The 456,788-nt window shown below is 44.9% G+C and overlaps 8 protein-coding genes and 1 long non-coding RNA gene across 24 annotated transcripts; 2 read left to right on the top strand and 7 right to left on the bottom strand.

The window, feature by feature from the left end:
* Positions 1-3,629: 3,629 nt before the first annotated feature.
* LOC120742188 (myosin light chain kinase, smooth muscle-like) lies at positions 3,630-34,513 on the bottom strand. Its single transcript, XM_040045336.1, has 21 exons — positions 33,694-34,513; positions 28,280-28,439; positions 25,685-25,892; positions 25,428-25,473; positions 24,448-24,613; positions 24,142-24,307; positions 23,872-23,893; positions 23,191-23,362; positions 23,011-23,084; positions 22,825-22,925; positions 22,443-22,655; positions 16,474-16,605; positions 14,845-15,042; positions 13,557-13,764; positions 13,437-13,481; positions 11,631-11,717; positions 10,847-10,961; positions 10,591-10,707; positions 10,093-10,528; positions 6,083-6,199; positions 3,630-3,980 (listed from the first exon to the last, which is right to left on the bottom strand). Exons 1-21 carry the CDS (start codon positions 34,008-34,010, stop codon positions 3,871-3,873), a joined length of 3,210 nt encoding a protein of 1,069 aa, XP_039901270.1. The 5' UTR covers positions 34,011-34,513; the 3' UTR covers positions 3,630-3,870.
* Positions 34,514-57,582: 23,069 nt separating this feature from the next.
* On the top strand, positions 57,583-58,981 carry LOC120742177. Its single transcript, XR_005697808.1, has 2 exons — positions 57,583-58,154; positions 58,647-58,981. It is a non-coding gene; the product is annotated as an uncharacterized LOC120742177 (long non-coding RNA).
* Positions 58,982-64,261: 5,280 nt separating this feature from the next.
* On the bottom strand, positions 64,262-92,930 carry LOC120742175. The gene is made up of 19 exons (XM_040045318.1): positions 92,523-92,930; positions 91,327-92,401; positions 89,140-89,202; positions 88,617-88,664; positions 88,473-88,520; positions 87,907-88,023; positions 87,314-87,361; positions 87,170-87,217; positions 86,604-86,720; positions 86,011-86,058; positions 85,867-85,914; positions 85,301-85,423; positions 84,709-84,756; positions 84,565-84,612; positions 83,999-84,115; positions 71,898-72,192; positions 69,092-69,316; positions 68,838-69,009; positions 64,262-66,097 (listed from the first exon to the last, which is right to left on the bottom strand). The coding sequence occupies exons 2-19, from the start codon at positions 92,397-92,399 to the stop codon at positions 65,079-65,081; spliced, it is 3,705 nt and encodes a 1,234-aa protein (XP_039901252.1). The 5' UTR covers positions 92,400-92,401; positions 92,523-92,930; the 3' UTR covers positions 64,262-65,078.
* A 1,965-nt stretch (positions 92,931-94,895) lies between these two features.
* LOC120742176 (heat shock 70 kDa protein 12A-like) lies at positions 94,896-98,565 on the bottom strand. Of its 2 annotated transcripts, XR_005697807.1 has the most exons (5): positions 98,217-98,565; positions 97,499-97,723; positions 97,258-97,429; positions 95,190-97,148; positions 94,897-95,099 (listed from the first exon to the last, which is right to left on the bottom strand). XR_005697807.1 is itself a non-coding variant. In XM_040045320.1 (4 exons), exons 1-4 carry the CDS (start codon positions 98,493-98,495, stop codon positions 96,121-96,123), a joined length of 1,704 nt encoding a protein of 567 aa, XP_039901254.1. In that variant the 5' UTR covers positions 98,496-98,565; the 3' UTR covers positions 94,896-96,120. The 2 variants fall into 2 exon arrangements, 1 of the variants encoding a protein (XP_039901254.1); XM_040045320.1 differs by having other exon boundaries at positions 94,896-97,148.
* Positions 98,566-101,593: 3,028 nt separating this feature from the next.
* On the top strand, positions 101,594-125,762 carry LOC120742186 (bone morphogenetic protein receptor type-2-like). Its single transcript, XM_040045330.1, has 19 exons — positions 101,594-101,818; positions 103,337-103,457; positions 109,215-109,406; positions 109,503-109,703; positions 111,261-111,365; positions 112,096-112,187; positions 114,148-114,381; positions 116,502-116,616; positions 117,286-117,446; positions 117,536-117,683; positions 117,778-117,914; positions 118,053-118,189; positions 118,324-118,516; positions 118,603-118,693; positions 118,800-118,879; positions 118,960-119,061; positions 119,146-119,349; positions 119,490-120,525; positions 120,860-125,762. Exons 2-19 carry the CDS (start codon positions 103,400-103,402, stop codon positions 121,171-121,173), a joined length of 3,600 nt encoding a protein of 1,199 aa, XP_039901264.1. The 5' UTR covers positions 101,594-101,818; positions 103,337-103,399; the 3' UTR covers positions 121,174-125,762.
* A 2,943-nt stretch (positions 125,763-128,705) lies between these two features.
* On the bottom strand, positions 128,706-301,511 carry ttn.1 (titin, tandem duplicate 1). 6 transcript variants are annotated; one of them, XM_040045351.1, is made up of 249 exons: positions 301,265-301,511; positions 296,658-296,761; positions 295,138-295,341; positions 294,456-294,743; positions 294,287-294,372; positions 293,994-294,202; positions 293,690-293,828; positions 292,141-292,401; positions 291,578-291,691; positions 290,933-291,193; positions 290,252-290,314; positions 289,906-290,164; positions 289,562-289,625; positions 289,231-289,431; positions 288,544-288,686; positions 288,202-288,347; positions 287,352-287,579; positions 286,999-287,240; positions 286,673-286,905; positions 286,423-286,587; positions 286,158-286,326; positions 284,263-285,956; positions 283,897-284,178; positions 283,471-283,737; positions 282,565-282,837; positions 282,215-282,478; positions 281,299-281,559; positions 280,950-281,210; positions 280,210-280,473; positions 279,807-280,067; positions 279,449-279,709; positions 278,769-279,029; positions 277,996-278,137; positions 277,730-277,898; positions 277,235-277,466; positions 276,723-277,007; positions 276,518-276,637; positions 276,191-276,379; positions 274,455-274,958; positions 273,659-274,162; positions 273,280-273,324; positions 269,259-272,924; positions 266,679-266,957; positions 265,905-266,471; positions 265,411-265,692; positions 265,056-265,334; positions 264,689-264,970; positions 264,330-264,608; positions 263,950-264,237; positions 263,562-263,840; positions 263,173-263,454; positions 262,155-262,433; positions 261,759-262,037; positions 261,355-261,633; positions 260,980-261,267; positions 260,613-260,891; positions 260,249-260,530; positions 259,852-260,127; positions 259,497-259,775; positions 259,126-259,404; positions 258,712-258,999; positions 258,352-258,630; positions 257,817-258,098; positions 257,190-257,468; positions 256,821-257,102; positions 256,454-256,732; positions 256,062-256,349; positions 255,676-255,954; positions 255,314-255,595; positions 254,874-255,152; positions 252,474-252,764; positions 251,888-252,175; positions 251,566-251,682; positions 251,189-251,471; positions 250,856-251,039; positions 249,995-250,075; positions 249,598-249,865; positions 249,494-249,511; positions 249,074-249,283; positions 247,890-247,967; positions 247,768-247,794; positions 247,333-247,389; positions 247,209-247,253; positions 246,389-246,448; positions 246,101-246,169; positions 245,682-245,753; positions 245,429-245,500; positions 244,723-244,950; positions 243,753-243,839; positions 243,514-243,603; positions 242,691-243,323; positions 242,445-242,522; positions 242,287-242,352; positions 240,889-242,109; positions 240,464-240,553; positions 240,185-240,280; positions 239,893-239,988; positions 239,623-239,700; positions 239,342-239,416; positions 239,067-239,156; positions 238,537-238,572; positions 236,339-238,348; positions 235,829-235,879; positions 234,992-235,390; positions 234,627-234,905; positions 233,797-234,066; positions 233,569-233,708; positions 232,952-233,078; positions 232,535-232,801; positions 232,167-232,433; positions 231,729-231,992; positions 230,785-230,924; positions 230,570-230,696; positions 229,938-230,204; positions 228,014-228,280; positions 227,483-227,749; positions 226,844-226,983; positions 226,624-226,750; positions 226,166-226,308; positions 222,430-222,553; positions 222,059-222,325; positions 221,860-221,957; positions 221,593-221,761; positions 220,799-221,068; positions 220,344-220,610; positions 219,981-220,259; positions 219,093-219,501; positions 218,690-218,814; positions 218,339-218,605; positions 217,801-218,070; positions 217,417-217,716; positions 217,018-217,320; positions 216,747-216,934; positions 216,534-216,648; positions 216,146-216,433; positions 215,831-215,982; positions 214,806-214,953; positions 214,524-214,701; positions 214,292-214,413; positions 213,339-213,626; positions 212,709-213,005; positions 212,432-212,618; positions 212,202-212,317; positions 211,775-212,074; positions 211,319-211,618; positions 211,108-211,213; positions 210,731-210,927; positions 210,269-210,577; positions 209,891-210,169; positions 209,362-209,661; positions 208,751-209,053; positions 208,458-208,654; positions 208,199-208,382; positions 207,485-207,787; positions 204,769-205,068; positions 204,300-204,418; positions 203,996-204,173; positions 203,581-203,865; positions 203,070-203,363; positions 202,637-202,936; positions 201,927-202,108; positions 201,468-201,597; positions 201,127-201,317; positions 200,438-200,867; positions 199,805-200,110; positions 199,393-199,574; positions 199,052-199,181; positions 198,720-198,871; positions 198,493-198,640; positions 197,468-197,633; positions 197,102-197,253; positions 196,334-196,630; positions 195,852-196,151; positions 195,129-195,443; positions 194,899-195,047; positions 194,527-194,677; positions 194,145-194,426; positions 193,745-194,047; positions 193,281-193,583; positions 192,258-192,539; positions 191,904-192,091; positions 191,701-191,812; positions 191,177-191,479; positions 190,708-191,016; positions 190,190-190,471; positions 189,803-190,102; positions 189,236-189,529; positions 186,180-189,149; positions 185,767-186,087; positions 185,342-185,626; positions 184,936-185,241; positions 184,639-184,802; positions 184,230-184,470; positions 182,866-183,141; positions 182,446-182,745; positions 182,021-182,323; positions 181,642-181,941; positions 181,226-181,513; positions 180,787-181,089; positions 180,222-180,524; positions 179,800-180,105; positions 178,277-178,564; positions 177,813-178,103; positions 177,448-177,735; positions 177,061-177,343; positions 176,639-176,946; positions 176,433-176,537; positions 175,901-176,098; positions 175,513-175,809; positions 174,835-175,422; positions 174,438-174,740; positions 157,002-174,287; positions 156,602-156,898; positions 155,774-156,361; positions 155,373-155,675; positions 154,959-155,255; positions 154,586-154,873; positions 154,156-154,461; positions 153,707-154,009; positions 153,316-153,621; positions 151,424-153,187; positions 150,974-151,267; positions 150,479-150,763; positions 150,078-150,377; positions 147,905-149,971; positions 147,479-147,781; positions 147,084-147,389; positions 146,335-146,625; positions 145,921-146,220; positions 144,648-144,953; positions 144,232-144,534; positions 143,786-144,067; positions 143,110-143,703; positions 142,683-142,970; positions 142,226-142,525; positions 141,835-142,137; positions 141,410-141,712; positions 140,735-141,319; positions 140,341-140,643; positions 139,574-139,873; positions 138,711-139,286; positions 138,148-138,453; positions 137,447-138,052; positions 132,210-137,314; positions 131,941-132,097; positions 131,105-131,595; positions 130,866-131,019; positions 130,334-130,654; positions 129,770-130,062 (listed from the first exon to the last, which is right to left on the bottom strand). In XM_040045351.1, the coding sequence occupies exons 2-249, from the start codon at positions 296,746-296,748 to the stop codon at positions 129,770-129,772; spliced, it is 95,856 nt and encodes a 31,951-aa protein (XP_039901285.1). In that variant the 5' UTR covers positions 296,749-296,761; positions 301,265-301,511. The 6 variants fall into 6 exon arrangements, with proteins under 6 accessions (XP_039901289.1, XP_039901291.1, XP_039901290.1 ...); XM_040045355.1 differs by lacking the exon at positions 249,494-249,511 and having other exon boundaries at positions 128,706-130,062; XM_040045353.1 differs by lacking the exon at positions 236,339-238,348.
* Positions 301,512-312,326: 10,815 nt separating this feature from the next.
* Positions 312,327-320,494, bottom strand: LOC120742199 (structural maintenance of chromosomes protein 1-like). 3 transcript variants are annotated; one of them, XM_040045360.1, is made up of 11 exons: positions 319,907-320,494; positions 319,770-319,805; positions 319,557-319,604; positions 317,552-317,587; positions 317,411-317,455; positions 317,211-317,246; positions 313,595-313,642; positions 313,352-313,525; positions 313,154-313,252; positions 313,004-313,081; positions 312,327-312,903 (listed from the first exon to the last, which is right to left on the bottom strand). In XM_040045360.1, the coding sequence occupies exons 1-8, from the start codon at positions 319,978-319,980 to the stop codon at positions 313,471-313,473; spliced, it is 378 nt and encodes a 125-aa protein (XP_039901294.1). In that variant the 5' UTR covers positions 319,981-320,494; the 3' UTR covers positions 312,327-312,903; positions 313,004-313,081; positions 313,154-313,252; positions 313,352-313,470. The 3 variants fall into 3 exon arrangements, with proteins under 3 accessions (XP_039901294.1, XP_039901292.1, XP_039901293.1); XM_040045358.1 differs by lacking the exons at positions 317,552-317,587; positions 319,557-319,604 and having other exon boundaries at positions 319,907-320,485; XM_040045359.1 differs by lacking the exons at positions 319,557-319,604; positions 319,770-319,805; positions 319,907-320,494 and having other exon boundaries at positions 317,552-318,919.
* A 27,543-nt stretch (positions 320,495-348,037) lies between these two features.
* Positions 348,038-371,451, bottom strand: gtdc1 (glycosyltransferase-like domain containing 1). Of its 4 annotated transcripts, XR_005697812.1 has the most exons (12): positions 371,334-371,451; positions 365,150-365,361; positions 360,064-360,231; positions 358,773-358,946; positions 354,264-354,374; positions 354,121-354,192; positions 351,158-351,267; positions 350,571-350,715; positions 350,061-350,121; positions 348,718-348,788; positions 348,542-348,633; positions 348,038-348,466 (listed from the first exon to the last, which is right to left on the bottom strand). XR_005697812.1 is itself a non-coding variant. In XM_040045340.1 (11 exons), the coding sequence occupies exons 1-11, from the start codon at positions 371,382-371,384 to the stop codon at positions 348,392-348,394; spliced, it is 1,281 nt and encodes a 426-aa protein (XP_039901274.1). In that variant the 5' UTR covers positions 371,385-371,450; the 3' UTR covers positions 348,038-348,391. The 4 variants fall into 4 exon arrangements, 3 of the variants coding, with proteins under 3 accessions (XP_039901274.1, XP_039901277.1, XP_039901276.1); XM_040045340.1 differs by lacking the exon at positions 350,061-350,121 and having other exon boundaries at positions 371,334-371,450; XM_040045343.1 differs by lacking the exons at positions 350,061-350,121; positions 371,334-371,451 and adding an exon at positions 370,879-371,297.
* A 6,239-nt stretch (positions 371,452-377,690) lies between these two features.
* On the bottom strand, positions 377,691-414,449 carry zeb2a (zinc finger E-box binding homeobox 2a). 5 transcript variants are annotated; one of them, XM_040045332.1, is made up of 10 exons: positions 414,300-414,449; positions 413,539-413,653; positions 389,453-389,674; positions 389,074-389,142; positions 388,324-388,518; positions 387,763-387,977; positions 385,495-385,603; positions 382,772-384,663; positions 381,438-381,618; positions 377,691-378,807 (listed from the first exon to the last, which is right to left on the bottom strand). In XM_040045332.1, the coding sequence occupies exons 2-10, from the start codon at positions 413,609-413,611 to the stop codon at positions 378,209-378,211; spliced, it is 3,555 nt and encodes a 1,184-aa protein (XP_039901266.1). In that variant the 5' UTR covers positions 413,612-413,653; positions 414,300-414,449; the 3' UTR covers positions 377,691-378,208. The 5 variants fall into 5 exon arrangements, with proteins under 5 accessions (XP_039901266.1, XP_039901267.1, XP_039901268.1 ...); XM_040045333.1 differs by having other exon boundaries at positions 413,539-413,650; XM_040045334.1 differs by lacking the exon at positions 414,300-414,449 and adding an exon at positions 413,743-414,184.
* Between the last annotated feature and the right edge of the window lie 42,339 nt (positions 414,450-456,788).

Below are 456,788 nucleotides of genomic sequence, written 5' to 3'. Positions count from 1 at the left end.
TTAATGAACTTTAAAATCTCCACTGGACCCTCTCCACGGTCCTCTGGAGCGTCTTTAAGACCTTGGCCAGCTCCAACTTTAAACCCTCCATAAACCAATTCAGGAGCTCTGAAACAAGTGGACAATCTCCTCAGTGATCCTGCAGACTTCCTCTGGAACCTTTAAAAACTCCAGAGAGGCCTCATCAAGTTTCTACCATGAGACCTCTGAAAACAACTGAGCAGACAGAAACACCTCCCTGCACACAAGCTTCATTAACACTACGTTTCCCATCAGACACTGCACACAGACCTGGTGACACTGTAAGCATCACACTCACAACAAAGATGAAATGATGACACTGAAGTGAGGACATTTACAGAAATGTTCCTCGTTTAGAAAAATCGCACAGACTGAATAAAATATGCACGAAATAAAAACGTGAATGTGCAACAAGCACATCTGAAACTAAGTGAAGAGTGTCATGTAAGTACAGACACGGTTTTCCTGACTGCTTTCACACGTGTCTCACATCGTCCTGCTTTGTTGTGTTTTTATGGAAGCAGAAGACTCTGTGCGACAGGAAACACACAGCTTATACGAGCCTCTCTGAGTTTGTGTTCGTGAGGCTGTTTGTCTTCTTCTCTTTTAAATGTTTCTGTCATCAGCTGCTTTTCTTTTTTAGTTTAAGGAACTTTGTCCTCACAGAACATCTAGTAGAGGCAGGAGGAGGAGGAGAAGAATGTGAGACAGACGAAGAGCATCTCTGATGACCGTACATGGACAATCTAAAAATAGTTCCACTGGATGCAGGAAATAGTTCCTGGAGTTTGTTTTTCTTGAGATGGCTGCAATGAAGAGGATAGAAGAATCTGTTCACGCTGTCTTCTTTTTTGTTTCCTCCTTCAGATGTTTAAGACTTTCCACCTGACCACACCACAAAGTCTGCTGTTACCATCGGTCTGGAGCTCAGGCTCCGTCCTTCCAGCCTCGCTGCTTTGGCTCTTTTCCTTTGGAAACACAAACACGAGGATTTTCCAGCACAAAGTTATTTTTGCTCTCACAGAAACTCGCAAAACAAGCTTGAAGCTGCTACAGTCAAAAAAAGCAGCTGCTCGCTTCACGCCCCAAATAAAAATGGTGGATGTCATCAAGTCGCTCATGGCGCTGTGACGTCCTTAACACCGGCCACTCAGGTCCCAGTGACGTGGTGACATCATCAGGTCAGCACAAGTTGCACGCTTGGCTGGTTTTTGTTACTTGTCTGCAGAGAAAACACACACGCACGCACACACACACACGCACGCACACACACGCACGCACACACATGCACGCACGCACGCACACACACGCACGCACTCACTCACCACACACACGCACACGCACGCACACACACGCACGCACGCACTCACTCACTCACACGCACGCACACGCACACACACACACACGCACGCACGCACTCACTCACACACACACACCGCACACACACACGCACGCACACACACACGCACGCACACACACACATGCACGCACGCACTCACTCACACACACACGTGCACACAAGCATACGTTCACACCTGCTTTGGAAGCAGGACGGTTTGTGTCTCCTGTCAGTAAAGCTTTAAAACGAACCGCCTGGTGAGCCGAGCCTCTCTCTGACCGACACTCCGACTTTCACTTTCATGTGTGAAGCTCTGACCTTTGAACCGCGGTGACTGTCTGAGCTGCAGAATCAGACACTGAACCTTAGTAAGAAGCTGATGAATGTGTGCAGGAAACACTTTCAGTCTGAGCACTTGACATCAGTGTGTAACCACCGTGTGCAGACATCAGTGTGTGACCACGCGACGCTTCAGTATGTACAGCGGCCCCTCCCCCGTCTGTCAGCAGGTTAGTATGAGAAAGCTCATGAATGAGGAAACACAAACAGAAGCTGAGCTCTGAATGTCAAACTGTCCTCACAAAGACAGGCGAGCACAGGTCTGCAGCTTTGATATTAATCAGCTGACGGTCAGAGCTGCACTCTGATTGGCTCCTTGCTCTGTCAGTCACAGGAAGCACTTCTGTTTTTACTTCTGCACTGAAAGTGAAGAACTCAGTGTTCCTGTACACGCCATCCCAAAATATCAGCTGCATACCTGCTGACACGCCGCTGCAATAAGAGCCCCTGAAAACATCCCCCCAACCCCCGACCACATGGGGTTTTAAAAAGTTTTAACAATGTTTAGCCCCGCCCACTCGTAGCTGCAGACTAAACTGACAGGTGAGAGTGAGCAGCACCTGCAGCAGATGGTTAGGACAGGGAGCAGCCTCTCCGTTTGTCTTGTGCTCAGTCTTTACTGTAACTGTGTTTCAGGGTGGAGGCTGACACATGCACACACGCTGCACCACACAGCCTCCAACCTGCTGCGTGTCTCTAAGCTAACGTGGGCCCAGCAGGCGGACGAACGGCTTCACTCGACACTTCCACGCTTTTAATCAGCACGCAAAGTAAAACAAAGTCTGTCAGAGCGCGAGAGTCAGAAACCAGGCCTTAAATGGAAGGGGAGAGGAGCAGCGCCCCTCCCCGACATCATCGCCCCGTCCTTCCTCCCTCTGTCTGCTGCTAAAACTCTGCGGTCTCCGAGAAGTGACTGAAACCAAAGCAGGAGCCGAGCTCCGGTCTGAGAAACTCTCAGCTCATGTTCAGGTAGATTCAACTCTGAGTCTGTTCGCATACATGTGAACAAACAGTTAAAGGTCAGGGGTCAGCGCCGTGGAGAGGGTTTCAGCTTTGAACGCAAGAAAAGTGTCTGTGGGCTGTGATATGAACCTGATCAGAGCAGAACAGGACATCCATCCACAGCAGTGAGCCCACTGAGGCATGCACACACAGACACACACACACACACACTCTGAGCAGGAAGGATTTAGAGTTGGATCATAAAGATAAGAGCAGATTTTCCACTGAGGGCTGCAGACAGAAACATGAAGCTGCTGCATGTCAGAGTGTTTTTGTATGAAGTTACTGTTCAAGCACTCACACATTCAGCGCTGTGCAGATACGGAGAGCAAGAAAACAACAAGTCCAGAAACGTCTCATCCAATAGGAAATGTTTAACTCTTTCATTTTTTGTATCTCTATTGTGATTGTTTCATGAAAGAAACATTTTGGTCACACAACACAATTTACTCAGAGTGAATAATTATTAATCGTAGCTTTGACTTAAACTGTTACAGCCAGGAACTTTTCTACAATATGTTCCTGTTTAAAACCCAAAACCTTTCATTAAGATGAAACTTTTAAAAGAGCAACAACACTTTCTTTTATTCTGAAGAGTGATCTTAGGATTTCTACCAAAGTAAGACTTTATTCTCCTTGCATACAGAAACATTACGACCAATCAGGACACAGCTACAAACCAAACAAAGTTACTACTTGTAACCAAAAAGTTGTTGTTTGTAGCAGACTGTGTGTTTTAACCCACAGTGTCTGCACAGTTTGTTTCCAGGTGAGACTCATTCATGATGCACAGGTGTGACCCCTGCAAGGAAAGGTGTGCGTGTGTGTGTGTGTGTGTGTGTGTGTGTGTGTGTGTGTGTGTGTGTGTGTGCGTGCATGTGTGCGTGTGTGTGCATGTGTGCATGTGTGTGTGTGTGCGTGCATGTGCGTGTGCGTGCATGTACGTGCATGTGTGTGTGTGTGCATGTGTGTGTGTATGTGGGAAGCAGCAGGGCTGATGGGAAACGTAGTGTTAATGGAGGTTTACTGCTCTGGAGGTAGGAATAATAATGTGACAGTGATGAAGGAACTGATGTTTCCAGTGATACACAGAGACTCTTTAAAATAGAAACACCCGCCTGAGTGTGTGTGTGTGTGTGTGGGAACCAGTGATCCCAGCCTGCAGCTCCTTATTGGGACAAAAGGAAAGAGGCTGCTGCTGCATATTTTGGAAACTCACTCTCTGAGGTTGGAGTCGCCTTCTTGGACTTCTTGTCGGCCGGAGAGTTTTCAGCCGGGTCTGCAGGACACAGAGAGACAGAGAGGGAGGAGTTAACACGTGCACACACTCAGGTGCTCTCTGAGAGCTCCACAGCCGTGAACCCCAACACAAACATCAGAAACCCTCCGGCAAACACTGAGCGTTCACCTGCAGAAAATTCATATTTTATTCAAACTGAAAAACAAAATGTGTGTTTACAGAGCTCAGACATTTCACATTCTGCTCTCCGACATGACACACATCACTGAGCACATTCACTGAATGCTGCGTGGACCCAGAGGGTGTTTGGTAACACGCCGCTCAGTGAGACTCAGCGAGACGACAGAAGTTCAAGTCAAGTCGTGTGAGTGCAGAAAAATGCCACCGGCTTTTTGTGAGGGAAACCAGCGCGGTGCTGCATTCAGGGACGAACTATCAAAAAAGTCACTGCTCAGACTCAGAGAACCCAGGTACGTAAATAACAACCAGGAGGCATACAAGTGTAAGCGTGCACGGGACTCAGTCCAGCCTGAGTTAAGGTCCTTTCACATCGGACGCAGCACAGCGCTGCGCTCTGAAACCCATTCATGTCTGTTGTTTGCCTCGTGCAGCAATGGTTTTCCAGCTGTGCCAAGTAAAGCGCAGCACAAGCACAGGTGCAGCAGAGTGCAGTACTCGCATGAGTCGCACCTTCGTGCTACCAATAGAAACTAAGCCTACAGTGGTAAGTTCAACTGCACAATGAAGGAAAGCGTTCTGTGCGTGTCTGAGTTCGGTGAACTGTTTGTCACAGGTTTACGTGCACGTACGGGGAACTGCACAGCTCTGCAGAGGGAAAGCAGCGTTCTGGAAACGACGCATTCTTCACTAGTCAGGACAAAGGTTTCTTCTTTAAGGATTTATTAAAGGTTTAGACATAATACAACACAAACTGTCGTAGAGGACACAAAGTCAAAGACGTTTAGAAGCGACAAGGTGCAGGCACTTCTCGTATACGTAGAGCAGTCGCAAAAATGACGTACAAGCAGAGCGCAGCAGCACAACACAAATTTTGGATCTTTCGCTCTAGTTTGCAGTGAGACATGCTGCGTCTGATGGGCCGTCAGGCTGCAGTCTCTGGGTGCTGTCTGGACGGACCCGGTGCACAGGCGTGAGACGATCCTGGAGGTCTCAGAACTGAACCACAGTGTTCACACAGCCGGACACTTTCTGTGTTCTCTGGAAGTCACTGCTGTCACTTCCTTGACTTCCTGTCCAAACACAACATCACAGATTCACAGCACATGGTGGAGCACAGTTCATCGTGTTTCCATCGCGAACTCTGCCTCTGTCCTCGCCACGTTAGCTCACAGCAAAGAAAGAGCCGAGTGTCCTCGTGCTGCTTCAGTCTCAGGTGTCCATGAGCACCACAGGACTGAGACACACCTGAAACAGCGGCTGCGTCCGTGCTGCAGGCTGGACCACGGCGTCCGTGCTGTTCTGGACACAGCACACCGAGTCTGTGGTGTTCGTGTTTAAAACCAGCTGACTAAACCCTTTACAAACAGCTGATGTCCTGACGACCAGCGCTAACCCGTCTGCAAACAGGAGCCGATCTTTGATAAAGTCAAACTGTGTTTGTGTTCGTTGGTTCTAATGACAGGAAACCCAGCTGACCAGCGCTGCAGCTTCTGCTGCATCACTCTTCCAGTCCAAACCACTGCAGCGACCATCAAAGAGAGTGGGCGGGGCTAACATGACCCATGAATGCTGATGTTTGTGTGATCTTTCCAAAGAAGCAGAGCTGCACTGCTGAACAGAGTCGTGTGTTCAGGAGGCTTGACTCATCGGTTGGTGTCTGAGAGTCAGTGCTGATGACGGAGTCAACAAATGTTCGTGGACACGGCAGGAAGTAAACAAGCTCTTTGGTTTAGGACAGATTACGACAAACATATCAGATACATTTCAGATCTTCATTCAGACAACAAAAGTACACTTTAAAGTTTCTCTCACAGTTTGAATGCTTTAAACCTGCGTCTACATCAGGATGCAGGAGGAAGAATAACTGTAGAGGAAAGACCAGAAGAACAAAAACAGCAGAAGAAGAAGAACATGCGGCACTGAAGGAAAGATCTGAGACAGGAACAAAGCTTTGTTCTCACCGTCTACCAGAACCGTGCAGGAACACTCGGCTTTGCCTGCCGAGTTCTCGGCTCTGCATTTATACTGGCCTTCATCCTCTGGCAGGGCTTTGTCTATGGTCAGGGAGCAGAGGCCGCCTGCAACACACAACACAGCACAATATAACGCAACCCACACAGGACACAGTCAGATCAGCACCAGGTCAAGTCTCATTTCTTACATTCCACAAAGTTAATCAATAAAAATGAAGGTATGACTCCTTACACATTTCATTTACTATGAACGAGCTATCAGAGCGTCACGTTCTCCACCCTTTTAGACGCCATGTGAGACTAAAGGCCATCCTCCGCTGCCGGTGCGGCATCCTTCAGAAAGGCTTTCTTCTTCCTTCAACACGTGTTAGGACATTTCTTTGCTTCAGACAGAAGGACAAGCATCACACTCCTCTGCCTCTCACTTTGATCAGTGAAAATAAAAGCTTTCCCTGTTAATCAGACTCTGTGACCTGAAAGATGGTTTTAAAAAAATCTTTTAAAAGATTGTTGTTTTGGTCGCCTCCGTCCTGTTTGTTCCAATCAGAACCGAGATGTTTAAAACTCGATCGGCCAGCCGAGAGTTTAGGGAACCTGAAGTTCACAGGACGGGACAAAACTGAAGCGTGAAGTCAAAGAAACCCTCGTAGAGGTCGGCGGGTGATGGACAGTTTCACCAACAACAACACGAGTCTCTAACACTGCCCCCTGGTGACAAAGCACAGCTATCACAGAAATTCACGGATCTGAGGTGACCTTCATACGACCTGCACACGACCAACACTCAACCTCACCCTAACCCTTTTTATTTGTGCTTCGTGATGCTATCGTGGCGCTGAGTTACCATCCATCCATCTTCTTGTCCTTTTCTGGTTCAGGGGAGCAGCCTAGCCAGAGAAGCCCGGACCTCCCTCTGTGAGCCACCTCCTCCAGCTCACCCGGGGGAACAGCGAGGCGTTCCCAGGTCAGCCAAGAGATGCAATCTCTCCAGAGTGCCCTGCGTCTGCCGCAGGGCTTCCTCCCACTAGGACACGAACACCCCGCAGAGGAGGCGTCCAAATTGGATGAACTGCCTCAGCCGGCTGCTCCACTCTGATTCCCTCCTCACCACATCAGTAATGGCCAAACACCATCTGGAGAAAACTCATTTCCACTGCTTGTTTCTACGATCTCATAATCTCATCTGCAAATTTCATAAAAGAGGAGGATGACAACTAAAGTCAGAGAGGTCCTTACAGCTGACAGGCTCGGACCTGACCGAGGCAACGTCTTAAACATCTGTGGAGAAAACATCTGTCGTCCCTCCACCCTGCTGGAGCTGAGGGGATCTGCACCAAATCCAACAAAGCGTGAAGAGAAGGCAGGAAGCTGCTGCGACTCGTTGAATCAACACTCTGAACACTTTCTGTAAAAGGATCGCTTTGATCTGACGTTTTATCGTCATGACGACCCTTCAGCCAACGATCACGTCGTTTTATAACGACGCCTACAAAACCACAAGAGCAGAAAGTGAAGATCTGAGTTCATCATAAACATGCTGCTGCCTTTAAATCTGCACCGACACATGTATGTGACCTCTGACCTTTAACATGTGACACACAGACTCCTCACTCTGCAGGATAAACACACACAAACCAGGGGCTGTCCTCCAGACTGAAATAACACACTGAGGGATTATTATTACACACACACACACACACACACACACACACCACACACACACACCACACACACAGGTCTTTACAGGACATCACAGTGTGTGTTTTCTATGCTTGTGAGGACCTTCAGGCTCTTTCTTAAAGGGTGAGTCTGCCTATTTTTATAAATGTGAGCCATCAGTCTGATTCTGACGGCTGCTGTATTTATTTCACCATCCATGCTGAAAGCTTCCTGTTAATGAAAGTTTCCTGCTGGAGCCGCTGATAACGGCACAGAGAAGAAAAGATTGTGACAGCTGGTCCAGCTGCTGAAAGTGAAAGTGAACTCAAAGTGTCCTCGACCATCAGGAGGAGGAGAAGCAGTGAGGGTGACTTCAGCAGAGCGGCGAGCCCGACAAAATCCAAGCACGGCGTGGATCTACACGACATGCTGCATGCTTCATTGGCTAATGACTCAATCATCTCCTGCTTCCTGTTTCTTTGTCGCTATCCGGTTGTTCAGTCTGACGTCACTAGCCGTGTCTGGACCTAAACTCCGCTGCAGGTCCATATATCAAACGATCACTATGGCATTACTGAGAGTTGAAAACTGTCTAAAGTCTTCATGTTTAATAAAATGATCAGCGTTCTGCTCTACCAGGTGTAACAATTGAGTTTAACATCCAGGCATCCATGAAAACGGAATTTATGACATTTAACGGAGTTAGAAGTTAGCAGGGAGTAGCTCGCTAGCTTCTATCTAAATACAATATAGCATGTCCTGACTGCGGGGTTTTGGAAACAAATTAAAACGTACAGCTCTGCTATCACTTCCAGCATAATGAAGACAGAAAACTAAACAGCAGTGACGTTTGTAGGGTTACTGAAGTTGGGGCTAGCTGGTATATAATATGATGTGCTACGTGACCTGCTAGCGACACAGCTATGTTAGCATAATATAAACAAGCTAACTTTTTTTCCACTCGATAAAAGTTAACGTGAGTGTTCTTGGTGGTCAGGAACAAATGTAATCGCATGGCAGGATGCTGTAAAAGGACCAAACTTCAGCCAGGAGAACAACTGAGATAATCCATCCACAATACGAGGTTAGTCATTCATATACTGCTGCATGGGCTGGGCTGTAGTTACATCCTAAGGTTTTAAAAACTGAGCTTAAATAAATGATTAGCGGTAATAAAAGCCGAGGGAGGTCAACAGGGATCACTGACTGTTTTAGGAGCTTTTTGAGATTAAATAGAAGGAAATACAAAACATTAAACATGTTAACAACACAAAAGCCATATTAAACGCAGACTACTTTAGGCCCGGAAGTAGGATTCGTCACGTCATCACTTAACGACCGGATAATAAGGTCCTCATTTGCAAGTAAACATGAGGCGGGCAGCAGGCTCACACACTCCGACTTTTACACAACTGCCAGAGGAGTTTCCCCCTACTGGAGATTAGAAGAATACAGGTTTAAAGTAGCTGAGCACCGGCTGTGTCCATCTTCTCGTTTTTACTTGATCAGCTGATGTTACATTCCTGCAGTGCGGCTAACTGTCACTGCCTTCTTAATGTTATTGCTAGAACAATCACGCTAACTCAATTTTAGCAAAGTTGTGTCTAAAGTAAGTAAAACTATCACCATCACTGCTAAACACAAAAAAGTCCAGACTGAATTTAAAGTAAACTTTGTTTTTTACATTTTTGTCTTCACAATCAAATCCATGAACGACAGTTCTGCTCAGCATGTTCAAAGTTACTGAACAAGTTTTAAAGATTAGCTTCGGGGAGACGTAACTAAACATCATGAAGACAGTTTAAGACAGACAGAGTGTCCCTTCAACTGATGAATGAATCCCTGCCGGACCTCACAAGTACAGTAATACGTGTGTGTGTGTGTGTGTGTGTGTAGTGATCTGCTTCCATATGAAATTCCAGTGACGGTCACACATCACATCCTGCTTCTATTGTTTCACATCTGCGTTCTATTATTAGAGTCTCAATCCTCAGACCTCCATCAGCAGCTGCTTCAGCTCCTCCACCGACTCCACCAACGCTGCTCCACAGCTTCACCTCCTGATCTCCGCCTCCCTGTCGCGCTGCTCATTCTGTCGTCTTTAATCTGAGGGGTTTTTCTGTTTTCTCAGCCTGAATAAATTCAGTGGCTCTAATCGATTCTGATCACTTCCATTGATGATCGCAAACAAACAGTACTGCTAAATAAAGTTTTTTTTGAATTCAAGAGAGCCTTCGGGGTTGCTGTGAAATGTAAACAAAGCCCTCCTCCCTCCTTTTTAACCAAATCATGTCAGAAAACCTTTCACTTCCTGTTGTGCTGTGTGTGTGACCTCTGACCTTCGTTTGCGAGGATGATGAATTTGGACGCCTTGATGACCTTCCCGTCCAGCGTCCAGGTGACAGTGACATCAGAAGCGGTGGCGAGGCGGCACTGCAGCCGGAGCCGCTGACCGTCCAGCACCGTCATGTCGCTCAGCTTCTCTACAAACTCCGGCGCCGCACCTCCTCCTCCTCCGGTGCTCTTCTTCTCATTAATCCCTCCATCCATGCAGTTGTTCACCTCCGCCTTCTCCCCGTTCTTCTCGGGGCCCGTCGGGTTCTTCTTGTTGGCGAGGACAGAGCGGAAGTCGCCGACGTTCTTCGTGGGCGTCTCTGCGGCCTTGCTGCTGTTGCTGCTTGCGGCGCCCTTCTTCCCCAGCACGCTGCGGAAGTCGACCTGCGATGGGGAGTTCACCTTCTCCTCGCTCTTGGGTTTGACACCCTTGAGGTTGGCCTTAAATCCATGTGGTGGCGCTGGTTATGCTCGGTGGTGGCGGTGGCGGTGGCGGGGCCGGCCTCCCTCTGCTCGTCTCCCTCTTGGATGTTTTTGCCTTGAACGGCTCGGCGTCCAAGCAGCGAGCGGAAGTCCAGCTGCTGCGCCTCCCTCTGCCGCAGCTCCTCTTCACCCCGCTCCTGGTTTCCACACAGCGTTTGAGGAGGCCTCTGGGAGCAGTGGTCTGGTCCTCCTCTTTCTTCTTCTTCTCTTCTCTGTGCAGGTGCGGGAGCTGCCGGTTCTCCTTCTGCTCCTCGTTGGCCTCCTGCCACTGCCGACTGACACCACTGCTGCTGCTTCTCTGCTCCACGCCTCCTCCTCCTTGCCACCTCCTCTCAGCACCACGCTCCCACCAGCTGCTCCTCCTCCTGCTCCTCCTGCTGCTGCTGCCAGGCTGGATGAACAAGCACAGAGACAGATAGAGGGACAGAGAGAGAGAGCAAGAGGACAAGCTCCGCCCCCCAGGTCTTAGCTGGTGGGGTGGGAGGTGGGGGGGGGGGGGGGCCCCCGACTCAAATTGTTCATGTTACATCACAAGTGACTCAACTGCCCGAATATGGGCATGAGCAGAGGGAACACACACACACACACAGATGTAAACAAAGAAAAAGCAGACTGAGGACACACTCCTCCTCCTCCTCCTCCTCCTCCTCCTCCTCTGAAGCTGCTGACTCTTTTTCACAGTTTCATCAAACTAGAGCAAACGGGGTTTCTTCCAGCAAACACTCGCAGCAGAGTAAACACACAGAGGAAATACTGGCTCTGATTGGTCGGGGTGATATGGACGGATTAGAGAAGCTTTAGGGAATTTCTGGATAAATAACAGAAGGATGGAGGGAATGGTGGGTGGGTGTGAGGAGGGGGTGGAAACAGGAACAGAGAGCTGGGAATAGTGGGGGGGGGCTGACAGGAGTCAGACTCTATGCTGATGATGCAGAGGTCTGTTTAGGGAACGAGACGTTTTAAAAACTCGTCAGGTTCAACCAATCACGCTCATACGGCACAGAAATCTGACTCCGCCCTGTTCAGCCAGCTGCAGGTGTCCAGGTGAGTGAGGTCTCACCTGCTGCCGTCCCGTCCTCTCCTGTCCTTTTCTCGTCTTTCGGTGACCGACAGCGTGGCCACAGCGCTGCACTCGCCCACGCTGTTCCTGAAACACAAAGTTTATCTTTTACATGCAGCACACTCTCATCTTCTCACAGGCACTAAGACCATCTCCCACTTCCACGCCACTGATTCATCACAGCGGTGTTTTCATTCAGGCACTGCTGCACTGTGCTATTTGCAACGTCAGACTTCATATGAGAAACTGATCCTTTTATCTCTCATTAATGGCACATAACATTTTCCCTTTAAGAGAGGAAAAGACACCAGGTAGGCTCCACTGGTCCTGATCAACAATGTTCAGAAACATTTGACTGAAATTACCCTGGAAGTTGTTGTCTTTGTTGTCTTTGTTAGCACTAATCACATTATGTCTTGATGCTCAATCATCACTTCACTCTCTGAAGAAGTCACATTATGATGTGGAAAACCTGATATTTACTTTTATAGATCAACTGTTTGTCTTTTTCAGTCCGAAGCTCTCCTGTATTCACATCTGTGGAAAAAACGGCCTCTGTGCCATCAGAGACGTCTTCAGGTCATCTGTTGATTGTAAAAGTCGTTTTTATATAGAATGACCTCTGCACTTGATTTGCTCTGCATCAACCTTTGAACGGCTAAGACTTCACAGACAGCAACCCTACACTCGCCCCACGATCTGAAGAAAACACAGGACACCTTCTCGTGACAAATGGAATCAGGTTTGATGTTTGTTAGAACGATTATGTCATGTTAGCTGTTCCAGCTGAGGACAGGTTTTCCTTCTTTTGCACTGTCAAAGCTGTTACTGCTCACAGTGTGATGTTTTGAAACCATCCAAATACTGACTTGGTTTGTAAATGACTTTCGGGACATTCAGAATTTGTTTTTACTTGAGATCCAACAGTTTCCTGTTTTAGTAAGTTGGAAAATATCCATTATTATGAAGTGTGTATTTCAATAATAATGTTTGATTGACAGTAAATCTTCAGGCTCACAATGTTGTCACTCATGGCTCAATGACTCTGAGGTTTAAAGCTGCATTTCCATCGTAGGAACTTTCTACAGGTTCGGGACCATTTGGATAAAATTAGGTCTGAACTAAGTTCTGGGGATGTTCTCTTTACCTCCAAAGGTGTAGTACTTCAGAAAGGACAGGAACTTGGTCCAAAATATCTGAACTTTGGAGTTCGTGAAATATCAAAAGATCCTGAACTTTTCAGAGATCTGGAGCTCTGAAATTTCAGGACCTTGGATGGTCCAGATCAACCATCCAAGGTCCCCAATACACCTGAACCAGAACTGTTCAGGAACTTTACCAACATGACCAAGTGTTTGATTGGTTAAGCACTTGTTCTCAGTATTACTGTCACTTAAGAACACCCAGAGGACCTCGTCTGTGCGGCATTAGGCACCTTTAAATTCCTTGATGTTGGTTTGTGTTTCGGGTAAAGTGCAGCTTTACCGTCTCTCACAGTTTCTTCATGTTCACTGGCACCAGCACATCACATATGATTTTCATGAGCAGAAGGAGATTTCTCTTCTATTCTCGAGTTACATAGTCATGCTTTGAATATGATGCAGACTGCTGTATGTGCTGGGGTGGATGATGAGGTTATGGATGAATAGATTATGGAGGGGGAGGGCTGGTGGTTCCTCTGTGAGTGTAATCCTCACTGCAGCTCTGTACTGACGATCATCTGGGATTATTTCAGCATGTCTGCAGAATCTGTGTCTTTTTATGACATGTGAGTGTTTACAGTATCGGCGGCTGTCGATCTGTTACCTCAGGCTGATCAGGTACTCTCCGCCATGTTCCTTCTTCACCCGTCTGAAGAAGAAAACAGAGTTAGCTGTATCAGGTGTGGTTAGCTGCAGAGCGTGTGGTTTGCGTTTAACTGTAAACCTTATGAGCAGGGAGACGACGTCCTCTTTCTGCAGAAGTTCATAGTCGCCTCCGGAGGTCAGAGATCGGCTCGGGTCGGTTCTGGTCCAGGTGTACTGGGGAAACGGATCTCCGGCGATGGCACAGGACAGAAGAACATGCTGACCAACAGCAGCGCTCACCTCTTTGGGCTTGGTGATGAACCAGGGCTGGACGCCGTCCTGAGGCTCTGCAGAAAACCACAATAATAAATCGGGGTTTATATGGAGGTCGTGTGGTTGAGCCTCACATAGGAAACCCAACATATACACTGTAGATAGTGTGTGAACACAATGACACCAAAGTTGATCGGTCAGTGGTTGAGCTGCAGCACAGACATCCTCAGTTACAGCTGGAGGGTTGATGTCTTCTCCCTCGCAATCCTCATGGACACTAATCAGATCATCCCGGGAGTTTGGATGTATAAACATCGCATCCACACAAACTCAGGATCCACAGACCAGTTCAACCTCTGCATGAACTATAAGTTACCATTCAGACTCTGACAATAAAGAAGCATGTAATGCATGAACAAAGCAACAATCGCACTGAACACCCGACAGACACCGGCTGACAGGACTGGAGTTTTCTTTGGCTTTTTTTGTCATGTAGAGGCTGTGTGCAGGCAGGAGCGGTGATATGGACCCAAAGTGCAGACACTCTGAGGCAGTAAGTAAACTCAGATTTATTGCTATATGGAAAACAGAGACCTAGCAAAACTGAGAGTACAAATACTAAACTGAAAATATCAATAACCTGAACACACAGCAAGATGAGGGTAGATCGCGACACGGACACAGAGAAACACAGAGAAACACAGAGGGGGCAATCAGGGCTGACGAGACAAAGGATGCAAAACCTGACGCTTTAACATGAGACACGGACTTTCAAAGTAAAACAGGAAACACAGACTGAACGTATAGACACAGACTCATAAGCAGGCACTGCAACAGAGACGTGGGAACAGGGCAGACACAGACACTGACTGGACACAGAATAGAGTATGGAAACCAAAACCTGAGACCTACATAATCAAACACCAAGAATAACGGGAGGAAAATAGAAATGCAAAACAGAAACCAAAAGCTTCACAAAAATAAACTAAGAAGAGAACACAAATAAAGGGTACAAGACAGAAACCACATTTTTGGGCCAAGGTGGATTTGGTATCAGGATCAGAAAGGCTGTGGGTTTGTAATTGTTGTGTTTGTGAACATTGCAAAAATCCCCACATTGGTGTCACTCAGGTCTCAGTGCAACTGCAGCATACCCTCCACCGTGAGCCGGGCCTGGGTCTGGTCCTCTCCATACTGGTTCCAGGCCTGGCAGCTGTAGGTCCCGGTGTCCTCGGGGAAAACCTCGTGGATCAGCAGAGTGCAGCGGGTTCCCTCTCTGAGGAGCTGGAAGTCCTCTGACTCGGTCACCTCCTGCCCATCGTGGAGCCACACCAGCTCTGGAGGAGGGTGACCTGAGGACCACACACAGCTTCATTCAAACATCAGGACACATCAGTGAAGACCAGTACGCACCAAAGATCCTTTTACTTAATATTATAATTATTATATGCAGTATTTTTGAGAATTAAAGGAGTGGCAATATTTTGTTTATTTAATTTACATTTTAGTGTTGTTGAATCAAAAGTACTTTAAAAAAAAGGCAAACTGGAAGTGCAGTTCCTCTGAAATCCAGCAGAGGCAGCAGTGAGTCAGTCCTCATAGACGTTAGCCTCATACACGAACTGATTGGTCTTCATGGATAATTATCCACCTTCATAACCCCTGTACAGGGGTAGGTGGTCTTTATAACTCACCTGTTTATTTGTTATTAGGGGCGTGGCCTCTTTGACTGACAGGTGGATGGTGACACAGGTGGCTGTAGCTGCTAACTGTTTGCTAGTTTCACCTGAACTGGACCTCTGGGCTGTGTTTGTGCAGTTGGAGCATTATTAATGACATCATCTGACCAATAACATGGCTGCTGTGAGGTCACTACTAACAGACCATCCAAGAAGGCGGAGCTTCAGTTTTTATGCACAGTGAAATTCAAGGATTGTGATTGGACGTTGAGCACTGATCAGCAGGTATCTGTGTCTGCACTCCATCACCTCATCCAGATACGTCTGGCTGCAGGACTCATTATGTCAAGTACCGTCACAGCCGCCATTATTCAGATACAGTCAGTGATTTAAAGCTAAATTCACTGTTATTTGATTCATTTCATGGATGCTTCAGTAAAGCTGCTTTAACTCTAGCTGTGGATGTAAAATTAGTTTAAATACTTTTCACATTTAGTAAGTACAATTATTTATTAATACGTCAGTATGACCTTCAGGGGAGTTCAGTGTAATGATTGGGTAAGAAAAACATCCAGAGGTCAGAGGTCAGAGGTGTGCGTGTGTGTCTGTGCGTGTGTGTGTGTGGCAAGGTGTTTCTGCACAGTGTACCAGGGGCACGGAGAAAAGTTGTCGTACCATAGGCACGAGGAGTGTGTGTGTGTGTGTGTGTGTGTGTGTGTGTGTGTGTGTGTGTGTGTGTGTGTGTGTGTGTGCGTGTGTGTGGCTCCATAAATTTCAGTTTTGTGTGGAAATGAAGCTCGTGCAGAGAAGCAACAGCACCTCTGATCCTCACACAGCTTATATGGAGAAGAAAACCCAGTGTGGAAAATCATTATGTAACACACACACACACACACGCACACACACACACTGCGGGGTTAATAATGTGGGGACTCATAATGAACTCATAATTCAGAAACAATGCGTGCTATCATATCAGAGCAACAACAACACTCAGAGGAAACGAAGAAGTAAATCTGCCCTCATCGCATCTCCTCCATCTCCCCAGAGATCAGACAGGAAATACCACAGCTCGCACACACACACACACACACACACACTTACCGCTCAGCTCCACCGTCATGGCGACTCTGCTGCCGTCCATCACCTTCAGATCGCTCAGGCGACCAATGAAGCGAGGAGCTTCACACGCAGCTCTGACCTCTGTGACCTCTGACCTCCCGCCTCTCTGTCTGCCTGCAGGACGGAAACACATAAAGAAGAAAAAGGAGCAGTTACTAATGTAATCAAGTACATTTACTCCAGTACACGAGAGTACTCCAGTCTGCTGATACTTCAAATGTCAAAGGGAAATAATGCACGTTTGACTTCCTGTTTTTATTTACAGTGTAACAGCCAATCACATTAAACTATCATAATCCAAACCCAGAGCTCAGTGTGTTAGCCCGAGGCAGAGAGAGAGCACAGAGCACCAGCCTGAGCCTCACTCGTCCTCTTCCTTATAAGGAGCGAGGGTTTCCTTTTCTCTCTCAGACACACACACACACACACACACACACACACACACACACACACTAAAGTCCATTAAACATGCCTGTGTATGTGTGTGCGCTCATGTGAGGAGGAACAAATGTGTGTGTGCGTGTTTTGTTCTGTGTACATATCAGAAATACCAGAGAGGACACACACTGCTCACCGGCTGTGTGTGCGTCACATTAACTGATGAACACACACACACACACACACACACACACTGTAACAACAGTTAGTATAATCATATTTCCATGCTGGGGTGTTTCCAGGGTTGATGAGACGAGCGGGGGCAGAGGAGGTGAAGAAACAGAAATCTGAATATCTGAAACGCCGGCTTTGGTTTCATCTTTCCTTCTTACACCAGTGACAAAAAAATCCATCTACCCATCCATCAGCCCTCCACCCATCCATCCATCATCACTCCATCTATCATTCCATCCAACCATCCAACCATCCATCCATGCATTTATCCATCCATTCCTTCATCAATCCCTCCATTAATCTTTCATCACTCTATCATGCATCCATTTCTCCATCATCCATCCATCCATCTATCCATGCATCCATTCCATTGTAACCAGAAGGTTGCTGGTTCGAGCCCCGGCTTGGACAGTCTCGTCGTTGTGTCCTTGGGCAAGACACTTCACCTACCGCCTACTGGTGATGGTCAGAGGGGCCGATGGTGCGTTATGGCAGCCTGGCTTCTGTCAGTCTGCCCCAGGGCAGCTGTGGCTACACCTGTAGCTGCCTCCACCAGTGTGTGAATGTGAGAGTGAATGAATAGTGGAATTGTAAAGCGCTTTGAGGTTCTCAAAAAGCGCTATATAAATGCAATCATTATTATTATATTATTATTATTCCTTCATCCCTCGTCCATCCATCCATCATCCATCCATCCTTCATCACTATCCATTTCTCCATCCATCACTTCACCCATCCATCCATCCATTGCTGGTAAAGTAATTTGGTAAAGTTCTGCACAACAGCTGCAGCAGACCCAGCCTGTCTAGTTTGGGAGTTTCAGAATTCTCTACTTTTACAAAGAAAATGAAAGTTTGTGAATATTGCTCTCCTTCAGCTGAGGTTATGAACCATGACGCTGTGACCTTCACGTTAAACAGAAAACCATAAAACTGCTGTTTCCAGCGCAGGAATTCAAACTCTGATGGATCGATGCACGCTGTAGTTTGGCAGTTCTTTATTTTGAAAGGATATGAGCACTTCCTCCTACACTGTGAGGAGTCATGTGACCTGCAGATACAAACTCACTGAGTGAAACGACTTCAGCAGCCGAGACAGATTCTTCTCAGACTGCAGATGAGACTTTATTGTCCTCACATGGAAATCTGCTGTCTGTGGGAACCCGCTGGTATTTCACTGTGTGTGTGTGTGTGTGTGTGTGTGTGTGTGTGTGTGTGTGTGTACTGAGTGGGGGATTTCCTGCTGCATGCCTGATTGTCCTTATAAAGCTGCGATGAAGGTTCCTCTCCAACACGCTGATCAGTGATTGGCTGACTGATGCTGCTCTCACTCATCCCTCTAATAAAATGAAATTCTGCACTATTCAGCAAATTACATTCAAAATAAAGTCCAGAAACCATCAGGGCAGTAACTCTTCCTGCAGCAGCTTCTTTGATTTCTGCTTTGAGCTCAGTAACGTCACAGAGCTGGTGTTACGACAGCGGTGGTTATATTTTATCACGCGGGTCTTAGATTAATGATAAAATTTACGTGAGTAGTCCAGGTGGGAGGAAGATATAAAATATTGTGAGTGATGAAAAATAAACATTACCACAAATAATTTTCACATTCACAGAGCTGCATCTGCAGGACCCAGACTGAGGTCTGTGAGCTACATTCATCCACAGGAGCTGTGATACCAGCAGCGTTCTGGTTTCTATTATTTCATCACATCTGATCAGCTAAACAGTCTGAAATCAGAAAGTTAGACTTCCTGATAATAATGAATTACAGTCGTCCAGCCTGGAAGTAATAAATGCATGAACTAGTTTTTCAGCATCACTCTGAGACAGGATATTTCTAACTTTAGAGATGTTGCACAAATGGAAGAAAGCAGTCTTACATATTTGTTTAATATGTGCGTTGAAGGACATGTCCTGGTCAAAAATGACTCCAAGGTTCCTCACAGCGTTACTGGAGGCCAAGGTAATGCCATCCAGAGTAAGAATCTGCTTAGATACCATATTTCTAAGCTTTCATTTGTAACCTTCACTAAAGCTGTTTCTGTGCTGTGATGAGCTCTGAAACCTGACTGAAACTCTTCAAATAAGCCATTCCTCTGCAGATGATCTGTTAGCTGTTTGACAAACTACTCTTTCAAGGATGTTTGATATAAAGGAAGGTTGGAGATTGGCCTATAATTAGCTAAGACTGCTGGGTCTAGAGATGCTTTTTGAGTAAAGGTTTAACTACAGCCAGCTTGAAGGCCTGTGGTACATAGCCGATCATTAGAGATAGGTTGATCATATTTAAGATCGAAGAATTAATTAATGGCAGGACTTCTTTGAGCAGTTTTGTAGGAATGGGGTCTAAAAGACACGTTGATGGTTTGGAGGAAGTAATTATTGAAGTTAACTCAGAAAGATCAGTTGGAGAAAAAGAGTGTCATGGTCTCCGTGCCTGCCCGGTCGGCCCCACAAGGCTACATTTGCTGTTTCTGTTCTCTCCCTCTCTGCCTGGGCGGAGCTCACTGTGGGCTCCCGCCCTTGGCCCACACACACCTGACAACAATCACCTGTCATCACCGGGAGCACTATTTGAGGCTGGAACACAGATCCTCTCGTCGCTGGATGATTGTACTATTGACGTTAGTGTTCTCACAGCGCCTGTGGACTTGTGCTTCATAATTTGTGATTTGTTGGTGACTTCCCTTCTCTTCTGCCTCAGATCTTCCCCCCCCCCCCCGGACCTGCGACCTCCCTGCCGTGTGAACGTGTGTGAGTGTGAGCAAAGAAGACGTGAGCGAGTGTGAGAGAGCTACCTTGTGATTCCCTGGAGTTTTGGATTCCTTCACTGTACATATATTGCACTGGCACTGTAAATAAACTACACCTTGGAGACACCTAACCGCTCTGCGTTTGAGTCCCTGTAACCAGATCGTGACAAAGAGTCTAACTTAACATCAATGGTACTAAGAGTAGCTGTAGATAATATTACATCTGTGGGATGATTATTGGTCATTTTTTCTCTAATGATAAAAATTTTATTTGTGAAGAAGTTCATGAAGTCATTACTGGTTAACGTTAAAGGGATGGTTGGCTCAACAGAGCTCTGACTGTTCATGTTTCTACAGTGGAATCACTGGTGACCACTTTAAAGACACACTGTGCTGGAAACTGTGAGCCTCGCCTGCTCCGGACCAGGTGAGATGTTCAGTATCAGTTACCATGGTGACTGAACAAGGTAAGACACTGAAAACTGTGACTAAGCTCAGCAGATCTCCTTCTGGTCTGCAACATTTATCAGAGGCAGGAGTTTTATAAGATTTGCTCCACGTTCCCGTTATTTGCAATAATATCAGTGAAATAAATCAGTTACCGTCACGTGGAACAAAATGTATAAAGAAAAGGAAACGATATGATGAATGAAACAAAAACAGTCTCATCATGAACAAACTTGTGTGAGCATTGAATGAGATGAACTGAGGCTCCTGAGCTGAGAGGCTCAGGCTGCAAACATCAGCACACACGAGTCACTTCCTCACAGGTGGTAATCTGTTTTTAATCATTTTAAATCTGCTGATAGCGGCCGACCTTTCATTTCATCCATCTTCATGTCCACAGAGCAGTTTAAAGAGGGCCGAGTGTGAACGCGAGAGCAGAAGATCAGGAAAAACAGACGACAGGAAGAGGAGGAAGTGACAGTCGGGATGGGAGAGTGACAGAAGCACGCCATTTACCAAAGTGTTTCATATTTCACTGCAGTGTTTACTCAGCACTTATTTATGAAACCATGTTCTTACAAACCTGGGCCGCAAACTAAAGAGCAGCAAATATAACCAGACCAAAGAGTTTCTGAGTCAGCATCACTCTGTAGCTGCTGTCCAGCCGAGGCAGACCTGGGATCAGCTGCAGAGCTGAGAGGAGTCCCCACCGCCTGATGAAGCTGTGGACTCCCTCTGCATGCCCTTCTTGGGTCGGCTTCAGTCTTACTCTGTGTGTGTGTGTGTGTGTGTGCTGCTGCTGCGTGTTTTGTCTTTATATGGCTCTCGGCTCTCTGCTGCCTCTGCTCAGCGGTTCAACGACACGGCGCTGAAAAACCTGAGCTGTGACTCCAGCTGATCCACGTGGTTACATCAGCTTCATGATTCTGACCAATCGAAACGACTGGAACAGAGCAGGTAACGAGACGGTGTGAGTAACCTCACCACACACACACACACACTCTGGTAATCAGTTAATCTGCTTCATGCTGATGAAGGAGTCACGGTGACTGTAGGTGATCTGTATGAGTGGATGGAGGAGGTGGAGGTGTTTGCAGGTCTGCAGAGATAATAACACTAAAGCCGCTCGTGGGTTTAACAGCTGAACGCTTTCCCCAGCAGCAGCTCTGCAGGTGGTTTCATCCCTCTTGAAGATGACCTCTGACCTCTGTGGAGGTGCTGTGTGTTTGCAGGATTCCAGTAAGGATGGAGGAGCCCACTACACTGTGGTGTGAATGCTGCGGGTGTGGGTGCTCTGTGACGACGACTCTTCTGTTTTAAAGTAAAGACAGATTTGAAACCCAGACTCTATTTTCAGACTTTATGTCATTGCTACAGTTATGATGGACCATAAACTGGTGTTTGCTCACTGCAGCCTGTTCCTGTCATGAAGGTGAGCAGGTGTCAACGTTCACGGTGTCCACATGTTTCAGGTGAGCTGATGAAACACTTCCTGTGAGTTCAGAGTGCACTCGTCTTCTTCCTGCTTCACTCCAAACGTCTCAGATTCTCCCACACAAACATTTCTGTCCTGTGTGTGTTTGTTTTTCTCTCTCTGATCAGAAGGTCAGGTCAAAGGTCAGGATGGAGTATGTCCTCAGTTTCCTGTTGGACCATGATTGTGTTTCTGTGTGAGAGTCAGTGCTGCCCTCTGCTGGAGGACTCGGTCATCACACTCTGAGCCTCAGAGTGAAGCTGTTCCTCTGCCCTGCGTTACAACATCTATGCATCCACACAGGGTCATGGACCGACTCTTACACAGCACCTTTCTGCTCTCCCACAGTACTCAAAGCGGTCTATACAACACGCCACATTCACCCAGTCACACTCACCCATACACGCATGTCTTCTAAGATTGTTGTGCTTCCTTACTAACATTCATGCATTCATTCTCTGATGGATGCATCTGAGAGCAATTTGGGGTTAGTATCTTGCCCAAGGAAGGAGCCAGGGATCGAACCACTAACCTTCCGAACAGTAGATGGCCACCCCCCATCCATTCATCCACCCCCCCCATCCATCATGAAGCAGCTCTGAGGAGATGGTTTAAATAAAGGTTTCATTTCAGGTCCTTTAGTCTATGTGAGGAGGAACTCACTGTGCACGAGGAGCGTCCACGCTGCAGAGTCCACCGTCAGCCCGTCAGCGTTCGTCAGCTGACACCTGTACGTGCCCCGGTCCACCCGTCTCACCCTCTCCACGGTGAGAGTGAGACGGGTGCCGTCTCGTCTCTGCCGCAGACCTGATCCCGTCCTCACGGGCCCCCCGTCCTTCAGCCAGGTGACCACGGCCCCGGCAGCAGAGGAGGACACTGTGAGGAAGAGGAGAGGCGGCTCATACTCACAGGATCTTAAAGTCACAGTAAAGCTGTGGAGGAGCTGAGACCTGAAATGAAACCTTTATTTAAATCATCATTAACCATCTGCTCAGAGCTGCCTCGTGTCAGTGATTCCAGCTTCACAGTCTGAGGCGTTTCTCACCTTGGCAGGTGAACGTGACCTGAGCTCCCTCTGTGGCCTCCTGGTCCAGGGGGACGGCCTCGAACCGCAGGTTGGAACCCGCCTTGGACGTCCTCACCGGCCTGAAGCACACAGGTGATCCTGAACACACCTGAAAGTGGATGTGACTTCACATTTAAATAAAAGTGAATTGATCCAAGTTCTGACCTGCTATCTGAGCCGGGTCCTGACTGCTGGACCGAGCAGGTCTGATCTGGATCAGGAGCGTCGATGGACCGGACCTGCAGGGGAGCAGGAGCTCTTTCACTTCATGTCATTCTCTTTCATTTATTCTGCCTTAGATGGCATGAGTTTCAGAAACATTATTATTAGTAGTAGTAAAATAACCTGATCAGGTGCAGTTCTCCTCTCAGCCAGCAGAGGGAGCTGTGCAGGTGGTTCGCTCCTCCAGGAGGCGGCCTGTCTGGGCTCTTGCTCCTCGGGCTGGGAGCTGGGAGCAGCTCTGCCCTCCTTCTGGCTCCTGGTTCTGGTCTGTGGGTCGTCAGTGGGCCGGCCGGTCCTGCAGGAGGAACCAGAGTGGATGATTCTGAACATGCCGTCCTCATTACCGCGGTGACTGTCCCCGTGTGACAGCATGTTTTTAATTCTCTGCAGTCTGGAAATATTTGATTTACTGGTGGATTTATTTTTATGACGTCTCTTTTCGGTCAGACAGTAAGAAACCTCAGACGGATTATTTGCAGCAGGTTCTGAAAGGTGAAACCTGCCGGTTAGCGTCCCCACAGGAGTTCAGATTGATGAGGAATCTCCTCTGCTTCCTTCAGCTGCCTCTAACCTGCTGCTGTGAACACTCAAGCAGTTTTCCAGGACAAGTTTCCAGCTCGTGAAGCCAAAAGATCTCAAACTCAGCTGGAAAACTTTAGCAGCAGCAAAGGAAAGAGGAGCCACGTTTTCCAGGAGCTGACGAAGCTCTGAGAGGGACGCTGCTGTCCGTCCACCAGAGCTTCAGACAGGAAACAGCTCTGAGGGATTCTTACTGTTAACACATCCAGACATGACAGCACTCACCTGGACGAGTCGTCAGGAGCACCTGGAGAAGAGAGGGGAGGACACGTGAGAGAGAGAACGTCCACATCATCAGCATCCACACAGTCACACGCTCAGAGCGCCTCACCGCCACCAGCTGCTCAACATCAGGCTGTAAACATGTTTTAACGTGGGGCTGACTCACTGCTGCCTCTGCTGGACAGCAGAGGAACTGCAGCGTTTGGTTTGCAGTTTTAAATAATGACAAATGAGCGCGTGCAGCAGCTGAACGACTCTGATTGGCTGCCTCACCTTGGACGGTAAGCTCGGCGCAGGCAGTCGCTGTTCCGGAACCGTTGCTGATCAAACACTTGTAACTTCCTGCATCCTGGACAATCACATCCTTTATCTCCAGGAAGTGAAGGCCTGAGCGCTCGTACATGCTGACCCGCCCACCAGACTGAAGCTCCGCCTCCCCCTGAGAGACAAACAGTAAATACTGAGTTAATCAGTAAAAGCGGACAAAGAATCTGTCCTCCAGCCGCCGCTGCGAGTGAGACTGAGATCCCACAGCTTCTCAGCTGTTCCTCTGCAGCTCTGATCTGAAGCTCCTCGTACCTTGTGCCACGTGACCCTGGGCTGTGGGCGTCCTGTGGTTTTGGCGGAGAACTTGGCGCTCTGTCCCGGCTCGGCAAACACTCGGCTCGGTTTGTTGATGAACTTTGGGGGACTCTCACTCCAAATGCTCGGCCTGTTCTCCACAGCAGGAGCTGCAGAGCGACACCTGGAATCGTGAGAGATGGAGTTCTGGGATCAGCACTTAGCAGTTACTTCTTTATAAGCATGGAGTGCAACCCTGTGCAGCAGCGCCCCCTGCTGTTTGGATGCTGGTGTTTACACACTGCTGAAAAAATGAAAGGAGCACTTTTTAATCTGAGTTTGACATCAAGTCAGTGAACTTTGGGATACTGATCTGATTGGTTCAGTATCAGAGGAGGTGTTAATCAGGTTCAGCTGCTTTGGTGTTAATGAAACTAACAACAAGGACACAGCCCCCAGAGCAGGAATGCTTTCACGGGTGGAGGACACTCACATGTTTCCTTCCTCTTCTCTTCTGACTGTTTTTCACTAGTTTTGCATTGGCTGGTCTCCATGCTGGTAGCATGAGGTGAGGACTGGACCCTGCAGAGGCTGCTTAGGTAGCTCAACTCCTCCAGGATGATGCCTGAATGTGTGGGAGGCTTATTCATGGAGGGACACACAGCCCCCCACAGGCAGACATGGATAAGTGAGCACCGTTTTCACTGATTCCAATGAAATTTTAATTTTAACTCTTTGGGATGTTTGAATTCAGCCTCTGCACGTTGATCATTTTTAATTAAATGAATCGATGTGACTCCTGACACACGACCCGGTCCATATCAGTGCTGAAGTCCAGCACCAGGTTTTCCCATCGAGCCTGATGAGTTTTCAAAGTGTTCCTTTCATTTTTGTGAGCAGTGTTTTTTGTTTGGGAGGAAAACGTTCAGCCAAACTCAGAGCTGTGTGAAAGGAGTGTCCTCTGAGACGTCGCGCTCACAGCTGTTTGCACGGCTCACCCTGCTTTCATGGACGGCGGCACGACGTATTTCTTCCCAGAATTCTCTGCAGGTGGAAAAACATCAGAGCATCAGATCGAGCTTTCGTTAAACCTTTAAAAAACGTTATGAGTGTTTTTATTTGAACCAACAAGGCAGCAAGCAGAAATAAAATGAGGGCATAACGAGTGTGGGTGTCACATGTCCACAGAGGAAAACCATACGAACACGTTTTCCACACAGTGACTGTTTCCTGTCAGAGCTGCTCACGCTCTTACCTTCCAGAAGGATCTCCACGGTAACCTGACGGCTCCCCGCCTGATTGGTTGCCTGACAGGTGTAACTGCCCAGGTCCTCCTCCGTGACCCCTCTCACCAAAAGGCTGAAGTTGCCCCGCCCACCCCGTTCCACGATGTAGTGCTCTCCACCAATCATGGCCCTTCCCTCTCTGTACCATGTGACCTGTGGCTCAGGATGGCCGCGCACCTGAACGATTCAGACAATGGAGAAAAGCAATCAGCTGATTTTACACAGACTCATCCAGCTGACTCATCCGGCATAATGGAGGCTGTGTCCATCTTTTATATACAGTGTGTGTTTGGTTTGAGGTCAGCGTGACAGAAGCAGACAAGCAGACCGAATCTGCAGGACTCGAAGAGGACTAAAGACCTCACAGAACTAGGAAAGCAAGCGTGTGTGTGTGTGTGTGTGTGTGCAGCATGTGGTGGACAGATGTGTTTGAGGACTTTCAGCTGCCATCAGGCTTTGCAGATCCATCCATCATGTTTGGGGATTTGTGGTGCATTCAGGTGTCCTGGGATTCTTCACATGCAGTCAGCAGACAGCCAGAGGAGCTGAGGCAGAAATGAAGAGCGCTGCCTTCAGGTGAAACTTGTCCAGTTTGGCTGCGATTGGGTCTTTAAGTGGTTAAACTGGTGTAAAACCACGGGGGAAACCAGAGCAGCGTAAGAGCCGCTGATTAAAGTCGGGCCAAACACAGAAAATGACTTCAGAGAGCAAATAAAGCAGAAACAGAGCGTTTGGTGTGCTGGGATTGTTGGGAGGCTTCACATCAGGATGCAGCCGGTCACAAGACTGAAGAAATGTTAATCCGTCCGCTCTCACATCCTTCCAGCCTTTCAGACTCTCAGATACAAACACAGTCTCCTGACCTGTGATGAAGGTTCAGCCTGATCCTCCTCACTCTTATTTCTGTGGCTGGCAGCGAACCGCCTTAAACGTGTCCTTTAAAGTTGGGATGTTTGTTCTGTCTCAGTCCTGCTTTTATGATCTGCTGCTGTGAGCTCTGTTTTTATGGTCTCTCAGATCGGTGAAGCACTTTATTCTGGAAAAAGATCCAGACACAAATCGTGTCATTCCTCCCACACCGAGTGTCTGTCCTCAAGTCCTGCTTCAGTGTTATGTTGAAGAGAAGAATAGAATAGAATAGAATAGCCCTTTATTGTTATTGTACATGTGCAACAGAATTGTAGGTGCTCCACACCAACTGTGCAGGAACAAGTCTGTGAAGGTTCTCAGTCATCCAGGTCATCATAGTCTAAGGAGCTTGCAAAGAAAAGCGTCTGGACTTCTTTAAGTTGCTTGAAGACGTTTCACCTCTCATCCGAGAAGCTTCTTCAGTTCTACCACACCAACTCTCTGCCACCTATAATCCAGTTTTGAGATCCCTCCCCAGACGCCTTAACGCCCACTCACATCCTCGGACCATCTGACCTCAGGAATTCGCATGATAAGGTGGGGCCAGGTTTCACAATGAACTCACCCGAAACTCTGGCTGATTGGGACCCACACCCAGTTTCACACCTTGGCTCATGTGATTAGAGGATCATCAGGGGCCTTTTGTCCCTCTGTGGGGGGAAACTCCCACTGGGTTTAAATCTGGGACTCTCCACCATTTGACCTTAGAACTGAAGAAGCTTCTCGGATGAGAGGTGAAACGTCTTCAAGCAACTTAAAGAAGTCCAGACGCTTTTCTTTCCAAGCTCCTTTGACTGTGCAGGAATAAATAATGTATATACTATATATATATATATATATATATATATATATATATATATATATATATATATATATATATATATATAATGTTCTTCCTCCACCCCCCCAATTTTTTTTGCACATGTCGAGGAGCGTGTCAGGCTACATTTCACTGTGTGTTATACTTGTATAACTATGCATGTGACAAATAAAGAACCTTGAACCTTGAACCTTGAATAATAATGAAGAGGAATATATATACAAAAATAAGAGGAAGGCATACAGGTTGCAAAGTGCTCAGAAAAGAGGAAATGATATATTAACACGTATAAATCATCATGAAGTTTTAACAATTAATTTTCTGCATTAAAGTGAGTCGTTTAAAATGAGCCAGTCTGACTTTGATCTTCAGTCTGTTGTGAGTCTGTGAGGGCGTCAGCGTCTCCTGAGGCTTTCCTCATACACAGAGCCTCATTTCTAGCCTCCATGTTTATATTTGGTCAAACTGTGGTGATTACAGCTTCCTGATGCACGCTGGCACCGCTCGCTCAGGTCACAGGAAAACAACTATTTATACAAAGCCAGAGTTTAAAGTGGGCTGAAACCTCCGTCTGATAAGAAAGGCTGCATGTCTGAACAGCTCAGCTGCTGCTGACATCGGCTCTGATGAACCTCCAGAGACTGAAGGTCGGCTTCATCCAGAGTTCAGAGTGCCGGGACGTCTCATTCTCAGCTCGTCCGAACTCAGAGCAGGTGGAAATATCTCACATCTTAGTTATCTTCACGGTGTCGAGTCCACCTTAAACCACCTCAGAGGTGTAAACGCTGTTCACTGTTTCAGGTTTAGAGGTAAAAAGAACCAATCAGAGTCTCACCTTGCCCTCCAGTCGAGCTTCTGCCCCCAGCGTGACCCGGGCATTACGGGGAGGAAGGACGAAAGCTGGAGGCTCGTTGCCGTGGGAACCGCATCCTTGTGACAGGCTTGTAACCTTGGAGACGGTGGAAACTGAAGCCAACCGCACGTCAGTCATTCTCCTATCAGAGGAAACAACCATCAGAGAGTGACATCACAAACATGCTCTGAGCATGTGCACACCTCAGAGGCATCATGTGATCAGCTGATCATGTGACTCTGAGGAAACCGTATTTTCATCTGCAGCTCAGTCCTTGTTCTGATGACCTGTAACACCCGACACGGCTGTGAGTATCAGTAGCATCTGTAGTTGTTCAGCATCAGATGAGTGCGGTGGTTCCTGACACACCTACCTGTGAATCACCTCATCATGGTGGTGGTTACCACACCAGCATGAACCCAGGAGCTACTGGCCTCCCAAGGCAAACTGGTCCTGGGTGAGGACAGAGCAGTATACATGCCTGCCCTCCAGTGGGCTCCGGTGGGCCTTCACTTGCAAGAGGGGCTGTCGGATGGTTACTGCTGTGATGTCAGCTCAGAGCGTGCTCACTGTTGGCTTCACAGTCGTTGTATGTTGGTGATATTTTCGGCTTTTGGCTGGACATTAGCTCAGTGTTTGCCGGCTGGTCGCTGTGTGTCTGCTGGATGTTTTGTGTGTTTTCAGAGCAAACAGCGGCAGTCTGCAGCTCTGACCCTCTCTCTGCTGCTGCCTTATAAGGTCTAATAGTTACGAAACACACCCAACTCTGTTTGAAATAACAGTTTTATCAACATGTCAGCTTTTGTTTCCTGTCTCGTCCTGATCGTGTGTTTTTCTCTCCAGCTCAGAGCTCAGACACAAACCTCCATCTGACCGAACACGAGCTGCAGCTCAGCCTGAATGAAAAACACTGAGAACAGGTTCAAAGTTCATGCTAAGCTTCTGACAGCACGTCGGTGCTCATTCTCTCAAGGAGTGAACACAGGTTAGATGCTGCAGTTTCTGGATACATCGATCAGGAACAAGAACGTGAAGATGAAAGATCAGCGAGACTGCTGTGTGAAGATATTTGGGTTTTAGTTGGTGTGAAGGTTAAAGATGTCCAATGAGCCGCCACAGTCCCATGAACAGGATTAAATGTACCGAAACCTGCAGAGGAGAACGTGCTGGAAATGCTGCAGAGCACCAACAACCAGAGATGGGCAGTAAAGTACTCAGAGCAGGTGGATTAAATTTTAAAGTTTAAAGTCTGATTACTTTTTTCAAGTAACGAGTAAAGTAAGGGATTACTATTGCAAAAATGGTAATTAGATTACCATTACTTTCCCGTAGGAACGCTGCGTTACTGCGTTACTAAAACCGTGATTTTTTGCGAGAATGTCTCATGACAGTGACGTAAGCGAGTGCGACGTTCGTGACAACAGCTGTGTGCAGATCAACAATGGATCATATATCGATTGTGGGAGAGAGTATGAGCGTGCAGCGTTTAAAGCGTGGAAGTACTGACCTTACTTTGAGTTTGATTCCATAAAAAGTGACAAAAACATTAGTGTCCGCTGTGCGTGGGAAGAAAACTTCTTTTTACAGCGAAAAAAACCCTAAACTTCCAAACAAGCACCGAGTAGCTACGACGTAATGGGAAACTCACAGAGAAACTCGCGGAGTCTTCCACTGACCGCGGCACACCTGCACCAGGGTAAACCTCCGCCTACCCCACTCCTGCTTTACAGGTGAAAATAGAGCAACAGGACCGCTAGTCTTTGACTTTATTTATTTTCTGCTGTGTTTTACTTGCATCTATTTGAAAGAGTGAGTGTAAACACAAAAAATATTTTTATTTTATGTGCTGGAATGTGCAGAAAATAGGTTTAAATGTTAAACAAATTTCTTCCAGTCAGAGAATGTTGCAGATAATTAAATTTTTACATTTTAAAGATTAAAACTAATAAAACAAGTTTTAAAAAGAGACTTTTCCATTTGATTACATTTTGTATGATGGATTATGCAGAAAAAGTAGAATTGGGCTGAAAGATCTATCGCTTTATCACCTGTTCAGGTTGTAAATCGTGTTTTTAAAAAGTAACTAAGTAACTAAGTAATTAATTACTTTTGAAAATAAGTAATCAGTAGAGTAACAGGATTACTTTTTGGGGGAAGTAATCAGTAATTAGTTACTGATTACTTTTTTCAAGTAACTTGACCAACACTGCCAACAAAGATACAGAAGAAGAAGACAGCATTCAAACAGGAAGGCCTGCGAGAGCTCTGAAGGTCACAGAGAGCCTGAGCGAAGCTTTTCTCACAGATGGTGTCACGTCGGTGGAGCGACACAAACAGCAGGAAAACAAAGAGAAGCTGACAGAAGATCAATAACACAGAGATAACAGAGATAACAGAGATAACATAGAGCAGCGACACATGAATGTTTGCAGTCAGCAGCTCAGCTCCACCCTGAGTGGCAGAGAGAGAGAACGACTGAGCGGAGCTCACTCGCCCATCTGCGCTTGTCATTAGCAGAGTTCATTATCAGGAGGAAAAACTGTTTCCTGTTTGTCATGCTGAACCAACGCAGCCAAATAACACAGAAGCCTCCCCTCGGTCGGAGCTGCTAACTCACTTTCTAAAGTTCAAAGTTCAAACTCTGACTTTCAACAGCTGCACTCGGCTGCTGGATCACATGACCTGATGCAACATCAGCTCTACCAACAGAGCAGAGCTGTGAGGAAGTCCTGAGACCTCGCAGCTCAATACCAGCTCTGTGATTCTGTCAGCAGGTCAGCCCTCACTACCTGTGAGCAGCTTGTTTTACACAAAGCCTGCAAATATTTCACTAAATATGGAGAACATGATCCAAATAGCAGATATTTTCACCGAGTAGAAATGTTTTCACAGTCTGACCCTGCCCACCCCACCATGACCTCATCAATTCAAATCCAAACATTTCCCGGAGTGGTCTGTAAATAAGCTTCAAGTCTTTTCTCACTGTACGTGTGTGTGTTCATGTGAAACTTTGATTTTGCTGTTTCTGTGTAGCCTGAAAGCATTTGTGGTGATGAACGTGTGTTTGAACAGACAGGTGTGCTGCAGCGTTTACAGCCAGCCTGCACTCAGAGACAGGAATCAGCTGCTCACTGCGATCACGCAGACTTCTTCTCTCAGTGAAAACCTTTATGAACAGTCAGAGAGTTAGCACTCATCCCAGACCTGCTGCAGGAAGACAGCTGCTACCATCGGTCATATTTAAAGTCAGTTTGCATTTAATGTGAGGAACGAGATGAGTGAGGCTCAGACACGATGAGACGCCAGCCTGAGACAGGAAGCAGCAGAAGATAAGAAGAGATCAGATCAGGCATCAGGCTGTGAAATCAGAGCTGCAGGTGAGTTCACAGTGCTCTGAAACTTCCCAGCAAACTCCGGTCGGTCTGAGGTCGGCTGTTTAATCAGAGGAGATTCCTTCACGTCAGTCGACCGTTTCACAAACATCCTCTACAACTAAGCAGCAGCAGGCCGAGCTTCTGTTTCCCACATTCACACTGTAATATCACACACTGTGCAGCAGCATCAGCACTGCATCTCCACTGAGACACAGAGGCGTGAAACATCAAGCAAACACCAGACATACATCAACATCCCAACAACGTCCCAACAACATCCCAAACACGTCCCAACAACATCCAAACAACTTCGCAACAACATCCCAACAACATCCCAACAACATCCCAACAACGTTCCAACATTATCCCAATAACATCCAAATAATGTCCCGACAACGTCCCAACAACGTTCAAACAACATCCCGACAACATCCCAACAACAAACTAACGACATCCTAACAACATCCCAAACACGTCCCAACAACATCCAAACAACTTCGCAACAACATCCCAACAATGTTCCAACATTATCCCAATAACATCCAAATAATGTCCCGACAACGTTCAAACAACATCCCGACAACAACCCAATGACATCCTAACAACATCCAACAACATCTAAACAACGGCCCAATAACATCCAAACAACTTTCCAACAACGTCCCAACAACATGCAGACATGGATCTGTGCCTGGGATTTAGATACTCTGCCCTGAAATGCAGGAAGTCTCACAGTGACTGAGTCTGAAATCCTTCATGGAGCTTTAAAAAGACGTCCGAGTTTGATGGTGAGGATTAACTGATGATTTTAGATGTCGTGTTCAGTTTTGATTGTGTGAAGGAAACCTCCACCAGTGCTGAGGAACATCTACAGGTGGAGGAGCAACACCTGCTGACCCGAGCTGCTGGCAGCTCCCTGCCTGAAGAGGCTTCAGCGTCTTTACTGGATTTTCTCTCAGATTTGATTTTGTTCTTGTTTAAACTCTGCTCGAGGTTCAGACAGACGCAGGCTCCACTCTGATCTGATAACCTTTTGTTATTGACACTCTGATATTCATTAACATTAAAAACCTGCTGCATGAGGTCTGAAAGGTTTGAGCGGTCCTTACAGTCGCATCAAGCTGGCTTCATTCTGTAGGACTCAGTGCTGTAGTGACACCACAGCAGTAACACAGCACTGTAAAGTATAAAAGTCTGTGACTATGATGAAGTATTTCTTACATCAGAGGGTAAAATGATTATTACTGCAGGATTAATGTGGAGCTGCTTGGTTTCATCATCAGTCTGTGGCTGAGGGGTCGTTCACCTGCTCATCGTCTTCATAACCGACCGCTTTGTATAAATTCAGAGATCATAGCCCACCACACTAACTGCACTTTGATTCATCTTAAAACACTGTACAGAGATATCACAGAGGTCAGAGGTCACCACACTGATGATACAGACAGAAGAAAGCAGAGACTCAACAACACAAGGAGCGAAAATAAGATGAGATAATAACTGAGGTCAACTTTAGTGCCAAACATGAAGAAAAGCTAAAGATGAAAGTGAATGAGGGACGAGGTGATCGTTCAGAGGATGCTTTCAAACTCTGACGCAGCTCCTCTGAACTGATTTAGTTTACAAAGTAAAAACATTAAAATTATCAAAGAGAAAAACATCAAAGCGCCACATCTGCACAGAGTTAAACATCTGGCCTGAAACATGTTTGCAAACCTCAAACTAATCGCTCTGATTAATCGACTGATCATTAAACTGTTGTTTGATTCTGTGACGCGTGCAGCAGGAGAGAGAGCAGAGAAGAAGAAGCAGCTCTTCAGCTGCTCGTTATCTCTGATGGACGTCTCAGTATTAAACACTAATAAACTGATCTGGGCTCAGTGTTTGTTTAACCAGCAGGAGCCTGGTGCAGCGCTGACCCCGCCCACCCCAGAGTCTGGGTGCGTTTGATTAAAACACAGGAAAAAGTCACACTTGAGTCTGAAGAACCACAGAGAGAAGAAGGACAAGCAGTGAACTCACAGCTCTGATGTTCCTCTGATGGTTCTCCTCCTCTGATGGTTCTCCTCCTTTGATGGTTCTCCTCCTCTGATGGTTCTCCTCCTCTGCGACTCCTGGAAAACGAACCAGACTGAGGAGCTTGTGTTCCTCTGCAGCAGCTTCACCTGAATAATCCGCTCATTCAGCACCGGGACTCCTCCTCTTCCTCCGGGGCGGTCACTGCTCTGTGCTGCTGTGGGTGGGGGTCTCTGTGGGTTCAGGCTGTGGAGCTCAGGCTTCTGATTTGTGTCAGTGTGGCGCCATCTGCAGGTCAGTCTCAGTGCTGCACTCTGTAGCATGTGTGGGAGGAGTCCTGCTCCTCAGCCGCCACCCCCTCTGACATCATCCTGGAGTTCGTCATACAGACTGTCTGAACATGAGAACTCTTCTCAGGTTCTTTACAAACCTCCAAAGAACCGAAGCAACAGGTTAAACAGAGTGTTTGTATCAGCTGTCTGTGCTTCATCAGAGGAACTTCATCATCCTCAGATCACATAATGATGTGATGAGAGCACAGTTTGATTGGTTATCCACAGATTTAGGAATCATCCATCCATCTTCTTCCGCTGGGTGATAATGAATGTTTACCCACCAGAGCATCCCTCTGATTTTCTCATTCACATGTAAAATCAACTTCTTGTTCCTTTTTCTTTCATCTAAAGAGTGCAGCAGTGTTTTTAACCCAGTGCAGTTTATTATCGTTGTGTACTCCGAGGTATTTATAGTCCTCCACATCGACCCCCTCGATTGAAACAGGGGTCACAGGTTTCCTGGTCCTCCTAAAATCCACAATCAGTTCTTTGGTCCTTGCCACGTTGAGCTGCAAATAATTCTCTCGCACCACGTGACAAAGGAGTTAACCACAGCCCGCTACTCTGACTCATCACCCTCACCCGATCCACCCAACCACCGCAGAGTCATCAGAAAACTTCTGAAGATGGCAGGTCTGTAATCCTGGGGCCAATGGGACGTGGCGTCTTTGGTACAGGAACGAGGCATGATGTCTTCCACAGCAATGGGACCCTCTGTGACCTGATACGCTCCTCGACTGTGGAAAATAGAGAGAGAAAAACATTATATACAGTAAGTAGATACATACAAAGAGGACAATATGTGCAGCAAGTGAGTGAATCATATATGTTACACCGCTGAAATGATGAGGCAACTCATCTCCCGTGCAACATATTTATTTTTTGACAGAAAACTGTAAAAACAGAAAAATGTGACATTAATCTCTTCTCTTTAGCGTGGGGGCCGTACACTGTCTCTTTACTTTACTTATCCTTCTGCCCATGCTCTCCAATCTGCCCACAGATTTTAAACTCCCTCCTCAATGTTACCTCTTGAAGAGTTCGCATTGCCTGTGGTCGGGCTCTGGGTGAGTAATCTGCAATATGTACTGGAGTAGCACATGTGGTGTCCTCAAGATCTTTCTTCTGCCCAGAATCTGTGCCTTGGGTTCCCCTTTCTGACTGACGCTTATTAGGAGCTGGTGGGCGTGTGTATTGTTGTTCCTGGGTTTTGTTTCCCTTTTCCCACAGGTAGGCGGGGTGGTGCTTGATGGCATTCCGGCACACCTGCGGCGCATCGGATGTCATCAGTGGGAGCATTTATGGAGCTGTGTGACGGACGTCCGGTGTTGGAGTATTGTCACTTCCACAAGCGGTAACGTGTTTTTGCTAGACAAGTCTGTTGATTCCACGCTACTGTGCTGTATGTTTAAAGATCCGTCTTCCTGCCTGTTTTCCTTCTGCACCAGCCTCCTGTATTTCTTTGTTTCAAGTAAGCTCTCCAACTTGCTCCGGTGCGCCACCTATCCTCCCGCATACCTCGGCTCCGTCTCCTCGCACATTTTCCCTGTCACTGTACATAGCCCCATCCCATATTCTCCTATCACTGTAAATAAATCAGCATCCACCGCTATCCCGAGCCCGTGTGTTTCTGCTACTATATCCACCCATTTAAGTTAGCTAACACCGCTCTGCTTTGCTTAGTCTCTGGATGTATACAGCATAGGACTGGACAATATGACCCAAAATTCATATCTTGATATTCTTTAGCTGGATGGCGATATACGATATATATCTTGATATTTTTTTAAAGCCATAAAGTAAGAACAAAAAGAGAGTTCTTAGTCATGCTGTGTCCCAGATGTCATCATTTAGTACCAAAGTCGTATTAAAACATTTTTGACAAATTGCAGAGCACAGTGTAACACAAAATCAACGCGTTAGCGCGGTTAGCTCGTTAAAACATTGGCACACCAACCTCTGGTTAAAGGCATAAAAGAAGCCACGCTCCCATCCAGCTGGAGCAGCCACACTAGAGCCACACTATGCAGAGTCAACGCGAGGAAGGCAGCTGTTCATGATGATGTAGCTGGTAGAGTGCTGCCTTAAGTCAGCCACCATCGTTCCAGTGCCCAAGAAGAACGCAGTGAGCTGTTCGAATGACTATCGTCCAGTTGCTTTAACACCCATAATTACCAAATGTTTTGAGCAACTCATCATGTCGCACATTAAAGCTGCCATCCCTGCAGACCTCGATCCACACCAGTTTACATTCAGGGCAAACAGGTCGACAGAGGACGCCATAATAACAGCTCTTCACAAAGCCCTCACACGCCTGGACAGTAGCAACACCTGTGTTAGAATGATGGTTGTGGACCAGCTCTGCCTTCAATACAGGTCAACTCCACAAACTGGTTAATAAACTAAGCAACTCATGACTCAGCAGCTCACTGTGCAGCTGGATTCTGGACTTCCTGAGCAACAGACCCCAGAACGTCAGAATGGGAGAGCACACCTCCTCCACCCTCATTCTGAACGTAGGCGTCCCACAGGGGTGTGTCCTCAGTCCCCTCTTATACACACTTTTCACCCATGACTGTTCACCAATCCACACCAGTAACACCATTATAAAATTTGCTGATGACACCACCGTCATAGGACTGATCGACAACAGCGATGATTCAGTCTACAGAGAGGAGGTTCAGCATTTGAAGCGATGGTGTGATGACAACAACCTGCATCTGAACACAGCCAAGACCAAGGAGATGGTAATCGACTTCAGAAGAACAAAGTGATCTGAGCACTCTACCCTCTACATCACAGGTGTCGAACTCCAGGTCTAGAGGGCCGGTGTCCTGCGGGTTTTAGATGTATTCTTGATCCATCACAGGGGATTCAAATGGCTAAATTACCTCCTCAACATTTCTTGAAGTTCTCCAGAGGCCTGGTAATGAACTAATCATTTGATTCAGGTGTGTTGGACCAGGATGATATCTAAAACCTGCAGGACACCGGCCCTCGAGGCCTGGAGTTCGACACCCCTGCTCTACATTGATGGGGAGGAGGTAGAAAGGGTAGAAAGCTTTAAGTTCCTCTGAGTCCACATCTCGGCCGACCTTACCTGGTCCACAAACATCTCCCACCAGGTAGGGAAAGCACAACAAAGGCTGTAATTCCTCATAAAACTACGTCAGGCCCAATTACCCCAAAGACTGCTTGTAAACTTCTACCACTGCACCATCGAGAGCCTTCTGACTTACTGCTGCACACTCTGGTTCAACTGCTGCACCGCGGAGGACAAGAGGAAACTGCAGCGGGTGGTGAGGGCAGCAGAGCGGGCAATCGGCACTTCACTAACCCCCTCAGAGACATCTATAGACTTCAGCAGAAAGCCAGCATCATCGTTAAAGACCCCTCACACCCTGGACACTCACTTTCCTCCCCTTCCCTCTGGTAAATGTTACAGGTCCATCAGGTCAAAGACAAACAGACTCAACAGAAGTTTTTACCCACAGGCATGCCCTACCTCCACCCTGATTGGAGAATAACTGCACTGCCAACACTCATGGACATGACACCTTATTTATAAATCGTACTTCTGTTTATACTTCAATGCAACCAACATCCCTACCTCTTTAAACTGTATTTATTATAACCTTATTTATTTCAACAGCATCCCCCCCCCACACACACACACACACACTCAATGTGCAATATCACTGATCATACTGCACCTCTCAATGCACCTGCTAGTTAGATGGCATGTATGTGTATGTATATAGTAGGGGTGCAACAATACACAAAATTCACGGTCCGGTTCGGTTCGATACTTTGGTGTCATGGTTCGACATACTGTTTTACTTTAGTCCATGATGCGCTTACCTTCAGGGTCATACGTCACATGAAGACCAAAATAGTTCCAAAGGCCAGATCTGAATGAGGGTGGGGGAGGTTCAGTTTGCCATGTTGCAAGGAGCTTAGCTTCTGTCTCGCTAGCTTGCGCTGCGCTCAGTGGATCTGTGCTTGACAGTGCAGCCTAGGCGGAGTAGTCGAGCGCAGATCCACTGAGCGCTCAACACAGGCAGCATCGTCAGAAGGAAAGTTGATAAAATAAATTAAAAAATTTGTATTGTTCGATACATATGCGTACCGAACCGAAAGCTCTGTATCGAACGGTTCAATATCGATACGAGTATCGTTGCACCCCTAGTATATAGATGTAAGCGTGTATGTGGAAACGTGTGTGTATGTATGTACGGATGCATATATACAGTATACATATATATATATATATGTATGTGCGTGTATGTTTGCAGGTGTATGTATAACTTGTACATATCTTTCTTGTGTAAATGTAAATTTGTCTGTTATTGTGTAAATACTTGTGTACATTGTTCTTGTAACAGTGACAATAAAAAGCTATTCTATTCTTGTTGTTGCCTGCAGGTGAAGCAATGGGGGAGGGGGAGTTGTATTCAGTGAAGGAGAGAGACGAGGCATAGTAATGTTGCTTAGAGACAAAAGTGGACGAAAGAGAGGCAAACTTGCGGCTCCACAAGTATAATTATAATGTAACATAGACTATATCGATATAAACAATATTGTCACATCTCATATCTCGTATAAAAATATATCGATATATTTAAAAACTCGATATATCACCCAGTCCTAATACAGCAATGTCTTTATAAAACTGTTTCACTTGATCCTCTTCCTCACTTTTCTCCACATCATTAAACATGCCCTCTGCCAACCTGATGAGTGTCCCCTTGGTCTTGCTTTGAGACTCTGCGCTGTCCAGGCCTGAATATTTCAATCGCCTGCAGACGTCCACGAGAGGCTCTCTCTCCAACTGCCACAAGGCTGCTTTTACTTCATCACACAGAGGTTGCAGAGCTTCCATTTCTTTTGATTGGAGGTTCTTCTCTTGGGGAAGAAGATGGTTGGTGATGGTGTTGACTCACTAGTGCCATCTCCTGGCTGGCTTACCAAAATATGTTACACCGCTGAAATGATGGGCCAACTGGGCAACATATTTATTTTTTGACAGAAAACTGTAAAAACAGAAACATGTGACATTAATCAGTTCTCTTCGGCACGCGGGCCATACACTGTCTCTTTACTACTGACACTACTTCTTCTAGTGTAGCTAACATTACTTTTTCCAAACTTATACAGTTTCATAGTCACATGAACCACTTTTATAAACTGCTTACAAAAAATATATTTTACTATACGCATGAATAACATAGTGGACTAGTTTTATCTTGTTTTTTTTTTTACTACTGTTTTAATCTGTTTAATATCCTGTCTCATTAACTGTATTTATTCCACTAGATCCCTTTCAAATAAATGTGGGTTTTTTTTTTAAACATACTTCTATAGCATTCACTCTTCATGAACTAAACATTCAGCAATTTATAATTTTTCCTTATTGTGCAAACCATTTATATTGTAGCTTTAACCCAAAAAATACCTGCACCAAGCTCACAGACTTTCGGTACCGTCTAACACTTGAATCAGCACTGGGTAACAATTGGACCAACTTGGAAATTAGCTCTCTAGCTTAACTTAACCGGAGTGATCGTGGCTCAAGAGTTGGGAGTTCGCCTTGTAATCGGAAGGTTGCCGGTTCGAGCCCCGGCTCGGACAGTCTCGGTCGTTGTGTCCTTGGGCAAGACACTTCACCCGTTGCCTACTGGTGGTGGTCAGAGGGCCCGGTGGCGCCAGTGTCCGGCAGCCTCGCCTCTGTCAGTGCGCCCCAGGACAGCTGTGGCTACAATGTAGCTGCCATCACCAGTGTGTGAATGTGTGCATGACTGGATATGTGAAGCGCTTTGGGGTCCTTAGGGACTAGAAAAGCGCTATATAAATACAGACCATTTAACTTCGCCACAAACAAGACATTTATCAGCAATCGCCACTGCTGTCTGTCACTTTTATAACATCTGTTTTATATTATCAACCACCCAACTTACCTGTAAAAACAGAAACATGTGACATTAATCAGTTCTCTTCAGCGCACGGGCCGCACACTGTCTCTTTACTACTGACACTACTTCTTCTAGTGTAGCGTGTGCTGGTGGAACTTATACAACAGTAAAAATGACATTACAGTGGACTTACTAAGTGAAAGTGGGTCTGTCTCAATATGCGTACTTTTAAAAAAAAAATTTATTGAAAGAAATTTTCATATACAAAACAAGCCAAGGAAACCAGAATTGTAACAATTTACATTATAAAGATGGTGAAGCAAGTCATTATAACTTTACAGGGAGAAAATAAAAGTTTCTAGGGTAAAGTAATAAGGAACATAGACCTTTTGACACAGGCAGGAAAATTAGAATAGCAAGTATTTTCTGATTTTACAGAATAGTACAGCAGTTTTTTTTATTGATATTTGAAATAAGCTTAAGTGACTTAAAATATTAAAAAAAATAATTCAAGAAGACGGTAAACATAGGAGAGGCATCTTCCACTTACATGAATGAATAAAATACTTACACAGCTCTATTACAAAACTGACAACATCTGAGATTTCAGAATCCAGATTGTCCATAAAGTAGATCCTTAGATCCTTAGATGCGAAGGAAAGTATATTGGAAATTCTGAGTGAAACCCAACAGTGTATTTCAAACCAAAAAGCATCAACATACTGACAAGTGAAAAATGCTCCAATGTTTCTGGATCGGAAGAACAGAAAACACAAGAGTCGGCCTCAAAATTAAACCTTTTATACAGGAGTTCTCCAACTGGATAAATGTCAGATATGATTCTGAAGTGTGTTTCTTTCATTTTAGGCACAGAAAATGACTTTTCTTTCAACATGCTATCAAGGTCATGTTGGCATTGACATTGTAGTTGCAGAATACTATTTGCTTAAAGGTATTAGAGATTAACTTATTATTAAATTGTTTGTCCTTTATTGAGGTATTACCTATCATCAGTGAAGGTGAGCATATTCTTATTAGTGAATACTTTAAAGTATTTACGATAAGATTTAACAACAGTGTGGGTATCGCTTTACAAACCTTATAATTATTAAATGAAACGTCTATTTTATACTTATCAATAAATTCTTCATAAGATAGCAAGTTTCCGTTTTTATCAAGCAGATCAAAAATAAAACACACACCGTTACCATACCAGTCTGATTTAAATAAGGACTCTTATTGATGAGCAGGAAGAGAGAGCGCTTGTTTTCATGCAGATTATGTCCCGGATCAAAATGCGGTACAATCGTCGTCTTTTTTTAAATTTTTTTAATCGTTGTCATTTGGAAATGAGATCGCACATTAGTATGAATCGAGATCGCGAATTTCTAACGAAATATTGTGCATAAGGACTCTTATTGATGACTATGACCCTGTTATTCCACAACACAGAATTGTGGGTGAAAATTAGTTTCCCGAAATTCAAAGCTTGCTTATAGAAACTAGACAACTTAAGAGGAATCTTAGATATTTCATAATCACATCTGAGCAAAAAACCTAACCCCCCGATCTTATTAAAGAGTTTGTTTGGAATATGGCACCACATAGATTGAGGATAGGAAATGCAGTCTTTTATCCATCTGAGCCTGAATGCAGCAATAATGGATTCAAAGTCTAAAGCTTTCAAGCCCCCGTTTTCATAGTCTTTAACTGTGATTTGCGTATATAATGTGTTTTATTCTTCCAGATAAAGCTGAATATAATAGAATTGGACAGTTTAATCATTTTAGGAGATGTGAAAATTGAATAACAGGGGTATATGAGTCTTGAAAGTCCTTCTGCTTTAGACAGTAAGATACGACCTAATATGGATAAATCACATTTTAACCAGTGATTAAATATTTTTTAACTAGATTTAATCTAGAAGTTATGTTATTATTCTCTCGATCATTAGTATTTTTACTGATTATTAAACCAAGGTATTTTACCTCCCCTCAACTTCAAACTCAAATGTATTCTATTAAACATTCACACCATTCTGTCACTCATACAAACAGCAAGCTGTTCTTCATTGCGTATGTTTGTGTTCTTAGCCAGGTTTAATCAATGTCTATGCATTAATCTTTATGAGCTTGTCCTTGTAAGGTTAATGCATTTTCTGCTTGTGTATGTAAATTTGCATATGTTGCTTTTGCAGTGTTTCAGACTCCTGCACAATTCTCTGCTTAAGCCGTCAGTTTTCTTTCCCAAATTTGCTAACCCAAATTCTAAGTTCCCACCTTATTAACAGCATTCCTGGTCCTCAGCCAGAAGTTAGGGCCCACTTGTCAGGTTTATGGAGACATGGCGCTGTGAACAATTCAACCAGAAACTTGCCTTGACATGTCCAGTCAAGTTAACCTATAGGTTTCTTCTGACCGCTGCACGTGGAGAATTGATCCAGGTCTGTTTCGCCCCTGAAGAAACACAACTGAGACATTTTATTATTATCATGAGTACTTAAACTACCTGTTTCCCTCTCTCTGGTCAGAAATACCAGCTTATGTCATGTGTATAAGTGTAAGCAGATCTTCATTGCTTTTCCTATGTATGTTAATGTTCAGTGAGTGTAAGCTGCTTCCTTCATTGCCTCTGTATGTTATTATCAGGTTTAATTCATGCATCTTTTCACTGATTTCTTAATTCAAACCATCTCACTTCTGATTCTTTCCAAAAATAATTTCCAGAGCAAACATTGTTGAATGTGTGTTTAAGACGCCATTTATGTTTATTAGAGGGCTATAAATAAAGTTTTGAGTTGCCGTAGTGGATGTATAGTAATTGACTGAGTTTTGATATATATATATAAATATAGTGAGTGCACTGTATATATATTTAAGACTAACATATTACTTTTAGTAATAACCTCTCTCCAGCAATAATTGCTGGTGTGTTTTATTTTTTCAATTTCTTGTGTGTGAATGGATAGAGGTTTCAATTGTTTTTTGTTTTTCTTTGACTTGCTCTTTCTGATTATGACAAGCATGTCTAAAATACTCTTGGGAGAGCGTGTTGTGAGTATATTCCTCAACTCTGGTCACAGTTTAAGTGTGAAAATGCAAATTAGTAAGCTGTGAACTGTTTAAGCCATAGCTGGTTTTACAAATACTGCTGCAAATATTGAGGAAGGAGAGTACAAACAACCAGGTCCAGAAGATCTTGGTCAAACAATTGATTTTAATGAATACACGCGTGGGAAGACCAGTCTGTACGCAGACAGGGATTGATCTTCGACTTAATCAAAGCATAAACAGATTTTTATAGCATCAGGGTTTGAATTAATGACGCCCCTTCAACGTCACAGATACATTTCATACATAGGTCACATCAAAACCACAATGACTTTTAACACAGTTTAAAAAGAACATTGTCTTCTATCTTCATGGCAGGTATTTCCTGTCAACCTTTCTGATTAGCGCTTCTTCAAAACCGCAGACAATGATTTTGAAGTGAGCGAGCGCTTCTGCAAGCCCACAATTACAAGCAAACATGATATCTCACGACCTTACGTGGCACTCTGTGTCACCTCTCGCCTACTAACGCTCACTATCTGTATGTGTGTCTCGTCCTTAAATGCTCTCTCATCTCACCCGTTGCACTTCTGACCTTTTACCAGACCAGAGCCTCATCCTTATGTGTAACAACCTAACTGAAACTATATGTACTATGTTGAATAAATGTTTTAATCAAGAACCTCTACTAAAAACTTAATAAAAGAATATAAAAGTATAAAAGACAATTTGAATAACCTAGTAATTCAAATAGCCTCGTCTAACCAGCTCCTCGGAATGCTTTTGGTTTCATTTCTGCAAAGCCTGCAACTTCCTGTCAGCCTGCAACTTAGTCTTTCTGAAAGACACACACACTGTTTAAACATCTGAATGCAATATCAATGCTGCAGATTATATTATTAATGCAATAGTAATGATGATGATTATTTAACAATAGCAGTAAAATAATTTCCCTGATCCACACTCCCTCTCTTGACCCTCTTTTGCTAAAAAGAGGGTCACTACACTTTAGTTGTTTCATTTCTCTGACATCCATGCATAAGATTAGGTTTTTCTGCATCCCTCTCTTGTGGTCCACCATGCCTCGGGCCTCCAGCATCCTCACCCTCTGTGGTCGCCGAGATCTTCTGCAAAGGAAACAAAACACCTTTTCCTGCACCTCCCTAACTTATCATATTTGGGACTCTGTAATCAAAAGCATGATCCTAATTATGTTCTTGACTTATTGACTTGTATTTATATATTCTTCAGCGTTACTCATCATTTTAAAACTCTTCAAGCGCTGCTTTCACGTCCAGTTGCTTGCTCTATTTTCCCTTATCTGATCATCACATCCTGTACACGAACTGTCGCTGCTGCACGGGCCTCTACTCTAATCTAAAGTCACCTTTTTAACAAGAAAATCATTATAAGCGCCTATTCTACTAAAAGCTCCAAAAGAAAACAACCACTCTAATCAATTAAGTTTAAGCATATAAGCAATTACTCATGCATAAATTTCATCATAGCTACACGCTGCCTAAAAACAACTCCTGTGTGTTAACACTAACTTCATTTTAACCTCACATTTCCTATGTTATAACCTGTTTTTGGTATAGCCTTTTTATTTAATTTTGCTCATTTTAATGTAAAAATACCTTCTAATTCTAGTTTATCAGACTTAACCAAAATATATGCTTTCCTTCCTCTTTGGTCCTTCTTTAAGTTCAGTTAAAAGCTAAATGAATTTGAGGCCTTTTGCCTGGAATCAATACTGTCACGTGTGTTTCTGGATTCTGTGTCTGTAAGCGTGTGCAATCCTTTAATAACTCATATCATCCTCACAGTAGATTGGCTAATCATAGCGCTAGCCAAAGGCTCGTGACCCTCAAGAGACGAATTGGGCCACAACTCCTTTAAAGGCACAAAATGCAATATGTATAAAAAATCATTTCTACTTATAAGCTCTCCCCTTTATCCTAAAAATAAATCTATGTAATATCTGTATGTGTAAGCCTACATTATAACCACTACTTCTAGAAATCAAAAAAGAAATCAAACCTGTTCTACTCCTACAACCCTCACTAGTTTTCCCCAAAGCATATCTTTTTGTCAACGTGTCCCACAATTTCCCTCTAAGATTTGTACACAGCTTTAAAACACCGGCATTGTATCTACTAAACAGGATTCAGTTCACTTTAATCCTTTAACCTTAACATAAAAATAACAGTTTCAGTTTTACCATATCTAAATGATCAAAAAACCCAAAAGTCATAACATGATCCTAAAACCCATTTCAAATTATTAAACAATTAAATTATTAAATTATTTTATTTCTTTCTACAGTGATCACTGGTTTTGCTCACTCAGTACCAGGGCACTCCTAAGTCACTTTTTTAAAACTACTTTAATCACTTCTTTGTTTTTCATAACTCACTCCTGTTTTCCTCCCAATTATGTTTTATGGTTTTGCTGCTGTACTCAAGGTTCTAGGTTGAAAAAATCCACCTGTATTGACACACTAAAGCCTAAAATTAATATCCTTTTCATTTCTTTTCTTAAAACCTCCATTCGCTTCATTTGGCTAGAGTCTAACTCATCTCTCGCTCTGGGTGCTCACTCGTCACAGTCACTCTCCTTCTGTGGGCATGCAAACTTCCTGTCACACACACACACAGCACTCAGAGCAATATTTTCGGTTTCTCTTTCCTATTTTACAACCTCAAACTGTTTAGTTTTACTAAATCTTGATCTAAAAACAATGCACCCTTATTTCACGCACACACACTTTTAAATATACTAAATTCTTTGCATTTGTCAGCATTCACATCACAGTCTTCAGCGTGCTCAGCAGAGCTCTTTCAGACTTCAGGAATCGTCTCACACCAAACTCTCTTATTTTATATTACAAAGACGTCTTATATTTACAACTGCACAGATTTTAGGCCTTTTAACACCTACCGAATTTCGACAAATTTAACATAACGGTCCAACCGATAAACTCCCTGAGTTTTTTGCGACCAATTAACCAGTCTCGGTCCCGGACCGTGGCCCGATTTCTATTTCCTAAATAAATTTATAAGCGTTAACCAACCCAAACTTTGCCTGAAGCTCTATTTTTGGCATTCCACAGCCAAGGCGTTCCCCAAAGTTTTAAGTTAAGGTTTCACGCCCGAAACCCGGTTTCTACTGTCCAAACACTGCACCCCGTCGTCCCGGACGACATCCTCTTTTACTGGAATATTGTTAATAGTACTTTGATTACAGCTGTGCACAGCTAAGATTTCACATTTTTCAAGGTTTAGTGTTAAGCCGGATGCTTTTGAGAATGAAAGGATTTTATTAATTGCAATAGAGACCATATTTACATATTTCCTTAGAAATAATGCAGTGTCATCAGCAAATTGACTAATTTTAAATTCTTTATCAAGAATGTTTTTTCCTTCCAGATCTGAAGAGAGTTTGATATAAATGGCATTTCTGCTGCAACAATAAACAATAACGGGCTAACAGGGCATCCCTGCCGAATGCCACGATTAATTTTAAAACTATTAGAAAACCCTTGATTGAGAGCAATACTACTTGTTATATCTCTGTACAACATTTTCACTACACTAACCAATCTGCCCCCCCCCCACAGCCTCCAGAGCTTTAAATAACAAATTATGCTCCAAAGAATCAAAAGCTTTAAAGAAATCAAGAAATAAAAGAATAAATAAAAAAATAAAATAAAATTATAAAATTGTATTTTATTTTAAATTATAAAAATTAAAATATAAAAATATAAATATAAAATAAAAAGGCAATCATGAAGAATTAAATGATTCTAATCCAACTAAACGGGTATGATGATGGATATGACGTCCTTTTATAAAAGGCTGACTGTGTCTCATCTATTATTTGAGTTATTCCTGTTTTTAATCTGTTGGCATAGACATGAGCTAATAATTTATAATCACAGCAACGAAGTATGATTGGTCTCCAGTTATCTAAAGGAATAGAGTCCTTGTTTGGTTTAGTAAAGAAATTATTCCTCGTTTCATACTTGGAGACAGCATCTGATCATTTATACATTCATTAAATACCTCTAGTAATAGATCTTTAATGTCACTCCAGAAATATCTGTAAAATTCAATCGTGATTCCGTCGGGACCTGGAGATTTACCACTCGCCATTTGGGAAACAGCAGTATCCAATTCAGCTAAAGTGATTTCAGACTCATTGAGATTTTTAAAGTGTGTGTCAATTTGAGGAACTTTTTCATGGATAGAGCTAAAAAAAGAATTATAGTCTCCGAACTGGAATAATTTGTAGTGTAGAGGGCTGAATAGAACTGTAATATAGTTGTTTATAGTCTGTTGGTCTTCAGTCAGGGTATTATTAATTTGTAACTTCATTATAGTTTTTTTTTGTTTGTCTAGTTTTCTCCAGGTTAAAGAAATAAGAAGAATTCTTTTCCCCCTCCTCAATCCATTTAGCCCTTGAACGAATGAAGGCACCTTTTGCTTTGTCTATATAAAGTTCATCTAGTTTGTACTGCAACTGGTTTAGTTCTATAGAGTTTTCCTCTGTCAGATGTGATCAGTTGCACAATGAACTTATTTGTGCAGTAATTTCAGCCTGTTTCTGTCTCCTTTTATTAGCCATTAATTTTCCTTCTTCACTGGCAATTTTTCTGACATTAAACTTCAACCATTCCCATTTACTAGTAGAAGAAAAATCCTCCATTGCTTTTACCTCTCCAATTAATGATTTAATTTTTATACAAAAAGATGAGCTTCTTAAGAGGTTACTGTTAAACTTCCAGTGAGCATTCTTCGGTTCTGATAATCTATTATCCGGGGAGATTGAAAGTGTTATGGCACAATGGTCAGTAACAGGGGAGTGAAGAATCTTACAGTTGGATGATAGGGGGAAGAGACTACCAGTTATTAAGCAATAATCCAGTCTTGAGCATTGAGAGCGCTCAGAATTACTCCAGGTGTATTGCAGTTTTTCTGGGTTTAAGTTACGCCAGATATCGATTAGGTTGAGGGTGCAGGAGAAATCCATTAATATTTGGTTAAAATGAGAAGAGTTATATTTAGTTGGAAATCTATCCAGTTTTTCATCTGGTACCATATTAAAGTCACCTGCAACAACAACTTTTTCAATTGAATAAATGATCTTCCATTCTTCTATCATTTTTTTCAAATCAGAAATTAATTTCCGGTTTTTAGCTCTATTGTTGAACCCATAAACATTTACTAAAATGTACTTAGTATCATCCAACTCTATGTTAACCATTAACCAATGACCTTCCTCATCACCTTTATGATCAATAACTCTTCCATTAAAACGATGTAGAAAAATAGCCACTCCTGCTGAATGAGAGGTACCATGAGATAAATAAATATCACCGCTTCCCCACTGCTTTCTCCAAAATATATGATCATCTTTACTACTGTGTGTCTCTTGAAATAAAAAACAGGGCTGTTCCTTACAAAAAAGAAAAACCGCTTTACGCTTTATGTTACTTCTTAAACCTCGAACATTCAAAGAAAATATTGAAAGAACCATTGAATATAGCTCGAGAGTGCTTTAATGACTAGAGTAGGGCAATGGAACATTTTACCTCCTATTAACTAATAAACCCAGTCAAAGTTAAGGACCATTGAGCAAGTTACCGGCTTAAACTTAGTTGAACAGTTATACCTTCTTATCTAGGTCTTTCATTCTTTGATTTGACGACCATCGATGACAGCATATCCGTCCTTCAGGAAAGCTTTGAGCCCTCTGCTCCTTGCCTCCTCCACCCTCGGCCACAGACATTTGCGGGCTTCTCTGTCTTCCTTACAAAAGTCCTCTCTAAACCGAATCTTCATCTCCTTGCAGAACTTTGCCTCCTTGGACATCTTCCACACTAGGTCTCGAACGGTTCTCATGGCAAACTGTATGACGATCAGCCTGGTTTGTCACCAACTCGTCCCTTCTGACCCAGCCGGTGCACTGTATCCACTGTGTTGTACAGCTGCTCGGCGGTCGCAGGAATTATCTTGGTCAGAATCCTGATTATTTCTTCTCTCGTGTTCTCCCCCTCCTTCTCAGGAACGCCAGTTAGCAGCAAAGACCATCTCCGTTTGTATCTAGCATGCTCCAGACACATTTCACGAAGAGCCTCGTTCTCTTTTTTCAGCGTCGCCATCTGCGTTTTAATACGTTTCACATCTTCCACCACAGATTTAACAGCTTCCGTATTAGCATCCACAGACTCCTTTACTTTTCTTACAGCGTCGGTGTTTTCTTGCAGCTGGAATTCATAATTCGTTAAATGTTCACTTTGGGTGTCGAATTTACATACCAGTTTTTGGATAGCGTTGAGGAGAACTGTGTTTGAAACTTCGTCTTTTCGTTAGCCTTCATTTTCTTAGGATTTGGACTTTTAACCGGTGTGTGGTGACGATCAGCGTGCGGTCTGTCTTGTGATAAGTCGTGCTGCTGTTCCATCCATTCAATATCTTCTTCATCGCATGCCTGTCGAAGAGCCGCTAGGTGGTAGCCATGATCTTTGTTAATGTTAGCCATTTCGCTGCTTTGGAGAAGGTGGCCGAGAATGACGGAGAGAAACACAGGGAGGAAGTTTTTGAGTTTTAGAGATGAAGTATAACTAGTCTGCTTCTAATTCCGGTTCACTTGATTGCGTTCATTACATAAAGGTGGTTCTTTTCAGGAAAAGCCTCAGAGCCCACTCAAGTTGAACCGCTCACTCCGCCATCTTCCCAGAATCCCCCTCAGTATGCGTACTTGTGCGTGTCACTACCCGATCTGTACCGGAAACCTGATCGGCACCACGCATGTGCGAAAGGTGTCTACTTCCAGCTGAAGCATTTTACGATAGTTACGGGTCAGAGTATCTGTTAAGATATTAAGAATAATAAGTATCGCTTAAATTGTTTGCAGTAATGAAACATTTCAATATAATGTAGACAGAAATGAAAAATGAAACAATAGTTACGGATCAGGACTCCCCGATCCTTACTGCGCATGTGCAAAGTCGGACCGTACAAATCGGGTCTACCCGATCCGTACTGTGCATGTTCAGATGTTCTCTTCCTCTTCTTTTTCGTTTAATGGCAGTTTACACCCCAGTGTACGAGGATACCGCCACCTGCTGACCGAGCAAATGAGCCCTATTGTAAAATGAACTAGCGTCATTACAAATGTATGTTAAATTTGATTTAGTGGTAGTCGAGTGTGTTTATGCTCGTCTGTTTGGAGAAGATTGATTGGAATAGTAAATGGTAAATTATCGGGCCCTGTATTTTATCATTAATTATCCTGTCATTGTTATCGGGTTGTGTTCTGGCTGCTTTTAAACACGCTGTAGTGCAACCTATACTCAAAAAGAGCTCCCTTGATCAGAATGACCTCGCTAACTTCACACCCATTTCCAAACTCCTGTTTCTGTCTAAAATCCTAGAGAAGATTGTTCATTCCCAACTTCAAACTTATTTGGATGCAAACAACATCGAGGAAAATTTCAGTCGGGGTTTAAGCCAGAGGCGGAGCCAGACATTTGAAACACCCGGGGCTTAGCCCTAAAGTGTAGTATGCATGTGAGATTTTTTTTTTTTTTTTGGGGGGGGGGGGGGGGTTAGAAATGTCTGCAAGATTAATTGGCTCCGTTTTGAGTTTTGTTCAAAAGAGAATGACTTCATATAGGAAAAATATATATCACATGTGCAGGACACCTTAAACTAGTTTTTTAATTAAGCAGCGAGGCAGAACAAAGTCGGGCTGTATCAAGACACAGGGACTAAACCCCAATTCAACCAGACCCAGAACTGATCCGGAATTAAAACAGGACTACAACAGTTCAAAATCAGGACTACTGAGGACTTAACCAAGACAGAACCAGAATCAGAACTAGATGATAGCAGCACTAAAAATCATCATAGACCTGCACTACACTTATTTTTTAATTCTACCAAAGTCCACTATTTGACATGACGGGGGACATGGACCCGTACAAAGCCGCGTCATATAACGTGCGGAGGGCGGTGAAAGAGGCGAAGCAGCGCTACGGGAGGAAACTAGAGTCACAACTCCAACAGAGTGACTCTAGGAGCCTGTGGCGGGGACTAAGGACAATAACGGACTATAAAGCACCAACAACCGGTATGACGAACGCGGCCGTGACTCTGGCAGACGAGCTGAACACTTTCTATGCTCGCTTCGAGGCTGCAGCTAAGGACTCCAACGATGCTAGTGTTAGCGGCGCTAACGGCTGCAGACAGGAAGATACTGCCAGCACCGGAAACGTGCTCGTCATCTCCGAGCATGAAGTAAGGAGAGCCTTCAAGAGAGTGAACACCAGGAAAGCAGCAGGACCAGACGGCATCCCAGGTCGTATCCTAAGAGACTGCGCATACCAGCTAGCTCCTGTGTTCACTGAGATATTCAACATCTCTCTATCTCAGTCGGTGATCCCCACATGCTTCAAAGAGTCCATCATTGTTCCTGTCCCGAAGAAACCCCACCCTGCTTCTCTCAATGACTATCGCCCTGTAGCCCTCACCTCAGTAGTGATGAAGTGCTTTGAACGCCTGGTCAGAGACTTCATCATTTCTTCACTACCAGACACACTGGACCCACTACAGTTCGCTTACCGTCCAAATCGTTCCACAGACGATGCCATCTCTCATCTCCTCCACACATCACTCACTCACTTGGACACTAGAAGGGGGAATTATGTTAAAATGCTCTTCATAGACTACAGCTCTGCATTTAACACCATAATTCCCTCCACACTCACCACCAAGCTGGAGCATCTGGGACTCAGCTCATCTATGTGTCAGTGGATCTCCAACTTCCTAACTGGCAGACCACAGGCAGTAAGGATGGGCGGACATGTCTCAGCCTCCACCACTCTCAGCACTGGAGCCCCCCAGGGGTGTGTTCTGAGCCCCCTGCTGTACTCTTTGTACACATATGACTGTGTGGCCACTACCAGCTCCACCACCATCATCAAGTTTGCTGACGACACCGTCGTGGTGGGCCTGATCTCTGATAACAACGAGACGGCCTACCTGAAGGAGATTAGGAATCTGGAGAACTGGTGCCAGAGGAACAACCTCCTTCTAAACGTCAGTAAGACAAAGGAGCTGATAGTGGACTTCAGCACTAAGCAGGAGAGGAACTACCAGACCCCCGTCATCAACGAGTGCCCAGTGGAGAGAGTGGACAGCTTCAAATACCTCGGAGTTCACATCACGCAGGACCTGTCATGGTCCTGTCACATCAACACCGTGGTGAAAAAGGCCCGACAGCGTCTCTACCACCTCAGACGCTTGAGAGACTTCCGACTGCCCTCCAAGGTGCTCAGGACCTCAGCCATCCCAACAACAGACTGTTCTCTCTGTTGAGGTCAGGAAAGCGATTCCGCTCCCTGAAGACCAACACAGAGAGACTGAGGAGGAGCTTCTTCCCGCAGGCGATACGGTCTCTCAATCACACCACCACACAGTACTGACCCACACATACAGTTCTTACACACACTGGACATTCTGGACATTGTTTTCACTTCATTACTTAAATCACGCTGCTGTTATTGTGTATATATTTATTTATATTTCTTCATACATTCTTATATAGTTCTATATTGTGTATTTTGTTGTACAGTTATTTTATTTTCAACTTTAATTTATATATTTTTATCTTATTCTTCCCAGTTAAATTTACCCTTCATTCTAATTTGTGTTGTACAGTTATTTCATTTTTAACCTTAATTTATATTTTATTCCTTCCTAGTTAAATTTACCCTTTTTAATTTTTCATATTTATTTCCTATCTTATTCATAGCCTTTTCCTTTTTTGTTTTCTTTAGGTCACGAGCAGTTGTCCAAGCATTTCACTACATATCGTACTGTGTATGACTGTGTACGTGACAAATAAAATTTGAATTTGAATTTGAATTTATTTAGATTGAGAAAAGTTTATATAATTATTCAGCCTTGTTGTGCAAACAAGCCTGCATAACTTAATAAATATAGAATGTGAAAAATAGCAAACCTAAAAAGAAACACTAGGTACGAGATACATGAGGACCTATGATACGGTGATACTTTTGGTAAACAACCATTTGACTAACATGTGTGTCTCACCTGCTCTTGTTCATCTCTGTTCTGTCCTCATTCTCCCTCTCTGCTCCTCTCTCTCCCTCTTTGTGCTGACAATCATCAAATATACAGTTGAAACCAGATATTTACAAACTCTTCAGATCAAAACACAAACACTTTTTTAATTGTAACATCAAATCAGACTAAATGTTTATTTTTTTAGATTGATAAATATAAAAAACATATTTGTTAACTTTAAGAGTAAAGAGAGAAACTGTCTGTATTTCTTAATTGTAAATGGCACCAAATTGTATTCAAACTGAGCCACACTTATGGAGCTCCACAGTTCTGTTCCTGGTGTTTTGTTGACATCTCCTGATGTTCCCATGTCAGAGAAACAGGCTCTGTGTTTTGCCTTATATGCATCCACAGCTGTGCCACCAATTTACTCACATGGACTCTACTAACCTATCAGAAGCTTCTTCAGCTCAGAATGGAATCGTCTGGAGTTTCTTATTAATTAACAATAAACTTAGTGTATATGTACTCCTAAATTTGATGAAAGTGATAAAAAAATAGATAGATCTGTCTCTCTTTATTCTGACATTTAACTAATTCAAAATATATTTCAATATTTATCTAAAACAAAAGTTTACTCTAAATTGATGTTGTACAGTAAAAATGTTTTATGTTTTCTCCCTAAAGTGTAAATATCTGGTTACAAATGTGAATATCCTGCTGTGTACTGAAATCCCTCTTGTTTTGCATAGAAATATACTGAACAACATACAAAGCATAATATATAAAATAACATTTACCTGAGTTTTTTCTTTGAAAGAAGCCTCTAATGTCCATTCTTATATTTCAGTACATAACTGAGACCAATTTAGTCGGGGAGGGTAAGAACTGAAAATATGAAATAAACACACGTAAGCTAAGACTCTCTAAAAAAGCGAGTGAGCCCTCATCTGGGACTCTCCTCAGCTCTTACTGGGACAGTGGCGCGGCTGCCCCTCTGTTGGTCTTCCTTGGTCTCTTGTGTTCTGGGGGCCTCTGGATGTCTGGAGTCTTGATCTCCTCCATACCTGCTTCATGCCCTGGAGGACGGGGCTGTGGCTCCCCACACTCCCTAGCAGATCGTTACATGGAGAAACCTTTGGAATGCAAGCATGCTGATCCACACAGGTATGCACACAGGTGTACACACGGGTATTCACAGACGCGGACTACAGCTTTCTTGGCTGCTGCCTCAAAGCACATTGTGCGCTGTCTATCTTGCGTGCTGCACAATATCGTTTATTATTTAGTATCTACTGATATCTACTGTTAGCTAGTTTATTGTGATGGTGCCGTTTTTTTTATTATGTTGCTCTTTGTTGTTTGCTTTCTCTTCTGTTTTTTTTCTCCATACAGGTGACCCAGGTGTTTTTTTTTTTTTTTTTTTTTCTTTCTTCCCCCCTTCTCACCGTCTCTTCTCCCCTTTGGTTTTCTTTCTCTCCCTCTCTTTCTTTCATTCTTTCTCCCTGTCCTATCCCCCAGTCATGTCTGTCCCGTTTGTAGCAACTGAAAATAAAATAAATTCATAATTATAATAAAGGTCAATCAAATGGACCAATATGGCAAGGCCATGATGATCCACTTGGTAAAATAAATCCGCTTGGCATCTTTCTTGGCCTTAAGACAACAATTCTGATGCTAAAGATCCAAACGGGACACACAAAAAAGAAAAAAGACTCTCTAAAAAAAAAATAGCATTTGTTCGGCTTTTCATTTCGCCATTTGTTGATTCACTTGAAGAGCAAGTAATGTAATATTGGTCAAGTGATCAGTTTGATATCAATCTTTCGTGATGCACCGTCATATTTACATTATTTGTACGGTACGAATGATTTGCTTTGGTACCTGGTCAAACTTAAGCTCTCCTTAGTATGGCTGCCTCCGTTTCTCCAACAGCGCACTCGCAGGCAGCAGTTGCCCCGCCCTCTCGCTCAGTCGCTTAGTGCCTGAGCTTGGATCATACCAATATCAGGGGGGATTCACGCACAGTCGTAAATTCCCACAGTGTGCACTATGTGCTTCGAATATTGTGTTTACTTTTTCTTTTATACAGTTGTCAGCCAGGCATCTAACTATGAAAAAATTACACTCCAAAATACCCCGGGCTTCTGACAAAACAACCCGGGCTTAAGCCCAGTAAGCCACCCCCACGCTCCGCCCCTGGTTTAAGCCACGCCATAGCACGGAAACTGTATTACTGAGAGTCTTTAATGATCTTCTCTCAATTGCTGACTGAGGGCACCCTGTGGTGTTAATTTTGCTTGATTTGTCCTCTGCTTTTGATTTGGTGGACCATAATGTCCTTTTAATGAGGCTTGAGCATCTGGTGGGCATCACGGGCAGTGCCCTTAGCTGGTTTAAATCCTATCTCTCAGAAAGGTCCTTTTCTGTCACCATGGGTACCTGCTCCTCCTCCATTGCCCCTGTTACCTCTGGTGTCCCCCAGGGGTCTGTGCTGGGTCCCATGCTGTTCTCTTTATACTTGTTACCCTTGGGCCGAATCTTTGATAAATACAATATTTCTTTCCACTTCTATGCGGATGACATTCAAATCTATTTTGAACTAGCTGAGGATGTCACGTCGTCGTTGCAACACTTCTCCGATTGTATGAATGAAGTTAAAATCTGGCTACTGAGCAATTCCCTCATTCTCAATGATAAGAAGACTGAAATTGTAGTCTTTGATACTCCCTCCTCTCGGGCTGAACTAATTGGTATTTTTGGGCCCTTTGCTGACTCCCTTTCTGACACTGTGAGGACCCTGGGTGCTGTCTTGGACAGTTCCTTCAAGAAGGACAAACATGTGTCCTCTGTAGTTAAATCGAGTTTCAATCAATTACGTCTAATCTCTAAGGCCAAGCCCTATTTACCACGTAAGGACCTGGAGAAACTTATTCATGCCTTTGTTACATCAAGGTTAGATTACTGTAATTCCCTTTATACTGATCTCCATTCTTCCCTTGTTCACAAACTGCAGCTTGTTCAAGATACGGCTGTGCATCTCTTAACTGGAACTGCCAGGTTTGAGTCATTTTTGCCCAGGACAATGGTATTTCTAACCACTGTGGTTAGAAACACCATTATTACTTTAGGATTGGTTTAACACAAAGTCAGGGCTGACCCGGGACCATTGCTCTGAGTCAACAGTGTGCAGCATAAAGGTCCTTTCACATCGGACGCAGCATGTGCTGCTAATGCTAACTGCTAACTAAAAGCAAAGGATCCAGAATTTATCGCTAATTCATAACGAAGAAAGCTTTGTAACTATCCCCACTAGTGAAGACCAGGCACGTGCAGGGGGGGGGGACTAGAGGGGCTTGAGCACCCGCCTCTTTCCTGATGGGTGCCCAAGGTGCCCTTTTGTTGAGGCAACTTTTTAAAAAAAATATATATATTTTTTAATTTTTTTAATTTTTTTTTTTTTTTAATGTGTGCGTGCGTGTGGAGTCTTGTCTGTATGTCTGTGCCCCTCAACAATAATATTTAACTATTAATCACAGTTTTGCTAAATCAATGGATCTGGCTTGCATCAGTCACATGATCACATTTAACCAATGATCGCCCTTGACGGCAGAACGCGCTGGTTACGAGCCGGGAACGAGCTCACAAAGAGCACGCGCATTTTTAGCGGTCCGGAGTTGTAGGAGAAACACAAGTTAACTCAGAGACACAGACTGATGCGACACAACCAGTAAGTAGGTGTACAGCGCACACTGTAGTGTGTAGCACCCAGGAGTATTAGCTTATTACGTACACGTTGGTAAGTTGTCTTGTTGCAACTGACGAACTGAAACAAACGAGCGTGCTGTGTGTGCAACAGCGCGACAAACATACCTGTCCTTTTATTAACTGCACAGGTAGTGCTGGTCACAGCTGCTGGCTACCTGTGTAAGGCTGTCATGGGTCTGTAGCTCTGTCACCGTTTTAGGGAACATATTTAGTTTTAAAGTATTTAGAAACATATTTAGTTTTAAAGTAAGTTTCCGGGCTTTTCCTGCCTTTCTGGAGGGATTATATTTCACTAAAAAACGGTCTAATATGCATGTTCACATAATAATAATTATAATTATAATATATTAAAAAACACACGCTGTATTTTAAAGAACATACATTAAGAAGCAGATTATATTAGATTTATATTTTAAATAAGACAAAATGTGGATTTTACAGCAGTAAAATGATTGTATCTCTACAGTTTAAACATGTAATAAACTTTGCCCCTGCACAGAGTGGATAGTGAAACAAATGGAATCATCATAATGACATTATTTCATATTTATTACTTCCCCCTCCTCATTGCTTTATTATTGTAGCTCTAGTAATAAATAATAATGTAAGGATTCTGGATCAGCACCATGATGCCCATAGTATATACAGTATTCTGAAGAAGGTCTAAAATGTCATTGTGTGTGTTTTATTTAGATGGATTTTAAAAAAAACTAGAAAAATTTGCATTTCCTGCGAAAATGCTGTGTGGATGCCTTTACGCTGAGGATGTCTGCTGAAAAAAGCTGAAAAAGTGGGGAAAAAAAACAAAAAAATATTGCCCTGAGCGGGATTCGAACCTGGCACTTCTGGTACTCAAGGGAGGTTCTCATCTCACTGCGCCACAGTCATTCTCACAAAGAAGAGGTGGAGAGACTGACAATTCTGGTGAAATTAGCAGAAGCTGCTTAGAATTGTGCTGATAAGTGGTGAAAAGGCTAAACATTTGGCAGAAAAGAGGTGAATCAGAAGAATTTCTGCTGAAAAGAGGTAAAGAAGCAAAAAGATGAGCTGAAAAGAAGTGTAGAAGCAGAAGTGCTTGCTGAAGATGGCTGTATGTGTAATGACACACTGGAGAGTGTCAAGAAAGCAGAGCGCATGCAAGCAGGGAACATGTGTAGCAACTGTCACAGGTAGGATTCGAACCTCTGCCACCAGGTCTCACGGCAGCTGCCCTACCCTCTGAGCCAAATGAGTTCTGGTCACAAGCAAAGATATGATGAGAGGGAAAATGTGCACTGTGGAGCAGAAGCTCAAATTAGCAGAAAAGAGGTGAAGAGGAAGAACTTTGTTGTGAAATGAGGTAAAGAAACTTAAATTTGTGCTTAAAACAAGTGAAAAAGCTGAACTCTGAAATCCTGCTACAACAGCAGAAGAGGCTGATATTTTTCAGCTACTCATTGAGCCAAACTGGTTCTCACGTAACTGAAAAAAGGTGGAAAAGCTTAAAATTCTAATGAAAACAGCAGAAGAGGCTGAGTGCACTGTGGAGCAGAAGCTAAAAATAGCAGAAAAGAGATGAAGAGGAAGGACCTTGTTGTGAAATGAGGTAAAGAAACTTAAATTTGTGCTTAAAACAAGTGAAAAAGCTGAACTCTGAAATCCTGCTAAAACAGCAGAAGAGGCTGATATTTTTCAGCTACTCATTGAGCCAAACTGGTTCTCACGTAACTGAAAAAAGGTGGAAAAGCTTAAAATTCTAATGAAAACAGCAGAAGAGGCTGAGTGCACTGTGGAACAGAAGCTCAAATTAGCAGAAAAGAGGTGAAAACAGCAGAAGAGGGTGAGATTTGTGCTGATAAGAGGTGAAAATGCTGAACCAATCAGAGGTACTGCTTCTGTCTGCTTCATCAGGCTGTGTACTTGTATGTATTTCTGCCACAGACTGTTAACAAGAATCTGAGGTCCATATTAGAAAAGCTGGTAAAATCATAAAACTTTGCAGAAATGTAATAAATTATCAATATGAATTACCGGTCTGTGATAGTGTATAAATTTGTAGTTAAAAAAAACATGTTGACCAAGGTGGAATCGAACCCAGGACCTTTGGTCTGAAGAGCCGTGTCATTATCAATCGCGCCACCTGAAAAGGGGGCGGGGCGCCTTAAAAACCAGGGTGATCAGCAGTCAGAATTTGATCGCGGTGAGCGGTGAAAAACGCCGTTTTTTGGAGTTACAAAACGTCGTGTAACTCAAAAACTAGGTGGGATAGAAGCATAAGTCTTGCACTGGGTGAATCAGCGGACTTTGGTGTACTTTGACTGCGATTTACATAGCTCTTTGTATCTCTGTCGCGGAGATATGACGAGAGAAGAAACGGCTTCATTTTTGGAGTTTACAAAGGCACTACCCAAAAGGCGCCACAAGAGGGCACTCCAACACAAGAGATGACCTATTTACACTGTAAACAGCCCCTACTAAGCCACTACATAACACAGTGATATTACAGCTATACAAATTCACACAAATACTATGATTTGGCAGAAATACTATGACTGAGTAGTAATACTATAACATAACAGATTTCCTAAAAAAAACTATGAAATTGCAGTAATTCTATGACTTGGCAGAGATACTACGTTTTAGCACAAATAGTATAACAACGCAGAAATACTATGACTTAGTAGTAATACTATAACTTAACAATTCAATGTTCTTCCACAAATACCACAATATGGCAGAAATACTATGTTTTAGCAGAAATACTGTGATTTGGTATAAATACTACGATTTGGCACACATACTATATTCCGCAGATACTCTATAACATAACAGATATTCTATGACTTAGTAGTAATACTATAACATAACAGAATTATTAATTGGGCAAAAATATCACGATTTGGCAAAAATACTATGATTGTGTACAAATACTATGATTTGGCAATAATACTGCGTTTTAACAACAACTACTGAGATTTGATTGAAATACCATGATTTAGAAGAAATACTATGACTCCATACAAATACGATGCTTTGGCACAAATACTATGATTTGGCACAAGTACTATCATTTAGTACAAATACTATGATTGGGCAGGAATACTCTGATTTAGCAGAAATACTACGTTTTAACATAAATACTGTCTTTTGGCAGAAAATCCTGCTAAAAAGGACTATTTCTGCTTTTTAGCAGAAATACTGTAATTTGGCATAAATACTATAATTTGGGATAAATACTATGATTTGGCACATTTAATATATTCAGCACATATACTATAAAATAACAGAAATATTATGATTTGGCCTCAAAACCATGATTTCTGTAATATACTCACATATCTATATTATTGCTAATATATATTGTAATATATCTATATCACTAAAGCACTTCTGGATGGATGCAAACTGCATTTCGTTGCCCTGTACCTGTGCATGTGCAATGACAATAAAGTTAAATTCTATTCTATTCTATTCTATTCTATTTTGCACAAATACCATGATTTTGCAAAAATACTATGAATTGGCAGAAATACTATGATTTAGCAGAAGTACTAAGATGTAGTAGAAGTACTTTGCTTTAGCAGAAATACTATGATTTAACAGAAATAGTATGATCGGGTACAAATACTATGATTTGGCAATAATACTGCATTTTAACACAACTACTGAGATTTGATTGAAATACTATGATTTAGAGGAAATACTATTACTCCATACAAATACGATACTTTGGGACAAATACTATGTTTTGGTTCCAATACTATGATGTGCAACAAATACTATGATTTGGCACAAGTACTATGATTTAGTACAAATACTATGATTTGGCAGAAATACTATGCCTTAGTAGTAATACTATAACATAAGAGATATACTATGGTTTTGCAGACATACTATGTTTTTGCACAAATACCATGATTTTGCAAAAATACTATGATTTAACAGAAATAGTATGATCGGGTACAAATACTATGATTTGGCAATAATACTGCATTTTAACAACAACTACTGAGATTTGATTGAAATACCATGATTTAGAAGAAATACTATGACTCCATACAAATACGATGCTTTGGCACAAATACTATGATTTGGCACAAGTACTATCATTTAGTACAAATACTATGATTGGGCAGAAGTACTATGTTTCAGTACAAATACTATGATTTGGCAGAAATACTATGACTTAGTAGTAATACTATAACATAACAGATTTCCTAAAAAAAACTATGAAATTGCAGTAATTCTATGACTTGGCAGAGATACTATGTTTTAGCACAAATACTATAACAACGCAGAAATACTATGACTTAGTAGTAATACTATAACATAACAGTTCAATGTTCTTGCACAAATACCACAATATGGCAGAAATACTATGTTTTAGCAAAAATACTGTGATTTGGTATAAAATACTACGATTTGGCACACATACTATATTGCGCAGATACTCTATAACATAACAGATATTCTACGACTTAGTAGTAATACTACAACATAACAGAATTATTAATTGGGCACAAATACCACGATTTGGCAAAAATACTATGATTGGGTACAAATACTATGATTTGGCAATAATACTGCATTTTAACACAACTACTGAGATTTGATTGAAATACTATGATTTAGAAGAAATACTATTACTCCATAAAAATACGATAGTTTGGGACAAATACTATGTTTTGGTTCCAATACTATGATGTGCAACAAATACTATGATTTGGCACAATTACTATGATTTAGTACAATTACTATGATTTGGCAGAAATACTATGCCTTCGTAGTAATAATATAACATAAGAGATATACTATGGTTTTGCAGAGATACTATGTTTTTGCACAAATACCATAATTTGGCACAAATGCTATGATTTAGCAGAAATACTATGATTGGGTACAAATACTATGATTTGGCAATAATACTGCGTTTTAACAACAACTACTAAGATTTGATTGAAATACCATTATTTAGCAGAAATACTACGACTCCATACAAATACGATGCTTTGGCACAAGTACTATCATTTAGTACAAATACTATGATTGGGCAGAAGTACTATGTTTCAGTACAAATACTATGATTTGGCAGGAATACTCTGATTTAGCAGAAATACTATGTTTTAACATAAATACTGTCTTTTGGCAGAAGTTCCTGCTAAAAAGGACTATTTCTGCTTTTTAGCAGAAATACTGTAATTTGGCATAAATACTATAATTTGTGATAAATACTATGATTTGGCACATATAATATATTCAGCACATATATTATAAAATAACAGAAATATTAGGATTTGGCCTCAAAACCATGATTTTGCACAAATACCATGATTTTGCAAAAATACTATGATTTAGCAGAAGTACTATGATTGAGGAGTAATACCTAAACATAGGAGAAATATTGATACACAGACACACATACACAGACAGTAAAGGGAACAGGAGCTGTTGAGAGTCTGGGCTTGGTATATGTAGGTCAGTTAAATTAGCTGCACCTGCTGTAGTCAGCCCTTACACACACAGACACAGAGAGAGGTGTGAGTTTTCTTCAGTGTATTTCTGACATTCAGGACTCCCCTCGAACAAATGGCCATAATTTCCTAACCGTAGAGGCTAGAACGGTCATTCAGACATTGTTTTGTTCAGAAGAGATGGGGGAATCTTCAGGTCTTCATAATTCAGAGATAAAATATAAATTATTAAAGATATATGACTTGTAATACACTGTAACTGAGTAGAGGCGAAGCAAAAACTGCCTTGACTTGCTCTCAAACAACCTTTGGTAACTCTAAATCTATATGGAGCATCAAAATAATTCTTTCACCATAAGAAACAGAAAGCTTTGGTGAACAGTCATGGAAATTTTCAGAGCTCTGTGGAAATCCATCAAATAGTTATGATGAGAGAAAAAAGTGGCTCATTTCCAGAATTTGAAATCTGATGAAATCTGAGCGAGGGACAAATTTCCTACCCTCAAACAAGTCTAACTCATCTCAGAACGGTAATAGGTGAGAAAAAAATTCTTGAATTGTGAGCATCAGGAGTGTCTGAAGATATACGGGGACAAGCCTCATGTCTTAACTTTGCTTCGTTAAGGAGATATGACGATTTGAAAATGCCTTCAGTTTCAGTATTTCAGATCTGAGTTTCACAACCTCCCCATAGACTTTGAATGGGGAGTTTTTAGACCATGTGTCACTTCGAGGCAAATTGTGAAAAAACCGTAACTCTCACAATAATTATAGTGACACTGTCTTAAAGCCAGCAAAAATACCTATGTTTTGATGTATAATTTGTGGAAGTTGAGTGAAAATTGAGCGAGTAGCAAGAAGTTGTTAAGACATGAAGAGAAAATTCAGAACGGACGAGTGTGCACTCTTGAGTTAATTGCATAGCAACCATAGCAACGCATGTATTTTCTGAAAAATCACAATTTTGCAACTGAAAACTCAAAGAGGGATAAGATAAAAACGGTAGAAGATGTGAAAAAGCTGAATCATACAGGAATAGCCCAATCATTTGAGAACGTTTTAAAGTTTGAATGGAGTTTCTAGGTGAAAGTATGAGGCAGTAGTTAAGTTTCAAAGACAAGAAAGTTTTAGCAGAATTTCTGAAGTTTTCCATTCATTTCAATGGGACAAATTAAAGGAAAAAAGTGTAATATTTTAAAAAGTATAATAGTAATAAACACCAAAAGATATAGCCGGCATTAGCAGAAAGAGCAGAACAGTTTAGAGTTTGAACTGAGAAAATCGGCTGAAAACTGAGGAAGTAGTTCGAACTCAAAAAACGTACGGAAGCGACAGGAATAATAAAGAATAAAGAGAAACAGGAACTCAATAGTGTGGATGCCTTGAGGGCATCCACACAATTATTACTCATGATATAACATTGTCCAGACATGCCTGGTAAGGACATGAGGAGGAAACAGCAGGAGCTGTGTGAGGCTACTAAAGGCAGTGCTATAACATTTTTCTCTCATCATTTTATTATAGATTAAGTGCAAGAGTTGTTAGGTGTGGATAATTAAATTATAGTTTATTGCAATAGCAAGTTGTGCCTTGTTCTCAGATAGACAGCAAGTGGAGAGTGATATATGAAATGATGGGATGGAAGGAAGAAGAGAAGCAAAGAGTGATTCACAGGCAGAGCCTAAGCGCTGTCACCAATCTTTGCATTTTGTTATTATCTCATGATACTTGTTTAATCAGCTACCATCTCTCCTATGGACTTTTTAATGTCTACAGTCTCAGATCAACACAGCCCTGCCCTCCAGCACTATCCACAGCAACCCCTCAACAGCAACATTGCACCCATCAGGTAAAACATCGGCTACGTTTGCTTTGCCTTGTTGCCTATATTAGATTCTTGATGAATGTGTGTTGTTGTTATTCAGCCTGGTTCAATGTGCCCCTTTTTAACTTTGAGCACCCGCCCCTTTAAACCTCTCTGCACAGCCCTGGTGAAGACTGTCATTTCCACAACACTGTCCCGACCCCCCCCCCCCCCCATTGAAAAGGCTCTGGAGGTCCCTGTATTAAGCACATAAACCTGTGACACAAAAAACATAAAACTCGGACCACCACAGACTGTTTTCTCTGTTCCCTCAAGGACCTGAAGCTCCATAAATCACCCCTCCAATAGCCAAACCAATCTGTTCTCTGATTGGATAGTTAAATTTGTGACTGATAATGACATTAACCAATCAGATGAAAGGAAGAAAAATAGGGTCAAAATTCGTTCTTGTAACTTGAGTGCAGAGGTTCACACGTATTTTTTGGCTAAGTCCACACACAAATCTTTTTTACGCACACACAAATTCTTTTTACACATAGTACACAAGTACAAAATATTTATGACCACAATTTGAGCCCATAAAGCTCACACAGGAAACAACAGGTAACTGACCTACAAAGTAAAACAGGGAAAAAACAGACCTACATTAAACCAATGAAGAAGTCAGTCAGGGACAGAAGAACACAGAAACAGGACTGACAGTAGCAATGTACAAGAACCAAACTCAGAGTCATCGCTGGAACACAGAACACACAGGAACCAAACACCTAATGTTACAAGAACCACTGCAAACAAATCAACTCTGTAATACTACACAGGTCCTCAAAACAACTAAATTCTCATATTTATGACATGCGGTTGTAAAAAGTTTCTAATCCCAAAGAAATCAAATATCCTGATAAACATGGAAATAGCAGAGGAAGCTGCTGCATTCTGGATGTTTCTAAAACATTTTCATTATCTGGTCATGAAGTCGATCATTACTGATGCTCTAGTCCCAGAAACAGAATCAGTGGCTGTGAATGCCATCTCTGTGAAGCCAAACCCGAGCTGTAGTTTGACTTTCCGACTGATTCCTCCTGAAATATCAGGCATCTCAACAATGAGCGAACCGATTTTTTCCACTCCCACCTCATCCACATACTTTGGATTTTTCCTCTCTGTACGATAAAGACTGATTTTCATGCTTGTTTGATTTGCTTCGGATGGATTTAACATGACCTCTCTGGTTTCATCCCAGCCCACATCTTCACCTTCTTCCACCAGTTTCCTGAAAATATTACAAGAAACCTGTTCCCCATAAACTCTGAATTCCTCATCTGCTCTGTGTTGGAAACTGTCAGCTACAGCAAACCCGTACGTAAAGGCAGATTTTCGAGATGCCACCACTGCTGGGTTTCTTCCAAGCATCACAGCTCCCCTCAGGATCACATTCTGAGGCATACAAGGACACAGGACTTTACACTGATCACCAAACTGATCAATAACATGTTGCTGTAGAATCTGGCTTCCAGCGTAGCCCCCCACTAACAGAATGTACTCGATGTGTAGATGTTTCTTCAGGATTTCTCTGAGACTGTCAGTGATGCCCTTCAGACTCTCAGCAAAGAAAGACCTCAGTCTCTCTTTGGAGATTTTGATGTCTCCTTCATGCCAGGAAGCACCTCGGACTGATTCAAAGAACTTTTCTATTTCCTGTCTTTTATAAGCCAGTGTTCCCAGATTATATGGGCAGCTGATTTCCACATCACCATCTTTTCTTTTATAAAGTGTGAACTCATACATTATCCTTTGAACCTCACTGGGATAATTTCTCTCATATTCATCCCAGACACCATCACTGAAGATTTGTCTGAGGAACTTTTTGAATTTCCTGTCCACACTTTGTCCCCCCAAATCATTTCCTGAGGCCTTGTGCAGCTCCTTCAGGGCTCCTCCATCCAGGACTTCATGAACTGTGATGTCGATGGTTCCACCTGCACAGTGGTGATTAACAATGTCAACACAATATTAACCAAATGTCCTGATGCATGCTCAATCATCCAGGTAAGTAAATCCCAAAAGGTTGATTCTGTTCATCTGGATGTAGTATTTTCAGTGGGAGAAATGTTCCATCACTCATCCAAGTGACTTCTTCAGAGTTAGCTGACTGCAGGTTTTCCCAACCTTATAAACACTAAAAATATGCAAATGAGCTCTTCAGTTAAGAGCTTCTGGGCAACAAAAACCATCCAGAAGGCACAGCATTGGCTGCTCAACGAGTGAGTGAGACAAACAAATTTTACCATCTATGTACTAAAATATCAAGATGAGCGGATCCGACAGAGACTGACAATGCTTTTAGATGAGAATACTCTTAAAAAGGAAGTTTGACTTACTTGTTGTACATTAGAAACCACAGTAAAATACGGAGAGTGTCCTCAGTGGCCAGAAGAGACAAGAATGCGACACCGAGGATGTGGACAAGTAAGTGAAGAATCCGTCTGACAGACAGCTCACCCAAACAGAGAAAAACATCCTTTGCTGCCACACTGAGACAAATCCCGCTAGTGGAGCTGATCACAGCCACAGAAAGAGCAATTCGTAACAACAATATTGCAGAAGTGGAAGCAGAGCAACTACGGACAAAGGTTTCGGCCTGTCTCAGCAATGCAAAGCCCCCAGCATCCAACATCACCATGGAGGAGAGGAAGGCACTCACATCACTTAGTGATGACAACAATATTATCCAGAAAGAACCAGAAAGACTATCATGAGAAAATTTTTTCACTGCTCAGTGATGAAAATGGAAACAGGACCACTCTCAGCATCGACCAAGTGTGTTTGAACTGTGTCTTCATTCCACCTACTTCACATACAAGGGTCAGTGCTACAGGCAGAAACATGGGTGTGCCATGGGCTCCCCAGTTTCACCCATCGTGGCCAATTTGTACATGGAAGAAGTGGAAAAGAGGGCTTTGCTATCCTACCCTGGAACACTACCAAGCCATTAGTTCAGGTATGTGGATGACACCTGGGTGACAATCAAATCTCAGGACGTTCCACATTTCACGGATCACATTAACTCGGTGGACCGACACATCAAATTCACCAGGGAGGATATGAACAGTGGCAGGTTAGCCTTCTTAGACTGTGAGATTTCCATCAGTAATGGGGGACATCTAAAAGCTGACGTGTACCGTAAACCTACACATACGGATCAGTATCTAAGGTTTGACTCTCATCATCCACTGGAGCACAAACTGGGTGTCACAGCAGCCAGGGAGGCAGAAGAACATCAAGAAGGCCCTGAGTAAATGTGGCTATCCCAGCTGGACTTTTGTCAGAGCTGGGGAGGCTCCTAAAGAAAGCTCCAGCTGATCCAGGAGAGAAGGACAACCGTTTAGGAGGAGGCCATTTACTTAAAAGGGAAAGACCATCTCTGAATCGAGGAGGGGCCTAAGTGTCCATCTGTCTCCATCTTACAATGCTGTGATTGCAGCCATTCCTCAACTCTCTGTGAATGGGACTCATGGTCTTTGATCAGTGGTCATGAGAATTTGGATATTAATGATCAATAAACTGACCTCTCAGCCCACTGTTCATTGAATGGTGCTAGCTTCCTACGCATCAACTTCCCCTTTTCTCGTAAATGGCCTCCTTGACTCCGCCCTGAAACCAGCGTTCCTCCCTGTCCAGGATGTTACATCCTCATCATTGAAAGAGTGTCCACTGGCCTGTAGGTGTGAATAGACTGCAGAGTCCTGGCCTGACGAGGTGGCTCTGCTGTGTTGTGCCGTCCGCTTAGCCAGAGGTTGTTTGGTTCCCCCGATGTATAAATCCTGCCAATCCTCCTGGCACTTAGCAGCGTACACTATGTTACTCTGTTTGTGTCGGGGACCCGATCCTTGGGGTGGACCAGTTTTTGGCGCAGCGTGTTTTGGGGTTTAAAAGCCACAGAGACGCGGTGTTTAGAAAAAATGCGTCTCAGCTGCTCCGATACTCCTGACATGTACGGGATCACTACAGGTTTTTGTTTGGGCAGCGGTTGTCCTTCTCTCCTGGATCAGCTGGAGCTTTCTTTAGGAGCCTCCCCAGCTCTGACAAAAGTCCAGCTGGGATAACCACATTTACTCAGGGCCTTCTTGATGTTCTTCTGCCTCCCTGGCTGCTGTGACACCCAGTTTGTGCTCCAGTGGATGATGAGAGTCAAACCTTAGATACTGATCCGTATGTGTAGGTTTACGGTACACGTCAACTTTTAGATGTCCCCCATTACTGATGGAAATCTCACAGAAGGCTAACCTGCCACTTTTCATATCCTCCCTGGTGAATTTGATGTGTCGGTCCACCGAGTTAATGTGATCCGTGAACTGTGGTACATCCTGAGATTTGATTTTCACCCAGGTGTCATCCACATAGCTGAACCAATGGCTTTGACCTCCCAGCCCATTGTTCCTTCAGTGGGCTGGTTTCAGTCATTATGCAAATGTCCTGTTTATAAGATTGAGACCTGCAGTCAGCTGAGACTGAAGACGTCACCTGATGATGGCGAAACGTTTCTCCCACTGAAACGTCCAGATGAACAGAATCAACTTTTGGAGATTTACTTACCTGGATGACTGCATGCATCAAGACATTCAGTGTTGTAGTGTGACTAAAACATGAAGTGTGTGGATCATGATTTTAAATTATGTGTAAAGCTTTATAGAGGTTGAACAGTGCCACATAAATTACCTTTACAATTCACAACCATGTGTTTTTTTCCTGGAGTCTGCTCTAGTGTGACTGCACCATGACTTTCTGCTATGAATCCATCAGCTGGGAGCTTCATGCACCACACTGAGGCTGCCTGAGCCTCTGATGATATCAACAGTCTGTTGTCCTCTCCTTTGGTCACAATACCAGCCTGACAGTAAAAGAAACATCAGTCCTCCCACATGAGGAAACCTGTAATTAACTTTCAGACCTCTTTATAGTATCAGGGTTACCCGAGTTGCAGCTTCTTTCATGAACTGCTTTGCTGAAGGATCCCAGATGACAGGTACAGTCAGCACCCAGGTGAAGTCAGAGGCTGTGAACATCCTCCCTGATGTGCTCTCTGTGATGGTTCTCAGAGCGTCGTCCTTCAGGTATCTCAGAGCTTCTGTGAACACCTTCAGTGCCTGCATGGACTTCCCGTTTGCAGCTTTAATGGTTTTACTCCTGTTCAGCTTCTGGAGATCAGCATCAGACATTCAGACAAGTTTTAAGGTGGAAATGTGTTTCTAACAGACTTCCTTAAATCAAACTAAACCAACATTTAACATGGCAGTTCTCATGTTTATCTCATGTTAAGCTCTGTGTCAGTGAAACCACCTAGCCTTCTTTAAATCTACAGCTGATCAAACCAGTGTGATGGGAACAGGTGATCCTAACACACATTTACAGCTTTTAAATAAAATAATTTAACATACGTGTAAGAAACTTGTTTTAAAAACAATTTGTCTACATAAGTACCCTACCTCCTCCTTAATATAGGAGGTAGGGTATTAGGGTGATTAGCTTTTTCTGGTAAAAGGTCCTACATCACTTTTGTCAATCTTTGGAAACAGTCTCTATTGGTTAGCCCGTTTCCTCTTTTAAAAATGTACTCCTGGGTTCTTCGCCCCCTGTAACGGGGTTTGAGCAATTTACATAGAAATCCTACAAACTATTACTAAAGCTAATCCTCCCATTACTCTCCATTACTTTGTGCTCACCCTATAACCTCTGTGTAACAAGCTTTTAAACAACAAATTTTCAGAGAGGTTTCTCTGTGCTCTGTGCTTCTTTTGAATTCCCCGTTCTCGTGGTTTTTCCTGGATTCTCGCCAACCCCTCCGTGGTTTTGCTCTGGTTCTGGAATCTTCTCCTGTAAAGGGCAGAAAACAAAACGCCTCTCCCTGCTACGGCTCAATAATCTAATATGTTCATCAATTGTTCTCTTAATTATTCAAACTTGGTTCAAAATATCATGTTCTGGGCTCTATCTTTCATATGTACTTAATCTCAATGTTCTTTATGTGTGTAAGCAACACTTTTGACAACCTTTAACACACTTTAAGAGACACTTTCAACGTCTCCGCTCCAAGTGTTTCCTGTCATTGCTCTCTTCCCCCTTATCTCTGGAACATCTCAAGCACGTCTTGTACAAAACTGTTACTTTTGCAGGCACAAATGCAGTTACAAGCTCAACAACATTTTCCTTTCATTCTCCTATACATTATGTTCATTTTATAATCCCACCGTGATGCAATGTTACACTATTCTGCTGAGTTTGTTTCACACGTTTGTTCAGCATGCGTCACCTGGACGTAACTTTTCTTTGAGTTCCCACTAAATATGAAATACGAAAACGCTGCAGGTCTACGTGACACAAAATTCCTCATCGTTTGTCAGGAGACTGATTATCCAGCAGTGGAGCTTATACACACACACACACACACACACACACACACACACACACACACACACACACACACACACACACACAATATGCAAACAGTTATCAATATTAGTTTCATTCATATTACACTATTACAGTTTTAAAGCTGCTCCAAGCAGAAACTGTTTTACTAAAGTTTTCCCAATATGAACAACAGAACGGAGGAAACACTCTGTTCCATCAGTTCACACTCTGAGTGTCATGGTCTCCCACTACGCCCTTAACAACGGTAAAAACAGTAATAATAATAATATTTATATTTATAACAAGGTGCAATAATAATTAATGTGCAATAATAACAGTGTGCAATACACATACACTTATTCTTTTTTATTACTAAGTTATTATACTGTGTTGTTTGTGTTGCGTTGTGATGTGTCGTATCGTGTTGTGTTAGTGCCGACGTAGGACAGTTTTCCAATTTCATTGTACTACTGTACTATGTATGACTGTGCAATGACAATAAAGTTATCTTCTCTTAAGGTTTGTTCTCTACCCCACCATCCCCACCCCTCTCTCACCCTCTACTCTCTCCCAATTCTGCCTTTCTCTGTGCTGAGCTGGTATTCATTATGCATTCCTGGCTTTGGCTCCACACCTGCGTACCACCAACTCACCTGTGAGCTCTTCAAGTTACCACCACTTAGTGCATTGACTGGCCTGCAGTCTTTGCTTCACTCTGTAGTTTGTGCGCCAGGCTTTGTGACTACTTTTGCTCTTGTTATTCATGTCTATGTTCCCCCTCTCCCTTGTGCAGACCTCCCTGGTTTCTCCTCCCTTGGACTGCTGTGAGCCTGATTACCTGTGAGCGACTGTTCAGTGAAGACTTAGTGAAAAATGGATGCAAGTAAACGCACACCTACTGTAACTGTGATAACCTTGAGTCCTGCGTTTGAGGCCTCTCCAGCGTTCATGACACTGAGACAGCTGTTAGAGCCTCCTCATGAGTATGTTTTATTTTCTGGTCCAGTTAAATTTAATCTCCACAAACAGATGTTTAAATATTAATGAACTATTAACAGGATCTTTAATCAGTGATCACTGTACAGTTCGGGTTCACGTCATCTGATTTCTAATGTATAGAAATGTATAATTTTGAAAACATTACTTTTATTCTTTGCCAGGACTTTGCAACTTTCAGCTGCCTGTCTGTCATTTCAGCTCCACTCACTAACAGACTCTGTCTGGATTAAACGACTTCAGCAGAACTTTTTTAAGACATAGTGAAGCAGATTCTTTACCTGCACATTAATTCATGTTCTTCACATTACAAGCTGTGTAATTTAAAAATCAGTATGTATGGAACATTTAAGTTTAAACATTTTTACGTACTTTGCTGTCGAGGGTCAGTGTGAAATTTTCAAAGAAGTAGTTTCTCTTTGCTTCTTGTCCTTGCATTCTGAGATATGCTCTTTTGGCTCCATATCCAAAATCCAAAAATTCTTCATGTTCGTTGAAGAGAATGCATGTTGGAGTCTTTGAAGTCTCCAGTCCATCTTCTTCACCCCAATACTTCAAGTAGGGATCAATTTCTGCTTCTCTGGTCGTTAAACTAAAGGCATATCCACTGTGTGCAATGCCAAACTGTATGGCTATGATGAACGAATCATTGTAGAATCTGCTCCATCTAGTTAAGGAGAGGAAAACAAATGTGGGTGCCAAATGAAAAACAGCCACAGTGGATTACAATTTATTGATGCATGCTCAGTCATCCAGGTAAGTAAATCCCAAAAGGTTGATTCTATTCCTCTGGATGTAGTGACAGGACCACTCTCAGCATCGACCAAGTGTGTTTGCTTTTGGAACGGTTTCTTAACTCCACCTACTTCACATACAAGGGTCAGTTCTACAGGCAGAAACATGGGTGCCATGGGTTCCCCAGTTTCACCCATCGTGGCCAATTTGTACATGGAAGAAGTGGAAAAGAGGGCTTTGCTATCCTACCCTGGAACACTACCAACCCATTGGTTCAGGTATGTGGATGACACCTGGGTGAAAATTAATATCTAAAAGGTGACATGTACCGAGTGAAGGAGGCCATTTACTTGAAAAGGGAAAGACCATCTCTGAATGGAGGAGGGGCCTAAGGGTACATCTGTCACCATCTTACAATGCTGTGATTGCAGCTGTTCCCCAACTCTCTGTGACTGGGACTCATGACCATAGATCAGTGGGCTTTGATCAGTGGTCATGAGAATTTGCATATTAATGATCCTAGCGTTGGGAGTAACGGAATACATGTACTGGCGTTATGTACTTAAAATACAAAATATGAGTAACTGTATTCCGTTACAGTTACTGTTTAAAAAGGTGGCATTCAGAATACAGTTACTTTGTTGAAATAAATTCTTTTCCTGTTTCATATGTTAGGTTATGCCCTCTTTATTTTTGGTAATTCCAAACAAAACACACATTAAGAGGCTGTAATGTCTGTGTCTCAATCTCACGGCCCATGTCACCTCTACTTCCGGCCCACGTTATGACGCGAAGAAATATTTTAAAAATTATTGTTCAAAAAAATTATTATTAACAGGCAGTGTTACAGGCATCGCCCTAAAGCATGCAGCCTGATGGGCAGTGTAGTCCGTGCTGCAGGGAGAATGGACTGTCATACCCGTTATGTGTCTGTGAGCGAGGAGGGAGAAAAAGGAAAAGTACGAGCTGTCACTGATTAGAAACGGGAGCTGGAAGCATGTAGCAAAGTCGACCCAGACAACAAAGTAAAGCTAGTTTTCAGCTACAAGTCCGACACGAACCCGACGTATCAGCCAGAGGTCCCTTTACCACGGTTCAGAGCCGCGGACCTGTTTTATATACGTGCGAATAGTTTTGTTTACGAGATCGCTGCAGCCTTACCTAATGTCCACCTACTGTTACTCATTTATATTAAGATTTAAACATGTGGCTGGTGTTGGTGTGGAGAGTAACCTTCAGTAACAGTAATAAATCACACAGTAATAGGACGTTTGTGTAGTTGTAAAAAGCACAATAATATATGAAGTAATCCAAAGTATTCAGAATACGTTACTCTCATTGAGTAACGTAATGGAATACGTTACAAAATACATTTCGGGGCATGTATTCTGTAATCTGTAGTGGAATACGTTTTAAAAGTAACCTTCCAACACTGTGAAACTGACCTCCCAGCCCATTGTTCCTTCAGTGGGCTGGTTTCAGTCACTGTGCAAATGTCCTGTTTATAAGATTGAAACCTGCAGTCAGCTGAGACTGAAGGAGTCACCTGATGATGACGAAACGTTTCTCCCACTGAAAATGTCCAGATGACCAGAATCAACTACTTCAACTGGGGATTTACTTACCTGGATGATTGAGCACGCATCAAGATGATGGATTTATTACTTTTAAACACCAGTGAACATCTTTTCACCTCATGATGTAAAACTAAAATAACACATATTAACTCGAGAAAACACAAACATTAAATACATGCAAAGAGACTGATGTCCATAACTGATGTGTAATAATGATGAAGTAAAAAATATTAAACATATTTACTGTGGTGGATAGGCGTAGCGTTTGGTCACGTCATGTTGGTAGGAGTAGTGATTGTTATATCACCTGTTTGCTTACCGAGGGAATTTTTGAGCGAGTGGGTGACGGGGGAAGTCGACTTTTGCTGAACGCTCAAGCCTTAAATGTTTTGATGACTGTTGTTTTGGATGGATTTTAAAGATTTTGATAACAAATAAAGGAGTCTTAAATTGAAACTTTGACTCAGGTTTGAATAGCAAGCGCGTCAACATTATTCTTCTACTGAGCTGCTCGGGGTATCAAAGGTTTGACAGTCACCAATATTTAGTGAAATTTAAAAGCTTAAATAAAATTCTTTGTTGGTGATGACAGCTTTAAGACACTGCCTGCCTCAGGCATTGTTCAGGTGTTATTTTGTCCCGTTCTTCCACATAAACAGTCCTGAAGGTTTTGTGGGCTCCTATGAACTCTGACCTTTGTTTCTTTGCAGTTGTTTTCAGTTCTTCATTTGGATTCAGGTCAGCTGAATGGCTGGGCCTCGTTGTTACCGTCTTGCAGACCGAGTAATGTTCCAAGTCAAAGTACGGATTTGTGTTAGAGTGGTTAAAAAGTTCGAACATCTCCCAGTGTGGGCATTCAAAACAGTCCTATCCATCGCTAGCTCCAACCAAACTGAAAGGATTCCTTATGTTTGCATAGGCCAAGTCCAGCATATTGAAAAGTCTACATTGTTGGCAATTTGGAAGAACTATCAGTATGAAGTGCCGTAAGGGACATTATTACTGAAACGTTCTCATACACAATAATGAAACACTCTCACATGCACGCATTTACGTATATTTATGTATATAGAGAGCTAATATTTCAAAACTCAAAGTGGATTGAGAAGAAAAATGGTGAACAATGCCAGTATTCAGAAGACACTTGTGTTCTAAGCCAGTCGGCACCTTTACTGTAGTATGGGTAAGTAAAGTGCAACAAGAATGTCCCCAACCCCCGGGCCCTGGACCAGTACTGCTCCGTGAGTCATTTGGTACCGGATCGCAAGAGTTGAGGCTTGGGTGTGAAACTTACAGTTTTCAGGGTTTTCATCGTTTTTTATCTTTTTTTTTTTACCATACCAACTTTATTTCTAAAGCACTCTAACACAAAACCAGTTCACAGTGTTGTACATTAGGGGTGGGTTTAAAAAATAGATTCATCGATTAAAATCGATTCTAACTGGAATAAAACGATATTGATTCATTAAATCCTGAAATCGATTTTTTTTATACATATGTAGTTTGCCGCGTATGAAACTTGCAAGCGGTTAACATGAGGAAGTCACGCGAGAGTTAAGTGACCTGGACGCATGAACCATCATGGCTACTCCCGGGAATGTGCCACAGAGACTAAAGGCAGATGTCTGGCAACACTTTGGATTTAAGAACTGTGAAGACAGTGAAGAGCCGGACAAAAGCAAAGCCGTATGTAAGATGTGCAAAATGGAGGTAAAGCACTGTGGAAATACCACAAATGTTGGGCTCATTATCATATAACTGTTGAGCTCACAGTGTTTAAAACAAGCGAGTGACATTACCTAAGAAAAGTTACCGTAGTTTTGATTAAACACATGGGATGATTCATGATTTGGGAAAATTACGGCAACAGTAGTGTTTCTAATGATTTGGGGAAATAAACTGCACACTGAAGCATATAAATAAAGACCGGGGCAGTTTCTCAGTGCGAGTCTCAGTTCTGGAGGCTGCCCTTGCTAGCAAGAAGTTCTGTGTGTTTCTCTTCTCTGAGTCTCTACTGAAGAAGTGTTTTAGGCTACGTTCACACTGCAGGCGAAAGCGCATCAAATCCGATTTTTCTGACCCCATGCGACCCATATTCAATCATGCTATGACAGTGTGAACGGCACAAATCCGATATTTTCAAATCCGATCTGGGTCACTTTCGTATGTGGTACTGAATCCGATACATATCCGATGTTTTAGAAAGCGACTGCTGTTTGATGGTCATGTCGCATTAAATCCGTCTTTTACGTCACCAACACAAGACAGACGCCAATTATCAGCGCCTCTGGCGCCGGAGAAGCGCCCGATGAGACATCGCGAACGCTTCCTGGCCATCCCGTGTAGATGTCAGTGAAACTGTTGGGAAGACAACGTTGGAGAAACGTGAACATTTTATTTGTACTGCATAACCTGCAGGTTCTGACAGAAATCTGCAACTATCCTTTGAAGCAGCGCTCCTCTAAAACAGCAATAAGGATCATTATTAGGTTATTTACATTATTATGTAAATAACAAAATAACTTAAAGCAAAAAATTGGGAAACGTAAAGTCCGAAGTCTTTATATTAAGGGCCATCAGTCAAACAATACTGTTTGCTCTGGGTCTAAACAGAGCGCGTTGTGTGTGACGTCTTCTTTTGCGCATGCGGCCGCTTTGAGCGTTCACACTTGAGCGCGTTTGCTGTCGCATTTTATTTGTAGTGTGAACGAGCATACAAAAAATCGGATTTGATCAAAGAATCGGAATTGAGCTTTAAGACCTGCAGAGTGAACGTAGCCTTAGAGTATACCTCTTAACAACATGGCACACTCGTGTCTGTGCTGTTGGATGCCTTATTTACTGCTATGACCCTACACAGCAAAATCTCCAGTGTTAAATTAACACTTTTGACAGTGTTATATGTTTAAAAGTAACCTAGTCAACACTGGAAAATAACTCAAAATGTTAGAAATATTCCAGTGTTAGAAAATCAGCACTGCTCAGTGTTAGTCTTTGTTAATCTTCAAAACTGACTAAGTTACTTTTACACATATAACACTGTCAAAAGTGTTAATTTAACACTCAACAGTGTTGTATTTAACACTCAGAGGAGTGGACCCATATAGACACTCTCCAGTGTTAATTTAACACTGGAGATTTTGCTGTGTACAGTTGTTTGCAAGTGTGAAGTTTGTATTAACTCACCGATTTTGGTTTCTAGTGGTGTGGATGCAGGCTCCAGGCACAGCCAAGAGTTAGAAACACTTAACATGACATTAATGCTGATTTTAGTCTCTAACACAGGGTTACCGGGCTGGAGCGAAGTTACTCCGGAGGAGAAGCCCTGATGTTCTCTGAGAAAGTGTCTAACTAACCTTTTCCTTTTTGTTATTCTCCTAGTTCTGATGAGTTGACTCATGGGAGAGACCATGTGTCAAAAGGAGGGATTCCAGGTTTAACATGAAACAATGTTTTCTATGTTTTACATGATGATTTTGTCCATGGCCTTTTACTGTGATTTGTGGGATTAACGGTTCATGTACAGGTATTAAACCTCTACAGGGGGTAAGTCCATGTTCAGATAAGGTTTTGATGATGGTTCTATACGTAAACTTCACTGAACTGAAAGGAAAATGTGGTTTGATGTTGGTTGACATGTTTTCCAAATGGTTAGAAGCTTTTCCTTCTAGTAAGGAGATACAGGTGCAGCAGCCAGAGTACTGCTGGAAGAAATCATCACAAGGGTGGAATCTCCAGACTGAGACTGGGTGCTAATCAGAAGTCTTCAGAGACCCAGTGAGAAGCAGGGACCATTCATAGCAGAGCTGACAGCCCAGGCAGTGGTTGAGGTCAAAGGTCGTGTGGTTTGGGGGCCCTACTAGTCATCATGAGAAGATTCCAGAACCACTGCAATAACCATAAAGCTCTGTTGGAACGAGAGGGTGAGGGGTGAAAAGAGCGCCCTCCTCCAACAAGGGCGTGCCAAGCTCCAACTCAGCGACTGCAGAGCAGACTCTGTGCCACCCAAGAGGGATCAGCGAATGAATGCAGACAACACCTGCTTAAAACAGCCAATCACTTTCCCTGGAAAGCTTAGTATGTTTTTAAGTTAAGGAGGTTGTTGGTGTGACGTTATCATTTTATAAATGCATTTACATGACTCTCCGATCATCACAAACTCTGTTAGAGTCCTGAGCCTGAGTAAAAGTGACTGGAGTAATTATAGCATGCAGGTTTTACAGCAACTTGTGCACATTTTGTAGTGTAGCTAGACTGATTATCTAGCATGTGAGTTCCTGATGCGTAAGTGCATTAGGCCCTCATTGTCTGAGTAAACATAGTAACAATAGTTGTGAGTTCTTTTGACATGTGTACTCAGCTTTGACATGTTGTTTGACACCCTAAAGTAGGATTTTGTGTTCATCACATTTTATTGAGGGATTTTGATCGGCCTCAAACATGCTGGAAGCACCTAAAGAGGGAGGTTGTTCTTCCAGAGTTACATGTGGTTGTTTTGGTTTCACCATTCACTGATGTGGGGACAGTAAAGATAATTGTAAATGCCCTTGAGAGGGTTTACACCTTTTAAGCAGGCTGATGGCCCCACAGTAGTAAAGAGTGCAGTACACTGCATAGTTGGAAAGGAAAGATCTATAATTCTGTTGTAAAATGTAGCTCAGACGTGTTTGATATATGTTGGCTGTGTGGAAACTCATGGCTACTTTTGGGTTTTACTTTAAAACTCAAGAAGCACTAACATCAGTGTTAGTATATGTTTGTGGTAATAATTTACCTACAGGTTCAGACATACTCACTGTCCTTGATGGCAAACATCTGGACAGGGCAAAGCAAATGGCACAAAGGAGTGTGTGTGATGTTTGGTGAGCCATGTGTGCCTCAATCCCTAATAACACTGGGGAGGAGGGTTTTGTTTTACAGAAACAGTTAATAAAAATTGGGAAACATGGGTTGATGGATGTAATGATAAAGTGGGTAAATATATCACACACCTAAAAACTTCCTTATCTTAACAACAGGTTCTTATGAAAGAGCAGCTTGATGTAACCAAGGTTGAAGTTTTCTTTGCAGATGAAAAACGAAGGCTGTTTCATTCTGTGTATGGTCTCACAGTGTGTTTTCTTTTATGATATAACTGCCATCCTTTGAACAAAGGGTGGAGACTCAGATGGAGAGAAGTTGACCATAAAATGTGAATTTGTTGTTTCCTTCTGACTATAGGGAGGATGCACGTTGTGAATTCTTTGAGTACACAATGGTGCTGATGTACAGTAGTTAGAAAAGAAATCTCCATGTGTTTTTATGTGATTCTTGATTAATTATTTTTAATTCTTAATTGTGGTATCACAAAGGGTGGAAATGTGGTGGCAGATTTCTTTTCTCACGTATTAATCACATATTTAATCATAGTTAGTTATAGTAATATCACTTTCTCACTTTACTATAGTAAGAGCACTCCTGTCACTACTTTACATGCATGTGTCAGTGCGCCCCAGGGTGGCTGTGGCTACAATGTAGCTGCCATCACCAGCGTGTGATTGGGTGGATGACTGGATGTGTAAAGCGCTTCGGGGTCCTTAGGGACGGTTCTGGGTCAGTTTGACCCAGTATTTTGAGTTGGATGATGGATTGTTCTTTGTTTCTCTGGTGCTTTGTTGGGTTTTATGAATCTATGTTTCAGTTATTCTTGTTTAGGGATTAGTTCGTAGGTTTTGTGTTCTCATGTTTATTGCAGGTTTAGTTCTAGTTCCATGTGTCATTTTCTGTCTGTCTCTCAGTGTCGTGTTTGCGTCCTTGTGTAGTGTTTTCTTGTTTCCTGTTTTATTGTGAAGGTCTGCGTCTCATGTGAGTGTGTTCAGTTTTACCGCCCTTGTCTCGTCTCGTTAATCACTCCCACCTGTGTGTAATCTCCCTGTGTTTCTCTGTGTGTATTTAAGTCGTGTCTTCTGTCATTCTAGTTGCTGCTCCGTCTGTGTGTTCTCCCTGCTGTCACCTGTCGTCATTCTCCGCTGCTCATCCTCCTTCATGTCCTGGTTTGTGTTCACTAGTTTAGTTGTTCTCAGTTTAGATAGCCTTCTGTTCCTTTTGCCGTTTGCCTATTTTCATTTTGTGTTTATTAAACCACCCTCACACCTTTACAAGTGCCTGCGTTTGGATCCTCCTTTTTTTCTTCCACACGGCTCATCTCACTCGCCGTGACAGGACTAGAAAAGCGCTATACAAATACAGGCCATATACTACTTTACATGCATGTGGAAAGTTAACACAGTGAGGCCATTGTAATGGGAGACGTTAAACAGATAGTGGGACGACTCCTGCTTATCAGGGATGTAAATCCTTAGGTGACGGCCGAGCAGAAAACAAGGTCATAATTCTCTCTGTGAGGGGGGAGGCATAGCCCCCCCATGAGAGGGGCCAACATGTAAGAGTTTGAGGAATGTTCTTTGTCTGTGTGTCAGTATATATCTAAAAGTATTCAAAGTACGGGCAAAGAAACTCTCATCAACTATTTTTGATTGACACATTTTTATTGTTTTTTTCCTTTAAATATACCTGATCTTCGGATTTTGGTCCTCTCCTTGCTCAACACATGAACACTACACATCGAGATGGGACACTGGTTATTCGGCTCAGTATGTCTAAGGGGTAAATAAATATGTGCTCCCATGTGTGGCCACTTCCCCTGATCATCCCTCATGTGTATTTAGTCTCGGTGTTTCATGCAGTCTGTGTCGCGTCGTCTGTGTTCCCACCCTCCGTGGTTCCATGCCCAGTCTTTTGTATTCCAAGCCATAGCCTTACCATAGTTTGTTCCCAGTTTAGGTTTCTGTTTAGTTACTGCTCTTGTGCTGCCCTCATTCTTGTTTGTTTCTTTTGTGTTCATCAGCCACAATTAAAGGCTCGCTTTTGTTTAAGTTCACTTCCGTATCCTCACTTCTGTCTGCACCTGAGTCCTCCACACACTCTCCACACGGTCTGCCACTGCGGACCGTGACAGTACGACGCGACCATGTCGGACTCAGCGGACATTTCAGAGGAGGTAGGAGAGGAGCTGAACAGGCTCTGCCGCATTATGGATCGTATCATCGGACGCGCTGATCCAAGAGTGGTTTCCACGGGATTGGTGGCCGTGGACGCCATTTTGTTGCGGGAGCCACAGTTGCGACAGCTCCCCCACCTCATCGAGGCGTTTGACTCCCTGGGCCCCCTTAAGGAGGAGCTTTGTGCCCATGCACTGGCCCAGAGGGTCCTGGAATGCCGCCTCAGCACCCACACCTCCGCCCCGTAAACGGGTGTCATCGCCGCTGCCTCATGAGCCAGAGGCTGTGAGAGGTGGAACGCTGAGGCCCACTTCCACTCAGCCATCGCCTCACCGTGGATCGGCTTCCTCGTTTCCGCCACAGTCAAGCTACACTGACCAGCACACGGAGGCGATGGAGGCCATAGATTTTGGTGACGATGAGCGTCAGCAGGTGTTACGGGCTTATTGGGAGGAGGAGCTCCGTTGGAAGCCTTGGCTCATTCCCGAGGAGGAGCTCCCACCTGTCGCCCTGCTTCAGACCGGCCGCTCACCGTCACCCCCTCGCGAGGACTTCTCGTCTCCGGCCACTTGTCTGGCGAGGATGTGGGCAGAGGAAGAAGACCCGATCCCAACAGTTAACGCTGCCGCGCTCGCGGCCGCTCCCAGGAGGAAGCGGCGTCGGCGTCGCTCTACACGGCACTCAGAGGTTAGTGATAACGTTCTGTTGCCACTGAAACGCCCTGGATGTAATGAGGGCGAGGGGCTTGGAAAGACAATTAAGGTCTCGGAGATGGAGACTCAATTTACCTGTACTGTTAACTCTGTCACCCCCCCATGCACCTTATCGCGGTCTGTTTTCTCTGGGGCCAGTGAAGAAGCTGCCTTTTCCGTGCCTCTGACTGCTAACGTTGAAGGTGTTAATCTTGTGCCCACGTTGTGTTTTGACAACAAAGCTAAAATTTCTGATGTTGGGCACGCTATTCTTGGGGAAGACACACTGCCATCACCGAACTGTGAAACCGACACTGCCAAACCGGCCATAGACTCTTCAGTCCTGAGAATTAAACCAAGTGATGTACTGTTAAACCCTGGTATTATGAATGAGCAGGCTGAGGGGGACATTAGCGAAACAGAATGTGCTACTGATTCTGCACACCCAGAACCTCCATCTTCCACTGAGAGGGCTTCTTTTAAGACCGCTAGGGCATCTGGGGCCTTATTTAAGACCGTGTCTCAGCCCCTGCTGTCCGTTAACTACAAATTAAATGTGAAAGCTTCTGATCTGACCAGTAGCAAGACTGTATTGCCCTTGGCTAGCACCCCCCTTTCCGAGTCTGTTTTCCTTGTTCCCGAGTCAAATAACAAATGTTCTGTTTATATAACTAGACCAGCGAAAGAAGAAATGTCCAGCGTTGATCATGAAAATGTCTGTTATGATCCTGTGCTGATCGGTCCCCATGTTCCTCACTCTGCTGATGGTTTGACCAGAGTGAGTGCTTTGGAGCCCGACATCAGCGACTGCTTTTCTACACCAGTCCATCGGGCCGGGACGATTATTATGGGTCTGCCAGGGTTCCCTATGTCTGTGAATGACATTGCAATTTCCGTTAATACAAAACTGAAGGACTGTTTAAGTTATGCTCCCGCATTATCCAATGACAAGGCTGAATTTTGTGTTTCCAAGACTGTCGGGGGGGAGCGCCATGCTAGCCATTACAAACCAGCTAGCCCTTTAACTGCACCCCTGGGCCAGGACCTTTTGACTGCAGTTAATGAACTGGCCAATCTAAAGATCAGCCGGATTGCTCAGAGCCAGTCCACTATGTTTTCTGTGCAAAGCCAAGTCCATGTGCATTCCACTCACTAGCGTTCTACAGCCGATTAGCGTGTGTGGCTGAACCCCTCCTTAACTCAGTCTCGCCTACGGGGGGCTTAGACTCCAATAAGCGTAGTTATTTCCTATGTGACTGCCAAATTATTATGTTAAAATCATCTGCACATAGTCCTGGTTGTTTTATGTGGGTTCATGAATCATGTCTTGGCCTTAAGAATCATGCTTCCTGGGACAGTATAACTATCACTTGTGTCACTGAGCCAACTTATTTCAGGTCTGAAATGTTGTTTGAATCGTGCTCCAAGACAGAAGGTGTGTTTAGCTCCCCAGGAAGGGCAACTAAGGACAATTTGGACTATGTTAAGGACTTAGAGACTTTAAGGTCTTTGTCTGTCGTTGCTCCTCTGCTTACACCTGACAAAGTCAATGTCCGGAACTTTGTGCTCACTCCCAGGGTGGCTGTGGCGTTGCCTGACCTCTCACCTGCGTCTGATCTCCAGGTAGAGGCAGTGGTCACCCAGCCAGCACCTGAGCTAGTTCCCACCACTAGGGTCAGGGCAGCCGTAGGTCAGCCATATCCTGCACCTGCATCTACACCTCAGGTGGGAATGGCTGCCGTCCGGTTTGTTCCTAAGGTTATGCCAGTCAGTACACAGCTGAGCTCCACACCCAGCCTAGGCACTCGGGTGGGAGCGGTTGTCGCTCTGCAGGCGCCTGTACCAGCTCGTGTTTCCATTGGAGGCTCAAGAGAATCATCGCCGCCACGACAGCCTCCTACTCAGCTCCCTGTCCAGGTGGCAGCCCTGCTCCCGGTCCAGCCAGGGGCCTCCATAACTGTTCATCCTGCGCCTGCTGCTGGATGCGTGTGTGCCTATCCGGCACCCTGCAGCATCCACACCACTTCACGTCATGCCAGCTGGAGGGCCCGAGGAGCCCGTCCAGCCCCATGCCACGTCAGCTGGAGGGCCCGAGGAGCCCGTAATACGTGTTCTAGCCATGTATTCCAGCCCTAACCTAACCCTATCCCCAATCTTATCCATTACTTTAATGATGTTAAATAGTGATTTAAAAAAAGCGATTTAAGTAAAATGAACGAACATGTGTAGACTGATTCCAAACGGTTCTCATGTTTCCTCATTTTACTGATCTTGTCATTTAGGGACGTGTTGGGTACCGGGAAGCGTAATATGTTGACGATTTGTCACCTAGTGTAAAATATTACGCTTTGGGAGTGAGAACCTGTTGAGTTTCAAGACCATCCATATGTTAAATAATAATATGTTATAGATCTCTACATATGCATTACCTGTGTTTCAATGACTTCACTTCTTCATCTTTCTGGTTCAGAGCAGACCTGTGGGCAAACCTTTGTTGATGTTCGCGTTCTTTTTGTGCACATCTCACATCTGCTTCTTTCTCAAGTCTGCTTATGCACATGAGAAACATTTTTTTCATTAGATTTTGGGACATAGAAGTCATCAAGTACAGAAACAATCTTTTACAGACAGTCTTTCAGCTCAACAAGTTTAGGGAACAAACCTTTGTTGATGTTTGCGTTCTTATGCTATGAGCCGGTTTATGGGTGAAATCCGGTGGAATGACAGTCCTGCCGTAATACGTGTTCTAGCCATGTATTCCAGCCCTACCTAACCCTATCCCCAATCTTATCCATTACTTTAATGATGTTAAATAGCGATTTGAAAAAAAAAGGCGATTTAAGTAAAATGGCATGTTGGGTACCGGGAAGCGTAATATGTTGACGATTTGTCACCTAGTGTAAAATATTATGCTTTGGGAGTGAGAACCTGTTGAGTTTCAAGACCATCCATATGTTAAATAAGAATATGTTATAGATCTCTACATATGCATTACCTGTGAATCAATGACTTCAGTTCTTCATCTTTCTGGTTCAGAGCAGACCTGTGGGGGGGAGCAATATGTGAAAAAGTTCTTTATTTTCTGAGAATCTATTAAATGTCTTGTACGATTTAGTAAAACTTTCAGAGAAGCAATTACCTTGTTTCATCAAGTTTTTGGTTGTAAAGCGTCTCCATCTCTGTCAATCTGTGTTCAAACAACATGATTAGTTTGGTAAACGCCTTTAGCATACTGTATCAATATTACAATCTCCAGCTCTGTGAACATTTGTGAGTCATTGGACCATTGATCTTTAAACAGTCTTTCAGCTCACCAAGTTCAGTGAACAAACCTTTGTTGATGTTTGCGTTCTTATGCTATGAGCCGGTTTATGGGTGAAATCCGGTGGAATGACAGTCCTGCCGTAATACGTGTTCTAGCCATGTATTCCAGCCCTAACCTAACCCTGTCCCCAATCTTATCCATTACTTTAGTGATGTTAAATAGTGATTTAAAAAAGCGATTTAAGTAAAATGAACGAACATGTGTAGACTGATTCCAAACGGTTCTCATGTTTCCTCATTTTACTGATCTTGTCATTTAGGGACGTGTTGGGTACCGGGAAGCGTAATATGTTGACGATTTGTCACCTAGTGTAAAATATTACGCTTTGGGAGTGAGAACGTGTTGAGTTTCAAGACCATCCATATGTTAAATAATAATATGTTATAGATCTCTACATATGCATTACCTGTGTTTCAATGACTTCACTTCTTCATCTTTCTGGTTCAGAGCAGACCTGTGGGCAAACCTTTGTTGATGTTCGCGTTCTTTTTGTGCACATCTCACATCTGCTTCTTTCTCAAGTCTGCTTATGCACATGAGAAACATTTTTTTCATTAGATTTTGGGACATAGAAGTCATCAAGTACAGAAACAATCTTTTACAGACAGTCTTTCAGCTCAACAAGTTTAGGGAACAAACCTTTGTTGATGTTTGCGTTCTTATGCTATGAGCCGGTTTATGGGTGAAATCCGGTGGAATGACAGTCCTGCCGTAATACGTGTTCTAGCCATGTATTCCAGCCCTACCTAACCCTATCCCCAATCTTATCCATTACTTTAATGATGTTAAATAGCGATTTGAAAAAAAAAGGCGATTTAAGTAAAATGGCATGTTGGGTACCGGGAAGCGTAATATGTTGACGATTTGTCACCTAGTGTAAAATATTATGCTTTGGGAGTGAGAACCTGTTGAGTTTCAAGACCATCCATATGTTAAATAAGAATATGTTATAGATCTCTACATATGCATTACCTGTGAATCAATGACTTCAGTTCTTCATCTTTCTGGTTCAGAGCAGACCTGTGGGGGGGAGCAATATGTGAAAAAGTTCTTTATTTTCTGAGAATCTATTAAATGTCTTGTACGATTTAGTAAAACTTTCAGAGAAGCAATTACCTTGTTTCATCAAGTTTTTGGTTGTAAAGCGTCTCCATCTCTGTCAATCTGTGTTCAAACAACATGATTAGTTTGGTAAACGCCTTTAGCATACTGTATCAATATTACAATCTCCAGCTCTGTGAACATTTGTGAGTCATTGGACCATTGATCTTTAAACAGTCTTTCAGCTCACCAAGTTCAGTGAACAAACCTTTGTTGATGTTTGCGTTCTTATGCTATGAGCCGGTTTATGGGTGAAATCCGGTGGAATGACAGTCCTGCCGTAATACGTGTTCTAGCCATGTATTCCAGCCCTAACCTAACCCTGTCCCCAATCTTATCCATTACTTTAGTGATGTTAAATAGTGATTTAAAAAAAGCGATTTAAGTAAAATGAACGAACATGTGTAGACTGATTCCAAACGGTTCTCATGTTTCCTCATTTTACTGATCTTGTCATTTAGGGACGTGTTGGGTACCGGGAAGCGTAATATGTTGACGATTTGTCACCTAGTGTAAAATATTACGCTTTGGGAGTGAGAACGTGTTGAGTTTCAAGACCATCCATATGTTAAATAATAATATGTTATAGATCTCTACATATGCATTACCTGTGTTTCAATGACTTCACTTCTTCATCTTTCTGGTTCAGAGCAGACCTGTGGGCAAACCTTTGTTGATGTTCGCGTTCTTTTTGTGCACATCTCACATCTGCTTCTTTCTCAAGTCTGCTTATGCACATGAGAAACATTTTTTTCATTAGATTTTGGGACATAGAAGTCATCAAGTACAGAAACAATCTTTTACAGACAGTCTTTCAGCTCAACAAGTTTAGGGAACAAACCTTTGTTGATGTTTGCGTTCTTATGCTATGAGCCGGTTTATGGGTGAAATCCGGTGGAATGACAGTCCTGCCGTAATACGTGTTCTAGCCATGTATTCCAGCCCTACCTAACCCTATCCCCAATCTTATCCATTACTTTAATGATGTTAAATAGCGATTTGAAAAAAAAAGGCGATTTAAGTAAAATGGCATGTTGGGTACCGGGAAGCGTAATATGTTGACGATTTGTCACCTAGTGTAAAATATTATGCTTTGGGAGTGAGAACCTGTTGAGTTTCAAGACCATCCATATGTTAAATAAGAATATGTTATAGATCTCTACATATGCATTACCTGTGAATCAATGACTTCAGTTCTTCATCTTTCTGGTTCAGAGCAGACCTGTGGGGGGGAGCAATATGTGAAAAAGTTCTTTATTTTCTGAGAATCTATTAAATGTCTTGTACGATTTAGTAAAACTTTCAGAGAAGCAATTACCTTGTTTCATCAAGTTTTTGGTTGTAAAGCGTCTCCATCTCTGTCAATCTGTGTTCAAACAACATGATTAGTTTGGTAAACGCCTTTAGCATACTGTATCAATATTACAATCTCCAGCTCTGTGAACATTTGTGAGTCATTGGACCATTGATCTTTAAACAGTCTTTCAGCTCACCAAGTTCAGTGAACAAACCTTTGTTGATGTTTGCGTTCTTATGCTATGAGCCGGTTTATGGGTGAAATCCGGTGGAATGACAGTCCTGCCGTAATACGTGTTCTAGCCATGTATTCCAGCCCTAACCTAACCCTGTCCCCAATCTTATCCATTACTTTAGTGATGTTAAATAGTGATTTAAAAAAAGCGATTTAAGTAAAATGAACGAACATGTGTAGACTGATTCCAAACGGTTCTCATGTTTCCTCATTTTACTGATCTTGTCATTTAGGGACGTGTTGGGTACCGGGAAGCGTAATATGTTGACGATTTGTCACCTAGTGTAAAATATTACGCTTTGGGAGTGAGAACGTGTTGAGTTTCAAGACCATCCATATGTTAAATAATAATATGTTATAGATCTCTACATATGCATTACCTGTGTTTCAATGACTTCACTTCTTCATCTTTCTGGTTCAGAGCAGACCTGTGGGCAAACCTTTGTTGATGTTCGCGTTCTTTTTGTGCACATCTCACATCTGCTTCTTTCTCAAGTCTGCTTATGCACATGAGAAACATTTTTTTCATTAGATTTTGGGACATAGAAGTCATCAAGTACAGAAACAATCTTTTACAGACAGTCTTTCAGCTCAACAAGTTTAGGGAACAAACCTTTGTTGATGTTTGCGTTCTTATGCTATGAGCCGGTTTATGGGTGAAATCCGGTGGAATGACAGTCCTGCCGTAATACGTGTTCTAGCCATGTATTCCAGCCCTACCTAACCCTATCCCCAATCTTATCCATTACTTTAATGATGTTAAATAGCGATTTGAAAAAAAAAGGCGATTTAAGTAAAATGGCATGTTGGGTACCGGGAAGCGTAATATGTTGACGATTTGTCACCTAGTGTAAAATATTACGCTTTGGGAGTGAGAACCTGTTGAGTTTCAAGACCATCCATATGTTAAATAAGAATATGTTATAGATCTCTACATATGCATTACCTGTGAATCAATGACTTCAGTTCTTCATCTTTCAGGTTCAGAGCAGACCTGTGGGGGGGAGCAATATGTGAAAAAGTTCTTTATTTTCTGAGAATCTATTAAATGTCTTGTACGATTTAGTAAAACTTTCAGAGAAGCAATTACCTTGTTTCATCAAGTTTTTGGTTGTAAAGCGTCTCCATCTCTGTCAATCTGTGTTCAAACAACATGATTAGTTTGGTAAACTCCTTTAGCATACTGTATCAATATTACAATCTCCAGCTCTGTGAACATTTGTGAGTCATTGGACCATTGATCTTTAATAATAATAATAATAATAATAATAATGGATTGGATTTATATAGCGCTTTTCAAGGCACCCAAAGCGCTTTACAATACCACTATTCATTCACTCTCACATTCACACACTGGTGGAGGCAGCTACAGTTGTAGCCACAGCTGCCCTGGGGCAGACTGACAGAAGCGAGGCTGCCATATCGCGCCATCGGCCCCTCTGGCCAACACCAGTAGGCAAGTAGGGTAAAGTGTCTTGCCCAGGGACACAACGACCAGGACAGAGAGCCCAGGAATCGAACCGGCGACCTTCCGTTTACAGATGCGATTCCCAACCCCTAAAGGGTCGCCCCCTTTAAACAGTCTTTCAGGTCAACAATTTCAGTGAACAAACCTTTGTTGATGTTCGCGTTCTTTTTGTGCACATCTCGCATCTGCTTCTTTCTCAAGTCTGCTTCTGCACATGAGAAACATTTTTTTCATTAGATTTTGGGATATAGAAGTCATCAAGTACAGAAACAATCTTTTAGCATGTCATTTAGGGAAAAAAAACATGCTTTCATTGTAGAGGGAATCTCATTACTTCATAAAAAATAATATAAAGACACTGAAAGGTTAAATGTAGACAACAAAATAGATTTGGAAATTATTTTCAAAATCACTAATATATTAAACAAAAACATATTGTTTATATTCTCTGCAGATTCATTAACTTTTTTTGTTTGATTTCAGCTCATCGTCATTTTTTTCACAGCTGAGCTGTGGGTGAAAGTCATTGTGTAAAAGAGTTTGATGGTTGCACTAAAGAAATATTGTATCTTTTTTATAGTGTAGTTAAAGTTTGAGAAAAATGCCTCATTTCAGAAAGTTTTTTCTTGTAAAATGTTTCCATCTGATTAAATCTGCGTAAAAACATTTGTAGTTTACTAAAATTCTTCTGAACATGCTATTTAAAGATTATCAATGTTCAGATAACTAAAGGTTTTAGTATTGACTGTCTTTCAGGTCAACAAATACAAACATTTTATGAACAAACTCTGATTGGTGGATCTGAATGTGACCATGTGGCCATGAAGTTGAAGAGCTAGTCCCTTCACGCAGACAATGTACCCTTAAGGAGACGATGCAGCCAAGAAGTAATATAACAAACCATTTGCAAGTGTATATATTAGCATGTCAACCAGGGCTAGGCCCTGCCAGATCCAAACACCCTTCTTTAAGACAGAACTGTTGTTCACTGCGTACGACTCTGGATACTGTAGCTCCTGTGAAAACTAAGGTCTCTAATCAGAAGTACCTGACTCCGTGGTATAATTCTCAAACACGTACCCTAAAGCAGATGACTCGTAATCTGGAGAGGAAATGGCGTGTCACAAATTTAGAGGATCATCATTTAGCCTGGAGAAATAGTTTGCTGCTTTATAAGAAAGCCCTCCGCAAAGCCAGAACATCGTACTATTCATCACTGATTGAAGAAAATAAGAACAACCCCAGGTTTCTCTTCAGCTCTGTAGCCAGGCTGACAAACAGTCAGAGCTCTGTTGAGCCAACAATCCCTTTAATGTTAACTAGTAATGACTTCATGAACTTCTTCACAAATAAAATCTTTATCATTAGAGAAAAAATTACCAACAATCATCCCACAGATGTAATATTATCTACAGCTACTCTTAGTATCATTGATGTTAAGTTAGACTCTTTTTCTCCAATTGATCTTTCTGAGTTAACTTCAATAATTACTTCCTCCAAACCATCAACGTGTCTTTTAGACCCCATTCCTACAAAACTGCTCAAAGAAGTCCTGCCATTAATTAATGCTTCGATCTTAAATATAATCAACCTATCTCTAATGATCGGCTATGTACCACAGGCCTTCAAGCTGGCTGTAGTTAAACCTTTACTCAAAAAGCATCTCTAGACCCAGCAGTCTTAGCTAATTATAGGCCAATCTCCAACCTTCCTTTATATCAAACATCCTTGAAAGAGTAGTTGTCAAACAGCTAACAGATCATCTGCAGAGGTTTATTTGAAGAGTTTCAGTCAGGTTTCAGAGCTCATCACAGCACAGAAACAGCTTTAGTGAAGGTTACAAATGATCTTCTTATGGCCTCTGACAGTGGACTCATCTCTGTGAGAAACATTTGAACTTAATTGGAAAAATATCCTTGGTCAAGATGCTGAACCTCAGGTTGCTCTCCGATGTGTTAATCAGAGCAAGCACGTAGGTAGTAAAAACAAATGTGTATAAATAAGTGCAACATGCATAAAGCTCAAGTAGAAAAAGAAAACTACATAAGAACCAGTCCATAAACCTGACCACCTTCTGCGCTATTTCTAACAGACACACACAGGATTCTCTACAGTCTCTTTGTTATAGAATACCTCTTCATGGTACTTGGAAAGTTTACGATTGATTTTTAAGATATGAAATAAACTTCGTTATTTTTAGTGAATAAACAAAAGTTCATATACAAAAAATGAGACAGAGAAAATCAGCTGAGCGTGTGGCGATGGAGTGACCTCATTGTGATTCAAGGAGAATCCGTATCTGGACCAAGTCATCAAAACATTCAGATCATACCTGTGTTGTTGTTTCCCATCTCTGAAGTTGATCTCACGCAGCGTGATGACTTCTTCTCTGACTGCTGTTTCCAGCTCGGCCAGGATCTCCTGAATCATAAAGTGGTCACTGGTTACAGTCACAGCAGACCAGTCCTTCAGCTGGGGTTTGTTGTAGGTAAGAGGGAGGACGTTCTCCAGGAAGCTGAAGGGGTCTGTGATGAGCGAAGCTTCATGAAGCTGCAGCTTCTTCTTCTTCATGTGTGTAATCTCTCCCTGCAGCTCATTAATAAACCTTTCTGCCTCCGTCTCATTTATTTTCTGCTTCGTCTCGATCGCCTCAGACAGTCTGGTGAACTCTGTCTTTATGTGCTGCACCAAAGCGGTCGTCACCTTCCTGCTGCACGATAACGCCTCCTCAGCTTTACTTCTGCTGGTCTTCACTGACTGTTGAGCCTTCTGGATTTTCTGCTCATGCTCCTGGATCATCTGATCCATGCTGTTATTTTCTAATCTCAGCTGGGTTTTCCTCATTTCAGCCTCTTCCTCCAGAGTCACTGTTTCATGTGTTTTATGGTCACCACATTTACAGGACCGACACAGGAACATTTGATCCAGTCTGCAGATCAGCTCCAAAGGTTCACCGTGATGCTGACACACTCTGCTCTCCAGGTCCTGAACTGGATCAATCAGCTTGTGTTTCTTCAAAGCTGAAATCCTCTGATGAGGCTCCAGATGTGTTTGACAATAGGACACTAAGCATATTAAACAGGACTTCAGGGCTCTGACCTTTGACCCTGGACACATGCTGCAGAGCACGCCTTCATTTCTTGTTTCTTCACCTGAACTCATTTCATGAGATTTTTTAAACTTTTCAGCCATTTCAGCAATGACAGGGTTAACCCGAAGCAATGGCCTGGTGTAAAACCTCTCTTTGCACAGCGGACATTGGAGTACAGACAGAGTGCTCCAGTAGGCTGTGATACAGTCCAAACAGAAGTTGTGTCCACAGGGAATCGACACAGGTTTAGTGAACACACTCAGACAGACGGAACAACAAAGGCTGTCCTCAGACACCAACGCAGCAGCAGCCATGTCTGCAACATACAAGGAGAGCTAATATTAGCACAGTATTAAGTCAATATAATCCTCATTTATCATTGTCAGAGTTCAATATATCAAAAAGCAACAATGATACTGAAAAAAATGTAACTGTACCTTTTGTATGAAGGCTTCACCAACACGAGCTGATAAATGAAAGTCAGAAACAGGCTCTTCTTCTTTTTAGTTCTTACTGAAACACTGAGTACATTGTCTCCTCCCACTTCCTCATTTGAGTCAAACGAGTGAACTTTTTAGAAACAGACCATAAACCCTCACAGGTAAAACAGGTTCAGTGGGGATCTCCTGGAGTCACACCTCTGCCTTTTAGGTTCAAGAAAAACAAAGTGGATAAAAGGTTGAACATTCTCGGAGGAACAAGTTTAGAGAAATGAACAAAGGTGAGTTCTGACTCCGCCCACTAGGACTGAGAATGAAGATCTTCCAGTTTGTTCCCGAATCTGTTTATGTTTATCTCCGACATCAAGCTCTGACCCCAGGAACAGACGTGAGTGCACTCCTGTAATGATATCAGCTACATTTCAAATACTTAGCATAGCATAATATAGCATAGCATCTTTATTTATAACACACTTTAATAATAATAATAATCATAATGGATTGCATTTATATAGCGCTTTTCGAGACCGTCAAAGCGCTTTACAATTCCACTATTCATTCACTCTCACATTCACACACTGGTGGAGGCAGCTACAGTTGTAGCCACAGCTGCCCTGGGGCAGACTGACAGAAGCGAGGCTGCCATATCGCACCATCGGGCCTCTGGCGCACACCAGTAGGCGGCAGGTGAAGCGTCTTGCCCAAGGACACAATTACCGAGACAATGTTGGCCAAAGTGCTACAAATATAAAAGAGAAAACAGTTTAAATTACATACAGAATATCTTAAATGAAAAGTAATATAATTAATAACAAACATATTAAGAGACATCAACAAGTCCTGTAAATAAATATGTTTTAAGACGTGATATAAAAACAGATGAAGGTGTCTGTCTAACATGTAAAGGCAACTCATTCATTGGTGCTGCCACAGGAAACGCCCGATCCCCTCTGAGCTTATGATTAGTCCTGGGCATGCTATTAAATCCGGTTCTTTTGGATTCTTTACGGCCAAAACAGACACGGCTCATAGTGGTCTTTTACTTTAAAAATTATCTTTAATTTTACATATTCTGGAATATGGAGACCTGAGCAGGCACACAGACACGCCAGCCAAAGTCTGAAGCACAAACAGGAAGCCTAGTTATATTTATATTAGTGATGGCCAAATGAAGCTTTCTGAAGCTTGAATTGAAAAACGGTTCATTACTCGAAGCTTTTCAACACAGTCCTCTGGTGACATCTGGTGGCCAAAAATATGAAGTGCAGCTTGAATCCACAAAATAAAACCAACTGCTTTATTATGATTGCCCACTACTGAGTGGAATTCTGTCTGATATTGGGCCTCCGTTGTGTTGCTTTGAACATGTATTTTTTGGTGGTTAAAAAAAAAGAAAAAAAAAAAAGTGTTTTATTCGTTTAATAAATAGTTTTGACCAGTAAACTCTCCTTGTTTAAACATGCACCATTGTGTGGTCTTTCTTTGCTTGTGACTTCTTGATGTTGGTGAATACAATAATTGAAAATAATACCACATTACATATAATATACATATAATAATGTACAGCACATTATGGAGTATGCTGTGAGGTCCCGCCTCCATGCACGTATGCAATTAATCGCTAGACGGATACATTTATAAATAATATTACATTAGCGAAATTTTCCCAGACATATTTTTGACCTGGGGGTAGAATTGATTGTGAACTGGAAAAGGAAAATGCTTCTGAACTTGCAAATTAAAAACACAATGCATTTAAAGTAGCCTTTTTTCATTTTTATTTAAAAAGAGAATTTGTTCTAGTGTGCGATGGCTGAACCTGTTCCTTTTCGTGGAGATCATTTCTCCTGCCTTAAGGAAAATCCCCTCACATGGCACAGAGGAGGCTGGAGTGCACAGAAACTGGTAGAGATGCAGTTATACAGTCTACCTGGGCCCCACAAACTATCAGCTAAAGAGAAAAAATTGATTAAATTGCTACACATTTGGCAGACTAACATTTTCAGATTAATTTAAAAAAATAAGATATTTTTACAACATTACATGTAAAAAGTCAAGTGGAAGTTTTTCTAAAGTTATTCAATGATATTTATACTATGGAAGCAGATTTTTGACATTTTACCTTTTTCCCGTTTTCAGATATAATAAACACGCACAAAACAAAAGCAAACAGCCGGAACACAGAGCTGGAAAACCCACCCGACTGACAAAAACCAACTCAAAATTCTCCCACACAACAGAACCTCCTCTATTCCTCACTGGAAAAAAATGAAACTTCTATGGTTCAAGCATCATTCATTGATTTTGTTGGTTTGTGTAATGAAGCAAAAACAGTTCATGGTTGATTGATGTGTTTGTTACCAGATGATGAAAAAGAAAAGCATGAAACATGGTTTAAAGCAAAAACAATGCATTATGATGAGTTCACTTATGAAGTGAAAGAATGGTTATCGGGTTGCGAACATTTACATTTAAAGGGTGATCATGGTGTAGATGATGGTGTTGATGATGGTGTTAAGCCAGAGGATGGTGTTTCAAATGTTGTTGGTAAATCTTCAGTCGCTAAAAGCTCATCTAGTCGTAAAGTACAATCAAAATTAATCAAAACAAGTCAATACTAAAAAAATTAGTACAATCCCACAGTCACGGCAGACTCACACTTACTATAGCTGGGAAACTGACGGGTAGTCACGCATACGATCAAGCGACATGGAGCTCTCTGCTACGCTCCTATGTAGCTCCCCCGACGAGCCAGATGAACTGCAGGTGTGTGTAATTTTCCTCCGCAGGTGTGCCCAGGCTCTTGGCTGACACACCCGCACACAGACATCTAGATACAAGAACAAGGAAACAGGGCACAGCAGCAACCAAAACACACGTCTAACCTCTTACCGGACCTGGGTCACCCAGACCCAGGTCCTGTGACAACTGAAGAAGACAGCCAGAGAACAGGAGAACACAGAAACAGGAGATTATGACTGACAGTAGCAATATACAAGAGCCAAACTCAGAGTCATCGCTGGAACAGAGAACACACAGGAACCAAAGGCCTAATGTTACAAGAACCATAGCAAACGCATCAACTCTGCAATATTACACAGGTCCTTAAAACATCCTCAAAACTACAAAACACACATATTCATGATGTGTTGTGGTAAAAAGTGTTGGGTCTTAAAGCGATAGACCCTGCTGACTCATGGCCCAGTCACTGAGAACAAAGCAAGATGACCACAGGGCTTTTGTCTTTTACTTGCTGCAAGGGGAGTCGTCAGGGTCTTAGAGTTGTGAACTCTTCACCTGATCTCAGCCAACTCCAAACTCCAGCCTCCCCTCACAGCCCTTTTATTAACAACAGTAGTTACACAAACATCTCATTAATCATGTGACAGATAAGACACTCACATGTGAGCATGTGAAATGTGAGTGTCTGTGTCATTTTCTGTTACACTACATATCACTGTGACCTTTCATTCTGGATGTTTCCCATCATTCAGCATGTATTATTGTAGAGTCTATCTTACAATATAAAGCCACTTGGCGACTGTTCTTGTGATTTGGTGCTATATAAATAAAATTGAACTCTGAAACATTTTCATTATCTGGTCATGAAGTCAAGCTTTACTGATCGCTTTAACCCAGAAACCAAATCAACGGCTGTGGATGTCATCTCTGTGGAGCCAAACCTGAGCTGTAGTTTGACTTTCTGACTGATTCCACTTGAAGTATAAGGCATGTCAACCTCGAACAAACCAATTTTTTCCACTCCCTCTTCATCCACATACTTTGGATTTTTCCTCTCTGTACGATAAAGACTGATTTTCATCCTTGTCTGATTTGCTTCTGAGGGAATTAAGATGTGCTCTCTGGTTTCATTCCAGCCCACATCTTCACCTTCCTCCACAAATTTCCTGAAAATATCACAACAAACCTCCCCCCAACATCTTGTGAACTTCTTCTCTACCCTATGTTTGGACGGGTCAAACTCCTCAGCTACAGCAAACCCGTACGTAAAGGCAGATTTTCGAGACGCCACCACTGCTGGGTGTCTTCCAAGCATCACAGCTCCCTTCATGATCGCTTCCTGGGGCCTATAAGGACACAGGACTTTACACTGATCACCAAACTGATCAATAACATGTTGCCGTAGAATCTGGCTTTTAGCGTAGCCCCCCACTAACAGAATGTACTTGATGTGTAGATCTTTATTCAGGATTTCTCTGAGACTGTCAGTGATGCCCTTCAGACTCTCAGCAAAGAAAGACCTCAGTCTCTCTTTGGAGATTTTGATGCATCCTTCATCCCAGGAAGCACCTCGCACTGATTCAAAGAACTTTTCTATTTCCTGTCTTTTCTGAGCCAGTGTTCCCAGAGTAAATGGACACACTATCAGAACATCATCATCTATCTGTTTGAAATACATAAAATCATACATTATCCTCTGAACCTCACTGGGAAAGTTTTCTTCAAATTCATCCCAGACACCATCATAGAAGATTTCTCTGAGGAACTCTTTGAATTTCCTGTCCACACTTTGTCCCCCCAAATCATTTCTTGAGGCCTTGTGCAGCTCCTTCAGGGCTCCTCCGTCCACGACTTCATGAACTGTGATGTCGATGGTTCCACCTGAAACACACAGGAAGTGATGAAAGCTGACTTCCTGCAGCAGCAGACAGATGTTTCCAGCGTGTCTGTGGATGAATGTTTGTGAGTGTAACAGAGTCACATAGAGTACCTCCACAGTCCATCAGTATGAACTGTGTTCCTGGACACTGATCCAGTGATCGTCCATCATGGTTCTGAGTGATGAAGCCATCAGCTGGCAGCTTCTTACACCAGGCTGAGGCTGCCTCTGGTTCCAGTGCGATGATCAGGTGGTGTTGAGTTCCTTCTGTAACGAGTCCTGCCTGCAAATGAAAGAAAACTGACTCCTCTGAACATTTCAGGATCTCAGAGCTCTTAATAAATGATGTTACCTGAGTCGCAGCTTCTCTCATGAACTGCTTTGCTGAAGGATCCCAGATGGCAGGTACAGTCAGCACCCAGGTGAAGTCAGAGGCTGTGAACTTCCTCCCTTCTGTGCTCTCTGTGATGGTTCTCAGAGCGTCGTCCTTCAGGTATCTCAGAGCTTCAGTGAACACCTTCAAGGCCTTCATTGACCTCCAGTTTGCAGCTTTAATCTCCACATCTCTGCTGACTCTCTGTAGATGATGGTAGTGTGGACACACACAGTTATCAGTTTAGTGTTATTAACCTTAAACCTTTGTGGACTAATGTCAGGTCGCAAACACATAGATGTTTATCTGATGTCCCACAGAGCAGACAGGCTTCATTAGTTCAAAGTGTGAGACGCTCGTTAGAGATCTTCATGAGTCTGTTTGTTCCTGTGGTTCTTTAAGTTTCGTCTCCACTGACGTTTGTATGACTAACACAACCTATAATAACCTTTATGGTGTTGCTGCAGGCTGAATTCAAACGTTAACACATCTGTGAGTCTTTTTCTTGCTGCACTAACAAAACTTTTAATGCAGCTTTCTAACATTTATCTGCTGAATCGGTGTTTCCAGCTCAGACGGTCTCTGTGTGGACTGAATGGACTCTTCAGTGGAGTTTGTATAACAGACATGTTCAACCGTCTCATTCACATGAGTGTAATCTTTAGCAGAATATTAAGGTTCAGTGATTTTTACTTACTTTTCCATAGAGCGCCATCTTGAAGTTTTCAAAGAAGTAGCTTTTCCTTGCTTCTTCTCCTCGCATCCTGATATAATCTGTTTTAGCTTCATAACCAAACTTGATAAATTCTTTGTCTTCATTGAACAGAAGGCAGGTTGGAGCCTTTGGAGTGTCCAGTCCAAACTCTCTACCCCACCTCCTCATGTGGGGATCTATTTCTGCCCCTTTGGGTGTCAAATTGAAGACATATCCAGTGTATGCAGTGCCAAAGTCTATGGCTATGATATAGTTATGCATTGTAGAAACTGGTCCAACAAGTCAAGAAGAGGAGAGCAGTCAGAATGAGCAACAGCGACTGTGGATTTATTGTTTTTCTTCCTGTAAGCCCCGCCCCCTGTTCTTGTTTCACTTTGTTTTTCTTCACTCATTTCTTTCAAGTTTGTCTTTGTATAAAACGTCAAACGATCGAATGTGTAAAACTGACATTTCTTATTATTTGTTTTGAAAATTCATACGAGAGCATCGGAGATGTTTGGAAGTGAAATCTCTTCATCCTTCAGTGTCTTTAATGGTGCATTTGTGGTTTCACTGTGCTGTCCATGATTCACAACAAACAATATTTAGTGCCAAAGCAGGACCAAAATACACAGGTGGAGGGCTCATAGTGGCTCATAGAGACTCAGCTGATATTGTGCACTGTTATTATAAAATGTGTAAAGTAATGAAGAACAAAGCTACTGCACTCTGATCGTGTTTGTCTGAACTGAAACTTGGCAAAGAGAACAACGTTTAACGAGAAAGTGCTCAGAGAATCTAACCTCAATCTAAAGGCTCTGACTTTTACATCAAGATATCAGATTCAGTCGTGTAGAAAGTTTTATATGTAATGTCTGCTCCTCTCTGGTTACTCTGCTGTGAATGACTCTGAATTAGTTTATGATAAATAACACACTATTGGCAAAAAACAGTGAAAGAATTCAGATCAGAAGTTTTAGTTCAACATAAAGGTGACGACCTTTGACCTTCAGGTTTTATTTACTTGCGTCAGAGAAAACATCATGTGCTCTTCATGCAGCTGAAGCTGTGCAGGTCTTAGATCAGCAGCTTTCTGAAACCCCAAACCGAGGTCCTGTTTCTGCCCCTGAGTGTAACGAGCAGCAGGTGGATGAGGATCTATATACCTGGGCTAGCTGAGCTTTTGACTTTGACCTTCATTGATAGCATCGTTAGAACTTTCTTTCCTTGAGCTCTTTAGACAGAATTTCTTTAATACAACATTATTGCCTGGGTACCTGGGTCGTTGACCCGGTGTTTCCAGTTTTGTTACTGTTTAGTTTACCATGTATATTTCCTGCTTTATCCGGTCTTTAAGTCTGACGTCATTAGCCGTGCCTGGGTCCTAAACTCCGCTTCAGGTCCCAAAGTCAAACGAACACTGCAGCATCACTGAGAGTTACAAACTGTCTAAATTCTTTCATCTGTAATAAAATGATCAGCGTTGCTGCTTTACCAGGTGTAACAGTTAAGTTTAACATCCATAAAAACAGAATTTATTTATTAAATTTAACAGAGTTAGAAATTAGCAGGAGGTTAGCTCACTAGCTTCCATCTAAACATGATATAGCATGTTCTGACTGAGAACATGGCATATCATGTGTTCTGTTCTTGTGTTTGGGAGTGCTTCAGGTCTGGAGCCAGTCTCCTTCTTTCTTCTACTTTGTATTACTGTCTGAATTACCACTGAAGTAAAGTCCTACAATTTACTTGTGTGCTATTCTGTGTCAGTGAGAATCTGGATAAACTTGATGGTCCAGACCAGCTCGGCCTCTCAGTGCAGTTGGACTCTCCTTACTACCTTGGTGGCCTTTTCTATTACAGCTCAGTAATAATGTGGTAATAGTGCAGTGATAAAGTGGAAACAAGGAGGTAATAATTTGGACAACAGCATGGTATTATCGTTACATAAATAATGTCCTAGTAAAACGACAGCTGGGTAATATTACATTCATATAACCAAGTAATAATAGACCAGAAACTGTAGTAATAATGTAGGATCAAGTGTGTCCATATGAGGAAAAACCAATGATCAACAGTATAGAAATGTATTAATAACAATATAAAACCTAGTGGCAATAAAATGTTGACATCTGTGCATTAGAAGTGCTACACACTAACTTTTAGTGTGTGACTGACGCCTGTTATGACATTAAACCTTATGTTCCTCCATCCTTCTTTATGTCCTACAGTTTAAACCTGGGGGCAGAAGAACACCTTTGTATTTGCTAATGTTCATAAATCAAAAACAGGTGTGTTTGATTTATGAACCTTTGCTAAGGGTCTGCTCTGTGACGTCGCTCTTTCTCACTTTGTTTCCTTTTTTACATTATTTGTATATTTTTTTATTTATTGATGTTTATTTTGTCAACAACATGTCCATAAAATATTTCTGATGTCTACAGAAACAAAACAGATGTTAAACCAGGACAAACAAGCAGAGCAGGGACGAGCAGAGGGAACTGGATCAGGAGCAGAAGTTCAGGAAACACCTGCAGGTCTCACCTTCATCCTCGGTCTGTAATAACCTGAGCAGCCGGCAGGGGGCAGCAGTAGCTCAGAAGCTGCCGGTGTTGGTGGATGCGCATCTGCAGACTGAAGTTACAGCAGCGGACCAGCAGTGGGCGCACTAACATCAGATCAGATGGTGGGGGAAACAGGAAGTGCAGAACTGGTTTATTTTGAAGGGTACGAACGGTTCTCTTGAGGCTGGGTTCAGTTTTTCCTCAGGGTGTGAAACCTCCCTGAGAACCAGACAGGTCTTATTTTCAGAGCACATCAATGCCTCATCAACGGGTTCAAAGAAGTGGATTAAGAGTCAGTCAGACATTTGTTGAACAATTTCAGTAACTTCCTGTTGTGTTTTTGTAACAGTTTCACTGTATTAGAGACACACATGGGTAGAAAATAAAAAAAATAAATACATGACAAAGAAAAGACAATTTAAAACATATTCCACAGCGTCACACATTTACATAGAGGCTAGAACACCAGCGGCTCCATAACTGTGCAGGGTCAGTCAGAGATGCAGTTATACTGTTTCTGGAGTGCTTTACCCTACACACATACAACGGTGCATGTTAGCTCCTTTCATTTTATTTATTTATTTTAAATAAAAAAAAAATTCTGCTGATTTTCAGTCAAATTTTAAAGGTTTTCTGATTTAGTGGAGGTTAGACTGAAAATAGAGGTCGTATTTATTTCATATAAGTATAAGCATGAAGCAGAGTTTGAATCTGATGATTATATCTGTTAAATTTAGTTAGTGTTAATGTCAGACCACCTGGTTTGCACTGGGAGGTGTCGTCGCTTTTATTTTGAAGGCTGTGACCGGATGTTTCGGGTGTGTGTTTTAGTTTGACAGTCTGGTTGAGGCCGCAGGAAAACTGAGCGCAGCTTCGTCTCTGCGGATTTTCGCCTTCTGCGGCACAAACCTGCGGCTGCACCCGGACAGACACCCGAGAGCACAGTCCGAACCGGACCGAGCCGAACAGAGCCGAGCCGGGACCGAACACAGACAGACGGCCTCGTCTCCTCCCGCAGAGCCGAGCCAGCCTCCGTCACCGGTAAGAACCGTTTTATCTGACCGACCGCTGTGTATGTGCGTGTGTGTGTGTGTGTGTATGTGTGTGTGCGTGCGCGTAAGAGAGAGAGCGTGTGTGTGCGCGCGCCACTCCCCTCCAGTCTCAGCTGTAAAAGCGCCGTTAAACGTACCTGCGGACAAACATACAGGTGATGTACAGCGGCGGCCACGTGACCTCTGTATGACGTGATGGTATATATGCCGTGTGTGTGACCTTCATGACGCGTGTATAACGCACCTGTCATGACCTGCCACACACACACGCACACACACAGCTCAGTGTGTGTGTGCGTGTGTGTGGTTGACTGTGAGCTGATGCAGATGTTACAGATGTGTGTGTGTGTGTGTGTGTGTGTGTGCGCACTGTGGAACATCTCCTGCAGGTTTTTGTATGAATGATAAAGCTGCTACACACACTCATGTGCCACTTCATTAGGTACACCTGGCTCGCTGTAGGGCGGAGCCTTTCTCCTTCAGAGCTGCTCTAATTCTGTGGCTCAGATTCAGGAAGCTGTTGGAAATGTTGTGACATCATCACACAGCTGTTGCTCCCAGATGACATCTCCCACTCCACCACCTGAGATCTGTGACCGTGGAATGAACCAGTTTAACCCCACAGTGTCACAGCAGCAGCCTGGTGGAGCCGTGCTGCCATGTTTACTCCAAACTGTCAGTCTGAAAGCGTTTGACCTCTGACCTCAGCAGGACATGTCTGCTGCTCTGTGATTGGCTGATTAGATATTTGTGTTAATGAGCAGGTGTACCTAATGAAGAGGCAGATGAGTGTACATGTGAAATTATGAATAAAGTTTTTTACAGAACAATAAAAAGATATTAAAGGACTGTTTAAGTGAACACAGACACCAGAGGCTGTGATGATGTCCTGGAGGTGTGTGTCTGTGTGTGTGTGTGTGTGTCTGTGTGTGCGTGTGTGTGTCTGTGTGTGTGCGTGTATGTATGTGTGTGTGTCTGTGTGTGTGTGTGTGTGTCTGTGTGTGATATCATGACAGAAACAGTGCACAGAGACGTTACACACGTGTTATTTAGTTGATGGAAATCATTGTCACTGTGTAACAGCAGCAGTGATGATATTACAGTATTTAGTTGCAGTACTGCCATAAATACACTGAGGTACAATGTAGGACTAACAACACAAACTACCGATGCAGGAACAGGAAACCAGTAACCGTGTTCAGCGTGTATGAGCGGTGCCACAGTAGCAGCTCCACCCTGGGTGGATAACACTGACGGAGCTGTTTAAAGGATGTTTCTGTGTGCTCCTCTGGCAGCTCCTCCTTAATCTTCAACTGTAAAAGGACGAGCTGCACACTGGCTCGGGGGGGGTCAGCATGTCTCTGTGTAACTCTCACAACCAATCAGCTGTCAGAGCTGCAGGATGGTGCTGCTGTCGGAGCGAGCTGGAGGAGAGAGGTGGAGTGTGTGATGGATGAGTGTGCGTCTCATCTGCTGAGAACAAACCAAGCTCCTGTCTGTGTTTCAGCGGGGGAGGGGTGCAGCGAGCCCAGGATCAGTGATGCCCGTCGCCCTGTGAGGTGGATCCAACATGGCGTCCCCGGCGCTGAAGGTGTGCCTGTGTGTGCTGCTGCTGCCTGCTGTCACCGGTCAGTATCAAACACATCATCGTTTAGGCTGGGGGGGGGAGGGGGGGGCAGCTGTGGGTCTCCTGTTTCTGAACTTCTCTGTCAGCATTACATCATTCTGACGTTTCAGCCAATCAGGACAGCAGAGGAAGTGAGATTTTAAACGCTGTGACATCATCACCTCACTTCCTGTAGCTGCCTGATGATGGTGGACGACCTCAGCTGTGCTTGATGATGTCAGCAGGGAGAGGTCAGCAGATATGGCGTTATTTTTGTGCCGCTATTCTGAGCGCACGTAAAAAAATTGCAGGTGCAAGTGTTGCATTTTAGGAGAAATTAATTTTGAGCGAAGAAAAGCTGAATTTGAGTGAACAAAATTCATTCCTGCGTGCAAAAACTGTGTTTCAGTGTTTGCTGTTATCCACACACACAGACACACACACACAACAGCCCCTCTCGCTCAGTTTGTGTATTTGCGCTCGCTCGCAATGTGTCGCTCGCACTCTCAACATTTCTGCCCGTGCGCGCTCAACTCTTTCTCTACACCGTTATATTTGTGCCACAAAACCAGCCAATCACAGACTTGGATGCAGAAAAAATCTGATTGTCTGTTTTGGTCTCCAATCAGCTCGAAATGACGAAATGCAATATCCCAGAATGCATTTGGTCCAAAACTCAAACGAGGCAGTGGCGGAGTTTGAAATGTTACTCTTTCTGGGTCACAAAATAAACTTTAAAGATATCTTCATGCGAGAATGTTTCTGTGTAAACTTCAAATATCTGCTCGATTCATCAAGACATCACATATTTGCATAAATGCTCTGACGTTCTCGGAGATGCCTGTTACCCACCAGCTGACCGGGTCACTCGGGTTAAACAAAAGGCTGAACTGACAAAAAATCACCGACTACACCACCAGGTGTTACAGGAAAAACCATAAAGCCTTTGAACTAAAACAAAGCTGTTGTGACAGTGACGTGCACTGTCTTGTTGGTAACTACCGTATTTCCCGGACTACAAAGCGCACCTGAATATTAGCCGCACAAGCTAAACTCAGGGGAAAATCCTGTTTTGTTACCTGTTTTGGAGACACACCCCTTTTATTAATATTTTGAAAAACAAGTTACGGGTACATATTTGCATAACTTTTTAGGTATATGTACAAGTAGCGGTAATTACAAGTACGAAACATGTACTGTGCTTCATAAATGAGTAACAAATGTAGTGCATAACAATAACCTACAGCACACCAGAAAAATAGATTCAGACTACCTTTCAGGCTCAGGTGCAGCGACACGGCTTTAACAAGAAGAAAAGTCAGTCATTCACCACCTTTCTCTTCTTCCTGCGCACTAAAACCACCAAAGTCCTCTTCTCCAGTGTCGGATACGAACAGGCTCAGGATGGCTTCGTCATCCACTCTCCACTTCTTTCCTTCGTTGTCACTTTCAAAACCAAACAAATCCTCGTTGTCAGTGTCAGAGTTGAACACCCTCAGAAGGGCCGTGGCGGTGTCCTCCTCTCCATCATGCAGCAGTCCAGCCCTTCGAAATCCGTTGGTGATCGTGGATGTTTTCACACTTTTCCACGCTGTCAGATTCCACTGACAGACTTGAGCATAACTTGCTTTTCGCAAGTTTATCGTCTATCATCATCCACGCCTCCTGCTGAACGCGTAGCGCTACTTTGAAGTTTGTTTTTCGCGCTACTTGTACGGCACTACGTTGCCTGGCGGACGGACATGTGACCAACATACCACTCTTGAACCCCGATACTGTGTGTCTGATCACATGCCCTTCCACCAGGCACCGTAGTGCCGTACAACAGCGGAACAAATCATCACAAAATCAGGGACAATCCATAGAAAAGCCGCACCTGACTAAAAGCCGCAGGGTTCAAAGCTTGTGCAAAAAGTAGCGGCTTATAGCCCGACAATTACGGTATGTATGATTTGTATCACCTTCATGTTTCCAAACCGACATCATGACCAGCAGCTTCACAGCTGTGGCTCCAGCAAACATCAGCTGATACTAGAAATTAATATTAAATAAATTCTAACAACAGCTGATCAAGCTTAAACGTGCTGCTGTTGTTTACCGCGACATCCGCTGATTTCCTCTTTCTGGCGCAAAGTGGGCGATAAACAAACAAGAGAGATGATCAGCTGATCATTGATCAGTTTCATGATTGAAGTAGAAACAGGAGAGGGAGGGGGAGAGAGGAGAAGAGGAAGCAAAGACAGAATAACTTCAGCTTTGTGTCTTTTTCATTGTAGCTGAAGTCCGGGACGAATCGCTTTCCTTTTCCCCTCAACATGGATGTGTTGTAATTGATCCAGCCCAGAGTTGATCATGATTGGCTAATCCACCACCTTTCATTGTTTATACCGTTACAAAGACAAACAAACAAACATAAAAATGAAAAATCATCAGTCCAGTCCAGCTATGCGGTCAGCTGGTGGGTAACAGGCATCTCCCAAATGGACCAAATGCATTCTGGGATATTGCATTTCGTCATTTCGAGCTGGTTGGAGACCAAAATAGACAATCAGATTCTTTCTGCATCCAAGTCTGTGATTGGCTGGTTTTGTGGCACAAATATAACGGTGTAGAGAAAGAGTTGAGCGCGCACGGGCAGAAATGTTGAGAGCGCGAGCAGCAAATTGCGAGCGAGCGCAAATGCAAAACCTGAGCGAGAGGGGCTGGTGTGTGTGTGTGTGTGTGTGTGTGTGTGTGTGTGTGTGTGTGTGTGTGTGTGGATAATAGCAAACACTGAAATACAGTTTGAATTTTGTTCACTCAAATTCAGCTTTTCTTCGCTCAAAATAAATTTCTCCTCAGAATGCAACACGTGCGCTCAGAATAGCGGCACAAACATAACGCCATGAGCAGCTGGATATGATAATAATGACAATAACAATAATAATGGTTATTGTCAGTGAGACAAAAACATTTGATAAAAGTCAGTGAGAGTAAATAAGGATTCGTGATGAACATTTAGGGCGGGACTGAGCTGAAGCTGATGATGCTACAAACACACAGTGATGATGTCACACATCTGCTGTCCAGATGTCCTCCGAGAGGGTGGAGGCTGCTGAGCAGGCTGCCCGTGTGCCGTTGAGCAGCGAGCGTGCCCGACTGTGTGGGTGTGATTCCTGTGCAGCTCTCGGGGGGTGTGGCCTCTGATGGCTCTTTAACCAGAGGTGGTGTGTTTGAAGACAATCTTGATGGAGACTCCGCCCCTCCTGTAGTCAGTAACCATCTCCTTGGTTTTACTGCAGTGTCAGGTTGGAGCAGAGCCCCTCCCTGACAGGTCAGGTCTATAAGCTTAGTCCAACCACAGGTGGAGAGGACTGAGTGTGAGGGTGGAGGAGCAGCGGGTGGAGCCTGGGTACGTTGTTCTCAGTAACACACACATGAACGGTGTGTCTGACCTACTCAGTGATCTGTGATAGCACAGGGTTCCTCACTGATCTCAGATCAGGTACAATTATTAACTGACCTCATTTTATAACCAAAGGGTCAAAGTTCAGCTGAACTGTGAAAGCGTGCATGTTTCTCAGTTTGTGGACCGAGACCGAAGACGTGAGTGAAGGACGCGTGAGTGACAGACGAGTGACTGTGATGCTCCACACAGAGTTCACTGTCGGCCTTCAACAGCTGATGGCGAGCTGTTGTTGCCCCGCCGGGCAGGAAGCATCCACACAGGCTCAGTGATGCAGGAAAGCAGTGTGTGTGGCCTTGAAGCCGCCCTGTTGTGTGTTCACATTCCTGCATTCTCACTTCATGACTGTTCATCCACAGACACACACACAGACACACACACAGACACACACACATATACACACACACGCTGTCGTCAGGCAGTCTGAGCGTGCTCTGTGTTTGTGCTGCGATGTGGTTGATAAGGCTACACACACACACACAGACTCACACACACACACACCTTCCTCCGGCTGTGAGTATGTTCGGTGCAGACTAAACACAGCGCTGTGCTGGCTCCACTCCGCCCGGGTGGAGACGGCAGACTCCGCTCAGGAATGCAGCTCCTCATTCACATGTAAACCAAAAAACACACACACGCACACACACACGCGCACACACACACACGCGCACACACACACACGCGCGCGCACGCACACACACACACACGCACACACACACACACACACACACACACACTCAGATCCTGCTCTCGCTGTGTGCAAACGTTTGACTTTCTTCTTGAACACAGAAACATCCAGATGTGCATCCAGGCGATTCTGTGTTGTCGTTGTTCAAAAGACGCGTGGGCTGAGCAGCCGCTGCTGTTGCCACGGCAACCCGAGACACAAGCTGTCTTATGAAGCATGACATAAGAAACAGTTAAAAGTTTTATTTCTGGGCTTAAGTTTGATGTAAAAATACAGACACACAACATCTGGAAATGACAACAGTCCAGCTGTGTGAGCGCGTTAATCCATCACTCTGGAAACACCTGCGTCCAATCAGAAAGAGCCAGAAGCTCAGGTTTCAGGTACACAGGTGTGTTTGTGTGACCAGGCTTTGCTCAGCGGCCCGGCGAGCGTTGTGACATCAGCAGGAACTCTGCTGTACCTCCAGCAGTTCTCTGATGTCACGGCGAGCGGCACAGGACGGCGTCCCGGATGCTGCTGTCACACCTCCTGTAGCAAACAGTGATGATACCTGTAGCAGAGACATCAGTGTGAGTGCTGCTGTCCTCTGATGTCCTCTGATGTCGTCTGTCTCTGGACTTCATATGAGGGCTTTGTGGTCTGTCACGTTTGTTGCTATGACGACTCAGTTTCCCTCTGGGGTTAGTAAAGTGTCCGTGATTCAGAGTCCAGCCCAGATGATGATGATGATGATGATGATGCCTGCGGCTGCTGCACTCTCACATTACATCAGGTCCTAATCATTAATCAGACTGATATTAAAAACAAAGCGACGTGCTTCGTGTCTCAGTGATGACTGAGTCGGGGGTCACCCTGCGCGACCCCCGACTGATGACCTGACGACGATCAGGCGGACGGCGGGAGCTGACCTCGGTGTTTATGGACGAGATTTTTCTCGCCCGTGTTCTTGTTGAGCCTCGGGCTTCTTCAGCTGTAGCTTTGACAGCACGAGCGAGCAAACATCACCGTTTAAATATCAAACTTTGCTGGTTTTCAGATTCTCGCTTCCTTCCAGCGTTCCTCGGTCGCTGCGGCGTCTGAAGCTGCGCGTGGGCTGATGGGATGCGTGTAGACGAGCTGCTGGGACATCACATTAATGGTTTTTGTTGTAAAGGCGGCTGAGCGGCCCGAGGCGAGAACGCCGCTCCGACGTTCCCGCTGCGCTCTCGGAGCGCCACACTGCATGTTAATTTGTTGCTGTCAGAGTTTTCCTTCAGGCTGACGTGGACGCCAATCACAGAGATCCGTGTAATGATGTCACCGAGCCCAACCTCCAACCACAAACAACCCGAGACAAACAAGAACAAAGATAGTTTCTGACCTCCGTCACTGCTCGCCGCTCGCTCTGAGGCGACGATGATGGAGGACAGTAACTGTCAGAAGTGTTTATGTGAGGCTTGGCTGCAGTTTCACGGCCTCACAGCTCGATCTCTGTGAAGGCTGAGGTCAGAGGTCAGTCTAGCTGTGGACGCGTCACTAAACTTCCTGTTTTGTTCAGTCAGACCTGAAACGGGTCAAAGGTCACTGAGCTCAGACAGAGAGCAGGGTTTGACCCTCTTTAATATACAGTCTGTTCGCTGACAGGTGAGTCTCTGTGTTTTCAGGTCTGCAGTCCAGTGATGCTGAGGACAGACTGTGTGCTTTCACCAGTAACCCCCAGGGGGTGGAGCCTGTTCCTGCCAATGAGCAGCCAGGAGTGGTGCTGGAGAACGGCACGATCCGCTGCAGCCACGGCTCCCGCTGCTATGGATTGTGGGAAAAAAAAGCAGATGGAGAAATGCACCTGCTGACCCAAGGTGAGCTCATCGGGTTTGTTACTTCCTGACCTTTGACCTCTGTTGCGTTCTTCTTCTACTGTGTCTGGTTACAGTTTGGCCTCGGTTTGCTTTCAGGCTGTTGGACTCACCTGCACGAGTGTCAAGCCGACCGCTGTATCCTGGTAACAGAGAAGCCGTCCTCCACGCAGAAAGGCAGCTATCGCTTCTGCTGCTGCAGCCACGACCTCTGCAATGCCAACTACACAGAGGCCCCGCCCACCGCCGACACTCCCGCTCTGAAACCAATGAGGACGGACGGCCGGGCGGAACAGACAGGTGAGAAGCACTGACACCAATCAGTGGTCCCCGCTCCATAATAACTCATCATGTGACCCAGCAGTGTAACCGTTAGCAACGCCTCCACTGAGCAGCTGCAAGAAGAGACAAAAGATAAAGCTTCTATTTATTCTATTTCACTATGACGCTGCTGTTTGTTGGAGGCTAACTTCCTGTTAGCCATCATTAGCATCATCATTAGCACCAAACGCCCTGTGAGAACAGGTTGGACAGAGCACACGCCGTTCTGTTTTAGAAAACACTTTCCTCGCTCTGCTTCGTTCACCAGGACGTGTCGAGGAACAGCAGCTGTATGTAAAACTTAGAGATGGACCGATCCCATATACAGTATCGGTCCCGACCTAAATTACTGGATATCAGGAGAAATTAAAAATGTAACCCGATCCATCCATCCACCGATTTACTCAGGAACAAATTCAACACTGAAAAAAGACAAACAGTTATCTGAGTGACTTCGATAACTAGCCAAAGACCGCGGGGGGGTTGAAAGCGATGTGCCGGGAGTTCGCTGTTCTCGCCGGCTCAGATATTTTACACATTCTCGCCTGAAAATATGTTAAAAGTTTGATTTTTCAACCCAGAAAGATTAATAACTGTAATATTAAAACTAAGTAGCTGCCGCCATTGTTGGAAACTGGAATTGGCTGGGCCGCGCTATGAATTCTGGGATATGGTTTTTCAATTTTGTTTTCCGGGTGGAAAATTGGGAGAAATTCAGGAGAATGGCTCCGGGAGATTTTCGGGAGGTGCACTGAAATTCTGGATTCTTCCTGGAAAAATCAAGAGGGTTCCTGTATGCATACAGCTGCTGGTCATGATGGTTTGGATATGTGGTGAGAGGAAACATGCAGATGAAACCAGGAGATGTCCTTACTGAATCATCAGAGCTGAACAGGTGATGGAAAAACAGGTTTACCTTTTAGGTGACAGGAATGAGTTGAAGTTATGAACAGTTTCTGAGAAATAACACCAGGATCCTTTCTGTGTAGCTGACAGCTGGTAACTGTGCAGGGGCGGGTCTCGATTTTCTGTCCCAGCTTTGATCCTGATGAAGACGAGTCTCATGAAGACGTTTTTGCATTTATTTGCACTGCTTTAAACTCTGGATGTCTATGCCAAATATCCAAATGTATGATATCGGTATCGGACATAAAAAGTGGTCTGGTGCCATCTCTGGTGAAAATGTCTGCAGTTCCCAAACACTGGATACAAGTTTAGACGGTCTGAGTGAAAGTTGAACTTGAGTGACGCCTCAAGGTGTGTTTTATGGTAAGGTAGACCCTACAGTAACACACTTAATGATTTAATGAGCCACAGCTTTCTGTCCTCTTGGTTGCTGGTGCGGTGGACGAGCGTCACTGACAGCTGGTCTGAGGTCTGATCTGTATGAGCCCCTCAGTCTGACCTGCAGACCGGTCCCTCTTTGTCAAACTGACCTCAGAGCGCAGGTTACACAGAGCAGCGCAGGTCCTCACAAAGACAGAAGTACAAACATGTGTGTCGCACTGATGTGATGATGACATCATAACCCCTCAGATCACCGGCTGAAGCCAGAGGTGACGGTGCTCATCGCCCTGGTAACCATCGCCATAGCAGCCATCCTCATTGTGGCGCTGTTCCTGGGATACCGCATAATAAAACGTACGTACGCACACACACACATGTATATACACACCTACACACACACACGTATATACACACCTACACACACACATGCACACGGTTTAGTCTTTTGTGAAGAAACAAATGAGGAAGTCATGTGATGAGTTTTTCAGATTAAAGCAGGATCGATGGATCTGCATGAAAACGTTAGCGGAGCTGCTCACAGGCTCACAGCTGGATCTGACCTGAAACACACTGAAGGAAGAGACCATGTGACACGACTTTTCTCAGCAAACCTCACGCAGTGAGGGTCAGACACTCTGAGAGGTCCGAACTTAAGTTCTTATGACGTGTGGAGGGAATTTTCCAGCTGGGCGGAGGTTTGTCGTCTCAGAGTAATCTTTAGAGCACAATAGCCTGAACATCCTGTGCTCTTTTTAAACAGTCGCTGTAAACAGGAAGTGCCTTCTGAGCGATCAGCTGATTTGTTTTAGTGTGTGGAGGTCTGAAGTCCTCGGGAGGTGGCGCTGGCTCACAACTGTGGTTTTTGTAATCAAAGGAAACTCGCCCATCTGACGACCTCCGACATTACACGTGAAATTAGTCGCGTGATATGAGCTGCAGTGACATCTGTGCTTTGATTTTGACACTAATTATAACAAATACATAAAAATCAATGTTAACTCACTTCTGACCTGGCTGCTGTCCGGCAGCCATGTTGGTCCTCGCCAGACTGAGGTCATGTGATCAGCTGTGTGTGTTTGTGCAGGGAAGCAGAAACACAGTCTGTCTGCTGTGGATGTGATGGAGGCGGCGAACGCAGAGTCCTCCATCGACCTCGACAACCTGAAACTGCTGGAGGTACACACACACACACACACACACACAGACACACACACAGACACACACACGCACACACACAGACACACACACGCACACACACACACACACAGAGACACGCACACACACACACACAGACACACACACAGACACACACACAGACACACACACGCACACACACACACACACACACACACACACAGACACACACACACCCTGCAGCAGCTGCACAGGTTTATTTGGATAATACTGGTCAGTCGGTGAACAACAGCAGCACGACAACGCCGTCACAAACTGACCATCCTGTAACTAGGGCTGCTCAATTAATCAAATTTTAATCACGATTACGATCTGGGCTTTCAACGATCATTAAAAATGACTGAGCCGATTATTAGCCCCTCCCTCGTGCTTTACTCTCGCGCTGCTCCGTGTGGCAAATCGAGCGCACCTCTCAGCATTTCGAACACCCGTCACAACAATAAGAGGACCCGAGGAAAGCTCGGAAAGCTAAACAGAAGTTATTTGGAGAGGAGAGTGACTGCCGTTGGTTGAAAAGAGAGGTAAAAAAACTTCAGTGGTGTGGAAACATTATCGGTTCGCGGAGTCAGACGTGGATCAAGTAGACACAGTGTGTAAACTTTGCTACGGTGTCGTAGCTGCACCACAGAGCAACACTGCAAAGTTCACTAAACATAGATGTTTACATTTTTCATTTGTTTCTTATATTGCAAACATTTGCACTGTTATCAGTATTTGCACACTATTTTATATTATTTTTTAAAGTCATTATTCAATACATTGTTATTGTTAACCCTTTAAAGCCGGTCAGAGCAGCACGCTCCGTTTTGTGTAACTATTTTTAAATCCCTGTAGAACCTGAACCGCGTAAGCTAGCGCAATAATTTGTTTTGCATATGAATCCGGAGGAGTTGTACTTACATCTTGTGCCATCAGCTTGTCCTCGGTCACGGTTTCCTTCCACACAAAGCTTTGCAAAAATTGCATAAAAAGCGCTTGCAGGAACAAAAACATAATATTCCAGAAACACGCTTCGCCGATCTGATCAGCTGTTCGTAACACTTCCCACATTGAACAAGACGTCAACGCGAACCATCGCATGTACGTCATTTCCTGCCCGAAACAGGAAGTGACGTCATTTTTGCAGAAAATGCAGAGTTTTACTTGTAGGCCTTAAAAGCCTATACTGGTGTTTTTATAAGTCAAGTTTGACTCTATACTTTTCTGAATAGTTTCTGGGATGCTTAGAACTCGAATTGCACTGCTGGAAATAGTTTATTTTGATGCACCTGCTGTTTTCTTTGCAAATTTGCATCATAGGATTGTTTTTTGTTTTTCCTGCAGTATATAAAAATTGCTGTATCTCCAAAATAAAACTATGAAGACACTCAAAATAAATTTCCTGTGGTGGGAAACTATTTCTTGCAACTTTTTTGCATTTAAAGTTTTGAGGGATAAACCTCTTAAATTTCTCCAAGTAGAAATATATGTAAAAAAAAAACAAAAACGATTTTCAATTTTTTTGTAGTTTATTGCACTTTTTTGCAATTAATGTAGTTACTATGGACTTAATGCATACATATTATTAAAATATGGGCTATAACAGTTGTATTGATGTATAGCAACTTGAAATGCTCCCAAAAATGACACTACAGCATGTAAAAAAATAATTTAAGCTCTGGCGGCCTTGGTTCTATGGTAGGTCTTAAAGGGTTAAATAAATATCGTCAAATAATCGAGATCTCAATTTCAGTGAAAATAATTGTGATTATCATTTTTGCCATAATCGAGCAGCCCTACCTGTAACCTCTGACCCCTTTGTTGCACTGTTCCTTTAAGGGAAGAGGCGGGGCCATTAAAAACAGACCAATCAGAATGATACAAAGGTTAGAGGTTCAACCTCAGATTGATCCGTGAGGAACGCCACAGCTCACTTTCCTGTTTCTATCCTCTGTCCTGGCAGCTGATTGGTCGAGGCCGTTACGGCGCAGTGTTTCGCGGTTCTCTTAACGAGCGCTGCGTGGCTGCCAAACTCTTCGGCTCAGCTAACCGACAGAACTACGTCAACGAGCGCTCCATCTACTGCGTGCCGCTGCTGCAGCAGCACGACAACATCGCCCGCTTCCTGACCGCAAACGAGAGGACGACGGCAGACGGACGCCCTGAGTTTCTGATCATCATGGAGTACTACCCACACGTGAGTTCATCACAGCAGGTCTGAAGCTCGATCACGGCGGGTCCCCGTGGACCCACCGGAGGACTGAGAGAGCCCAGTCCTCCGGTGGTGGTCAGGGGAGCAGATCTGGCCCAAAGCAGGCATGACAGGCCGAGCCCACTCAGAGTGAGTCTGACTGCTGAGGCTCAGCCATTGGTCAGATGACCTGGCTGAGCCTCAGGTGTGTTTGGACCACGTCTGACTGCGCCTGCTGTCTGAGCTCTCCTGACCCTCCACGTTCATGCCTCTAGCGCCCCCTCGGGGCAAACCTCACACATTCAGCTTGTCTGCTGTCGCCCTGTGGTGTAATGGGGTCTGCAGCCTGTGGGGGCGCCAGCAGTGCCTTCACACAGTCACACAGTGCAGCTGTCAGCCTTCACCTCTGCTCTCCATTAGTCTGTTATTGTGCTGGAAGACGGCGCCTTCACACCCTCTTCCTGTCTGGAGCCTCTGATCTCACACACACACACACACACACACGCGCGCACACACACACACACGCACGCACGCACGCACACACACACACACACACACAGATCAGCTTCCAAACCTCCGTCAGTCTTCAGATTGATTTCTTTCCTTCCAGGCAGCCACGAGCAGACTTTACTGTTTCGCCTCTTGAACCTGAAACACGCTTAAGATGACCTCACATCATTTTTACAATCTGCACCTTTCTGACATCATCAGGGCTCAGAAAGTTTCCCAACATGTGAAAACATGTTCAGACTCTTGTTATCAGTCTGTATCTCACACACAAACAGACACACACAGATGCAGTGATGTCTGGTCTGGTGGGTTTCTGCATTCCTCTGCAGCCCTCAGACAGTAATTACTTGTTTAAGTGTCTGCGCTTACAGACACACACACACACACACACACACACACACACACACACACACACACGGTTCATCTTAAGGCTGAACATCAACCATGAAGTCGCCACTTTAACTTTCATCGTATCCAGTTACAGAGTGAATATATGGAGCTGCCAAGATCAACAAATAAATAAGAAATGGATATTAAAAATAAACGGTACCAACACAGAGCAGCTATCTGAACGCTGCTCCAACAGAGGTCGATTATCGTGTTAATAACTTTACCTCCTCACTACGTACGACTCTGGATACTGTAGCTCCGGTGAAAACTAAGGCCTCAAATCAGCCAACGAGCCAGCGTTTAACGTTAACTAGCAATGACTTCATGAACTTCTTCATTAATAAAAATTTAATCATTAGAGAAAAAATTACCAATAATCATCCCACAGATGTAATATTATCTACAGCTACTCTTAGTACCATTGATGTTAAGTTAGACTCTTTTTCTCCAATTGATCTTTCTGAGTTAACTTCAATAATTACTTCCTCCAAACCATCAACGTGTCTTTTAGACCCCATTCCTACAAAACTGCTCAAAGAAGTCCTGCCATTAATTAATGCTTCGATCTTAAATATGATCAACCTATCTCTAATGATCAGCTATGTACCACAGGCCTTCAAGCTGGCTGTAGTTAAACCTTTACTCAAAAAGCATCTCTAGACCAGCATTTAAGTGGCCCCAGATCCTCCTGTCTCAGGTAAACCAGGCCCAACACAGGTGACCCCGCCCCCCATCTGATTGACCCGCTGCCCTCAGGTCAGCCACACCTCCAGACTCCCCCCACACCCCCACCCTGCCCACCCACCGCACTAGTCATGGCCATGGTCTGAGTGACCCCCATCACTCACACAGACACCAAAGTCTTTTCTTTGAACTCCTTCCAAACATCTTGCATCTAATGTGCGCCTCAGTTTTGTTCATATTTCTCCTGTTTGCTGCTGTCTGTTACACAAACAGTGAAAATAAAGGCCTGTTCTGTTCTGTCTTAGCTAATTATAGACCAACCTACCTGCACAGGCCAGGCAACATAATATTAAACCCTGTGATGTCACTCTGGGTCATGTGTGCGAAGGCAGCAAATGCTTTTGGCAGTGCAGCGTACAACACGCACCATCCATGCTGCAGGAACTTCCTGTAGTGTCAAAAAGATCAGACAAAGCTGCATTTAAGGGTCAAACTGTGTGTGTGTGTGTGTGTGTGTGTGTGTGTGTGTGTGTGTGTTGCAGGGCTGCCTGTCTCACTACCTGTCTCTCCACACTGTGGACTGGCTGACCTGCTGCAGGATGACTCACGGCGTGACCAGAGGCCTCGCCTTCCTGCACACTGAGCTGCACCGAGGAGGTAAGACGACCTCGTGTCGCTCGTGCAGAGTCATCCTCGTTTCTTCATCGCAGGCTTTGATCACACAGACAGGAAGAAACGGTGCCGCTCTCAGGGTCTATTTTCAACAGCGGATTGGTCCGTGTGAGGAGCATCTGGAAACAGGTGCTGTGTCTCCCCCTGCTGGCTGGAACAGACCCAGTCTGCTGCTGTAGTTTGTTTGTTTAGAGAACAAATGACATAAATGGAATACTGGAATAATAAATATCTAAATATTGGGATGAATGGTGCTGATTTTGAGGTTGGAGGATTATTTCTCTGACAGCAGAGGCTCGGGTGGATAACGGCCAGTTGTTTATGAACGTAATATGTGTCGTTGTCACATGAAAAGAAAGGATGATGTTTCTGATGAAATTATTTTTCTCTTTAACAGTAAAAACATTAAAAGGCTCAGTTTGTCATTCTTTCATGTTTCCATCGCTGAACATGTGTCGGAGGAAACGGAACGCCTTCTTGGCTTCATCGGCAGCTTCACGACGTGAATGCCGTCATCGTCCGGCTGCGTTGCTGTGAAACGTCTGCACGTTGCTCTCTTGGTTTCTTCCTGTTTGTGCTTTTCTTTCCTGCTGATATGTTTGTTTACCTGGTCGATTGTAAACAACAACAAACACGTGTACCCGACTGTCTCAGACCAGCACAAACCGGCCGTCGCCCACAGAGACCTGACCAGCAGGAACGTCCTGGTCCGGGCCGATCTGTCCTGCGTCCTCGCCGACTTCGGCCTGTCCATGAGACTGACGGGACCCCGGCCCTGTCGCCCCGGAGACGACGACACCATGGCCATATCTGAGGTCAAAGTTCATAAACGTTCGCTCTGATCTGATGTGCAGGTGAGGAATGAGCAGAGGGCGGAGCTGATGGATGGTGTGTTTGTGTGCAGGTGGGGACAGTGCGCTACATGTCTCCGGAGGTTCTGGGTGGAGCTCTAAACCTCAGAGACTGCGAGTCGGCGCTGAAGCAGGTGGACGTCTACGCTCTGGGTCTGCTGTACTGGGAGAGCTTCAGGAGGTGCTCCGACCTGTTCCCAGGTACGCAGCGCGCTCACCTGCACACCGTCTGCTTACACACAGTAAAGTAGCACCACCTCAGCTGACAGCGTGTTTGTGTTCACTGCTCGCTCAGGTGAAGCGGTGCCAGAGTACCAGCTGGCGTTCCAGGCCGAGCTCGGGAATCATCCGAGCTTCGAGGACATGCAGAGCCTGGTGGTCAGAGAGAAACACAGACCCAGGTTCCCCGAGGCCTGGAAGGAGAACAGCCTGGTCCGTCTTTCAGTTTGATGTGGTCAGATTGCTCCACAGCCTGAACCTTTGAAGTTAGACAAAGGTTCAAAGGGTAATTCCCAAAAGTATTTTGGATGTAGAGTAATCCCAGCGTGTCTCTCACTCTGTGTACTTTAGTTACTGCGCTCGCTGAAGGACACGATGGAGGACTGCTGGGATCAGGACGCTGAGGCTCGGCTCACCGCTCAGTGTGCAGAGGAGAGGCTCTATGAACTCACACTGCTGAGTACACACACTGCAGTACACAACCACAGGTACACACAGTACCACGAGTACACACAGTACCACGAGTACACACGATACCTGTGGTACTGTGTCACAGTAAATGCACAGTGTAAAACTGAGAGACAGGAAGTCTTGATTTCATGCCTTCCTGTCTGTCACTCAGGAATCTGTCTCATGGCCGGTGGCCTCCTCACGGTGGCTCCGCCTCCCCCTTCATTGAGGATCTTCATGTGGGCGTGGTCAGAAATCTCCAGGGAGATGACCACCAGGCATCATTCATCAAGACGACTGTAAATGGGGCAGAAGGCGGCGAGAAGAACAGGAACTCCATCAACTACGAACGGCAGCAGGCGCAGGTAGGAGCTCGGCCGCCATTAGAGCACACCTGAACAAACCGTTACCATGGACGCGTCTCATCGCTCTGTGTCCGTCTGTCCGTCAGGCTCGGCTGTCCACAGACAGCAGCGTGTCCACCACCACCATCCTGACCCCGCCCACCTTACTCTGCACCATCTCTGAAACTCAGCACACAGGTAACAAACAGCCACGCCCCCGACATGAACCCAAACACCTCATTAAAGCAGCGAGCACAGCTCTGCTGCTGTGACCTCACATGTTTCTGCTCCCGCCGTCCTCCAGGTGGCGCCGTGCCCAGTGTCCCAGTCTGCCTGCATCTCACAGAAGAAGACCTGGAGGCCACAAAGCTCGACCCCAGAGAGGTTTTAACCTTGAAGTCTTTCTTCAGTTTCAGTGGCCTCCATCCCGACACACTAACATCTGCCAACATCTGTGTCTGCAGGTCGATAAGAACCTGAGGGAGAGTTCTGATGAAAACCTGATGGAGCACTCACAGAAGCAGTTTGGCTCCGAATCACAACCCACCAACATGCTGCACCATCAGGTACACACAGCTGAGGGCCTGTACAGCGCGTGGCTGCTGATGAATGAACGTATCAGACGCTCATGCTTGTTGCTTTTGTTCCAGGTGAACAGCTCACCATCCACCTCTCATAGTGGCCTGCGGGCTGTTAGAGGTGTAGATAGCCCTCCTTCCTCCATCCACCCACTCCCCAAACAGCAGAATCTGCCTCAGAGGCCCACCAGTCTCCATCTGCTGCCCAAAGTCAAGGAGAGCGGCTTCACCTCGTCACGGCTGAAGCTGGGGAAGTTCAAGTCCAACCACCGACAGGTAGGGCTTAGATGTGACCGGGTTCTCCAGCTGATCCTCAGACAGCTTCGCCGTGACTCGACTCGGTGTTTCACCAGCTGAGCTGAAGCTGTATCAGGCGGGCCAACTGTGTCACTAATCCAAAATGTTTCATGTTCCAGGTGGAAACAGGTGTTGCCAAGATGAACACAGTGATGGTTGCTATGGCTGCAGAACCACACCTGGTAACCACGGTTACTAACAGCACAAACGTGAGAAGCAGTGCTGCAGCTGGAAGAGAGGTCCAGCCTATCACAGCGGCCGGCAGCAGTCACAGCGCAGGCGTCCCCACCCTGGTGACGAACGGTGTGATAGGCGGAGGTCGAACCAATCCGGCGGGGCCGCAGACGGAGGAGGAGGAGGGGACCATGGATGGAGGGGTGAGGGGAGGAGAAGACAGCCGTTTGAATCTCCTCAACTTCAGTCCTGATGAACATGAACCTCTGCTGAGCAGAGAGCAGCTTCCTGCTGAGAGCGAAGCCCCTCCTCCTGCTCATCATCGTCACAGCCGCGCTGGAAGCATCTTATCGGGCCGAGGCTCGAACTCCAACAACAACAACAACCGGCTAGCCCTGGCTTCATCAGCTGACCCTCCCCCAACTTCTGACCTGGAGCAGAAGGTTCAACTTTCTGCTCCTTCTGGTCTCCTTTCATCCAGCAAAGCCCTCTCACTGCAGGCCCCTCCCACTACCCACAGTCAAAGCGAAGGTGTGGATACAGGTCTGTGTTTCCAGGAAGACTCTGAAACCACGTCGACCCCCAGATGTGCCCAAAACTCAAAAGGTCACCCAGTGCGTTGTGTCACCGCTGCTTTGCCCCGAGGCTGCAAAGATTCTGACTTAACAAAAGCTTCAGTAAGCCAGGCCTCACCAGGACCCGACGCCCCAACAGAAGCATTAATCCTCCTTCAGAAACCTTCATCACCAGGAATTCCAGGAGCTTCGTCTCCAGAGGAGCAAACCCTCGAAGCTTTGGGATCTGAAGATTCAGACACCACAGCTCCTGCAGAAGCTTCAGGTCCACAACTTGCAGGTCTCCAAAGTTCAGCTTTAGAGCCACAGACAGCAGGTCTGATGCGATCCCAGGTGGGACAGACCAAAGCCAGGAGACCTGAGCGGCCCTGTTCCCTGGACCTGTCCTCTCCCTGCACCTCCTCAGGTGAGTCATGTTTGTTCTTGAACTTTTAAACAAACTTATAAGCTGCAGGTTCCAGTTTTTCAAAACTGGCTCGAGCTGGACAGTCTGTAGCTGATTACACCGTGTACCACGACGTAACCAGGTCATCAGAGACAAACTGATTACAGTGATCTGTCTCTAAAACTCAGTACAGTACAGCCGTCATTATCAGCGTGTCAGGGCTCAGTCAGATCAGTCGAAGGCTTGAACTCCAGGTTTTCTGTGAGGGATCTGCAGCATGGGTGACCTCTGCAGCTCCACAAAGATGCAAAAACAGTGCAAACTCCTCACATCTGTAACACTTTCTTCTCCTCAGATGATGCTTTGGTGGTGGATAACGGCAGTCTGAGCGCCTCAGGGGAGAAAATCAAGCGTCGGGTCAAGACTCCATACACCCTGAAAAAATGGCGCCCGGCCTCCTGGGTGGTTTCCACAGATACGGCTCTTGACCCGGACTTCGAGTTTGACGCCAGTAGCAGCCAGAACCAGTTCTCATCCGGTGTTTGTAGAGCAGGAAGTGTTGGCATGCCTAAATTAAACCAGTCCAAATCCAGCATTGCTGTCTTTTTGGTTGGAGGCGGCGCCACGGCGACCACCACCTCTAAGCCCGACGGGATGACCTGCTTCTAAAGTGATCCGAAGTTTGCTTTTCTTTAAGATCTCATTAATTTTCTTGCTCTTTGTCTTCCTCTTCTTTTGTTGTGGATAAACGAGTCGGTAGCTGATACCTGTGTGGCCCCCGCAGCTCCAAACCCCGCAGAGCCGACTCGGAGCTGGATGCAAAATCCGTCCCTCAGCAGGAACTTTTCATCAAATGACAGAATTTAAATTTCTAGTATGTGTTTGTTCATGGACAGGACCTGTCCTGTGATCAGCTGACCTCTGACACGTTACCTAGATCAGGTTACCTGTGACGACCAAACAGTGGTGGTGTTGGTGATGAGGCCAAATGCTTCTTCTGTGGCTGGTGGGTGTAGTCAGCTGTTTGTAGGGGGTGGGCTTGATCTACAGGAATCTCCGTTGGATATTGAAGGAATTCCTTTCCGGAATACTTTCAGGCTTCGAAGGACTAGTTGTAGCTGCGAGCCTAGAGATCTCATTTGGTGTCCAAATGAAAGAAGCTTCCAGCTCCACAGACTCACTCCCGGCTCAAAAATCTGAGTGTACCTACAGTCTGTCACCTCTTTATCTCTGCAGGTGTGTCACTGACCCTGTCGTAGGACTGAAGTGTCTCCAGCTGTGACTGCCAGTGTGGGTGGAGGTCTTCCCTCATGTTTCCTGTTGTGAGTAGGATGTGGCCGGCTGCTGAAGGGCATGGCCGAGAGCTCGTCGTAGGTCTGAGTGAGACATTCCCTTTGAGTTCTTTAGGCTTGTTTTCCTGCTGTGTCCTGTCCCACAGAGGGATCTGAATGCACTCAGCATCATCTTCTTTCACTTATAAGCGTTTGTGCTGCTGCTGCAGGACGTTGAACAGGACTACCAGTGACTGTTTGGGTCTGACGTGGATCAGGGGTCGTCCCCTCTGAGAGCTCGATGCTGGCTGAGGCCTGAACCCAGCACAGACTTAAGAACTTCCCTGTTTTGGTAGAAAGGTTCATGCACCTCTGGGCTGGTAGTGCAGGTAGTCTGAATGACCAGAGGTGATGTTTTCAAAACAGCAGTCATATCTTTATGCACTTTAATGAAATTTATTTAGGGACAGACCTTATAAAGGATACCTGGTGCAATTTTAGCAGTAACATTGACGTATGTAGGACGTCGTGTCGGTGTTGGCGTGTCTTTGTGCAGTAGTGGTGTGATCTGAAGAGGCGTTTCTGCTTGAAACAGTCAATCTTGCTATGCAGCTGCTCACGATGCCTCCTGTTGACGGTCTGTTTGGTTCAATGTGCAACAGATCGACAACCTTACTGTTGGACAACCTTTATTCTTTTTTATCCGCACTTTGTTTTACCGAACAGTCTCGACTGCCTTCAGAGGTCTGCTGCAGTCAACGCTGGAGAAAAGACGAGCCAGCGTCCCGTGGACTTTATTAAACCACGTGACCCGCGAACGTGACCTGCGAAACCTCGGCCATGTACGACCTTCTCAGGTAACAACACTGACGTCAGCAGGAACACCTGTTTGCTTTGTAAAATGATGAGCAGGAGATGAAACGAGGAGAAGAAGAGGACAGCAGCCATCAGACTGTACAGCTCAGACTTTGTTCCTGCTCATCACAACACGTTAGGTCTCATTTCCTGTTCCACCTCCAAGTAAACGCTTCCATCCTTTCAGTTTCAGACCAAAGGTGTAGCTGCTTCGAGCTGGGTGGAGGTCCGTGTGTAGGCTGTTTACACGTCACTTTTTCCTTTTGACTGTTCCAGAAAAACCAAATGTGCTCACATGTTTTACACACTAAAACATCTCTGTGCTTCTCAAAGAACATATATGCTAACAAACACTACTGCTACATCGTTACAGCAAGTAAATAAGCTCCGCCCATCAAAGACGTGGGTTTGTCACACCTATCGGTCCTTGGGCGCAGCTCATCATTGAGCACTGAGCACGTATGTTCTGCTGATTTCCATTTGATGTGTGCTCCTCGCAGAGTTCATGTAAACGTGGGCTCTGGAGTTTTACAGAAACAGGAAGGAAACAGAACTCTGCTTTCTTTGTCTTTATTTTTATTTGACTTTGCTTTGTGTTTCAGTTTTTTATACCAAACTGACTCTTTGCTCCTGTTTCTCCGAATGTTTCGATTTTTTATAAATGCACGTGTAACCTTTTACATTTATGTGTTTATGTGACACTTCTCCTTTAAATGTGCACTTACTACAGGAAGTTATTCACATTTAGCACATTTCAAACTAAACAATATTACAGCATCAGTGCAGTCAGCTGAAATATGATCATACTGTTAACTTTTATTGATGCCTTTCAAAATGATCTGTTTTGTTATGTCTGTGTTTTATACCGTTTGTACTGTTTTTAGATGCTGATGTGTGTATATTGTGTGGGTCATATCATGCAGCCTGACCGAGTGGAGGACTAGATGTAGATCTCTCACACTTACTGACTGAACCTGATTAACAAATATGAAAGCAGCTTTCTGGAGCCGGTTTTAACCAACAGATAAATAATTAGTGATCATTTCCAGAGAACAAAGGCCATTAACTCGCTCAGACTTACTCTCTCCAGCCTCGATTAAAGAGCAAACCTTCAGAAAACACGCTCTATCAGCTTGAAGAAGAAGGTTTTTTTTCGGTCCAGAAAACCACGTCGGTCTCTGTGGTGTTACCGCCACCTCTGTGTGACGTAGCATTGGCTGAACAGCGCCCCCTGTGCCCACACGTGGTAATTACAGGTTTCCAGACAACATGAACCAGCAACAAGCACCTCAGATGTGTTTCAGTAGAATAAAACTGGTTCGTGTATACAGACTTTGGCTTAAAGCTAGCCAACAAGAAAAAGGCTGCCTGCGATTTTAATTTACAGTTATGAAGCTCCCGCTGCATTTCTGTGCGGCGCACAAACGTCTCGATCGAGCGTTTCCTCTCGTGATGTTTGCCAGCTGAGCGATAGCCTCACGGGTAAAATGATTTTTGATGCTGTGACTTCTGTTTGTAACTCTGACTCGCAGCGTCTGAGTGGTGATGTCATGGTTTCTGAGAACGGAGATGTTAGCATAGCGCTGAGCTCCATCGTTACCACAGACAGTATAACAGACGGAAGTGATGTCGCCCGCTGATGTCTGAAGCCTCTAGATCAGCGTGTGACATTTTGAAACCAATGTCCCACGCTGTATCAGTCCCGCCCTAAGAAAAGGGGCGGGACTGATACTGCTCACTCATTGGCTAACAATTTCTGAGCAAAAGTTTAAAAAAATGAATAAATTATAATATGAACATAAATTTTTATTCGGTTTGACATGAAACAATTGATGGAGCTCAAACTCATTAGGGAAGTATTTACCGAGGTGACAGACGTCTACAGGACAGGAAGTCTTGTTGCACCCACAGCTGTTGCCCCCTGGTGGCCTTTAAAATGAGTGCAGGTTTAAGGCATTTCTGCTTTGGGAGCAGTTTTCAGTTGCGTCCATCTGTTATACTGCCTGTGAGAGTTAGTATGAGATGTAAACCTTACATTTAGATCTGGTCTTGTTACTGAAGCACCTGCAGAAACAACTGAAGCTGTGGACTGCTGGACGTTCTCCGTTCTCGTGGCGTTTAGCTCGTGGCTAGTGCTGATGCTGAGAATGTGGCGCTGTGCCGCCGCTGAGGTTCCCTTTAAAGTCTTTTACTGTAGCTCATGTAGTCCTCATAATGCTCCGAGATTAAGCTCTCCACCTGTACAAACACATTTAGATGAACATATTCAGCACATTTAGCCTGCTGCATGAAGGATCACATGACTGAAGTTCTGTCATTGGTTAGTTTGAACGTTCTGTGCTCCCGTGGTGGAGGAGTGGATGATTTAACCTGATAACCATCTGTGTGTATGATAGCTTCCAGTACTGTAAATACTCTGTGTACGTTCATATGGGACCAACTACCACAGTGTATACTGTATACATGCTCACAGCACCTCCCACACAGCATGCTGTACAAAGCTGCAGATTAAAGCTGCTGCTTCATGCTTCCATCCCCACATGTTGTATCTCCATGTAGACATAAAGTATCGCACGCTTCACTTCATCATGAAATAAAGAGCAGAGGATCCATGTTTGCACAAGTTTCATTTATTATGTGTACTTCCTGTGAGCAGGTGTTCATTAGCAGGTGACTGAAGTGTGAGAAACTGCATGATTGTGACTTACAAACATTTGTTTCTGTGCGTCTGCATTTCTCTAAGCGGGTTTTATGGAGTGACACCTGCAGACCAGAAGAGTTATCATTTGATATTTATAACATTTAATATCTGAGCGTTATGTAAACCTGAGAAAAATAAGAAAATACTGATGGCTTTTATTTGGTGGAGCTGGACATTTTATACAGACTGAAGTGGAGAGTGTGTCCTCAGTTATAAGGTACGGATTTTAAAAGATCTTCAAACAGAGTTTGGAGTAAAATAAAGTAAACATAAAGGAATAGAAAGAAACTTCCACACAAACTTTACTGTATAAACAGCTTTTATGTGTCATGTTTTATAGTTTCATTGCATGTTTAGGGTGAACAGAACACACATTACTTGATTTGGATTGTATTCTTTACTGGAAACCAATAAAAGCCTTTTTAATTGTTCCTATTTTTAAGTTGCTCTCAACACCGTGTTTAGATTTTGAGCGTGGGAGGGGAATCTTAAATATGGCATTTTCTACTGGAGTTTGGCGGGAGTTACGTGACAATAGCGCAACGCAGTGGTGTAATGTCAGTATTGCAGAAGACCGGCTGTTGGCACCAGAAGGAAAGCGAAGCATGTTTTTGTTGTGGGCGGAGGGAGCCAGCTCGTATCAGTGGGCGGAGCTTGTCAGTCTGCAGACTAGTGATGTGCGATACCACTGATTCCCTTTCTGATCTGATACCAAGTAATATTGGTGGTATCGGCGATACTGATCCGATACTTTGTACAAAAACTTATTTTTTTTACTGTATCTTTTATTGCATCTCAAATTATAGCATCATAATGATTACAGGACACCAGATTACTTGTTCTTATCGCTTAATAATGCAGAGTTCATCATATAGTAATAAAAAAACAGAAGTTGTGCCTATTTGAACACCTTGCCTGCCCGCAGCACTAAAGGACTCCGCGAGAGACGTCTGGTTCACCCTAGCAGCATCTGTCCCGCTCCTCCTCTTCAGTTCGCCTCAACATACCACACAAAGATCACTACTCTCCTCAGTGACAACAATACCTATGAAGCCTTAAAACGAGACCCCACAAGCAACTACAAAAAGAAAGTTATAGCTTGCCTTCAGGACCTTGAAAGGGACAAAAATCATTGACCGCCTCACATATCATATCACTTTATCCAGGGGATGCCATACCCTGCATTTATGGACTTCCTAAGATCCACAAGGAAGGGGTCCCACTCAGACCCATTGTCAGGAGCATAAACTCAGCCACTTACAACATCTCGAAACACCTTGCTACCATCCTGCACCTCTTGTGGGGAACATCCCACATCACATCGAGAACTCCACCGACAACGTCCAGAAACTTACCCTGGATCCAGATGAAACCATGGTGTCCTTTGATGTAGTCTCCCTCTTCACTTGCATACCCACCACGGAGGGAATGGAGACCGTCAGCAAACAACTACAAGAAGACAGCTCGCATTAGCATAGCACTGTTAGCATGTTAGCTGTCCAACAGGAGTGAGACAAACATTAAATCACAAACATGACGATATTTAATACAAGAAATCATGATTAGATCTAAACGGCAGATATATATATTTAAATCAAACAGATAGCTTATTAAATGCTTCTTTTTACCTTTTAATCAAAGGTCCACACCTGAACCTGTGCTCAGGTGTTCCTCTAAAGCAGGGCTCTCAAGCTGTGGGCCACTGCTGGCACTACAGTGGCCCTGAGAGGCCAAACAGACTGCAACTTAAAAAAAACATCAGCAATAAGAAAAACACTGCAAAAGTACACAAAACACAACGGAAATAGGAAAAAACACAAGTGTTTCTGGGGAGACAATAACCCGACGGACCCGTTGCAGGAACCCAAAACACGGTAGGCGTGTTTTATCATGATTCATATCATACTGATGACGGATCTTTAGGCTAATAGTCAGGCTAACACTATTACCTCTCATCTTTTCTTTCCTCACAAAACCGATAGATCCTCCACTTCTATCAATTCTTACTATATTTTGGTTCCTGTAACTGGTCCGTCGGGTTATTGTCTCCCCAGAAACACTTGTGTTTTTTCCTATTTCCGTTGTGTTTTGTGTGCTTTTGCAGCGTTTTTCCTACTGCTGGTGTTTTCTTAAGTTGGCGCCGTATGCCACTGTCGTCTCATTGGACGGCCACTTTAGTGTTCAAGTAGTACAAACAAAACAAAACAAGTAAACACCCACAAAGATTTCCTAAAATGTTTGGTTTTTTAAATTTCAAATAGTGTATAAAAACACACACTTTTTTACCCCCCTCTTAACAAACTGAAGCCTTTCATTGAGTCACCAAATGAACACCTGGCAGCACTTCTGTTATCATTGTGTTCGCATTTAACAAAATAAAAGCGCAGACATAAGTGTACACATTAGTTGTGACTCTCACTGAGCTAACACACCCAATCCCTCAGCATGTTTGTGCTCTCTGCTCATGTTGCCTTCATATTCAATCATTTTTGGGGTTTTTAAATAACTTATTTTAACATTGCACTCAACAACAAACAAATCCCCCCTAACAAAAAAAAGTCAAACATCAAACTGCGTTATATTTTTTCATGTCAATGTACGGGCCACAAGTAGGGGTGATACGGGCCGCGAGTTTGAGACCCTCTAGACTCACACCAAGCTGGCCCAATCACATCTTTGAGAAAACTCCCCTTACAGGTGGGATTGGTCCTTCAGAAAAAGAGTGACAAATGAAATGGATGGAACTGTGGCAGATGATGAAGATGGGCCCACTGAGGAAGACCTGTAGAGGCTGTGAGCAGCTGAAGCTAACGGTGGACTGTTAGCCCATTAAATGAGAGGTGATGGTCCACGTCTCTACACTGGAACATCAGACCTGTATGGCTCCTCCTGCAGGTGTATCTGAGCAGTCCCTCCAGAGCCTGGCTCCGGGGCATGGGGTCCTGGGCGAGATCATTAGGTTATTTGTTTAATTGGACTTAGTCTAATCCCACATTCACATTCATATTTCCCACGGAGACTCATCAGTCTGGTCCTGGTCGTGTAAACCGCTCGTAACTCGCCCTGATATCCAGGAGTTACTTTATTCTGACAGTTAAATATTACAAAACAACACTGACATGAAGGTTTGTTTTCTGTATGTGACAAACAACAAGCAACGGGCCACTGAGTAACAAACTATATAAAAGTCATTAAATAGAGCACAGTCCCATTAACTTCACTGAATTATCATGTTTCAATCCACCTGAATGTAATAATTATCTGAATGGGAAAATCGGGAGGAAATCCTCAGATCACTGTGAAAATGCTCCATCATGGCACAGCAGCAATTGAAGCGTTATCATCTCCACACAATAAATCCAGACGAGCGTGTGTGTAGTGCTGAAATCATGCTTTATTAAATCAGTAATGCACAAATCTCAAGGAGGAGGAAACAATTCTACATCAACAGATCAATGAACTCAAAGTGCAGGGCGAGACTTAACTGCTTTCTCTTCACGGGACATGAAGTCCCTGTGGCGAACGAAGGAGACCCTGACTACTGACACGGTGAAACGACTAAAAGCTACAAACACTCAAACACACAAAGCATGTTGCTAACTGTCCTCCGAGAGACGGCGCTGCTTCTGCACAGAAGAGCCGGCTCTGACTTTCTCTTCACTTATTTGGCCAGGAGATGTTCTGTTTTCCAAAGCCAGGCCGGCCGTCCTGCGCCAGAAGCAGCGCTCTTCATTAAAATGATCTTAACGCTCCGAGTGCAGGCCGCTCACACTCAGAGCCGGTCATCAAATTGTGGTGGTACGACACAGTCGGTCTGAGCGCAAGGCCGTTTTGCGCTGCTTACACGAGGGTAATGAAAACAGCACTCGGGGTCTTACGCTCATGGTACAATTCATATGAAACTGTAATATCCCACGCTCAGGAGCGCGTCCAAAAAACAATAAAATAAAATAAAAAACGTTGTCCTTCTGTTTCTGATTTATAACGTCAGCAGGGAACCTCTCTACCTGCCGAGGCAATCTTAAAGACTTCAACTTACCGTTGAGGCACAGATTTTAGTTTCTTGGTTTCACAGGGTATTCGTTCCAGCGGAAACTTTCTCCTGTTCAAACATTTGTTCTTTTGTTTCAGTTAATATTATATTGTCATAAATAACAATGCATACATTTCCCATAACCGTTAAATTCGGCTATATACATTATGTACATGTCACAGAAACGTCTGTCAAAAATCCTAAGTCATAACTGTCCAATATGGCACATTTTATAACAACTTTAGACTTTAGTCTAGTTTGGCATAAATTAATGTCAAAAATAGTTCATATTTACAAGAACAGAAATCCAGATCTTTATCAAGTAGGATTATTGGTGCTGCGTCACTAAATAAAGAGGTTCTGGATGAGGGAAACGGGGGACGTGAATTGACTTTGTCTTCCTTTTTACATGGACCGAATGCGAATGTTGACGGTTGCAGAGTCGGAGCCGAGCTCGTTGGACAGTCTGAGGGTGTACGCTCCGGCATCAGCCTCCTTCACTGCAGAGATCACGAGGGTGGAGAGGTCAGTGGTATTCTCCACGTGGTATCGCTCATCCCCATTGGGGAGCGTCCGACCTGAGCGGACCCACTGGACAGAGGGTGTGGGGTCTCCGGAGAACATCCCCACTACGGTTAGAGACTTCCCCGGCTCTGCGCACACATCCTCTGGAAGAGCTTCGACCTTTGGTGGAGTGCCTGTTAGAGAAGAGAACGTTGGATGAAGACTCTGTTACGGTCAAAGGCTGTGTGAGAACAGCAGGCTGCTGGTGACGACCATGTGTTTGTCTTCCCTCGTATGTTGTTGCAAACATATCAGTGCAGATATTTGAATCATAAGCTGATGATAACAGTGAGAGGAGGAAAGGAGAAATGCCACAATGCTTTCACCATTACAGTTGCTGTCACACAGAAACTCATTCGGGTCTTGCTGTCTGAGTTTACATGCACATTTTGAAAGTCGTCTCACCTCTTTTAATCCCCGTGGTGAGGGCCTTCAGTGAGGACGAGGACTCGGCATGCGTATGAGCAGACATTTCCATCATCGTGCTCCTGGAGCTCATGGAAACCACCGACTCGGCCATCGTGGCTGACATGCTAGTCGCAGACATGCTCTCAAATGAAAACCCGGCAGCAGCAGAGCGGGAGCTGCTGCTGACACTGCTGGCCTGCATGGAAGCTGCTTCCATGTGAACTGAGGAGGCCATGAATCTTTTCTGCATGCTCGCTGCAGTGTCAGTAGAAGCTCTTTGTTCTGCGATTATAATTTTTGTCGGTTCTTCAACAAGAGCTGTAAGGATGCAGATGACAAGCACATGGCTCATATCACAATGTGCACAGTTACTGCAAACCATTTGCGTACACTGAGTGTAAGCTGAGGATGCTCAAGTGCCTTGGATTTCCACTAAATAGTGGCTTTGGTGCAGTCCAAGACTCATTAGCATACAAGCTAATTAAACACACTGTGACATGGTGGCTGAAACGCAGCGGCGGTAACTTACTGAGGACGTTGAGGGACGCAGTTGCAGAGCACTGTCCAAACTGATTTTTGGCCTTTACTGTGTATTTCCCACTGTCTGCAACTGTGGCTTCACGTATCTCCAGAGTATACACATTCTTAGAGCGGCTCAGTTTCAAGTTTGATGTGACAGATATCTGCAAACAGTTAAGTAATTTAGAATTGGCTTAAAGACTAATTCAACTGACTGATTTCCATAAATCTTCTGAAGAAAACACTCACAATCATGTTGTCTTTCAACCACTCCACTTCAGGAGAAGGCTCTCCTGCAATTTCACACATGAATTTCACATTTTGTCCTTCATTAACATTCTGGGACCTGGGCTGCACCAGAAAATGAGGCGCGTCTGATCGCTTGGTGGTGACCGTGGTGTTAAACTGACACCGGACCAGTCCTCGCTGTGTTTGCGCCTCAAACGTGAGGATCCCCTGCTCATGCTCAGTCACCGTCCTGATGGTTAGGGTGTGGTCACTTCCAGATACTCCATATCTGTACTGCTCCGAGTTGGTCAGTTCAACCCCGTTTAGGATCCATCTGACGTCAGAGGCACCAGGGACGCTCGCCCTCAGTGTTAGAGACTGGCCCTCTGTGATCGACATCTGGCTGTGGGAGGTCTTCACCTCCTTTACAGAAGACGAGATTTCTTCATGGATCATTTCTCTTTTTACAACTTCCTCAGAGATTTCAGCTTTTGTTTTGGAGCTCTTCGAGCCTAGAAACGACGTAAGAAAGACATTATGTCAGGAAAGAGTTTAAACTAGGCGTGTCAAACTCATTTTACACACAGCTCCACATGATAATGAAAAAGCTGCTGTGATAAAGAAAGAAATCTGTCAGCACGACTCTTTGGAGTTAAATGGGAGAACACGCATGAGGTTTAAGGCCTGGACCTTTTGTCCAACACAGTGGAAAATGGCTGAGAATAAAAATGGGTATCACTTTACCCAGCTCCTAATTTCTAAAAATTCTGCAGTCTCCAATTTCACTGAAATGCAGACGTAATTTTGACACCTCTGGTTTAAACATTTGTAGGTGTACAAATCAGGTGTAGACTTACCTTGTACACTGACAGTACACATAGTTGAAACTGCTCCAGCGCTGTTTGTAGCAGTGCACTTGTACACCCCACTATCAGAGGCCTCCAATTCATAGATCTCGAGATGAGCTGAGCCAGAATCCTCAAATAATTCATACTTTCCACCTTGAGACAAAACCTGCCCATACAGAAAATATGACTGGATTTCTAAATAAGGTAAATATGATGCATTTCCCTCAAATATTACTAAAAACAAATTCTGGAATAGTTCAAGTGTTTGATTAGGTTACCTTTCCATCCTTCATCCACGAGATTGTAGGTGTGGGCTCTCCTGTCAACTTTACTGACAGCTTCACAGCAGAATCAGAGTACGCTGTGATGTCACTCAGCCCAACAGAGAAGGACGGCTTCTTTCCAAGAGGCGGTGACATCACTCTCTTTGGCTTGATTGGAGAAATCGCTTGTTCCTTCTGAGATGTGACTGGGGATTTGGGAGTAGGAGATTTTGGGGTTGGAGATTTGGGTGTTGGAGATTTTGGTGTTGGGGATTTTGGTGAGACTGGAGACTTCACTCTCTGTGGTGACTTGACTGGCTCAGGGGATTTCACCCTCTGGGGAGATTTGACCGGTTCAGGGGACTTTGCAAGAGGGGATTTAGCTTCTGGAGAAGTTATTCTGGGAGGGGCAACCACTTTCTCCTTTGACTCAGACTTCCGGATGGTCAGGGTGAAATGGGCTTCTTGTTTGCCTCCAGCGTTTTCGACTAAGAGAGTGTAGCTGCCTTCATCTGACATCTCAACAGAGGAGATCTCAAAGGAGGAGTTGTACTGAGTAGACACAATGTGGTGTCGGGCAGAGGGAGCAACAACTGCTCCTTCACGCAACCAGCTTATAGAAGGTGCTGGTTCGCCATCCACATCACATTCAAATCTGGCAGTGTGTCCCTCCTCTAAAGTGAGGGACTGTGGCTTAGTCAGAATTTTGGCAGGGACACTGGGCTTCTCCTTTGGCTTCTCAACAACAGTAGTGGTCTCCTTCACAGTCTCAGTTACAGCTTCCGTTACTGATGTTTTAGAGGATGAGACGTGATATACCTCTGTTTTGGTCATCTCTGGCAGATGGGCAGATGGAGGCTCCTCATCTTTGCGAAGTGAAGAGAAGGCAGCGTATTCATCTGCTACATCTAGTGTGGCATAGTCAGAAGTCTCTCCTTTGGCATTCTTGCAAACCACACGGTAGGTGCCAGAATCTTCAGTCATACAGTTGATGATCTGGAGAGTCAGGACTCCACTGATGTTGGTCATGGTATATTTGCTGCTCCCATGGATTTCTTTTCCATTGTGGAACCACTTGACCTCAGGTTCAGGTTTGGCCTGGATATTCAGGGTAAATCTTGTGTTGGACCAATAAGGTACACGATGAGATCGCATCCTGACAGTAATCCGTGGGGGATGGTCAAGGCTGAAGGGTGCTTGTGTCACCACCTCAACCTTTCTCTCTACAGATCTTCTCTCTGATCTCAGAGCCTGCTTTCTCTCCTCATACCTGGACATGAAGTCAACCTTAGGGAGTGTCACATCTGTCTTGACAGCCTTTTCTGGGGTAGGGGATCTTTTCCCCACGGGCTCTGGGAGCTTTTTGATTGGTTTAGGGATATATTCTGAGGTAAAAGCTGTCAGGTGCTCAGATTCTGTGACTTCAGAGATTCTTGAAACAGCAACAGTGCTTTCCTTTTGTGAGATTCGTGTCTTCTCCTCAAACTCCATTCGTTTGAGTTCACTCTTGTAAGAGGTGATTCTCTGAGCAGTCGTGTGTGGCCGCAGCAGCTCCTGGTCCTCTCGTTCTTCATACACCCTCTGCTTTTGTCTTGGAGGTTTATAAGTTGTTTTGTCATGGCGCTGGCGGAGATCAACAAAACTTGGGCCAGCCTCATATTTGGATGGAATTCTGTAGGAATCATATCTGTGAACTTCTTCTTCCTCTTCATCGTCACCGTAGGTCCTTCTAGGAGATGAGGGACGCAGGGCAGACAACTCAAAGCGAACTGGACTAAGGCTAGGTGGAGAAGCGGAGTAGCCAAGCTCCAGTTCTTCCTCCAGACGAAGCCTCTCCTCCTCAGTTCTCTTCATGGACAGATACTCATTCACAGGAAGCAGCAGCTCCTCATCTGACAGGTCACCTAGAGACCTCCTCCTGATTCTGTGGTAGGTCTCCATCTCAGGAGAAGGAGTGCGATGCCTTGCTGGCCTCACAGTCTCCAAGTCATCCTGAGTCATAGATGAAATGCGCCACTTTGGCTTATATTGGTCCTTAATCCTGATTGGTACCTCGTAGAACTGCTCCCACCGAGACAGACGGATACGCTTCATCCTTTTCTGTGGGATTTTCTCCATTGGCTCAGGGAATTCATACTGATCCCGCAATTTCTTATACCATTTCATGTCAGAAAGAGGTTTGAAGTGTTTTATTTCTACATCTTCTTCAAGAACAGCTGGGTTAACGATACGAGGTGTGGGGACAACATAGGGCATACGCAGTCTCTTCTCATCTGCTCTCTTCTTCCTCTCCTCTTGCTCTTTCTGTATCTCAGCTTCAGTCTTCTCACCCTTCTTAGTTGTAACAGCAGGTTTAAACATGGTGGCGGCTTCCCTGACAGCTTCTACTGCTGCAGGTGGTAGGGGGGTGACAACAGTGCCAGCCAAAATCTGAGAGAGCCTAACCTTTTTGTCTAATTCTTCCTTTCTGGCAATCTTTTGCTTCTCCTTTTCACTGGGCTCATATTCCTTCTTTACATGAGCGGTGCGCTCCACTTTCAGTGTGGCCTGGCAACTGGCGGATCCAGCAGAGTTGGTAGCAGTAACTCTGTACACACCAGAATCCTCAGGAAGAGTGTCCTTCACATGAAGAATGTAGTAATCCAGGCCCTCATGGACAACCTCGATGGATGGTCCAAAGGCTAAAGGCGTGCCATCCTTCTCCCATTTCAGTGATGGACGACCAGATACTCTGATCTCAAAACGTATGTCCTGGCCCTCCTTACAATCGATATTTGCAAGCACACGTTTAAACATGGGCCTCAGGGTGAGATCTGCTGGTTTAGGTCGAGGAACAACAGTGAGACGAGCCTTGCAGCTGTCATCCCCATACCTGTTACGGGCCACAACGCTGTACTCTGCATCATCTTCGGTCTCCACATTGTGGATAATCAGCTGGTACAAGCCCTTGTCACTGATGAAAGTGTATTTCCTTTCATCATGTCCAGGGATAAGCTTTTGTCCAGATTTGTGCCAGATGACACGAGGTTCAGGGTGCACAGTAATGGTAACACCAAAGCGCACATCCTCACCCATATAAGCTGTATGGTTGACCAGAGGAAGTGTAAACTCTGGTGGCTTCTGAAGCATTCTGGCAGTATCTACTCTGCGCTTTGTTCTCTTAACCACACGGGCAGTGAAGAAATCGCGGTAAGACCTAACACTGCTGATAAACAGCTCAGCATAGGCACTGTCCTCACCATACTCATTTACAACCTTGCATCTGTACGTGCCATCATCTGCTCTTGTGACCTTATTGATGGTGATTACTGCCAGACCATCTTCATATTCAATTTCATACTTGTCACTAGCTTCAAGTTGCTTGACACCACAGTACCATGTTACTTCAGTAGTGCTATCATAGTTGTCAATGTTGCAAATGAACTTCACGTTGTCACCCTCATTCACCACTGCGTGGCCAATCTGCCCTGCAAGAGGACCATGTTCAAATGGTGCAATTTTCACCTTAGCAACAAAGACGCCACGCTGAGACCTAATGGAACCCCCACTAGCCACACGGGCACCAGAGACAACAGTGTTCCACTCTTTCCTCACCATTGTCTGGCAGTATCTCTTGTGCCTGCCAGTTGGGATTGCTCTGGCACTGATCTCCTCTGCAGGTTTGGTGAGCCAAGGATGTGCCAGTGCCTCAGCTGCAGTCATCCGATGCTTACGCTCCTTTGTCATTAAGCGGTCTGTGAAGTCTAGTGCTTCGACACTGACTTGCTTGAAGGATTCATCATCATAGCTGTAGGCTGCACTGGAAATGTTGTCGATCGTCTGTTGGTTGGTTTCAGCTGTGAACGGATTAAGGCCACTGAGAAGCACATAGGCGAGAACACCAACCGACCACATGTCAGTGACTGTGCTAACCATGTCACACTGGTGGATCTCAGGGGCAGCATACTCTGCTGTGGTATATTGAATCTTGATTTGGTCTCCAGGAGTCAGGTGTCTGGACTGTCCCAGCTCAATAATCTTCACATTCGAGCTGGTTCTAGTAGTGTATATAATATTCTCAGGTCTGATATCAAAGTGTCCATAACTCTGAGTGTGAAGGAACTCAAGAGCTGAGCAGACTTGCCTGATGTAGTTAACAATTTCACGCTCATTAAGTTCAAACTCTGCTATACTGAGGCGCTCAAATATGTCAACACCTGAGATGAAATCATAGATCATCACCAGCTCCTCCGGGCTGTCGAAGGACTCGTGGAGGAGAAGGTAATTGGCATGTCTGGCCAAATTCAGTGTTGCAATTTCTTTCTTTACTAATGTCTGATCAGCACCTCTCACTTTGACAAATTTAGCCATGTAAGTCTTTTCAGAGCTAATTTCAACACAGCGGTGGACAATGCCGAACTGCCCTCTGCCCAATTCCTCTGCAATGGCAAATTTGTTGTGCAGATTCTTGGCATCAGAGTGTGGAGCCTTGCTCCTGGGGACATATCCTGTATCATCAACCTCCCTGTCATAGAGCAGAACTCGGGATTTGTCCTCTTTTGTCATGACAGGTCCGCTTGACTCAGATGGGGCACTCTGTCCAAACTTGTTTTCAGCAATAATTCTGAACTGATAGCTCGTTCCGCCAAACAGATTGGTAACTGTGTAATGGGTGTCACGGGACTGGGCAACACGCTGCCACCTCTCAGCTGTGGTGGGGCACTTCTCAATGATATAGCTGATGACCTTACTGCCACCATCATTTGCTGGTGCCACCCAGTTCAGTGTCACAGAGTCTCTCGCGACATCACTGGCTTTGACACCACGTGGAGGATCAGGCACATCAGCTACATCCAGCTCAACTGTTTGCTGGTCAATGCCAAATCTGTTCTTGGCACAGACGATGTAAAAACCAGCGTCCTTCTTCTCCACTCCATTGGGAAACACCAAAGAAGTGAATGATCTGGTGACAATGACCTGGTAGTGTCCATTGCTGTCAATTAGATCTTGTCCTTTTTGCCATGTGATGACAGGATCTGGTTTTCCACTGAAAGGAATCTTGATATTAACCACCTCTCCACGCAGGGCAGGGATGGCTTCCTTGTCCTTCAGATTCTTTGGCAGGTTGATCTTGGCAGGAACTAGAAATCAGGAAAAAGTTGTTTGAGATTTCATGATATATATGAATCTAAATAGCTCTTATAATTACATTGTTTTTTGTTTTTTACATTCCATAGTTATTTTTTTGTGTAAGACAGCATTTCGGAGCTTACTTTCAACATCCAGAGAGACAGTGGCACAGATGGAGCCTCCCTGGTTGGTGGCCCTAATCTGGTAAACAGTGGAGTCTTCCTCGTCAGCCTCTGTGATGACCAGCTGGTGGTAACCTCCCTTAAACTCCTGGATCTTGATCTTCTTTCCATCAGAATGGACCTCTTTTCCTCGTCTGAACCATTTAATTACAGGCTTGGGCTGTCCTGTAATCTTACAGACAAGGGTAGCATTGCTCTTGTACTTGACACTCATGTTCCTCAGCTCCTCCTTAAAGGCAGGAGCACGGATCTCGACAGCTGCGGCTGGAATGATGGGAGTGGTCTCCTCGCTATAGTCACTTTGCCCTCCAAGATTCTCGCATTTGACACGGAAGATGTGCTCAACACCCTCGGTCAGGCGCTTCACAGAAAAGACTGTTTGTTTGATTTCATCTGTGGTCACTGGAGTCCATTCGGTCCATTCCCGCCTGTCCTTTTTGTTCTTCTTCTCCAGGTAGTAGCTCTTGATCTTGGATCCACCATCACTGAGAGGAGGTTTCCAGGAAACCACGCAGGAATCCTTAGTAATTCCAGAAACAACTGGTGATAGAGGTGGCGATGGTCTCTCTGTGAAAGGAATATATATTTATGAAACCACTGTCAGTATTTCGCATCTCTGTATATGTGACCCATTGTGAAATATTGCCTTTTATTAAACATACCCAGCTGACTCTTGATGAGGATCGGGCAAGTGAGCTCCAGTGGCTCGCTGTTGCCATAGCGATTCTGGGCATAGACCCGGAAGAAGTATCCAGCACTCTCGATGAGGTTGGGCACACGGCAGGATGTGCCATTGATGGATGACGACACCAGTTCCCACTCTGAGCCCTCCCTGTCCTCACGCTTCTCCACAATATAGTTCGTAATCATGCAGCCACCGTCATCTTTGGGAGGCTTCCAGCTGATGATCACTGAGTTCTTCAGCAGGGCATCCAGAACAATGGGACCCTGAGGTATATCAGGTTTGTCTAGGAATAGAGGTATGATATATTTACAAATTGGATAATTTCACGCTTACAAATGTATGCATTGCTGCACTTTCCTTCCCACTGTCGCCAAAGTGCTTGCTTGTAGGGGGTCATACAATTGTTGGGTTTTTCTATGTATGTATTATTGTAGGGTCTACCCTACAATATAAAGCACCTTGAGGCGACTGTTGTTGTGATTTGGTGCTGTGTGAATAAAACTGAATTGAATTTCTGGAGGTAATTAACATAGAACATACCGTAGATTTCAACACTGAATGCGGTGTCAGCTCGGCCAAAGTGGTTGTGCAGTCTTATTCTGTATTTGCCTCCATGGACTCTGCGCTGCACGTTCTTGATGACCAGATGTGTGTAGTGCTCAGTGGTCTCAATGCTTATGTCTTCTGTGTTTTCCAGAGTCTTTGCCCCATGCAGCCACATGATCTTTGGCTCAGGACGGCCAATGTAAACAGCATGGATACGCAGAGTAGTTCCGAGGCCAGCAAAATGGATTTCCTTCAGTGGGTAGTCAGGGTGGAATGATGGCGCCGCCTCCAAAACCAACATGCCTGTGGTCTCTGCTTCTCCAGCGTCATTGATGGCCTTGCAGGTGTATTCGCCTTCATCTTCCTGCTGGTCAGTCATAACTGACAGGGAGTGGTTGCGGCCGTCAGAGCTCATCTCGTACTTGCGAGACTCGATAATTTCCTTGCCTGCATGATACCACTTTATTTCAGGAACGGGTCTTCCAATAATCTGGCACTTCATAACTGCAGGCTGGCCAAGTTTGGCAGTTACTTCATCCATTTCTTTTCTCAGGCTTGGTTTAGTTTCAGCTGGAAAAACAAAACAAAGAAGCATATTTATAAAAAAATAAACAGCATACTCTATATATGGTAAGTCTGTCTAAATATGTCTTTTTCATACTGGTTATTTTTTTTGTAATAGTATTGTATTGAATTATAACATTATAACTTATAACCATACCCATGGATATGGTCTGTACCAGTGTGCATACATTGTATATAGTGGTATATCACTAGTTGCCAAATAGGAATGTTTCTAGGTATTATCCCTGTAAATAAATATAAATTTAATAATAAATATATTCTTAGGTACTCACAAGTCAGCTTGGTTTTGATACATGTGGCAGTCCTACGAGGCCTGCTCATTCCCGTCTCATTCTCAGCAAACACCCTGAATTCATATTCTGTGGCCTCAGCTAGTCCACGTGCCGTGAACTCCTTTTCCTTAAGTCTCTCCTTGTTACACTTTTTCCAGGTGCTCTCTGTGGACTTCCTGTATTCCACCCAATAGCCCAGGACCTCCTTTCCACCATCACACTCTGGAGCTTGCCAGCGGATTGTTATGTTGTTGTTACTCACGTTCACTGTGTCAATTTCACCTGGTTGACTGGGCTTGTCTGAAAAGAGAGAAAAGGGTGAGCCTATTCAATGTTTTTTTCTCTTTTTAAAACACAGCGAGAGAGCCTACCTACCTACTTCAATATACTGACAAGATCAAGTAATCGATTGTACAACTGCAACTCATTACACTGATTACATAAGTTTACATAAGATTGTAATGTAATGTAATTTAAACACATCTGTTTAAAATCCCTCAGCGACCTAATGCATTTCACTTCTAACATTGGTTGCCAAAGACCAATCACGGGTTAGTGGTAGGGTTTATGCTAGCTCAAGGCCCCCTCATGTTTCTAAAATGTGTGCTTATTGGGAATACCTAAATACAAAAGGTTTCACAAACAAATGTAATGCCAAAATGTGGGAAATTCCAGACGAAAGTTACCCACTTCTAGTTTCTGAAAATTTTCATGTGGCAGAAACAAACCCCAAACCTAACAAAAACTTTTAAGGACATGAGACTCACCGAATGGATCTTTGCATGTGACTGGGTCCGACACAGGACCTGCCTCACTCTCGCCTATGTCATTGACAGCAACAATGCGGAACTGGTAGTCCGTATCTGGGGTGAGTCCAGGTAGAGTAAACATGGTGGAGGTTATCTTGGCCTCATGACGGGACCATGTTTCAGCAGACACCACCTTGTACTCAACAAAGTAACCAGTGATAGCAGATCCTCCATCATCCTTTGGTCTGGACCATGCAAGTGCCACTGAGCTCTTGGTGACATCCATAATCTCTGGTGGGGTAGTTGAAGGCTCAGGGGAACCTGATTTGAAAGATGGGGAATTTTTTAATTGTTTCTGAATACAAGCCTGAAGGGTTTGAAAAAAACAAAAAACAAAACAAGGAATACTTACAGAGAGGAGTCATGGGTACCACTGGCTGTTCAGACTTCAGGGATGCACTGATACCAAATGAGTTTTCAGCTGTGACCTTGAAGTGATACTCTGTTCCCTCCTTCAGGCCCTTAACAAGCAACTGAGTTTCAGTCACTCTACAGTCTACAGTATACCAGGCATTTCTGGTTGCCTCACGTCTTTCCACAATATAACCAAGGATTTCTGAGCCACCGTCATCAATAGGTGCCTTCCAGGACAGCCTGACAGAGTTGGCCTGAATCTCCTCAAAGACTATTGGTCCCTCTGGAGCACTTGGTCTGCCAATGACCTTCACCTTGATTTGGACTTTCTTCTTGCCAACCTTATTCTCCAGCAGGAGATCATAGACACCAGAGTCACTCCTCTCAGCTCCCTTGATTACAAGCTCACTGGCATCTTCAGTGGAGGCAATCATAGCCCTGGCAGACACTAAACCGCCATCCTTTGACCACTTGCAGGTTGGCTGAGGTTTACCTTTAATGGGTACAGATAATCTAAGCACTCCTCCGTAGCGGACCACGTACAGATCTTTGTATTTCAGCTCCAGGTCATATTCAGGAGATTCTGGAAAATATTGATACCAAAAGTTAGGTCCATTCTGTACTAGTTTTAGTTGTACACACATCATCTTGGAGAAAGTCTGTTTGTTCTTACCAAGCATCTCAGTCACAGTAACTGTTCCAGGCACTTCAGCAGGCTCTCCAGAGCCACCAGCATTGCAGGCCATCACACGGAATTTGAACTGCTCTCCTTGTGGCATGTTGGTCAGAGTGTACTCACAAATTAGAGATGGTGTGGTGTTGCATTTGATCCAGGCCATAGTGCCCACCTTCTGCATCTCAATCAGGTAACCATCTACCCTAGCATCTCCCTCATCATCAGGAGGACTCCAAGCCAGTGACACAGAGGACTTTGTGGTATCAGTGATCCTTGGATTCTGAGGACAGCCAGGTGGATCTGGTTGGGGAACAGAACAATATCAGTATGTAGTCTGTTGCTCTTTTGTGACTTTCAATGTCAAGAGTCATGTCACACACATATGTCTAAAATTCTAGATTTATATCAAAATGTTGTCTTACCAATGGGATCTGTTGCCACTGCTGGTTTAGATGGCAGACTTGGCTTGCTAAGTCCTCTGGCATTGATGGCAGTGATTCTGTGTTCGTACTCAAGACCCTCGATCAGCTCAGTAGACCGGTATCTAGTCATGGTTATGGGGTTCTTGTTGGCACGCACCCATCTATCAGCCCTGACTTCTTTCCGTTCAATGATGTAACCAGAAACTTCAAGGCCACCATCCTCATCTGGCGGCTCCCAAGCCACAGTCATACCATCACGAGAAACATCGAAAACAACTGGACGTCCAGGTGGTCCAGGAACATCTGACGAGGGAAGGGAAAACATGTTACCACTGTTACCATCATATGTATCAACCAAATATAATATTTAAAGGAATGATAGCGGTCTTACTCTTCATGCTTCTGCAGGTGACAATCTCAGACTGCAGGAATTCTCCAGTGCCATAATGATTCACAGCAGCTGCACGGAAGACATACTCATCTCCCTCGATCAGGTTATCAAATTTAAACATTGGTCGGCTGACAGAGTCAGAGACAGGCACCCAACCAGGTCTGTGGGCATCACGCTGCTCCACCACATAGCCACTGATGGGAGCTCCACCATCTCTGATTGGAGGATCCCAACTGCAAGTGACGGTGGTGGCATCAATCTCGTCAAACCTGATGGGTCCCTTTGGCTCATCAGGTTTAGCTAGTAAATAAAGTTTCATAAAATTAAACGTTACACTCACCTGAATGTACGTAAAGCTAAATGTTAATATTACCTATACCACTGCCAATACAGAAATAGCTAGACTTGACTTGGTAGCAAAAATATAAGCAATACTAAATCAGGGTTGGTTTCTTACAGAGAATGACGACTTTGATGAACTCAGTGATGACACCAACAGCATTCTTCACCTCCAGGGTGTAGTCACCAGTGTCATCGATGGTGGTGTCAGACATCGTCAGTTTGGTGAACTTGCCAGTACTCTTGATCTTGACACGGTCTGTGATTTTTATCTTGTTGTCACCAAAGTACCAGGAGCAAACAGGAGGAGGTCTGCCGATGATAGGCAGGTCCAGATCCAGGGTCTTGCCAGCCAGCACATTGACAACCTTCTGAGGAATGCCAGAGAAGTCCACTACTGGCATTACTGGAAGGGAGAGATTAAAATATAGTTAGGAAAAAGTGTGAACTGAACAACAACTTTGTGAGTTTTTGTCAATTTTGCTTTGCCTTAAGCTGTAAAAACATTTTAACTGCAAGTAGTACAAGTTGGCTTTGTTTGTTACCTCTCTGTTCCTGTACAGTGACAGCTGCAACAAGTTCTTTGGGTTCACTGGCTCCTCGGCTGTTGATGGCTCTGATTCTGAACAAGTACTGCTCCTTCTCATTCAGCTTCTCAATGGTGTGCTCAAAGTCTGTGAGCTTCAATGTAGCCACCTTCATCCATTTGTCGGTACCAAACTTGCAGGCTTCAATGACATAACCTATCAGTCTGCTGCCACCATCATGTTCCGGTTTCTCCCAGCCCAGGGTGACAGTGCTCTTGGTGACATCGATCACTTCCAATTTTTGTGGTGGCAGAGGCACCTCGCAAACCAGGATGACATCTGGTGTCTCACAGGGCTCTCCAATACCATAGATGTTCTCAGGGAGAACACGGAAATAATACAGCATGCCCTCCATCAGGCCATCGATCTTGTAAGATGTTTTACTGCACTTGGCTGTGACTGTTTTGTAGGCTCTCATGGACGCTTCACGCCTCTCAATGATGTAATTGTTGACAGGAGCACCACCATCCACAGTTGGAGCATCCCAAGAGATGGTTGCAGACTCCTTGGTCAGTTCCTTCATTTTGATTGGCCCAGTTGGTCCAGGAGTATCTAAAGAAAAGCACATACTTTAGTCAAAAGGCCAGTTCATAAAAGTTTCTGTAACACATTAAAAAAAATCCATTCAACCTACCATAAACCTTGACCAAAATGCTGACTTCCTGTTTCCCGGCAGAGTTCTCCGCCACCAGAGTGTACCTGCCAGCATCGTAGCGGTTGACTTTGTCAATAATGAGAGTGGTGGAAGTGTTGGTGACCTCAATGAAGCCTCTGTTGTGGAGGTCAACACCAGGCTTGCTCCACGTTATTGTAGGAGCAGGACGACCAGTGACACGAACAAATAAGCGAAGGGAGCCACTGGCCCGCAAGCAGATAGTTTTCTTAAGGTCATCGTGGAGCTCGAAGTCAGGAGTTTCTGTGTGAGGTGACAATGACAGGTTTGTAATCTTGGTGATAAAGTAATGTCAAAGTTACCATATCTGGAAAGACTTGCAAATAAACTGTAGTGGAAGAAGAAATGGCACAACAAAATCAAATGCAAATGCATTTAAGTTTATGCTTTTCTAAAGTTTTACTTACCAATTCTCTCCACTGGCTCGGTCTCAGCACATGGGTCACTGAAGTCTCCTGTACCATTAATGTTAATGCCAGCCACTCTGAAGCAGTACTTCTTGCCTGCTGAAAGTCCGGTTACTACATACTCTGTGGTACGCAGGGTCTTTTCATGGGCCTTCTTCCATTCTTCTGCTCCCACTTCCTTCATCTCTAGAACATAGCCAATCACATCAGCTCCTCCATCCTCTACGGGTCGGGACCAGGCCAGGCTGATGCTGTCAGCGTGTGTGTCAGTGATACGAGGAATAGAAGGAGGAGCAGGGGTACCTGAAGGAACATCGTAAAAAGATATAGTAGAGATATCATGATGCATTCACTGATAATTCAATATAAATGGATAAAAATGTGGAAGTTTTTGTTACTGAACAAACTCGACTTACATGTTGGCACTCTGCAGACAACATATAGAGAAACCTCGCTGGGCTCACTTTCTCCAGCCTTGTTGATGGCCGTCACTCTGAACTGGTAGATGTTGCCTTCAGTCAAACCGGACACTTTCAGCGTGGTGTCTAAGTGAGCACCATCCCTGTTCACCTTCACCCAGCGAGCACTCTTTCTCTCACGTCTCTCGACTAAGTAATGGATCAATGGGCTACCTCCATCGCTCTCTGGTTTCAGCCACTCAATGGTGGCAAAGTCCTTTCCTGATGCCAGGATCTCTGGAGCACCAGGAGGAGATGGCACAGCTGCAGGAGAGATGACAGGTGATGCAGAGTTAATTTACAAAGAATCTAGAGTAACTATTGTTGCAAATCAAAATACATCAAAAACCTTTTGATTATATGGAGGCACAAACCTGACAGCTTCTGTATCTCCATTTACTTTTGTTTACCGTAAGAAAAAAGAAATACTTCTGGGACAGGAAAATGAAACAGACTTCCCTCTTTCAGTGGTGGGATGCATTAATACCATAAAAATGATTGCACTATCTAGTATCTCAACATTTTTCAGTTATCAGTTCAGCATTCCTCAGTGCTTTCCAACAACTACAGTGGACATTTAAGCCTGCACCCTGTTACAACATAGGCATAGTTGTTTAGGACTCCACTGCACAGCAAAAACATCACACAGCTCCTGAAACTCTCGGGACATTTACTGTCCTTCTTTAAGAAGCTGGGTTTTTAACTTCACACCATCCAGCAAAACTTGAATGGTGCATTTTCAGATGTATTCTGGGTAGACTGGGAGGTGAAGTGTGAATAAAAGTTTGAAAAATACCAAAACTATCACCTTGAATGGTCAGCATACTCTAATGTAATTCAGTGTTCACAGACTGTATTTTTCCCACTATATGAGATTAAATTACTTCTCGCCTCGTTTGCCAAATGTTTAACAGCATCTGTATCTCACACTTTATGATGCCAGGGCATTTTCTGACCCACACTGTTCAATCCTGGAAATCTGAAACAGACCTAATGTGGGTGAAGGAATTAGGAAATGTATTACAGATAGTCTTTGTCAAACAAAGAAAATCTGGTTACCGATCACCAGTCTGATTGAAAACTTGAAATGAATGTGTATTGGTACTACCAGTACTTGTGGGTTTCTCTTGTAGTTTTTTGTGTAACATTTAAAAAAGCAGCGCTCGGATTGTACGATGATGTCAGTAACTAACTAGGTATTGTTTCATAAGGATGTGGCTGTTATACTTACTAAAGGTGTTTCTGGCGAGCATGGGCTCTGACTGGAGATAGACTCCAGGCCCGTACTTGTTGACTCCCCGTACCCTGAACAGGTACTCTGTGTTTTTCATCAGCCCGGTGATGTTGCAGGTCAGTTCCTTGCATTCGGCATGCATTATTACCCAGTTAAGTCTGTTTGTGTCACGCCTCTCCACAATGTAGTGAGAGACGTCATCACCACCATCTTCAAGAGGAGGCTTCCAGCTCAGAGTGCAGGATTCCTCTGTTATCTTACTGATCTCAATGCTGCCCTCACAAACTCCAGGTGTGTCTGAAAGAAAGCCAGATGTACGAATGCTTAGATGCTAGGATGTTCAAAATTAACACGTCCAGTGTAATTTGTGAATGCATTAAAATAAATGGTTAAAAATAAAAAGCCACTCACCAAGCACTTTGACATTGACCTCTGCAGTTTTGGTTCCACTTACGTTCCTGACTGTGAGGATGTATTTTCCAGTGTCATCTCTGTCACAGAATTTGATGATGGCCATGGCTCTAGTCGGGGTATACTGCAAGTGGTACTTTTCACACAAGTCCAGCTCTCTGTTACCCTTGGACCAAGAAGCCTTAGGATCAGGTCTTCCACCCACTGCAGCATCCAGAACCAGGTCTGAACCAGCCCGGACCATCACAGTTTCAGAGAGCAGCTTGCTGTCAAGCTGGGCCTTTGGAGGCTCTGTCAAGTGGTTATGAAGTACAGGGTTTTGAAACTTTGTTTAAACTGAATTGACATGTCTTGAAAATATTTTGGTCTTGGTTTGGTTGTCTTGATGCATGCTCAATCATCCAGGTAAGTAAATCCCCAAAAGTTGATTCTGTTCATCTGGACGTTTTCAGTAGGAGAAACGTTTTGTCTTATAAACAGTACATTTGCATAACGGCTGAAACTAGCACCACTGAGTCAAATGTACTGGTTATAAGATTGGGGAAACCTGCAGTCAGCTGAGACTGAAGGAGTCACCTGGATGAGTGACAAAATGTTTCTCCCACTGAAAACGTCCAGATGAACAGAATCAACTTTTGGGGACTCGGTTTGATTGCTTACACCGATTTAGCAGAAAACACAAGTTTCATTTTACTGTGAATTTATTTTGTGGCATGTTGATGAAACTGTGTCATGGTCTCAAATCTTACCAAAGTCAGTTTTGCACTGCACAGAGCCGGTGGACTCAGAGGGTCTGCTGAAGACCTGGTTGGCATTCTTGGCAATAACCCTGAACTCGTAGGGCTCTCCCTCTCCCAGCGCAGTAACAGTATAGAAGTTGTCAGTCACGTTGGTGTAGTTACACTTCAGCCAGCGGCCCTCGCCAGTCAACGTGTATGGCTTGCGTTCAATGATGTAGCCCACAATTGGACTGCCACCGTCATACAGTGGAGACGACCACTTCAGGGATACTGTGGTCCTTGTTACGTTGGTGACTTCAGGCTTACCCGGTGGATCTAAACAACAAATCAACAATGTTTGTCAGACATTTTTGTCTAAAAACATATTAATTTAGTAACTCTTCATGGTGTGATACTAAACTCACCAACAGGGTTTTGAGCAACTGCTCCCTTTGAGGCCTCACTAGCTTTGCTCAGTCCAGCACTGTTCATGGCATAAACCCTGAACTGATATTCCAGGCCTTCCACCAGACCTTCCACCTTGTAAGAGCACTCAAAGCAAGGGATCTTGTTCTCCCTCACCCACAGGATATTGTTCCTTTCCTTCTTCTCAATCCAGTAACCAGTCACCTTGCTTCCACCATCATGGTAGGGCTCCTCCCATTGCAGTGTCATTGTATTAGCAGTGACATTAAAGATTATAGGCTTTGTCGGTGGACCTGCAGGTGCTGTGATCAGAAATTAGGTATTGCTGTTTTATTCAAGTTCAACATAAGAATCTTATGGAATAGGATGGAAATGAATATTATAAATTCATAAGCTCAAAAGTAACATTATAGAGTAACACTTACTGTAAGGATGCTCAGCGACAATAGTCTCAGACTCAGTGGACTTGCTGACACCAAATCTGTTTTCTGCAGAGACCCTGAATGTGTACTGCATGTATTTGGTCAGGTTACTGACGTGGAGAGAGGTGCGCTTCACGCTGGAGTTGATGAGCTGCCAGGCTGTTGAGCCAGATTCACGCTTCTCTACGATGTAGTTGGTGATGTCAGTGCCACCATCATCTTCTGGTGGATGCCAGTTAACAACACAGGACTCAGAAGTAATTGATGAGATTTCTATTGGTCCACTTGGAGGACTGGGTCTGCCTGTGACATTAACTTCAATAGTAAACGTTCTGGTTCCTGCCACATTCTCCAGAGTCAGATGGTATTTCCCACCATCTCCTCTCATGGCCTCCTTAACTGAGATACTGGTTCTGTCCTTAGTAACTTTGATTGAGACTCTGTCTGTGTTTTTCAGTCTCATTTCCTCCAACTTCCAGGTGGTCTTAGGAGCAGGTCTGCCACTGATTGGAACATCGATGGTGAAAGTGCTTCCAGACCTGCATGTGATGAGCTGGTTGGTGATTTCACTGAGGTCAGCAGCAGGTTCAATGTGAGGCTCTTTGACCAGCACAGGAGCCAGAGTTTCCTTGGGCTTGCTATAACCAGCTTCATTCTTAGCCTTCACACAGAAGTCATATTCATCACCCTTGTTGAGCTTTTCAACAACATAGGTCAGATTTTTGGTGTTGCCAACAACTACCCATTTCTCTGTACCTTTTGGCCTAGCTTCAATGACGTAACACTGAATGCGACTACCGCCATCATGCTCTGGTTTCAGCCAGCCTAGTGACACAGAGTTGTCTGTGGTGTCAAGGATATCCAGTCTCTTTGGAGCTGATGGTGCTGCAGTGGCAATGACAGGCTCAGTCAGCTCAAATGCCTCACCCACACCGTGCTGGTTCTCGGCTGAGACTCTGAAGAAGTATGGCACTCCTTCCAGCAGGTCCTGTATCTTTAGGTAGTGCTGTGTGCATTTGCTACCGGACTGCTGCCAAGTGCGGCGGCTAGCCTCACGCCTCTCAACAATATAGTGATGGATTCTGGCTCCGCCATCATTAAGAGGAGATTTCCACATAAGTGTGACTGAGCCTCTGGTCACCTCCATGAAGGCAACAGCCTCTGGAGGTCCAGGAGTGTCCATGACTTTTACAACAAATGTAGTAGCCTTGCTACCACTGGAATTTTCTAGGTTTACAGTATATTTGCCAGTATCATTTCTAGAGCAGTTTTCAATGCTCAGAGAACTGTAACCATCAGTAGTTGTTACCTCTGACATGACACCGAGCTCTCCTTCCTCCTTCACCCAAGTGGCAGTAGGAATAGGCTTTCCTCTGAAGTGGATGCCCAAGCACACTGAACCTCCCGCTTTGACAATGTGTGTCTGCTTAAAGGCAGCATCAATATCTACCTGTGGCACTGTTAGCCTATCTACTGCCTGAGCAGGCTCTGGAATTTCCTTGTCTTCACCTCTACCCACATGATTGACAGCTGCAACACGGAATTTGTACTCAGCCCCTGTCTGCAGACCTGTCACCACATAATTTGTTTCAGTTACAAGCTCCTCATTTACTCTCTTCCATTCCACCTCTTCTCCCTTCACCATTTCAATTATGTAGCCAAGAATCTCCATGCCTCCATCGTCAGCAGGCTTGGTCCATTCCAAACTGATGGAGGTACTGGTGGAGTCCGAAACACAGACCACTGATGGAGCGCAAGGTATATCTTTTGGCTCAGCGGCTTTGATGGGTAAAGAGATGTTGCTAGGAGTTCCAACACCAGCATCATTTACAGCCATAACACGGAACTCGTATTCCATATCCTCTGTCAGGTTGATAACCCTATGTGCACAGTCAGTAATAGGCTTCTTGGTGATCACCTTGTAGAACCGGACAGTCTTCTTTTCACGTTTTTCCAGGATGTAATAATGAATCGGGCTTCCTCCATCAGATTTTGGAGGAGTCCAGGACAAGGTGATGCTCTCTCCTGTAACTTCAGTTGCATCAGGAGTGCCTGGAGCATCAGGAGTGGCTGGGGAAACAATTTTAATAGTGAGTGGAAATGACTAAATAAATGTAATATAGATTTGAAAACTTCCATATGTTGATTTTTAAAACCTTCCAAAATGACAACTTACTGTATTGCATCTGTGCAATGATGGGACTGGATTCCAGAGGTCTGCCAACTCCAAACTTGTTAACAGCAGAGACCCTGAATTGATACTCATTAGTCTTAATGAGCTTGGTTGCGTGGAAGGTGCACTCCTTACATTCATCAGACACCAATGCCCACGAAATCTTGGCTGTCTCACGCTTCTCAATGATGTAATGTGAAATCTCAGAACAACCATCTTTCTCTGGTGGGTTCCAAGACAGACTGCACTTGCCCTCTGAGATGTTACTGAAAGTGATCGGTCCAACAGGCTCGCCAGGTGTATCTGTGTCAAATAGTTGTGAGAAAGTTAAGTTAGAATACAAATGAATAGAATGGTAAATATTGATACTGAAGTATAGGGAGAAAACTTTCAAAAATGCAAACCTTGGACTTGAACAAGGATGTTTTCCTTTTTGGTTCCAGACCCATTGGTAGCTTCCACAGTGTAGCGCCCACAGTGTGAACGATCAGCATCCCTGACAAAGAGGGTGCTGGATCCAGGAACTGTAATAATGTCCATCATCTTTTTTGTAATCTCCACACCTTCTCGGAACCAGACAACTTTGGGAACTGGGCGTCCAGTGATGGTCACCTTTAGCCTGATGCTGTCTCCTGCCTTGACTGTCAAACCTTCAAAGTACTCTGGGCCAAACTCAATGTTTGGAAGAGCTGGTTTGGGAAAAAAGGCATTAGTTTACAGCGGGCAGCTTTAGTAAGCTATGTAGAGGTAATTCTTGGAAAAATGAGCTGAGGAAAACATGGGTAGCAACCAAGGGAAACAAAAGCATTGGACTTCAACTATACTATTTACCCTTTAAACTCTGATTTAATGCTTCCCCAATATCTACACTGTCCAAGCTCTTTCCTGCTATTACTCACCATTTTCACTTCTGACGGCAATCATGCCAGAAGAGTTGGATGGAGGACTGACAACACCCATGGCATTTCTGGCAATGACCCTAAACTCATAGCGTTCATTTGTTGCCAATCCAGTGACGGTATACTGACAGTCGTGCACATCAGTCAAGTTGGCCTTGAACCAGCGTCCATGTCCTTGGCGTTTCTCGATATTGTATCCAACAATCTTGCTACCGCCATCACGTTTGGGTGCATCCCATTTCAGTGACACTGAGTCACTAGTCACATCAGTGTAATCAGGCTGGCCAGGAGGATCTGAAATGCATAATGCACCTTTTAACTCTTTGCCACAGTGTTTTTATTCCAACAACATTTTTCTCAGATTTTATACATAACATGCAAAATTTCCAGCATGTTGTATTTTTCAAGTGTAACAAAGGGATTTATGTCATGGTCTGAATTAATACTCACCAACTGGACTGACGGCCATGATTGGTTTGCTCTCATCACTCATTCGGCTGAACCCAGCATCATTCTGTGCATAGACTCTAAAGGAGTATTCAAGGCCTTCAATGAGCTCCAAAATCCTGTGATCTGTTTCTTTGATCAACATAGTGTTCACCTTTTGCCACATAATGCTATTCTTCTCCTTCTTCTCCACATGATAGCCCTGAATAGGTGTGCCACCATCATAGATAGGTTTCTCCCATTGAATGGTCATACCATCGTTGGTAACATTGTATACAATCGGCTTGCCTGGTGGGCCTGGTGGTCTGAATTGGTGCTTGGCAATAACCATTTGCGAAAGCAGAGGCTCGCTGACACCATACCTGTTTTCAGCACACACTCTAAACTGGTATTGGACACCTTTGATAAGGTTGGAGACTTTGAATTGAGTATCCTGTACACTGGAGGAGGCCATCTTCCAGTCATTTTGGGAGGTATCACGTTTCTCCACGGTGTAGCAAGTTATGTCTCCACCACCATAGTCATTTGGTTCATCCCATGAGATCATAATGCTTTCTGCTCTCACTTCATCCAGTCGGATAGGTCCAACAGGCTTTGATGGTGGTCCCAGTGTGATGACATGGATGTGGAAGGATTTCCTGTTCACTTTGTTGTCAAGGGTTAAGGTGTATTTGCCCTCATTCTCCTTCTTCACATTCTTAATCATTAGGGTGGCTTTGTTTTCTGTTGTCTTAAAGCGTACTTGATCACTCTCTTTAAGCGGCAGGCTGTCCTTCATCCAAAGAACAGAAGGTCTGGGTTTGCCTTTGTATGGCAGTTCAATGTGCACATTGTGACCCAGGCGAATGCTGATGCTACCATGTGGATATTCTGTAAGGTCTGCCTCTGGTGTAATAATGTAGTCAATGACCTTGATAGGTCCAATTTCAACAAAATCTCCATGTCCTTTCTCATTCCTGGCAGCAACTCTAAAGAACATGTTCGAGTGCTCCTTCAGTTTCTTTACCTCAAACTCACACTGTCTGCTTGTTCCTCCTAATGACCAATCTTCATTCTTGACCTTCTTCTCAATAATGTAGTCAGAGATTATACTACCACCATCATAATCTGGTTTAAGCCACTGGAGAGTGATGGAGGTCTTTGATGAATCTTTCATTGAAACCTCCTTGACTGGGCCTGGAGTTTCTGTAGCCTTAACAGGTTCATGTGTTTCACATGGATCACCGATACCATTCTCATTCTCTGCTAAGACACGGAAGAAGAAGGATGTCTTTTCAGAAAGATCTTCAATGGTGTATGTTGTGTCTGTGCATTTGTTTGTCACCATAGAGTATGATCTCTTGGATGAGTCTCTCTTCTCCACAACATAGTTAGTAATCTCTGCACCGCCATCAAGAAGTGGGGCCTCCCAGCAGAGAGTCACCTTTCCACGGGTCACCTCCTTCAGGACCAGGTTCCTGCACTGAGCTGGGGTGTCTTGGACTTTGACAGACAGAGTCACTGTCTTGGGCTCACCCACACCATTCTCTATCTTTACTGTATATTTTCCAGTATCAAGCTTGGTCACCTCACGCATAACAAGGACTGTGCTTGTGTCTGAATGGTGGAATTCATATTTGGGATCGTGGTCAATGCATTCTTCTCCCATGCTCCAAGAGGCAGTGGGCGCAGGTCTGCCCTTCAATGGAACAGACAGCTCAACATCCTTGCCGGCCTTCACAATGTAGTGAGTTCTCATGGCAACATCAGAGTCAATCTGGGCCTCCTCTGGGAAGGGAGTATATAGAAGGTCATACAGGGGAAACTATATGTGGGCAACATGAATACAAAACAAGAAACACATGCTGTACACTGAACACACGATTTATTTTATTTTCAATAAGTAATGAATTTACCCAGGATGTCCTTAGCCTGCACTGGTTCAGTCATCTCCAGAGGCTCTCCGCGACCAGCACAATTGACAGCAGAGACTCTGAAGAAGTAGTTGACATTTGGTTTTAAATCGTGGACAACATATTCTGTTGTTTTGACCTCTCCTTTGGAGGTAATCATAGCCCATTCTTTTTCTCCCTCCACAAGCTTTTCCACCATGTAACTTGTGACCTCACTTCCTCCATCCCATTCTGGCTTGGACCAGCCCAAAGTGATGGAAGTCTTGGTAGAGTCCACCACCTTTAACTTGCAAGGCTCATCTGGTGGATCTGTAAGTACCATGTATTTGTTAAGTGGAGTGTAGATTAGTAATCATTACTTTTGTGGTAAATCTGTGAATCTAAGTGTACTTACCAACTGGGTCAGCAGCCTTATAATAGTCTGATGCATCAGAAAACGGTCCCTCTCCGGCCTTGTTAATGGCACACACACGATACTGGTATTCATTTCCTTCTGTCAAGTGATAAACTGTCTGTTTGGTGTCAGTGACAGGCTCTTTATAAACTCTGATCCAGCGCAAGCTCTTCTTGTCTCGTCTCTCCAGGTAGTAGCCTGTCACTGCACTGCCTCCATCCACACCTGGTTTGCCCCATTCCACCACCATAGTGGACTTTGTAATGGTGGTCACCTCAGGGGTATGAGGCTGCCCAGGAGTTACTTTAAGAACAGACAATAGGTATGTTAAGATCACATAACAGTGAAGTTAATGACAAAAAAGCCTGATAAAAATAAAATGTGTTAAAAAGAAGAAGAAACACACAGGATAGCTGCTGTGGATTCCATGCCACTCTAGTGAAACCTACCAAAGGCATTCTTAGCGATGACAGACTCTGACTCCAGTGGTTCTCCAACTCCATACTTGTTAACACCCATTACACGGAATACATACTCATTTCCACGGACCAGCTTGCCAACGGCAATGTACGTCTGTTCACACCTTTCAGAAACTGTTGACCACACCACTCTACTGGTTTCACGTCTTTCAACAATGTAGTGGGTGACTTTGGAGCCTCCCTGGTCACACTCAGGCACAGGTTCCCAGCTGAACATAATTCTTTCTGCTGTGATGGAGTTGAAGTTAATAATGCCAGCTGGGGGTCCAGGTTTGTCTAAGGAAAGATAAAAAATTAAAATAACATGGATGGATGAGATGATGGAGGCTTTATAGTCTGGATTTAAACTGGTTAGGAATTCAGATGTAAGGAAATGTGAGAATCAATAACTTATAAATACCTAGGATTTCAGTTCTGATGGTTGCAGATGCTGACCCCAGAACATTCTTAATCTTGATCTCATATGAACCTGTGTCATTGCGAGTTGCATCCTTGATCAGAACAGCAGAAGAGTCCGTTGTGCTTTCAGCAGACACAGTGGAGGTTGTTACTAGCTCCTTTCCATTCTTGAGCCACTCAATCATTGGTAGAGGCTTGGCAATAATTCCTACTCTGAGCTTAACTGTAGCTCCAGCTTTGTACTGAACTACATCCAGATACTCTGGAGGAAGGTCTATAGCTGGGGCACCTGTGACGAGAAACATTTATACAAGTGTATAAATAAAATTATTACAAGTAATAAATGTCCATATAATTTTGGATTATATGCTCACCACATGCATCAACACAAGTCACTGGTCCAGCAATGAGAGATGGATTGCTGACAGACCCAACTGCATTCTTAGCATAAACTCTGAACTCATAAGACTCATCCTGGGTCAGTCCAGATACAGTGAAACCCATCTCAATGATGTTTGTAAAGTTGGCCTTCACCCATCTGCCGCTGGGTGCCTCCCTCCTTTCTACACTGTAACCAGTAATCTTACTGCCACCATCATATGGAGGCCTCTGCCAGGCCAGACTGACCGAGTTCTTCGTGACTTCGGTGACATGAACATTTGCCGGGGGTTCTGTGTTATTAAAATGAGAAAGATCAAAGTTTAATAAAGTAACTGCAAAGATTTTCAGTTGTAAGCTCATATAATTAAGGCATAAAACTGCAAAAATTAAATACTTAAAATACTCACCACAGGCATCAATAGCAAGCACTTCTTCTGATGTTTTGCTCATTTTTCCAATACCAGCAGAATTTTCAGCTGCCACCTTGAATTCATAGATAAGACCAGGGCAGATGTTTGTGACACGCCACTGGTCTCCTGGGATTGGGGTCTTATTGATTTTCTGCCAAAGGATGCTGGTCCTCTCTTTCATCTGGAGATGGTATCCAACTACAGGGTTTCCACCATCATTGACTGGCTCATTCCAGCAGACTGTGAGACTCTCTCTAGATACATAGCTAACCCAAGGTGTGGATGGAGGTCCAGGCACAGCTGTTACAGAACACACTCTTGTTAGAATACATTAACAAAGATGCCTTGTTCATAAAACAGAAGAATTGGAATTGAAGATACAGGATAAAGTGACTTACTGTATGGAAGCTTTATCATGACCGGCTTGCTGTCAATATGATCACTGATACCATAACGATTCTCAGCCTTAATTCTGAACTGGTACTCCTCTCCTTTAGTCAGCTTAGTCACCTTGATCTCACTTCTGGCAATGGTAGTCGACACCTCTACCCAGGCAGGAGTGCTGGTTTCACGTTTAAGAACAACATAATTCGTAACAGGACTGCCACCATCGTACTCTGGAGGAGTCCATTTCAGACACACTGTGGTCTCTCCAACTTCTCCAATCTGAACTGGACCAACAGGAGGTCCAGGTCTGTCCAGCACAACGAAGATAATGAAAATCTTGGTAGTACCTCCTGCATTTGAGGCTGTGATTTCATATTTGCCAGCATCCACTGAAACACTTTCATTTAGGGTGATGATTAAACTATCTGGAGTTACTTCTGTCAGCAGCCTCTTGGATCCCTTAATGACAATATTGTTCTTGGAAACAGTGACCTTTGGCATGGGCCTGCCAGTTAATGGAATCTCAAAGGTCAGATTGGATCCTGCTCTTACATAAACTGTATTCTTGGGGTAGTTCTTTAGGTCAAACTCTGGAGCCTCTGTTGGAAAAGAAAAATAATAACACAGGACTGTGGTAAGACATGGCAGCTTAGTAAAACAATAATAATGTTTATTATTTCGGAAATACCATATCTTTTAAAAACTTGCCCATTTATATAAATTAGGATTATTATAATTATTATAATTAGGATTAATTATACATAGACATAGCATGTCAGAAATGTACATTATGTAATATGTGTAATCTGAAAAGTTTAAAGTAAAGACAGCAACAATACCGTGTATTTCCTTGACAATAACTGGAACGATCATCTCCTTGGGTTCACTAAGTCCAGCATGGTTCTCAGCACGGACTCTGAAAAAGTACTCAGCACCTTCCCTAAGGCTCTTGATTGTGTGAGTCAAGGTCCTCACAGTGGCACATTTCACCCATTTGGTCTGTCCTTTCTCCAGGGCATCAATAAGATAACCAGTGACTCTGCTTCCGCCATCATATTCTGGTCTGGTCCAGGCAATAGTAACACTGTCCTTGGTAACATTTGCAACTCCAAGTTTCATAGGTGGACTTGGTACCTCTATAACAGACAGCAGGACAATTTTATTAAGTCCATAATATTGATTTATGATGTTTTTAAAGAAAAAACCTTTACAAATATAAGCACTCAGTGCATATGTTACCTGTGATCTTTGTCCCAGCCTTAGCGTCCTGAGGGACACCCACTCCATACTCATTTTCTCCAATAACTCTGAAATAATAGATAGCTCCCTCCTGTAGGTCTTCCACCTTGTAAGTCAGAGTGTGGCAGTTGCCAGTCACAGACACCCAGGCTTTCTTACTGGCCTCACGTTTTTCAACATGGTAGGCCTTTACTGCATCACCACCATCATTCTCTGGAGGATCCCAAGTGAGGGTTGCAGAATCCCTGGTCACTGAAGATACTTTAACGTTCACTGGGGGTCCTGGAGAGTCAAGTACTTTGACAACCACAGGCAATGTTGCTTTTCCTAGTGGTGATTCAATTGTGACAGTGTATTCTCCAGAGTCATTTCTAGTTGACTTCTCAATAGTCAATGAAGTGCTGGATTCTGTTGATTCAATGGTTCCTCTGACTTTCAGATCAACACCCTCCTTAGCCCATGTCACTGATGGCAAAGGGTTTCCCTTGAATGGCACATTAAGAGTAAATGCTGTACCATGCTTAACAGAGAGCACTTTACGCATCTCAATGTCAACATCAAATGATGGTTCTGCAGTTCTGTCCTTTGCGGCAGATGGATTTGAATATGGACTACGCACACTGCTGCCAACTTTATTGATTGCTTTAACACAGAATTCATATTCTGCATCTGTCTTCAATCCAGTGATGGTGAATTCTAAGCTCTTTGTAAGAGGGATGGCCTCAACCCATCTTGCTAGTTCTTCAGGTGACTCAAGTACCTCCTCTTCCTCCTCATATTCTTCTTCTTCCTCTTCCTCTGGTTTCTGGATGTAGTCTCTGTATTCTACACTGTATCCAAGGATAGGAGCACCACCATCATCTGTTGGTGGTTTCCAGACAATAGACACGCTGTCTTTGGTTGAATTCACAATCTTTGGCTTGGTTGGACGAGAAGGAACGACCAGAGGATCTACTGCTCTGAATGTTGCAGATGGTTCACTCGGTGGACTCAAACCAGCTGCATTTTCAGCATAAACTCGGAAGTCATATTCACAACCCTTGCGGAGTTTAGTTACTACTGTGGTAAATTCAGGAACTGGATCTCTGTTCACACGGACCCAACGCATGCTTGTTTTCTCACGCCGCTCAATCACATATCCAGTAATGGGACTGCCTCCATCATTGGCTGGCTTGCACCAGGTGAGGGTCATTGAGTCTCCAGTTATAGTAGTGACATCAACACTAGCTGGAGCAGTGGCAAAGGTGTATGGATTTGTAACCTTTATAACATCACTCTCCAGAGCTTCACCAACACCATGCTTGTTAATAGCAAGAACCCTAAAGATATAGTCATTGTCCTTGAGCAGACCTGTGACTTTAAAGAATGTTTTTGTGACATCTGCCTTCACCAGTGTCCATGACAGCCGACTGGTCTCACGTTTTTCAACAACATAATGAGTGATGTCTGCACCACCAGATTCCTGAGGTGGACCCCAAGACAGAGTGCACTCTGCTGCTGTGATACCTGTAATCTGAAGTGGTCCTGCTGAGGGTCCTGGCCTATCTAGAATCACACAGTTTATTGGCATGGTAACTGTTCCACCAATATTTTGTAAAGTCAGGGCATACTGTCCAGAATCTCTTCTGATACAATCCTTCATAGTGAGACACGTGCTGGTGTCTGTTGAAACAATTTGAATTCTAGCTCTTAGCTCGATTTCTTTGCCATTCTTGGTCCATGAAATGACAGGAGCAGGACGTCCCGCAAGATCCGCATTAATCTTTAGAGTTTCCCCGGCTTTCACAAACACGGTCTCTCTGAATTTCACATCAATCATGATGCGTGGTGGCTCCACATCATCTTTAATAGTGATGGGACCAGTATTGTCTGATGGTATACTAAACAGTCCAGCTGCATTCTTTGCAATGACACGGAAATCATACTGGCTGTTCTCTGTAAGGCCTGTCACATCATAATGGGTCTCAGGTACATTGGTGAAGTTGCACCTTGTCCATCGTCCTTCTGGAAGGTCTCTGCGTTCAATTGTGTAACCAGAAACCTTTGCTCCACCATCATATTCTGGTTTTTCCCAAGATAAGGAGACTGATGTTCTGGTGATTGCAATGATAATGGGTGTACCTGGAGGGTCACATGGATCTCTTGCTGCTACGGCTTCACAAGCCTTGCTACATTTACCAATACCGGCAATATTTTCAGCATATACACGGTATTCATACATCATGCCCTCTTCAATTCCAGTGACTTTGTACTCTGTATCTTTGATCATTCCTCTGTTCATCTTTGTCCAAAGAATGCTAGAACGCTCCTTCCTCTCCAGGTGGTAGCCCAGAACAGGACTACCACCATCACTAACTGGCTCATTCCAAGTCACCAGCATATAAGACTTGGTGGCCAGTTTCACTATGGGTGTAGAAGGAGGTCCGGGCTGTTTAAAATTGTACTGAGCAGTGATTCCAGGTGAATCCAGATAGCTACTCTTTCCATAGCGGTTAACAGCATAAATACGAAACTGATACTCTGCTCCATGTGTAAGGCGGCCAGCTTTGAAAGCTGTTCTAGCAACATTACTTGCTATCATCTGCCATTCCTGTGTGTTTGTGTCTCTCTTCTCCACAATGTAGTTGCTGATGGAGCAGCCACCATCATATTCTGGTGGGGACCAGGAAAGGGAGATGCTGTCTGAAGTCACTGCATCCACCTTAATTCCTTTAGGTGGACCTGGCTTATCAAGGACAATGACTCCAATATCTGCTGTAACAGTTCCTGCTGTGTTTGCCAAAGTCATTTCATACTTCCCAACATGTTCCTTCTTAGCCTCTTTGATAATGATTTTGGATGAGGCTGCAGTGTTTAAGATAGAAACTGATGTGGTTTGCTTCAAAGGAAGGCCATCCTTCTTCCAGGACACAGCGGGCTTTGGTCTGCCTCTTATTGGAACCTCAAAAGTGAGGTCACCTCCAGCCTTCACAGTGTATGTGGTAAACAGCAAGTTGATAGATGGTTCAATAGCAACATCCTTTGCAACCACAGGTAAGCCAAGATCCTTTGGCTCACTCTTCCCCTTCTCATTGATTGCAAAAACTCTGAATAAATAAGCTTCATTTGGAGTTAAATTAGGAATAGTTGCTTCCGGTACCTTAACTGTACACGCTGTGCCCCATTTATCCCCACTCTTAGGTTTAAATTCTACATTGTAGCACATTACTTTGCATCCACCATCATGAGCAGGTTTCTCCCAAGCCAGTGACACACTAGTCTTGGTCAAATCTACAAGGGTAACCTTGCTTGGTGGCAAAGGTACCTCAGCTACCTTTACTTCTTTGGTTTCGACCATCTGGCCTTGGCCATATTCATTAACAGCACAGATTCTGAAGTAGAAAATTCCACCTTCTGGCAGGTCTTCTACCTTAAATGAGTTTGCTGTACAGTTGCTGGTGACAGCAGCATAGGCCTTCCTAACAGACTCTCTCTTCTCTATGATGTAGTTTGTGATTTTAGAGCCACCATCAGTAAGTGGAGTATCCCAGGCAAGAGTCACTGAATCCTTCTTTAGCTCCTTCACGGTAAAGTTTTGTGGTGCACTTGGTGTATCCAAAATTCTCACTGCAACAATTGCAGATTTTTTGCCACTACTATTTTCTAGTGTTAGTGAGTATTTGCCACTGTCAAAGCGATTAACATTGTCAATGACAAGCATGGTGAATGAACTAGTAGTATCAATTACAGCACGCTCTGTAAGGGTACTGTCAACTTTCTCCCATTTTACAGCAGGCTCAGGTCTTCCTCTGATGGTGACAAAGAGGCGTAGAGTCCCACCAGCACGGACAGATAGAACCTTTCTGAGTTCAGCATCAAGTTCTATCTCTGGTGCTTCTGCCCTGTCAGAAGTAACCACTGTGCCATGGACATTAGCAGCCTCCCCCACTCCTTCTGAATTTATTGCATAGACACGGAACTGGTACTCTCCACCCTCCTTCAAGTCTGTTATAGTTAATTTGGTGGCTTGAATGCCACTGGGTGGAGTGAACATTGTCCATTCTTTTTCAACTGGTGCTTCTACTGCTGGTGCTATCTCTGCCTCCTCTGTTGACTCAGGTACCGGTGTATACTCCCTCATTTCAACAATATATCCCTTGATATAAGCACCGCCATCAAAGTCAGGTTTGCCCCAAGACAGAGAGACAGAGGACTTTGTGTAGTCTGTTACTTTAGGATGGTGCGGAGGCCCAGGTGGTCTTATGGCATCACATGCCCTGTAGAACAGAGACAGCTCACTGAAATCTCCCATTCCAACCTCATTCTCAGCAGCAACACGGAACTCATAGAAGTGATCTGTGATCAGACCTGTGACTTTAAACTGAGCGTCTGTAAGCTTTTGTCTGTTGCATTTTGTCCACCGTACACTGTCTTTGTCACGTTTTTCAAGATGGTAGCCTTCAATTTCAGCTCCACCAGTCTGTTCAGGAGCTGTCCACGACAAAACTATAGAGTCCTTTGTGATCAGACTGGCTTCTGGAGTTCCAGGAGCGCTAGGAGGCTTGTAAGGATTGCGTGCAATGATGGGTTCACTTTCCAGATAGTCACCAATGCCATATTTGTTCACTGCTCTGACTCTGAAAATGTATTCATCTCCAGGAAGCAAATTTGTTACTTTATGGTACAGACCCTTGATGTCTGATGCAGCCACGGTCCAGGACAACCTGCTAGTCTCTCTCTTCTCCAGCACATAGTGAGTGATACTGGCGCCGCCATCTAGAGCTGGCTCAGACCAGGCAAGAATGCACCTGTCGGCCATGACTCCAGTAATCTTCATGGGTCCAGTGGGTGGACCTGGTTTATCAAGGACTTTAACTGTGATAGGGAATACTTTTGTACCACCCAGATTTTTGAGGATGAGGTCATAGTGGCCACTATCAAGCTTGGTTACATCCTTAATCGTCATTGCTGCACGTTTCTGTGTAGTTTTCACTTCGATGCGCAAGGCTTTGTCCATTTCCTTGCCCTCTTTCAGCCAGAGCACCTCAGGAATTGGTTTTCCATAGATGTCTGCATCCAGAAGCAGATTTTCTCCAGCATTTACAACAATAACATCTTTGTATTTAGGATCCATTGAGGCCCTTGGTGGTTCAATTTCATCAGTAGCAGTAATAGGTCCAGAGCTGTCAGATGGCTCGCTAAAGATGCCAGCTGCATTTCTTGCAATAACTCTAAATTCATATTGCTCATTTTCTGTTAGACCAGTGACAGTGTACTCAGTCTCAACTATATTGGTAAAGTTAGCTCTTACCCAGCGTCCATCAGGAGAGGCGAGGTCTTTCCTTTCCACAATATATCCATTCACTTTGCTACCACCATCATACTGAGGCTTAGTCCACTGAATCCTGATCTGGTTCTTAGAAATAGATACAGCTTCTGGGGTACCAGGAGGATCACATGGGTCGCGAGCAACAAAGGACTCGGATACTTTACTGCATCGGCCAATGCCAACAATATTTTCAGCATAAACTCTAAATTCATATCCAATACCCTCCTCAAGGTTAACGATCTTGAATTGTGTGTCTGTAATGAGAGTCTTGTTCAGTTTGCTCCATAGAATGCTGCTTCTTTCCTTGCTTTCCAAATGGTAGCCAATAACTGCACTTCCACCATCATTGACTGGCTCATTCCATTCAATGATCATCATTTCTTTAGTTGCATATTTCACATGTGGTGTTCCTGGAGGACCCGGTGGTTTGAATGGATATTGCACCACAATGGCCTTGGAATCCAGAGGCGCACCCTTTCCATATCTATTTTCAGCTATGATTCTGAACTGATATTCTGAACCTGTCTTCAGCTTGCTGACCTTAAAAGCTGTTCTAGCTAGCTGAGTGGTGACTGTTTGCCATGTTGTACTGGTTGTGTCTCTCTTTTCTACTATGTAATTCTTTACTTGGCATCCACCGGTGTACTCTGGGGGGTCCCAGGAGAGGTGGACAAAGGTGTTGCTCACTTCAACAATCTTGACTGGCCCTTTTGGTGGACCAGGCTTGTCGAGGATAATGACAGATACATCCTCTGCGGTTGTTCCAGTGGTGTTGGCTGCTGTAATTGTGTATTTGCCAAAGTCCTCCTTGCATGCCTCAGTAATTTCTATTCCCGTTGTTGTTTTAGTGGATATTATATTCATTCTTGATGTCACCTTCAAAGGCTGACCATCCTTGGCCCAGGTGACTTTAGGTTTTGGCTTGCCAAGAACAGGAAAATCTAACTTTAGATCCTTTCCAGCTAATACACTGTAAGTGTTGAATGGAATTTTGATGCTGGGCTCCATGGTCATGTCAGTGGCAATCACAGGTGCAGCAAGTGCTTTTGGCTCACTCTTTCCCTTTTCATTGTAAGCAATGATGCGGAATAGGTATTCTGTTCCAGCTGTAAGGCCTGTGACAGTACCTTCACATGTTTTTGTATTTGTTGCAACTCCCCACTTATCTGTACCCTTAGGTTGCATCTCAATTAGATAGCCAGCAATTCTGCTCCCTCCATCCTGCTCAGGTTTCTCCCAGGCCAGTGAGACACTGGATTTAGTGACATCATTGAGGAAGATCTTTCCAACAGGCAGTGGTACTTCAGAGGCCTTGGAGGCAGTCTTTGTTTCCACAGCCGGCCCAATTCCATATTCATTCTCAGCCATGACTCTAAAGTAGTACATAGCACCTTCAATCAAGTTCTCAACTTTGAATGTTGTTTTGGTGCATTTTGTGGACACATTTGCATATGCCTTTCTTGTTGATTCACGTTTGTCAATGACATAGTTCTTGATTTTGGCACCTCCATCAATCAATGGAGCATCCCAAGCAAGAGTGACAGAGTCCTTTCTGATTTCTTTAACAACAAGGTTCTGTGGGGCCCCAGGGGCATCCAGAATTTTAACTGAAACAACCTCAGACACGGTGCCACTGCTGTTAGTCAGTGTGAGGGTGTATTTTCCTGAGTCACTTCTGTCACATGAGTCAATAGACAACTGTGTGAAATTATGAGCTTTCTCGACCACTGGTTTTTCAGTCAGGTTTCCGTCATCCTTAGTCCACTTTATCTCAGGTGTTGGTCTGCCCTTAAATGGAATATTGATTCTAACAGAGCCGCCTGCTTTCAGTACAATGCCCTTCCTCAGCTCAGAGTCAAGGTGGATCTCAGGTGGTTCGACCCTTTCTTCAGGCTTAGCTGTTCCAGACAGAACTGCCGGCTCGCCAACTCCCAATTTGTTCAGAGCACACACTTGAATCTTGTACTCCTGACCCTCAGTAAGCTTTGTAATTTCATATTTGTTGACACGCAGGCCAGTTGGAGGAGTGACCATGGTCCATTCTTCCTCTTCAGCCTTGCAGACTTCAACAATATATCCTTGAATGACACTGCCACCATCAGACAGAGGTTTACCCCATGACACAGTAATAGAAGTCTTTGTTGAGTCAATCACATGCACATATCCTGGGGCTCCAGGTTTGTACTTGGGATCACAGGCCTTGTAGTATGAACTTGCAAGGCTTGGCTCTCCCACTCCAACTATGTTCTCAGCAGCCACTCTGAATTCATACTCATGGCCTGTGGTCAGGCCTGTAACTCTAAATGAGAGATCAGTGACCTTCTGTCTGTTGCATCTGGTCCATTTGATCCCGGTTCTATCCTTTTTCTCAATTATGTAATTTGTAATTTCACTGCCACCATCAGTCTCAGGGGCAGACCAAGAGATGGTCATACCATCATGGGCAATGTTAGATACATCCTCAATGTGAGGTGGACCAGGGAGAACAAATGGAGTTTTCATTATTACTGCACCAGACTCCAGTGGCTCACTTACACCATGACTATTAATTGCCATTACACGGAACATATACTCGTCACCTTCCAGTAATTTGGTAACTTTGTAGCATGTGGTGCCACAGTTGCTAGAAACAACAGTCCAAGCTAGACGACTTGTCTCCCTTCTTTCAATGATGTAATGTGTAATAGGACTACCTCCATCATGTAGAGGGGGGTGCCATACCAGTGTGCATCTATCTTCAGCGACTCCAGTGACATGGAGTGGTCCTTCACATGGGCTAGGTTTATCCAGTACCAAAACCTTAAATGGAACAGTCTCACTACCGGCTTCATTTTTCAGCTGGAGTGTATAAGTTCCACCATCAACTCTAATGGAGTCTTTAATGACAATCATTGCATGGTTTTCTGTGTTTCTGATCTCTAGTCGAAGTGTGTTTTCAACTGGTTTGTCATCTTTGAACCACTGGATTGTTGGCAGCGGCTTGCCACGTACATCAGCATCTAGCTTGAATGTCTCTCCAGCATTGACAATAATGGTCTTGGTGAATGCAGGATCAATGGAGAATTTGGGTGCCTCCACAGCATCACTTGCAGTTATAGGTCCACTGTTATATGATGGTTTGCTGACAGTGCCAACAGCATTTTTAGCAATGACTCTAAAGTCATACTGTGCATTTTCAGTCAGACCAGTCACTGTAAACTGGGTCTCAATCACATTAGTAAAATTTGCCTTTACCCACCTGCCCTCGGGCAGATCACGCTTTTCCACAATATAGCCAGTGATATTGCTTCCACCATCATATTCTGGTTTAGTCCACTGAATGACAATGGTGTCTTTGGTCACATGGATGGCCTCTGGTATTCCAGGAGGATCACATGGATCACGGGCAACACATCCCTCTGAGACTTTGCTGCTCCTTCCAATTCCAACAATATTTTCAGCATAAACCCTGTATTCATATTCAACACCCTCCTCCAAGGGGTAACTCTTGAAACTTGTCTCGTGGATGAGAGTCTTGTTGATCTTGACCCAGAGAATACTATTCCTCTCTTTCCTTTCAAGATGGTAGCCAAGAACAGGACTGCCTCCATCTGTGACAGGTTCATGCCACTCAACAATTTGGTGGTCCCTAGAGAGAGAAGAGATGAAAGGAGTGCCTGGAGGGCCTGGCTCTCTGTATGGGTACTGAGCAACTACAGCAGATGAATCCAGACCATGGCTTTTACCATAACGGTTCTGGGCAATGATCCTGAACTGGTACTCAGCTCCAGTCTTTAGTCTAGGTACTTTTATGGTGGTTCTGGCCCAGTTGATACTAACATTCTCCCATGTTGTAGTAGTCGTATCTCTTTTCTGTACAACGTAGTTTGAAATTTGGCATCCACCATTGTGTTTTGGTGGGTCCCATGATATAGTGACACTCTGTGTTGTGATTTCATCGAATCTCACAGGGCCACATGGAGGGCCAGGTTTGTCAAGTACAATGACTTCAATTGTTGTGTCCTTCTTTCCAGCTGAGTTGGCAACATTTATGCTGTACATACCACCATCATCGCCTGCTGCCTCTTTTATGCTTAGTGTTGTATGTGTTGGTGTATTGACAATATGGACTCTTGTAGTAAACTTCAACGGAGCGCCATCTTTAGTCCATGTGATGGTAGGTTTAGGACGTCCAAAGATAGGAATGTCAATGTTAATGTCTTTGCCCACATGAACACTGTAGCTGCTGAATTCTGGACGGACATCTGGCTCAAAGACCAAGTTTTTGGTCATCACTGGCCCGGAAAGGACTTTGGGATCACTCTTCCCTTTATCATTGACAGCTGTAATTCTGAAAAGATACTCCTCTCCTGGGTTCAAATTGGAGACTGTTGCTTCCATTGTCTTAAAAGTGTTTACAGCAGACCATTTCTCTTGACCCTTCAGCTGCACCTCAAGCAAGTACTGCATGATCCTGCTACCACCATCATACTCTGGCCTCTCCCAGGCCAGAGAGATGCTTGTTTTTGTCTGATCTGTAACAATTAAACTCTTTGGAGCCTGGGGCACTTCTGAGACCTTAAGAGGATCAACAGTTGCTGCAGGCAGACCAACACCATAAGCATTCTCTGCAAGTACACGGAAGTAGTAACTGCAGCCCTCCTGGAGTGGTTCGATCTGCCATGAAAGAGCATGACAATTTGTGACAACAGCTGCAAATGTTTTGCGTGTGCTTTCTCTTTTTTCAACAATGTAGTTTTTGATCTTGGATCCACCATCCAACAGAGGTGGTTCCCATTCCAATGTTACTGACTGGTTTGTAATTTCTTTCACTTTAAGATTAACAGGAGCACTAGGTGTGTCAAGGACACGGACAACAACCAATGCAGATTTGGTTCCACTGGAATTCTCTGCAGAGACTGTGTATTTTCCACTGTCATTTCTGCTCATTTTATCAATCACAAGCAACGTATAACTGCTGGTTATCTCAACCTGAGCACTCTCTTTAAGGGGAGCTTCATCTTTGTCCCACTTTATAGTAGGTGTGGGCCTGCCTTTGATAGGAATGAAGAGTCTTAGGGACGCACCAGCTTTAATGGTAACAATTTTTCTTAGTTCTGGGTCAATGTCAAGGTCTGGCTCATCTGCTCTGTCCGTAGCAACAACAATTCCAGCAACATCAGCATGCTCACCAACTCCTACTTTGTTGATTGCACATACTCTAAACTTGTATGCCTGGTTTTCTTTCAGATTTGCAACTTCAAACTTAGTCTTCTTAACACCTGTAGCTGGTGTGCACATTATCCATTCTTCAACAACTGTGTCTGTGGCAGCTCCTTCAGCAGCAGGTGCTTCAGCAGTAGTAGCGCAGCACTCAACAATGTATCCCTGAATCTCACAGCCTCCATCAGAAATGGGTTTTCCCCATGACAGGAATACTGATGTTCTTGTAGTGTCTGTAACTCTTGGGTTATGTGGTTGGCCAGGCCTAAAGATAGGATCAAGAGCTTTGTAGAAAACAGTTGGGGAGCTTGGCTCACCAACACCAACAGAATTCTCAGCTGCAACTCTGAATTCATAATTGTGGCTTTCCAAAAGTCCTTTGACCTTAAAACTCAAATCAGTGACTGTTTGCCTATTGCACCTAGTCCATCTTACGCCTTCTTTGTCATGCTTCTCAATTATGTATCCAGTTACAGGACTGCCACCATCTTCAGAAGGAGCCTCCCAGGTAAGCACCATTGAATCCTTTTTAATATTTGAAACTTCTAAGTTCTTGGGCGATCCAGGTAGCATGTATGGATCCTTGATTATGACAGCAGGAGATTCAAGTGGTGCGCCTACTCCAAATTGGTTGACAGCACGGACTCTGAAGATGTACTCATTTCCCTCCAGGAGCTTAGTAACTTTTAGACAAATGTTCTCCACTTTTTGTTCAACTACAGTCCAGATTAGTCTGCTTGTCTCTCTTCTCTCCACAATGTAGTGACAGATCTTGCTGCCACCATCCTGCAATGGTGGTTTCCAAGCAAGGCAGCATCTGTCTTTGGTTATTCCTGTGACAACAAGCGGCCCTTGTGGTTCTCCAGGTTTATCTAGAACAACAACATTGACCTGTACAGTCTTTTCTCCTCCAGGATTTTTCAGTAGCAAAATGTATTGCCCTCCATCAGACAGTTTAGCTTCTTTGACAGATATAAAAGCTTTGGTGGGTGTGTTCTTGATTTCCCTGTGAATTGTGTTGCCTAGTTCCTGCTCTCCCTTCATCCAGTGGATAGAGGGCAGTGGTTTTCCATGAACATCTGCATCAATTTTGAAGTTGTCGCCAGCACTGACCACAATATTCTGTGTATACTCTGGGTCAATGCTTATGCGCGGTGGCTCAATCTCGTCTCTGGCAGTAATTGGACCAGTGCTGTAAGAAGGAATACTGAAAACACCAGCAGCATTTCTGGCAATGACACGAAACTCATACTGATTGCCCTCCACAAGTCCACTTGCTAAATATTCCGTCTCAATTACATTAGTAAAATTAGCCTTCAACCAACGACCCTCTGGAAGCTCCTTCTTTTCCACAATGTAGCCTGTAACCTTTGCACCACCATCATACTCAGGTTTGGTCCAAACAATAGTCACTGAGTCCTTAGTAATCTTTATTGCCTCTGGGGTGCCAGGTGGATCACAAGGATCTCTAGCAATATAGCCCTCCGACACTTTACTTGCTTTGCCTATTCCAACTATGTTTTCAGCATACACTCTGTATTCATACTCCATTCCTGGTTCTAGGCCAGTGGTCTTAAAGCTTTGGTCTGTAATAAGAGATTTGTTTAGTTTGACCCAAAGGATGCTGTTCCTCTCTTTACGTTCAAGGTGGTAGCCCAAGATAGAACTTCCACCATCAATGACAGGTTCATTCCAGGTGACCACCATGCTATCTTTGGTGCAGACTGCAATGGATGGTGTACCTGGAGGGCCTGGGAGTTTATATGGGTATTGAGCCAAAATGCATGGTGATAGAAGAGCTGGACCTTTTCCATATCTGTTTTCTGCAGTAATTCTAAACTGATACTCAGAACCTGTTTTCAGCCTGCCTGCCTTAATTTTGGTCCTTGCTAGGTTGGAAGATACAACCATCCAGGCAGTTGTAGATGTGTCTCTCTTTTCTACAATATAGCTTTTGATGGTGCAACCACCATCATACTCTGGTGGATTCCAGGAGATGGTTACACTGTCAGAAGTGACTTCCTCTACCTTAACTGGACCACCTGGTTGGCCAGGTTTGTCAAGAACAACAATGCCAATATCTGCTTTAGTCTCTCCTGCTGTGTTGGTAAGAGTAATAATGTAGTGTCCAATATCATCTTTAGTAGCTTCTTTTATAGTGAGGTTCAGCATTGTGTCTGTAGCACCAAAGTTTACTCTGCTAGTTCTCTTAAGAGGGAGACCATCCTTTACCCATGAAACTGTTGCTTTGGGGCGTGCAATATAAGGAACCTCCACTTTCAAGTCTTCTCCTGCCAACACAGTAAATGTGTTGAACAACATTTTGACAGCAGGTGCGATAACAAGGTCTTTTACAATCACAGGGACTCCAATCTGACGTGGATCACTTGTTCCTTTTTCATTTCTTGCAGCAACACGGAACATATATTCTTCACCTGCATTTAGTCCACTAATAGTAGCTTCTGTTTCTTTTACGATCAGTGCTTGGGTCCACTTGTCAGCACCCTTAGGCAGGATCTCAACAACATAACAGCCCACTCTACTGCCACCATCATGCTCTGGCTTCTCCCAGGAGAGAGTGACACTGTTTTTGGTAACATCCTTAAGAGTGATTTTTCCAGGAGGCTGTGGTTTCTCTGACACCTTAACTGATTCACCAGTCTCAATGGGCAAGCCGATGCCATACTCATTCTCCGCTAAAACTCTAAAGTAATAGTTGCATCCTTCCAGGAGCTGGTCAACAGTGAAGGTGGTTTGATAGCAGAGAGCATTGACTGTGGCATATGCTTTTCTTGTAGACTCACGTTTTTCAACAACATAATTCTTAATTTTAACTCCACCATCATTCACTGGTGGATCCCAAGTCAGAGTCACAGCATCCTTTGTCACAGCAGTAATTTTCAGATTCTGTGGGGCACTTGGTGTATCAAGCACTCTGACTTGTACTGTAACTGTCTTGGAGCCAGAGCTGTTCTCAACAGTAAGATTATACTTTCCACTGTCAAATCGGTTGACATTTTCAATTATCAGTGATGTGTATGATGTTGTGCTGTCAATGATTGCCCTCTCAACTGGCTCCCCATCTCCTTTGGTCCATTTTACCTGAGGGGGTGGTCTGCCTCTGATAGGCACAAACAGTCTAAGTGAACAGCAAGCTCTAAGCCTGACAACTGACCGAAGTTCCGCATCCAAATCAATCTCAGGAGGGAGAAGCCTGTCCTCTGCCTTTGGATTACCAGGTACAGATGCTGCCTCTCCAATTCCTTCACTATTGACAGCAGAGATGTGAATCTTGTACTCTTGATTCTCCTTCAGGTTAACAATGGTGAATGAGGTAGCAGGAAGACCTTCCTTGGGTGTCACAATGGTCCATTCCTCTTCTTCCTTCTTTTCAGATGGGATGCATGTTTCTACAATGTAGCCCATTATTTCACAGCCACCATCAAATGCAGGTTTGTTCCAAGCCACAGTAATTGAAGACTTGGTTGTATCCAAGATTCTGGCGTTGCATGGAGCTTCAGGCTTGTATAGTCCATCAGTGGCCTTGTAGAATGGACTAGACACACTTGGTATACTCAATCCGGCAGCATTCTCAGCAATAATTCTGAATTCATATTCATGTCCAACAACAAGACCTGTTGCCTTGAACTGCAGATCTTTGACTTTCCTCTTGTTACATTTGACCCAACGGAGGCCCATTCTATCTTTTCTTTCAATATGGTAGGTGGTGATGGGAGTTCCACCATCACTCTTAGGTGCTTGCCACATGACAACCATTGAATCTTTAGTGATAGCTGTCACCTCAGCATTCTCAGGAGGATCTGGAATCACATATGGGTTGTCTGCAATAGTGGGTTGTGATTCAAGCGATTCGCCAATTCCATATTTGTTCACTGCCATTACTCTAAAAATGTATTCGTTTCCTTTGAGAAGCTTAGTAACCTTGTATTGTGTATCTTGGAGGTCTGAAACAACACTGGTCCAAACCAGTCTGCTTGATTCACGCTTCTCAATCACATATCCTTCAATCTTGGAACCACCATCATCTGCAGGTGGAGCCCAGGAGAGTGCACAGTTCTCAGCTGTGACATCAGTTACCTTAAGAGGTCCAACTGGTGGTCCTGGTCTGTCAAGCACTTTAACATTAAAAATGTGCTTTGCAAATCCACCAACATTAGTGGCAGTCAAAATGAATTCACCTCCATCTGGCCTTATAGAGTCCTTGTTGGTTAGAGTAGTTGTCAGTTCAGTGAACCTAACTTCCAGTTTCATTGTATTCTCAACCTCCTTTCCATTTTTGGTCCAAACCATAGATGGTGTTGGTTGACCAGCAATATCAGCTTCAAGCTTGAATGACTCTCCTGCCTTTAGTAGAACAACATCCCTAAAGATGGCATCTACCATAATGCGTGGTTCGATAATGTCATCTTTGCAGATAATAGGATCTGAAGGCTCAGAAGGTATGCTCACTGCACCTGCTGAGTTTCTGGCTATGATACGGAACTCATATGAGGCATCTTGAGTTAGTCCACTAACAGTGAACGTTGTTTCAATTATGTTGGTAAAGTTGGCTCTCATCCAGCGACCAGCAGGCAGTTCTCTCTTCTCCACAATGTAGCCGGTGATTTTGAACCCACCATCATACTCAGGCTTTGTCCACTGAATAGTAATGGCATTCTTGTTGACAGATATTGGCACAGGCTGACCTGGTGGGTCAACAGGGTCCAAGGCCAATATCGGTTCTGAGGCCTTGCTGGGTTTACCAATTCCAGCCATGTTTTCAGCCATGACACGAAACTCATAAGCAACTCCATCTTCAAGTCCAGAGGATTTAAAGATATTTCCTTTTACAAGACCCTTGCTAATCCTATACCACATTATGCTGGTTCTTTCTTTCCTCTCAACATGGTAGCCAATGACTTCATTTCCACCATCATTCACAGGCTCATTCCAGCCAATTGTTATTGAGTTTTTGGTAAATGCAACAACGTTAGGAGTACCTGGAGGACCAGGGACTTTGAATGGATAGGCAGCCACCACTGTCTCTGAAGTAATAGGAGGTCCAACACCATATCTGTTCTTAGCCTTTATTCTGAACTGATACTCTGATCCAGTAGTTAACCGGATGGCTTTAAACATTGTGCGGATGACGGTAGACGACAACTCAGTCCATGTTTGAGAAGTGGTGTCTCGTATTTCAATGACATAGTTGTTGATGGGAACCCCTCCATCATTCTCAGGAGCGTCCCATGAAAAGATACAATAAGTACGAGATATTTCCACAATCTTAACGGGTCCTTTGGGTGGACCAGGTACATCATGAACTTTCAGAGTGATGCTGTCTGTCACAGATCCAACAATGTTCTTTCCTGTCATGGTGTATACACCACTGTCAGCTCTGGTGCACTCACTGATGCTGATAATGACCGTAGCAGCAGTAGTTTCTACATTGGTCCTCTGTGTGAGTTTCAGGGCTGCGCCATCCTTCTGCCAAGAGACAGTTGGTCTAGGACGTCCCATAACTGGAATTTCAACCTTGATATCATCTCCTGCCTTGGCAATAACAGTCTTGTGACAAACTCCACGCAGGTCAAACTCTGGCAAAGAAGTAGAGTCCTTGACAACAATGGGTTTGCTCTCCTTTGGAATACTCCTACCTGAGTGATTGACAGCCATTACATGGAAAATGTACTCCTCATTCTCATTGAGATTCTTCACAGTGAAATCCATGTTCTTGACCGTCGTAATATGAGACCACTGATCAGTTCCCTTCTTCTGGGCTTCCAGGACATATCCTGTAATTCTGCTTCCACCGTCATGCTTAGGTTTGGTCCAAGCCAGGCTGATAGAGTTCTTGGTGATATCAGTAGGAATAATGCTCTCTGGAGAGCTTGGTGTCTGGGATGCACGAATTGGATCAGAAGTTTCAACCGCCTCACCGATACCATACTCATTCTCAGCAGACACTCTGAAATAGTACTCACAACCTTCACCCAGGTCACAAATTCTGACTGAAGTAGTTGGGCACTTTGTAACAACAGTAGCAAAAGCCTTGCGTGTTGATTCTCTTTTCTCAATGATATAGTTTGTGATCTTTGCACCACCATCAATGAGAGGCATTTCCCACTGAAGCGTAATGCTTTCTTTGTCAATCTTGATTGGTTTTAGGTTAAGCGGAGGCCCAGGTGAATCCAGAACTCTCACGTGTATGTCAGCACTCTTCTTTCCAGCTGAGTTTTCGAGGGTAAGCTCATATTTGCCTGCATCAATTCTTGAACTCTCAGGAATGATCAGCATCGTAAATGATTCAGTGCTGTCAATGACTGCACGTGGAACAGGTCCGCCTTCCTTGGTCCAGGTGACAGTAGGTGTAGGACGTCCCTTGATTGGCACAAAAAGGCGAATGGAGCAGCCAGCTCTGACAACAAGAGTTCTTCTGAGCTCAACATCAAGCTCCATTCCAGGTTCAGCTGCATGCTCCACAATCTCAGTGAATTCCTTAGTTTCGGCAGGTTCTCCCACTCCTTTAGCATTCACAGCACTAATTCTGAAGCAGTATTTTGCACCAGTGTCTAGTTCAGGAACAACAAATTCTGTGATCCTAAGTGGAGATGATGGGGTATCCTTAACCCATTCTTCTGTTCCTTCTTTTTTGTGCTCAATGACATATCCAGTAACTTCCAGTCCACCATTATGAAGAGGTTTTCCCCAGTTCAGAGTGGCAGTGGTTTTGGTTGTGTCTGTAACTCTTGGATTGACTGGAGGTCCAGGTGGATCTATAAGATATAAAAGAAGAAATTATTATTATTATAATTAATAAAATAAATCTAGAATTTTACACAAAAAAATCCCAAAACTGTTGTTATATTGTTGAAATATTATGTCAGAGTCTGGTAGCCTTTTGCTTTTCACATCTATTTACTTACAGGCAACAACTATTGTCCTGACAACCATCGATGGTTCACTTGGCTCACCAAACCCAGCTCTGTTCTCAGCAAGAACACGAAACTCGTACTCCACATCCTCAGTGAGACCTGTGACTTCAAAGCTGAGTTCAGTGATGGATTTCTTGGATGCTCTGACCCATCTCATGCCTTTTTTCTCTTTCTTTTCAACACAATAACCTATGATGTCGCTTCCTCCATCTTCAGTTGGTCTTCTCCAGGTCACAGTGGCTGAATGTCCATCGACTTTTTCAACCTCTGGTTTGGAAGGTGGACCAGGTGGACCTATGTTGATCCATAAAAGAAATATATTGATGAATCCAAATATTTAGCATTCTTCTTCCAGATATACTGTAGAACAAAAATAAATGATACATACCAAATCTATCTACCATTTTAACTGCCTCAGAGTGTGATGGCTCACTGGCACCATACTGGTTAACAGCAGAGACTCTGAAGAAGTATTCATTGCCCTGGATGAGTTTGTTGGCCACATAGTGACAATCAATAATGTTATCTTCCAGGATAGTCCAGAGCAAACGGCTGGTCTCCCTCTTCTCCAGGGTGTAATACTTGATAGGAGAGCCTCCGTCCTCAGTAGGAGCTGTCCATGTAAGAGTCACTTTTTCTGAGGATACACCACTGCACTCAATGGGTCCAGGAGCACCAGGAACATCCAGAACTTTGACCTTCACAGTTTCCTCCTTTACACCAAAGGGATTACTGGCAGTGATTATGTAGTCTCCAGAGTCCTTCCTGCTAGCATATTTGACCGACAAAGTGGAGGATGTGGCAGTGGTCTCAATTTGAACAAGATCTGAGGGTTTAAAGTACTTTCCTCCCTTTGACCAGCAGGAGGTTGGTGCAGGTTTCCCTAAAATGCTTGTGGCAGTGATGACGATAGTATCGCCAGCTCGGACAGTCAAGCCTTCCATCACCTGAGCATCAATTATAATGGTTGGCGCAGCTGATGGAGGACAAATGGAAACATTTATTTTTATCATGCTGCCTGAAAACATTCAGAATGGTTTTAATATAGATTTATATCTCATCTTACCATATTCATCTGTGCAGATAATGGTATCTGTCTGCTCAGAGGGTGGACTGAGAGCGCCCGCAGCATTCTTTGCCCGAATTCTGAACTCGTATTTGCAGCCCTCTTGCAATTTAGTGACAGTGAATGCAGGTTCCACAACATTCACATTGTTTGCCTTTACCCAGATTTTAGAAGGCAGGTCTCTTTTCTCAATAATGTAGCCCGTCAGTCGGTGGCCACCGTCAAACTGAGGTTCAGTCCACTGGAGGGTCACAGTGCTCCTTGTAATGCTGATTACATCTGGTTTACCAGGTGCATCTAGCGGTATAGATATGACAATAATGAATGTATTGGTTTATATTTGAAAATCATTTTTGTAAAGATGTTTGTAATTTTTTCTTTTACTTACCAACGGGGTTCAGGGCCACCTGTGGATCAGTGGGGGCACTTGGTCTACCAATTCCAGCCAAATTAATTGCCATCACTCTGAACTCATACTCCAGACCTTCAGTCAGCCCAGTGACTTTATGTTCTCTCATCTTCAAGGCAGCTGGGCTTGCCCTCTTCCACAACATACTGTTTCTCTCCTTGAACTCAACATGATAGCCTGCACATATTACCAAAGCAAAATAAACCAAAGTTGACATATAAAATGTATCAAGAATATCGGGACAGAATAACATAGTTGTTGATAGTTCAATTAAATTCAGTTTTATTTATGTAACCCAAAATAACAACAACAGTCATCTGAAGGCACATAAAGACCCTACAGTTATACAGAGAAACCTCGACAATCAGACGATCCCCTTTCAGGGGAATCATGCTCAGGGAGGAGTGGCCATCTGCAACCGGTTTTGTGTTAGGAAAAGAAGACAGGGCAAAAGACATGCTGTGGAATTGAGCCAGAGAGGAGGTTGGTGAAATGTTAAAGCAGACCATACCTGTGATAGGAGATCCTCCAGTCTTCCTTGGATCAGTCCAGGCAAGATAAGCTGAATCATGGCGCATGCTCATAATCTGAGGAGGAGCAGGAGCATCAGGAACATCTGTACAAAAATAGTGATGAAGAGTGATTAGCAGTCCAAAAAGACAAATAAATATTGAATAACAACACAATTCAGCCTTTGAAATAGTATACAGTACTTACTGAATGGATGTTTGGCTACAATCGGCTCAGATTTGAGTCCTTCGCCGACCCCATACTTGTTCTCGGCACATACTCTGAAGATGTATTCTGTGCCCTCATGAAGACCAGTTACTCTCATGGTGTTGGTCTCCACAACAGAGGACACAGTCACCCACATGTTTGTGATGGAGTCCCTCTTTTCCAGGATATAGTTGGTAATTTCAGAGCCACCATCATCCTTGGGAGGACCCCACTTTAGTGTGGCACCATCAGCAGCAACATCTTTGAACTTTACTGGTCCTCCAGGAATGCCAGGTTTACCCACCACCCTAATAAAGAAAAAGGATCATTTTGACATTTTTTATGTGTAGACACTGTTGTATGGATATGGTGAAATTCATTTTGAGGAAAATACCCTTTAAATTCCATTACATGATCCTTACCTGACAAAGATGGTGGACTCTTTGCTTCCAGCACTGTTTCTCAGGGTGATGGTGTATTTGGAAGCATCAGTCCTTTGGCAGTCCCTGATGAGGAGGGTGGTGTTAACTGCTGAGGACTCGGCACACACTCGGCCAGTGTCTGTCAGGTCTTCATCATCTCCCTTCTTCCAGGTTACCTTGGGTGTAGGCTTGCCAATAATTGGGATCTTCAGGCGGACGGTACTGCCTTCCTTGGCAATGTAGCACATGTTGGGCAACTCCCTCAAGTCACAACTGGGAAGAACTTTATAGGAAAGGAACAACTACTTAATATATCCACATTTAAAGACTTTATGTGCTTACTTATTAAGTTATTTGTCTGAACGTTTCATAAAAGGGGATACTTACTGATCTGGTCCTTGGCAACCACTTTCAGCTCCTTGGGAGCACTCTCTCCTGTGTCATTCACAGCTTTGACTCTGTAGGTATACTCTCTATCCTCCACCAGGTCCTTGGCACTGTACTGCATATTCTTAGACCTCATTAGCTCCTTGTATTTATCCTCACCATTGAGAACCTCAAGTACATAACAGATGATGCGACTACCACCATCAGTGAGGGGTTTCTTCCAGCTTAAAGTGCAAGAATCCTTGGTAACCAGCAGGGTCTTGAAGTCCATGACAGGCCCAGGCTCCTCTGTAAAATTAAATGTAATTAGTATGACAGTTGGAGAAACAAAATCCAAGTACATAACCTGTTATGATCCAACCCACCTGTTGCTCTGACTGAATCATCAGTCTCACAGAACTCTCCAGTACCCAGCTGGTTAACTGCTGCCACTCTGAAGCAGTAGGACCGCCCAGCATCTAGGTCTGGAACCTTGAATGATGTCTTATTGCAGTTGGTGGAAACAGTAGACCAAGCCTTCCTCTCAGTGTCACGCTTCTGTACTATGTAGTGGGTAATTTCAAAGCCACCGTCAATCAGAGGAGCATCCCAGTAGATGGAGGCACTATCCTTACATGTGTCCTTCACCATTAGATTAACTGGTGGTCCAGGAGTGTCTGGAAAGATAAAACAACACTTCATACTAATGTTTTTGTTTTTTGTTTTTTTGTAAAATTGAACTAATCAAGAAACTAAGACTAACCATTAGTGACTAATATCAATCTGACTTGACTATAGTCACTGCAAAATATTAATGCATTTGTTTAGTGAAATAACTTCCTGTACTGACCAAAAACTTTGACAACGATGGTATACATCTTCATGCCAGCTAAGCTGTCCAAGCTCAGAATGTATTTGCCAGCATCATATCTGTTCACTTTCTCCACCATCACCATGGTGTCAACATGGGTGGATTTGATGATGATGCCCTGACGGTCTTTAATGTTAGTGTTCATCTTTGCCCAAGTTATCTTGGGAGTGGGACGACCCTTGATGGTGGCATGCAGTCTCATGGTGGCACCAGCACGTAGCTCCAGGCCATCCTTCAGCTCTGCACTCAGTTCTGCCTCAGGAGCAACTGTACAAACACACAGAGAGAATGATTTCATGAGTATGTTTAAGGAAAATGTCTGCTTTATACAGGGAGTGCAGAATTATTAGGCAAATGAGTATTTTGTCCACATCATCCTCTTCATGCATGTTGTCTTACTCCAAGCTGTATAGGCTCGAAAGCCTACTACCAATTAAGCATATTAGGTGATGTGCATCTCTGTAATGAGAAGGGGTGTGGTCTAACGACATCAACACCCTATATCAGGTGTGCATAATTATTAGGCAAAGTCCTTTCCTTTGACAAAATGGGTCAAAAGAAGGACTTGACAGGCTCAGAAAAGTCAAAAATAGTGAGATATCTTGCAGAGGGATGCAGCAGTCTCAAAATTGCAGAGCTTCTGAAGCGTGATCATCGAACAATCAAGCGTTTCATTCAAAATAGTCAACAGGGTCGCAAGAAGCGTGTGGAAAAACCAAGGCGCAAAATAACTGCCCATGAACTGAGAAAAGTCAAGCGTGCAGCTGCCAAGATGCCACTTGCCACCAGTTTGGCCATATTTCAGAGCCGCAACATCACTGCAACAACACAAGGTGTGCAATACTCAGAGACATGGCCAAGGTAAGAAAGGCTGAAAGACGACCACCACTGAACAAGACACACAAGCTGAAACGTCAAGACTGGGCCAAGAAATATCTCAAGACTGGTTTTTCTAAGGTTTTATGGACTGATGAAATGAGAGTGAGTCTTGATGGGCCAGATGGATGGGCCCGTGGCTGGATTGGTAAAGGGCAGAGAGCTCCAGTCCGACTCAGACACCAGCAAGGTGGAGGTGGAGTACTGGTTTGGGCTGGTATCATCAAAGATGAGCTTGTGGGGCCTTTTCGGGTTGAGGATGGAGTCAAGCTCAACTCCCAGTCCTACTGCCAGTTTCTGGAAGACACCTTCTTCAAGCAGTGGTACAGGAAGAAGTCTGCATCCTTCAAGAAAAACATGATTTTCATGCAGGACAATGCTCCATCACAAGTACATCACAAGTCTGGCAGCCTCGCCTCTGTCAGTGCGACAGTCAGTCAGTGCGACCCAGGGTGGCTGTGGCTACAATGTAGCTGCCATCACCAGTGTGTGAATGGGTGAATAACTGGTTGTGTAAAGCACTTTGGGGTCCTTAGGGACTAGAAAAGCGCTATACAAATACAGGCCATTTACCATTTAATCACTGTTTGTCAGAATTAAAATATATGCAGCCTGAAAATACATACCAACGATGTCCTTGGCAACATGTTTCCCAGGGACTTCAACTGGTTCACTAAAGCCAATCTTGTTGACAGCAGTGATGCGGCACTGGTATTCTGACTTATGAATGAGGTTTTGAATGACGTAGTGGGTCTCCTGCAGGTTCCTTGGGACATTACAGCGGATCCAGTCTTTGGTGTCTGTCCTCTTGCACTCCACCAAGTATCCAATAATGGGGCTTCCACCATTGTTGGTGGGGGCAGTCCAGGCAAGACTGATGGTGCTGTGGGTGGTGTCAGTCACACTGGGATTCACAACAGGTCCAGGAGGAGCTAAAAAAGAGCAGATTGACCCAGTTTAGGTTATATATACATTTAAGTACATATAAGTTCAAGTAACACAGAAAGATCTATGCAGGGTTATCAGAGCTAATGAAGTTACGACTCACTAATAGGATTCTGTGCAACATTGCCAGAAGAAGGCTCGCTGGGTTTGCTGGGCCCAGCCACGTTGACAGCAATAACTCTAAACTCATACTCGACTCCCTCTGTGAGGCCTGTAACCTCCAGACTTCTTTCTGTCAGTGGCTTCCTATTTAACTTGGTCCAATTCATTTCCTTGGTCTCTTTCTTTTCCAACATGTAACCCAGGATAGTGGACTTTCCATCATCTGCAGGCTCCTTCCAGCTAACGGTCATACGGTCCTTGGTGACATTGGTGATCACTGGGGCTTCACAGGGGCCAGGGACAGCTGGAAGTGACACCAAAGGTACGACTTTAGATGGTATTTTTTTTAAATGAAATTTTATATATGCCATTCAACATGGAAATGTTATGAAAAGAAGCTCTATATGATAACAGAATATTGTAATGATGTTAAGCTGGTTTGATGTAGCTACTTGTCTCCTTATCTCACAGGTTTAGACCTAGTTTAAATTATTGTTACAATTCTCCAATACCATAAATCCTTTCTGTGATATATGAACTCAGACAAAATTCTAGTAATGACTCACTGAATGGGTTCTTGGCGATGACAGGGCCGGTGATAAGAGGGTCTCCAACGCCCCACGTGTTCTCAGCGCGGATTCTGAACTGGTATTCACGACCTTCAATTAACTTTGCCACAGTGAACTCAAGGATGTCACCCTTGATTTTACCTGCAACCTGAGCCCATTCAGGTCTACTGGTTTCACGCTTGTCCAATATATAGTTGGTGACTGTGGCACCACCATCCTTAAGAGGAGGTTCCCAAGACAACTTGATGCTAGTGGCAAACACCTCAACACATTTGTAATTTGCAGGAGGACCAGGTACATCTGAAAAAAACAATCAGCTATTTGTGAAAATCATGTTGAAGTTAATGTAAAATGTAATATTAAACATTCTAACTCCAACTTGGATCTTTAGTTTCAACATATATTTTTTTTCCTCATAGAAAGTTAAAGATCTTACCTAGCACAATGACCTGGATCTCAGCACTCTTGGAGCCACTGGCATTCTCAGCCAAGATGGTGTATGTTCCTGTATGCTCCTTGGTGACACCTGTCATTTCCAGCTGAAAGTGATTTCTTTGGTGGGTAATAACCTGGCCTTCACCTGACTTCAGATTGTCGTCACCTCTCTTCCAGGTCACTCTGGGCATGGGCTTACCGAACACATCAGCCTCCAGGAGGATTGTAGTTCCAGCCTTCACCTTCAAACCCTTCTGCATCCTGGCATTGAGCTCCACCCTTGGAGGAACTATATTTAATGAAAAGGAGGTAAATGAACACTTAGCTCAAAACTGTCGTAGAAAGATGGTGTTATCCTGACTATTATAGTAGGCTGACTAGTTTATCAGGCTATATGGTATTGTCAAAACTTCTAACCATTTTCAGCACACACGAGGACAGGGTCTGTGGGTTCTGAGGGACTGCTCATGTTGACAGCAGTTTTAGCAATAACTCTGAACTGGTACTGCAAGTCTCTCTCCAGGCCAGTAACTGTGTACTCCTCCTTAGGCACATTCTGGCTACTTGTGTTGCAGCGTATCCAAGTGTCTCCTGGTACCCGCAGGGCCTCAACATAGTAACCAATGATCTTGCTACCTCCATCATTCTTAGGACGGGTCCAAACCAGAGTGACTGAGTTCTTGGTTACATCCAGGACTTCAGGTTTACCTGGAGTGTCTGTAGTGCATAACAGATAAATTAGTTTAAATAGAATGAATGACCTATTCTAATCTAATATGAAGCCAGTCAAACTTACCAACGGGTGTTCTTGCAGTGAAAAAGTCAGTCTTCTTGCTTGGTTTGCCCTGGCCAGCGCGATTAATAGCTGATACTCTGAAGGTGTATTCCAGGCCCTCGATGAGGCCAGCACATGGGTACTCAGTGCTTCGAACAACAGTGTCATTGGCCTTCACCCACAGCAGACTGTTCCTCTCTTTGCGCTCAATGTAGTAACCCGTGATGGGACTGCCTCCGTCACTCTCTGGCTTATCCCAGGCCACAAACATACAGTCTTTGTTGGTCTTGTTGATGCGGCAGTTAAAGGGTTCACTTGGAACATCTAGTGACAGTAAACAAAGTTAATCTATATTCTGTACTGCAAACCAGTTTTCAATTATATAATTGACCAACTCTAGGCATAAACCTTAATCTCTACCAAGCGGCATATTTAGGTAGACCTACCAAAGGGGAACTTTGCAACCATCCTGTCGGATTGAACGGGGTCTGATACGCCAAAGCGGTTCTCAGCACGGATGCGGAACACATACTCCTTCCCAGGGATAAGCTTTCCCAGCCTGCAATTAGTCTTTGGGCATGTAGAGAGAGCAGTCACCCAGTCGCCTCTACTCACATCACATTTCTCCACCACGTAGTTAGTGATGTTGCTCCCTCCATCCTCCAGAGGTTTATTCCAGGATAAGGAACAAGCATCAGAGTCAATATCGCTGATCTCTACAGGGCCCTCAGGAGGCCCGGGTATATCTGAAATACACACGGTTACAGTTACACCAATCATGTTCTTCGTCACATTCATGCTTTCTGTTGCTGAGGTCAAATATGCAAATTCTTTTTTAAAATTTATTATTATTTAGGGGCACTGACCTCTGATGACAATCTTCATGGTCTGGGTCACCTTTGCAGTGCTGTTCTCAGCCACAAGGCTGTACTCTCCAGTGTCAGTCCTTGATACGTCTTTGATGATCAAGACACACAAGTTGCCTGACTGATGCACAGCCAGGCAGCTGGATGGAACCACGGCTTTTTCGCCACGCAGCCACTTGCAGGTTGGGGTTGGTTTTCCTGAAACCACTGCCTCCACTCTAAGCTTGGCTCCAGCTCTAGCACTTGCTGCCTCTGGCATGACAATCTTTGGTTCCACTGGAGGACAGGATGTGAAAAGACATTACTCTGGGATGCAGAAAGATGTATGTATGTATGTATGTATGTATGTATGTATGTATGTATGTATGTATGTATGTATGTATGTATGTATGTATGTATGGACGAACGACAGGGCTGGACCAGGTGACCCTGGTCACCTGTCGACATTACATACATGTCAACAACAGTCACCTCAAGGTGCTTTATAATGTAAAAATACAATATTAGAAAGAATCCCCAAAATCAGATTGACTAAGCACTTATTGACAGAACCAGGCTCACAGAGGGGCAGCCATCAGCCAGGACTGTTTGGGATGACGGAAGGAAGAAGACAGCAGAGTGAAGCAAGACAGCAGACAGAGCCAGAGTTTAAAAATGACTAATGATTAAATGAAATGAAATGATTAAATATAAGAGGGTAAAAATATAAGAAACACACAGTGAGTGAAGAACACCCAGTGCATCATGGGAATCCCCAGCAGCCTACATCTATTGCAGCATAACTAAGGGAGGATCCAGGGTCACCTGGTCCAGCCCTAACTATATGCTTTAGCAAAAAGGGAAGTTTGAAGCCTAATCTTGAAAGTAGAGATAGTGTCTGTCTCCTGAATCCAAACTGGAAGCTGGTTCCACAGAAGAGGGGCCTGAAAACTGAAGGCTCTGCCTCCCATTCTACTTTTAAATACTCTAGGAACAACAAGTAGGCCTGCAGTGCGAGAGCGAAGTGCTCTAATAGGGTGATATGGTGAGGAGCAGAATTTTAAGTTTGATTCTGAACTTAACAGGATGAGAATGAGAAGAAGCCAGAATGAAAAAAATGTGGTCTCTCTAGTCCTAGTTACTACTCTCCCTGCGGCACTGTGGATCATCTGAAGCCTTTCAGGAACCTTTTAGAGAAACATGAAGTAATAAATGTATGAAAGAAACCAGTCCTAGGGTGAGCCTCACCCCTCAGCCTGAATTTAACAAGCAGTTAAAAAAGTGAAAGGATGGTTGAGTGTTTCTAAATATTGCAAATTACAACACAAATGGCCACAGTGTGACAAATTATCAGTAAAACTAGTGTTTAATTAGACACAACTTACACATCTGTTCCTTGATCTCAACAGGGTCTCTGGTTTCAGTGAACAAGCTGAGACCCATGATGTTTTTGGCAGCCACTCTGAACTTGTACCTCTTGCCCTCCTTCAGTCCACTGATGCTGACTGTCAAACCTTTAACTGTAGTATAAGCGTTCCACACTTCCTTTTCAGGCTCTGGCTTCTCTTCCTCCTCTATAACTGGAGGTGGTGGAGGTGGTGGAGGAGCTTCCTCTCCTTCAGGAACCTGCAGTAAATTATATAATTAATGAGTTGCAAAACTATATGAGAGAATATGCTCGTGTAAAAAAACCCAGCAAAAGTAAATACTATATATGAAACAATTTCACATTTAGAAGAAATCAAAGTTTATTGAAGCTTTTTTGAACAGAATTAGTTTTGTGACATAACAAACCTCCACAGCTGCTGGTGGCTCTGGAGGAGGTTTGACCTCAATGTATTCAATTACATAACCATCAATCTTGGCACCACCGTCCCCTGCAGGCTTCACCCACCCGACCAAAGCACTGTTCTTTGTGATTTCTAGGACTTCAATTTTCTGACAAGGATCTGGCTTGCCTATAAAAACAAAGTAAAACACTTGTGTTCAATTGTTTGCTGTGACTGATGAAACATCATATCTGTGTTTAACGGGTAGCTATCAGTTGTGGCTGGGCTGTTTGTGTTGATGTAATTAAGACATGATACGTACTGACAGGATCAGAAGCCAGGTAAGAAGTGGGTGTCACTTTGGGAACCCCAGAACCATACTCATTGACAGCTGTGACCCTGAAGTAGTATTCTGTTCCTGGCATCAGATTGGTGACTTTGAATGGAATCTTATCGAGTGCTACTTCGGCCTTGACAGTTGCCCAGGTTTTGCGGTCAATCTCACGCTTCTCAACAATATAATGTGTGACGTCACTGCCACCATTGTTCTCTGGAGGGCTCCAAGACAGCATTGCTGATGTCTGTTTGATGTCTGTAGCTTCCAGATTCATCACGGGTCCAGGAGTGTCTGTTATGATATTTGGATTATTTTATAACTTCACCAAAATAAAAGCATTTTTAATAAACTGTATGGCAGCTGCATGAATTTCTTAATGACCAGGACTTACCCAGAACCTTCACATTGACAAACACAGCTTTCTCTCCAGCAGGATTCTGCAGAGTCAGGCAGTATTTTCCAGATTCATCACGAGTGCTGTTGGGAATGACCAGGAAGGTCATGGTGTCAATGATGTCAACTTTACCCTTCCTGACCACGTTGTCAATACCCATCCTCCTCCAAATCACCTTTGGAGGTGGTCTGCCTCTGATGGTGGCACATAATCTGATGGGACAACCGGCTCTTACGGTTAATCCCTGTTTTAAGTTGGCATCCAAGTCTATCTCAGGTGTCTCTGTTGGAAGAGTAACAGTGGAGTTATCTTTTAATAGCAAGCATAGATCACATTTTAGTGTAAATTCACTGTTCTCGAGTCTAAATGCATTTTCTGTTACACTTTACGTGAATTATAATTAAATTCAATTACGTCCTCACCTAGAATCTCCCTGGGAATCACGGCGCCTTCCAGATTGCATGGCAGGCTCATGCCCACCTGGTTCTGAGCTGACACTCTGAATTCATACACAAGGTTCTCATCCAGACTTGTGACTGTGAACTCGCATATGATCAGCTGAGCTGCCACGTTGCACCTCTTCCAGCCATCTTCACCTTTCTTAACAGATCCCTTTGCCCTCATCTCCACAACATAACCAATGATGGGAGCTCCGCCATCTGACACCGGCTTGGTCCATCCCAAGGTGACTGTGGATTTGGTGCTGTCCACAACCTTCAAGTTAGTAGGAGGTGCAGGTGGCTCTGTAATAAGAGAAGAACGGTTTGTGTAGCCATTGAGACTTTCTAGACTATCAACATTAAGCAGAATGTAAACATTATTACTAGCAACATACCAACTGCATCCTTAGCAGTGATTGCACGTGAAGCCTTGCTTGGGTTGCTGATGCCAATTTCATTCACCGCCTTCACTCTGTATTGGTATTCATGAAGTGGAAGGAGTCCAGTAACTGTGAAACGAGTTCCAGGAATTGGATCCTTGTTGACAGGAGACCACTTAACAGCATGCTCCTCTTTCTTCTCCAACAGATATCCTGTGATTGGCTTTCCACCATCTTTCTCTGGCTCTGACCACTGAACAGTCATCTCCTCCTTGGCAATCTTGATGACCTCTGGTGCTTCTGGAGCACCAGGTACACTGAACTGCGTTCCAGCAACAATAGCTTCACTCTGTACTGCTGGTCCAGAGCCCATCTTATTCTCGGCTCTAACTCTGAACATATACTCATTACCCTCAATAAGACGAGTTACCTTCGCTTTGTTGGTGATGACGGCATTGGAGTGAACAGACCAGACTCCCCTCTTGGTCTCACATTTCTCAATTATGTAGTTGTAGATATCACAGCCACCATCATCCTCTGGGATTTCCCAGGCCAGATGACACCTGTCATTAGTGATACCGGATATCTTGAGATCCCTGATGGGGCCAGGTCTATCCAGTACAATGACCTTGGCATGAGCAGAGCATGTTCCTGCATTGTTGGAGGCAGTAACAGCATATTTGCCACTGTCAGTGCGCCTTGCTCCAGTAATCAGAAGTTTAGAGAAGTCTGCACCACTTTCGATTTGAAGCCTGGGGCCCTTCTTAATCTCCTCTGTGCTTTCATCCCTGGTCCATTTGATATCAGGCTGGGGTTTGCCCGTCACTGTTGCCTCTATAGGAATGGAGCCTCCTGCTTTCACTATAAGGGTTCCATCCAATTTAATCTTGATCTCAGGGATCACTAACTGTTCCTTAACCATGACTTCAGCTGTGGTAACCCAGTTGCTTTCACCGCCCTCATTCTTAGTCTGAACTCTGAACTGGTAGATCTGGTTTTCGATACATCTGTCGGCCATGAAGTAAGTCTCCTTGATGGCACCCTTGTGAAGCCTCTCCCACTCATCAGCCTCCTTTGGTTTCTTTTCAATATGATAACCCAGATTACGGCTACCACCATCATAATCTGGCTTCTTCCACTTGAGGAAGCAGAAGGTCTTGCCTATCTCAGATATATGGAAGTCAATGGGTTCACCAGGTTTCTCAATGGGATCAACTGCCAATACAGGTGTCTTGGTCTCAGTGGGTGGACCAGTGCCAATCTTGTTCTCTGCGCTGACCCGGAAGAAATATTCACAACTTTCTGTAAGAGGAGCCTTTATCAGACGCTTAGTGCAGTCATTGGAAACCACTGTCCATCCTCGCTGGCTGGGCTGACGACATTCAATAATGTACTGCGTGATCTCAGTTCCTCCATTGTCTTCAGGGTTCTCCCAGGAAACCATGCAGGATTTCTTGGTCACATAAGCCACTTTTATATTCTGGCAAGCTCCCGGTGTGTCTAGGACATTGACAACAATGGCAGCCTGTGCCTGCCCGCTGCTGTTCTTAGCCACAATAGCATATTTACCATAGTCTGATCTGACTGCATCGTTTATGATGAGTTCACACAGTGGGTAGTTGTTGTTAATCTGTGTACGCTTATCCCTGGCCAAAGCTCTGGCATCCTTGGTCCAAGTGATCTCTGGATCGGGTCTGCCTTTGACTCTAGTGATCAAACTGATAATCTGACCTGCTCTGACTGTCAGAGAGTCACGGCATGACACATCAACAACAACTTCAGGTGGTACCAGGATGTCCTTTGCCAAGATAGTCTGAGGTAGCTCCTTGGGTTCACTGTCTCCAACCTTATTGGTGGCTCTGATGCGGAGTCTGTACTCTAGTCCTTCGATGAGGCCTGGAACTCTATAGGCACACATCTTGACAAGGTCTTTGTTGATTCTGTCCCACTGGGCAGTTCCTGACTTCTGAGCCTCAATTACATACCCCAGAATGGGACTACCTCCATCTCTTGTAGGCTTGGTCCAACAGATGTCAGCATGGGACTTACTCCAGTCTTTCAGTTTAAGATTACCAGGCGGGCCAGGTTTGGTGATGGCTCGGGTGGCCTTGATGGGATCAGAGGTAAGCGAGGGCTCACTGATACCAGCAATGTTTTCTGCAAATACTCTGAACTCATAAGTGTTCCCTTCAAATAAGCCAGAGACTCTATATCTGAGGTCGAGAACAGGTGTTTTATTGACACGGATCCACTTTCCTGTCATTTCTCTGCGTTCAACCACATAACCACTGATAGGACTTCCTCCATCATAGTCAGGCAGGCTCCATGACACTGTTACAGCATTCTCTGTTATATCAGAACATTCTGGTAGGCCTGGTGGGCCGGGGGGGTTAAACATGTGTTTGGCAATAGTTGGAGGACTCTCAAGTGGAGCACCGATACCAATCTTGTTCTCCGCACGCACACGGACAATGTACTCACGGCCTTTCTCTAGTCTGGACACCTTGGCTCTGGTCACTGTGCCACTGGAGCTAACCACAGACCAAGGCTCCCATGGTTTTTTCACATCCTTCTTTTCCACCACATAGTTAGTGATAGGTGTTCCACCATCATCCTTTGGGGCTCTCCATTGGATCATCATGTAATCAGGGGTGACTTCCAAAATATTAATGGGTCCAATGGGTGGACCTGGAAGATCCAGGACGGTCACATGAAGGGCAACAGTTTTGCTGCCTGCAGGATTTGACACAGTGAGTATATACTCTCCAGTGTCTGCTCTCTGGCACTCAGGGATACTTAGGGTGGTTGTGGATTCAGCTGACTGAATGTGATAGCGGCCCTCAGATGTGATCTCTTTGCCATCAGTCATCCATTTGGCAGTGGGAAGAGGGATGCCCACCATCTTGGCTGGAAGAGCAATAGTGGTGCCAGCTTTGACAATGAGACCCTCAATAAGCTTTACATCAACTTCAATAGTAGGTGGCACTGAAAGAGAGTAACAGAGCAGAAATATTATAATTATTTCAGGAGAATGTTGAGCATTTACAATACAGCAAAGTTATGTTTCTTACATGTTTTCTCCTGACATGTGACAGGGACACTGGTGTCGGGACGGCTCACGCCAATGGCATTCTGAGCTTTGACCCTGAAGCGGTAAGTCTTGCCCTCCTCCAGACCTGTGACATGGGTGTGATTGTTGCTTACGGTCTTGAAGGTGACCCAGTCAGTCTGACCCTCTTCTTGGTGCTCCACAATGAAGCCAGTAATTTCACTTCCGCCGGTGCGGTCAGGCCACTCCCATGCCAACCAAACCTCTGTCTTATCTGCATCAGTATGGTGCAGGTTCTTGGGTGGGCCAGGAGGATCTAAAGTATCCAGGAAATAAGAAATTAATTGCTTTTTATTGATGGGATTCAAATGTATACATTTACAGTTACACTTTTAAAGCTTCACTTTATTCCAGTTTTATTTATTTAGCGCCAAAAACAACATTTGCCTCAAGACACTTTTTATTGTAAGATAAAGACCCTACAATAATGACATGGCATACAACTATCAATTTACCAAAGCAGCTGAAGAATCACTATTTAAAAGTGTGTCAAATTAGACCACGTCACGCAGTAATGACTTTCACTTACAGAGAGGATCGACAGCCTTGATGGGTGTTTTGGTCACTACGTAATCACTCCTGCCAAACTGGTTCTCTGCAGCTACCCTGAACAAATACTGGATTCCTTCCATCAGGTACATGGCCATCAGACTCAGTTTCTTATTGGCCGCAGCAACAGGTACCCACTGCTCAGCAGCCACGTTCTTCTTCTGCACGATGTAATGAGAGATGACGGCACCGCCATTGTCCTCTGGAGCCTTCCACGTGAGGTAGGCGGACTCACTGGTCACATCAGAGATTGCCAAGTCCCTGGGAGGAGAAGGCTTGTCTAGCGGAAACAAAAGTTTGTGGTCAAGTAAAACTCAAATATGATCTGAACTCAATAATTCATCGTATTAACAGAAAGTGAATTTACTCAGCACAAGCACAGCAACGGTTGCTGTCTTCTTTCCAGCAGCATTCTCAACAGTGATGGTGTAGTTGCCAGAGTCTGCACGGACGCACTTCGGGATGAAGACTTTGCTGCCAGTGGCAGTAACAGCGACGGTGATGTGAGCAGGAACGTCTGCATCGTTCTTCTTCCAGCTGACTGTGGGCGTCGGCACACCTTTGATGGTGGCACTCAGGGTGATGTCAGTGCCCAGCATGGCCAGGTGGTCACGTGCCATGTTGGCATCCAGCAGCAACTCTGGTTCCTCTGTGGAGGCAAATGGAAAAAAGTTTACAGAATTTAGTAAATGTAGGGGGAAAAAGGCAGAAAGCCCTGGCAGCTAAGCAAAAATGCATTCAAATGATAAATCTTTAATACAAATGAAAATATTGTAACATAATTTGTTTATTTTGCACATTTCTATATGTTTCTGTATTTAAAGAATATGTTGTTCAAAAAACTTAAAATACAGAAAAAAAAACAAGTGCAACTGATTCTATTACCAAGCCTGTCATGGACTTTAATGGTGTCCTTGACATAAGCAGGATCTGATTTGCCAGCAGCATTGACAGTGAAGATCCTGAATTTGTACTCGTGTCCTTCAGCCAGCCCTGTCACCACATAGTGGAGGTCAGGGCACTGCTCTGGAGTTTCGTTGGCTTGCATCCACTCTACGGCACCAGGCGTCTGGTACTCCACAAGGTATCCAAAGATTCGTCCCCTCCCGTCGTGGCGTGGCATCTTCCACTTCAGGCTGACGGAGTCCTTGGTCTTATCATAGGCCTCGGGGGTCACAGGAGGACTGGGGCGCACTGTGATCAAAGAAACAAAAAATCTGAAACGCTTTCTTAATCCTAGTAGCAAAGATGGGCACCTAAAATATTTGTAACTTTATGGCAGGGACCTTTTATGCACAAGGAACACCTGAGTAGTACTGTTTTTACAAATATTTAATGTCCTTGACAAACTAACCAATAGGGTCTTTGGCAAGTATGGGCTTGGAGGGGACACTGGGATCTCCAGGTCCGAGTTCATTCTCAGCCATCACCCTGAATTCATACTCGCAACCCTCCACTAGATCCTGGACTCGATACTGAGTGGCTGGGTACAGTGGGTCTCTGGTGACCCTGGACCACCTCTTGGCTGTGGTCTCTTTTTTCTCCAGGATGTAGTTGGTGATGGGCTTTCCACCATCACGAGGCCGGTTCCACAGCACTAGAGCATTGGTGCCATACACCTCCCTGACTGTTGGCATTTCAGGGGCTTCGGGGACTCCTGCAGGAAGGCAGCAAGAGCAAACAGACACATAGGGAACGACATTTGGTAACTTTGAGCATACCAGTTATTTGCAGATCATTTATCATTTTTCTTTAACTGAGAGTGTTTTTTTGGTAAATTCTTCATACGTCTTCCAGTTAAAAAGAACATTTTTTTCTCACTGGTAATTTGACACCTCAAACTGGAACAGCAAAAAAAATAGCACTCCATGAACGTACTAAAGAGATCTTTGGCTTTCATCTCCTCAGATTCCAGAGGGTCGCTGATACCGTACATGTTCTCAGCACAGATTCTCATTATATACTCCCTGCCCTCTGTCAGCTTGGGGATCTGAGAAGAAACAACAACATGTAAGCATCTCTCAACTGCAGCAAACCTTTAACAGGACCTCTGAACATCTTGTAGAGCCACATCAGCCTACTTTGCATGTGGTCTTGGTGGTGGCAGATGTTACTGTGGTCCAGGTTTCTCTGTTGATGTCTCTTTTCTCAATTATGTAATTAGAGACATCAACACCACCACTGTCCAAAGGAGGCTTCCAGGAGATCACCATGTATTCCCTGTGAACCTCCTCAAACACCACTGGGCCAACAGGAGGAGTCGGGCGGTCTGGAGGGCAGAAAGAAAAGACAAACAGAAATGAGTTCTCTGTTGTGTGATCACGCACTCCCTGCATTATTTAGAAAGCTTGTATTTCAGTCTGCTTGAAAGCAGTAAATGTAAAATAAATCAGTCATTTAGCTGCTACGTCTCTTTGAGATCTGTGTTGACGTACCAACAACCGTGAGGTTGCAGACTCCCTTCCTGGATCCGGTACTGTTCTCTACAACGACCACGTATCTGCCGCTGTGTTCACGCTCTGCCTTCATCAGGCCCAGCGACATGGTGGTTAGCGTGTTCTTGAACATGATGTGTTTGTCAGCTTTCAGCTCCTTGTCGTCACGATACCACGTGATGGATGGAGGTGGTTTACCAGTATAGCGGCCCTGCAGCAGGCAGCTCTCCCCCACGCGGATGATGATCTTATCGCGGAAATCCAGCTCAATGGTGGGCGGCTCTGTGAAAACGGAAAGCATCATTTTGAATATTTCATACATTTAGGATGATCTCGGCATTTCTGTTTTCTATTTTTGCCTTACTGGGAGTAAGAAACCACACTGGCATGTGGAGTCTGATAAAAAAAAAGTAATTTTATTCAAAGTACTTTTTTTTCATTTGCTGTTCCTTCTTGTTGTCATTTTTTCTAATGGATATTTTCTAATACGAGTGATGCTGACCATTGAATTGTCACTGCTTTCAGTAATAATGGTTATACTTAGACTATACTGTTTTTTTTTTTCCACTGCTTCTCCATTTTGGTTTAGTGTTAACATGGTGCAATATGTTGTGTTGCTGTTCATCTCAGGTTGTGTTTACCTAATTTAAAGACCCACTAAGAACATTTTATTATGTAACGTGAAACTGTACAACTTTTATTCTGACTGTATTTTTGGAGCAAACTGTGTAACCTGATGAAGACTATCTGTGAATCCAGAAATGAAATTTCAATTCAATATTATTTTTATATTTATATATTTATTTATAACAGTTTGCTCAGGTTGCTTTATATTGTATATGACAAAGAAAACAGAGAAAACCGCAGTGGCCTCTCACAGAGATCTTCTGACATGATGTTCCTCATGGAAATCAATCATTTCACTGTTTTTCATTTTTATTTTTTGTTGATGACACTGGCATGTTTTACTGAACCCTGTTCGCTGCCAATAATAATGCAGTTCTAATATGGACAACCGCTTACCCAGCTCGTCCTTGCAGGTGACTGGTTTGGTGCAGAAAGATGGTTTGCTGGGGCCAACCTCATTGACAGCAATGACCCTAAACTCATAGGTGTCACCCTCCCTGAGGCCATCGTAGGTGTATTTCCTGTCCATCAGGTGCTCCTTTGTCAGTCTAGTGAATTTGTCTTTGCCAATCATGCGTGCTTCCAGGATATACATAGTGATCTCTGAGCCACCGTCATACTTGGGCGCCTTCCAAGCGATGCTGATCAAATCTTTGGTGACCTTGGTGACTTCCACCTCCTCTGGACGGTCTGGAACACCTACAAAACAAACATACAAACATTCTTCACATCTGAAGACAGGAACTCGCTTAGTGATTTAGATTTGTACTCTTGGTTGGATCAGATAACCTTCTTCATTTCTTTACTGCAGTAAGACCTCTAATGTCCAATGGCCACTATGTTTGTTTAATTAAACTCACTGATGGGTTCCTTGACGACAATCTCAGCTGCAGTCTCCAGAAAGGGTCCAATACCGATGGCATTCTCTGCAGCTACTCTGAAGAAGTAGGCCTTTCCAGGTGTGAGGTCATGAGCCACAGCGTTCTGTCTGCTGGCGGTGTAGGACAGCGACGTCCAGGCTTTGCGCTCAGCCTCACGTTTCTCAATAATGAAGTTGCTTATAGGTGAGCCGCCATCATTCTCAGGGAAGAACCAGTTGATTTTGCAGGAGTCATTGCTCAGGTTCTCTGCAACTAAGGGGATGCCTACTGGCCCGGGAACATCTGAGAAGGACACAATCAAACGTAATAAATACATATTTACAATTTCTGTGGGTTTTAAATGTCCAACAATTCCATTTTAATGAAAACAGTGTGTTACCCAGAACTTCCACTGTGATCTTCTTTGTCTTCTCTCCTCCAGCATTTTTGGCGGTCAGTGTGTACACACCAAGGTGTTTCCTAGTGCAAGGTTTGATGACAAGAGATGAGCTGATGGCTGTGGTCTCCACTTTAGCCTCAGGAGGCAGTGCAGCTCCATCTCTACTCCAGGTGACATCGGGGGATGGCTGGCCTGACACGTAGGCAATGATTCGGATCACGCCGCCAGCGTGGACCACTATTCTTTCTTTCACTGAGGCATCCAAGTCGACCTCAGGCGCAACTGGAAGGAAGAAACTCAGTAGTCTATTCCAAAAGGACTCCATATAGGTCTTTTAAGTCATTGCTGGGAGAACTTTGACTAAATTAGCGGACCGACTTACCAATTCTATCATTCACTTCGAGAACCTCTGGGACTTCTCCTGGCTCACCTTTGCCAGCAGCATTGAAGGCAATCACTCTGAACCTGTATTTACCACCAGTCTTCAGACCAGTGATCACAAACCGGGTGCCACGGATTTCCGTGTCCTTGGCCTAAAAGACATGAAAATGGAGTGGATCTAACAGACGAATGTTTAAATGGTTTATTCTAATATGACACTAAGGCTTTGTGCTTCATGAGAAGTTGCGGTTTATTCATGTTGGGTTGGGACTTCATGAAATGATTTGGCTTCTTTTGTTTGCTAAGTTTGGCCTCATGATAGATGTGCCAGTCAATGAAGTTATCAGATGTTTGCTTTGTAGAACTGTATTACCTTGACCCAGGCTTCAGTGCCCTCCTCTTTGTGCTCCACCCAATAACCAATGATCTTGGAGCCTCCATCCTTCAGAGGAGGAATCCACTCCAGGTCCACTGTAGACTTTGTCCAGTCAGAAACCTTTGGGGTTGGAGGAGATGGCGGCGCTACAGGAGGAGACAGAGGTGGTTAATATTGTGTCCTTAAAACCTGTATGAATTCTAGTGATTTCAGAGTGTAATTCTTACTGATAGGGTCTCTGGCAAAGATGGGGTCAGTGGGAGGGCTGGCAAGTCCGGGCCCTGCGGCATTGATGGCAGAGACTCGGAATAGATACTGGGATCCCTCAATGAGTCCGCTCACCACAAACGACTCGCCCAGGCCCATGGGACGAATCGGGTCGCGGGTGACACGGGTCCAGCGTTTGCCAGTTGTCTCCTTGCGTTCCAGCCAGTAGCCAGTGATCGGGGACCCCCCATCGTCCTCAGGTTCTTCCCAGTTAACAGTCATGGAGTCCATGGTTACGCTGGTAACTGTCGGCTTTTCAACCTGACCAGGTGCAGCTGCAGGTGCACAGACACATAGCATCAAAGGTTAGAGGATTAGAAGACCTGATGCAGGTCGTACCCCTTCATCTTTTACATTTTGATCCTCACTTTCACTTTTAAATAAGAACATTTGATTTGATAGTTGTTGTTTCGCATGACTTGTTAAAATCTCACAGCTATTATTGTGCTGATGGTTAAGAATGACTAAAAGATGGATTACTGCTTGGTATGTTTTCTGAGTGTCATCCTCTATTACAAAGCCCTCCTGCTGTCGTTTAGCATAACAATGCAACAGAAGATGTGAGAAGAATTATATTATTGCATGCTGTATATGAAGCTTCCTTAAACGTGACTGACTTTAAATCGACCCATTAATGGTTTCATAGCTTTGTTTGCTGCTGAGAGTCAGATGGTTAAACTCACTGTAGAGATTTCGGGCCACCTCGGGCTCACTGTCCAATGGCTCTCCGACTCCATACTTGTTCTGTGCCATAATGCGGAACACGTACTCATGTCCCTTCATCAAGTTCTCCACTGTCCAGATCCGCTCTTTCGGCTCACTGGTGACAGGCACCCAAGTCTTTCTGTTGGCCACCCGCCTCCAGATGACGTAGTTCGTGACTTTGGAGCCACCATCGTCTTTCGGCGGCAGCCAGGAAAGCGTGATCTTCTCAGCTCCAATCTCCTCAAACTTAATGGGAGCAGAGGGAGGACCGGGACGGCCTGCAGGCACACAAAATCAAGACTCAAATAATGCTGTGGAAATTATTCTGGTGAACGATGACTGTAATTCCAGCAATTTACTCCACCACACCGACTATCATGAAAATAAATAATTAATATGAAAGTTAAAATAAAACATGAGATATTTTAGATATATTTGCGGTGTGTTTTTGTGATTGTACCGAGCACGTTGAGCCTCATCTCCTTGGAGGCCTTGCCAAGGCTGTTGGAAGCCACCAGCGTGTACAGGCCTGTGTCGGGACGTTTGCCCTGCTGGATGAGCAGTGTGCAGCTGTCGTCCGAAACAATCTTATTTATATGCTCGTCGTACTGAACCTCCACCTTCGCGTCGGACTTGTGGGGCGGAGCCTTGTACCAGGTGAGTGTAGGGAATGGACAGCCACGAATTTGGGCCACAATGCTAATGTCGGAGCCCTGCTCCACCTCCATGAACTCATTCAGGTCGATGGATGGAGCACCTGGAGGACGAAATAAAGGATTTGACAGTTATTTGCTTTTTAATTGCATTTTTGGCAGCTTGTCTTTCTAGGTGGAAATCTAACACTGACGAAAGTAAATATGGGCAATACTCAAGGTAATGTCCATAAAATATTGTGCTTTGTTTATTTTATGAAAGGTACTGATAGTCATTACATACTGCTGTTGGGACACTGTAACTTGAGGTTAAAAAGGACATAATTTACAAACAGAACATCCAGCTCTGCATCCATCACATTTCACAGGTTAGCACCCATAAAATGACAAATATGACTAAAGTACTGAAGTGTACTGTTACTACACAGTGTAACTGCATATGTGCAGAGGTGCACATTATGTAGGGTTTTAAGTGACAATATAAGGAGCGCTGAGATTACTGTTGAACGGACTCAATACTGAACTGAAAGTCAAACTCTGCAGCTCCACTGCCCATTTTATTAAATTTCTCTTACAGCTCTGGTCCTGGATGATGATTGGTCCAGCAGTAGATGAAGGTCGGCTGGGTCCGACTTCATTGTAAGCCATCACCCTGAACTCATACTCATCTCCCTCTGTCAGGTCCTCCACTTTAAAGCTGGTGGTGTCCACATCTCTCCTGTTGCACCTGGATGTAGCACAACATGGAGTTACAGCCAAAGCCAACACAACAGCAGCTCGAAAAGGTAAAGATGAGTCTCTATTGGCTTACAAAGAAAAAAGAATCTTCCAGATTTTTAACAGATTTAGGTCTGTAGTCAGAAAGTCAGAGTAAGTCCATACCACATGTTCTCAAATCGAGTCTCAGCAGAAACCAAGAGAGCAGATGTGTGAAGTTTTACCTCCTCCAGGACTCCTTCTGGGTGCCACTGCTGTCCCAGCAGAGGAGATCCACGCTGTAGTGGGTTACAGGTGAACCACCATCGTTCTTTGGAGCCTTCCAGGTCAGAGTTACTGTGCCCTTCCTGACGCTCTGGATCTTCAACCTTGTTGGAGGATCGGGGGGATCTGGAGACATTACAGACTGGTGTCAGATCACAAGCAGCCACGACGTACATAACACTTGTTTCATCAGGAGTAATGCTGCTGCTGATGAATGTCATTTCTGTCATGATTTGATCAAATTCAGGATATACCCTTTTCTTCTATGATATAGTGCTCAAGATTTATTTTATTGATTTCAGTTGTGTCTGAAAAGTTAGTCTTGTTATCACATAACTAGTGTGTGGGTTAAAATTGAGTTTAGAGTCAGTCTAAACCAGGGGTGCCAAACTCAAATACACAGTAGGCCAAAATTCAAAACTGGAACAAAGTCGCGGGCTGACGTTAATATTTATTGAAATATATTTATTCCTCCAGATATAAGAATGAATCTTTTCTTATGGACTCAAACACGCTTTGCTGAAAAACTGAATATGGAACAAGCAAAGCTTAATACTAAACAATATATATGTTAGCTGTATGATACCAGCAGGCCAGCTCTGATAGTAATTTGGTGTGGCTTCGTGGGCCAAATGTAATTAGGCTGCCAGAGTTTGACACCTATGGTCTACACTATAAAATCAAATTACAGTGTACAGAAGCAATTTTAATTTGTTCAGCAACACTTTGTTAGATGTTTGTTAAGGTCACATTGCTGTGAATAGTGCGCTTTTTCTGTGTATGTCTGACAGTATCATCTGCACATGCTCTGAACATCACGATACAAAAGTAGAAAACAGATAAGATAGTTTGGTTTATATTGGATTTGCACACTGTGTAAAAACGCTAAGGTATTATGCTATACTAAAGGTTTCTGTGTATAAAACCCATCTGTTTAGATGAGCCAGAGCAGGAAACAATAGATGATAATAAAAATCGAACGTACGGATTGGATCTCTGGCCTTGGTCCTTTGAATGCTTGCGATGTAGGGGCCAAACCCAAAGCGGTTCTCAGCACGTACACGGAAAAAGTACTCCTGGCCTTCATTCAGATCTGGCACCACCAGAGACTGAGCAGCGCAGGCCGGGTTTACCTGGAAGAACAAGATCAGCGTCAAATACATGGGAGCAAAACAGTGTATAGCTTAATGTCTGTTATTCTGCAGGCTGTACCTTGGTCCATGCTTTTCCCTCTGCTGTTTTCTTTTCAATAAAGTAGCTCTTAACCCTCTCTCCTCCATCACACTCTGGGGGTTTCCAGGTGAGTCTGCATGTTCCCCTGGTCACGTCACTAATCTTCAGGTCTCTGGGAGGTCCGGGCAGGTCTGCAGGTAACAATCAGTCAAAGACAGAGAGACTCAATGTTTTTTGGCATATTTTAAACTGCTAATTGGACATAATTAACTTAATTAACATATCCTTCTTTAATTTGTATATTTACTTCTATTGTAGTCATTACACACTTTGTAGCACCCTGCCAGGTGTGCCAGTGTGAAAAGCCTTACCGAGGACGCTGACTCTGACTTTGACCACTCTGTGTCCAGCAGGGCTCTCTGCGTTGATAATGTATCTGCCACTGTGGTTTAGTTTGCAGGCTGGGATCACAATCACTGAGGTTGTGTCGGTGGAATGGATCTGCGACAAGAATTTCACCCTCTCCTTAACACATTCAGCACTAACTTGGCTGAGCCATAATTCAGATTGCAAACCATAAAAACAGTAAAGTTTTTGTCTTCTAAGATTATCAGGGCTGAATAATCTTTCAAACCCTTCTTTAGAGGAATGAGCTGAATATATTTTAAAATATTAAAATATGTCATTTGGACAGAATATATGGACGTCTGACCTCTGAGTCAATCGGCAGAGTGTGTAGATCGTTCTTTTTCTCAGTCTCAGCCGTTCCATCGAACGTCCAGGTGACTTTGGGGACGGGTCGGCCCGTGATGGTGGCAGGAATCTTAATGGTCGTTCCTGCTCTACAGTTTAGCAGGTCGTGAGCAGTCACATCGAGAGTCACTGTTGGCTCAACTGGAGAGAAAAAACATCGGAGGAAAACATGCCTTCCTTGAGTTCATGACACACATGGCACACTGTCCTGTTTGATCCTGTCCTTAATGTAAGCTTTGCTTTTAAATCGGTATTGAATTATGCTGCACAAATCAGAATGAGAACATTAAAACTCTGGTGAAAATGAAAACATGTCTGTTATGTCCAGGTCTGTATTAAACAGAGGTTCTTATCTGTTTTGTATCTCTTACTCAGGATGTCCTGAACCAGGATGTCACCAGTCCTAGCAGGCTCTGAGTTTCCAGCAGAGTTCACCGCGTAAATCTTGAACTTGCACTTCTTGCCTTCCTTCAGGTCAGGTACAGTGATTTCAGTGGAGGGGTGGAGCTTATCAGCAGGATTCACTCTCCTCCAATCAGGAGAGCCCTCCTCATGAACCTCTATAATGTAACCTTTGATTGGGCTCCCGCCATCTTTGTCCGGTGGGGTCCAGGTTAGAGTGACGCTGTTCTTGGTCTTGTCTTTAATTTCAGGATTTCCAGGTATGCTTGGGGGGTCTAAGGAAGAAGAACGGAGGGGTCAGGCTGTCTAACTTGACTTTTTTATTTTACCTAATAATCCAATGTGCACATTTTGAACCTATCTATCACCTAGAATGGTTTTGTGTGAGTTACCTAGTTTTGGAGATTTTAGCTATTGGTGTGTCTGCGTCCTTTCATTATTACAGAATGAAAAGGGAACTTTGGTTTTACTCATATGAAATCATCTAAATTAGAGCGCAAAAAAATAACCCAAAAATATAAAGCAGTGTTTTTATCCAAATCTCTGTCTTCCAGTCTAAATCTGAATCATGGATTAACAAAGCTGGTCTGGGGGTCACTCACTGCATGGATCCACAGCAAAGCGGCACTCTGTGGCCTCGCTGGGCGGTCCAACACCAGCAGCATTGCAGGCTGAAATCCTGAACTGGTACTCTGTTCCTTCTATGAGCTTCAGCACGGTGTACTGCAGGCCTTTCACTGCCGGTTTGGTGACTGGAGCTCGGTTGACACGACCCCAGTACACAGCACCACGTTCCCTCTTCTCCAGCCAATATCCCTGGATGGTGGAACCACCGTTGTCCAGAGGGGGATCCCAAGTCACGGTCATTGTGGTCGCTGTAGCAGCAATAATCTTTGCATTACGTGGAGGTCCAGGAAGACCAAATGGATCCCGCAGCTGGACTTTCTCTGAGTCGCAGCCATCACTGACGCCATATTTGTTTTCAGCTTTGATCCTGAACTGGTAGCTACCATTCAAGTCCAGTTTGTACACCTGAAGAAGCAGGACACATTTTGTTCTTGATCAGGCATTAAGGATGAATAGCTGTTTGTGTAGGACTATTTTGATAATAATAACATTTCTAATAAAAACAGAAACGTTTCTTATTTGATTACTGGAATAGTTTTTAATGTTCTGACTTGTGTATTTGTCTGTAGACAAACTGCTTTTATCGTTAATACAACAAAATGATTCATTATTATTCATTTTGAATAAGTCTGTGTAGCATCCATGCTCTGCAGCCAAGTCTTACCCCATATCTCCTGTCAATGAGGTTGATGGTCAGAACATCAAAGTCAGACTTTTTCTTGCTTGCATCTCTGCGCTCAACAATGTAGTTAGTAATCTCGCTTCCTCCATTGTCTTCTGGAGCGTCCCAGGTCAGGTAGCACGAGTCTGCTTTGATGTCTGAGACCACGATGTTCCGTGGAGGAAGAGGACGGTCTGAAAATGCAGTGTTAAATTCATGTACAGCTCAGCAATTCGGGATGAAAAATAATGTTTAAATACTGCATATTTAACGTGAAACATTGGAAAAGATGCCGTGTTAAACACAAGCCATTAAAATTATACAAACAGAATTTTAGGTTTTACCGAGGATCTCGACTTTGATGATCTGCTGAGCTTTCCCGTGGCAGTTTTCAGCAACCAGCTTGTAGCTGCCTTTGTCCTGCCTTATGGTTTCTGGGATGGCGATCTTCGTCCTTATGGTTGTCCGGTCCACCTGAAGATAAAACAACTTAATTTGTTGAGGATCTAACTATTTCTAAAATCCAGAGTGCGAAGGGTCAGAGATCCGTTCATCCTCTGTAAAGCAGGATTTTGCTTTTATATTAACTGTGCCAATGATGAAACAGTAAAAAATGTTCTCCATTGCTCCAACATTCAACATGACAAATAGATATAAATGAACAACAGTGTGGCTTAAATTCATTCGTCACACAAAAACATAGGCAAACGTACATGCACAAGTAAATAAATGTGGGAACTTCTTCCTGTGAAACCAGTAGCTCCACTGAATAATAATACCATAAAACTAAAACTAGTTCTGACCTCCTCAGTCTCCATCGTCATCTTCTCCTCATCGGTCTTCTCGATCACGACGTCATCCTTCATCCACTGCAGTGTCGGCAGAGGAAGTCCCCTCACTTCTGCTGGGATGTCGATGGCGGCACCTTTCCTCACATTGATGGCGTTGCTCTTGATGAATTTCAAGATTGTAATGCTGGGAGCAACTTTGGCCAACAAAATTGGGAAATTGTGTCAAATCTTTATCAGCCTGACAAAAGTAAAGTATCATCATAACCTTTAGGCCCTTTCACATCAGATATGGCATGTGTTGCACTGACTGCTAACTAAAGCCAAGGGCCCAAAATTTGTGGGGCCTCTGCTTGGAAGTCTGTTTTTTGCAGCCACTCTACGTGTACTATAAACGTGCCTGCTTATCATTTCAAAACATCTCGTTGATTTGATATCCTCTACGAGAGTTCGTGTTGTATTATGCTCAAATATTTCATAAAACATGCATCACTTATTCATAAAGAAGAAAGCTTTGTAACTATCCCGACTAGTGAAGAGCGTGTCCTTTCCACAACACTGCCTTCCTCCTGAGGTCCGCAGAGCTGTTGAAGGCTTAAAGGCTCGAACTCAAGCGCACAGAATCTTTTCCTTCATATTGTGCTTGAACTTTGCGCAGCTATACGCTTTATTTCTATTGGTTTTGCACATGTGAATGTGATAGGGCCTTAAGACTTTGAACATACTCTCATCATCCTGGATCTTGACGGTGATTCTTTTGGATGGATCTCCTTCTCCAACCTCGTTCACGGCTTTGACACGGAAGTCATACTCCTGGTTCTCCGACAGGTTCTCAATGGTTCCACAGCACTCAGTGAAGATCTTGCGGTTGGCCACTTCAAACTCGGTGCTGTCAGACCTCATCTTCTCCACATAGTATCCTCTGATGGGGCTGCCACCATCAGTGCGAGGAGGCTGCCAGGCCAGAGTGATGGTGTTCTTGCTTCTGTTGGTGTAGTGCAGTTTCTCTGGGGCAGATGGTGTACCTGCAACATTTTGAAAGAATTTAGCCATCACTGAAAAAATTGGATCATCAGGCCACTGAATTTTTCATCAGGCTTAATTAATGCCCTAAAGTGTGAGCTAACAGCAGCATCAAGACATATTTGGTAAGCTCACCTTTTGGATCCTCAGCTAAGATGGGACCCAGGTCTGCTGGAAGTCCATCACCATACTTGTTCCTGGCAATGACTCTGAAATCATACTGCTCGCCAGCCAGCAGGCCTTGGACATCACACTTGCAGGATGCAGTCTCAATGGGCTGGCGGAAGAGCTTCATATTGGCATCCTTCTTTAGCACCTCATAACCAATGATATCGCTGCCACCATTATCCACGGGGTCAGACCAGGTGAGGACGATGTTCTTCTTGGTAACTGTAACAGCCTTCAAGTCAACCACCGGCCCAGGAACATCTGCAGGAACCAGGAAAAATATTTCATGTGAACATAACAGTTTTTATCACATAATTTAGATTTCAACAGTAAAGTCTGATCTGAAGTCAGTTCTATCGTTCCCTTCAAAGACCACAACGTGCTTCTGGATTGCAAAAGAAAAAAATGCACATTTGTGTTCTGAGTTCAAAAAGCAAGTTTATTAGTCCTAAAATAACTGAATTTATGTAACACTAACCCATAACATCCACTCTTGTCTCGGCGGTCTTGCTCCCGCTGCTGTTGGTGCCGGTGATCTGGTACTTTCCGTGATCTGCCCTCACAGCCTTCTTGATGAACAATGTACTGTTCTTCCCCACGGTCTCCACAATCATCCTCTCTTTGTCGATTTCAGCCTCATCTTTGGCCCATTTTACCTCCGGCTGGGGTCGACCACGGACCACAGCAGGAAGCCTCAGAGACTCGCCGGCCCTAATCATGACGCCGTTCTTCACAGAGTCATCGAAATCCACAACAGGAGATTCTGCAGGACACAAGCCGTTAATCAGAACTGGAAAGCCATCTGTTTTGTGAGGCACAGTTATAAACACTGTCCCACATTAAAAATGCATATGTAAAAGTGCGTCTTGCCCCTGTAATAGAACTTCTGGTACCTTGGGGCTCTTTGACGGTAACGGGTTCAGTAACACCAGGAGCTCCTGGGCCTGCGTCATTGACTGCAAGAACCCGGATATAATAATCTGCTCCCTCAGTGAGGCCGGTCACAGTGTACGTCAGCTCTTTACACCTGAACTCGGTGCTGCGGCTCCAGTCTTTCTCTCCGGCCAGAACCTGTGACAAGAGCACAAGAGTTTGACCACGTCCACATCCATGATTCTTAAGAAAGACCCACAGTTGGAGATTTACTGATTATTAAATGTGTAATTCAAGGAGGTTACTTCACAGAGTTTTTCAGACCTTCTCAACGTGGTATCCCAGGATGTCTCCACCACCATTGTACAGCGGGGGCTTCCACGCCACAACAACAGAGTCCTTCCCGGTGTCCACGATCCATGGAATTGGTGGACCAGGAGGCACTGAGTGGAAGAGTGGAACAATGATAGGCTGCACTTGGTCTTTACTGTTACACAATCAAGTTCTTCCTTCAGCAGCATATATGCAGTTTTCTCTATTTATGAGAAATGTGTCATTCATAATTTTGATAATTAAAAAGACTAAAATAATTTCTTGTCGATGAAGATTTTGAAGATTTAATAAAGTTTGCAGGACAACTTTTGAAACATCTTTATCAGTCATAAGAATGTGTTAACTTTACTCATCTCAGGTGTGATGACTAGAAAGAAGTAGATCAAACCAAAAAATCTGATGCTACACTTAAGAAAATGTGAGCTTTCTCTTTGAAGTTCTCTTTTGGTATTGCACTCACGGATTTCATCCATGGCGACAATGCGATCGGTCGGATCACTGAAGGGCCCGGGGCCAGCCAGATTCTCAGCACAGACCCTGAAGATGTAGGTCAAGCCCTCCATCAGGCCAGTCACCTTCACCTCGAGAGAGTTGAGGAGGGCTCGGTTGACTCTGGTCCAGTGTTTGCTGTTCACCTCCTTCCTCTCGATCCAGTAACCCAGGATGGGGCTTCCATTGTCCTTTGGCTCATGCCAGGAGATGTGCGCGGTGCTTGCCGTCACCTCGTGGACTCTGGGAGTGTTGGGAGCATCAGGAGGACCTGAGCACAAAGGAGAATATAGGTGACTTTATATTTAACGGTCTTTGCACATTTGACGAACACAGGGAAGAGATGTCTTCATTGTTACCTTCACAATATGGCCATAAGGTTGTGCCATATTGTGCCAGAGTAAAACAATGTTGCTGGTTGTATAAAGAAAAACAACTGCTTTAACAAATCATTTGTTTTAACAGAAACTAAAAGTCAGTTTATGTCAATCATGTTAAATTGTTTCCATATTTTTTAACTTCACTATAACCTGTAACTGATCATTAAAAATTGAATTAATGAGTATTTTAAGGATGTATTTAACTTTTAGTATTTAAAAATGGATAATGTGAAATATTGTCTGGATGCACACTCAGTCATCCCAAATCCCAAAAGGTTGATTCTGTTCACCTGGATGTTTTCAGTGCGAGAAACGTTTCATCATCATCAGGTGACCTGAGGTCTCCAACCTTATAAACAGCACATTTGTACAATGACTGAAACCAGCACCACTGAATGAACAATGGACTGTGATCAGTTTATGATCATTAATATGCATTGACAATCGATCAACAACCACCGATCAACAGCCACTGATCCATGTCCATGAGTCCCATTCACAGAGAGCTGGGGAATGGCTGCAATCACAGCATTGTAAGATGGTGACAGATGGACACTTACACCCTGGATTTTGTTGAGAAGGTGAGAGATGCCATCATGGAGGCAGATCAAACCATGGTCTCGTATGATGTTACATCTCTCTTCACTTGTGTGCCAGTCACTGAAGCACCGGAGGTAGTTCATAAGAGATTACAGGATGACCCCAACCTCAGCAACAGGACCAATCTCAGCATCGACCAAGTGTGTTTGTGATAGGTTTGTCTAGCACAGACCTATTGCTGGTACGAGACAATTCTACTACAACAGCAAAAACAAGTCACCAGAGCTCTTTGTATGATGACGTGCACGAGGGAGATGCCCGAGACGAGCGCTTATATATTTCTAAGCATAAATGACAATCCAACAATATAAACCTAAGAGTTTGCTTTTGGAACTGTGTCTTCATTCCACCTACTTCACATACAAGGCAGGTGCTACAGGCAGAAACATGGGTGCCATGGGCTCCCCAGTTTCACCCATCGTGGCCAATTTGTACATGGAAGAAGTGGAAAAGAGGGCTTTGCTATCCTACCCTGGAACACCACCAAGCCATTGGTTCAGGTATGTGGATGACACCTGGGTGAAAATCAAATCTCAGGACGTTCCACATTTCACGGATCACATTAACTCGGTGGACCGACACATCAAATTCACCAGGGAGGATATGAAAAGTGGCAGGTTAGCCTTCTTAGACTGTGAGATTTCCATCAGTAATGGGGGACATCTAAAAGCTGACGTGTACCGTAAACCTACACATACGGATCAGTATCTAAGGTTTGACTCTCATCATCCACTGGAGCACAAACTGGGCATCATCAGGACGCTACAACACAGAGTGAACACCATCCCCACTGACACAGCAGCCAGGGAGGCAGAAGAACATCAAGAAGGCCCTGAGTAAATGTGGTTATCCCAGCTGGACTTTTGTCAAAGCTGGGAAGGCTCCTAAAGAAAGCTCCAGCTGATCCAGGAGAGAAGGACAACCGTTTAGGAGGAGGCCATTTACTTAAAAGGGAAAGACCATCTCTGAATCGAGGAGGGGCCTAAGGGTACATCTGTCTCCATCTTACAATGCTGTGATTGCAGCCATTCCTCAACTCTCTGTGAATGGGACTCATGGCCATTGATCAGTGGTTGTTCAATGATCATGTCAAATTGTATATTAATGATCAGTGAACTGACCTCCCGCCCATCGTTCCTTCAGTGGGCTGGTTTCAGTCATTATGCAAATGTCCTGTTTATAAGATTGAGACCTGCAGTCAGCTGAGACTGAAGACGTCACCTGATGATGAGTGACAAAATGTTTCTCCCGCTGAAAACGTCCAGATGAACAGAATCAACCTTTGCGGAACGGAAAAAATTACTTATAATTGAAAGCACAAAATGTTGAATACATGAAATAATTAAAAATAAAAGCTAAACAGATTTATAAATAACACACTGATTTTATTTACATACTGCATAGATGCTTATTTTCATATGTGACATAGAACATGTTTTAAAGAAATACCAGTAACTGCAGTAATTCAGACATTTTTGCATCTGTTAATAAATGCAAATTATTCTTACAAAATATAAAGAATCAATTTTAAGAAATTTGTGTATTTTTTATATTTTTAAAGTCCAAAATACGTTATTGTGACACCGTTAAATTACCACTAAATTACATAAAAAAAGGAGGTATAATTACTTTTGAAGTTTGTTTGTTTTTTTACAGCTGATTGTTATCAGTCATCACAGTCTTTATTATTTTTATGCTTTTACTCACTGAACTGGTTCTTGGCGACGAGTGGTTCGGAGATGCACGGTGGACCACAGCCATACTTGTTTTCAGCAGTGACTCTGAAGATGTACTCCTTCCCTTCGATGAGCTTGGTGACGGGGCAGCTGGTGCCCTTCAGGGTAGAAGTGACGGTGATCCAGCCAGTCTCGTCCTTCTTGTTGTCTTTCTTCTCCAGAATGTAGTTCAGGATCTCGCTGCCACCATCATCCTCAGGAGGCTCCCAGTTACAGATGACCGACGTGTTCCTGATCTCATCAAAGGTGAAGTTAATCGGAGCACCAGGTTTGTCTGCAATACAAGACAGTCAAGCCAATGTTTAATCTCAACGGCATTTTGGAAATGAATAATTGTTTAACTCTGCTAGCGGCTCTGTAGTAAACATGTTTGCCTAATCAAGATTGTTGAGGTTTTCTCTTTGATATTGCACTCCCTACCTGAAAATTGGTTTGAGCCGACTGTTGTTAAGAATTGGTTCTATAAGAAAAAAATCTGAACTGAAGTCAATTTCTGAATCAAACTTGGGAGAAGAAAGAATCCCAGGTAGGCTTATGTCAGAAACACTGTGCCAAAGTTAAATATGTGGATCTGTTGTGATTCCTTGCATATAATGGAGAAGCTCACAGACGCTTTTAACTGTGTGAATATACCAGTTATGAAATCTAATCATGTGGCCTCCAGTTAATCGGTAAACTTTATTACCTAGGACGTTGACGACGCAGGAAGCGGTGGCAACACCATGTGTGTTTTCCACCTTGATAGTGAAGCTGCCGTGATCGGTTCTGACGGCATCACGGATCATCAGTGCAGATTGTCCCTTCTTGGTCTGGTCTATACCCAGACGCTCACGCAGGGGAGTCACAAACTCCTCCTCTGGTTCTGGAACCTGCAGCAAGAAATCAGAAAGGTTGAAACACTTGAAACATTCAGGACTTTCAGATGTCTCAGTGAAGACACAAACCTTGGCTTTGGTCTTCTTCTTCTTGATAACAGGAATGAACTTCTTGGTGGGCTCTTTGGCGACATCCTCATCATTTCTCAGCCAGGTGACTTTGGGATATGGGGAGCCAGAGATGTAGGCGTCAATACAGATTTCCTCACCTTTCTTGATGCAGAGCCCAGATTGAACACGGGCGTGCAGGGTGACCTTGGGTTTTTCTGCAAGGAATGAACGATTTTGACATGTTAGCTCTAACATAAATACACATTTACTTGTGACAGTCACTGATGTTAGCGCATTTGACTTTCACACACCAACAGGGTCTGCAGCCTTGATGGGCTGTGAGCTGCGTGACGGCTCGCTGACTCCGGCAGCATTCTCAGCTCTGACCCTGAACTGGTACTCCATGTCCTCCTTTAGGCCCATCACCACGTAGGAGAAACCAGGGACCAGGCTTGGTGTGACCCTCTCGTAGCGGTCGCCGTCCTTCTCGATCTTCTCTATGATGTAGCCCTGGATGGGACAGCCGCCATCGTAGTCTGGAGCCTTCCAGGTGACTGTGATGGACTTGGACGTTGGGTCATGAGCCTCCACTTGGATGGGTGGGTCTGGTTTCTCTGTGCAATCAATATTAACAACAGAGTCAATGTCTGATGTTTTGATGTTCCAGTTGTTTATGCCTCATATTTTAGGAGTTACACTTGATCTGCTTGGACCCCCTGTCAGTTGTCCTGTATCAGAATCACCTGACTAAATCGGTCCTCATTTTTGTATTGACGGGACAGTTTATGAAGATCATTTCACTTGCAGCATAGTTTGGAAAGTATTCATGTGCTTTTTCAGACTAAACTTTATCTGAAATGGTAATGTTAATGCTCAAAGCAATAAAACAGATTTTAGTTGTTGAACATAAAATGAAACTTACGTTTTATTTCCTCAATAATGACCGGGTTTTGTAACTCCAGATATTGTCCCGCTCCGACCTTGTTGACAGCTTTCACCCTGAAGTAGTACTCACAGTTGACAAAGAGATCTTTGACGGTACTTGTTAGGACATTTTCTCCTGACATAACAGGCATGTAAGTCTTTTTGGACGCTTCACGGCGCTCCAGGGTATAGCTGACAATGGGGGTGCCGCCATCATCCTCTGGAGCTTCCCAGCTGACCTTGCAGCTGTTCTTGGTGACGTCACTGGAGGTGATAGTTTTACACTGACCAGGGAGTCCTACACGGTTTGGGAAAGAAGCAAAACTGTTTAAGAAGATTACTGCAGAGTGTCTGTGTCTGATTAAAAAAGAAATAGTGAGTCTGCTTGAGGACTTTTAGACTAAGAATGGATCTAAATCCAAACTTGAAAATTGTTGGTGGTAAACTTTAAATTTGGTTTGCAGAGGACACCATCGCTGAACGGCATATTAACAGCGTTATATGTCCTAAGCATCGAATCGCCTTACCGATGACTTTGACATTGACGGTTCCAGTGGCAGTTCCCAGACTGTTTTCCAGAGTGATGGCATAGGCGCCAGCATCACCGCGGGTGCACTTGAGCAGCTCCAGGTGGGCGCTGTTCATCTCCACTGTCAGGGAGAGCCGGTCACCGGCCTTACACTCCACAGTGTCCTTCTGCCAAACCATCTTGGGTGTCGGGATTGCCCTGTAGGGAATATTCAGGTGCAGCTTCTCACCTTCAACCACTATCACGTCCTTTGCTTCCAAATCCATGGTTGGAGCACCTTGTGAGAAGAACACAGGATTATTACTTAGATTTGTATTATCGGTGCTTTAAGTTCACTTCTTCTGAAGTTCTAAAGTTGAATTCCGTCCTTGCTTACAGTCAGGATCTTTGGTGGCGACCTTATCAGAGACATCAGAGGGATCACTGACTCCGACAGAGTTGATGGCCCGAACCCTAATGACATACTTTTTCTCAGGTTTGATTCCATCATCTATCCTGAACTTTAGCTCCTTGATGGGTCTGCTGTTGACCCTGAGCCACTTTAGTTCTGGACGGGCTTCTGCCACCTCCACATGGTACCCAGTGACAGGACAACCCCCGTCCTTGACCGGAGGCTTCCAGGTGACATTGATGTGCTCCCTGCTGGCATCAGGGATGACCACTTCAAGTGGAGGTGATGGTGCACCTGGAGAGGAAGGAGGTTTCATGCATTTATCTGCAGAAAGTCAACAACTTTTTGTCCTTATTTTATTATTGTTGGGGTTATTTTGGGGGGATATCCCTGCTTAAATACACTGAGCACCAAAAGAATAAAGAAATACAGTTAAAAGTATCTTACTGGTTGGATCTTCAATGGTGAGAATCACGGTGGGTTCACTTGGATCTCCAACTCCAGCCTCGTTCTCAGCTCTGACCTGGAACTGCACTTCTGAACCTTCATCAACATCCGTTACCTTGAACTGAGTCTTTCTGTCCGGAGTTTTGCAGCACTTCAGCCAGCGAGTTCCCACCTTTTCTTTCTTCTCAATCACATACCTGTTAGGCAGATGGTGTTTGTCAAGTACAGCTCTTGAACAGTATGAGATAAACCACGTCTTTTGTCTCACTTTAGAGTTCTCTTACTGAAAGCCTGAATGTGCTGCTTTATGGAAAAACCCACCAAAAAGTGTCCTATAATTGTTCTCGTCTGAATGGCTTTACAGCAGTTTGTCTTACTTTGTTATTGGTCTTCCACCATCGCTATTGGGAGGTTCCCACTTCAGCTCCACGTGTCTCTTGGTGACTTCCACCACTGTCAGTGCATAAGGAGGTCCAGGAGTTGCTGGAGAAAAAGTGAAAAGCATTAACACGTAGAGATAGTGGTTCCTTGGGTTTCACAAAGAAGTAAATTAAAAGGGGAAGACCAATGCTGACTTAAAAAACTCACTAAAAGTGTCCTTGGCAAGAACGGCATCCTCCAGCTCGCAAAATTCACCCATCCCAACGGCATTCTCTGCAGCAACCCGGAACACATACAGCGATCCTTCGTTGAGAGGGGTAACCGTATACTTCTGTTCCTTGACGGTGGTATCGACAGTCTGCCACGCCTTCCGCCTCACGTCCCTCTTTTCAACCACGTAGTTGGTGATGGGTGAGCCGCCATCACTGCTGGGAGGCTGCCACTTTAGGTCTGCGTTAATTTTGGTGATGTTCGCCACCTCCAGCCACTGAGGAGCTGATGGAGGATCTATTGAAGCAAACACAAAGACTTTTACTTTAAAAAATTAAATTCAAGGTCGTATGGTTTTCCAAATGAAAACAACTCTTGATAGCTTATATTTTATAGTCTATAACCTCTACAGACGTCATTTGCTGCCCACTGCTCACACTGGTATCAACTTACAGAGTCTCTCCTTGCAGACCACGGGGTCGCTGGGCTCACTGGGCTCGCTCTCACCAGCCTTATTGACGGCCCTGACTCTGAAAGAGTATTCTTGCTTTTCTATTAGGCCCTTCAGCTGATGCTCAGTCTGAGGAACATCCTCTGCAATCTTGATCCATTCCTCGCTTCCAGCCTTCTGGAACTCAATGATGTAGCCTTCAATCTTAGCCCCACCATCGTGCTCTGGACGAGTCCATCCTAACAGGGCTGAGGTCTTGGCAATGTCCCTGATGACAGGTTTACCAGGAGCCCATGGAGGATCTGAAGAAGAGTTATATGAATACTTTTATTTCCTGATCTTTGTGCTGTGCTTTGCAATAAGGAAATTATAATCTTGATACCACAACATCTGACTCAGCCTAAGTAGATTGACTGACATGTGACATACCAATAGGATCTTTGATGAGGATGGGATCAGTCTCTGCACTTGGGTTTCCAGGTCCAGCTAGATTTTCAGCCAGAACACGGAAGCGGTACTTCTTCTTGGCGGTGAGACCCTTTACCCTGCAGCCCAAAATTCAAAGTTAGAAACATACTTGACAAAAAAATGGTCCACACTGTTAGCTGAAGGACTTTCACCATCACTCCTGCCACTTGTACCTTCAGGTACTTAGTTACCTGAATGTTGTGTCCGTGATGGGTAGTTTGTTACATCTGATCCACTTGTCACTCTCCGGATCTAACTTCTCAATCCAGTATCCAGTGATGGGGCTACCGCCATCCTCGTCAGGCTCTAACCAGGTCAGAGTGACAGCGTCCTTGGCGATGTCAGAGGGAGTGATTCTGGTTGGAGGACCCGGAGGATCTGAAACAGATGAAAAATAAAAGGATTTATCTACGGTTCATCTGCACAGGCTGGAAATAAATCACCGGAGAGTAGTATAAAACAACGTACCGAAGGAATACTTGGCAGTGATTGGCACATGCTCTGCAGGTTCACCAATGCCATACTGGTTCTCAGCACTGACCCTGAAAATGTACTCTTTCAATGCTGTGAGCTTGGTGGCCTTGAAGGTGGTGTGCTTCACCGTGGCTGACAGCTTGACCCACTCCTCCTTGTCAGTCTGACGACTTTCCACAATGTAGTTGGTGATGGGAGACCCACCATCATCTCTGGGAGGGTTCCAGGCCAGGACGCAGGATTCGTTGGTGATTTCAGAGATATCTAAAGCAGCTGGAGGGCCCGGTTTATCTAAAGAGGAGGGGCCAAAATTAAAATCATAACCAAGATAATGGTAATGCAAGACATCTGGAGGTGCCACAACTGCTTAGCAGGCTTGGCGATATAGGATAACCCTATAAAATGGTCTGTCCAGTATGTTATGCTAAGATCATTTTCATATCTTTAATCAAAAAAGGAGATGCTTTTCCCATTTTCTGACTAACCTAAAATCACCTGGTAGCATGAAAATCCTGTAGCTGTAAGGAACTCTAGGATTTCTACAGTAAAGGAAGTTTACTCTCATGTTTTCATTGCCATCACAGCTATCATTTGTCTTCTACGATAAGAAATCAGCTTTTGTACCCAGGATGTTGACATCAATAGTGGCAGTGGCTCGTCCACAGGCATTGACTGCCTCAATGATGTAGGTGGCGGTGTCTCCTCTGGTGGTGTTGTCAATGGAAACCTTCGAGTGTCCTGGCTGGGTGTCGATGGCAATGCGGTTATCAGCCCGCAGGACCACGTCTGCTTTGGTCCACTTCACCCGGGGATCGGGCTTCCCTTTCACATCTGCAGGAAGCTCAATCTTGCTGCCAGCTCTGGTGGTTAAACCAGCCAGCAACTTCACATCGAGCTGGATCTCAGGAGGTTCTGTAGGAATTTTTAAACATAGTCACAGTAGTCCCAACTTCATTACTGTGTTTCATTTCAATTTGTGCTTCTATAAATATATGTTCATTTCAGTTTCCCCTCAATAACTCACAACTGTCCAATATTTAATTTTACATGCAATAACCCAAACTGTAAATACATAACACCATTTAATTATGTATTTAATTCCTCTTTCCCCCAGATTTGTATATTTGTACATTAAATATACATATTTTTTCCTTTTTTCTAAATACTGTTCATGTGTATATAGAGCTGCAAAACTGTGTATTCTCGGCAGATATATGCCATACTGCATTTTATTTGGCTGAACTATATATAATTCTGCTTATTTAAGCCAATTAGTTATAAAATTGTTCTGCTTTAACAAATGAATTTCCACCTTTTGGAGAAATGAAATGTGTCTTATATTATATTATCACAACTATGCCTGAAACCTTGATGGTAATATCCTTGAAATCCACACATTCTCACTTATTCTTTTATTTGTCATAAGAAAGATTTGCTCCTGTATCACTGAGAGATGCTGCACATTTCTGAGTGAGTCTGCAGAATCCATTACAAAAATAAATTATACTGCTGCACTTTTTGTGCAGCATGTGGCTGCAGCGTCATGTGACTGTCTGGAAGAGCACAACCCGTCCTACCCTTAGCATCCACAGCTTGGATCTCATCGGTAGCCCTGCAAGGTCGGCTGGCTCCCAGCTTGTTAAAAGCTCTGACTCTGTAGGCGTACCACTGGCCCTCGACCAGGCCGGTAACCTGGAACCTGTGAGTTCAAATCATATAATATATCCAGCTGTACCAAAATAAAGACAGGACACTAATAACGTGTGGCCCAAAAAACTTAACCGGCAGTTACAAGTTCTTAAGTCTTACTTGAGTTCAGGGAGGGGATCACCGCAGGGTTCCCACTTGTCTGTACCACGCTGGCACTTGTCCACCACGTAGCCTTTAATATGGGCACCACCATCGTATTTTGGAGGCTCCCAGGACAGGAAAATGGACTTGCCACTCTTATCGCGCCACTTAAGGTTCTCAGGTGGATCAGGTACAGCTGCAGGAGAAAATACGTGAACGTCAAACAGGTGAGATTCTAGTTATCTGTCAGTTTCTCCACTCAAAGACAATTAATTTCACATGAAGTGTAAAAACACTCACTTGCAGGAGAAGAGACATTGATGGGCTCATCGATGTAGGCTGGCTCTCCAGGTCCGCACTTGTTGCATGCAGAGACGCTGAACAGATACTCCTTTCCTTCAATCACGTCTGTTACCGTGTGCTCCAGGTCAAGGACGCCAGCAGCCACCTGGAAAAATGTCACTGTCACTGCTGAGCAAATAAACTCAGACCTGGGTAGACTTCTGGGTCTGTGAACATTATTTCACACTGTGGAAGTAATGTTTTCTGTTTTTAAAAATAAAAAAGCCAACATGTCACGTGCCATGTTTGAGCCAGGCCCTGAAACCTAACAACACTGCTGCTAACAATAACAATAACTTTATTTATAAAGCGCTTTCAAACAAAGTGCTGTACAGCGATTTGAAAATAAAGAGATAAATAAATAAAAGTGATACATAGCAACACAAGTTAAAAACATAATCAGAGTTAAAAACGATAAACATTTAAAAAACTAATAGGCAAAGAATTAAGACCTGTAGGATAGGCTGAACAAGTGTGTCTTCAACTTAGCTTTAAAACCCTCCACAGAGCAGCCTGCCTAATATCTTGAGGGAGGTTGTTCCACAAAAACGGGGCACGAAAAGAAAAAGCACGCTCCCCAACTGTCTTTTTTCTGGCTTTAGGAACCTTTGGAAGGCCAGAGTCCTGAGATCGGAGCGCACGAGATGGAACATAAAGGTGCAAAAGATCAGAGAGGTATGAAGGTGCCAAACCAGTGAAAGCCTCGTAGGTGAGCAGCAGGACCTTAGAATCTGCTCGAATGTGCTCAAATTTTCCAGTTTTAGTTAAAAAGCAAGCAGCTGCATTTTGCACCATCTGTAAACCTCTAAAACCTTTCTTTGGTAGCTCAGAAAGGAGCTGCACATTCATGTATTATTTTTAGAAGGCGGTTACTTTTTCACACAAAACCAGGTAATTCACTCAGTTTACATTTTGTGATGAGCTGAAATATTTTTATTACGTACAGCGCCAAAGATGACATTACTGAAATGAGCTGAAAGTACCTTGGCCCATGTCTTGCGAGAAACTTCTCTCTTCTCAATCTGATAGTGTGTCACTGGACTTCCTCCATCGTGTTCAGGTGCCTCCCACATCAAGTGGACATGTTGACGGGTCACTTCAGCCACTTTGAAGTCCTTCGGAGCACTGGGGCATGCTGGGAAAATAAGATGAAAAAGACTTCCATCAGTTTTCTTCTTTTGGGTTTGTTTCTAGATGATTTGGGGGTAACAGACGTCTCTGTACCACAATAAAATGAGCTGTCTATTAAAATAAGCACCATCATTGCTAAACTTGATCACATGGTCATGGGTTCTTACCGATGACGTTGACATCAATATCTCCAGAGACAGAGGATACGTCATTCTCCAGCTGCAGGGTGTAGATGCCTTTGTCTGGACGAACACTAGGAGATATCGTCAGTTCCGTGTGCGTAGGCTTCGTCACCATGGAGACACGCTCATCCGCTGGGGTCAGCTCCTTCTCGCCAAAGGTCCACTTGGCCACAGGGGTTGGGTATCCAGTAATGGGAACTCTAATTGTTAGAGGCTGAGGAACAATCACCTCCAGGCCTTTCCTGAAGCCACTCAGATCAAAGGTTGGACCAACTGCCAAGAGAGAAACATTTGGTTGTGAAAGCACATCCAGTGAACTACTTGGATTTATAAAGAAGAAGTGGTTGGTTGAGTTTATGCTTGTTGCACGCACCATGAGGATCATCGGCAAGCAGTGGTCCCAGCTGCTCGGCTGGATCGGAGACACCAGCGGCATTCTCAGCGCAAACTCTGTAGAGGTACTTCTGACCAGGTTTTAGTCCAGACACCTGAAGAAAACAACAAAACAATCCAGACCAGGAAGAAAAATGTAACTGCGCTGAGGTTGAATCAGAATAAAGGTAGACTCTTCAGGTTGGCTGCATACCCGGTAGGAGAGGTCGGGACACAGTCTGGCGTTGCAGCGGAGCCACTTGTCAGAGCCGTCCTCACATTTCTCAATGATGTATCCTGTAATCATGCTGCCACCGTTGTTTATGGGCGTCTCCCAGGTCAACGTGACTGCTGTCTTGATTTGGTCACTAAAGTTCAGGTTCAGAGGTGGGCTCGGCCTCTCTGTGGGCACAAGACATGAGCAAAATCAGACTGTTTGATATTTCTACACAGGACTTAGATAGAAACATTGAGAGTGAGCTCACCGATGGGATCCATGATCTTGACGGGGTTGGTGGCAGCACTGGGCCTGCCGATGCCAGCCTTGTTCTCTGCTCGGACTCTAAAGATGTACTCCTTGTACTCCACCACGTCGTTCAGCATAGCCAAGCGGTCATCGGCAGCACAGACTAAGGCTGCCTCCCACTTAACAGATGTTCTGTCACGGAGCTCAATCACATAAGCAGTGATCTCAGAGCCACCGTCAAACTTGGGGGGCTCCCAAGTGATGGTGGCACCAAACTTGTTCACTGACTCTACTGCAACATTTTCAGGAGCATCTGGAACATCTAAAGTTAGGAAACAAAAATGTGACGGACATGATTAGGACGAGTGTGGAGATGGGGTTAGGATTAGTGGAGCGGGGATCTCGGGGTGTTGCTTACCAAACTTGTTTTTGGCCTGGACGGCATCTTCGGTTGCAACAGCGGGTCCGCTGCCAACTCTGTTTCGAGCACAGACTCTGAAGAGGTAAAAGGATTCCTTCTGCAGGCCACTGACGCAGTACTCTGGAGTGTCAGCACGGTCTGTAGCCACAGTCCAGGTCTTGCGCTTCACATCCCGTCTTTCTACAACATAGGCGATAATCTTGCTGCCACCGTCATTCTCAGGTTCCTCCCAGGCCAAACTGACCTCGCCATCAACAGTGTCAACCACTCTCAGGTTCTTGATGGGTCCCGGTACATCTGGAAAACCACCAGGACAACACTCAGAAACTCTGGTGATATCCTCAGACAGAGGACTGAGCAGTTATCTGATCACAGACTCACCAATCACATCCAGGTTGATAAAGGCTTCACCCTCACCATGCTTGTTCTTAATTATCACCTTGTACCGGCCCTGGTCCTCCTTGGCAGGGCTCTTCAGGCGGTACTCGGTCTTGTCCAAAGAGGTGTCAATATTCTGGACAGGAAGACTGGTGCCTTCAAAAAACCACTCGGCATCAGCACGAGGGTACGCATCATAAGGCACAGTCATGACAAAGGGTTTACCGGCATCTGTCACCAGGTTCTGGTCGGTGGTTTTAATCTTTGGAACAGCTGCAGGAGAGACAGAGGAGAAATTTGTACTGTTTAATTCGCCCTGCATAACACAGAGCAGTCCAAACTGGTGAATATCATCTTAAAATAAAACTGCTTGTTATGCTTTGCGTCTACAACTATATTCCCAAAACAACTTGGATGCTTCATAAAGTGTCAAGAAAAGATTCGTTTGTTTACAACTTTCTAAAAGTCTGTTAAATCAGTGATTTCTTTAACATTTCTTGAAATGCGTTTCACTACCTGTTTGCATGTGAAGTTGACTCACCTGCCAGCTCCAGCTTGGCCCGGGCATCCTTGTCTTTGGCCACGATCCTATACTCTCCCTGATCTCTGGGTCTAATTTCACAGACCTGCAGTCTGTGGACTTTACCCTCGCTGATCATCTGGTATTTGTCTCCCTGGACGATGATCATGTTGTTCCTCATCCACTTCACCTCCACCCTGTCCTTGTTGAGCTCCACCTCAAACACGATGTCTGAACCTGGAGGTTCGAACACGTCCTGCGGTGGTCTGATGATTTCCACTGGGGTCTCTGCGCAACATAAAAACACATCTCACAAGAAGATTCGTCGAATAAATCTTTGCTTTTGAAGACAAAAAGAAACAAACATCTCACCTTCAACAAAGAGCCTCGCTCTCGTCCTCCTCTCATCCACACCACAGGCGTATTCACACTCGTCATCAGGCCTGCACACCTTAATGATCAGTCTGCACGTCTTTCCTTCTTTTTCCATTTGATATCTGCAAAAACACAACAAACATCAGGAACTTGGTACAGTCATGTATATGATACTATAAGACTTAGATAATAGCATCAGCTGTGTAATTTTGCCTCTGTACACCACTGCACTTTATTTTAAATCAAAGGTAACACAAGGTCCCAGAAGCTTCAGGCTTTTGTAATCCTCTGTCATGACCACGTATCCCAAATTTTAACTTTCTGAATATTTTCTTGGTTGATTAGCATTTGATTTGTGTTCCTTTGGATCGAAACAACAGCAGACGCAGATCTGTCATACCTGGGGCCCGCTCGAATCTCTCGTCCTTCCCTGTACCACTTGACGGCAGCCTTCTCCTTGCTTAGCTTGCAAGTGAACTCTGCATCCTCGAACTCTGTAATGGTCTGGTCTTTGAGCTGTGCCGTGAAGTCTGTGGGTGCCTCGCTAATGATCAGCTCAGCTGCACATTTGTCATCTCCGACCACGGCCGTGTATTCGCCCTCGTCTTCCATGATGCAGTCCTTAACGGTCAGGCTGTGCTTCAGGCCATCGACTCTGTAGACGATGCGTTTGCTGAGTGTCACCTCCTGACCAGCCTTCAGCCACCTCACCGTCGCCCCGGGCCTGTTCACCTTACAGACGAAGCTGACGGTCTTCTTCTCCTGAGTGTCATTGTCCTCGATGGGCTCCAAGAACCTCAGTTTCTCCTCTGTGGAGGACCGAATGATTTCAGGGTGAACGTAAAGAAACAAAGGAGGACGTGCAACAAAGTCACTGAGCAAGAAACGGCTGCTTTAGATTAAACGTCCTGATACTCTTGGAAGAAACAGAACTTCAGTTATTCTGAATTCTTCAGATGATTTTCAGCTTTCTTTGCTTTATAACAAAGCTGACACATCCATCTGTCTTTCAGAGTCACGTCTGCGATTACTGAGAACAGGTTTAGGACACTGACCTGCCAAAAGGTGCTATAATATTAAACATAATGGAGACAGCCGTTGTATAAACTCCTAAATATGTTTCAACATTACTGTGAGCCATATACAGATAATAAAATAAGGCTGTGTGTACAGTAGAGTCACAAGAACAACTAAAAAAGCACTCAGCACTCAGGAAGCTGGCCCTGGTTTCATTAAAGAGTCAAATCCAGCCTGTAACTTCACTCAGATACTGTTACTGCCCACTCACCTGCCACTTTAGCGCTGGCAGTGCACTTGGCGAGCTCTCCTCTGTGATTGGTCAGGCTGACGGTATAGACGGCCTCATCAGCCTTCTGGGCGTCTCTGATCCTCAGAGAGAAGACGTTGTCCCTTTGAGCCATCATATACTTGCTGCTCTCAAAAATGGTCTCCTCATTCTTCAGCCACTTGGCCTTCGCTCCTTCCGTGTTGGTCTCGCAGTTAAACACGATCTCGCCTCCCTCCTTCACCTCGGTGTCTTTGATCGGAGTTATGATCCTCAGTTTTTCTAAAACAGAATTCAAACTTAATAAAACCAAACCTGCATTCTGAAATCTGTAATAAGATATGACAAAGACAATAAGTGTCTTACCGATCACTAGCAGATCTGCCACGGCTTTAACAGTGCCAATGTGTGCAGTGTAGCCTCCCTCATCCTTCAGCTCACAGCTTTTCACAATAAGAGCTCTTCGTTTTCCTTCACTGATGATGCCGTACTTGTCTCCAGCTTCTATCTCTTTGTCTCCTCTGAACCATTTTACTTCGTAGGTGTCTTTGGAGACAGAGCAGGAGAACTCTGCCTTCTCGCCCTCCACCACTTCCTGGTTCTGAGGCCGAGCGAGGAACTCGGCTGCCAGTTCTGCAAAGGAGAAGAAGACGGAGTTAAGGTTTGGTGGATTAGTGGATTTCTCCACGTTCTTTGTTTTGCTCTTCAGATTGCTTTTGAAATCATTACAAAGAAAATACTTTAGAAAGATAATGACTCGGGTAGGTAATTGGTGACTTCAGTTTCTTCTATAAAATCAAAAAGTAAGCGACGTGTTTTACCGTTGAGTTTGAGCGTGGCGGATGTCCTGATGGTGGGACTCAGCCTGCAGTTGTAATCACCAGCGTCCTCCATCCTCAGGTCCCGGATGATCAGGATCCTCTTGCGTCCGTCCGTCTGTTGGTCGTAGCGACCTCCCTCTGGGAGCTCCTCGTCCCCTCGATACCAGGTGACCTCAGCGCCAGCCTTCGACACTTCGCAGATCATCTTCACGGTGTTCGTCTCTGTTCCCTCCACGTTGGACAGGTTCTTTGTAAACCTGGCTGCCTCCTCTGAAGGAAACACGAGCACCAGGAGTTCATTTACAGAGAAATATCCATCTATTAAGTCGAGCCTAAAATCGTATGTTTATAGTTTTTACAAGAATATTTCTTCAGCAGAGAAATTTCCTGCAGTGGTTAGAAAGCTGACCGTCATCAGTGAATGATGTTTTATTTTCCAGCAGAACAAACATCTGTGGCTGACATGAATAAAAACGTCACTTTTTTTCTCATTGGAAGGTTGGTGAAACTGGAAATTCAACATGAATCAAACACATGAAATAGATCAGGGGTAGGCAACTCCAGGCCTCGAGTGCCGGTGTCCTGCAGGTTTTAGATTGCACCCTGGGTCAACACACCTGAATCAAATGGTTAGTTCGTTACCAGGCCTCTGGAGAACTTCAAGAAATGCTGAGGAGTCATTTAGCCCTTTAAATCAGCTGTGATGGATCATGGACACATCTAAAACCTGCAGGACACCGGCACTCGAGGCCTAGAGTTGCCTACCCCTGAAATAGATGAATAATGTTCCTCACCAATGACGGTGAGTATGCCAGAGGTCTTGGAGGTTCTCGCGTCACATTCGTACTCGGCTTCATCATCAAACACAGACTTGTGGATGATAAGGATTCTCTGGACTCCCTTGGCGATGATCTCGTACTTCTTTCCTTTCCTGATCTCGCCACCGTCCTTGAACCAGCGAACCTTGAAAAATGACGACACAAGGGTTAGTCGAGAGCGTGAGAGCGGTTTCAGTCTGATCGACAGGAGAGCAGCGACTGTTTTCATCCTGCTGAGCTCACCTTGGCAGACTCACGAGAAACTTCACATTCAAACTTGGCAGACTCCTTCTCTCTGACCTCAACATCCTGCAGAGGCTTTGTAAACTCAACATACGGAGCTGTGAATGGAAAAGGCCACAGCATGAGCACAGTTATGCTTTACCTCAGCTGGAGGTGTGACAGCAGATTTGAAAGATTAAAGCCTGGTTAAGGTCCTTACGTGTAACTTCCAGGAAACAAGAAGTCTTGAAGTCTTTGGCATCACACGTGTACAACTTGGCATCTTCAGGAGAGCAGTCGTGAATGATCAGAGCTCTCTTGCGTCCGTCCACAATGGTGTCGTACTTCTTGGTCTTTCTGAGCTCCTGTCCCTCCCTGAACCATCGTACCTCAGCATTCTCACGGGAAACCTCACACCCCAGAGTGGCCGTGGCTTCCTCCTCCACCGTCTGATCCTCCAGAGGCTTTGTGAACTCAACCGGTGGCTCTAAAGGTACAGAGACAGACGTGGTTAACAGGTGATAACCACAGCCTCCTGTTAGAAATGCTTTGTCCTCGATCCTCGGAGCCCGGTCTGAGCGAGTGCCGTACCTCTGACGATAAGCTGAGCCTGAGTCTGGAAGTCCTTGGCAGTAAGTTTGACCTCGCCGGCCTCCGACAGGTTCACGTCTCGGACGGTCAAAGTGTGAACTCGGCCCGCCACCCGAGTCTTCACCTGCAGGAACCGAAAACAAAGCGAGCGTTACACTTACACACGAACACGAGCTGAACGCGTCACCATGGACACAGATACAGGGCCGTCACTTAAATAATCATTATAAATAATAATTACACTTATTCTGGTTCGTTTGCTAACAGGCGGCGAGTCTGAGCGATGACTGAATAACTCCGAGTGTCAAACTGATGAAATCAGGGAAAAATACCATTTTTATTTTTTATTGTCCACAAACTTCCAGCCTTGATTCACTTTGAGAAGCTACATCATAATAAAATATTTAAGAATTTTCTGCAGATGTGTTTTTATAAATGAGTGAAAACCTTTGGTCATATCAACAGAATAAATTTCACTTTACTAATTTATTATTCAGCTGATCGAGCTGCTCTCTTTCACACACGGGCAGGTTTCTATCACTGTGCTGCTTTTTCCACTTTAACCTCATTTTCTCCAGCAATGAATTAAACTCCTTTGTGTTTTTAAATAAAACTCATTCGTGATTTTTAATTCATAATTAAGCTTTATTAATTCATTATTTGGGTTCAGACACTCACCTGCTAAAAAAACACTGTTCAAAAATATCCAAAAATTTAAAATTCTGAAAAAACGTCATAAATAATAATAATAATAATAATAATAATAATAGTTTGTGGGGATAGGTTAATTGATGAATCCAAATTGCCCATAGGTGTGAATGTGGGAGTGAATGGTTGTCTGTCCCTGTGTGTCAGCCCTGCGACAGACTAGCGACCTGTCTAGGGTGGACCCCGCCTCTCGCCCTATGACCGCTGGGATAGGCTCCAGCGCCCCCGTGACAAGCAGAAGCGAATGGATGGATGGAATAATAATCATAATCATAATTGTTTTATTTAACAAAGCGCCTTTCGAAGCACTCAAGGACACTGTACACAAGCAATAACATCAACAAACATAACAATTTACAAGATAATAAGGATAAAACATTGAACAAATAAATAAAATAAATGAAAGTAGCAGGATGGAAACATTTATGTAGAAGTTTGAGTCTGGACTTAAAAAGAGGGAGGGAAGTGATGTTTCTTATCTCAGGAGGAAGGGATGATGGGGGGCAGAGCAGCAGAAAGCCCTGCGCCTCACGGTGGCTAGCCGGGGGGAAGGGACGGTGATCTGAACCAGAGCGGTATGAAGGCGAGAGATGATGGGTAGCCTTGAATGTGCACAAAAGTATCTTGAAATTGATGCGGTATTTAACCAGAAGCCAGTGAAGCTGCTGCAGAGCAGGGCTGACGTGGTGCATAGAAGGAGTCCTGGTGATGATACGAGCAGCAGACTTCTGGACACGTTGAAGCTGATGGATAGATTTTTGACTACGACCAAAAAGAAGAGAGTTGCTGTAATCGATCCGGGAAGTGACCGGGCTATGAACAAGGATGGCAGCGGCATGTGGGGCGAGAAAAGGACGGAGACGATTAAGGTTACGGAGTTGGAAATATGCAGACCGAGAGACGTTACTGATGTGGAAGCTAAAAGATCGAGTACCATCGCCGATGACACGCAGACTTTTCACACATGGAGAAACGGAGACCGGCGAGTTATTGATTGTAATAGAAAAGCTGTTAGTTGTGGACAGTGTTTGTTTAGTGCCGACCAGGAGGATTTGTTACTGTTGAGTTTGAGAAAATTGGAAGAGAACCATGAATTTAGTTCAGCTAAGCAGAAGTAAGGAAGAATGGAGGAGAGCAGAATCAGGTTTAGTGGACAGATACAGCTGGGTGTCATCGGCATAGCAGTGAAATGTGTCCAAGCGGAAGAAGCTAGATAATGAAACGAAGGGGCCCCAGGACAGATCCCTGCACGCCTGCAACCAGAGGAAAGGGCTGAGAAATGAAGGATTTAAGTCGAATAAACTGAGTGCGATTTAAAGCTAGTGGGATATGGGAGAGACCGATGGAGGCTAGCCTACTGAGGAGTATCAAAGGCAGCAGTGAGATCGAGGAGAATAAGAATGGAGAGTAAACCAGAGTCAGCTGCCACGAGAAGATCAGTGAGTATTTTTATTCGTTTCAGTGCTGTGGGAGGGACGAACACCAGACTGGAACTGTTCATACAGATTATTATTAGTGAAGTATGAGTGGAGTTGTGCAGCGACTGTCTTTTCAAGGAGTTTTGATAGAAATGGCCAATTGGAGACGGAAATGATCAAAATTACTGGGATCTTGTTTTTTTTTCAGTATTGGGGTGATCACCGCAGCTTTGAAGGGCGCAGGAACAGCTCCAGTGGTAGTGAGGAGCAGATGAGAGCAGATATGAGGGGAAGCAGAGAGGGTAGACAGGCTTTGACCCAAACTGTAGGAACGGGGTCCAGGTAGAAGCTTTTGACTTACAGATGAGATCTGAGATATCAGTGACAGAGGGAAGCTGGAAAACAGAAAAACAGTGTGATGGGAGAGGAAGTACAAAGGAAGAGCTACAGGCAACTTCAGACGGCAGGACTTGGTGTGTTTTGAGGATTTTCTCAGAGAAAAATAACATTAGAGAGTCGCAAAAGGACGATGAGTAAAGGTGAGCAGGGAGAGGATCTGGTGCTCTAACAGTTAAACAGTGAAAACAGCATCTGAGGGGAATCTTCGTTCGAACAAATGATGGTCGAGTAGTGCAGATTTAGTTTGGCTGATGCATTCCTTACAATGCAAAACATGATTATTAATTCAAGCACATGTAATATGTTTAGAAACTACCAGGAACACAAAATGACCTCGACCTGCTGAGAAACATTTGTTTATTTAATGGAGATGAAAGAATCTGAGGTCTTTGTGCAGATAAGGCGACACTCGAGGGTCAGAGTCACAGATAAGAGCCGCATGTTTATCTCCCAGATATTTTTAGCTGCAGCCTCTGCAGAACCAGAGAAACATCAAACATCACAAAGACAACTTGTCCTCATCTGCAAAACAAAACTCGTGTCTTTTCTTCATAATCCAAACTGGGATTCAGATTTTGAAATTCTTTTAAAACTCAGCATTGTTGCTCAGAGACAGGAACAAATTAGAGCCCGGCGACCGTAAACGTGTCCTGATGGCGATTGTTTAAAATCAGACGTGTGACAGACTCAGTGCAGGTCTGTTTGTGCCTGAAGAAAACCTGTTTCCACTAAAAGGTCCCATCTCACATTTTAAATCACATTAAAGAAGGTTTGTATGCTCGGATTTTCTAACCAAAGAGAAAAGTTTCCAAATCTGGAGTGAAAATGTTACAAATGTGAGAACAGAAATACAAAACATATAAGCAAAGCTTTCTTATCACAAAGATAGTATTTCATCAATGCTGTCTGTGTGATCACAACAGAAACTATGAAATCATTTCTTTTTGCACCGACTCGGTTTTTTGCAGGAAATCGCTAAAATTCTCAAGGCTTAACAAAAGTAACGCTCTGTTATTTTTTAGTGTTTTACTGGATCCACACTAACTTTCTTTATTTCTGTCGTCCCATTTCTTTTCCTTCTTCTTTTGTGGTGAAGTAGAAGTTTTATGAGTGAGAAACATTTTGTTAAAAAGGAGGAAAAGCTCTGTGAGCGGTTTCTCCGGTGTGGAGCGAGTTACAGGAGAGGCGGGCGCTGCTGTGGTCAGACTCACCCGGTCGCTGGCCTCCATCCTCTGCCCTCCCAGGAACCACTCCACCGCGATGCCCTCGTACGACAGCTCGCACTCAAAGATGGCCGTCTCTCCAGCCGTCACCGTCACGTCCTTCAGAGGATGGACCAGCGTGATGGACCGAGCTGAGGGTAAAGACATGGTTAGCTCCTTCAACAAATGAACCGGCGTGCACTTGCTGGAGATCCTGTGGTCTGGTTCGTGTTTCAGGTTACTGCTCCTCCAATCAGAGAGCAGCCTGCCTTCAGATAAAGACTGAAGTGGTGAAAATAACCACAGCCCCTGATTGGCTGAACACTTACAGAGACATGCGACACCCGTGTGTGACAGAAACCAGGGCTGCTGTTTGTGTGTGCTTCAGCCAAACGGCACGGAGCTTCCTCCGTGTCAGAGACGTTTTGTCCATCGTTTAAAAAATAAGGGCTAAAATGACCTCTGACCTTTGACTCTGAGCTGGGCGCTGGATCTGGCGTTGGCTGCAGAGAAGTCAACGGGTCCTGCCATGCCCATGCAGACGTTGTAGAGGATCAGCAGGTGTCTGGTTCCTTCCTCCTTAATCTCAACATCCTGAGGTAAACACGAGCACATGAAAGTCAGCTGAAAGCATCTCTGTGGCGATGAATATGAAACCGACTGCCAGGCGTGTCACTGCAGACTCACAGCTGACTGATGAAGAGCTTCTCCCTTCAGCTTCCAGTTTCCATGGACATCCTCCTCAGAAATCTCCGTCTCAAACTTGGCTGTTTCTGTCTCCGTGACCTCCACACTGTACAGCGGACGGACAACTTTGATATCCCGCTCTGCAAAAGGACAGAAATCACTATAAAAACCAGCAACATCTTCACCCGTGGAGCACCTGTTTGTTAAAGCAGTCAAATTTAACTTCGCCAATGATGAGGCTCTAATCTACAAAGCTGAGGATCCACCAAGAAACCCAACCGGTGCTCCTCTCCAACGTTTCTACAGAGAGAGATAAATGCTGACAAAGCTCTGACAGCCTGGTGACGTCTGTGCTTATCAGAACAAAACATCATTTATGTTCACGTCAAAGGTCTTCAAACAGATGAACTGTAACTAACAAAGCACATATCCAGATACGATGGCTACAGATGCCAAATGATCCGTTTATTACCGTCTCAGCTCGTTACCAAACACTTTGGTTTCTGTTTGTCAGGTCAAAGGTCAGACTGATTGTATTTACATGGACTTTTACCAACAGCTAAAAACTGAACGTGTTCAGAGATTTTCAGAGAAGCAGCATGCATAAAGCATGAGAGCTGGGACAGATCCATGGTTTACCTTCAATGTTGAGCTTAGCTGTGGTTTTGTCCGAGCCGCAGTCGCAGGTGTACTCTCCGATGTTGGCCTTCTCTGCCTTCCTCACCATCAGGATGCGCTTCTTGCCATCGGTGACAATGGCGATGTTCTTGGAGGGGGTGATCTCCTTCCCATCCTTAAACCATTTCACATCAGCTACAGCCTTGCTCAGCTCGCAGACCAGCTTCACCTCGTCCCTCTCCACTGCCGTGTAGTTCTGCAGCTTAGTGGTGAAGTAGGCGTCACCCTCTGTGAGGGGAAATGTACTTTTATTATGAAAATCAGGCGTCAGAGAAGCGTGTCTGAATCAGTCTGACAGGATGAACTCTTGGATGTTGGTGGGTGTGGCTTGCTGTCACCTGTTCTGTTTGCTTTGTTTACACCTGTTTTCTTTTTCTTTTAAATCAGAATGAGTTGTGATTGCTTTAATGTTTGTTCTTTCTAAAGTCCTGTCATCTGGTCCTATGTTTTTATGTCATTTGTTTCAATGTGCTTTAGAAAGGAGGCACTGACCGATGACAGTGAGCATGGCGGTCATGCTCTTGTCCATGGCCTCTACTTTGATCATGGACGTGTCGTCGATGATGACTTCCTTGAAGGCCAGCGTGTGAACCTTCGCCTGTGCCGACATGTGAACAACTTTGCTGGGATGAAGTCGGACGTCGTTCTTGTACCAGACCACCGGGATCTTGTCATGTGACAGCTCCACGCTGAATTCAGCTGTTTCACGCTCCTTTACTGTCACATCCTTTATTGCTTTGACAAACTCTAGGCGAATACCTGCCACAGGAAGACATCAGACATTGGTACATTTAACTTTGTGTAGAAGCAGAACACAGCAGATTTGTATTTGTGACTCACAAACAAACAAAAATGAGCACCAGCGCTGTGTTCAAAGTACAGATGGACCGATCCGATGTTACGTAGCGGTATCGGTCCGATACTGACCTAAATTACTGGATCGGATATCGGAGAGAAATAAAAAATGTAATCCGATCCATTAAATACCAAAAAAGCACCTCACAAAACGTGTGACACTGGGCTCATAACCGTAGCACGTTGGAGCAGCTGTGTGTATTTGTAGCCTCACCACCAACCCGGCATTTCATCTCCGAGGAAGTGATCCCAGAGAAGTAAAGCAAGTGTGTAAGTTCATCTCTGAGTGTTTGTAAAGCATTCCTGCGTTAAGCTTAACAACCGATATATGGAGCGACTGCCTCTCTCCCTCTCTCTCTCTCCTGCTGCTACTTCAATCACGAAACTGATCAATGATCAGCTGATCGTCTCTCTTCTTTGTTTTTGGCCCACTTCGCACCAGAAAGAGGAAACCAGCGGCTGAACAACAGCAGCACGTTTAAGCTTGATCAGCTGTTGTTAGAATGTATTTAATATTACTTTCTACTCGAGGATCTTTTTCTACAGCTGACGGCTGTAACTGTGCAGGGGCGGATCTAGCAAAGTTTAGCCAGGGGGGCCGATAGGGCATGAACAGGGAAAAGGGGGCACAAAGACATCCTTTTCTTTCTTATTCTCATTTAAAATATCTAGCTTTTAATAAATAATTATCTGAATCTTACACCCAAAGTTTTAATCTGATGTAAGATGTATAGAAGTCCATTACTGTATATAGTAACTATTAAGTCTAATATACCCTAGTAAGCTATAGTACTTTTTCCTTTGGGAAGGTACCATCTGTGCAGTCTGCAGTTCTGTTGAAGAAAGATGATGAATCTATTTAATATTTCTTGAAAAATAATTTATTTCTGTGCATTTTTTTTTCACACTGCATCAAATTAAAGTTGATTACGTCGATTAAGCATCATGAGGTGGAGGGTGGGGGGGTTCCCTATTTTTTTTTGCTGGGAGTTTGCAGCCCTATTAGTTAGGTTGTTTAATATTTCTGCTAAGTTCTCTTTAAAACACCAGAATAGGGAGGATGGAGCAGGTTTAAGTTTATTAGATTGATCAGTTTTGCTGAACTATGAAATATTTTGGGTGCAGTGCATTTTTTGAATACAGGTATAACAGAATAGCTTTAGTATTTTTTTTAACTTGAGTATGAACTTATAAAAAAAGCAGCAAGATATTAAAAAAAACAGTTTTATTGATTAAAAAACACTATATCAGATTCATATCGGTACCGGCAGATATCCAAATTTATGATATCGGTATCGGACATGAAAAAGTGGTATCGTGCCATCTCTAGTTCAAAGTGAACCGAACCAGAAGACAAAGCAGAGGTAAAAATCTGCCAAACTGGATTCATCTGGAGAAGATTCATCAAAAAGGTTTGGACAGAAGTGTTTATTTGGAAAATTTAAAACTATAATAATTTGATCTAAATGTGAACATATGATTATAATGTGCCCTGACTCTCTGAAGGTTTCACTGGTGCCAAAGGAGTTTAAAAAAAAAATGAATACAACCACGACGTTACCTTGTATAACCAGTTTGCCCGTCGTCCTCTTGTCCTCGGCCTCAAACATGTACTTTGCCTCGTCATCGTAGGCGGCCGATCGGATCACCAGGACGTACAAATTTCCCTCCTGGATCACCTCGTACTTTTCATCGCTCTGCAGCTCCTGTGAGCCTTTGAGCCAACGGAAAGTCTTTGGAGTTCTCGACACCTCGACCTCGAACCTCACATCATCCTTCTCATAGACCTGAACATCAGTCATGGGTGTGAGGAAGTTCAGCGGGAGTTCTGAAGAAAAACAGTGAGAAAAACAGAAAAACTTAGCCTCCTAGTTGAATTTAGATAATCATAATTATCAGTATAGTTCATTTTAGAGGATTCCTGTCGTCATAACGAGCCCCAAACTGTGACAGTAACCAACACAGAGTAAAAGTATTGACGTTTTTATATATGGTGTCTTTGTTCAGTGGAGATGAAGTCTGATGAGAAGTCAGACCTGAGAAGGTGAAGCTCAGACGGAGGTTTGATTGAACTGCTACGATCCCCCGCTGGCTTATTCTATGAGACGCTCTCATTTTTAGTTTCACATTTTTAGGTTACAATGATTTAAAATGTTTTTTATGAAATATGATGAGGTCAGTGGGCTGGCTTACCTTTGACCTTGAGGTTAGCGGAGCACTTGGCGTTAGCAGCAGAGTACGCCACCTCGCCGGTCATGGACACTTTGCAGTTGTAGAGGATCAGCGTGTGCTTGCCTCCTTCCTCGATGATGTCCACATCCTGTTAAACAAAGACGTAAACAGTCTGATAAACTGGCTTCATGTTATGGAGAGCGCTGCCAATGAGGCGCTTGTGATGAAGCACTCACAGAGGACGGACTGAGCACCGCTCCGTTCAGCTTCCACTGTCCGTGGACGTCGTCCTCAGAGATCTCCACTTCGAAACGAGCCGTTTCTCCATCAAACAACTCCACGCCATAAATCGGCCGGACGACTTTGATGTCGCGTGCTTTTGGGGAAAAAGGGTCATGATATGAAAATGCAGTTTGTTTTGCTTCTGGAAGAAAGGACTGATTTTACAGCTAAACAACAAAAAATGGAAGGACTGGAAACTATCAGTTTCAGTTTGTTCCCTCGGATTTCTCATTTTAATCCAAAGTTCTTTTTTATTTTGATTTAAAGAAAGTAAATCCATCATCTGTCCTCATACACAGCCTTGGCGGCCTCGGTCAGTCGCTAGGGGAAAATGTGGATTCTGGTTGCCGAGTGATTTTTGGGTCATGTTGCCATGGTTTCCTGCAGTTCCCATGGAAGACGCTGACTCGGCTGCAAACTCGCCCACAGCTCACCATGAAAAGTAAAAAAAAAACTGGAAACTGTGAACGCTCGCCTTCAAAGTTTTTATTTTTCATTCATTTTTAAAGTTGTGGTGATTTCAGCAGTGAGGCACAACTTTTAAATGCTCTTTGCATCTCTTTCTGAGGTTTTACTGATGCTCAGTGAGCGTTTGCAGAGAAGCTGTTGTCTTTGATGTGAACTGCAGGCATCGATGTGTCATTCCCAGACCGGTGTGGAGATGTGCATTTTTTCCTAGAGACGTGAGGTTGCTACGGGGTCGCTCACTAGGCTGACGAGGCCTGGACCTCCCTTCGGAGTCATGTTTCCTTGTGCAGTGAAAGGCTTGAACATTTAACGTTTTACGGGTTTATTTTGACCTAGCAACCTGTAAATCTTAGACAGCTTTACGATTAATTTATGATTCAACTGATTTTTATGTTTAAAAGAATTTAGGCAATCATGTCACCGTGCTTACCTTCAATATTGATGTTGGCTGACGTCTTGTCTGTTCCACAGTCACATACATATTTGCCTTTGTCGCTCAGTTCCACTTTCTTCAGGACCAGAGACCTGCGTGTGCCCTCTGACCTCATGATGACCATCTTGGAGGCGATGATTTCCTTCTCTTCGTGGTACCAAAGCACCGGGACGTCTTTGCTCAGTTCACAGTCCAGGGTCACCTCTTCTTTCTCGGTGGCTGAGTAATCCTGTAGCTTCACCACAAAGATGGGGTCGCCCTCTGGAGCAGACAGGAAGTTTTGGTTTATTACAAATAATTTGTAGATTTTCATAATTTTTCTCTGTGAAGAGCAGTCTTGTAATGCAGTATACAATATGAAAATGCAAAAAGTGAGTCATGTAAGTCACGCTACTGTGAAACAGAAGTGAAAAGGAAACGAGGGAGCGCAGTTACCTACGACCGTCAGCTTGGCCATGGAGTAAATGCCTTTAGCCTCTGCCTTAATTTGGCAGGTATCATCTAGACTCAGCGTCCTCATTTCTAGAGTGTGTCTCTTTCCTTCCACGTGAATGAGAACCGTTCGGCTCACGTGGAGTTTGACTTCGTTTCGGTACCAGACCACTGGCACGTCCTCATGAGACAGCTCGAGATCAAAGCGTGCCGTGTTACCTTCTTTGACCGTTTGGTCCTGAAGCGGCTGGACAAAACTCAGCCTCATGCCTGGAATACATCGAGTCAGCGCAGACAGACATTGGCCACTGAACGAGCTCACAGAGGAAACATGAACAACATGAAGCGTGGCGCTTCTCTTTGCCACTTACCCTCCACCATCAGCTGAGCCGTTGATTTCTGACCCAACGCTTCGATCGTGTACTGAGCCTCGTCATCAAACTCACAGCTGTTTATGATCAGCATGTGCTTCTTTCCGTCATCAATTATTTCATATTTAGGGCTTGGAGTGACAATCTCTGTCCCCCTGAACCATATGACCTTTGACACGTCCTTAGTGATGGTGCACTCAAACTTAGCCTGCTTCTTTTCAGGCACAGAAAGGTCCTTGAGCGGGTCAACAAAGCCCATTTCGATTTCTGAGAGGTGCGAACGATTTGGCAATTAATAACAGAAACAAAGACACAACCACAGCTTCTCTTACCGTGTTTGCTCTGCAACAGTTTTCCATGACCAACAAAATGCAGCAGGTTGCAACAGAGGAAGTTTTGTCTTTGGTAAATCCGTACCTTTGACGGTGAGCATAGCGCTGGTGACGGCGTTCAGAGCCTGGTATGTCACTTCACCAGCCTGATCCAGCTGCACGTTTTTCAGTGTGAGGAAACGTTTTTTGCCCTCAGCTTTAATGTCACAGGTCTGCAAAACAAAGAGGCATGAGTGCTACTTCCCTATTCACATTTCTATAAACTCAAATCATGCAGGCTACTAAATTTACTACAGCACAGAAGTATATAATCTTCTCATTTGTGGTTTCGAGTGGCCTGAGTCCTGCGACGAGCCCACGTTTAGCTGCTATCTCACTAGCTGGGCCCACGTCCTCATTTTAGGTTTGACAGCACATTAGTAGGTAAAGGTGACGCTTGGACATGAACTGAGCTGCGGTTTGGGGAAGGCCTCAAAGGGCCGACAGCTCCTGGCAGATCCCCGTGCACTAAATAGAAGTGAAGACTTGAAAAGCGGAGGGAGGGTGGGGCACGGAAACGAGAAGGAACAGCTTGGTGAACTGGGGGAACCTATATAGATGAGAAGTGGACGGAGCATGTTTGGAGGCGTGGTGCCGCTCCTGAAATTCAGATATTTATCTCCAATAATTTACTCTGAGACAAAGCATTGTTAAATATCTTACCGGAGATCTAGTCAACACCTGGCCTTTCAGCTTCCATTCACCGGCCACATCGTCCTCTGATATCTCAGAGTCAAAGTTGGCCTCTTCCTTCTCAACCACCTCCACACTGGAGAGTGGCTTCAGGATCTCAGCCTCACGCTCTGAAAGCACCCAAAGAAAGTTAGAGTTAGAAATCTTTGCGATTGGAAAAGCGTGGTCCTCATGCTTTCCCAACGTGGATACACCAACCTCCAAGTGTCAGCTTGGCTGTATATCTGCGATCCTCCACCTGGATGGTGTAGTCTGATACATCATCAGGCTGGCAGTTATTGATGCTGAGCGTCATGTCCTTTCCATCTTTATTGATCTCGACCTTGTCAGAGGGAGTAAGCTCGTTTTCTCCTTTGAACCACTTCCAGTTGGGCGTGTCCTTGAACAGCTCACACTTGAAGGTGGCCTTTGCCTTTGGTTTCACATGCTGGTCTCTCAGAGGCTTCACCAGCCAGTCTTTGATGGTTTCTGAGGAGGAAGGGTTCACGTTATATTTGTTCCTACAGTGGAAAACTGCTCAACAAGACACACTCTTATGCCTCAGTCACACTAAAGAAATATGACAACGACTTCTGTGTAACTAGGGAAAATCTTTGGTTCACTGGATTGGTAGATTGGCTGCAAGAGAGCTTGAGTGTGCAGACTGACGCCGTCCTAGTGCAGCTTTATTGCCATCTTGATGCATCAAGGTCCGATTAAAGATGGCGACGGGTTCCCGTCTTTGAGCAGCCATCTTTGCCAGAACAATGAGACTGCACACCGTCACAGTAATTTTGGTTGTGCCATGGTCTGTTTTCTCTGGTGCAGCATAAGGCAACTCAAACAGGGATCAACTTAGGCCTTAAATGGTGCATAAATACAAGCTCTACTGTTCATGGTAGCTGCCCTTCATATTGGTTTTTAACTGTTGGGGGACAGTTTCAGCCTGGGACCAATCCAGCTTGTAGGTTGACTCACCCTGAATGATGGACGGTACAATGGCTGTATTTATCTTGTTTCATTGCTACCATGCTCTGCAGACTTCTTACCAATAACTTTGACGTTAGTTGTAGTCTTGACGTCCTCCTGTCCATCAACCTCACAGGTGTAGGCGCCGCCATCTTCATCGGTGGAGTTCTGGATGGTCACAGCATGCTGCATGCCAATTACATTAACGGCCACTTTTCCAGCCTTTGTTTTCAGAACCTGACCGTTACGTTTCCAAATGACGTCCCGTTCTTTGTTCAGCTCACAGGTGAGGTACATTGGCTGACCCTTAATGCATGTTGTCTCTGGTTCCAGTTCCTTCAACCATTTCACAGGCAGCTCTGTGGGGAAAAAGGTGATTAAAAGTGTTTTCATGAATGTCAAATAAGTTTTTAAAAATTGATGTTGGATTAAAACAATCGTTTACCTTCAACAATTAACTTGGCTGTGCATGTTATTTCCTTGCCCGCATTCTTAGCCACACACGTGTATTCTCCAGTGTCAGATAGTTGCACATCAATAATGTGCAACTTGCGATCTTTGCCATCAGATGTAAACTTGTGCTTGGGGCTCTCACGCAAGTTGCTGTCATCTTTCATCCACGAAGTGATGGCCGTGGAAGGCGAGACCTCGCACTCAAACACCGCGGAGGAGCCGATGGACTCAGCTTCCTGCAGCACAATGTCCTTAAGCTTCTTAATGAACTTCAGCTGGACAGGTTTGAGCTTGAATCCTCCAAATGGGTCCTCGGGAGGTGATGGGCCTTTTCCACCTGGCTTTAGACCCCGGCCCCTGCCTCCATCACCAGGAGATGGAGTTTGTCTCGCTGCAACATCAGACACAAAAACTCCTCTTGTTGATTCAGATGTTGGGGCAAGTGACAATTAGACAGCAGCTTACTTTGAAACTGTGAGCTACCTACTGTGACTTAAACGTCTTTAAAAAGTAAAAAGATTTTAATGTTAAATAAGCACAAAAAATAAGATTCTGCCTAAAACCGATGAAGAATAAACATATTAGACACAAACAACGAATCCCACAGGACAAAAAAGCTTTAGATTTATGCTCACGACGATACACAGACACAGCTGTCAGTCAGAAATGAGCTTTGAACTCAAAATTAAAATTGTAACATAAAATATATTTTTGGTTTCGTTCTAAAGACACACACAAAAAAACAACTTTGTCTTTACAAGTGTGTATGAAGCAAATGAAAGTGCCGAATGGTTTGTGCTGATGAGATCTAATGTTAGTGAGCTCTCACCCCCAAATCCTCGACCTCGGCCTTTCGCGGGCTCTTCTGTTGGTTTTCCATCTGAACAAGAAAGAGTAGGACAAGTTTTAAGCTTCACTGCAAGAGCTCATCCTAGTCTCCAACACAAACCAAGATAAAGATGTTAACAAAACTAACAGCCAAGATTCAAGATCGTATCCAGATCACAGCTGAACATCAAATTACACACATGTAAAAAAAAATGTTCAGTGACGAGGATGAAGGTGAGATGGAAACGGAAAAACTGTTGCAGTGAATAATAAAAACAGTGATGAAGATGAGCATCGAATGACTGATGACACAACTGAGGACAGATTTAAGATGATGACCACTTAAAAACATCACAAAGGATGGATGGACAATGAGCAGACAGACAAACAGATGAACAAATATATAATGTAATGTAAAATTGGATGTGATGAAGATTAGATGAATCGTCTGAAATGGGATGAGGCGATTCCAGAGTCATCAGCTGGACGAGTTTACCGGCCTTCACCTCACCTCTCTTGGCGCCGGGCATGCCTGGAGTCTCCAGCGCCCCATCCACCCCTTCACCTTCCCAGTCTTCCGGTGGAACCAGCTCCCAGTCCCAGACCTCCTCATCTTCGTCGGCTACCATTTTTTCACCCTCCTCTTCACATACCTCCTCCTCTGGCTGGGTTGTCACCCGCTTCATCTCCACAGCTCCAGGAGAGATCTCCTTCACCAGAGGGATCCGCCCTGTATCAGGCCTTTCTGAGGGCCCCTCTGGTGAGGGCTTCTTGGGCACCTTTTTGAGGGTCACGGATTCAGTGGAGTCTTTTGGCGAAACAGTCTTGGGAATCCTTTTGACTTTTTCACCACTTGGCTTCTTCTCGATGGGAATTTGCTCCACTTCACTTGGCTTTATTTTCTCTATCTTGGGTGATGGGGTCTTTTTTAGTTCAACCTTCTTCAGCTGCTCAATAGGTTTGAGGGGCTTTTCCTCTTCAGGCTTATCTTTACTTATCTTGGCTTTGGGTGAAGGAGTCTTTTTGATTTCTGGACTTTTCTTCAGGATATCGGTTTGCTTTGGAGGACTCGGTCTCTCTTCTTTCTGACCTGGAGGACTGGGCTTCTCAGCTGGTTTCTCCTTCTCCTGAGGTGTTTCGTTGTCTTTTTTAGGCGTTACAGTCTTTTCAGTTTTCTTAAGTTGTTCCTTCGGCTCTTTAGTTGCTTGACTGGGTACCTTTGTGTCCAAAGGCTTCTTCTTCTCTTCTGATGCTTTTTCTGGCTTTTCTTCAGGCTTGGTGATTTTAGTGAATGGTTTCAACACAACCTGCTCTTTCTCTTTATCAGGTGTAGAAATAATTTTAGGTTTTCTGCGGAGCTTTTCGGCCGCTGTAGTTTCTACATCTTTGGGTACTTGATCAACCTTTTTCTTATGTGGGATTTCCTTTTGGTCTTCGTTGATATGTGGAGATGCATTGTCATTCATCAGTGGAGCATCGTCATCATCTTTCTGGTGTTTTACAGCAGCGGCAGGTTGATCTCTTCGTGGCAGCTCACCTCTCATGTAAGGACTCCGCTCAGTATCTGTTTTTGCCTCAGCTTCTGTCTCAGCCTTCGGAGGTTCAGCTGCTTCTTGTTTTTGGGGTTTTTGAAATGGCTTTAGTGTAACTACTTCCTGGTCCTCGTCCTTCTTTGGTAATTTTTTTATTTTCTTTTTATTTAAATCTGACTCTGGTTCCTCTTCTTTTGGTGCTTTTGGGGCTCTTACCCATCTTGATTTCTCATCTTCTGCCTCCAGTTTTTCAGGTTCCTCTGCAAAGCTGAGTTCAGATGTCTCTTCAGCTGCTGTGAAAATTCGTTCCTTTCTCTCAACTGTTACTAACTCTCGATCCTCTCTATCACGAAGTTTCTGGACTGTTAATTCTGCATCATAATGCCTTGTCACTTCAACTTTATGAGTTATGACTTCCTTTTCAGGCTCTTTTGGTTTAGGTGGCACCTTTTTTAGTTTGATTGCTTGTAATTCAGCATCTTGTTTCCCAAATGTTTCAAATGGCTTTAGTTTCACTGATTCTTTTTGCTCATCTGCTTTTGGCAATTTAGTTATTTTCTTCTTTGCGACGTGCGGCTCCTCCGGTGCCTCGTCTTTCTGAGGTTTTAAGGTTCTTGTCCATTTGCCAGGTTCTGGTTTTTGCACAACTGTAAGGCTTTCCATTTCCTCAAAATGGCTTAACTCAATAGTTTCCTCATCTGCAGTGAATACTCGTTCAGTTCTACCAAGTGTGATTATCTCTCGATCGTCTCTGTCATGAAGCCCATGAACTGCTAGCTCTGGATCGTGATGCCTCGTCACTTCTGCCTTATGAGTTACGACTTGTTTCTCTGGCTCTGGAGGTTTCACTGGAACCTTCTTCAGCTTAATGACCTCTGGTTCTGGTTCTTTCTCTTTCGGTATTCTGGTGAACTTACTCTTCAGCTTAGGTGATTCGGGTGTTTTTGCCTCCTGAACAGGAATCTTACCCTTTTGCTTAAGAGACGGCACTGTGGTTTGGGCAGCAAATGCACCTTTTATAATATCACCATAATAACACAGAAAATAATAAAATATTTTCTACAGTATAACACAGAATCACACTTACACATGTAGATGAAACTAAAATATCCTAAAAGGCTACAAAAATTGAAGCAGGTTGTGCTTTGTTTCTTTGAAATAAAAAGGTTTTGCATACCTTTTGTTGGTCCAGGTGCTGACACTGGTTCCTTGTCTGCAAAAAATTATATAAAATCATTATAAGTACAAACAATGCAAACAGAGTTAGACAAAAGGCTCAGTCAAAGCCAAAGATGGTTCATTTGTTTGAGGCATGCAGCTGTGTTTGAGGTTGTTTTACTGTTTTGAGCTTTCAGCAGAATACTTTGCAGAAACAGAGACAGTGAGCTTTAAGAAGAAGCAGGAAGTTCATCAGCTGTTTAACACGTTTTATTACTGCAAACATGATGCAACCAGATGTTTAAACATCCTTTATAAGGTCATTTGGCTTCATTCAGCAAATTGTGTTAATATTAAAGAAGTGAATTGGATCAAAGTGTGGAAGTGGACTGTTGTGTATAGAAACAGACCAACAGATGTAAACAGGAAACACATTTTAAAATAAAAGGTAAATATGTTTGGTATGAAGATTGAAGCTGTGCCATTAAAAATGCTTCAAAGTAGAAGACAAACATAAGAGAGGAGCATACATGAAAGAACAGATGTTACCTTCAGGCGGCGAGATTTCCTTTGATACAGGAGCTGGTTCAGCCTTTACGGCTGGTGCAGGAGCTTCCTTCTCCAACGATGCAACTTTAGCTACAAGAACGCCAACATGATTAAATCACTGGCAAAGATCTGGTCAACAAGCAACAACCAACTGACAAACAGATGAACGAAACGTATAAAACTACAGAATTCACTGTTGTTAAGACCCAACAGATTTCTCAAAGGCAGGACAAACAGAACAGTCAGTAAGATTAATGATAAGCAGTAGAAACTACCTGCGGGGGGAACCACTCTCTCTGCTGTTGGCTTGGTTGTTGGTGGAGGCACCTTCTTTTCCTCAGGAGGAGACACTTAGAAGTACAAAATATCAACAGTTACGACCAAGAGAGAAGACACGAAAGTAGCAACAAATTGGAACAGACAGAGAACAATATAAAGATGTTAAGATGGAAGAAAATTTTACATGGGCAACAAAGATAACAGTAACTCAAACAGAAACAGAATAAGACAACATGGAGAATTTTTATAATAACAAACAGAGGTGTAACAGAAGTACCTGCAGGAGGAGCAACTTTGGCTGCAGGAGCAGCAGGAGCCGAAGGCTTCGGCGCTGGAGAAGATGGTTTCTTTTCCTCTGAAGGAAATAATAATAGAAGATGCCAAGATCATGACCAAGATTGCCATATGGTCAGTAGAGACACCAGAGAGGACTAACAACAGTCAGCCAGTGAAGTTAAAGCAAACATGAGGCGATTGTCACCCACCAAATGAAACCAAATAGAAAGACAACATTTACAACAATAACAAAAGTGAGCGAAGAAACTACCTGCAGGAGGAGCAACTTTCTGTACAGGAGCAGGGGGAGCAGGAGGTGAAGGCTTTGGTGCTGGTGCAGATGGTTTCTTCTCCTCTGGGGGAGATACTTTAAGAATACAAGATGCCAAGGTCACGACCAAGAAGCCATAAGCTTGGTCAGTGCAAACTTACGCATAATACACACATTAATTAAAAAAAAAATCCAACAACTTAGAGAGGAAGAATACAAAAAATCAAAGACAAAAAAGGTCAACTCATGAAGAGTCAGCAAAGATGAGGAACATGCAAACTAAACAGGCTACCTGCAGGGGGAGCCACCTTCTGCTCAGGAGCAGGGGGAGCAGGAGGTGAAGGCTTTGGTGCTGGTGCAGATGGTTTCTTCTCCTCTCGGGGAGATTCTTTAAGAATACAAGATGCCAAGGTCACGACAAACTGACTCACAGTAAGTACATAAAACAAAAAATAAACATGGAAATCTGAAGATGACTTAGACAGAAAGGACAAACAAATAAAGGTGAAGATTAGAAAAAGTTTGGCCCATTAAGATTCAGCAAAGATGAGGAACAAACTGAACAGGCTACCTGCAGGGGGAGCCCCCTTCTGCTCACGAGGAGGAGTAGGTGAAGGCTTTGGTGCTGGTAGAGATGGTTTCTTCTCCTCAGGAGGAGGCACTTTAGGAATACAAGATGTCAAGGTCACAACCGAGACAGCAGCACAGTCAGCCAAGACTAGACACAGATATTTCAGGCACATTTCTGCAAACATCATAAACAGGCTGAAACAGCGACAGAGATAAAGATGTGGATGAAAGCTGAAGAATGAAGATGATGAATGAAAACAAAATCCCAGCAGTAAAAGAGGTTAACAGACCAAGACTGCCTCAAATCGTCATTAAAAAGATCAGCTTAATATGGACTAAGGTTTTCTTGTTAACCACGATGAGTACAAGATATTAGTGAAAGTAAAGTTTAAGAGAGGCGATCGTGAGCCTGTGTGGCTCAGATACCTGTATCAAGAGCCTGTCGGTCAGTCTTCTGTGTTGGCTTCTTTGCTTTCTTGTCATCTGCTCTTGTTGGTGTAGCTTCAGTTGCAGAGTTGTTTGCTTCCTCAGAAACTCTCAAAGATGGAGAGATTTGCTGAACTTGAGATGTTTTTACTGGAGCAGGCACAGAAGGAATAGGTTTCTTGACAGGAGTGTCTTCTTCAAGGGACAGATCTTCTATTAGGCCAAAAACTGCCTCAGAGAGTGTAGGGGAGCTGTGTTTGGTTGGCAGAACAGACTTCTTTGCTGGAGAAATGTCTTCCTCCGAACAGCGTCTCTCCTCGGGTGAAGGAATCTGATCTGTAACAAAACGTGATCCATCCCTACTTTGTTTAATCGATGCATCTTCTGATAGAAGACTTGGCTTGTCCAGAGGTAGAATATCTTCATCACATACATTTATGGAAGTTTTAGGAGTTTTCACCATGTCTTGACTTGAAGATACCATTGTAGGAGAATCTGCTGCAGGGTGAGAAAGAGTGGTTTGGGGAACATCTGCTTTACCTTCAACAGACCCATCTTGCTTCAAACAAATTACTTCTGTAAGAGCTCTCGGCTTCTTTGATGTGGTGACCTTTTTAGACTTAAGTTCCTCTATTGCAGAGTCTTGAATTTCTTCATGATATAATGATTCAGTAACTCTTGTCTGTAAATACGCAGTAGGAAGGCCAGCCTCTTCGGCCTGCTCTTTCTTCTTGTAAGCCTCTTTTTCTGATGTAACACCAACATCAGGAGAAGAAACCTTTTTCTGCAAAAGATGAGACATTTCAGGTGGAGGTGCGACATCTTGTTCTGCAGGAGAATGGGCAGACCCCTTTAAAGTTGGAGAAGCAGACCACTGAGACATTTCTTTCTCTATTTTCTCAGGTTTGTAACGTCCAGTCCACTCCAGTTGTTCAGCCTCATAATCTGTTTTCGGTTGCTCTATAATCTCTACCTGACGATCTTCTCTGTATGATACAGAAACCACCTCCTTTGTCTTTTCAATTTGTTCCATTATCTCAGTTTTCAAAATGGTTTCTTCTCTTGCAGTTGACTCGTTGACTCCTTCTTCATATGTGTCGACTTCCTGTTTCCTGTAGCCAGCTTCTGTAAGGGAAATCCTTTCTTCAACACCTTTTTCTGCAGGACACTCCTTTCTGCCTTCAACCTCAGCTGTTGGCTTCAGATGAGTCTTCGGAGGAACTGGGATAAATTTTAAGATATTACCCAAGATTGAAGAAATGCACCATGGAGCGGTGGCCAAGAAGAAAACACGACACATACACACCACCAAGACACAAAAATACAAACTTTAGTGTGGTACATATTCAACTACGACCCTTATTTTACAACTATTTTATAAGTATTATGAATTTCTACCTCTCTGCTGAGGGATTTCTATGGCCTTTGGCTCGTCTTCTACTTTTCCAGAAGCAACGATCTCATCTGATTATAGAAGCAAACGTATCTAGTCATGTTTTAAGGAATTCATAAAAATGCTGAATATCCACGGGGAACCTTTCAAAGTCAAAGCATACCTTTGACTGGTGTACTCGCCTCCAGCTGTGGTTTAGCTAGAGCTGTTGGTATCCCCCTTTGTTTGACTGTTTGGATGACTGATATGAAGTAACAAACAGTGAACAGTCAACACACAAATCATAACAAAATCTTTGAAGAAAGCTTACTGCATTTCAACAAGGCCAACTTATTGTGTTAATAGGTCAAGATGAGTTACTAGTAAGTGGTTATAAGACCAACCAAATGGTATTGACAGACATATCTACCTTCAGACTTTTTGGCCTGCGGTTGTTGTATTGGTGTTTCCAAATGTTGTGGTTCTGCTGACACTTCTAGATCTTTCACTGGCTCTGCTGATCGTTCTATAACCTGTGCTGTTGGAACTTTCTGTGGTTCTACCACAGCTGTTTTTGCTACTTCTGGAACTTTCTTCAGTGTTTCTGGAACTGGTTCTTCAGGAAGCTTCTTTGGTTCCTTGGGAGGCTTTTTAGGTGCTTCAGGAACCTTCTTTGGTTCTTCAGGAACCTTTTTTGGTTCTTCAGGAACCTTTTTTGGTTCTTCAGGAACCTTCTTTGGTTCTTCAGGAAGCTTCCTTGGTTCCTCTGTAGCCTTCTTTGGTGCTTCAGGAACCTTCTTTGTTGCTTCAGGAACCTTCTTTGGTGCTTCAGGAACCTTTTTTGGTTCTTCAGGAACCTTCTTTGGTTCTTCAGGAAGCTTCCTTGGTTCCTCTGTAGCCGTCTTTGCCGCTTCAGGAACCTTCTTTGGTGCTTCAGGAACCTCAGGAGCCTTGATTTTTTCTGGAGCTTCCAGGTCCCTTGGTTCAGTTACTTCCTGCTGATGTTTATCAGCCAGCAAATATGGTTTTCTTGGAGGTTCGTGTATCTTTGATTCTAAAGCAACTTAAAAGAAGATTTATTTAATATTTAATATTTTTTTTCTAATACCAAAAATTTGTAGTCACACTCTAACGAGTGCTTAGCATGCTGAAAGATATTCATGTAAGATATTTCAGAAAAGCAAAAGTTATACTAACAAGTATAAAAGAAACCGGCACAACACAGCAGCCTATCGACAAACTCTTTGTAGTACCTTTAACTGGGACATCTTCAACTTTTTGTGGAGTAACTTTGGGTGCAGATGGTTGAGGTACAGGTTGTTCTGGTCTTGGTGTTTCTTGCACTTAAGAGAAGATTGTGTATTTTTTTATCCAACAGCTAACAATTAAGATTAATATGGAATCAAAGATACATTCTTAATGAGTGAAGTCAAAGTAGGAAAGATGATATTAGAGAAAAAGAAGCAACACGACTTTGGTTAACAATCTATACCTTCAGTTGGAAGATGTTCCAATGATGGAGAAGCAAGGACTGCACTTGGGTGAAGTACAGGTTCTTCTGACTTTGGTGGTTTTGGTACTTTAAAGGAAAAAATGCATACAGTGTATATGTTCAGTAACCTTCTGGTAACCACGGTGGCGTCAACACTCTATCGAGTGCTTAGAGAAAGACACAATCACAGTACATTAAATACACAGCCGAGCCGTGTTTGTTGTAAAGAGAGTTAGTGTCACACATGAAAAACATGTCCCTTCATTACCTTTTAATAATGGATTGCATTTATATAGCGCACAATTCCACTATTCATTCACTCTCACACACTGGTGGAGGCATGCTACGGTTGTAGCCACAGTTGCCCTGGGGCAGACTGACAGAAGCGAGGCTGCCATATCGCACCATTGGCCCCTCTGGCCAACACCGTAGGCGGTAGGTGAAGTGTCTTGCCGAAGGACACAACGACCAGGACAGAGAGAGCTGGGGGATCGAACCGGCAACTTTCCGGTTACAGATGAGCTTCCCAACCTCCTGAACCACGGTTTTGTTCTGTTAGCATCAGTCTTTGTTGAAGTAATCATTGTAGAGACTGGCTGAATTGTGGCTTCTGCTAGTTTGTCTACAGCTGGCATTTTGCACAGCATTTATATGTTTGAAGGTTTACTCTTTTACTTACCATAGAATTATTTTCATGATCAAAATTTGTTAGATTTGTTATTTATACACCAAAGCAATGTCTTTTTTAAAGGCTATATTCAAACACTCCAAACACCACGTGTGGTCCACACTATAGACGGTGTTAATGCTTAAAGATCAAGAGGTTAGCAGCAAAGGACATCCATGACATATATGAACATGTTAAGAAGTGCACACTTAGGTCACAGCAACATGAAACAAAACTAGAAGAACTTGGGATGTAATGACTTTCCATTTGAACATCAGAAAAACAAAGTGTTCATTACATTACCTATTGGTTTTAAGGCCTCTGGCGTTTTCTTAGTGGGGACAGCTTTTGGTTCTTGGAGCTCAGGCTTAATTTGAGCCACTTCAGGCTTGGGCACCACTGGTTTCACGGGTTCCACTTCAGGCTTGGGCACCACTGGTTTCACGGGTTTCACTTCAGGTTCTGAATGAACCAGTTTTGGTGTTGCTGGTTTGGGTGGGTAAGGTTCAGGTTGGGTGAAGGCTACTGGTTCTTCAAGGTTAACAGAGAAATATTACCATCATTTAACACAGGAACCACAGACTTGTAAGAGCTTGGGGCAAAGAGGAGACACATAAAACCTGACAGCAAGAACTCAATGCTATTTACGCATCGTAAGAACAGCAAGAAAATACTTCAGACAACAATTAAAGAGACAAAAGAAGCCTAAAAAATAGTCATTAAATCTGAAAGATCTTGAGAGCATAATCGTGAATAGTTTGAATTTCATATTCATGCTAAAGTTGGTGAGTTTGTGTTACAAATATCTGACTAAAGTTTTAAATATAGTGTAAATATTCAATATAATATATCATGAGATTTCCTGAAGTTTGTGTAAAAGTATGATGCTTTCTGGTAAAGATTTGTAATTCGCATCATTTACATAAACAGTTGAGAACGTGAGCCAATAAAGACCCACAAGCACATAAAATAAGACATTTTTAGTGACTCACTGCATCATGAACATTACCTTCTGGAGCTGGACGTTCCTCTCTCTGAGGTGGAGCAGGGGCTTCAGGCTGTAGCTTCTTTGCTTCAGGTACTTTAAAACATCATCATTCATTTCAGTTTCTCACCACATTAAACTGAACATCAAGGTTTTTTTTTATTATTATTTATTTAGGAAAAAAATAAAGAATGGAAATAAAAAAGAAAAGATGTGACATACCAACAAGACAAACACCACACGAAGAAGAATATAAAGAACAGACATTTGTAGATACCTTTGACCAGAGGTGGAGGCGGAGCTTCAGGCTCAGAGGGTTTCTCCTCTGGCATCCTGTGAATCTCAGGAACTTGAAAGATCAAGAAAGGTCACATTAAAACTACTTCAGCCAAGCTCTACCGTCTACTCTGCCAAATCTACTGCATGGAAAGCTCCAGTGAAGGTTAATAAGAGCATGAAGGCAAGAACAGAATAACTGCAGAGAGATGAGACCAAAACATGACAAAAACAGGTAACATGCAGGATCATAGAAGTAACACCTGAGGAGAAGAACAGCTTCTGTAAGCAGCAGTTGGTGTTTGAAGCATTTAAGTGGAATTTAAGTGGGCAGACAAACATAACAGTCAGCTGATTGGCAGCGCCTCATTATATTTCAGCTCCAAGCTTTATGAACAGCCAGAACATTTGCAGTTATACCTTCAGGGAGTTCTCCTCTGCCCTCGACCTCAGTCCACTCAACAGTTTCTTCTACAGGTTTTTTCTCTTCTGGTGAGGAAAAAAAATGTAAACTCAGAAAAAGAACGACTGACACGTGAAAGCTGCTGCAGGTCGTCGAGTATCCAAAGCTGCTAAAAACACAACGAAACACGATAACAGGGGAAACAGGAAGACGGGTGTGGGCCGCACCGATGAGCAGTTCAGACAATAACACGTCCACAGCACATTAACAGTCATTACACTTCATAAAGTGATTAAAGCTGATACCTGAGATGGACGAGTACTGAACCGAAAGCATCTCTTCTTCACGTGTCAGACTTTGAAACACTACAGCAGACCACGGAAAGATATTCACCGTTAGACGTCAGATCAGTGAACAGTTTATGTTTGAGCAGACGACGATCAGGTCGTGAAACCTTTAAATATTTCAGATGAAACTCCACAATCCTGAAAATACTGTTAATTTATCAAAGTTCTGAATTTGAGGTGAGATAGTCCAATTTTAAGTTTAGCTTTACAAAAATCTGACTTACTGTTTATTTATTGAAAACCTCATTTTTATTTTAAATCTGAGCAGCGAAGTCTGAGAGGCAACAAAAACCATAATGAGAATATAATAAATCAGATTTTACAACAGGAATGTTGACATTTTTGTAATTCAGAAAACAACGTGATAAAAATCATAATTATAGTCAGAAACTTGTAATTCTTTACTACAATAAAATAAAAGAACTGTACATCTTTAAACTGGCTGGATTTTAAATCTCGTCATATCAGGATTAATTTGAAAAGTGATTCTTAGACACTGACGTGACCGTCGTCTGCACAGCTCAGATAATGAAGCTGAATTATATTTGGGATATTATAACGGGTCGTGTACAGATGACGCTTAAAACAAGCACACAGTTACTCAGGATGAAGGTTAAAGGAGGAGGAAGAAGGTGATGAAGACGATGATGGTTATGATGATGATGGACTTGAGGGTGATGACGGTTAAAGAAAACGGTTTAATGCAGAAAATTTCGTCACGCAAACTGTAGCGATTACGGCGGTTAGAGCTGATCTTAGGGAGTGGCGACTGCTGTACCTCTCACTTCTGTTCTCTCCTCAAAGTGATCAAACTCGGAGGAATCTTGTGGCAGAAAACAATCGTGTAAATGACAGAAACGAGCAGAGTCACTGAAATCCTGATCAGTTTGAACCAGACTCACCTCTGCACACGAGCATAGACGCTGCCTCTGACACATGAACGGCTGTGTCGGGGACATCTGAAGGTTCAGCCACAAACACTTTGATTATTATTATTATTACTATTATTATTGTTGTTTTTATGTTCTGACAGTAAAACTTAACACTTGTTCGGTATGACTGAAATCACAGTGACGTGTAAGATGATGCAGTGAAACCCCACAGTCACAGTCACAGTGAAAGCCTTGTTGGCAGTGGTCGGCTGTACTGCACAAACCAATGAGACGTCAAGGAGCCTCGCAAATAGATGAGCCGTGATTCTTGTGAAAATGGTGTCGGTGAAATGACCAGTGCGACCTCGACAGTGTTGTAAAATCGTAAACCTGCGTCTGAGTTTGCAGGTGAAGACGTGTTCAGGTTTACTGTCGTTTATTTGCTGCACTTTTTAAGATACTCACCCTGAGGAACCCTCCCTAACTCAATTTCTGTGAAAGGACAAAGTACAGAAGCGTTATTGTAGCTGCTGACATCACGCTGCTGACATCACGCTGATGTCAGTAATGTGTAAAAACGTACACACCTTTGCCTGACAGGTAAAGCTCGGCTGTGCTTCGAGCTTCTCCCAGTGGCTCCAGGCGAGCAATCACCGAGTACACGCCTGATGGGGAAACATCACGGAGTTCAGGCCAAACTGTCCCTCAGACACTTACAGAAGAGATCGCGGTAAAGGCCGGTCACACCAGAGAGCCCAGCTAATCCTCTCTAAACGTCAGCACTGCAGTAATGTCCAGGTGAAGTTAAATTTGTTTCACAGAGCTAATCAAGGACAAGTCATATATGCTACACCGCTGCTGGTACACAAATATGGTCGCTGGCTAGTTTTGCTATTCGACGGTATCCTGTTCGGTTCATTCAAAAAATAAAAATAAAAACTGATTACTGAGTAAAGCTCAAGGTTTAAGAAGCTAAATAAAAGCGCACGTGCTGCTCTGAACTCTGGCAGCGACTCGGCTGTAACACGACGGCGGGTCGATGAGCAGCAGGGTTCATTAGAGAGGATCCACTAAACGATGCTGGCGTGACCGCACCTTTACTCGGATTTCACATCTTTGCATTGAGTCTGTGCAGCTGAGGCAGAACGCTGCCAGGTTAGCAGACATGTCTTCTTTTGGTCCGATTAGTTTTTCATGTACCAAAAATCATTTTACAGGGGATCTAGCCCCCTCCTAAAAATTCTCAATTATTTCTTACTTTATCATCAGTTTATCTTCTGTCCGCTTAAAAGTAATTTCAGATCTTTTACGTTTTTACTGCCCCTCTCCCTAACAGCATTCATATGATTGTTGGGTTTTTCTGTCTACTTTACAATATAAAGCGCCTTCAGGTCACTGTTGTTGTGTTTTGGTGCTGTATAAATAAAACTGATAAAATACCAAAAGGTGCTGGAAACAGTAAGAACTTTGTGTTTACTATGAATCTCTGGAACAGCAGAAAACGCCCCCTTCAAGCGCCCAGTAACATCTTTTTAGCTTAAAGATATTCAGCTGCTGTTTGTCGTGTGAGTTAGTAAAAGTCTCAGCTAAACCGGCTAAATGCATTCAATGACATGAATAGAATACTTTTATTTTTTAATACTTTTATTGTGCACCATTAAAACCAGATGTTAATCTATAAGATGATGCATACTACTCAAACAGCTAAACTTTGGTCTAGTTATTAGAAAAGTGTCTCCGGAGGAAACAGTAACTTGGCCGTGTAACAAACCTTCGTCCTCTGCAGTTACGTTGTGGATTGTCATAAAGTGCCGTCGGCTTTCAGTCCTGAAGTTATATTTTGGGCTTTCTTTAAGCTCCCACGAGTCTTTGTACCACGTGACGGTAGCGTTGTCGAAGGACAACTCGCACTCGAAGGTGGCAGAGTGGCGTTCGTTGACCTCGATGCTTCGGATGCTTTTAGTGAACTGAATTTGATCGACTAGAACCAGACAATAACAGTGAGCCTCCGAAATATGCATTTTAAATGTGAAGATCTGATGTCACAGTTAAGTGTTAAGACTCCTCTTTGGACTAAAATCAGATTCAGTATAAAAGACACAGAAACAAACACACAATCAAAGGTAGAGGAGAACCTTCAGGTTCAAAGAGGTCAGTCTGAGTCGTGTTAGTTTGGACTCATCCTTCTTACCTGTCTTACGAGCAGCTCCTGATAATAAAATGGAAGAGCTGGACGTGAGGACGTGTTACAGACACACAGAGACAGACATCGGGATCAAACACTCTGACTCTTACCCGTGACCGTCAGTTTGGCGTTGGAGATGTGAGGACCGCACACCACGCGGTAGTTGCCCTGATCTTTGACCTGGCAGTTCTTGATTTTCAGATAATGGCGGTCCCCCACGCTGCTGATGTCGTACTTTTCGCTGTTGTCCAGTTTCTGGGTGCCTTTGTACCAGGTGAGCGTGATCTCTGGGTAGTTGATCTTAATCTGGCACTCAAAGGTGGCGCTCTGGTTCTCCGTGATGGTTTGGTCAGTGATGTCCTCCATCACAGAGACGGGCTGAGCAAGAAAAACCCGTTTCATCAACGTCTGAAGTTGTGTATTGTCAAATCATTGATTATCAGTATTATATACTGAAACACGATGTGTTTATTTTTTAATGGCCTCATAATCAGATGGTGCTTTTACCTCCATGCTGACGCGTCCCTCTAGCTGCTCGATGAGTCGGGCCATGTCCTCTTCTTCGACTCGTGCCCCACGCTCGACCTCCTGCAGCAGGACAGAGGCGAGTCTGTGAGAGTCGCTTCAGTGAACGTTTTCCATGTTTCCATGGTATTCATTCGTGCTTTTTTTTATTATTATTAATTTGTTTAACTTTGCATTATTCTGTTCTCGGCTCTTTGGTCAGCACTTGCTGTTTTAAAGCGCTTTACAGATAAAGTTGGCTTGGTAGCAAAAATATGGAGAGATCATGTTCGCCATGTCCAAATTTCTCTCTGGAAAGGAGAAGTGTATGTAAAATGCCTGTTTTTCTGCCTTATTTGTCTGCATCAACTATGTTCAGCTGCTCTCAACTCAGACTAAGAAGCCCCAAAGTATAAGCCCCTGTTTATAAGATTGAAAGCTGCAGTCAGCTGAGACTGAAGAAGTCACCTGGACGAGTGACGAAACGTTTCTCCCACAAAATGCTACGTCCAGATGAACACAATCAACTTTTGGAGAAGCCCCAAAGTAGTTTTTAGTTTAAATATGGGACCAAATACTCACACTTAGAAGCTGCTGGTAGTGAGTCTTTGCAGACTAAAGTTGGTAAAATGTTATCTGCTCCACAGCTAAGCCAAAATGTTGGAGACCCCAGAAGTGTGTTACCAGTCCAGAGACTTGAGGGCCATTTGGCCCTTTATTTGGTGGAATTTAGAGGTAAAGTTTTTGTCTCCATCCTTCCTGCTCACAGATTGTAAAGCTGAACCGTGATATTAATTCTGCTGCTTTCTCGCACAGCTATGTGGGACGATGTCCGGTCATCTGTGCTGACACTTTCTGTCTTACCGCTCTTCCAGTCTCCATCTCCTTCTCCTTCTTCAGGAACTCCACGGCCTGCAGGATGGCACGGTAGTCATGGATTCCATGTTCCCGCAGGATCCTCTCATAGTCTTTGGGGTCGTGACCTCTAAGCAGCTCTACAATGTTGACCTCTTCTTCTTTCTTGGGACTCTTCTGCTTGGAAGGAGTCCTGAAAATAGAAAATACGCGATCAGATTTTTCTCTGCAGCAGATATCTCCCAGATGTTTGCTCTTCTGTTTCCTTTAGGCTTTGATAAAAGAGTCATTGCACAGAAAAGAATTTCACAATGCCACTGCCACCATATCTTAATGCCTTACTTCTTGAGCCTCGTTCTTAAGTCTCCCACTTCTCCCACGTCCTCCTTTTTGGTCACCTCCATATCAGCGCCACTCTCAATTTCTCCATGTTTGTTGGTGGCAACACATCTGTAATGACCAGAATCAGACTTGGTCACTTCTTTGATCTGCAGTTTGGCATCCTGGCCCTTGTGCTCAATGGAGATTCGACCACCGGGGGTGATCTGTCTCCATTTGCCCTTCATCCACTTCACACTGGGGATTGGGTCACCTCCAATCTTGGCGATAAAGGTTGCAGTACCCTCTGCCAAAATCAGAAATACACAAAGTTAGTTCAAAATGGAAACCTCTAGAGATAATGAATGAAAGCAAAAAAAGCCTTGGCTCCTCGTGCTTACTCTCTGTGACAGAAACATTTTGGGGTTCCTCGATGAAGAACAGATTGTCGAGCCTTTTGACCGGGGCGGCTGCAGCCGGGGCAGCAGCCTCAGTGGGTGTGGCCTTGGCACCTTTATCTGAAAGGATTTGAAAGCGAGTTAAATGTTGTGAAACACATAACCAGCAGAAAGAAATAAACACACTGCATTTCTCATAAAACTACTTTAAAAACAAAGTTTTGTAGTAATGTTGGTTTAGCGTCACTGCAGTAAACTTTTTCCACCGTGCAGTGGAGAGACAAGATGTGTTCATTACACAAAACTGGAACCACAGATTGATTACCTTTTACAGTGACTTTAGACTTGCAGAAGTCAGTGCCATTTGCATTGCTGGCCTTGCACAGATAATCTCCAGCATCCGTCTTTGACACCTGGCTGATCTCCAGATTGGCCGTTCCACCAACAAATGAGATTTTGGTGTTTCCGCTGGACACGAGCTCTCTCCTGTCCTTCATCCACTGGATGGTTATTGGAGTAGAGCCGGTGACGTGGCACTGGAGGCTCAGCTTCTCCCCTTCACCCACAGTCACTGGTTCCAGAGGAACATCAAATTTGGGAGCCTGGCCAGTCTCTGGAGAAGTGGTGCAAAAACCGACAGGATGACTACAAATACTCACCTTTCAAACAGTGAACTGTTCAACTGAAGCTCATCCAAAATCTGGATGGATGCTAGCAAAACAAGTCACTGTATTTCATCCTGAAAACAGTCATAATTTTACCCAAATATAGTAAAATATTACCCAAACATTACTTTAATACAATGAAAGTGTCAGGTTTTAATCTTTAGTGCCATAAGAACATCCTGTAGAGTCACATCAGCTTTAGCTGCATGGATGAAAAGGATCAAACCCTAAATGACAGAGTCCTACCTGTTACTGTGAGAGAAACGTTACAAGAAGCTTTGCCAGCTTCATTGGAGGCCTCGCAGGTGTAAACACCACCGTCAGAGCCCGTGGAGTCTCTGACACACAGCACGGCCATGTTGTTTTTGAAGCTGATATCATATTTGTCCGAGGCGCGGATCTCACTGTTGTCCTTGTACCAGGAGACGGTCAGAGGTTGAGAGCCGGACACTCGGCCCTCGATCTTTACGGTCTTACCCACTGAATCCACCATGGACTCCGAAGGCTTCCTGGTGAAGTTTGGAGGAACTTTGCGCTCTGTTAGTGGGGAAGAAAATAAGAAAGAAAATCATGCCATGCAGTGGCATTGGACGTTTGAGATTCCAATTTAAGAATTCAGGCCACTGGGCCTTTACCACAGCTTCAGGAAAACAGTCTGGCACAGCACACGAGACAACATACAAACAACACAAAAGCAAAGAAATACTAAACATCAGAGATTCTGACCAAAAATCTCCTGTCTATGAAAAAGACCATTATCTGACCATTACAGCGTTCTCAGCCTGAGAACGCTCTTGGTTTCAGGCATCTCTCAAAGCTTAGTAAATCCTTATTTCAAGACCTACAAAATGCAGAGCCAGCCACTGAAAACACACCCTAAAATATCATCCTGGTTATTCCTGGCAAGCACAAGATCACAGGAAGTCAAATTTATTTCCATAGCACTTTTAAAACAACAGCTGGTCACCAAAGTGCTGAACATCTAAAAGAAAAGTCAAATGGCATAAAAAGATGACGAAAGACAACAGAATTTAAGAAAGTAAATATAAATCGAGAAGATCTGAGTAAGAAATAGCACAAAAGTAATCAGAACTTATTCTGGTTTAAAGGAGAATAAGAGGGTTTTCAGGTGGGTTTTGAGAGTGTCTAATGTCCCACAGTTTAGGTGAAGCCACAGCCAAGGGCCAATCTCTGTGCTGCAATCTGAACCTCGGGAAATGCAGGTGCATTTGGTCCGCAGACCACAGGAAACAGCTACGTTCAACAGCATCAGTAATTAGAACGATATCTGGGAATCAGACAAAGGAAACGTGTCGGTTCGTGCACCACCTTTTCTGACATGACTGGCATCTATGAATTATTCACTTACTCATGTTACATAAACATGGGAATTGTCCTCTGAGTGTTTCAAGTATATCTTCAGTCTCAACATCATGCCAGGCAAGCTGGTTCTGAGAAACAATGGTTTGGTTCACGCTTCCCCTGTTATGCTGCCATCTAATAATAATAGGTGATGGAGGTTATGAAATATTGGAGATAAACTAAGATCAGTTTTTAGACCTCGATGACTAAATACTGTGTTCCTAAACAACAGCGGGTCTCGGCTGCTCTTTTGCAGTACTTGTCTGAAAGGTGTATGTCTGTGAAGGTTCTCAGTCATCCAGGTCATCGTAGTCAAAGGAGCTTGCAAAGAAAAGCGTCTGGACTTCTTTAAGTTGCTTGAAGACGTTTCACCTCTCATCCGAGAAGCTTCTTCAGTTCTAAGGTCAAATGGTGGAGAGTCCCAGATATAAACCTAGTGGGAGTTTCCCCCCACAGAGGGACAAAAGGACCCCCTGATGATCCTCTAATCCTCTAAGAGTGTCCTTTATCCTTAAGATGCAGATGGACTGCTGACTGCTGAGTCTTGTCCTGTCCTGTCCTGTGCTGAGTCACAGGACAAGACTCAGCAGTCCATCTACATCTAAAGGTCAAAGGTCACTCTTTCGAGGATGCCAATGTTCACATTTTGGACAGAGAGGACAGATGGTTTGAAAGAGGAGTGAAAGAAGCATCTATGTCCACTGTGAGCGACCATCTTTGAACAGAGGCGGGGTTTACGACACCAACTGTCTGCCATCTATAATCCAGTTTTGAGATCCCTCCCCAGACGCCTTAACGCCCACTCACATCCTGGGCCATCCGACCTCAGGAAATCACATGATAAGGTGGGGCCAGGTTTCACAGTGAACTCACCCGAAACTCTGGCTGATTGGGACCCACACCCAGTTTCACACCTCGGCTCAGGTGATTAGAGGATCATCAGGGGCCTTTTTGTCCCTCTGTGGGGGGAAACTCCCACTAGGTTTAAATCTGGGACTCTCCACCATTTGACCTTAGAACTGAAGAAGCTTCTCGGATGAGAGCTGAAACGTCTTCAAGCAACTTAAAGAAGTCCAGACGCTTTTCTTTGCAAGCTCCTTTGACTGTCTGAAAGGTGGGAAACCTCTAAATATGAACCTGGATTAAAGCTCGTTGTTGACTTTTAAGATTCCTTGTAACTCAACAAAACAGCTCAAAAAATGTCTTTAAAATATTGACAGTCACACCAGGCTTCATTCATTCTTCATTAATGTAGAAAAATGAAGTAGTGAACGTGAGCATCACCTTTCACAGTCACGCTACAGCTGGTGGAGGCTGAACCAACCCGGTTCTCGGCCTTGCAGATATATTCACCGTGATCAGACTTGGTAGATTTGAACAGTTGCAAAGTGGCAACGCCATCTGCAAAGTCCATTGAGCAACTGTTGGACTTGCGCAACTTTCCATCCTCTTTAAACCAGGCGACAGAGATCACAGGAGTTCCTGCAATCCTGCACTCTAAGGTCACTGCCTCACCCATAGTTACCTCCACTGGCTCCAGCTTGTCAACAAAGTATGGTGGTTCTAAAGTGAGACATCAGGGTGGTTTAGTTTAAGTACAGATGTGTAAACATATAAATGAAAAATGTGTTTAAAAACATGGCCAAATTAATGAATGTATGGTCATAAGTCACCATAAGAAAAACAGAGGGATCCACATTTACATGCACAACCAATCATTTTACCTAGGATTGTAACTTGTGCTTCACATTTGTCACTTCCAGCTCCATTGTCTACCTCACAATAGTATCTACCAGCTGCCTCCATCCTTTCAGAGTTCAGAACCTCCAGGATGCAAGAGGTGTCTGTGGTGATCATATTGTGCAGATAAGAGGCTTGGATGAGTTTACCATCCTTTTCCCAGGTTACATTTACAGTTGGGGTTCCAGCATATGCGACCTCGAGCCTCAGAGGCTTGTTCTTTTCAATGGAAATGTCCCTCAGCCTCTTCACAAAGTGGACTGGCTCTGAGAGGGGTAAGTCCACCGTCAGTTAAATAAAAATCAGTGCATGAATTGTAAGACGGGCATATATAATGCTAACAAACCTTTCACAAACAGAAAAACTGAGCAGCTGTCCTTTCCTGCAGCATTAACGATCTGGCAGGTGTACTCTCCTGCATGAGACTTTTCAACTTTATGAAGCACCAGCGTGGCGACGTCGTCCATCAGGGAGATCTCGCAGCCTCTCCCGTGCTGCATTTCCTTGGCTCCCCTGAACCATTTGACCTTTATGGGAATGCTGCCTTTCACTTTAGCCAAGAAAGACACACTTTGGCCAGGCAAAGTTTCTCGAGCCTCGGGCGTTTCAGAAAAAGATGGAGGTTCTGGTTTCCAATAAAAAGATTCAAATAAAAAAGATTTGTTGTAACCAAACCTCTGATCCTGGCTGAGGAAACCATGTTTAAAATATTCTGGTCTCTGGATTACTGACCTGTCACATTCATTGAAGCACTTGTCTCACTGGCTCCTGCAGCGTTCACAGCTTTACATGTGTATTTGCCAGAATCTGACGTCTTAATCATTGGAATTCTCAGCGTGCGCACATTATCCACGCTGCTAATGTCATAGTTTGGCCCACTGTTTATCTCTTGGCCATTATGGAACCAGGAAGTTGTTAAAGGAGCAGAACCGGTAATCTTACACTCCATCTCACCAGGCTTACCCACAACAAGGTGGGTATCTCTCAGCTTCTTTATGAAACTTGGTGGAATCAACTTATCTATTGTAAAGAAACAATAACATGGAGAGCTGATTGCTTATAAAAAGAAGAAGACAAGAAGAAGACAAGCTCACAAATCGGCAGCGAACACAAAAAACACAAACCTGAGACTGTGAGCTTAATTTTGCAAGAGGATGTTCCAACGTGGTTCGTAACCTGTAGTGTGTATTCTCCGGCATCTGCTTTGTCAGCAGACAGAATCTTCAGGGTGGCAAGCTGCTTTTTGAAGCTCAGATGATACTTTGCATTAGCAGAGAGCTCTTTGTTGCCCTTGAACCATGTAGTTTTCAGTTCTGGTGAGCCAGATACTGTTACCTCAAGAGATACAGTTTCTCCTGACTTCACATTCAACAGCTCCGGGCTTTCCACGATAGCAGCAGGTTCTAAAGATTATGCAAGAACGCATTAGGCTAAAGAAATCCTGGTAATTAATTGCAATGGTAATGCAATTAACTTTGGAGTTCTACAAACCTAGAACCGTCACTTGAGAGACCGACTCGACCGCTCCACAGTCGTTCCTCAGCTGGCAGGTGTATTTACCAGCTGTGGTTGAGTCAGCCTGGGGCACTACGAGAGCAACCACATTGTTTTCAAAGGTGATCCTCCTGTTGTCATCTTCTCTGAGAATATGATCTTTGTCCTGAACCCAAGACACAGTCAGTGGCTCCGAGCCGTGCACGGTAGCTGTCAGCGTCAGCTGCTGACCGAGTCTCACTGACCGATCGACCAGTTTCTCCACAAACACTGGTGGTTCTGAACAGTGATGGAAAGATCACAGATGAGGAGAGGTGATCGCACGTGGCCAAGCTTTGAGGAAATGACCACTAATATTACACTAACCTTTCAGAGTAATGGCAGTTTGGCACGATTTACTTCCTACATTGTTCGACGCCCTGCACTCATAAAGCCCGGCGTCATCTTGCTCCAGCTTTATAATATGAAGTGTAGCAAAACTGCCCACATTGACCATCTTGCATTTTCTATCCTCCTTTAGTGGCCTGTTGTCTTTGTACCAGTTAACCTGGAAGGGTGGGGTGCCAGACATCTCACAATGCAGACTAGCATCTTTGCCTTTTATGCCCTCCACAGGGCTTGGAGTTTTAACAAAGGATGGGGACTCTAGAAAATACAATGAGATATATTAACAGATGAAGCATTCATGAAGACGTGACACGAAGCAAGCAGTTCATCCGGACAGTTTCAACCAATAGAAATACTGTGGAGGGTTAAACAGAAAAAGAAAAGCTCATCATGAGAGACAAAGTCCTAATATTCATGATAGGAGAGTAGGTTACATCGTGTTCCCCAACATACTGGAAGACAAATTTGATTTTGAAGAAAAAAGACACGATTGCAGAAAGAAACAGCGAATCCAAGCTTCCAACACAGGGAATTATCCTTTTCCTCATGCAACATATGTTTAGAGGAGGCAAAATCCACAAGCCAAGTCTCTACTCAAAAGCTGACCTTGAACTGTGAGAACGCTGCTGCAGCTTGCACTGCCAGCATCATTATGAGCCTCACAAGAGTAAACTCCGTTATCGTCAAATGTTGCATTGGAGATCTGGAGGTATGCAGTTGAGTCAACACACATTGTTTTATAGTTGCCTCCATCAGTTATCTGTTGGTCATTTTTGTACCAGCATATTCTCAGAGACTGTACACTGGTGACCTTGCATTCAAAGCAGTGTCCCTCGTACTGTTTCACAGACGTAGTGGGAGGCAGTTTCAGGACAAACTGAGGTGGTTCTGCAAAGTAAGAAAAATATCAAGTTACTATCCTCAGCATAAAGTAGCACTTGAGCAGTAATGGGACGGATGGAGGATGCAGACACATGACTGGCTGCTGTGGCAGGGGACTCTGAAAATAACACAGATATTTCTGGAAGGCAATAAAGCAAAGAAAAGACACATGAAGACAGGGAAGAGCTGTGAAAAATGGAGAAAAAAGATGGAGTTAAATGCACGGCGATGATGGTGGACAAAAAAAGAATAGTCCAACCTTTCACCAGTAACTGTGCCGCACTTTTCGCCGTGCCTGCTTCGTTGCTAACTTGGCAGGAATAAATCCCAGACTGCAGAGTGCCCACTGAGCAGAGCTCTACAGAGGAGGAATATTTCTCCAGTCTAACTCTGCACGATGGCCCAGTGATGAGTTCGATGTCATCCTTGAACCATTTCACCATAAACGGAGACGTCCCTTCAAAGACACTTTTGAAGAACACGTCAGACTTGGGAATAACAGCCTGAGACTCAAGCTCATCTATGAATCTTGGCGGAACTAAAACCAACAGAGAAGAATGATGATGATATGTGACTAAGAGCCCGTGAGCTGATAAACCCATAAACTTTGAATGCTAACCTTTAGCTGTGAGGACTCCACTGCACACACAGCTGCCTGCTTTGTTGGTAACTTTGCAGGAGTACTCTCCCGTGTCAACACTCCCAGTAAGTTTTAACTCCAGCAACACTCTATTTTCAGTGTGTACAAGTTTGTACTTGGAACTCTCTGTAATCTTTTGTTTCCCTTTGCTCCATTCAACAGTCAGAGGAAGCGAACCGGTTACTCTGCACTCCATGGTCACCACTGAACCCATGATTCCTTGAATGTTTGTTAATTTCTTAATGAATGTGGGAGGAATCAACTCTTCTGTTTAAAATGATAGCAGAAGATAATTAATGTCAGAGAAAACCTTCAAATATCCGTGTCTTCTATTTGTACTGTGGTAAATACACATGTAAAGCTGTAAACCAAGAGTGAAAGGTGTCTACCAACCCAAAACAACCAGCTTCACTTTACATCTGCAAGTCCCAACTGCATTTTGGGCTTCAAACATGTACTCTCCACCGTCTTCCAGCTGAGAGGACATTATGTTAAGTCTACTGAGGTTGCCCCCATAGCAGAGATTATGCTTTCTGCTCGAATGGAGCTCGTTGCCATCTTTGATCCATTTCACACTTATATGAGGAGTTCCAGCTACCCTGCATTCAAAGCTAACTGGATCTCCACAAGTCACTTTAACAACCTCCGGTTTCTCTTCAATCGTTGGTGGTTCTAAGATGCCAAAAAAAAGAAGAAGTAAATGTACTTCTTGGTGTAGTTGGAAATCAGCCTAATATTAGATAAACTGCTTGAAGTAAATGTACCTTGCACAGTCAGTGTTGCTGAACACACATCTTGCCCAGCCTCATTTACAACATGGCAGGTATATTTCCCCCTGTGAATAGCCTCACAAGCAAGAACCCTGAGAGTGGCCTCTTTGTTCTGGAAAATTTGCTTGATCTTCGGATCATCTTGGATCCAGTTTTCATCTTTTTTCCATAGCACAGAGAGTGGCAGGGGCCCTTCCACAGAGCAACAAAACACTGCAGCATCTCCCACAACAGTGGAGACACTCTTTATCTTCTCAATAAACTTTGGAGGCACTAACAGGGAGAAGACACTGTTGTAATACCAGAGCATATATAACACATTGAGTGTGGAGTCATCGATAAAACCAACCTTTCAGAGACAACACCACCGAGCCAGAGCAGCTCCCAACCTCATTGGCTACCACGCACTGGTAGGTGCCCACATCATCCACGTCGCAGTCCTGGATTTTTAAGCCCACATTTTCACTATCAACAATAATGTACTTTTGGCTGGATAAAATTGCCTTTTTATCTTTAGACCACGTGACACTGAACGGAGCACTTCCTGCAACTTTGCTAGCAAACGCTGCCGTGGAACCTTTAACGACTTCCAGAGATGATAGCTCTTCAACAAATGACGGAGGCTCTGAAAATAACAAAGCAAAGCGCTCTAAAGAAACCTTTGGATCAATTAAAGATAACAACATACAGAACTTAGCATTTAACTTGATCTTAATTTTCACATAAACAGAGAAAAGAAAACCAACCTTTCACTACAAGCTCAAAAATGCAAGTCTCTGTGCCCGCTTCGTTGGAGGCCTCACAGAAGTATTTCCCGCTGTCTTGTTGACTAACTACACAAACCTCTAAAACGGCAACAGAGGTAAAAAATGATATCTTGTATTTGAGGCTTTGGCGAATCTGAACTCCATCTTTGAACCATTTCATGGAGATCTCTGGGGTACCAGCAACCTTACACTCAAACACCTTGCTGCCTCCGACACTCACTAATGACACCGCTTCAGGTTTTTCAGTGAAAAACGGGGGCTCTGAAATAAATACATGAAGAAGCGACTTAAAGACGGTCATCATTTTCAAAGTGAAGAAAAAGGATGAAGCTCCAATATTAACCTTTTACAAAGAGCGCTGCCTTGCATGAAGCGGAGCCCACAGCGTTCTGAACTTCACAGACATACTCTCCAGAGTCAGAGGTTTTGGCAGAGAAGAGCTCTAGGGAGCTTGAAGTGTTGTCTTTGATTACAGAGCACTCGGCACTCGGAAGGATTTCTTTTTTGTTTTTAAACCATTTGATGGCGAGCGGAGGTGTGCCAGAGACACGAAGAGTAAACCTAACCTTTGATCCAGGCAACGCATTCTTGGAGTCCGGTTTTTCAAGAATGCGTGGTGCTTCTGTTGGTGGAAAAACCCCAAAATGCTGTCATACAACACAAGTCTGTAAAAAACTATGAAAAAATACTGATGATGCATGAGATCAAACCTTTAACAGACAAAATCCCGGAGCACTGGGCAGATCCTGCCTCGTTTTCAGCCACACAAGTGTAGCTCCCACTGTCTCTACTGTCGAGACAGCCGATTTCCAGGAAAGCAACATTTTCGAAAAACGTGCATTTATATTTTTGACAAGTCTGGATCTCTGTTTCATCTTTGTACCACTGTATCGTCATCGGCAGAGAACCAGACACGAGGCACTCTAGATGAGCACACGATCCTTTTATACCTTCAGTCTCTGTCAGCTTCCTTGTGAAGGACGGTTTAATAATCTGATCTATTACATACAAGTTGAAAAAAACATTGTCAGGGTGACTGTAGAAAGAACTGCAAACAGATTCAACAAAGCTTTGGGCAAACCGACCTAAGACTGTGACTGATGCGTCACACGAACTGTGCCCAGCAACATTTGAAACCTCGACAGTGTAGTCACCGCCGTCGCTCTTCTCTGTTTTTATCATCTTGAGCACAGAGCTCGTGTCTGTGCTCTGTATTCTGTATCTCTGTCCTGACGGCAGCTCCTTTCCCGCCTTAAGCCATCTGACCTTCAGCGGTTTAGTGCCTGAAAACCTGCATTCAAGTCTGGCTGGGTCGCCATGGGTTACACTGATGGACTTTGGGTGCTCTGAAATACTTGCTGGCTCTGCGATAACAAAATGATTCAAAGGTAACTTAGTTTTGATCACTGCGCTGCATGCGACAGATGAAGCGGCAAGCTCGACACAAAGGCAAAAGCGGACGATTGAGACCCACGAACATCGTACAAACCTGTCACTATGAGCACCGCGGCACATCTCTGGGTCCCGGCTTTATTCTGCGCCTGACAGACATATTTCCCGCCATGTGACAACTGAGCATTTTTCAAATTCAACATGGCACTTTTGGTTTCACAGGACATCTTAAAATGCTCGTCTTCCGTAAGCTCACGATCGTCCTTGATCCAGGACAAAGTCATGGGAAGTGACCCAGACAACATACACTTCATGGAGATTTCAGAGCCCACAATACAGGACATATCCTTTAGTCTTTGAACAAATGATGGTGGTTCTAGTGAGAAAACACATATGTTGTCATCATTCACAGGCAGTCTAAATGAAACTGAAATCCTAAACCTTTGCAATGAAAGTGGACGCATGCAGCGAGGCAAACTCTCCCGCCACAAACCTTTTAGAGAAATCTGGCAAGAGCAAGATGTCTCCCCAACATCGTTTGAAACAGTGCACTTGTACGTTCCTTCGTCTCCGGCCTCACAGTGTGAGATCTGAAGAGTGATTGTATCATTTTCCACACTGATTTTATGTCTTTTGTCATTTCTGATCAGCTTATCGTTGAGGAAGCAGCTTATTTCAAATGGAGGGGAACCTGAAACGATTGCTTCCAAGATAATCTCAGACTCCGTAACAAGCTCAGCTGATTCAAAAGGCCTCACAAACAATGGAGGCTCTACAAAACAGAGAATAAAATTACATTTACAGGCATGAAGAAATAATTCTAGTCTGATGTGGGAAGTCTGGTCCACAGAGTTCATTTAGCCTTTAAACTCTAGTTTCTAGGTTTTCTGAGTAACAGTGAACCTGTAGCAGACAGTGGTTTTTAAATGACTGGTAATCCTTGGGTTACAGGTAATGTGTCATGGGTTTATTTCTTTAGACCATCTGCTGAGGCAAAGGGCCAACGCACGCTCATAAAACATGAACATTTCAGAGCATTTGAATAACCTGCTTGGCTCTTTATTTTTAATTTATAGGGTTAGCATGGCACGGCATATTCAAAACACAAGTTCACACTGTCAGTTAATGCAGTCTGTCCATTAAACATCTGTACGAAAAGGTCAGCTGTTAATAACATGGCTGACAACCATTTACACCAACAGTCAGGCCAGAAACCCCCAGTAAACCCCTCCTAGCTTCTTACAAATATACTGTTACTGGGAGTCTCTGCTTTGATGGAGAGTAACTAAACCCTGCACTGACGTCCATTTAATGCATGCAGCACCGAACATGTGAGAAAACCATGTGGACCAGACTTTAGATGGAAACAAATGTAAAGTTTGAGGACAGCAACAAGAGTAAAATCAATTAGCAAGTTTCACAAACTAAACCTAGATGAAGACCTGCGTCTTGAACCAGGTTTAATCTTGGTGTTGGAAACGGAGTCTTTGACCGGTGAAGAGTGAACCAACCTTTCACTGTTACTGAGCTGCTGCACTGCTCCCTGCCGGCCTCGCTGGATGCCACACAGACGTAATCTGCACTATCCTCTACAGAGCAACTCTCAACCTCCAGAGTGGCCAACGAGCCGTCGAAGGTCATGTTGTGTCTGCGGTCTGAAACCATTTCTGAGCCATTTTTAAACCATGTGACAGTAATAACAGGAGTGCCCTGCACTTTGCAGGACAACTCCAGAGGTTGTCCTGTTTTCAGCAGCTTTGAAGGTTCAAGCTTCATCGTAAATGTTGGGGCTTCTGTAAATCAAGAGTAACAATTATAGATGCGATAAAGAGGTTAATTAAAGGAAAACAGCTTTTTAACACTTTTTAAAGAAAGAACGAAAGCAGCAGCTTTTCTGCACCTTTTATGAAGAGCGCTGCAGTGCAGTCAACCTTCCCAGCGTCGTTGGATACTTGGCATGTGTATTTGGCAGAGTCACTGGGTTTCACAGAATGAAGTTCCAGGGAGCTGGAAGAAGAGTCTTTCTTTATGAAATACTTTCCCCCAGTGAAAATCTCTTTCTCCTCTCTGAACCATTTAACGGTAAGTGGAGCCGATCCCGTAAAGTCAGACTTTAAGACAACGTTTGATCCCGGGGATGCATCAAGAGATTCAGGTTTCGAGGTAAAAGCTGGAGGTTCTGGAGGCATTTGGGAAGAAATACAGCAGATCAGTTCACACCCTGTCACTAAGCCTGTGCTGATCTCTAATGGCTACCGCTTAACTTGAGGTAATGCAGCTTCTCTGACCTTTGATGGAAAGAGTACCACTGGTTTCTTTTTCTCCAGCATCATTAGAAGCTTTGCATGTATAAACTCCACCATCGCTCTGATCCAGGCCAGTTATTGTCACAGAGGCTGTACTCTCACTGAAATCAAGCTTATATTTTGCATCGCTGTGGATTTCTTTATTGTCTTTGTACCAAGACAGAGCCATCGGCTGAGATCCAGCAAGCCTGCAATCCAACGTGATATTACTGCCAATGCTCCCATTCACTTTCTTTAGAGTTTTGGTGAAGGACGGGGGAACTGCACGATCTGTGTAGGGAAGTATATCAAACATATTACAAGCTCCACTTGTGCTGATCGGACAAATTGATATTAATGATGTTTTATTGACTAAAACCGACCTATAACTGTAACCGAGCACGTGCACTCGTCTTTTCCAACTTTATTGGACACTTCCATCTTGTACTCGGAAGTGTCGCCTTTATCTGCTGCGAGAATCTTTAAAATGGCAGTGTTCTCCTTAACTGCTATTTTATATTTACGACCACCGATCATCTCCTTGCCGTCTTTGAACCATTTCACTTTGAGTTCAGGGCTTCCAGAGATGGTGCACTCCAGCGTGGCAGAGTCGCCTGCAGTCACGCTGATGGAGGCTGCTTTCTCTAAAATCCGAGCAGGTTCTAAAACACATTGAATTTTACACTTAACAAACAGTTAGATCTGAACTCTGAAGACATTTGTAATGGGAATGTTTTCTAACCTTGAATAGTTAAGATAGCTTCACATTTTTGCTGTCCTGCCTCATTTTCAGCGAGACAAGTATACTTCCCACCATGCTTCAGCTCAACAGATGAGAAGGAAACACTAGTGATGTTGTTCACAAAGGACATTTTGATGTTGGGATCATCATCTCTGAGGAGCTCAGAGTCTTTCATCCATTTAATGGTGATGGGAACTGAACCTTTCAGGGTTCCCTGTAATTTCACTGTATTTCCCAGAACTGCTGTAGCGCTCTCAATCCTCTTTGAGAACACAGGTGGCTCTGAAATAACACGATTGGTATCATAATGTCAACACCTGCCAGACTGTGGGACGCTGTAATGAAAGTCCTTTTTTACACCACTAACCTTTTTGTTTAAGTACTGACTTTGAGGTTGCTGACCCAACCTCGTTGGATACGACACATTCGTATTCACCAGTATCAGCGCTCTCAAAGGACTGGATCTCCAGAGAGGCCAGCGATCCCTGTGACACTATGCTGTACTTCTTATCTGAGGACAGGCGTTTCTTATTCTTTTTCCAAGACACTTCGAGCGGTGCAGAGCCTGCAATCTCACACTCCAGCACAGCTACCGATCCTCTGACTGCCTCGGTGGACAGTAACTCCTTTCTGAATGACGGAGGTTCTAAAGGGAACACACAGTTCGGTTATATGTGTTTTTGCACAGACTTGGGCCTTTTGTTGCCAAAAACTCGACACACCTTTCACTGTTACTTTAATGCTGCAGCTTTCACACCCGCACTCGTTGAGAACCTCACAGGTGTAGTTTCCACTGTCAGTCAACAGGACATCGTGTATCTCGAGAGTGGCGACACCGTCCTTCAGACCGACAGCGTGTCTGCCACCAGTGGACAGCTCACTGTTATTCAAGAACCAGGTGCTGTGGAGTTCGGGAGATCCTTTGACAGTGCACTGCAGGCGAGCGGTGCTGCCCTGCTTCCAAATCGTTGTGGCTTCCAGCCGCTTTACAAAGACCGGTGGCTCTGCAGAGGTGTGTGGTTAACAAAGAGCTATTGTGAAGTCAAAGACTGCATTTAAAAACAGCAACCACGCAATGAAAGAGGAGAGATTTAAGTCGCTGTCTATCATCTAAAATGGACACCAGAGAATTGAACTGTGTTAACTTCCAGGACTGCAGATTTGCAAAAGTTACAAATGCTGCAGTTTCCCTGAAACTTAACTAGATAGCTCTTACCTTGTACCTTCACCGTGGTGGAGCAAGACGCACTGCCGGCTTCGTTTGCCACTGTACACACATAATTTCCGCAATCTTTCAGTGTGGTCTTTAGGATATCAAGAGTAACTGTCTTATCCTCAAACAACAGTTTACAGTCGGGAGACTGGTGGACTTTTCTGCCATCTCTGGTCCAGCTGACAGTTACTCCAGTGTCCTCATCCACCTGACACTCAAGGTGCAGAGCAGCTCCGACCACAGCGGCGACTGAACCCAGGGGCCTTACAAAGTTGGGTTTATCGATAACACACAGCTCCGTGTGGCACTCAGCTGTCCCAGCTTTGTTAGATACCTTGCACACATAAAGCCCGCTGTCAGCTGCCTCAACACTGGGTATCTCAAGAGTGTGCTTATTCTTTTCACAAGAGCTCTGGTAGTGTGCGGGCACTTTGGGTAAGGCCTGGTTGTCTTTAAGCCAGACAACATTCAGAGGAGCAGTTCCTGCTATTACACACTGCATTACAGCCCTCTTTCCAACATACACAGTCTGAGGGTCAGGCTTACTTATAAAGACAGGAGGAAATTGTTCTACAGGGATTAAGAAGAAGAGAAACAAATCAGTGTTAATAAGTTTTACCTTAACCGAAATCAAACCAACAGGGCAAGAAACAATTGCACAAACAAAACGCCAGCACAAAGACGAAAACGCGCCATTCATCCCCTCGGAGGGGAATGAAAACAACATGAGTTCCAAACTCAACCAGCCAAGAAGAAGGAAAAATGCACTGCTCTTACCTGTGACACTGAGGGAGGCGGAGCATTCATCACTGCCGTGCTGATTGGACGCCTTGCAGGTGTATTCACCACTGTCATCCTTGGTTGTCCTCAGAAGCTCCAGGGAGGAAGAGCTGAAGCGACTGATAATCCTGCACTTTTCACCCTCTTTGATGGGGTGTCCTTCTTTGAACCACTTGAAGCTCACGTTTGGAGCGTCCTCAGTTTCACATTCAAACTTGGCAGAGCTGCCGATGTTTATCTCCACTGGGACGATTCTGTTCCTGAACACAGGCTTCACTGTGTTTGCAAAAGAGAGAAAAAGGCAACAAGAACATGTGAATACGCAGAAGGTGCTGAAATGAAACAAAAATTAGTGTTTGTACTGGAGACGGTGATGAAGTGAACCTGGGACGGAAAGCGACACACAAAGTTATGGTGGGATGAAAGTGGAGGAGAAAAAATGAACAGGCTGAAGTGATGAACAGGAAGTCTGTGACGACAAAAGGAGAGAAGGCATGCAAACATGAATGATTAAAGGCATGTGGTCAAAGGAGACTGCTTGGCTGTGAAGGCTGTAGAGGAGTAGATGGAGTGGGATGTGATCATGTCACTGCTGTCTGCTGAAAGCCTCAAAGTCCAAATGCTTTTCTTTTGAAAAAAACTGCACGCCAGGTGTCTCGAAGGTAAATGAGCTGTGGGCTGGCAGCGTCCTCTCATTGGACGGCCACCTTAGTGTTGAAGTGGAACAAGAAAAGCAAACAAGCAAACTCCCACAAATACTTCTGAAAATGTTTGTTTTTCAAAATTTCAAGTATTTTATAACGAGGCGTTTTTTCCTCACTAATTTTGTTTATTTCGTAGTTCAATGAGGCGTCACTGGTCTGTCTGCCCACACATGTGGCAGCACTTCTGCTATCATTGTGTTCGTATTTAACAAAATAAAAATGCAGACATAAGTGCACACGTTCGTCAGTTTTACAGGCCGTGACTTTGGGACCCCTGCTGTAAGCCATTTTCAGTTCTGCCTTTGTGCTCATTTCCTAAACTTTGAGTTTTGGTTGAGGTTTGCAGACAGCAGACGTTCACCACAGCGTGAAGTAGGGCTGCTCGATTATGGCAAAAATGATAATCACGATTATTTTCACTGAAATTGAGATCTCGATTATTTGACGATATTTATTTAACCCTTTAAGACCTACCATAGAACCAAGTCCACCAGAGCTTATATTATTTTTTTACATGCTGTAGTGCCATAGTAGTTGCTATACATCAATACAACTGTTATAGCCCATATTTTAATAATATGTATGCATTAAGTCCATAGTAACGACATAAATTGCAAAAAAGTGCAATAAACTACAAAAAAATTGAAAATTTAAGAGGTTTATCCTTCAAAACTTTAAATACAAAAAAGTTGCAAAAAATAGTTTCCCACCACAGGAAATTTATTTTGAGTGTCTTCATAGTTTTTTTTTGGAGATACAGCAATTTTTATATACTGCAGGAAAAACAAAAAACAATCCTATGATGCAAATTTGCAAAGAAAACAGCAGGTGCATCAAAATAAACTATTTCCAGCAGTGCAATTCGAGTTCCAAGCATCCCAGAAACTATTCAGAAAAGTATAGAGTCAAACTTGACTTATAAAAACACCAGTATAGGCTTTTAAGGCCTACAAGTAAAAGAAATACATTTTCCGCGAAAATGACGTCACTTCCTGTTTCGGGCAGGAAATGACGTACATGCGATAGTTTGCGTTGACGTCTTGTTCAATGTGGGAAGTGTTATGAACAGCTGATCGGATCGGCAAAGCGTGTTTCTGGAATATTATGTTTTTGTTCCTGCAAGCGCTTTTTATGCAATTTTTGCAAAACTTTATGTGGAAGGAAACCGTGACCGAGGACAAGCTGATGGCATAAGATGTAAGTACAACTCCTCCGGATTCATATGCAAAACAAATTATTGCGCTAGCTTACACGGTTCAGGTTCTACAGGGATTTAAAAATAGTTACGCAAAACGGAGCGTGCTGCTCTGACCGGCTTTAAAGGGTTAACAATAACAATGTATTGAATAATGACTTTAAAAAATAATATAAAACAGTGTGCAAATACTGATAACAGTGCAAATGTTTGCAATATAAGAAACAAATGAAAAATGTAAACATCTATGTTTAGTGAACTTTGCAGTGTTGCTCTGTGGTGCAGCTACGACACCGTAGCAAAGTTTACACACTGTGTCTACTTGATCCACGTCTGACTGAACCCATAATGTTTCCACACCACTGAAGTTTTTATACCTCTCTTTTCCACCAACGGCAGTCACTCTCCTCTCCAAATAACTTCTGCTTAGCTTTCCGAGCTTCCCTCGGGTCCTCTTATTGTTGTGATGGGTGTTCGAAATGCTGAGAGGTGCGCTCGATTTGCCACACGGAGCAGCGCGAGAGTAAAGCACGAGGGAGGGGCTAATAATCGGCTCAGTCATTTTTAATGATCGTTGAAAGCCCAGATCGTAATCGAGATTAAAATTCGATTAATTGAGCAGCCCTAGCGTGAAGTTAGTGGATGATGATGATATCAAAGAATTTCCCATCATCAAACCTCGTGGCACCACAGTCAGCCTCGAAGATGTCGTCGTCTTGCCGACTTCATTCTCAGCCTCACAGACATACTCTCCTTGATGGCGGTCTTTGACAACGTTGTCAATAACTAGTGTGTATGTGTCACGGTCTTTAAAACACTTGAACTCTTTGCCAGATTTCACCAGCTTCCCATTGAAAAACCAGCTAACTTTGGTGACATATTTAACACTGGCAGTAAGCACAGCCTTGCCATTTTCCTCAGCACAGACATCCTCCAGAACATCTACGATGACGGGATAATCAGTGATACTGTCCGAAGACTCACTGATCATGATTGCCTCTGAAAGATATTCCTCTCTAGTTTCTCTGTGGACAAAAATGTCCACATGCTGTTCAGCCTGGCATACTGTGCCGTCCTTCTCTGATCTAACCGTCCTGCTGCTCTTGGACTCGTGGACCTCGGTTTGGCTCTGAAGTGTCGCACTTTGAAAGGAAGCCCTGGCTTCTGTCGTCAGAGCTGCAGACTGAGATACAGCAGGAAGTAAACTGCCTGCGCTCTCTGCCACCACCACAGAGTCCACCACAGAAGACAACACCTCCTTGGAGGACACTGAGCTGACCTGCACTTTTTGAGGCGTATCAGTGTGCATGGTGCCCGGCTGCTCTGATGTAAGACTCGGCTGTTCTTGGGAAACCATAGCATGCAAAGCTACCTGGAGTTCATGCCTAAGGTCAGCTGTCTGAGGGTAATCACCTTCAAAAGTCAGCGTGATCTCCAGGGGGGAACCTGGAGATGTGATAAGATAGGAACATGCAGCCTGCCTGGGCTCTCTCTGAACCTTGACCTCATGGACCTCCGCTGCCTCTAGTCTTCCAACAACATCAGCCAGTAAAACTGGTGGATTACTGGCCACAGCTGAGTGAAGAGCATCTCTGAGCTGATGTCGTACATTCAAACTAGATGGTTTGGGGGCATAAATGATGAAATTCAGTTCCTTAGGTAGAGTCAGAGCATCCTGAGCCTCTGGGACAAAAAGAAACCCTTTAGGCTGTGTCTTAACACTGACCGCGGAGCCCTCCAATTTACCAATCTCACTCGACCGCTCTCCTACGATGACTTGTTTTTCTTCTAGAAACACTGACTGTCGGACCGACTGACCTTCCTGGATCTGGACTGCAAAGTCCCCCTCAGCCGCCTCTAAGATAGTGCAGCTTTCGGTGGCCATAGCTTTTTCTTCTATGAAAACTGGCTTTTTTGGTATCTTGGCCTCAACTTTAATCTCAGGCTTAAATTTTTCATCAGTTTCGAAGCTAGTAGTGTGACCCTCTTCCAGACTTTGATTGTTTGTGATGATCAAAGACTGCATGATATTCCAGTAATCCTCTTTCTGGACTAATGCTCGCTGTTGCGTGACGCTCGTAACAAAAGGAGTCTCTTTTGGGAGCTGCATGGGCTGGGAGGACACAGCAAGGCTGCGCAGAGGCCTGGACTCAGTACGCGGCTGTGGTCGAGCGCTGATCGCAGACATGTCAAGATCTTTGTGGTAATCCGCAGTGACCTCCATTCTCTCTTCTGAGGTAGCTGCATGCCATCTAGCCTTTTCCAGCTTCTGTGCTGCCACCTGCTGGTCAGGTTTGGTGACAGCGAGTATGCCTTCTTTTGGTAAAACTGTTAGAGAATGGACCGACTGAAGGCGTTTTGGTTGCACCAACTCTTGCTTTGGCTGGACAGAGGTGGCGTTCATCTTTGTTTCGAATTCTGAAGCTGCCTCACAAACTACAGTCCTCTGTTCTTCTTGAGTCACTGAATGCAGCAAAGTCGGACTTTTGCTCGCTTCTGCTTGTTCTGTTGGAGGTTTTTCACTGCTCAACCTTCCCTCACACAGTAAAACATCCTGATCACTGATAACCTGCAGATTCAGAAGCTGTTCTCCCTCCTGCTGTGGCTGCACACTTACAGAAAATGCCCCATGTGGCACTTGTCCTGTTTGATCAGCACAGAGCTCATATTTCTCTTCGGTCTGTACAGCTGAATTATAAACCATGTCTTTGCACGGGGTAATGCTCTCCTGCTCTGGTCTTTGTGTTTCAAGCTTTTGCTCTTTGGATAAAGCCACTCTGGCTTCACTCACTGGTGCTACCACTGGTTTCGGCTGCTCTTTGCCAGCTGAACCTTTAATGTCTGCATCTAAAGCTGGAAGATGCTCAGTGTGTCCTTCTGTAAGTTGAAGCTGTCCTGCATACTGAGCCGAGTATAAAATCTTTACCCCCTCTGTGACTCTGAAGCTCCTCTCCTCCTCTTGTCTGTGCATGTCTTCTGAGATTTCATCAGCGATAGGTACAGCGAGCTCGACCTGGTGACTAGTAACAAGTTGCCTCGGCTCGCTGGAGGTCTTTACGTGTTCTGGACTCTGACCTATCAGTGCCTCAGCTCTCACCGTGCTGAGGGGAAGGACCTCCTCAGACGTAGCTGACACGAGCTTGGGCGGTTGCTCTTTGGCTGACTCCAGCTCAACCACCTCGGGGCTGAGAATCCGTTCAGAGTGCTGCGCTGTGATCTTTTGTCTCTCCTGGACTGAGGATAAGAAAGCAGCCACGTGATGCTGTTTAACAGGGACAGCTGAGACCTGAGGTGGATGGCTGGGGGCTAATGAAACCCTCTCCTCTATTTCATGGGACTGCAGCACCGCTGCCTGGTGGGTAAGCTGCTCACGATGAAGGGTGGCAGAAGAGATGCTGAGCTCTCTGAGCGTTTCCACCTCTTCACTGGGAATAATCTGTCGGTCTCCAGTACTAATGGTATAGATCATGTGTTCAGACCGGGATCTTTCCTGGTGAAATCTGAGTTCTGCGGTTTGTTCTGCCATCGATATCGTCAAACCTTGTGTTTTCTGTACTAACGTGTCCTCTTCCTGAGCTTTCTCCCTGAACACCAGCAGCTCTGCAGTACAGGAGGCTTCCCCGTACTGGTTTGAGGCCTTACAGGTGTAAATGCCGCTGTGCTCCTGTTTGACACCCTTAATGTTAATAAACCCGGATCCATCCGGGTTGTTCACAATGATACAGAACCCACTAGGCTGGATGTGGGAAGTGCCTTTAAGCCACTGGACCTCAGGGAGAGGATCTCCAGTCACAGTGTAACTGAAGACACCCTGAGCCCCCTCCTGCCGCTGAAGAGATTCTATAGTTTTAGTGAATTCTGGGCGCTTACCAGTCACTGCAAATGTTCTCTCCGCGGCTCTTTCCTGCTTTTCTGGCTCCTTCACCTGAACGTGCAGGTAGGAAGTGCAGGTTGACTGGCCAAATCTGTTGCTGACCGTGCAGGAGTACTCTCCTTCACATTCCCTGTGAACTGTGTTAATCACCAAGCTGTACTCATCGTGTTCGTGAATAAATGTATACACGGATGAACTGGTTATAGTGTGCCCGTTGTGAAACCACTGGACGGTGGGCTTAGGGAAGCCGGACACTCTGACGGTAAACGTAGCCGTTTCTCCGACAGTCACAGCTGCCGGAGAAAGTTCACTGAGGAAAACTGGTTTTTCCTTTTTCTTTTCCAAAGTGCTGGAGAAGCGTTTAGACTCTGGTTCGAGTTCAAGTGTTTTGGTTTTGTCTGCTAACTTTATGCCAGTGAAGTATGACTCCTGGGTTTCCTCTTCCACTGTGACGGCTGAGCTAGAGAAGACTGAGTGGAATAATCACAGGTTAAATCAGCCTCACACTCCAACCACAGTACAGTCTGCTGAAAACAGGAAAACTGCAGTTCAATTCATCTTCAGTACAGGAGCAGTGTTTTACATGTTTGACTAAAAACTTCTATAACGCTGCATCCAGGATTCAAAGACTTGTTCCTCAATCAAAACTAATTCTACATGATCAGAGTCAGATAATAAAAGTCCCGAGTCCACTCTGAACTTGGTTCAGTTATCAAAGTAAACTCGTAAAAGTGCCCTTGAACTTCTTACCAACACAACCTGTAGACAAAGAACAAAAACAACTAAGACCAAGGATGGAGACATCACGATAAAAGCCATATTTACCTTTTATCTCCTCCTGGACCTGAGTCACCTTCTCCTCTGTAGTTACTGTAAAGACACAGATGTTCACAAATTAAAAACATTCCTAAAGATTCCCGGGAGACTGTTAGAACCAGTGGTGGCTCGTGCATCCATCCCTTTTTTGTTTCGTTTAACTGACGTTTGTGCATGCTCCCGTTTGGTCTCTTAGTGTGCAGCACCGCTGGGCTTTTTTTCAAACACTAAGTGGTGTGAGCACACAGTGGTTATGACCTCGTTGAAGAAGTGTTGTCACCCTGTGAAGAAGTGTGCCTCTGCTGGCTGTGTGGGTGAAGAGCAGTGTGAATGAGTGGTGTAAAGAAGCCTTAGCGAGCAGAAGGACCAAAAGCATGCAGATGCCAACCTTTCGTCACTGTGCTGCGCTCAGCATCTCCGGCTGAGCTGATATTTTTGCAAACGTAAGAGCCCCCTTTTCCAGGTCCCACATTGTTAACTTTTATACAGCTTGAGGGGTCTTGATTTTTCACAGAGTAACACACAGTTTCCTCAGCATTCAACTGGTTGTAAAGCCAAATGACAAACGCAGTGGGAAGCCCCTTCACGACGCAATTCAGGGAGCCACTGCCTTTGTTTCTGATCAGCAGCTCAGGGGGGAGTTTGATCAGGAAGTCGGGGCAGCTGGAAGGGCGATGACCTTGGTATTCATTAGGCACGACGTCAGGGAAATACAACAGGCTGATGAGGCTGTGAGGTCTCTGGGAAGATGGAGGTGATGGTCCTGGCTTCTCCACCACCTCCTGCTTGTCTTGGTCAGAGGGATCTCTAGGGCTCTCCCTGTGTGCCTGTAACACTTTGCGCACTGAATCGGTAGGGATGGGGGTTTCTGCTTTGAGATTTGCTTCTTTAGCTGGGTAAGAATAGAGTTAGGAAAAGTAATTAGGGGTCACAGAGTACATGGCCATGACTCTAAATGCTAAAGGGTTAATAGGATGAATGATGAGGTTAGCGTAGCGAAGCTGACAGGAGGGGAGGATAAACTGGACTAGGGTTTGTTATTTTATTACACTACAAGAGGTTACAGGATAACATATTAAATATTAAGTCATGGGGGTGGGGGAGCACTAAGCGGGAGGAGCAGCTGGAAAGGTGGGATGGACCAGATGGAGAGACAAGCTGATAAAAAAAGAAAGATTAACCACCTTCAACAGTGAGCTGAGCAGAGGAGCTGTTGTGGCCATGTTCGTTGGTAGCGGTGCAGCGGTACGTGCCCTGGTCCGCCACACCGACGCCCTGGATGACCAGGGACAAAAAGCCACCGCTCTGAGAGCTTCTCACCCGCTCGGTGTCCACCAGGCTCTCGCCGTTATGTTCCCATACCACCCCGGAGAAGGGCTGGCCGTCGAATGAGCAGCTGAACTCTGCCATTTCACCACTTTTCACTCGGACATCGCTCATTTCCATCAGCAGCTTCGGGCTGGCTGAGAGTTTGAAGTCAAAGCTGCTCTCAGAGCTCCTCTCCATCGAGCTTATCTCAATCGTGCTCCAAGACACAGAGGAGCTCTCGGTGATCGTCTCAGTAAACTCAACACTGTGGGCTGTTTGTCCCACTGACAGAGAGCTGAAACTCTCACTCTGAGCCTCCAGTCTCTGAAATAGCTTAGCCTCAGCCCCAGTGCTTGACACGCTAGCTAAGGCTTTTTTATCTGGGCAATAAGAAAGAGTAGAAGAATTAGGTCAACACATCATCACTCTACGGATTTCTCCAGGTTACTGTCACAGCCTGTTGCCAACAGTGCAGTGGGAGTGGCGCGTTGAGGATCAATAATGATGAGTGAGGGAGTGGACAGTGGTGGGTGTCCGCTGTCAATCATGCAAGCTTGACTGGAACAGAACAACAACAAACAGAAAAACACAGCCAGCGATCACGTCCGTGCTTGAGTGTGAGGAACATTTCCAAAGTCCAGCAGTGGCTGAACCATGCGGCATTCCTCTGACATGAAAACTCCAGTCTCGCAATAAAGACCATTAATACTGTTTGTGTTGGAGAGAAGACGTCATGCATTGCAAAGAGACCTTTAAGATGATGCTTCCAGTGAGGATAAGAGCAGATTCAGTGTGGAGCAGCTGCATGCTCACAGAAACGAGTCAGTTTCTCACATCATCGCACTGAAAGTATGAAATCTGAGTTTGATGGAGTGGCTGGAAAATCGTTCCAGTCCAAGGGCTGGTTGCACAAAGATCCAGGAGACGTCATGCACACAGTGACTGTAACATGAGCAGGGCTCATGGTTTTCCCCACGACGGTATAAGAGCTGACGTGGCGTCAGTGCTAGCCGCTGACAGCTGCAGGAGAGTTGATCTGTCCTGAATCGACATTTTAAATGTTTTTACACATTGAACAGTTTTATTTGTGAATGCTAAGCTAGGCTCTATCCTCCACGAGGATATTAAAAGAAAAGGAAAATCTTTGTGCAGCCAGCAGCGTTGATCTCCAGTACAGCTGACATGCTTGCCACTTCCCCCGGCTGAACCATGCATCTTTCTATTGGCTCAGTTAAGGTTGCTTTGCTTGCTAATAGATGCTTCCTTTTATGTTTTGCCAGTAAGTAAACTTCTTGTGTAACACGCTCCCATGGCTCCGGAGGGATGAAAGGAGACTTAAAGCACACCTGGCCAATCAGAACGTGCTTACATGCTGCCATCATTATATCACCGTAGTCAGTGAGTGCTGTTAAACTTTGACTATCGGTTCTCGATACGTTGGACGTTATACATATCAGCCCTTGTCTTACAGGAAATCCACATGATATTCTAAAATTAAAATCAATCCTGTGAGGAACATGCACCGACTTAGGGCCTTCTTGGCAGCTGATGAACGTGCAGTAAGAGCCTGTCAGTTTTATCCAATTAGTATGCGAACGTCTGCTGAACTCACCATCAATATTCAGAGTGGCGGCACATGTGACCATTCCTGCCAAATTTGTAGCAACACACGAGTACTCTCCTTCAAGGCTGGGGAGAACTCGGGAAATCTCCAGCAGGCAGGTGTCATCATAATGAGACATCCTGAAGATGTCCGACTGTTTGATCTCTCTGTCATTGCAGAACCAAGAAATCTGCAGATCTGGAGAGAAAGTGTTTTCTCATAGTCAGGAAAAACCGTTTACGGCACACCATACTGATGACAGCTGCGAGAGGATTTATGGTCAATGAGTATTTAAAATGCCGTATGACAGTAAAGGAGGCGAGTAACGGTCAATACCTTCCCCAGAGACACTGCACTGGAACTGGGCAGGATGTCCTTCTGAGATCAGCAGGTCCCTCATGGGAGCGATGAGGACTGGAGGGGAAACCTGAGCCACGGCTTCAACCACCTCCGGAACTGCAGAAAAGACAAAGACACCGTAAGTCATCACTCGATTTGGTGGCTAATAATTCATAATTCCAATAAAACACTCCATATGTACCTTCCACAGTGAGAGATGCAGAGCTCGTCACCTCTCCGTAGTTGTTTTTGGCCTCGCAGCTATAGATGCCTGCATCTTCAGGGAAGACTTCAAGCAGCAGCAGCGTATGCTCATCTCCATCATGGAGAAACTTGCACTTGTAGCTCGTGGACAGAACCTCAGAATCTTTGTACCAGAACACCTGAGGCTGAGGAAGGCCGCTCACCTGTGTCGAGAAGCGAACTGACCTGCCCGAGATCGCGGTTTGGGGCTGCATCTCCCGGATGATCTGAGGTGGCTCTGGCACTGAAGGAAAGTAGAAGAAAGAAAGGTTAATACTCTGCTTGGTCCTCTGGTCAAAGAATACTTTGATGATAATAGAAGAAAGTAAAGATTAGATTTAAAAACAGATACATTTAAACAGTACAAGTATCATTTTTAAGCTTTTCACTTTTATTTTCAGAAACTGTCCAGTGGTTTTTCACGCAAAGAAGGAAAGCAGTGCTGGACTGATGCAGGACTGGAGCTCTTACATCTGACGTGGAGGTTCACAGAGCTCCTGTTTTTGCCGGCTAAAAAGGTGTACTCTCCAGCATCGCTCCTGAAGGTCTCAGAGATGGTGAGACGGTGGAGCTTCCTGATGGTGGCATAATTGAACCTCTCCTCCACAGTGAACTGGAGCTCCACTCCATTTCTCAGCCAGTGACCTTCTACATCATCCTCATTCACCTCAAACTCAAAAGTGGCTCTCTGCTTCTCAACAACCTGAAAAACACCACATGATTAGCTCAACACCAGAAACGTCCTTCTAGTATTTCTAAAAAAATAATCATTGTCACAATTATTAAGAAATCTCTTCCTGTGGGACAAAATATCTGAAAAAGAATATATTAAATGATCGGCAGTGTGTGCTCTCAAAGATCATAAAGTCTGAAAAATATTTCTGTCATCGTCACACATAAACTGACAGACAGTATGAAAATCCCAGGATTTGGTGCATTTTTATGGAGTCTACCACCTAATCTTACCGTGATGTCCCTGGTGGCTGGCTCTGAGATTCTGACATCCCTTCCCTCGACTGCCAGGTGGCCCTTGGACATGCTTGAACCGGCCACAGCGGTGTATTCACCGGCGTCCGACAGACGCACAGAGGGCAGAACCAGACGGTGCACAAACTGGTCCGATGTCATTTTGTACCTGTAGCAAACAAAGAAGGTGTAGAAGGTTTAAGAGTTGATCCCTATGTTGGTAAAACTCAGTAACTGTTCCCACAACTGACTATCAAGGACTCTACCTGTCGGACAGCTCCAGCTCCTGACCATCTTTCATCCACATCACCTGGATGTTCGGTTCAGAAACTTCACATTCAAATGTTGCCCTCTTCTTCTCTGTGATCTTCAGGTCCCGCAGGTGTTTGGTGAATTCAACCACACGGGCTAAAACAGGGACATAGATACAGTTACTTTACCTACATCTATCAGTGTGTCTGACCTTATGGAAACAAATCACTCATCAGCCCAGAGGCTCTAGTCGTCCTCTGCAAGGTTTTCTTCCTCATTGAGGAGGTACTACTAAGAACAAGATTCAAGGAGTCCTTGGGGAAGTTTGGACGTTCACAGTTTTAAATGTCTATTAGTAATATTAATGGCCGTAAGAAAAGGTCTGAAGGGTACCTTTTAGAGGTTCTAGTAGTGACAGAAAGAATCGTGTATGCGTTCCTATGGCATTAACGAGGATCAACTTATTTGGGGAGTTTCCAGAAGTCCTTTGAAAAGTTCAAAGTGTCCTGTGAGTGAGTCTACATGTCAAATGTGTTAGATTCTGCTGGTTATTTCAGAGTTACTCGTGATAGTCCATTAGAGTAGCTTTAAGAGTCTTTCAGTAAGTTCTAAATGTCTTTCAGGGGTAACGGAGATGGTTGTACAGGCAAACGACAGACACACACATTTAAAAACCAGCTAAAACACGGTGAGGTGTTGAAATAATTTTATTTGAAGTTGATGGAGTCCAAAAACATCTAATGTGAAAAGTCAATTGAAAAGTTAAATTAGAATCAAAGCATTTTACCCTCAACGTGAAGTTTAGCTGAAGTGACTGCAGAGCCAGCCATGAAGGTGTACTCGGCACTGTCTCCAAAGTGAACATTCCTGATGCTCAGAGAGTGAGTGAGCTGTTTGCAGCGAGCCTGGCAGCGGTCCGTAGAGCGGATCTCCACGCCGTTCTTCAGCCACTTGTACGTTATTCCCTCGTAGTTCACATTCACCTCAAATGTGACCGTGTCCTTCTCCTGAGCGTTCAGGTCTTCAAGCATCGTTGTGATCAGAATAGCTGGAAAACAGCAAAGTGATAATAAGTTTGAAGAGATGTTTAAGTACAGTGAAGAATACAAAGTTGTGTTTTTTAATCTGTAACTTCATCCTTAGTGCAAACATCTGATCGGTTATTTAGTTGTTAGAGTTTTCACCTTAAACTACAAAGTAATTGAAAGTGGCTTATACTTATAATTTGTCATAAATATCCAATTAGAAAATCTGAATGTGCTAATTATTTCTTTTTTTTAGTAACAAAAATGTTTAGATTTCCAACTCAGAGGAGAAATGAAAGAATCCAATTAAAGTTACTTAAAGACATTTCATGGTTTGATACATTGTAATGATTTGGCAACATGTGAAACGTCTCTGAAGAACGAATTGATGAATTGATACATTGTAAATCTAAAGGTTTAAGTTTCACTGATGGTAACTTACGGTTAACGGTTAGCGTTGCAGAGACGCGGTCGTTCCCACAGACAAAGGTGTACTCTGCAGAGTCTTCATTGCTGGTGTTCATGATCTTCAGCTGATGGAGTTTCCCTTGAACCACAATCCTGAACTTCTCACTCATCTCAATCTCCACACCATCCCTCAGCCAGGTGGACGGGACATTGAAGTGAGAAACTTCACATTCAAATGTGGCCACCTGAGTCTCTGTGACCTCCACGTTTTTCATGGGCCTTGTGACACGTAGAGCTAAGAGTAAAATACAGACATGTTTAGTCCTAACGTGACCTTGGCCTGTGTTTTAGCATCTTTTACGTCCAAAAACTACTGATATGATAATGCTTACACTCAACAATGAGGTGAGCGCTGCACTGCAGGTGTCCTATGACAGCAATGTAGTTGCCCTGCACGCTGTCGTCCACGTCGTGGACAATCAGCTTGTGGTTCTTCTTCTCAGAGACGATGCTGTAGCGCTCGTCAGACACCAGGTCTTTGTCATTGAACATCCATTTCACTGGGATGTCATCCTCTGAGATGCCAACTTCAAATACAATTGTTGCTCCTGACAGTGCTGTCACATCCTTTGGCTTCTTCAGGATCTTAATGGCTGTGGGAAAAGAGGTCTTCTGTTGGTAAAAAGCTTTAGGAATCTAGAGGTCCCATGTGGTTTAGGTAAATTTCCCAACCTTGTAGGCACCGAGCCAAAAAGCTTTTTGTGTTTTATTCCAAAATCAATAGTTAATACTTACTTTCCACATTGAGTCTGGCACTTGCAGACAGTTTTCCCAGTTTGAAGGAGTAAACAGACTCATCCTGTGTGCTGCAGTTCTTGACCTTCAATGTGTGAAGTGTGCCTTCAATACCGATTTCATATTTATCACTGGGCTGGATCTCAACGCCATTCTTGATCCACTGTGCTCCCCTTACATCCTCATGGGTCAGTTCAAGGCTGAACGTGGCTTCTTGAGTCTGGACTACATTCAGGTTCTTCAGGGTCTTCTTGACTTTGACAGCTGTGGAGAAAAACACCAAGAGGCAAGGTAACAGTTAAACAAGTGAAGTGGCTGAGTCCAGAATTAAACTCTCACAGGGTGGGTCTTTGTGGTTGCTGCTGTGGGCAGGTACGAGTCAGCAGACTAGATCTAAATGATTTAAATTTAAAGTATCATTCGATCATTTGGAAGAAATGTCTGCACTCATAGAGTCAACAAATGGTGTGTTTTTATGGCAGGTCGCTGGTAACAACTGCAAACTGGTTCTTTGCTCAGTTGTCTGTTATGTGTTGACACAATATTTCTTCATATCAGTGAAGAGACATAAGAAAGAAAAATATAATTGCTCTGAAAACTGGACTGGACATGAATAAAGAGGCAGCCCATGTTCAAAGAAACACTTTAAGCACCTTCACAAACAAATTCAGCTTCCTAACCTCCTGATCCGCATTGGCTGTATGATCTACGTGTGTGTTTCCATGGAAAGCTGGACCTACCCTCGACTTTCAGGTTGGCTGAGGTCTTGGAGGTGGCGACCTGGTAAGTGTACTCTCCAACGTCAGTGGCCTTAGTGATGATGATAACGAGGCGTCTGACAGCACCGTCCACCTCGCTCAGCACGTTCTCGTTGAAGTCAACAGGCTGACCGTCTTTTAGCCACTTGCCCTCTGCGGATGGGTTAGCAACTTCACACTGCAGCACAGCGGTCTGGGAGTCAGCTACCACCAAATCATGTAGGGGCTTCTTAATGGCACCACCTGGGGACAGGAGATAGCCAGTTACTGCCTGGTGACAGAAATCTTCTCTGAACTTTTTAAGCGTGCAATAAAAGTGTGTTTTGCGTACCTGTTACGGTGAGTGAAGCACTGCACATCTTCTCACCAGCAGCAAACATGTACTCGCCCTCTTCATCCTTCATTGCATTCATGACCGTGAGCCTATGCCTCTTGTCCTTGGACTCCATCTTGTACTGGGGACCAGCTTTAATCGGCTGCCTCTTAAAGGTCCAGAAAGCGTCAATGCCTGGGTGAGAGACCTCGACCTCGAAGGTGACATTTTCAGACTCGGAGCACTGTTTGTCTTTCATTGGTGTCACAATCTGGACAGCTGTTGAGACAGAACGATAGTTAAGCCTCGAACTGATGTACAGTAGAATAGAATAGAATAGCCATTTTTATTGTACATGTACAATAAAATTGTAGGAAATGTAGACGACTTGCTTTCACTTTTTCACAATTATCCATCTGACTCATTCAATAATAAAGATGTACCACATGGGCTTGGTTCTAGTTTTGTAAATGCCACGAGGTCATGATGTTCATGTCAGAGTATATATGTAAGAAGCAGGTGCAAGTTTTCATATGATTTTAAAGAAAGTTGCATTCAGCAGAATCTATTGTGTTTAGCAGAAAAATGATTTCTTATGTTGCCAAGCAAATATTAGTGACCCTTTTCAGGTAATCAGCTTGAATAAGATTTCTGGAAGCTGAAAGCAAAGACTCTCATGTCATGACTCTCATGTAGTTTCTTAATAGTTTTCTACAGGTAAACTTCATGTGACTAGTGGTGGTCATGGTTTATTAATTCAATTCAATTTGATTTTATTTATATAGCGCCAAATCACAACAAAAGTCGCCTCAAGGCTTCATATTAGACCTAAAGATTCATAAACTTAGCTTCCAGGTCATTCCAGAATATAGATGATGCAACTACAGTAGTAAAACTCCAAAACATGCTTGGACCTCATAATGGCGTAACTTACGCTCAACAGTAAATCTGCAGCTGGTGTCAGCTCGGCCAACCACCAGTTTGTAGTGTCCTTCATCTGAGGCGTATGTTCTGGTGAAAACCAGGCGCTGCTTGGCTCCCTTTGCCACCATCTGGATTCGCTCACTGGCTGTCAGCAGGTTGTCATTGTGGTACCATTTGACTGAGCTGATGTCCTGAGCAGAGATCTTTGCCTCTAGGACGACCTTTGTACCCTCAATTGCATGACTGTCCTTCAGTGGGATCAGGATGCCAATAGCTGCAAGATGAGATATTTTGATTAGAGGATTTTATTTTGAAACAGAAAGTCATTAAAGAAAAACATGTGCATCTGAGGTGACCCACTCTGAATGACCAGCTTTGCAGAGGTTGAAATTCCATGATCAGGAACCTCGAAGGAATACATTCCAAAGTCGTCCTTGGTTGTATCTTCTATAAGGAGTTTGTGAATTTGTTTGTCAATAACTATATGCACACGGCTGGAGGCTGTGATGGGCTGCCCCTTCTTCATCCAGGTTCCTTCAACATTCTCCTGGGAGAACTTGACCTCAAGCTGAGCGATGTCACCCTCGCAGACGGTCATGTCAGACAAAGGCTGCATCAAGGTCACTGGACGCACTAAAAAATAAAGATGTCACTGTTAGCACTCTACATGCGGTGTGTGTGTGTGTCTGGAAAGGCCCCATTGGGGCTGAAAGGTATGAACGGGCTTTAGAGAAACATCTGCTCCATGCAGACGTGTGTTTCAGGAAGGCCTTCGTGTTTGAGCAGCACGCTGCTAAACTGCAACCAAACACCCAGCGATGCTACACCATGGGACACGTGGGCCTGTTTTTGAGACATGTCGCTGCCTCAAATACAAAATAAACTTGTATTAAAATGGTTAATTTTCTCACCTTTCTCACCCCTTGATATGTTTTCTATGTTTGATTATGAATAAAATATGGCTTTATAAGATTTGCAAATCAAAGTATTCTGTTTTTAATTTTTATTTTACACAGCACCGCATCGTTTTTGGAATTGGGTTTGTGGCACTTTTATAAAAACCTATCATTTAGATTTAAATGTATTTTGAGGGAAAGTAGAAATGGTTTGTCCACAAACAGGAGAAGATGGTTAGCCCGAATTCCAGTAACACATTTTGTTGTAGTCTGAACAGTAGACTTAACTTTACTTCTTAAATACAATAACTTCCGTCCATAGAGTTTCATCATCCATATCCAATTCAGTGCCATGGGAACAGCAACTCACATTTCATCTTCAGAGAGGCACTTGTCTTAAACTCGCCCACTTTGAAGGTATATTCTCCCTGGTCTTCCTTCTTGACGTCTTTCACAGAGAGAGTGTGTCTTCCACGGCGGGAGGAGATGACGTATTTACTGCCAAGAGTCAGCAGATTATCTCCAAAGTACCAGCTGCCTTCGGCATCTTCACGAGAGACAATACATTCAAACTCTCCGGAGTAAGTCTCGGGCACCTCGGTGCTCTCCAGCTGCTTTAACAGCTCCAGAGGAGCTCCTGTTGGTCACATAATACAACAAGAGTTCAAGTCAGTCACAAAGTATACATATACCATATAAAGTACCTTGAGGTAACCGTTTATGTATTTGGAATAATTAATAATGAACTGTGTTGATTTCATTACCTAATGAACAGAATATGAAGAACCTAACCCACCTTCAACATTAAGCTTGGCAGCTGTCCTGACAGTATCATCATCTACAGCCACGCATGTATATTCAGTATCATCCCTCATTTCGATCATCAGCACAGACAGGAAGTGAACCTTTCTGTCAGAGTGCATTCTGTATTTGTCTCCAGAGAAGATCTCCACATTATTCTTCAGCCATTTGACCTTCACAAAAGGCTCGTTGGTTTCACACTCAAAGGTAGCCACGGTATCCTTCTCCTTGGCACTGACGTCCTCCAACTTCTGAGTGAAGTTAATGACTTGTTTTGCTGCAGAAATGACACCAGAGCATTATTCAGAGAATGCAGAATTTAAAATCAGAATCATATGTACATGATCAAGGTCTGTGTTACCTTGCACCAACAGGAAAGCGTGGCTTGAAGTCTCTCCAGCAGTACTGGAAGCTTTAACCATGACACTGGCAGAATCCTCTGCTGTGACATCCCTGATCACCAGTTCACAAACATGGTCCTCAGGCCAGTACCAGTAGACACGGTCAGACTTCTCCAGCTGAACTCCATTCTTGAACCACTGACACTCAGGTTCTGGTCTGCCGACAACTCTGACTCTAAACTTGACTTCGTCACCCTGTGCGACTGTCTGGCTGGTGATACGCTCAAGGATCTTTGGCGCTTCCATGCTGGGTGAGAGCTTGACCCTCTCTGGTTTTAGAGGCTTGGCAGTAACTTGGCGACGCTCTTCCTCCTTCTTCTCAGCCTCCTCCTTCTCCTTGGCACGATGAAGCAGTTCCTCCTTTGTCTTCCTCAGCAGGTCCTCATAGGAGTCATCTCTCTTGCGAGACTTGAGATCCACTGCGGTAATAGACTCGTAATAGCCTTCCTCTGTCCTGCGCTTGAACTTACTCCTCAGCTCCTCTGACTCCTCACTGGCTTTCTCATGGACAATTCTCTGGGCCTTCTTGAGTTTGACGACCTCTTTCAGCTGAGTGTCCTCTGTAGGCTTTTCAGCTTTAACTACCTCAAATGGTACTTTTCCAGGTTCAGGTGCAGCCTCGGCTGGCTTAGCCTCAGGGGCACGGCGCAGATGAGTTCTGAAGTCCTCCTTCTGCTGAATCTCCAGTTTTACAACGTGCTCAACGGAGCCCAGATTGTTATCTGCTACGACTCTGACCTCCCCTGAATCATATGATTTGATGTCAGTTATCTCCAAGTAGTAAATGCCATCATAGCGAAGTCTGTATCTCTTGCTTTTGCGGATAAGTTGTCCATTGAGGTACCAGTTAACTTTTGGTGCTGGATATCCGGTCACTCTGCAGCGGAATCGAGCCGTTTCACCCTCTAAAACTCTGATTGGTTCTGGAACAAGGACGATCTCAGGCTTCATCTTCTCTGTTTCTTCTTCAGCAGTGACTCCATAAGGTCCACCTTCATGAGCCAAACGCTCTATCTCATCGATCCGGTGGGCACCTTTCCTTCCTTCAGGAAGTTGTGTTTCCTCAACAAGGCCCTTCTCATCCTTGACAATCAGGGTGGCTGAGGTTTGGTCAACTCCGTACTTGTTGGTCGCTCTGCAGGTAATGACGCCGCTGTCTCTAGCATAAGCGGCTTCATAGTCCAGGCTGCAGTAACCAAATTCATTCACCATGCGCAATCTGTTAGCAGCAGCCAGAGGTTTGCCGTCGTGCAGCCACTCCACCACCATTGTGGGGTCACCAATAGGAGTCAGTCTGCACTCAAAATGAGCTGGACCGAAGCGCTTCATGCGGACAGATGTCAGCTTCTTCTTGAACTGTGGTTTTTGCTGCTTCTCTTTGTCATAAAGGTCGCCTTCCTCCCACTGCTCTTGACCATATCGCAGATGAAGCGGCTCCACCTCTGGAGGAGCGATCTCTTTGGCTTTGTATGTTCCTTTGGGAATGATGAGTTTCCTCTCTGGTTCAGGCTCAGCATATTCCACCTCAACATTGACTCTGCAGCGAGTGGTATCTCTGCCAGCCTTATTGATGGCTGTAGCGGTGTACCAGGCGCTGTCTGAGCCAGCTGCTGATGGGATCTGGAATTTAGCCTCTCCTCTGGTTCCTTCAATCCTGGAAAATCAAATTCTCATTTTAGAGAAGAATTGACATTTGACCCGTGTTTTTAATTGAAATGAAAATCTCAGGTTGCTTTGAGGAATAATTTTACTCTCCACAAACGCAGCGTTTCATTAAAAAAAGTGTGTTGCTGCATCAAGGTTATTGAAGCAAACAGATGTGATCTACATTTAATGCTAAAGTCACAGAACATACTTGATGCTTGGGTGCTTGTGTGGGGTGATGATGTCGCTGTTCTTCAGCCAGACGATATCAGGCAGTGGGTTTCCAATGGCTTTGACAGCCAGTTCAACCAGAGTGCCCTGCTTCACACTGATGTTCCTCAGTTTCTCAGTGAACTGTGGACGCACCAGGGTTTCCTTGGCTGAAAAAGAAAGTTAAATGAAAGTAAGCCGATCCCCCAACATTTTTCCTTCTGGAAGAAACTTCAAGTTGAGAGAATATGAAGTTGCATTCTTACCATCAACAGCGAGAGTGACGGAGATGGATGTGCGTCCAGCTCTGTTCTGAGCCACCACAGTCCACTCCCCGGAGTCTTGTGGCAAAGCTGGGACGATGATCAGGGACTGAGTGCCATCCTCTTTAACCACGATCTTGTGGGTGTGGTCACTAACTATTTGTTGCCCTGAGAGGAAGATAGTTGAATGGCTTGTGAGATCAACAAATTTTGTTCAAACTCTTTTTGAAGATTTCCTCTTTGTTGTACTCACCATTGTGGAACCAGTACGTCTCAGGCATTGGTCTGCCCACAACCTTCAGGTCAAATCTGGCAGTTTGTCCCTCAGAACATTTATATGATGAAGGCTTCATGACAAAAACAGGCTTGTAGAGTCTTTCTAGCTGAGCCTCATCAGTCTCATCTAGCCGACGAGCAGGAGAACGTCCAGGTGAACGACTGGGAGAACGGCCAGGTGAGCGGCTCAGAGAGCGAGGAGATGTGGACCTGAGAAAGTATTAATCCTTGTCATTTCCCTTATCGTCAGTGTTCCCTGTTTCAAGCTTTGTGAATGTCTCTGTTGTTTAAGAAAAGCTTTACCTGATCCTCTGCACTGCTGGCTGTGGTGTGAATTGCTGAGGTGTTACTGTTTCACATGGCTCCACATAGAGCTTCCCAGAACTGACAGCATTACCCTTCATGTTGGTGGCAAACGCGGTGTACACGCCTTCATCTTCGGGTATCACTACAGGCAGGCGAAGGCTGGCCCGTCCATCCTGAAGAACCTCTATTTGGTAATGGTCTCCAGCCCTAATACGCTGGCCATCTTTGAACCAAGCAATCTGCCAAGAGATACGACGTGATCGTAAAATCATGTGAACTCTACTTTAGAGCTTTTTATGTATTTCAAGACCATTTCTCTAATTGTAACATATTTCTTAAAGATTCAGCACCTTGGGGAGCGGCATTCCAGACATCTTGCAGTGGAAAGTAGCGCTCATCCCCTCCATGATCCTGTAACTTTTCACTGGAGTGTCAAAGGCTGGCTGTACCGCCTCAGTCTCAGTGGCAGTCACCATCAACTCTCCATCCTCTGTCACAATCTCTCTGTAGCTGATTTTCATAATGGTAAACTCAATCTCCTGGATGATCCTCTGCTCGATGACAGACAGATGGAATTCCTGCAGATATGATATGATGTCAGTCAGTGGGTCCTGATCATAGTCAAGCCCAAGGAAAGGTCTTTGTAGATTACGAAAATGATGATTTTTATGCTTGCTTTAATTTTTATGCATCGGTTATTATATTTTCTTCCCAATAACGTGCATATTTAATGCATATTTAAAGGCACATAAAGGTTTTACTAAAGCTGGATAGTCAACCAGGTAGTGTGGGAAATTCAACGACACCAATTCTAATGAGAGCTTAGTCTGACAGTGCGCTCTGAATTACAAAATCAACTGCAGTTACTACTGACAACAGCAGTATCTGCAGCTACAGGGACCCCAGCTTTTTACTTAATCTCAAGGTAAAGTGCTTACTTAAGTTTGTGCTGTACTCATCGTCATGATGTGATATACAGCACACAAAATGATAGAGGTGTCCACATACTAACTGTTCTATCAGGATTTGAGACTTTGTGGCATCTCCAGACTTTTTTTTTGTAAACAGCTCACTGGAGCTCATATAAACTATTACACAGGATAGTGACAAACACTCCACATAACCATCTAGTTACTTATGATGGCTTTGACATGGTTTGGTATTGTATTATGATCACAGCTATGGCTAAGGATTCTCTACCTGTCCAGAGATAATGGTGGTGGTTATCTTCTCCATTGTTGTGACAGTGACAGGGGGAATATCTCCCACCTTGGGCTCTTGCACAATGGATGTCACTTCAGTCTTAAACATTGCTTCCTGTTTCTTCATGTAGGCTTCATATTCCTCTGTTGGCAAAAAAAACAAAATAAAAAAAACAATCCTATGAGTTCAAGTAGTTTCCATCATCTCTTTAAGGACTGTGCAAGCTAACTGTTTCTGCATGAGCTGTATGGCATAATATCCACTGACAGTCCCTTTATCTCTGCTCCTTGTGTTATATCTTTAGGACAGCAGTTTGCCATCACTGCAGTATTTACTGACCTTCCTCCAGCAGACTGGCGGAGGCAGAGACTTCTCCAAGCTTATTCTTGGCAAACACGGCATATTCTCCAGCGTCATCGGCGAAGGTCATGGAGATCTCTAAACGGCACTCTCCAGTCTCCTTCTTGTAGGCAACTTTGTATCTGATGGAGGGGAATGAGCATTACAGGCCCCTGAAGGCTGCAGCGTAATCCATCACAATAGGAGCAAACAGTGTCCTAATATTTTACCCATACTTAGTCTTACCAGCACCGTTTGTCCTAAGAGCCCACTGAAGATAAAATCATGGATTCAGGTCTAAAGGGATTGATCTCAATGCAGAAGCAGGAATGAGAGCTGTAGCTTAATGTGCTGGCGGCTCATTACTGGGTGAGACAGTTGACCTTAGCTGAACCATGAGCCAGATGTTTGGTTTTGCTAATCCTGTGTTATATCTGACAGGGACTTTAGGATTGGTGTCAGTTGGGTTTGAGAGGGGGGGTCCGAGTTGTGTATTCTGGTAGAAAGCTGAGCTCTAATGACGTGTTCATTTCTTACAGTTTTACAGTGATGACTTTAGCACTTTAGTCCTTGAGTTAGGGGATTTGTTTTACAGCTGCATTCACACGTCAGATAAAATATAGATCACGTAAACCACAAAGGTTTCCATGTAAGGACAGTGAAAACCTGAGCACAGGTATTACTCACCTGTATCCGGTAGTGAGTGGGACACCACTCTTCTTCCAGATGATGTGTGGTTTGGGGCTTCCCCCAATCTGACATTCAAACACAACACTTCCACCCTCCACTAGCTTCTGGATGGTGGGTTTCTTGATAAAGAAGGGAGCAGCAGCAGCAGACTCTGACTCCACCATGCTCACCTGGGTCTCCTCTCTGGTTTCTCTTAATCTGGAAATAAAAATGTTTCCTTATTTTCAGGCCCAACCTGTACCGCTTGTCATCCGTTTCAGTGATGTAAAATAAGAAACCAATATGTTTGACGATTTGATGAATGTAACTCAAACTTTAAGTGACTCACTGAGCAGTTTCAACATGTTCTGTAACAACAGCAATCTCCTCTCTGCTCTCGATGTCTTCAGACACTGGTGGGGAAAGACAGTTCATCACTGTAAACGCATGAATATGCAGAACGTATAGACGGGAAGGGACGAGATTATGTTACGGGAAGATTTCAGGTCCTGTGTGTATCAAGAACAGGGCTCGGTGCATGCATGTGAACAGTCTCTGAGGAAAAAAGGGCTCAAATTAAAGTTATCCTGATATCTGCTGGACACGCTGGGCATCGTTCCTCAGTATGTTACAGCATACTACGAAAGAAGATTACTTCCTGTGTGAGTGACACTGCATTCTGCTTGCACTGACCCTGGACAAGCAGGTAACAGGACGTGCTGACAGTTCCCGCCTCATTGGTAGCTGTGCAGGTGAAGCGGCCGCTGTCTTCAGCGAATGCTTCACGGATCACCAGTCTGGCAAATCCGTTCTCGTAGGTGATCTGGAAATCAATGGAGCTCTCAATCTTGTAGTCCTCTCTGAACCACATAATGATGGGGGTGGGATGACCGCTGATCTGGCACTCCAGGGTCACAGACTCGCCCTCGATCACATTTGTGTTCTTCAATCCCTGCACAAAAAAATATCACAACATCTTTACAAAAAAGTCTCTTTCCCTAAACAGTGTGGACATGTGATCTGAGGGCAGTCCACTCACAGAAATCAGCGTGGGAGGGACCACGGCACCACCGGCAGAAGGCACCGCAGCTGCCTCCACCACCTGTAAGATATTCACAGGTATGTTGGGAACATTAGGCTGAAAAACTACAGCAGCTATTTCTAAGATCCCACACATGGACACAGTGACAGAAACAACCAACACACACACACGATGAAGAAGAGATAACACAGCACATATGATGGAGGGAAGGCTGGATGGGCTGCAGAGGTGAGAATGAGGTTGTCAATAGCATGGAGAAGCCAGTTAAAGTTTATTACAGGGATATTTAATTATGGATTTTCACAGAAATCAAGAAAACCATCAAGAGAAGTTGTAAAAACCAGAAGTATGACCTGTGTCCCACAACATTTTTCGTCAGCTGTTCTTTAGTCTAATAAATGGTGAAAATGTCAATGAAATCAGGAGCATTCAAACCCGGGGTAACAGGAACTTCTGCCCTTTCAATCAGCTTTTTCCAGGGTTCAAATAGAGGTTTTTCAGCCTGTGAACGAGGATCTAATCAGGCAGCTCATATTAGGATTTATCATCTTGAAAATATCTGATAAAATTCACGATACTTTGGCCAGCTGTTGGCAGCTAACGGATCGTATAGATCTTACATCCACATCAGGTTTTCTTGTCCTGTTTAGACCCAGCTCTCTGAGCTACATTACAAACCTGGGCTCCCCAGTCCTCATACATTCTCTCCATTCTGCCTGAGTACACCACCCCGGTCTGTAACTCAGAGCCAGAACGACTCTGATATTTGTCAGTGAAGTGTTTGAACGGTGGTGGGATGGTCTCCAGCATCTCTCTGGTCTCTGCTACTCTGCGAGATGGACTGGGAGACTTGACAGGCTTGATGATCTTTCGAATAGTGGCAGAAGACGAGGATAACTCTTTGTGCAGAGTGGCCATGGCCGAGCCGGCGATGGAAACCTGACCGACCCAAAGAGGAAGAGCCACACCGTCATCAAGAAAATACTGTTGAGTCTTTTCTGAAATGTGTGTTAAACCACAGCACAGAGGAGCTATGGCACGTTAGTCTGATTAATGCTACAACAGGGTCAGATAGAGGGACTTTAATTAAGATGGATTAATAGGAGGTACTGGATCAATCAAGTTTATTAAATAAGGGGATGAAGCAAAAGAAGGTTAAGGGAGGATTGATTTAGTTACTTTATGGATAATATTTGATCACGTTGACACTGCATTAAAACACAAGTTTGCATTTCAGCCAATCAGCAGTTCAATAAGCTTGCCACAGCAACGGTCCTATCACATTATTATTTTCCACAGCTCGCCTGATGCTTCCTGTCTTACCTCACTGCTAGACTCGAGTTTTGGGACAGACACTTTAGAAACTGTGAATTGTGGAACTGGAGACGGGGTGAGACCAGTGTCCACACGGGAGGAGATTTCTGTCACTCCCTGAATCTGGAGCAACCAACACAACAAGAGTCAGAACCTCAGGAGGATTTTAAAATCTGCACAGTATATTTAGAAGATGACTATGTGAGTATCAAGAGATTTGTGCTTCAAATGTCTTTTTTATGGTTGACTACGAGGTGACTTCACAGAGATGAATCGGTCATTATTCACCAAATAATTCAAACAAGACTTTGCCCAAAGGCACATTTAATACATAATTAAATAATTGATCGGACATATGGACTGTTTTTTCTGAGATACTTTTTTTGTAATTGTGCAAAATCATTTTTTGTAACTTTTTCATTTTGATGGAAAATAAAACATCCATCTGTTCTCTTCAGCAAAGGGGGGGGCTGAGTAAAATACCAAAATAAAAAATAAATGAAAGAATTCAAATCTGCTGATAGTTTGGTCAAATCTCTTGGTAATCGTTGTTCACTGGAGGCCTAGCTAACCTGAGGCTGCAGCACGGCTGCTTCACGTGTAAACTCCTGAGCAGTAGAAAGCATGTGCCCACTTTGCACTCTTGTTGATGTCAAAGCAGCTTGATAGCTTTGATCAGCAGCCACGGCGGCGGCCTGCTGCCTTAAGTCCACCTCTACAGCCTCGTCCTCTTCAGCTCGACCCCCCTCGACAAGCGCAGGCTGACGGACACGAGCGAGGTCCACGGCAGCCACCACGGTGGCCACTGCCCCCGCTCTTTTCCCTCCCTCAGCCTGGAGACACAACAGATCTCAGGACATCCAGCACAGCGGTACAGAAACAGACAGGTTCATGGGGGAAATCACTTTGGTAAGTATCTCCATCCCCTCGTTCAAAGAAAAATACAGAGCTGGGAGAAAGACCTGATTTGCCCAAATTTGCATATAGACTGGGTTTAGTTAGCTCGACTCTGTTAACGCGGGTCTAAAACTCTGGGCTGGATGGTTGTCCAATAAACAAGAGGCTATTGAATGAGCTTCAGAGGTAGATCTTGGATTACGGGCAGAGCCAGATTAGCTGTCTCCCCAGCTTCCAGTTTTTTGCAAAGCTTAGCCTGACTCCAGTTATCCAAATGAGATAATAAGGTACTACGGTTTTTAAAGCCTGACCCATGCAAGCTTAAAGGTTTAAAGTAATTTGAAGACAGCACATTGGTTCATCTGTTTGTCAGCAGTAACGTTAGCTGCAAAGAAAAGTGACAGCCACAATCTTGTGGCGATACAATAAAACAATAAGACCAGTCTTCTGAGTTAAGCTGAAGCGATCTCAGACACATCAGGAGGATGTGGTATCAGGAGGACATCAGGTATTCTGACAGCATCGTCAGCTGAACCGAGCCAGGCTTGCTCTCTACTGGAAACAGGTGCTAAAGTCTTGTGGTTAAACACAAAGGACACAGCTCTTTGAGGGTGTATTTTCCTCCTCTTCTGTGAGTAAAGATGTTGCTTCTTGGTTTTTAAAGTTTCACATGTTTCCCCCCTTCACCGTATGAATCTGTGTGGGGCTGAAAGAAGTTACAGTCCCGCCCAGCCTGCAGAGATGTCCCATCCCTCATCATCCAGGGTAAAACTCACATCATCAGCTTCAGATGATTCTCTTTTCATTTCAAAGACCAAATGTTCAGACTGCTGTGTGATGCTGTGCCAATGATGTGAATATGAGCAGGGCAAACAATCAGGCACATTAGAACAAGGAACACATGCAAAAGAATTGGCTATAAGGTGGAGGAAGGTGGATGGCAGGTTCTGTTTTTCAGAGTAAACCCGTAATACCTTTAAACAAGGACCTGAAATCCACCGCAGAGGCTGCGAGACATGAACGTCACAAATAGAGAAGTGGAAGTAATATTTCATGACCAAACACAGTCAGGGAGCTGATGGTAACGCAGCTGAACCCGAAGAAGAAAGACTCAGGAGTCTGGGAACCTCACGTTTCATTGAAAATGCCCATTTTTTGTGAAGTGTCTCCTGGAATGGTTTATCTGTGGATGGGAATATGTCGTGCTACCCCAGGGGTGCTCACCTGTTTGACCATGGTGACCTGCTGCTCCCGGACCAACTGAGTGACAGTCCTGCCCTCGGCCACGTAGTCTTCCTGCTTCCAGGGCGGGAGGACGTCACCGGCGGCCTGCTTGTGTGCGGCGATAGGGGACGGGACTGCCCTGAAAGGTGAGACTGAGAGTTACACAGCTGCCCTGATTGGTTTATTCATCGAGCACACCGGATCAGCAGATCTCTGTCAGTAATCATTCGCTGACTTCTTTCCATGTAAAAGTTACGAACAGGCAAATAACAGCCAGCGTTAACCCCTCCCAGACTCTACCCACCTGACAGGCGTGGGTGTGGGTGCCTTCACATGTCTGACAGGTGACGGTGACTGTTGCCGTCCCCCGGTCACCTTGGCCACCAGTGATGGCTGAGTTGGTGACTTGGATGTGGGTTTCGGAGGAACTCTGGGTGGAGTCTTGTGAGCCAGCTCTGCGCCCTCTATCTGCATCTCCATCATGGCGGAGGCCTGGAAACTGGCCTCCATCTTCTGGGGACGGACAGCAGAGTTCATGAAGTTAGATTAAGTATGAGTAAATTAGACAATCACACATTTCTTTGAGGATTTTTTTACCTTTTCTACTCTGGTGTGTCGGGTCTCTGAAATCTGGGCGGTTGAAATCAAGGTCTTTGTTTTCTTTGCTGGAACGGCTTCTTCGCCTGAAAATGTCTCTTCTTTAGTCTGTGTTTGTCATCAAAGCAATTTCCAAAAGGAAGAAGAACCAGAGACGAACGGTTCTTACCCTGAACCAGCAGTTCGGCTGTGGAGGTGGCCCGTCCGCTGCTGTTGGTGGCTGTCACCGAATACGTCCCAGAATCCTCTGGGAAGGCTTCAGCAATCAGCAAGCTGTGCAGGTCTCCGTCCTGGATGATTCTGAAGTCGGTGGAGCTCTGGATCTCGGCCCCTTCTCTGTAGAATTTTACCACAGGTGCGGGGATCCCGGTGACTCGAACATCCAGCCTCACCTGGCTGCCCTGTCTCACCGTGGAGCTCTGTAGTCTCTGAATGAAGCTCGGAGGCACCGTCTCCGCTGGAGAAGGAGGTACAGGTCGCTTTATATCAGCTGATCTCAGCATTTCATTGTGCAAGTACACAATAAAATAAAGCCAGTTTATGACTTTTTAGAAAACTGAATTTTTAATAACAGTTTGTTTTCAGTTTGATTCAGACGGGTGTTAAAAATCAGCTCATGATGTTGCAACGTCTGCCGACCGTTATCCACTGCTGTTTATCCTTTGAGAACTCTGGATGGCAGCTAAATGATAACATATACACAAACGAACCTTCTTTACAATCTATAAATATCAAAATTTTAACATTAAAATTTGCTGTTCGTAGCAGCTTTTTTGAAAAGAAATGTATGGGAAATGTTCATGGAGCAGAAGTGCTTTAGTTTACCACCTGAAGTCCTCCTGTGAGCTCACCTGTAACTAAGAGTTCGGCTGTGCTTGTGGCTTGTCCAGCACCGTTGGTGGCTCTGACAGAAAATCGTCCGCTGTGTGCGGCGGTCACAGCAGGAATCCTCAGAACAGCGCGGCCATCGCTGAACGAGATCTGAACGCCGGGCAGAGCGGCAGCAGAAAGTACCTGGCCATCACGGAACCAGCTCACCTCAGGAACTGGAGAACCTGCAAAGAGATGCATGAGACTCTGTCGGAGAACCCACAAACCAACATGCACCAAAGGATCCGGGACTAAGACCTGAGCCACAAAGTCAGTGCTTTCAGTAAAACAGTGAGATTTTAATGCGTGAAACAAAAATGTGAAAGGAAAAGCAAACGACGAACGAGTGGGAGAAACTTTATTAAGAGTTTAGCAAATTCTCATGTTCAACTTTTTATTTGAAATTTAAAAAATCATCTTTAAGATTAACATTGTTCACGTGAGGTTTTCAAATTGTTTAAAAATATAGAAACTGAAAATGTGACATTTATTTAGCTAAAGTAGAAATTAAACATTTTAAAACTGGGTGGATGGATTTAAAAATACAATTACTGTTTAAAATATACGAGAGCTTTAAAGGAAATAAGAACTAAGATCAATACAACAAAGAGTAATTCTTTTGAATCATGAGACCGTCAGTGAGATGAAGTCAGAGCAGAAAAACGTCACTATCAGGTTTGTTTTACTGGGTTAATCATGAAAGAATCAAGACTAAACTTCAGAAGCTTCATATGTTTCCTTCATGTGGCTTCATCGTTACCTAGCTCGACCTGCAGAGCCGTCCCTGTGTGACTGATTGCACCAGTCTGTCAGGAGAATAAAGGGCGGCTGCTCTTATACTCACTGGTTAAACTTAGAACAAATGACATTTCTCCTTTTAAGTCAAGCAATCATTGGGTCAAAGCAACAAGAAGCAGACTGTTCTCCCCTCAAACACTGCCACCAATAGCAAGCAGCAATGCAGCAATGCAGCAACCATCTCAGCTCCCTGTGGTTTGGGCTGTTTGGACTTAAAACAGAAAACTGAGGGAGAAAGGCTGAAGAGCCAATCAGGAGCTGTCTGTGTAAATGTTGGCACATGCTTCCCCTGAGTTCCTGAAAGGGAAAGGCATCTGCTGAAATTCTGTCAGCTTTATTTTTATCACAGGCATTGACTCCAACCTTCCAAATGTCAGAATGTCCCTGAAAGCAGCAGCAGCCTGTAAAAGCCTCGCTCGCCACGAGAAAAGAAAGAAAGGTGACGAGAACATCTACCCCTCAAAAGTCCATCATTTCTCTCTATAAATACAAAGAGTCCAGATATGAATGTTGCACAGTCTGCAGTGAACCTCTGTACCAGCTGCATGGCTTCAATGTCTAATAGTTTTTATATGAACTTTAACATTATTTCTCTCCTTTCTAACTAATGAAGTCAAACATCTGCTCATTCTTTGTATCTCCAGTGTAAATCACAACAGTGTCAAACATCGTCCTCTGCAGAACCATCACACGTTTCTCTTACCACTAACTTGAGCCTCAAACGTGGCGGCACTACCCTCCAGTGCCACGACGCTCTGTAGCGGCTGCGTGAACGTCGGCGCTTGAGTTGACATGATGATCGGCACCCTGGAACACAAACGAGGTGATCAGCCCAGAATAAAGAAAACAGCAGCAGGCTTTGGTTTCATTGGCATAGAAACTGACAGATCAGCAGCAGGTGGAGCTAATTCTCCACCTGCTGCCACTAAACCAGTGCAGGAGTAGAGCAGCCACTAACAGCTGCAGATACAAACAAACCTGCAGCCTTTTTAATACGAATGAAAAAATCATCAGATTTTCACTTTATTGTTTCAGTCATTGCAGGAGAAAAACGAGATTACAACATGTTTTTACAAATATGTAGATTTTATGGCTGCATGAGATCAATGCAGTGAGATGAAAGATGAATAAGTGCTGCCAGGCTGAGGATGCAGACTGGGTCAAAAGGTGTGGAGAACTGTGGGTGTAGCTGGGTGTAGCTGGGTGTAGCTGGGCGTGCAGAGCAGCGGAGGAACCAGAGTGGAACCTAATCTGAGCAAATACAGACAGACGTGAGAGCAGAACAGCCAATCGGACGGCCTCAGGCTGGAGCAGGGGAGCCGAGGTGGTGGAGCAGCAGATGGAGGCGAAGCTGCAGACGGAGGTGGAGCATTTTGGATGCTTCTTCTCATAATGTTGTTTCTCCAGAAAACTTCAATGATTCAGTTTCAGTTTAGCTGCTGTGTTATTTGTTGCAACCTGTGTTTACTAGTTTATTCGACTCCGTATTTTAACTTTATCGTCTGTGATCAAATTTAAAACTAATAAAACAAGTTTTATGTTAAATACTCGTTTTGTCAAATTTTACTTTCATCGAGATAAAATAAATGATTCATTCAGTCATTTCTTTCTTCTAGTGCTGATCGCTCATCCTATTCTTTATATCACTTCCTGTTTCCCACGCTGATGCTGACATCATCACGCTGCCTGCCTTCTGTGAACCAATCAGCTTCCATTCTCTGCTTTAAATCACAAACACGTGTTTTTCTGCTGCTTTTCTTGCTGTGTGATACATTTCTTTCCTGATAATGTACAAATGTCTCTGATATCCTACATGTGCATATCCAGATTGTTCGTTTGAACCTTTAGATTTCTTTATTCTTCACACTGGACAGTCCACAGGTGAGTAAATGGTTGTGACGTGCACTTGGTATGTTGGCTGTTATATTCTCTGTTCTCTCAGTCCTTTGATTGGCCGTGTTGTTGTGATGTCATAGCTTTGTGACGATGCTAAGGTGTAGCTGATCCCCCGCTGGGATGGTGCTGTGGATCCTGTGTTTATAGATGTAACCAACATATAACAGAAACACTTTTCTGATGTTAGTCGTTGTTTGTAAAGGTTGAAGAACATTCGTACACTTTCAGCTCCGTCCATCGGTCCACAGAGCCCGTCTGTGTCACAGGGCGAGAAAGCTCTGTCACGTTAGAACCACAAAGGAAACAAGAACCCGTGAAAGCCCATCGAGACGGTCACCGACGCAGCAGCTACTGCGACTCATGCAGCACACTTTGGGTGGAGACGTGTTAGATAACTACTGTGTGAAAGAGTCACTGACCAATCATGTGGCTGAAGTGACTCCTGTGAGGACGCCTCATCAGTCCTTCAGCAGGATGATGTAACAGTCAGGCAGAGCTGCTTCCTCTTAACAGTGAAACTGGTTTAATGATAACTAAGTAACGTCTGCGTGAGCACGCCGACGAACAAGCTGCGCGCTCACAGCAGTGTTCAAACGATCAGAGACGCTGACAAAGGGTTTCAAAGGCTCATCAGCGGCAGCATTAACTGACTATTATGATCTAAACACTGCACAAACTGGGAGTCCCCGTGCTGATAAACAGCTGAGGATAAACTATAGTATAGTTTATCCTAAGCTGCTGTAAATAACAGAGCAGAAGAAGAAATCCAGTTTTTACACTGAGGTGACCCAAACTCTGAGCTCTGCATTCAGAGTTGCACCTGCATGTCGTGCTTGCCTGGGTTGGTAGGAACACAGGATGCATTTGACTAATTGATGAAGTGATTAACTCTACTCGGGTTTGTGTTGAGGGACACATTTACATGTAGTTAAAAGCAGCTGGATGGAAATGTGCTGAGTGTCTCTGCAGCTTCACTCAGAGGTTTGAGTTTCAGAGCTGTGAGACAGGTGAGACGGACGGCGGCTATAAATGTCTGACGGGCGGCAGCAGCTGCAGGTTTGCACTTTTACAAAGAACATTTATGCTGCCGCTGACACAGAGATGAACAACATGACTCTGATTAGCATGCTGGAAAAAAACAAACTGATTTTAAATAGAAATAAAAGTTTCCCTGAAAATACAAAGTCTGATGAAAAACTCAAATGTGTTCTGGTGTGAACTGTTAAAGGTCCACTGACCAAACACTGATCATGTCCACACTGCTGTGACCTCAGTGTGGACGTGGACCAGTTTGTCTTCATTGATATAAACAAATTCAATTCAACTTTATTTATACAGCACCAATCACAACAGCATTCAGCTGAAGGTGCTTCATACTGTAAACTCATCCATCATCTTCAACATTTAATTAGCTGTTTCCAAGTAATTATAACCATCAGTCATCGGAGTCAGATCTAAAGCTGAGTCTGCTGTTTTAACTCTTTGGTTCCTGATTTTACTAAAAACCATAATAATAATAATAATAATAATAATAATAATAATAATAACAACAACAACAACAACAACAACGATGACGACGCATGTTATTAGTCAGTGCAGTGATGCAGTGGATCTTCTCACAGGTTCATGATCTTTAAATAAATGGAGCTCGTTGTTGTTTCCACTTCATGTGACACAAACTCTTACAGGTGAAATGTGCTGTGGAGTGTTTTTATCCACCACATTGTTATTTAGACATGATTCTGTGTTTATGTTGATTTTGTTCTAAAATTTCTTCGTGGCAGAATTTGGACTGAAATGTTGATTAACACAAATCTTTGATTTTGCTGTGAAATCTTTTCAGACGAGTCACTGTGGGTTTTCCACGTTTGTCTCCACTCATGTTCTTATTTCAAGTTTCTTTCTCTCTGCACTCTGGTTTCATGTTGATGACAAATAACCACGTTTATGTTTTTAATATACACAGGAACTTCCAACGTTACATATTATTGAAGCGTTAAATTAAATGGTTTGATTGTTGATTATTCGCTGTGGTTTTGTAAAAAACAGAAACAAAGATGTTGTGCTTTCAAAACCTTTTTCTGCTGTAATTAATTAAAAACATCTTTTGTTTTGTTTTTTTATTTTGTTACAATTTTATGAATTTAAAATTTAAAACCTCAATTTTCTCATCATAAAATGGAACCACATACGTGTTGGTTATAATTATAAGTGTGATGAAATTAGTCAGTTTATTGATATTATGAGACTAAAGCTCGGGTAACATAAAGTCATTTTTATACTTTTTTGGCACAAACAGGCTTCCATACTTATCTGAGAATCAAACAGTCAATAAAGTTTTGATTCAAAGACAACTCCCATTGAAACCTTATAATGACAGGAATAAATGAAATCTTTCACCTGTAAAAGCAGCTTAATGACACTTCATGTAAATGTGACGATCAGATCAAAGACACGAACAAACATGAAGCCGTTTAAACGTCGTTCCTTTTGTGTCCACGATGCAGCTGCAGTAATCCTGGCTTAACGCTGGCTGCAGTCTAGCGTGCAGCTGTTTCTGCTGTCAGACAGTTATTTAAAAACCCTTTACTGTCACATGGTTAACATCTCGAGTGTGACGTCGCATTTATTGACTTTGGACGCTCGATCACAGAAACCCTGTAAAAACGTACAGCTGGAGTCTGAGGACGAGTGTGAAGCTCCTTAAAGTAACACTAAAAATCCTCCAGTGCTGTGAATCTGAAGTCTGTGGAAACAGGCTGAACCACTCTCACACCTCTTTAAGGAGCTGGTGATCAATAATCAGTTACTGGTGATTGATTTGTTCCTGCTCTCTGACTGTGACACTGAACGCCTCGCTGGGACAGCTGCTGCTCTTTTTCAGCGCTGTCAGCTGATTTCAGGCAGAGTTGTGAGTTTCTCACCTTCTCTGTGACCTTTCAGCACCTGATCAGCTGATCGCAGCCTTATCAACAATCAATACGAACACTTCGCTTCATCATAAGCCAAACAGGATCAGACCTGATAAACTCAGCCCATATTTACAGATCGAGCTGAGCGACAGATAAGGCAGTGGCCAAAAATATCCACCACCCCCTCCCCAACCTCGAGCAGCTTGATTGACAGACAGCATGTGGCGCATAGCTGGGGGTGAAGTGATAGCCCTGCTGCTGATTCCCTTAAAAAGCCATCAGCCGCCCAGCTGACAGTCCACTCTCATGCTATCAGCAGCTATTCTTGGCCTTCCTGGGGTCAGTGCACAGCCCGCTGAATACGGCCAACCTGCAATCTGCACCCGAAAAACATCAAACCAACACAAAACCCAAACACAGTTCACCCAAACCCCGAGCCCTGACCCCCCAATCCCCGTAAACCCCACGAGTCAGCATCATTAGGGGACCGGCGAGTACTCACTTGTATCACAAGAGTGCCTGAAATGATGGGACGGAGCCCGGCAGAGCAACGAGCAACGGTCTCCTTATCCAGGAAGGTTTTTCCAGAAAAATCCAAGATGAGAACGGTCGAGCCTCGAAATATCCCCCGAAAAAAAACAAAACTACACAGAATAGAGGCCGTGTAGTTTTGCTTTCCCTCCTCGCAATCCCTCCACCCGAGGCGAGGTTGGGAATGCTCAAACTGCTCAGGAGGGCCCAGATGGTGCTTTAGGGTTTTATACCAGGGGGACAACCTGCATCATCAGAGCACCGACGCTCCCCATTGGCTGCTGAAACACTCAGGGGGCATGATGGGACATAGCAGCCATTTATGCACCCTGCAGCCTGTGAGGCTGCCCACCCCGATCCTCTGATTCGGATCAGGCTAAGAGTGTGTGACGGCAGCTCGTTCACACACACCTGAACCTCCGTGTTTTAAAGGAATCGCAGAGAACAAGTTCATCTGCAGACCCAGAGTCACTGAGAACTGCTGAGCAAAAGGAGGCAGAGGCTGTTCCTGTCAGTCAAAGCCCCCCTCCCACCGGCCGGCTGTTACAACACCCCAACAAACCCACGCTTCATATCTCAGGAGTCAGCGGAGCTCCTGGGGCTCATCCTGTGGATCAGAACCTTTCTGCTGCTTCATGGTTTGGTAGCAGAGTTTAGTAATGCAGCTGTCAGTCGTCCATCATTGTCCTAGCTTGACCTGGAGGTCAGTTAAGTCCACTAATGTAAGAAGTGATTTCGGTGACAGCACATTGTGTAAGTTGTGTATTGTTGCTCTTTATAGACACTTCCTGTTTGTCTGGATCAGTTTTCATGAAAATTTGGTTGTACCTAAATATTATTTACATTTTTTTTCAACATTTTGCTTTTTGACTTGTTGATTCCAGAAGGTAAAATCTGCCTTACTGAAGTGTACAACGACTTGTTGTATCACACTTGAAGAGTGTCATGAGTCTCAATCTTGGTGAGTTTTTCCTGCTTTTATCAATCAGGTCATCCAGTGACAGATGGAAGCAGTGCTGGAATCTACTGCAGGAATGTCTTAAAGACATAAAGACCTGGATGGCCGCTAACTTTCTGCTCCTTAATTCAGATAAAACTGAGGTTATTGTACTCGGCCCTGAAAAGCCTAGAAATATGGTATCTAACCAGATTCTTCCTCTGGATGGCATTACCTTGGCCTCCAGTAACACTGTGAGGAACCTTGGAGTCATTTTTGACCAGGACATGTCCTTCAATGCACATATTAAACACATATGTAAGACTGCTTTCTTCCATTTGTGCAACATCTCTAAAGTTTGAAATATCCTGTCTCAGAGTGACGCTGAAAAACTAGTTCATGCATTTATTACTTCCAGGCTGGACGACTGTAATTCATTATTATCAGGATGTCCTAAAAACTCCCTGAAAAGCCTTCAGCTGATCCAAAATGCTGCAGCAAGAGTCCTGACAGGGACTAGAAAGAGAGAGCAGATTTCTCCTGTTTTGGCTTCCTGTTAAATCCAGAATTCAAAATCCTGCTCCTCACATACAAGGTCTTAAATAATCAGGCCCCATCTTATCTTAATGACCTTGTAGTACCATATCACCCTATTAGAGCGCTTCGCTCTCGCTCTGCAGGCCTACTTGTTGTTCCTAGAGTATTTAAAAGTAGAATGGGAGGCAGAGCCTTCAGTTTTCAGGCCCCTCTTCTGTGGAACCAGCTTCCAGTTTGGATTCAGGAGACAGACACTATCTCTACTTTCAAGATTAGGCTTCAAACTTTCCTTTTTGCTAAAGCATATAGTTAGGGCTGGACCAGGTGACCCTGGATCCTCCCTTAGTTATGCTGCAATAGACGTAGGCTGCTGATTCCCATGATGCACTGGGTGTTTCTTCTTCACTCACCTTTCTGTACTTAATCATTAGTTGTTAATCTCCAGCTCTCTTCCACAGCGTGTCTTTTTCCCGTCTTCCTCCCCCTCACCCCAACCGGTCGCAGCCCCTCCCTGTAAGGACAAACTGGTTTAGTTGCTGCTGTTTCACACGTGCTTGTTTCTTGTTAAACATCTTCCTGTGGAGGATTACATGTTTGTGTTTCCACCAATCACAGTTAAGCCAGGCCTCATGAAACACGTCCTTACACATAGGCAGTTCATCACGGCTGCTCACAGATCTACTGTTAGAGGAGACGTGGTTAGTGATGGCACAGGAAGAGCTTCCAGTGGTTTAAGAAATACTTATTTCATGTTGTAATTCAGGCAGTTACCAGTTAAGGATTTTGTGATCTAAACTGAGGACTAATTTTGCCATATGAAGCCTTTTAAATGAAAATAAAGATACTTTGTCACAGGACTGACAGGTCAGTACGAAACTGGACTCAGGCGCAGAAACAGCAGGTAGGTTTACAATATATTTATTAGTTAAACTGGAAATCGTGACAAGGCAACAAAACATAGAGCTTGTTGTGGCCTGGGTAACGTGGCTCGGTGGACGTGGATCTAAAAACAGGGAACGGGCCCAGAGATGCAGACTGGAACGGGACAGTTAAGGAGTCACTGTTAACTCAAAAGACACGACGTCGTACTCTCATTCACAGCGCTTTATTCGTTCTGCCATTTTACATACGGACCACAACAACAACACTTCGCGGGCAACAGTACTCTCGCGATAAAACAGAAAATAACAAGTTAACAATCTCCCTCTTTCTTAAAAAAATAAAATAAAATAAGAGTATAAACACACCCCTGTAAACATTTGTATACATATATGTATATATTTATATAAACAAAAAAACATTTCAAAAGTGCTTTGCTTTACTTAAAGCATACTATCATTGACAACTTTGTAGACAAAGGATTACAGTATCCAGAGTCCTTCATCTAGCGCCTTTAGAAGGGTTAAAGGTGAAACTCCCTTTTTTGTCAGACAATCAGCAAGTTGAGATTTTGAATCTGACCAACAAACCTGTCTGATTTTCTTGGCTTGTATGAGCTCTTTAATGCTGCTCATTTCTAGCCTCAGTCTCTTCTCTGTAACCTGCTTAGTAGACTTGAGTGCATCAAACAAGGAATGATTATCAGTTACACAGATCAAAGGAAGAGCGTTTAGACCAGTGTTACCAGTTGTAAGCTCAGAAAAAAGTGTTGCCAGGAAGACAGCACTGTCTATTCCATCTGACATGGCAAGAGTTTCTCCTGCCAGTGTACTTCTGACCACGCGCCTGATTTTTTTAGACTGCCAGAAGAGAGGACAAAACTTTCCTCCTTTACCCATAAGGACGATTAATGCCCCTCCTTGAGTACCGCCATCAGGAAGGTTGCCAAATGAAGCATCACTGAAAACAACCAATGCCAGATCCTCACTGTTACCCAAGTGCTGAAACTTAAGAGTCACTTTCTCTGCCTTAAGTTTACGGATAACTTTGTTCACTTCATGAATAGACTGTACAGTTGCATCTTTGATATTAGATCCAAGGCTACATGTGTCAAACATAACATCAGGCCTTGTTTGTTTGGCAACCCACAAAATCTGTCCTATTTTTGACCTGAGTTGCTCACGTTCTGTTTCACTTAAGGAAGCCTCCCTCTGTACAGCCCGTGCTGCTTGTAGCTGAACCGGTTGTAGGTTGTCAATGTAAAGTTGTTGATGCACCTCTATTACATCATTAACTGTACAAATGTCCATACCAACATAAGAAAAGCTGTCATGTTCTTCACGGCCCACAAGGAAGGTAGATTTCAGTACAGGAATGATATGAGTTGCAAAATGACTTGAACCAGCCCAAAGGAAATCATCAACGTGACATGCAAGCACTCCTGTAACCTCAGATTGTTCATTCTGCCAATAGAACACTGCAGGATCAACCTGTGATATTTTACCACCAGTTTTGAGCATAATGTCTTTGACCTTATTGTACAAATAAAGTGAAGCATCTGCAAGTCCATAAACACACTTTTTCAGTTTCCATAGAACATTGTCCTTGCCAGCTTCAGGTGGGGGACGAAGATAGATGTCTCTTGACAGTTCCATTCCCTGCAAGAAGGCAGATTTAATGTCCATTGAATTTACTCTCCACTTGTTTTGACATATCACAGCTAGCACCAGTCTGAGGGACTCAGACACACATGTTGGAGAGTCTTTCTGTAGTTCTTTAGTATTTACCTCTTCAAACCCCCGTGCCACAAGTCGAGCCTTTGGGACAACACCATTAGTAGTTTCTTTGAGTGTACAGACCCATCTAGTAGACACACATTTTTGACCCAGGTCTTTCACTTCATCAAACACACCATTACTTTGCCAGCTCTCAATCTCCTGCTGCTTAGCAGAATCAAAGGAAATATCTTTTGTTATGAGTACATCTGCATCTCTGTTTTCAGCTTCAGTGCAAAGACCATCCACAAGTGACATGTCTACAGCTTTCTTTTCACCTTCACTACCATCATGCTCAAGATATTGCACATTGTACCAGTTTTTGTATTGCCCTTTTGCTTTTCCCGCTCTGCCTAGCACTCTGGCTGTGTGTTGAACACCGTTGTCTCTGTTGGTAAAAGCAATCAGCTGTCCTGATCTTAACTTTACATTTGCAGAGACATGATCAGTGGGTGTAGAGGGCTCATTTGCAGTTTGTGTGACAGACATGTTTTCTGTAGTGTTAGTTTCTCTGTCAATAGTGATGTCTTCTTCCTCACTAATACTCTGTTCCCCATCGGGTGTGTCAGTGTCATCATTTTCAACTGCGTCTTTGTTGTCATCATCAGTAGTACTGTGTGGTATTTGTTTATCTCCAGTCTGTGAATCCACTTTAGTCAATCTTGACTGGTGTACTCTTACAAGAGTCCCCCCATGTCTTACAAATACAACAGTTCCATCCTGCCCAATAACTACACCTGGACCCTTCCACTCTGTACAGTCGACTCGTTTGTAGTATACTTTATCTCCTGCCTCATATTTGTCATCTGTAGGCCTAAGTTGTTTGCGTAGTGCTCTCCTGATCCTTTCTGAACACTCTGCCTCAGTAAATGCTTTTCTGGAAGCATGTAATGCTGAGATATGTTCAGCTACTCTTGCACTTACAGTTGTGCCCTCTAAGGCAGGTGGCTTATCCATCAACACAGAAGGAAGGTTGGGGTTTTGGCCAAACACAAGTTGATGTGGACTATAACCATGTACATTAAGCATACTGTTTTTGGCCATAAGGGCCCAGTCTAGCGCAGTGTGCCAGTCACATCCTCGTTCCTTTTTTACCTTCAGGAGGATTTCTGTAAGTGTCATGTTATGTCTCTCCAGTAGTCCGTTGCTCCAGGGACTATACCCCGCCGTTGTTTTTACCTCAATGTTGAAGTTTTCAGCCATGTCCCGAATGTCTGTGTTGTTGAACTCTCCGCCGTTGTCTGTGTAGAGCCGTCTGGGGGCACCGTGAATGCTTATCCAGGTGTGAATGAAGGAGTTGACGATCTCTGCAGCTTTCTTTGTCTTTACGATGCTGCCAGCACTGAAGCGTGTGAAGTGGTCGATGATGTGAAGGTACCACACATTGGGCTCCAGCTCATGTAGATCCATCGCTACTGTCTCATTATACTCAGAAGCCAGGGGTAGACCAACAGCAGGTCTCGGCTTGGTTTTGCAATATTTCTGACAAATGTCACAGTCACGAACTATCTCTTGTAGAATAACTGCACATTGTTTATCTGTATTGCCAGAGCTTTGGATGAGCCTCAATAACCTCTCTGCAGATGCATGACCAAACTGCTTATGAAGTTTCACAAGGACTTTCTGTTTCTCTTTTGTAGACATTTCAGCAGTTACCATGAGAACTTCATTTTCATTGCAGCTTTCTGTAGTATTTTCATCTCTAATGTCCACACAATAGTGTCCCGAACTAGTGAGCTCTAGGGGAACAGGCTGCTTGAACATGACGACACTGTCATTCTCCATGTCTAGAACAGTCCCTGCTTTCTTGAGAGACGTTTTGCTCAGTAGTAGTGGAATGTCAACAGGAACTACTTCACTTTCAATGTCACATTTTGTTTGTCCAATTTTGGCTGGAAGTTTCACTTTTCTGCTGGAATACACTACAATACCATCCCCAAAGCGAAATGGTCTGGAGCTGGGGGTTTCTGATTGCAACAGCTTGTTTACTTGGCCTTGGCTGAGGTCACGCATGTAACTATCTAGCCACTTCTGACCACAAACTGTACGTGTACATGCAGTATCAATAATGGCTGACCCCAGTGCCTCAGTCAGGAAGATTTCAGAGTCTGTCATTGAGGCTTTAGTGTACAAAGTAATGTTACACTCCTCCACTTTCCCATCTTCAGTTAGCTTTACTTGGTCACCATTACGATGAGGACAGTCTTTCGCCCAGTGGTAAGTGCTCTGACAAATAGCACATCTTGTTCGCTTGCCAAACTTGTCAAGTGGGTTGGTACCTTGTAGTGGTTGTCGCTGTCCACTCCGCGACGAAGTACCGTTGTTTCGTTTGTATTTGGGACCTTTTTGTTCCGTAAGGAAAACTGCTTCTTGGTTCAGTTGAATTCCGCTGAAAACTCCGGTTACTTTCCCTCCGAAAATCCGTTTCAGTGCAGACTTCATAGATGCAAACGTTAAGTCCGTGCACGCTGTCAGTGCAAGCTGTCGACTTTTCTCATCAAGACAAGCTGTATCTAGAAGCTTAAATGCTAGCACAGCGTCAGGCAGCATCATGTTGTACTTTTTCATCCGGTTATAACGCTGTTCAAAGTCTATAATGTAGTCTGCCATGGACACGCTGTGGTTCTTTGCAATGGAGTCAAAACACGAGTAGGCTTCATAAGCGCGGTCTTTCTCTTCTCTCTGAAACACCGCATCAAGTTTTGCAAGTAGTATTTCCATACCGTCATCTTTGTCTAAATCTTCCGCGGGTATCTCCATGGCCGTTTCTCTGGCTCTTCCCTCGAGCCCCAGCGCCACCGCGAGTGCCTGTTTCTTTTTATCCAGCTCCGTAACTCATCTCCAGATATTGACTTCATTCTTCCAGCATTCGTATGGCCTGGCTTCATCAAGCTTTGGTGGTACTTTGTAATTGGAAACCATCCTCTGCTACCAATGTTAACTCAAAAGACACGACGTCGTACTCTCATTCACAGCGCTTTATTCGTTCCGCCATTTTACATACGGACCACAACAACAACACTTCGCGGGCAACAGTACTCTCGCGATAAAACAGAAAATAACAAGTTAACAGTCACATTGCAGGAGGAGGAAATGATGGGAGAGGGGTGACGTGATCCGGAGTGAGCTGAGCGGTGTGGAAAGGCTGACCTGCGATCCGGACGTTCCTGCAGGACGGCAGGCAGGTGAGACACAAAGTGATTTCCCAAATGGAGAGACAAATGTCAGCGTGAGGCTTAAATCACTCTCTTGATGGCCTGCCATCAGCTCCAGCTGTGAGGAAGTGGAGGAGGACGTGGCCCCGCCCAGGGACGGATACCAGGTAGGCTCGGGAGCCTGATGGAAAGTTCCAGCCACAGACCCGGACCATGACATACCCGAAGACTGCAACAGAAAAACGACAGAGACAAAACGCAAAGAGACAAAGAACACACAAACATTCACTGCCAGATGCCAACGTAGCCCATGTGAGGTTTGCAGAGCATTGAAACGTAGGAAGGACCAGAGTGTGAGCTTGTTAGAGGGATAAGACACACGGGCTGCTTATTCAAGTATGAAAAAGGTTCTCACAGAACAGCAGTGAATATTCCACCAACAAGTGTAAGCACCACAAACAAAGAGACGTTTTCCTCTGGTTTGGACTCTGTTAGCTTTAATCAGATGAACCGGGATCCAGTCAGGTTGTTCCAGCGTCACACAGGTCACCTTCTCCTTCAGTGAACACTGAGCAGCTCCTCGGGGTAACGAGGTGTTCAGGTTAAGAGGTTCATCATCAACGATGGTGATTTTTCATTTTTATCTTTGTTTGTTTTTGTATAAACAATGAAAGGTGGTGGATTAGCCAACTGGTCATGATCAACTCTGGGCTGGACCAATCGCAACACATCCGTATGTAGGTGAAAGGGAAGCGATTCGTGCCGGACTTCTGCTGGAATGAAACAAAGACACAAAGCTGCAGTTATTCTGTGTCTTTGCTGCCCAGCTGCCTCTTCTCCTCTCATTCTCCCCCCTCCCTCTCCTGTTGCTACTTCAATCATGATCAATGATCAGCTGATGGTGATCGGGTGGTCAAGGCGCGGACTCCCTCCTGAAGTGAGCTACTTTTTAATATCTGAAACTTTTTAAATATCTGAAACCGGTTGCTACTGTTGACCGTACATCGAAAGCTTTGAAATGAATTCTAGCCTCTGTGTCTGATGACTGGCTGCTAACATTAGCTTCTTTGTTCAAATATTATTTATGTTAGCTATGGCCTCCACAGTCACCTGACCTGAACCCAGTGGAGATGGTTTGGGATGAGATGGAGCGCAGAGTGAAGTTAAAGGACCAACAAGTGCTCAGCATCTCTGGGAACTCCGTCCAGACTGTTGGAAACCATTTCAGGAGACGACCTCACGGAGCTGATGGAGAAGAAGAGCGAGCACAGCAGGGATCAAAGTAAAGGGGGCTGTTACAAAGAATCTAAAATATAAATCATGATTTGAGTTATTTTATTTTACACTTTTGTGTTTACTACATAATTCCTACATAATGTGTTCATTGATATTGTTGATGGAAATAAAGAAAAAACATTATGTGAGAAGGTGACTGACTATGCTGGATATTACAAGTTATTTTCATGGAGGAGGATATTTTCAGCTAGTAGCTGCTTCAGATTAGTTGTACCTGGGCAACGTCAATGTTTTAATGTCAGCATCCTCACTTCTGATGTTAACTTGAAATATATGCACCTCTTATTTTCTGATGAGAGAAGTGTGGAGCTGAAGGTTATCAGCTTGCTAATGCTCGATTCCTAATGTGTGAAATGACCAGCAAATGCTGTGCTGAGACACTTAATGTCTGAATGTTAATCTCACTGTAACATTATCATTTGTGAATGTCAGAAGCAGCTAATACTAACCTACTAACATTTGTAATTAGGCAGTTGCTGTTTTTGCAACTACCTTGCTATAAGTAGTTAAACTTGGCAGTTAATGTAATCCTGACTGACGCCGAGCATGTAATGCTGATTTCTGTGTCTGAAATATCTATTGTCATGTACCAGTAACTGAGTAAAACTACCAGTTGAATAAACCCAGCTACACTGAATTAGATTCAGCTAAATTAACGAGTACTGACCGCCTAACCTAACCTAACCTTAGCGTTTAAAAATACATGATTGAATGAGTAAAGTGAAAGTCTGAGGCTGTGCTGCTGATCCATTTCAGTCTCTGCGGCTCAGATATCATCAAAACTAAATGTGTTTAGACCCTGGAGCCATTAGAACTGCTCAGAGCAACAGCGCCTTCTAAAGGCGCTCAGGAGTACTGCAACAAACCCACACGCTCTTTCATTCATTGATGAACTTTATCTGCATTCACTGATGTAAAGCAAACGTATACACAGTCTGATTTTTACTTTTCTTTATGTGACATCAATGTACGATCCAATCGAGTTACTGTCATATTACTTTACTTTTCTTTGTTTTTTAGTATTATTTCATCGCTCCAACCTGAACAAAGAGCATTAATAATTTAATGATTCATGGCAGCATAGTGCACAGTGATTAGCAAGAAGGTCGTGAGTTTGATTCCACCACCTGGCCGGGTTTTCATGTTCTCTCCACGTACTTCCTCCCACAGTCCACAGGCATGCAGTTAGTGGGGTTAGGGTTAGTGCAGGGGTGGGCAACTCCGGGCCTCGAGGGCTGGTGTCCCTGCAGGTTTTAGATGTGTCCTTGAACCAACACAGCTGATTTAAATTGCTAAATTAGCTTCTGCAATTCTCCAGAGGCCTGTAACGAACTAATCATGTGATTCAGGTGTGTTGACCCAAGGTGAGATCTAAAACCTGCAGGACACCGGCCCTCGGGGCCTGGAATTTCCCACCCCTGGGTTAGCGGGTGAATCTAAATGGCCCACAGGTGTGAATGGTTGTCTGTCTCTATGTGTTAGCCCCGTGACCTGCCTCTCGCCCTATGGCAGCTGGGATAGGCGAACCCTAACCCCACGACCCCGACAAGGATACGCAGCATAGAATAGATGAATCACTGAAATAAGAATGAGCGCTTCCACAGCTGATCAATAGCTTAAAGAGAAAAATAACCATATATTCACCTACACAACTTAAACACACAAACATCAGAAACCTCCAAATACATTTATTGTTCACGAAAGATGGATGGATACCATGAAGCTTTGGTTAAAGTGACAAGATTTCAGTTTGATTTAGTGGCCCTGAAACTGCTCGGTGTCAGTGGTTTGAGATCATCTCAGGATGGATCAGTTGTTGATGATTTGCAGGCTGAAGTTTCCTGCAGCTCACCTGGATGAACAGCTGGACGCACCGGAAGAAAACTGTTCACGCCAGATATGATCTCTGCTATGCAAACATTTCACTCTCCCGCGTTTCTATGCATTTTAAAGCTCATGATCTCAGAAATCACAATTCTGCATCTTTTCTTGTGTTTAAAATGGACCATCGACACCATCACCCTGCGGTGTGGATCGAGCTTTCTCTTGGGTCGGAGCTCTAGGATAAGCAACAATGCTTTGTGCTAAAAGAAAAAGTCAGCTGACTGCTTTTGTTGTTTTGCTTTCTGGGATTTTTGGATCGATTCCAAGATGACGTTGAGGCTCAAACTGTGAAAGAGCGAACACAGGGCAGCACTTTCCCACATGGACGCCGTGCAGTCGAGATCTGTACCAGACTGAGAGTCGTTGGGATATCCTGGAAAGGATTTTGGTGAGTGTCGCATCATCTTTATAATCAGAGATGGGCAGTAACGCGTTATTTGTACCGCGTTACTGTAATCTGATTACTTTTTTCAGGTAACAAGTAAAGTAAGGGATTACTATTGCAAAAATGGTAATTAGATTACTGTTACTTTCCAGATTACTGTTACTTTGCACAACTCCAGATAGAAATCAGTGTCAAACTGAAAACGAACCAATCGCTTTAATTAGCCCTTTAAAGCCCCGCGTATCGTATTTGACACGTGTGATTTCTACATCATCAGTGTGACTTTTTTTTACCCTCAAAAAATGATATAAATTACGAGACACATTTTAATGACTAAATTGCAAAAATATGGCTGATGTAGCAAATGTGATACAAATGAAAAATCATATATATGCAGATTAAAATTTGATGTATTGTTATATATTTTGCCTAAAGGCTCAACAAACACTCCATTTTGAAAATTTTTTTAATGTTTCTGGCAGTTATTTCATGGTTCAGGTTTTAAAGGATAAGGCATAATACATGACTGAGGGTTAGTGTTAGACAGTATATGTGATCCTGGACAGAACGCCTCTAACAGAAAGATTCGCTGTTGGAAACAGCTGCAGTTTTTCGTGGGAAAACGTCCCAAGCGTCCATCCCCAGAACGTGATTGTCCCAGTCAGGGTGAAGAGGAGGACTGTTTAAAGCCATCAAACAGCCGAGCCAGTAACATTCAGAGTTAAACTGCTCCACCATGTTCTGAGGATTTTCATCTTTCGCCTGTTAGGAAGAAAATATTGTGCTGCAAAACTCAGCTTCAGCAAAGATTCTGTAACTGAACTCCTGTACAACTGAAAGCTTTGTCTAAAACATGTCGTACCTTTGGGTCAGGCTGTGTCCTGCTGCGGTAGATGGCCAGCTGCAGGTTCTGTGCCGCTAGCAGCCTGAAGTCTTCAACCTGAAACCACAACGTTGCTTTAAAGAGAGCAGCCGAAGCTTTTAGGTGTAGTTTGAGTTTTAGCTCCAGTACCTTGTGAGACGTCCCAAAGCTGAGCTCACTCAGTCCAAACACTTCATCTATCTGCCTCTTCTTCTTCTCCATCTCAGTTAATCCAGCTTTAAAAGCTTCCTAAATTCATCAGTTTACATTTCCCAGATAAACAAACCATAATCAGGTTGTAAGTGTTGAATAATGGACGTATGTGACAGTAATCAGACATTCCCGTACCTGAATGTGGGCTCCGACTGACTCAGAGTTTCCATTATTGGATTTCAGGTGTTTTTTGACCCACTCCAGCCTCAGCTCTTCATACATCTGTATAAGCCTGGTGTTACTGACAGGGTTGTTCATGCTCTGTGTTTTTTCCCCGTCTTCAGTGAAAGGGCGACCTCTCTCGCCACTCTGTGAAAAAACACGACTGATTATCTGAAGCGGATTTGCCGTACTGATGTTTGATGGAGCTGCATGTACCTGTCTTTGAATGATTTTAGTTCTTCGTCTTTGTCATTTAGAGCTGCTCTGTGGAGTAGAAACAACATTGTGTGACCATGCGGCATCACGTTGAGCCACCCACCTCTCACATGGTCTCCGGTGAGTCGTCTCAGGTCACTCACACACCCAGAAGGATCATTAATGCTCATGAATACCTGCATTGAACACATTCTGCTCATAATGACATTTTAAAGCAGACGTCAGAACGAATGATGAGAAGTGACTTTAATGCTGTGCTGGTGCTGGATGAATCACTACAGTAGTACTCATACAGGGAGTGCAGAATTATTAGGCAAGTTGTATTTTTGAGGAATAATTTTATTATTGAACAACAACCATGTTCTCAATGAACCCAAAACACTCATTAATATCAAAGCTGAATGTTTTTGGAAGTAGTTTTTAGTTTGTTTTTAGTTTTAGCTATTTTAGGGGGATATCTGTGTGTGCAGGTGACTATTACTGTGCATAATTATTAGGCAACTTAACAAAAAACAAATATATACCCATTTCAATTATTTATTTTTACCAGTGAAACCAATATAACATCTCCACATTCACAAATATACATTTCTGACATTCAAAAACAAAACAAAAACAAATCAGCGACCAATATAGCCACCTTTCTTTGCAAGGACACTCAAAAGCCTGCCATCCATGGATTCTGTCAGTGTTTTGATCTGTTCACCATCAACATTGCGTGCAGCAGCAACCACAGCCTCCCAGACACTGTTCAGAGAGGTGTACCGTTTTCCCTCCTTGTAAATCTCACATTTGATGATGGACCACAGGTTCTCAATGGGGTTCAGATCAGGTGAACAAGGAGGCCATGTCATTAGTTTTTCTTCTTTTATACCCTTTCTTGCCAGCCACGCTGTGGAGTACTTGGACGCGTGTGATGGAGCATTGTCCTGCATGAAAATCATGTTTTTCTTGAAGGATGCAGACTTCTTCCTGTACCACTGCTTGAAGAAGGTGTCTTCCAGAAACTGGCAGTAGGACTGGGACTTGAGCTTGACTCCATCCTCAACCCGAAAAGGCCCCACAAGCTCATCTTTGATGATAACAGCCCAAACCAGTACTCCACCTCCACCTTGCTGGCGTCTGAGTCAGACTGGAGCTCTCTGCCCTTTACCAATCCAGCCACGGGCCCATCCATCTGGCCCATCAAGACTCACTCTCATTTCATCAGTCCATAAAACCTTAGAAAAACCAGTCTTGAGATATTTCTTGGCCCAGTCTTGACGTTTCAGCTTGTGTGTCTTGTTCAGTGGTGGTCGTCTTTCAGCCTTTCTTACCTTGGCCATGTCTCTGAGTATTGCACACCTTGTGCTTTTGGGCACTCCAGTGATGTTGCAGCTCTGAAATATGGCCAAACTGGTGGCAAGTGGCATCTTGGCAGCTGCACGCTTGACTTTTCTCAGTTCATGGGCAGTTATTTGGCGCCTTGGTTTTTCCACACGCTTCTTGCGACCCTGTTGACTATTTTGAATGAAACGCTTGATTGTTCGATGATCACGCTTCAGAAGCTTTGCAATTTTGAGACTGCTGCATCCCTCTGCAAGATATCTCACTATTTTTGACTTTTCTGAGCCTGTCAAGTCCTTCTTTTGACCCATTTTGCCAAAGGAAAGGACGTTGCCTAATAATTATGCACACCTGATATAGGGTGTTGATGTCATTAGACCACACCCCTTCTCATTACAGAGATGCACATCACCTAATATGCTTAATTGGTAGTAGGCTTTCGAGCCTATACAGCTTGGAGTAAGACAACATGCATGAAGAGGATGAAGTGGACAAAATACTCATTTGCCTAATAATTCTGCACTCCCTGTATACAGTGTTGGTCAAGTTACTTGAAAAAAGTAATCAGTAACTAATTACTGATTACTTCCCAAAAAAGTAATCCTGTTACTCTACTGATTACTTATTTTCAAAAGTAATTAATTACTTAGTTACTTGGTTACTTTTTAAAAACACGATTTACAACCTGAAGAGGTGATAAAGTGATAGATCTTTCAGCCCAATTCTACTTTTTCTGCATAATCCATCATACAAAATGTAATCAAATGGAAAAGTCTCTTTTTAAAACTTGTTTTATTAGTTTTAACCTTTTAACTTTATGCATCAAGCAAAAATTTAATTATCTGCAACATTCTCTGACTGGAAGAAATTAGTTTAACATTTAAACCTATTTTCTGCACATTCCAGCACATAAAATAAAATATTTTTTGTGTTTACACTCAGTCTTTCAAATAGATGCAAGTAAAACGCAGCAGAAAATAAATAAAGTCAGAGACTCAGCGGTCCTGTTGCTCTATTTTCACCTGTAAAGCAGGAGTGGGGTAGGCGGAGGTTTACCCTGGTGCAGGTGTGCCGCGGTCAGTGGAAGACTCCGCGAGTTTCTCTGTGAGTTTCCCATTACGTCGTAGCTACTCGGTGCTTGTTGGAAGTTTAGGGTTTTTTTCGCTGTAAAAAGAAGTTTTCTTCCCACGCACAGCGGACACTAATGTTTTTGTCACTTTTTATGGAATCAAACTCAAAGTAAGGTCAGTACTTCCACGCTTTAAACGCTGCACGCTCATACTCTCTCCCGCACTCGATATATGATCCATTGTTGATCTGCACACAGCTGTTGTCACCAACGTTGCACTCGCTTACGTCACTGTCATGAGACATTCTCGCAATAAAATCACGGTTTTAGTAACGCAGTAACGCAGCGCTCCTACGGGAAAGTAACAGTAATCTAATTACCGTTTTTGCAATAGTAATCCCTTACTTTACTTGTTACTTGAAAAAAGTAATCAGATTACTAGTAACACGTTTACAAGTAACGCGTTACTGCCCATCTCTGCTCATATAAAGTAAATAATGAAACACTCTTTTAGTCGCTGCAGTCAGTATGATCTGAACATGCATAAACGACTGTGACAAAGGCAGCGCTCGTCCCCCCCCCCACACGGCTGATCACTGTCCCTTTGGTCACAGCTGTGTAACTCCCCGTGGGTGGGCACAGCTTCAGAAAGCATGTGTGCAAAGGCTTTGACTGGATGTGCCAATCAGAACATATAACAGCATCACCCACGTGGCTGCAGTGTAGACATCACATCTGTGAAGTCTGAAGGAAATGTTGCAGCTTGTGTGAACACTGCATGAACGTGCCGGCATGTCCCTCCTGAGACGTGTGGCAGCTGTCCTTCATGTTTTTCATGGTGGTTTCCCAGACTGATGGGACGTCAGACGCGTCTCTAAGATCATTTGATGTCTTTCCTCCCTGACGCTGTGGTAACACCTGAATGCAAACTTCATGAAGGTGCTCTCACTGGCTGACTAATCACGTGTATTGATTATCTCTGTGGATGCAGTCCACACACTGCTTCTGGATTTTGGTTTGTGTTAGAAACACTCAGTGTAACATGTCATGTACTAGAACTGAAAGGTGGTTCAGTGTCTTTGTTCATATAACTGATATATGTTTCCCTTTGCTTGGTCCCACACTTGTTAGCATTTAGCACATCCGTTTATTCTTTCTTACTGTGTGCTGATAAGAGTTTGTGTAGAATTAAACAGATTTATATAACTGGCTGCTTCTTACCTTGTCTGGTCATATTTCTCTTCCATCTCTCTGAGCCTGTTTAAAAACACCACAGTAATGTCTCTCTGGTTAAATAACAGAATTTTACTTTCAAAATAAAACCGTTTTTGAGTAAACTTCCTGTGTCTGTAGAGAAGGAAATGTGTTGGTAAAACATGTTTTAGTTCATTTGTTCTCTCAATGAATCACATGCACGTCACCTTTCCTTGACTGATTTCAGCTCTTCTTCTTCTACCACAGCAGATCTGTGGGGTGAGATATCCAGTGTGAAAATGGTTATCAAACCAAGTCAAGAGCACGAGCTGACATTATTCACTGAAACACCAATCATGTGTCTGTACCTTGTGTGGTCATGTTTCACTCCCATCGTTGCCATTCTGTTTAAAAGCACCACAGCAGTGTCACCAATGTGTACTTTTAAAATCAATGCATGTATTTACTGATCTTTCTTATCACAGAGATCACACACAGGCAGCACACAGAGGAACAGGTTATCAGGAATGAAGTGAACTACCACAACACAGAGGCCAGCCAGGGAAGGGTCACCCCACACAGCTGCTCCAGCATCAGCACAGAGGCGACACACAGAGGAACAGGTTATCAGGAATGAAGTGAACTACCACAACACAGAGGCCAGCCAGGGAAGGGTCACCCCACACAGCTGCTCCAGCATCAGCACAGAGACGACACACAGAAAGCAGCTGGATAGATAAAGTCATCCTGCACAGACCAGAACGCAGAGGTTACCACCATCTTTAACTACAGTCTCATGAATCTGCCACAGTCATTGCAGTACCAGCGTACAGGCACCTGCCTTCATGCAGTTACCCCATCGTCCCTCTCCAGTCTGAAATCCTGCTAACTTGGCAGACACCAGCTGCAGCCCGCACAGCTCTCCACACGGTTTCAGCTTTTAACACAGTCATCACCCACAAACTGGTCCCAAAGCTGAGCTTAGATGCTCAGTAAAAGACCCCAGAATACCCACTCATCCTGACCCCTTGGCCCCCACGGGGGGTCTCTCCAGACGCCTCCTCCACCCCCTATTCACACAACCCACAGCACCATCAGCTGATGATTGTCCGGTGTCACAGGACCGCTATCAACAATGATGACATAATAGTGTGAGCACAGGAGTCCGTAAACACTACAAAACCCAAAGACAGTCTTACATAAACAGGAAGGAAGTAGAGAGGGTGGCTGGTCTCACCTGGACCGCACACATCTCCCATCAGGTGAGACCGGCAAAGGCTCCTCCTCCTGAGGATGTTAACGCACACTCCTCTCCCTGATCACCTGCTGACAAAACTTTATCGGGGGGCGAGGACAGGACAGCATGTCATCGGATACCCTCAGTGATATTTACACTGGCTCCCCCCCATCCTGGGTGCCGCCTGTTTGCCCCCACCGTCTCAGAGGAGATACACATCAATCAAAACCAGATGTCACAGAAAAGGTTTCACTAAACCAGAACCAGTGATATGCTTTAGTCAGGCTTGTTCTATTCTGCTCTACTCATACATCCACTGTTGTCTTTTTAAAACTCTTTGGTTTTCCTGCCTCCTGGTTGAAGAAATGTGACTTTGTTCATTAATCACGTACTGTTCTGTTCATCAGGACGTAAGTTTTGTTGGAGAAACGTTTCGTCACACATCCAGGTGACTTCTTCAGTCTCAGCTGACTGCAGGTTTCCGCAATCTTATAAACAGGATCGGGTCCCCGACACAAACAGAGTAACATAGTGTACGCTGTTAAGTGCCAGGATTTATACATCGGGGAAACCAAACAACCTCTGACTAAGAGGATGGCACAACACAGAAGAGCCACCTCGTCAGGCCAGGACTCTGCAGTCTAGTTACACCTACAGGCCAGTGGACACTCTTTCAATGATGAGGATGTTCACATCGCTGGTTTGAGGGCGGAGTCAAGGAGGCCATTTACGTGAAAAGGGAAAGACCATCTCTGAATGGAGGAGGGGCCTAAGGGTACATCTGTCACCATCGTACAATGCTGTGATTGCAGCCATTCCCCAACTCTCTGTGAATGGGACTCATGGCCATTGATCAGTGGTCTTTGATCAGTGGTTGTTGATCAATAATCTTGAGAATTTGCATAATTAAGATTAAGGAACTGACCTCACAGCCCATTGTTCCTTCAGTGGGCTGTGAGGTCATTATGCAAATGTCCTGTTTATAAGATTGAAACCTGCAGTCAGCTGAGACTGAAGACGTCACCTGATGATGATGAAACGTTTCTCCCACAAAACGCTGCGTCCAGATGAACAGAATCAACTTTTGCAGATTTGCTTTCCTGGATGATTGAGATGCATCACGACATGTACTGTACCTTTCTTTGAGAGATTTCAGATCTTTGTTATTTTCTTCCACAGCAGATCTGTGGAATAAAACAGAGGAAAATATGATTTCAGAAACTGCAGACTGATCTGAATTTGTCAGTGGCTCAAACGTGTCGCTCATGCTGGGTTTACTGCAGACAGCTGTATCATCCTACAGCAGATTCAAAGCTCGGTGTCTTCAGTAAAATCATTTTTAAAGGTACCTTGTCTGGTCATGTTTCACTCCCATCTCTGTGATTCTGTTCAAACATCACAATAATGTCAGTAAGGTGTTGATGTTCCTTCATGTTGGATTTCACACTCATGGATGGATCAGTGTATTTAGGTAAAATCCCAGTACCTGTCGTGGAGTAATTTAATTTCTTTTTCTTTTTCGTTCAGAGCAGATCTGTGGAAACAAACATCACACTGCATGAATGAACTGATCAGAGACACTTGAATCACACAGGAATTTAGCTTAAAATCATAAGAAATTAAATGTAAGAAGTCTTAAGCTCTTCAGCTGAAGGCGACTGGACTTCCTTTCAGGTTCTTGAAGAGGTTTCACCCAAGAAGGTAACGATGATGTGGAGTCGCAGGTATTTAGCTGTAGCTTAGACGTCACCTTAGAGGCGGCCCTGCTAACCTTCCTGACACCGTTTCAGTAGAACAAACCAGTTTATGAAGTAAAAGTCATGAAAGAAGGCTGCTGTATTTACACGTGAACATCAGAACAGCAGAAAATCTCCCAGTGAAAACCTGCTGCACATAAAAGCACCTGCTCTAAACGATGCACGGCCTGCTCTGACCAGGTGAGCTTCAACGTAAGTTTTCATGGTGGTTTAAAAAGGAGACAGATTCAGTGTGCTTCCAGTTTGGATTCAGGAGACAGACACTATCTCTACTTTCAAGATTAGGCTTCAAACTTTCCTTTTTGCTAAAGCATATAGTTAGGGCTGGACCAGGTGACCCTGGATCCTCCCTTAGTTATGCTGCAATAATCGTAGGCTGCCGGGGATTCCCATGATGCATTGAGTTTTTCCTTTCCAGTCACCTTTCTCACTCACTATGTGTTAACAGACCTCTCTGCATTGAATCATATCTGTTATTAACCTCTGTCTCTCTTCCACAGCATGTCTTTATCCTGTCTTCCTTCTCTCACCCCAACCAATCAAGATGGCCCCGCCCCTCCCTGAGCCTGGTTCTGCTGGAGGTTTCTTCCTGTTAAAAGGGAGTTTTTCCTTCCCACTGTTGCCAAAGTGCTTGCTCATAGGGGGTCATATGATTGTTGGGTTTTTGTATTCTAATGCCCTCTTTGGATGACCTTGTCAAGATTTCATCTTTTGCACTAGGAATCGGAGGAGAACATGGGAGCTGTACCACCATGTATGTATCTTTGCATCTTTTTGTGACTTCCTGTTTTTGCCTCACAGCAAGAAGGTTCTGGGTTCCCGGGTGGAGTTTTGCATGTTCTGCCTGTGGCTGAGTGGGTTCCCTCCAGCTACTCCTGCTTCCTCTCACAGTACATTGGGCTTAGAGAATGAGTGTGAATGGATGTCTGTCCCTCTGTGGCAGCCCTCAATCTGTTTTACTTTCAGGCCCTGTGGTGACTTCTTTCCTATCTGTTATCCAAGCACTATCAGCATTATGTAGTAGCCAGTGTTGGGACTAACGCGTTATTAAGTAACGCGTTACAGTAACTACGTTATTATTGTGGTAACGAGCACGGTAACTAGTTATTATGCCAAAACCAGGAACACGTTACTCGTTACTGGGATTTAGATAGGGTCGTTATTCGTTACTTCGTGTGGTGGCATCGCAGAGCTTCCACAGATTCAGTAACATTAGCAAGTGGTGGAGGCCAGTAGGTGGATGAGGGAAAGTGGAGGCAGGAGGAGGAGAGACACGAAGAAACGTCCGAGTGTCAGGTGAACTGAACTTCAGGTAAGAAGTTATGGCCTGCAGTCTCTCTGGGTCAGATATAAACCAAGTTTAGGTGGAGTTTATTTTCGTTATGCTGACTTTTTCGTACTGCGTGCTAGCTAGCATGACGGAGTTTCTATACAGTTGAACAAACGTTTGTCCAGCAGGAAACATGACGTCCTCCAGCCTGAAGCTGTCCACGTTTCACATGAACTCTGTGGCTGAACATTTCACAGCATTCAACATAAAGTTCAGAGGTCACACACTGTACAAACATCTAATAAGAGCTCAAAGACACAGATCTCTGTGATCTCTGTGTGGAAAATTATGAAATGGATGATCGCACAACATGATCCATTTAAAAAGTTCCTCTCGTTAGCGATGCATCAGTCACAGCTTTTCCTCCTGATGTAACTAATGATTGTTTCCATCATTGATATATGAGAGAAATATCTGATTAACTTCATGGACAAAACAAGAAGTCACACAGTTTAATGTCATCACTGATCCATCTGCAGGTTATTCATAATCTAAATGTGTTATTATTATTATTACCCTGATTCAGATGATTAGTTTGAAAATGACACGCTGACAGGAAACAAAAGGTCCAAATGAATTAAACATTATTTTACTTTCAGAAAAGGAAAAAAACGAAAACAAATATTAAATTATAAATACTTTAAATACTAACTGATTTATTGTATATGAGGGATTATATAAAAATCCAGACTGTCAGTGTGGATCCACATTTTGTTATTTTTATTTAAAATGACATATAACCTTCAGATATATTAACTGAACATAATTCATAGAGACGTGTTTATCAGCTGAGCTGCACTGTTGCTGAGCGTCCAGCAGAGGGCAGAGCAGGGCTGATGAAACAGCTGAAGCAAAGAGCAGCAAATCAAATCAAATCACTTTTATTGTCACATCACATGTGCAGGTACACTGGTACAGTACATGTGAGTGAAATTCTTGTGTGCGAGCTTCACAGTTGTGCAAAAATACAATAACGTAAAACAAGCAAAATATAAGAATGGCTAAATCTGAGACTAATAAATATATGTACAATATATATATATATATATATATGTATATATATAGCCCTGCGACAGACTGGCGACCTGTCCAGGGTGTACCCCGCCTTTCGCCCTATGACAGCTGGGATAGGCTCCAGCGCCCCCCGCGACCCTGAAAAGGATAAGTGGAAGCAAATGGATGGATGGATGTGTGTATGTATATATATATATGTATATATATATATGTATATATATATATATATATATATATATATATATATATATATATATATATAAATAAAATAGTATATGCATTACTGGATGTACATTACTGGACAGCAATGAGCTCCATCAGTCTCACACATCCATCATCAGCCTGCACTCTTTGATTTATGTTATCAGTGACAGTTTGATTCCATCGGAGCCGAAGATGTATGGCGTTGACCTGAAATCACACTGACTCTAATATTTGATGTTCATCGATGAGTTGAAGTCTAAACATTTGCTACTTTCACTTGTACCAGACAAACGTTAAATGTTTGTAAAGGTTTGATATCAGCAGCAGTAACTAATTTCTGATTACTTCCTGAAAAAAGTAATCCTGTTACTTTACTGATTACTTATTTTCAAAAGTAATTAGTTACTTAGTTACTTTTTAAAACATGATTTATCCCCTAAATAGGTGATAAAGTGATAGATCTTTCAGCCCAATTCTACTTTGTCTACATAATCCATCATACAAAATGTAATCAAATGGAAAAGTCTCTTTTTAAAACTTGTTTTATTAGTTTGAATCTTTTAACTTTATGCATCAAGCAAACATTTAATTATCTGCAACATTCTCTGACTGGAAGAAATTAGTTTAACATTTAAACCTACATTCCAGCACATAAAATAAAATATTTTTTGTGTTTACACTCAGTCTTTCAAATAGATGCAAGTAAAACACAGCAGAAAATAAATAAAGTCAAAGACTAGCGGTCCTGTTGCTCTATTTTCACCTGTAAAGCAGGAGTGGGGTAGGCGGAGGTTTACCCTGGTGCAGGTGTGCCGCGGTCAGTGGAAGAATCCGCGAGTTTCTCTGTGAGTTTCCCATTACGTCGTAGCTACTCAGTGCTTGTTTGGAAGTTTAGGGTTTTTTTCGCTGTAAAAAGAAGTTTTCTTCCCACGCACAGCGGACACTAATGTTTTTGTCACTTTTTATGGAATCAAACTCAAAGTAAGGTCAGTACTTCCACGCTTTAAACGCTGCACGCTCATACTCTCTCCCACAATCGATATATGATCCATTGTTGATCTGCACACAGCTGTTGTCACGAACGGCGCACTCGCTTACGTCACTGTCATGACACACTCGCAAAAAAAAAAAATCACGGTTTTAGTAACGCAGTAACGCAGCGCTCCTACGGGAAAGTAACGGTAATCTAATTACCGTTTTTGCAATAGTAATCCCTTACTTTACTCGTTACCTGAAAAAAGTAACGTGTTATTTGTAACACGTTACTGCCCATCTCTGCATATCAGTGTCATTAAAGTGTGTCGAGGTTTGATTCTGTGATTTCCAGTGTTGGGACTAACGCGTTATTAAGTAACACGTTACAGTAACTACGTTATTATTGTGGTAACGAGCACGGTAACTAGTTATTATGCCAAAATCAGGAACGCGTTAGTCGTTACTGGGATTTAGATAGGGTCGTTACTCGTTACTTCGTGTGGTGGCTATCGCGGAGCTTCCACAGATTCAGTAACATTAGCAAGTGGTGGAGGCCAGCAGGTGGATGAAGGAAAGGGGACGCAGAAGGAAAAGAGACCCGAGGCGGCCGCTGGTCCGAGAGTGAACTGAACTTCAGGTAAGAAGTTATGACCTGCAGTCTCTCTGGGTCAGATATAAACCAAGTTTAGGTGGAGTTTATTTTCGTTATTCTGACTTTTTCCGTACTGCGTGCTAGCTAGCATGACGGAGTTTCTATACAGCTGGGTGGTGCTATGAAGTTAATGATGTTGAACTTTATTTTGTTCATAAGTTATTAGAGTTGCCAACCGTCCCGTCTGGTATTCAGAGAAAATATTACGCGTTTCGTATTGAGGTGAAAAGGAACAGTTTGTCCCGTAATTCAGCTACAATGAAAAAGACACAAAGCTGGAGTTATTCTGTGTCTTTGCTGCACAGCTGCCTCTTCTTCTTTCATTCTCCCCCCTCCCTCTCCCGTTTCTACTTCAATCATGAAACTGATCAATGATCAGCTGATCGGCTTTCTTGTTTGTTTATCGCTCACTTTGCGCCGAAAGAGGAAACCAGCGGATGTCGCGCTAAACAACAGCAGCACTTTTAAGCTTGATCAGCTGTTGTTAGAATTTATTTAATATTAATTTCTAGTATCAGCTGATGTTTGCTGGAGCCACAGCTGTAAAGCTGCTGGTCATGATATGGTTTGGTTATCTGGTGAGAGGGAAACATGAAGATGAAACCAGGAGATGTCCTTACTGGATCATCACAGCTGTGATGGAGAAACAGGTTTACCTTTTAGGTGACATGAATGAGTTGAAGGGAAGTTATGAACTGTTTCTGAGAGACAAATAACACCAGGATCCTTTTTTAGGTAGCTGACAGCTGGTGACTGTGCAGGGGCGGGTCTAGCAAAGTGTGGCCAGGGGGGCAGGTAGGGCATTAACAGGGAGAGGGGGGCACAAAGAAATACTTTTCTTTCTTATTCTCATTTAAAATGTCTCGCTTTTAAAAAATAATTATCTGAATCTTACAACAAACAATTGATAGATTGATACATATATACCATCAGAACAGTGAACATCACTGTCACAACAGCGTTTGTTTTCATTCAAAGGCTTTATGATTTTTCCTATAATGGCGGCCGGTCTCTAATCAAAATGCCCGGGACGATTTTCTGTCCCAGTCCAGCTCTGTATGCAGCTCATCTGCAGTCTGGTGTTACCTACATCTTCCTATTCAGAAGGCAGAATTTCTGAGTTCTGAGTACAATCGAAAGCACCACGACTGCAGTTTTTGTGTTGGATGTAAAAGGCGCACATGACGCTGTGACGTAGGCTAGAATCATGGCAGCAGTCAACGACGGTCCAGGTGTGGGATTTCTCTCGTGGAAATATGCACATTATCTTTTCCTTTCTATTGGTAGGTGGCACAGTGCACTGTGGCAAGTAAGCAAGCTAGAAGACTGGCAAAGTTATGGAAGCAACACATTAACAAGAGAATTCTGAGTAAAACCAAAGTTACTTTCCCTAGTAACTAGTTACTTTGAAAGTAACGAGTAACTTGAAGTAACTGAGTTACTTTTGACAGAAGTAACTAGTAATGTAACTAAGTTACTATTTTAAAGTAACTTACCCAACACTGGTGATTTCCCAGCAGTGACTCGGGTCTCTGCATCAGCTGTTTGATCTCCTTTAGTGATCAGAGGACTCGCTGCATGTTCTTGCGCAGAACTGTCATCAAATAATTGTGTTTGGATGTTGAAATCCCCATAAACAGACTTTTTGTTTTGATGTATTAAATCTTTTATATATATCCACTCCTTAAATGTTTCCAACTATGCTGTTGTGTTGGTCTGTGTCGGGCTGTGAGCTGAAAAGCTACAGCCGGCTGTATGTGGCAGCAACCGTGTGTGAAAAGTGGTCAATACAGAGATGCTGAAAAGCGTGTTCATGCAAACATCGTCGGGTCTGCCGTGATATGTTTACAATGGGACTTCTGCTCCTGAACCTCTGAACAGCAGGACTGTAAGCTGTCGTCTGTGAGGCGTGAGCGGTGTTTGTTTTTAACACAGTTCACGGTGGAGAACAGCTGCTGACATAATGTGGATCCGAAGATCTATAACTGGCCTACCCGGGGTTGAAAGTCTCGATAAATGCACGTCGGGTACACCGTGAGTGTAACGCTTATTTTGAGCGATGAAAAAATAATAAAATATTATCTTTTTATATTTCAATATCACAATAGTCTTCCAATGTAGAACTACAAGTTAAAAAAAGAACTAACATAAATAAAACACACTTCAGCTAAATACTTGTTTATTACTAATTTATTTTCCCAACCGCGGAGCCGCACTATAAGGACTAACGAGCCGCATCCGCAGGTTGCTGACCCCTGCTTTAGGGCGATGCCTGTAACACTCTGCCTGTTGCCTTCATATTAAATGATTTTGGAATGATAATTTTTTTAAATATTTCTTTGAATCATTATGTGGGCCGCAAGTAGAGGTGACACGGGAAACCAAAAATAGAGAGAGCATAGCGGACATATGAAACCGGAAAATACCGCCGTGTAATCCATTTATTTCAGCAAAGTAACTGTATTCTGAATATCTCCTTTTTAAACGGTAACTGTAACGGTATACGGTTTCTCATATTTTGTATTTTAAATACGTAACGGCGGCACGTGTACTCCGTTACTCCCCAACACTGTTCATTAGTGAATTCTCGCAGTGACATTTGAAGATTTTATTTTATTTTTCATTACATTTAATCAAATGTTTTTTAAATATTCAAGAAATTGTGACGTTCCAAACACAAACATGGCACGAAGAATGAACCTGCACAGTAATCTGGATTACAGCTGGATTATCATCAGGCCCTGAAACGTCTCCTCCATTTGTCATGTTCGCCATCATCAGACTAGAGCAACAACAGCGTTCTGTGGGTTTGATGATGCTGGATGATTCAATTTACATCGAGCTGTAACTGGAAGCATCGGATTCACTTAATGAAGCTTTAAAAGGTGCTGAGCAGCAGGGGGCGCTGCGGAGCTGTCCTCGGACTGATGGACAGTGAGGGAGCAGGCTGGTCCTCACAGAGCAGTGTGGCAGCGAGCGCCGGGACACTGCCGCTCTTCTCCTGTCACACGCCTGCTGGGCCAGAGGTTCAGGTTCAAAATCAGCACATCAAACATCAAAGTATCGAGTTCACGACAAATACGTGGCGAGCAGTGAGAAGCTGCTCAGGTGACCCTCAGGAAGCTCAGCGTCCAGCAGGAGACTCGACGCGGGCTGGTGTCGCGTGCTTTTGATCCACACCATAAAAATATTCAGTTCAGGTTCAAGTGAAGTCTTTCTGTCTGCTTCTACCAGACAGGTGAAGCACGTTAATGCATCACCTGGTGCGTCACCTGTGACCTGCTGGAGGTTCAAAAGGTTTCGACAGGGCGTCACCGAGTGTTCGTGCTCACAAAATGGAGGCCAGTGACTGTCGGTGATGCCATCGATGACCTCACAGACGTGTCACAGACTGCTGCTGTCCGTCAGCATTAACGCTCTGACGCTTCCATTTGAAATGAAACGATTTCTCTTTTTCACATTTCCCAAACGGGAAAATTAACTCCGACTTTGATCCCGACCACGACTGCAGATCAGCCCCCTCCTCCACCCTCCTCCACCCCCCCAGAGCCTGAGACATGAGGGGAAGCTGTTTTTTGCCGGCACACAGACAGTGTTTGAACAAACGTCTGGTGGCCTCATTTCCACCTGAGGAAGGACAGGTCAGCGTGTGAAGAAGACGTCGCTGTGGTCGCTCTCCTTCAGAAGTCCGGGTCATCGGCGCCAGCTCTGATTCACGTCAGTGTGAAAGGGTGAAACCACACGCCGGACCTGTCTGAGCTGCCGGGCCTGGGTCTGTGCTGTTTGTGGTGAAAGTGCTGGCGCGTGTCCTTAAAGCGGTGCTGCCTGGCGTGCTGATGCAGGCGCAAACAGAGAGTGATGAGGGGGAGGGTGGGGGAGGGAGGGGAGGTCTGTCTCTAAAATGAGCTTTCATGGTTTTTAATGAAGCTCGGAGGACTTAATCAAAGCTCTCTCTGAGCCCCCGGAGTGTCCAACACTTCATTACTGCAGAGCGACAGTTTGAGGCTGGGTCACGTCCTCGCTCTCTCTCATCCTCCGCTCGCTCACTCGGGTGTGCTCTGGGGGAGGAGACGCGCTGCTTCACGTTTCCACGCTCGGGCTCAGGACAGGAGTCAGCACAGGTGCACAGACACACCTGTGCTGACTCCTGTCCTGAGCACTCTCACCTTCACCTGGATGAGTGTAAATGTGAGGAGGTGAACATCTGCTGATGCTGGGAAACAGCTGCAGTTACAAACAATCCCAGAATGCAACCTGCTGAGAGGCCAGAGCGAACAGAGTGACCTCGGGGATCATTTTCAGGATGACTCAACGACAGCAGAGACGTTACAGGCGAACAAAAACCAGAGATCAGTCCGAGAATCTGACCGAGCGCAGAGAGCAGCGGCATGAAAACAGTTTCCTGTGAGTCAGAGCAGAAACACGAAGCTGGTGGGGAAATGGGCGGGGCCAGTTTCTGTCAATTCTGTGTGTGTAACCTGAATCAGTTTCTCAGCCGTGTTACATCCACGAGGCTGAGAACAAACCTGCAGTTCCTCTAACATCCAGCAGAGGCAGCGGGGAGTCAGTCCCCACAGACTCCCATGTTGACACAAACATGTTTACAGCCTGACACACAAACTGTTTGGTCTCTTTACAGGGTCTCATTTCCTGCTTCATAACACCTGGACGAAGGAGGGGAGGGGGGTTGTCGCTATAACTCACCTGTTTAACCTGCAGTAAGGCTTCGGTCAGATTTACGCTCACAGTCACAGCAGCATCTGTACGCTGCGGGCTGGACCTCTGCACCATGTTTGTAGCATTTTAATGGTGTCATGTGACCAATAATATGGCTGTGAGGTCATGACCAAGAGAAACTCTAGCTTTCTGATTGGATGTTACTGAGCTTCCTCCTATGAAAGGTGCTTGATGTTTTGGGGAGTAAATGAAGCCGCAGCCGAGCAGCAGAGGTCAAAGGTATCGGACCTGATCCCAAACAAACCTGTCGGTTAATCTGTGAAGAATCAAAGCGTGTTTCCGAGGGGCGGTCCTGATTTAAGGGTAAAATGCGCCACACGCTCCGAGCTTTTATGCCCGCTCTCCTCGTTGTGCCAAACCGCAGCTTCCTGTTGGAGGACAACGACACAAACATGCGAGCCCTGGGATCCATCTAATCCCTGAGTCAGGGCTGCTGTCAGCTGTCCGGCAGATTGACGGGGGTCACGCTCGCTGCTCTCTGGGACGGACAGGTCGAGCTCTCTGCTGCCCCGAGGTCAGCAGTCAGCGGGTCCCGCACGAAGCCACAGGAAGTGACCTCAGCGAGAGGTCCCGTCCGCTCTGCTGTCCGGGACGAGCTACAGGGCCATCTGGCTAAACCTCCGTCCCTGGAGTCCTGGTCCTCCATCCCTCCATCAGCTCTGCTCCATACTCACCAGCCTGCACAGGAGGCCAACTCATCTCAGATTTATGAGCCCCTCCTCTCCCGCCCTCCCCTCCCCTGAATTGGAACATCCCCCCGGCTGTGACACGGCCGGCGTGTTTGTCTGTTTGCTTCATCGTGCCAGGTTTCTCAATCAGTCCAAAGATCCTCGATGGCGCCTCGGAGGAAGGCTGCAGGGAGGATCTGCCTGCTGCTCGCGCTCTCTCCGCCACCTCATTATCATCCCTGCCCGCCACTGCAGCGTGATCATCCTCCACCCTGTACACAGAGGGCCTTCTTCTCCTTTCCTTTCCTTGAAGGTGGGATAATGACCCGGCAGATCAGATCAGCTATTAATCCCACTGCAGAAAGTCTTTCATTCGTCCTCGCAGGCACCCAAATTTTCCAGAGTGTCTTTAATCCAGACCGAGAACAGATGTTCGGATCAGCGCTGCCCAGGATCAAAGATGTGACACACGGGCCCGCTGGCGCCCGCTCACTAACCCGACAGGAAGTCTGAAGGTTCAAGGTCCAAGGTTCTTTATTTGTCACATGCATAGTTATACAAGTATAACACACAGTGAAATGTAGCCTGACACGCTCCTCGACATGTGCAAAAATTGGGGGGGGGGGGGGGGGGGGGGTGTAGAGGAAGAACATTATATATATATAAAAAAAAAAAAACACCCAGCACGCCCCTGCGGGCGGTTTATCCTTCAAGCTCGGGTCCTCTACCAGAGCTCATCACAGCACAGAAACAGCTTTAGTGAAGGTTACAAATGATCTTCTTATGGCCTCTGACAGTGGACTCATCTCTGTGCTTGTCCTGCTAGACCTCAGTGCAGCGTTCGATACTGTCGACCATAATATCCTATTAGAGCGATTAGAACATGCTGTAGGTATTACAGGTACTGTGCTGCAGTGGTTTGTATCATATCTATCTAATAGACTCCAGTTTGTGCAAGTAAATGGAGAGTCCATCCAGTGACTTTCTACCAGGATATGTCCTTCAACGCACATATTAAACAAATATGTAAGACTGCTTTCTTCCATTTGTGCAACATCTCTAAAGTTAGAAACATCCTGTCTCAGAGTGACGCTGAAAAACTAGTACATGCATTTATTACTTCCAGGCTGGACGACTGTAATTCATTATTATCAGGATGTCCTAAAAACTCCCTGAAAAGCCTTCAGTTAATCCAAAATGCTGCAGCAAGAGTGCTGACAGGGACTAGAAAGAGAGAGCAGATTTCTCCTGTATTGGCTTCCTGTTAAATCCAGAATTCAAAATCCTGCTCCTCACATACAAGGTCTTAAATAATCAGGCCCCATCTTATCTTAATGACCTTGTAGTACCATATTACCCTATTAGAGCACCCTTAGTTATGCTGCAATAGACGTAGGCTGCCAGGGGATTCCCATAATGCACTGGGTGTTTCCTTTTCAGTCACCTTTCTCAGTCACTATGTGTTAACAGACCTCTCTGCATTGAATCATACCTGTTATTAATCTCTGTCTCTCTTCCACAGCATGTCTTTATCCTGTCTTCCTTCTCTCTCCCCAACCAATCACAGCAGATGGCCCCGCCCCTCCCTGAGCCTGGTTCTGCTGGAGGTTTCTTCCTGTTAAAAGGGAGTTTTCCCTTCCCAAAAAAAAAAAAAAAAAAAAAAAAACTTATTCATCCTCCGTCACCCCGAGTCAGGCAGAGGAAACGATGTCCTCTCTGCTCTAACACTGACCTCAGTAACAGCTCTGAGTCTTACCTGAACTCACCTGTTTGAAGCAGGACGTGTGCGGCTCCATCATGTAGCATCGCGCTCCATCAGCGGTGTCCCAGCTCGGAGAGCGTCGGCTCAAACTGAGTCTGAGGACACGGTGGCACGTGGAGCTCGGTCTTCAGCTCGTCTCTGTGCTCGGTGTGTAGCACTGCAGGGTTTGGATGCAGACGCACTCGCCTCAGAGAGTGGAAACTGTTCCCTCCCACAGTCCTCCTATGTTTCGTGAAACTGTGACGTTAGCAGGTCAGGAGTGAAGGTGAACTCATCACAGGTGCACTTCCTGTGAGAGCAGGAAGCGCAGACCCCTCCTCCCTGACAGGAAGTCAGAGATCGGGGTCTGATGATGTTTGCAGAGGCAGTGAATCCAGAGCAGTGACCTCACACTTCAATCCTGAGCTTCACTAAGTAAAACCATCATCATTACCGGCCAATCAGAGCAGGGCAGGAAGTGCGTGTCCTGGGAGGACGGGGGAGCATTAGTCATGTCGCCGCTGACAGCAGTGATTTATGCTCTGTGATGACAGTGGGCTATTAGCGCTCCCCAAACGCAGAAACACAAACACGCCGCTGCTGTTGATGGAGAACACGCCCGGCGCTGCACAGTAACATCACAGCCAGGCGTCCACATATTTGTGGTCAGGTGACCTGAGCTGCACAGTCTTCCTGTTTGTTTCCGTGGTAATGGATCCTATTACAACCCCCACCCCCACCAGTCAAGCATTATCATGAGGTAAACAAACTGCCAGTGGAGATTCAGACGTTAGACGGATCCTGGCTGGGGAGTCCGGCCTTCATTAAACATCATCAAACATCAAAACACGGCTCGCTAACGAGGACGCCGTTTTAAAGACTGAAAGGAAACGAGCGCGCGCAGACCTCCAACTCACACACAGCAGGAGAGAAGCGGGTGGAGACATCTCAGCTACAGGTATACCTGCAGCTACTGAGCTGAACTCTCATCAGCAGCTCACAGATCAGTTTAACCTGACAGGTGGGCAGCAGCTTCCTCCAGCTGTTAATCAGCTGACAGCTCACTTCCTGCTGGCTCCTGAACACACCTGTGCAACACGTTTCACCTGTTTTACACACAAGCTGAACTGATGTCTGTCACAGATCCATCTACCTGCTGCTCTGTGATTGGCCTGCACACCACACCTGTAAACACCACACAGATCACAGGAACCCGTGCTGATGATTTTCACTGAGAGGAAACAGCTGACACGGTGAGGGTGGAGCGACGCTGAAGTCACAGGTGTGTGCGATCTGTGAGGCAGACAGGTGTGTCCACGTCCCTGTGATACCCACCACACACGAATCATAGTTGTCATCGTCATCATCATCATCTCCATCTAGCTGCAGCTATAACCACAGTAAATGTGCACCATCAGAAGGCTGTGGCGAGGGCGAGCAGCTTCAAACAAATGCTCCTCTGCCAGGAAGCTGTATTATGTTCATTAACCTCCCACTCTGTTAGTAAATGCTCTCATCCTCCTCTGATGTTGGGGCGGCAGGCAGGTCGCTCTAATTATCCCCCTGCAGCGCCGCGCTCCTCTGCTAATTATCTAAAGTGATGTGATGAAGTGGATGTAATCACCTGCAGAGCTGCCGGCTCTCTGACCCACATCCCCGCCTCTAAATATTCATTATCGAATTACAGGCGGCACCTCGGGACCGTTAATCTGCTGCCAACGCTCGGCCGTAAACTCCGCCCTCACAGACGTTTACGGCCGAGCGGCTCGAGTGCAGCCAACACACATCTGCACCAGAACCGGCCCTGAATGCTGCTCTACCACACAGCTCACAGCCTCAGCCTCATGTTACAAAAGGCCCTACAGTCTTTTCCTGAAGCTGGTGTAAGAGTCCAAACCTCTGTGTGACAAACACGACTCTTCAGTGACCACTCTGTGCTTACAGCCCACACCTGTGTCTGACACAGAGGACCCAGCACCGACACCTGAGGGACTCCACCCTGAGGCCGGTCTGTGATGGAGCGCACGTTTCTGAAACTCTCTCTCACACACAGAGTGTAAATAAAAAAACAGATGCAGGTGTGACACTGATGACACGAATATCAACATTGTGTGTCTGTGTGTGTCACGTTTGTAAAGTAAAAGCGTACTGTATTTTCCTCGCTATAAGGTGCACTTAAAATCCATTTCTCAAAAATCATCAGTGCTCCTTATGTATGAATTCTGCTTGTGCTTACTGACCTCGATCCGATTTTATGTGCTACACGGCGCTCAAAAATGTTTTAGTGCGACTTTGGTAAGCTACGAAGCTGCACCTCTTGATGGATTGTTGGAGCATTACAGCTACCGTAGTCAGGAGCCTCACGGAGTAATCTGGGTCCTAAAGTTCAGGTCTCAAAGTCAAACGAACACTGCAGCATCACTGAGAGTTACAAACTGTCTAAATTCTTTCGTCTTTAATAAAATGATCAGTGTTGCTGCTTTACCAGGTGTACCAATGAAGTTTAACATCCAGGCATCCACGAAAACAGGATTTATTACATTTACCGGAGTTAGAAGTTAGCAGGAAGTTAACTCGCTAGTTAGCTAAACATGATATAGCATGTTCTGACTGAGAGATTTCTGAAAAATTCAAACGTACAACTCTGTTATCACTTCCAACATAAATGAAGACAGAAAACTAAACAGCAGTGACGTTTGTAGAGTTACTGAAGTTGGGCTAGCTGGTATATAATGATGTGCTACGTGACCGCTAGCTACACAGCTATGTTAGCATAACATAAACAGTGAAGCTGGAGGATGAAGCTAACTTCTTTCCACTCGATAAAAGTTAACATGAGGGTTCCTGATGGTTAGAGACAAATGCAAGCGCATAGCAGGATGCTGTAAACGGACCAAACTTCAGTCAGGAGAACAACTGAGATAATCGATCCACAATACGAGGTTAGTCATTAATATACTGCAACAACATGGGAATAGAGCAGCTGCAGAGAATTCAGCATTAATCAATCAATGGTACAGAAGTGGAGGAAGCAAGAAGAATGAGCTGAGTAAAGTTTGACTTATCTGACTGTTTTGTTTTGCTTAATGCTCCTTGTAATTAGACAAATATGGTACTTTAGACAGCACCTTTCACAGACAGAGGTCATCATGACACTATCATAAATGCATCAGGTCTGCTCTACTTAAAAGCTTTTTGTAGCTGCTTTCTGAAGGTTAATGTTAAAATGGGACTTAGATCAATGACTTTAAAACAGGAGTTAAATGAGCTCCTCTGTTTGAGCGAGTCAGCAGTGTCGCTGTGACAACCTGTCAAGCCTTTATAGTTTGGACAGGTCCTGAGATTATCATCTCAGTTCACTCGCTGACACCTCTGATCTAAGTTCTGAAAAAGCAGGTTCCTAATGTCTGTTTTAAGTTTCGCTCCAGGGAAAGAGCTTTATCAAAAATAACACCTATGTTTCTGTGAGACACCTCGACCAGCTGTGTAAAAAAGAAAAAGAAAAAAAAAGGTTATCTTATCTTAATTGTCCTGTTCAGTGCTGTCTGGGTTTAAGTAGCTGTTGTTCAACCATTCTAGAAAAATATTGTCATCTGACATTTTTCACCATGTCATAGTTTTCTTCCATAGAAGTTTAACATACACTCACGTGTTTTCCTGTTTTAATCGGTGCCACGTGATCCATAATGGATGAGCCGTGGATAAGAGTGTTTACATCAGAGAACTGTCAGCATGACAGAGCAGCGGCGCTCTCAGTCATTATGAGTGTTTGTTTAGAGCTAAAGTCAGAATTATGGTCACTTAAACGTACATCCTCATCAAACGCGTTGCTAATGCTGAGGCCCAAAGAAAAGACGAGGTCCAAGGTGTGGCCTTATAGATGGGTCGGTCCAGAAACTGAATCAGATACAGGTAAGAGTTCAGCTGCCGGGTTTGATTTCATCATCAATATATCAATATAAAATATATATAAAATATAAGATCAGTATAAAATCAGAATCAGAACTAAGAAGACAGCAGCAGGGCCAGGAGGGCAATAACTTCAAAGAAGAGCAGTTTTCAGTTTGCATACCTCTGCACATGTAATTGTCCTTAAACACAGCAGGCAGTCCACGGGCTCCTAAACGGGGGCGCCCACACGGGAGCAGCCAACAGGGCACGGCTCGTTTAGGTGGATAACCTCGCCAAACAGAAAATCCAAGGATTTGTTGGAGATGGGCTAAATGCTGGCAGCACAGGCTTCACATGGTGGCAGTGAGCCTGACAGCAAACACCTTGTCCGGTCTCCAGCTGCGCCACGGTGATGCAAGCTGCAAGGACACAGCGGTAAGGCCGCAATCGACATAGTCCAGAGCATCCGGCAAGAAAAACCCAGGCTGCAGCGGCCGTGAGTACGGGTTTCCAACCACAACCTGACAGTAAAAACTGGGGACGCCTCCAGTCCAGTCGGGGAATCTCCGACCTGGAGGCTCGTCTAATCTGCACCTGGATGCCGGCCCTACGGCCTCGTTCTCTCAATTTCTTCTTCACATGTCCCGAAGGACGTTTCATGAGTGATATGAAGAATTCAGGTGAGGAAGAGGAGCACACATGTTCTTATAGCCCAGTCATCATGGAGGTGCTCCATGATGCTGCATCACATACTGGTTTAGGGAAGAGTGGTCATAAATCACAGCAGCACAGACACATTTATTAAATATTGGGGTTGATGTCGCAGGCACCGTCTTACCTTTTATTATTACGATTTATACTGATACTGGTTTTATTGCTGGTTTATATACTGGTTTATACTGGCTGCCTGCAGTCACGCTGGTCCCTCTCATGAGTAGTGTGGGAGCTGAGACTGAAACTCTCGCTCAGTAGTTGTTTGCGACTGCTGATCCTTCAGACGAGCTGCTGAAGAGAAGCAGCAGGACTGAGAGTGGAGGAGACCAGCTCCTCCTGTGATGGTTGAGGGCTGGATGCTCTGTCAGGAACAATAGAGGACAGTAGAACTGAGTCTGGCTGAATTAACGGAGGCTAATTGCTATGCTAATGTTTACCTGGCAGCGGCGGCGTGGAGCCCGGGGCCGCACTGAGCGCCGGGTGTTTGTGACAAAGCGGCTCAGATCAATCTGAATTAATAGATCTGAGACCAGAGAAACCCCCGACCAACACCACACAACACTGAGCTGGAAATGTGCCACCTCCACCTGCTGAGACAAAGCGCACGGCATCATGGGAAATACATGCTCTGGCACACAGAGGAGCCCGATGGTAGGCTGCATGCACCTGAGTCACAGAAGCTCTTCAAACATGTCACAGAGACAGAAACACACAGGTGCAGTTACCTGGCTCCCCTGATGGAGGCAGTGCTGGTAAAGACAGGAAGGTGATGCAGCTGCAGCTCAGCAGGTGAAGATGAACATGATGATGATATGGAGGGGGGGGGGGGGTTCATCCCTCCTCCATCTAAACTCTCAGGTCTGTTTCTGATAAAACCCAGTTAGCAGACTGAAAGTGGAGGGCCTGGCTCTGAGACTGTGTGTATACATGACGCTGTTTCTTCACTGACGTGTTTAAAGTCTCAACGACGAAACACTCTGTGAGGGTTGGACATCACCATGATTTAAGTCACATGACCTACTGTGCAGGGCACTCAGGTGCCTCTGCAGGTGTGAGTGTTGCTCTGATCATATGTGTGTGTCTGTTTTTGTGTTAGTGTGTAGCTGCTGCCTGTGGAGGCCTCTGGCATGTTAATGAGGCGCCACTGCGAGGAGGACAATAAGCTTCCTGTGTGAGGAGCAGGGCGAGGAGGAGGAGGAGGTCACCACTGTGAAACGATCTCAAACACGCGGCTGACGTCACGTTTACGGTGGCAGATGTGCAGACAAGGCGAGCTGATGCTGCTGTTTTTAGATCCACCATCCATCTGTAACGTGGAAGTCTGGACCACAAGACTGATGGTTGCACTTTAAAACTAAAACGAGCCCACTGAGCTACCTGCAGTCAGCTGAGACTGAAGGAGTCACCTGATAATGATGAAACGTTCCTCCCACTGAAACGTCCAGATGAACAGAATCAACCTGGGATGACCTTCTTAGGTTTGTGTTTGGGATGAACCAGTTTGTTTCTGAGAGTGTGGCTGGGTCTGAAGTACACTGGTGCTTGGAGAAGACTCTCCTGAGCTCCTCTGATAAACCTGCTACGTCAGGGATGGTGTTGTTGTTCCTTTTGTCCTTCTGAATCTCCCTCATTGCTGTCTGACCTTCTTTTCTGCGCATCTTTGCTGATTTGATGGTAACCACATTTTCTTTACACACGTGTGTTGCTTTTCTTCCCCTTCTGGCTTAGATTTTTTATTTTCTAACATCACTATAACCACCACCATCATCATCCCCACCTTCATCTTCACCTGCTGCAGACTCCTGAGTGGAGGTTGAAGGTGGTGCTGTCCTGAGATCAGCTGTGCAGCGTGTGATAATCTGAGTTTAGGTTTTCTTCCACGTGAAGCTGTTTCACTGAAGCAGACGTGTTAGTGAGTGGTAACCAGCAGGAGGAGGAAATGACCTCACTGAGGGTGGACCACAGGCACAGACTGACGTGGTATTGAACCCAGCGCTGCGTCTGTCAGGCAACCTGAACAGATCTGAGGTCAGCAGGCTCGCTGATCTCCTCCTGCAGCCAGAGGAGATCAAAGATGGTCTCTTCTTGTTTATACAGGGAAGAATAGCAGGAGGAGGAGTAAGGGGGGGTTACACCAGAAGCATAAATGACTGGGAGCATGGCACCTCTTCATATAAATACCCCCATTTGCCTCCCGAGCGTGGGGCTGATAAGCGCGGGGAGCAGAGGGAGGAGAATCCCCCTCCTGCAGGAATTCAAAGCAGCTCCGGCGCCCGGATTTAATTTGCATTCGGGGGAACGATAGCGCGGCGCAAGGCGGTGGTTGGAACGCACTCAGTGAGGCAGCGTGCCCGGCAGCTCTGCCAGAGAGGACAGTCTGGGGGCCACCTGCCCCTCGCTTTAATCCACAAGTATTTGATTTGGAGCGTCAGGAGCGCGCCGCCTTTGATGTGCATTTGTCCCGTGGACACAACATTAAAGACTCTCCTTCAAGCTGGGGCAAATTCAAATACCGTTACCTTCTTCTAAGGATTGCAAATGTGCTTAAATATGCCCTTTAATGGTGTATTTCACTCCAACCGTGAGCTCAATAAATTAGTTCCCCCTGTGAGGAGAGGCCTCGGCGCTCGGCGGCTGCGATTGGCCGCTGAGGAGCGCGGCTTCATTCCTCTGTTGTTCTCTAAGGTTAAAGTGACGGAGAAGGGAGAGGCGCCGCGCTCAGAGTCCAGCATCAGTAAACAACCAGGGTCACGTGACCTCCAGCCACGCCACGGCCGCTGATTTATTTGAGTCTTTGATTTGCTGACTGTTTGTTCAGCGTTCACCGATTCTCACTGAGGCGGCGTCTTCACACCAGCTGTTAGCGGAGCCATGACACTGACGGTGTGGAAGTGACATCACTCTGCCAGCCCTGTGACGATAAGGAGGCGGTTAATATTCATGCTGACCGCTCTGCTCTTGTCCAGCTCCAGACTGGACTCTGCATGAGTCACAGTTCAAAATAATCCCTCTTTGTCTTAACCACATCGTTGGTCAGAAACAATGTGACAATATCAGGAATAAATGTGTTTATGCACGTTTTCATGTGCTGATGAGGAAGAGGTGGAGATTACCAACTGGTCATATAGCTCAAGCTCACCTTTAACTGACACGTTTCAGCACTTTGTGCTTGTGTTTCGATGTTCGTCCGATTTTGTCGGGGATCTGGAACAGTCTGACGGAGCTGCGCTGGGGCACGGAGGGTTAATGAGGACTGTTTCCTGTTCTTCAGTTTGTCGCTGTGTGTCAGGCTGTTGCTCTTGTGCTAACTGCCTGATGATAAAACCATGTTCAGTGTGTGTGTGCACAGCCACTCGTGTCCGTCCCTCTGGTCTCTGATGATGTTGATGTGAGCGTGGTGTCTCTGAGCTGAAGGTGGCGGGACGCTCACAGGGATTAGCATAATTGGAGTCTGATTTACGCTGACACGATGCTAATTAGCATGATCTCGTGTCGCGCCGATAAATAATTGAAATGAACCGTTTTTGGCCTTTATCGCAGAAACACGTGAAGGGCCCAAAAACATCACAGCGCATCACTGGAGCGTGTGCGCTGCGTTGCCTGGTGTTCAGGGTCACGCCAGCTGCTGGTGGTTTTCTTCTTCCTGTGTTTATATGTCAATGATGCTCCATCATTAGTTTGTGTGACACTGACAGCAGAGCTTTGATAGGCAGCTGAGGGATTGTGCAGACGTACAACATTCAGTAAACAGGTGTTTGCAGTCAAATGCAGTGATAATAAGAGAATACACGACCTTCAACACAATTAAAACTCATCTCAAATGATGGCTGACATCACCAGTTTCATATGATGTGTTATCTTTATGGTTGTATGTTTTGCATTTTATTGTATTATAACATTTAGTGTTGGGACTACAGAGGAAAAGTAGCCTTTTGGCATATTTACACTGGTATGTGTTCATTAATGTGCACCGTCCCTTTAAATAAATTCAAAATCTAAAGCTGTCAGTTTCTGTTCACATGTGCAGAGAAAGGAGAAGACGGAGCAGGAGGACCAGAGGAAGACTTCAGAGCAGGTCCATGCAGAAGGTTGGAGTGACAGAGGCGTGTGGTGCCCTCTAAAGGCCGTCTCATAATTACAGTGTAAACCTGAGGCTGTGGTCACACACCAACACATCCCTGTCCTAACAAGGACACACGTATGATCTGTGAGTCACGTATGAACAGAACAAAGATGAAACCATCGGCAGCGCTCTCTTACACAGCAAAGGCACGACTTCTATGGTTCCACGTGTTCACTCAGGACAATGAAAGTGCTGAAGTTCGGTTTGTGTTGAAGCTGTTGGAGACTGAGCTCACAGTTTCTGCTGCTGCTTGTAAATGAAGGAGACCATCACTGATCACAGCAAACCGTCATTGATGAGGTGGCAGAAGGTGAGCCTCTGTGGAGCTGAGCCATGACATGTCTGCAGGTCACTCTGAGCTGGATCATGTGATATCACCTTGTGGCCGTCTGATGTGACCATGTGACCCTGGAGCAGCAGGAGAGCAGCACAGCTGTGAGTGTAACGTCAGCGCTGTTCACTTTGGATTCATCTTTAAATCCTCTTAAATCTTAAAGGAAGCAGCAGCTGCAGATTCATGCTGCAGGATGATTAAACTGCAGCGCTGCTTCTTTCCTGCCGCCACCACACACACGGCGGCGAGCCTCCGCCCTAATCGCTCCAACAACAGATCGCACTTCCTGCACTCCAAGATGTATTAAGGATTAGGAGACTCTGCTCCTTTATTCAGCTCCTAATCAAACCGGAGATAAGCTCCTGCATCGCATCGAGGCCACGGGTCACATGACCCCATCTCGTCAGGGACAAAGGTGCTGCTCAACACGCCAACAACACACCAACAACACGCTAACAACACGCCACAGACTGTCAGTGCAACATGAGCTCAGGCTCAGGTTTCTCATGGCGACCTCTGAATGAATCGACGCTGAAGGTCGACGTGTGCAGCAGGGTCACCAACGCCCACCAGTGCACTCTGACACAGAACCAATCACAGCTGAACGCTTGCAGGCGTCACAGTTAGAACAAGCTCCTCGAGCTCTGGCAGATCAAACATGGAGGACTGCAGGGAACGATGGAGCTGTTCTGAGAGTAGAGACAAACCTTCTGCAGCTGATTCTCCGAACTGTGAAAAAATACATTCAAAGGGAAGAAAGAGAGACAGAAATGTCCGTAAACCAGTGCGAAGGCAGCGAGAGACGGTGCAGAGCGGTGGTCCCTGCTCCGAATCGGAGCCTCTGCTTCGGAGAATGAAAAAGGATAAGAAAGAAACGAGGTTCCTTCGAGGCGTCTTATTTAAAGTGATGAATATTTAACGCGGCGAGCAGCTACAGACCCGTCTCTGTGTCTGCAACATTCATGACGTTTGCTCATAAAAAAACAACACAGCCCTTTAACGCGTTCTTTATCTCCAATTATCAGCAGAATAACAAACGTGTCACAGCGAAGGGTCAGCCATCACAGAGCCAATCACGCGAGGCCTCGCTGTGTCCAGCTGAGAACAGATGTGCTGATGTCGCCGAGATGGAGTGGAAGGCTTCGTCTATGGAAACATCGCAGAACCAACAGCTGCTTCATTTGTGTGACCTTTGACCTTTGAGATTCTGAAGTCACATGAAGTTGTAGGCGTGACCCTGGGTGATGAAACAGCCTCAGAGACAGAGTGTTCACACTCAGAGTGAGTGATGCAAAGGAAGTGGAACCCGGGAGAACGGCGAGAGAACGGCGACGAGTGACACTGAAAGGACCTGACAGTCAGTTTCTGCTTCGATGCAGAAGCAGGAAAAACATGAACTTCCTGTGGCTTCACTGATTGGTCCATAGTCTTAATTAAACATGACCTTCATCATGGAGTAGTTCAGACCAATCACATGACTCAATTTCTGACCTTTAACCCCGGAGCGCTGTCTCAGGGACGTCCACAGCACACACACTTCATTCTTTTACAAAATAAGAGACAAAATAAGTGTGAAACAGATGTTTGGGAGACCTCCAGAATAAAAGGCGTGTAATCTGGGTGTAAATCCTCCACGTTGAGCTCTCACTGTTTCCCTCAAGAACCAAATTAAAGTCACTTCAGTCTGTAAGCAGCTTTGAAGAGTGAATCACAAAATACCTTTTCTGTGCTGCGGACCGAAGATCAGCTGCTAAAGCCGGAGATTAACGTCCTGCCGGAGCCTCGGCGGATTTCATCTCATCTGGATGGAACAAAGGTAACGACGGGTCGGCCGAGTGCCGGGCACCGAGGTCAGCACGGACAGCTTCATCGCAGATCAGCTCACAGGAAACCAGAACCTGGTCTGATCCAGAACGACGTCCACAGCAGCCCACTTCAGTAACACAGCTGGAACATCTGCAGGCCTGTCTGAAGACCTCAGCAGCACCATGACAGAGGCTTCCATGTGTCAGCTGTGAGCTCCAGCAACACCTCAAAGTACGCGCCATAATCACCATGAATACCAGCCCTCACATGTTAGGGTTAGGGTTAGCCCTGGAGCGTCTGCAGACTGTCCAAAATGCTGCAGCAAGGCTTCTGACGAAAACATCGAAATACTCACATATAACACCGCTGCTTATACAGTTACACTGGCTCCCTGTCGAATTCAGAGTCCACTTTAAGATTCTGGTTCTCACATTTAAGGCTCTTCAAGAACAAGCACCATCATACATCATTGAACTCTTACAGCCCTATGCCCCTAGTAGGTCTCTGAGGTCTTGTGGTCAGGGCCTACTTGTTATTAAGTATATGAGACTGAAAACTAGGGGTGATCGAGCTTTTGCTACTGTGGCCGCCAGACTGTGGAATTCTCTTCCTCAGAACTTAAGATCTGCTGATTCACTGATTACTTTTAAAAAACAGCTAAAAACACATCTTTTTAAAATTGCATTTTGTTAACTTTTGACTGTACTTCGTCTTTTTAATCTGTGTCTATACCTTGTAAAGCACTTTGTGATCTCTTATCTAGAAATATGCTATATAAATAAAATTTTACTTACTTACTTACTTACTTACATGACCCCCTCACAACCTCCGGATCCTCAGCTGGACCCTCAGAACCAGGCCTCATGAAACACTTAGTTCCAGACCCCGTTTTTGTTTCCTCTGCTGAGGCTGAGGGCCAAACGTCGCTCTGCTGTTTTCATCTAACTGAGATGCTCGCTCAGATTCAGACCGGCATGAAAAATTCATTCTTACTCAAAGCTCTCTTCATTATTTCAGCCTCAGTTCTACGAGCTTCCAGGAAGACTTGGACGGAGGGTCTGTGCGCACTCCATCACAGGCTCCATCTGTGCGTCGCCTCGTTTTAACGATGCAGACCTCAGAGTCAGTGCGAGCTGATAGCAGCAGCACTGCAGACATGAAGAGCAGCTGCAGAGCCTCAGATACACGAACGACTGCACGCTTGAACCTGAGCCGAACGTCTGATGGGCTTCCTGAACCTCAGCCGCGCTCGGCTTAAGGGAAATATCCAGTAAAACTCTGGACCGACGGCCCTCAGGCTCCCAGCAGGAACCCTGCTCACAGCAGGTATCAAACATCGAGCGGCTTCCTGTCACCTTTGCACTCGTCGCCTCTGCTGGAACATTTTTCTGCTCGCTAACCTGAGAGTGTGAGGTCAGGCAGTGGTGCTGAGTGTCCCGTTTCTCTTGGTGCCCACAGCCCCGAGGCCCTCAGGTATCACAGTGAAAGGCGAGAGCGAGCGAGAGCGGTGATATCCGAGCACCACAGGAAGTCAGCATTGTTTGTGGAGCGTGGCGAGAAGCAGGGAGGAAGGACGGCAGCTGAGTAAACACGTTCGTCCTCTCACTGCCATAACCAACCATTAGATCTGATGTCAGCGATGATCAGACACACAGACTGTGAGGAACCTTGGAGTCATTTTTGACCAGGACATGTCCTTCAACGCACATATTAAACAAATATGTAAGACTGCTTTCTTCCATTTGTGCAACATCTCTAAAGTTAGAAATATCCTGTCTCAGAGTAACGCTGAAAAACTAGTTCATGCTTTTATTACTTCCAGGCTGGACGACTGTAATTCATTATTATCAGGATGTCCTAAAAACTCCCTGAAAAGCCTTCAGCTGATCCAAAATGCTGCAGCAAGAGTCCTGACAGGGACTAGAAAGAGAGAGCAGATTTCTCCTGTTTTGGCTTCCTGTTAAATCCAGAATTCAAAATCCTGCTCCTCACATACAAGGTCTTAAATAATCAGGCCCCATCTCATCTTAATGACCTTGTAGTACCATATCACCCTATTAGAGCACTTCGCTCTCGCTCTGCAGGCCTACTTGTTGTTCCTAGAGTATTTAAAAGTAGAATGGGAGGCAGAGCCTTCAGTTTTCAGGCCCCTCTTCTGTGGAACCAGCTTCCAGTTTGGATTCAGAGGCTAAAAACCTCTGCTTCCTCAGACTGGACTGATCTTGGTGCCTGCATCATGTTGTCTCAGAGTTTCTAATGACTCAATCAGCTGGTTTCAGCTGCACCAATCAGAGAGCAGCGCTATGAGTCCAAGAACACAGACACAGATCAGGAAATGTCAACCATCAGCAGTGTGTTGATGGTCGAGCTCCTCAGCTGGATGTTCGACGTGTGGCCTCAGTCTGTGTCAGACTGGAGCACAGGGAGCAGATCAACAGGAAGTCAGATGGTTTCAGCAGGACAGTGAGAGCCAGCTGTCACATCCTCAGAGAGACACGAAGCTCCACAGAGCTGAGGGAGCTTCAGGTTCCTGTTACAGTCACACAGCATCATCTGCATCTGTCAGCTCTCTGAGTGGCAGATTCAGCATGAAACACTCGTTTTTTAAATCTGTGTCCGACCAAAGAAGCTCCTGACAGAGGACGCTGCGCTCAGAGCACGGCTGAGCGTGGGAAAATTAAACCTTTGTGTGTTTAATCACAGTGCAATCTGCCCGGGCTGCGTGGCAGATTAATCAGCTGGACAGCGAATTAGCAGCGAGCTCTCGTGCTAATTTCATGGGTAATCTGGGTGTTGATGGACGGAGCTGTCAGCGCTCAGAATGACTCTGCTGTCGAGTGTCCGTGCTCCGTGGATTATTCAAGATTATCTTGTAATTCCTCTTTAATCTGCAGCTTGAAGATTGCAGAGTCGCACTCGGCGATAAAGCGAGTAGCGTCTGATGAGATGAAATCCCCACAAACTTTCCGATCAACACATCCACATGTGGCGCTTTCAAACAGCAGCTTATCGGACCGCTGCCTCCACGCCACCGTCCGGCCTCACACTTTCAGTCTCCGCATCGCAACACTACAGTACCCATGAGCCTCTGCTGCCGGCACCGCTGTTTCATTGTTCCTCAGGAAGTCGCTGTCAGCTGATTCCAGACCAGCTCCCGCTGGGCTTCAGGAATGATCAAAGAAAGCCGATGTTCCTGAAGCAGTAAGTGGTTCTAGCAGAAGCCACTCGCAATGGAAACGATCATTTCTGCTGGTTTCATTCACAGAATATTCTCGTGTCTGCAGCAGGAAGTGAGATTTATTTTGAAAAACAGTCAAACTAATCAGAGTAAAAGCCCCACCGAGCTGTTCAGACGTTAACGGGCGAACAGATGAAGGTTACGCATGCGCGTCGCTGCTGTGGAGATTCCTGTAAACACACACACACACACACACACACACACACCTCACTGTGTCGCAGTCTGTGTTCGGTAAGAAGAGTCACCTGCTTCACCCGTGACTTCACTTCCTCCACAGCATGATGGGACATGAACCAGCACACTGCCTCATCTTCGTCTGAGGTTCAAGCGGTGTTTGCTCATGGGAACTCCAAACAGGCTGTTTTAAAACTGACCAATCAGAGGACAGAAGAACCTTAGAGCCAAGGCTCCTTAAAGGTGCTTCATACTGTAGAGAGCTCCGGTAATTCAGAGAAACTCGACACTCAGACCTCCCGTGGATGAGTCACAGTGACAGTGGGAAGGAAGACACCCTTCGAACAGGAAGAAACCGACAGCCAATCCAGGCTCAGGGAGGGGCGGCCCTCTGAGAGAGCACACCTGCATGAAGGTGAATACAGCAGACCCTCAGGTCAGACAAAGGGACGAAGAGGTCATGTGACAGCAGACAGAAGCTCAAACTGAAGCGTTCACGTAGCACCCCGCCTCCCCCCAAATCCTTCAGGACTCAGTGATCCTGATCCAATTAGTGGGAGCCCTGCAGCCAGGAGGGGCATCACGGTCCAGCCCCCCACCCCCGCTCAGTAAAATCAGCTGCTAATTAATGCACGCTGGCATCTTCACGCAGCTGTCGGGCTGTGCGGGGACGACAGTGATCCAGATCACATCAGCCCTGCGGCTGGCACTGAGCGCGCTCAGTCCCGCTCCTCCTCACACACACCCGAGGCCTCATTTATCGACCGCTCAGCTGTGCACGCCAAAGCTCCCACGCTCACAGGGACTCTTCATCATCACTGTCATTGTTGCATTAAACATGTCAGGAGCTGGAGTTTACCTGTGTCCGTCAGCTGATCGAGGTTACTTCCTGTCTCAGGTGCGAGGCTGACGCAGGAAGTGGTGACAGGTTGTTAATGAGCCTGATAACAACCACAGACTGTAGATAAAAGATGGATGAGGTGAGCCGTCAGCTGTTGTGTGAACGTCTGATTGTTCCTTCACCTGTCGACACATTAGAGTCTGTTTCTACTGACAGTGGAAAACGCCAGTCACATGATTCACAGCAGAGGTTTTCAGCGGCTGACCAGAACCAGGCCGGCAGCGACACCGCGTTTCCCACAGCTCAGCAATCAAACCTGTGACCTCTGACCTCACAGATGAGGGCCGAAGCTCAGCGATCTGAGGAGCCTCGCTCTGACCTCTCGTGTTCAGTCTGGGTCTGTGACCCCGGTCCGGTCCGGAGGACACCGTTCAGAGGTCGGCTCCTGCGTGTTCAAACCCCGCCCTTGTCGTCAGACACAGCAGCATGGCGTCCTGATGTGATCGGTGCTGATGGTGTCAGAGCAGATGAGCGTCAGGACGCGGCTCTGTAATAAGCTGCGGGAATATTCATGACACGCTCGCTCTGCCCGCGGAACTGATGACATATGGCATGCCAACATGCCGAACATCGCCCGCCATCAACCGTTTAGTGGGCGAGTCCTCGAAGGTGACGGCGCCATGCCGACCTCGTTAGAGACACGACAGCCAGAACAGAGTCACTGCGTACATTTACACCACAGAAGAAGAGCGTCAGTCCTGAGGCGTTCACTGTCTGCTTTCACATCAGGTTTATACACTTCCTCCGGCGTGATCAGTTCGCGATCACCAGATCGTCTCAGGTGAAGGTTCACGAGTCAAAACTCAGCCCACCGCCATCGACGTCACGGCCATGTTTCAGGCTTTAAAAGCAAAGATGTATTTTCACGCTGTTTCTCATCCTGTTCCAGGGCGGGAGCCTCGTCTGGGGTCTGTTCAGGTTCTTTCTGCGGTTCAGAATAAACCCGACTTTCATTTTCTTTAAACCTTTGACGCTCCGCCCCTCAAAGAATTTCCAGGACCAACACCTGGGCCAGGTTTGGGTGTTGATCGCATGACCAGAACAGTTTTTACAAGACAATGTTTGGCAGTGATGATGGTGTCATCCAATCAGGAAGCAGTGGCCTCCGCGGCTCTCAAACAGCATGTGTCACATGAGCACAGCGTCTCATTCACGTACGGCGGCTGGTTTTTGGTTTTACTGAATTTAAAAGTGAAGCGTCTCTGCCACCGATCAATCGGATCAATAACGGCGGTTCTGCTAGAGGCTGCGTGACGGTTCAGAAATGACTTCAAATAAATAAACGTTTGTTTTTCTTATTTGTCTCAGTGTTTTGGCATAAATGGGCTTCCATACCTGAATAACAACACAACGTGTGATCGTGTTAATTCTGATTTTATGTCATGTTTATCAATAACAAACGAGTCCATTTAAAACATATCAGAAAAGTTTTACAGCATCTTCAGCAGAACCACAAACAAACTTCAGAATCCTGGACCAGGTCCAGGATCAGGACTAGGACCCAGAGTTAAACCAGGATCAAGACCAGGACCTGGTCCAGTCTGATCAGTCCTGTGGAGGAAGAATTCGCCTCTTTGTGGGTCCAGCCCAGAACTCCTCCAAGAACCCAGTCTGAGGAGACCAGAACGAGTCCAGACTCGTGGGCTCAGAGTTGGCTCTCATGCTGAGCTCAGTGGCGCCGCAGGTCAGACGCGATGGCGGCAGCGGTGTGTTCAGGGACACGGGGCTGACAACAAATCCTGGAAACGCGGCTTCAGGGCGGCCCAGGAGTAGGCCGAGGTGTCCACCTGCAGAATCAGAACCACATGCTGACGGAGGAGGTCGTCACCGCACGACACAGTTAATCGGTTAAATGCCGTTACCTTGACGATATGTCTACGGACAACGTCGGGCTTCCTGCAGAGTCCCTGCAGCCGCTTACAGAGCTGCTCAGGTGTGGAGTACAGGTACTGTGCTGCATTAGAGAACAAGTAGTAGTTCAGGTGTGCTCCTTTAAGGACAGCAGAAGAAGAAGCTGCAGAGACACAGGTGTGCTCACCTGGAAATATCTCGGGGTAAACGAGCGCCTTCGGACACAGAGGGAAGCAGCCGCAGTGCACCGCCTCCAACCTGCAACACATTCAACACGTGACTCACCTGAGAGCCAATGAGAGAGCAGAGCATTCTGCACACCTGTACCAGCTACCATTACCTGAGAGTCCTGACCAATGAGAAACCAGGAATAAACAGAACTGACTTCCCCTCAGTTATCACCTTACAGAGGCTTTTATTTTGTTAAAATAAACGTGTACTTTCCCCCCTTCTATCTACATGCAGGCATTTATTTTGTTGAGTTTCCTGTTCAGTCAGCAGGTCTGAGTGATTAAGTAGCACTCTGCCTATTAGCATGCTAACACTAGCGTGCACTATCGCCCCCTCGGACGGCGCTCTTCTTCTTCTCTGCTGTAATTAGTGCAGGATTCTTTAGCAGAGGAACTTTTGACCATGTGGTCATGTGACTGCCTTGATGTGACTCACTGATCAATAACCTGATCATTAACAATCAGTGCAGAGGCGAGCTGCTGCCTGAGAGTTCAGCTGCTCTGAAGCGATTGATCAATAATGTGATCACTAATAAACCGATCATTACTGCTGTGAACAGTCTGAACATTAGCTGGATTCCTCTGTGCTGCAGAGTCCTCGTGTGTGCTCGTTTCTCTCATCTGGGATCAATAGAGCTGACATGAATCAGGTGAACATCACACGGATGCTCCGAACTGTCTGATTGGCTGATTCGGGCTGACTGAAGTCACACCTGCAGGACTCTGCTGGACTCTGGACGCTTTCAAAGAGTCCTTGATGTGACACCTGAGTGAAGACTCTGAGGCCTGGGAGGGATGCAGAGACTCTCAGATCAGGACTGCACCGACCGCTGCGACGCCTGCAGTGGAATCAAACGCACCCCGAACAGCAGCAGCTCACGCTGAATTATTAAAGGACACAAACTCAGACATGACCACTAAATAACAGCAGCAGGACATGGTCCGCCAAAAAAAAAAAAAAAAAAAAAAAGCTTCCTTCATACAATGTACAGCAGCGGTCCCCAACCCCCGGGCCTCGGACCGGTACCGGTCCGTGAGTCGTTTGACACCGGGCTGTGAGAGTTGAGGCTCAGGTGTGAAATGTATAGTTTTCAGAGTTTTTATCGGTTTTCTGTGTTATTTTGTTATCGTTTTTATCGTTAACTCGATTTCCTGGGTCTTTTCACGTGTGTTATGAATAAATTTTCTTTTTTTCGGTACCGGTACTAGTTTTATTTTGTTGTATTTATCCGCAACACCTTAAAGGCCGATCCATGAAAATATTGTCGGGCATAACTATAAGCTTCTTCATACAGCCCACCAAAATAAAAGTTTCTTCATACAGCCTACAGCCCATCAAAATAACAGCACCAGGACACGGCCTGCCAAAATAAAAGCTTGATCATGCAGCCCATCAAAACAACAGGACACGGCCCGCCAAAATAAAAGCTTCATCATACAGCTGGTCAAAACAACAGTATTAGGACACAGTTCACCAAAATAAGAGCTTCATCATAAAAGTGTCTGCAAATGTCAACAAAATAAAAGCCTCAGCTTTTACACTGTGTGGAAGAACAGAAATATGTGTGTGTGTGTGTGTGTGTGGGGTGGGGGGGGTGGGGGGGGGGGGGGGGGTGTCACGTGAAATTTATTTCTGTATTTTAAAACTAAGACCTTTACTTTAAAATCCTGCTGTTTGGTCACACTCACATTATAATTTAACTATGGTTTTATTCTGTCTATAGGAACTTCCTGCTGCAGAACACCAGAGAGTAAATCTGTATAAAGGCGCATGAGATCAACCCTGGCGCAGGTAAAACAGGTGACTCACATGGCGACGCCGAAGAACTCGTGATTGGCAGTGGAGACAACAACATCAGCCTCACACAGAACCCTCAGGTAGTCCTCCTTAGAGGGGAGGAAACCCCAGTTCAAGATGTGGGAGTCCAGGAGGAGTCTGGAGGAGGAGAAGATCTCTGCAGTAGGAGGAGAGGAAGGAGGACAAGGTCATAAACAGAATGAAATAACTTGCAGATGTTGTGTGTGTGTGTGTGTGTGTGTGTGTGTGTGTGTGTGTGTCACAATCAATACTGTGACCCTCTTAGCCAATCAGAGTCGATTAGAGTCGTCCTAATGGGATTAAATTCAGTGCTCATGAAGCTGATTTAAAGGCTGCTCTAAAACTTTAATATCTCACACACACACACACACACACACACAATCACATCATCAGCTGATGATACAATCCGTTAGAAACACAGGGGCAGCAGTGACCTTTGACCCTTAGAAGATGGTTCAACTGCCGCCTGAGAACCAGTGAGAGGAGGAGCTGCTGGACTCCTCGAGCTTGGTTCTGCTGGAGGTTAAAAGTGAGTTTTTCCTTCCCACGTGTGTGTGTGCGTGTATTTGTGTGTGTACCGGGCACGTCGGTGAAGGTCTCTCCGAGCACGGACAGGTGGAAGTCGAGTCCTCGCTCCTTCAGTCTGAGCAGAGTGCTGAAGAACAGCTCAGGGTTTTTATCATGCTCCCTGCACGCACACACACACACACACACACTTTAATACATGTATGTGAAGTCTGAAGGTGGTCAGGTGGCTGTGATGTCAGAGGTCAGCAGTGCTTGGGACAAGCCAACAGAAGAACACGCCCAGCTGCTGTTTGCTTCCTGTTTCCTGCATGTAGGTGACTTTCTGTGTGGCGTCAGGTGTTGGTGGTCGTCTCCACCTGATCCTCTGCTTACACAGTGAAGGTCAAACAGCAGCCGCAGCGGCAACAATGATCTCCTCAGATGACAAGCAAGCAGATTATTCCTTCCATTCGCAGCTCGTTCCGGCCGGCCGCAGATAATTCCCTCATTTCCCGCAAACTTTTCACTCCTTCAGCGAGCCTCCAATCCTCCTCCCCGAGCATCGCCGTGACGGGGAGGACCGAGAGTTACCACCCCCGCCTTCTCGGTCTGAGAGCGTAATTAACAGGATCAACCTCTCAGTCACCAGAACCCTCAAATTCATCCACACAGGAAGCTGCAGCGTCTGCCATCAGCCCGAAAACTGATCGCAATCATCCTGATCGCCTACCAATAATGCTCCAGTCACCAATCAGGTCTCACACTGATGATGCCATACATCTATAAGCTACCAGAAACATGCCACCTGTCACATGAAACTGATCCATCAATCACAGCAATCTTCAAATTTCACAATAAAATCTACACAGACTCAATACTGCTGACAGATTTACAAAGTAAAAGCTCAGTTAGATAGTTCATACTGTCAAGACTTTCACAGTAAGAGTCAGTTATAGAAAGCAGGGTGATTTGTTTTTCAAAATAAAAGGCCTTAGTTAGAGAACGTTACAATAGTGAAAAGTCAATTATTTTATCAGATAATAAAATATAAATAAAATCACCATTTACCTTTTAGTTAAAGGAATTTAGCAGGCTGCTTTAAAGCATAATTTCAAAATAAAAGCCCCATTTGCTGACAGTCTGTTTTCAGTTTTTTGTGTGCATGCTCAGTGAAGGGCCAAGAGCTCATTAATATTCATCGAGCTCCAGCACCGTGTTCACCTGGAAGCCCCCCCTCAGCAGTAAGAGGCTGTAATCTGAGGATCGGGGCCAGGCTCAGATTAAAGCCTGATGAGCTGCAGCTTCAATCAGAGATTAACAGGAAATCCTTGTCGCCGCAGCCGTAATCCATCTGTGTTTGTGCCACCACAGCAGCTTACAGCACGCCGCTTTGTCACCGATACAACGCAAGGTGAGGTGCACACGCCGACGCTCACCATCAGCCTCACACTGCAACACGTCATGCTTACAAGCCTCCACCTGCTGTAACTGTAGTCTGATTACTTCATGATGATAGAGGATTTGTGTTTTAATGAAAGTGAACTTGCAGCCTCACGCTGTGAAACTTTGACTTTTTATACGTCTTCATTAACATTTCACTCACTCAACCTGACAAACAGCAGGAAACTGTCTCAAAGCTTCAAAATAAAAGCTGAAGATTCTGTGAAATTACCTGTTTTTTACTTTCAAAATAAAAGCTTTCCTTTCAGTATAACAGAACTTTTCATAATAAAATAAAATAAATGACAGGGACTAGAAAGAGAGAGCAGATTTCTCCTGTTTTGGCTTCCCTTCATTGGCTTCCTGTTAAATCCAGAATTCAAAATCCTGCTCCTCACATACAAGGTCTTAAATAATCAGGCCCCATCTTATCTTAATGACCTTGTAGTACCATATCACCCTATTAGAGCACTTCGCTCTCGCTCTGCAGGCCTACTTGTTGTTCCTAGAGTATTTAAAAGTAGAATGGGAGGCAGAGCCTTCAGTTTTCAGGCCCCTCTTCTGTGGAACCAGCTTCCAGTTTGGATTCAGGAGACAGACACTATCTCTACTTTCAAGATTAGGCTTCAAACTTTCCTTTTTGCTAAAGCATATAGTTAGGGCTGGACCAGGTGACCCTGGATCCTCCCTTAGTTATGCTGCAATAATCGTAGGCTGCCGGGGATTCCCATGATGCACTGGGTGTTTCTTCGTCACTCACTATGTGTTAACAGACCTCTCTGCATTGAATCATACCTGTTATTAATCTCTGTCTCTCTTCCACAGCATGTCTTTATCCCGTCTTCCTTCTCTCACCCCAACCAATCACAGCAGATGGCCCCGCCCATCCCTGAGCCTGGTTCTGCTGGATAATAATAATAATAATAATAATAATAATAATAATAATAATAATAATAATAATAATAATAATATGTAATAATGTGTATGTGTTAGTCCCCATAGGGAAATTACTCCTCTGCATTTAACCCATTCAGCCAGTGAAGCAGTGGGCAGCCACCAGTGCCGCGCCTGGGGAGCAGTGTGTAGGGACGGTACCTTGCTCAGGGGTACCTCAGGGTAGCCGTTCAGTGGAGTCGAAACCCCCGACCTTCCGATCATGGGGCAACCACTTTACCTACTGAGCTATCCCTGCCATTTGCCAGAGGTTTCTTCCTGTTAAAAGGGAGTTTTACCTTCCCACTGTCTCCAAAGTACTTGCTCATAGGGGGTCATATGATCACAATGACTTTACAATATAAAGCACCTTGAGGCGACAGTTGTTTTCATTTGGCGCTGTAGAAATAAAAGTGCATTGAATTAAAATGACAGCTTTATTCGAGGTTTGTTTTCTTAGGTTTATTGTGGCAGTTTAGCTCAGGTCTGATGTTCCATGAGATTATTTTACAGCTGATATAAAAGTCTCATTCTGGTTTCATTTTCAAAGTAAAAATAGTAAAATCTTTTATTCTGAAATGTGTTTTATTTTGTTTTGCTGCCTTGGTTTAAAAGAGTTTTCAAAAGAATTTTCAAAGTAAAGGCTTCAGACTGAACTCACCACCTGTGAGGCCACACGATGTGCAAAGGCTTCACCTGGCTGGCCACGCCCCCCTCCGCAGGCTGCTCACACCTGTCGGGTCACAAACTGATGTGAGACAAAACTCTTTGAGTCTTTGAGTTTTACCAGAGATGGATTTGTACCGTGGCGTATCTTCGTCGTGAGCTCTGCTCTGCTGCTGCTCGCCCTGCAACATATCATCAACACGAGACTGCTCAGTAGGCCGCTGCAGGAGTTTGTGTTTAGGCAAGAACCTGAAAAAGAAAGAAAAACAGGAAATGAGTGGAGACTGCAGCGCACTCAGAGCAGGTACATGTCCACCACAGAGATAGAAACTTCAGACCCGTTAGCATCAGGAGCTAACGGGTCCTGCTGTCACATCAACAACGGTCTTCTCCCCTGATGAGCCGCAGCCGCTGTGAGTCATCAACCAATCAGACACATTTAGAGCTGGAAGCCCCTCCCCTAAGATTTAGAAAACAGTGACCCATAGTGGGGACTGTCAAAGGTGACATCACTTCCTCTGAGCATGCTGCTCTGTTACTGTTCTGAGATCCTGCAGAGGCTCCAGGAAAGTTTACGTGGGAACACAGGGGGGAGGGGGGGGGCGGGAGGGAGAGGGGGAGGGGGGTGTCTGGAGGTCGTTTCCTCCTCCCCACAGAGCTGGACGGCCTCTCAGTAGAGTTTCTGCCTCTAAGGCTTCTGGGAAAACTTGATTCAATAATCCATTTTATAAATTAGATGTTTGACTGGAGACAATAAAAACATGAGCGTGTCCACGCCGGGGGGGGGGGTGTAATTATGTTATTGATAAATGTGCAGTGATCAGGACGATGACCTCACCTCTGAGTCTGATTAAACACGAAGGAATGAAGGTCAAAAATCACTGCGGCGCATTTACTTTATTACCAATAATCACAGCGCCAAACGCACACCGACTTCATCCCAGCCCAGAGCGCCAAACGCACACCGACTTCATCCCAGTCTGACACTTCCTGCCTGACTCTGCAGTCACACTGACAGCTGATCCTCAGATTCTGCTCTGTCACAGTGCATGGCTGCGTGCAGGTTTTCTACACCGGAGCTCAAAGACTCAGAGACTGTGGTCCTTTTACTGCGTGATCATCATGAACACAACAGCTGCTGTCAGTGATCCCCGATGTATCGCAGTGTTTGGATCTCTGTAATAGGGGTGGGTTTAAAAAAAAATAGATTTTCCGATTAAAATCAATTTTAGCTTGGAAAAAAAAAAAAAAAGAGTTATTGATTCATTAAATCCTTAATTTTTAAATATAAATTAATTTTATCAGCAAGTCCAGAATCTCAGTTTGAAGCTCACAAAACTATTTCAACAACGACCAAACAGCTAAAACAGCAAATGAGAGCAGGTACACGGATTCGGCACAAAGACGTAAACACAAAGCGCGGACCCGACGCATCAGAATCTGTGAGCTGTCGGCTTTCTCGCACAGACACGCCGTCGGGGCTGAAAGCCGACAGCTTCTGATTCTGATGCTACAGGTGTCGCGACTCTCCAAACAAAATCCACTGAACCAGCAGCAAAAGAAGATCCAAACTACGCTTCACATTTGATAAACATCGTCATGAATTCCCTGACTTTGCTGTTTTTCCTTCCACCACGATAAATCACACTTCCTGCACAGCTCTCTCTCTCAGTGCACTCAGAGAACAATTTCCCATCACAAATCTCTGTTTTCTTCATTGCTCATTACGCACCAGTCTGCTGTTGTGTTCACTGCTGTCGGCCTCCAACAATAAAGCCTCATTTCTGCTGTTCAAACTGAAGAAACTTTTTCTCAGATTACAAACTCTCAGCTGTGTCTAATCAAACCTCCGTGACTTATATCTGCTGCACTTCAGCAGCATCAGGTAATGTTTACATGTCGATTCATGGTTTTATTTTAAGGTTATCTGCTATAAAAAAAGTCAGACCAGGAACATGTCCTTCGTGTTTTTCTGTTTTATCCTCAGTTACTTTGTTGCCATGATGCCAGGTCTCTCTTGAAAATGAGATTTTTAATCTCAATGAGATTTTTTACCTGGATAAATAAAGGACTAATACTTTGACACAAAGGCCTCTGCTGTGATGCTCACACCTCTGAAGTCTCACAGTGTCAGCTTTGATTTATACATAGATATAAAATATGGATGTGCTGATAAATGATGAGAATTATAATATTTCTGACTGCGTCCAAACTGAAATCAGTGACAATACTCTAACCCTACTCTAAACGCACACATTTACACCAACACAGATTATCTGTTCCTTCACCGACCTGAGAACCGTCACATCATCAGCGCACAGTGACTGTGAGTGATTAAAGGTGACCTGCTCCACTGAAGAGTGTGTGTGTGTGTGTGTGTGTGTGTGTGTGTGTGTGTGTGTGTGTGTGTGTGTGTGTGAGAGAGAGAGAGATGGAGGAGGCAAAGACGACACTGTTGTTATTGATATTGTGATTAGAGCAGGGCGATATGACCAAAAATATTTATCACGATATACATTTGAAAATTTGCGATAACGACATAACTGACGATATAATTGACACGAGACAAAATACTTTACAACTCCACAACTTTATTAGTGCAAAAAACTCATCAATGCATTTGCACTTAAACAAGCAGCTGTTTCTTATGTGCATTAAAGTTATATAAAAATTTAACAGTGCAAATTCCTCGCTGACAGTTTAACCAAAAGGCATTTCCAGTGGAAACTGGCCGACACATCCTCAGCATAACCATGTATAATATCCACAAACCTTAAAAAGAGGTTATACACACACAATACGGTAATATTATGTTGAAGCACAGCATGTATCACTCCGCAAGGCTCCGCCTACGATAGCTGTAATGCTCCCACAATCCATCGAGCGGTGCAGCTTCGTAGCTTAGCAAAGTCGCACTGAAACATTTGACAGATTTTCGAGCGCCGTGCACATAAAATCGTTTCCAGGTCAGTAAACACAACCAGAGTTCATACATAAGGCACACGGGATTATAAGGGGCTCTGTCGACTTTCAGAAAAATCAAAGGATTGGTTTTAAGTGCGCCGTATTTTCCAAACACGGTAATAACGACGGCCCGCTAGCATGCGCTACCAAAAATAGTGCTTTGTTGTGTATCTGACGGACGAAAGCTAAACCAGTTCCACACCAGTGAAGCTGCAGCATTTTTACAAACCAGTTCTGCTTCATCCGTTTCATTCAACGATCTGCTTTCGCTCTTCTCGTTCTGCGTCGCCGCCATGTGCGTATGTAAACAAAGGCACTGCGCATGCGCGTTTTACCCATATTCTATCGCCATATTTCATTTTCCTATCGTGGCCCAAAATTACACCGGTATTACCGTGAACGGTATGATATGGCCCAGCCCTAATCGTGATGTCTTAATTCTATATGACTTTAGTATTGATTAATATCAGAGTATCGACTTTTTGGACAGCTTCAGTGGGTGCAGGCAGAGGCCGAGGCTGCAGGAGGAGGAGGAGGACGCGTCAGAGACCTTCGTTGGTCTGTTGTCGTTCTCCACTCAGTGAGTTTGACCTGCAGGAGGTGACGGCCACCATGAAAGCAGACAAAGCTTAGAAGAGCAAACACTGCGGGCAGGAGGACACCTGCTGCTCACGTGATGCGCTTATTGATCCTCCTCGCCGTGATGGATGCTCCGTCTATGCACCGCCGCAAGTCAATCACTATCCAATTACACGAGTCCACCTGTCAGAGCCGCCTGATGGATGGAGACCACAAACACCACACTGCACGCGCTCCAACAAGCAGCGGCATCCTTCTTGTGCCATAGGAAAGAACGAGGAACACCTGCCAGCTAACGAGCTAAAGCAGAGCTGTGATTGGTCTCAGAGGGGAGCTGTGCTCAGGTGTGCTCAGAGGCAGCTGTACTGTTTCTCCGCTCTCACACATTCTCGGAGCGAGATGACCGAGAACATGATGATTGTCATCTGTTTATTTTATGTAAGCAGAGTTTAAATGTTATAGGTCATTACAGTGAAATGAAGATTTCATGGAGCTCTCTGCTTCCTCCTCAGTCTAAGCGTTAACACTCCTGTTTCCTGTGTTGAGCATGGCGGAGGAGGACATGGAGGATGGCGGCCGTGTCATCACTTCCTCACAGTGTGAGGGCGGAGCATGAGACACATGAGACACTGCAGAGCAGACGTCCTCATCACGACAGGCTGATTAGTGACAGTGTTTCAGATCATGGAAGTAAAGTAACCAGTAGTATATCAAACATCTGTATCCTGGAGTAACTAAGTAATGTACTGCATTACTTTAACTCTCTGGAGTATAATTGGCTGTTTATGACCTCTAAATTTCACCTTTAAAAACGGTTTCCTCGCCTTGTTTGTTGTCAGTCTTTTCACCACAAGCTCAGGTCTTAATTTACTGACTGTATCAACACAGCTCATCTACAAATCAGGCAAAAACATCAAATCTGAGTAGAAAAAGGATACTGTAACAAACACAAACATGTTTAACGAATCATTTGCATAACTTGAAATGTAAATAGAAATTATAGATTTTAGTAACCTATGCACACGATTTGTAAACAGCAAAGTTATTCAAACTATTTACAGAACAATCCGGAGTTAGGGGACTGCAGGTTTGCCGTGTACTGACCTGCTGACATCAGGAAACTGGAGCGGGAAGTTCAGGACCACACACTTGGGCCTGATGAGGCAGTCCAAGTCTTTGGGGCGATGGTCTGGGATCTTGTTCATGAAGGAGGGGATGGATGACAGGAAGGAGTCCATGTTGAAGCGGGAGTTGAAGACCACGACATCTGCCACCAGGCTGGTGTCGCACGCACGCACGCACGCACGCACACACACACACACACACACACACACACACACACACACACACACACACACACACACACACACACACACAGGTGAGACAGAGGACATGAAGCTCCATCACTGAAGGCCGCGCTCTGCAGTTTACCTGAGATTCAGGTCACCTGTCTGAAACAAGCTGCTGTAGCTCCTCCCACTTTAAGACAACTAAACTCTGATTGGCTGCCCTCACATATAAATTATTCACTTATAGTGTGTAGCCATGTCTGCACCTGGAGCTTTTGACCTATACACACCTGTGTAACGTGAACTTTGACCTGAGGTCAGAGCTTCGTCCTGGAACAGGTACACCTGTGTTTACGTCCTGAAGTTCAGACCAACTCTGAGGAGAACCTGGGCAGGAGCGTAAGGACCCGCTGTCTGCAGGTTTACATAGGTCACGTTTAAGCTTCAGGTGAACATGAAGACACGCCTCCATGCAGTGATCCAGATCAGATACATTAGTTTGGACTGAGGCTTTGCGGGGAGGCGTGCGGACACCGCTGGGCGCGGGCCAATCAGACATCTGCTAACGATCCCAGCTGTGTTATTTGATGGCACTGTAACCACGTTAGAGGAGACGGAGCGGCTCGGCTTATTGACGAGCTGCCCGCAGATCAACAACAATCAGTTTTCTGCCGCTCGTTACTGTCCCGCCGCTGATTAATGAACACTACAGCCCCCGCAATTAACCAATCGCATCCCAGCAGCTCATTAACCAATCACACACTGCCTTACCAAGGCAAACTAGAACACAGCGCATCAATCAGCTAATAATCAATAATCAGTTTACGGGCTGGATGCTGGCAGTACGAACATCAGAGTAGCCATTACTCAGACAGCTGACAGGAAGCTGATCGGCAGCTTTCTGTGGCACACCGCCAGCTCCAGACCAGCTGACTCGCTCCAATGACGGTAGTTACCGGAGCACATGGTTTCTGCTGCTGTCTGCGTGCATCACCCTCACAGCCTAATGGTGTCACAGCCCACACCCTGGACCCAGCAGTACCTCCTGGTTAGGCTCTACAAACGCAGCACGACATGGACTCCCCCACCCGTACAAACACACTCACCATGAGAGCACCTGGTTGTAGCCGTACTGGAAGTCCCTGTCCTGGTGTCGGCGGACCGGATAAAGCAGCTGGTTCTCGTGGAAGTACAGAACCTTCTTGAGCCGGGCCAGATCCGGTCTGAGAGCCGCCAGCTCACACAGGCTGAGGACGGAGCTGCTGAAGAGGAGCCTGCAGAGAGAGGAGACGATGAAGGAGGTGCAGACAGTGTGTCAGCAGCTCAGCTGATCATCTCAGAACACTGAGAATTCCTCAGTGAACTGCAGAGCCGACGCCTGCTTCCTGCTTCGAGCAGGTGATGGTGTAAGGCCGGAGGAGGAGCTCCTTCTCCTGGGCTGCACTGATGGAGATGGCCAGTAAGCGTTCAGGGCTCACATGGATGCTTGAGTGATGGTTCGTGGCTTTGCTGAGTAATGTCAGAGTGGGTTTTCAAAATAAAAGTCCCTGCTTCTTTCATGCTCTGGGGGGGGGGGGGAGACACACACACACAGACATGTCCTCATACAGTTGGTGACAGCGTCTAACCCACAGAGAGATCAGAGGCCGGTGGCTCGTCATACCTCGGTGTTTTGAAGGAGTAGGAGGTCAAAGGTCAGCGTGGTGAGATGGTGAATCTTTGCTCCGAGGATGAGTCAGAGCGTTGTCCCTGTAAGAACGGTGGTATTGATCTGCACTCTCTGATGTGATCAGATATGAATCAGCAGCTTGTCAGAGTGGCGGTTTCAGGTCGCTGTGATCCCTGCCTGGTTACGGTGAATCGCTGTGGACACGTCAGACAGAGAGTTTGGGATGTGATGACATCTGTAGACACGTCTGTATGAAATGCTGTGGAACCATCTGCCTCCACAGATTAGACGGGCCTCTGTTTTTAAATGTCTTCACCCTGAGAGACGATGGCTTTCAGTTGACTGGATGTTGTTTTTTTTAATGTAGAGCTTATTCTTTTGCTGTTTCGTTGTATCTGCTGTTCTTATGTCCTGTGCTGGCTGTTTTACAGTGCTTTATAAATAAAGTTGGATTGGAACTCGAAGCTCTGTTTGCTGCTGCAGTCACTGATGACTTCACCTAAATGTTGAGCTGAGCGCCCGACCAGCCCGAGCTCCACAGGATGCTAAAGGTGTTAGAAACAAACGCTCAAACTAGCCCTTGTGAGACTGCAAAGCATGCTGGTTGGTTTGTTGGAACGGCCTGCTGAGCGGATGTGTAGCTCGCTGCTACCAGCACGAGGACAAAGGTGCTGATGTTGGTCACATGGACTTTATCAGAACAAATCACATGACACTTAATCTGAGCATGCTCATTAAAGAGGTTCCACGAGGCAGGGTTCCTCAGGGTTCCGTCTGCGGTCCTCTGCTCTTTCTGACGCAGCTTACATTTCCAGCCTCGGTGTAGTTAGTGTGAATGCTTGAAAAGCATTCACAGTATTGTTCTTCAAATCTTTATGGCGATTTTCGCCATTCAAACTTTAAAAGATTCTGCTATTTCTGCTAATGCGGGCTATGACTTTTGGTGCTCATAACTTTATTCTTTTTGAGATATGGAATTTTTTTGCAATATTTTTTGCCCATTTCTGCCATATTATCAGTGGCCTCACTGATTTTCCTTGCCGGGTTGACCTGTTTTTTTTTTGCCCAGTGAGATGAGCATCCGTTCTCATACTGGGAGGCCCGGGTTCAAATCCCGCTTATGGAAACATTTCTTTCAGTTAACAGTTAAACTTTTTTAACTCTTTTGAGCAGAAATTCGGCTGATTCATCTCTTTTCAGTGCAATGTTCTGCTTCTTTATCTCTTTTCAGCAGAAATTCTTCTGATTCACCCATTTTCTGCAAAATTTTTAGCCTTTTCACCTCTTATCAGCACAATTCTCAGCCGCTTCTGCTCATTTCAGCAGAATTGTCAGTCTCTCCAACTCTTCTTTGTGAGAATGAGTTTGGCTCAGTGAAATGAGTAGCCGCCTTGAGACCAGAAGGGCCAGGTTCGAATCCTGCTCAGGGCAACGTTTTTTTCAAATTTCAACTTTTTCAGCTTTTTTCAGCAGACATCTTCAGCGTTAAGGCATCCACACAGCATTTTCACAGGAAATGCAAATTTTTCTAATTCTAGTTGCTTCTGTACGTTAACTACTCCCACAATTTTTGTGCTATTTTCACCGTTCAAACTTTAAACTATTCTGCTATTTCTGGAGATGGGTGCTATGACTTTTGGTAGTTATAGCTATTATACTTAAAATATTAAGCTTTTTGTGCAATTTTTTGTCCCATCAAAATGAATGGGAAATTTCCGCAATTCTGCTAAAACTTGCTCGTTTTTGAAACTTAACTACTTCCTCATACTTTCACGTAGAAACTCCATTCACACTTTAAAATGTTCACAAATTATTGGGCTATTCATGTATGATTCAGCTTTTTCATGTCTGTTACCGTTTTCATCTTATCCCTCTTTAAGTTTTGTTGTTATGGTTGCTATGCAGTTGGCTTTGAGTGGGCCACTTGTCCTTTTTCAATCTTCTCTTCATGTCCGAACAACTTGCTACTTGCTCAATTTTCCCTCAACCCCCACAAATTATACATCAAAACGTAGGTATTTTTGTTGGCTTTCAGAAAATGTCACTATCATTGTTGTGGGAGTTACAGAATTTTGGCAAATCTCCTCAGAGCAACACAAAGTTTCATGCTTTTCTTTCACCCGTTTCAGAGTTTATAATGGGTGTGTATGGGACGGAATGTTGGTGCTAGAGTGAGACAGCTCAACTGCTAGAGTGAGAGAAGCGAAAAAATTAATCTTGAAATCTTCTCTTTAAAACTGCTGCTGTGTCTACAGCGTTTGCTCTACAGGTATGATTTTACCCTCAAAATGTAGCCATCGCTGTCCTCTTTCATCCAATGTGTTTATTATTGTAATAGGTGTTATGGTTCTGTCATAAATGTCACCAATGCACAGCCTCCTCCCTCCAACTCTTCCATAGACTAATGTTAAAATGGCTCAGAAGGTTCGTTTGAAAATCAGAAGTACAGGCTGTCTTTACACTGTCATCACGCCCATATAATAAACTCCACAGGCATGAAAACTGAGAATTCAGTAGACTAGACATTGCTGGTGCTCACGGTGAAAGAATTTTGTCAATACGACGTGTACTTTTTATTTGGGAACAATTTGTTTCGGGCTGACTTTTCTGTTTATTTTAAGCAGCAGAAGTGAGGCGCATGTCTGTGTGCGTGTGTATGGAGCCATTGGGTGCAGTCACTATAGCAACCAGGCTCACACCTGCTTAACGAGCTCTCTCTCACTCTGCCAAGATTCATCTTAAACACGTCTCTTTCAACTGCTGCTGTGTCCACAGTGTTAAAGCCATCATTTTACCCTCAACGTCGCCATCATTGTTCTCTTTCCAATAGCGTGTCTTTCAAAGCTCAGAGATGTAAACTTTTTAAACTGTGTGGATCCAAGTGGAGGGATCACATTTTAGTCATTCTGTGATTTAACCCTTTAAAGCCGGTCGGAGCGGACACGCTCCATTTTGCGTAACTATTTTTAAATCCCGGTAGCACTGCAACCACATAAGCTAGCGCAATAATTTTTTTTGCATAAACCAGAGGAGTTGTACTTACATCTTATGCCATCAGCTTGTTCTAGGTCACAGTTTCCTTCCACATATAGCTTTGCAAAAACTGCATAAAAAGCACTTGCAGCAACAAAAACATAATATTCCAGAAACACGCTTTGCCGATCCGATCAGCTGTTCGTAACACTTCCTACGTCCATCAGCGTGAACTATCACATGACTGCATGACCTGCCCGAAACCGGAAGTTATGTCATTTTGCGGAAATGTAGTTTTTTACCATCGTGGCCTTATGAGCCTATACTTGTGTTTTTAAAAGTTATGTTTGACTTTATGACTTTCTGTGTCGTTTCTGGGATGCTGAGGACTCATATTGCACTGCTGGAAATATTTTATTTTGATGCATATGCTGTTATTATGCAAATTTGCACTATAATATATTTTTTCGTTTTTCCTGCAGTATATGAAAATTGGTGTATCTCAAAAATAAAACTATGAAGACACTCAAAATAAATTTCCTTTGGTGGGAAACTAGTTTGTGCAACTTTTTTGTATTTACAGTTTTGAGGGATAAGCCTCTTAAATTTCTCTAACTAGAAATATATATTTTAAGAAATCAAAAACGATTTTCAATTTTTTTGTAGTTTATTGCACTTTTTTGCAATTTATGTAATTACTATGCACTTAATGCAGACATATTATTAAAATTTGGGCTATAATGGTTGTATTGAAGTATAGCAACTTGAAATGCTCCAAAAAATGGCTCCACAGCATGTAAAAAATATACTATAAGCTCTGGCGGACTTGGTTCTATGGTAGGTCTTAAAGGGTTAAAGAATATGAACTTCATATCATAATATTCATTCAGATGTTTTCTGACTCTAAAATTTTCTTTTCCCATTACTTAAGTTTTTCTAATTTACATTTAAACATTTTCAGCTATTTTCCAACTTCTGCTGTGTGAACATCAGCTTTCAAAAGTTCTGAACTTTGGTTTTCAGGTGAAAATTTCTGTATTTTTCATCTCATTCAAAATTTTTAACTTGAAATTCAGCAATTAATTAATTTCAGTGCATATATTGAGATTTCAGCATTCACACTGCAGTTTCTTCAGAAAATGCACTTTCTAGTTTTACCCGTTTTTACCCTGCAGGGACCACAGCTGCTGATTAATTCCTAATCTGAGTCATTACATGTACTGATGGAGTTCTTCGAGCCTCCCTCCTCCACATCCACAGCTGATGCAGTGCAGCTTCTTCTCTGATCCTCAGGCTCATCCTCATGGCCGTCACCAGGTAAGTCTTTGCTCATGCAGCAGCGAGGCCTCTGAGACCTCCCTCTAAATGTCTGTGTTGTCTGTGTGTTGACTCTCATTTGGTGATGTCAGTGGTTAATGGACAGTTGCGCTCAGAGTTAACGAGGCGAGGAGTTCAGGTGGGGACAGTTTATTAGTTACATGCAGGTTTAAACCACAGCCACCCCACAGTGAGGGTTAAAGTGTGGATTGCGTTACCTGTCTGGGTCTCACCTGTATGACGGGCAGGCGGGGATGGTCTGGCTGAAGTAGAGCGCCGCTGTTCTTGCCCTCCAGTGCCATTTTTTGGCAGGTAGCGTGAAGACGGAGCAGCCCGCGATGTTTTCCTTCAACAGGTCCATAAGCTGTTTGTGCGAGCCGCCATAAAACGCCTCCACCAGCAGGATGCGGGGAGGCGGGGTCTCCTGTGCGGGAGGCGGGGTCTCCTGTAAGGGCAGATGAGAGCTGTTACTCACAGATGGAGTCATATACTCTTTATACACCCTTAGAGTCATGAAACACCTGAGCGTCAGTGAATCAGATTCGGTGTAAAGCGACAGGTGCACGCTCAGCATCTGTGTGCAGCCACGCCCACACGCTCCATATAAGGACACATGTGCACTGGGCTGTCACAGCAGGAAATCAGGAGGGTTTGAACTGTCAGAGGGGAAAGTGGAAAAGCTTAAACAGTGGAGCTGGAATAGGCTCTGCCCTAGGGCTGCACGATTTTGCATAAAATGAGAATCACGATTTTTTGGCTTAGAATTGAGATCACAATTCTCTCACGATTTTCTTTTCCAGTATAAATATTTATTGCACTTATTAACTGCACATCAACTTCGTAACAGTTGAGACTGAACATAAAAACAATAAATAAACATAAAAACAACAAATGTCTCACGTTTTGTTGTTGCCGCAAAATGTTGTACTGCTTGAAATTCCGTCTCCACTGTTGCTCGACGCTGCGTGTATAGAGCAGGTAGTGCAACAATAGAAAAATAGTTGCGGGACGGCACTGTGTAGCGTTTGTCTAGGGTGTTGATCATTCTCCTAAATCCCTCGTTTTGCACAGTGTTGATGGGAGCCATATCTGTGGTCAGGTGATAAGTGATAGCCTCCGTAATTTCTTTGTGCCTGCGGGAGTTCGACGGGTATAGGGAAGCGCTGTATGAGGTTCCCGTTATTGATGTTTGGGTGGTTGACCGGGACGGATTTTCTCCTGTCACTTTCTCGTCATCCCTGACGTGCTCTCCGTTGTTTTTTCCCTGCTAATTTTAGCATCACATGGCACAGCTTCTGTATCATGTGGTATAAGGCTCCGCCCTTGTCATTTGTTGAGCAGGAAGAGTGAGCGCTTGTTTTCATGCAGAGTACGTCCCGGATCAAAATGCGGTACAATCGTCGTCTTTTTTTTTTTTTTTTTTTTTTTAAATCGTTGTCATTTGGAAATGAGATCGCACATAAGTATGAATCGAGATCGCGATTTTCTAACGATTAATCGTGCAGCCCTACTCTGCCCCCAAGACCCTGATTACCTGTTGCTCAGGTGTATTAAAGCAGCTGGACAGTTGTTAGAGTGTATTTCTGTTGTGACTGAAAGCTGCTTGTCAGCGTTTGTGTGTGATGATGCTCAGGTGTGTGACGTCACCCGGGACTCCAATCTCACACACACACACCAACACACACACACACACACACACACACACACACACACAGTGTATCACTGTTTACAAACCATGAATGACTCATACCAACATGATCATTATGATCAATAACACTGATGTTTATTATCACTGTGATTATTACTGCCATGCGTGTTGTGACGCAGCACTGCAGTGTGAGGTCGGTGCGTCAGGCCCATTGATGGTCCATCGATCATATTGATCACAGCGATACAGGAGTGCGATGGCTTTGTGAGCGTGCGTGCAGGCTGGTGGAGCTGATGGAGTTTTCCTGCTCATCACTTGGACAGAGCAGAAGTTTTGTACCAATCTGCTGACACGCGAGCTGAACCGATCGCACGGGCTGCTGCGCCGGAGCAGATATGGAGGAGATGGCGGGGCGCTGCGGGGCGATTAGCTGCCGCTGCATTGTTGTTGCTGTCGTTGTGTTGTGTGCGCTCGCAGCTCATCCCTCAGCACAATGCGTGCTGATGGATCCATTATGGAGTTTACGCAGCAGCGGCTTCCGCTGAATCCCCTGCCCATGATTTCCAGTCCGCCTCCATTTAGCTGCCCACAAAGCACTCAGCGCGCCCGCACACGCTCAATCAGTCCATATCACCGGGCATGGCGCGGCAATCAGCGCCACCAATGAGCCGATTTAATGCAGACAAATCTGAGCACAATGTCGGCCGTTATTCTGAAAGCAACTTCCTGTCTAATACAGTCGGAGGACACCGCGACCTTCAGAGCAGCCGGGCCCACACACACAGCAGGAACCCAGAAACCGAGAGCGCTCTACCCGAAGCGCCGCTTCCTGTCAAACATCTGTTCATTCAGAAATCAAACAATCAGCCTGATGTCATCAGTGTTTCCATGTTTACGTCACACGAGCTTAAACCTCTTCTCTGAACTTTCCACAGCTTCCTGTCATCGTCTCCGAGCTGCTGATCAGGAGCACCGACCTCTTCAGGCCCTGGGACCACATGTTTGACCACCCCCTCCCCACAAACCTTCAGATTCCTGATCATCATTAATAACAATGTTATTTACAAAAACAAAGACGTTGCTTTTGTCTTGCTGTGCTGACCTCTCACACTGAGCTCTGGGCCCTCACCAGGCCCTGAGCCAGAGGTTGGAAACACCAGATTAGAGCAGGGCGATATGACCAAAAATATTTATCACAATATACATTTGAAAATTTGCGATAACGATATAACTGACACGAGACAAAATACTTTACAACTCCACAACTTTATTAGTGCAAAAAACTCATCAATGCATTTGCACTTAAACAAGCAGCTGTTTTATGTGAATTAAAGTTATATAAAAATTTAACAGTGCAAATTCCTCGCTGACAGTTTAACCAAAAGGCATTTCCAGTGTAAACTGGCCGACATATCCTCAGCATAACCATGTATAATATCCACAACACTTAAAAGGGGTTATACACACACAATACGGTAACATTATGTTGAAGCACAGTACGTATCACTCCGCGGGGCTCCGCCTACGACAGCCGTAATGCTCCGACAATCCATCAAGCGGTGCGGCTTCATAGCTTAGCAAAGTCGTACTACAACATTTGACAGATTTTCGAGCGCCGTGCACATAAAATCGTTTCCAGGTCAGTAAACACAACCAGAATTCATACATAAGGCACACGGGATTATAAGGGGCTCTGTCGCTTTTCAGAAAAATCAAAGGATTGATTTTAAGTGCGCCATACTTTCCAAAAAACACGGTAATAACGACGGCCCGCTAGCATGCGCTACCAAAAATAGTGCTTTGTTGTGTGTCTGACAGACAAAGCTAAACCAGTTCCACACCACTGAAGCTGCAGCATTTTTACAAACCAGTTCTGCTTCATCTGTTTCATTCAACGATCCGCTTTCGCCGCCATGCTTTTTCCGACGTGTGCGTACGAAAACAAAGGCACTGCGCATGCGCGTTTTACCCATATTCTATCGCGATATTTCATTTTTCTATCGTTGCCCAAAATTACACCGGTATTACCGTGAACGGTATGATATGGCCCAGCCCTACACCAGATTATTTAACAGTTTGTTTTTGATCAAATGAATCTGCACAAACAGACAATAAAAAATGACTGAATCATGAATGAAGGGATGGCGTTGTTTCAATTGTTTTAAATAAAGTTTATTTCTACTTTTCAGTTATGTGTGCACGAACCTCGAAACTGTCAGCGACCCTCGTTTACTTTACTCGACCTCTCGTCACCTTTCACAGTAAAAGCAGGTTCAAAGAAATTGGACTGTTTTCATGTTTGTGTCTGATCACATTACCTGATTTTCAATCAGTAAATAAATGATTCCATCAGTGATGTGAAAATAAATGAATGTTCTTAGAGACATTTCAACCCCAAGGCTGACACACACACACACAGACTGCTATTAATGAAAACAGGAAGTAGAATCAGGTCTGTGGTGCAGTGGTGAGATTTAATAAAGATCAGAGAGGAAATTCACATCCTCACACGGGGACCGGTCGATCAGACTGATTATCGATCAGTGCTCGATGAAGCCGGGTTTGAGGGGCACATAGATGAGGCCAGAGCGCCGGACGGCGAGGCAGGAAGCGTGTCAGTAGACGTGAGCTGGATGGTTCCACCGTGGAGCCAGCGGGGGATTCCAGCTCACACTCATCTCACCTAAACACCTTTCCTCCCACTGCGCCTGGAAGCTGCCGACTCACTTGAAACAAAGGGTTAATGCGAGCGGCGTTCCCCATAGGGAATCCCCCCGCAGCCTGAGTCAGGCTGGAAACAGCATGCCGCAGAACCACGGTGTGGGCGGAGCCCCGACAGCCTCAGCATGCAGCGGCCGGACCGGTCAGGATGAGGCAGGCCAGCCTCCACCCTGCCATGACGGACAGAGCTCCATCTACAACCACAGATGCCCATCGCCCAAAGCTTTCAGGAGCCCTGCTACGAGGTTTCAAGACGAGCACTGGCATCACGGCGAGGGGCGTGTCTGACTGCGAAACCGCACACTCACTGGCTAATCTGTGGAGCTTCTTCTCCAGCAGCTCCCTGATGAGTCGATAATCTCCACGACCATGAACACGGAGGCGAAGCATCACTTTTGCTCTAAACCTGCCCCTCCGCCTCCACCCTCAGCCAGCAGTCCAAACCCACAGAGGTGACCTGTGCTGAGCTCCGACCTCACCACCTGCTGCACGCCTGAGCGTGCTCCTCCTCGGCCCTGCAGAGCAACTCGGATCGCGTCTGATAGCAAAGGTCACGACCCCTGGGTCATATCGGACTGAGACATGAACCAATCACGTTTGGTTTTTTTCTCCTCTCATTATTAAACCCTCAGCATGGACAGTACTGTGCCAAAGTCTTGAGCCACCCCTCGTGTCTTTATACTTTGCGTGTGCCATGCTGAGGCCTGTTGGAGGACAATAATGTGATGACAGTCCCAGTAGCACTGCACCCGCCCCCATCTGCACTGTAAATGTCACTGTGGGGTTTTCCTGCTCAGCCCACAGTGACTCTGCACTAACTGATGTACAGAGGATCTCCACAGAGCCTGCCTCACTCTCACCAACACTAAACTAAAACTACAGAGTGGTGATGGTCGCGTTTAGCGACACTGTGGGCGTCTTTAAGTCTTTTCATAAATCTGCCTCTGACACATGCCCTCCTTACAATAATCATTAAAAACACCAAAACCAGCAGTGAAACCAATAAAAACCAGAGTGAAACATCAAACCCACTGTGGAAATTCACCGAAACTAATGAATGAGTGGAATGAATGTAACGGCTCACTCCAGTTCTCTGATCTGTCTCAGTGTTCCTGTTTAATGTTTCGATGTTTAGAATCAAATATTATTCTATGTGGTTATTTTGCAGTATTGTTTAATTCATCCGTAAACCATTCCCAGTCTGTCACTGCTTGTTTTGCCGTTCAACGTTTTTTATTCAACTCTGATGTATTTATGTTGCACTAAATCCCAACATCAGTTGCCTCACAGTGCTTTCTACTGTGAGGTACAGACCCCACAATAATGCTGTCAGGCCCCTGTGAGCAGGCACTTGACAACAGTGGGGAGTAAAAACTGGCTTTGACAGGAAGTTTACTGTGGAGCTGGGAAGTAAAAACCCACTGTGATCTGAGATGGGATGACCTGAACATGATGCTGGACACTGATGGGGTGGAAATAAGAACACCTGGACCTCACAGGTGGAGGAGCTGTACCTGAGTAACGCCAGCAGGTACACGTTTCTTACTGAAAATGAAAACACACCTGAGACACCCCAGAGCCTTCACCTGTCACCTGTCACTAGTGCACCCATCAGCTGATTCATCCACAGACTGGTTTCTCAGAGCAAACACCTGCACAGGTATCCATCGCCTGTACCTCAGTGTGCGTCTGAGCGCAGGTACGGTGTTTGTTGGTGGTGAGTGCAATGACCCAAACACTCTCCCACGCACCGAGTCAGGGCTCTGTCTACGTCCTGGAGTAGCACTGTTTCTAGGCTTCTCCGTCCTGCAACGTGTTCAGCTCCGTTAGCATCGTTAGCTCTAAAAGCGTATCACCAGGACTCAGTTAGCTGATAGCGGCTAACAGCTAGCCGCTATCAGGTAGCTCTCCTTCCCCGGTGCAAAGTCCGCTCCTCCCCCCCCACTCCCCGCCACTGGCAGCCGGCAGGAGGACCGGAGCACCAGTCGGTCTGCTTCCACCGAGGACCCTCATACGAACGGCCAGTTCACCGACAGCGGGACACTCACCTCTGACAGCATCTCCCGGATCACAGCAGAATACGCACGGTCTGACGTCATCACGTCGGTTTAGCCGAGCAGCTCTTCCCGCCTTTTCTTCTGAGTGGAAAAAATAGTTAAATGTAAATTAAAGTCCATCCATTCGCTTCCGCTTATCCTTTTCAGGGTCACGGGGGTGCTGGAGCCTATCCCAGCTGTCATGGGGCGAGAGGCGGGGTACACCCTGGACAGGTCGCCAGTCGCCAGTCTGTCGCAGGGCTAAAATTTTAAAGTCAGAGGTTAAAAACTGCAGTTTAAAGAGTATTACACACTCAGAGACACCAGCCTGTGGTTTTAGTACGCAGTAAAGTATCAGCAGTACTGCTACTACCGCAGTAATACTGCATTAGTATAGTTAGCAGCAGGCGGGGATTTACAGTAATTTAATCCAAGTTTAATTTTTATGTGAATAAACTTGAGCCATCGGGTAACTTTGTGCTGAACATTTGGGGGGGTCAAGATCTCTGTCAATATAAATAAATAAATCTGGGTAAATTCCCAGATGATTAAACATGCAACTATTTTGCTGGGAATTCCTGAAACGAGTAAAGAAAATCAACAGCCTATTTATGCAAGATAATTCATAATTTTATTGGGGGGGTTATATTGGTTGGGTCTGATTATTGGGGGGGTCATAACCCCCCTGGAAACTACACCCCTGCCTGAGACTCACCTGAACACACCAGCATGTGTGACCAGGTGCTATCTTACCTGGACAACAGCTTCTGTTCACGCCCAAATTTTCACACAAGTTACAGAGGACACTCACACCTGTTGTCCTAGGGACAGATGTGGCTACATTTTTGATAATCAGCAGCTTTAAGAAGCAGGCAGCAGGTCACCTGGTTAACCTTTGACCCTGATGGTGTGGCTGAAAAATGGAACGATGGCTCATTTGACCTCTGTGAGTGTCACGCCTACATGTTTGCATACAGTCTGTTTCTCTGTTTTATAAAACTGTTAAACTGCAGTCACATGATGCTGCATGTCCGTGGGTCACTTGATGTTCTCTGACCATCTTCATCACACATCTGCGTGTCTCATGAATACATGTACTTCATGCTTCAGTAAAGGAAACCTTTGCACTGTGTTTACGCAGGTAAAACTCTGCAGCTCACACTCACCAGACACACCTGTTCTCACCTGCATGAGTCACTCTGCTTCACTAACAGTCATTAACCAGTGATCAAAGGGCAATGACGGGTCAGCTGACTGCTGTCTGGCTGTTTTGTTAAATTGCATAAATCTTTATTAATAAACCCTGTGAGACAGGTGTGACGTTGGGCTGGTTTCAGGTGGTTTGAAGGCTTTGCTGCGCTCTGACGAATGGTTCAGAGCAGAGATCACTGCACCAACACTGATTTAAAACCACGTCAAAGTCCAACTTTATCGTCCGTGTGGCACGCTTACAGGACCCAGTATGGACGTACCCCGTCACACACCTGAAGCAGGACTAAAGTGAAAGCTGTGAAGCGCCGTGTGGACGTCCAGCATCATTCAGGTAAGAGGACTCATGACAGCATCCGTTGGCTCGCCCGGTGGAGGCGGGGACGGACGTGAGCCGCTCGGCAGGTGTGGAGGATGAAGGTGTGAATCACGGCGCGGAGAGTGTGAACGATCACATCTTCAGTTACTGACGACATGTTTGTTTGTCAGGTGTGCAGAGACAGCACTCACACCACAACCTTTATTCCAAAAAGGTCATAGTTTATTCAGGAAATCATTAATTACAAACGAGCCTAAAATAAAAGCCGCGAGTTCATTCTGAGCAGTTTAATCCGTGTCAGCTCTCCTCAGGCTGTGTGGGTCCTCGCTCCTCTCTGCACTGTGCGTGAACCACACCTGCTTGCATCTGCAGATAAAAGCCATAAATCACAGAGGCTGTAAGCGCACGTCCTGCTAATGTGGAGAAAACCGATGATTTCAGCCTGAACCAGACAGAGAAACGAGAGCTGCGCAGTCTTCCTCCACCACACGAATCACCTGGAAGTAAAATTTACAGAGTGTTTCTTTTCCTTTCTGGGCCATGCTGTCACAGGCTAAGCTCCCGGAACACGAGTTTGTCAGTTTAAATAAAGTTTATCCGTCAGTGCTGAGCTCATGTTCAGGACGAAGGTCCAGCCTGAAGCCAGCGTGCTGAGAGGTGTGTGTACTGCGGTCAGGTGTGTGTGTGTGTGTGTGTGTGTGAGGAGCGATGATGTGAGCGAGCAGCAATGTGACGGTAACACGAGGAAGCTAAAAACGGCGCTCGTCTTCGTCGCTGAGGCGTTAATGAATCAGACCCCGGTGCTACAAGAAGAATAACACAGCTTTATTAAAATTGATTTTGGCTACATTTATTCGAGCATGGAAATTAAAAATGAAAAATCATAAAACATTTCAGGAATTCCTTCATCGTCTTCACCAGTCTTTCATCACCTCTTTAGTGGGATGAATAAAGTGGATTTTTTTAAAAATACAGTGTTTTCACCAGAAGCTTCGTATCCAAAGTTCCCCAAATTTAAAATTTCCAGTAGTTTGGAAAAAACAAAGAAAGCAACAAGAAAAGCTCCAGAGTTTTGCTCCGATCATTTTACTAAAATAGATGTTTGTGAGGAACTCTAATACTGTACACTACAGTATGAAATAAATAAAATTAGGAAATATAAAATGAGTCACATAAATAAAATGGCAAACTCTCAAATTAAAAACAAAAGTAATACTGACAGAAATACTGAGGTGAACAGAAACACAGAAAATTGCACAAACGTGTAAACTAAGAAACTGACGCCTTGCTACGCTAACACTGACGCATCGGACAGGTAAGCTCGTCACTTTAATACTGAAGCAGAGGACAGGTGGCGCTGTACAGGGATGGCACAGGTGAAAGGTTTGCATATAATAAGGCTTTCTCTGGAGAAAATTCAACACACTCAGAGGGCTCTGCCTTTCATTTTCATTTCCTCTGCGCTTTAAGACTCCACGTTTTATTTTGAAAATCACACAGGTTTAAATGTTCCTCCACGTAAAAAAACAAATCAGGAGGCCCAAAGTCATGTGGTTAGTTGGCAAAATAATAAAGTCGAATAAAAAATAAAAACATCACAGTAAAAGGAGATAAAATACGACAATAACACTGACAGGAAGTGGCCGAGTGTTCGAGGCTGTATACCCTCTTTTTTTCTTTTTCTTTTATTTTGTAGTGATTCAGGGAGTGGAGTGCAATTTCCTGAAGTGAGGTTCGAACACAACAACACACCGAAAGTTAAGAACATCATAGCACCACACAGCTTTTAGGCCTTTATAATACTGTACATTAAAAACAGCTTCATTTCATTATAGTGATACTCATTACGACTTCTTCTTCTTCTTTTGTTTTTTGCATAATGTGGATTTTTAAACGGTCCCACAAGCTTCAGGGGGGACGCTGATGGGGTCGAGTCTCCGCTCAGGGACTGACGGAGGTTACCTGGGGCGTGGAGACGTTTTAAAAGTTAAACGTTAACACTGATATTAACAATAATAGATCCCAGTGTTATTCAGACTTCCTGTGGACCCGCCTCTCCGTTTGGGCTCATCAAACCAAACTCATGACCTTTGACTCATCAGGTTCAGGCTATGATTTTTTCTCTTCAGCTCTGTAGCCAGGCTGACAAAAAGTCAGAGCTCTTTTGAGCCAACCATCCTTTTAACGTTAACCAGTAATGACTTCATGAACTTCTTCACAAATAAAATTTTTATCATTAGAGAAAAAATTATCAGTAATCATCCCACAGATGTAATATTATCTACAGCTACTCTTAGTACCATTGATGTTAAGTTAGACTCTTTTTCTCCAATTGATCTTTCTGAGTTAACTTTAATAATTACTTCCTCCAAACCATCAACGTGTCTTTTAGACCCCATTCCTACAAAACTGCTCAAAGAAGTCCTGCCATTAATTAATGCTTCGATCTTAAATATGATCAACCTATCTCTAATGATCGGCTATGTACCACAGGCCTTCAAGCTGGCTGTAGTTAAACCTTTACTCAAAAAGCATCTCTGGACCCAGCAGTCTTAGCTAATTATAGGCCAATCTCAAACCTTCCTTTCATATCAAACATCCTTGAAAGAGTAGTTTGTCAAACAGTTAACAGATCATCTGCAGAGGAATGGTTTATTTGAAGAGTTTCAGTCAGGTTTCAGAGCTCATCACAGCACAGAAACAGCTTTAGTGAAGGTTACAAATGATCTTCTTATGGCCTCTGACAGTGGACTCATCTCTGTGCTTGTCCCGCTAGACCTCAGTGCAGCGTTCGATACTGTCGACCATAATATCCTATTAGAGCGATTAGAACATGCTGTAGGTATTACAGGTACTGTGCTGCAGTGGTTTGTATCATATCTATCTAATAGACTACAATTTGTGCATGTAAATGGAGAGTCCTCTTCACACACTGAGGTTAATTATGGAGTTCCACAGGGTTCAGTGCTAGGACCAATTCTGTTTACATTATACATGCTTCCCTTAGGCAGCATCATTAGAAGACATAGCATACATTTACACTGCTATGCAGCTGACACCCAGCTCTATCTGTCCACGAAGCCAGATAACACACACCAATGAGTTAAACTGCAGGAATGTCTTAAAGACATAAAGACCTGGATGGCTGCTAACTTTCTGCTTCTTAATTCAGATCAAACTGAGGTTATTGTACTCGGCCCTGAAAATCTTAGAAATATGGTATCTAAGCAGATTCTTACTCTGGATGGCATTACATTGGCCTCCAGTAATGCTGTGAGGAACCTTGGAGTCATTTTTGACCAGGATACACCCATCAACGCACATATTAAACAAATATGTAAGACTGCTTTCTTCCATTTGCGCAACATCTCTAAAGTTAGAAATATCCTGTCTCAGAGTGACGCTGAAAAACTAGTTCATGCATTTATTACTTCCAGGCTGGACGACTGTAATTCATTATTATCAGGATGTCCAAAAAACTCCCTGAAAAGCCTTCAGCTAATCCAAAATGTTGCAGCAAGAGTGCTGACAGGGACTAGAAAGAGAGAGCAGATTTCTCCTGTTTTGGCTTCCCTTCATTGGCTTCCTGTTAAATCCAGAATTGAATTCAAAATCCTGCTCCTCACATACAAGGTCTTAAATAATCAGGCCCCATCTTATCTTAATGACCTTGTAGTACCATATCACCCTATTAGAGCACTTCGCTCTCACACTGCAGGCCTACTTGTTGTTCCTAGAGTATTTAAAAGTAGAATGGGAGGCAGAGCCTTCAGTTTTCAGGCCCCTCTTCTGTGGAACCAGCTTCCAGTTTGGATTCAGGAGACAGACACTATCTCTACTTTTAAGATCAGGCTTCAAACTTTCCTTTTTGCTAAAGCATATAGTTAGGGCTGGACCAGGTGACCCTGGATCCTCCCTTAGTTATGCTGCAATAATCGTAGGCTGCCGGGGATTCCCATGATGCATTGAGTTTTTCCTTTCCAGTCACCTTCTTCACTCACTATGTGTTAACAGACCTCTCTGCATTGAATCATATCTGTTATTAACCTCTGTCTCTCTTCCACAGCATGTCTTTATCCTGTCTTCCTTCTCTCACCCCAACCAATCACAGCAGATGGCCCCGCCCCTCCCTGAGCCTGGTTCTGCGGGTTTCTTCCTGTTAAAAGGGAGTTTTTCCTTCCCACTGTCGCCAAAGTACTTGCTCATAGGTGGTCATATGACTGTTGGGTTTTTCTCTGTATCTATGAAGCGCCTTGAGGAGACTTTTGTTGTGATTTGGCGCTATATAAATAAAATTGAATTGAATTGATTCCAAAGATTTACCCTCAAACGCTTAAAATCATACAAAATAATGTTACTAGCATCATTATTTCATTCACATAAAACCTCCCACAGGTCTGAATGTGTGTTTAGGTATCATGGTGATGAAAACAAGCTAACCTAGCAAAATCGAGCAGGGATCATTAACGACCACGCGTATATGACGGTACGCCTCAAAGACCACACCTGGTGTTCAAAGAACTACAACTTGAACCTGCTCTTCATTCCACAGAGTCCCTAATTAGACCGAGACCATTGCTAACCCTAACACGTCATTCAGAGTTGCTACGGTTGCTGTTAGTGTCTTTAGTAAATGGTGTTCTGCTACAACAAAACTGGTTTCTCAGTAGGTCTCAAGGTAAACCTGTCTTCTCTTGGATTCACAAACACAATAATAAAAAAATACTTCTGTACTGTACAGGCTTGCTTGTCCGATTTGAGTAGAAGCTTTTTGGGCTCTATTTTCAGTGTTTTTACTTAAAGGTTGAAAACTAGTGCCTTGGGGTCTTGGGGTTTTGCCCCAAGATCTAAAAATCTATCAATCAAATCTAACATCAGCTCAGCAGAAACCTTAAGCTTCAGGGTTTGAGAGCTTCAGACTGAACTGCCGAGGTTCAAAGTTTGGCCTTTCTGGCTGTGAAACTATCCCAGCACTTTAGCAACCGGCAGAACTTAAACTTTAAAATGTTAAAGAAACAGGCCTCCATTAAGAAAAGGTGTCAACAAACACTTTGAAGGAGAAAATAATCAGACTGAACCTGATAAATCAGAGGCCACGAGTTTTGTTAATAATACTAAGTTAACTGCACATTACAGCCTTTTTAAAATCATTTATGTTTTCGGTCGGCTGAACGTGAACAAAGCTGAATCAGACCATAAACACATTTGTGACCCATCAGTCTCAGCAGGAAGTCTAAAGTAAACACTAATTTGGTGTGAGAAGATGACCGCCATCCCCTCCGGCCCTCATCTTCCTTTCAGCCCCTCATAAAGCAGCAGCTGCATCGAGCCAGCGTCCCAAAGCTTTTGTTGCTCCTCATCAGTCCTCCTGGTCTGACCTGCCGTCTGTTTTCCCTTCTCGTGAACTCTCGTCCATCAGCAGCGGCGAGCCTTTACCCTCAGCGTCCCCCATCAAGTCCATCTGGCTCCTGCTGTCGCCCTCCTGCTCCTCCTCTCCTTTTCTGAAACTTCCCTCCTGCCGCTCTGTCACCTCCTCAGACATCTTGCCGTCCATTTCCCTCTCCTCCCGTCCTACTCCTCCCTCACCGCTGACCCTCAGCATCGCACTGCTGCCATCCTCCTGCTGGTCCTCTGGGTCCGAGTATCCAAGGGGCCCCAGCCCCTGGAGGTAGCCCCTCATCAGCAGCTCGGTGGGCTCCAGCCCTGCAACTGCAACGCCTCCTCCGCCTCCCTTGTCCCTGGCCTCCCTCTCGGCCGCCTCACGCTCCTCGGCCTCCCTCTTGCAGTATGAGTAGCGGTGGTTCATGTGCTGCGAGTACGAGCCCGAATGCGAAAAGCGCTTGCCGCACTTGTCGCACTGGTAGGGCTTCTCTCCAGAGTGCAGGCGTGAGTGCTCGATCAGGTGGTGCTTGTGTTTGAAGGCCTTCTTACAGATCTGACACTGATGGGGACGTTTACCTGCAGAAACACAATGGAGGGTGGGACACAGTCAGGACGGACACAGCTGGACACGGAGACACACAGCAGAGTGAATCAGCACATGACAGACAGCTGCAAACCCAACGAAGGAACAAGAAACTCTGAACAGCTACAGACACCGAGGACGTACAAACACTACAAAGAACCAGGAAACATTTGTGTTTCCAAGGTTTTCCAACTGCATGAAGACCTGGAAACTGTCTGGACTCTGTGGATGGTGTTTATTAATTAATCAGGTAAGAAGATTTTAGACTTTATTTTGAAGTCTGGCCTAAACTCAGGCGCAGCTCCACCTTTATGGAACCAGATGTTAATTATCTTTGGGCCACATCTGGTCCACAGCACAACAGCTGTAACTGGGCATGAAATGCAGTAACTAATCCAGACTAGGCTGAATGAAATGTGGGCGTGTTAAAAATGAAATAAAAAAAAATGAAAAATGGAAGTGATGTTGTCCATTTATCAACCTGTCTGCTGATTATTTCCACGGTTTATCACTTCAGCTCTGATCTACATGGAAAACTCTCACGTGTTTTTTCATAAAGAGACATAAATCTACAGCTGGACCAGAAAAAAAATCTCTTAACTCAAAGACACAGCTGAAACAATCACCAATCAGAAGACTGAACTACAGATCTTTGAAATCTGTGCGGTGATTGGCTGACGGTAAAAAACAAAAACAACAAAACAACAAAAACATGACAGGTTTGAACTAAAATCTTCAACTCATCCTTTTAACATTTCATCACACCCTCGGTGTCTGTCTGTTGCCATAACAACAATGAGGCATGCTTGAGACACCACGAGGTAACGCGAACCTTCATCGGCCTGCGGTGAGCTGCGATGACATCACAGCTCCGGATTTAAATTTAAGGAGGGGCAGGAACCCTAACAGCTGTAACAGCTCCCAACACACACACACACACACACACACACACACACACACACACACAGAGCTGGTTTACTACGACTGTACAGGCGGAAATTTCTTATGTCTGAACAGGATGCTTCAGCTGCTGCCAACTGGCAGGCTGAATGCTGCCCAATCACACGTCCCACGCACACATGCACCAAAAACATGGCTTTACCCCGACACACACACACACACACACACACACACACACACACACACACACACACACACACACATCATAGCCACAAATAGACCCGGAGCGCCTGTAACATCCACCATAGCTGGCATTCTGACACACACGCACACACGCACACACACTGCGGCAGAAATAACTGAGACGGTAGATTCCTGCTTCGAGTGTTGGAGGTGGGAGGGAAACATGAGGGTGATGCAACTGAGTGAAAGACATGAAGGTAGAGCAGGTCTGAGTCTGTGAGGACGGCACACAGGTAAGATCAACCAAACTCCAATATTAGCACAAACACGCAGGTTTGACTTCCTGTATCAATGGGAACAACAAAGACGTGTTCTCATGTTCAGCTTTTGTTCTATCACATGTCAGAGGAATGCAAACAACACATGATTATCATTCCGTGAGCCCCCAACTCCCAAATCATAAACCCCACTTTACTGTAACACCAGGACAAGCAGCGAATCTGACGACAGGAAGCATCAGTCTGACGTCCGTCAATGAAAAATTACTATTTAATATTAAATAATAAAATCATGAGAACGACGAGAAAACAAAAAACACAAGTAAAATCAAGATGAATGTGAGTGTTCAAGAACAGAAAACTAGTCATTACCATGTGTTACTACCTTTGATAACGAGCAGCTGAAAGGAGGCTCCATGAAATGCTGTAAATATGCTGCATGTTAATGGGTCATTAAGTGGAAGTGATGTGGGTTAATGTGTGAGGCAGGACATGAACCAAACTTCATTTAAAAAGCACTGATTTTATCTCCAGAGCAGTGAGAAAATGACAAACTGAGCTGACGCCGTGCAGCCAGAGTCGTCTGAGGGCGTGGCTCTGCTTAACGCCACAGATTACCTTTATCCGTGACGCAGCGAAAGGCGTGAAGATGAGACACCAAACTAGTGAAACACTGACTTTATTCAGGACATGCTGGGGGGTCGTTTAGGATTTTGATTTGGATCAGAAGAGTCCTGCAGAGAAATCTCATGAAAGCATTAAACCCCACAATGCTGCAGTCTTACTGAAGCCTCCACATTCATCACATTTCAGCCTCTCGGCTCCTGCGGGGCGACTCGGTAAACTGGGACGCTTTAATAAGAACAGTGTTTGCTGCTTCACCTTTCCTGCTGTGGTGTTATCATAAGTTGTTTGTTTCCAGTTTAAAAATGGAAAAAAAATGGACCATCTCTCGGCTGTAATTAATATTTCCTTTTGATCTTCACACAGTCATGCAAACATGCACTCCTCCTCCTCTCTCAGTGTGAATGAGGTGCTGCTGATATTTGGGGCGCTGAATGTTTTTGTACTGCTCTCTGTATTAAAGGCTGCCTACCCCCCGCTGAAAAGAAAGGCGCATGTTAAAGGCCACGGCCTGCAGAGAACAAAAGAGAGAAGCAGAGCTACGAGTGGGGAGCTACGTGAGGAAACAGAAGAGTGAGGACAGAGGAAATAAGGAGGCATTGGGTGGGTAAAAAGAAGTGTCCAAGTGTTATATATACCTGTGTGCTCATATTTGTGTCTTAGGAGGGAACTGGTCTTCTGGAATGTTTTGTCGCACAAGTCACACGCGTACATACCACTTTCAGTCTTCTTAATCTTCTTCCTGGAGAGCAGCGAATCGCTGTCTGTCAGGTCGTCCAGGCCTGACAGATAGTCCGCCGTGCCGTCCAGCAGCTCCCCCTGAGACAGAGACAGAGCTTCAGTACCCCGATAATCCCACACCTGTCGGTCTCGCGCCACGAGACTCCCCCCCACCGCCTCTGTGATCCCAAGTCTGGACAGGGCTTAAAGGCCCAACCCGGTAAGTCCCCCTCACCCAGGAGACTCGGAGAAAGAGGGGTGTGTTTACAGATAACAGCTGACAGCAGGTGAGCTGAGGTCAGAGGTTTACCATGAGACCGGAACAAAGCGCTGACCATCATTTTTAGTTTCAATTTCAGGAACTTTCCCAAAAAGTCCACGCAGCTGCTTTCATACAAATCATCCAAGAGTCAGCGGTGACCGGCGCTTCAAGGGGCGGGACTTATGAGCTGTTTACCTTTGGTGCTGCTGACAAACGGTATTTATGATGGCACAGTGAAAAACTCTCAGCATTTCACTAAATCCAGATTTGATCTGTGATTTGTTTTCAGGAGATGAACTTCCCTTCTTTACAGGAAGTGAAGTTTTCCTTTAAAGGGCAAAAAATTCTGAATCTGGAGGTGTTTTGTGGAACCAGCCTCTTTTTCTCTGGCATAATTCCACACTTTGCATTTTTAAAAATACTCAGACATGAAACCTGGAAAACTCTGACTACTTTCAGTCGGAGCAAACACATCCCGCCCCATAATGAGACCAGGTAAATGTAGACGCCACAGTGGAAACGCTGAAGCTCAGCTCATAGGTCCCGTGGCAGGGAGACCCTTTAAAATTCTCCACGCTCAGCACTGGCTGGGTCAACAATACTTTTAACACATCACTATACAGACAGCTGTAAGCCCCAAGCCCAACAAACAATCCCTTTATCCAACTTCTGTGCTGTGGAGCAAACACGTTATCATGATCAAAGCTAACGGAGTTGACGGCGGGTTTGGACTGCCAGCCGCCATGTTGTGTGATGGAGACGACAAAAGCCCTGAAAACTAGCAGCCACCTGTTGTCTTTGCTGTTATCTGTCCAACCATGAGCCATGCACGGCCAGTTTGCAGGTTTTCAGTGCAACACACTCCAGTCTGAGCAGGTCAGGGTTACCAAAACCTGGGAATACTGACCCTCCATGGCTCCTGGCTGGCTTTGTTTAGAGGAAAGAACAAACAAAACAAAACGCATTGCCCTTACTTTACATGATTTTTACCTGGAAGCCTGGTTTCCGCTGGTACTTTCTCCTCTGCTGCATTTCAGCGAATGTGGTTGCCCCAGTGGCGTAGGTGTAGGCCATGTGAGGCAGGAAGCTCATGGGGTCAAGACCTGGGTAGGGCCTGAGGCCTGGGATGGTCGCTTGGGCAGGAGTCATGAAGGTGTGTGGGGGAAATGCTCCGTGAGGTGGAAGGGAGGTGTAGACAGGTCCGCCAGCAAAGGCATTAATCCCAAAGATGGGACTGGTGCTTTTCTCCAGTTGGTGAATAGCATTCCCTCCACTATCAGATCCCAGCACCTCCTTCTTAATGTTGACCAAATCAAAGGGCCCAGATACCTGCTCTCGCCCCAAAGCCTCCCCGTTGTGCTCTCTGATTAAACCATTGGGTCTGGGCCGCTTCTCTCCGGCGGAGGCGCGCTTCTGCGCCATGTGTTTGGGTAGCGACAGATCCAGCGGTGTGTCCCCGCGGGCTTCCTCCGAGTTCAGGCTGTTCGGAGTGTAAGAGCTACTCTGAGAGTGTTTGGAGGAAGTCGAGGAAAGGTTAAGGGGTGATGGAGTGTTGCTTCTCAAGTGGTCCAATGATTCTAGTGGTTTTTGCCCTGCTGTTTGCCGGCTGGTTGTAAACTGGTGGGAGGACTCGCAAAAGCCATTAGTGAAGCCTCGGTGTAAATCTGTAGCTGGAAGTGACATTGGAGACCGGTTCAATCTGTGGTTGACTTCTGGTCCACTGCAGTCAGGAGGTGGTGACCTTTTACCGTGGTGGTTTTGGCTCTTCCACTGGGCAAACCACTCCTTGACAAACTCTTGAGGGAGGCCAACGGCAACTGAGATTTTGAGCAGTTCCTCTGAGTTGGGCTCAGTGTTCATGGCGAAATAAGCTTTGAGCAACGACACGTGATCCTTGAAGGGGCTGACGGGGCTGGTGGCTCGGTCGTTGCTGGAGACCTCGGAGGACATCCCTCCCTGGTGGCCAGCGGGACAGCCGTCTGCCGGTTGCAGGACGGCTTTTATTTCCTCGTTCATTTTGCACAGGTAGCGCTCATGTTGGTGCAGGGGGATTGGCCCGGGGAAGGTCTCCTTGCAGTATTGGCAGGAGAATGGCAGGAACTGGTTCTGGTTTTCATGTTTCTTTTCCTCACTGCTGAGATCCACAGAATGGCTTGGTTTCTCCTTAACATCCTCTTGCCTCTTAGACTCGTCGATCAGACTCTTGGCCTCATTGACCTTCTCCAGTGTGTAATCTATGATGCTCTTGGTAGGACTGCCGTTGCCCGTCACCAGGAAACCACCCTGAGTTGCCTTGGTCTCCTCCATCTGGGCACCTAACTCCTTCATGTAGGACCTGAGCTTGTCTTCAGGGCTTCCATCCATTTTTTGCCTGTACACCGTGTTGTCCACAATCTGGAGCACCTTCTGCACCTCGCTCAGGTTGTTGCCAAGGGATCTCACGTAGCCCAGCATTTGGAGGTCCAGCCCAATGCCTCCCAGATGTTGAAGGGGACTCTGGGAGGAGTTGTGAAAACCCAAGGGGCTCCCCCCCCGCCCGTTCAGGTAGACCCCGGGTCCCCCAAACGCATGCTGTGAGGCCATCAATAGCCGGTAGTCGTTGAAGTCCATCGGCTCAGGTTTTATGTCCAGCTGACGTGGCTGGTCTTGCTGCCCCAGCGGGCGCCCGTTTTCAAGTTTGTGGCGAAGCTGGGCCAGGGCGGGGCTTCCAGGTGATGAGGTTGTAGAGCTGGGGGAGGAGCCGAGTTTGCCACCATTTCCATTGCGTACTCTTCCATTGAGGGCAATCAGGCCAATGCACTTTTTGCTGCTGATGTGGGAACTGTAGGAGCCGGAGTGGGAGAAGCGCTTCTTACAGTTGGAGCATTCATATGGCTTCTCACCTGAAACACAGCCCAACGTCTGGATTACTTCTCAGCCCACAAACGTGCTCTATAGTTTAACGTCAGATATTTACTTAAAACATCATCATTCGTCCACAGTTAGTCACCAGTGTGAGCTTTACACCTTTGATCCAGAATTGGAGGTGGTGCTTTTCCTCCTTCAACACCAGCAAAGTGTATGTTATCCATTCACCATCTCAGCTGCTGACGTCCAGGATTAACTATGAACTGACCCTCTGGCACATCTTTTAGCTAACGTGTCCCCCACTGTTATTCAGAGCTCATAATATCGGTTCATTCGCTGATTAAAACAATTCAACAACGATAACCAGCAACTGTCTGAATAGTTGTTTGTTTGCTGACTAACAAAAATTGAAATGAACAAACAGATCAGCAGCGAGATTTTGGAGGCGGTCCAGATGTTCTATTTTAGGAAGGTTTTCTTTTTAACAACTTTTTTTTTAATGAGGTGCTTTATGAGTATACTTCACATTACTATGTATGATACAGTAACTGACGCTTTGGGTTTTGGTTTTAATAATCAAATCAATGGAAAAATCAGTGGATGAATCTTCAATAAAAATAGAAACCATCATGATGAAAATGTTCCTTTTTTGGAGCTGAACTGCTTCGTGATCAGATATGAAGATGGGAAGTGAAACTGTTGACTGTCAGATGTATTAATACTGTGGCTAAAGCAGAAGCCAGACAGTCAGATGTGGAAACACAATCAGCGTTTTATCAGAGTCGATGTAAACGCGCGGAGGACCGGATCAGACCCGTGTCTGCGGAAAGTTTCAGCTCTGATCCGGCCCTCAGAACTCCACTCACCGCTGTGAATACGAAGATGCTCCTTCAGGTGGTGCTTGTACTTGAAGGCTTTTCCACACTCGCTGCATTTGAACTTGCGGTTTCCAGTTCCTTCAGCAAGCAGTGGTGGCTGCAGAGAGAAAAACAGATTTGAAGTGATGGAGGAGGAGTGGGAGTCGCTGCAGAGAGGGAGCACGAGCTAACGGGGAATTTAATAGTATTTAGTGAAGCAGATCTGATAGGCATTCTGAGAAACGGCGTGGGTGGCGCTGTGCAGAGGTAACACTTTCTGGTGGAGGTGCATTCCCAACATTTGAAATGCAAATACAGAGATAAACAAACACAAACAGTCGGGGAGCGTCCTCCCCCCTCTGCTGAGTGGGAGCTCAAATCCTTTCGTCTCACATGCAGATGATCGGTGAAGGAAACACAAACCTGAAGACTTGTTTCTGTCGTCTACAGCAGAGAAAACAGCTTCAAGTAAACGCTCTACTCTCTGCTCTGATCTGCACTCATTCACCATGAGTTCAACCCCAGAGGAGACTCCACAAATGCAGGAAAGCAGATCTCCTGGGATCCAGCAGGGAACCTCTGCCAGGACCTCGTTATTCCAACATGAACCAGCTTGTCCCAGTCCCTCACATGCAAACACAAACGTTTTTGTTTAAACTGAAATTACCGCTGAAAGAAATTACATGCTTTGAATCACCAACAAAACTTCTTAACCACCGTCGTTAATGATCACGTCTTTGTCTGCAAATCTTACCTGTTTGGACTCAAATCAAACAGAACCTGCACGAGGTCCATCCTAACCAAACACTGCTGCTCCCAGCATCCACCCACCCATTCATCCATCCATCCACCCTCCCACCCATCCACCTGTCCACCCATCCACGCAGGAACTGAGGACTGGTTAAACTGGATGAAAGTGGGCTTGGGCAGTTTGTGCTGACTGAGCACTGTCATGTGTTCCTTATCACACTGTCATGCAGTGAAGATTAATTATATATATATATATATATATATATATATATATATAACTGCATTAGTGTGGCCACTGCTTGAAGCAGCCACATCACGGCAAGAAGCAAACAGCTGTGAGTGTTTGTGCTGCATACTCAGGAGCGGTCCCGGGTGTGCGAGCACAGCCTGAACAGCTGTGAGGCCGTGCCATACAGATGTTTTACCGCAGCACTCAGCAGCACAGTAGAAAGCCTGTGAACAATGATTACTGAGTGAGGCGCTGCTGTCGGGGGCAAACCGTGAAGACTGAACAGACAGATCTGCTTCCTCCTCACCGACGCACACATGCCTGTTCTCTCTTTAACAGTTTAACTCAGGAAGTACACAAATAAACGGCCACTTAGAGGATTATGAGTCTTCAATCCAGCAGGGAGAAGACCATCTGGTGCTGGTTAAGGCTGGTGGAGGGGGGGTCAGGTATGAAAGCTATTTGTGCTTCTGTGAGGAGACCCGAGGTCTAAACTCAGGAAATCTCATTACGATCACAGCATAATTGGAAAATTGAATGACTCAGTGCTTAGTTGCCGACTCTAATGTGAGTTTTTGATCATGAGGGCCAGCAAACAGGCGTGTGCAGGAAACATTTAACACCAGCTTATGATTAGATTACTGTGTGACACCCTGCCTGCCACCGAGGCTGCCCGAGCATCAGAGGAAGGCCGTGAATCTAATCGGTTCCAGCAGCAGCAGCTGATGTGGAGTCTGATGGCCGGAGGAAGTCAACGCACTCACACCTCCCACGCACGGCACAGAGAGAAACACCCAGAACGGAGGTGGTCAATAATGGAGCGACTGGGCAGACTGGAAGAACTGGGAGGAACTTCATTCATGTGTTAGACAGCAGGAAGCCACGTGGATCTCTCACCCTTCTAAACAAACAGAATGAGGCGGCGTTCCTCAGGGCTCCGTCTGCGGTCCTCTGCTCCTTTTGACGCAGCTTAAATTTCCAGCCTTGGTGTATTTTTATCTGTTTTTACCCTGCAGGGACCACAGCCGCTGATTAATTACTAATCTGAGTCATCGCATGTACTGATGGAGTTCCCCGAGCCTCCCTCCTCCGCTGCTCAGCATCCACAGCTGATGCAGTGCAGTGTCAGCACCTGACGGCAGCTTCTTCTCTGATCACTGCAGTTTTCTGTCTGTTAGTGAAGCCAGCGTGGAGTCAGTCCTAACGTTTGAAGACTGTGTCTTTATGGATTTCATACTGGAACTCCTGTGATAGACTTTTAAATAAAGGTTTAAATGGATGTAATAGGTGTGCGTTACCTGGTCTCTGGCAGGCTTGTGCGTGGTCATGTGACGGTCCAGTTGAGCACGGTGGCCGAAAGTTTCGGCGCACAGCGGGCAGGGGAAGCTCTCCTCGTTCTTCTCGTGACGGTACTTGATGTGTTCCTTCAGAGACGTCAGGCGCTTGTAGCCGCGGTCACAGTACGGACACGTGAGCAGCTGGGCGAAGTCATCCTGCGTGTCGGGTCCCAGGTCTGTAGGTCAGAAGTCAGGAAAGAGACAATGTGCTTAACCCTTTATTTAGACAGAAAAGTCACATGACCGAAGCTCCCAACTGTTTTGAACTTCGAGATGATTTTACAGTCAAAATGATGAGTCTGGGATTGAAGGTCACAGAAACACACATCATACTAAAGGTCGCGGTCGGAGTGGCACCAGTGAAATCTGAATCTTCTATAATCTCGTTAACAAGCCAGCTTGTTGACTTCTCTCTACAAAGCTTCAGAGTCACATGTTTGAGCTGCCAGCTTTTTGACTAATAATCTCTTTAAAAATGATTAATCGATTTGTAATGCTCAGTTTGTCTTCTCGGTCTCTCACCGTGCTCGCTCTCATCCTGCCCCGTGGCCTCAGGCGTGCCCAGGCGCGTCACCTCGTCTGGGGCTTCTGGATAAATGACGGCAGTGTCGCTGCGCTGCAGGTACTCAGCGATGCACGCAGATTGACTGTCGCCGTCCTCCAGTTTACGCTTCAGAAAGTACTCGTCCAGCTCAGGGATGCCCTCTAGTTGCTTCCCTGGATGCAGGGACAAAGCTCGTCCGGTCAGAGGACCAATCATTACACTGCAACCTCAGAGGACCCAGGATTGAGCCCTGAGGGACTCCTAAACTAACATTGCTGGGTCCTCTGACCGCCCATTGACCATTATGACCCGGGATGTCGTTTACTTCCTCTAAAGTTACGACAACAGCGAAGGAACCAACTGAAGTCAGCCTGCTGTAGGCCACGCCCACACCAATAAGCAATCCCACAGTTTGTATTAATTACTCAGGAAATTATGTGAAAGACAAAAATTCAGCAGGACATTTTACATTACGCTTTTAATTACGATCGCTAATTATCATTAGTCATTATCATTAATTAGCTTTAATTACTCAAATAAATAAAGATGAAGAAAGACAAAAAATATTATCCCAAAGAGCCGTACAGTAAAGTTAAGTAAAGAATGTATAAAAAACAAAGGAGCAAAGTATGGAGACGGAGCTAAAAATAAAATGAGACAAATATAAATAAAACCTCTTCTGACGGCGATGACGCTGATGGGTGACGATTGATCGTGTGTGATCTCACCTGCACTGTTTTCCACAGCGTGAGGAGACGCCTCCGGGCCCACGGCTTCGTACTCGTCCGTCCCCCCGTCTGTCCAAACACAACACAGGAGCACATCATTTACCCTGCTCTTCCTCTGATGGAGGCTGGTCCCTTCCTCCTGTATCCTCCCGAGTCATGGGTATCATTTAGCTATTCAACCCCCCCGACACTAATAACAGCAACTACAAACAACTATAAAAATATTCATGACAAAAACAGTGAGAAAATGAGAAGCAGAAACCGAACGTGAGACCAGATTTAAAATCAAACAGAAAAACTACAAAACACTTAAACATGGCCCAAAACACCGCACGCTGACCTCTGACCTCACCAACTCACAGGTGACCACGTGACTCACCGATGCGTCTCCAGGCGTGGGGGTCCTGGAACCCATCTCCGCTCTCGGCGCTCTCCTGGTCACGGTGGGACAGCAGGGCGTGGCCGACCCGGGGCGACGCCTCCAGAGCGGGCACGCCTGCCGGACTGCCCTCCTCCTCGTCCGCTCCTGCGCCACCTCCTCCGAAACTGTCCTCGTCATCGGTGTCTGAGGTAGTTTCCACAACGTTCTCATAGTTTAGCACTGAAACACAAAAGAAGAGGGAGTGACCTCTGACCTTAGTGTGTTTGTAAACACGGCGTATGTTCTTTAACAAGTGTTAAACAGGAAGTGAGAATCGGGTGTCCGTGATTGGTCTGCAGTTGTTCTGCGCTCTGATGTGAGCGGCCACACTGCGCTGACATCATGGGAACGGGTTAATCTGGCTCTGATGGCGTTTCCTGCGGCAGGCGGCGGCGGGTTCCCACAGAGCGCAGATCCTCCTCCAGCTACACGCAGATTAGCCCGTTCATAATATGATCTTTGTCTGCAGCCTCCCGGACAACTGCACAACAGGTGCAGATGAAAAAGCACGACGGAGAAATCTGCTGACCCGGGCTGAATACCAAGGACGGGGGGGGGGGGTGTTAACCCTCTGTGATCAAACAGGCTTGCTGTGTGGTCCCAGGACACGTTAGACATCAGACACAGGCCCCGCCCACACATTCTTTCACTCCAAAGGCAGAAAACACAATAGCAGAGTGTGTGTGTGTGTGTGTGTGTGTGTATGAGATTGGGTGCACACAATCAATCGATCACTAACCAGGATCATCTAATCAATAGGACAGGGGTGTCCCCAGGACTCTTAACTGGGGGACCCCGGTGGGGGGGGGGGTGGATTCAAACAAAGTCTGTGTAAGCTGGCTCAGCTGTTAGTGTCTGAGGGGGAGGGGCGGGGCAACAAACCGTGACTGCAGCTTCATGCTCCTCTGGGTCAGAATATAAACACCAGCGTGTGAAGGAATCCCCCAATCACAGCCCGGCCTGCTATCAGTCTGTGGACAGTCCACAGGATATGCTCACGTCTATCTTTAGACCCTCATTCAGCACATCAGCAGTACCAGCCAGGTATGTGCACACCTGGACACGAATAATACTTGTATGAATGAGGTGCCATCACATCCATATCCATGAATACATATCTAAACACAGGAGAGCCAAAAGTATCTGGACAGTCACACTCTATATTAGGCCCAGTGTGTCCATATACTTTTAGTTTTTACCTGATTTCCATTCTAAACTTTCATCTGCAGTGTTAAACATGTGTGTGTGTTTTCTATCTCCTCAATAATAGCTTATCATCATCAGTGATGCAGAATGGGCAGGGTCAGAGTCTACCTGTTCTCAGCTCTGAACCACATATGTGACAGGCTAAAGCTCCGCCCACATATGTGGCTGATGGTCTGGTTACCTGCAGATAAGCACCAGTGCCTTTTATCACTCGTGTTACACTTTAAAAACCAAAGCATTCATTTTCTTTGAGCACTAATGGTAAACACACAAACACACACACTTCCTCCACTTCCTGTGGACACAGTCACAGAGCAAGGAAATAAACACTTTATGCTTAGAATTCCACCTTAAACTTCAAGGATAACATTCCACCTTAAATCCTCCCCACCATGATTCCACCTTAAAGCAGAGAATGCCGCAGCAGGCTGAGGGTCCCGTGCCCTGATTGGTCGGTGGGCAGCAGGCACTGACCTCCCAAACAAAGGCCATTCACGCTGCTGTTTGCCTGCCAGGTCACATGACGGAGGCAGAGTGGCAGATGTCACCGGGGGCAACGCAGGCAGCGCGTCCACCCCCCCCCCACCAGGTTTCAGAGGGTCTTTGAGTCCATTCAGGGACAAAACAGACGACACATCACAGAGCGCCGCTCCTCCTCATACAAAGACACATTAGCCCCGCCTTCTTCCTCCTCCCCGGGTTTCATCTTCCTCCTGCTCCAACATTTCTGTCAGACTGGGGGAAGGACAGATCGAACACTGGCTCAAGTGTCCGTCCGTCGACTCACACACGAAACACGACGATGTCAGAACATCACACTTACATCATTCATGATGACATCAGTCTGCTGACCCAACACACAGGCACACACACAGCAAAACAAAAAAAACAGAGAAGAAGAAATGTCAACAGAAACACGACGGAGTCAAACTGCCTGCATGGAGCGCTCACCTGGCAGGTTCTACTTCCTGTTTACGTGTCTCAGATCAGCTGTTGATCACATGATCAGACTGATTGACCACTGATCACTTCCTGCAGCAGTGTCACAGCTTCATGGAAATCTCCACCTGACTGTCATCTCTGGCAGCCAATCACAGCTCTATATCTGCTGTCGTCAAAGGAGCTTGCAAAGAAAAGCGTCTGGACTTCTTTAAGTTGTAGCTCCTTTGACTACAATGACCTGGATGACTGAGAACCTTCACAGACATATAAATGCTGTCAATCATCTGTTGTGATGAGTGGGCGGGGCTCCACAGTGCCTCCACAGCAGCTCTCTGGCTGAAATGGGACCTCCAGATGTTTGCTTCATCCCTGCAGGCTTGATCATTCTGACACGCTCCGCCGCCCTCATAACATCCAGCCATCGATGAGGTCACAGAGGGCGTCCCCATGCAGGTGCTGCGTCCGGTTCCTGCCGTTCGCTGTGAGGTAATGAAAGCAGCTCTGCCTCCTCTCTCACTCTCTCTCACTCTCTCGCTTGCTCACTCAGAGCAGATCACCTGAGTAACGGGGGAGGGGGGAGCCACACGTCGCTGAGGAAATGAGGTCGCTGCCTAGCGGCTAAGAGCTGAAGTGAATCATCATAGGGAGAGCACATAGGTGAATATGGGCAGAAGCAAGTGGACACCTGATGTTACACTCACATATGGTTTAAATGGACAAAGCCTCACAGCAATAGTTTCAGCTAATAATTACACTGCAGAGCCTAAAGTTTGTGGACAGCTCAGGACTCACATATATAATGTTTAAATGGATATGGCCTTAAGATCTGTCCACATAGTTTTGATATTTGAGTGAGTGTTTCTGTGTGACCCAGTCACCAAAAGTATCTGGACACATGGTCCACTGCTAACAACATCTGTATGGATTCGACCACAAAGCCTGAACGCACACTTTTGCTTGTGTAACACGTATATATTCAAAAGATGGCCGAGTCAAAAGTATGTGGACAGCAGGCCGTGCGACATGACACTGGTTTCACACGCTGTGATGGCGCCTGTGTGGATTACATGATCGGTCCATTGCACACGGACTTCCTCTGAACGCACCAATCATCACCTGAAGCACCAACCCTACAGTTCCTCTAATGCCCAGTAGAGGCTGCTTCAAACGGTGAAAATCCCACCGTAGGTTCACGCGTTTCTGCTGACGAAGCAAACCTCCACCCGAGCTGCACCTGTGGACCGTGTTGGTGCTGCTGGAGCATTTTTAATGACTTCATCTGCTGCTGTTGGAGGGGGGGGGGTGAATTAAATTCATTCTTATTTATCAGCAGGAGTCAGCGTGCACACACACACGCACACCCCACTAACCATCAATGGTGCTGCTGTGGAGAGGGTAAGCATCACCAAGTTCCTGGGTGTGCACATTTCAGAAGATCCCCCCTGGTCAAAGGACACAGCATCGTGGTCAGCAAAGCCCAGCAGCAACTCCACTTACTCCTCAAACCATCAAAATACACGTGGGACTTCATTTGGATGGTTTGGGAAAATATTATATCAAATAGATGTCCCCACAAGGATATGAAAACATGTCTGTGTGTGTGTGTCTGTGTGTGTGTGTGTCTGTTATCAGTGTGAAGGTGTGACAGCAGCAGTTCCTCTTTGAAGCGTCGGTTCTGAAACTGTTAATCAAGTTTTGGCACCTTGAGTGTTCAGGTCGGTTACAGCGGCGCGTTGGCCGTCGACCTCCACCCAGAGACAGCAGCAGATAACACACACACACACGCACACACACACACGCGCACACACACACACACACACACACGCGCACACACAGACACACGCTCATCTTTGAGCGAGTGTCACATGTCAAACATATAGAACATGCAGTGCACGTGGAATAAGTGCAGCACGCTGACGTCACTTCCTGTCTGTCGCAGAGACAGAAATGAGAAAAATAACATCAAACATTCAGTTTGTGTAAATCACGTGAATTTAATGTAACAACTTAAAAGACCTTTGTGTCAGTGCCAGGCTCACAGCCTTCACTTTTCTCGATCGATCGATCGATCAGTCAGTCAGAGACATCGGTTGATTCATCGATCGGTCGGTCATTTCTCTGCAGCTGAATGATGTTTACAGTTGAAGGAAGGAACTCTGATCGCTCCTCGGGTTAAAGGAAATAATCAGAGCCACGGACAGATGTGCTGATGATTGATCCATACATGAGCAGGTGTTTAGGACTTCAGTGTGCGAGAGCCGTGGCGCCGTCACAGCCTCGGTTACTCACAAACACCGGGCCTCGCTCCATCAGTTCAGCAGCTTCACTGACGGTTAGCGAGGAGGTGCCAAGGTGATGCCGGCCTCGACCTGACAGCTAACGTTACTCCTATCAGCAGCTCCGCCTCGCCGTGCCGTCTGATTACAGACGCAGCAGAGAGGAGGCGGCGGCTGCGCAGCACTGATAACAGCCCACACCAACCGAAGGAGGACAAGGAGGTCAGAGGTGTGAACGGCGCTCTGCCTCACTGGTGTTTCTGCTACAGTTCAAGCACGAGTGCACACACACACACACACACACACACACACACACACACACACACACACACACACACAGGATCTTGTTCTACATGCATTTTGAAGCCTGTCAAACTTCATGTTTCTGTGTAAGTGTTTAATTAATCATCAGCCTGTGGCTGCTGGGGAAGGGGGGGCACGTGGAGCCCCCCACCAGTAAAATGTAGGTTACCTTAAGAGAAAGTCAGACTTTCAGTGTGAATTATGGATGGAGGCAGCACTGAGGACGTTTGAGGGTTTACAGCCCAACAGCCTCTCGGGGTGCGGGTGTCTGAATTATTCATCTTCCCAGGTGGAGGATGAGTCTTTACAAAAGACGAAGAGGAGGAAGAAGACGGTTATTAAATCCCTCTGATGAATACCTTCTCACAGCAGCGTTACTAAAACTTTCCCTCCAATAATTCACGACTGCAGGTATTTTAGCTTCCCGCTCTGGGAAACAACAGGCGGTGCGCGCCCGTCTCATTGCTTCTTAAAGCTCGCTGTCAGTTTCTGCCGTCACACTCACCGACTCGCTGCTGGATCAGGACCATCTTCACACAGCAACGGTCCTAATCCGGATCACAGAGCTCCCATATAGGGACCGGACTCACTACAACACCTGATCCTACCTCAGCCCACATCACACCAACACTCACCTGAACACCAGCCAGTCAAACCTCTGCCACCAGCAGGCAGCGGCATCAAACCCACGCTCAGTTTGGGGCCTGTGCTGAGTCTGACCGTCAGCTCAGTGTAAGTGAAACAGTAAAAAATGGCACTTTAATAAACCCATAAACAACAGAAGGTAAGGGATCAATCACATGAATCAAAGGCTGTAAAGTCAGCAGGTGTACTGAGACACGAGTCCGTTACTGTAACAACACGGGCCGCCATTTCACGAGCTGATCGACCACATGACTCACATCTGCGACGTCTGTTCCAGGTATTGCTTCACTGCGGACTGACTGGACTTCGGAGGTATTTTAGGTTCGTTCCTGGAACAGTTTGAGGTAGTGAAACTGCTGATGGAGTCACTTTAACTTTGACTCACAAGACCTTTGTGGACAAAGAGAGCAAACCACAACCTGCTGCCGGACACAACCGCTGGGCACGGAGGAGCAGAAGAAGAAACCGCTGCTGTCAGCACATTCACAGTTCACCCAGAGTCACCATTTCACAGGCTTCTGTTTGCTCCTGACTGCTAACAGTAAAACCAAATCCAGAGCAGCTAGCACGTAGCAAGGTGCTAACATGTAATGGTTAACCTTTAGCTAATTGTTAAATGTTAGCACGTAGCAGAGCTAACATATAATGGTTAACTTTTAAGTACTAGCTAGCACGAGTAACCAGCTAAAACCTAGCTTATCTTACCGTACTTTATGCTATCTTATAGTAAGTCAACTAATTCACTTAGAAGAAAGCGCCAAGCAGCTGTAAACTATAGATAACCCATATGGAAAAGAAATAGTAAAAGCTTATATGATTTACTCATGAAAGTGGCCACTTTCTCATTACTTTCATATATTGTTTTAGTAAGTATCCAAAACATACAAGTTTCATTTATATAATTTTTCAAGGGGTCTTATATCTATTTTCACTCTTGTATGCTTTTCATACAAGTTTCACACAAGACAGATACAAACTTTATAAGGTTTATATAAATCTTTTCCATATGGGAAATCATGAAGTAACCTGATCCTCTATACATGAGTGTAGCTGTCAGAACAGCATGCCCACACACCGACTGTGTTAAAGAGTAAACACAAAGCTAACAACAAAGAAATCGCATTTATAAACTGTCTCACGTTTGTTCTGAAGTAATGATTCCAGTCCATTTTTAATGGCATACATAGTAAACTGTACACGACAGTGATGAATAATTATCCAGAGTGTGGAGAACCAATCAGAGCAAATAAAGAGTGAAGCAAAAGAAGAGCAGCCAATGAGACGGTTTCAGGCCTGACGAGCAGAGCGGCTGCAGGCAGACGTGGACACGTGTTTGTGATTGTTGTAGCTGTGAGGTCAGTTTAAACGCCGTCTTTAAATCTTCTTAATCCAAAGGTCATTTGACCTTTTCCAGAACGTTCTCCTACAATAATGACATTATTTACCTGCTTGGTTATAAAATATATTTTACCCTCATCATCTGTAATAAATTAAATTACTGAATGAACCTCTAAACTCAATCTTACATACTTGTTAAATCTAACTTATAATTGAGAACTACTTTTTTCAGACATGACTTCTGGGACAGAGTCCTCCCTGAACTACACTGGTCCCTCGTTTATCACGGGAGTTACGTTCTAAATATAACCAGCGATCGGTGAAATCTACGAAGTAGCCAGCTTTATTTTTTACAATTATTAAACTTTTCTCTCTTGTTTAAAAACTCTCAAAGTTCAAACCTTCGTGGAAAAATAAGTCCAGTATTATAGAATGAAACCAAAATCACCTTGAGGTGACGACGTTTCGTCGACATTGGTGTGTTTGTTGGGGAGCAAACTTATAAACATACAGTACAGCACTTCACTGTCACACTGCTGGTGATCGAAGATTTAAGTAAATTTGACAAGCTGAACACATTAGCTGTGTCCCAAAACGTAGGCCGCATCCTTGGGAGGACCCGGCCTTCGCGGTCTGCGTGGGCCGGTTCCTTCGAAGACCGAGAAGGCCGGAAGTGCGAGGCTATGAAATGGGACGGTCTAGCCTTCAGATTTGCGTCACCGCTGTCTCGGTGGAGTTTAATAAACTCGGCCGTCTGCTCCTTGCTATCTAAAATATAACAGGACACTGGCATAAATTCTCGACCGTCTCACACTTCTGTTTAATCAGCTGTGTGAAAATCCCGGAGGAACCCAGCCGACGGATTAATAAAGTTTTATTTAATCCAATCTAATCTAGTAACTTTGATCTCAGTCAAACAGATTTACTCCGGAACAAATAAAACACCAAAAAAAGCCAAACAATTACATTTTTTAATGACTTATATATCATGTTTAACCTGAGTAGCGAAAGACAGCGGGATTCTGAAAACGATGAAGCTGGGAGTCCGCTGCTCTCGCCGGGTTGAGAGACCACTGAGTGACCACCGGCTAGCTATCGAGCTGGTGGGTAACAGACGTCTCCAAAAACACTTTTGCAAATATGCGATGTCTTGATAAACGAGCAGATATTTAGAGTTTACACAGCTAACTTCTCGCCTGAAAATATGTTAAAAGTTTGATTTTTCAACCCAGAAAGAGTAATAAGAGTAACATTAACACTAAGTAGCTGCCGCCATTGTTGCTTTCAGGGGTGAAGGACAGACAGGAACTGAAGTGTCATTAGAGCAGGTCAGCGCTCGCGGTCGCACCTTTGGACACACAGATGTGCTCATCCACCATGTGACCTGCGACCCCCATACAGTTGCTCTCACTGCACGCCATCGATGGCAGCAAGGAGCAGCCAGTGAGGTGACGGGAACTGACAGGCATTCTGTCCTCGGGGTCGAACTTTCCACTCAAGTGGCCGAGCGTTTGCGGGGCACACAAATCAAAGAAATGACTTCTGATGCATCGCACGCTCCTCGCTGTGAATCACCGACCAATCACAGGACTGACGGTGACTGACACCTGAGCATCCAGTGATGTCATCATCAGGTGCTCCACACTTACTGGTCCCAGTTACAACCAGCAGGGAGTGTGGGTGGAGCGTACTGTCCACGTACTTAAATAAAATGTGACATCACTACACAAGAAGTGATTTGACTTCCTGTGTACTCCTGAGCCTGCACGCCGGCGTGCCCGCAGAGAGTCGAGTCGCTGTGATGCTGCTGACCTGAGTGGGAGCTGGGTGGGGGCGGGACAATGAGCCCAGTGTTACGGCACTGTGGTCTCCATTAGACCTCTCAGGAGTCTCCACTTCCTGCTGCGGCTCAAAGGAAAAAAAAAAAAAAAAAACGCCCTCATTTTACAAGGAAAAAGGCGACCGCTCAAACTGAGCTCCCGTCACACACTCGACTCCAACCGAACTCCAACCGAACCCAGCACCCGCTGATCCTCAGCAAATGACCATCACACCTCAGACAACACGAACAAACTACAGACGCTCACTTCATCTCCATATTTGTGTATGTAGATGATGATGGTGGTGGTGATGAAGCAGCAGGTGCCTCCCTCGTCTGTCTGCTTAAAAACCACAAATGGCTGAGCGAGTCGCCGGGCGGCACTCAGAGCCTTTAAGTCCTCGCCGCACTTTACTCTTCCTCGTCTTTTATTCGTCCTCGTGACGTTAACGGCAAGCGTGCGGTGGAGCGGCTGCAAAGTGGACGGCGTGTTTTACTGGAAGTGGTCGTGGGAAATGAGAGAAAGATCAATTATCAGCTGATTTCCAACAGGCGACGAGGCGTTCGCTGCCCGATAGAAACGTTAGAAAATGAGGAAAGTGACATCTCCCTGAAGAGAAAGAACCGTGACGCTCGGTGGAAGAAATGTCTGAGAACCGTTCTGCCTCCGCAGTTATCACCTGACGGCGTTTTCCTCCATTTCTCTGTATCAGAGAGGAAATGAAAGACCCCGCCCTCATCAGGATGCACACACTCATCAAGGAGTCACCGGGCTCACAAACGGAGACTTTTCTGTGTTTGGCAGCGTCACAGACACACCTCACACCGACAGACCGTTCAGTCATGTAAGACCACCTGAGCAGGTGTTCGAGCGCAGCAGCAGCAGCTTCCTCTGTGACTCTCTGATGGTAATGGACCAGTTTTAACTGGTTCTCAGATCAGGGTTCAGGTCCAGCTCAGGTTAGACACTGACCCGAGAGACAATAACCCAGTGCGTCTCAAACCTGCACACACAGATCACATGATGAGCGGCGAGGATGAGCATTGCCTCAACTTCCTGAAAACTCTGATTGCACAACAAGTCTGCTTCATTACCTGATCGCAGCTGAAAAACAACTACTTCCGTCTTCTGTGAATAACGGGGAGGCGGGGAAGACCTCAAACAATACCACGGCCCATAATGCTCTCTGCTCCGAGGTCTCAGAGAGAGCAACACCCGCTCAGAGCAGCGAGGCATAACCCACAGAACCCGGGCCTTGAAACCACAATTTCAAAGTTCGGCTTAGAGTTGAGAGGAGATGTACGAGCAGCAGCTGAAAACTTTTTGGGTTAATGAGTTCATCGTCTTCATCATTAATCCTTTTATTCACCTCTTTCTTAAAGTCTTCACATGACCCAGCAGAACCTGACCCCAGACGTCCCCACAGTGGACAGCTGTCCTGTGGACACATCTGTCATAACTCAAACCATCCAGACTTTGAGGTTCTCGTGGAGCCGTTTTTGGAATCTGAGGCCACACCGGTGTTCACAAGGACCGCCTCCTCTGATACGTCACATCCTTGGCACTGACGTAACTGCAGAACGCAACAAAGCAACAGCTGTCCCGACACCTGCTGACAGCGCTGTGGTGTATATCATGCCCACAAGAGCATCAGCTGATCAGTGTGAGGTCACAACTAACCACCTGATGCTCAGGTGTTGAAAACTAGAACTCCTGTAACCTGGTAACAGTAACACGTCACTGTACAGTGATGACATCACCGCCTCTCAAAGGTTCATCTGCTGATCAGCTGATTCCAGTGTGGGGGGAGAAAACGTCACTTAACTCTCTGTCAGAGCCACCTACAGGTGTGCGTGTGTGTGCGTGTGTGTGTGTCAGTGTGTGTGTGTGTGTATGTGTGTGCGTGTGTGTGTATGTGTGTGCGTGTGTGTGTGTGTGTGTGTGTGTGTGTGTGTGTGTGTGTGTGCGTGTCTGTGTGTGTGTGCGTGTCAGTGTGTGTGTGTGTGTGTGTGTGTGTGTGTGCGCGTGTGTGTGTGTGTCAGTGTGTGTGTGTGCGCGTGTGTGTGTGCGTGTCTGTGTGTGTGTGCGTGTCAGTGTGTGTGTGTGTGTGTGTGTGTGTGTGTGTGTGTGTGTGCGCGTCAGTGTGTGTGTGTGTGTGTGTGTGTGTGTGCGCGTGTGTGTGTGTCAGTGTGTGTGTGTGCGCGTGTGTCAGTGTGTGTGTGTGCGCGTGTGTGTGTGTGTGTGTGTGTGTGTGTGTGTGTGTGTGTGTGTGTGTGTGTGTCAGTGTGTGTGTGTTAGGTGTGGTCTAAAGCCAGTACGATGCGGCATGAGTCAGGAATGAATAGAGACAGACGGAGAGACAAGCTACTATTTCAGTCCACACACGCACACACAGTAACACATACACACACACACACACAGTAACACATACACACACACCAGCCCCTCCCTGCAGGAAGCAAGAATGTGGCTGCTCTGTGTGAGCAGCTCATCCACTTTCCTCCTCTGACCCTTTGAAACCGGTCCGCTGGTTCTAAGAGCTCTGGTGGTTCTAAGAGCTCTGGTGGTTCTGAGGCCCAGCCCGCTCGCTGAATGAGGTCCGTGGTGTGAGGAGACGCCTGTGTGTCAGAGTCATGGCTCCTCTCTCTGAGACGCTCCCCACAGCGCACCAGGAAGTCACAGCGAGAAGCAAGTGTGAAACACACTGCATGCAAAGCTAAGACCTGATTATTTCAGCTTCTGACGCAGTTTGGAAGTGACCTTTGAACTCTAATGGACAATCCCTTTCAGATCAACCAGGGGAGAGAGACCAGTTTATTAGGAACACCCGATCCTTCCATCCGCCCAGCATCACGTGGGCAGGCTCACAACAGGTCAGACCTGCCTCAAGTCCTCAGTTTGAGGCTGAAAAGCCTTCATCAGCCTTCATCATTCTATCCCTCCCCAGTCACGCTCTCACTGCTCTTCAAAATAAAAGTCCTTTATCCTGTCAACGAATTAAAGCGTTTAACCAAAGCGATTTCATCTCTGATACGTCATCGGGTTTCATTCTGCACCCCGAGTGTGAGACAACAGCACACTAATGAGAGGAGGAGCGTGTGACAGAGCGCCACGTTAACAAGAGGAGGATGAAGAAGAGTTTGTCTTTGTCAACGAGCTGAAGAGGCTGTGAGAGAAGGAGCTCCGCTCACTAATCACAAACTCACAGGACACCCACCAATCAGAAGCAGGGACACAGGAGATGCTGAGTTCTGAACCACAGAGAGGAAGCAGGTGAGACAGGTGACAGGTGAGTTGGCATCACACAGGTAACCCAGTTCCTGTGTGCGTCCCTGGCATCACTCTGAGAACGGAAACTCTAACAAATGTCAGCAAAACCTAAAATAACTGAAAATTTCCTTCCTGTGCCCAGAAACCACCGCAGCCCTCTGATAGCGGGGGAATCCCTGTGTGTCACCGAAACCCCAGCTTCAACACTACTGATCTATTTCCAGCTCTTCTCCTGCTCTGAGCACATTTACAGAAAGTCAGAGCGAGCGCCTCCATCTGAGCATGTGAAGTCTGAGGTGGTGTCCCGCAGGGCTCCGCTCTCGGCCTGCCCAGGTACGCCCAGAGTCCACAGGCTTCTCTGTTCTCTCCAGGTGACTCACAGCAGGGAGCTCGACCTTCACTGCACACCTCCCTGTCCTGTTCCGTCTCAGCCTCACCTTACCCTCATAGTTAAACTCGTAAATATGGATGAAAACATTTAGTGTCACATTCAAGCATTCTAATACTCCGCTCCATCAGAGTCACTCTGACAGGTGACAGCTTCATAGTTTGTCACCATTTTTATTCTTTGAGTCTAGGAACTTTAAAACGACATCTGCAGCAAAGAGTCAGAGGCAGCAGGTTTGACGTTTCTGGTGGTTCTGTTTATTCTGATGGTTCTATTGGCTCTAAAGATACGGATGCTTCTAATGATTCGGATGGTTCTGATGTTACGGAGTCGTCCTCCTGTATTCCTGCTGGAGCTGAGTGCAGAAGCCTGTGAAGCCTCTGAGTTTTACTGATGAGTGCACACATGAATAAATGCTCACAGTGTGAAACTCAAACGTGTGGCATCCTCACTCGCTCACAGGAACATATTTCTTCTTTACTCACTGACATAAAGTCCCACAGACTGAATGAGTGCATGCGCAAGTTCAGTCGAGCCACCACGTCAGATGTTCCTGGGCTTCAAACGCCCGAATGTCCCTCAGTCCCCGACTCCAGGGACGTGAGGCGGCCTATGGCTGCCAAGCGGTCCTGAGGTCACAACCTCAGTGTCCGAGCAAAACAGGAAAGAGACAAACACATGCTGTCCATGCAGATCCGCAGGAACACGATTGTCTGAAAACTGTCCGAACACACTGAGGGCTGAACACTGCCAACACCACCCAGGAACCAGATCGAGAACAAGAGTAGGAACCAGACTGAGGCTCCGGTCTGTGAACGGGACAGCTGAGCAGAAACTTCAAACTTAAAGGAGCTGGACAAACACGAGGTTTCATCAGCTGACTCAGAGCGCGCTCAGTGAGTTCACGCTAAGACACGACCCACACAGCGCTGAAGGTTCAAACCTTCAGCCTCGGCGCGGAGGTGAGCGGAGCAGAATTAGGAAGTGTAAAAGAAGAAAAGGAAACAGAAGAAGAGTGTGAGGGCATAACGGGAGGTGTGTGTGTTCTCAGAAATAGAAGAAGAAGCAACAGTGCGGTGACGAGGTCGCCAAAGCCCAGAGAAACGGTGTGTCAGCACATCGCAGCAGAGGGAAGTGAGGGCCGGCGAGCCGAGTGTCGACACGAGAAAGAGGAAGCCGGCCGTGTGACTGTTTATCTGCACTCGTTTTTACCTGCTTTCACACGTCCGAGTGCCGCGCCGCACCGGAAAAACAAAAGCAGAAGAAGAAGAAGCAGAATTAGAGTGTGAGCAGAGAGAAACACTGCAAACACACACAGCCATACCAGAAAATAGCCACAACCCATCCCAGTGAATACTCAGAGCACTCAGCTACTGCAAATACTCACAGAGAGTTTCTGCTGAGGCTCATGACAGACTTCAGGTCTGGCCAGCAGCAGTACACAGACCTTCAGCACTTCCTGCTCGGGCTTAGAGGGTCAGCCTGAGGAAGTCAGGGAGCAGACCGCCATCGAGTTTAAAGACCACATGTTAGTTATTCATGGATGGTGGAGGGAGAAGTTCCCATGAGCACTGAGTTCAGGAGCATCTTTAACCTGCTCATCAAACCCGGTCTGCACAGGTGAGAGGAGAACATAGGCTTTAAACACAGATGTGATAGCGTGGCCCAGATGTGGCCCACAGCAGGCGGTGACCCAGGCCGACTCAGGTCAGGTTCACCTTTAACATGCCAAAACTCAGCCATGCTCCAACTGAGCTCGCTCAGTAAACGCCGTCACCGACAGGAGTCACACATGAATCATGACAGATTTGGTACAGCCCGGCTTACAGCTCATGGCGGGCTGATGGCGGCTCTGTGCAGTCAGACAGCAGAGTGAAGGCTGCGAGTCGACTCGAGGCATCTGTGATCCTGCGTGAAGCTCAAACAGCTCCACCATGAAGAATCCAGCTCCTCCTCCTCTCGCCCCAGCGGCCGCAGAAAGCTCACGGCCTGCTCTGAGAATCTTGCCGCCCATCCCCATCGACCCGCCGGCCTTTCTTTGGCTACAGTCGATGACTCGAGCTGGGACTTCACTAAATTCTCTTCTGGTCCGTTGCACGAATACATGAGTCCGATGGCGATTATTGTCTGCCATCGCTCAGATCAATTTGCATTTAACCCAGATTCCAAAGAGGACTGTCAGAGAAACGGGGACAGGAAGCGGTCTTAACGCAGTCTTTGTGCGCGCCTCATCTCTGCTGGTCTACGCTCAGCCATAAATCACCGTCTTCACATTCAGCGTGCCAGACGCCCAGGACAAAAGAGGCTGCTGCGACCCCCCCCAATACCCCGAGGCGGCCTGTGTCCACTGTGTCACCTAGTTCGGCCCCATGGGGGGAGGGGCTTTTCCCAGGCTCATTAGAGTGGTGAAGGCAAGGAGGGGTGGGGTTGTGTGGGGAGACCAGCCTGGTGGGATCATTAGTTTCAGGTGAACTGGTTTACCCGGCAACTGGACAGACTCCCAATATAACCACTAAGAGCTGCACACTCACACCACAGGCAGCTCCCAGCTGCAGGTTCAGCTCGCGTCCAGGCGTCCCCACAGAGCCACGCATCAGCCAACCTGTTAGCATCAACGCTGTTAGCAGCAGGCTAAACGTCTGATGTCACTTCCTGTGCCAACGCCTCTGTAGCGTCAGGGTTAGCATGAACCAGTTGACGCACCGTCTGATGGCGAATGATGGCGCACAGCACTAGGCTAACGCGCTGATCTGGCTGAAATGGTTCATCGTGTCAGCGCCAGTTTCCTCCAGCTTGCACACGTCTGAACATCAGCCATGTTCAGAGCACTGATGATGATGAGGTGCCTTCAGTGAGTCACCGGTGGTCCCCAAGCACGCTCTCCATCACAGCGTGCGGCTTTAACCTACATGTGCAACCGGATGCGGGCGCAATCACAGTGCCTCATCGACTGACCCGGTTACACCCGTCGTACTGTCACACCATTGCTGCTGTACCTCCATCTATGTGTGAAGCCACCCAGACTGTAACACGCCTCATGTGTGTCACAGCGATCGATCGCAAACACAACACGGCGAGCGGCGAGGGAAGAAAGAGCACGCTTACATCAATGACCTCTATTGACCGAGCCGGGCGCATGCAGCCAGTGGGCGCTCACAAAGCCGGCCTTTCAAGTTCATCTGGACTGATGTAATAAAATTGACACATGCAGTCGGATGAATTCTGGGGCGCCGTTACCTAAACGCTGCCCTGCAAAGTGCTGTCTCCGCCCCTCACTGCAAACGAATCAATTACAGAGCAGCGTAATCCTGTTAGGGGCATGAATGCATACCTCCCCGCTGGCAGGTGCTGGCAGGCTGAGGGGCTTACTGGAGCAGGCCGTATCAAAGCCGGGGTTTATCTGCCACATTAGGGCTGCGGCGAGCAGCCGAGGACGAGCCGCTGCGCCTGTGCTCGGCGCCGACACAATGAGACCCTGTCCCGCGGCTTCCTCTCACTCGTCCACGGCTGAGCCTCAGAGGAGCTGTTATTTCTGATGCTGCACTCGCCTCACCAGGAAATCCATCCATACAAGATGTGAGATCCGTCAGAGGATGGGGATGGTTCAGCTCGTTTTGATGCGTGTGAGCTGATGAAGTTGAGTCGAGCTCAGGAAAAATGATCCTGAACCTTTACCCAGAATGCACTTAGTGACTGACGACCTGCTTTCTGCTCCACTGTTCAGCTGGCCGAGCAGCAGAAACAGGCTGCAGACAGTGGGAGCTGATCTGGTGTCAGCCTGAAAGCTTCCTGTGATTTCTGCTGTTTATGGTGGTGCGAGGATCAACATATACACATATGGGGGGGGGGCATGGCTGCATGTTAACCACGTTTGACAGGCTGCACAAAAGGGTCAGAAGAGGGACACCTCGGGTCCCATGACGCAACCTGTACACCCCCCGCCCCATCGTCCTCCTCCTCCTCAGCAGCCAGACTTCCTGTTGCTCTCCCGTGCTGCCAGAGTGGTCACAGCTGACTGTAACGGCGCCGCGGCTCAGCGTGGTTACAGGACCGTTCCACACTCTGATCACTAACACACATCTACTTCCCGTGGACGATGATAAAAGGATCTATGAGGACAGGTTATTTCTGCTTGCATGTGTATCCTGCTGCTGTGACTTTGTCGTCCCAATGACTCTGAGCCACCGTACGTTGCCCGATGCGTTCTGACACATGTGTGTTGAGCTGTAATGAGGCGGCGTGGACAAAGGTGGCGGGCTGAGGGAGAATGAAGCGTCTGTCAGGCTGGGAGGGGGATTATTCTCCCCCTAACCTTTTCAGCTGCGCCTGCTCCTTTGATGGCTGACAGACTCACAAAGGCACCTGCCCCATCCCCGAGTGTCCCTCGCCGCCCCGGCCTCTCCTCCCCTGACCTGACCGGCATTCCTGGCCCACATGAGGTCCTCCCCATGGCTACCTTTATGCCCCCCACCCACACCAAAGTCTGATAATCCCACGGCAAACAGAGGCCGTGCACGAGACTTCTCACAGCCTCTCGGCTCAAAGGTGGACGACCGATCAGCCCGTCACCGTGGGAACCGAGGCCGGGAGAGAAATCAGTGAAAGGCATTGTGGGATCGGTGTGAGGAGGCGGTGTGGTGTCGCCGAACACGCAGACCGAGACTTTACAAAAAGATCTGAATGTTTCCTGTTCTCGATCTTTATTTAAATAGGAAGTTGTCTGATGTCACCCTGATCACATGGTCTCGTTTTAATCAAATGACTGTTCCAGTGGAAACCTGAAAAGAGCCCGTGTAAGCGACGATGTTTCATCTTCAGCGTCGCACTGACCCGTGGCTGTATGAATCCTCTCAGCAGCGAGGCGAACGTAGACTGTGCCGGCACGGCGCTCAGACACAAAAGAGAAGAAGAAGAAGAAGGTTTCATCAGCCTTCAGCTGTCACAGCACTACACACACACATAGAGTCAGATGATCCCTGAGGCCACGCCCACTCATGCAGCCAATCATTTAACATGCTGGTGAGAACTGTAAGGACTCAGACTCATGTTCTGTGTTTCTTGGTGGACTTCCTGTTCAAATTTTTTACACAGTGTAAAAGATTTCATTCATTCATTTCATTGCGTTCATTAGTCTGTGTGTGTTTGGACGATGACCTTCAGCCCGATGCTCCAGGTTGATGACTCCGATGAAGCTGAAGGCTCGGGGTACGTAATGAACCTGCAGTACACCCACCCAGTCCCTGCCTACACACTCGGTGCTTCTAACTGAGCGGGCTCGCCTCTTGTGGCTCGCTGCTTTCGGGTGTTCACAGCACCGCAGAGGTGGAGAAGTTTCCCTCAGCCCAGCTTCTTCGAGCAGCTTTGACAGGAGCGTCAGCTCCATTATCTCACACTCTGAGGGCAATCCGTCAGGACCGGGCCCGAGGCAGTGAGCTCGCACCGAGCAGCGCCTCATTACTTTGCTTGGCAGATCAGTGACCGGGACGTGGCCCGAGGACGTTTGTCCGAGTGGACGGAAAATCCTCCTGAACTCTGGAGGTGAAAGTGAGCCAAGTCCTCGCGAGACACAAACTCAGAGAGATGGGCAGGAGAGCAAACTCTGTGCTCCTTCCAGGCCCCTTTAAAAACTGTTTAGAGGTCAGAGACGGAGTCATCGGAGTCACAAACATTCGGTCGTAGTTCAGTATTTCATTTCCAAACGGCTGCCGGGCTCGTCTCTCACACTCTCTGCCTGAGGCTCTGTAGGACCTCCAGCCCACTCAGCTGAAGATCAGCATCCGCCCACAATTTAACTGCCTCAGGATTCACCTGGCCCAGTACCATACCAGTACCATACCAGTACCATCTCTTAATGTGCTGATGAGCTCTGGTTGCCTCAGTGGTTTAAATCAGAACCGTGAGCAGGCCGTGGTGATGAACAGCAGGCAATAGGAACTGGGCGGGGCCTAAAGCTGGATATGGAGGTGTGTGTGTGTGTGTGTGTGTGTGTGTGTGTGTGTGTGTGTGTGTGTGTGTGTGTGTGTGTTTTCAAGAGTTATTCAGCTGTACGCTGGCTGGACACACAGATGTCCTGACACCTTAATCCAGCCATCCGTTATTGATTGTTCCCCCTGTGTGTGTGTGTGTGTGTGTGTGTGTGTGTGTGTGTGTGTGTGTGTGTGTGTGTGTGTGTGACCTTGCCGCAGGACCCAATCAAACAAACCTTTGCTGTGAGGGAGGGGCCAATGAGAGTGTGAGTGCAGCAGAGCGAATGGCTCTGATCATGTGACGACCAAATGTAAACATTCAAAAATAAAAAAAGTGAAATTCAAGATAAATGAAGAATAAAAAGAAAAGAAAAACTGAGAAACACACAAAGTTTATAAGAAGAAACGTAAAATAATATCTAACTAAAAATCTAAAACACATAACACCTTGTTTTAAAATGTATAAATGTAATTTATACAGCAACAAATCATGAAATTATTTTTAAAGTCATAAATATATTAAAAAAAATGTAAAATTATGAAGTACAAACAAAAATACATACAAGTTTAACCATTACAAAAATGAAACTCTTTCTTTTTAAAAATAAAAGTTATAACAAACAAAGGAAATGATCAGAATTATAAAAAAATACTAAAGTTAAAACATCCAAAACAAAAATTTGGTGATTTTTGTGTTTTAATTATGTTAAAACAGATTAAATTAAAAAATTAAATCTTTTAATGATTCTCACACCTGTTATACAGTCTGTGTGTGTGTCTGTGTGTGTCTGTGTCCAGGGCTGGACTGGGACAAAAAATTGGCCCGGGCATTTTGACTACAGGCCGGCCCACAGCGTGCATCACTGCCCATTGTGACAGTGATGTACAGTCTTGTTGGTATATGTGTGATTTCTGTACATTTTACATCAGATAAAAACTTTGGTTGTAAGATTCAGATAATTATTTAATAAAAGTGAAACATTTTAAATGAGAATAAGAAAGTATTTCTTTGTGCCCCCCTCTCCCTGTTAATGCCCTACCTGCCCCCCTGGCAAAGCTTTGCTAGACCCGCCCCTGCACAGTTACCAGCTGTCAGCTGCTTAGAAAAGGATCCTGGTGTTATTAGTCTCTCAGAAACAGTTCATAACTTCAACTCATTCATGTCACCTAAAAGGTAAACCTGTTTCTCCATCACCTGTTCAGCTCTGATGATTCAGTAAGGACATCTCCTGGTTTCATCTTCATGTTTCCCTCTCACCACATATTCAAACCGACATCATGACCAGCAGCTTTACAGCTGTGGCTCCAGCAAACATCAGCTGATACTAGAAATTAATATTAAATAAATTCTAACAACAGCTGATCAAGCTTAAACGCGCTTCTGCTGTTGAACGCGACATCCACTAGTTTCCTCTTTCTGGCGCAAAGCGGGAGATAAACAAACAAGAGAGAAAAGCCGATCAGCTGATCATTGATCAGTTTCATGATTGAAGTAGCAACAGGAGAGAGAGGGGAGAGAATGAGAGGAGAAGAGGCAGCTGACAGCGTAAAGACGCAGAATAAATCCAGCTTTGTGTCTTTTTCATTGTAGCTGAAGTCCGGGACAAACTGTTCCTTTTCACCTCAATAAGAAACGCGTAATATTTTCTCTGAATGCGAGACGATTCTGTTTTTTTACAGGACGATTGGCAACTCTATCACTATCAGTAACATCATAGCACCACCCAGCTGTATAGAAACTCCGTCATGCTAGCTAGCACTCAGTACGAAAAAGTCAGCACAACGAAAATAAACTCCACCTAAACTTGGTTTATATCTGACCCAGATAGACTGCAGGTCATAACTTCTTACCTGAAGTTCAGTTCACCTGACACTCGGACTGGCTGCCGCCTCAGGTCTCTGCTCCACCTGCCTCCCCTCCCCTCATCCACCTGCTGTTGTAGCTCCGCCATAGCCACCACCAAAAACCTGAGTTACTTTTACACATCTGCCAGCATCTGGCCAACCCACCACCTCTCACTGTTTATACTATTACAAAATAAATAAATAAAATAAAATAAAAAATCATCGGTCCACCGGCCAGTCCAGCTATGTCTGTGTGTGTGTGTGTGTGTGTGTGTGTGTGTGTGTGTGTGTGTGTGTGTGTGTGTGTGTGTGTGTGTGTGTGTTATCTGCACGGCGACCTCGGCCGTGACCTTGGCGGTGAACGTGTGTTTAGGCTAGCGGCGACAAAGCGTCACCGGACGGCTCATCGCTCACTCATGAAGAAAATGTGCACATGGCACACGGTGGACACACACACACACACACACACACACACACACACACACACACACACACACACACACACACGTGTCAGTCACCTTGAAACACGACAAACAGCAGAGAAGCACCAACACTGTTCCACTGCACACCAACCTGAGCATCACAGTCACCTGTTGAAGTCCCACTGTGAGCTCAGGAGCGATGACATCACCAGAGCGAACAGGCCTCCACAGAGCCGACACATCTCACCTCCCACTTCTTCCTTTTCTAGAAATCAGCCTCAGAACAAGAAACGCTGCAGCGCAACTTCATCTCAGAAACTGATGCGCTGACCTCATCAGGATTTCATTCGACCACAGACAGGAGGTACAGCCCACAGCGGGCCGACGGTACTCCGGCAGAACGTGTGAGGAACCCGAGAGGCCGATCTCAGCTCAGAGACACGTCCACAGGACTGTTCGTAAAGACCTATTTTACAACTTACACACAATCCACAGAAATGCAGGAGAACGCACGTCTGCCTCGAACAACAAGAAAGATATCTGAATAAAAATGTTAAAGTAAAAACGCCACACACGCCTGACAGAACGACAAAAGTCTGAAGAAATCAGAAATCAGGTGCTTTCTATTTTTAATGAACTTTAATCACACTCATCCACGATGAACGCGTCAGTCTGAAGTCACCGTTTCTATTGGTCATGTGACAGTGATGTCACTGTGATTGGGATGTTTTATTTTGGCGGGACAGCATTAAGCAGACTCCGTGTTGTTAATACAATTTGAACAAAGGGCCCGTTCTTCGGCGAGCCAACCGGGCTCCTTCTCCCTGTCCCACCAGAGGTGTTTGCTCAAATCCTGCAGGGGGGGGAGATAATCTGCTGTCTTTCACAATAAAAGCGTACTGGGAGGGCACGGGCTCAAAAATTAGGGATTCATATCACATGCTGCATTTTAAACTTGATTCCTGACCTGTGAGAGAGCTGCTGATGCTGCAGCACAGCGAGGGACGAGGGAGGCAGGCGGGCAATCCTGCACATGCACGCACACACGTTCATTTAAACACATTAAAGCTGCTCTCTAAATCCTCGTTAGTCGTTCTTGTAGAAATTATTCTTTGACGAGAGTTGAACATCAAAATTGAACGAAAACCAGAAGAAAAACATGAAAAATAAAATTAAATCCAGAAAAACAAAAACAGGATTCATTTAAAATAAAATATATTTGTGTCACACAGAAAAGTAAAGGTGAGAAAAGGAGGACATCCCACCATGAATATTCAAAAAACGAAAGACTGAAACAAATGTGATGGGCGGGACCAAAGCTGTGACATCATGAACACATTTAATAAACATCCCCCGACCCCGTCAGCAGACAGCTGCGTGTTTAAGGGTCGCCATAAAGTTCAGAGGATGAGTCGGGGCGAGGGAAACGAAGCTGAGCGCAAATCGTAGGGGGAGGGGCTTAATGTAGGCCGTACACATACCTTCGTCCACCTTCCTACTTTCTTTTATTAACCTCACTGCTTTTCTCTGCCCTCCATCTTTCTTTTCATGTGAGGCGGCGTAGCGAGCGTCCCCGACGGCGCTGCAGCCTCTGAGTGCTGATTAAGGATGAAGAGAGCAGTGCTTTCTTTGTTCTGCCCCCAGGGGGGCGCTTACTGAGGAGGGGGCAGATATGAAAGACATTGAGGTCAGGGAGGAGGAGGAGGAGAGTGATGGCACGGCAACGGACCAGGGAGCTTTACAGGACGTAAACCTGGACTGTCACCAATGGACAGGCACACAGCAGGTCCTAAGGGGGGGGGGTCAACACATCAGCCAGTTTACACACACACACACACACACACACACACACACACACACACAACTGTAAAACACAGGAAGTGAAAATGTTTGACGACCGAACGATGAAGAGCTGTCAGTAAAATCCCCCCGAAGTGGTGAGGCACATGCACTGAGCACACACACACACACACTGACCTGTCAGGGGTCACCTGCTGATCTGGGATCCGCCTGAATGCTGGAATCAGCTGACTGCAAACGTTACAGGTGTTCGGGCCTGCAGTGAGGACCAACAGTCTGAGCCTCAGCGTGTTTCTGAGTATTTCCTGAACAGTTGTGTGTTTGTGCGTATTTACAGCTCATCTGCAGCGGTGCTCGTCTTGAGCGGCGAGCATGCTTCGTGTTCAGTGTCCGACACATTTCAGTAAATTGACAGCATCTCTGTCTCTGAATAAAAACCTTACCAACATGAAACACTCAGCTGTGACGGCAGACACACATGCACACAGACACACACAAACACAGCAGAGTGTGCATGACCTCTGCTGATGTTGGATCGCATGTGGAGGCGAGGTTTATCAGAGCTCGCCTTCAGCGTTCGCCACATAATCCACAAAAACCTCCATCAGCCGCACACTGCTACGTCCACACATCTATGAGGCTGAAACCACCAGGTCCACCTTCTGGTCCTGTTCCAGATCCTCGTCCTGGTTCAAGTTCAGGTCCAGGCTCTGCTCTGTGTTTGTGTCACAGATGCTGCTTTAAAGCGGCTCCTGCACCGCCGGCACAATGACACGGCTGTGAGACATGTGGCATGAATGGTGCAGCAGGCAGCCTGACACGGCTGCAGGGGGGGGTCGCCCCACACACACACACACACACACACACACACACACACACACACACACACACACACACACGCACACAGAGTCGTTGCTGCCGGCAGCTCGGCTGTGCAGGAATCCTCAACTCACACAGACAGACTTGGACTCAAACCTGTGATTTCTTCACCACATCAGCTCCGTTTAAATTTAAACGTGTCCCAAAAACAAAGCCATGCGCACTTTTATGACATGTGACCTCCTCCTTCTCCTCAGAAGGAGGAGAAGAAACCACGGAGACTCCGAGAAAAACCAGCGGGACAAACAGCTGCAGCCTCACAGCTGGATGGGACAGCCAGAGGTGGAGGAGGCCCTTCAGATCCTCTTACACCCCCCCAACCGTCACCGTGACCTCCAGCCCATCAACAACAACCCACCCACCCCCCAGGGCCCCGAGAGGAGGAGACGAGCCACATCCAGAGACGGGGACAAACCACAGCAGCGTGAAAGCACAGGAGACAAAATATTTCGTTGTACTATTGTACATGTATGTATATATATATACACACACATACACTGTGTATGACCGTGCAGAGACAGTAAACAGTTATCTTGTATCTCATCTAATGAAAACAAATGATTTGATTTTCACGGATTTTGCTTTTGTGAGGCTCAAACGTGTTTCGAGGAAATGAAAGTTTAAATGTTTAAACCAAAATTCACAAAGTGTGACACAAAAACTCAAACAGCCCAAACTCTCTTTCACTTCCGGTCCCTCTCACCTGTCCGTTTGTTTGTTTTCACATAAAATAAACAAACATGGAAATGAACTCCACGGCTCCGCGCGGACCCGCAGGTCTGCGCGCGGGTAACGGTCCTCGTGCCCGGCTGAGCGCAGACCTCCGCCCCGCCCGGAGCAGCGCCTCCCGGTCCCGTCAGAAAGTTTGAGGCCGGCGGGACGCGCCGTGTCCGGGGCCGTGACAATGTGTGAGTCAGTGTGTGAGTCGGTGTGTGTATTCGTACCGTTCTTCCTCCGGGGGTTGGCCTGTTTTCGCCTCTTGCAGCGGGGACCCTCCGCCATGATCTCCGGCTTCATTGATCACTGAGTCCGCGGCTCCTGCTGCTCCTGCTGCTCCTGCTGACGGCGGCACACACACAGTAAATCCCGGAGCAGCAGCTCCTCGCGGACCTCGCGCTCACACTAACGTGCGCACACTTTGCGCTTACTTTCTGGGAGTTTGCGCACCTCTGCCCCGCGTGCCCGTCCGCCTGATCTGAGCGGAGTGTGTGCCGCTGTGACAGAGGAGGAGGAGACACACGCACACACACACACACACACACACACACCGACTAACACTGATACTGACACACAAGTCAAACATACACTCTCGGTCCCTCCTCCTGTCAGTGAACTTGTTGATTTTAGGTGTAAAATTAAAACCAATCACTCATCGATACATGATCGATATTAGAGTATCAGGCCGAGAGCGCGCTTATATAAGCTCAACATTCAGGCCTGCAGTTGTATAATCGTGCGCGCGCAGGTCAACATTTCCCATCTCATCCGGAGCGAGAGCGGGGAGCGGAGCGCAGGCACGCCGGGAACGACCTCATCCTCCCCGGCCAGCCTGCCTCCATCCTCCATCCACCCGCAGGCTCAACACCTGCATCCGGATAATACCTGGTGGCGGGAGCGCGCCCGCCTGCGCTCACCTGTCCGGACAGGTAGAGCAGGCAGGTGAGCAGAGCGCATTGATTGGAGGAGAGGAGGAACGGCCACCTACCGGCAGGCTGCTCGGTTCCGGGAGGAGGCGGCAGGGAGGCAGGAGAGCCTCCCGCAGAGCGGTACCAGAGTCCGGCCACAGAGTCCCGCTGAGTCGAAGCGGAGAGTCCGGGCTGCGGGTCGGGCTGCTCCGGTGTGCGCGTGCTCCTCCCGCCGTCACCGATTTTCTGTCCTCATCACAAACAGCGCGAGAGCCTCGGCAGCACGCGCCACCTATCTGCGCGAGGAGGAATAATGACACCCCCCCCCCCCCCCCCAACACACACACACACACACACACACACACACACACACACACACACACACACTTTAATTTGCAGGTTCCTGTGTCCATACGCGCTCACCTGAGCCTGCACCTGATTGGCTCACAGGTAGATTACCTGGACAGGTGAAGTCGCTATATGCAGAGGCACGCGCTGCGCTCACTGAGCTGCAGATCACAAGCACGCGCAGACTGTTCCGAACTCTGCAGGTGTTTCTCACGTGGAACAGTGGTCACGTGGTTCTTTTTTAGTTTGACCAACAGATGAAAGAAGCTGACGTTGCATTTCAACAATGAAATACAAACTAATAAACTTTGTTAATAAAATATTATATAAATAAATAAAATCATATTTTAAAAAAGTTTTGACTTCAAAGAAAGAAAATCTAAAAATACGTTTATAACGATAATAAAATATGTCTTTTATTTTAATACCGGTAAAAATATGCTAAATTCAACATGAAATATATTTGTATACATTTATATTATCTGGTAAAAATGCACTTACTTTATTTAAAAGAGATGAAAATGCAACTGAATAAAGATGTAAACATTTTGTTTACAGTTGTTAAAAGAATCATAAAAAAGCAAAAATAGAAAAGAAATAAAAACAGAACTGAATGATTCTTTATCATCATCATCGTCGTTGTCCTGCAGCTCCACCAGAAATCCATCCGCAATCTTTGTGCTCAACACACACACAGTCGTGTTTTCATATCCTTGTGGGGCATTGACACAATGCTTACCCTAACCATCAAAAAAGACCCCTAATTCTTAGCCTAAACCAAACCATAACTGTAACTCTGTCACTAAAACCACATTTTGAGCCTTAAAATGACCTTCAAACTTTGTCCCCATAAGGACTGCTGGTCCCCACAAGTATAGGAGCATGCCGGTGTTTGGTCCTCACACAGATGTCTAAACACACATACACACACACACACTCTCTCCCGTGACCCCCCCACCCACCTGATCCTGATCATCTGCCTGTTCCTGCAGGTGAACTTTGACCTTTCCTTTCTTGTCCAGCACCATCACCCATGTGATGGGTGGGAGGCGGAGTCACACAGGTGGGTGATAATCTGTGATGAGAAGTGGATTACCTCAGTTTGTGGTTTGAGTATGGGTGGGGGTAGGGGTATTAAAGGGGTATTACACTAATCACAGTTGTAAATGTCCCATTAGGCTTACAGCAGGAGCGTGGTCACATCTGGCTTCAGTTATCATCTGCAGCTGCATGGCAGCGAGAACAGGTGAACATCAGGTCATGTGACCTGTTAAAGGTTTGAGCCATTTGTTCTGTACATAAAAACCTGCGGTGCTTAAAGTGAGGCACGCGGGCCCCCAGGGGCCCTGAGGGAGGTGTAAGTCAACCTGTGGCTAAAGACAGACTTCCTGATTTCCTGAGTTCCTCAATGCAGACAGGATAACTTCCTGGGAAGTGTCTGGACCTCTCTAACTCTCTGTCCTCCAATAGTCATTGTTATGAATATAGTTACAGCTATACTTACAGGTGCATCTGCATAGTTACAGTTACATCTACAGTTATAGTTAAAACTGTAACTGTTCAGATAAAATGTAACTATTCACATACAATTGCAACTATAACTGTAAGTATAACTGTAACTATAGCTGTAACTGTAGATGTAACCGTATATACAGTTATAGTTACATCTATAGTTACATTTACATTTACAGTTATATAGTTACAGTTGCATCTGCATAGTTACAGTTATAGTTACACTTTTATCTAAAGTTATAGTTACATCTACAGTTGCATTTAGAGTTATGCTGTTAGTTATAGTTCTATAAATATATATACATACATTCTAGTTATAGTTACAGTTACAGTTACATTTACAGTTATAGTTACAGTTACATTTACAGTTATAGCTACAGTTACAGTTACATCTACAGTTATAATCACAGTTACATTTACAGTTATAGTTACAGTTACATTTACAGTTATAGCTACAGTTACACTTACATCTACAGTTATAATCACAGTTACATCCACAATTATATTTACAGTTGCAGATACTGTTATAGTTACAGATAGGAACAGGAGGCAAATCCAGAAACACAGAGCGTTACAAGGAAGCGTTATGTTGTTCCTACAGTATTTAAAAGTAGAATGGGAGGCAGAGCCTTCAGTTTTCAGGCCCCTCTTCTGTGGAACCAGCTTCCAGTTTGGATTCAGGAGACAGACACTATCTCTACTTTTAAGATCAGGCTTCAAACTTTCCTTTTTGCTAAAGCATATAGTTAGGGCTGGACCAGGTGACACTGAATCCTCCCTTAGTTATGCTGCAATAGACGTAGGCTGCCGGGGATTCCCATGATGCATTGAGTTTTTCCTTTCCAGTCACCTTTCTCACTCACTATGTGTTAACAGACCTCTCTGCATTGAATCATATCTGTTATTAGTCTCTGTCTCTCTTCCACAGCATGTCTTTATCCTGTCTTCCTTCTCTCACCCCAACCAATCACAGCAGATGGCCCCGCCCCTCCCTGAGCCTGGTTCTGCCGGAGGTTTCTTCCTGTTAAAAGGGAGTTTTTCCTTCCCACTGTCCCCAAAGTGCTTGCTCATACGGGGTCATATGATTGTTGGGTTTTTCTCTGTATCTATTATTGTACGATCTACTGTACAATATAAAGCACCTTGAGGCGACTGTTGTTGTGTTTTGGCGCTGTATAAATAAAATAAAATTGAATTGAATTGAATTGAAGACTTGAAGCGAATGATGAGGTGAACTCAGTCAGACAATAACAAGGGTTACAGGAAGTAAAAACTATAAAACACACGAGGAGTTAACCTTCCAAACCTCTGATATCTAACGTGTACAGCATCAAACATCAGTCCCATTAATCCCTGAGCAGGTTTACAGATGGACCTCCTCTGTCTGGGCTCCAACCTTCATCACTGTAGCCTCCTCTCCTACTTTGTCCTCCCAAGTAAAAGCTGCAGAGCTTTTCAGACGCTTTGACTTTCAATTAGCATGAGCGGCTCAGCAGGAGCCTGCAGGAGGATTAACTTGTACCTGTGAAAAGCCCGGCAGGTAGACAGAGCGCCAGGCTGTGGTGAAGGAGAAGGAGAGTCTTATTGCTCCTCTTTAATACCAGCAGAGTGAGCAGGATGAAGGATGTGCAGGCTCAGGTCCTCATTTCACCTCTGCACACTGTAAGAAACCTTTCATCAGATACAGTAAAGGTCAAAGTTCAGGTGTGTCCACACAGAAAATATCCAGGAGTTGCTTAGAGAAGCTGCGGGATGTCTGGAAGTATCTCCTTAAAAAGCTGCCACCTGAGACCTGGAGAACAGGAAGAGCAGGTATGGATGGATAACTGACCACAGCAAATGCAGCTGAAGCTGTTAAGGAAAAATATATTTTCTAGTGCTTCTTTGCTGTGTATTTTGTTTTATGTATTTTAATAACAGGCCTGTATACAAGAAGGGCAGCTTTGAATCACAAACTGTGTCCGAGGTTGTAAACTGCTTAGCCAGACTGAGACTGTGCAGAACAGTTCAGCTGAGTCATGGCGCTACAACAATCAGCCAATCACCGTGTTCCATCTTCATGTCACTGTGCACCCAAAGCACATCTGTGAGACCAACATCTGGACTCTCATTTCAGCCCTCTGCTCCACTCATCTTCACACAGACTTTCTATTCTATTTTAGTCTACTGACTTCTATTGTGTTTCTTCTTTGACCTCTGACCCCCACGTGGGGTAAATATTTCTACCTTAATCATGTGATACAGACAGATCTTTGAATCCCCCTCTCATCTGCAGGCACACCATCACAGTCCTGAACTTACACTGACTCAGTGTACATCTGAGTCAGTGTAAGCTTCAGCTGCCCATGGAAACCTGATGTGAGCACGAACACGAAACACCTGCACTGTTTAATCATCATGTGTTTGCCTTCACAACGGTGTGAGGTCATCAGACAGGTTAAAACCAGTGACTGTGGAGAACATGAATGATCTAACAGCATTTATGTTACAAAACCACGACCGACTGTTTCAAACAGACAGCCTGACGTGTTCTTCAGTAAACTGGACTACCCGACGTCCTTAGCTAGCTAACTAAGATGAGCACTCGGCTATTCGGAAACTCGTTTTGTAAAGTGCGTTTAGCTAATCCGAGCAGGTGAATGAATTTACCCTGACTAAGGAAATGAAGAGAAACGCCCCGGGCCGCTCAGTTACTAACTAACTACCATTACTGTACTTTTAGACTGTAAGAGCAACAGGACTCTGCTTCAGCTCGTGTGCAGAGCTGATTATTAAATATGTGCAAACAGCAGCATGTTTTCTGTCTCCTGTCACATCTGTAAGGACAGAAAGACCAATTTCTTTTAAAAAGTAACCCCTTATTAGTCACGAACTATGGATTAAAATAGCAAAGCCCAATATTTATGTACTGAACTTTTACTCATATACTACATATACCCAGGCAGCAGGTCACACACTGCTGATAACACCTCCGTGTGTTGTGACCAGGATGCAGCAGCAGACTGAACCAGGACTCAAACCTGCTCCATCATCTCATCTTTGCAGATCTCCATTTATACAGCACCGACAACTCAAAGGTGAACATTATATTGGAAAATCTGTTAGTATATAAGGCTTATTTTAATAAACAGCTCTCTGTCAGCAGAACTGTAGAACTGAATAAATGTAAGAGAAGAGCTTCAGATCCTGAGTGTGTGAGGACAGAGAGGATCAGCTGTATTTCAGATCCGAGGGATAAACCTTATATTTCAGTTTGTGGCGGTTCTGTTCTCTTTGTGATTGCAGGAGCCGTCCTCAGATTCAGACCTCAGCACCACCCAGTGACAGCAGACAGATCATCCATCATGTTCACATGTTAACTGCAAAACTAATGACAACAAGGTTAAAGCACCACATGTGCTGTCAGTGAAAGCTGCAGCTGTTTATTGATAAAGTTAAACACTGACTGTACTCAGCTGCATGAAGAGCACATGATGTTTTCTCTGACACAATTAAATAAAACCCGATGAAGGTCAAAGGTCGTCACTTGTATGTTGAACTAAAAACTTGTCGTCTGGGATCCTTTCACTGTTTTTTGCCAGTGGTGTGTTATTTACCATAAAGTAATACAGAGTCCATCATACCAGAATAACCGGAGAGGATGATATATTTTTTAATATATATCGTTCTGCAGGACTAAATATAATATCCATCCATCTTCTTCTGTTTATCCGAGGCCGGGTCGCAGGGGCAGCAGCCCAAGCAGAGAAGCCCAGACCTCCCTCTCTCTTCCTGGGTGAGGGACCAGACAAAGAGCGATTCAGAAGACCTCTATTAGAAGACCATCGAGAGAACAGTTCACCCTGCCCGGGATAGGATTATTGGTGCCCCGCCCTGGAGCCACGCCCGAGGGTGAGCGTCTGGTGGCCAGGCCTTAGTCCATGGGGCCCGGCCCAGCACAGCCAAAAAAGGGACATGGGCCCATCTTCCTGCAGGCCAACCACTCGCAGGAAGCACCGCAGGGGTCGGGTGGATTGTGAGTCGGGCAGCGGCCAGGCCAGTATCATTATGTAAAAGTCCAGCGCCTCTGAGGATTATCTGAGTACTTCAGGCTCACTGTGGAGTTCTGAAGATTTCCCTTTGAGGGAGCTGCTGGCGAAGATCACGAGTCCTGCTTGATCCGTGTATGAGCGTCAGCCTTCCTGATGTTTCTGAGAGGATGACTCTCTCAGTGGGTCAGCAGGACATCTGGCACAGGACAGCTGTGATGAAAGAAAGGGAGGAAGTTTCTCCAAACCTCAGCCTGGTCCTGATGGTCCCCCTCACTAGTTTTCCCCCAGGGTGGATGTAGCTGGTAATAATAATACTAATGTGGACTAAATTATTATATGAAAAGAACAAAAGACACTTTTATCAAACCTGCTGCAGTTTTAAATCTAGCCTTTTATTTAAAGTATCCATTAGGGCTGCCACAAACGATTATTTTGATAGTCGACTAATCAGATCATCATCCATTAAACGTAAAACGTACAGCTTATTGCACCAGCAGCATCTGCTCTTATATAACTATCATTAGCTTACAGCTTTAAATTTTTAAGGTGCTAACTAAAAATAAAGACAAGATGATAGTTTATTAAATTTTAATGAAATTTGCAGATTGTTTCGGTGGAGTTTTATAAACTCCTTACTATCTAAAATATAACGGGACACCGGAGTATATTCTCCAGCATCTCACACTTCTGATAATCAGCTGTCAGCTTGACGTTTATTCAGCTGTGTAAAAACTATAACTTTAATCTCATCCAAACTGATTTACTCAGGAACAAATAAAATACTGAAAAAAGCCAAACAATAACATGTTTAAGTTATCTAAGTGACTTATATATCATGTTTAACCTGAGTAGCGAAAGACGGCGGTGGGTTTGAAAACGATTTGCCGGGAGTCCGGTGTTCTCACGGCTCTAGTGAGCCTTGCCCCCGGCTAGCTATCGAGCTAGTGGGTAACAGACGTCTCCGAAAACGTCGGAGCGCTTTTGAAAATATGTGGTGTCTCGATAAACTGAGCAGATATTTGAGGTTTACACAGCTACATTCTCGCCTGAAAATATGTTAAACGTTTATTTTGTGACCCAGAAAGAATAATAAGAATAATATTAAAACTAACTAGCTGCCACCATTGTTGGAAACTGAGCTGGGCCGCGCTATGAATTCTGGGACACAGCTTCTTCTTCTTCGGGGCTTAACGGCAGCTGGCATCCTTGTACATGCAGTGCTGCCATCTTCTGTTTCAGTCTGTTATTACACTCTTAAATCCTGCTACTTATTCCTGCGTCTTTTGGGATCTTACAAAGCTTCAAACGACGCGTCGACGATTAAATTAGTCGTCGACGATTTTGATAGTCGACTAATCATGGCAGCCCTAGTGTCCATGTTAGCAGGCTGTGGAGTGCTGTCGCTGTAACTCGGTTAGGACCGTTTACACTGGGTAAACTCGTGAGTGTGTCTCAGGCTGTGTTTGCTGCATCAACACCTCCTGCATGCAGACGAGTCCAGCGGGTTGTTCACTGCTTTGTGTTTGTGTCTTTTGGAGGACTTTTTGAATTGTACCACATTTACCAGATATTGGGACGAACAGGTAACCCGGGTCACATCCAGAACGAGTTTAATGCAGAGCAGCAGAGTGAAGGTGGAGGTGACGGAGCAGCTGCTGTGCTGCAGGTGGAGTGAGATGAATTCTGTGTTATCTCTGAAATAATGAAATAATGATCTCACCTGCAGGTCTGGAGCCCGTGAGAAGTCCTGCGGCAGGCTGTGGGTGGAGGTGTCTGTTTCCTGCAGATAAAGTGTAGGGAAGCATGAGCAGGTGAATCCAGCTGGGTGGAGGTCTGTGTGGGTGGAGCAGCCACAGATTAGCAGCTGTCACAGGCTAAGGTGTTCCTTGCAGAGCCAGAGGGTCAGAGTGGGAGGATCGATCCTCCACAGCTGAGGAGCTCCATCGGCCTGCTGCGGGAGGTTTCCACGGAGACAAGTGGGCCTCAGTTTAAATGTGATTGGATGTTACTGATCAGCTGAGTCATGGAGCTATTTACCGCCTTTGTAAAGTCTTTATTAGTCTTTATCAGCTGGACTCACACCAACCTCAGCACCGTGTGACAGCAATCAGCCAATCACCGTGTTCCATCTTCATGTCACTGTGCACCCAAAGCACATCTGTGAGACCAACATCTGGACTCTCATTTCAGCCCTCTGCTCCACTCATCTTCACACAGACTTTCTATTCTATTTTAGTCTACTTTAGGTCACGTGTGCGTGTGTGAGGTGAACATGTGTGCAGAAACCAGCACACACACTGTGTCAGAGTGTGTTGGGACACCTCGTGGCTTTTTGAAACAAGATGAAGTTCCTCTTAGAGAAACCTCACCTGTGAGAAGCTGCCGCCGGCCCGTCGTGGTGAAAGATGCGGAGGTGAAACAGCTTCCTGTCATTTGAGCTGCTGGAGGTGAAGCTGCTTCAAACAGGTGAAGTCACACAGGCAGCAAGCGGCGTGTTGACACAGCAGGCGGTGGGCAGATGGTGGAGTCAAACTTAATGCGACCCTTCAGGGGTGCGTGCGCCACCGGGGTATCGCCATATGTGACGCAGCTGAAGAGCAGATCCCGGATCAGGCCGGCGAGGTCGCACGCGCCGCCACCTGCTGCCTCCACAGCGCTGTTTAAACAGCTTCAGAGTCGCTGCTGCAGATGCTCAGAGATGCTGCCATGACAGCCAGGCTTCATCACAAGTAAACACCTGAACCTGAACCAGAACCGACCTGCAGCAAAGAGGAGAGCTCGCCGCTGGCCTCCTGTGGGGTTGGTTTACCTCGAGCTCAGTTTGGACCCAAATGGAAAAAACGAAGTAAACACAGGAGATTTCACCTGAGAGAGATGACTGTGAGGAGGAGGCAAAGAGCCATCTCAGCCGAGGAGCCTGCAGTTTGTTTCTTTGAAATTAATTTGTGAAGAACATTGAAGATGTTGTGTTTGTGCTCTCTCAAAGGTTGTGATGTCACTCGGCGTCCACCATGTTGGTGCTCTGAGCCAAATCATCCAGCGATGACCTGTCAATCACAGGAAGCCCCACCCACAATCTTCTGTGATTCTAACAGGATCAAATTAGGCACTGCCTCCACCTGACCTCCAAGTCAATACAGCAAACAGCAGATCCCACACAGGAATACATACAGTGTATGAGTGTGCACCCCCCCCCCCCCTTTCGTTTGGGCTTTGTTGACACCAGGTTGTCGAGCTGATCTTCTCACACCAGAGAGGAGCTCGCTGTGACATCATCAGGAGTGCAGACGCCCTCACAGTGAGTCTAAATCCAGGAAAACACTCCTGACTCCAAAAACAACAGAAACTCAGCACTGCAGTAAAAATATCAGCTGCTCCCCTCTGATCCAGTCTGTCCCTGAGGACTCCACGGGTCACATCTCAGACTCTGATATTTACCATGTGACGCGTGACTGGCTCTGTGACGTTTCCAGGAGCAGCAAAGGGCTGTGAAAGGTGGAGGACGACCAGACTCTGACCTGAATCAGCCACACCATCACCCCAGAAACATCTGGAACACCAGGTGTGGTCAGTTGTAGCGCGAGCTGCAGCTCAGATGATCAGATGTGCAGGTTGGTGGTGCTGGTGTGTTGTGGGTCATTCAGGGAGGTTTTCTGTCTCAGCTCTGCTTGGGGGTAATCCACCTTTGTGAGCCTTTGTTTGTGCCCACGCACAGATTTAAACACAGATCCTGTGACGCCATGTAAACGTGAGGGCGGACCTTCTTCTTCTGCTGCATTAACTCTTACAGTAAGTTGGGTTTGTGTGGAGCCTCGTCACACGCAGCCCTTTTCCTTTTCTTCCTCCATCCACAGGCTGACAGGCTTATGCAGCACGTAGGATGTCCTCATTGTCTGCAGCAGACTGTTTCCACAGCGGCGTGTGGGCGGACGTGTTTCATGTGGAGAAAGAACCACCACGGGCGCTTCGACAAACAAGAGGAAGGCTTTTGGAACTTTGTGTAACTCCATGCTTTCAGTCTCCCTGCTTCAGATCAGATTTCACACTGCATGTGTGGACGCTTCATTTCTCATGGTTCATGTTCAGTCCTTGGGGACCCGGACACGTGCTCAATAACGCTGCTAAAACAACATGTCAGGGGGTCGAACGCGAAGCCGCCCGGGCATCCGGACCCGACTCTGATTCCTGCACAAACACAGAGACTGAAAATCTTCTGGACGCCAGACAGAAACCTGCTGCTCAGGACAGACGGCTCAGCCAGCTGGACTTCAACCCCACCTCTGGCTGCACCTCACACCCCCCCCACAGCCTCCAGCCCTGCTTTACAAATACACTTACAGTTACATTCATTTCAGTGTCATTAATATAGCACCAAATCACAACAACAGTCACCTCCAGGTGCTTTTATTGTAAAGACCAAACAATAACACAGAAAAAACACAACAATCATATGGCCCCTTATCAGTGAGTGCTTGGTGACAGTGGGGAGGAAAAACTCCCTTTGAACAGGGAGAAACCTCCAGCAGATCCAGGCTCAAATGTGATTGGTTCATCAGCCAAAAACCGAAACCTGCCTGGACTTACCTTCAGTACAATAACTAAGTGTAACTGCTTCGTTACTGTCCTGAAGCAGGATTTTCAGGAATCTGTACCTTAATTAAGCATTTATTTTTACTTTTAGTCCCTAAATTATAACACAAATAGTTCAATTCCTAACATTTTCCAAGCAGACTTGTTCTTTCAGGTTGATCAATAGCGTTTATGCCCAGGCGTTAAAGTGAGAGCAGGTGTCCGTATGTCGTATACGAGCTGGCGCTACAGAAGAGGAGCGCAGAGGTCATCTTTCTCCACCATATAATGTTCTGCTGACAGAAAGTTAGTGACACAAATGAATGAATAACAGCCGGTTCTCTTTAGCTTTGAGGGCTTTAGTGTTTGCTTCAGTTTCCTTTGGTTGTTTCGATGTTTTCAGTACTTTTGGCAGGATTGGATCGTTCTGGTTACGTTTTTCTGATGGTCTCATCCTCTCATTTTTGAAATAAAAGTGATTGAAGCTGAACGATGAGCTTCTGACAGGATTCAGAACCACAGCAAACCATCATGGCTGACGACAGCAGAGCGTGTGTGTGCGTGTGCGTGCGTGTGTGTCTGTGTTAAACAGGGAAATAACGTGACTTTAATGGTGTCAGAGGTCGAGGTAGGTACAAGCGCCCTGACGGGTTTATGGGGCGAGGAGTGAAGTGCAGCTGGCAGAGTGCCAGGAGCCTGCAGGTAGCTACGCTAACGCTAACAGAGTGTGCCACAGATTACAGTCCAACCAGACTCTGTGTGTGTGTGTGTGTGTGTGTGTGTGTGTGTTTATTTAGTTTTTTGTCTGTTTGGGAGCTGACACAGTCTCTATGGAGATGGGTTTTGGGGGGTAGCAGGAGGAGAGAAGCTGCAGAGAGGCGTGTAAGACTGCAACTCTGCTTCCTGGTCCCAACTCTGGATAGTCATATTTTGGGGGGTTTAATAAATTTGTCCATATTTCTAGAAATGAGAGCTGCTCCATCCAAAGTGGGATGGATGCCGTCTCTCCTAACAAGACCAGGTTTCCTCCAGAAGGTTTGCCAATTATCTATGAAGCCCACATCGTTTCTGGGACACCACTCAGACAGCCAGCAGTTTAAGGAGAACATGCGGCTAAACATGTCACTCCTGGTCTGATTGGGGAGGGGACCAGAGAAAACTACAGAGTCCCACATTGTTTTGGCAAAGTTGCACACCGATTCAATATTGATTTTAGTGACCTCCGATTGGCGTAACCGGGTGTCATTACTGCCGACGTGAATTATGATTTTACTGTATTTACGTTTACCCTTAGCCAGCAGTTTTACATTTCTCTCGTCTGCTCTGGTCCCTAAATTACAGAATTAAATGAACAAAAGACAATTTCAGAGGGTTTCATGTAAGAACAACTACATGAGGTGCTAAAGAATAACTAAGGAACACGAAATATAAAAGAATAAACCATGAAAAGCCCACAAAATCCCAGAACATAGAATAACAAAACCAAAACACAGAGTCACCCGACTCCATGACACTGGGGGTCAAAAGAAGCATAAGCTTATAGTTTTACCTGCTTTTACATTATTTGAATGTTGTATGGTTAAAAAATATTGTCTGGTTTCATTTATAAAGCATCAAAAAGACAGTTTGGCGTTAGAACATTTGGATTTATGTCTATGAAAATTAGCAAGTGAAATTAGTAAATGAATCAAATAAAATTTGTTTGCCCTATTTGCAGGGTAATCAAAACAGCCAAACAATATTTTTCCATAACACAGAGAGAAGTCAGAGTACATAAAGTACGTAAGCAGGACTAAGATAAGTGAAACTCTTTCTGACAGTTACAAAATGAACAGTTAACATCAGTCATAGAAGAAACGTTCTGGTGATGATGAATGTTTATCAAAAATATTTCCTGTATTTTGATGATTAACAGGAATTTCGATGGTAAGTTCCAAATTTTTTTCCACTCCGGGTCCCGTATAAAGTATTCCAGTGAGCAGTTCTGTCGTACGTATGTCACGGGTGTTTTTCTTCTTTACAGAGGGGAAACAGATCTGTCCAACACAGGAAGCAGCAGGATCCAGTGGTGGTCAGATCATTAACAACAGTTTCTGTGCAGTTTGAAACACCAGGAAGGACAGTATCAAATACTATGCATACTCCTTCACTGGGACAGGAAGCCCATATATACTCAAACATTCAGAGTAAGAAAGTAAACATCCATTTGGATTAAGAAGTTGCACGAGAAGATGAATCCCACGAACAAACCAGTCACCTACAAATAAAGATTTGTGTTTGTATAAAATGTCTGTGTTGATCCAAAAAGCTTCTGTCTAGGAAAGTTGAACAGTTTTACGGGAATTTGATCAACATTGTAATTACAAAGTAAAACTAACTTAAGACCACCAACTTTAAAAAAAGTATATAATTGGGAATAAAGTTCCAAATTGGTTCCTTGTTGTGTTCCTGAGAAACGTTTGATCCAGTTTATTTTAAACACATTGTTTATTGTAGAAAATTCACGTGTACAACACCATGTTGGTATGAGTTGGATAAAACTGTTCTCTTATATTATGTATTGGAGAAGAACATGTTACATCTGCACCTTCACCCTCAGACTCTGTTCGTCACTGTCCTTTAAAGGGAGTCCGTTATCTCAGCACCCACCTGCGAGTCTGAACGTATGGTTAGAATCGTTCATTCAACATCTGGACAGCTTTAAAGTGCTGATGTTGATGTCAGTCAGGATAAAGATAAGTGGAATCTTTCTCATGAAACATGTTTGAAGCTGTTCCCAGCAGAAAAAGGTTGGGCGTGACGTGTCTGTGACGCGTGAGAGCGCTGGCCTAAATCACATCTGCACTGATATCTCATTATAATCTTCCTCCTGCTCAGAGACGATCAGCCGCTCAGAGCTCAGTGATGTTTGGACCGTGTGAGGAGATCCCCCTCTCTGACCTCTGAACTCCTCCCGGCTGGACGGGGCTCAGTTCCTCGGACTGACTGGCTGTTACTGAGCACGCTCAGACCGCCCTCCCCCTCCCCGGAGGCTAACAGTGGTTCATCAGAGGAATTCTGCGGAATTTATGCACCGTCTCCCGGCTAATTGAATTAGACACATGTTGTCAACAGTGTGGCCATTGTGGGAGCTGCACAATGTGGACTTCATGCATCTACAGCCATCCAGCCCCCCCCCCCACTCACAGCCCCAACCCCTACAACCACCACTGACTCTTTATTGTGCTGCAGTCAGAGATCTGCCCCAGGCCCCATCATCGACCATCATTAACCAAACCGGGGGCAGAGAACCTGACCGGCGGGTGGGGGTAGAGTGCACCACAGGACCAGACGGAGGGGGGGGATGGGGGTCCAGGTCACCTACAATGGGGTGGGAGCAGAAGTTCAGTGACAGTAAAGGAGTTTTTATCTTTAAAGATGCAGCTGATCATCAGTTTGATTAATGATTATTCAGCGATCGATCAGTCGACTGTGAAAACCTGCAGTTTGTTTTCACATGAAGTCTGCAAATGAAACCCACAAAGTAATTCATTGAATATCAGACTCAGCAGACTATCAGTGATCAGATGAGCAGCTGATCACTGATAATCAATAATCGGGGTTTCTTTATTTTAACCAACACAAATCAAACAGAAAGGAAGCAGCCGCAGCACGCAGCACGCAAACAGCTGCTCACATGGTCTCTGCTCCAGTCCGATCTGAGGTTGACCCAGAGCCTGCAGCAGGTCCAGAAACCCGTCACACGCAGTGGGTATCAGTCTGGTCAGTGATGGAAGCAGGAGGAGCTCTTCCTCTCCTCGGTTAGCCTGTCTGATGAGCGGTTTGTGGGGTCGTGCAGTGACCCATGTGCTCACTGACCCTCTCAGCTGCAGATGTTTGCAGATGTGTTGGAGGACAAGAGAACATCAGAGAACGTGTTTCACAGCTCGACTCAAACGTTATGCATGTCTGAGATGAAAAATCATACACTCTCGTTTTATGGTTGTCATGGTAACACCTTGAGTGATCCTGGCAACAAATAAAAACAGACAGGAAAGAAGACTGACCCACACAATAAAGCAGGAAATAACAGACAGAAGACTTCACAATGGACGCGATTACATGATCACAGACACACAAACTGACGCTTAGTCTGAACCACAAACAGACTAGTAAACACTCAAACAAACTCACAAACACACAGACACACAAACACACATCAGGGTTAAATCTTTTCAGGCTGCAGCTCTTTAGACTCCTTTAGTGCGAGTAACTAACTGTGTGTCCGTGTCCATTGCAGAGCAGGAACAACACTCCTCTGTGTGTAACCTTTCCTCCTGGGGCTTCGTGCTCTGCACCAAAACCACTAATTAGCATGACTGTCATCGCGGCGGTGAGGAACAGTGCAGCCGTGATGGAGCAGTCACAGGACCGCTCATGTGACAGCGTTACACATTACGACACGAAGAGCCGTTGCTCCTTCGAGCTGAGCAGCAGTTGAGATGCTGTGACTGCGTTTTCACTCGTCGACATCCGTCAGAGACAAAATCAGGCCCAAGAATCAGATTTCCACATCACACTCCTGTGAACCTGAATCCCACATCAGGCACACACAGGACGCACATCACAGGCACGTTAGCTGAAAGAACAGCCATCACGTTGACCCCCCACAGAGAGCAGGCTGGCGTGAGGCAGGTTAAACCTGTTAGGACCTTTGTCTGTGAGGCCTTCGGTCCTGCTGCATGGACCTGAGAGCATAACGGACTGAATCAAATCCAAACATCAGGAGGACCCAGAAAAAAAGCATGCAGGGCTCCCTGAGTGCTCCTGAAGGAGGAAAGAGCTCCAGCGTCTCCTCTATCAGGAGACGTCACCCTGCAGCTCTCAGATCAGCTCGGGGTTCACAGGCAGGAGGAGAAACCACCTCCAGCTGGTCCGGTCTGTGGTTAACAGCACTGCTGTGAACACGTCACACCTCGTGTGACCGTGAGACACACCTGCAGTCACATGACTCCCGATAGCCGGTGTAAAAACACGAGGGACCTGCAGATGCAGAAGAAGAGGCCTTTGTGAGCTCAGACATTCCTGTGAGTGGCTCCCCGTCTTCGCCGTACAGTGGACACTTTATTTCTGTTCCCGCTGCAAACTTTGTTTACAGATTTGCGAAACCCCCCAAAGCCGAGTCGATATGCTAATGGAGAGTACTACTGCGACCCGCGGCCATTCCTGGACGTGGGGACACTCCCAACAGACGCTCTTTTGTTCGGCCCAGGACTGGGACTGCGCCTGGCCTCAGGGATCTCTGATTCAGAAGGCATCTGGTCTTTAGTGACTGAACATGACAGATACACACAGCTCTGCTAATTCTGGAGCGCCTCTGGTCATACACGATGAATGAAACAATAAATAGTGAGTGGAACAAAGGACGGGCTCTTCGTGATGAGGAGGATGACCTCCGATGGGCTCATCTGACCTCTGAGATTCCAGCAGCATCGGACCTCTACTGTTTAATGCCTGAACCCTGAACCAGAAACAGTTAATCTCCCTCTGAGGGTTAAAATCCTGAACATGAACTCCTCACGGGACCAAAGCAAACAACAACAAGAGCGCCTAAAAAGCTGTGAAAAAAGCACGAGAAAATGTGGAGGAAGTGCCAGAACAATTAGTTTCACTGCGACTCACACTAACCTTCAAACAGAGCGTGGACATGGAGGGCAGCTGGCCTCCCGCCGGCCTGGTTTCACCTGCTGTGACTCTGTGTGGGATCTGTGGGGATGCCAGGTAGGAAAACCCCAGCGTGGAGCCAAACTGGGACAGAAAGAACAAACTGTTTCCCTCCAGCAACAGAAAACAGCTCAATCATGTGGTTTGTATTTCTGCATCGTTCCCGATCAAACGGGAAGCTGACATGGAAAGACGCTTCAATTAACCACGATTAACACGAGCCAACGAGGCCCCTTTGATTGAATTATGTGAAAAATAAAAAAGGGGATTTCTGCACTATGAACCATGTGTTTGTGATCTGCTCTCATCCGCCTGATGGAAACCTTCACAGGTAAGTGGCAAACATGAGGTTTCTTCTGGGTCAGTTGACCCTGACTCTGAAAGGAAACTCAGGAGTCAGGAAGGCCAAATCTGTGATCCAGGCTGAGGTCACAGAGAAGGCATTGAGATCTGAGAGGAGACACAAGGAACAGCAGCTGAACACCTGACTGTGGCAGGGCCACACCTGCAGGAAACTGAGGTGCAGACAAACAGGAATTCCAAAATAAAACAGGAACCAGAACACAAAACAAAATCCCAAACCTTGGAATGAGTGCAGAAAAATCCAAAACCCGAGCTGGCCTCCTCTTCTGGGTCATCTCCAAGTGCACCTCTGGACCTCCACAGCCCTGCGGGTCCTTTATGACCGCCTGCAGCTTTTCATTGTCAGGAGGAAGATAAGAGGCAGGAAGGTGAATCTGGTGCTGTTGGCGATGTTACAGCAGACCTGCACGGCCTCAGCAACAGTGGAGAAAAGAAAGAGCAAGTTCCTGGAGCTCCAACACTGAGGACTCAGACTGTAAACTGCTCAATCATCAGCAGATTCAGGTCAATTTGAGCAGAAGCTGATGCCTGCAGCGTAGCAGAGTGGGTCAGAACAGCACTACTGCTCAAAGCCAACTTCCTGTAACACTCTGAGTCTCTGTGGACAGATGAAGCAAAACCGTCTCGGGCTAGCTGTAATGAGCCTTCAATACAATAGAGACAAATGACCAAAATGAGTTTTCAAATGATTATATTTAAGATTTAATACAAAGTTTTATTAGTTTCACAAATAATTGAGATCATTACATCACAGATCGTTAAAATAGTTTAAAGTTAAAACAAATGATACAGTAACACTGAATAATGTAAGCAGCAGAAAGAACGTTACAGAGAGGCTAAAGATGAGTTTTGGTTTTAGTGAAAGTAAAATAAAGAAGATTTAAAAACTGGGTGAATAGCTCACTGTCTGCGTTTTAACACTGAACTCACAGCTGAAACAACATAATTATTGCAAAGATGCTGTCCACTCTGCTGCTCCTCAGCTCTGCGCATCTGATTGGCTGCCCTGCTCTCCTTTCTGTCTTTATTTGCTCTGATTGGTTCTCCACACTCCGCACTCTCTGCTCTGTGCGCCCTCTGACCCGGCTCAGTATTCATCTTTAATAACTCCATGTGTTTATCAGTTTATCCATCAGGCACACTGTTGTGAATGCTAGGCAACCCAGCATGCTGCTGTTTTACATTCAGATCTAGTGTTACGTTATCCTGTGTTAGAGGGTGACCTCTGCGCTACAAACCACTGTTAATGCTGGATGGTTTAATATTACATTTATGCTGTTTGTCTGTGCTTATGTTTACTGTGCGTGAGTGCTTATGGCTGTGAATGTTAGCAACACAGTTGGATCCCTGTGACTCGTCACAGTAAAAAGTTTTAGCCGTGCCTAACTCCAAGAGAGCAAAGACTGAGTACTGTGGACACGCATCAGTCACCACGAGACCAGCCTGATGAATAACTGTGCATGTCCTGGAAATCTGCAGGTGCTTCACAGCGACTCACAAAGCTGCTTTAGCACGTGCTGACTCGTCATCCTCAGACCTCTGCAGGTCACACCTGAACAAAGACACAAACTCCATTCAAAGCGCTTCACTCCTGAGCCTGGGACCAGGTGCTTAAGGTGTGACCGAAACAGGAAGCGGCCCTGATGGACAGTCAGAGTGGAAACCCCCATTAGCCAGCACAGAGGAAGAGGAACGCCACCGTGGAGCCTAACGCATCAATTTAATAAGCTCTTGTTAGTGCTGATTTAATCATGAACACAAGCTGCTGCTGTGCTCCGTGTTTTCTGAGGTAATCAGATTGAGAAGCTGCTGCATGAATCATAAAACAACTGGTTTACTCCCACCATGAAAATGAACAGAAGACCTCCCAGAGCTAGCACTACGAGTTGGTCCTGGATTCTGGTGGAGGTTCAGTTTTTCTGTCTCAGCGTGACCTCGAGACAGAAACAAAGCCAGAGTCTGAGACGAGTGTGATAGCACACACGGCAGCAGCACAGAGAGCGCTTCATGTCGGGCTGTAAATCTCTTCAGAGGAGCCAAACTGTACAATCACATCAAAAAAGCGTTTGTACTGCATATAATTTAATAATTAGAGACTCAGTGGAAGCAATAAAGACTGCACTCATTCAAATCATCCCAACGTTACAAGCAGCAAAATAAAATTTAATCTCTAATGAAGATTTAGTGTTGAAGTGTAAACACAAATAAATGTAAATCACCGAGAGGCTTCATGTGGTCTGAATTCCCCTCAGTTCCTGCTCGCGCTGCCTCTCTCTTATTTTCTATAAATCTACTAATTCTATTTTATTCTGGCACAGTTTTTGTGGCGCGCTCACAATTACGTTGTGCACGTACAATGACAATAAGGGGCTATTCTATTTTATTCTATGAACCTTGGCCTGATGCATGCTGGGAGCAGGTGGCCGGCGTCTCGCTGTCTGTCCACAACCTTTCATTATTCCATTTCCTCCTTTTCTCTGTTTCCACCTCTTTCTGATTCCATCAATCTTCATCCTGCTTTACGTCAGAGTCTGCTGCACATCTTCATTACCTCGATGTCCTCAGACCATCCGAGTCCACCCGAGAACATCAACCTCTGTTACACACCAGCAGAGTCCACCTGAATCCTTTCCAGACCATCAGAGTACTGCAGAGTCTCACAAAACCCAACGCAGTCCATCCAAGACCCAGAGCAACACCTTACAGATCAGTGGTCACCTGATCACATTGATCATGATCAGTTGGCCTGGTTATTGAACAGAGCTGTTCTGCTCTGCGTTCTTTTGAGCGTGGTTTCAGTTCTGGACAAACTAAAGACTTTTAAAGCCTTCATCAAAGCTCCTGGTTCTTCTGTGAAAGAGATTTCCAGGAGTCTGTTTTTAACGGTCATCGAGCTGAGACACCGAAGCTGCTTCAGCTTCATTTTGCTTTCTCAGTTTCTATCTGCTTGGTCTGTAAGGGTCCACAGGCGCAGCATGGTGGTGCAGTCGTTAGCACTGTTCCCTCAGAGCAAGAAGATCCTCGGTTCAATCTGGTCTTTCTGTGTCTGTGTGGGTTAAGATGTCTCGACATTCTGATATATCCATAGGTGGAAATGGTTGTCTGTCTCTCTGTGCCCTGTGACAGACTGATCACCTGTCCCGGTGCTTCTCCTCCTATGGCAGTGGGCATTGGCTCCAACCCTGAAGACCCAGAAGAAAATGGATCAAAGAAGAGGATACAAAGGGCTCTTGATCCTGTTGTTGCTATGTTGCCTTTTGATGGCCACCTACAACATGAAAGTCCTTTGGCTGGCATCATGCATTTATGACAGCAGCCAATCATATTCTGTTTGTAGCAGTAAGCACGAGTGCAAACTAGAAGTTTTCCTGTTACTCTCTGTGAATGGTACCTATGGTCTTTGATCAATGGTCATGGCAATTTGCATATTAATGATTATAAACTGACCTCCCAGCCCAGTGTTCATTCAGTGGTGCTAGTGTCAGTCATTGTGCAAATGTCCTGTTTATGAGGTTGGAGACCTGCAGTCAGCTGACACTGAAGAGGTCACCTGATGATGACAGCAGGACTGATGACAACCTGAGTGTTTGCTGCTGTCTGGATTTAAGGCTAACACTGAGCATGTGTGTGACTGAGTCTTCATCAAACACCATGTGTTATGTGGTCGTTGTGCCCTCACCTGTCTCCTGCTGGGCGAGCTGCAGCCTGTAATCTGGTTTTCCTGAGGATTATGTGTACAGATGAAAACAGAGGATTAACAGACAAACCGACAACATGTGGCGACTGTCGACACTCTGACGGCCGACTCCTGCTTTTATTGGCAGGTTCATAAAGGTTGGTTTCAAGGTTCTGTCTCAAGCATGTATTTTATTAGCGTTATTAGTATTCGAGTATTTGAACTGACGTGGTGAAAAAATTCTTAATTCAGTTAAGAATTTTTTAAGAATTTTAAGATTTCAAATTGATGCACTAATAATTAAATCACTGTGTAAGTGTAACAGTATCTAAGCTATCGTTGCCTTTTCATTTATTTCAGGAATAAAACTCTTTTTTCATGCGATTTTTAATTTATCTGAGTTTCATGGGTGGGACCACACCTCCATATGTGCCCTTACAGTTCTTTATTGGGAGCCCCCCCTCGTTCACTTGTTATTAATGCGTGGGGATTTGGCTTGGGAGCCAGTCCTCTCTGAGGCCTTCCCCAAACCACTGCCTGAATTCATGCTTCATTACCTCCGAGAAACGCTGTCAAATCTAAAATGAGGATGTGGTCCCAGCGAGTGAAGTCCTACCAAAGACTTGAGCAGAAGCTGCACAGCATGTTCAACACTTCCAACATGAGACATGTGACCATGAGAAAGTGAAGCTCAGATGTTTTGTTCTTGCTGAACTCTGTTTTTCCGTTTGTGGCTTCAGGGGTTTGGAGGTCTGCAGAGCACCTGAGCGAGCTGCTTTTAGTGAATGGAAAGCTCGTAAAGTGAACTCGATTAGTGGCTTCAGAAATAAAGCGCCTCCCTGGGCCGAGCGTGCCGGTAGTGCCTCCTCCTCGTTATCCTCACATCAGAGCCAGACTTTCCTGCTTGCGCTCGTGACGCCTCAGACAAGCCAGGGCAGCACCCAGGCAAGGACACCTCTGAGAGCGAGGACAGAGCTGCACTGACACACACACGCACACACACGCACACACACACATAGACACACACACACACACACACAAACAAACACACACACATACACATACACACACATACACACACACATACGCACACACACGCACACACACACGCACGCATACAAACACACACACACACACACACACACACACACACACACACACACACACACACATACACATACACACACATACACACACACACACACACACATACACACGCACGCACATACACACACACACACACGCACACATTTTACAAAATGTTTCAGGTCCTCGTGTTTCCAGATGATGATGAGTGAAAAATGCTGCTCCAATCGGATTACAGTTTTTTACAGACGCTAGGACACATTTCTCAATACTTAGGTCACTTTTGCAAAACTCCTCACACAGTGAGCACAACAGAAGTCTATGTGGGCTAAACTGAGGACCAGTTATCATTGTTTTGGCACAAAATGCATTCAATGACTACATCTCTCAAATTTCATGAATTATCTTCTCACTCAGACACAACAACTGCCAAAAATCTTTGTACGTACAGGACATTTTGCATGTGCTTACATACTGTTTTCAAAACTGTTAAACTTATGGCCAAAACAATAACACAATGCAAAACTTAAAAAGACAGCAAAATGCAACAGCAATATTTTATTGAAACATATTTTAAATCTAAAAATGCAGTTTAACCAGCCACAGCTGATTCTCATTGTAGATGAACATCTACACAGGTGTTGCTCCTTCAATTTTTCAACTCCTTCAGTTCTGGCAGCCAGGAGATTCTTTCCTAGGTGTGTTGCCCTAGATGACATAAGATGTGATGTGGATGAGAACCTGTGGCCAAATGGAGAAGACCGAGTAGATTAGCATTACTATTGTATGTGTATCAGTGGATGGTGTGTATACAAATTCTTGTATTTTGGGATTACTTAGTGCAAAAAAATAAAAATACATAAACAAATATTAACGAATTCTGGATGATGTCTGATTCATTCCAGTAACATATATTGAAATTATAAACAGAGATGTGTCCTTGTTTTACCCAAGAAAACACTGTAATGCTACATGTTGTTAGTGTTTTTTAGGTCATTGTTTTGTGGGTGACAAAGTGTGTTTGTCGGCTGTCAACCTTTGCTAGTGTTCTGGAAGAATGAGTTTATTTGAGACCTGAATAAAGTGTTTTGGTAGTTGTCGTGCATTTTGAATGTGAGATGAGCTGCTTTGCCAAGCTGAAGGTCAGTTAGGAGAATTGTGTGAAGAGTTTTGCAAAAGTGACCTAAGTATTGTGAAATCTGTCCTAGCGGCTGTAAAAAACTGTAAACTAACTCTCAACTAACTCAATAAACGAATCCGTAAGGCCAGCAATGTTGTGGGGATGGAGCTGGACTCCCTCAAGGTGGTGTCGGAGAGGCGGATGCTGTCCAAGATAAAGACAAATTTGGGTAACACCTCCCACCCACTCCATGACGTGCTGGTCAGTCACAGGAGCACGTTCAGTGAGAGACTGAGATTACCGAAAAGCACCACTGAACGACACAGGAAATCTTTCCTGCCTGTGGCCGTCTCCCTGTACAACGCATCCACTTAACACACTGGTTACTGCTACAACTACACATGTTTCTTTTCCAGCTATTTATTTATGAGTGACTTATGCATATATATATATATATATACTGTAACAAAAAATAATTTCCCCCAGGGATCAATAAAGTATTCTGATTCTGATTCTTAGTAAAGCTAAGTCAGCGTGCGGTCTGTTACCTTTGCACATGTTCAGACTCAGAGACCTTTGAAGTGCCACAGAGGAGGCTGTCTTTGGTTTGTCTTATGGTTTCTTCGGCTGCTGGTTTGACATGAACTGCCTTTCAGAGAGCGACTAACGAGCTAACACGAGGTGGCGCGAAGGCAGAGGAAATAACTGAGGACTTTAGGAAATACAGGGACATTAATGAAGGGCAGGTGTGAGGGCGTGCTCTGAGGACCGTGCTGATTTCATGTGTGGAAAACCTTCACCGTGCCTTCATCTTCTCCTTCGGCTGGTGTCCAGAGAGGCCTGAGCGGTGGGAGGAGGCCGGCGGAGTGATCAGCTGCTGTTTGTCCTCGGGCTGACTGACAGCTCGGTTTATCTGCGGCTGACACGGCGTCCTGCCGAGCGTCCTGTTGGCTGCGCGGGTTTGAATCCTGGCCAGAGGAAGTTGGCAGCGGCAGCTCGCAGTTATTAAAATAAACTTCCTGTCAGAGATGTTGCCATGGCATCTCACTGTAGCGTTGTTGTTTCCCATCGTTATGTTTCAGCTTATGGTTCCTCTTTTCACACGGACACGGTGGTGGTGGCACTGAGGACAGCAGACAGGAAGTGTCCCGCTGAGAGACACAACAGTGTGTTTGTTCCTGCATAAACTGAGGACAAAGCACCGATCACTGATCTATAACCAATAATCACATCACAGGAAACAGAAGGTCGTCTCTGTGAGAAACCAAGCCGTTAATCACTCAGACGACGGTTACCGTGGACACAGAGGAAGGAGTCAGTGTGTGGTTATTATAGCGTGCAATAAGGCTTATTGTTTTCTTTGTTCCAGCTGCTTTCACTTTAGTTTCTACTGTTTCAGTTTATTTTGGTTTGAGTTGGTGTCTCTGCTGCAGAGGACTCGAGGGAAGCGTTTTAAATTGGACGTTTTTTCTGACTGGACCCTGGTGCAGACGGCTCAATGGCTCTGTCTCCTTGCTGTGAGCACTTGTTTATCTGAAACACATCACCTGACCGTTTTTACTCCACCCACAGGTGGAGTCACAGGTCTGACAAGCATGGACGAAGCAGAGGGTGTGTCCCTTTTTTCATACGAACAGTGAGTGTGAGGCAGGAGGACCTAGATGCTCTGACACCGAGCCAAGCATCTCAGAGGACTGCTGACAGGATCAGTGTGTGTGCCTCTAACTGGTCGCTGTGACATCAGACGATGTGATGCATCACCTGCATACTGATTGGCTGTGAGGTCCACCCTGCAGAGCACCACAGAAGAAGAGTCAGTAAACTATTGGACTGAATTCTACTCAAAGCGCTGTATACATTCACACCCTTCGATACTTAAGCCGCATACTTGGCATGCAGGCAGGGGAAGTCAAGGATCGAACCACCAGCCTTCCAGTCAGTAGCTGATCTGCTCTACCACCTGAGCCACAGCCACCCTGCTACACACAGCATGCTGCTTGTGATGTCACCGTGCAGTTAGTGGCTGCTCTTTGAGCACAGCGAGGGTCAGCGAGGGTCAGCAGCACGCGCTGATGTTCAGTGGTGTTCGCTGATACGAAATTCCATCGAAAAATCGGCCGATATCATTCTCTGTCAGACGGCCTCAGGGACACAGTCGTGTAGCGTTCACAGCAGACCTCCACGAGAAAGTACTGACACACGTTTGACTCACAAATGCCAGCAGCTAATTAACAGCTACCACCCAATCTCAAGTCAATGTTTAACCCCGCCCACAAATGACTTTTAAGCCATTCAGTTCACGGTGGCTTTGGTATTTAAGCGCCCTCTGAAACAGGAAAATAAAGAGGTAAAAAATGCTTTAGATCACAGATGAATTCAGGTCAAAGCTGTGCCTGTGTTCAGTCTGAATCACTGCAAACCTCAGCATGTGTTCACCATCGAACCAATGAGAGCCGAGCAGTTAACGGGAGGTCAGCGAGACGAGCCTCTGGGCGGCACAGTGTTCACCTGCATTTCAAACTCTGGCATGTCTTCACAGCGATCTTCATCGTTCAGCAGCTGGTCTCACGAAGACTTCAGACTCTGCTCGGGTTCGGGGGTTTCGTCAGCTGAGGATCTGATCAATTTTCTCTGACAGAGGAATCTGACCCTGAGTACCCAGCATGCCTCAGGGAAGCACCTCTTCACATTTCAACCATCAAACCAACCACGCTGTGGCTCACGGTCACTGCGCTCCAAAATTATTCTTGTCTGCAGAGAGAGGGACGAAATTACAGCCGACTGACAGCCCATAATTTCATCTGCAGCAGAGAAGCAGCCAAACTGTGTGGGCTCGTCTGAATGCTTTGCTCACAGCAGCCAGCAATTATAAAGCTTCAAGGAAACGTTGGAGAGGTGCCGCTCACAGACCCACAGTGTTCCCGCATCATCGAACCAGCACGTCGACGCTGCTCTGCTCAGAGGTCGCTCGGTTTGTGAAGCTGAGCGCTGACGTGCAGTCTGATCAGAGCCGAGAGCAGCGTGCCCAGCGTTTCCTCGCATTCCTCAGCTGATCTGCAGCAGTCACACTGGACCTGTGGCAAGCTGCTGCAGATTCAGGTGTGTTACCTGTTACAGCTCACCTGTAGACCGCTCCGGTCAGAACATGGAGTCAGCTTTCAAACACCTGAACCCCCTCTTAAACTCAGAGCTGTGCACTGCAGCAGGACACTTCAGGATTAACAAAATCACCATGGAAACAGATGCTTCAATCTACCCTGCGCCAGTTATTTCCAGATTACTCCACTGACCAATCAGATCTCCAGAAAATAGCATCTTCATACCTGTAGGACAGGTGAGTGTGGGAACAGGTGAGTGTGGAGGACGGGTGAGTGTGGGGGAAAGGGGGGTGTGGTGGACAGGTGGGTAAGGAGGACAGGTGGGTGTGGTGGACAGGTGGGTAAGGAGGACAGGTGAGTGTGGAGTAAGAGCACTGAAGGGAAAGTGGAGACCTGTTGTGTCCAACACTGCAGAACTTAGGGTTAAAGGTCATCATCGCTGCAGATGAGCCAGACAGGAAGTGAGCAGTGAAAATAGCTGAGGGTCGGCAGGTGTATGACCGCCCTGAAGCTGTGGGTAAGGACACCTGAGCTATCTGGGCTCAGACTCGAACACCTCGCCTCCAACATGTTCAGGCTCTGTTTGTTTTGCTGAAACAGTCCAATCAGAGCAGAGCTGCTAAGGACGCTGGATCAGATATCAGACCTGTGTGGGAGAGTCCACGGCAGCTCGCGCTGCACATCAATTCATGAAAACTGGAGCATATCAGTCACTCTGAAATCATCGGATGTGATGCAGCCTCACATCCAGACGCCATTGTTTGACTGCGCCGTCCCATTCTCGGCTCATGCCCCTTTGAGGCATGTCATTTCTGAACACTGCTCTAACCTGAACCAAACAGTTTAAACAACGCTCCCAGAGAGGTCAAAGGTGGCCTGGACCCTGGCTCAGGTGTGCTGTTGGCGCATCGACTTCCTGTTCCTGCCATGTTTTCCTTCCATTAGCTGGCGGCTACGCCTGTCATCACAGGAGATAATCCAGGATTTCCCGACCTGAACACTGACTTGTGCCCGGGCTCTTTGCAGACGGTATCAGGGTCACACGGCCTCAGATTAAGGACCCCTACCGACTCTAGTCTGCAGATTATCTGCCGTGGTCATCCCACACACAGGTGGCGTCCTGCTCTCAATCCGCCCTCGCGCAAATTTCCAGCTGCAGGAGAAAACATCTGTCCTGATTGCTTTTTTCTAAGACTGATTAACGGAGCGAAAGCCTCTGCTGCAATCCTCCACCTTTTCCAGGACTTTGTGTAACGTGTGCAGATCAAAGTAAATCCTCCACCCGCTGCTCTCGTTAAGGGGCTCGCCGCCCACGTACACCTGCTGTCATCACCACCGTCATCGTCATTGCCACAGTGCAGGTTACTTCCAGGTAATAGCTGACTACACCTGACTACGTCACGGCTCCGACCACCTGAGCTCAGAAACGCTCTAAAAATGACTTCTTCCCTTCTGTGTCTGACTCAGGAAACTTCCTGTTTTCCCTTCAATTAGTCATATTTGTATTTTAGCCTTTGTCCTTTTTCCTCTCTCTGCTTCTTTGTTAAAATGTGTTTGTCTCACAGACTTTGACTCATTTTCTTAGTTTCTTTCTGTGGCTTTGTTCCTGCTTAGTGTTCCTGTACCCGAGTCTTCTTCATTCCTCGGGTTTCTCCTCAGTCCTGCCATCCCTCTCTGTGGTTTTTTGTCCTGGTCCTCGGCTCAAGATGAACTCATTACAGTTTTTTCTGAATGCTTAAACCCTAACTGTGATTCCTGTAGCACAATCTCTAAAACTATTCAGACTTATAGCAAAACCACTCACTGAGTTTGCAAAACTAAAAGCACAAAAACTGCTTTGCACTCAGTTTGCAATTTTGTAACACACACTTTGCAAAACTGTAGGCACAATTCACTGCACAACACTCAATTACCAAATTTCCAACACACTCCTAGCAAAAGTATACACATGTATGGCTATCATTAACACTAATTTGCCAACTGTCTGGCACACTTTCACATGTGAAAACTTTTTTAGATAATTAGTTCACTTTGCAATCAGCCTAAGCACTATAATACAGGTAAGCTGTGTGTGCGGAGTACAATGGAGGGAGCAGAAAGAGTGAGAAGTAGAGGAGGCCGAGGAAGAGGACGTGGAGGTGAAGAAGTAGGATGAAGAGGACGACAAGGACAAGGAGGAGCAAGAGGAAGACGAGGAGGGGGGAGAGGAAGGGTAGGAAGAGTAAGAAATAGAATTGCTGATGACATCAGAGCTACAATAGTGGACCATGTAATCAACCGTGGAATGACCCTGAGGGTAGCTGGCCAACGGGTCCAGCCTAACTCGAGCCGCTACACTGTAGCAAGCATCATAAGGACATCTTGAAATGAGAATCGGTTAGCACAGTCACTTCGCACAGATTTGTAGCACTGCCATATGCCAATGAGAAACACACCAATACCATTGATGTAAAAATACTGAAATTGTTACTTTACAGAATTGCTATAACAGTAATAACAGTATTTATAACAGTATGTTTGCACTGAAACACCGCAGCAATTTCCTAATGTTGTAAACCCGCTCAACATTTGGCAATAAAACCCTTTCTGATCCTGATTCTGATTCTGATTCTGCTAGATGACCAGATGCTGGGGGCAGAGGAAGCATGTTCACTGCAGACCAAGTAACCCATGTAGTCATTATGGCGATTGCAAATAATCCTATACTTGGAAATAAACACTTGTGTTTTTTTTGATGTGTTTGAATAAACACCAGTACTTGAAGTTTGGATCCCTCTATGCTTATGGATCTATGACAGAAGTATGAGCTCAGACTGATATGGCCTACCTTGTGCACAGAGAAAGCAAAAGCCAGATGTGTTTTGTATTCATACCATCAGTGTGCAGTTGGCGCATTGTGTGCTTAGTAGATGATGGCTTGTGTGTACTGTTTGATACGGAAACACCATTTTTACGAAGGTGTGAAGAGTTAATCTAGCTGTGTTTGCTTTTGCAAGAGAACTACAATGTTTTGATTATTGGGTGACAGGTTTTCTTATTTGTGTGAAGAGTTTTGCAAAATTAGCCAATAGTTACAAAAAATGTGCTTAAGCAATCAGAAAAAACTGTAACTCCTGAGAATCTTCCTGCATTCGTTCCTTCGTTCCCTCGCTCCTTGCTCGTCGTCTGTCAGGAGCAGAGCAGGATGGTGACATCATAGCGGCGTCGCTGCATGGGAGAGAAGGATGGGGGGGCGAGTAAAGCTCCAAGTGTTGTAATAACATGGGCGGGGGCCCGAGCTGCATCCCTGCACATCTGAAGCACCTTGGGGGTCAGTGCTTCCTGTGTGAGGGATGGGACGGTCCCCAGCAGGAAGCTGCTCCGGTCTGATGTGTGGACTGGGAAAACACTCACTTTCCCAGAAAGCCTCATTTCTCTTCTTCAGCCCATCACACTGATGGCAGCATGTCAGAGGTCAAAGCCCTCGTCAACATGAAGAACCTTCAGCTTTCCCAGAGTGCACTGCAGCACACAGCAGCTCCTCTAATGATGTTTACTCAGCTCGGGTCACTGCACAGAAAATACTGCTGCCTGCTCTTAACGCCAGGTCATGGGGGTGGATCCTGTCGCTGCTGACGCAAACACTGAGTCCAAAACCTCATCAGACCCGACCCAGACCGAGAACCAGGAGCTCCCCCAAGTTCTACATGTGTGAGGAAAAAACATGAAGAACCTGATGGGAACGAAACATCTGAGGAACCAAACAGCCATGTGACCGACAGTATCTGCTTATGCAGTGAACACGTTCAGCTCTAACGCTGGCACCTGTTTCATATCAGAGGAGCCCACAGGTTGTTTCTCACCAAACAGGGTCAAACCCGAACCTCACCTGTCTGTTTAAACATGAAAACCTGCAGTCTAGGAGCAAAGCTTCAGGTTTTAGGTGATTCTGTGACATAAAGCTTTAGAGGAATCTATCGATGAAAAACTGCATGAAGATCCATTATTGAAGTGATCAGTGCATTTATTAAACCTTTCTTATTCAGCAGTTTTCACATGTTACCACTTTATATTTCCAGTGTCATTTTAAAGCGCCTCGTTGGCTCCTCTGACAGCCTGTGACGAACTCACATTTTCCACTAAAGTCCCAAAGATGTGATATTTACGTTCCCAGCTACCACAGCTCTACCAACCTGACACTGGCTCAGGTGCTCCCCTACCAGACTGACTCTGAATGGACCACTGAGATCTTTGCTGTTACTTCCATCAACGTCCTCTCATGACTCTGACTGCCACGTCTCTGTCTGATATTGCATCAAGTTGGGTCACAAGCAAGACACTCAAGCTAAATTTCCTGTTGTTGTAAACTATTTTTTGCAACTTTTTTGTATTTAAAGTTTTGAGGGATAAGCCTCTTAAATTTCTCCAACCAGATATCTAAGGCTTCTTCTCCAGCTGGGATGGGACTGACCCCGGAAAATGTCCTTAGACGTCTATATGGGTGGCTCTCAGGCTGTTTGTTTGCTCTGACCATTAACTCACCTACTGCACGGATGATGGCTTCAGAATTACCATCCACTTCCCCTTTGGGGGAGCGTAACCCTTGGATGTCCTCTAAGGTTTTCTTTTCATTCTGCAGAAAAGTGAAACTTTTCCTCAAAGTCATCCGGCTGAGGTTCAATGTAGTACACTGCTTTCCAGCCACTTCCACCACTTATTGGCGTTATCTCTCTCTCTCTCTCACACACACACACACACACACACACACACACACACACACACACACACACACACACACACACACTACAGAGTGTGTGTAATAAGAGGGAAACACCTCCGACATGCACACATCTGACCCACAGCAGCTCATTTGAATAAGAGCAGAGCCAATGAGAATCGATGAGTGAGACTGTTCGGACGTTTGTTCAGGTCCGATTATTGCGGCTCAGCAGGTGGAGTGTTTTGGCCGGGTGTTTAGCTTGTGTTCGGGAGGACTGCTGGGGACAGATGTAGCTTTGAGTATGAGCTGATGACTCTGCTGAGCTTCCAGGCTTTCAGACACAGATTAAAGATGCTGTCCTTTAAATAAGGCCACACGGTCTGCAGCGGTGAGCCTTCTGCCTGGACTCAGCGTCACTGCAACTCTGGAAACGCCTTCAGCTGTCTGAGTCCTGAAATCTGTGTTTGAAGCAGATTTCGATCAGATGTTTGGGTCCGTCTGTGGCCGCGAGCTGCTTCTGTAACCAACTTTAGAGATGTAAAGGTGAATTACAGCACAATAACTACTTGGGCTCGTAATAAGACCCTAGCCAGAATCAGAAGACACCAAATTCATACGGAGCCAAAGTATTGAGCAGCAATAATGACTCGGAGGCAATTTTAACTTTTGAGTAGCCACTCTTGTATTGTTACAAAGTGTAAAAAAATTAGTGTCCAATTTGTACAGGAAGAAAAAAGTATGAAAGAAAAATAAATAGTGTGCACACTTAAACAAAATAAAGTGCTCGTTGGGGCCCTTTAAGAATTCAAGTTATGTTGACAACAGCAACTTCAAAGGTCCTTCTGAGTGTAATTGGAACGTATGTATGAGTGTGTGGGTGTGTATCTTCTTTGGGGTGAATTGTCCTTAAAGTGGTTGGCTCGCCATCGATCACGAATCTCGTCCTGGCCCTCGGACATTGCAGCAGCTCTCCAGATGAAAGGTGAGAGGTTAACCTGTGAAAGACCGAGCTAGCATTAGCGTGATCACGACGGTAAGTCTCTACAAGTTTTTTCTTCAGAATAACACTCGTCTTACCAGCGTTGCTTCTCTCCTTCATCCAGCCACTCGACACCAGACTTCCAGCAGGTAAGTATGCTGGCTTTCCTTCCTCTCAATTCTGAGTTTTTCCTCTCTTTTGTCCCTAGATTTCTCAGTTTAAGCAGCAAATGCCTCCACTCCTGTTGCTGAGATGAGAAAACCCAGGAGAACCAAGCGCCTTCACCTCTCTTCCTGCCTGACAGGGTCAATGCGGCCTGCGCTGAACTAGGTGTCCTCACGTGGGGTGAACTGAGAGGCGCATTCAATTAGGGTTGCCAACTCCCTGAAAAATAAATAAGGGACACCTCGTGGCAACCCAGTTCACCCTTCCCAGTGTGGTGAATTTTGTAGCTCTTTTTTTGTGTGTGAAATTGTTTTTTAACCATTTGACTTGAATTTGATTTAAGCAGATGCACATTCTTTGTGATATGACCATATGGGAAACAAATGATCATTTAGCCATTTATTTTTAGCTCAAAATGACAACATTAACACAGTAAAACAGGTCTCTTTCTTAAACAGAAGCCTGTCATGCTTAACTTTTGAGAATATAAGTAAATCTTTCTTTAAAAGAACTCTGTCCTGCTTAACTTAAAATTATATAAATTAATAGAAAACAATAGAACGAAAAATATTCTTGTAACAGTGCACATATAGTGCATTTAGTACAATTGGCTTCAGTTGAGGTATTATTTCAGCTTTTCTAATGCTAATCAGCTGCTCCTGTTTGTAAACCCACTTGTTCCCATGATTACGCATCTTAACTCATCATCATTATTCATCTATGTATTACTTTTATGTATTAGTTTGTTGTAATCATCTATCCTTGCAGTTGTTTATTACACAAAATAAATTATATTCTTACACTTCTGGCCACATAGCGCTGATATTCACTGCACATGCCCATATTAACCTTAACCAGAGGGTTTAAAAAAAACAAACCAGTGTTTACATACCATATCTGCTTCTGCCGTGGCCAGGTGGACAAGAAATTGGTTAAGGGTTCCCCGAGCTTTCACGCCCCTCATGTTCTTCATGTGCCCACCATTAGAAGCATGCCTATGGAAAAAGTGTGCCAGCACACAGTGCAGTGCGCTTTAAAGGTGTTATCGTGCACTTTTCCAGCCAGGTGTTTCCCTTTTCCCATTCCTCCCTGTACTTTTGCAGCCTTTTTTTTCTTTCTCTGAGCGAACAAACATTGCTGCTCTAATGCTGGGCTTACACTGTGCGATTTTTGGCCCATTTTGAGACGATTTTTGAGTCGTGCGACCGATTTGGTGATCGGCCCGATTTTGGCCTTCATCGTGCATCGTTTAGTATACCCCACGTATACTAAACGATGCACGATGAAGCGGCACGATGAAGGTCGCATAACGAGAAGCGGCTGTGTCACCACAGCCGCTCACACTGCTCACGCGCAAACACGTAAACGTCGGTGAAAAAGATGGAGCAGCATGGCTGTGCAGCCTGTGATCTGGACACAAGCGATGGAGGCACAACTTGTAGAACTTTGGAAAGCTCATCCGAGCCTTTTCGATGTGGCATCACAAAATTATCATGACCACAACAACCGTGAAAATAGTTGGATCTACATTGCTGCTCAATCACAGCTGCCTGATCAATGTTTTTCATTAGCAATTTAGCAAAGTTGATGGTGGTGGTGTGCGTGTCTGTGTGAGTGAAAGACAGAGAGAGCGACAGATTTTCTGTTATAACTTTCATGTTATGGAGGCACAGTGTGAGCACTCAGGTCTCATCAGAGCATCGGGCCGTATAGTGTGAGACCCTGCATCGTGACCTACCAACTTCTAACCCCTACGAGTCAATCATGCAGTTTGAGCAGGAGCTGAATAACGTGACTGAAAAAAAATCGCACAGTGTCTGCCCAGCTTTAGGTGTACTGTCGTCCGAGACTTGCACCGCAGTGTCAGCGTTTGTTTCCCTGTTGGCCATGCTTCTTGTTGTGGTCATCTGTTGTCTTCCAGTATTTTCTCCGTAAGCGACCTTTCCTCGACCAATGAGATGAGCGGTAATCTGAATTGTCATACTCGAATTGTCATAAGTGTGCTGTCAGGTCATTGGTCACAAAGCAGGAGAGGGGCTGGGAATTATGTTTTCAAACAAAGCGTTAATTCCATAAACATTTATAGACTACTTTTGATTCTCACTGTATTACGGGACAAAGTGCGTCCCTTATTAGCTCAATACGGGACGTGTACTTTTGTTTCTAAATACGGGACGATTCCGTTTTTTAAGGGACGGTTGGCAACCCTACATTCAATGGTCATAGGAAATATGACACTTTGTTGATGTGGACAGTTAAAATAAAGAGAATAAATACTCTCTCTTCCTTATCATTGGTGTAAATATGTTTTTTTTTTCATCTGTGCTACACTTCCATATAAATACAGTTGAATTGAAAAGTTTGTTCTAGCAGCGCTCTCAAACATTTTGACTGTTTCACACGTGAAGACGAGTTTGCTCATTGAATCGTCACTGTGGACTTTCTTCATCACGCGTGGTCATGACATCCTCCGCCAGGCCTGGAAGTGATGTCATCAGAAACAAACAGCATTGAGACAACAAACGGGAAGCCTGAACTAACAGATGAATGTAAGGCAGGCGTTAATTAACACGCTGTTAATTGAAAACAAGGTTTGTAATGGCGACATTAGCAGCATAAATAGCTCTTCTTCCTCCTGCCGATGAATAATGCACCATCAGTTGTTCCTATTAGTGATTCTTCTCATCTGGAGTTAATTTCATTATGTAAATGAGCTGCAGGCCTCGTCGAACCTCCACTTTGATCCGTCCTAATTGTCCTGATCATCAAAGAGTGAGTCGCCGCTCGCTGGGAATAAATCTACACTCCTCCTCCTCCTCTTCTTCTTCTTCTGCTCTCCTGGAATCAAATGCAAATACTGCGAGGTGATTAAAATTTGATGTGTCTCGGTATGTTCAGCTGGATGCATATTCATCTCCGAGAGCAAGGGAAGAGGGAATTAACGGAGCTGAGATGAAAGAGGCAGAGAGGCTGATCTCAGATCTGTGTTTGAGCACGACTTTTTCTGCTCAGCAGCTGTTTCCAGGTTCTATGAAAGAGCGGTAAAGGAGTCTCTGTGCAGTTCCTATGTTTGATTCAGCTGCTTCCAGGTGTTTGCAGGTGAGTTCACACTCTCAACGAGAGCACTCAGCACATCTGGCATAATGTCAGTCAGATGTTGGCCCTCTGAAACATCTGCATTGTATTTTTATTGAACCCTAACAACACAAAGGAACAGAGGAGTCTGTGCAGGCTGCTGTCTTTGGTTCCAGTGGTGTCAGGTATCTTTTCCAGGTGTTTCCAGGTGTTTTGCTGAATCCTAACAACAAACAGTAAACGAGGCTCCGCACTCACTGTGTTTGTTTCTCGTGGTGTCAGATGTCTTTTCTAGCTGAACGTCAGACTCTCCGGGGGGAACGTTGCCCCAATTTCCTAATCTGATTTTGATGCAGCGCGTCTGTCTGAAAGCCCTCGCTTTAATTTCACCGTTTGTGGCTGAACTGACGCAGAAAGATGGGGAAACAGCAGAAGAAAAGAAGGTGTTTCATTGGGGGAACAGAGTGGAAACCCCCACAGACACGTTTCATGTTTATTTACACATTTCATTTTCAGGATGTGTTTGTCTCCGAGTGGAAACCTTGTATCTGCTCAGTGCAAAAACAACAAGAACTGTCTTTTTCCTGGATGGCAGTAAGGTTGGAAAACCTCAGCGGAGTCATGAAGCATGAAATGCATGTTGTTGTTGTTTTTAACTGCGTGAAACAAATATTGAAAATAAACACAAACAGAGAGGACTCTTTATGAAGAGCAGAAGTGAAGATAAGAAAGAGTAGAAGACGAGAGAAGTATTATGATGTCACATATAAGTACAGGCGATGTGGGGGAGGGGCTCTGAGGCATGTGAATAGAAATATGCTTCTTTGTCAAAGGTTTGTGGACAGCTGGCTATTACTTGCATGTTAATAATATAGGATTTGCTCACACAGTGTCCGCATATTTTCTCCGTTTAGACATTAACAGTCATTCCCCCAAAAGTTGATCCTGTTCATCTGGACTGAGAAACGTTTCTTCAGTCTCAGCTGACCGCAGGTTTCCAAACTTATAAACGGCACATTTGTACAATAACTGAAACTAGCATCACTGAATGAACCATGGGTTGGGAGCTCAGTTTATGATCGTTAATATACAAATTGTCACGATTATTGATCGACGGTCGAGAGTACCACAGTTCACAGAGAGTTGGGGAATGGCTCCCATTGGGAGCTGTTACGGACATGGGAGTGATTATTCTCAACTGCCTTACTTATTGCTCATCGAGTAAGTTCTGCTTCACCGCGGAGTCAATCAGTGCTTTAAGAGAGAGGCCATCTGTACTGAAATGTAGCGGGAGCTGCGTCCTAGGGAGGGTTTCAAAACCTGGGAAAATACTCAACAATAAGAAATAGACAGGCTAAGCAACAGACTTGCCCTCACCATGACAACAACACATTATAATACCTGAAAGAAATGAAGAAAAAGTCTACGTCCTCACATATATCTGATCATATGAACAAACGTATGTAGACACTAGCATCTTGTCTCCGCATGTTAATTTCAGTGTTAAATGCTGACCGAGGTCAGCAGCATCTTTCTCCCTCACATAATCAGATTTTCCCATCATGCCCCGTTTGTTTTGTCTCTTGATGACATCATCAGGTGAACGGAGGCAGCAGATTGTTTTTTTTACCTTTTAAGTCGGGCATTAGTATAAAAATGAAAGCCTCTTACAGCCTGAAATGAAAATCCTCTGAGTGTTTAAGCTGCGGCCAACAGACTGTGTTCAGGTATCAGTTCAGTTTTAGCCCCATGGGCCAACATGATGATGATGATGATGATGATGATGAAACATCCCCTCCTCCTCCTCCTGTTTGGACACACAGCTTCTTGGCAGGCTCACTAATTAATTAAAGAGATGAATATTTGTGTGGTGAGGGGGTGGAGCGGGCGCCACAGGCGTGCGGATGTGTGGACGCAGATAAACACGATTCTTTATCCACTCGGACAAATAGATGAAATGTATCAGAGAACAGGTCTGTGGATGCAGAGGTGAGCTCACGTAGAGCAGCTTAAAGCATGAAATCCGCTCTGAGTGGGAGCACTCTGCGGCATGTGGAGGTATAAATAGTGCTCGCAGTGGAAGTGGACCGCCGGGCGGCGCGGCAGCGGAATTAGAAGCGTATTAAGTGCAGTGGAAGCAGATAAGCTCCAACAGATGTGTTTGGGTGTTGACATTGTTTGTATTGCAATCTGATAGATCAAAATGTTTCACTCCACTAATAGGCTTTTATTTTGTACATTTTGGATTTACGAGCCGCCCCCCGATGTAAAGCTGCTGTTAAAGGACAGGGCCAACACGTCCAGCTTGGACGTCACGATAAAAGGTTGTTTTTAGCTTTCTCCAGAATCACGCTTCAACCTTCACGTCCAAATTAGGAGTCCAGAGGAAACATGAAACTACTGAAAACTGCTCCTCACAACCGTCTGCCTCCTCCTGCAGGAAAAGATAAATGAACGTGGAGCACCTCCTCCTCGTCCTCCTCACCGAACACGACAGCAGCACATCCGGCCTCACTCACGCGTTGCTTATCTCGCAGAAATGACACCCTGTATGACACCGTTATCTCCCTCAGAGCGCTAACAGACCCAAACCACAGAAACCATCTGTCCACACGGGAGCTTCTTCTCCATACAAACTACAACTCCCAGCAGACCTCCACTGGGCCAAACAAGGAGAGGAGAGCACAGGCCTCCAGACCAGCTATGGCACTCAGCAGTCCATCACTCCATCATTTAATGCATCAATCAGCAGCTGCCTTTGTGTCTAACATGCCCACTTATGGTGATAAATTTGTCACATCAGCTGACGTCTCAGCTCTCATTTTGCTCTGCAAAACGTCAGCATCAACACGTCATCCTCAGCAGACACGTTCATTCTTCTTCAAGTGTTTCAGCATCAGCTGACTGGCTCGTCTACGCCTTCACCTTTCATCACATAAATGATCTTTCTCCAAAAGCTTCTACTGAGACTTCAGCTGTCATGGTGCGTGCTGTGTGGCAGGCAGGACCCAAATGCACGACTCTCAGACAGAAAAATTTAACTCACAGCGCAGCTTTATTTGCTGGAAAAACTCAAACATGAAATACAAGAAAAGTCAAACTAGAAACTCAAAGGACAAAGCTCAAACTAGAAAACAAAACCAGGAACAGAGAAGTAGAGTGTTACCATAAGCACGGAGAAGAAAACAGCACAGTGAGAGTACAACACAACGACTAACAGACAGAAGCACAGGACTTAAATACACAAGCAGGACAACGGGACGATGGGGAACAGGTGGGAACACAGCTGGGACAAATCAGACCTAACGAGACGAGGGGAAGCAAAACCAGACACACCACACATAGGACAGGGACTATCAAAATAAAACAGGAAATGCACAACAGAGACAGAACAAAGCACACAAGACACAGAGACTAATTGAGGAGAATAAGAAAACAGAACTACCATATTTTCTGCACCATAATGCACACTTAAAATCCTTTAATTTTCTAAAAAATTGACAGTGCACCTTATAATCCGGTGCACCTTATGCATGAATTCTGGTTGTGCTTACTGACCTTAATAAAAATAATAATAATAATAGTACATTTTATTTAAGAAAGCGCCTTTTGAAACACTCAAGGACACTGTACACAAGCAATAACAACAACAACAAATCTCCAAAAAGTTGATTCTGTTCATCTGGACGTAGAGTTTTGTGGGAGAAACGTTTTGTCATCATCAGGTGACGTCTTCAGTCTCAGCTGACTGCAGGTTTCAATCTTATAAACAGTGCATTTGCATAATGACTGAAACCAGCCCACTGAAGGAACAATGGGCTGGGAGGTCAGTTCCTTAATCTTAATTATGCAAATTCTCATGACCAATGATCAACAACCAAATGGACTCCTTGACTCCGCCCTGAAACCAGCGTTCCTCCCTGTCCAGGATGTTACATCCTCATCATTGAAAGAGTGTCCACTGGCCTGTAGGTGTGAATAGACTGCAGAGTCCTGGCCTGACGAGGTGGCTCTTCTGGGTTGTGCCGTCCGCTTAGCCAGAGGTTGTTTGGTTCCCCCGATGTATAAATCCTGCCAATCCTCCTGGCACTTAGCAGCGTACACTATGTTACTCTGTGTGTGTCGGGGGACCCGATCCTTGGGGTGGACCAGTTTTTGGCGCAGCGTGTTTTGGGGTTTAAAAGCCACAGAGACCCGGTGTTTAGAAAAAATGTGTCTCAGCTGTTTCGATACTCCTGACACGTACGGGATCACTACAGGTTTTCGCTTGGGCAGCGGTTGTCCTTCTCTCCTGGATCAGCTGGAGCTTTCTTTAGGAGCCTCCCCAGCTCTGACAAAAGTCCAGCTGGGATAACCACATTTACTCAGGGCCTTCTTGATGTTCTTCTGCCTCCCTGGATGCTGTGACACCCAGTTTGTGCTCCAGTGGATGATGAGAGTCAAACCTTAGATACTGATGGAAATCTCACAGTCTAAGAAGGCTAACCTGCCACTGTTCATATCCTCCCTGGTGAATTTGATGTGTCGGTCCACCGAGTTAATGTGATCCGTGAAATGTGGAACGTCCTGAGATTTGATTTTCACCCAGGTGTCATCCACATACCTGAACCAATGGCTTGGTGGTGTTCCAGGGTAGGATAGCAAAGCCCTCTTTTCCACTTCTTCCATGTACAAATTGGCCACGATGGGTGAAACTGGGGAGCCCACGGCACACCCATGTTTCTGCCTGTAGAACTGACCCTTGTATGTGAAGTAGGTGGAATGAAGACACAGTTCAAACACACACGGTCGATGCTGAGAGTGGTCCTGTTGCTGGGGTTGGGGTCATCCTGTAATCTCTTACGGACTACCTCCAACGCTTCCGTGACTGGGATGCAAGTAAAGAGAGATGTAACGTCGTACGAGATGTGGTTTTCAGAGCTGCCCACCAGCGGGTTAAGGATCGAAGCCAGAAACTTGGAGATGTTATAGGTAACGGAGTTGATCATGCAGACAATCGGTCTTAAAGGTGCACCCTGTTTATGTATTTTTGGTAAACCATACAGACTTGGTGTAGACTCCCCTGGGTACAGCCTGTGGTATGAGGTCCGGTCAATAGCCTTGTCTTGTTCTAACTGCTTCAGACAGTCTGTCACCCTCTTCTTGTAGCCACTTCCTGGGTCTCGTTTCAGGGGCTCAGAAGTATTTTCATCACTGAATAGTGACTAAATTTTCTCATGATAGTCTTTCTGGTTTAGCAAAACTGTGCACCTACCCTTGTCTGCCTTCCTCTCCTCCATGGTGATGTTGGATGCTGGGGGCTTTGCATTCCTCCACACATCACTCACTCACTTGGACACTAGACGGGGGAATTATGTTAAAATGCTCTTCATAGACTACAGCTCTGCATTTAACACCATAATTCCCTCCACACTCACCACCAAGCTGGAGCATCTGGGACTCAGCTCATCTATGTGTCAGTGGATCTCCAACTTCCTAACTGGCAGACCACAGGCAGTAAGGATGGGCGGACATGTCTCAGCCTCCACCACTCTCAGCACTGGAGCCCCCCAGGGGTGTGTTCTGAGCCCCCTGCTGTACTCTTTGTACACATATGACTGTGTGGCCACTACCAGCTCCACCACCATCATCAAGTTTGCTGACGACACCGTCGTGGTGGGCCTGATCTCTGATAACAACGAGACGGCCTACCTGAAGGAGATTAGGAATCTGGAGAACTGGTGCCAGAGGAACAACCTCCTTCTAAACGTCAGTAAGACAAAGGAGCTGATAGTGGACTTCAGCACTAAGCAGGAGAGGAACTACCAGACCCCTGTCATCAACGAGTGCCCAGTGGAGAGAGTGGACAGCTTCAAATACCTCGGAGTTCACATCACGCAGGACCTGTCATGGTCCTGTCACATCAACACCGTGGTGAAAAAGGCCCGTCAGCGTCTCTACCACCTCAGACGCTTGAGAGACTTCCAACTGCCCTCCAAGGTGCTCAGGAACTTTTACTCCTGCACCATAGAGAGCATCCTGGCGGGAAACATCTTAACCTGGTTCGGGAACAACACCATGCAGGACAGACGAGCTCTACAGAGGGTTGTGCGGTCAGCTGAGCGCACCATCCGCTCCGAGCTCCCTGACCTGCACTCAATCTACAGCAGGCGGTGCTGGACCAAGGCCAGGAAGATGGTGAAGGACCTCAGCCATCCCAACAACAGACTGTTCTCTCTGTTGAGGTCAGGAAAGCGATTCCGCTCCCTGAAGACCAACACAGAGAGACTGAGGAGGAGCTTCTTCCCGCAGGCGATACGGTCTCTCAATCACAATCACACCACCACACAGTACTGACCCACACATACAGTTCTTACACACACTGGACATTCTGGACATTGTTTTCACTTCATTACTTAAATCACTTTAAGCATATTTGCACTGCACAAGACATAATGTGGATTGCACAACACTGGTCACTACATTCTTCATTTCCGGTTAATACTTGTACAGCTGCTGTTATTGTGTGTGTATATATATATATTTATAGATTTATATTTCTTCATACATTCTTATATAGTTCTATATTGTGTATTTTGTTGTACAGTTATTTTATTTTTCAACTTTAATTTATATATTTTATCTTATTCTTTCCCAGTTAAATTTACCCTTCATTCTAATTTGTGTTGTACAGTTATTTCATTTTTAACCTTAATTTATATTTTATTCCTTCCTAGTTAAATTTACCCTTTTTAAGTTTTCATATTTATTTCCTATCTTATTCATAGCCTTTTCCTTTTTTGTTTTCTTTAGGTCACGAGCAGTTGTCCAAGCATTTCACTACATATCGTACTGTGTATGACTGTGTACGTGACAAATAAAATTTGAATTTGATTTGCTGAGACAGGCCGAAACCTTCGTCCGTAGTTGCTCTGCTTCCACTTCTGCAATATTGTTGTTACAAATTGCTGTTTCTGTGGCTGTGATCAGCTCCATTAGCGGGATTTGTCTCGGTGTGACAGCAAAATTCAGCCCTTTAGCAAGGATTTCTTCACCGACAAGGTCCAGAAACTTACCCTGGATCCAGATGAAACCATGGTGTCCTTTGATGTAGTCTCTCTCTTCACTTGCATACCCACCACGGAGGCCGTGGAGACTGTCAGAAAACGACTACAAGAAGACAGCTCCTTGGAAGACAGGACCAACTTCACACCTGATCAGATTTGCACACTGTTAGACCTCTGCCTCACCACAACATACTTCAAATACAACGAAGGCTTCTACAGACAAAAACATGGCTGTGCCATGGGCTCCCCCGTGTCACCTATTGTAGCCAACCTTTACATGGAGGAAGTGGAGAGAAAGGCTCTTGGCTCTTTCAAAGGAAGAGTCCCCAGCCACTGGTACAGATATGTAGACGACACCTGGGTCAAAATCAAGACACAAGAAGTGGAATCCTTCACTGCGCACATTAACGCTGTGGATAAAAACATCAAGTTCACCAGGGAAGACACAAAGGACAACTGTTTGCCTTTCCTGGACTGCGCTGTGCACATTGAAGAGAACGGCAACCTCAACATCGAAGTTTACTGGAAGCCCACACACACGGACCAGTACCTCCTCTTTGACTCCCATCACCCTCTGGAACACAAACTTGGAGTAATCGGGACCCTACACCACCGGGCAGAACATGTTCCCTCTAAGCCTGAAGGAAAAAAGAAGGAACACACACATGTAAAGGAAGCACTCAAAACATGCGGCTATCCTAAATGGGTGTTTATAAAGTCAGCAAAGAGGCAGAGAAAAGAAGATCAGACACCAGCGAGGGAGGATAAGAAGGACAGACGCAACAACATTGTCATCCCCTATGTAGCCGGTGTATCAGAGAAACTCAGGAGAGTTTTCTCCAAGCACGACATCCCAGTGTATTTCAGACCCAGCAACACACTCAGACAAAAACCAGTTCACCCGAAAGACAAAACGCCAAAACACAGACTTAACAATGTGGTGTTTGCTGTACAGTGCAGCGAGGAATGCCCAGACCTCTACATCGGAGAGACCAAACAGCCACTTCACAAGCGCATGGCACAACATAGAAGAGCCACCTCCACAGGACAAGACTCAGCAGTCCATCTGCATCTAAAGGTCAAAGGTCACTCTTTCCAG

Source organism: Simochromis diagramma, unplaced genomic scaffold (genome assembly GCF_900408965.1).
Source record: "Simochromis diagramma unplaced genomic scaffold, fSimDia1.1 OVJJ01000055.1, whole genome shotgun sequence".
Classification (NCBI taxonomy): Eukaryota; Metazoa; Chordata; class Actinopteri; order Cichliformes; family Cichlidae; genus Simochromis; species Simochromis diagramma.
This window is presented reverse-complemented; position numbering and strand designations above follow the sequence as displayed.

Bases quoted from the DNA above. Each gene is read 5' to 3' on its own strand.
- LOC120742188 (XM_040045336.1), bottom strand. From the start codon at position 34,010: ATGCTACAGAGTGCAGCACTGAGACTGACCTGCAGATGGCGCCACACT. The intron at 28,440-33,693 runs GTGAGTTCACTG...TTCCTCTGATAG, and splicing joins ATCAGAGGAACATCAGAGCT to GAGAATGACTGACGTGCGGT. The intron at 10,708-10,846 runs GTCGGCAGTGGC...TGTGGAAACCAG, and splicing joins AAGCAGCAGCAGTGGTGTCA to GAGCGGGGTGAAGAGGAGCT.
- LOC120742186 (XM_040045330.1), top strand. From the start codon at position 103,400: ATGGCGTCCCCGGCGCTGAAGGTGTGCCTGTGTGTGCTGCTGCTGCCT. The intron at 111,366-112,095 runs GTACGTACGCAC...GTGTTTGTGCAG, and splicing joins GGGATACCGCATAATAAAAC to GGAAGCAGAAACACAGTCTG. The intron at 114,382-116,501 runs GTGAGTTCATCA...TGTGTGTTGCAG, and splicing joins TCATGGAGTACTACCCACAC to GGCTGCCTGTCTCACTACCT.
- ttn.1 (XM_040045351.1), bottom strand. From the start codon at position 296,748: ATGTCAACTCAAGCGCCGACGTTCACGCAGCCGCTACAGAGCGTCGTG. The intron at 258,631-258,711 runs GTTAGCATTCAA...TGTTGGTTTTAG, and splicing joins TGGAGTCCTCACAGCTAAAG to TTCCGCCAAGATTCATAGAT. The intron at 131,020-131,104 runs GTGAGTGTTTTC...AACTGTTTGCAG, and splicing joins GGTTGAAAGACAACATGATT to ATATCTGTCACATCAAACTT.
- zeb2a (XM_040045332.1), bottom strand. From the start codon at position 413,611: ATGAAGCCGGAGATCATGGCGGAGGGTCCCCGCTGCAAGAGGCGAAAA. The intron at 385,604-387,762 runs GTAACGCACACC...TTCTCTCTGCAG, and splicing joins ACAAGCCTGCCAGAGACCAG to CCACCACTGCTTGCTGAAGG. The intron at 378,808-381,437 runs GTATATATAACA...GTGTTTCTGCAG, and splicing joins ACACAAATATGAGCACACAG to GTAAACGTCCCCATCAGTGT.
- LOC120742175 (XM_040045318.1), bottom strand. From the start codon at position 92,399: ATGGCTGCTGCTGCGTTGGTGTCTGAGGACAGCCTTTGTTGTTCCGTC. The intron at 88,665-89,139 runs GTTTGTTCACTG...GTTTGAACACAG, and splicing joins GAACGCGAACATCAACAAAG to ATTGACAGAGATGGAGACGC. The intron at 84,116-84,564 runs GTAATGCATATG...GTGCATAAGCAG, and splicing joins CTGAAGTCATTGATTCACAG to ACTTGAGAAAGAAGCAGATG.
- gtdc1 (XM_040045340.1), bottom strand. From the start codon at position 371,384: ATGACGTCAGACCGTGCGTATTCTGCTGTGATCCGGGAGATGCTGTCA. The intron at 351,268-354,120 runs GTGAGTTCAGTC...GTGTGCGTGCAG, and splicing joins ATCGTGTGGCCTCACAGGTG to GGAGCATGATAAAAACCCTG. The intron at 348,634-348,717 runs GTGAGCACACCT...TCTCTAATGCAG, and splicing joins TTACCCCGAGATATTTCCAG to CACAGTACCTGTACTCCACA.
- LOC120742176 (XM_040045320.1), bottom strand. From the start codon at position 98,495: ATGCATAACTATATCATAGCCATAGACTTTGGCACTGCATACACTGGA. The intron at 97,724-98,216 runs GTAAGTAAAAAT...CATCATCTACAG, and splicing joins AGATGGCGCTCTATGGAAAA to AGAGTCAGCAGAGATGTGGA. The intron at 97,430-97,498 runs GTAACATCATTT...TTTCATTTGCAG, and splicing joins TGAGAGAAGCTGCGACTCAG to GCAGGACTCGTTACAGAAGG.
- LOC120742199 (XM_040045358.1), bottom strand. From the start codon at position 313,474: ATGAACAACCCTGTCAGTAACACCAGGCTTATACAGATGTATGAAGAG. The intron at 313,253-313,351 runs GTACGGGAATGT...TGATGAATTTAG, and splicing joins CAGTCGGAGCCCACATTCAG to GAAGCTTTTAAAGCTGGATT. The intron at 313,082-313,153 runs GTACTGGAGCTA...TTGTGGTTTCAG, and splicing joins GCTTTGGGACGTCTCACAAG to GTTGAAGACTTCAGGCTGCT.